General features: G+C 38.3%; 4 protein-coding genes, 1 long non-coding RNA gene and 2 other non-coding genes across 10 annotated transcripts; 4 read left to right on the top strand and 3 right to left on the bottom strand.

Moving 5' to 3' along the window:
- The first annotated feature begins 115,759 nt into the window (after positions 1-115,759).
- Positions 115,760-115,895, top strand: LOC123940993. The gene has a single exon (XR_006818130.1). It is a non-coding gene; the product is annotated as a U4 spliceosomal RNA (small nuclear RNA).
- Positions 115,896-128,448: 12,553 nt separating this feature from the next.
- On the top strand, positions 128,449-250,917 carry ARHGEF26 (Rho guanine nucleotide exchange factor 26). Of its 3 annotated transcripts, none has more exons than XM_046003503.1 (15): positions 128,449-128,775; positions 128,984-130,115; positions 131,474-131,513; positions 135,221-135,366; positions 155,222-155,278; positions 158,649-158,809; positions 196,109-196,261; positions 198,332-198,461; positions 202,462-202,536; positions 211,214-211,303; positions 218,017-218,171; positions 236,201-236,410; positions 248,028-248,095; positions 249,403-249,507; positions 250,104-250,917. In XM_046003503.1, the coding sequence occupies exons 2-15, from the start codon at positions 129,030-129,032 to the stop codon at positions 250,244-250,246; spliced, it is 2,619 nt and encodes an 872-aa protein (XP_045859459.1). In that variant the 5' UTR covers positions 128,449-128,775; positions 128,984-129,029; the 3' UTR covers positions 250,247-250,917. The 3 variants fall into 3 exon arrangements, with proteins under 3 accessions (XP_045859459.1, XP_045859458.1, XP_045859457.1); XM_046003502.1 differs by having other exon boundaries at positions 128,450-128,561; XM_046003501.1 differs by lacking the exon at positions 128,449-128,775 and having other exon boundaries at positions 128,961-130,109.
- Positions 250,918-256,760: 5,843 nt separating this feature from the next.
- Positions 256,761-310,568, bottom strand: DHX36 (DEAH-box helicase 36). Its single transcript, XM_046001954.1, has 25 exons — positions 310,267-310,568; positions 303,172-303,296; positions 301,847-302,078; positions 298,877-298,915; positions 296,884-297,054; positions 294,857-294,936; positions 294,010-294,084; positions 293,699-293,865; positions 292,005-292,086; positions 287,436-287,576; positions 287,071-287,173; positions 286,610-286,697; positions 283,282-283,337; positions 281,746-281,810; positions 280,892-281,035; positions 278,429-278,546; positions 277,707-277,805; positions 268,589-268,762; positions 268,341-268,427; positions 267,256-267,339; positions 264,406-264,505; positions 264,215-264,305; positions 261,910-262,030; positions 260,663-260,815; positions 256,761-260,262 (listed from the first exon to the last, which is right to left on the bottom strand). Exons 1-25 carry the CDS (start codon positions 310,522-310,524, stop codon positions 260,077-260,079), a joined length of 3,039 nt encoding a protein of 1,012 aa, XP_045857910.1. The 5' UTR covers positions 310,525-310,568; the 3' UTR covers positions 256,761-260,076.
- Positions 310,569-323,666: 13,098 nt separating this feature from the next.
- GPR149 (G protein-coupled receptor 149) lies at positions 323,667-391,524 on the bottom strand. Of its 2 annotated transcripts, none has more exons than XM_046002803.1 (4): positions 389,971-391,524; positions 388,826-389,018; positions 382,832-383,289; positions 323,667-325,338 (listed from the first exon to the last, which is right to left on the bottom strand). In XM_046002803.1, exons 1-4 carry the CDS (start codon positions 390,982-390,984, stop codon positions 324,766-324,768), a joined length of 2,238 nt encoding a protein of 745 aa, XP_045858759.1. In that variant the 5' UTR covers positions 390,985-391,524; the 3' UTR covers positions 323,667-324,765. The 2 variants fall into 2 exon arrangements, with proteins under 2 accessions (XP_045858759.1, XP_045858760.1); XM_046002804.1 differs by having other exon boundaries at positions 390,043-391,524.
- Positions 391,525-469,304: 77,780 nt separating this feature from the next.
- Positions 469,305-575,588, top strand: LOC123940197. The gene is made up of 3 exons (XR_006818045.1): positions 469,305-469,441; positions 487,940-488,025; positions 575,510-575,588. It is a non-coding gene; the product is annotated as an uncharacterized LOC123940197 (long non-coding RNA).
- Positions 474,818-474,924, bottom strand: LOC123941067. The gene has a single exon (XR_006818164.1). It is a non-coding gene; the product is annotated as a U6 spliceosomal RNA (small nuclear RNA).
- Positions 541,416-542,083, top strand: LOC123940196 (prefoldin subunit 1). Its single transcript, XM_046002734.1, has one exon. The coding sequence runs from the start codon at positions 541,441-541,443 to the stop codon at positions 541,807-541,809; it is 369 nt and encodes a 122-aa protein (XP_045858690.1). The 5' UTR covers positions 541,416-541,440; the 3' UTR covers positions 541,810-542,083.
- Positions 575,589-576,716: the final 1,128 nt, after the last annotated feature.

The following is a 576,716-nucleotide window of genomic DNA, read 5'->3' as shown; positions in this document are numbered from 1 at the left end:
ATTTCTGCATTTTAGATTAGCTGGGTACCGTTATTTTCGACTAAATTTTTTCACTTTAATTTTGAAGGCTATGCTTTATTGCTTTCTAACTTCCATTGTTGCTAATGAGAATTCAGATGCTATTATAATGTTCTTCTTCCTTTTTATGTGACTTTGATTTTTCTCTCTTGAACTCTTAGAATCTTCTCTTTCATCAGGTATTCTGAACTTTCACACTAATGTGTCTTTTCTCATGAGTCTCTTCTCATGGGCTGGGCCCTGAGTGGACTGTTTCTGTTGAGGGACTCACACCTTTCAACTCTGAGACATTTTCTCAGAGTTTACTTGACAATTTCCTCTAAGTGTCCAAGGAACTCCTATCAAGTAGATCTTAGAGGTCTTATATGTCCTTTCAATTTCTTGCAAATTCTTTCCAATTTCCCAACTCTTCATTTTGTTTTTTTGTTTTGTTTTTTAAGTCGCCTTTTTCAGGGCTCCTGCGTGTCTCAGTCAGTTAAACATCTGCCTTTGGCTCACGTGGTGATCCTGGAGTCCTGAGATAGACCTACCCTGCACCAGGCTCCCTGCTCAGCGGGAAGTCTGCTTCTCCCTCTCCCTCTGCTTGCTTCCCCTGCTTGTGCACGCATGCTCATGCTCCCTCTCTCTCTCTTCCTGTCAAATGAATAAATAAAATCTTTTAAAATTAAAAAAATAATAAAGTTGCTTTTTTCAACTTTATCTTTAAACCTTTCTATCAAATTTGTTTTTATTTTTGTTTTTTTAACATAATTCTATCAAGTTTTTTAATTGGATTTTCTTATATTTTACATGCAATTTTATTTTAATTAATTTAATTATTCTAATCAAATATTTGTTATATATTGAATTTCTAGGAGTTCCTTCTTAATTTCTTTCAGAATATTCTTTAATATTTGTCATCATAAGTATAGTTTCTTGGATTTTCTCTGCTGCTTTCCTGTATTATTTTTTTATCCAGCTTTTTTTTCATAATTTGATTTCTTTCTTTCATTTGGAAGCTATTTCTCTATGTCAGCAGATCTAAATATTAACCAACACCAGAATCATCTGAAAGCTTATTAAAACACAGATTGCAAGGTCCCATCTCCAGAGTTTCTGATTCAGTAGGTCTGGGGTGGGTTCAAAGAATTTGCACTTCAAATGAGTCCCCAGGGGCTACTGATGCTACTTATCCAGAAACCAAACTTTTGTTCAGGGTGACTGGGGTTGTATACCTTGAAGAGTAAAGATGACTCATGTCTATAAAGATGAAAGACCTGATCTAGGCATTCTGTCTAGACTCTTCCTCAGAACCCCTGAGGCTGTGATTTTAACCAAACCCCAAAATTCAGTGCTTTGTAGGCTGGGCTCAGAATTGACTCTGGATGGTTGACCTAAAATTTTTAACATATTTCACATCCTGGTACAAAATTGCTGTGCAGATAAAACATAGAAATACATAACAATATCACACTACTGTAATTCCAAAATTTGTACCTGTAAAATAGAGTTTTCAGAGAAAAGAACAGAGAATAAATTAACAAGAAGTTTCCAGGAAAAGTTTAGGATTTAGGATGTCGCTCTGACTTTAGCTACTGTAAAATAAAAGAACGAGTAAATTGAATAATACATCCTGGTTATTCTTTACTAGCTATTGAAGTCTTCCCTGTAAGTGGAAGTGTGAAAATTGAGTTGCAGCTTCTAAACAATCTGGAAATGATGTACTACTATCAGAAAAAGGGCACGAAATATATACTTTAGGAGTGTCTCTCTCATAAAAGATATCATTTATTGTTTTCTCTTTTCATTGACTCCAATTCTCTAGCAAATCCTGAACGCTCCAAGGTCAAAAATAAGACAAACAGCTCCGTCTAGTGGCAGATCTGATCATTGCAGCCAAAGTCAAGAACAGCACTCAAGTCAGACTCTTTAAAAATCTGTCTAAAACTTGGCAAGCAGTCTTGACAGGAGGTGGTTCTTTTATCCCTGCTCAAAAGACACAATGGATAAATACTTAAAGCCATCAGTCCTGTCATCTCCATTTGGGATTCCCTCAGCAGTTAAGAAGGACAGGTGCAAAACCCAGCTCAGTAATTTAATTTAAAAGGAAAATAGTCCTATTTGTGAAATTGTGGTTGTTTGTTTTTTTTTTTTAAGATTTTACTTATTTATTCATCAGAGAGAAAGAGGGAGAGAGAGCGCGAGTGAGCACAGGCAGACAGAGTGGCAGGCACAAGCAGAGGGAGAAGCAGGCTCCCCGCCAAGCAAGGAGCCCAATGTGCGACTCCATTCCAGGATGCTGGGATCATGACCTTAGCCGAAGGCAGCCGCTTAACCAACTGAGCCACCTAGGTGTCCCGTGAAATTGTGCTTTTTAGGTAACTTTGTCCAAAACATAAATTCACACCTTAGCCTGCTCTTATCATCACTCTCCTCCCCCCTCCTTTCTCTTTTAATGGAAATCTGAAATTGAACCGTAATTCAAACCTTGTCATCCTTCATATGGCAAATCTGAGCTACCCCATGGCAGCTGAAGTGTCCTGACTTTGACAACTGTTTCCACAAAGCCCTCCAGAATGTGAATAGAACGTCGCATGGAAAAACGGAAGAACAGCAGCTATTTACTCCTGGTTCTATCATAAAGCATTCAGAAAATGTTTTTTTTTTTAAGCACTGGCATATCAGGGCAAAACTTAACCACTTTCCATATCTTTCTATTTTGAAAAATAATGTGAAGAATCTTATAATTTTTTTTAAAAGGAACAAAAAAAGTCATAAATTAAAAAAAAAAAAAAAGTAAAGGGTGCCTGGGTGGCTCAGTCGGTTAAGCCTCTGCCTTCGGCTCAGGTCATGGTCTCAAGGTCCTGGGATCGTGCTCCGCATCCGCTCTCTGCTCAGGAGGGAGCCTGCTTCCTCCTCTCTCTCTGCCTGCTGCTCTGCCTATTTGTGATCTCTCTCTCTCTCTCTGTCAAATAAATAAATAAAACCTTTGAAAAAGAGAGAGAGAAAGAAAATCAAGTTAAAAAAAAAAAACAGGAGATGAGAAATCCAACTTTGGACTAACACTGGGGTCCATCGTATTTCTGGGTATGAGATGGAGAGGATATTTGGTGAAACGAATTAAAATGTATTAAACACAGAGAATGAAAACTTGGTAGCTTTTTAATACATAATAGTTACAAGATATTAAGCTCATGCTTGTACCCCCAAAGGAAAATGATCAACAGCTAAAATACCACATGTTTTCTAAAGACAATATTCAAGAGCATAATTAATATTAAAGAAGTTGATTAGAAAATTGTAGTTTAACATATATTCAAGAAAGAGTCCAGGATTAAGAGAATACTTTCTAAAGATAAATGTAAAAAAATGCATATTATTAAGATAAACAAAGAAGCTTACAATACCAAAAAACCACGAAGAAGGTAAAAATTACCCATAATACAAGATTTACAGATGAGCACTATCAACATTTAGTGTAAATCTTTTATAATTTTATTCTTCTAGGAAAAGAAGCTACTTGCATTCTGAGGAGAGCGATTATTCTTTTGAATGCATTAATATGTCTGGGGGGGAACACTCATGGTAAACACAAAAAAGAAAAAGCTACCTGATCCAACAGGAAAAGTAGATAGGTCTTTTTTTTTTTAAGTATAATTTAAAAGTTTTTTTGAAGTTTTTATTTAAATTCCAGTTAGATAACATACAATGCAATATTATTTTCAGGTGCACAATACGGTGATTCAACACTTAAACACAACACCCAGTACTCATCACAAGTGCTCTCCTTAACCCCCTTCACCTATTTAACCATCCAGCACCCATCTCCCTTCTAAAGCAAATTATTTTTTAAATGTATCAGAAGGATGAACTTGTGTAAACAGTCCACACTGTGAAGTCAAAAAGGTAAATTTAAAGGCCCCCAAAATGGCAGTGATACACATGTTTTAGATTTTGACATACTCAAGCTGGAAAAGAAGATATATATATTCTATCAAACTTCCCCTCAGTGGCAATACTCTCAAGCTTTTAAGTTACAAAATGATGACCATATCATATAAGCAAAAAGGCATGAAATCTAAGAATCCTGCCCATGATTTAGTGTTATAATTGAATAAAACCCATCACAAGGCTACTATGACACATATGCAAAGACTGCATAATCACTGTAGCATTACACAGCAATCTGGCATAAATGGCAAAGTATTACGTAAATGACTGAAATTAGCATGACTTTCACATAGACAAATGAAACATTTCTGGAGTTGGCTGGAGAGAGGGATGACAAGACAGACTAGAAAAGTGCTTTAAGACCCTGCCAAAGAAGACCCAGGCAGCTGAGTCTCCCTCATTCTCTGGTGGAAGCACAGGATTGCGGGAGGGAAAGCAATAAGGTGGGGAGGGTCTTACCAAGGAATTAGGGAAGTACAGTTTGGAGCTGCTAGCTACTTTCTCTTGGTTTTCCTCATCTGAGGATTCCTAGAAAACTCAAGACAATGTGAACTTCCTTGTCACATCAATGGTAGCACCCTCCAACCTCCAGACTTCTGGACTTAAAAACAAAAGAGTCAGGGCGGCTGGGTGGCTCAGTCGGTTAGGCAGCCGCCTTCCACTCAGGTCATGATCCTAGGGTCCTGGGATTGAGCCCCGCATTGGGCTCCCTGCTCAGTGGGGAGCCTGCCTCTCTCTCAGCCTGCCACTCCCCCTGCTTATGATCTCTCGCTCTTTCTCTCTCTCTCTCTGACAAATAAACAAATTAAATCTTTAAAAAAAAAAAAAAAAAGCCCTCGAAGCTAATTTCTGCACTTACTGCTACTGTCACTCTTATCATCACCACCAAGCAGAGACCCTATTTAGTCTGAAATGCCAGCCACTTCTCCCAGTTATTAATAAACAGCCTTGGGATGGTTAACAAGTGTACTGCTGGGCATTCATGCTTACAGCAGGAGCACTGGGTGTTTGGGTTGTTGGAAAGGGAAATATAAGAGGGAAAAATAAAGATGACACAGAAATGAGAGGGAGAAAGAAAAGACCAATTTTCACCTTCCTCAAAATTTTTACCAGAATTATTTCTGCCTATTAAGGCATCAGGAAAAAATAAAAGGAACATTATCATTTTTTTTAAATTTTATGTATTTATTTGAGAGAGCAAGAGAGCATGGGAGCACAAGCAGGGGTAGGGTCAGAGGCAGAGGGAGAAGCAGACGCCCCACTGAGCAAGGAGCCCAACGTGGGACTCCATCCCTGGACCTTGGGATCATGACCTGAACCCAGGGCAGACATTTAACCAACTGAGCCACCTAGGCACCCAAAAAGAACATAGAATTTGAAGTTAGACTCGAAAAAGTCGAGATCATGGTTGTATAACAGCAGAGTGAGCTTGGAAAAATTACTTAACTTCTCTGAGCCTTGATCTCTTTATCTGAAAAAAATAAATAAGAAAAGTATACCTACCTGATTCACAGAAAAGTTCAAAAGATTATTTAGCATACATCATGCTTCTCACATGCTTTCGCCAAAGAGCTTACCTTAGTCTGGCCTGCTATATCATAATACCACAACCTGGGTGGCTTAAAAAATAAACGTTTATTTCTCCTGGTTCTGGAGAATAGAAAGTCCAAGATCAGGATGCTGGCATATTCGGTGTCTGGTGAGAACCCCCTTCCAGGTTTGCAGATGTCCTCACATGGGAGAAGCAAAAAGGGAAAAAGCAAACTCTCTCATGTCTCTTCTTATGAGGACACTAATCTCATTCATGGGATTCAGGACTCCAAGTTCATGACCTAATTATCTCCCAACAGCCTTACCTCCTAACAACCATCACACTGAGGATTAGTCTTCAACATAGGAAATCTGAGGGGATACAAATTCAGACTGAATAATCCACAGAACTCAACAGCAGTTGAAAGTGCATTCATGCCTGTGGAGATCCTGGGGGCAGAGCGGTCCTGAGGGACAAACCTGGCTGCAAAATGATTTGAGATTTCATACTTTAATTTCACTTTTTATACAAACTTTATATTATACTCTTTATGCATGTTGTTTAATATAAAAATAAATGTTTTAAATATTTACATCAAAGAAAATGCATACTATAAAGTTTAACTTCTGATGCAGCATAGCGCTGGCCCACACTCCAGTTTGGGAAGTCCAAGTTCATGTAAAAGCATAAACAGAGTGCATCTAGGACACAACAAATATTCCTCCCCTGTCTTCCCCTCTCCTCTTGTCTCAGAAGCCAAGAGCAACTATCTTCAACCTTCAACAGGTTTCTCTCTCCCTCTTCCTGCCTAAAGCACAGAGATGAGAGGAGAAAATGAACCAGCTACTGGGTAGTTTTCAATCAGGAGTGATTTTGACCACTGGGGGCCATTTGGCAATGTCTGGGGACATTTCTCACTGTCACACCTAGGGAAAGGGGGTACAAGAAGATGAGATCTAATGGTAGAGGCCAGGGTTGCTGCTAAACTTCCTGCAATGAAAACTGATGAATGAGACAAGTCTTAATGGAAAATTATATAAAATTATATAACTACACATTTACCTGATAAGAATGACAAAATGTGTATCCAGCTACACAAATTATATCTGTACATACTAAGGAATGCTGCAACTCAGGCTTCATATGTGTCTGAGTACAGATTTCCTTTAAAGCCTGATCAATTTGTTTGTATTGCCTCCTTCTCATCTCTGGGCACAGCAAACATTCAACCTAATGGTAAGCAGGTGGAAACCAAGGGGAAAAAGCCTGTGGAATCCCATGTAAGTCAAACATAGCCAGAAAAGTTGAGAGTCAACAAATGAAATACCTGTGCTTTCCATAGAAGAACTTTGCTGTGATAGAAATTAATTTTTTCTTCCTCTTACTATAAGAATTCCTAGTTTCACTTTACAGAATTTAGAAACAAGATTTGGGCAAGAGGGCACCTTTAGATTTGGGCAAGAGGACACCCTGTCCTTATCCCCATGATGTAAAGACATCCCTTTTCCTCTCCTCTGGTCTTCCCTGTTCTGAGGCGGAATCATCTGCCCATAGACCATGCTCTGGGTACACAGGACCTGAGTTCCTTTTCCAAAGACCTCAAACACACTTCCATAAGCTACAAAAGTCTTTTCTCAGATCTGTTCTTTCTTCCCAAGGAGGACCTAGGCCTAAGAAGGGAGCAAAGGGTGCTATCTCAGAAGGGGTAGAGAATGGAGCTTAGGCATATGAGCCAGAGAGTCCATAGTCTTAGCAGGTCAGGCCCTTATGGTCCAGGACAGAGTGAGGGATGGAAGGGCTGGGTGGTTGGGTGAGCAGAGCACAGGCCAAAGCCCCTGGGTAAATGGGTCAGCTTTCCAAATACTGACACAGGCTGGCTGACTCTAAGTCTAAGAATTTGAAATGTGAAGTGGCCTTTAAACTCTTTGGGAACGTATATTTGTCAAGGTAGTGAATTGAACATTTTATTTGACAGTTTAGTAGCTTAATTTTTAAGTTTTAAAATATTTATGCATGTGGGATATGGGCTTCCGTTTGATCTCTTGCCCTAGGCCCCAGGTGTTTTCACCCTGCTCCTCACCCCATCCTACCTCCCGTGATAGCCTCTGTCTTACTTGGTTCAGTGAACATGGCTTCGGTCTTAACATTACTATATCTCACCTGACTATTTCCCCTGCCTCTTAGAGTTTAAATGATGGCATGTAGTTTAATTTGCTGGCATTTTTTCATCTACAATCTGCTCCTTGGAAATCTGCTGAGTAGTTCCTTGTCTCAAGGAAGCTTCTCCAACAAGATTTGAACTTGTATTTTTGAAGCTGCTGTGTTTTGACCCTTTCTTTCCTCTCCTCACCCTCCTCTGTCCCAGGGCCCACACGCGTGCTTGCCTGTTCCTCCCTGATAACTCTTTTTACAATGTCTAACTCGCTCCAGGCCCTTCGTGTTCCTTTCTGGCTTCATCGATTGTGACTCCCTGCCAATTTATTGCAATCTTTGACTGCTCCTCTGCTCAGCATACTTTCTGGCTGCTTCTCCCTTCTCATTCTTTAGCAATTTCAATAGCTTTTCCAGGGAGCACTTCCCTCCTCCCTCTGCTTCATGTGTCTTTATAGGAAATAGAGAATTAATCATTCTATTCCCATTGTGAGCACTCTCCCTCCTTCTACCCCCCAGATACTGAGTCCCCGCCCCACTGAAGGGGAAAAATTATAATAATAAAACTTGGTTTTAGTCCAAGACCGACTGGCTCACACTGGCTTTGAAAGTAGGGTACTGGGGCATGTGGGTACCTCAGGCAGTTAAGTATCTGCCTTCGGCTCAGGTCATGATCCCAGGGTCCTGGGATCACACCCCATGTCAGGCTCCTTGCTCAGTGGGGAGCTTGCTTCTCCCTCTGCCCCTCCCCCTGCTTGTGTTGTCTCTCTCTGACAAATTAAAAAGAAAAAATCTTTTAAGAATAAATAAATAAAGTAGGGTATTGCCATATTCACCTATGATTTTCTAGTCATTGCTCCATTTTCATTTCCTCTCCACTTCCTATTTTTTCTCCCTTTAATGAAAGTTGCCAAACAGCTTTCCAACTGGAAACATACCAAAATTAAGATCAGTTTTTGCTTCAGACTACTTTACATACCTAAACATGAATTACTGCGATGGCTGAAGGGTTCCCTGTATTCATGCTTATGCATTCTATTTCACATTGAAAACTGTTCTTTTTCAAGGCTGCCAAAATGACATGAGACTTTTTGTGAATGTATCTTGGAATTTCAAGACGAGCTATGGTAGAAAGAACCTCAGAGTTTATCCAGCCCCAACCCCTTATATACACATAGAGAGATTTGGAACAGAGAATTTGATAGAGAAGTGGTTTGACAAATAATAAATCATAGCTATTATTTATAGTTTATGTGCTAAAGACTTCAGTCAATACTCAAAGCAAATCTGTTCTAGAGTAAATATACCATTTTTTGGTGAAACTTTAGAAAGAGTCCAATTAAAGTCGGGAACAGAACAATGACAGCTGTTATCATTGTCACCCTGACATTGCTCCACAGGGCTAACTAACCCAATAAAACCAGGAAAAAAAAGTTTTCAATGTATAAAAAAAGAACACTTAGAAAGTAGTCTTGGGGGGGCGCCTGGGTGGCTCAGTGGGTTAAAGCCTCTGCCTTCAGCTCAGGTCATGATCCCAGGGTCCTGGGATCGAGCCCCACATCGGGCTCTCTGCTCCGTGGGGAGCCTGCTTCCTCCTCTCTCTCTGCCTGCCTCTCTACCTAGTTGTGATTTCTCTCTGTCAAATAAAATATTAGAAAAAAAAAAAAAAAAAAAAAAAAAAAAAAAAAAAAAGAAAGTAGTCTTGGGGCGCCTGGGTGGCTCAGTGGGTTAAAGCCTCTGCCTTCGGCTCAGGTCATGATCTCAGGGTCCTGGGATCGAGCCCTACATTGGGCTCTCCGCTCCACGGGGAGCCTGCTTCCTCCTCTCTCTCTGCCTGCCTCTCTGCCTAGTTGTGATTTCTCTCTGTCAAGTAAATAAAATATTAAAAAAAAAAAAAGAAAGAAAGAAAATAGTCTTAAGATCCATAAAGTGAAAGACTGGCAGATTTAAACCACATGAAAAAAGTAAAACCTTTGGGGCACCTGAGTGGCTCAGTGGGTTAAAGCCTCTGCCTTCAGTTCAGGTCATGATCCCAGGGTCCTGGGATTGAGTCCTACATCGGGCTCTCCGCTCCACGGGGAGCCTGCTTCCTCCTCTCTCTCTGCCTGCCTCTCTGCCTAGTTGGGATTTCTCTCTGTCAAATAAATGAAAAAAAAAAAAAGAAAAAAGAAAAAAGTAAAACTTTTGTATTTTAGAAAAAGGACAACATAAGCAAAGTTAGATAACAAGTGAGAGACAGAGGGATATACTTTGAATCTATGTTGAAACAAAAAAAATTAATATACAATATACAAGTCAGTTAAAAAGAATGAAACTCCCAAGAGAAAAAGCAGAAAAAATATAAATAGCTAATATACAGAAGAGGATATTGAAATGGCCTATTAAAATTAGATATATAAAATATATATATAAATATATATATATAAAATATATATAAATAATATATAAAATTATATAAAATATAAAAGATAGGCTCAACTTTAGTTCTTTTTGAGATTTCGTCAATATTTATCTATTTCCACTCTCATTCCTATGAGGTGATTTTTGTTTGTTTGTTTGTTTGTTTTTTACACCAGGATTGGTGACTTTATTTTATTTTATTTATTTATTGGACAGACAGAGATCACAAGTAGGCAGAGAGGGAGGGGGAAGCAGGCTCCCTGCGAGCAGAGAGCCCGATGTGGGGCTCGATCCCAGGACCCTGAGATCATGACCTGAGCTGAAGGCAGAGGCTTAACCCACTGAGCCACCCAGGCGCCCCATGTTTGTTTGTTTTGTAGTACTGCTACCTTGAAGGTGCTGGGTTAATACGGTAACATTCTGAGTCTGATTCCACTTTTGATCACGAATTAACGATACTGGAATCTATCCCAATGATGGATACAGGAGGTCTCCACACTACCAAGCAACTCAGTTCTGATTCTATCTACCTGGAGCTAGCATCAGATCCCACAGGTTAAGGGCTCAGTCCTACAAGACTGCCTTCCCCTACACACATTTCAGATACCAGTCACAAGTCCAGGTTGTCCCCTGTGCTTCTGACCAACTGGCTACGGATGGAAGGTTCCAAAGACCCCCTCTATGGGTTTGATTAATTTTCCAGAGAGGGTCACAGAACTCACAGAAATATTTTGCTTAGTAGATCAGCAGTTTGTTATAAAAGGACATAACTCAGGAGCTGTTAGGAAGAAAAGATACAAAGCACAAGGTATGCAGAAAAGTTGCAAAGCTTCCATGCCCTCTCCCGGTACACCATTCTCCCCACATCTCCACATGGGCACCGACCTGGAAGCTCCCTGAATACTTATCTCCAATTATAGTCACATTCGGGGTTGTACTCAGGGTTTGGGGCTTCGACATATAAATTTTAGGGGTTTGACACAATCTCAGTCCATAACAATACCAAAAATAAGCAGTGTCATATCTTAACTATAATACAAAAGGAAAATACAAGGAAAGAAATTTACGATGAAATCATGTGTATTTCAAAGTGTAAATTCTTGAGCATCACTGTAACAGCAGATACAATGAAACAGTAAGATGCTTGCATCCACTTATAATGAAAACATTTACGGGACGCCTGGGTGGCTCAGTTGGTTAGGCGGCTGCCTTCAGCTCAGGTCATGATCCCAGTGTCCTGGGATCGAGTCCCATATCGGGCTCCTTGCTCGGCAGGGAGCCTGCTTCTCCCTCTGCCTCTGCCTACCTCTCTGCCTACTTGTGATCTTTCTCTCTCTGTCTCTCTCTCTCTCTCTCTGACGAATAAATAAATAAAATCTTTAAAAAAAAAAAAAGAAAAGAAAACATTTAGATTTAAGAAAAGTAAAATGATCAGAAGCCAATTCTACCAAGTAGATGGAGGAAAAAACGAACAGTGGCATGAGTAGCACTGGAGTAAAACCTATTAAGATAAGTTATAATGGAAATTTTTTTGTACATGGTAAGGCAGAGAGGAAGATAGCACCTTGGATGAAGTAGGGATAAATGCCAAGATTAATTACACACTGTAAAAGTGGAAAAAATGAGTAACATAATCTCACAAATGAGCTAGACCATATTTATAAGTATAGTGTTAAAATAATCATTTTGTTTTGACATGGCATGAAATGGCACAAAAACCTCTTCTGAAATATCTCCATATGTTAAAGTGTACATTTAATCTCAGAAATTAGAAATGGACAGAATTTACAATTTTCTAGGCAACCTAGAAGTCACTTTGAAAGTGACAGAGAATAGACTGTGGGTTTAAAAAAGGAACTTCATGCAAAAGACTTAAGAGAATCAGTAACCTGGACCTCTGGCAAGAGTAGCAGAGTAACGTTGAAAAGTAATGGGCAGCAGGGTCCTGAGATCGAGCCCCACATCGGGCTCTCTGCTCCACGGGGAGACTGCTCCCCCCCGCCCCGCCTGCCTCTCTGCCTACTTGTGATCTCTGTCAAATAAATGAGTAAAATCTTTAAAAAAAAAAAAAACAAAAAAAAAAAAAAGAAAAGCAATGGGCAGTCCAAAATAATATCTAATTCCATTATGTAATTTTCAAAATATATATTTATCATTTTTAAGCACACATAAAAATAAAAGTATATGGAATGCTATGGAATTCTTTAAATGAAACAGCTTACTAGTAGAATGTAATGAGATCCTCATGTTTCATGTGATTCCATCAGTTAAATGATATTTAGTTCTGAGTCTGCTCAAAACAATTTCTGATTTTCTCTATTATGCATGACAGTCAGACATGACAAAACAGTCCAGATTTCTGTTTTGGAGATTTATGTAGCATAAGCGCTGTTACCGTCAATAGGTTGATTTTCTGAAACGGTAAATAATCCTTGATTAAGTAACAAACAAAATAAACTTTGTTTCTGTGAATTAACATGACAGTTATATCTCGGAAAATTCAGTGTATAGTAAAGTTTTGTGGAAAAAAAACTTAGTAACTAACATAAAGTATGTTCTTCACTTATATAATTTTAAATAAGTGTTTCACTCACATGACTGGGATATTAGAAAATAGTTCAGGACATAGGATAGTCCTTCAGTGTACAAGACTGTTCTACATATTCCAGGATATTAACCAGAGCTGGCTCCCACCTACTAACTATCAGAAGCTCTCCCTCATCTGTGACCACCAAAAACACTACCATCAATTTCCAAAATATCCCCTAGGCGGCGGTATAGCTCTGTTGAGAACCCTGTTCCATCTCTACTTGGATACCGTTTTCTAAATATCTGTAATTTATCCTTCTTTCCCCTATTATTCCTGTCACAAACCATTCTTTATCTTTTTTTTCCTGGACTCCCTCAGAATGAAACTCCTGTCTCAAGCCTCAATGCCCTCTAATTCACTACACACTCATTCCAGACTTAATTTTCTAAAATATAAATCTGGATTTCTGGTCAGGATGGTCTGTGATTTCACGGGGAAAACCAATCTTCCACCACCCACCTCCATCCCAAAATAGCAAAGACATAATACAAGAAAATATACAAACATATAGTCATCCTCACAAACAAATAGCTCCATAGGGAGGGAAAAAATAGAACAAATATGTAAGGATGTAAGCAGCGGCTGTGAGACCCAAAACAGGCAGCAAAATTTTACCTCTACTGTGGTAAATGGGCTTTAAGTCCTCAGTAACTGTGGGGAAACAGAGCACACAGACCTACTGCATCAATCCTGATTGTCCTGCCAAAGTCAGTATTATCTCTTCTGCAGAGGCTGTTGGGGAGTCATTGCCTAAGTACCCAAGAAAGAGCAATAAGACCTGGACCAAATTTCTGAGGTTGATTTGTGACATCTGTTCACACAAAAGTCCTGACCCACCAACATAAGACTACTGGAGGATCTTACTGAGACCAGTGGAAGCACCTGTAAATCTACCAGATACCAAGAAGCAGGAAAATAGCAGGAAAGGTGTAAGGTGAGAGGGAGACACAACAAATATCTACACAAGAGGAACTTGCAAACTAAAATTCTAGAGCACATAAAATTCTAGAGCACAAGCTAAAATTCTAGATAATAGTAAACAAAAATCATCCAATAAATGGGAAGATTTTAAGTAAATGCAAAACTTAATTAAATCAATTTTAAATAAATGCAAAAATAGAAAATTCTTCTAGGAAAATTAAGTCCTCAAAAAATTTTAAAGGAAAAACATCCCCCTGAAAAAAAGCTAAAATAAAAACTATGCAACAAAACAAGATGCTATATATTGAGGACAACAGAGATTTTTGAAAAAGCAGGAGGGAGTAAGAAAAGGAGGAGAGAATATGAATGAGAGAAACAACTCTTAGAAATCCTAGGACTTAAAATTTTAGTTGTTATTATTAATTACATAAATCTTTAAAATTAATGGATTACATAAGTCCTAGCCAAAGACACTGTTAAGAAATTGGAAGACAGAATAGGAAAAATGAACCAGCAGCTGTACAAAGATATGAAGAGCTTTTTTTTTTTTAATTAAATTCAATTTAGTTAACATACAGTGTATCATTAGTTTCTGGGGTAGAATTTAGTGATTTCTCAGTTGCATATAACACTTCATGTTCATTATATCAAGTGCCCTCCTTACCACCCATTACCCATTTAGCCCATCCCCCCACCCACTCCCCTCCAGCAAGCCTCAGTTTGTTTCCAATAATTAAGAGTCTCTTATGGTTTGCATCCCTCTGTTTTTATCTTATTTTATTTTTCCTTCCTTTCTCCTATGTTCATCTGTTTTGTTTCTTAAATTTCACATGTGTGAAATCATACGGCACTTGTCTTTCTCTGACTGACTTATTTCACTTAGCATAATACCCTCTAGTTCCATCCATATTATCGTAAATAGCAAGATTTCATTCTTTTTGATGGCTGAGTAATATTCCTGGGGGAGGAGTTTCTTCTTTATGCATGCAGTGTTGATGAACATCTGGGCTCTTCATAATTTGGTTATTGTTGACAACGCTGCTATAAACATCTAGGTGCATGTGGCCCTTTTTTTTTTTTTTTGCCCTTTTTTTGGCTATTTTTGTATCCTCTGGATAAATTCCTCCAAGTGCAATTGCTGGGTCATTGGGTAGTTCTATTTTTAACTTTCTGAGGGACCTCCACACTGTTTTCCAGAGTGGCTATACCAGCTCGTCTTTCCACCAACAGTATGAGAGAATTGTCCTTTCTCAGCCACCTTGCCAACATCCATTGTTTCCTCAGTTGTTCATTTTAGTTATTCTGACTGGTGTGAGGTAGTATCTCATTGTGGTTTTGATTTGTATTTCCCCAAAGCTGAGTGATGTTGAACATTTTTTTCATGTGTCTGTGGGCCATCTGTATGTCTTCTTTGAAGAAATGTCTGTTCATGTTGTCTGCCCATTTCTTGACTGGATTTTGCTTTTTGGGTGTTGAGTTTAATAAGTCCTTTATAGATTTATAAATAAGTGAGAATGAGTAAGAAGCAACAACTGAAAATACAATACTGATAATTTTCTGAATTGCAAAAAAATGTAATTCTTACATATAATGTACGCAATAATTCTTGAGTAGCACAGCATAAATAAAAGTAAATCCACACCTGAGCACAGCTGGTATAAAGACAGACAAATAGAGCAGTAAAACAGATAAAGAGTGTCCTCAAACAGTTCCATTCCTACATGGGCAAATAGTATGTGCCCATTGGGAGTGGTACAAATCAGCCAATTATTTTCAGTCTCAATAGTTTAGCAACAGTTCTGTGAAAAGGGGCACTCCCCTTCCATATTTTAATACATGCGTATTCCGAGATTTTTGGAGATGAAAAGAAGTGAAAATAAATAGCACTCTTACTTTCCTACAGCTTCCCTGTAATACTCATTATGAGGTACTTTTAAATACTTTATGAAATTGCCATTCTAAAAGTCAAAAAAATTTTCACATCACTAAAACCCTTTGATCTATCTGAGGAAATGTCTCCTATTTATCTAAATAATGATCAAATAAAGGGTATGATGCCTGGACACAACTAAGGGACTAGCAGAAGAATATCTTAACTCTATGTAAAAAAGATAAAACCCAATGTACGTTTCATTAAAGGTTATTATACTTTCTAAAAAAGAAAGATAATCTACATGGAGAAAATTTAAGTCCCAATTAAAATAATTAGAGCATCAAACAATTCTAACTAATGAATAATTATTTTTATTATACATCTACTCTAACTAATGAAGCAGTAATCCTAAAAGCTAAAACAAATAATAAATTTCCTTAAATGGGACAAGAATTAAACTAACAGTGAGTATAGAAACATTACTACACTAAAGTGCAATATAAAAAAAGAGAAAGTTATAGACCAACTATACTCATGAATAAAGATGCAAAAATCATTTTAAAATGTAGCAAACAATTGAATTCAGCAGTGCTTTTTTTTTTTTTTTTTTTTTTTGCTTTTTTTTTTTTAAATCATGAACAGGGTCACCTGGGTGACTCAGTGGATTAAAGCCTCTGCCTTCAGCTTGGGTCATGATCCTGGGGTCCTGGGATTGAGCCCCTGCATTGAGCTCTCTGCTCCGCAGGGATCCTGCTTCCCCCTGCCCCACCTGCCTCTCTGCCTACTTGTGATCTCTGTCTGTCAAATAAATAAATAAAATCCTTAAAAAATAAAAAATTTTAAAATTTTAAAAAATTTTAAAAATCATGAACAAATAGAATTTACCCAAGGAATGCAAAGACAGTTTATCTTCAAGAAGCCTATTAAATTTAATACACCATATTAACAAAACAAGGTACAAAGAACAAAAAACAAGTAACATATACACCTCGCAATAGTTGCTCATATACAGCAACTCAATACCAAAATGCATTTGGTAAACATAATGTTCACTCTGTTATTAAGACAAAACAAAACAAGGAAACAAAACCATTGGAAAAACAAGAATGGACTGGAACTTTACTAACTTGATGTATTAGTCAGAGTACAGTCAGAAATATAGTCCTATTTAAGGAATTTAAAGAACTAGTTACAACGATGTGGGAAGAGCTGAAAACCAAAAAGGTGACAGAAATTCATGAAGTCGTAAATTATTACATAGCTAGAGGAGGAACAAAAGGAAGACGTGTGCATCCAAGACCTAAGGCCAGCAAGCAGCTGGATCTACATGGAAACTAGTATAAACTATATAAACTAGCCCCCACAAAACAAGGGACTGTCTAGTAGGCGGTGATAACATGGAGTAGATGGAGCTACAGTACACCAAGAGATGAGGAGAAACTCCCGGACTTCTCTCTTCCTTCCACTCTAGTCTCCTGCAAGGCAATATTCTATTGCCCCAAAATATCCAAAATAGTCAGGAGTATCTGGAAGATGCAGTTTACAGGAAAGCAGCAGAGATCTGAAAACAAAGACACAAACGACCAACATATACCAGATGTGTATCAACAACCTAAACAAACTTTAAAGACCTTCCCTTAATGTCAGAAACAAGACAAGAAAACACTCATCAACACCTCTATTCAACATCGTATTGACACCTAGAAAAAGAATTGAGAAGGTAATAATAGGAAAGTAGTATGCAAAACAGTTATCTGCTGACAATATGATTGTCTATATAGACAATCCAAGAGAGGGGCACTTGGGTGGCTCAGTAGGTTAAGCATCTGCCTTCGCTCAGGTCATGATCCCAGTTCCCTGCTATCGGGCCCCACATTGTGCTCCCTGCTCAGTGGAGAGTCTGCTTCTTCCTCTGCCTCCCCCAGCTTGTGCTTGTGCTCTCTCTTTCTCTCAAATAAATAAAATATTTTTAAAAACAAAAGAAAAGAAAATCTAAGACGAGTGGCTGGTTGGCTCTGTCAGTTGAACTTACTTTGTTATTAAGACAAAACAAGCAAACAAAACCATTAGAAAAATAAGAATGGGTTGGAACTTTACTAACCTGGTCTATTAGGGTATAGTCAGAAACATAGCAAGAAAATCTAAAAGGTATCAAAAGGGTGCCTGGGTGGCTCAGTTGGTTAAGCCTCTGCCTTCGGCTTGGGTCGTGATCTCAGGGTCCTGTGATCAAGCCCTGCGTGGGACTCTCTGCTGGGCGGAGAGCCTGCTTCCCCCTCTGTCTCTGTCTGCCTCTCTGCCTACTTGTGATTTCTGTCAAATAAACAAATAAAATCTTAAAAAAATAAATAAATAAATAAAAATAAAACTGTCAAAATTTGTGCAAGATCTTTATAAAGAAAGTTGGAAGATATTATTAAAGATCTGAATAAAAGAATAGCAATACTAGGGGCATCTGGGTGGCTCAGTGGGTTGAAGCCTCTGCCTTCGGCTTGGGTCGTGATCTCAGGGTGCTGCGATCAAGCCCCATATTGGGCTCTCTGCTCACTAGGGAGCCTGCTTCCTCCTCTCTCTCTCTGCCTATCTTTCTGCCTACTTGTGATCTCTGTCTGTCAAATGAATAAATAAAATCTTTAAAAAAAAAAAAAAGAATAGCAATACTATATTTATGGGTGCCAAGGCTTAAGACCTAAAAAGTATTAAATATCCCCAAAGTAATATTTAAATGTAATGCAATTCCAATCTAAATCCCAACAGGGTTTTATTTAATAAGCTGATCCCGAAACCATATGAAAAATCAAAGGAGGAGGAATAAAAAAGAAAATTTTAAAGAATAAGGAGTAAAGGACTAATATTAAGATACACATTTTTTAGGGACACCTAGGTGGCTCAGCAGGTTAAACATCTGCCTTCAGCTCAGGTCATGATCCCAGGGTTCTGGGACCACTCCCGCGTCGGGCTCCTTGCTCAGTGGAGAGCCTGCTTCTCCCTCTGCCTGCTGTTCTCCCTGCTTGTGCTTTCTGATAAATAAATATATAAAATCTTAAAAAAAAAAGATATATATTTTTTATCCTGTCCTTCAAGTTAGAAGAGCATTAACACAGGGAAAAGCTAAGAGACCAGGAACAGAATATAGTTTAGAAACAGATACAGAAATATATGGACTTGATATATGATAGAGGTGGCATTGCAAATAATTCAAAAAATGGGACTAAAACAATTGCTTATCCAAAGGGAAAAAATGAAACCATATGCCCACCTTACACCATATACAAAAATGAACCCCAAAGGATTAGAAACCAAAATATTAAAAATAAAATTTCTAAACATTTGAAAGAAACTACAGAATATTTATATGACCATATTATAAGAAAATATTCCTTAAATAACACATATATTGCACAAATCTAAAGGCACCTGGTTGACTCAGTTGATTTAGCATCTGCTTTCAGCTCAGGTTATGATCCCAGGGTCCTAGGATTGGAACGCCCACATCGGGCCAGCTGCTCAGTGGGGAGTCTGCTTCTCCTTCTCCCTCTGCCTCTCCATCCCCCACCCGCACACATGTTTCCTCTCTCTCTTAAATAAATAAAATCTTCAATAAATAAATAAATTGCACAAATCATAAAGTAAGTTATGAATAAACTTGACATTAAGAAAACTTTAACATAGAAAAAATTAAAAACTAAAAGATATCTGCAATACATATAGCTAAAAAAAAAGACTGGTATCCAGAAAAAATACAAGAATTCCTAAAAATTAAAAAATAACATTAATAATCAAGCCTAAAAATTGGTAAAAAAATTAGAACAGATACTAGTCACAGAATAGGAAATCTAAATGGCCAACAAACATGTGAAAGACAATGCAAATTAAACAACTATAGAAATAACCTCTTAAAGTATAGTCTTAGAGAATGCAAATTAAAACAGTAAGCTTAAACAAAGCTTGTTAATCATCCACCAAATTAACAAAAAATGTAATAATGTACCAATAACAAGGTTTGGCAAGTATGTTGAGAACCAATCAGAGGACCGTAAAAGTGGTACAAACACCCTGAGAAGAAATTTGGCAATAAAGTTAGTGTACATTTGTCTTGTATTAGTTAGCTATCATATTATAAGGCTGTATAACAAACCACCCCAATAGCCAGTGGTATAAAGCAGTAATTATCCTCATGCTCGCAGCTCAATGAGAGAATAGATGAATGTTACAGTACATTCACAGAACAGTCTAGTACGTGACAGTTTAAATGAACTAAAGCTACATGTATCAATATAAATAAACGTCTATCCCACAATGTGGACCGAAAGAAGCAAGTTACAAAAGAAGAGCATTTAATATAATACCACTTATATTTAATGAAATTTTAAATTCAAACCAAATATGGCAAGAGGGTTTTCATGGTCCCGTGTGTTTATTACAACAGTCTGTCAGAAAAGTAGATTAGCTGACACAGAAATATCACTTCGAGGGAAGTTATTTTGAGAAAGCTCGTGGATATTCCAATGGTCTCAAATTCCACATGTAGTCCCTCTAGACCGTTAATCTGCAACATATTTTATGTCATTCCTTTAGGCATCTGTGCTAGAACCTGCAGGAAGCCAACAGTCTGTTTGCTTTTATAAAGACCTAAGTACTAGTTTGAGGTCATGCTGGGAAAACTGAGAGTCAATAAATTGCTGCCGCACTGTACTTATGTCATAGCCTCCAGATGATTGCACTGGTCTCTAGCGCCATTTACAGTCCAACCGTACAGCAGACATATGAGAAAACACCGCAGACCTAAAAATACCCACACTGTTATGTGTTTTCTTATGACACAGTCACCACACTTGAAGAGCTGACCATATTGCAAAGAAGGAGACTGCTTGGTTTGAGACAAGAGCTGGGTGTTCCCCGTGGTACCAGGCTGTTACCAGATGGGAAGCCATGCTTGACTTCAGCAAAAAAAAAATCTGTCTGGAGTTAGCAGAACCCTCGCCACAGACTGACATTCAAGGGCATAGCTCAAAGCACTAGTAAGGGAAACAAGAAAAAGCCAGGACACAGGAGAAGAAAAAAAAAATTGAACACCAGACAGTCTTTACGGCGGAACAGGGGGCCCAGGTTTCAAGGCACTCGGGCACCAATCGGCCATCTCACAGCCCTTGACAGAGGGCCCACTGTGTCAGGCTCTGTGCTGGAAGCTAGGCACAAGGGCTAGCTCTCTCCACCTGGGCCTAAGAATTCCCATACTTGTATATGCACGTAATATTATCCAAAGTCTACAGGTTACTGGTAAGAGAGACTATAACTGGTGAATGAAAGGTAAGAACTGTGGACTAAAGAATCAAGTATTTTACCTTTGCAAGTTTCGTACAACGTGAGTTTATTATGATGAGCTTATTTTAATAATCTATAGTCATATCATTTCTTAAAAATAAAGTAATAGAATGACTATTCATAATCAGCTTTACAGATGTGTAAATTGAGGCTCAGAGACATTAAGTGACTTATACAAATTCATGTGTCGAAATAGCACTAGTGCCAGTGACCAAATTTAGGTCTCCCGTGTTTCAGTAAGTGTTTTTGTTCTGTTTTATGCTACACTTTCTGATCAGGATATATATTTACACATACTTACTTAACTGGACGTAGCCAGAATTCTAAGAAACTTTAACTGTCTTAAGTTTTGAGAGTTAGTGGAAGAAACAACTTGGTTGATAAGTCTGATAAACAGCTTTTAATGCATATTTTCATAATGTTCTCTTTGACAGCCAAAAATCTGCCTTGATTTTATTAATCATACTGCTATCTAAATTCTATAAATACTCCAAAATAATGGGAAAAGCACGGAGCTAATATTACAAGAACATGGTATTTAAGATTTGATAGGCAGCTTTGATTTTATAAGAAAACCATAAAGCAGCAACATCAAAGTCTAGTTCACTAAAAATTTTTTCCAAGTTGTTTCAAAAATTGTCTCTTAAAATGACACAAACAAGCTTAGCTTACCAAGGCTTGATTCCAGCTTGGATTTTTGTACCATTTTTTTCCTGACTTATTCTTCCTGAGCCACATCAGCCTTCAGTTTCCCACTGTAATTTCCACTCTACTACCTCTGCTGATTTCAGTCAATAACTATTGCATTCAAGAAACTCTGCCCACATTAGGCTCTTGGTAATAGCTATTGATTTGAGATTCTTATTTCTGCCTTAGCTTTACATTTTCAGTCTTAATTCATCTACTCTTTTATCATCTATCTCATCTTATTTCTTGATTAGCACATTTAGCCAGATGAAATTATAATTTTGATAATCTATATTTAACACCCACAAAAATACCATCACATTTTTCTTTTACTCTATATTGGCCAAAATTAAATAGAGATATTAGAAATGACTAGAATGTATAAACTGCTTGTTCCAGGGCCAGGCAATCAGAAAACTCTCAGCAGAGAGCAGGAGATGAACCAGGAGAGCATGGCAGGAGGCAAAAAGTGGGAAATCTGGAAAGGAGATAAATTTCAGTATTAGAGTTTGGTAGCAGGAAATAGAATGGGCAGAAATCAAGAAAGATGGGACGTCAGAGAGATCCACCAGCTATTACACCAAAGATACGAGAATACAATATAACGAATGATGATTGTCAATGCTGGCTGCCTACTCAATACCCATTTGTACCACTTTCTTTACAATAAAAGAAGTGGGGTAGGGGCGGGAGAGAAGAGAAGAGAAAAGCAAAGGGAGAGGAGGGAAAAGAAGAAGAGAGTGAGAAGGGGAAAAAAGAGAAGAAAAAAGAAAGGAAGTAAAGAAATAACTGTCATTCCAATGTCAATGTATCCAGCTAAATGCTTTTATTGTCCAACCCACCTTCTAGCTAGGAACACACTGGCATCCTTCTATCAGTGGAAAATTTCATTAAAGGCTCCAAACCCATGATTCACTTTGGCCAATAAAATGAGCTTTGCCAATTCTCAAGGCAAGAGTCCTTGAATATATTTGCTTGCTTACCCTTACACTTCTGTCCTACCTGTGATAGTTCACTAGTTCCAAAAAGAGGAAAATAAACCAGTGATGTCAAGCCTAGAGAACAGCACCTCCCACCCCCTCCACCCCACCCACCTACAGATGCATAAATGAGCTCAGCAAAACTCAACAGAATCACCCAAACGAGCCCAGCAGTCCTGGTTTGCTAAATCCCACAGCATGATATATAAGTGTATGTATTCATTGTTGTATGCCATCAAGGTTCTGTAGCTATTTGTTATGCACCAAAACCAATATACTAATCAGGGAGACAGACGTTAATATCTAAAGGCAGGGGAAGGAGAGGCACTGAGAAAGCTTTTGCTTTCCTAAAACAGCAATACCTCATTTACTTTCCTCCCTGCCTTAAGCTTAAAATGAATATAGCAAAGTGTGACAGCCATCTTGCAACCAAGTGAATAAACATAAACATGCACAAGATACCCAAACAAAAGGACAGAAAAGACCTAAATGTCTAACGGCATCGTTAAGTAACATGCCAGTCCCAGATTGTCTCATTGTGGACTTCTTGTTAGGTGAGACATGCAAGATGTACGAAAAACTCTTAATTTTTAAGCCATTGTATTCAGAATTTCTGTTATACATAGTCAAAATTATTCTTCATCCTAGAACTGAAGACTGACCCAGTTTCTAGAATGGGACATCTGGGAGAAGCAAACGGTAAGAGTCCAGCTAGTGGAAATAAAGACCAAGTCAGGATGGAGTAAGAAGCAGGAGTGACCTGACACCAGACCATTGCTACTGTCCAGAAGAATTCATCACTCCCAGTTTACAATAATGGGATTAAAGCCAAGAAAGAAAGGAGTTGAGTGAAAATGCTTAGAATCCTGCAGAGATAAGGATCCAAACAAATAGAAGCAAAGACATTTTGACGTTTAATTTGACCCACGGGCCACATGTTTAAATCCCTAGACTATTTGGGGGTGTAAAACTTTTCCATTTTCTTCTTCAAAAACATTTCATTGCTCTTTCTTTTCTAATAATCTTCCTTTTCCTATTTTTTTATATCTATACACCTTTGAACTGGCAAAAACATCGACTTCTGCCTTGAAATATATTTTTTATCCAGCGGGATTTAATTTTTTGGGGGGCATTTAATTTTTTAAGTGAAACCGTAATAGCACAACTTGTTTCTATGTTAAATTGTAAAAAGGACATACTAACTTATGATAACCAAAGAAAAGACACATTCTTTTGAAAACCACCTAAAATTTCACATAATCTTTGTACAATTTATAGCACAAATGAGTAATGAGTATCTTGAAAGCAATCTTTTTTTTTTTTAAGATTTTATTTATTTATTCATCAGAGAGAGAGAGGGAGAGAGAGCGAGCAAGCACAGGCAGACAGAGTGGCAGGCAGAGGCAGAGGGAAAAGCAAGGAGCCCAATGTGGGACTCAATCCCAGGCTGCTGGGATCATGACCTGAGCTGAAGGCAGCCGCTTAACCAACTGAGCCACCCAGGCGTCCCTCTTGAAAGCAATCTTAAGAAATCATCAATGTGATGTGAATGTGTGAAAATACAAGTCAAATATGGAGAAATATCTGAGAAATGCCACAATATAAGGAAAGCCTTGCCTGTTCCCTTTGCAAATATAGTTTCCTGGAACTGGCTTGCCCTGGGCTACTGGACAAATAGTTCCAACTTTCAAATGCAATACTGGCTTTTCAAATGCCAGATGATTTAATAATTCCCTTCCAAACATGGTTAATATACAAAAAACATGGAGTTGTCCTCCATGTCTTTTTGTTGGTGATAGTCAAACCTAAAATTTGGGATTTCATTAACACAAAAAATTAAATTTATTAAATATTCTCTACGTGTTAGCATTTAAGCACTGATCAGTTATATCAAAACAAGCACTCGAGGGGAAAAAAAAAAAAACCAACAACTTGACAAAGTCCAGCTGAATTCTTACTGCCTTGGGACACTGGGGCCTTTGAGGATAGTAACATGATCAATATAGGACACCTTCAGTGGATATAGAATTGAATTGAATTTTTATACAGTTAAATGAATTTATCAATTAGGATTCTTTGACTGCAGGCAAAGGAAAAGTAACTCTTGCTAACCTGAAGGGTGAAAAAAGAAATATACTGAAAGCCTATAGGGATAGTTCAGATTGAAGGAAAAGCTGAAGAACAAGGCTTCAGGAAAGGCAGGAACCATGGAGGCTCCAGGGATCTCAGCAGCAACCATTACTAGGCTGTTTCTTTTTTTTTTTTTTTTTAATATTTTATTTATTTGACAGAGAGAAATCACAACTAGGCAGAGAGGCAGGCAGAGAGAGAGGAGGAAGCAGGATCCCTGCGGAGCAGAGAGCCCGACCTGGGGCTCAATCCCAGGACCCTGGGATCGTGACCTGAGCCGAAGGCAGAGGCTCTACCCCACTGAGCCACCCAGGTGCCCCTAGGCTGTTTCTTAACAGCAATCAGATCTGGGAATAAATCAATCTCAAGTGGTTTTTGTCTAGGAAGAGAGTATCTGATGCCTAGAGGAAGACTAAAACACTAGCTAAAGGGTATGAGGGAGAACCCCAAGGGAAATTTAATAAATGTTGTGAAAGGAACAGGTCATACATGTTGGGGAAAATCAAGAAATAGTCACCATAATGATGAAATTACAAAGTCCTAGGTTCCATTTCCCTGTGAAGAATAAGGCACCAATAAGGGGAATTAAATATTACAAAGAGATTCAGGGTCAAAACAGAGCTTGCATTCTGCTCAACAGATTCATCTACCTTACTCTCCTAATATAATATGGATAGGAAGCAAAAGAAATAAGAGAATTTCCACTTTCTAAATTAGCATAAACCATCTCTAGAGAGCAAAGGGTAATAAGTTAGGTTTCTGCAATTGTTCTTCCTTAAAAAGTAAACTATTACTTTTTTAAAAATTTTGTCCTTTGCATACAAATGGTCATATAACTCACATTGGAAATGGTTAATATTAATATTACATCTATATCATGAGACTTTTTCTGAACCTTTATTTTTCATGAGTGTAAGTTAAAATGCAAAGTGGTTACATTTTATAAAAGCACGTATTGCATGGAGCACTGGGTGTGGTGCAAAAACACTATTGCATGGAACACTGGGTGTGGTGCAAAAACAATGAGTACTGTTACGCTGAAAATAAATAAATAAATTTTTTAAAAAAGCAAAGTTATTTCATTTCATTAAACAAATGGGAGGGGATTAAATGCAAAGATTAACACAATCATAATCAATTAATATTTGCTCAATGTCCTTCTGGATACAGGGGCGCCTGGGTGGCTCAGTGGGTTAAAGCCTCTGCCTTCAGCTCGGGTCCTGGGATCGAGCCCCACATTGGGCTCTCTGCTCAGCAGGGACCATGCTTCCCTTCCTCTCTCTCTCTCTGCCTGCCTCTCTGCCTACTTGTGATCTCTGTCTGTAAAATAAATAAATAAAATATTTTTTAAAAAATATCCTTCTGGATACAAATCAGTATTTCCATATAATAATATAACACAAGTACAATCATGTATTAAATGGCAAGTCAATTAATCATGTTAAAAGTGCTGATTTAAATGCCAAAAGAATTAACATGACCTTTTATTATCAAGAACTATTGGCATTTTGAAAAGAAAAGATTTAAAAATTCATTTTTGTGCATACTTCAAGACCCTCAATAATCATCTGAGCTTATTTCTTTCAATGACAGTCTTCTCCTCAAATGTAATATTATAAAAAAGAGCTAAAAGTTTCTATGGAGCAATATTTAAGCATTCCTCTACGTGAAAGAATCATATTAACACTCAAAAGCTCTTTTGAAATATGTACCTATCTTCATATATGTGAAGTATACATCTCAGCTACAGCAGAATATAAAATCCTGATACGTATGGACAAATTTTCAAGCCGGAGGGAGAGAGTCCACCAGAAACGTATGTTTCAGGAGATTCTGAAAGCTAACTCATCCTAAAGGCAGCAAAATTAAGTAAAAATGAGTGGGACTATGACATGCGTGATTCTTTTTTTTTTTTTTTTAATAATTTATTTGACAGAAGACACAGTGAGAGAGGGAACACAAGCAGGAGGAGAGGGAGAGGGAGAAGCAGGCTTCCTGCTGAGCAGGGATCCCAATGCGGAACTCCATTCCAGTACCCTGGGATCATTACCTGAGCCAAGGGCAGATGCTAAATGACTGAAGCCACCCAGGAGCCCCGATAGTCATAATTCTAAGATGGCTCCTGAGGACGGCTGGCCCTAATCTTCGCACCTATAAATGTGATGAGCTAGCACATCTGCTGTTATCTTATGTGGCAAAGGAATTTTGCAGATACTAGCCAGCTGACTTTGAGTTAATCAAAACTGAGGTGATCTTCAGGGGCCCTATTCACTCCTATAAACCTTTAAAGGTAGAAAAGTTTGTCTGCTGGTGGTAAAAGAGAAAGTCAGAGAGATTCAAAGCACGAGAAGGGTTTTAAGCAATACTGATAGCTGTGAAGATGGAAAGGACCATTTTCGAGGTCCAGAGAGAAGCCCCAGGAGGGAGAATGGCCCTGAGCTGACAGCCACCAAGCCAATATGGACCTCAGAGCTACAGTTACAAGCAACTAAGTTCTGCCAACAACTTGGATGATCTGGAAGCAGATTCCTCCTTACAGCTTCTGGGTAAGAGCCCAGATTGGCTGATACCCTATAAACAGAGCACTTACACTCACAAGGTAAAAGGGAATCTCAAGTACAAAGATAAGAATTTTTCTCTTTTTTTAAATCAACTATTGAAGTGAGGCATCCAAAAAAAAGTAGAAGAAATAGTATCTGATGCAGTGAAGTTAATTAAAAGAAAAAAAATTACATGAAGTATAACATTCTGAAATGAATATGACAGGATACCATTTCCATGAGAAAATAATATTCATTATAAAACATAATTATTCCAAAATAACAAAAATATACATATTTTAATGGTATTTCTATTTTGGGGATACATAATTATGCACAATAGGAAAAGCAAATAAGAAGTTAAGCTAACTGAGGGTTGCTGGGGGACTGGGAGTAGGGAGAGGGTGGCTGGGTTATGGACACTGGGGAGAGTGCTATGGTGAGTGCTGTGAAGTGTGTAAACCTGACGATTCACAGACCTGTACCCCTGGGGCAAATAATACATTACATTTTAATAAAAAAGAAGAAGTTATGCTAATAGAATTAATAATTGATATTTTGGTAGACTAAAAAATAAAATCAAATAATTAAGTAAAAACTCTGCAATATTCTGCTAAAAAATGCAGTAAAAATCCTTTTTAAGGGGTGCCTGGGGTGGCTCAGTGGGTTAAGTTTCTGCCTTCGGCTCAGGTCATGATCTCAGGGTCCTGGGATCAAGCCCCGCATCGGGCTCCCTGCTTAGCAGGGAGCCTGCTTCCCTTCCTCTCTCTTTGCCTGCCTCTCTGCCTGCTTGTGATTTCTGTCTGTCAAATAAATAAATAAAATCTTTAAAAAAAAAAAATCCCTTTTAAACTGGAAATATCAGTAGGTACATATTTTATAGCTCTAATTATGGACATGGAAGCAATGATAAACCAATAGCAATTAGTACTCCTAATAGCAGATTGTCTCTAAACTGGACCTTTTCCCACCAAAAGAAATCAAGGTTACTTGAATAATGCCCAGTATAAACCTGGGCAGAAAACACACTACTTAAGCCTGGGACATCCTGCTGTGCTAGAAAAAAGGCAGCTATCAGGGATGACTCATGCCATTTTAAAAAGACACAAAGCCTGAGGTGCCTGGGTGGCTCAATGGGTTAAGCTTCTACCACCTTCAGCTCAGGTCATGGTCTCAAGGTCCTGGGATCCAGCCCCGCATTGGGCTCTCCGCTCAGCGGAGGAGCCTGCTTTTCCCCCTCTCTCTCTTCATGCCTCTCTGCTTACTTGTGATTTCTCTGTCAAATAAATAAATAAAATCTAAAAAAAAAATAAAATAAAAGTAAAAGACATAAAGCCAGTTCTGAATATCGTTAGCTAAAGAATAGAAATCTGAATATCAAAGATGAATCATGAGGGGTGCTTGAGTGGCTAGGCCTTCAGCTCAGGTCTTGGGATCCAGCCCAGCTGGAGTTCTCTGCTCAGCAGGGAGCCTGATTCTAGTCTTCCCCTCCATGCTGTTCTGCCTACTTGTGCTCTCTCTCTATGTTAAATAAATAAATAAAATATTCAAAAAAAAAAAAAAAGAATCATGACTATAATAGAAACACATCGAATACATAAAAATCCACGAGTTCATAATAAAACGCCAAAATTCTATGTTTAACAACCTGTGAATTTTGTTAGGATACCATTTTTTTTAATTCTAAAAGATGAAAAACAAGGTGAATTAATTAGTATTTATCTTATTTTTTCAGAACAAACTATTTCAGGGTAACTTAAACTTAATGAGGGAAAGTTCTCCCTTGTAGAATAATCATTTCTATTAGAAAAATCAACAGGGGCGCCTGGGTGGCTCAGTGGGTTAAAGCCTCTGCCTTCGGCTCAGGTCATGATCTCAGGGTCCTGGGATTGAGCCCCGCATCGGGATCTCTGCTCCGCATGGAGCCTGCTTCCTCCTCACTCTCTGCCTGCCTCTCTGCCTAGTTGTGATTTCTCTCTGTCAAATAAAAAAATATATAAAAAAAAAGAAAAATCAACATTTTTCTGCCCCTAATAATGGTTAATTCAACATTCATTAATGTCTGCTAAAAATACTAGGTAATACATTGATAAGGATCTTTACAATGGATGGATCAGGCAGACAATTCCTAAACCCGCTGATTGACCTTAACATCATTAAGAGAGAACACCTTTTTTGTTTTTTTAAGGATTTTATTTATTTATTTGAGAGAGAGAGAGAGAAAATAAGAGAGAGAGAGCATGAGAAGGGGGAGGGTCAGAGGGAGAAGCAGGGAGTCTGATGCGGGACTCAATCCCCTGACTCCAGAATCATGACCTGAGCTGAAGACAGCTGCTTAACCACCTGAGCCACCCAGGCGCCCCAACCACACTATCTTTGCGTATATATCTAATAAGATTTATGCATTAATCTTGTCAAAAATTGAATCTAAATCTCACCAAGTAGCTATATCAAAATGTTAGTTTATAGGAAATTGAGGTGAAGGAAAAACATATTAATACCACAAAGATACAATCCACAAAACCCAAAATATACGAAGTTCTTCAGGACAAAAAAACTTCATTTCTTCTATTAAAAACATAGCATTTTAGGGGCGCCTGGGTGGCTCAGTGGGTTAAAGCCTCTGCCTTTGGCTTGGGTCATGGTCTCAGGGTCCTAGGATCAAACCACGCATCAGGCTCCCTGCTCAGAAGGGAGCCTGCTTCCTCCCTCTCTCTCTGCCTGTTTCTCTGCCTACTTATGATCTCTGTCAAATAAATAAATAAAATCTTTAAAAAAAAATAGCATTTTAAAAATAAGTTGGGGGGCACCCAGGTGGCTCAGTCTTTACATGTCTGCTTTCAGATCAGGTCATGATCCTGGGGTCCTGGGATCAAGCCTTCCATTGGGCTCCCTGCTATTTGGGAAGCCTGATTCTCCCCCTCCCAATACCCCTAGTTCTGTTCCCTCTCTTGCTGTGTGTCTCTCTGCCAAATAAATAAATACAATCTTTGAAAATAAATAAATAAATAAATAAATAAATAAAATGAGTCGGGGCTGTTATAGAATTAAAAGCCTAAGATACTTCCATAAGTGGTGGGGTAGGAGAACACCAGGTTCCCCTCTTCCCATGGATAGAACTATATGCCACTCACTGGTGCAAATAATCCAGCACAACAAACCGCCTAGGGAGATACAGCACAGACAAAAGAGTTGAAAGGTGCCTGGGGAATACTGGTAGAGACAGAGTTATTTACTAATCTCAGAGCATGTCCTGGAGTGACAGAAAATGCTGGGGAACTCCTCCAAAAACAAAGGAATTGACAACCACCATTTCTCTCCCCCACTCCCCAGCTTTAGTGTGGCAACCTGCAGAACTCCTTCCTAACTACCTAGCACTGTCACTTCCACAACACTGCACCCATCCCCCACCACCCAGCTGCCCTCCCACCCCTGTCCATGCTATTTCCTCCAATCCACCCCTTGGAGAGCCTACCTCAGTCCAGGAACGCGGGGTCCCTCCCACAGAAGACCAGTGTCAGGAAGAACTTCCTAACCCATTGCATTGCCCCCTGCACTGTGCTTCCAGGGACCCACCCCTCCAGATGGCCTGCCTCAGTCCTGGCACTGTAGAGCATCTCCAGATAGGACCAATGGCATCCAAAGTCTACTAGCAACCCAGCCTCACCAAACAGCCTCACCACTATGCATTGGTAGATCCATCCTCTCCACCAGGCTCTGGCAGTGTGCAAGTAGCCCCTACAGTGGCTAGCCCCACTCTAAACAGACTCCTACCCCAGAGATAGGGAAAGATAACCACACACACCAGTGAGGCAGCGGCCCTAGCAGTGGACTGGGGACAGACACCTGGTCTGACTGCAGACTCCACCCACCCCAGTGGAAGCTTCTCAGGGGACAACACAGAGAAAGTGCCCTTCAGTTTGACACTACCACATCTCTGGCAAATGACTGGTCTGACTCAACTCAAACCCAAGATATCCCCAGACTGGCCCACTAAAACCATAGGGACCTAACCTTGTCCGCACCAGGCAAAGAGACCTACTGCAGATGATTGGACTAAAGCAAAATGCAACCTAGCCACAACAGCAGAGCACACACATCACACATAGGAGCCATTCCTGAAGTGCCAGGTTCTAGTGAACAGGGCATATGGCACAACAGGAGAGTACTGGATCTCTTTTTTATATCTTTCAAATGCAGGAGATACAGCTGTCTTTCCCAACACATAGATATAGACACAGAGAGACAAAATGAAAAGACAGAGGACTGTGTCCCAAAAGAATGAAGAGGAAAAAAAAAAAAAATCACAGGAAGATCCTTAAGTGAAATAGAGATAAGTAGTATAACTGATAGAGAATTTAAAGTAATGATCAGAATTATATTCACTGAACTTTAGAAAAGAGTGAAGGCCATCTGTGAGACCCTAAACAATGAAATGAAAGAGAACATATCAGAGATAAAGAATTCAATAACTGAAATTAAAATGCAATAATAGACCAGATGAAGCAGAAGAATGAATCAGCCACCTGGAGAACAGAGTATTGGAAAAGTAATCAAGCTGAGCTGGTGAGAGAAAAAAAATAGATATATACAGAATGAGAATAGATTTAGGGAACTCAGCAACACCATCAAGATAATAACATTTGCATTATAGGTATCCCAGAGGGAGAAGAGAAAGAAAAATGGAAGAAAATTTATCTGAAGCAATAATAGCTAAAAACTCCCCAAATCTGGGGAAGGAAACAGGAATCCATAATTCAGGAAGCACAGAAGCCCCCCAAAAAAATCAATACCAGGAAGTCCACACCAAGACATGTAGTAATTAAGATGTAAAAACTAGTGATAAAGAGAGAATTTTAAAAGCAGCAAGAGAAAAGAAAGCAGTTACATACAAGGGAAACCCCATAAGGCCATTAGCTGACTTTTCAGCAGAAACGTTGCAGACCAGAAGAGAGTAGCATAATATATTCAAAGAGCTAAAAGGAAAAAAATCTGCAACCAAGAAAACTCTATCCAGCAAGGCTACCATTAAGAATAGAAAAAGAGATAAAAAGTTTTCCATGTGGGGGAAAGAAAAAAAGTTAAAGGAATTCATGACCACTAAACCAGTCCTATAAGAAATGTTAAAGGGGAATTTCTGAATGGAAAGAAAAGACCATAAACAGAAGTAAGGAAAGTAGGAAGCCAAAAGCATTAAAAATAAGTATTTCTGTAAAAATCAATCAAAGGATTCACAAAATAAAAAGATGTAAAGTATGACACTATATCCCTAAAATATTAAAGGAAGAAAAGTAAAAAATGGGCTCAAAATTAAGTGACCATCAACTTAACATAGACTGCTATATACTGAAGATATTATACATAAACCAAATGGTAGCCAAATTCAAAAACCAGTAATAGGCAAAAAATAAAGAGAAAAAGCCCAAGTATGTCACTAAAGAAAGCCAATTTGTGTTGAGAGAAAAGAGCAAGAAAAGAAAGAAATGGAAGAAGACTACAAAAACAACCATAAAATAAGTAACAAAATGGCAATAAATACAGACCTATCAATAATTACTTTGAATGTAAATGGACTAAATGCTCCAATCAAAAGACATAGGATGATGGAATGTATTAAAAAAAAAAAGGCCCATCGATACGCTACCTACAAGAGACTCATTTTAGACCTAACAACATGCAGATTGTAAGTGAAAGGATGAAGAAGAATTTATCATATAAATGGTTGTGAAAAGGAAGTTGGGATAGCAATAATTCTATCAGAGAAAATAGACTTTGAAACAAAGACTGTAATAAGAGACAAAGAATGACACTATAGAATAATAAAGGACAATCCAATAAGAGGATATAACAATTATAAATATTTATGCACCCAATGTGGGAGACCCAAATATATAAAACAGTTAATAACAAACATAAGGGAAGTCATCAATAGCAATATAGTAGTAGGGGACTTTTAACATGCCACTTGCATCAAAGGGCAGATCATCCAGATAGAAAATCAACAAAATAGTGACTTTGAATAACAAACTGAACCAGATGAATTAGCAGACATATTTGGAACATTCCATCCCTATCTTTTCAAATTCACATGGAATATTCTCCAAACTAGATCACATATTGGGCCACAAAACAAGTCTCAACAAATTAAAAAAATCAAAGTCATATCATGCATCTTTTCTAACCACAATACTATGAAACTAGAAATCAACCACAAGAAAAAAATCTTGAAAGAACCCAAATAGATGGAGGTTAAGTAATATGCTACTGAACCATGAATGGGTCAACCAAGAAATGAAAGGAAATTAAAAATTACATGGAAACAAATGAAAACACAACAGTCCAAAATCATTTTAGACTGTTGGGATGCAGAAAAAAATGATTCTAAAAAGGAAATCTATAGTAATAAAAGCTTACCTCAAAAAGCAAGGAAAATCTCAAATAAATAACTTAAATACCTAAAGGGATAGAAAATGAAAAAGCAGCAAAAGGAAGAAAATTATAAAGATTAGAGCAGAAATAAATGATATTGATACTAAAAAAATAAATACATAAATACAGATCAATGCAACCAGGAGCTTGTTCTTTGAAAAGATCAACAAAATTGATAAACCTCTAGCAGGACTCATCCAAAAAAAAAAAGAAAAAAGTAAAAGAAAAAAAGACTGAGTCGGGGCGCCTGGGTGGCTCAGTGGATTAAGCCGTTGCCTTCGGCTCAGGTCATGATCTCAGGGTTTTGGGATCGAGTCCCGCATCGGGCTCTCTGCTCTGCAGGGAGCCTGCTTCCTCCTCTCTCTCTGCCTGCCTCTCTGCCTACTTGTGATCTCTCTCTCTGTCAAATAAATAAATAAAATCTTTAAAAAAAAAAAAAAAAAAAAAAAAGAAAAAAAGACTGAGAGAGAGAGGACCCAAATACACAAAATCACTAATGCAAAAGGAGAAACACAACCAACACCACAGAAATACAAGCAATTGCAACAGTATTATGAAAACCTACATGCCAATAAATTGGACAACCTGGAAGAAATGGATACAATTCCTAGAAACATATAACCTATCAAAACTAAATCAGAAAGAAACAGAAAATTTGAACAGAACAATTACCAGCAATGAAACTAAATCAGTAATAAAAAAAAAAAAATTCAAACAGACCAAAGTCCTGGATCAGGGTGCCTAGGTGGCTTCAGTGGGTTAAGCAACTTCCTTTGGCTCAGGTCATAATCTCAGGTCCTGGGATCAAGTCCTGCATCAGGCTCTCTGCTCATAAGGGAGTCTGCTTCTCCCCCATCCCTCCCCCTGCTTGTGCTCTCTCTCCCTCTTTCTATCAAATAAATAAATAAAATCTTTTTAAAAAAATAAGATAAATAAAATGGTAGTATAGACTACCCAAAGCAATCTACACATTTAATGTGATCCCTATTAAATTACCAACATTTTTCACAGAACTAGAATAAACAATCCTAAAAATTGTATGGGGAAAAAAAAGACCTTGAATATCAAAAATAATCTTGGAAAATAAAAGTAAAATTGGAGTTATCACAATTCCAGTTATATTAATTCGAGTTATATTAATTAAAATAGTATATAGTACTGGCATAAAGATACATTGATCAATAGAATAGAACAGAAAACACAGAAATAAACTCACATTTATATGGTTGATTAATTTTTTACAAAACAGAAAAGAATATATAATGGGAAAAAGAGAGTCTCCTCAAAAGTGTTGGGAAAACTGGGCAGCAACATGCAAAAGAATGAAACTGAACCATTTTCTTTTACCACACACAAAAATAAATTCAAAATGGATTAAAGACCTGAATGTGAGACTTGAAACCTTAAACATTCCTGAAGAAAGGACAGGCAATAATCTCTCTGACATCAGTGACAGTAAGATTTTTCTAGATATGTCTTCAGAAGAAAGGAAATAAAAGCAAAAATAAACCACTGGGACTGAATCAAAGATTAAAAAGTTTCTGCACAGCAAAGGAAACAATTGACAAAACTAAAAGGCAACCTATTGATTGGGATAAAATATTTGCAAATGGCATATCCAATAAAGGGTTATTACCCCAAATATATAAAAAACTGATACAACTCAACACCCAAAAAACAAATAATCCAATTAAAAATGGAAAAGACATGAATAGACTTTTCTCCAGGGAAGACTTACAGATGGCCAACAGACAGATGAAGAGATGCTCAACAACACTCATCATTAGGGAGATTCAGGTCAAAACCACAATGAGCTATCACCTCACACTGTCAGAATAGTTAAAATCAAAAACATAGGAAACAAGTGTTGGTGAGGATGTGAAGAAAAAAGGAACACTTTTACACTGTTGGTGGGAATGCAAACTACATATACCACTATAGAAGGAAATTCCTCAAAAAATTAAAAATGGAACTATCCTACAATCTAGTAATCGCACTACTGGGTATTTACCCAAAGAATGCAAAAATGCTAATTGGAAAGGATATTTGTACCCCTATGTTTATTGCAGCATCATTTACAATAGCCAGATTATGGAAGCAATGTCCGTTGTGTCCATTAATGGATAGATAAAGAAGATGTGGTGTGTGTATGCATATATATATGTATGTATATATACATACATATATATACCATGTATATAATGATATAAATATAGTATGTATAATATTATAATAGAACATTATGCAGCCACAAGAAAGAATGAAATCTTTCCATTTGTAACAACATGGATGGAGCTAGAGAATACAATGCAAAGTAAAATAAGTCAGACAGAGAAAGACAAATACAATATGATTTCATTCATGTGGAACTTAAGAAACAAAACAAATAAGGACAAAAGAGAAAGAGAGAAAAAACAAAAAAATAGGCTCTTACCTACGGAGAACAAACTGATGGTTACCAGAGGGAAGAGAGGTGGAGCAATGAATGAAATATGTGAAAGGAAGTAAGAATACTCTTACCATGATAAGCACTGGGTAATATACAGTATTGCTGAGTCACTGGTTTATACACCTGACACTAATATAACACTGTAAGTTAACTACACTGGAATTAACATTGAACACTTAATAAAATTTTTTTTTAAATAGAGATTTAAAAGACAAATCAACCAAATGCTATATGTAGACTCATTTGGACATATTCATATAGATACTCAGAGAAAACTGGCCATGAACTAGGTGTTTGGTATTATGAATCATGGCTAATTCTCTTAAGAGTGATAATGGTACTGTAGTTAAATGGAAAGAAAAGTTCTAATCTGTTAGAAATACTTAAGTACTTACTGGGACAGCAGGGTGACTCAGTTGTTTAAGCATCTAACTCTTGATTTAGGCTCAGGTCATGATCTTAGAGTCATGAGATCAAGCCCCAAGCAGGTTCCATGCTGGGCATAGAACCTGCTTAAGATTCCCTGTCTCCCAGGGCACCTGGGTGGCTCCATTGGTTAAGCGTCTGCCTTTGGCTCTGGTTGTGATCCCTGGGTCCTGCAATTGCTCCACACTAGCTAGGCTCCTTGCTCCTCCAGGAGCATGTTTCTCCTTCTCCCTTTGCCTGTCCCTCCCCCTGCTCGTGCTTGCTCTCCCTGTCTGTCAAATAAACAAATAACAATCTTTAAAAAAAAAAAAAAAAAGGTTCCCTCTATCCCTTTCCTGCTGCCCCCACCCCATGCTTGTGCTCACTCGCTCTCTCTGTCTCTCTAAAAATAAAGAGAAGAAAAGAAATATTTAAGTACTTACTGATAAAATAATATGATGTCTTGAATTTACTTAAAATACTTCAGAAAAAATACATATTATATACATATATGTGTACATATGGAATATTCAAAGAAATAGATCAAAGTGGAAAATGTGGATAGTTATTGAGATTAATAATGGATATGGAAGGCTTAACTATATGCATGCAAAAACATTCACATGCAAAAACATACATACACACACACAATTTTAGTATTTTATTTAGAAGGCAGCACAAAAGGGCCATAAAGAAAAACGACTAAAGCTCAAAAATCTCACTGGAAATGCAAATGGGAGGACCAAGAGGAAAAAGGTTTGCAATTTTTGTGTTAATACAGAATTCTTAAAAGGCAGGAATGTTCAAGTCCATGGTAGAATAAATGAAAAAGATCCATTCTCTAGACACATAAACATGAAATTTCAGGACATCAAAAAATTCTAAAAAACCTTCAGAGACGAAAAAGGATATCTTATTAAGGAATAAGAACTAGAATGACCCATAACTTCTCATTGGTAAAAATGAATACACAGCAATGTAAAAATATCTTCAATAATTTACAAGAGAAATACTTTATTTCAGCTTTTTGAGATATAACTGTCAAAATTTTAAGATATTTAAGTTGTACAAAATGATGATTTGATAATAATACATATTGTGAAATGATTCCTCCATCTACTTATTAACACATCTATAATCTCACATATTTACCCTACCCCCCTTGTTTGTGTTAGAGAACATTTAGGTTCTACTTTCTTAGCAGATTTCAATTATAGAATACAGTATTATCAACTACAGTTGCCATGTTATATATTTAGGTCTTCATCCTTATTCACCTTGTAACTGAAAGTGTGTACTTTTTTACCAAGCTCTCCTTAAGAAGGGGGATTTTTAAAAAAGAGAAATAATTTTGATTCTAGAATTTCATATCATTTACATGAAAAGGCAAAATAAAGATAGTTTCTGTTATTTAAAATGTAATTCTCAAAAACCTTGAAAGATTAACTAGGGAATTTAAGAAAAAAATCAACAATGAAACAAAAGCAGAAATAGTAATTGTTAAGAACTGTTTACAAGGAGTATTATTAATAAAAAACATGTAACTAAAATCCCTGACGATCTCCATTTAGACAAAAAGGGGAAGAAATTTGGATGCTATGGATAGGATTAACCCAACTTTTTTTTAATATTTTTTTTAATTTATTTATTTGACAGAGAGAGAGAGAGAGATCACAAGTAGGCAGAGAAGCAGCAGAGAGAGAGGGAAGCAGGCTCCCCGCTGAGCAGGGAACCGGATGTGGGGCTTGATCCCAGGACCCTGAGATCATGACCTGAGCCACAGGCAGAGGCTTAACCCACTGAGCCAACCCAGGCACCCCAACCCAACATAATTTTTAAAACTCTGTTTAAATAAGTGTTAAAATTTGAAGATTAAAACTGTAAGTACTAAATAAAAAAGATATGCAATATCAAGTGTTGACAAGGGGGTCGAACAATTAGAATGCACACTTTGGTGGGAGTTCAAACTAGTACAGTCACTTTGGGAAACTGGCCGTGTCTACCAAAGTTGAATATACATATAGTGTATGACCCAATAATTTAATTTATAGAAATTCAACCAACAGAAATGAGCAATAATGTAAATCAAAAGATTTGTCCTAAAATATTCATGGTTACACTGCATCTAATTACCGAACACTGGAAACAACTCAAATGCCTATTAACAGTTATAATGATACAATAAAGTACAAACTAAAACTACATGCAATAATACAGACGTGCCTCACAAACATTAACGTTAGCAAAAAAAAGAAAAGATACTGCACGAAACCATTTTAATGGAGTTCAGAAAGAGATAAAACTATATGTTAGAAATCAATACAGTAGTTATTCTTGGGAAGGGGACTGGAAATGCAAGAGAAGCTCAGGGAACCTCTGGGATGCTGGTTGTGTTCAGTCTTTCCCTGACTCTGAAAAATGAAATTAAAGAACTCTTAAAACTCAACAATAAGAAAACAAGCAATCCAAGTAAAAAATTGGTCAAATACCTTAAGACACCTCACACAACAGATAATCATTTGAAACAATGCTCTACATAATATGACATTGGTGAATTGCAAATCAGAACAAACATGTCACAACACACCTATCAGAATGGCCAAAACCAGAACAATGTACCACAGCCACTTTGGAAGCCAGCTGGGAAGTTGGTTTCTTACAAAACTAAACACATTCTTAAATATGATTAAGCAATCATATCTCTTGGTATTTACCCAAAGAAGCTGAAAACTGGGGCGCCCAAGTGGCTCAGTCTGTTAAGCATCTGACTTCGGTTCAGGTCATGATTTCAGGGTCTTGGGATCGAGTTCCTCATCAGGCTCTGTGCTCAGCCTGGAGTCTGCTTATCCCTCTGCTCCTCCCCTAACTTGTGCACACAAGCGCTCTCTCTCTCAAATAAATAAATAAAATCATTTTTAAAAAGTTGAAAACTTATGCCCACACAAAAACCTGCACATGCATGTTTATAGCAGCTTCATTCAAAATTGGCAAAACTTAGAAGCAATCAAGATATCCTTCAGTAAGTGAATGGATACATAAACTGTGCTATATTCAGATAATGGAATATTTAATGCTAAAAACAAGTGAACTATCAAGCCATGAAAAGACATGGAGAAAACTTAAGTGCATATTCTATATAAAATGAATCAATTTGAAGAGTCCACACACTATATGATTCCAATTATATGACATTCTGGGAAATGCAAAACTATGGAAACCATAAAAAGATCAGTGGTTGTGAAGAGATGGGAGGTATGAATAGGCAGAGCACAAGAGTTTTAGAGAGTAAAAATACTCTATGATATTATAATGATGGATATATGTCATTATACTTTTGTCCAAACCCACAGAATTCAAGACACTAAGAGTGAAGCCTAAAGTAAAATAGGGACTTTAATTGCTTATGATGTGTTAGTGTAGGTTCATCATTGGCAATAAATGTCCCATTCTGGTAAGCGATGTGAATAATGGAGAATGCCACATGTGAGATAGGAACCATATGGAAAATCTCTATACCTTCTAATCAATTTTGTTGCAAACCTAAAACTTCTCTAAAAAATATATTATCTCAAAAAAAAGTTACCAATCTGTATGTTTATGACCTCTTGCCTCAAAAATCAATAAAATTTTCGGAGCACCTGGATAACTCAGTAAGTTAAGCGTCTGCCCTCAGGCTCAGGTCATTATCCCAGGGTCCTGGGATCCAGCCCCATGTCAGGTTCCCTTGGCTCAGCCAGGAGCCTGCTTCTCCCCACTCATGCTCTCTCTCTCGCTCTCTATCAAATAAATATATAAAATATTTTTAAAAATCAATAAAATTTTCAAAATTTAGGAAACTTTAGGGAGCCCCTAAAAAATATAACTTATTTTTTTAAAAATGTAGAATTTCCAAACTATGGATGGCAATGAAAATAGAATAACTGATCAACCTAAAAATAGGTAGAAAAGGAAACTTCAAGGAATAAAAAGCATGGTAAGTAGAGTATAAAACATGATGTGGCAAAAATAAATACAAACTACATAGTAATCAAAACAAAGTGAGTAGTTTAAATTTTCATCTAAAAAAAGAAATTCTCAGATATAATTGTTTTATTTATTTTTTTTAAGATTTTATTTGTCAGAGAGAGAGAGAGAGCACAAGCAGGGCGAGTGGCAGGCAGAGCAGGCAGAGGGAGAAGCAGACTCCTCACCAAGCAAGGAGCCTGATTTGGGACTCAATCCCAGGACCGTGCGATCATGATCTGACGTGAACACAACTGCTTAACCAACTGAGCTATCCAGAAGTCCCTATAAGTCAGTTTTAAATCTAGTTTATGTGATTTATAAAAGACCCTTTTAAGCAAGATGACACAAAAGATTTGAGATAGTAAATGAAAAAAGTCTGTAACAGGTAAACATTACAAAGGAGACCTGCTATATTAGTACATAGTAGCAAAAGAGATTTTAAGGCATTAAATAGGACATTGATATTTCAGACTTCTTAAAGGAAATAATTCACCAAGAAGTAAAAACAGTCAAGTATGTCTTCAAAATAAAAAAATCGATAGATAAGATGACAAGACCATAATCATATGAGGAAACCTTAATATGGGCTCTGTCAAATAGAAAATATGCATTCTGTTCAAAAATGAATGGAACATTTACAAAATGTAATTATACACTACATAATTTTATTTCAAATCCTGTGAAATGAAATTTAAAAACCCTTTACTAAAGATAAGAAGACAAATTATCATATAATTATAGGTGGCTATATCAATCATGAGTGAAAAATTTATTATCATAATAATTATATTTTTTCTCCTATAACTACAGTCTGGTTTATTAAAAATAAAATTCTACAAGACCATGATGAAGCTCTAGATACTGTTGCTCAAGGCAGTCTGTGTGAAAAAACAAATAATGTTGAATGAACAGAAAAATTACCTAAGTCTTAACAAGTTTTCTTAATAAGAAGTCTTGTGATAGAATCTTGGACTGCACTGGTCTGCATACAATCTATAAGTCTCTAAAATCAAAAACTTTTATCATGGGAACTCTGGGTCAGAAGAGAGGATCTCCGTATTACATTTCGAAGGTTGTTTAGGGAGAATAGATGCCAATGCCAGCTAATTCACACAGTCTTGTTGCACCTGTCAGGGCAGCAAATGTGTTCAGCTCTTAGTACCAGGACCAATACTGACTCTTTACTTTCCTTGTGTGTGCAGTACATTGCTACAATAAAGGCCCTTATAACCGGAACAATATAAGCAACAGTATTTGGAACAGAGAGTGCCTTGAGGCTAATTCTATACTGGCAAAACAGCACTACAATTATCTTGCTTTGCCAAGAAACATCGCCTCACATTAAATGGGAACTGAGTCTAAGTTTGGGTTCCTTTTTGAGCAAGAAGAATCTTATAAATTTCCCCGAAAAAGAGACAGTTGCTCAGTTGTAAATGGAACCCTTGTTTAAGATAATAAACCAGTTATTCATTTTCCCTGAACATGTTTTCAGTCGGAGAGAAAATCTAGAACTGTATGTTCTAATACCAATTTATAAATTTACTATGAGACATTCATCTTTTGTCCAGTCTTCATCTTTTTTTCCAAAGAATATATTTGATTCACAATTTGTCAGAGAATCTTAATGGCCAGTTGAATATTAATCATTAAATTTTTTACCCCTACCATACAAATTCTGTGTGTGTGTACGTGTGTGTGTGTTTGTGTAGTACACATACAGGTAATGGTATATTGGTTAATGCTTAAGAACTGGCCCATCTCGGGGGGAGAAAAGGAAAAAGAAGTCTTGGTTTGTAATCTTTGCTGGTTTCCATGGTATAAATACTCTCTCCATGATCAATGTCAAGCTACACCGATTCCTGAAAATGTAACAATCGACTCTCACAAGCCAAAGCAAGCCAGTTCCAACACACTAGGGGGGCGGAAATGCTTTTGAATCATCAAAACAATTGGTGACAGTATCTGTATCTTGCTATTCACAGTGTGTAGTTTAGGGTATATGACTTTTGGTAAATGTTATCTTTGATACTGTACTCAATTATATTTTTACTTACACAAAAATTCTGCAGCACAAATATCATCCCTTTAAACTACCAGAGAGATGATTAAATATACTAGCACAAGAAAAAAAAATAATGTTTGGTAGTAGGTAACACTGCAGAATAAAAGCAGATTTTAAAGAAATATTTGAAGGGCTCTTTAAAGCACAGCCTAAAGACAATAAATAGGGCTTTGTACTGATTCGCTTCATTTTTTAAAATGTGAGGTAGATAATAACATTTCTGCTCTCTTCAGCCCTGAGAAGAGATTTTCAAGCTATATTTCAGAAATGCAACATTAAAGTCATGCTGAGAGCTTTTCCTTTTAAAGCAGACAACAGCTTTTATAGATGTGAGGAGTCATTCAGCTTCACTCCTGACTCTTGGCCTATGTGACTCTGAAAAGCTTTGTATGATTTTCACATAGGAGAAATGATCTTACTGACATTTTCTCCCAACCTCAAAATGGGCTCCTTTTAATTGGAAAATTAGAGAGCATGAAGTCTCATTTTTTCCCCTAAGTTATTGTATCGCCTAATTGTTATTCAAATTTTTGAAATAAGACATCACTTTCCAAACATCAGTAAATTTGCTCTATTTAATTTTATCCATTGTACCAAAACACACACACACACACACACACACATTTTAGAATTCTTTCTATTCACATGAACTCTCCAAAGAAACTGCAGTACTTAAACAATTTTAAGAATGAAAGGAATTCACATGATGCTTCAAACATAATCAGCACTGCCAGTTCAACTGACACAGCCATGGAAATTCTGTCATTAGGACAATATTACCCCCATGAAAAGAACAAAACAAGCTAGGGGGTAATAACCACAGTAAATGATAACTAACACTAAACACTTCTACATATTAATTCACTTAATGGTTTTTAGACTATATTTTATGAAGTTAATTAATTAAGGTTATGTTTCACCAGTTAGAATACACCACAGTATTGGCAATAGTAACTATCCAAATGAAATAAAACTGCTTATAGGTAATAGGTATTAAGCTTTTGCTACCAGTAGGCCCTTTTATTCCATTTGTTTGTCATCATGTTCTAACATCTTTCATGTCCATCTATAAAAAGAGTTGTTTCCATGAAAGTGATTTTTTTCAAATACCCATAATCATAATTTCAAGTAATTAATGCCTGAGGATCTATTTTGCACTTTTAATCAATTCATCAAATGTTTAAAAGCTTCTACCATGTGTCAAATGCTAAGTCTGGGAGAAATCTTAGGCTACAGCATCAAAAATACTTGGGTTAGGTGTCATGAAACATTGTTAATATCCCTTTTTTGTGATGTATAACCTGAAAGAGAGTTTTTGGTACAATATCGCACCAAATAGTAATTCCAAAGTATAATTCTGCATTCTCTCAGTAGTAAAATACATGAGTCGATTACTCAATTAATTATCAATTACTTGATATATTAACTATAAATATTAAAGACGTACAATGAAGTTGCAAATGAACCATAAGGAATTTGATCAAGGGGCTCTAATTTGCTTAAATATGTTTAACTTAATATCAATGACATCATTAATATCATTAAAATATCAGTTTCCAAACAAATGATCAGCACTGATTCTTTTTCCTTATTTCTGAGCTTAATCATTTTTAGTGTATTTTATTTCTACCACAGTCAAAATGTTATCCAGAAATAAATAACAATGGAAATAATATTTAAGAATGTACATAGCAAGATGATTTACACCAGCTGTTTTCAGACTAGGATATAGTAACTCTGAGGCAATACCTTCCAATGAAGTATAAGAACAAAAAAATAGTTTTACAGAAATCCATTTAAAATGGGTCTCCAAAAAATAAATATATAAATAAATAATATAATAAAATGGGTCTCCAACACCAAAAAAAAATGAATAATTGGATTAAAAATGGGCAGAGGACCTGAATACACATTTTTCCAAAGATATACAGGTGGCCAACAGACACAAGAAAAAATGTTCAACATCACTAATCATCAGGGAAATTCAAATCAAAACCATAATGAGTTACCATCTTATACCTGTCAGAATGGCTAAAATCAAAGACAAGAAATAACAAGTGCTAGCAAGGATGTGGAGAAAAAGGAACTCCCATGCACTGTTGGAGGGAATGTAAATTGGTAAAGCCATTGTGGAAAACACTATGAAGATTCCTCAAAAAATTAAAAATAGAAATACCATATGATCCAATAATTCCACTACTGGGTATTTACCACAACCACCCCCCTAAAAAAATACTAATTTGAAAAGATAAATGCACCCCTATGTTTACTGCAGCATTATTTACAATTACAAGATTTGGAAACATCCCAAGGGTCCACTGATAGATGATTGGATAAAGAAGATATTACACACACACACACAAACACACACACGCAATGGAATAATAATCAGCCATAAAAAAGGATAAGATCTTTCCATCTGCAATAACATGGATGGACCTACAGGGTATTATGCTAAATGAAATAAGTCAGACAGAGAAAGACCAATACCATATGATTTCAGTCATATGTGGAATCTAAAAAACAAAACAAATGAATAAAGAAACAAAAAGTAGAATCAGATCTATAAATACAGAGAACAAACTGATGGCTGCCAGAGGGGAGAGGGGTAGGGGGATGGACAAATGGGTAAAGGGGAGTGAGAGATATTCAAGTTAGGGAATCAATATGTGACAGAAATAAAAAGTACAATGTAGGGAATATAGTCAATGGTATTATAAGAGCATTGTTGGTGACAGATGATGGCTACACTTGTGAGCCCAGCACAACATATGGAGCTGTTGAACCACTATGTTGTACACCTGAAACTAATATAACATTGTGTCAACTACACTCAAAAAAATTAAAAGGTTTTCTTTTATAATTGTCCCCTTCTGCTTCACAATAACATTGCCTAGGGATGTAATAACCTCTGAAGCACCAAAGACACTATTTGAAATATTGGTGTAGGTGTTGAGAAAGCTAAGAAGTGGATACAAAATCATTTTCTTTCTTTCTTTTGTTTTTTTTTTTGCAATCAATGAGTATTCAATTCTTTGCCTTGAAAAAATTTAAGAAACTAAATCAACTGCCTAATGATAAGGGATTAAAAATATTTTTGATAAGAGATTATATGAGTCAGGGTCCTCCAGAGAAACAGAATCAATGGAATCAAACTGAGTGACACTGCCATAACAAAATTTCCATTCCTATTTAAATAGACATAATCTTTCCATCTGTAAATATAAAAATTGGAACAGAATTAATATTCAATCCTGTCTCATTCTACCAGTAAGTAATACCCATGCATGTCTACTTAAGGTCATTTGTAAAAACTTCCATTCATCTCCCTAAAAAATGTATTTCCTTAATTATTATTTGTCAAAATTTATAATATATTTGCATTTAGTTTGATTATATAATGATAACTGTAATTAAAACTCACTTCAAAAAATTTTCATAGATCCTTAAGGACACAAATCTTTTAAAAAAATATTTCCAAATAGCATACATACTTTTATTAAAAGGTTATCTACTATGGTGAGTGCTGTGAAGTGTGTAAGCCTGATGATTCACAGACCTATACCCCTGGGGCAAATAATACATTATATGTTAATAAAAAAATTTTTAAAGGTAATCTAATGATTAATAAAAGATATTGAAGTATAAATATAATTTAGGATAAAATTCTATTGAGAAATAGAATAGAAATAAGTACAAAGCAAAATAAAAATGAAGTTGCTGGTTTGAAAAATTCATTCACAAATTTTGTGGGGGAGGGGCAGAGGGAGAAGGAGAGAGAATCTTCAGCAGGCTCCACACCTAGCACAAAACCTGATGTGGGGCTCAATCACACAACCCTGGGATCACGACCTAAGCTGAAATTAAGAGTCAGGCACTTTACTGAGCCACTCGGGTGCCCCTATTCACCAATTTTTAAATGGATTATAGTTAGCAACACATTGTTGTAGCTTTTAGGTAATACTGAGTGCTTTTTAAAGAGGTCAATATTTACATTACCCTGGAAATTATACCCTTTGTGACTATTTATAATTATGATGAGAAATTTTAAATGTACACTTGGATGGCAAAAGAATGTGTAGTTTTTCCAACGTTCTTTCAGCAGATATTTGAGAGAAAAACTATTAGAAGACTAGTGTCATGTCTTGAGAACACAAAAGGCTTTTCTGTCTAAAAATAACTGTATTATTGTTACATCCGACAGACAACTTGCTTTTTGTGCCTCAATTTCTTTAAAATGAGAGATTTGTACTAGATTACTTTTCTAGTACCTTCAAGTTCTAAAAAAATCCTTTGAGGGGCGCCTGGGTGGCTCAGCGGGTTAAAGCCTCTGCCTTCAGCTCAGGTCATGATCCCAGGGTCCTGGGATCGAGCCCCGCATCGGGCTCTCTGCTTAGCGCAGAACCTGCTTCCTCCTCTCTCTCTCTCTGCCTGCCTCTCTGCCTACTTGTAATCTCTATCTGTCAAATAAATAAATCTTTAAAAAAAAAAAAAAATCCTTTGATAAGTGGCAAAACAAAAAAAAGGCAAAGTGAAATTTTAATTTCAATGTTTTCAGTCACAACCACATCCTGTATGTTTGAATTAGTGGTAACAACTGTATTTCAAGGAAGCATTCTGTGGTATTAATATTTATTTATAAATTCAGCTTACAAAAGCACCACACCTTACATCAGTTCCTTGATTTAAAGAAGCACATATTAAGGCAGTGAAATGGGTATATATCTATATATGTGTATTTTCTTTTTTTTTTTTTAAGATTTTATTTATTTATTTGACAGACAGAGATCACAAGTAGGCAGAGAAGCAGGCAGGGAGAGAGGAAGGGAAACAGGCCCCCTGCTGAGCAGAGAGCCCGATGCGGGGCTCGATCCCAGGACCCCGGGATCATGACCTGAGCCGAAGGCAGAGGTTTTAACCCACTGAGCCACCCAGGCACCCCTATATTATGTGTATTTTCTCAATCGTTTTAGGTATTTATATGGAAGGATATGTGTCATTTATAACTGAATAACACTAATGTAGGTATGTAGGATTTCTGGAAAAACACGGAAGTACTTGAAGGAAAGTGTACTATATTAATCGCCTGTACTATATTAATCTATTAATGGTAGCAAAGTACATAGGCAGGGATTTATTTGAGATAAGAGAAGTGCTAAAGAAAAAAAAGTAAAGTTAAACTCGGGAGGTAGCATTGTGAAATCCTTTGGACAAAACAACCTTAATATGAGAATAAAATTAAAGGAAAAGTTCTTTTTTAAGATTTTATTTATTTTGACAGAGAGAGACAGCAAGAGAGGGAACACAAGCAGGGGGAGTGGGAGAAGAAATTCCCGCTAAGCAGGGAGCCCGATGGAGGGCTCAATCCCAGGATCCTGGGATCATGACCTGAGCCAAAGGCACACCCAACAACAGAGTCACCCAGGTGCCCCTAACAGGAAAGTTCTTAATGAAATGAACAGAAAAAAAGGTGAAATATTGTTAAGAGGAGGCCATGTGGATGAGAACAATCTCGGAAATCCTGCCTAAGCTCTAGGTGTAGCCATTCGTCCCTGCTGTTCCTCTGGAGAGCCATCTTCCACTCCGGAACTCGGGCTCCTCGCCGACAGAGGGAGAAATGACTAACTCTCCTACCTCTCTCACAGGTATATTGTTGAGGGCCAAATGAACCCACGAAAGTTAAATGCTTTCAGGCTCCGAAGTGACTGTGTTTTGACAGTAACTGGGAAGAAGACCCTGGAGCACATCAATGCTGCCGTTTGTCAGGTCCCACGGCCTGCTGATGGCTCAAGAGACACTTAAGGAAGGACGAGAAAGAGAAAGTGGCATTGCTTCTGGAGGTGGTGATACAGTGGTGGGATTAACACTCTGCCTCCTGAAGACCATGATGTAAATGAAGTGCTGTGTATGCCATCCTTTGTGTTTCTGTTAACTGATTTAATCCTGGTATGGACAAATAAAGGTTTGACTTATATGTAAATAAATTAATTAATTAAAAGGAACTGTACTAAATCAAGGAAACTTCAGGTTCTCAACTCTACATAATACATTGCTAAAATAGGACTGAACCCTAGAGATCATCCAAGGTTCCGGTAATTCAGTTCCATTATTACAAATGAAAAAACTGAGTCCAAAAAAGGTAGTAAGAGTGTCTCTCGACCTACTCTAGTATCTTTGACTACGTTATGTAGAGATGTCTTGACAAAGCCATTTGGCACGTCATCTTGCTCTTTGGACAGGAAAGTAGAAGCAAATATACAATATAATATTAAATATATGAAAAATATGAACATTATGATGGTACCTCATTAAGAAATTACATTTACTCAGTATTTTCAAGATTATCCTTTTTCCTAAGAATAAATTTAGACTTTTATTCTGGGTTTTCAGAATTTAACAGCTATTAACATGAATTTATTTGACAATCTGACATATAAACTCTTGAACCATATAAAATACCTACTAAATAATCATTCACCTTAGATTCCAAATGCCCTGAGAGCCAGTGTGTTACTGTGAAAGGAGAATCTGAGTGTTTTATCTGAGTTAAGGCGTCAATATAATAATTACTAGGTTTTTATTAAGCAAAAACTTGGACACAAAATAACCGAAACAGTATCATATTTGTCTATGGCAATTTACATCAGGATAATACTATTTTCAATAGGATTTCCTTTTCCTTTTTTTTTCAGAATTTTCTACAACGTGGTATTATTGCTTTTACAATGGAATTCTCTTTTCAGAAGTGCTCAGAGAATATACACTGCTCTAGGTTCACTTGATCTTAGCCGAAAGGCCGAGAAGCAATACACTGCTCTAGGTTCACATCTTTGGAGTTTAGATAAAAGACCAATATTGGGCAGAAGAAGACAGATTTTAGAGTTTAAAACAGAGCTGCACTAAGGGATATAAGGCATGGTAAGAAATAAATGAATACTAAATGCATTTATGTTTTCAGTCTTCATCATTTTTACTTAATGCAATTATTTCATGCCATCAATTGAAGAAGAGATGAAGTCTAACTCTGCTGGGTTATAATGCATAAGAGTTAGCCCCAGAGTAGCATCTGTCAAGATTCTCAGTCCAAACTTGCAAAAAGAGACGTAAGTGGAATTCTATGGCTTAGTAAAACCTATGTAAAGACAGTAAAGGGGATCCATTTCTAAGCACTCAGCAAAACATCACATCTCCCTCTCCTCTCCAGTTCTCTCAAATTCTGTACCCGCAAGTGCCTTTCATTTGCCAGAACCTAGGGAAGGGGAAATCAAAACAACAACAAACAAAAGGAAAAAAGAAATATTTACTCTTCAATTTCTGGTCTGCAGCTATGTCTCTGTCTGCCCCCAGTCTTTGGAAAGCAGAGACTCAAACTCTTTTGCTGGGTTCCCCGCCTTCTCATGGTAGTGATGGATGTTAAGTGGGATAGAAGAGTGAAAGTGGGTTGGGAGTTAACAAGATTCTTGAATAGTTTTTGGCTCAGCTGAGCCCATTCAAGTTTACCTCTAGAAAAGACAAACACTAAATGTCTGCTCACCAAATCATAACAAAGGCATTTTACTCATCATTTTTGCAAAAAATCAAAAGTTGCAGCAAACTCACTTCCTAAAAAGTGGCACTAATAAAAACAAAATCCCATAGTCTCTGAAGCTCTATAAAGTGTGCACCTTGGGAGAAGTGTGTGTTGATGCGCACATGCAATGTGTCAGAATCACCTACTACAGGAACATAGATACAGCACGTGCAGAAGCCTGTGGAGACAATGATGTGCTTGGAAAGATCCAGTAGCACCAGCCATTGGCTCTTCCTCACCTTTGCTTGGCCAATCTGTCTTTCAGCTTCTGCAACTCAGATGCCTCCTGCTCATGATCAATCACTTTTATTTCATAAAATGGCCTCTTAGAGTATCTTTCATCTAGGCACGACAGTCCCCTTGATCACACCCATATCTTGAAGGCAACAGCATCTGCTGAATTGTTCTCAGCCTCCTGGATGACACCACTGCCTGACCCCTGCTCCTGCTGCTCGGGAGCAAAAAGCAAACCAACTTACACTGATTTTTTACAATATTTCACAATAATTTCACAATAACAAATAAATATTCAAGTATTTTTAAAGCAGTTTTTATCTTCCAGATAAATGATCTATGCATATAAAACCCATGGTTTATTTTTAAAGGAATGAAGAGAATATATGAAAGAGGAGGTAGTTCTGGAGAGAATGATACTGGCGAGGCATTCTGCAAATTGGTCCCTTGACCAAAATAGAGTCCTTTGGTCCACCTAAAGCCATTGGGGATACTTTCAGGTTAGTATACATACCTTCCCTCAAAGTACACACCATCTTGGAGTATTATATTTAAATCAGATGACTGTTCTACTAAAATGTGCTTAAGAAGAGTTTCAGGAAAAAATGGATTTTATTTGAGAGGGCTGAAGAATCTGAGTAGGGAAGAAATAGTCAATAGTGGACCAAGGAGGCTTTGCATGAGAAAGATAAGATAAAAAAAACTACGGCTAGGAACCTAGGAGGTACTGTAGAGAGGTCCTGAAGATGTTGAAAAGTAGCATAAATAGGGAGGTATGATACAAAAGATATTTTGCGAGCATTATAGTATTGCCTAGGGTCAGTGTTTTACCTGGGGTAAAAGGAGAAAATGCCTTCCAGCACTGAATATCATCCTCAGATCCTCTCTGTGGACTAGCCCTCCTTTCTGCCTGGTATCTATTCAGTTATTCATTTATGCAATATTTATTCATAGCCCTGTTTATACAGCACAAGAAAAGTTAACTGGGGTTTTTTTTGGACTGGTCGATCAGCTAACCATCATTTTATAGCCACACTTCGTGGAGAAATGCACACCAAGTACCTAAAAATATGAACTGAACTTGTTTTTAAAAATATAGGGAAAAAACTTAAGACTCTTTATAGAGAACATGAAGAGAAAAAGCATTATAAGGAGCTAAGTCGAATGCATAATGTGATTGTCCTATTCAAACAACATCATCAATTAGTCATTTATACAGTAATGCAAATTAGTTAAATCTGATTGTTTTCCTCTTGATTACTAGCTGACACCACTGCCAGGAAAGGGAATTTGTCTTTGGGGATAAAATGTAGGTAAAGGGAGGCGACTGGGTGGCTCAGTGGGTTAAAGCCTCTGCCTTCGGATCAGGTCATGATCCCAGGGTCCTAGGATTGAACCCCGCATTGGGCTCTCTGCTCTGCGGACAGCCTGCTTCCTCCACTCTCTCTCTCTCTGCCTGCCTCTCTGCCTACTTGTGATCTCTGTCTGTCCAATAAATAAATTTTAAAAAAAATCTTTTAAAAAAAAATGTAGGTAAAGGACAACACTATTTTGCAACATGTATCACTTTGGGGGGTCTTACAGGCCAAGATACAGAGATGCAGGGAAAAAAAAAAAAACTTGGAGCCATATAAATCATAAGGGTCTGCTGAAGACCCAGTAGGAATTCGATCACATTTTATTTTTTTTTTAATTTACTTATTTGAGAGAGAGAAAGAGAAAGAATGAGCCTGATGAGGGGCAGGGGGTAAGGGAGAAGCAGGCTCCCTACTGAGCAGGAAGTCTGATGTGGGGCTCTATCCCAGTACCCTGAGATCATGACCTGAGCAGAAGGCAAACACTTAACCGACTGAGCCATCCAGGTGCCCCATCGATCATGTTTTAGACAAATAACCTATACGTGAGTAACTCAGGAGTGAAATGTTAAGTGCTGAGATGATCCCTCTCATTTATATTTATTAAGAACTATTCTATACAAGAAGGGAAAGAATATTTAAGAGAAAGGAGGATTGCCAGTTGGCAAGTTTGAGGAAAAGGTGCAACAGAATGTTGTGGAAAAGGACAGGTATGGGATGTCCTGCCCGATGCATTAACCCAGACAGGGCAAAAGGAGCAGACAGAGGTGAGAGGGTTTTTACAGGACTGTATTTCTTAAGTAATTCAGTGGAGGTATTAAGGCCTTAAAGGATCTTGTTCTTTTTTTTTTTTTAAAGATTTTATTTACTTATTTGACAGATGAGTAGGCAGAGAGGCAGGCAGAGACAGAGGAGGAAGCAGACTCCCCGCTGAGCAGAAAGCCTGATGCGGGGCTCGATTCCAGGACCCTGGGATCATGACCTGAGCTGAAGGAAGAGGCTTTAACCCACTGAGCCACCCAGGTGCCCCAAAGGGTCTTGTTCTTAAAAGGAATGAGAAACTGAGTTGTAAAATGACTTAACAAAATATATCTCACACCTTTGAACTAGGCCTTCTATTTTAGACAAGTTGTATACTGCTCGGTTTGTTTCCATTTATAGACAGAAGAACACACTGAATTAGGTCATTAACAAGACACACCCAATGTAGTGCCTCCTCGTTACATAAAACCATGAAAATTCTTTCTGGTAAAAGTAACCCTGTCCTTCGACATTTTGGTTGCTGGACGTTGTACTGGATTAGATTGCAAAGATTACATAATCTCTCTGAGGGCTGCAGGCCTTTCATCCTCTCAGCTGGCATAAAAACAGCTCAGCACTGTCAAACAGCACTGGAAGAAATATGTGGGTATGTTCTATCACTTCATTTATACCACAAATCCTTGGCTTTTAAAACATGAAGTTGATTTATCCTTCCTCTGAGTAATGCTCTATCATGATCCAAGACTGAGGAAAGTAGGTTCTGATTTCAAGAGTTTTAAATCCCTTGAAAGAAGAATTCTTCAACAGGATCAGGATTGTAGACTATCAGACTTCAATAGATCTTACAGCTTGTCTAGTCAAAGTCCCACTTTCTATAGATAAAGCCACTGAAGACCAGAAAATTAGTTGTCCAAGATCACACACTTAGCTAATGAAAAAGGAGAGATCACGTTCTGGCCTTCTGAGTCTCCAGTTTGCATACATGTAAACTAAAACTAAAATTAACTTAAGCTAAGGTGTCATGTGTCTCAAATCTGGCTAATGCAATGGACTCACCAGAAGAATTTTATTTTTATTTTTTTTCTTAGGGAAATTCTCAGACCCCACCATAGACAATCTAATCAAAATCCCTGGGTAGAAAGACATGGCTTCTATTTTTTGATAGTTTGTTTGAATTTTCCCAGACAAATCCAATGTGGAACTAGTTTGAAAACTACTAGTCTCGAGAAAGAGTCAATCATCTTTGGCTAGAATGACCACATACCCTCCTTTCCCTAAAATGTTCTTGGTGTGCAACTGTTGTTCCAGATCTAGTTATTAATAGAAGCTACTTTCATTTGTAAAAGTGTCCCAGAGAGGCGCCCGTGTGGCTCAGTCAGTTAAGTGTCTGCCTTTTGCTCAGGTCATGATATCAGAGTCCTGGGATAGAACCCCGAGTCAGGGTCCTGACACAGCAGGGAGCTTCCTTCTCCCTCTACCTCTCCCTCTGCTCTTCCCCCTGCTCATCCTCTCTCTCACATAAAAAATAAAATCTTAAAAAAAAGTGTCCCAGAATGCATGACAAGCTAACCTTATCTTTAATTCACCTGACTTATAAGCACTGAAGTAATATTTCCAATGGCAAATGCAATATTCCCCCTAACGTATTAAAAGCTAGAGCTAGAAATCATGGGGCTACCCCAGAAGAATAAACCTGTTCAGCCACTCTGGAATTTACCCCTTAAAGAAAGAGACATATCCATCTCCATAATGATTTTTGGCTTCCTAAGCTCATGGTGACAGTGTAGCCAAGTTATGAAAGACTTTGGGAAGGCTGTTTTTCCGGGATCTTCCTAAACTTAATACTATAAGAGTTCCCTATATCTCTAATCAAGATATGACAATTTATTAATGCCAGATACAGGAGGAGCTAATAGCATCCTGACAGAAAACCAATTTATTAAAAAAATACTTAGGCCTGCAACATATCCAAAAAAACTCTTATGTAATTCAAGGGATTACTAAATTGTTGCATTTTTTTTTAAAAAGTCCCCATTTCTGTTTGTTGTTGCTTATTTTAGCCTGGACATTTTCAGTTACAAGTAAGAGAAATCCAATTCAACTAGCTTAAGTAAAAAAAAGAAAAAAAAAATTATTGACTCATATACCTGGGGAAGGAAGGAGTGGCTTCAGCAAGCATAAATAAATCTGGGACAAGGTCATCAAGATCCTTTCTCAGATGCCTCAGCTCTGCTTCCACCTAAAGAGAGAGGAGCCTCATTTTCTCCTATTGTTTGCAGATTCCATCAATATTATAAGCAGGATGGTTGCCAGTGCCCTAAACTTCATATCCTTCAAGCAAGGGGACCATAGAGACAAGATACAATTTTCTAGCCTTGTCCCAATAGAAATATACCAAGGAGTCTGAGTGGTTGTCTGAAGTCTTAAGTTACTTTCTGAACAAATCTATTACCCAAGGAAATGGGTGCTCCAATTAAACAAGATTGGCCTCATTCCTATCCACTAATATCACAGTCAATAAAGAATGGGTTCATTATATAAAATTGGGAAGGGCACAAGAAAAAACTACCATTTGACTAAAAACTATAATAATTCTCGTAAACCCTCAAAAAGTAGATGCTTCAATTCAAAAGATCAGTAGAGAAAATCTTACAACAGCTTTGGGAAAAGACCCACACATTTTAAAATTAAAATAAGAGGGTATGCTGAGTGAAAAATATAAACCTTATTCTTCTAAATGTCTAATTCCAAATTCAACATGCAGTAAGAATGACCTTTCTTCACAAAAGCACCTGCATCTCTATTGGGAAGTTGCTATTAGAAACGCAGTTACATACCAATGAAAGAGAGTGACTGAAATATCTCCTTTATTCTAATAGGACACTGAGTGCAGTTGGAGAAGCACAAAATTACACAGGAAGTCTAGAAAAGAATGAAATCCAGACCCAGGATGTCCTAACCCTTCCCTGACCCCTAAAAACAAAATCTTTGCAAACAACACTTTAATGCTTTATATTCAAGTATCAGGTGGTAGCAAGAATTTGTAGATTCTGAAGAATCTACAAAGAAGACTGAAGAAAACAGGTAAACAGAAAATAGTCATGAGATTAGGTAGTTAATTTTCTCTCTGATCAATTTTAGAATGTATTTCTTAGCTCTCTGTCTCCAAGTTGGGACCACATTCAGATGTGAAAAGAAATAAATATTGATTGAACACAGATGGTGAGCATGTTAATACTGCAAGTCCAAGATAATAAAAGTATGATCCCATGAGCTCCTCTCCAGTGTAATCTCTATTTATTATCAGATGTTCTAATGTATTCAATTCTGCTGCAGGAATACAACTTCTGCACTTTGTAAACATGAAACAGTAAGTGTGAGTCCATACTTAATTCACAGAGAAGAAAATTAAAGCACGAAGAAGTTGGGCTTTTTCTGGAAATCCTAGTAAATTATTACAGAGGTTAGAAACTGGATGCTGAAAAAGATGCACTAGTCAGTGTAATCACAATGGTCAGAGAGGAAAATGTTTTCCATATTCAGCTACTAACTTCTCAATGCTATGCTTCAGGGAGCTAAACTGTTATTCTTCAGACCAAGGTTTCTCCGAGTTTGAGATATTAGTGTAAAATGCACACGACTGGGTATTACTTCACCCTTGGTGACTCACAATCTATGAAGAAAGGGAGTGACCAGGAACTTTTATTTAATTAAGCATCCTCAGGTAATTCTTCAGACGCTAAACTTTTAAAACTTCTGCTTTACTCTTTAGTAATTACTACTGTAATATTCACCAGCTGCTATAGATCACTGCTTTTTTCCCTTTATACTAGAATCTTAATAAAAACAATACATAATCAGTCTTGACTTGTATTTTTTAAGTAACTTAGAAAAGCATTCCTTAAACAGAGGTGAACTTATGATCAGCCTTTATAAGGAACGTGGTCGAAGTTCCCCTATCACCCCTTCAACAAATATTTATTGAGTATTTATTAAGTGACAGGCTCTACTTTCTGTGTTGAGGGTAGAAAAATGAGCACAATAGAAAAATTCTTGCTTCCATGGACCTTACATTTTAGGTGAAAGAGAGCTATCTATTAAGAATTTTTTTTAAATGAAATATATGGTTTAGATAATGATACTTGCTAAGAAAAGAGATGAAACAGACTACAGCAAAAGGCAGTATACCAAATGAGAGGGAAATCATGTTCAAAAATTTAACAACTAACTCCCCAAGTGAAACGATGAAAGCTTGAAAAGTAAAGTATCTTTAACTCGTTGAGAGAAAAAAACAACCGTCAATGTAGAATTGTATACACAGTGACACTGCTCTTTAAAAACAAATTCAAATAAATGCATTTTCAGATAATAAAAAACTGAGAGTATTCAAAGTTAATTCAAGATCAACTTCCAATAATGGTGGAAGAAAGAGTAGTCCCATAAACCTGCAGCAGGTAAGAATGATAAAATATGGGGAAACATTTTTAATAAAAATATTTAAATTCACTAAGAATTATCTAAACATACAAATAAACTCAAAAACTTATATTGGATGGGCGCCTGGGTAGCTCAGTGGTTTAAGCCTCTGCCTTCGGCTCAGGTCATGATCTCAAGGTCCTGGGATTGAGCCCCACATCGGGCTCTCTGCTCAGCGGGGAGCCTGTTCCCCTCCCTACCCCTCCCCCCCACCGGCCGCCTGCCTCTCTGCCTGCTTCTGATCTCTGTCTGTCAAATAAATAAATAAAATCTTAAATAAAAAAAAAAAAAACCCTATATTGGAAAGGCTAAGAATTTTCAATTCACAGCATGAAAACAACAGAGCCAAATTCAGAACTTAAATGCCCCAAATTCAGACAGATAGCTAAACTCTGTATTATGGGACACTACAGAGAAGCAGATAGGAAGCAGACAGAAATCTATTCTTTAAAAAAAGGAGTAATGCAGAGCTGAGTAAGTGAATTTGATACTGTCCTTAATGGAGTACATTCCAGGGCACCTGGGTGGCTCAGCTGGTTAAGCAACTGCCTTGGGCTCAGGTCATGATCCCAGGTCCTGCTGTGGGGAGCCTGCTTCTCCCTCTCCCTCTGCCTGCTACTCCCTGGCTTGTGTGCTCTCTCTCTCTGTCAAATTAATAAATAAAATCTTAAAAAAAAAAAAAAAAAAAGTATGTTCTAAACTGGGGGAAATCCAGTAGCAGAAAATCTGAAGGTCAGAATACAAAGCCCAAAGTAAACAAACCAGGAGGTAATTACCTGTATCCTTAGAAGCCTCCCTTGCTTTTTTGGCTTTTTTTTTATGTCTGCTCTGCTTTTTAAACCTGGTCCTCTGTGAGTTTCCCCTATACCTAAAAAAATTTAGCAGTGAGCCAAGTACTTAAGCATGTATGAGGCTCACCAGAGTGAGGCTTATCTTGTCTACAAATATGTTCAAAGAATTGAAAAAAAAAAAATGGTATCAATTGTGGAGGCCGAGAAAAATCAAGGCCATCCCACCTCAGGTTTAGCCTTAGCATAAGTACAGCCATCTCTGACCCCTGTGCCCAAGGGCTGAACTTTCCTTACTTTACTTTAGTTCCAGGAAGCCCCACCCTGCTTTGGTTCCGGAGACCCCCACCCTGCTTTAGTAACGGGAACCCATAAATACCCCTGCCTTAACTAAGCTCAGGGTCCAAGTCCCTACTCCGCTGAGTAGGGTATACTTGGACCCAAGCTTAAGCTTGTCAAATAAACCCTCGTGTGATTGTATTGGCGCTTGGCTCCTTGGTGGTCTCTCGGATGCAAAAACTCGGGCATAACATCAATGAATAAACAGATACTCAATCTCACCCAAAAATAAATATTATTTTAAATGATAATTCTAAATCTGAAAAATATAAATATTAAAGTTATAAAATCCTTAACGGAGCACTACAATAGACTGGAGATGGCAGAAAAACAAGGAAAATCTAAGACAGTATTGAAATTACTCTATCTGAAAAAAAAAAAAAAAAAAAAAACCACGACAGAAGAAACAAAGACAGAAGAAAAGTAAACAGAACCAAAAGAACCTGTGGAACAATAAAAAGCAGACTAACACATGAGTAGCTGGAATCATAGGAAAAGAGAAATAGGCAGAAAAAAAAATATTTGAAGAAGTAATGGTTGAAAACTTTGAAAATTTGATGAAAAGCTTTAATTTACATATCTAAGAAACTCAACAAGAAAACACAAAGAAATCCACTCCCTGATAAATCACAGTCAAATTGCTGAAAGTCAAAGATAAAGAGGAAATCCTGAAAGCAATCATAGAAAATCAACCCCTTAAACAGGATAATAATAGTAGTAAGATTAAAAACTGACTTCTCAGAAACCATGAAAACCAAAAGACAATGGGATGACCTATTCAAAGGGCTGAAGAAAAATGTTATTAACCAAGAATTTTAAGTTTAGTGAAGTTTTTCTTTAAACTGCAGGTTAAAAATAATACAAATATCTCAATCGTTCAAAAAAAAAATAGAAACCCTTTGATAAACATCACTACCCAATAACAATTTTTTTTAAAAATCTTGGCAAAGTAAAAATAGAAGATGATGTCTTTCGTCACATACAGAAAACACTATACGTAACAGGAAGGAGGCCATGTTAAGAGCTCAGTGCTCTGTCATACTCCAAAATGGCTCTTTCTCCCTGCTGGAAACATGAGATTTTTCTCTGACATTTACTGTGAAAACCTGTGTGAGTTCCCAGAGATAAAACCACAAAAGTATGTCTCCTTAACTATGACGGAGTCCCCTGGAGTTTTTGACTCTCAGATTTGTCCACACCTAGCCACCAGCAATTCACCAATTATAGTTCAGGTTTTCCTTCCACATCCCTGGTTCCCACAGAGATTTCTGCTCTGGTATGCTGTAATTCTCTGTATCCCTTTGTCTCTCCAATCTGGGGGAGAGTTATTTGCCTTGTGGCTTTTCTCTTCTTACAGATCTAAGAAGAGCCGTCAATTTTTCAGTTTGTTCAGCTTTTTACCTGTTGGTAGGACAGAACGGTGACCTCTAAGATCTTTACATATGGAATTGAAAGTACAGTTTCTTTTTGAAATTGAGAACAAGACAAAGATACCTGCCATCACTGCTTCTATTTAACATATTTGAGTTGATCCAAAGTTAAATAAGGAAAGAGAAAGGAATAAAAAGAATAAAATTGATAAATTAAATGAAGAACTCCTGTTGACTTAAAAAAAAAAACCATTAAAGACTGAAAATGCAAGTCACAGAATGATAGAAAATGCATAATTGTAACTAAGGACTCAGATCCAGACTACATTGATTCTGCAAATCAATATGAAAGAGATGACCACAGTAGAAAAAGTAAACAGGAGACGAACAAAAATTTAAAAATAAATAAATAAACAAAAAGTAAATTAGATTAAAAGTTTTAAAAAGAACATCCAAGTGTCCAGTAAATAGAAGAAAGTTTCTCAATCTCATTAGTAATCAGAGAAAGGGAAATTTAAAAACACAGTAAGTGCTCACTACATATTTATCAGAATGGCTAGAATAAAAGCAACGGAAATCCTTACACTCCATCAATGTGAATATAAATCAATCAAAAATATAAATGATTTGAAAAATCATTTGACATTTGACATTATCTAAGTTGAGTATACATATATCTTGTCACTTAGAAATTCCACTTTTAGATAGGCTCCCTACATGTACTTCAAGAGACATGTGCCAAATGTTCATAGAAACGTTACTCATAATGGAAACATTATTCATAAACATTCACTCAAGAACATAATAACTCAATAACTTGAGTTATTGAAGTAACTCAAGTGTTGTGCTCGCTTCGGCAGCACATATACTGAAGTAACTCAAGTGTCCATAAACAGTAAATGGGTGAATACATTGTATTATATTCATTCAGTTTAATACCAACAAACAACAAAAATGAAGAACTGATTGACAATTAAGACTGGATGAACTAAAATTCCAAAGACAGAAGAGTCCTTCCTAGGTGACATGTCGATCATGGTCATTAGCTAATTTCTGCTCTGGGGGTTTTGCCAAATCCTGGTAGAAGCTGAGAGCAAAGTCTGATTCAAGCAGAGAGACTCTACTAGCAAAGATGCTGAGAGATAAGCCAGGAAAGGTCCAATGGTCTTAAGGAGCTCCTGCAACAGATGAAAAACTATAGGAGCCCAATTTTTAGCACCTGTTATTTTTTAAGATATATCCAGCTTGAATGTGTTCTTGTATTTCTATGCTGTTTTTCACTTTGCTGGATTCTGTTTGCTGGAGTTTGTTCAGGAGTTTTTGAACATGTATTCTTGAATGAGACTGTCCTATAATTTTCTTTCGTTATAACATCCTAGTCTGGTTTTAGTTTCAGAGTTTACTAGGCTCATAAAATGAGTTAAGGAGTGTTCACTCTTTTCATATTCTCTAGAAAAGTTTTAAATTGCATTCAAATTACATTATAAAAGGGTTTTAAATTACATTGTAATTGACTCCTCCATGAAAACTTGATAGAATTCACTAGTAAAAGTGTTAGTGTCTAGTATTTTCTTTGTGAGGGTATTTTTAACTATTCCTTCAATATTTGAATAGTTATGTGCTAAGGTCTTATTATAATTACTGAGTTTTGCTGAGTTATGTTTTGTTTTCTTAAAAATTGTTTATTTTGCCTATAACTTTTTTATTCACTGGTATAGATTTGTTCACAGAAATCTCTTTACATTTTAAATATGTCATTCTTGGGGCACCTGGGTGGCTCAGTTGGTTGGGCGTCTGCCTTCGGCTTGGGTCATGATCCTGGAGCCTCAGGATCGAGTCCCGCATTGGGCTCCCTGCTCAGTAAGCTTCTCCCTCTCCCTCTACCCTCTACCCCCTTCCCCACTTGTGTTCTCTCTCTCGCTCTATCACAAATAAATAAATAAATATTTAAAATATATATATATAGGGGCGCCTGGGTGGCTCAGTGGGTTAAGCCGCTGCCTTCGGCTCAGGTCATGATCTCAGGGTCCTGGGATCGAGTCCCACATCAGGCTCTCTGCTTGGCGGGGAGCCTGCTTCCCTCTCTCTCTCTCTCTGCCTGCCTCTCTGCCTACTTGTGATCTCTCTCTCTCTCGCTGTCAAATAAATAAATAAATAAAATCTTTAAAATATATATATATAAATATACGTCATTCTTCCAATGGTATCCTTTTTTCTTTGATTCGCCTTTTTATTATGAACATTTTCAAACATACACAAAAGCAAAAATATTGGTACAAACTAAAATAAGTCACCTTATAGCCGTTTCTATACCTTCATTTTGAACTTTTTGTGTCTTTTGGCTTTTGAGAGTACCCTTGGAGACAGCATGTATTAGACTTTTTCTTTTTTTTTTTATAATTTTTTTTAAAGATTTTATTTATTTATTTGACAGAGAGAGAGATCACAAGTAGGCAGAGAGGCAGGCAGAGAGAGAGGAGGAAGCAGGCTCCCTGCAGAGCACAGAGCCCGATGCGGGGCTCGATCCCAGGACCCCGAGATCATGACCTGAGCTGAAGGCAGCGGCTCAATCCACTGAGCCACCCAGGCACCCCATAGACTTTTTCTTTTTTAAACTTGACCTGACAATCTCTGCCTTGTAATGGAAAATTTAACCTCTACTTTTGTAAGTTTAATTTTAATTCTATTTTTTACAGTTTTGAAAAGTATATACGCTATTTCTATTTGTCAACCTTAAGATTTTAACATGAAAATTTACATTAACATCTAAATTTTTTTCAGTATTTAAAGCCTCCTCCAAACACAAATATTTTACATTTAACTCCTATCACATCCCTCCCATCTTACATGTTAATTTTGCTGAATGTATATGTTCTATCTTAACTACCCAAATCAACTATTAATATTTATACCATAGAGTTGTGTTTTCTAGATTTATCCATGTATTTCCCAAGTTCCTTGCCCATCTGTCCTTCTTGCATTTCAGAATTCCTTCAAGGACAATTACTTTCTTCTTCAAGAACATCTATATATCAGCTTTAATGAACTCTAATTCACAGAGAGGATTAGTTTCCTAGGGCTGCTATAACAAATTACCATAAATTTAGTGACTTAAAACAATAGAAATTTATTCTTTCACAGCTGCAGAGGCCAGAAGTCTGAAGACAGAATTGGTAGGGCCACACTCTCTTCGAAGGCAGAAGAGGAGAATCCTTGCTCATTTCTTCCAGCTTCTGATGGCTTCCAGGATTCCTTGGCTTGTGGTAACGTAACTCACTGTCTGCCTCATGGTCTTCTCTCTGTGCCTCTGCTGTCTTCTCCTCTTTTTATTAAGACATCAGTCACTGAATGTGGCGCTCCTCTTAAATCCAGAATGATTTCAGCTTGAATTCTTTAATTACATCTACAAAGGCCCTATCCCCAAATAGCCATCTTCTGAAGAGCCAGGTAGACATGAATTTGGGGGAGGCACTATACAATTCTCTACACATACCATACGATTTACCCATTTGTACACAGTATAAGACAATGGTTTTTAGAAAATAGTTGTGCAATCACCACAATCGACTTTAGAACATTTCCATCAACCCAGCCAAAAAGAATACTATACTCCCAAGCACATAATATAAATCTTCCTTTAATACCTAATGGTTGCACTTGTTTTCAGTTTGTTTTTGAATTTTTTCTTATGTCTGAAATTTACCAGAGGTTAAAATTCTAGATGAACATTTACTTTCTCTCAAGTTTAAATAAATTATTCCATCATTTTTTGAATCTTTTACTATTGTTGAGAAGACTGCTATTAGAATAATTGTCATTTCTTTGTGCAATCTGTGGTTCTGTTTTGAAAATATTCTCCTTATTTTTAGACTTCTGTAGTTCCACTGTATCCAAGTATGATTGGAATTGGTTGTAACTATTAAATCCGTAAATTTGTATATTTCATCACCTCTAAGAGATTATCAACCATCATCTTTTTATATAGTGATTCTTTTTCATTCTTTATACTCTGCCCTTCAGGAGACTTACATCAGACGGAAAAATTAACTTCCAGTTAGTTCAAAGATTGCTGTGTTCTGGTCCCTTTTTTAGTAGAAAGCCTTTCAGGGACAGCACTATAACCAATGGCCAACTCATAGATATGTACAGTAGTCACAGGAAAAGCTGCAGGGAAACATGAATTTCTCAATATGAAGCCATTTCCATACCCATCTGAGGAAAAACTCAAAGCCCATGCCTTACTGAGAATAGTGAGTATATTAAGAATCATTTCATATTAAGGACTATGTTGCTAATTCACAAGCGAAGAAAAGTACATTAATTATAAAAGAAGAGCAGAAATAATTGCCTGGTTCATAGATAAATATTTGAGCTTGGAAACTGATCTCTGTTATTTCCTTAAATGTTCCAGAGTAAAGGTACTACGGAAATCTAATCAGTCATACTTGCAGTTTTCAAAGAAAACACATAATACCAACTGAGCAATGATTGTAGCCAATATCCTAGTATATAATTCCAGTTAATTACAGTTTTTGACAATACTTTTCTTTCAGTGAGCAAAACTCGGGCTCCGAGTAAGACATTATCTTATTCATTATGCCAGAAATGAATTCCTAAAATAGATGATGAAAATAAACTCCTACAAATCCAACTGTCTAAATGGAAGTTATGTCTTTGTCATAAAACTTACTCAGGATATTTGGAAACTATAATTTGAAAAACAGAAATCAAATATGTCCAAGGGCAACTGCGCATTTATCAGAATATTTCCATATACATACTTTAATTGGCTGTCCTACATGGTAAAATATACTTATATATGTTTGGCAGAAGTTATTGCTGCATGAACGTGAGTTTTTTCTTCTGTATTTTCCCTTCCCCCTGTCCAAGAAGGTAGACAGGATTTTTTTTAATATTCTTTTCAGGCTTTTTAAAAATATTCTTCCCTCAGTGTGGTGGCCACTGCCAGGCCTGTCCACAAAAAGTCCTTAAACAGACTTAAATGAGAAATTCAGATAAGGAGAGAAAGTCCCCATGCTGGCAAAGCAGCAATTTCAAGACCTGGAACCCAGGTTTTTTTTTTTTCCCCTCTGGTTCACGTGGCTTCCTGGAGAAGCTGAAGGATGGCCTTTTATGGTAATAGATTACTTCAGGGTGCTGACGTGGCTGGAAATATAAAGGGCAGTGAGCCCACCTCCCACCTAGTGGACATTTCCCTTTTCCCATTTCTCTTTTCAGGGACTGCCAAGACCCCAGAAACTGGGTACATGACTGTTAGATACAAGGGAGTTAAGGAAGAGTACACCTCTACACTTCTATCTCTGTATTTATACGTTTATACTCTGCTTTTATTCTCCTTCAGGAGTAAACAGAGTCCATATACTCCTTACGTAACTATCCTTAAACCTGACCAGACTCCATGCGATATTTGCAGAAGCAAAAACTACTGGAAGGCAATCTTTTGTGAAAGTCTACACTTGTCAGATATATTATGCTAGTTCTGGAGTCCCTTTGAAGTATGAGTCTGTGTCTGTGTTGGGAGGTGGGGCATGGATTTTGGAGGGGTAGCCTGGAAGGAGAGAGAGTCTAGAAGATCTACGCCCTGCTCCCTAGGGCAAGTGACAGGCCTATAGATGAGTTCTGTCCAACATATGGCATGGAAGAAAAGAACTGCTGAATTTCAAGGGTCCATGGGTGCTTGGGTCATGAAGGTATCAGTAGCAGCAACAACGGATTAGAGAATCAAAACCCTGCCTTTGTTTCTAAGCCCTGTATGAGCCTCTAGATTTCTGGGTAATCCTGGGGAGGGCAGAGAATTGCCATCAGCATAGATACCACATTCCTCAGCAACTTCTCAGAATGGAGAAACCAGGTTAGGGTCTAAGTTGATCTAAAGGAAATAAAGTAATGCATTATTTCTGACTATGTGACTTAATATTAATACCTACTATATATAATATATATTTATAACTTATCTTTCAAACTGACAAAATTTCAAAAATACCATCTATCATTTTGTTATAAAACATATAAGCACACCCACCCAAAGGCATATACAAACATCCACACACACGCGTGCACAGTCCCCTTATTATTCTTCTCTTTTGTACGTGTGTGTGCGTGTGTGTGTATTACTTTTATATATTTCTCACTTTCCACAGTATCAGATTTAGTGTAATTGTGATTCTCCTGTCTACCTTTTTCTCTTTGTTTGGAATCTAATCCTTACAAACTCTTTGCAGATGCATTTTAACCACACTTCATCCCCCCTTTATCTCCACCTCCTTCAGCTACCAGGAACCACTGATACCTGGCTCCAGTGGCTTCCTCTTTGGCTAAGGCACAGTGAGAACTGCTCTGTCTTTAAAATGTTAATTAATTTTTTTAAGATTTTGTTTCCTTGAGAGAGAAAGTGAGTGAGTGGGAGGGGCGGGGGGGGTCCGAGAATCTGAAGCAGACTTGGAACAGGGCATGGACCCCCATGCAGGGCTCGATCCCATGACCTCTGAGATCATGATCTGAGCTGAAACCAAGAGTTGGACGTGTAACTGACTGAACCACTTAATTAACTAAAAAAAAAATTGCTCCTGCATCATTCCCTTTTCTTTTGAAGTGTTACATTTTTTTTTCTTCCCTGCTCTAAAACTTTACTTAACCTGTGGATGGAATAGACTCTGACTTCTTTTGTAAGAACCTTAGTAGAGAAATGAAAAGAATAAAAAAAATATAGTTCATTATAAAAGTAAATAGAGGGATGAGATATTTTCAACATAAGACAGACACAGAAGTGCTTCTCCTCAGAAGGAAAAAAGTCAGAAGAGTAGAAGGCCCTGAATATGTGAGAAAGAAATGGAAAAATAACCAATTGCTACATGAGGCAAGAGAGAATGGTATCAGGGCACCTGGGTGGCTCAGTTCGTTAAGCATCTGCCTTCAGCTGAGGTCATGATCCCAGGGTCCTGTGATTGAGCCTGGCATGGGGCTCCCTGCTCAGCAGAGAGTCTGCTTCTCCCTCTCCCTTTGCCCCTCCCCCCACTGGCATTCTCTCCTTGCTTTGCTCTCTTTCCTTCTCTCTAAAATAAATAAATCTTAAAAAAGAGAGAGAGTGGCATCAAGGGTACCCCAAAAAAGAAGGAGTTTTCAGGGACATCTTATAATTAGAATAAAGAAGGGAGACAATTAATAAATCCACATTTAGCATTTTCATAACAGTCCTCTTTTCTCAGAGGTTACCACTGTTCCTACTTTTTTTTTTTAAAGATTTTATTCATTTATTTGACAGGGAGAGAGATCACAAGTAGGGAGAGAGGCAGGCAGAGAGAGAGAAGGAAGCAGGCTCCCTGCTGAGCAGAGAGCCTGATGCAGGGCTCGATCCCCAGGACCCTGGGATCATGACCTGAGCCGAAGGCAGAGGCTTTAACCAACTGAGCCACCCAGGCGCCCCCCACTGTCCCTACTTTTAAAAAAAGACACTGGAATATGCCTTTCTCCACCCCAAGAGTCAATACTTGACAGGTAAGTAATTTTTTGAGCCACAGTAAAAGAGTACTTAACCCTCAATTTTTTCTGCCCTAAATGATATCGATCTTGCTCCTCTGGCCTTGCCATAGTTATTTTATTCAAACTGGCATCCCACCTTCCTTGGCAGTGGAGATTTCTTTAAGTAGGCCCTAGCATCTTCTATATTCAGAACTTCCTTCTCAAAGATAAAGGACAATGTTCACACTTGGTTGATGAAGTGAATTGCCTTATAAATCCTGTAGCATACTGTAATTCCCAAACTCCTGAAACCAGAGGGGAAAACTATGAATCTGGACTGTGACCCATTTGTGCTTGCTTCCTGTGCTCTGACAGACTACTTCTCAGCTGAGTCTATGGAAGATTCAAGATGACCTCAAAGATGACCTCTGATACATTTTTTTCTCAAAACATTGGATCTATGTACCCACCCCTTGAATGTGGGAAGATTCTGTGACTGCTCTAAATAAGATATGGTAGGAATACTGCTGTGACCACTTGTGGGACCAGGTCCTAAGAGACTAACAGCTTCTATTTCTTCTCTCTTAGAAGACTCACATATGGCACCTGAGCACATTATGTGAAAAAGCTGATCACCTTGATGAAGAGACCAAACAGAAAGACCTGAGGGCACACTGAAAAGAAAGACCCAACTGGGCATCACCTTCCAGCCATTACTAAGGCCCCAGGCATGTTACTAGAGCCTCTGGGCCATACCACAAACCCCCTGTATAACACTGAATAACCCCAGTGAACACCATGTGGAGCAGAAGAATCACCCAGCCAGAGCTTGCCTAAATCCCCAAACCGCAAAGACATGAATATATAAAAATTATTATTGTCTGAAGCCACAGAATTTGGGGGTAATTTGTTATGTGGTAATAAATAAATAAGGTCTATGTGGGCACACCCAAAGAAATACCACTCATGCATAAATAGATGACCCTCATTTGTTCCTCAGTATATCCACATTTTTCAGATAGAAGAAAAAATAGCGGTACTACTGTTGTAGTCCGTACAGTATGTGGTTAAGATTGTGGACTTTGGAATCAGACTATCTGGTGTCAAAGCCACCTTCGTCACTTACCAGTTGTGTACACTTCTGAAGCAAACTGAGCCTCAGTGAGTGTCCAAATAAGCTTGTTACAATGAATTACAGAATATTAAAAGTAGAAGTGATCTTGGGATCATCTAGTCCAGTGGCTTCCAAACCATGTTGTTGGGAACCCCTCAAGAGGAAGATGGAAGGACGGAAGGTAAGTGGGTAGAGCTCAACCTCATTCCCACCCTATTTACCAAAGTAACTACCCAATCCATGTTAGGTTTCCAGACAGAATTTCCTTAAAAACAAAAACAAAAACAAACAAACAAACAAAACCACAAAAAACAAAAACCATGCTGCTAAAATAAAATACTAAAACACACACATATATTCTATACAAACTCTCAAACCCCCAGATTCAAAGAAGAGAAATTTTCAATTTGTCAGCATCTCCAAATGGCAGCAAAAATGTTATTTGCTTAGTTATAATAACATCTTCCAAGGTGTATCTACTCTTTTTTTTCTGAATTTTAACAAACATACGTTTGTAGCCCATGATGTTTAAAATGAGGTCATTTTCATTAAGCTGAAAGTATATCTTAAGTCTCGTACTTGATATTTTTTCAAGCATGGTGAACATCTTTCCACAATGGCTTATGTTTGTTAAATTTGCCTGTAAGCTTTATGCATAGGAATTATGTACATAGGTGAGGATAGTAGAATATGTCAACTATTATGAGTAATAATAATATTTTTATTTGTTTTAATGTGCTAATGTGCCCTGTCATTTCATCCCAACTCTGTGAATTTCCATGATGTCATATGGTCTTGCGAGTGCCACACAGGATGTGGCAAAGGTCGGGATTTGCAATGAAAGGCCCAGACTGGGAAGTCTGATAGATCAGAGGAGGCCTGATAGAATTTGGAGTAGGCAAGTCGTAGAATCCAGTGAGTCTCAGCTACTACAGTGCAGTCAGGAAGCAAACACCTGGGCAGAGTCCAGAGTTCAGGTCATGGGGTAAACAACAATAGAACTGTTAACCAGGATCGTAATTTCTGATCTAAATCATAGACTATGTTGTTTCCATTCTGTATAGGTGGCCTTGGGCCTATAGGATTTCACCATCAGAAAAAGCTCTGACAGCATAAAAAGATGATTTTATCCCCAAGTATAAAATTTCTAAAAAAACTGAAGAATTTGGAATTAAAATCTTTTAGGTTTGAATTTTAATCCAGCTCTAAATTCTACTTCCACAGTCTTACTTGTTAAAACTCCTTTGTATATACCTAAATTTTGGCATCTGCATCCCACATGAAACTGGTTTTAAAACAGTTAAACTCCTGAGCTTCTGCATCCAGGAAGAATGTTTAACAGACTAAGATTGGAATTACAATGGCATTATGCTTCTTGCCCAATAGGGATCTTTTCCAGCTCAGACTCATACAGCAAAATACTTTCCCTCACAAAATAAGTGAAATAAATCTCATATTGCAACATGCAGGTAGAACATAAAGGCAATAGAGAATATTCAAAAAGAAGCCAAAAGTTGCAATTCAGCAAATAAGCCATTTTCAGGAAAATAAGTAGAATTACCAGAAGGCATTTAGCAGAAATCCCTGGATAGAAGCCACCCTCTTTAAAAATAGTTAATAGGACTTCTATACTTAAAGTAATAATACTTGAAAAAAAATAATAACTTTTCTGTACTCAGTAATTAATGCACAGACTCAAGAATATAACTTCCCTCGCACAGTCAGGCACATACAAGAGATGTGTGTCAGAACAACAAAGACAACTCAAAAAACAAAACAAGATCAAGGATAAATGCATGACTTCATTTGTTAAAATTTTCAGGAGCAACTTTTTAAAAAATAGGAATATTATTTTCAGCATCAGTTCATTATTCATGTTTTATCATTAATTCAACAGAACACTTAGAGAGTTCTCTTCCAAAATACAGGCTTGGTCATTTTCAAATGCTGCTTTCTGCTGCTAGAAGTTCCAAGTCAAGAACCATCTAATCATTGGTATAGATACTGATTAGGTCTAAATGTACCCACTTCTTTATTTTGGTCGAGACACTGCTGCCCAGAGAGCCGTATAAGGTAAGCAAGCAGTCAGTCACCAAATCATACATGTTGGGCCACCATGGTGGGCAATGGAGAACACAACACATTTCAGGTATTTCTGGTATGTATGTATATCTCTCCCATTACACACCATACACTGGAACTACAGCAACTGAACTAACTCCAACCTCCACTAAATGCTGATCCTGAGGTTGTGAATATACTTCTTGACCTGATTAAGGATTTCTGTATTGTATTTTTTTAACTCTCCTTTGAGCCCATATTCACCTCCAGCTACTTTCCTATGACTATTCTCCTTTATGCAAAATGTTGGTAAACTGCTAGATTGGAGTAGACTGAAGAATATATGGGAGATGCAAAGAGTGTACACACAAGACATTTTCCATGTAGGGGAGCATTAAAGCCAATCCGCCGTGCTATAATTTGACAGTGGCTATACTCTTCTCTGGAGGCCACACAACATGTGGCCTTAAGACTCACCAGTGCTGGGGCACCTAGGTGGCTCAGTGGGTTGGGCCTCTGCCTTCAGCTTGGGTCATGATCTCGGGGTCCTGGGATTGGGGTCCTGGGATCAAGCCCCGCATCAGGCTCTCTGCTCGCCCGGGAGCCTGTTTCCCCCTCTCTCTCTGCCTGCCTCTCTGCCTACTTGTGATCGATCTCTCTCTCTCTCTCTCTCTATCTAATAAATAAATAAATAAATCTTTAAAAAAAAAAACTCACCAATGCTTCAATATTTACTCTCTTTGCCTTTCATATACTCTTTAACACACTCTACTATAAAAACTGCAGACATTAGAAGAATGAAGCCACCATAAAACTACAGCATAAAGGAAGGGAGCCAGGGAAATGTATCTGATCTCTCTCTCTTCTCATTGGCTGAGCCCACCATCAAGCCAGGGGCAAGGGAGTCTGGGTTATACAGCTCCTAGAAATGAACTTCCCATGGCACAGAGTGGCATGCAGAAAGGCAGAAAGACAAATGGAGAAATCCAGTAAGCTATTCTCTCTTGGTTTTGTCTTCATATCTCTGACCACCCTACTCAATTTCATGATTTCATTTTCTTCTGTCTGACCATTAGATGTTTGAATAGCACAGTCTTCACTCCTAGGTCCCCTTGTCTAATTAACTTCACACTGTCTCCTCAGGAAAGCTCAGCCACAGTTATGGATGCATTTAACACCAAGGATCCATATAGGTAGTATTCCTTTCCAAATCACTCCCTGGAAACAAAGACTTCAATTTTCAAATGCCTTCTGGAAATCTCCAGTTAAATGTCTCAAACTCAAAATGTCCACAACTGCCTTCATAATCTTCTCCTTTACATGACCCTCTTCCAGTTCTCCCTTTCTGTGAATGACTGCACTAATGAGAAAGTTCTACAACCCCAGAATCCTCCTCTTCACGTTCCACATGCAATATATTACTAAGCCCAATGTATTTGCCTTGCAAAATCTCTCAAGTCTATCCATTACTATTTATATCCACGTTCACTAAGGCCCAGATATCTTCATCCACACCAAGACCACTATCACCCATCTCACTTCTGCCTATACTCTAATCCACTTTCAATACAGTATAACCTAGGGATCTTTTAAAATACTCGTAACTGTGGTCCTTCCACTGTCATGCTTTAATTTTTTAAAATAATCTCTACCCCAATCATGGGGCTCAAACTCAAGACCCCAAGATCAAGAGTCACATGCTCCACCAACCGATCTAGCCATGTGCCCTTCCACTGTCAGGCTGTAAAGGCTTTTCTTAGCCTACTGAGGCATTTCTCTTAGCCTACTGAGGAGAACCTTAATCATGATCTACAAGGTTTCATTTAGATCCTCTCCCACCCTGTTCCTTTTCATTCTCCATGCTTTTGTCTATGTTCCTGGGCAATGCTGACCCTCCTCCTGCCAGAGGGGCTTTGTGCATGCCCCCCTCCCTATGAAATCCTCTCCTTACCCCCACTTCACTCCTTTGGCAACACAACTCCAATTCATCTCAGATAAGCTTGAATTTTTCTGGGAGAAAGCCTTGCTGCTGATCCTCCCCACTCCCCAACCTGGTATCCTCTACCACAGCACCCTCTACCTTTTCTCCATAGAACTTAGCTCATTCTTAATTGATTGGGAGTGATTATCCCTTACACTCAGTAGACTGTAAGATCTGTGTGAACAGGACTGTGTCTCCGTTTGCTTACCACTGTATTCACAGCACCATGCCCAGTATATAGGACAAGACTGTCTTAGTTTGAACTGCTGTTCATAGGATACTATGGACTGAGTAGTTTATAAACAACAAATATTTATTTCTTATCGTTCTGGAGGAGAGATTCGATATCTAAGGAGAGCCCTCTTCCCATTTCATAGACTTTTTACTGTGTCCACAAACAGTAGAAGGTGCTAAGGAGCTCTCTAGGGTTTCTTTATAAGGACACTAATCCCACTTATGAGGGTTTTGCCCTCATGACCTAATCCTAAAAGGCCCACCCCCAAATACCACCACACTGGAAATTAGGTTTCAACACATGAATTTTAGGGTGATATAAACATTGAGTCTGGAGCAATGACTAACAGATAAAATTGGTTAAATGAAGATATGGATAGACAACTGGATGGATAAATAAATAAATGAATGAATGCTAATCCTGCAGCTGGGAAGCACTATGATTCCAGCTGGGAGGTCTTGGGTGGAGGCTAATAGTACAAGTCTGAGACATGAAATAGAATGTGGAAACTGGATTTTTAATGATTTCAAGATCTGTGTAAATTAGAAAGTCTGTTTAGCAATCCCTTGGGTGGGCCCTGCCTCAAGGCATTCTGGGATCTCGGCACTGGAGGCCAGGAGACAAGGGGAGGTACCCAGGACCTGAGAGAATCTCCTCCCTCCAGCACACATTAACTGCTGGGAGGTGAGGAGCTCAGGAACACAGTTCAGCCTTCTTGAATTAACGCTCAGGTGCTCAGAGTTGACAGAGAGGTGAACACGGCGCTCAGTTTCTGTTACAAAGAGCTGTCCTGCAGGGGTTTGTCATACCTGTCAGTCAGTGGCAAAGACTTTCCAATCAGATAACACACATGAGAACCTGGCAAGTTGAGGGAAAACTGGTCAGACTGGCTGTCTGGTCAAACCGGCTGTCTTTACATGGCCGAGTGCTCTCGTTTCAAGGAAACCATTTTGTGTATCTTGATGCTCCCTGTATCGATGCCAGCACTCCTTTTTTCCACGTCCAAAATGTTTTTTAGCTGTCATGTAAACCCAGCCTGTAATTCAAAATAATCACCAAAATTATTTTTGGAAAGAAATACACTGTTCATTGTTTAACCCAAAGTGAATGAAAATACTTAAGAAACCTGTTTTGGAACTAGCACATCTTTGTGTCTGAATATAACATACTATCACGGTGAGAAACAAAAATCCACAACTAACAACTGTAATACATAAGGCTGAATTGTTAGCCTGAGGAGTTACCAAGGATGTATGGAATTTGAAATTTTTAAGTACCAGGACAACTGGTCTTCTTCAACATCAGATAAATGGTGCCTTATCCAGCTTCAAGAAATATCAAGTCTCAGACTCCCTGGTAGGCTGGGTTTTGTTTGTTTGGTGTTTGTTTAACTTGTAAAGCATTTCTCCATTTTTTTAATATATGCAGTATTCCCACTTTGATACAGTCTTTTCAGTTATTTGTAGAGCCTGACTGGACACACACAGCATGCAAACAAAGAATGAAGGAAAGAAAGACCAGACCCAGGAAATGCCTTCCCGTAGAGGCATGCTAATGCCAAGGCTCAGACTTGACTTTACAGTTTTTCCAAACTTGTCTCTGTTTCCAATGGCAACTGTGAAATACAACCAGCAGAGTGTTTCACATTTAGATTGCTTTTGTCAGTAGGTTGCATAATTAGATTGAATGTGCTTAATCTCTCTTAGAGCTAAAACATGGAAAGATTTCATTTGGTGAAAGAAAGAAAATAAAAAAAGCAGTGGAAAGTATTTGAAACCAAAGCATTTGTGGATTTCTAACATTAACATATAGTGTCCTTTCCTGGTTTGGTGGCAGATGTTGCACACTGGAACTCTACATCTAAATGGAGAGTTTTACAGAAAAATTTGTTGTGGTTGCTTCTTGCAATCAGAGCCAGAATGAAGAAGGATTGCATCATATCTCTTATTATTGGGTTAGGGAGAGAAAACAAAATTATCCCTCTCAACAAACCTTTTTTGAGGACCTATGATGCCAAGGCATTGGGTTTGGCCTGCTGGGGAAGATACAAATGAAGTCCTGCCTCTGTGAGTTCGCAGCCAATTAAGGAGAACTGCACTGTTAAAAATGATAAATAATGTAACAGTGACTATTTTGCATGTCTTAAAATTGTCAAAGTCCTCTGTGCTGACGTGATCAAAGACTTCTTAGGAGAAAATGTCAGTTGAGCTGAGCCTTAAATGAGCAAATGCATGGAACCAAGACTCACATAACGCCATACAATCCCTTTCATAACACCATACAATCCCTTCCCCAGTCTAAAATTCCACTGAAACAATGATCAAAGTACACATTTTGAAAATAGCAAGCAGCTTTAAACTTTCATGTTTATCTCCAAGGACTGCCAGACAACCTCTCTCTCCCTCTCTCTCTCTTTCATTCATTCTTTTTTTTCCCCCAAAATAAATTTACATACCAGAATTAATGGCCCTCCCAGAACTCTGGAAATCACCTAAACTAATACAGATATTCCCATCCTTCAAGATGAGTAGAGAGCCTGGGTTTGGTTTGGTTTGGTTTTTAATTTCACAATTACACAGACATATTTGCAACCCCAGGTAAGGCTTAGATTAGGCTCAAAAATGTGTTTTAAAAGCTTTACTGGTCAAGCTTTCCTCCATCTCCACTATCTCAACACCTCAAACATTTCCTCTTCCACTACCTCAAGTGTAGTGACTTCCTACCAAATCCATTTCTGCCAAGAAACTGAGGCCCTTACTCTCTTCAGATTTGTGTTTCCTACATACGTAGCCGTTCCTACACACACACACACACACACACACACACACACACACAGCATGCACAGAGGCATCATGGGAGGAAGAAATAAATTCTGTCCTTTTATATCGTCTCATTGTCATGAAACTATCTCCTGAGAGCCCAAAGAAAAATGCATTTTGAAGAGGGTGTATGTGTTAACTTCACATACTTATGATAAGCTCACTTGTAAAACCAACTCCTGATGACTGGCTCCAAAATACATACATAACACATACATAATAAATACATAACACATAACACACATGCAGTTGATATATATACAGTCATACAGACGGGAGGGGGGAGGAAGGGAGGCTAGATAGTTGCCCAGTCTCTCTTTGACTACCTCAGAATGGAGAAGTCAGTGCATCGCAAAAATAAGTCTTTTTGCAAAGGCTACTTTATTCAACTAGCTGTCATTCAATAAATTAACAAAATCCATTGTGAGATCATACTTTTCATTTTAAAGCAATAGTGTATACACTCTTGTTTTTTATATCATTTTTATTTATTTATAGTTTTTTTTTTTTTTTTTTACTTTTACCACTTTACTTCTTTAGTACAAATATATCGGACATTTTAGAAGCTACAACTAAGCAAAAAGAATAAGAAATCTCGGGGTGCCTGGGTGGCTCAGTGGATTAAACCTCTGTCTTTGGCTCAGGTCATGATCCCAGGGTCATGGAATCGAGCCCCACGTAGGGCTCTCTGCTTGGTGGGGAGCCTGCTTCCCCCCCACCCCGAGGGGGATCACCTTGTGATCTCTCTCTGTCAAATAAATAAATGAAATCTTTAAAAGAAAAAAAAAAGAGAATAAGAAATCTACAATCCAGCCATCTCTTTCCGTTGTAAAATAGTCTGTGAATGCCTTTTTATCTTCTAGATTACAATTCCCCTGAGTCTTAAAAACATATCCTATTTATCTTTTTAGCCTTCACATTCATTGCACATAGCTGGGAGTTTGTAAATAAAGCACAAGTTTCAAGCTGGCTGGAGGGAAGGTATAGAGAATCACACAGGAAGCTCTTCCCAAATCACACAGACTGCTACAGATCCCTCATCCACCATACCACTCTTTCCTGGGAGATTCTAGCACGGTGATTTGCAACCTTAACTGCACACTAGAATCGCCAGGCCAAACCCTAGAGCAGGGTTTCTCAACTTTGGCTATGCTGCCATTTTTCCCTGGGTAATTATTTGTTGGAGAGCTGTGCTATGTGTTGTTTAACAGCATCACCAGAAGCACCCCCTCCCCAGCTGTGAGAATCAGAATGTCTCCAGACATTTTGTCCCTGAGGAACAAAATCACTCCAACTCCATTTTGAGCCAGAGCTCTAAACCACTTAAATCAGATTCTCTGGGGGTGAGACCTGGAAGCGTCAAGATTTTCAAAGCCGTCTGGGATATTCTAATGTACATCCATGGAGGCTCTAATACAATGGGACCACATCTGCCATTCCATCTTGTTCACTGCTCTACCAGCAGGGCCAATGCCTGGTAATGGCAGGTTTTTAAAAAAGTAACGTTAATTAATCAAGTGGTGATTAATTAAAAGAGTACATGACTAATTAATAGTACTTAATTAATGTAACAGAAAAAAATCTCAGTAGAGAAGGAAAAATAATTTGAAATATCTCCGAATATAATCCTGATGACATTATCAACATGGACAACTGGACTGGTACAGCTGAGAATCACTAGGTTGGACTATAACAATGTTAGAACTAGAAGGGCCTTATAGATCATTTAGTCATTGCTGTCAGGCTGTGCTCTGCCTAAACCTCTTTAAGTTCCTTGATAGGTCTTCAAGGGCAGCTCAGAAGGATAAGGGAAACGCTAAGCAAGAATGGGGTACAGACTCCATGGCATCCCTGCAACACAGAAGTTCTTTTATTCATTTATCCGGCAACTATTTGCTGGACACATAAATTTTGCTAAATATATGGCAGTGCTACAGACACAAGAATGAAAATAACAATTAACCTTCCTGAAACTTATAATTACATATCTTATTTGTTGGGGTTCCACAAAGAATTTCTTTGAAAAAGGGTTCTGCTTCAATACACAGATAGGTAAAGAACATGGTAAAAGCCTAATTGCTCATTTTGTAGATAAAGACACTAAGGTCAAGTGAATTACACAATTAACTTAATCAAAAGTTATCAGAACAGACTAAAACTTACCTTCCCTACCAGAAAACCCAATAATCTATCCATATAGATAGATATACTACTTCTACATTCTAGATGTAGTGATTCCATGCAGGTGCTGAGATTACACGCAAGAACAGATCTCCCACCACTTCTAGTCACCTCATGGAGCTGTTTTGTAAAAATGGAATTACCTGGGGGACCTGACTGTCTCAGCTGGTTAAGCATCTAACTTCAGCTCAGGTCATGATCTCAGGGTCCTGGGATGAAGTCCCCTGTTGAGCTCTGTGCTCAGCGGGGAGTCTGCTTCTCCCTCTGCCCACCCACCACCCACCCCCTCTCATGCTCTCTCTCAATTAAATACAAAATAATTATAAAATAAAATCTTTTTTAAAAATGGAATTACCTGAAGCTCCATGTATTTGTCAGGGTGACTTTAGTTGCAAGCAACTAAAATTCCAACTCGAACTGGATTAAACAATACAGGGAATGTATCGGCTCACGTAATTGAAAAGTCCAGAGCAGGTCTTGTCTCAGAAGAAGCTTAATCCACTGATTAAAACAACGTGACTGGAATGTAGTTGCTGCCTCTCATTCTTCAGCAATATTTCCTTTGTGGTTGTTCCATTCCCAGCAGACACTCCCCTTCAAGTTTCAAGAAGGTCCCAGGCTACATGTTTTTAGCAGAAAAGAGAAAGTCTGCTTTCCACAACTGGTATCCCAGAACATAGGATTTTGGGGTCTGATTGGCCTCACTCACCAGTACCCTACTGAGCTCATAGGCTGACTGGTTTATGGTGACTTAGAGCCACTAAAACCAACACAGGTATAGGATATTTGAAATATTTTTAGAAGAAAGGGAGGAATGAGTGGAAGGAAGCAACCAACAAATAAACACACTACACTGGCTATTCCAAGGTATTGTATGTGAATCAAACTCTGTAGCCCAGTAAGCAAATGAGAATACTAATGTGAGATAAACTTTTAGTTTAACATTCAAATGAGAATGTACAAATATTAATGGTGGTAAGGATTCAGGTTATGTCTATCTTTATTACCAGTTTCTATATTGTTTGAATTATTTATAAAGTAATATTTAAATAATTAGAATGAAATATATGACAATGCATGACTGACTCCACTCCACCCAAATGCACTTTGGTTATGCAGTCAGTGGCAAATAAAAATTGTTGGTTTATTTACAGCATTGCCTCAGAAGTAAAGTAAACTTGATCTATTTGTTCCTGAGCACTGAATAACCACAACCAAAATATGCTATTTTTTTGCTTTAAAGTATAATTGATAGGGTCACCTGGCTGGCTCCACTGGAAAAGCATATGACTTGATCTTGGGCTCCTAAGTTCAAGTCCAACTTTGGGTATAGAGATTACTAAAAATAAATAAATAAACTCTACAAAAAGGTACTACTGAGTTACTCCTATACATGGTATATTTAGTTTTTGCTTTTAATTAAAATATTCATATTTCAGATTATTTTTTTATAATATGTTGACCCGATATAAAAGTAATTTGCTTTCATAAGGCTAAAATTTAGTCTACACTGATTCCACTGACAGCATCTGTCATGTCTTCTTTTTTTTTTTTTTTAAGATTTTATTTATTTACTTGACAGACAGAGATCACAAGTAGGCAGATAGGCAGTCAGAGAGAGAGAGGAGGAAGCAGGCTCCCTCCTGAGCAGAGAGCCTGATGCGGGGCTCGATCCCAGGACCCTGGGATCATGACCTGAGCCGAAGGCAGAGGCTTTAACCCACTGAGCCACCCAGGCGCCCCATCTGTCATGTCTTCTTACTTCTGAAATTATATCTGAAATTATATAAATTGGTAGAAATTATTTTATGTTTGTGTACAATAATAATCAATTTTTTTTTAAAGATTTTTTTTCTCCTTTTGAGAGAGACGGAGAGGGAAAAGCAGACTTCCCACTGAGCAGGGAGCCCAGCACTGGGCTTGAAGGCAGACATTTAACTGGTCCACCCAGGCACCCTAATTGCTTTTTAAATTTTATTTACTCCATCTTATTTCTTAGACAATTAAGAGAAATGTTTCCTAAGCCAGTGTTTTGAGTTTGCAGGAAAATCAGTATCTTTGGCTCTTCATAAATCTTGAGAAGATACTTACAATAACGGAAATTATGAACAAGATAACCCATCCTTGTTTCCTATCCAACCACTTTTTTTATGGATTTATTATTTGTCTGGCATTGTCAGATAATAACAAAAGAAGTGCATTTTATGATCCTCCTGCCTGATGAATGGGTGAATGATATAGGTGTATCTAGGGAGGACTAGCGCAGTTTAGTGGAAGAATGTAACCAGGAATGTTCACTATTTAGTACACTCTCTGACGAAGATATAATAATAACAGTTAACATTGCAAACATAATGTACTTTGCAAGTTTTAACACATTGAAATCCTCACGACAACCTTATGAAGTATTATATAATTTCATGAATAATTACATAACATGAAGAGATTAAGTAATTTTTTCCACAAGATTATTCCAAACATCAGCCCTTATTCTTACCTATCCAGTATGATTCTCTCAGATTATAGGAAATTGGTTCTCAATTCCTCCTGACCCGATACATGAATTTGTTTTACTATTGATAATCCTGTAACCAGCTATTTGATGAGGACGTGGAGCAACCGGAATTCCCATACATTCTGCAGGTAGGAATGTAAACTGATACAACTACTTTAGGAAAAACAATTTAATCTAGTAAATTACTTGCCATGTTGTAAGTAACTGCTAGATGGCCTTCACTGTCTTGGTTTTTACATGTTTGATTTGGGGATAATATCTGGCTCTGAAATTTGAAGCTATCAGATTCACTCCTGCCGACATCCCAGAAAACTGGGTTTTGAATCCTCCTCTATTTTCATAGTTAACATTCACTCTCTTGATCCAACTTCTTCCCAGTCCTCCCTGATTTCATCTCAAAACTAATTTCCTGTTTACTTCCCTCAGCGCCTCCAGACCTGATGCTCAACCCCAGTGCGACTCCCCTTTCCTCCTTAACTATTACTTGTGCTTCTATGGTTCCTAGTAAACATTCCTCCTATCCCCCTACCTTGACACAACCCATATGTGGGCAAGGTTTACCTGAGATAAATGTGCCCCTGGCAGTGGGATTGAAATATCAGGTTGTCAATCCCATGGTTTCAGATTTGCCTTCTCAAAATTCAATTCCAGGAAAGACAGCAGAGTCTCACAGTAATTTCTCGGTATTCTCCAGTAACAAGAATCATCTACCATGCTCTACATGAGAGCTGGATATGCAGCATATTATTTTGGATCTAGTACAATCCCTGGACACACAAATTACTCAAAAGTTTGTAAAACTACATTAAACATCATACTTTCTCATCAGAATCTAACATAAAGTCAATTTCTTATGCTTTCTCAAAAACGATTTGCTGTTTTTACTGGATTATGTGTGTGTGTGTGTGTGTGTGTGTGTGTGTATACACAAACATTGTATTTGTGTATATACAAATCCTGTGTATATATATACACACACAAATTAGTTTGAAGCTATTTTTCAATTTGAACAAGTATCATGAAAGTATCAATAGAAAATTAAGCAGTAAATAAACAGGGTTTTATAGGCGTATACTGAGCGAAGTATAGGAATTTTCTATTTAATAAAGAAAAAGTAAAATTAAAAAGCCTCATAATGTAGGTAACAATATCCTCAAGCTATTTACTTTTAAACTTGTTCCCAATAGTCAGTTAAAGCAAAAAGAAAGGAAAAAGCAGGAGTGTTTATCTAAAGATGTCACTGTGAAGTATTACATCATAATTTTAAGATGATAAATACATAGTAAAACTCTTTAAAACATCTTTAGACACACAAAAACCAAGGACACATTGCTGATACAAATCATTCTTGATGGACTCAGGCAACCAACCCTGAGTGCTTTGACGTCCTAATTAAAACTTGTATATAAACCCACCTTTCTATGTGCTAGACCCAGAATCTCCTAAAGGGATTTGCTCTTCTGTAGACCACAATACTCATGTCATTTTTCTCTATCCTTTTTCTCTATCCCTAGACCAGAGGTAAGATTATTTTCTCCCCAGTTGTTACTTTTCCATTAGTGTAGATGATGTACAAATGGCTCATTTCAGGATTCTCAGCCTCCTAGCAGCTAATGGTTGCCAACTATTCCGGACGTTGTAGAATAAAATATATAAAGAGAAACATGTATAATATTTGTAAGGTATATTGGTTAATTACTATTTTGGTTGTGAGAGAAATTAATTCAATGTAGCAGATGCAAAGAAAAAAAAATGAGTAGGGCAGGGAGTAGAGTGGAAAACTGATTTCCTCAGTGGACTGGGTAGGTCAGGAGTATTTTCCTGACAGAGGAAGGTCAAACTTATACAATGACTTCATCTAAAAAAAAAATCAGTCTTGTCTGTAATGTTTCTCTCCACTCCTTAGTTTTACTTCTCTCTGCTGTCCTGGCTTCATTCTCTCCTATTATAGACGGCCTCCTCCTGGCAGTAAGGGAAGAAGCATGGCTACAGACAACTCTAGGTTTATATAATTCAGCCAATGAACCCAGAGGAAAGAGAGGTCTTCTGTTCCTCTCAGTGTCCACATATAAAATTCTAGGGCAGTAAGATGGAATCCAGCAGCCAGAGACTGGCACACCAGATATGTGTGGAGTGGAGGAGCATTAGTTTACCAAATGAAGGGCAGATGCCATGACCCAAAGTGGGTAAGAAATATTGGCCAGATAAAAACAGATATCCTGATTATCAGTGTGGCAAATGCTCTTGGTGTCCACCTCATATCCTCTTCGCATGCGTCTGCATTCCCCTGTAGCTATGACAGATGGTTTCCGGCATATTGCCAGCCCCCCAAATCAAATTCCTGGCTCTCCCTCATTCTTCTGCCCAAGGGCTTTTTCCACACTGTGGGAGCTTGCACGACTGCAGATAGGCACAATAGAAAGAGGTACTGGCAAGTTAACCTCTAGGCATGCAGTCAGCCTTTACCTAGTGGAGAATGGGTTATGGAAAATAAAGTCCTTGCTCTCCCATTGTCCCAGGAAACAATTCTGAGTCATGTTCCACAGGGTTTCTCAGAATGCCCCCACTGAGACAGAACTCCTGCTGCCTACAATGATACCTGGCTTATTAGCACACCTTTTCTTGGTTCTTCTCCCCTCCCTGGCTCACTTTCCTGCTCTCTTGCTTGGCTGCCTAAGTTCACTTCCCAAATATACCATGTCTTTCCAAGTCCTTATGTCAAGGTCAGCTTTCCGGGAATCCATAGGTAGACAACCAGGTTATCCACTCAGTTTGCCAAACAATAACTGTACTAGATCCTGGGAATATAAGAATGAATTAGGTAAGGACTGTCTTTCTGGGAGAGGAGAGCAAAGAAATTCATCCTCTAACTACAACTGTCAATATATTATTCTCATGTGTGCTCTTGGTGCCAATTAAAATAAAGAAAATAATTACATAGCTTTGTCTCACTTATTGGTATAGACATTGGCTATAAAGGAAATTTATTTTTAAGTATTCAATTAATTAATATATTTATATGCATTTATGTTTTCTTTTGCCCTACCCATTATAAAATTAAAGTTTAGGTCCTACACAAAAATTTTGTCCCCAATTCCAAGAAAAAAATCAAATTTAAAAGTGCTATAAATGGACTCAGCCCCCGGCTATTTCTTAGCCCATCTTCGTCCTATCATCAAACTTGTTGTCATTTGCAGGTTCAACTTTCACTTTAAATTTTGGAATCAATCCTAATCTTCAATAAAATACATTTAAATAGTTTTTGCCCCATACTTTGGGATTCAACAGCAGGTCACCTCTAATCGTCACCTCTAATCAAGTCACCCAAATCGTAAGAAGACTTTGGTCTTCCTGAGAATTGGTGCCCACTGTGAAGTATCTCCTAACAACTGTTTTTTTTTGTTTTTTTTTTTGCCCCCGGTCAGCATCTAATGTATCAGATATCAACCACAAGTGAAAGAACCCAGATAACTGCAACAATAAAGGAGTGCCTTGGTCCAAGCAACTAAAAGGTACTAGGGTAATGCTGTCTTCAGACATCAAACGATTCAAGGTTTACTGTATCCTGAGGGTTCTGTCTTCATTTCCCTGCCAATTTCCACCTCTGCCCATCTGCTTCTGTCAGCTTTTCCTTCAATATGGCTCCCCTCATGATACTAGAACTGGCAGCAACAGTGCCACAGAGAGTAGAGCAGACCTGCGTTCTAGCATTCTTAGTAGAATTTCACTATGATTGATCCAGTTCATGTCATGGATAATATGCCTCTTGGCTTAAACTATTCAGGGCTCACCCCAGGACCAGAGTGGGGTCAATTCCATGCTTACCATCTGGCTGGTTTCCCAAAGGAAGACTGTGGTAGGAAAAAAGAAAATGGAAGCTGGGCCCTGCGTTGATGACACTAGAATGCCACTGAATAACCTTTCATGTTCCTTCCAAATGAGACGGGATTTAGCATAGGTTTAAATAACTTGCACATGGCTCATCTGTTTAAGTTCACACTCCTAAAGTGTTTGAGAGCAGCTTGCTCTTTTTTCTTTTTTTTTTTAAGATTTTATTTATTTATCTGACAGAGATCACAAGTAGGCAGAGAGGGAGACAGAGAGAGAGGAGGAAGCAGGCTCCCCGCCGAGCAGAGAGCCCCATGCGGGACTCGATCCCAGGACCCGGAGATCATGACCTGAGCCGAAGGCAGAGGCTTTAACCCACTGAGCCACCCAGGTGCCCCTTGTTCTTTTTTCATCTTAAGCGTCTCATCTGTAGACTCATTTCTAATAGTAAGCTGCTTTAAAAAATCCTTTCACCCTCTTTTAAATGGTTCAAAAACAAATTTTACCCTATGTCACAGTTGGTTTATTACAAACTGCTAATTAGCCAGAGCCAAAATTACTAACATTTTATTGTACCAGAAACTAATTCTGTAAGTGGCTAAAGCAAATAAGGTGGTTTACCAGTCCCAAAGATGGTTTCTCCCTTTCAAGGAAAGTATTCCTTTCTAAAATGTCACTCTCTTAGATCTTTTACCAAAAGAAAGAAAAATAAACAGAATTTAAAATAATATACTGTAGTAACTGACTTAAAACAATGTGATCCTTCCATTTCAGATCCTCTGCCCTATGCATATTAGTAACTGATAAAATAGTAACTAAACCAATTTAGCATGTTTTTGATCACCCATTTATTCAGGTTTCATTTTAATGGGGTATATCAGTATCTAGAAAAAGTGTTGTCTTTTTCATAAAGAACAAAAAAGAAAACAGAATTTCAGATTTCAAAAAGAACTTGAAAATTTTCAAATGCAACCATCCATCTAAACTACTTTCAAGGTTATTTCCAGAGTCATTATTTCACTGCTGAAGTATGCATATAAAAGTTCTTTATTATCTCCAGAGGACAAAAATCTGTGTCTCTTACTAAAGAAAAGGCAATTTTACCACCATATTTTCCAAATCTGAGAAGCACATAAGAAAATATCTCAATCCCCTTTAACATTGGCTGAATAGTATTCTTATTATTTTGAAATAATTTTTCCTGTCAGATGATGTGGTTATTTTCTAAGGAAATAAAATATTTCACTGCTTGACAATCTTTTTCTGGTTGCCCATTTTTACTACTAAGTGGAAATATTGTTGCATTTATTGTTTTTCATAGCATGAAGTTGAATAAGGTATAGAACTACTATATGTTTCTGTAAATTTCAGTATTTACTTTAACCACTTTAAACGACAGAGAAAAAAATGATAGAGCAAATATTGAAAAGAAACAAAACATATGTCTGACCTCCTTAGGTTTTGTTTGGTTTTGTTTTAATTACTGCTTAGCTTAGAGCTGGGTCACCTTCTCCAAGGCTTTTTGGATATAGGTTCCCTTAATTAGTTACCTTACTTCTGCTCTCATGGTATCTTGGACACATCTCCATCATTGAATTTATCACACTGTATTATAATTATATGCTCATGTGTCTGTCTCCCATCTAGATTGTAAGGGAAGGATCATTTTACTGATATCTGAGCCTTAAGGCACTATTAATATAACTGAGTATATAGATATAAATAAGATATGGTTTCTGTATTCTGGGAAATCACAGCTTTATAATCCGGCCTCTGCGCCCTCCCAGTCCTCAAAAGATGGCAAATAAACAACCATGGCTTTCAAGAGGGCTTTAGATATGTTTTCTTTGACTCACATAATAGAAAATTTTGACTCCCATAACCAACTTTAAAATGTGGGTGATTTCATACAAATCTCAGGATTTCAGTTACTCTTCAAATATCAGAAAATCTGGCAGGATTTGGTCTGACGTCTCATATGGCATCTTCAATTGCTGCTGATCGATAGTTATTCTTTTACAGGGCGTACAGTCTCCTGTTTCCCTCAATCCTACTGCTCCCTATTATTCCCTGATGTCCAGACTGAGAATCGGTTGCCATTAATACTTGCAATGATACTCTTCTGGGTGCGGAAATATTTTTCTATACCAACGTGGCTTGTTTTTGCTATTGTTGTTGTTATTGTTGTCATTTTAACCAAAAAAAAAAGAAAAAAAAGAAAAGAAAACCAAAGACAGAGCTAGAGGACTACCTGATTTTTAAAAATATACCAATCTTCTTTATTTGCCCGCTCACCTGAAATATTTCAATAGCCTTTTGATTAATCCATTCAATACATTCAAATGTGTGCTCCTGGATCGAATTGGTCTTCCCAGCTCCACTTTCTCCCTCATTCTAACCCATCATATGTTCTCCTAGCATGCTATTACTCCCTTCTACAATCTTTAGTAGTAGTGGTAGAAGTAGTAACAACAATAATTAATATCTACTAATGCTAATAATAACTAGCTGTCCTGCCTTGTTCTATGTACTTTACTTACATTTACATTTAATTCTATGTCAACCATGGTAAGTCGGTAACATTATTACCACCTGTGCATGGACTCTGGCCAGTTCCACACAGACACCACTCAATAGTGGCTGACTTTGTGCCTGTACCACGCACCTCTCCTCTGCCCAAGGCTTCCTTGTGGTTACTGATACTGTGGACTCCCTAAGCAAACATGTGGTGCAATTCAGAGGAGTAGTGCATCAATGCCCCATCAGGCATATCTTTTTTTTTTTTTTAAGATTTTATTTATTTATTTATTTGACAGCGAGAGAGAGAGATCACAAGTAGACAGAGAGGCAGCCAGAGAGAGAGAGAGAGGGAAGCAGGCTCCCTGCGAGAAGAGAGCCCGATGCGGGACTCGATCCCAGGACCCTGAGATCATGACCTGAGCCGAAGGCAGCGGCTCAACCCACTGAGCCACCCAGGCGCCCCCAGGCATATCTTTGACATTTAGGAAATAGGAGTCAGTGGATAAATTCCTCCCCTTGGAAGTTAGAAAAATCATTGCTACTGAATATTAATTATAAAATAATAATTTTATTAATTAATAAAATATTAATAATAATTAAATATAATATTAAGTGGCATCCAGCTCAATACCACATCCTCATTGTATCCTTCTCCTCTCCTATCTCTCTCTCTTTCCTTTCTCATGCCTGCCCCCTAGGGCTGCACTAATCAACAGTAATACTGTTGCATCTTCCCCAGGCTCTGCTTTCTCAGAAACCTAGACTGTGAGATACTTCCATACGTCCTCTTTCCTTTTTTAAAAAAACTTAAGTTTATGATAGTCTTTCTCTGATTGACTTATTTCGCTTAGCAAAATATCCTCTAGTTATCACATGATCTCATATCAGTATCAATTATCACATGATCTCACTGATATGTGGAATTTTAAGACACAAGACAGAGGATCACAGGGGAAGAGAGGAAAAAATGAAACAAGACGAAACCAGAGAGGGAGACAAACTATAAGAGACTCTTTATCATAGGAAACAAACTAAGGGTTGCTGGAGTGAAGGGGGGTTGGAGGGATGGGGTAACTGCCTGATAGACATTGGGGAGAGCATGTGTTGTAATGAGCGCTGGATATTATACAAGACTGATGAATCACACACCTGTACCCCTGAAACGAATAATACATTATATGTTAATTGACTCTAAATTATAAATAAATAAATAAATAAACTTAAATTCATATTGTCTTCAAAATCCACCTCATCATTTTGTTCCCCTCCCCCCCCCTTCTCATCTTGACTCTAATCAGCACGTCAGTATCAGCTTAATTTTCTCTCTGGTCCAGCTTCCTCCACATGGAGAGGACCATGGTGTGTGAGAATTCCCAACACAAATTTCCCAGGGATCCTACACACCCAGTGCGATTGCTTCTGTTCCTTAAAATTCCTTTTGAGAATTCTCAAAAGAGAATGCCAGTTGACTTGACTTAGGATGGGACATTAGAAAGAGACGGAAGGAAGGTCACAGAGCACTGGTATCAAGAGGAAACTTCATGGGGCAGGACTGCACTATTAACAATGTCTGTAAGGCTCATACAACCTGCATGAGCCTCCTCTGATCCTGAAAGGCACCACGTGGTGATTAAAAAAGCCCCACAGAAGTATGCCCAAGGTCCCCCTCGGATCTGTCTCAAGCTTCAACACTATTCTGGTGGAACAGACCCAGGGACGCCCCTTTTTGCAGCCTCCCACCACCCTCCAACCTGTTCCAGTCGCAGTCTTTGGAACCATCTTCTCAGCCATCCTCCTCCTCGAGGACCAGCCAACGCCGCACTCTGAGCTTATCTCCTCACTGCCATCAAGCCCGGCTTCCCAGATTCACCACAGCCGCTACGCCCAGGTGAGTCCTGACAACCGCCTGGTCAACACGCGACTGCGGCCTCCACACCTACCTCTCCCTGGGCCGCCGTTTCGCTGTTTCTCTGCGAAGACGTAGCTCGCAGTGGCCGGGCAGCGGGGGCGGCGGAGGCCCACTTCTTCCCGCAGTGAGCTGAGGCGCAGCGGGACGGCTGAGGGTCCCCGGAAGACAAGACGCGGCACCAGCGCGGGGCTGCGCCCTCTGCCAGGACGCGCAGAAATCCTCCCAGGGTCGTGGAGCCCCCGTTGCTCAGGACAAGAGCCTGCTGCAGGCCCTCCGGAGCTGCATGCCCTGGGGGCCGCCCGCGCACACCCCAGCTCTGTGACTTCCTGGAGAGCCGCTTCCTGGAGGAGGAGGCGCAACTCCAAGGAGATGGCGACCACCTGACTACGTGCGCAGGCTGCTGCCCGGGCAGGCTGGACTAGTGTCTCCTCAGTGTCTCTTCAAAAGGCTCACCTTCGGGCGCCTGGGTGGCTCAGGGGGTTAAGCCGCTGCCTTCGGCTCAGGTCATGATCTCAGGGTCCTGGGATCGAGTCCCGCGTCGGGCTCTCTGCTCAGCAGGGAGCCTGCTTCCCTCTCTCTCTCTGCCTGCCTCTCTGCCAACTTGTGATCTCTCTCTGCCAAATAAATAAATAAAATCTTAAAAAAAAAAAAAAAAAAAAGGCTCACCTTCATGCAGGAGCCTCCGCAGCCCAGAATCCTTTGAGGAGCCCTCAGGCATCCCCATGGTGCCCACGCTTCTGCCCGAACCTCTCCTGCAGCCACTCTAACCACCCTGGAGGCCTACTGAAGCCCTCCCACCCAAACCCTGAGCCAAATGGAAACAATAAAGCTTCTTGCAACAAAAAGAGAGAGGGCGAGTCCCACAAGCCCCACGTGTCCAGCTCAGAGTGACAGCTCTGAGTTCTCCACATGCAAACCCTTCTGAGCCTCAGTTCCATGACAGGTGAGGTAGGTATAATAATGCCCTTCTTTGTGAGAGAAATGATTTTTTTAAACACCTAGCATGCGGTAAGTATTCAGTAAATGCCCTGAGCCAAAAATCTCCCTTTAATAAATTTACACAACATAATAAATCTCTGTCACTCTGTGTCTTTGTCGCCATTTTCTATTGTATCTCCCTTATTTGATCAAATATTCCCTAAGAGCAAGGAATGTCTTACTCCTTTCTTAACTGTGTTAGCCCTGGTACACTCCAGCACATTCCTGTCAAAGAATAAACATTTGTTAAAAGAGTAACTTCAACTGTGCTCAATAAAATGATCTGGTTTTTATTTGTGGATTTTTACCACTTTTTTGAAAATGATTAGTTTTTCCACAGATTCAGGCAGCTAAGCCTTTTCCCAACTGTTTTATGAGGAAAAACTTTTCCTCCCTCTCTCAAAAACGTACCAAATGCCTTTTGTGTCGCAAGGACTGTTGGAAGTACTAAGAATTGAAAAATGAATAAAATCATCTCTGCCCTCAAGGAGTTGAATATTAACTTGTTGATGTAGTTATTTAACTTTCAGATGTATATTTCTATATAGTTAATTCCACATGTTCCTCATATGCTGAAAAAAATAAACATCTTTAAATTTGGCTTCTTCCCTATTCCATGTTGCCTTTGAATCCATGCCTATGATGCAAGTGGAAACTATTCATGTGTATTCGATTACATGAAAATAGCTTATGTATTTCCTTCTATTAATTAGAGTGACTCTAAAATTTATAAACTATTTCCTTCTCCATCCCATTTGCCATACTCTTACAATATTAGTTACACATCCTTGATTTAATGTAGCACAAAAATATTTGAGATATATAAATATGGAGATTTAGTCACATTAATTCAAGTTTTATGTATGAAACTTATTTCTCAAAATTTTTTAAAGTTTTGTTTATATGAACAATTTAAAGAACTCCTAAGCAAAGAATGAAAAAGTTTAGCTTTTCTCTCAAACTAAATGAAACAGATTATTCTGTTATAGCCTATTTAACTATTTAAGGCTTAAACCATGTTTTCTTTGACTACTTCAGTGAAGCTACTGCAATTTAGCCAGTTTTGTGTAGTTGAAGGCACTGGATAAAATAAAGAATCACACCCACTCAGAACACCCAAACTCTGCAGTTGACTGAGGCCCAAGGGAGGTCAGTGATGTCCAGAACCATTCCAGACATCTGGTCTGGACATCACTGACCTCCCTTGGGCCTCAGTCAACTGCAGAGTTTCCCATGTAGAAACACATACCTGTAGAGCTGGAAGAAGTAATAGAGATCAAGAAATCCAGGCCCTTTGCTTTGCAAATGAGGATAAAACTCCTGTGAGATAAATGTTGACACAAATTGAGTGACTTGCCCAAGTGTACATATAAATTACTGAGGAAACCTGGTAGAGGGACCACATATCTGTTTTAGGAGGACTAACTAACCTCTAAGAGCCAGCTCTCTTTGATTCCCTATTACTCCTTCCCCAGTGCAAAATTCTGAAGTGAAAAAAAAAATGTCTTGGGGACTTAGTTCCACTCTTCCCTGAGTGTTTTCATGCAGCCCCACATTCAAGCAGGCCTGCTTTTCCAGGTGCACAAAAAAGTCACATTCTTTCTTTTCAACTATGAGAACACCTTTCTTTTCCAGCCTTCCTAACCATATTGGTCAAACCAATCCATCCTTCACTGTACATAACTGATTTAATCCTTTCTGGAGGGCTTGCTTATTGAAAGGGTTTTGTTAGCCCCGAAGAACAACTCTAATGATAGCACCAGAACAAGTTCAGGGTCAGGGCTTGGCAACAGCTTTAAAACTTCTGTAAAATGAATTTAGGTGGTGGCTGCTCCAGAATTTTTATGTAAGAGGCACTCGGAGGAGTCGTTCTTGTTGGAAGGGGGTATTGTGGGGCTTTTGGTGAACCTGCATTTGCCTAGCAAACCCACTGTTTTTAACAGATTTTCCAGGAAATTTATTTATAGTGGCTTTGGGGACAATGATGGAAATCAGGCCAAGCTACCCGTTGAATACATCAACTGATTATAGCACTTTTCCAAACTGGTAGTATTTGGTCATAGGAGATGACCTAAAATCTTGTCTCACTTTCTTGCAAATTCCTGCCTTCCCCATGCTGGTCACAGTTGTCTTAACCTTTTCTGAGGTAAAAAAAAATCTGCAGAAGCCATGAGTACTGCCCTAAAAATGCTCTATGTGCTTTTAAAAGCAGTTTTAGCGGAAGTAGTGAATAGGGCCAGTTTATGAAGAACTGGCTCAACCGTTTTCCATTTTACAAATTGATTAGAAAAACAGCAATTAATATTATAACTTACACATATTTTTCACACTTTGAAAGAAGGGAGTGAAAGATATTGCTTAATGTATCAGACTGGAGATCTTATTGCAAGCTCAGGGTTCTGCCCAATTTCATCCTGACACATATGGCCTATTGTATCAGGTAAATAAGAGAAGATATTATGGGGCAGTGGATCAATCCATACTTCGGAGTAGGAGATTATCTACCTCAAAACAGGCAAACAGACAAAAAACATTTGTCAGTTGCTGTCACCAGGCCTCAGATTCTTGGAGCAAATTATAAATTCCTTGAAGCCTGCACTGAATCTTAGTCATATCATCTTTTTCTCTCTGCATCCCACCCAAATCCAAGCAAGCGTTTAATAAATGTTTCCTAAGTGGAAAAATAAAATAGAATTCTAAACTTAGTTTATTATCAACTTTTCCAAGAACATATAGCAGATAAACTGCTTCTCTAAGCCGTATTTCACTCGAGGTATTATAAAAGAATATAGGGGGGCCTGGGTGGCTCAGTGGGTTAAAGCCTCTGCCTTTGGATCAAGTCATGATCTCAGGATCCTGGGATCAAGCCCTGCATGGGGCTCTCTGCTCTGCAGGGAGCCTGCTTCCTCCTCTCTCTCTGCCTGCCTCTCTGCCTACTTGTGATCTCTGTCTGTCAAATAAATAAACAAAATCTTTAAAAAAAAAAAAAAAAGACTATACTTCCCATTTAAATATATGCTCCATTTGCCTCTTATGATTACATAATTTTTAGATAATTTTCTATACTATTTTTTTCACAAAAAGAATAAAAAATGATGGGGAAAGAAAGGAAAAATTTGGTAAACAAGGAAAATGCTTATATGTATGTTTTAGGAAAAATAGGCCACTTGCGGTTTTACTTTTTAAGCTTTTTCATAGGTCATAAGTTCCTTAAGACATATGTACACTTTTCCATATTTTATTAAAATGCATTATACATTTTAGATATCCAGCAATTTAAAATAGTACAATTTGGGGCACCTGGGTGGCTCAGTGGGTTAAAGCCTCTGCTTTTGGCTCAGGTCATGATCCCAGGGTCCTGGGATGGAGTCCCACATCCAGCTCTCTGCTCAGCAGGGAGCCTGCTTCCCTCTTCTCTCTCTCTGCCTGCCTCTCTGTCTGCTTGTGAGCTCTCTGTGTCAAATAAATAAATAAAATCTTTAAATAATAATAAAATAAATAAAATAAAATAATAAGCCCTCCATGAGCTTCGTTGCCCAGTAGCACTCTGAATAGTTTTGTACAAACAACTTGTCACCATAGTTGTAAACTTGATTTGATGGGTATACAGCAATATTTCACCTCCCCAACCTCTAGTACAGAACGTAATTTTGTACTCATAGCTTTTTTTCTGGAAAAAAAGGGCTAGTGCTTGTCTACTTTTACTATGCTACCCTAACCCCACCTCAAGATGTCACTCTGGCTTCTATTTCCCCCTTAATTCTTAAATCTTTTTCAAAGCATTTCTCATCCCATCTCTTAATCCCATCTCATTACCACTAGGACTACATTGCCTCCTTCCTGCTGGTTTAACATTTGGCACAGAGAGTTACAATGGCTGAGGATTTTCTACCTACCAGAGTAGGAAGTAAATTGATCATCTTCACCACCCCCCTTAAGGCCATAATCACTGATAATCATTCTCCTGTGCACCTAGAAACAAGTAGGCTTTTCCCAAAATTCACTGAACTTCTCATTGCAGAACTTAATGACTAGAAGCCTTAGCTGTAGGGTCAGACCATTGGGTTCAAATTCTGGCTTACCACTTAGTCACCTATGACCTTGGACAAATTAGCGTCTTTAGGCCTTTGTTTCTCACTTGTCACATGGGGATAATGCTAAAAATAATTTTGAGGCCAAGGGTTGTTTTGAAGATTAAATGAGATCATGTACATAAAGCATTTAGAATATTGTACACAAAGAAGCTGCTAAACCTATGTATTATTGTGACAAACACTGTATGAGAATTACAGATTAACAAGATTTAAAAATGGAAGAAACTGGAAAATCATACAGTCCAGAGCTAAAAATATCCAAATGCCAACAGAGTCCAGACAGGCAATCTGGTTGATATGATTGAAGCAAATGTACATAATGGGAGGGTTGGGGAGACAAGATCTGGGTGACCTTGCTGGAGGGACGGCTGCTACTCAGGGTGAAGTACATTGCTGTCATATGAGATCAGAAGACTAGTCTTACCAGTGCTTCAAGTTTTTCAAGAAAAGCCAGAAATACAGATTTTTATTTGTATTGTAATCCCATGGTTCAGACGTTGACGGTTAATTCAAACTTTTAGAAAATTCTTTATTGGTTTCTTTTTTTAAAAAATACAATAAAAGATGGTAGCTTCTAATTTAGAACCTCTAATCCAATCTAATTACATGTCATTTCAAAAATGAAAAAAAAACAGGATTTAGAAGAAAAATGTCACACACTTAGTTGTGTGTCAAAGGTACACACAACTAATTGAATACCAAAACTCTAACAAAGCTCCAGAAGACTCTGACATCCTTCCCCATGATGCTTTACCTTCCTTATATCTACTTCTAATCTGTCACTAAACACTGTTATTCTGTACTTCCTAGTCCATTTTCATGGCCATCAATGCTTTCTGGGCCCCTCAAAATCTCCTCACTGAAGTGTCTCCTAATCTGATACACCCTGCCTGTTTGCTAAAATCACACTGACCTCCTTACTATTTGATCACACCCCTGCCCTAAGTCCTTCAAAAGTCTTGGTCACCCACTGCATTAGAGCCAAGTGCACTGGCCTGTAATTCACTCATCCAGCCTCAGACTGACTGCCTTTTGCTAGCCTGCTTCCTGGTTCCTCCGGGAACAAGCTGTGTTGCCTTGGGTGGATTAGTCACTTTACATCAGGATTTCTCTAACTAAGCTTAAAAATGATAGCAAAGTATAATGAAAGCACTAGCCTCACAACGTTGTTGTAGATATTAAATGAGTTAGCCCCCCAAAGTACTTCGCATAGAGCAAGCACTCTAAAATGCTGATTGTTGATGCATGTACCTTTGTTATCTCTGCTACCAGATTCTAAGTGTCTCCAGAGCAGAATCTATGTCTAATTGGCTCTTCCCACCCAAATATGAAGCAGAATCTATGTCTAATGTGTTCTTCCCACCCAAATAGTAAGCACATACTATGTACTCATTAAATATTTATTCACAGATGGAATTAATACAGAAGTAAATGAAGAATCTGTGGAATCAGATATACATGTCTTTGTACCAGAAACGAAGCAGAAATGAAAAGCAGTGGGTGTATTTAAGGTCCGCCAGACTCCAGGGACAGAAGCAGGTAATGACTATGGGAAGTTTGTCTTCTACCAGGTAATGGTGACTTAAAAAGTTTCACATAAGTGATGAGCCAGGCTCTCTCTTTGAATGAGGGCTATGGATGGGGCCCCTTTGCTTGTAAAAGGAGGCTTAAGAAAGTTGTCCTGCTGCCTAAGATTACAGCTTACTGGACCAGGGAGATGAGAGAATAGGGGCATGGCCCTATGGCTGGGAACTGAACCAAGCCACTGGCTCTGTGGCTGGACATTTGGTGTTTGTCAGAGCACTAAGGAGAAGGAGTCCTGCATCACCATCACAAAACGAGCTCTGGATCTTGGGCACTGGGAAGCCAATGGAGGTTTAAAACAGAAGCATGCCATCATCTGATCCATATCTAAAGACTTTTTCATTGTCTTTTATTTTCAGAAGTTTAATTATGATGTGTCTTGGAGTACGTTTCTTTGCATTTATCGTATTTATGTTTGATTCACCTTTTTTTTTTTAAAGATTTTATTTATTTATTTGACAGAGAGAGATCACAAGTAGGCAGAGAGGCAGGCAGAGAGAGTGAGAGGGAAGCAGGCTCCCTGCCGAGCAGAGAGCCTGATGCGGGACTCGATCCCAGGACCCTGAGATCATGACCTGAGCCGAAGGTAGCGGCTTAAACCACTGAGCCACCCAGGCGCCCTGATTCACCTTCTTGAGTCATTTTGACATCGTTCGCCAACTGTGGAAAGTTTTCAGCCATTATTTCTTTAGATACTTTTCAGTCTCTCTCTCTCTCTCTCTCTCTCTCTCTCTCTCATCTCATTTTGGGACTCCAATAATATAAATATTAGCTCTTTTGTTATTATCCCACAGGTCTCTGAGACTCTGTCCATTGTGGGCTTTTTTTTTTTCCAGTCTATCTTCTTTCTGATGTTCAAATTGGGTAAGTTCTATTAACTATCCTCAATTTCAATGATTTTATCCTCTGCCGTCTCCAATTTACTATTGAGCCCATCCACAGAGTTTTTCTGACTTATTATATTTTCCCATCAATAATTTCCATCTGGTTCTTTTTTTAGGACTTTTTTTTGCTGATATTTTCCATTTTTCATTTGTTTCAAGAGAATTTTGGATTGTTTATTAAGACATTTTTATGATGGCTGCTTTAAAATCTGTGTCAGATCATTCCAACACCTAATTCGTCTTGGTATATGCATCTGTTAATTTTCTTTGCTCATTCAAGTTGTGATTTGTTGGTATGACAAGTGATTTTCATTTTTAATTATATCCTGGATATTTTGGGTGTTATATTATGAGACTCATGATCCTATTTAATCCTCTTTTTCAACCAGCAGTCACCCTGTTGTGATGTAGTGTAACGATAGAGTGGTTATGCATGCTTAGCTTTCTCTTGGGCCCTGCCAACAGCACCCCAGCAAAGGTGGAGCACCCACTTACACTGCCGTGTTGCAGGTGGGAAGGTGGGAATTTAGCTCCCCCATCAGCCTCATTGACAACTTCCTACTCAAAGCAAGGTACCAATGCATTCTGTCTCATTGCATCTCAGTGGGAATGTAAGTTTAACTCCTTGTATTTATTTTTTTAAATGAGTGTATATATTTATTTGACAGACAGAGATCACAAGTAGGCAGAGAGGCAGGCAGAGAGAGAGAGGGGGAAGGAGGCTCCCCGCTGAGCAGAGAGCCCAATGCGGGACTCGATTCCAGGACCCTGGGACCATGACCTGAGCTGAAAGCAGAGACTTTAACCCACTGAGCCACCCAGGCACCCCAGTTTAACTCCTTTTAGGCCCTGCTGATACCAGGGAGATGAAAAGCAGAGGACTGAATCACACTGCTTTGAGCTGCAGCATCTGGGCAGAAGCTTGGTCCCCCACTAAGCCTTGCTGATACTCATGTGTGGGGGATAATGAAGTACTGACTCATTCAGTCTCTTGCCCAAGGGGCGTGGAAGTGCAGCTTACCACTGGACCTCCCCGATACTACCTTGGCAGGAGAATTGGAGCCATGCCTGCCTCTGGTGAAAAGATCAGCTCCTCGTTGAGTCTTGCCAATGTAACCCAGACAGGGGAATCAGAGCAAAACTGCTTCTGCTGAGTGGGAGATAGAAGATCATATCTCTACTCATTTTCACCAACTTTACCCCTGCAGTAGAATCAGAGCACCCCCACCTGTTTTGGGGGGGGCAGGGGTGATGGCAGGGACAAAGGAGGGATGGAAGATCAGCTTCCTGTTGAGCCCCACTGAAACTAAAGGAAGACAGGCAGTTTTTTTTTTTTTTTTTGTTTTGTTTTGTTTTTTTTAAGATTTTATTTATTTATTTGATAGACAGAGATGACAAGCAGGCAGAGAGGCAGGCAGAGAGAGAGGGGGTAAGCAGGCTCCCTGCTGAGCAGAGAGCCCGATATGGGGCTCGATCCCAGGACCTTGGGATCATGACCTGAGCCGAAGGCAGAGGCTTTAACCCACTGAGCCACCCAGGCGCGCCCCAGACAGGCAGTTTTTCTGTTGGTGTTTGACTAGAATAGGGCAGGTATTACCAGAAAGATTTTCTGTTGTGAGGTTTTCCTTTTCCTGATCCTTTGGTTATAGGAACAGGTTTTTCTTGGAGCTTTTTTGTCTATGCCCATTGACAGTTCCAGGTTGGAGGCAACAACCTGTCTGGAACATATGAAAGGCAAGAAAGAAACTCAGGGAACTCGTCACTATGTCCTTCCTCAAGTCCTGACGTCCCTAGACCATCGGCCTTCCTCTTTCCACCTTTTGGAGTCTTCCTATGCTTGTTTGGTTTGTTATCTCCAGGGCTTTTTTAACTTGTAAAAGGGAGGACTTGGAAAGAATGGGCCTCTCTTATTTTGAACACGGTCCATGTTTTTAAACAGTTAGCATAACAAGCAAACAATGTAAGGGGACATTTTTGAGACAAATTTGAACATGGACTGAGGATTAGATGATATTGAGAAATGACTTTTAATTTGGTTTTATTTGGCTTGCTGTGATAATGGCATTATGGCTATAGAAGGAAATATTCTTTATTTCTTCAGATGTTTTCTGAAATATTTAGGGTTGAAATTATACAATATCAGGAATTTCCCATTAAAAATGCATTCACAAAAATAGAGAAGGGAGTGAAGGAGGAAGGAATGAAAGAAAGGAGGAAGGAGAAAAGGAGGAAAGTAATGAGGGAGGATGGAAACAAGGAAAGAAAGATTAAGCAAGTAACCAAGTGTGGCAAGATGCTGGTAATTGTTGAACCTGTCTGATGAGTATATGGGGGTCATTATTCTATTTTTTTTTTACCCTTTGATGTATGACTAAAATCATCTATAATAAAAAGCTGTTTATGTAAAGAATCACCCTGGCTGTATTGTGGAGAATAGGTTAGAGAGGGCAATATAAGAATTGAAGATAGAACTTAGGGGCCAACACAATCAACCAGGAGAGAGATAATGGAGGTTTTGACTAGGGTAATGGTAAGTAAATGAGATAGAAAGACTACAGAAACAGTAAGCAGAAGAAGATAGGAGAATTTGTGGTGATGATTTGGGGAAAAAATATTTAAAAGAAGATTAAGTATGACTGCCTGGTTTGGGTTAGGCTATCTACCTATGACAGAAGAGATGGAAGAGGGTGAGTTTGCAGTGGAAGTAGATAAGTGGGAGGATTAAAAATTGGTTTTGAATCAGTAAAACAGCAAGTGGAGGTTTATAGGTAGCATACAATATAAAATCTGAATCGGAGAAGGGAGGTCTAGTTGAAAAACTCAATAGAAAAAACTCGGTAGAAACCTAGTGTTGGAAATTGGGAAAGAGATGGTCTACGAAACCAGGGTTGAGAGACTTGAAGGTGAAGAGGCTCAGGGACTTTGGACAGAGCTCTAGGGAACTGAAGTGTCCGTCTATAGGTGGGGGAGAGGAGAGTTTTCTTAAAAGTGGCCAAACATGGGGCTCCTGGGTGGCTCAGTGTTAAAGCCTCTGCCTTCAGCTCAGGTTGTAATCCCAGAGTCCTGGGATCAAGCCCTGCATCAGGCTCTCTGCTCAGCAGGGAGCCTGCTTCCTCCTCTCTCTCTGCCTGCCTCTCTGCCTACTTGTGTCTGTTAAATAAATAAATAAAATCTTTAAAAAAAAAAAAAAAGTGGCCAAACAACAGGAATGGCTAGCACCCAAGAGCTTGGCTTCTAAATACTATTCATTCATTCATTTTTTTTTTAAAGATTCTATCTATTCATCTGACAGACAGAGATCACAAGTAGGCAGAGAGGCAGACAGAGAGAGAGGAGGAAGCAGGCTCCCTGCTGAGCAGAAAGCCTGATGCGGGGCTAGATCCCAGGACTCTGGGATCATGACCTGAGACGAAGGCAGAGGCTTTAACCCACTGAGCCACCCAGGCACCCCCATTCATTCATTTTTTTATTAAAGATTTTATTTATTTGACAGACGAGCAGAGAGCCCTACACGGGGCTCGATCCAGGACCCCGGGATCATGACCCAAGTTCAAGGCAGAGGCTTTATCCCACTGAGCTACCCAGGGCGCCCCTCATTTCTTAAGTTAATAAGTAGGGTGGCCCCTTAATTCAATAGGACCAGTGTCCTTAGAAGAGAAGAGATACAGACATGCAGGAAGAACACCATGTGGGGACAGAGGCAGAGGTTAGAGTTAGGCACCTGAGAGCCAAGCAACACCAAGGATTGCTAGCAATTACCTGAAGCTGGGAAGAGGCACGCTCTAGAGCCTTCAGATAAAGCACAGCCCTGCCAATACCTTAGCATCCAGAACTGCAAGACAATACATTTCTGCAGTTTTAAGCCAGCCTGCTTGTGGTAATTTGTTACTGCAGTCCTAGGGAAAAAAAAAAAAAATACACCATTCATTTACTCAAACACATTTAAAGAAAACAGAGAAAAGCGCTTTCCCTTCTTCCTTCCTTTCCTGAAACTTCAGTCCTAAAGCTCTAGGAACCATTAGTGATCCCCTTAACAACTACAGGGTATAGGAACCCAGCTGGTGTGAGGAGGGCATCCCTGCATGGGGGAGAGGGGGAGTTTGGAACAGGTTCCAAGCATGATCAAGGTGAGCAGTGCTTGCCTTCGAGGGGACAGCTCTGAATGGGAAATCAGAGCATCACTGGGGGAAGAAGGTATCCATACATGGTGTCAGTCCCCCATGGGGTATCAAATCTGGGGTAAGGAAAGCAAACATGGAGGACCAGGCAGATACAGTGCGTCAGAGCCTGAATGGGATGGCAAGGGAAATGTAAATTGGCAACTTTCAGATTAAGTAAATATATTGAGGAAGACAAGGACTAAGTTTCTCACTCTCAGAGAGGGGAATTACAACAAAGAAAAAAGAGAAATCAAACTGTGACAGACTGGAATTGGAGGTATTAGTATGAAATCACAGTTTTGAATAAATAGGGAAATAAATATGGATGTGTGTGTGTGTGTGTGTGTGTGTTACATGTACATACATCTAGTCCTTAGCTCAGTTTTCTGGGAGGGCAACAAGAATGCCTAGTGCTCAGATGGGTTTCTGAATACCATTCTCTACTAAAAAGATCCAAGAATTTCTTGAAAATGATTGATTCCAGGGCTGGTTTTTACGGTAAGTATGAGATGACCAATATTAACACACACACAAAGCAAAAACTCAACAGAAACATGTCAAAAGACACAGAAGTCAATTATGAGGTGCTTCCATTGGCCAAATTAGGGAAACTTTGAACAAAAAAATAATGGTATTAAAGGACCACCGAATAAAATGAATTCAGTTGAATTAAATCTAAAACATGAATCTAAAGACATACATACGTGAATAAGTTGGAAGTTTGATGAAAAATGGAATATTTGCATAACCTGAAAGAACTCCCAACACAGTACTTATAAATTACAAGAGTGACAAGAGTGACTTTTCAGCAGAGAAACATGGCAGGCATTACTTTAATTAAGTAATGAAAAGCGACCATCATTGATAATAGGGCAAACTGAAACCATAGGTCACTTGACAGGATGCAGTGAGAATACAGCATCTCCTCTGTGATATTCCCACCAGTGATTTGTAACCTACATCTAATTCTAAGGAACCATCAGGAACGGAGGGACATTCTACCAAATAACTGGCTGGCTAATCATCAAAAGTCATCAAAGTCATCAAAGTGAAAGGGTGGAAAAACTGTTTCAGAATGAAAGAGACCAAAGAGGGGCGCCTGGGTGGCTCAATTGTTAAGCAGCGGCCCTGGGCTCGGGTCATGATCCCAGAGTCCTGGGACTGAGCCCTGCTGCATTGGGGCTCCCAGTTCAGCGGGAAGCCTGCTTCTCCCTCTCCCACTCCCCTGCTTGTGTTCCCTCTCTCACTGTGTCTCTCGCTGTCAAATAAATAAATAAAATCTTAAAAAAAAAAAAAAAGAGAGAGAGAGAGAGAGAGAGAAAGAAAGAGATCAAAGAGAAACAAGTAAATGCAACACATGATCCTGAAATGGATCCTTTTGCTATACAGGACTTTATTGGGACAATCGGCAAAAACTGAATGAGCTCTAAGGTTTGGTTTAGTAATATATCAATGTTAATTTTTTTTATTTTGATGGCATTGGGGTTATGTAGGAGAATGTTTTTATTTTTAGGGAATACACATTAAAATATTCAGTGAAGAGCGGGCATTATATCAGCAACTTTTCCTTAAGTGGTCCAGGAAAAACAAAAACAAAAACAAAAACCCTAATTATTACTTTTCTCTAAGCTTATGATTGTTCCCAAAACACTGTTTTAAACCTTCTGTATTTAAGACATAGTTTGAGATACGGTGCAAAATACCAAGTTCTAGAAGATACAAGGAATTTACAACCGAGCAAAGAAGTTGAGACACCTGCATATATATATTCCCGGTAAAATTATATTGAGCCAAGAGTATTATGACTGAAAATTCCTCCACCCTGACAGAGTGCTTGCCAAATCATGTATCACAACATGTACTGAGGAAAGTTAATACCCCTTTTAAAAAATGGTTGCCCTAACTTGATCCAACTTATTTGCAATATTATATCTGTGAGGAATTCTTTATGCTTAAATCCAATCCTCTGGTAACTGACTAGTGTGGGACTGAAGAGAGCACTTTCACTAAGGACCCAAATTTATAAAGGAAGTTTTAAGTGAAGAAAAATGGAGCTCCAGAGACAAAACTAAAGAACTTTTTGTTTTATATTCACTATACCTGTTTCCTAGCAACATTAATCTCCAGAGTTGCAATCATCCCCCACAGAAAGCTAATTTCTAAGATAGAAGAGGCTACCAGAGTAAATTTGTCACAGTGTTTTTCAAGTCTCCTAATAAAACAACAGGACCCCGTGATCACTAGAGGGCACAGCTGGGTTGTTCTCAGGCGTGTGTAAGGGAAGGAATTTCTTCAATTTCATATCTAAAAGGAATTTATGCTATCACTTCACCTTTGAAACACAGTAGATAAGTGAGTTCATTTCCAAGTAGGTGGCTTGTCTAATACAGATGATTTAGTGGCAGGGGAAAAAAATGCTTTGAGCAAATTAAAACACTCTCTCATTTCTGGATTTTAATGTCATTTAAGTTTTTTTCTGGTTCTCATATCTGTTACTTTGTAGCATTTAAAACAGAACAATATGTCTACTCTCCTGTGATTTCTGTTTCATTGTGAAAGCAGCTTTGCTTTCCATAACTTCCGTCGGCACTGCAGACACCATCTTCTTGCTGACATCTTTCCAATCGTTTTACCTTTCAACTTTGTACTGGGAATTCATCTTGAAGAAGGTTTTTAAAGACTTCCTCAGGGGAGCCTGGGTGGCTCAGTGGGTTAAGCCTTTGCCTTGGGCTCAGGTCATGATCTCAGGGGCCTGGGATGGAGTCCTGGCTATCAGGCTCTCTGCTCAGCAGGGAGCCTGCTTCCCACCACCACCACCCCCCTACCTCTCTGCCTAGTTGTGATCTCCTTCTCTGTGTCAAATAAATTTAAAAAAAAAAAAAAAAAAAGGAACAAAAAAACCTTAAAAAAAAAAAGACTTACTCAGTAACTCAGAGTGATCACTTCTTTACCATTCTCACTACTGAGTAACAGAGTTTTTAAATCCTACTCTCTAATACTCTATGGAAGCTTCTATTTTCAATTAGATACTCCTGTTATGTTAATCAAGCAATTGGGAACAAGAGTTTCTCCATGGCTACTTAGTACCAGGCTTAGCAGCCTATGCTGTGTGGTGTGTGGAGAGCCAACTGAGGACAGGCTCCCCCCGTTAGTGCTACGTACACCGCTCCTACATCCCACATCCCCACCACCCCACACAGCTTTTCCTGCTCCATCCCAAACATAATCCAGCCAAAAACACTTGCTAAGCATCTGAGCGAAGGAAGGAAAGATAGAAAAAAGTAATCATGGACCCAGACCTTACAATCTAGCTAGAAAGACAAAGCACAAAGCTAGGGAAAACGTCAATAATACAAGGCGATCTAATATTAATTGCTTAGTTCTAAATGTTCCAGAACTGCATTGACTTATAATATTCTGATGCACTGTCACTTCATGTGCTAAGATAGATCTCAGCACTTAGTATTCAGCTCTACCAACACTGAGGGATCTGAAGACCTGGATTAGACCAGGAACTTTGCCATTTGTTGTGGGACTTGAGGCACTCTTAATTTCTTGGCACTTCAGATTCTTCATCTGTAAAATGGGAAAAGTAGGAGGAAACCTAGAGTTAATACGAGCATTTCATTTTCTGGAACAACATGCAGCAAGTGTCTCCCTACAAAGGACAATTTTATCATCATCATGTGTGAAAATGTAGGTTCAGAATTTCTCATTTGAGAACCAATAGCATGGATCAGGTACAGCATTGAGCACTAGAAAAAGATAACACACAGCCACTGCCCTCAAGGGGCTTACTGCCTGATGTTAATAGTAACTTCAGCATTAGAACATGCAACAAATATGTTTATATTATAAGTACACATATATGCATATATATATTTATGCATGAAAGTATAAATAAATTAAAATACACATGGAGGAGGCTGCCCCCAGAGTGTTGGGCAATAGGGGTGCATGACTGACAAAGTTGAGGCACCATTAACAACTAATTACTGTCATGAGTTAAAAAATTCTACGGAGGTGGTGTAAATTAAGTATAATAAGAGCTCAGAGATGCATGATAAGTCTCAATAGTCTTAAGTGTGACTGGGAATTCACCATCCAGAACAATACAGGGAGGAAATTTCAGGCAGAGGCTATACTTGTGGACTGTGAGTAAGCAAAGCTGTGTTGGAACACGGACTCCATCACTTTCCGGCTATGTGAACTTTGTTTCCTCAGTGTGGATGTGGAGATAGTACCGCCTACCACAGGGCTGCCTGAGGATCCATTGTTTTTTCATTAAGTGAAATAATACTCATGAGTTTAATGCAGTTCCCTCGCTAGATGTCTCCTCCTTCTCTCAGGAGAGTACTCCTGACTAGACTTGTCCGCACATGCCAGGCAGGTGAAGGACATAAGTGTTACTGGGGTTCTGGATTTTTTGTTATTACAGGTCAACCATTTGTCTGTGGTTCGTGCCTGCATTTTAGCCCTTATGACTCTCACTCTGTGTGGTTTCTGGGACCTGCTGTCTTTCCTCCTGAACTTCTGACCCTCTGTCTGACTTTGAACTGGAACTCACTGTAGTGGACATTTCTTATTTTGTGTCCACCCACGTTTTCTCCCTACTACTGGCAGCAGCACTCCGCATTCTTCAGCAACACACCTATTTCTCTTTTAGTTCGTATGGTTCTGGAGGTTCTAGTCGTCACAACAACTTATCCACCTGGCTAGAGCAGTTGGGTTCAACGTGGAACACAATATGAGTAAAAGAGAGCCAGGCTTTCATTGGAACTTGGCAGGAGAGATTTTCCCTTTCTTCCATATGTGGAGCTCAGTTGCCAGGGGCCACTATTGAAGACGTACCTGCTTGAGAATGAAGTCAGTGTAATAAAGTATAACCAAAAGATAGAAAGAAAAAAGTCAGTTTTTTGAGGACCTGGATCCAGAAGTACCTGAAGCCGATAACTCTACTATTGAATCTTTTCCTGTGTGAGCCAATATAGTCTCCCTTCCTTTAGCCTGGTTTTGATTTTGTGTCACCTGTCGCTGAAAGAGTTCTACTATCTCTGAAATTTGTCAGCCAATCCAGTCTTCTGACTCACTTCTTCTAATATTGGCTGCCTCCCTAGACCAAGTTTCCAGCTTCACTGCCATCATTGATAGTTGAGCTTATTATGAACTACAGAATAAAACCCACTGCTTTCTTAGATCTGTTATATTTATGGTAATTGTAGCAACTTTTCTTGTGTTTGTGGACTACTTCCACACTCTGAAGCATATGGTAAGCTCCAAATAAGTTGCATCTCCCACTTCCCTCCTGCTTTTAAAGGGCACTGCCTTTAACCAGCTCCTCTCAAGTCTCAGTGCTACTACCAATAATAATAATGACAATAATAATAACAGCAAGAAGAATAGCTGCCACTTATTGAGCATCTATTGAGTACCAGGCATGATACGATTAGTGGGTTATGTTTGGTGGGCTATAGCCATCATTAAAAAAAATAAAATGGAATAGAATAAAGTAGATCAGAAATGAATGGGATGGAATTGTCCAGAAAATAAGTATTCGGGATGCATACAATTTGTAAGAATAAATGTTCATTTGCAAATTTTTCTCTCCATTATATTGTGTCTGTGTGTGCATGTGAGTACTGATTTTAAAACATATATTTTTAATGTGGGTTGTGATGAAAAAAATAACTTATCGAAAGTCGCGTGGTTAATAACAGAGCAAGCTCTGAATCCAGACATGTGGCTCGCCACTGACTGTCTCAAGCATGTGGCACGTGTAGATAAGGAAATGAAGTTCAGAGAAGTTAAGTAATATGAGAAAAATGATAACACCTCCCATATAGAATGGCAAGGATTAAATCAGATAATACAACTGGCTGGTATATAGTAGAGCAAAATAAAAGTTAGCTAACATTAAGCTATTTTGGAAGTCTTTTTTTTCATGTAACATTATATTATGAACAGATTTCCATTTCTTTAAATACTCTTTTACAACAGCATTTTAGATGTCTGCACTGCATTCCATTGTTTGTATCTGTAATGATGTCTTTGTTTTCCCAGTCTTATATCTTGAGACATTTAGGTTGTTTCCGTGTTCTTTCTATTTATAACAGCTGTTAATAGCTTAAAGCACAGTTTCCACATATAAATATTTCCTTAGGACAAATCTTGAGAGGAGGAATGGCTAAGTCAAAGGGCATACACATTGCAAACTTCAGAAAGTTTAAACCAATTTGCACTTTCTCCTAGCAAATTGCTCTAATGTGGCATCAGTAAAAATGGGGTATTATTTATCAGGAGCTTTCCAATAACTTAAAAACCCATTTGTGGGACACGTTACTGCTGCCATGGTAACACCAGCCAAGCTGGTTTTGTGCAGAGCTCATCAAAGCATCCCCACGCCTGTCTCCAGCTCCCATCCCCCTTGTGTCATACAGCCTTCTGTCTCTCCTCAGAGTACTCTGTTTCTTCACATTAATAACGATTCCCAGGGTGCCTGGGTGGCTCAGTGGGTTAAACCCTCTGCCTTCGGCTCGGGTCGTGATCCCAGGGTCCTGGAATTGAGCCCCGAAGCGGGCTTTCTGCTGAGCAGGGAGCCTGCTTCCTCCTCTCTCTCTCTGCCTGCCTCTCTGCCTACTTATGATCTCTGTCTAATAAAGAAATAAAACCTTTTTTAAAAAAATTTTAAAAATAACGATTCCCTTCCTGACCATCACTGGGTACACTCATCCGGACCTCAACGAATGCACAGGAGCTGAGCAGGATTCTATTTTATTTCCCAAACATAATCATACTTGGGTACAACAATATTGGTTGCATAATTACTTCGGTGAACTCTTATAACTGTTACTTGTAAATAACAAATAATAACACTTTTGCCCATCCCTGTTCCTTTTTTTAAAGATTTTATTTATTTATTTGAGAGAAAGAGAGAGAGAGAGAGCATGAGAAGGGGGAGGGTCACAGGGAGAAGCAGACTCCCTGCAGGACTTGATCCTGGGACTCCAGAATCATGATCTGAGCCGAAGGCAGTCACTTAACCAACTGAGCCACCCAGGCACGCCCTATTCTTCTTTTAAAAACATCCTACTTCTTTCCCACTTGTTTCTTTTAAGGTACACCTCCCCAACCCTGTGTCCTAGTGAGGGCTTTTGCCGGCAGGGGTGGAAACAAGATCCAATCTAGACCTGGATAATAGTAGTACTTTTGTTTTCTGGACAGTAGGTCCCGGGGCAGACACAGGACACAAAGAGACAGCCTCTCTCAAAGACTGCTATACAAAGTTGAAAAGAAGGTACTTCTCTCAGTGTGGTTACAAAATTATGATTGGGTAAGCCTGGTGCTGCTGGCAGCCATCTTCCCAAGTGGCACAGAGGAATCTGTTGCGTCCAGAAGAGAAAGAGATCAGCTAAGAGACCAAGAGACCTGAGCCCCTGCATCCAGCAGGGCCGAAGTTCAGGGGCCTTCTGGGTTTAAAAGAAAAATGTTTTGGCTAGGCATGTTTGATTAATTTTTGTTTGTTTGCTTGTTTGTTTTTGCTTCTAATAATTAAAAGAGTCTTGATTGACACAGCTGTAAAATGAGTGGGGTTAACCTGTATCTTGAGTTCAGAGAAGAGAGGCATACAGTAATGAAATATGGTAATTGTAGACATTAGGTGGAGTAATAAAAGTATATAAATAAGAAGAGTTACAAGAGAATGGTCAATACAAAATACCTCAAAGAAAGTTATTTATAAAAGTAACAACATAGTGAATTTAAATAGAAGAGAGTAGAGTGAGGAGACTGGTTATGGTCTCGATTTTACCTCTACACAGCTACACATCCTGACCAAATCACATCTGTCCGGGTTTCATTTTCTTGTCTGGAAATATGTGAACTGAACTGGTTGAGCTCTAAGCCCTTCCACTGTAAAATCTGTAAACCTCGTCCTGGAAAGTCACTGCAGTCTGGTCCCTGTGTCTAGGAGATGCTGTGTGCTGATTTGTCCCGGCCTGGGTTACTGTCTGTGGATGTGGGCAAGGAGGATACTATGCTGGAGGGGGGCAGTGGGGACTGGCCCTCCCAAACCACCTGGTTTTTACACATTAGGGGAGGGGCAAGATAGATACTGAGGACATAATCACTATGACCGTGGAGTGCCTTTAAGAGGCATCTCTGTTGCATCCCCGAATAACCACTGTGATGGACAATGAAGCTGTTGAGGATTTCATGAAATTATTCTGGGCTGTAAGTGAATAAACTTCAATTTACCACCACCCTCTCTGAATGTCTGGCCTCCTCTGGAACAACTCTTAGGGCAAAGGTTACAAACTGGTAGGCCACAGATGGGTTTTGTTAGGACCACACAGTATCTGTCCACATAGTATTTTTAAAATTTAGAATTAATTGCCAACATTTTAAAAAATTGGGAGATTTGCATAAGAAATCTGGATTTCTGGCTTCTCTTGAATCAGAAGCTCTCTTTGGTAGTGCTGAGCCCACATTCCCATGTGGCAACAATAGATTGGGGCTGAGTAGCAGCTGTTTCTTTTAGACAAGGCAAGCATTTTCCAGGTTTCCACAGATTGCTGTGGACTATTTTGTACAGGTAGGTTACTTTTGGCCTCTGTAGACTTGTTAATCTGTTATTGTTGTGTCAAAGCCTGGTTATGAAATTGCCCACCCACTATGCTGGTGCTCTCAATATGGTAATAATCAAGCTTACCCTGGTATTGACCCTGGACTCCATATGGCAAAACTGCTCAAATTGTGGCTAAGAAATAACTAGTTTGTCAAGAACAAATTCCCAGAATCTCCATCTGCAGAGTCAACCGAATACCCAATCTAGCACAGAAAAATGGAAAATTCCACCTTCCCCACTATTATGATATTTAATAAGACAAACTTTTTTTTAATTGGCAAATTCTAATCTGAGACTCTCTAAGTATGAGTAGAAAAAAATCAATAATCAAATAAAGGGACCAAAAGTTCAAAGGAAATGGATTATTCTGAGGAATCATGATAAATACTCATTAGAAAGCAAATTTATTCTAAGAATCCAAATTTAAAAGAAAATCTAATTCATAATCTCTGTAAGGGTCAAAAAGACATTGTCTAAGTACACTATGAAATAAAGAAAAGTTTTAACAGATGGAAAATCATTTTCTGTATTGTTTTTAAAGTGAGGTTTATTAAAGTATAATTTACACGTAAAATTCACCTTTTTAAAATGTACAGTCTTCATGAATTTTGACAGCTACATAAGGACCACAATCAAGTTATTGGAAATTTCCATCACCCTAAAGAGTTCCTTCCAGCAACTTGGTAGTCTACTTCCTCCCCCGACACTGATGCCTCTAGCAACAACTGATCTTTCTTCTGTCTCTATAGGTTTGCCTGTTCCACAGTATAAAGCCTTTTTGTTTTTGGCTTCTTTCACTGAATGTAATGATTTTGAGATTCATCCATGTTGTTACATGTATAAGTAGTTGGTTCTACCACATTGTGCAAATGCACTACAATTTGTTTATTCATTTATTGGTTGATGGAAATTTGGATTGTTTCCAGTTTGTAGCTATTATGAATAAAGCTATTATAAATGTTCATATAAAGGTCTTTGCAGGAACATATGTTTTCATTCCTCTTCGTTAAATACTTAGGAGTGATATTGCTAGGTCATACAACAAGTGTGTACTTAACTTTATGAGAAACTGCCAAACTGACTTCCATCAGCAGTTTATGAGGGTTTCAGTTGCTTGCAACCTTGCCAGCACTTGGTATTGTCATTCTTTTTAATTTTAGCCATTTCAGTAAGTGTGTAGTAGTAGCTTGCCATGGTTTAAACTTGCATTTCCCTAATAGTTAATGGTGTAGAACATCTTTTTATGTGTGTATTTGCCAACTATACATTTTTTTCTGGTTAAGCGTCTGTTCATATCTTTTGTTCATGTTTTTACTGAGTGTCTTTACACATTAATAATTTATATATGCTAGATACAAGTCCTTTATCAGACATGTGTTTTGCAAATATGTATGGATGCAATCTGATGGCAGGAAAAGCTTCTATATATTCAAAAACAGGCATCCAGTTTTAAAATACTATGTCAGTAATGAAAAAATCTATTAGATATTGCAAAAAACATAGTGATTTAGAATGTTAAGAAACTCTCATTTTACTATGAAAAATTTCAAGCAAGAAAAAAAGGAAAATAATAATATTTATTCCCATGTATCATCATCCAACTTTAGTAATTGTTGACATTCGCTAATCTTGTCATCTCTTGCATATACTTTTTTTTGGCTAACATATTTTAAAGCTTATTCTAAGTAATATTAATGATAAGATATTGATGCTAATAAACAACTAGCAAGCAAAAATTTTTTTAAAAAATTTAAGGCCATCATTAGATAAGTATTTATTGATTATCTGCTATGTGCCAGGTTTCTAGGCAAATATACTATGACAAAAATTGGATATGCTCTTCTAATCTACATTAATGAGTGTCTATGTGTCAAGCAACATAGCATAAAAATATACAAGGGGCGCCTGGGTGGTTCTGGGTTAAACGTGTGACTCTTGATTTTGGCTCAGGTCTCCATCTTGGATTCCTAGGATTGATACCGGTGTTTGGCTCCCTTCTTAGCAAGGAGTGTGCTTCTCTCCCTTTCCCTATGCCCCTGTCTCCCTCCTCACTTGTGTGCACAGGCAGTCTCTCTGTCAAATAAATAAGTAAATCTTTAAAAAAATATATACAAAATAAAATTTATGAGAAATCAGAGTAACAAACTGAAAAATCAGAGACATTAATCTCTCAGTTTTGTACAGACCAAGTTAATAAATATATATTATATAATCTTAAAGCTGAATTAGTATGTGTATTGAGCTTTTTAACATATAGACATATATTCTTTTCAAAAACCCATGGAGAGGGGAGCCTGGGTGGCTCAGTGCATTAAAGCCTCTGCTTTCGGCTCAGATGTGATCCTGGGGTCCTGGGATCGAGGCCCACATTGGGCTCTCTGCTCAGCAGGGAGCCTACTTTCCCCCCGCCTCTGCCTGCCTCGCTGCCTACTTGTGATCTCTGTCAAATAAATAAAATCTTAAAAAAAAAAAACAAGGGGCGCCTGGGTGGCTCAGTGGGTTAAAGCCTCTGCCTTCGGCTCAGGTCATGATCCCAGGGTCCTGGGATTGAGCCCCACATCAGGCTCTCTGCTCCGCGGGGAGCCTGCTTCCTCCTCTCTCTCTGCCTGCCTCTCTGCCTAGTTGTGATTTCTCTCTGTCAAAATAAATTAAAAAAAAAACAAAAACAAAAAAAAACCCAGCATTTACAAAATGCTGGAGCATTTACAAATGCTCCATTTTGTAATGGAGCATTACAAAATCCGGAGCATTTACAAAATTTTGTAAAGCAAACCTTAATAAATCTCAAATGGTATAACTAATAAACGCACATTTTTATTGCAATGTGATAAGTCAATATTTGTACAGCAGGAAAACATAAATAATAAATAAAATCCACCTATTAACTAAAAATAGAATGTATGTGACAACTGAGTCACAAAAAATGAAAGCATCAATAACATTCTAATTAGAAAACAGCAGTAACGTGTAAACATGACAACCCCAAATTTAAGGAGAATCCCATACATCTGCACTCAGAACAAAACAGGTATCTTTAAATGCTTTTATTGTTCAGTAAGAATTAATGATACCGTGTGAGCTGGTTAGGGATTGATTGCCTCATCTCAAGATTTATCCTTTTTGACTGCTCTGTGAAAATGGACCTGAGCCCTTTAAATATCCTTTGCTAGCTGGCATTGCAGCTCTATTGCTGGAGAACTGAACAGACATTGCAGAAAGAAAGGATTTGCTTCCTGCTTCTGATGTCCTTGTTATTAGGCAGGCTCCTATGGTGTAGTGGGTGGTTTTCTTCAGCGCCAGACTCCTGCAGCACCTACAGCTTCTTGAGGGCTCAGCTTCTGTGGTGCTTGGAGGCCAACAGCACCTAGATCCAATTTAGTATTGTGACAACAACAGCAGCCAGAAGTCAGCAGCTCCCCGCCCCATCCCTCATCCCTCATGAACTCTTCCTTCTAAGTTTTGTGCCTACAGGATTTTCTGCCTCCTGCAGGGCTGTTAGCTTCTCCAGCACTGGCTCCTGCATTATTCTCAGCCTCTCCAATGCTCAGCTTCTGCAAAGTACAATTGACATCGGCACCCCATTGCCAGAAGCTTGCCCTAGCACCTCTCTTGGGTAGTTTTGTAGCAAGGTGCCTCCAGTAAGGCACCTCCTTATGAAAAGATTTTTCTGACACACTAGAGGGCAGATTTCCAGCAAGATTCACCAGCACAGTAAGGCAATGACTTCTCTGCCCTCCAGGGAGCCAGGGTAGCACCCTTTCCAAGCAGATCTGGATCTCAGCACCACCACCACTCTGGCTGTCAGTGTCCCAGAAGAAAACATGAGTAATCATGTTTTATGTTTTTTATAATCATAGAATGGGACAGGCCTTTCCAAGTTTGACATAAAAGAAAATACGGAAACATTTTATTTAGATTTTTTATAGCAAGGGACACAGAGTCAAAAGACAACAAACTGGCAAAACATATAATCAGCAAAGGGCTATTTTTCTAGATATGCCAGGAGCTTAGATTCAATAAGAAAAGGATCAACCACCCAACATAAAAATCATGAAATATGTATATATGTGTATATATACACATACACATTAGAGTTTAAGCCAAGAAACCTTTTTTTGCTTATTCAAATTCTATTTATCATGCCCTCAAGAAAGCTCTCCAGTCTTCCAAAAGAACATCCCTCCCTATTCTCAATATTAACCCATCCCATTCATCTGGAAATACTAAGAACTTCTTTGAACAAATAATATATGCATACAAAACAGTTAATATTACCCAAAGTGAAACCAACATTTTCTTAAAGTGAGGTCCAAGGGTTATGTGCATCAGAATCACCTGGACATTTTATAAAATGCAATTTCATGGGTCCTGCTGCAGATGGCAGAATGAGAATCTCCAGAGGGCCCAGGTGGCCCAGGCAGATGCTGACCTTGAATGTGCTGAAAATTCTTCTCAGGTGATTCCTATGTTCACTTGGCTTTGAGAACCTTGCCCCTGTGAATCAATAATAAAATATCCACCTTTGTTTTGTAGAGTTCAGAGTATTTTTCATTAAGTACTTTTTAATTCCACACCCAATCCAGGTGACTGTCAGAGCCATTAACCCCACTTAAAAACAAGGAAAAAAAAAAGAAATAAAATTCAGGGAGATGGAGGGACTTGCTTCAAGACTAACCTAGAAAATGGTGGAGCTCTGATTTGATTATCTTTTCACAAAGGCAAACTCCAGCTCCACCCCACTTACATAAACCCCCTAAAATTCACGTTTCTTCATGTTTATACAGCCAACTCGCGGTGGTTCAAAACGAGCTGATAATCACAGGCAGAAATAGCAGAAGCAGAGATGAAAGCACCTTGGGAACTCATGGCTCTATGATGTGGGAACTGAGGGCCAGAAAGGTGCGTAATCAGAAGGCAGTTCCAGGAACACACCACTAAACAGGAGACAGCAATGGGAGTTAGAGGCACTTTGAGAAGATGATAGCCAACTTATAAAGAAAGGGAGATCTGGGGTGCCTGGGTGGCTCAGTGGGTTAAGCCTCTGTCTTCGGCCCAGGTCATGATCTCAAGGTCCTGGTATCAAGCCCTGCATCTGGCTCTCTGCTCAGCGGGGAGCCTGCTTTCCCCTCTTTCTGCCTGCCTCTCTGCCTACTTGTGATCTCTGTCTGTCAAATAAGTAAACAAAATCTTTTAAAAAAATAGAGAAGAAAGAAAGGGAGCTCAACCTGAGTTGAGCTCAAGTTCAGATGGGGTTCAAGAACAGCTGGGCAGAAGATACTCAGCAGCAGAAGCCATAACAGTCCTAGGAACAGCAACAAGGACCCCAGGCTAGAAGCTAGGAGCCAGTCATGTCACCCAGAACCTCTGCCTTGAAGGATTCCTTAGTCTGAGGGACCACAGGTTTCTGTGCCCCCTTCCTAGATGCTTGAGATGCTTGAGAATCCCCCCTCCCCAATTGTAGAACCAGCTCTCTTGATCCACAGCTCGGCCCAGGAGCCCCAGTTCACAGACTCCAGTAGAGGTTCTGTAGCCTCAGCCCAAGACTTGCTTTCTGATCTCTGATACCTACTTTATGCCATTGTCTGAATGTTTCCCTGGCTTCGCAGTCTACCTTTCACCCACAAACCCCTTTAGTGACTCTGTATGTCCCTATTCCCCCAACCCCTGTGACCCTGCAGACCTCTGGTGAAGCAGGCTGTCTAGGTGGGAATATCCCAGTGCTGGGACAGTTCTGAATTGCTAGAAGAGTCCATCCACTGAAATGAGCTGAGGATCCCCTAAGGAAATCCTAACAAAACTCTATGGCAGCTATCTTTTGGTGAGTTTTATTCTGAAGATGCTGTTTTTTTTCATTTTCATCACTGTGTAGAATTCTGTAGTGGGGCTATACACATTTTTAAATCCATTCCTCTGTTGGTAGATAACTGGGTATTTTCCAGGTTGGGCGTGTTACAAATACTGCTGCTACGTTAATGCATTTCTCTTCGATACTGAGGAGTGGAATTGCTATGTATCGTAGCTTTAAAAGATAATGCAAAGGAGGGATCTTTACTGGATTAACCAGCTTTCTCACTCACAGACAATATATGAGAGTTCTTGTTGCTCCTTACCAACATTTGGTATTGTGACACCTCAACATTTTTCCCAACTTGGTGACTGTGTAGTTTTCATTTTCATTTCTCTCATGAATAAATGAGAGAGTGCTTTTCATAGGATTTTGATCATTAGGAGTTACCCTTATAAAACATGTGCTTTCAGTGGCACCTGGGTGGCTCAGTCATTAAGCATCTGCCTTCTGCTCAGATCATGGTCCCAGGGTCCTAGGAACAAGCCCTGCATCGGGCTCCCTGCTCAGTGGGGAATCTGCTTTTCCCTCTCCCACTCCTCCTGCTTGTATTGCCTCTCTTCACGTCTCTTTCTGTCAAATAAATAAATAAAATCTTTAAAAAAAATAAATAAAATGTGTGTTAAGTATTTTGCCAGATTCTCTAATTGATGGGAATGAGTTCTTTACATAGCATAGATACTAGTCCTTTGCCAGTTGTGCAAGTCACAGATACCTTCTTGCATTCTATTGTGTTCTTTTCATTCTTTATGGTACCATTTAACTAATTATTTTTTAAAAACATATTTATAACGAAACTTTTACTCATTAAGAAATAAACTTTTTTTCTTTTAAGAGACTGAAGTAAGCGATTATTGGGAGGAAAGAGATTAAAGAAGATTATACATCCTGTACTGTGTTTTTCTGTAATGTCTGAATTTTTCTAGTGGTCATGTATACCTTCATTCAACTGAGCACATAAAATGTGCCAAGAAATAATTTAGGTCCTAGAAATCCATTATTGAACAAAAGAGACAAAGATCCTTGACATAATGGAACTTACAAGATAAATTTACAGGGTAAATTTTTTTATTTTAAAAAATATAAACCCTTTATTTAGTTTCTCTCAGACTTTCATTTTGAGCTTTTAAATGCCTATACATAAAAACAACATGACACAGAACTCAGAGTAAACATTTAAAAATATAAGCAAAACCTTTTTGTCAAGGGTTGTCATTCATTTGTCATTGATTTCAGCAGCTAATTGTCCAGAAATCATGCTGAAATGTCAGAAACCAGTCCTCTCTATTAAATACAAATTATGCAACATAATTTAACGAAATTTATTTTCAAACACCTTATTGTAATGAGCCATTTTATTTTATTATTTTTTTTAGAGGGAGAGGGAAAGAGAGAATCTCAGACAGTTTCCATGCTGGGCCCCGGCATGGAGCCTGATGCAGGGCTTAATCTCAGGACCCTGAGATCGGTTGTCAGCTGAAATCAAGAGTCGGATCCTTAACTGACTGACACCCAGGGGCCCATAATGAAACATTTTAAATCAGAGATACAAGTAATTTAAATGTAAGTCAGATTCTGGACTGAATTTGTCACAGTCATTTAAATTTTTATTTAATTATTTTTAATTTTTTTAGCTTTGCGCAGTGGCAGTATCGTAGCCAATGAGGTTTATCCAAGGCGCGATTATTGCTAATTGAAAACTTTTCCTAATTATTTTTTTATTTTTATTTTATTATTTATTTAAATATAATGACTAGTAATACATAGCAAAATAAACCAATGAGTACATAAGATATGTGAGCAAACACACCTTACTCCATTCCCAACCCACCCACTCCAAACCTCTTCAACACTTCCTCTCCCCTGTACCCCTGCACTCCCTCCTCCTCCATAGTTCAAAGCCTCTTGTTTCTCCTTCTGGAGATGTTCAATTGTGTGCAAACACATAGGGATTACGTATGCATTCTGTGTTTTGTACTTTCAGAGTAGGTTGGTCAGGAGCTGCAGATTTCAGGGGTGGTATGAAGAGCAATGATCCAGATTGAAGACAATGTAACAGAACTGAGCCAAGTGAAGTTGGAAGGCAGGGTTAGGACTAAACCTCTGCAGTCCCAGGCAGGCTCTCCATGCTATTGCAAGTGGCCTGAAACTGAATGCTGCCTGGAGGTGGAAGTGCCCGCCGTGGGATCCCCAGGTTGCACCCCTCCCACCTCAGCCCAAGCTTCAGAGTGCATATTTACCTAGAAGGCTTTACTTCCTCTCCTTCCTCCTCTTAGAAACAAAATGAATGCGAACTGGTGTGGCCAGAGGGGACAGGGTGGGTGAAATAGATAAAGGGGATTAAGAGGTACAAACTTCCCGTTATAAAATAAATAAATCACAGAGATGAAAAGTACAGCATAGGGAATACAGTCAATAATATTGTAATAATGTTCCATCGTGACAGAGGATAACTACACTTAACATGGTAAGGATTTCATTGTGTCTGCGCTGGTTGAATCACTATGTTGTGCACTTGAAACTAATGTAATATTGTGTGCCAACTATACTTCAATTAAAATAGAAAATAACATCAGGCGCCTAGGTGGCTCAGTCTGCCTTTGGCTCAGGTCATGATCCCAGGGTCTTCCCAAGGTCTTGGGATCCAGCAGAGCCCAGCATCGGGCTCCCTGCTTGGTGGGAAGCCTGCTACTCCCTCTCCCACTCCTCCTGCTTGTGTTTCCTCTCGCTGTCTCACTCTCTGTCGAATAAATAAATAAATCTTTAAAAAGTAAAAAAAAATAAAATATCATGCTGATATGCCACTTGTTTCCTCCCAGATTTCTAGAGAGTTCCCTCTCCTCATCACACACCAGTACACTCTGTTGAACATACATGTCTGCTCCTGCACTACCAACCCCATCTTTTGTCCGTCCTCCCCTCCTTTTCAGTTTTCCTGGTGCAACCTTAGGGTGATTCTCTTGTTTCTTTCTGTCAGGTTCTGCCCTGCCCACACCTGTGCTTCAGGCTTCTTTGTAGGCCCACTAGCCAGTGGCCTGGATAAGATGTTTTAGATCCAGAAAGTTGGCAGCCTTGAGGGATCAAGTCACTATATCTGATGTATATTTTATAGATATTTCTCTGCTTTGCATACAAAAGTCTCCCCCAAATTGGGTTACCAGATTTAACAAATAAATATACAGGACGCCCAGTTAAATTTGAACTTCAGATAATTAACAAATAATTTTTGAGTATCAGTCTGCCTGTCATGATCTTTAATCTGTATTTAATCCGCCAACCCTATTCCAAACCCCAGTTGAGCAGTTAAGTTAAACAGTCTTTCTAATCTGCATGTCTTTGCCCTGAAAACAAAGTTCTAATCCTTCCTTCAATGACTGTGGCCTATGCACAGCAAAACACCCCACCACTTTAAAAATTGGGCATTTTGAGTAGTCTCCACCTAGTGCAGGAAGCATTTCAAAGTGGTTGCTAGGTGGCAGATCTCAATTCTCGAAAGCATTTTTCAAATTCTATTAGTCCTGCTTGGTGAGAGGAGCTTGGTAATGAGCCCAAATGTGTTTGGTTTACCATTTTTCTTCCAATTTAAAATCTATGGCAAAACTGAGTTTAAATAACACTTCTAAAAAGCTTTGCCTTTTGAACCAAATGCCAGAATGTCTAGGTAAACACAGAATTCAGTAATCATGGGCTTAATTTATTTCAGCTATTTCTTCCTGCTGAATTTTTGAGATAGGTAAGACTGGATTTCTTCCAAACAAATCTGGGCAGAGGAAAACTTGAAAGTATCAGCTAGTTTTAAGTGTCCCCACATGATTCCTGATACAGTTTGACCTGAAAAATGGAGTGTACCCAACAGATTTTTTTTTTTTTTAATCTCAAGTTCTTTCGCAAACACCAAGTTTTCACACAAAAGGAACACTGTGGCCCATGCAGTTATCTCTTTGTTCAAATTACTTTAAAAACTTTAAGAAATAAGAGTTGTGATTCTACATTCTGTCCTGATGATCTAGAGAAAGAGCAGGATCCAGGAAAGGACAGAAAAGGGAACAGACACTGAGAACTTATCACCGAAGGAAATTAGTGATAGCGATGATGGCACCTGTAATACAATTTCCCCAGAAAGGAACAGAACTCTGCTTAGAGCACGTTCTCCATATTTCACCATTAAGATTGTACAAAAGAACAGACTCCAAATTACACATAATCGAATTTGACCGTACCTACATCGTTGTTCAATAAAGCATTCTCTTTTACGACCCTGCCTATTCCAGACATTGAAGAATGGGAACAAAGCAAGGAATTACGGAAATTTAGAGCTAGAAAGAAACTTTTTTTGTTATTGGTGCTCAGGGTTTGCAAAGAAATGATTTAAAGATTTATCAACAGAAAATTTGCTTATCAATTACATAATATTAGGTGGAACTATATGAAGTCACTGGTATATGACTGCTTTTGACTTACAAAAATGACAATTCTGTTTGATTCTACCTAAGGCTATGCAGACATTAAGAAATACATTATAGTTCTAGAAGTACTGGAATGATATGGTGTGGAATGATATCTAAGGTAAATTATAAGGCACAGAATGCTGTTATAGGATATTTGTGTGTATATGTCTACTGTATGTGGGGATATATATATGCTTACATCCCACCATAAATCTGAAAATTTATAAAATACAACAAACTGTTCACAGTGGATATCTCTGGAAGGCCAAGTAGGAAACTTTTTATTTTGTACAATTTTTACCCCATAAACATATTCGAATTTTAAAGATGAAGGGGGGAAAAAGCCAAACCACCAAGGAAAGTACTGTATAAAGAAGGGAAGAGTCTGTTCAGGCCAGGCAGTGACCCCAGACTAGAACCCATTGAAAGTGGCTGCCCAATCGCTTATCTCATTCCTACACTTCAAAGAACAAAACAAAAGCTGCTGGGGCCTCTCCAGTTCTGAGAATCACTCTGCACACTGACCTTGCGGTTTACCTGGGATTTTAATCTCTCTAGTTCAATGAAGACCCTCACTGGGTCAATATATTACGTCTGAATCATTCTCATTGTAATCATGGATTAGCTGATTGGATACTGCCTGCGAGAACTAGGAGCAGGAAAGAAGCTCTTTCTTTCTGGAGCTCGTCTTCCTACCATTTCCTTGGGCCCTGTCAAGAAGAGTCCTCAGAGCCATTTTCACCAAGTTCTAAACTAGCTGAAACATTTTTCTCATTATGATCTTTGTTTGTTTGTTTAACTCCAGAGTTAGAATAACAGAATTTTATTCTTATTAGTTGCTGTTCAAGATAAGGGGCAATTTAATTAGGAGTTAGTTTTCATATAATTATCTGTCCAGGTTTCCCTACAATCCCCACTCCACCTCCATGTCATCCTTCCCCCCAACCGTCAGACTGACCACATCCAAATCATTCTGTCTGTACCAGCGTTTTCCAAACTGTACTGAGGAGGAAGAACAACTTCAATTTATACTTGAAGGAACTGTGAGCTTAGAGATTAAGTGACTTGTACTCATCCCCCACAGTAAGAAAGTGGCAGGCACAAGCTGAAACCCAGCTTTCTGACTTCCAGTCAGGTGTCCCCAGTCTCGAAATAAAACTGCTTGTTTCTCCTTTTCCCTCACCTGATTGTCCTTTCTTCCCTTTCCTTTTACCGTCAAAATTCCCCGCACTTGCAGTTAAGTGCCTGTGGTCTTTCCTGATAGGCTGTTAGCAGACTCTGGCGGGGGCTTTCTTCACTACTCTTAACTATAGCCAGTCCAGGGCTTGGCATTAACCGGGAGCCAAATAAATATTAGTTCATGACCAGGACTACTGATTTGACTTCCGTTGCTGAAACCCTCCCTTTCTAAGGCTTTTGTGTTTTCCTAACCAGATGGTGTCTTGACGGCGTGCTGACCACTCCGACTCCATCTTGGGCCCTCCTTCCTGTGGGTGAGTGCGCAATGACCTCCCTCCGGGCTCCGCGCTCTCGGCTCCGCAGAGATTAATGTGTGCCCTGACCAGAATGCAGGAAGGCTTGTTCTGATCTTCCCTAAAGGGGCCCACTAAAGGTACGGTTTTAGGTGAGTAGCAGACGTGATTGGTGACCAGAAGCCCCCTTTTTAGCTAATTGGTAGAGACCCGCTGGTGCACAGATGGTGCCCCTTGATGAAACTACTTTGACCTCACCACCATGCCCCTCGCTCTGTAAAACCTGTGCATGAAAGTCTGAATGGGAGTGGAGAATGCGGGCGTAGCGCCATGGATTCCCGGTCTGTTTGGTCTTTCTATTAGTAAGTTACCCTGAGTACCCCGCACATGGTATGGAGTTGCTTGCTTCGTTTTCCATTTCAAACCTGGTTTCTCTGGAGGATACTTTGCTGATCCTGCCCCACCTTCTCACAACCCTCTTCCTCTACCTCCTCTTTTTCTGGACGTTGTCCTCAATTGATCAATCTGTCCATTACTGAAGAACTATAGGAGATAGAGAACCAGTCTGACATTGGGGTGCTTACATTTTGTGTGTGAAAATGTGGATATAAATGAATAATGGAGTCACAAACAGTATAAAAAATGGATTAATAGTTGTGAGCCAGATTGGAGCTAGTCCACCAGGACTTAGCCTCTCTGTGCTATAGTTGCCTCATTTATAAAACGGAGATAGTGGCAGTTTCTAATTCATAAGGTTAGTGTGAATATTAAGTTATTTAATACATTTGAAGCCCTTCTACGAGGACCTGGTATATCCTAAGTGCTCAAAAAATGTTTTTAAAAACACATAAGGTAATATATAAGTCATCATAAGTGAGATATATATATATGTTGTAGAAAGTCTCCTTTTAAGAACTTTTTATCCAGGGGTGCCTGGGTGGCTCAGTGGTTTAAGCCTCTGCCTTTGGCTCGTGTCCTGGTCTCAGGGTCCTGGGATCCAGCCCTGCATCGGGCTCTCTGCTTGGCGGGGAGCATGGTTCCCTCTCTCTCTGCCTGCCTCTTTTCCTGCTTATGATCTCTTTCTGTCAGATAAATAAATAAAATCTTAAAAAAAAAAAAAACTCTTTTTCCAGTGAGAACTCATCAGTTCTCAAAACTTCCTTTTCACATATCCTTTCCAAACTTTCCTTTGTCATTTTGACTTTATCTTTTCATTGTACCAGCCACTAAGCCAGGCCAGGTTGTTTTAAGGTCGGAAAAAGAGACGATTGAAGAGTCCCAGATAACAGCCAGCCCCAACCCGCAGACATGTGAGTGAGGCTGTCGGTGTCCTTCTGATCCAGCCCATCCCATGGCTTGTGGGAGACCTAGGGTTTTCAGTAGAAAACCCAAGCACCAGCCCACAGGATGGTGAAAAGCCATAAATAATAACAATTGCATTTTTTTTAATGGATCTGGTTTTTTGTTTGTTTTAAATATTTTATTTATTTGAAAGAGAGAGACACAGCAAGATAGGGAACACAAGCAGGGCGAGTGGGAGAGGGAGAAGCAGGGTTCCTGCCAAGCAGGGAGCCAGATGTGGGGCTCCATCCCAGGACCCTGGGATCATGACCGGAGCCAAAGGCAGACGCTTAATGATTGAGCCACCCAGGTGCCCTTAACAGTTGCTTTTTAAGGAACTATGTGGTAAGGTGATGTGTTTCACAACAATGCATAATAGAAATTTTGCTACCCAGGGGTGACTGGGTGTCTCAGGTGGTCCAGAGGTGTCCAGAGGTGAACATGCTAACATTTTAAGTATGCCAAATCCAGATATGAAGTCTATACAATAGGTATTTGCATTTTTTAAAAAGACTTTATTTATATTTTGACAGAGATCACAAGTAGGCAGAGAGGCAGCCGGGGGTGGGGGGGAGGGGGCGGGGGAAGCAGGCTCCCTGCTGAGCAGAGAGCCTGATGCGGGACTGGATCCCAGGACCCTGAGATCATGACCTGAGCTGAAGGGAGAGGCTTAACCCACTGAGCCACACAGGCACCCCAGTATTTGCATTTTTAAAAACACAAAGTAGGACATTCTGTATGATGTGTTTAAAGGCTATTTTCCCCTACATATTTTGAATTTTTTAATGAATAATTCTTTATCCATACTATTAATTTTTGGGGGGTTGCATTGTACATCATGATTTATTAATGAGTTTCCTATCGATGAACACTTGGTGTGGTTCTAATTTTTTGGCATAGTAAGAAATGTTTTGATGAACATCCTTGAGCATACTTCTTTGCACACCTCGAGGGTTATCTCCTCAGGATTATATCCTACATAATGGAATTAATACATCAACATTTGTCTGTTTACAGGATTTTGAGTATGTATCGTCTGATTGTTTTCAAGAAAGGTTGTACCAATTTACATTCTTACTGTAAATGAGTCAGAACTCTCTCTTGCCTGCACTTTTACCAACAGTGGGTTTAAAAAAGAAGATCTTTGTTGACTTAATGGATGAAGACCTCTGATCTCATTACTATTTTAATTGTATTTTTACTGTTGAGGTTGAATATATATATATATATTTTTTAAGATTTTATTTATTTATTTGAAAGAGAGACACAGCGAGAAAGGGAACTCAAGCAGGGGGAGTAAGAGAGGGAGAAGCATGAAAGAGGGAGAAGTGTGATAGAGAAGGAGAAGCAAGCTTCAAGCTGAGCAGGGAGCCCAATGCAGGGCTCTATCCCAGCACCCTGGGATCATGACCTGAGCCGAAGGCAGATGCCAAACGACTGAGCCACCCAGGCGCCCCAAGGCTGAATATATTTTCGTGTGTGGTGGGCATTTGTGTCTTCTCTAAAAGCTGCGTTCTCCTTAGCAAACTCAACATCCAAAGAACAAACAATCCAATCAAGAAATGGGCAGAAGACATGAACAGACATTTCTGCAAAGAAGACATCCAGATGGCCAACAGACACATGAAAAAGTGCTCCACATCACTCGGCATCAGGGAAATACAAATCAAAACCACAATGAGATATCACCTCACACCAGTCAGGATGGCTAAAATTAACAAGTCAGGAAATGACAGATGCTGGCGAGGATGCGGAGAAAGGGGAACCCTCCTACACTGTTGGTGGGAATGCAAGCTGGTGCAATCACTCTGGAAAACAGCATGGAGGTTCCTCAAAATGTTGAAAATAGAACTACCCTATGACCCAGCAATTGCACTACTAGGTATTTACCCTAAAAAAAATTAAAAAATTTAAAAAATCTGCATTCTCACTCTGGTCATTTTTCTGTTGTTACCTTTTTCTTATTGATTTGTGAACATTACGGATATTAATACTTTGCCTATTCTGTGTGTGTGTGTATAGATAGAGATATATATCTCAATATTTTTCTCTAATTTATCTCTACGATTTCCCTCAGAGTTTATGGGCTTAGGTGGATTTCTTTTAAATCCACAAACAAATCTGTTTATTTTTATTTCTGAGACTTGTGTTGACAGATTTACTGTTGTTGTTGTTTTTAAAGATTTTATTTATTTATTTGACAGAGAGAGATCACAAGTAGGCAGAGAGGCAGGCAGAGAGAGAGGAGGAAGCAGGCTCCCTGTTGAACAGAGAGCCTGATGCGGGGCTGGATCCCAGGACCCCGAGATCATGACCTGAGTTGAAGGCGAGGCTTAACCCACTGAACCACCCAGGTGCCCCATCAGATTTATTGTTTTAAACAATAGTGAAGTTTACATCCTTTCAGAGAGAGTTAGATACCATCCAGGTAATATCCAGAACCCTCAGTTTATGCCACATACTACATTTTGTTCTCACCATAGATAGCCACATGAATCTCCTGCTACTTCCAACCACAAACTCTCAGTTCTTGTGAATTTAGTTTCTGGTATGTGGTGCTTGTGGGCTCTGAAGTCTGAGTCTGACAGACCTGAGTTAGGATTCTGACTCGCCACTCACCAACAGTATAAGAGCTTTTTGAACCTCGGCACTTCATATTTAAGTGGAGACAGGATTAATGAGAGTTTGAATTATATGTAACGAATGCAATGTTTGACATACAGTTGGCACTAAATAAATGTCTTCCAGTCATCCCCCCCATGTTTTTGCTCATGCTGAGACATGTTTCTGGGGTATGCTTCTCTTGTCCTCCACCTCCCAATATTTTACCTATTCTTCTGGCCTAGTTCTACCCAGACTTCTTTACAAAGGTGTACAGAGAACAGAGAGTCTAGCATACATCTTATTCAGGTTGGGTTCTTATATTATTTTAATATTTTAGATCTAGTTACCAAACAAATGACACTTAAAAATAGCTTAATTATTTTGTGAGTCATATCATTAGGGATTAATGCAAATTGGTTTAGTAAATAGAGCAATAATTGGTCTCTCAGCCTCTAGTATCTTATACCATTGAATATTTTAATATCATTAGGGCAAAGGAGTGAAAGTGGTGAAAAGGGGCAAACTTGGGAGTTATAAGTAAATTCTTGGGATCTAAAGCATAGCATGGTGATTATAGTAAATACTTTATTGTATATTTGAAAGTTGTAAAGAGCAAATTGAGAAAGTTCTCATCACATACATAAATTATAACTGAGGTAATGCATGTTAACTAACTTGTAATCATTTTTAAATATATACATATATCAAATTATGCTGCACACCTTAAACTAGTACAATGTAGGTCAACAGAACTGGAAAAATTAATTTTTAAAAATTTAAAAAATACATATGTACCATTGAAATATATAATTCCTCATTAATTCAATATATACATCTCCCCAATTCTAAGAAGTATTTTAGCCCCACATTTTAATGTATCTGAAACTGGGATATGTCTTACTTAAGAAAGAGACCTTGGGGGGGCACCTGGGTGGCTCAGTGGGTTAAGCCGCTGCCTTCAGCTCAGGTCATGATCTCAGGGTCCTGGGATTGAGTCCCACATCGGGCTCTCTGCTCAGCGGAGAGCCTGCTTCCCTTCCTCTCTCTCCGCCTGCCTCTCTTGTGATTTCTCTCTGTCAAATAAATAAATAAAATCTTAAAAAAAAAAAAAAAAAAGAAAGAGACCTTGGCCAAATGGCAGTCATGATGTTGTTGGCCTTGGTTCTGTATTTGTGAAAATGGTCATAACTGTTCTAATTGTCACCATTTCACTGAGTTTTATGCAATTTAATACTACACACATCAAAGTCATGATAAAAGATGCTACTGAAGGCAAAAGAAATTGCCAAGTGTGTTAGATTAGGTGAAGAAAATTCTAAAGCAACAAGAGGCTGATATAAGCATCTGATGTATTATATAGGACTATAGTTAAGGCATGGAATTTAATCTGTCAGAAACTTCTTTGTGGCCATTAACAGAGAAGCTGCAGAGCTAATGGTGGCATAAGATTCAGCTGAAAAAGAAAACTATGCTTTTGATCAAATAGGATAGTACCAGCATCAAACTTGCAGAATGATTGTCAGTGGCTAGGAAGCAAATTCCAGAGATCAGACTAGGGTATTTTAAGAAATGCTATCCTATCAATGATATTGTGTGAAAAACACACATATTGATGCTCTAGTGTGAAAAGGAATTCAGAAGAGTTAGATTTAGTGTACACAATTTTTAGAAATTCTTTACTCAATTTATTTTGCTTATATTTCCCTTTGCCCTATATGCACATTAATGTAAAAAATCTATGTCTAAGTCTAAAAGCACTCTTTAAAAAAGTAGAAAACAAAAATCCTGTATGACAACATGTGTCATAGTTTAATTGGCAACTCTTTCCTTTCTTGGTGGCATATACGAATGAAGATGGCTTCAATTTGGATATGATAAAGTGAATGGAGTCTAAACTATGCAGTATGTCTGTGAATTTCCAGACTTCCCTTAGTGAAGGAACAGAGTTTGGTGTCTTGCTGTTCTTGTTTTGGTGGATATGATGTAGTTGCCTAGGAATGAGGTAGGAAGATCCTGTGATTTCCTTGACAGTCTTCTGCTACACTTGTTTGCAGACCCAACATAGGTTGAAGAGATTATCACCATTTATAACGTCTTAACATAAGTCACAGATTGCATTCTGAATCAGGTAACACTTCATTTATCATTAGTTAAGCATTTTTAAATTACACTTTTCCAGTATAAAAGTAATATGTTAGTATGGAAAACATTCTGCATTAAAAAGTGGGTATGTATGAATATGTAATTAGCCTGTATTCTTTAAATTTTTAAAAATTATTTAAATTTAATTTTTTTAAACGATTTTGACAGGAGACAGCGAGAGAGGAAATAGAAGCAGGGAGAGTGGAAGAGGGAGAATCAGGCTTCCTGCTGAGTAGGGAGCCTAATGCTGGGCTTGACCCTGGGATCATGACCTCAGCCAAAGGCAGATGCTTAATTATGGAGCCACACAGGTACCCCTAAATTTCTTAAAATCTTTTAAAAAAAATTCTTGGGGCACCTGGGTGGCTCATTGGGTTAAGCCTCTGCCTTCTGCTGGAGTCTTGATCTCAGGGTCCTGGGATAGAGCCCCACATAGGGCTCTCAGCTTAGCAGGGATCATGCTTCCTCCCTCCCCCCCCCCCCCCGCCCCCCACCTCTCTGCCTACTTGTGATCTCTGTCAAATAAATAAATAAAATCTTTTAAAAAAATTTTAAAAATTCTTGATGCCACTTCTCCTTTACAGAAGTATCTCCAATCAAAGTAATATATACTTAATGTACAGCATTTGGTAATATAGAAAAGTATAAAACATAAAAATCCTCATGCTTCATCTCACAGCCCAGAGCTTGCCTCTCACTATTTTGACCATTACATTCAATGTATGTAGGGCAAAAACGAGTAGCTTAAGTTGCACACAGTGGATGTGCACTGTATCTCTGCTGAATGAATGCATGAATCTTGAATGAGAACTTGGAGAACAGCCCACAAGTCTTGCTGATAGAATTAATTACATAGATCTTATGGTCATTTGTCCTCTCAAGTTTGCCTTATTCTTCTCACGTAACAGGAACTTGGCCAGGATACAACCAACTTTGTACTACTTGGCAATGGAGCACTCTGGAAAGATGGTCACTGTCCTTACTTCATTCCTCTCACAAATTCATTCAACAAATACTAAGTGCCCACTGCGGGGCTGGAATACAGAGGGGCAATAAATTAACATGGCTTCTGCCCTCTTGATGCTTACAGTCCAAAGAAGACAAAACAGATAGTAAACATAAACACAAAAATAAATGTGCAAATATGTAAATTGTCACTAAATGTAGAAAAGGAAGAGAACAGGTGGCTGGGGGAATATAAACAGGGCTGTGGTCTGATTCAGGAGGGGTCAGGGAAATCTCTGACGGAGTAACACCTCAGAAGGTCAAGGAGAACAAAAGGGCTGGTTCTGAGGAGGTCTAACTTGAAGTGGTTGTGGCCGAAGAATAATGAAGGAAAAAATGTTGGGAGAAAAGACTTGCAGAGGTAGGCAGATCCTGCAAGGCCTTGTAAGTTATAGAGTTTGAATTTTATTTAATGTATATATATATATTTGTAATTTAATTTACATTTATATTTTAGATGGTAAAATCCAGGATTCGAAACAAAGTGTTCTGGGCACCTGCTTGATTCAGTTGGTTGGACCTCGATTTCCTCAGAGATCACGATTTCAAAGTCTGTGAGATTCAGCCCCAGAGCGGCTGGCGCTGGGGGTGGAGTTCCCTTAAGATTTTCTTTCTCTCCCTCTGCCCCTCCCCCTTTCTAAAAACAACAACAACGACAAAACAAACAAAAAACCCCCACAAAGCATAAAAGATCCAAGATCTTTTGAAAGAAAATTCCCGCTCCCACCAGTTTCCTAGGTACCCAGTCCCACCGCGCCCCCACCCCCCTCCTCCCCAGCTGCCTGCACACAACCCTCCGGAAATACTAGAAGCACAAGCAAGGGTATCTACCAGTCTCTATTATAAAATATTTTAAGCTGGGGAAGGAGGGGATCAGATTTGTGTTTTAAGACCACCCCAGCGCTGAGAGGGAACTGACTCTCAGCATTTGAGCTACAAGTCCCATCTCACGAATTTCACAAACCCTCCTCGCCGCGGACCACCCCCCCACTCCCTCAGCACCTCCCCCCAACCCTGCCCCCAGGGCTTTCTAAATTGCAGCTCCGCATGGCTCCCACGCTCGTTCTCACGCTGTGCTCCTGGCAACCACTTAGAGCGCCCACAGCTCCCGGCATGGAACCCTGAAGTTCCGCACCCAGCCCACGTGTGCGCCAGTGTTTCAAAGGGAGACGGCAGGAGATGGAAGGTACGCCAAGGCGGGAAGGCAGGCTCAGAGCTCGCCGCGACTGAGGAGGGTGGGAAGGGCTAAGGCCGGGGCGGGGCTAAGGCTGAGGGCTGGACCAAGCTTGAGGGCGGAGCCCACGGCTCGGGTCGGCCTCTGTGCTCTCCCGAGCTCCCCGGCTGCTGCGATTCCGTCTGAGACCCGGGCCACCCAAGGGCCGGTGGGCGCTCGCTGGCCCTGGGCTCTGTAAAGCCCCGAAGGTAAATCCGCCTAGGAGCCGGACGGCTCGAGCGAGAGGGGGCCAACGACCAGGCTGGGCAGCTGGATGGCGGCGGAGGGGAGCGTCGCGCGGCGGCAAGTTTCTCCAAAAAGCTGAACTCGTCGCAAAGTTTCCTGTGCATCAGCTTGCACCCTGCGTACTGGTGGCGGGCTTTTTCCGTGCGGGTGGTCTTTGGGCGCTGGAGGGTCGCGGAGGTAATTGGATTATTCCGCCTGGTCACAGCCCAGATTTCTGTCACGGACAGCGCATTGCGGTGGGCGCGGATTTTGCCCTAGCAGGGGTGGGTAGTCGACACGCAGTTGTGTCGCGCACAGCAGTCGGGTGACCGCCAGGCTTGGAGTGCGTCTGCAAGGCGTGCCTGCTTGTCCGGAGGCAAAGTTCCATGATTTCTTTCCTCTTTAGGCAACTGGGTGCTGTTCCTTCTCGGGCTGACCTCAGAGTCTCCGCTATGGACAGCGAGAGTGAAGTGGATTTTTCTAGCAACAGCTTAACCCCTTTGTGGCGGAGGCGGTCAACTCCTCAGCCTCAGTTGTTGGGCCGGAGCAAGCCGAGGCCCCAGTCCTACCAGAGCCCCAGCGGGTTGCTGATCACGGATTTCCCCGTGGAGGACCGAGGGACGCTCCCTACCGTGCAGGCTTCCACCGAGGTACCCACCGCTTCGGAGGGCAGGACGGTCCAGGGGAACCCGCTGCTTCTGTGTGCCCATAGGAGAGTGGTGACCAATGGGAGGACGATCTCCCCGGAATATAGATCTGTCTCTCCTCGGCTCCGACGGCCCAAGTCTCCCCAAGCTCCCAAAGCAGTGTCCGGGGTCTCCTCGAAATCCCCAGCAAATGGCACTGTGACCTCGCCCCTACCGCAGCCTCTGCGCCCCCAGCGGACTACCAAGTCGCCCCCCAGCTGCAGCTGGGAGGTAGACCTGACCGCATCGACGACGAGCCCCCAGCCTTCGCCCGCTGCAAATGGGCTTTTGCCTAAAATCGACTCCCCAGACTCTGGTTCGCGTTCTGGCCAGGCGACTAAGGACCCTGAGCCAGAACCCACGAAACTCTCTCCTGCGCCCCAGAAAAGGTCTTTGGAACACAAACTCCCCCTCCAAAGGCTGCCTTCACAGGAGAACGAGCTTCCAGAGAATCCTTCAGTGATTTTGAGCACAAACAGCCCCGCCGCCCTCAAAGTGGGGAAGCAGCAAATCATTCCGAAAAGCCTGGCCTCGGAAATTAAAGTAAGTAAGTCCAACAGTCAGAATGTGGAGCCCCACAGGAGACTCCTCAAGGTGCGCAGCATGGTGGAGGGCCTCGGAGCGCCTCTGGGCCCCTCAGAGGATGAGGGCGACGTGGAGAACGACGTGGACAGCCCAGGGTCTCTGCGGCGAGGCTTGCGATCCACATCCTATCGCAGGGCGGTGGTCAGTGGCTTTGATTTTGACAGTCCTACCACTTCAAAGAAGAAGAACAGAATGTCCCAGCCTGTTCTGAAAGCGGTGATGGAAGACAAGGAGAAGTTCTCCAGTCTGGGAAGGATAAAGGTAAGAGTGGGCAGGAGTGTCGCTCACCAAGCCAGGCATTCACCAAGCCAAAAGCGAAGGTGTTGGGGGTGGGGAGGAGGGGCACCGAGGAAACCAGTTATTGTTCTCTTTTAATTCTCTTGTTGATCAGACCTGTACACGTCTGTCTCTTGGCCATGCAGTTTCTGCAAGTCACAGCCAGGTTAATGCAAACTTGTGGGAGGAAGTAAAACTCTTATCACGGTTTTAACTTTTTAATCTCAGGCAAAATGTGGAGGCCTACCTAATGTGAAAAAGAAATGCAGCAAATTAGGTATGGGCTGAATCCTGAACACTTTTAATACAGGAAACTGAACAGAGGGTGGAGAGCAGGCATGGTACTTTTGACTGTACGGTCAACTGTCTGGAGCTGGTCTAGAGGTGTCAGTTAGGGGTTGCTGATTCATCACGGGTGATACAGGAAACTCCTCATTTCTTTTGAGCATGTTGATTATTTTAGTTACTGGAAGTAATTGATTTACATTAATTAATTAGAATCACTTTTTGAGTGGTGATAACATACTAAATACCATTCAGGTAAAATGTGAATTTTAAAAGTGATTGTCAGAATTACAAAAGATACAAATAGTTTGTCATCTTTGTGTTGCTTCTTTCTGTCACCATGGTCTGTGGTTGTATTTTATTCCCCTGTTGTGCCCGTTTATCTTGAACTTGAATGGATCTAACTAGTTAGTAGCTCAGAACTTAAGGTTCGAGTGAACTGTGTGTATTGCTCCCTGATAAAGGCCTGGGAGTTGCACGTGTTAAAATATTGCCAAACATGACTTAAAGAGATAGGGGAAAGCTAAAGAAGGATATTTTGGAGTGTGCATGTGCTGCTTTCTCTGGGAACAAGGCAAATCTCAGCAGAAATTCGTTTTGGCAGCCACAACTTTTCTTGATTAATCAGAGAACTGGAACCAGTTATATGAATGTCAATATGTAATAAACAAGGAAGGCTATTTTATTTTTGATGTCATGGCCTTAAAGAAATTACATAACATTTTAGGTGCCCCCCCACAACTCTACAGGTATAGCAAAGTTCAATTTAACAGTGATGGTGAATCATGAGTAGTGAAATGAACTGAACTACTGGTCATCTCAGGGTTCTCAAGCTCATTTGCTGGGGGTGGGGGACATTGTCCATTTTATTTCACCATTTTATTGGATTATGGAAATCAGATGAGTGAACTACTCAAGGGATCATCTGCTAATCTGCTTTTGGAAATCTAATGAATGTAACCACAAGAAGTAATACTTTTTCTTAAAATAGTTGTATTTTCTACTTGGCTCATTCATACATAGTTTGCTTTGCTTTTTCCTTTTTTGCTTTTCTTGTTTCTTAGAAAAAAATGCTGAAAGGACAAGGAACATTTGATGGGGAAGGTAAGCATTTGACTTTCCAGACTTTTATTGCTGTTTCAATGTGGAATATCAATTATAAGTTGAAATCCAGCTGCAGTAACAAAAACACTTAAGATGAGAAAAATGTCCAACTTCTTCCCAAATTATACAGTACAAAGCTCTGCACTGAGCTAAATTTTCATCCAGTAATACCAGCAGTGAATGGAATTAATAGCATTTTTTGTAAGTTGATGACTTTGTCAGCCAATGTCCTAGATTTTTAATTCTTATCTACTCTGGCTCTAGCCTCACCTCCCTTGAAAAAATGGAGACAGAGTAAGAGCTAGTCCAGCTTTTTAGTTAAAAATCCTGAGTTTGGGGCACCTGCGTGACTCAGTTGGTTAAGTGACTGCCTTCAGCTCAGGGCACGATCCTGGAGTCTTGGGATTGAGTCCCACATCGGGGTCCTGGCTCCATGGGGAGTCTGCTTCTCTCCCTGACCTTCTCCCTTCTTATGTTCTCTCTCACTCTCTCTCTCAAATAAATAAATAATATCTTTAAAAAAATCCTGAGTTTGGCATTTAGATCTTAAGTCTTACTTCCTTTGACTTAATATTCTTTTCCCCATATTTCCACATTTTAGTGTTACTTCTGACTTCCTGTTTACTTATCAAGTTTCAATTTTGGGGAAATCTAACTCTTCCTGGCTGCTAGAAATATATTCCTAACAATCTGTAATCCATATAGAAAAGCTGCTTTGGCCAGGTGTTCAAACCCTAATCAGATTAGTGGACTTTGGTAAACAGATGGGTCAAGTGTCCACCAACTGGAAGGGCACAAAGTGAGTGAGGAGCCCCACCTGCAGCCTTGCAGGTCTGGGGAACATGGTGAAGGTGAAGGTAGTTCCTTGCTGTCATATTTTGAAATGTTAAGATTTTTCTAACCTTTAAAGAGTCATGAAGAAGAGTATACCTCTCTGTAAGTAAACCTAATGTAAAATCACCCAGAGTTAGAAAATACATAATCTTAGGTGATTATAAACTATTTCCCTATACAGTTCTTATAAAAATCAGCTCCCCTGGAGGATTGCAACATGACCAGTTTAAAAAAAAAAAAAGTTTTCATTGCACAAATCTTAGGAAACTGTTCTGTATGGAGAAGAAACCCAGATACAGTATTTTAGCTGGTTTGGACAAATTCATCTACCTGGTTTTATAGTTGAGGAAACTGGGAGCTCAGAGAGGTTTAGTGCCTTGCCCACTGTCACACTGCGGTAGTAGGACAGATAACTGGTTCTTAGTCCAGTTGGCTTCCTCTTGTACCACTTTGTGACCATCAAGTGAACAGAACGTCTCCCTAACACGTATTTAGAGATGTTTTGCATCTTCTTGAATATGACATTAATTTTGGGACCTCTGTCTCAAAGGGTTAGAAATTGTTGAGCTTTTTTTTTTTTTTTAAGTCAGAGGACACAACTTTTTTATAGTGTGTCTTCTCAAATATGATGACCTGGAAATTGCTCTTACATACATGTACATGAGGAATACAGAATTCTTACAGATAATGACTAACAAGACTGTAAGTCAGGGTGAGGTGCAGGAGAGTGGTAAGAACCTGTCATGGTGGAGTCAGGGACCTGGGTTCCTCTCCTACTGCTTCTGTTCATCAGCTGAGTGACTCTGACCAAGCATCGTAACCTCACCAAGCCTTAGTCCCATCATGCGTGAGAACTCTTACTGCCTATGTTATGATGTTCTGCTGAGAACGAATGAGGAATCTTATCAACTGTATGCATATGTTTTGTGTCAGCCTCTAAGTACTTTAAAGAGCACTACAGACGTGTAACCCAGTCTTTACCCTCACCATCAGTTTCACGTAAGACAATCCGAGAATAGGAAAATCCCACATTGAGTTCAGTATTATTTTAGTCACGGTGCCTACAGAACCTGCAGCAGTTGCTGAGAGAGGGGGCAGACGTTTGCCAGCTTTGGTAGGTGGGAAGGGCAGGGCAAGCTCATTGCGTCCCAAACCAAATTCAGTCTTTCCCTCTGCCCACTGAATCTTTTCGGGTGTTGCCATCTCCTCCTGTGCCGTTGTTGGGACCTAAGGACCTAGGAAACATCCTGATCACCTCTCTTTCTCTGCCCCCCCATCTCCAGCCCATCCCCAGGAACCCAGGTGATCATTCTCCCATAGCATCCTAATTAGTTCCCTACACAGTCAGTATTTTCTCCAACAATAGAATCCAGTTTTTCCTTTCAGTGGATTCCCGCTGCAATCAGGATAAAATGCAGTCTTTGCAGTGTGAAAGAAAGTCAGTTGTTTTGGATGTGGGATAAAAATCTAGTTCTTTGACATTGCCCGTAAACCTCTGCATGATTTAGACTGTCTGGTTCATCTCCCTAAACTCACCTTATACCTTTGCCCTCTAGACACCCATGCTCTACACGTGGACTTTTCCTTTTTTCTTTTAAGGTATTACATTTCTTCTTGCCTCAGGGCTTTTTTTTAATATGCTTTCTCCTTACCTCTGTGACTTCTCATCTGTCATCTTAGATTTTTTTCTTAGTAACATTGTCTGACCCCCAGACTGGGTCATGCCCTGCTGAGAGACTCTTGTTCTCAGAGCACCTGTATATATTCAGCTTATAGGTATGTTTATGTACAAGATTATTGTGTCCTCAACCCAACAAGGACTTGCCTTTTCACTTGGAGTGAAAACCAGAGTCCTTTAATGGCATGGAAGCAAGGACCTACATGATCTGCTTCCTGTTCATCCTCAGTTCCCCTTCTTAAGCTTTCTCCCTTTCCTTACCCCATTTCAGCCGTACAGCCTTCCTTGCTGGTCTTTGTACATGTAGATATACAAAACAGACTCCTGTCCCAGGACCTTTGTACTTGCTCTTCCCTCTGATGGTATGTTCTTTCCCTGGCTATAAGGTGGCTTGCTTTCTCACCTTTTTTAGGTCTTCGCTTAAATGTCATCTTGGTGAGGCCTCCCTAAACCACCCTATTTAAAAAATACATACCCCCTTTGTAACGCTTCCTTCCTTTCCCTGTTTTATTTTTCTCCATGACACTTACCAACATCTGACGTACCCGAAGAGTTACTTATTTATTGTCATTCTCTGCTCACTTTGATGTCCACTCTATGAAGATTGAGATTTTCATCTTTTTTGTTCATTGTTGTATCCTTATTGCTCAGCAGTTGTTGGCATCTAGTAGGCATTTTCGAGATATCAGTTGAATGAACAAATGAGTGAGTGCCTTGGACTATTTTCTCTTCCTATTTTTAGCTCGTGAAGGCACAGGAAGTGTCTTTTATTTTCCATTTACTCCCAGCTCTTGGCACATTGTAGGTATGTAATACGTGTTTGTAAAATAGGTAAATGAATGGTGATGGACTTTGAAGGAAAAGAAGGGTATGAATTCAGTTTAGCACCCCCCCCCCAAAAAAAAACCCAGTGATTTACTATCCTCCAAGAGGGGTGAACAGAGATGTGGAAACTTTGCTTCAGTGGGTATTTTAATGCATGGATCCTTCCCCTTCCTGTGCATGAATTTGGGACAAAGCTGTGCGAGTGAGAAAATCACTTTTTGGTAATTTTTCTTCCATGACAAAATCCATTTGCTTCTTTGTTGTTTATTAAACTAGAGACCAAACACTTTATAAATCTGGATGTTTGTTTAGAACAAGTAGCATAATGATGGGGGCCATTAGTGACATGTAGGGTTTGTGTTTCTTGCAGAAAATGCTGTCCTGTATCAGAACTACAAAGAAAAGGCTCTTGACATTGACTCTGATGAAGAGTCAGAGCCCAAAGAACAGAAGTCAGATGAAAAAATTGTGATTCACCACAAGCCACTGAGGTCCACGTGGAGCCAGCTCTCTGCGGTAAGTGTTTACCTTTTTCTTCCCGATCTGTGGCCCTGAAAAAACCAAGTTGTGGAAATTAGGTTTGGATATGGTTTTAATTATTTCTGCCAATGATCCTGTAACCTGAAAGAGAAAGACTCTTCCTTTTAGATTGTGAGATGTTTCTTGAAACCCTCACTCTAGTGAGAATGTTGATTTTGATACTTCTGATCAAGAAAATTAGGTTTTGATAAAATAAGGTATCTTGACAATGATATACTCTACCTGGAAGCTTTTCCTGCTTGGTGTCTCTCTGTCTCTCTCTTTTTTTTTTTTTTTAACATAGTGTGTGTGTATGCAGAGGTAACTTAATCTATCCTGAACTTTATCATAATTATGACTATATATATAAATATATGTGTGTGTATGCACAAGAGGGAGTTTATGACAGTTCTTCCTTGGAAACTTCATTTGATTTAGACACTTTTATATGTTCTTGCAGCTGATTAATGAGTGGCAGTCTGTTTCCTTTCCCTCTGTGCATCTTTTGTGTGAGCGTGTCTGACACTTATGTTGTATTGATGAGTAATTTCTCCTCTCTGCATCAAACATCTTTTGTTTATAGCTATAATTTCTCTTCCTCCTGGCTTAACAAATGTCACAGTGTGCTGCTTAGTTTACTTGATATGAGTTTGAGCACAGTGTCTGTGGGCCTCCGATGCATTACCAAGTAGAAAGGAATTCCCATGGCTGGCTTGGGTGGTGGGAGCATTGCATCGAAAACAAGCCAGTACACCTCTGTGAGTCCCTTAGGCAACACGGGAGCAGAAGCTATTCCCTATTAAGCTGAAATGGGCATTGTTCAGAGTCCGGAATCTCATGTGTTCAGGGGACACGCTGACCTAAGAAAAGGAGTTACGTACATTGGAGCTCATAAACAGGCCATGGGAATGGATGTATGGTGATGATGGGAATGACTTCGGTCACATTCTTCCTTCTTTCTTCTAGTCTGTGTTGGAATTCAGAATTCTAGAAACTGAGCCCTTTCTCTCTGTCTCCCTCCCAACCTCTATTTCTGTTCTAAGGAGAATTTATTTATTTCCAGTGCTTCCAAGGTGTGGCACCCTTAATATGTGCCATAGGCTGAAATGCATACAAGGGCAGGGCAAGCAGCATTAAGGGGATGCTGGTGAGTATGGAGGTTGAGGCCTGGTAGGGATTATGGTGAACAGGTCCGATATAACCTTAGTCGCTGCCACTTAGCTCACACCAGCCCAGTGTTGTTGGTGCGCCTTCTGACATTTAGGAAATGTTCCTTCTGACATTTAGGAAGGAGAACGCAGCAATCCAGAGTTTTATGAGTATTATCCCAATTCAAGTTTTAGAGAAATGATGTGTGAGGCCAACAAAGTATCTAGGGGCCAGTCTTGTCTCCTCTGCTGACAGTTTGGAACTTCTAGGATATTTCTATGATTTTTGCCTGTGCTCAGGTGATAATACCTACTCACAGAACTGACATTTGGTAACCTTATACCCTAATTCAATGATTTCATGATATTCTATCCCAAAGTGCACATGTGGAAAACCTGGGGACAAGGCCCATGGAGGCCATGTTAGCTCTAAATGGCTGTCATTCCATTGTGGTGTGGACCATTTGGTAGAGGACCCTTGAAAAGAAAGCTGTGGATTTTTTGAGTTCTTTCTCCGTGGTAACAGCTGCATTTGTTAGCCCAGGCCTGAATCTTGCCACTGTTCTCTGAATGCTGAACAGCGAGGTGTACTGATGTGTCACATTCTGATCCTACCTATTCTGAGTGCTGAAAAGCAAGCTGCCATACTTAGGCCTCCTGAAGTTTGGCTTTCAGTAGATTAACAAAAGCACGTTAAAATAATACTACACATCCTTCCGCACAACTGCAAATACGGGCATGGATTTCATTTGGCCAAGGATACGTGTACCCATGTGCCTTTTGTTAACAAGATTTCTATCAAAAGACTGGTGACAAAATGTAAAACTATAAGGTGGGTTCTAACTTCAGTGTGTGTTATCTTGGGTTTTAGTGCTTCCAGGAGGCATGTGTGTATTTACTGTGTTGCTTGGCAATTACATTTAATCAAAGCAACATTGGACTTTGCCACCTCCCATTCTTAGACTCCAACCCGTGTTTTCTTTGTGCATTTTGTGTCTCCTTTTCACATTTAAAATATTTTACTTTTTTTTAAATTATAAAGTACTCCAAACATGCAGAAAAACTTAAAAATGAATATGTGTAATAGATTTCTGGGTACCTGCCACCACATTGAACAAATGCTAACATTTTAACATATTTACTGGGGCTCTCTCTTTTTTTGGGCAGATCCAGTTCACCACCCTCCTCTCCAGTACTTTTCTCCTTTCTGCCATTCCAAAATAATCACTGTCCTGAAGTTCTCTTCTGTACTTCCCATGTGGGTTTTCTATCCACTAAAAAGATGCAGATAGCTCTGGCTTTTAGGAAAGTGGATATTTCAATGAAAAAGTGGTCTTTTCTTTTTCAGAAGCCTAGCAGTTGTTAGGTCCAAGTTGCCATTAGGATCCTAAAGAAAGGAAGCTTTTGTGAATTATGAGCATTGTCAGGATGTCTCCGTAGGGATCAGCACCTCCATTTCTCTGTCTGACCTCATGCCCCAATCCTTCCTTGTAGACAGGCCACAGGGGTTAGTGCAGGTCTCAGAAACATCTGCTCTTCCCATGCTTACCTTTAATGTGCCAGATTGACACGGTAGCCCCCATCTCATCATGCATATATCACTTTAATACAAAATTCTTTTTTGAGTATGGCCTTGATCCCAGAAAGAGAGTAGGGCGGGTGGTTTTCTGTGTGTGAGGGTTTGCATGAGCACATATGTGCATTAACTGTTGTTGGTTGTTTTATTGTCTTAAAATCTTTGTTGCAAACACCTGCCTGCCTCTTGGGATGATGAAACTTTGCTTATCAGTTGACAGTAAGAAGCATTCAGTATGCAAAAGGCTCTTGAGGAGTACGGCAGTTTGCAGTGATATACAGTTGTTGCATAGGTCTTCAAGCCTTCAGTCTGTAGTATAATGTTTTAGTGTGCTTGTCTCTGTGTCTCCTTTGGTTCCGTTGGACAATCACACAGGTGACAGGTGCCCCCCCACTCCCCCTTAACATTAAACCTTAGTAGGACAGGTTTGTTTTTTTATTTTATTTTTTATTTTTTTAGATTTATTTGAGACAGAGTAAGAGAGAGCATGAGAGGGGAGAAGATTGGAGGCAGAAGCAGGCTCCCCATGGAGCTGGGAGCCCAATGCGGGACTCAATCCTCTGGGATCATGACCTGAGCTGAAGGTAGTCGCTTAACCAACTGAGCCATCCAGGTGCCCTAGAAGGACAGGTTTAACTGTAGTGTTGTGATTATCTAACAATAAGGGAGAATTAGCACTGTGTAAGAAACGTGTAATTTTTCCTCAATAGAAGGGAAAATCTAGCTGCCCAGACTTCTCGAGTCAGATTAAAGTAAGCAAATGCGGATGTACTTAGCAATGGTGCCTCTGCCAGTGGGTTCTCGGTGCATCAGTGGCTATTCTCCTGTAGTCAGAAATACAACCTGGGCTCCTTAGTCTCATAAGAGGGTGACAGGTTTACTTTTCATTCCCTTGGTCATGGAAGGAGGTAGAACTCTCTGAGTATATACAAAGTAGGTAGGTAGGTGTAGGATGTCTTCATTCCAGGAATTATAACTTTGTGCTACTTTTCACGCCTGGGAGAACACTGATATATGAGAAATAATTTAAAATCATTATGGTTCATAGATTTGAGGCTTTGAAATTGGAAAGTCATTTCTGATTTCTAGAGATCTGTGCCCAGAGACCCAGAACGTGCCACACACAGGTCAGGTGCCCAGTGACTCACCTAAAATGGCAGCATGAGGATGAAGCCAGTAATTCTCAGACCTCTGGGAAGAGCTTGTGGGTTTGAAGAAAAACATCGATACTATTAGTTGGGGATAGAACACCAAGTCCTTGGTACAGTGACTGCCAAGTAACCCGTTGAGTCCTGGATACAAAGAGAGCTTTAGGATTTCCTTACAGTTCATCCTTTAATGGGATTCTGGAAGCATTTGCAGTATTACAGAAAATAAAGGATAAATCTTGACTGGAGTCTTTTTGTTTTTCCTCCTAACCACGCCTCCCTGCCCCGAGCTCACATACTGTGCATGTCCTGAAAAATGATGGTTGTGAAACCAGTGTTTGTTTTTTCAAGATCAGTGACAGCACCGAAGCCACACTCACCAGCCGTGCCCTGACCCCATTTATTTGCCATGGGGTGTGTTTGTGTAATTTCCATCACCTTGACATGCCAGGTACCTTTGCAAAGGGTGTTTAGGCTCTAGAGGCAAAAACAAGCACGCAGGCGAACTTCCCGCTGGAATTCAGCACCTAATATAGTCATCCTCTGCTCTCCTCTTCCTTTGCACTTGCTGACGGGGGGTTTATCAGTCATCTTCAGTCATTTTGATCTCTTCAGTTTGTTCAGAAATGTTAAACTCTCTAGTTAGGAAGCAGTTTTTCCATTTTCCTCAGAGTATTCCTTCAGCTGTGCAGAGTGGGGCTAAAGGTTTAACGGGAGGTCTGATGTCAGGACCTCAGTTTCTGAGTCCTGGCTCTGCTCTTCAAGCTCACGTCGTTTGCCTCTGGATGACTTTCTGAACTGCCAGGTGAGGAAGGATGATTTGAAAAATGGTGATTTTGTAGAAGTATAATTTCATCCAGTTGACTATATAACAGACACCTGGTGACTTAGCAGTTTGATCTGATGGGACTTACCCTTCCAGAATTTATACCATGTTTATTGTGAAAGGTCTGTTTTCTACTAAAAACTAGAGCTGGACAGATGTAATAAACCTGAATATCATCCTGTTTGCAGAAAATGTTTTATGCATTTAGAGGTCATAGAGAAATGCGTTCTTTTTCCTTAAATTTTTATACTTGTCTGAATTAATTTTCAGTTGTTCAGTGACTTGCTCCTTAAAATAATCTCTTCAGTCATATAATTTTCCATTCATATTTTGCAACATTGCAGTCTCATAAAACTATTTTTTACCTTAGATGATTAATGCCTTTTACCATATCTATCTTTTCTGTTTAAAAAACAGAAAAAAAATGCTCATTTTTCATGCCTGGCTTGATTTTAGCGCTCAGTGGAAATTGTCAGAGCTTTAGATATGTACTTGTGCGCACTTTTAAATTGGGCAGTAGTTCTCCTGGAATGTTTCTATATTTGTAAACAGAAATAGAGATCCATGTGCTTATATCCGAAACGTACTCAGAGATTCTGTTCTAGTCAAGAGGGCTGGAGCTGGAAGCCCGCTTAGCTGTCAGTGCAATTAGATGATGCTGTTCTTTTAATGTTTCTGAAAATTAATTTTGATTTATATAAGCAAAATATAATATGTTCTCCATGTAAAAAATAAATGAACTTTTCAAGTAAGAATAAAATCTCTTTCATCATGTCTGCAATCCCAGTCTCTTTCCCCTTCTCTATAGGAATGCTATTCTCAATTTGGTAACATTCTCAAAATCTCAAAATTGAAGGGAATAATAAAGATTACATGTGTTTACTTAAATATATACTCTGCAGCTTTTACAGTTTGCTTTTTTTCTGAACCATGTGTCTTATAAATCCTTTCATGTCTATACATGATGATCTTCAGTACTTTTTCTAGCTTCGGCATTATTTTGTAGGATGGATATCGGTTTTGCTTCTTTCCCTTTGAAAGGTTATACATGCTTTGAGAATAAAACCTTTGAGGCATGGCTCTTCAGAAAATGCACACACAAGCATATTATGTAAATATTGTTTATAATTTTTTTCTGTTTCTTTATTTCAGTTTGAGGACTTTAAAGATTTTATTCACTTATTGGACAGAGAGAGAGGGAGAGAAAGAGGGGAGGAGCAGAGGGAGAGGGACAAGCAGAGTTCTTGCTGAGCGCAGAGCCTGATGCTGGGCTATCTCCCATGACCCTGAGATCCTGACCTGAGCTGAAATCAAGAGCTGGACGCTCAACTGACTGAGCCACCCGGGTGCCCTTGGAGCTCTCTATGTATTAAGTATAGTTCCCATGTTTTTCATACACATTTAGAAGTTTTCCTTTTTCTGATTTGTAGCAGATTTGGAACTTGAGCTGTGTAACCCTTTCTGAATATTCTATTCTTCAGAATATGAAAAAAAACTTTTCCAGCTGGAGCTGAGTAATGAAAGGGCAATTGAATAGTAGATATGGCAATGTTTATGTTCTTAATTCTCCCAAGAGAACAATAGGGTGTGAAATGTGGGTATGTGTGTGCCATGCCCCTAGGGAGGCAGAGTGCAAGAGACAGGTGCTCCTACCAAGTGGGAGGAGATGAGCACAGGGATATTAAATTTTGATTGGCATAACCACAAAAAGATATTTCAGTGAGAAACCTAGACTTGGGACCCAATACAAAAAGGGTTTTATTATTTCATTGAGCACAAAACCAATAAGAGAGGTTGACGAAGGAGTCCTTCATTCATCTAGATTTAATGGAGAGCTAGCTCTGTGCTAGAGATAGAGCAAGACAGACTCCACCTTGGTTCACTTCCTTACAGACACCCTTCATGGTGACACAGATATCAAATAATCACACAAATCAATGACAGAATTAAAACTGTATGAATGCAAAAAAAAAAAAAAAACCTGTATGAATGCCACAAAGGACGTGTTTGTGCTGCTCTGAGATCCCATGGGGGAGGGCACCTGTCTGCGCAAGGTGCTGTCAACCGATAGATGGTGGCAAAGGAAGAGACATGAGTCGCCATCAGTGGTGTGTCAAGACAGGTGTCTGGGTGAAGTTGGTGTGAGTCACAGGGACCGAATTGAGGAGTCCCAGGCACGGAAACTGTCCTGTATATAGACCCTCGGGGGTAATGGTGGGTGAGAGGAGTGAAACAAAATTGCTGCAGCTGGAGCTTCTTGCTTTTGTTGGTGGGCACTTAATTCCTCACTCCTCCCATCTCTAAATGTTCCAGGCTCCCTAGGCTCCATCTCTGGGGCTCTTACCTGTGCTCGGTTGGTGATCTCCTCCAATCTTTTTTTTTTTTTTTTTAAGATTTTATTTATTTATTTGACACAAAGAGAGAGAGAGATCACAAGCAGGCAGAGAGACAGGCAGAGAGAGAGGGGGAAGCAGGCTCCCCGCCAAGCAGAGAGCCCAATGCGGGTCTCCATCCCAGGCCCCTGAGATCATGACCTGAGCTGAAGGCAGAGACCTTAACCCACTGAGCCACCCAGGCATCCCGGTGATCTCCTCCAATCTTATTAATTTAAATACATCATATACTCTGATGACTTCTGAGTTTCTATCTCTAGACCATACATTTCCCTGAGTTTTCAGACAAGGGTATCCAGATTCTTTTCTGATATAATGGGCCTCTCAAAGTTAATCTGTCCAAAAATTTACTTATGCTAATTCTCTTCTCTCCTGCCCAGACCTGCTTTTCCCACAATATACACATTTTTTTTCCTAAGCAAATAACAACTCCATCTTCCTAGTTGCCAAGGTGAAAAAACCTTGGAGTCATTCCTCAGTCTTCTTTTTCTCCCATAACCTCTTCCAATTTGGGACAAAGCCAGTTTGCTGCCTTCACCTTCAAAAGTAGATCTCCTGGGGTCCCTTTACATCTCCTCTCTATGTAGGAGCATGGAATTATATTGTTTATTGTAATGCTGTTAAAATATGCTGAGAAACTGTCTCTTCGTTTGGCTCCCTCAGGTGTTCTCGAGTCCACGTAGAGTAAAGGCCAAGCCTTACAGTGGTGATCAACAACTGAGCCAATACACTGGGCATACCACAAATGCAAAGGCCCTGGGGCAGAGTACACCTTATATTCTAGGAACATCAGTGTGACTGAGCATTGGGCAATATGGAGGAGGAATCAGGAGATGAGTCCAGGAAGGGGAGGTTTTTGTCCATTTTGTTTCCTCCTATTTCCCTAGGACATGAAACAGTGCTTGACTTATTGTAAGCTTGCAGTAACTATTGGGTGAGTTTATGAATGAATGTATAAATAAATGAATACATGTAGACATCTAATCCCGGAAGTGAAAGTAGTAGAAAGTTACTCAAGCAGTGAAAGCAGTAAGGAAGTTTCCTATTCAGGGACCATTTGGAGGATGTTTTTAATTTTTATTAAAAAAAAGATTCTTGATCATTGGTTGGCTACATCCTGGATTTAATACATGTCTTTGATACATTGGGGAATTTGGCATCTTCATAGTTTAAAACTATGTTAGCCTATAGTAGGTATTGGCTATGGTGAAATCAAATTCAGTAGTAACCTAGTTTTTCACTTGGTATTTCTTCTGGGGAGGTCAATGGGATGCATTCAAGAATGATCGCATTCTGTAGGAATACAGTGAGATTAGGTAAAGGAGGGAAGGCTGAGTTACTTTGAGCAGTTCTGAATGACTGTGCAAAAAATGTCTAGAATACTGAGCTTTGGATTGTGGAAATCATCTATCAGATTCTTGTTTTTACCCTTTACATCTTAAGGTGTGCCTGTGTGGCATTTCCAGTCCTTTAGTCCAGTGATGGGACTGTTCCTCAAGGCCACATCCATAGAGTGATTTGTCTCCATGATGATTTGAGAAGTCATCACTATAAAAGCTATTATTACATCTTTAAATGCTGGACTTAACATTTAAAACTTCATTTCTCAATTTTTAAAAAATTTATCTAGAATGCTGATAGTCTGTTGATTTTCTACTTTAGTCTGTGCTCTAATGTCTTAAGATTATTACTGCATTCATTATCTGAATATTTATTATTTGAAGAGGTAAAGACTACAGAACCAATGGATAGCTTCTATAGAAGAAGTAGTATTGCCAGTGAAAGAAAATAGCAGATTATTTTCCCTTTTGGTGTAAGAAATAAACACAGCCACCCATTCAATTGAAATAACACAAAAATGGAGTGGTTCCCATTTTGAAGCAGCAGGAAACTCTGCCTCAGGTAGTGATATGCAAAGGAGTAGGATTGTTGTTCTCTCAGCTGAGCAACAGGGATCCCCTATATCCTCATGGGTTCAAGGTCTCCCTAGGAGCAGGCAGTGCAGGGGCTGACTTGCAGGATAGCTGTAGCTCAGGGACCTGCCTTTGGATCATTACGCTTTTAATTTGTTGACATGCAGTTAAATTGTTAGCCATGTATTTGCAGAGGACCTACTGTGCACCAGGGGTTGTACTAGGTGATTTCACTACAATTCACGTGGCCCTTAGGACAATAGCAGGATACCTTGTCTACCTTGTATCAACGCAGCTGAGACTACACTGTGTTAAATATGGTTTCCCTCCAATTATTTTTGTTAGGGTTTTGAGATTACCTAGAATGGAGCCATGGGCTCTGGAAAAGCAGGAATGATATTTCTCTCTGGTACCTGGTCGATAATGTGTCTTAGCAAGTGTCTGCCTGGGGGTTCTCTTCTTGCCATGAATTCATTTTCCTTTTTGCTATGTCTGTCTTTTCTCCTGAGAGCTCCTGCACACTCTGATTCTGAGTTCTTGTAACTTAGATTTACGGTTACCTTGTGTGGTCCTACTCACCTCATGTTTTCTTGTCAGCTTCCATATATAAGTACCCAGTTCAGTTTCTTGAGAGAATCCTGTCAGAGCAGAGCAGCTCAGCACTTCCCCCCCCATTTAATAGGCCACTTAACCAATCTTTGTTGTTTGGCCAGGTGCCTAACTAGCTCTATTCCAGTCAGCTTTGGCCTCTATTGTTCAATATAGTGAGAAATGTGGCCCCCTTGGTTAGTTTGTTTTGTGGAGGCCTGAGTAGAACAGTGTTCCTTGTAGGGGTCTGTGAGACTGTTTAGCAATACTGCTGACCTATCTAGTGTGAATTTGCACCTGGTGGCTGAGGCGCCTGGGTGGCTCATTCGGGTAAGCATCTGCCTTCAGCTCAGGTCATGATGTCAGGGTCCTGGGATTGCCTGGCATCGGGCTCTCTGCTCATTGGGGAGCCTGGTTTTCCCTCTCCCTCTGCTGCTCCCCTTGCTCATGCTCTCTCTATATCTCAAATAAATAAGTAAAATCTTTAAGAAAAATTTACACGTGGCGAAGTTGATGTTGCAAACACTGTATATATCAGAGGCTTAACAAATGAGAAACACATTTTACCTTGTAGTTTTTTGTGTGTATATGCATGTGTGTGTGTGTGTATCTCAAACAGAAGTTAGAAGTTACCTTTAATACTTGCATCACGCTATGATATTTCTGTCTTTTCTGTTTTGTTACATTTCAATAGGTGTTGACCAGAAATTCATGGACTTTATTGTGTCATTCACTTGTAGTTTGGAAAATGCTGGTGTCTGATTCGAAAATTCATTGGTATTACACTGCATCGCAGCGGATGTGGCAAACAAAGCAAGCCTAAATCCCAGTACCTGCCCTGTAGGAACTTAGAAGCTGGTTCAGACGACAATAGAAATGAAACAGCTAAATGGTGTTTCTGAAAGAATGTAGGGCACAGTGCCAAAATGAATGACATAGATAGAAATCACAAAGAGCCGTAAAGATCAGGGAAGCTTCTCTAGGGAGGGTGACTAAAACTCTGTGGGCAGAAGAGTAGGAAATAAAAGCAATGAAGGTATGAAATATGGCTTACTACAACAGTAGTAAGTCTTGCCAGTGTCTCAGATCTCCTCCATACAAGAAGATAATCCCTGTCTGATGAAAACATTGCATGCTTTGTACATCTAATGTTAAATATCAATTTGTTTTTGGGGCTCAGTCCTTAAAGCGTCTGCCTTTGCCTCAGGTCATGATCCCAGGGTCCTAGGATCCTGGGATCCATTGGGCTCCCTGCTCAATTGGGAGCCTGCGTCTCCCTATCTGACTTCCTCTGCTTGTGTTCCCTCTCTCACTGTCTCTCTCTCCGTAAAATAAGTAAATATTAAAAAAAAAGTGTGTGTATATATATATATATATATATATATATATATATATATGTATATATATATATCAGTTTGCTTTCTTACCCAATTTTCCAGGACAGGTTTTCGTCAGGTTAGGTCTTTATTGCAAATCTAGGAAATTAACTTTGTTGTCATTGTTGTTTTAAGTAACTGACTGGTTTGGAGTTGATCATTCCTCTCCATATGCCACTTGACAAAAACCACAAATAAAAATGGAATAGCATCGAGATGTCCGCATCACCTTCACAAACAGGAGCTCCTCTCCTGCAAGAGGGGCACCTCAGCCCTGTTCTGCCCTCGTCAGACCTTGTTGACTTAGACCTTCACTAAGTCGGGGTGCCGTGCTCAGTTACCTCCAGCTCTAGCCCAGTCCCTGTTGCCATCACAACATTTTCATCTCTGCCTCAGAAGCCACTGTGTGGTTTGGGCTTGACTGAAATCTTGCTTTCTTATTGCCTCCCTTTCCTTGCTTTACTTCTTTTTCTGCTGGTGGTCACCTGCCATGTCTCTAGCTTTCCTTGTGGACAACAACAAAGAAATGCAGGTATTATTGCCATGTTTAAGCAATTCCATGTGTTTGCCCTGCTTGCTTTATTCCTTTCTTGAGAAAGGACTTTGAAACCTATTTTAGTTTTTATTAAAAATGAGGCTTTGATTACAAAGCCAAGACATGTTTACTAAGCAAAAATAGTTCCCAATAAACATAAAGAAGAAAATAAAAATTAGTTGAAATTTCTTCCTCTCCCCATCACTGTTGACATTTTGGTATAGAGCTTTTCAGACAAGGGTGTGTGTGTGTGTGTGTGTGTGTGTGTGTGTGTGTGTTCATGTATAGAGGTTTTTTTTTTTTTTTTTTTATTTGACAGAGAGAGATCACAAGTAGACAGAGAGGCAGGCAGAGAGAGAGAGACAGAAAAGCAGGCTCCCCGCTGAGCAGAGAGCCCGATGTAGGACTCGATCCCAGGACCCTGGGATCACGACCCGAGCCGAAGGCAGCAGCCCAACCCACTGAGCCACCCAGGCGCCCTAGCGTTTTTTTTAATGTGTGTACATATGGAGGTTTTTTAAGCAAAAATTCAATAATATAATATTGTCTTATTACACATATTTTCCCCTTAGCAATGTTGTAAATATCCTTTCATGCCATTAAACCTGCTGTTTTATAACACATTTTTTTTTCTCTTACCCATGTTGTGAAGTGACTGTTCATGTCATTAAACATTCTTCATAAGAACTTTTTAAAACCCATATTGTATTTCATCAAATAAGTGGGTGTTTGGTTCTTTTACCCAACTCCCTATTCAGTTTTTGATTTAAAATCCAAAATTTAAAGGTGATTAAATTCTTTAAAACAATATTTTTGAATTACAGAAGTAAAACAGATAGGTTGTCCTTACTACAACTTTAAACACACCAGTTAAGACTGAAACCTGCTTTGATTTTACCACCATTCCCAATCTCTTCCCCTGTGAACCACCATCAGCACTGCTCCTCAGTATTTTATTAAGTGTTCCACTTTTTAAAACTGCTCAACTTTTATTAAATACTTGTAGAGAACTGTCCATCTCTTCTAAAGCCGGTTTCCTTTTCATCCTTTCTACTCCATGTCATTAGCTTTTCATGCCTTTCCTAACTTCATTTCCTTCTCTTTAATTGTTGATAGATAAAGGAAAGCTGTTTCTCTTGCTTATCTGGTGGGGGAGAGGATGAGTACATTGGAGTCTGGGCTCTGTAGCCCCACTGGGGAATGAGGCCAGTAAGAGCCACAAGTGAAAGAGAAAAATGTGCTTAGCAGGAGTAATGCCAGGACTAATGAACGGGTTAAATCCCAGGGCACCCCACGGAGAGCTTAGCTTTCACTGTAGCAGAAGCTGGGAACCCAGTGGGAGATGAAGTGTCTGGGGCATTCAGGAGGAGGGCCACAGTTTAGGGGAAGAATAGCAACTCCTTGGAATTCACAAGTGTTAAGAGGCAGTCTTGGTGGGATGGTTAAGAGCTCACAGCCTCTGGCTGGGGAGCAGGCAGGCCTGGGTTGGAACCCCAGTTTTACTACTTAGTAGGGCTAATGATTTAACTCTTCGTGACTCTTGTGTTTTATCTGTAGAACAGGGATACTGCCAGCTTCCTTGCGGGGTTGCTAAAAGGTTCTGCTGCATGGTAAGCATTTGAAGCAGGGGTAGTTTGAGAAAAAAATAAATGAAAGACTGACAAGAACTCTGTGTCAGGAATTGGCTAATATGGAGAGCTAGCTCTAGCCGTAGAGAGGGCTGATTGTAATGAAGTAATGCATGCTTATCTCCTAAATTGTACAAAGGACAACAATTTATTCTTGTACTTTTAATTACCTATCTGCTTGTGGTTTGTACTCTCAGCCTCCTACCTGTATTGAAATAATTTGTGTTCATTCAGGAATCCTGACTCTGTCTGTAGAAGGTGATGCAGGGCAGAGGGCATAAGGGAGCGAAAGCCTCAAGCGCCAGCCTGCCCTGAGTTTGCCATTGGTTTAGCAGACCTGAGGTTACCTCCAGGAGGCTGAGAGGGCTGGCTGCTTCTTAAGATCCAAGAACTTTGGTGAGGATTGCAGAATTATTACTATAGATCAAAGAGGGGATCAGTTTTCAGAACAAACAAATTAGGGGATCCCTGGCACGGTAGTTGAGATATTTTTAAAAATGATTTTATTAAATGGGCCATTGTCTTCTACCTCTCCATTTTTTTTTTTTTTAAAGAGTATTTTATCTGTTTACCCACCCCTTCCTGAAAGTATGATACTGTCCTCCTGATCTCATTTATCTGATCTTTGGTTACACAGATCTCTGATCCATTAGACTCCTGTCCAAAGGCAGCTCATAGCTTAGGTGGAGTGATGTCTCAGGATCTCTTGCCATGCATGGTTGAGTGGGCCCAGAAAGAGCCTACAGGCCTGGTTACAAGGACACTGTTTCTAGATTCTGGCAGATTTTTCATTTTAGGGACTTCAGACATACTCTCGGAGAGTGGCTGTTCCCATGTTGTTTGCAGTGAAAGGACTCTAGCTCATTTGTAATTCAGGGGCTATGTGGGTTGTGTTAAGTCTATAGAAAGGACCTTGGAGTGATTGTGTCCCATGGTATAATTTTGCTTGGCAATTCATTCCCTTACCACTTTTGAACTCTTGAGAACAAAAGCCTGGGAATAGGGAATCACCAGAAAGCATGAATAACCAGCTGATTTCAGCAAGTGGGTAAACTTCAGCAAGTTTAAAGGTCTTAGCTCAGATTGGGTATTCTGTGTACATTAGTGATTTATGGAGCCAGAGTGATCTTGGATTATAAATATCTGATCTAATTTTTAACTAGCTATGTTTTGGAGCCTTATGGGATGGTCAGTCTTTTGGGACCCTCCCATTCTGGTTTCCCTGGCTTGTAGGGAAACATGGAAAGAGTGTGCCACCCACCTGATCTAGAAACGGTATCAGCTCACAGAGGGCCTGAGAATATAACCCACGGAAGTGGTCATCTGGTCGACCCAGAGACTGGTATCATTAATGTTGGCTCCCTCCACAGATACTGGACTGCCTCTATTACATAGATAGAGCCCCAGGTTCTGTAGACATGTCAGTACTGGGGCTCTGTTTGGGCCTAGAGAACAGGCTCATAACCTATTCCAGTGAGTGAAGTCAAAGGCCAAGGAATAACTGCGAAGTTTATGGATGTCCTGACACAATTCTCTGCAAGGTGAAAAATCCTATAGCTGTGCTGAATGCAGGAAATCACTGTCGAAAGCCTGCCTGTTCCCTCATAGGGTAGTCCTCTAAGAAGCTCAGACTTGTAACTTATCAAGAAGGAGCCAGGCGTGAATTGTGGATGGAGTAGTAGCTAATAATTAACTTCTGGCTTTATATGTTTAGGAAGTTTACCCTTTTATCAATTTCAAAAATTTTAGCTCTAACTAGACAATATCATATCCATAGATGAAGTATCTTATACTGTTCTTTATTAATTTTAGCCAATTCTCAATCTCCCTCCTGTTTGATTATGCAAAATATATCCATTACAAAGATCATGAGTGAAGAGTTTCAGTACTGATTACAGCAGTACATATATAAGTGTGTATGTATATATATAATCTATAATTATGTATCATACTTTCTCTTTAGAGTCCAGAATCTGCCATGGTAGGATTTGAGCACTTTTGTGAATTGGTTAGATGATACAGAATCAAGAACCCCAAATTGAATCCAGTTCTTAGTGCTTCATTAAACTACTTCTGCAGTTCTACTCACTGCTGACATTGTTAAATAAAAAATTTAAATCCGTGAGGAATAAGAAAGCTTGAGCGAAGTCCAAAGAGACCTCTAGAGGCATGTTGCTCTGGCCGGCTGTGTGTTCCCAGTTGACCAGAGCTGCCAATACGAAATAGAGGTTATTAAAATATAGAAGGAGCCTATACAAGTTTAACTTTTTTCATTTAAGGTAGGAAATAGGAATCAGGTGTTAGAAGCTGCTGTACTATTTTTTTCTTTTCCACACGTGGAAACAAGAGGAACACTTGATGAAGCATGATAAACTTGATAATTTTTCAGATTCTCGTAGCTAACATGTGCAAACTGCAAAAAGCAGGTCAACTTTAAAATTATAGGTGTAAACATATGATTTCACGCATTTTTTTTTCCCCTTGAGGAGAGAGAAAAAAAGCTTGAGCCTTCCAGTGAGTTAAGTTTACTGATAAGGTTTGCTGTTTTTGAATTAGAAAATTTCTAGAGGTATTTACCTCTTTTTTTTTTTTTTTTTGAGAGTGAGCGAGCCTGGGAGCAGGGATGGGGGTGGGGAGGAGTGGGGGAGGGGCAGAGAGACTCTTCAGCAGGCTTCAGGTTTAGCACACAGCGCAACATGGGGCAGATCTCACGATCCTGAGATCATACCGAAATCAAGAACTGGACGCGTAACCAATGAAGCCACCCAGTTACCCTTAGAGTTATTTACTATTAAAAACTTGGCACACAGTTTCCTTTTTTTTTCTTCCTTTTCCCCCATCCCTCCTTTCCTTCCTCATTTTTCCCTGCTTGATATTTTGCTCCACTGTGTTCATTCTACCCTAATATTCTATTCTCTGCCTTTTCACCAGCCTCCCTAGGGGCCCTGCTTTGTATCCTTCTACCCCTCTTTCTCTGGTTTCATTTCTCTAAACCGCTCAGTCTCTAAAAGCATCCGGCCTGTTTATGACCTTCTCCATCCAGGCACCTGCTCTCAGGTACTACTTAATTTCGAGTTGAATGTGGACAGAAGTCTCAGGTGGACGTAATGACTCCTCTTGTCTCAGAAGCTGTCCAGCCTGCCCTGTACAGGGGACAGAAGGGCTGGGAGAGAAGGACGGGCGCTGGAGCCGTGGCCTGGCAGCCGGCCAGCAGGGGCTGGTCTGTTCTAACTCTCCACAGCCAACGTGCCGTCTCTTCCATTGTGTTGCACATCAGTGTTCTTAGTTATGATCCAAGAACGCTCCTTTCTTTTTCTTTTCTGTCTCTGTAGTTTTGTATGGGTTGCTGGTTTCTTATGGATGACTTTTCGGTGAAAGGAGTATTTTATCATTGTTTGGATTAGTATTAATGAAATATGGTAATTCTGGGAGTTAGCACTTTGCCTTTTTCAGAACTACCTTTTTCTCCCCTCAAAAAAGAAATTATTTTGTCTGGGGATTTTTTTTTTCTTCTTCTTAATGGGATAATAATACTCTTAATCCCTCAGTAAACTAGCTGTCACCTGTGTAGGTCTCTAAGTCCACATGGCCCATTGTCTTTCCCTTAACATTTCTGGGTCTGAACTCATTAGTAATTCTGGATGACAAGGCCAGTGCAAGGAAATTCTTGCTGGTGATCTCACCTGCAGAGATCGTGGACATGGCGCCTGGGTATCAATCTGCCAGGACTGTGTGTCAGGAAGGAAATCTGTGAAATTCCTGTTCAGGGTTAACCAAATGGGAGTAGTGCCGAACAGTTTCATTCTTCTGGCTGGTCTCCTCCCTTATTAAAATGGATGAAGAGGCCTTTTCAGCCATGAACTCTTGCTGACAGGCTCACCCTGGGTCAGGATGGTGGGTAAGACAAGAACATTCCACAATATGGGTGGATGAAAAAGAACATATGGAGACTTGATACAGGCCTGGCATTAGAAGGAGTTTTAGTAATGATTGCCCAACCCTAGAAATGGAGTGCCTCTCGCAGAGAACAGGGCTCGCTCAGCCACCTGGGGCATGTGAGTGGTGCAGTTGGCTGGGGTTCCGACTCCTGCTTTCAGCTCAGGTCATAGTCTCAGGGTCATAAGATCAGGCCCTGCATGGGGCTCTGCACTCAGTGGGGAGTCTGCTTAGGACTCTGTCTCCTTCTCCCTCTGTCTCTGCCCCCATTCTCTTTTTCTCTAAAGTAAATAAACCTTAGAGGGTGTGTACGGGCTCTGGAGTTAGATAGGCATAGATGCAAATCCTGCCCTCACTACCTGTTAGCTGTGTGATCTTAGATCTTAAGCCTCACTTATTATCCCCACCTGAATTGGGGTAAGGATAGTATTGACTTTTGTAAGTTTTTAGTAGGATTCAATGGGAAGGGGGATGTACAAATGCTTACCACACATTTAGGCACACAGTAAATGTTCCATAAATGATCGCTGATTTTACCACCAATTTAGGATTCTTTCTGCACTACTGTACTACTTTCTGTTCTTTTCCAAAAGTTAGGTTAGAGACCATACCATATATCCTCATTTCCATGACAGCACAATGTAGGGCCCTATGCTCCCACGGTTCATACTAAGGTTTACACCACAGGGAATTCATGAAGACCATGCAAAGTGGACAGGGATCATTTTAAGGATACATTTTTTCAATCTTTATGTTCTGGGTATCGTATCTTCCTTTCCAAAACTGAGACTGCGTGTGCTCAATGTTACCCCAGCGTTTTTTCCAGTCTCCTCTCACATTTGTCCTTTTTACAATTTTACTGAAGAAAGATGTTCCTCTGACCCATCTCAAATATTAGTGGTGCCTTGTTCCAAGGTGCCAGTCCACTGGGGTACAAGATATGGGGGGTCAATTTAAAATATTGGTTTCTGTGAAGCCTCTTAACAAAGCCACCACAACCCCTCCCCTGACTAAGAGTTTCATTCTCAGTAAAATGTACTTTTAGGGACTGATGCATTAAAATCGGAAGTTATTGTGTTATTTTGGTCACAGTTTATTAATGATATTCGTGGCGATCATATAATCCAGAAGAGTCTTTTTTATATTTAACTCAGTGGTCACAGGAAATTTTAGAAAATTGAGTTGAAAAATGTATTTTTGCATCAAGGTATGCTAGGGTGATTAATAAGATACCCTAACAGTTAAAACTACATTAGGAGATTTTGGAGGAAAATTTTGGCATAGAAATGTGATTTTTAAGGAGAAAGAAGAAGAATCTCCAGCTGTTATGGGAAGCATATTTATTTTTAAATGGAGGATGGTGGATATCAGATCACTGGGCTTTTTATAAGTGTTTGAAGACCTGGGTTATATTTTATTAGTTTCTCACAAAAGAGGAGGACACTCTCCTTTCATGCTGTTCTGTTAAGCACAGAATTTAATCGGTCAGTATTTTATGTATGCCTTACCTTCTGCTAATTTAATCTATAGCTGAAAAGCAAGAGTATCTTTCATGTGCCAGACTCAGTGACAGGTATACTAGAAGACACACCAGACCCTGCCTTCCTGGAGTTCATGGAACCTCCACTCTGTTTTAGAAGCTGAATCATGTGCAGCACCTGGGTGTCTTAGTTGGTTAAGCATCTGCCTCTGACTTGGGTCATGATCCCAGGATCCTGGGATCAAGTACCCCATCAGGCTCCCTGCTCACTGGGGAGTCTGCTCCTCATCTCTCTCTGCCGCTCCCCCAGCTTGTGTGTGTGTGTGTGTGTGTGTGTATGTGTGTGTGTGTGTGTGTGTGTGTGCATGTGCTCTCTCTCTCTCACAAATGAATAAAATCTTAAAAAAAAAAAGTTGAATAATGGTAGGCACTGCAGTAATCAAATAAAAATGTGTGATAATTTAGGTAGAGCTTGCAGTGATTCAGCCAGTGGTGCAACTATGTTACTCCAAGTATGGTACTGGTATTCTTGGTTCTTGTGGGTATTGGTGTTTCTCCAAAGACTATCAGGTTAACATCCTTCTTTGCCAAGTTAATCAATTAATTTTGAGAGAGAGAGAGAGAGAGAGAGCATGTGAGCCAGTGTGGGAGGCAGAGGGAAAGGGAGAGAGAGAATCTCAAGCAGACTCCCAGCTGAGTGCAGAGTCTGATACAGAGCTCAGGACCCTGAGAGCATGACCTGAGTGGAAATCAAGAGTCCTTCTGGTGTTCAATGGACTGAACCACCTAGGCGTTCCCTTCTTTGTCAAGTTTCACTGTGCTGAAAAGAATGCTGAAACTGGGGCAAAGGCGTCTTTTTTTCCTGTTTGCTTGGGTTGCTATGGCGAGCACAGGTATTCCGTGGGGTCTGGGTGAAAAATCGTGTTATAGTTGCTTTTTCAATGTGTGATCCAGGGCAGTAAACTCTCAAGAGGGGTGGCTTCACTTTCTTTGTTGTTAGATTTCTTCATTTATTATTTGGGAAATTAATTTGATAAGCATTTTAGGAATATCTAGACCTAAGACTAGGACAGATTAGCACAACCTGATGGGATAGTGTTCTAGACATTTTGCAGTTCTTTTGTGTTGATGCTAATTTTTTAATGTGATTAAATATTATTTGAGGGGCCCCAAAATTAATATGTGCTGAATTCACACATTTTGCATAATTTCCTATAATTCATTTCTCAAAGGGCATGGAGTTATGCATTATATAATAAGTTGTTGAAGTACATGAGCTCAACTTTATTTTGCTTTTTCCTCTAGGTGAAAAGAAATGGATTATCACAGACAGTTAGCCAAGAGGAAAGAAAGAGGCAGGAGGTATGTTTTCTACTGAGCAGATACTTTTAAAGCCCCAAAGAGTGGTTCAGTGTTTTCTTTTGAAAACGTATTCATTTTGTTCTTTTTGCATAAGAGGTATGTGTTCATTGTCAAATAAAACTACACCTAAGAACCAGGAAAGAAAACTTAAAACACCTTAATGTCATTTTAGCTTAAACAACAAAGCATCTAGTCGAGGTATTGAAACTGGAAGAAGTATGTGGAAAAATGAAAGAGATATTAGATCCCAGATTGAAACGGGATATTAGTGGAAAAACTGGTGGAATCTGAGTAAAGTATGTACGTTTGACTACAGATAAAATGTGATGTACCATGATTATGTCATGTGCCCTGGTTAGGGGAAGCTGGATGAAGAAATAGGAGCTCTGTTCCCTCTTTGCAAGATTTCAATAAATCTAAAATTATACCAAAATAAAGGTTTGCTTAATAAAAAATAAAACAGATAGTAATAGGATTATACAACTTGAAGTTTAAATAAATGCTGTTTAGGGAAATTACTCATTGTAATAAGGTAGTGAAATTCTAAAAACACTTTTCTCCTATTATTTGCATATTACTACGTTTATGTGTATACATGCCTGTAAATTGCACAAAGGACATGCACTGTATTTTTATTTTATTGGCATGAAATAACAAAAAAAAAAAGAGGACTTTATACTGTCATTTTTTTGTTTAAGTTTAAAAAACAGAATAGTATGTAACATTGGTGTACCCATCACTGAGAATTAACAAATGTATTACATTTATAATTTTTTCCTCATATTTTTTAAAGAAAACAAGACTTTCAATAAAGTAGAAGTCCTATGTTCTCCTTGGTGCTATTTCCTTCCTTACCTCCCCAGAGGCAACTATAATTATGAATTGATGTGTACCTATCCAATCTGGTTTTTTATTTTTTTTTTAAGATTTTATTTATTTATTTGAGGGAGAGAGAGAGAATGCACAAGCGGCTGAGAGGGGCAGGGGGAGAAGCTGAGCAGGGAGCCTGGTGCAGGGCTCAATCCCAGGTCCCTGAGATCATGACCTGAGCCAAAGACAGACAATCGATTGAGCCACCCAGACACCCCTCAATCTATGTTTTTAAATTATGTATTACATATATTTATGTACATATTTTTGTGGATATGTGAGTGTTAAAATGTAGATGAGTGAGGATTCTGAATATATATTTTGTTTACTTTTGTCACTCAGCCCAGTTTTGGGATTTATCTATGTTAGTGTATATTAATCCAGATCATTCAACTTACCATATAGTATTCCATTGTATAAATACCACCTTAAAAAAAATCTTTTGTCCAAATTTTAGACAGTAGGTGGTATGTTTTTTTTCTTCATTGTTAACACTGCAGCATAAATAATGTTTGTGGACAAATTCAAGAGCTACTCCAGGGTCCTAATCCCTGTATTCTTTTAGACCTTTTCTATTTGAACATACTTATTTCCTTTATATTTTGAAAATATTCAGATTTGTGATATTAAAAAAAACTAATGACAGCAGCAAATCTAACTTTACGTTTCCTTTCTATTCCTGTATAGCTGTTTTTAGAAAGTTTGACTTAATTTGCTTTTAAGTAGTTGATGGCTCTATTGTAGGATGCTTTAACAGTTATTACAGTAAATCTATTACATTAAACTACTACTTGATCATCTTTTCATGTGATCTGTTCTCTGTAATTCATGCAGTCTTTTTGTTTAAATCTTAGTGTTTTGCATTTGATTACAAAAGCCTTTGCTTTTGAAAATATTTTGTCATTCAGGGTGTCATATCTATCAACTACGTGACATCCACTGTTTTTCTTCAGAAAGTGACTGTTTTCTTCAGTTTGTACTACATTTCCCAGGGATAATTGTATTTTCTGAATAGAACTATACAAGATACAGGGCAAGTGAGACTCTTCATGTTCTTACCCTTTACTCATTAGATGATTATGCCAGTTAAGTCCCTGGAACATGACTGAGGCTAGACTAGCACATTTAAGTAAGACTTCCTTTAAAGCTTATAGATGCTGAAATGGAGATGAACATTGAGACTGGCACCATTAACCTGACTTGCAAAATATGGACCACTTACCAGCAGCTGGGGGGGGTCCACTTGGCTGTGCCTGCCTGCCCCCCACCCAGCTTCAGCCATAGCACTGGGACTTACGGGAAGAATTTCCTGTGCTTTCTGGGGCAAGGGCCTGAGGGGGGAGGAGCCCTGGAGGCCAAGGCGAAGACGACAGTGTTACCAGGGAGAGATCTAGGAACGATGTGAATCTCGAGCCTGCGAGGGTATTTACCATGCCTACCTGAGGAGGAATTCCTGTGTTGCCATTCTTGGAGGATCTGAAGTTGAATCTGTTAGGAAACTAGGTGAATTCCTTACACAGGGCGTTGGTGCCTACATATGTGGGTTGGCTTTTTATCTTTTTTTTTTTTTTTTTTAAAGATTTTATTCATTTATTTGACAGATCGCAAGTAGGCAGAGAGGCAGGCAGAGAGAGAGGAAGGGAAGCAGGCTCCCTGCTGAGCAGAGAGCCTGATGCAAGGCTCGATCGATCCCAGGACACTGGGATCATGACCTGAGTTGAAGGCAGAGGCTTTAACCCACTGAACTACCTGGGCACCCCAGGCTTTTTATCATTAATGAATACTTATCAGGCAAACACCTGTGTGCCTGACACCAGGCATTTCTGCAGAGGGTCCTTCACTCCTTGAGATAGTGATGGGAGCAGAGCAGGTGTCTTGTTGAATGAACAGAATCACTTTCAGTTGTATGAGTTTAATGTAAAAGAATTCCTGTGCTTGATAACCTTTTGAGGATAGATACAGTCAGGCTCTTCTGCTACACCCACACTCTTTGCTGTAATTGACTGCACATTTGTTGGGTTAAAATATGGGTTAGAGAGGGGGGGCCCGCTCAGGAGGAGAGCAAAGAAATGTATTTGTGAAAATGTTCTTGGGATCCCAACTGATGTCTATAAATCCTTCGTGTCCCAGAGCAGCATACTTTGAAAACAGACCTGGAAGAGATGACCCCAAAGGTTAATTAATGTCACACTGAAGTTTTATGACATGCCCCAGCTTTCCTTCCATAGATTCTACCCCTTGACAAAGCATGACCTCAGGATGCAAGCTCAAGTCACCTAAATGCTTTCACTTTTTCATTTTTACACTGTGGGCAGTGACTCTATTTCTTGAGGTTTATGTGCCTTAGATAAAAAAGACAGTAGTTTGGTGAGGCATTTTTCTTCATGCTTATCTTTTTGTGCTTTTCAAGATATGTTGTTTTTATAGGAGAATTATGAAAGCTATATTTAGTTCTTCAATCACAATAATTAATAATACATTTCTTTTTCCCTCATACCAGGCCATCTTTGAAGTCATATCCTCTGAACATTCCTATTTACTCAGCTTGGAGATTTTGATACGAATGTTTAAAAATTCTAAAGAACTGAGTGATACAATGACCAAAACAGAGAGTCACCATCTTTTCTCCAACATTACAGATGTCTGTGAGGCAAGCAAAAAGTAAGTTCATCTTAGTTGGCCTTTGGTCATGCTGAGACCTTCCTTACTAACAAACATCTGTGTTATCTCAAAGGGAAGACCCTTAGAAATATGAGGTCTCTCATTGATTTGGTTGGCTTTTATCTTGATCCCTTGAAATAAAGTTCAAGATAGGTTTCGGGTTGTTGATGTATAGACGGATGGCAAGTGTGTAATGAATTGCCACCACAGACAGTTACATCTGAGGTCTCTCACTCCTTCTGTGTCCCTGCCTCTTCTCCTCACACTTGTCCTCTTCTTCCTTTTAAATTATTTGGGTTTTAGAGGGGAAGAGGTCAGGGGGATGAGTGAGCCTGGTGGTGGGTTTTAAGGAGGGCACGTATTGCATGGAGCACTGGAAACAATGAATCTTGGAACACTACATCAAAAACTAATTATGTACTGTATGGTGACTAACATAACACAATAAAAGAAAAGTAAAAAAAATAAAAAAATGTATGGATAATAGAACAACCTTTGGTTGTGAGGGAAAATAACTCATGGTAGTACTATTCAAATACAAAAATTATTTTTGTTACATTTTCATATTTTTTTGTTCATCTATGTAAATATTATTTTGAAAATGTAGTCACAGTGACCACCATGGTTACCTTAGGTTTTCCCTATCTAGCATTCCATAAGCACCATTTGAGGCGAATTTTCCTTATCAGTTTTAATAAGCATAGGAATCTCAGTTTATATACGAGTAGTGAGCTCTTATATTCTTCTGAGTGAACCACAGAGCTGATACGGGAGCCCTGGGCCATCACTGTGATCCATTGAGCCATCCCAAGTTGCTATTTTGGTAGATCAAAGTGGTCGAATATTGGGAATTTTATTTAATTGGGTCAAAGTTGCCTTTACTGTATAATCAGTGAAGCTTAAGCTTCAAGGTTTCTCATTTGCAAAGTTACCTCTTAAATATTTGCTTTTTTGCCTCATTTCTTTCTTGGTGGGCCCGCGTACTGTACAAGCCCTAGGGCCACGAGAATTGGATCCGTCCCAGGGGTGAGTATCTGGAAGTATTTTGCAAATTTGGACCTTGCTTATTTGTCACATGAGGGCAGAGCCAAGCAGCCAGGAATGATAACATGTTCATGCCTGCTGGCTCCATCACCGTGTGCAGGTAGACCTTCCTTTTGAACTTACAAGATGGAACATTCATGGTGAACAGGTTAACATGTGAGTTGGGGCTACTTCAGAGAGCTGGGGTTTGTGGTCAGATCAATGAGATCTTCAAATTTCCCTGATGGTGGCACAATGTCAGAAGCCAGCTTCCACCACAAGAGGAGATCCTGGCAATCTTGATATTGACATGGATACTTAAAAATACACGGTCAGAGGACCCACTGGGCCTTCGGGAACACTGGTGGCACATACCACCACTTGGGATTCCTTGTTTAGAAGCTGGGTTGTTGCTTGTATTCAGCCTACTGGCCCTTTTGGTACCAGTCTTTCTAGTTTGAGTAAGAGAAATGAAAATCTCTTTTCTCCTTCTGTGAAGAGGTCAGAGCAAGAGGCTTCAATGATATGTCCCTATTTGAAATGTATTCCGATTTCAGAAGGAGTCTCTTTCGTTTTAACTTGTACTTTGGTTGATCTACAGAAATGAAGCTCTGTATTAGATACACAGCTATCAAGAATTATTACTGTTTTGATAACTATAAAATGTAAGTCATGATTTTAATGAGAAAATGTTTTCAAAAAACCACAGTGGCATGTTTTTTACACTGCTATGGAATTGTGCATTGAATTGTGTGGGCATCAGTCAGCTTCTTGCGGTGTACAAATGACTCTAGAGAAGGCCTTTCATAAATTCTGTTTTAACATAACCACAGTTCTTTTTTTTTTTGTTTGTTTATTTTCAGCGTAACAGTGTTCATTGTTTTGGCATCACACCCAGTGCTCCATGCAGTACATGCCCTCCCTATTACCCACCACCTGGTTCCTCAACCTCCCACCCCCCCCGCCGCCCCTTCAAAACCCTCTGGTTGTTTTTCAGAGTCCATAGTCTCTCATGGTTCATCTCCCCTTCCAGTTTCCCTCAACTCCCTCTCCTCTCCATCTCCCCATGTCCTCCATGTTATTTGAACATAACCACAGTTCTTGAACAGAGGCTGCCTTGGGTCCTTAAGGCTTTGGGCCCTGACAGCACGGCTTATCCATCAGTGTGGTTCACGAGTGCCTGGCCTTGAACAGTCACTTCTTCTTTTGGTAGTTGGATGATCTTGAGCAGGTTGCTAACCCTTACTCACTGAAGTATTTACCAAACAGGGATTGAAAAAAATCTATGCCTGGTTAACCCTGAAATAACTAATTTAAATTATAGATTAAAATTTTATGATCTCAATTTCAATCTTTTACAAAATTTAAATTGTTTATGATTTTATTAAAACGGTTTTATTTCTGTACTGGCTTATAGTAAGAGTATTCTGGACATTTTTGTTTATTTTTTCATTTTTAAAACAAAACTCAAAATTCTTAAAATCCATTTAAAGATAAAAAAGAAACATCTTTTGTATTTTTACCTTGTTTTTACTTAAAAAGCAGTTTTCTTTTTCAGAATTTTTTTAATTTATTTTAGAGAGAGAGAGAAAGAGAGGATGGGGGGGTGGAGCAGAAGGAGAGGGAGACTCTCCAGCAGACTCCATGCTGAACAGGGAGCCCGACATGGGGTTCGATCTTAGAACCCTGAGATCATGACCTGAGCTGAAATCAAGAGTCAGATGCTTAACTGACTGAGCCACCCAGTATTTTAATTTGGATAGCTGCCTTATGTGATACTTGATGTCTGTTATAATATATTTCAACTAAGAATGTTCAGCTTCTACATGAGAATCTGATGTCTGTATCATAGAAACAGATTCTAAAAGTTTATTTGATTTAGTTTCAAACACTCATTTTAGACACAGTATTTTAAAAATTCAGAATTCTCAGATTTGCAAAGCTCATCGCATGATGTAATGCCTCCTTGCTGAACTTGGAGCATTTGGTCTCCAGGAGACTCTCGAGTGATAACTACTTAATGTGCTACCCCAAAAAAGAATTTCCAGTCAGAAGAAAATGCTACATAAAATGTTGAATAAAGCAAACGATGGGTGTTTAAATTAGTGATTACGGAGGCATTGGCATGGCATTGTTCAAGGTGGCAACTACATTCATGGTTGTACTTTCCCCTAAGGAAAAATTGTAGCTAGAGGGGATGGGATATTTAGAATAAAGTGAGGTCAGAACACGCTCGATATTCAGCTTTGTGGATATAACAGTGCGACATCTGGTCCCCTGTACAGTGGCTCGGGGTCTTCACTGCTTGCTGATAAATAACACTGAGAGGACTTCTGTGTAAGAAGACATTATATGAAAGCAGGCAGATCATACTGAAACCGTATGAAAACGTACGAGATCATTCTAATGCTGGGTGTGAGTGCTTATCAGCAGTGTGTCCCTACTAAGTTCTTTTCTTTATAAAGAATTGCTCACTTTAACTTCATAAAATCTATCTATGAAAGACCCACAGCAAATATCATCCTCAATGGGAAAAAGCTTGCAGCCTTCCCGTTGAGATCAGGAACACGACAAGGATGCCCACTCTCACCACTTTTGTTCAACATAGTATTAGAAGTCCTAGCAACGGCAATCGGACAACAAAAAGAAATAAAAGGTATCCAAATTGGCAAGGAAGAAGTCAAACTCTCTCTCTTCGCAGATGACATGATTCTTTATATGGAAAACCCCAAAGACTCCACCCCCAAACTACTAGAACTCATACAGCAATTCAGTAACGTGGCAGGATAAAAGTCAACGTACAGAAATCAGTGACTTTCTTATACATTAACAATGAACATACAGAAAGGGAAATTAGAGAATTGATTCCATTTACTATAGCACCAAGAACCATAAGATACCTGGGAATAAACCTAACCAAAGAGGTAAAGGACCTGTACTCGAGGAACTACAGAACACTCATGAAAGAAATTGAAGAAGACACAAAAAGATGGAAGACCGTTCCATGCTCTTGGATTGGAAGAATAAACATTGTTAAAATGTCTATACTGCCTAGAGCAATCTATATTTTTAATGCCATTCTGATCAAAATTCCACTGGTATTTTTCAAAGAGCTGGAGCAAATAATCCTAAACTTTGTATGGAATCAGAAGAGACCCCGAATTGCTAAGGAAATGTTGAAAAACAAAAACAAAACTGGCGGCATCACGTTACCCGATTTCAAGCTTTACTACAAAGCTGTGATCACCAAGACAGTGTGATACTGGCATAAAAACAGACACATAGACCAGTGGAACAGAGTGGAGAGCCCAGATATGTACCCTCAACTCTATGGTGAAATAATCTTCGACAAAACAGGAAAAAATATACAATGGAAAAAAGACAGTCTCTTCAATAAATGGTGCTGGGAAAACTGGACAGCGATATGTAGAAGAATGAAACTCGACCATTCTCTTACACCGTACACAAAGATAAACTCGAAATGGATAAAAGACCTCAATGTGAGACAGGAATCCATCAGAATCCTAGAGGAGAACATAGGCAGAACCTCTTTGATATCAGCCACAGCAACTTCTTTCAAGATATGTCTCCAAGGGGCGCCTGGGTGGCTCAGTGGGTTAAGGCACTGCCTTCGGCTCAGGTCATGATCTCAGGGTCCTGGGATCGAGTCCCGCATCGGGCTCTCTGCTCAGCCGGGAGACTACTCCTGCCCCCCCCACCCCCCGGCTTACCTCTCTGCCTACTTGTGATCTCTCTCTCTGTCAAATAAATAAATAAAATCTTAAAAAAAAAAAAAAAAAGGTATGTCTCCAAAGGCAAAGGAAACAAAAGCCAAAATGAACTTTTGGGACTTCCTCAAGATCAAAAGCTTCTGCACAGCAAAGGAAACAGTCAACAAAACAAAAAGGCAACCCACGGAATGGGAGAAGATATTTGCAAATGACAGTACAGACAAAAGGTTGATATCCAGGATCTATAAAGAACTCCTCAAACTCAACACACACAAAACAGATAATCACATCAAAAAATAGGCAGAAGATATGAACAGACACTTCTCCAATGAAGACATACAAATGGCTATCAGACACATGAAAAAATGTTCATCATCACTAGCCATCAGGGAGATTCAAATTAAAACTACATTGAGATGCCACCTGACACCAGTTAGAATGGCCAAAATTAGCAAGACAGGAAACAACATGTGTTGGAGAGGATGTAGAGAAAGGGGAACCCTCTTACACTGTTGGTGGGAATGCAAGTTAGTGCAGCCACCTTGGAGAACAGTGTGGAGATTCCTCAAGAAATTAAGAATAGAGCTATGACCCTGCAATTGCACTGCTGGGTATTTACCCCAAAAATACAGATGTAGTGAAAAGAAGAGCCATCTGTACCCCAATGTTTATTGCAGCAATGGCCACGGTTGCCAAACTGTGGAAAGAACCAAGATGCCCTTCAATGGATGAATGGATAAGGAAGATGTGGTCCATATACACAATGGAGTATTATGCCTCCATCTGAAAGGATGAATACCCAACTTTTGTAGCAACATGGTCGGGACTGGAAGAGATTATGCTGAGTGAAATAAGTCAAGCAGAGAGAGTCAAGTATCATATGGTCTCACTTATTTGTGGAGCATAACAAATAACATGGAGGACATGGGGAGATGGAGAGGAGAGGGAGTTGAGGGAAACTGGAAGGGGAGATGAACCATGAGAGACTATGGACTCTGAAAAACAACCAGAGGGTTTTGAAGGGGCGGGGGGGTGGGAGATTGAGGAACCAGGTGGTGGGTAATAGGGAGGGCATGTACTGCATGGAGCACTCGGTGTGGTGCAAAAACAATGAACACTGTTACGCTGAAAATAAACAAATAAAAAAAAAAAAAGAATTGCTCACTTTAGTCAACACTTGTGGAATCTCTGATTCTGCAAGACACCTGGGTTCTAGAGCATTTCTGATGGTGTCCACCCAGTGACTGTTGGTTCTCAGAGATGGGTGCTGGTTGGTGGAACATCAACTGTGTGGGTGCAGAGGAATCCTCTAGCCCATATGGGTCACTGAAATGCACAGGTATGGGTCGCTCTGGAGATGGTGGGCTTAAGGAGCCCAGTGAGAATTGAAGGAGAGAGTTAGAACAGATGATGCAGGCCTTTGTGTGCTCTGCTGATGTGTTTTTATGGTTTCCCGAAGGCTGTGTGGAAACCTTGAGTGATCCAGTAGGAGATGGCCGTGGTGGTCCAGGAGATGACAGCATGGTGTTTGCATCTGAGAGGAGGTGAAGGGGCGCCTTCGTGGCTTAGCTGGTTAAGTGACTGCCTTCGGCTCAGGTCATGATCCTGGAGTCCCGGGATCGAGTCCCGCATCTGGCTCCCTTCTCTGTGGGGAGTCTGCTTCTCTCTCCGACCCTTACCCCTCTTGTGCTCTCTCTCTGTCTCTCTCTCATTCTCTCTCTGTCTCTCAAATAAATAAATAAAACCTTAAAAGAAAAAGAGAGAGAGAGAGAGAGAGAGAGTGAGAGAGAGAGGAGGTGAAGATGCTGACAGATTTGACGTGACAGCAACGTAGCCAGACACGAAGGGAAACTGGGGAGGGTCTAAGAGCGAGGACTTGAGGAGTATTTGGAACATGGAATCTTGAGGACTTGGTGAGAAAGAGTTTTGTTTCCCTCCCAGGTGTCTGCTAAAGAACTTTGCAACATGCTTTTCTTTTTCCCATTGCAAAGTTAAAACAGCATATTTCTTTAGGGAGGAATTTTAAAGCTAAAACTCTGCCGTCTTCAATTTCTGCAGAGTAAAATAAAAATATCCATCAATGTGTTTTTATGTCCTAAGGAACTGAATTTGTTCCCAACCTGTAATGAGCAGCTGATGCCAAACTTTTCAGTTTCTGCCTTGCGTGGAAGAGTAAATTATAAAAATAATAAACGTATAAAATAATACCCAGTGCTTGTTTCCCCTGAAGATTCTTTTTCCTGATTTTAATCAGATTATATTGAAATTAAAGCATCATGTGACACTAAATACCGTTCTAATGCATATGCTTTCATATTATTCTGTGAGATTACTTTGTATTTCAAAAGCTGACATTTGACTCAAATAATGCTATAGTATATCTGCATTGTAAAGCGTGTTTCCTACTTGGTAATTAAAACTTCTAAGCTTTAATGAGTTAACAGGAAACTTTGAATAGAATTTTGTCTTTCCCGACTAATTTTTAAGGCTAAATTTTAAAAGAAAAACATTAAATTTAACTAGGCCAGAGAATATGGAACTCTTTATGTTTTAGAACCTTAAGTATTGGCTGTTGACACTGTTTTTTGTTAACAGATGCTCTTGTCTTAGTAGGCAACAGAAGTGTTTTTTTTTTTTTTTAAAGATTTTATTTATTTATTTGACAGAGATCACAAGTAAGCAGGAAGGCAGGCGGGGAGGGGACAGGGGAGGCAAGCTACCCACTGAGCAGAGAGCCTGATTTGGGGCTTGATCCTAGGACCCTGGGATCATGACCTGAGTCAAAAGGCAGAGGCTTTAACCCACTGAGCCACCCAGGTGCGCCAGTAGGCAACAGAAGTTTACCACAGACTTTTTGGTAAATAAATCAACTGCCCTATTTCTCTTCATGTAACAGAAAAACTTCCTTTTTAAAACCAAATTTCTCCAGCTGGTAGTTGAAAGACAGTGACCCTCCGAAGCCACTTTTTTTTTTTTTTTAAAGATTTTATTTATTTATTTGACAGACAGACTTCACAAGAAGGCAGAGAAGCAGGCAGAGAGAGAGGAGGAAGCAGGCTCCCTGCTGAGCAGACAGCCCAATGTGGGGCTGGATCCCAGGACCCTGGGATTATGACCTGAGCCGAAGGCAAAAGCTTTAACCCACTGAGCCACCCAGGTGTCCCTGGAAGCCACTTTTTATGACATGCTTTGACTTTTTCTTTGTCCTGAGATAAATAAATGAAGAAGTTGATTTGAAATTCATGAATATTTTAGTCCACTTGTTCAGTGTTTATCAATAACTGGTGTATGAGGTAATAGTAAAAGAAATAAGCAGTTTTTATTTAAGTATCCTTTCAAGTGGGGGAAGAAGGACTATAGCAGTCTGAATAATAGTCCCGTCCTTTCAGGTAAGACCGTGGAAAAGCAATGGGTCTGAAGTCTTTATAAAAAGTCTTTGTAACTGATGCCACCCGTTTAAGATGATTGCTGAGACACATGCCCTTCAGTTCATTCCCTTTTGAAATCCCATGAAAACGATAGGATAGTCAATGCATAAACCCCCAAGGATTAAACAACAACAACAACAATGACAACCACAAGAAAAGAGACAAGAGCAGCCCTGTTTTGGACCCTGAAAACAGATGGACTCTTAGCAACTATTTCAGGCAATCTGGGAAGGCTAACTCTAAGAAGGTACTGAGGAAAGCCAAGAAAGAACCAGATTTAAACCCTAGAACCTCTGGAAGGTGCAGGAACTGATGATGTTGGAGTAAAGGTATGACTAAAAACAAAATTTTGTGAAATCCAGTGAAAGCAATAGAGCCCAGACACCCTCTGCCCTTCAGCACTACACAGCTGGATGGTACCCTGCTTAACCCAGCAGCAGGGCGAAATAAAAGGACTCTGGACCAAGAGAGCCAGGCCCAAGTGACGGGGGGACTCTAGCATAGGAAACCAGGTGAGAGCTGATACCTTGAAGCCCCACTCTCCTTTTGGGATACTGGTCACCAGGTGCATGGAAAACTTTCACTGTTTTTGTCAGATGGCAATTGGCATTAGTTTGCATTAAGTAATATTTTAGAATTTTTATGAACACTATTTGTGTTTATTTTTTATTTTTAAAATTTTTTATTGTGTTTAAATACATTATTACTACAGTTACCATTATTAAGTTTTGTAGGAAGCCTCAAGTTGAAGATTACAGCACAAATATGTAAAGCCTCAAGCTTTGAAGAATATATCTTTTTAGCACTGTGGTAGGCAAATACTTATTCTCTCTCAATCTTAGTTCTTCCTCTCTCTAATGGGGACCATAGCTCATCTAGCCTCTTGGGGTTGGTATGAGAATTAAAGGAGATAATACTTCGCACCACAGTAGGTAAGCTCTCAAGGGGCAGTGATTTTGTTGATAATATCACTGCGCTTTTGATCCTCTCTGCCTGGCATTCTGAAATGTGTCTGGATTTTTTATGTAATGACTTTTGAATGATGTTGCCTCTATATTTGCCTTTGCTGGCATTGTTCCAAGACTAGGTTAAAGGACAGGTCTTGTCTTACAGTATCTAGCACAGTGGTTTGCATGGGTTCATTTTTAAAGGTGGTTGTGGCGTGTCTTAACGACATTCTAACAACCACCTTCGTTTTGACATTGAATGAAGTCCAGATAAATGGATTCTTCCCTCACCATAAAGCATGAACTGTTTGCTTCCTCTCAGCCTGGGGTTTGCCTTGCAAGCAGTCGATTCCTTGAACCAGTACTTCCAAACAGGCCCTGACATGCTCCAGCTGCCAATGAGGCCGTTCTCCTGGTTCGTTTTTGCAGACGTTTGGGGCTACTACATGCTTTTTTCCTTCTTGCATTGCTTTTCCAAGTTCCAAGAGTCTGGATTCTGAGTTGTCACATGGAGATTTAAACTTGGACAAGGCTCCTGCTTGGGACAGATGAAAGTGTTACCAAGCTTATCATTAGCTGTTATCAATCTTAAAGGAGGGTAGAACTTTGGAAAAAGAAACAATGGCTGGGGTTTAGTTGCAGTATTTCATCTGCATCGCATTTACAACTGGAGATTTTGAACCATTACATGGATTTTTGACTCTGCCAGTTGTGAGTTAAACAAGCAGGACCACACAGTTTTTCTGGCCGATGGAAAAGATTTTAATGTAAACTTTGTGATCTAGCCAAGTTAAATCTAGCACTTGATTTAAGCATGAGGAGGATGGTTGATGAATTAAATTTCAAAAGCAAGCTCCGTTAAGTTTGCTGATTGCTCGTTTATTGTGGGATGTTGCCATTAAACGCTGTGCGTTAATTATTAGCACCTGGGCTTCAATTCTGTGTTTTTCCAGGGCTTTTCTTATTTCAGCTGATTTAATCCCTTACAGTATCCTGGGGAGTACTGTCATTTCTCTGCTGCAGGTAAGGGCATTGAGACCCAAATCACGTGAATTGGCTTAAGGTCATTCATGTTTTTAAATGGAATTGAAACCAGTGACTTTATTTACTTATTTATTTATTTTTTAGATTCTACAGAATACATTCCCCAAGACCACTGTTTCAAAACTACACATACATTTTAAGTGCAGTTGAGGTTTCAGTCTAAAGAACTAAATTTCAGTTTAGGCCTCTGCTAGGGATTCCCTATCTGGAAGATAATTAGGATTTACTCTTTTTGTGTCTATCACTAGACATAGAATGTTTAGACTCTTATCTCATATTTGAATGTCTTTGACCTCTTAGAATGTAGAGACCTTAAAAGCAAAGAGCATTTGGTTTTCTGACACTGCTCAGTGCATGGCCCATCATAGCTGTCATCTTGTCCTTTCCCTGTGGTCATCGTTCCAGTAAAGATATTGTCCAGTATCTTGGCCAGAGTCTCTGAATGTGGCTCTGTGGTTGACAGTATGAGCTAATTGATTATGAAAGTGTCCTATAACTTATATCTTATCAGAAGCCCCTAACATGCAACTATACAATAAAATTAAAAAAGACATCCAAATTGTTTATGTTAAAGTCCTCAAACTGCTTTCACTATGATTTGGGGAAGAAAATGAAATGCGTGTTTGGAAAGTGCTGTCTAAATTCAGATTAAAAAAAAAAAAAGAACTAAATAAATTCAGATTATTTGCTGCTGCTTTGCGAAGAGTCTAATGTTTTCAAAGTAAACTTTCATGGAAAATGAGTTTGCAAGTCCTTCTTAGGACTTAAATGAAAGAATTCTTTGTTCCTTAGGTGGTAATGTAAATACTGAGCAACCTTGCAGGAAAATATTTTAATTTTTAAAATGTCAACTTTGTGCAAAAGCTGTAAAAATATGATTTTATTAAAAAATCTGAAGTCACTTTCTATATACTAAGTAGACAGGTGAATACTGTCTTAAATATTAATTCAGTATATTATTACCATATTCTTAGCCTGTTTTTAAAGGATGTGGATTTAAAGGATACAACCCTTGTGATTTTAGATTTTACAAGTGTGTTTATAGAAAAATTTCTTGAGGAAAATGTGTATTATGAATGGTATTTGTTAAAGGACCTAACTGATACTTTATCTATACAGTGTTTTCTTTGGATTTTAAAAACGTTTCGGGAAATGATTTGAGTTTAGAAAAAAATTTGGTGGAAAGTTTCCATAGAAATGTCAAGATTGGCTAAGATTGACCTTGTCACTTGTGGGGGTTGCAAACAAAGGTCCCTTTGTAGCAAGAAAACTGTCTCTGTATCGGGAGTTCATTGGAATTTCTTTTCTAGCACAGAAAAGTGATACGAACGAGCAGAACAGGGCACAATAGCAGTGTTTGTGTTTATCTGCTGGAGTTGTCCCGTCCTGGAGCTCCTACTTCTGATTCTCTAGCATCTTGTGTATAGTTGATGGACAACGCTTCGTTATGCGTATTTCTGTACATGTTTGTGCAATATATAGTTGTGCCATTTCTGTATATATTTGTGTACGTATATAGACAGCTTTGAAAAATCTGCTAAGAAGAAGATATTCTCCAGGACATCTTTGATAACCACTCTCATAAGCTGAAATTTTACTTGAGGTCTATTCTATTGAAAAGAGCAGAATGATTAAGCCACAAAATTATTCGCTAGGATTTTAGTAAGTAATGTGAAGTGAAAGATCCTTAAGAAAACTGTTTTTTAAAAGTCTCTAGTACAGTTTTAGCGGCCCTTTCTCTAATTTTTGGAGCATCTGGTAGGGTCATTTGAGAATTCATGTTTTGCAGGTTTTAAACCATACTAAATATCAATGAAGAGTTTGGTTTGCTTTGTGTATGTACCATCTGTAGGGATCACTGTATTAAAATGCCTTCAGTTGGACCCTTGCCCATCCCTTAATTTTTCTTTTTCAGTCTTTCTAGCCAATATCCAGTTTACTAACACAAAACTATTTTTGTTATCAGAATATAGTTTGATTAATTTAGAACATCAGAATATCAGTTATTAATAAACAGAGATCAGGATGTCATTTTATTAACATTTCTGGGTGGTATATACTAGGTGGTTATGCTTTTTTGCTTATTAAGTATCCTTTCCAACTGAGAAAAACTGTTTAAACTGTGTTTAAACTGAAAATCCTCTTCCCTTGCTTATTTTTGAATAAAACATATTCCTTTGGACTCTTTGAAGACCCCTATGTTTGGAAGCTCAGAGGTTCAAACTGGAGAAATTTTGGCTTGCCTTTGTCTGTTTTATTGCAGACCTTCTTGGCGTGAACTGATTCCGAATTTTGAAGACCAGTTCTTACTGATCACACTTCTCTCTCCTGAGACTTGAGCAAGGAATGCTCTCATCTGTAGGCAGATCACTTCATCCTTCCACATGTCAGCTGTTAAGTGAGTTTTCCATCAGCATGGAGCTCATGTTTATCAGACGACCTAAGGAATCTAAAACTGGGGCCCTGAGGTCCTTGTCTGCTTGGGAGTCTGTTATCACCAACTCACACTTGGAGAATTACTTATTCCTACCAGTGCTTTTGCTAGACAATGTATTCTCCTCGTGGTATGAATTTAGGAAAGTTGGTCTCATGAGGGTGGGCTTTGCAAACATTCCCTTAGGCTCAGGAGTCTGACTTCCATTAGGGCCTGGATGTGGTAAAAGCCTTTTGGGGATGGTATGAAAAAATGTAGCTGTACACATTGCCAGTATTTTGTTTTTTAATGTGGGAAAGATTGGCTTGAAGAAGTAAAGATGTGAATAACCTGCTAATAAGATAATATGTGAAAACGGTTTTCTGAGTGTCAACATCCAAGCTATGAAAAACAGATGGGGCAGAGGGCCTTCTAAGCATAACTGCTTTCCTTTCCTCTGCAAACTGTTGAACACCATATTTGACGAAAAGTGGCATAACATTTTGATTATCTTAGTGGATGTATTTCTTCTAACAGGCCTGGAATTCAGTTGTAGGCAAAGTGTGCCGAGGTAAAAGTTTAATTTGTCTAGAACTGCTTAGATCCATTTGAAATGACTGCTTTTTCCCTGTAAACTGTGTATGCCCTTGAGAATGGCTGGCTAGATGTGGATCCATCTGGAGGAGGCTTCTTTGTTATAATCCAAGAAAGAGTAGCTGAGAGGTCCCTCCCCACCCCCAGTAATATGTATATATGGTGAAAAATTCAAATTCTGCCAAAAGGTTTGTTGTAGCTTCCAGAAATGTTCTTTGCACATACAAGTATGATTTTTTTTAATAGAATGATAGCTTACTACACATGCCATTATGCACCAGTACCTATTTTCTTTTAGTTTGTCAAACAGCCAGAGTCTTCAATGAAGAATAGGACTAGGTATTTTCTTTTTTTCTTCCTATACTCCCCAAATAAGCCAGGGCTTCCTCTCTTTTTTTCTTTTTTTTTCTACTTTAAATGAATGGTTCCATATGAGTTAATGGAATTTATTTTCTTGGGGAAATAGTCATTTCTGTGAATTTGAGATTTTTAAGCATTACATCTTCCTCTTTAATAAAACTTTTTATCAAAATATTGCTAGGATGAGATTTTTTTTTTCCCCCAGCATGATTTATAGAGCACCTACTGGGGCACCTGGGTGGCTCAGTGGTTTGGGCCTCTGCCTTCGGCTCGGGTCATGGTCTCGGGGTCCTGGGATCGAGCCCCGCATCGGGCTCTCGGCTCAGTGAGGAGCCTGTTTCTCCCTCTCTCTCTGCCTGCCTCTCTGACTACTTGTGACTTCTCTCTCTCTGTCAAATAAATAAATAAATAAATAAATAAATAAATAAAATAAAATATAGAGCACCTACTATGTCCCAGACTTTGGGCTAGGCATTGGAAATGTAACAGTAGATAGGACAGGCATAATTCCTGTCCTGGTGATCTGATGGGGTAAACACACATGGAACAGGCACCTGAGAAACAGAGACCTGAGAACCCCTCAAAGCAGGACTCAGGACGGCTCATGAGCCAAGGAAGTGACTTTTCTAACCATTACTCTTCCTTCCTCCTGCTCCCTTATTAATCTCCTAAGATTAATAGTCTTTAATAGATGTTTTAATTCACATATAATTCAATTTTGTCTTTAACTATATGTAGAAATACCATACTAGTCATATGTTGTTAATTATTTAACATTTGCAAGTAACTTCATTAAATGGGCAACTGGGGGCGCCTGGGTGGCTCAGTGGGTTAAGCCTCTGCCTTCGGCTCAGGTCGTGGTTTCAAGGTCCTGGGATGGAGCCCCACATCGGGCTCTCTGCTCGGCAGGGAGCCTGCTTCCCCCTCTCTCTGCCTGCCTCTCTGCCTCCTTGTGATCTGTCTCTCTCTCTCTCTGTCAAATAAATAAAATCTTAAAAAAAAAAGGGCAACTGATATATATAAAATGGGGCTTAGGAAACCAACATTTCTGTAATATTATAAATTGCTCATTTAACTACAGTATGAAGATTTTAAGAAAAAAGAGAGCCTGAGTTGTCTCTGTCACAGTTCAAAATACTAAATATGCTTCTAGTTTGAATACATCATTCTTGAATTTTCTTACTTCTGAGTGATTTATAAATCTGGGGGATTTGGATATTGACAGTTTATCTAGCTTAAGGAAAAGTCATCTGATTTATGCTTTAGTAGAAACCCCTTTTATATCATGTTCTTAGACAATGTTCAGTTTTGTTAAGATTTCTGTAATTCTTTTTTTTTTTTTTAAAGATTTTATTTATTTATTTGACACAGAGAGATCACAAGCAGGCAGAGCAGCAGGCAGAGATAGAGGGGGAAGCAGGCTCCCTGCCGAGCAGAGAGCCCGATGTGGGGCTCGATCCCAGGACCCCGAGACCACAACCTGAGCCGAAAGCAGAGGCCCAACCCACTGAGCCACCTGTTTTTTTTAAACATCCAGATGATTTATTTGAAGTAGGAAATAGACATTGTAAAACCTACCAATCATGTTCGATAATGTGAGTACGTATAAAGTACCTGAGTACTTTACAGATAAGAAGAGAAGGCTTAGCAGGAGGTATGTTACTGTAGTCACCCAACCCGTGGGTGTCTGGGTGGGGATTTGCACTCAGATTTGCCCGTCAGTATCGGAGGCTCTGTACTCTTGGCTGCTGTGGGAGCTTGGTATCTTTGTGAGTGACATGTTCAGTTGATACTCATTATTTGTGGATTCCATATTGGCAGATTGGCCTGCTACTCACTAAAATGTATTTGTAACCCAGAATTAATACTTGCTGTGCTTTTGCAGTCATTCAGACATGCAGTCTATTTAATGTCACATTTCTTTGCATTTTTGTGGGCCTTTTGCTTGGTGATCTTGCTGTTTAAAATGTCATCCCCCCGCCCTCCCCCGAGATATAGTGTGCAATTGCTATCCGGAGTTTCTAGGTTCAAGAAGGCTGTCCTGTGCTTTATGGAGAAAATGCATGTGGTAGATAAGCTTTGTCAGGCATGAGTTGTGGTGCTATTGGCCACAAGTTCAATGCTAGGGAATTAATAATATTAAATGAAACATCTTTAAACAAAGACATACACAAAACAAGGTTATGTGTTGATCAAATGATGAAAATGCGGTGACCAGAGGCTTAGAGGAAGCTAAGCCTGTATTTCCACGAGGAACAATGTTTCAGTATTCACAAACTCAGTGTTCACAGTAACTTTACAGAACATAACTACCATGAATAATTAGAATCGACAATACACATAAAACCTAAGTGGCCAGCTCCTTGCCAGCTCTAGTTGGGCTTTTCTCATCCTACCCTAATGTACATCAGGAGTAATTTCAATTGGATGTAAAAGAAGGAAATTACACAATAAAGAAATAATTCAGGACTATGAAGAACTGTGATTAAGATTTAATTGCTTGTTCTAAAACACTGTGAAGAGTGAACCTTCTAGAATGTCCCTAAAGTCATCCTACAGTATGGCATCGTGACTAACCATGAGTGTCAACGGTTGGCCCGGGTTCCAGTTCCTGTTCTCCCTCTGTGTGTGTGTCCTGTGTGACCTTGTGCAAGCTTTTTTTTTTTTTTTTAGAAGATTTTATTTATTTATTTGACAGAGAGATCACACGTAGGCAGAGAGGCAGGCAGAGAGAGGAGGAAGCAGGCTCCCCACCGAGCAGAGAATTCAATGCGGGGCTCGATCCCAGGATCCCAGGATCATGACCCGAGCCGAAGGCAGAGGCTTTAACCCACTGAGCCACCCAGGCGCCCTGACCTTGTGCAAGCTTTTTAGCATCATCGTGCCTCAGGATCCACATACATAAAATGGAGATAACAGTACCTGGTTCCTTGGGTTGTTGTGGAAATGAAATTAGTCAGTACATGAAAAGCAGTTAGAATAGTCGCTGGTATTCAGTGAGTGGTCTTTAAATTATTAGGATAATTGAGCCTTCTCATCTGCCCAGGATAATTTCAGTTGTTCAGGAGTAATTATTAATTGCCCCATTTCACTCTCAAAAGGTTTCTCAATTTTGAGGATAAATTATGCATTGATGCCAGCCAGCTGTGAGGGTGATTCTTCATTATCAGATAATCCCTAATCAGCGGCTACTTCCATAAATACAAGCGGGGATGATTATTTTTTTTTCCTCCTTAAGAGCTAGGGTGAAAACTTCCGTCTCCTCGTTTTGGAGGGCTGCTAGGGGGAGAAGAATTGGAAGAGGGACATGGTGAGTATTCAGGTGTGGGCAGGAAGGTGTGTGACTTTTACTCATTTTGCTTCCTGCTCTCTGAAAAAGAGTAAGTAGCCTGGAGTCTAGTTCTGGTTAGAGAGTGAGGTCTTTCCCACGGGGCAGCTCTTTCTCCAGTAGCCAGGAAGGACTTGGGGGAAACACAATTGGTCAGGGGATCTAAGAGATCAGGGTGGGTTAAGAAGCTTGCATAAAATTCATCTTAACTTTTAACATGTGAGAAGAGTCAGGGTGCCTGTGGACTCCACTGATAGAAGTATGAACCAGGGGCTGATGTCAGTACTCCTGAAGGTTGATGCCAAGGACCCTCCTTCCTCTGGAGATCTTTAGAAAAAGCATTGTAAACCCTTCTAGCTAGGATGCTATAAATATACCCTGAAACGCAGGAATAAAGATTGAGTGATAAGCTTTCGGGCGTCTCTCTTCACTTGGCTCATTCACGGCTGTTGTTTTACTGTACTTTATTTTTTAGAATAATTTTAGGTTACAGCAAAATTGAGTGGAAAGTACAGAGATTTCCCAGATACTCCCTGACCTCCCAGAAGCCCAGCCTTCCTCACCATCAATACCTTCCTCTAGAGTGGTACCCTTGTGACCGTCCAACCTTTCCTTGACCCATCATTTCACTGAAAATCTTAGTTTATTTTTATTATTTTTTAAAGATTTTATTTATTTATTTGACAGATGGAGACAAAAATCACAGGTAGGCAGAGAGACAGGCAGAGAGAGGAGGGAGCAGGCTCCCCACTGAGCAGAGAGCCTGACGCAGGGCTTGATCCCAGGACCCCGGGATCATGACCTGAGCCGAAGGCAGAAGCTTTAACCCACTGAGCCACCCAGGCGCCCCTGAAAATCTTAGTTGACATTAGGGCTCATTCTTGGTGTTGCACAATCTATGGGTTTTGACAAATGTGAAAGGACACGCATCCTCCATTATAGTATCATACGGGTTTCACTGCCCCAGAAATCCCTTGTGTTCTATCTGTTCATCCCTTCTTCTCTCTTTCCAAGCCCCTGGCAACCACTGATCTTTTTGCTGTCTCCATAATTTTGCCTTTCACTGTAGTGTTGAGTTTTTAAGTGGTTATTTGTCCCACATGCCCTGTACCTTTTGAAGTGGCTATAAGACCTGGAGAGGCACTGGTGAATAGACAGTTAGGTACGTATGTCTGGATTTGGCACGTTGATGCTTGGAAACATATTTGGGAGTGGTTGGCATTTAGATGGAATTTCAGACAAAGGTGGCTGGGTGAGGTTACTGGGGAAAGGATGGAGATAGAGAGGTGAATGCTGAGCACCAAGCCCTGGGACCTTCCAACACTAAGAGACTGGGAAGATGGGAGAGGGGCCAGCAAAGGACTGAGAAGGAGCAGCTGGTGGGGATAGAAGGAGACCCAGGGGAATGGTATACGCTAGAAGCCAAGTGGCACCTAGCTTGTTTGTTTGTGGTTTTTTTCCCCCTTTCTATATTTATAAAGGAAACAAATCAACATACCTTAAGAATGACTTCAGTCTTGTGGTATCCTTTTGAGGGTCCATATTTTGTACTGTGTGTGTGAGTTGCCAAGTTCTATACCAGAAGCACTGACTGTAGGGTTACCTCACCGTGTGAGCTGTGTGTAAAGGATGCACCTACAGAACCCATTAGTCTCAGGGTGGCTTTTCGGAGGATTATCAGAGTAATTGGCATTGCTGCCAAATGGAAAAAGGACGGATTGAGCCCTTCATTCCAAATGGCAAGATGCCCTTTAGGTTTCTCTGGGACAGTCGGACATTTTCTGGTTTCATTTGTTTCTGAATGCAAAGACAGGTCTTTAAAGACAGGCCAGCCTAAGATCCGGACACAGAGAACAGAGATCTTCCAAGTGGGAACGTTTTCATCCCCAAACTACATTTTTTACAGAATGAACCATCCAGTGTTTTTTGTTTGTTTGGTCATTTGTTAGTGATTTGATTTACAAGACAATATACCTTATTTCTGCAACAGAAGCATCTGTTGCAGAAATAAGGTACCTGTTTTTATAACTTCAGGTTTTGTTGTGTTAGGGATAGGCTCTGTTTTACTAATATTGACTTTGAAGTAAAGTGCTCATAAGGATCATAATTTAGCCCTTGTTTATACCAATTTTCACATACACAGTAGCCAAAATCAACATTTGAGAAAAATGGTTAAGGCTTTACGACACCGTTTACTTACCCTCAGAATGTCATGTGTTCAGCCAGGTGGTATTAATACCCAAATATGCCAGCGCAAGAGAATTTATTACTGAAGTTTCCATGGATTCCTTTTCCCTCCTTGCCTAGCCCCTCTAAAAATTCATTATGGTCCTGCCTTGGACTTTTGCCAGCATGCTATAAATAATTGGATTTAGCTTCTCATCTGCTTTCTTCTGGTTCAGATTATGCATATAAGTTGACAAGACTTTTCTACTGATTCTTGCTCACCAAGATTGCATTAAAGTTATGAAGAGATGGCTGAGTATAATTTTTCTTCTTTCTTCCTTCTGTACTTGAAGTGTAAAAGTCCCCAATTAATTAGAGTTCTTACAGAGATTTCTGTTATTGCAATTTGCAAACTCCAAAGCCTTGATAATGCGGGACAAACATTTTATAACCATATATTTGTTAAAATTTGATGCTAATTGCAGGAATTAATTCTTCCTCACAGTTTAAATAATATTTTAAGGATTAATAAAAGCTTGATTTTTTTCTTTTATGTTACTAGGAGAGACTTTTCAGCTATAGGGAGCAATCCATAGATGTATAAAATGTTTAAGATTTTTATTTATTTGAGAGAGAGAGAGAGAGGGTGGGAGACTATGAGTGGGGGAGGGGCAGAGGGAGAATCAGAGAGATCAAAAGGGAGCCTCACATGGGCTCTGTCATAGGATGCCTCTTGATCTGAGAATGCTGGAATCACGACCTGAGCTGAAGGCAGATGCTTAACTGACTGAGTCTCCCAGGTACCCCCTGTTTCATGTGAACAGTATATTGCTTTTCTTAGGAACTTAGGAACTGAAAGAAAACCAGAGGTTGCAGAGGTTTTTATATTTTTCTACATGTCTTGCCTTTGCAGTTTCCTGACAATTAGTCCCTAAAAACTCAGCTTCTAATCACCCATAAATTTGAGGAGCTAGAAATGGTGATTTCAGAAACCTTTTTGACCTGGATGGAAATTAGCATCTTCTCAAGTATCCTTTGGATGCTTTGTCATTTGGTGATGATAACACTAACCACCGTTTATTCCGTCCCATGTGCCAGGTGCTGTGCTGAGTCCTTTCTCTATTTTGTGTTAAGTGATCCTTGGGACACTCTGTGTGGCAGGTAGTATTATATCCTTAGCACGTGATAGGTTAAGTAAATTGCCAGCATGGTAAATACTCAGATACTAAGTGATAAGCCAGAAATCAGACTAAAATCTGATTCTGGAGCCCTCTCGACAGGGGGAAAATTCAGTTCCCTGCCTTGGCAGCCAGATCGCATGACTGACTACAGCAGGATGGGTATGAGATGGTTCTCGGTGGTGATGGAGTCACTGTCGACAGCCACTGGGACTGCTGTGGGAATTTGAGCTCAGTGTTGTGATCTGGTATTTCGAGGAGAGTGCGAAACCTGGATGTGTAGGTGCAGTCTCTTGATTTTTAAATATTGGGAGCTAATTCAGGTTTTTAAAATACACATGTGTAGGACAGTTTCAACCCATCGGCCACCCGTCTGAGAGCTCTGATGCACATTTTGTTGATCTAAATTGGCCTGATAAAATCATTTGGCCTTGTGCCCATGCACAAAGTCACACTCTTGGAGTTCCCCAGAGACCTTGTTCATAAATTTAGCAGCATTGGAGGACAGAGGAAAGGGAAATATGTTTCAGTGTATTAGGGTACATGCTGTCACCAGGACTTAGGGAGATTAAGCATAAAGAATTTCAAATACGTTTCTGTCTAGTAGTATGTAATTTGAGGCATTAAGAAAATACACTTGTATAATTTTCAATAGCCCATGCTTATTGTTATTTTTCAGACTGTTCCAATTCGATGGTTACTTGAAATAATCCAACTTTGTCAAATTTTTAATAATAGAACGATTGGGTAGACTTGCCTTTTTTATGGTATTAACTTAGAAGTAAACACAGTGCCCATTGCCTTTCTTTTTAAAAGAATAGGGAAATGTGTATATAGACACAGAGACAGACACACACATAGTTGAGTCTTGTGGACCTTGTATAAGCCCAGGGAGGACGGGTAATGGGACCTGTTGTGTTGAATCACTGGAGGTCCAAGATGTACTGTAGATACCACGGCATGCAAGTCACGACCTACTGGTGAAGGGTCTCCTACCTAGAGTGCTCTCAGCCTCTACTTTTTCAATAATTGAATTTTACTACCATTATCACAGAGAGGGTAAATTTCCGGTTCTGAAAATCTAAGAACTATGATGACATCCCTTTCACTTTGTTTTAAAGGTCACTAGAAAAGGTGATGGTTAGATTTTTTGACCCCTGTCCTTGCACCTGCTGCTACACTTAAACCACTTGAGTCTGACTTGGCTCAGCACATAGAGCTTGGGGTAGGGAAACTGTGGATCCTAAGGCTATGTCGCCTGTTGGAGAGGGAGGACAAGCATTTATTCATATGTCTGTTAACTTTCCCAGGCGATAAAATACTTCTCTCTTTTTCTTTTATCTTCAAGCTGACCATAAACAAGAACAGAAATACGTAAAGAATTAATATACAGAGACCTGAACATTTGTAAAAGAAAAGCCTTTATGAAATTATATTTTTCAAAAGTCTTGAGTTCATTTAAAGTTCCTAGAGATAGGGGTGCCTGGGTGGCTGAATGGTTAAACTTCTGCCTTCTGCTCAGGGTTCAGGTCATGATCTCAGGGTCCTGGGATGGAGCCTGGCATTGGACTCTCTGCTCAGCAGGGAGCCTGCTTCCCCCTTCCCCTCTGCCTACCTCTCTTGCCTACTTGTGATCTCTCTCTCTCTCTCCCTGTCAAATAAATAAATAAATAATCTTTAAAAAAATAAAATTCCTAGAGATAACAGTAAATTCGACATTGGTTATTTAACATATTGCCGATTGATAATAATAATAAAACCTCCAAATGATTTTTTTTGTTTCAGAGACCACTTCTCATGGAACAATGTTCTATAGCCAAATGATGGTTTTTTAGTTTGCCAAAAATAATTTTTTTTCTACCGTATGTTTTGTTTTAGAAAGAAGCCAGTGGGTAATTATTGTGCATAGCTATGATGAGTTCTAAGGAAAGTCCCTAGAAAGGGTACAACAGTTTAACGGAAAGAATAAGACCACTTGGAAACTGTGAAGCACTTAACTAGAAGGTCTAGTTAAGCTCTCAGGTGTGATAGCAGATGATAATTCTGTAGCTGAAATTGACGTTGGCTTTGTTAGCACAGGTGCCAAGGCATCTTCATTTTCTGATGCATTACAGAAACTAGAGAAGCTGCTGACAACTTGTGTGGTGGGTCGCTTGCTGCAGCAGGACCTGGGTCCTGATGTCCTGCTCTCCAGTTCTCCAGTAGCACACCCCATCCCTCCCACGGGGTAGCCACTTGTATACCTTTGGAGTGGAGACCATCACCCTACAAAAGGATCACAGTGCAGCTTTCCCTTGAGTAAACTACAAAGAGGCAGTTTCTTTAGATTTTTTCTCAAATTCCTACAACTAGCTGAGAGCCGGCTCTGCTTCTGTGGCAGGAAGGGAGGATGGAGAGTATGGTTGGGTGCTCCTCTTTGATGGACGAGGGACCAAATGCAAATACATGCATATATTGGCTGAAGTCCAGATTAAGGTTTATGTAGGAGTTTCCACTACAGCTATTAAGATGTCAATAGAAAAGAAAGAAGGCTAGAGGATGACGGACTCCCTATAAACTGTAAGGGGTTAGCTCGCTCCGGTCCAGCCATTGGGTATGCTGGCGAATGACCTAGTTGTGATCTTGTGTGCACATTTTTAGCAAGCAATGCAAGAAGATTTTGCAGTGACCTTGTCCTTCCACAGTATGTAGGTGGGTACAGGCATGTAGGCTGGCTTTGTAGAGTGGCTCAGAGAGCTGTTTGGGAAGGAACCAAGAAGAGGTATGCATCCTTGGGCCGTTCTTAGAGGGAGTTTGTGTGGTTAGAAGCCAACAGTTAGAAATCTGGTTTGGACAGCTGGGTCCCATCAGTGGTTTAGAAGGAGATGATGGAACCAGAGTTTTAGAAGGAATTTTGGTAGATTCTTAAAAGTGGATTGAAGCAGGGGTGCCTGGGTGGCTCAGTGGGTTAAAGCCTCTGCCTTCGGCTCGGGTCATGATCCCAGGGTCCTGGAATAGAGCCCCGCATTGGGCTCCCTGCTCCACAGGGAGCCTGCTTCCTCCTCTCTCCCTGCCTGCCTCTCTGCCTAGTTGTGATTTCTTGCTGTCAAAAAAAAAAAAAAAAAAAAAAAAAGTGGATTGGAGCAGGGGAAAAAAGAGGGGAGGGGGGTAGGGAGGTATCATGAAGAGGACAATACCATTGCAGAAGTGTGTTTTGGGGCCAGCATTGTGGTAGGGAAATAAGAGGAAGGGGTGCATGCATAAAAGAGAACAGAAACACTGGCGAAATGTGACTGCTCACAGTTTATAAATTACTGCCTGGCAGCAGCATATGTAGATTTAAGAAGTGCACATACTATAGACATTTCTCTAAAGGAATAGATAATGCGCCTTGTAATCCTCAATTGAACATTATCAAAGAGAGTAAGCATCTTGGTTGTGGTCAAACACTACGTAAAATTTTTGGAACATTTGGACTCTTCTGGACGAAATGCCATCACTGGACCTCTCCAAAAGTCTTATGGTAGGGTGTAAAAGCAAACCTTTCTTTGTTTTTTATAAATGAAACCATTATCCCCTCTCACTGGGGAGTCTTGTCTGGTGAGGGAGCAGAAGGCTAACAGTTGTTGCTTGGGTCAAAGGCCTGTGCAAGTGGGGCAGGACTGCTTTGGTGTGGACATACTGTGGATATACTGTGTCCAACTGTCTGGTGTGGCTGGGGAGATTTTGGCTAGGTTCCCTCTCAGTGACCCTACAGAGATGCTTAACATTCCCACATCTCTCAGCCCTTTGGATCTGTGGAGTGGTTTCAGATTGTGTTCCATGAGTTCTGGAATTCCTTGAAGGCACGTTAGGCTTGGCCAGTTTGGGTGTCAGGGAAACCAAACAACTGGACTCTGGGCGTCCAGACCCGCCTCAACGAGGACAGCTCACTTATGTTGTTTAAATCCCGGAACTTTTCAGAAGAGTCACTTGAAAAGAGACCAAACACATACAGAATCACTCTCTGGGAAAGTAGGAAAAGACAGTGCTTTATACATAAATGAAATTAATGGACATCAGCTTTTACCCCTTCTGTCCATTTCCCAGCTGTTGCCCCTTTGATTAAAGAGCTTTATTGAGAGAACAATTCACATACCATACAAATGATCTGTTTAAGTTGTGTAATTTGGCGGTTTTTAGTACATTCACAGGCTGAACAAAGATCACCACGATCCATCTTGTGACATTTTCATCACCTCAGAAAGAAAGGCTGTATCCGCTAGCTCCCACCACCCATTTTACCCCAGACTTCTGCATCTCTAGACAAGCATTGATCACTTTCTGTTCTATGGATCTGACTCTTCTGGACACTCCACACTAAAAGAATCATATAATATGTGGTCTTTTGTGACTGGCTTCTCTCACCTAATGTAATGTGTAATCTTTCTGTGTCAGCTGTTTTCATTATACAAAGCCGGTGGTTCCTAAACTCCTTTGCATCATGGACTTCTTTAAAAGTCTACCATTCACAAACCCTGGGGTCCACCACCACGGTCCCTGGGCACGAACTGCGAGTTCCCATCTTTGCTCATACCATTCATTCCCTTACTGACCCATCTCCCTCCTCCTTTCTGGCAGTTACCTAATCCAAAGCTCTTACCTTTTGAAGTGTCTTTTGGGGGACTTAAAAGAGAAAGTGTTTTGTTCTGTTTTTCATCAGTGCTGCTACTACTTGCTTGTACAGTTCTCTAGTAGGCCCTGAAGGAGTAGAGCAAGGATAGCTCACCTCCCCAGGAGCTGGGGGACTTTTGTTGGAATTACCCTGGGCTGTGTGTTCTGTGGGTCTAACGTAGAACCTGGCACATAATAGGTGTTCAGTGAATAGTTAATGAATGAGTAGCAGAGGGAGCTGGGTCTCGCACCTTCTCCTTTCTGGAAGTGATGAAGCTCTGAAGTCAGGCCCATGAGTAATAGAGGGGCCTTTGAACAGATACTGGGTATTAGATATTGGAGAAGGAACAGAGATTGGACCCTCTCTTCCATCTCTGAAGCCAACTGCATCGTGTTTTCTTTTCTCTCTGACCTCTGCTTCCATCCTTACCTCTTTTCTCTGATCCTAATCTTCCTATCTTCTGCTTAGAGGGACCCTTATCATTGCACCGGGCCTGGATAAGCCAGGATGACTTCCCATTTCAAGAGTCTTAATCATATCTGCAAAGTCATTTTACATATAAAGGGACATGGACATCTTTGGGGACCATGATTCAGCCTGCCACAGGGCGCCCTACACAGAAACACAGTGCCTTTTATGTTCTTGCCAAGTGTGCCTGTGTCTTGCCTAGCTTAAAGCCTCTTAATTGTGACATGACTTCTTACAGTGTAAAATAAGGTTTCTCAGTAGAAAATGGTTAGTTTGCCCTGGTTTGTTGCTTTCCCCTTTATAACTCACTGAAGAGGTACCAAAGCGTAGGACCTCAAAAGGACCGATTAGATCCTCCTCTAATTGTGGCATTCCTAAGTACCTATTACTTTTTTTTTAAAAGTTGTTGAGAACGTGCATACCTGTAATTTTGAGCCTTTTTGGTGGATGGCAGGATTAGATTATTCCTGCCCACCCAGATTTAATTGATGGAAATACAGGAGCTGGGCTCACTGTCCTTGAACAGAGTGGACTGGAAAAGCAAGACGGCTTACTGGCATTGTTTAAGAGATTTGTGAGTTCTAGGCATTCCTATTGGAGGGAAAGGCATTTGTTGCACTTTGAATGATAATTAATGTTAATGAACGTGTACCATGTGCCAGACCATGTTGTAACCACTTAACATGTTTTAATTCATTCAGTCATCATGAGAACCCGCATGAAGTCATACCATTATTATTCCCATTTTACAAATGAGGAAATGGGACTTGCTGATGTTGGGCAAGTTGCCTAAGGTTACACCGCTAATAAAAGAGAGAGCCGGCATTTGAACCTCGGCCATTTGGCTCCGGAGCCTGCACACGTGTTCCAGAGGTGCATTGTGATGGTACAGTTAGCCTTGTTACAGTATGTGTGAAATTGACTTTATCTGGAAGTGTACTCACTTACAGCTATTACTGTCTAATAGAGTTTACTTGTGAGATAAGAGATCATAGTTCCCCAATACTGAGAAAAAGCAGGAACCCAGGTCTTTGGTATTGAGATGGTGATTTGGAGGCTAATGATCTCACCATTCCTCTTTTTGTTCCTTCTGGCTCCCCTCCGATTGGCCCCTCCCTTTTCCCTCCCCCCTCCCCTCCCACCCGGGAATGTTTCCCTCTTTGCTGTGGTGCTGGTGGTCTTTCTGGGGCTGATGACTGTGTGTGGCAGGACTGAAGACTGACCCGGTCTTCTCCATTCAGTTGTTGTTTTGTTTTAGTAAATGAAGAAACAGATTTATCATGATCTAAAATCCACTTACAGCCAGGATGACAATTTGTTTATCCCATAGATCCTGTTCTTTGGATACTTTGCTAACCAGTGCTAATACCATCTAAAAGGAAAGCATTTTAAAACTCCTTGATGAAAGTCGGAGAGGACCGTCAGAAGGGGGTGGTAGTGGGGACTGGAGCCAGCTGCTGCATAAACTGGAACAGGTTTGAAAAATGTCAGAGAGGATATGAAATTCTATTTCCCTTGCATAGACAAGCAGCATGTTTCTTTTTCTAAATTGTGCCTTAATTGTTTTTCTTTTTGATGAAATTGATGGGAGGCATAGGAAGTATCTCTTACTTGAGGAGGACAACTTTTGGGGGCATGGTTAATAAAGAAAAACAGAGATGCAGAGATGTGGGGTTTACTTTAAATGTTCTTCTTTGCGGATTGAATTCTGATTGAAATACTGTGGGCACCACCTAAAAGGATCTGAAAATAGTGCCTGAAGAGAAATGTGTTCTTTTGTGTGCTGGTTTTATTCCAGAATGACCAACCCACAATAGGAAAGGGGGCTTCAGCACGAAGACTGTTTTGTTTTACTTGACTTTGTTCCAGTATTCTATAAATTTATTCTCGGTGCTATTTCCCAGCAGCCACCAGGAATCCACGTTTTCCCGGTTTGTTTATAATTGATAATTTATATTCCCAACTGCATCCACATAAGGCCCAAGGCAGCTTACCGTAAATGACATGTTTGAGTGGGAAATGAGTGTGGCCGTTTAAGTGGGAAATAGAAGACCGGGTGGTGACGAGGAGAGCCCATGTGCTCAGGTATCTCTCCTGCTGGCGTTACTAGGAGCGAGGGTTAAACACAGTAATGTTCTTCCAGGTGGCCTAGGTAAAGGGGGTCACAGAATTGGTTATGTAACTGTCATCAAATACAAGGAAACAGTTCCTCAGAAGTCATAAATCTTGCCTAGGTTTTGAGTTTTCAAAGGATTTTTGCCAGGCCGTGGATAGAGGAATTACCCCTGAAGTTACAAGCCCAGGATCTCAGATGCTGTGTAAAGAGCGTAAACACGCATGCGCCATGCGATATTTGCGGACCTGCAGAGCTGTTCGGAGCCACCTCGCCCCAGCCCACCTAGGCCACCAGCACCCTGGTAGTTTAATGTAGTTATTAAAGCACACCTGGTGGGTACTTGCTTCATTTTGTCACAGGCTGTTGCTCTCCTTGGAAGGTGGCACTTTAACAAAGGAGGAAGGGGGAAGGGCAGGCATCTAGTATTGATTCATTTGGCACATTTATTGAGTGCTTATTCTTTGCCAGGTTCCTGCAGATCCACTGGTGAACCAGGCATACTTGATCTCCGTCCGCATGACCATATATAAAATTGGAGGATGATTTTCCGTTGTATGGAAATTAACAGTTGTGTTCAAATAAAACAAAAATTAAAAACTGTGAAGTGGTCCATAATAAGTCAGGGCATCACAGGCCCATTCATACAGCAGCATTCGTCTCTTCTAAGGACGTTTGGATAAGAGCACTGACTGACGCTTTCTGTCCTTCATTAGCATGTGACCCTCATTCTGGGAGAATTACAATAGGGATGAATGCACAGGAGTAGCACGGAAACAAGAGAATCTAGCATGCAGTCCGTTACCATGGGAACAAGCCCCTTTTCCTCCAATATATTTTTGTGAAGCAGATTCTGATGATAACTACTTTAAATTCTCATTTTAAGTGAAAATAATCTAATGGCATTAAAAATGCAAGAACTTTTAAGACACTGTTTTCCTATCTTGGTGTGGTCCTGTTTCTTTTCCTTCGAGTATGTACATTATCAGTGAGAGGAAGAACTAATTAAAGGGGAGCCTTAGGGGACATAGAGGGGCATTGGGTGCACTTAGCTCCCTAGTCTCTCTTTGCCTTTCTCTTCCCTGGTCCCCAGCTCCACCCTCCTATTTTTGGGATTTGCTAGGTGCCTTGAGCTGAAGGTACCCAGGGGAGCAGGATTTAAACCCAAGCAACCTCTGTGTTGTGTGGTATCTAGGGTAAGAAAACCCTTATTTTCTTTCACACCAGTCTCTTCTGTCCTATGTCTAGGCCGATCTTAGATGTTTTCATAGGATGATAAGCATCTCTTAACAAAAACCATCCTGGAGATTTTAAGGATCCAGCAGGAGGCATCAGAATGGAAGTTAGGGCTCCCAGAACATTTTTGTTTAGGATTTTTTTCATCTCACGTTCCCAACCACTCTTAATTTCAACCCTTATCCCTTACCCATTCAGAGAGAAAATTTCAGAAGGAAAAGCTAAGTAGAACAGGGCAAGCAAGATACATAGTCTGCTGAGGAAGAAACAGCCTGAGACCTTGACCAGATCAGGATGTAGGGCAGTCTGACTGAGTAATAACAGCCTCCGTTTTTGTCAGATTAACACATTTTCAATCATTGCCAATCTGGGCAAGCATTCATAGGTGAACTTCATCTTATTCATCAATTTTGACTGATCCCAAATGTCCGCCTGGAGTGCAGACTCTGCCTCTGGAGAGAGGGCCACAGTTGGTCTGTAATGCCTGCCGTGGGTTTGTGGTCGTACTCTTGTCTTGCACTGTTATCCCCAGTCCAGTGCAGTCGTAAAAGAAATCAATGCCAATCTTTTAGTGTCGACATGACCACCAACACAAAGCCCCAAACAAGCCCCAGGTCTCACTTACCTACAGCAGAATATAAATTCATTTTTGGTAGAGTACAGAATGTTCTGTTGGTGCTCTGTTTGGAAAGTGTTTCCAGCAGCAAATTGTTTGCTGCTACTTATCTGGAATATTTCTTTGTTTAGTGGAGATATTTTATTATATAACAGCAACTTAGACATGTGAAATCTGCCTGGTATGTTACATGTCTCTAGCCTAAGTGAATATGACCCTCTCTGGTGGGAGACTGCAGCTGTTTCGATAGACAGCTCATTCAAGTGAGGACGGAGTCCAAGAATGATTTGAGTTTGCTTTCGGCAGATGGGTATTAATGAAGGAAAAGTACCTTGAAAGGATGCCATTCCAGGAAGGGCACAGGACAGCGGTGATTATAACCAGATCCCTACTTTCTGGGCTTCTCCAGCCAGAGCGCGGTGTGCTTCTTAGGCCAACTAGAATCCTCCCTAAATTGGGTGGGGAGAGGGGCCGGTCCGGCAGGATTTTTAAAGTGTGGCTTGCACTGAAGAAACTAGGACTGGACCCGGTCTCATTTTGGTGACCCTACTTGACAGGACTGTAAAAGGGGTTTGTGTCTTCATTAGCTGGTGACCCTTACTGTACCTGGCATCATTCTAGGAATCCAATCGTTGGTTAAAAAAAAAAAAATACACGTTCACTTGATTTATCAGTGAGTAAAGCAAAGTAGGGCCTGACCAATTTGTGGGTGTTACATGTTTGGTAAAAGACCCAAAAAACAAAATTACTTGAACATGTTTCATCTTTAATTTTCTATTTCAAACACAAATTTGATTTATCACATCACATATTTGATTAATATGTTTCAGGTACTATGGCCAGGTTTTTTGGTCATACAATGGTTAGGGTCAGTACTTGAACAAAGGAGACATGGTCCCTGTCCTCTAGACCTTGCTAAGAGAGACAAACGTAAACACAATCATAATATAATTAGTTACGATGATAGTAGGGATACCAAAGAAGACCAAAGAAGAAGTAGGGGTTTATAAAGATGTGGAATGACCCAGCTCAGAGGGCCAGGGAAAGCTTCTTCTTTTTTTTTTTTTTTTTTTAAAGATTTTATTTATGTATTTGACAGATGGAGATCACAAGCAGGCAGAGAGGCAGGCAGAGAGAGAGGAGGAAGCAAGCTCCCTGCTGAGCAGAGAGCCCGATGTGGGGCTCCATCCCAGGACTCTGGCATCATGACCTGAGCCGAAGGCAGAGGCTTTAACCCACTGAGCCAGCCAGGTGCCCCCAGGGAAAGCTTCTTGAAGGAGATGGAATTTAATCCGAGACTTGAAAGACTGAGCCAGGGTTTGGTAGGAAAAGTAGAGGGCAGCTGGGCACAGGGGGCAAGAAATGAATGACTGAGTTTCGCAGGGCACCTGTAAAGCAGTGTTTGCTTCTGGCGCACCATGCAGGACCAGAACACATCACTAGCTGTGGCCTTCCTGATGGTCTCCTTTGGAGGTTGCCTTCCTGATGGTCTCCTTTGTGGGGTGGCCCACAGCTCTTCAGCTGTCCTGTGGATCTGGCCACAGCATAAATCCACAGGGATTGGGGGCGTCCTGACTACGCTGATGTGTGTGATTTATGTGCTGAGATGATTCGACAGCTGGTCTTCTTGGAAAATACTACGGTGCTTTCTCAGCTCCAGCTGAAAGTCTTTTTGCTGGCTGTTAGACTGAAGGATGGGCGGTGCTAACCATGAGGGCAAGCTCAGTGGGCATCTGTGCGCAGAAGCAGTAGGGGCGGTTTGAGCATGGGTGCTGGACTCAGGAAAGCCATGACTCTGGTTCAGATAGAGGCTCAGTTGTTTTGAGTTTTGACTTAAGTTCTCTTAGCTTTGGTTTTGTCATCTCTAAAATGGATCTAATAGTCATCTCAGGAAGTAGGCTTGAAGATTAAATTTAAAATGAGGCAGTATATGGGAAGCATGTAGCACTGGGCTTGGTGATCATACTTATCGATTGTTTGCTCCTTGATGTCTACCGAAGCCTGTCACCTTAAGCTAGGCATATACAAGGAGATTTCGCTGGTTGACTTATTGAATCACATTTGTTGTCTGTTTAATTCCTTTATAGATTGGTAGATTTACCGTACAGTCCTCAAGAGCTATCAGGAGTACTCTTGTCTGACATGCCAGTCACAGTGCCAATGAACTTAATTCTTAATTCTTAATGATGGCTGTTAGTAAGGTATTGGGTACATATATAGCTCAAATTTGTGTCTTTTCTACCCATTACAGAAGGAAGAAGGGGAAACTAACAAAAGGACATGTGCCAATTATATTAGAAACAGCTACCTCATTGGTGACTTTGTTTTTACCCCACAATGCAGTTCTGCATTGAAGACCATCACTTGCTAAAGCAGCCACAAAAAGCCTTGAGAATATGCAAAGAAGTCTTAGAGGAAAGTCTAGGAAGTCTTAGAGGAAAAAGAATACAGGCTATGATTAAGCTTTTCTACTATAGACTTGTCTTTAAGTCATCTTGAAGTTCCAACTCCTGAGAGGCCACCGTGGTGTCCTTGGGGGTCTGACCATTCTCTGCACAACTGGGGAGCTACATGGGCAGGTCGCAATCATCTGAAGCATGGGCGTGATAGTGCTGTGCCCTTGAGTCAACAGTCAAAAAGGGCTAACTTAGGTTTCTGGTTAGGAGGCACTGTTTCCAGGAAGCCTCTTCTGGTACCTTAGAGGTTTCTCAAAATCTAGACTTCAATGATGAGAATAGAATTTTGTGGAGAAAAAAAAAAGCGAAAGTTTGTGTACAATAGTTTATAAAACATGATTGGGGCGCCTGGGTGGCTCAGTGGATTAAGCCACTGCCTTCGGCTCAGGTCATGATCTCAGGGTCCTGGGATCGAGCCCCACGTTGGGCTCTCTGCTCCACAGGGAGCCTGCTTTCCTCCTCTCTCTCTGCCTGCCTCTCTGCCTACTTGCGATCTCTCTCTCTGTCAAATAAATAAAATAAAATCTTTAAAAAAAAAAAAAAACATGATCATCTTGGTAATGCTAGAGAAATGAAATAATGAAGGTATTGTCCCAGAAAAAAAAAACAAACATTCACAGCACTGAAATATATTTCCATTAAAATGTTGTCCTTCAAATAAGCCAAATTACTTCACGAACTCGTTTAAATTTCATTGAGGGAACCAGAATGCTGTTACTTTGGCTTCAAGTTTGATTTGGATCTCCAGCATCTTTGGTTATTGAAATAATATCTCATTTTTCAGTAATAACTTTTTTGGTCTTTTTGTAGCTCAGCTCACTTAGTAAAATATGCAAATTTGCCAAAATAACCAATAGATAATTTCACATAGGAAGCTTTAAATTATGTCTCAATTATGCTAATGTCAAAATAAAAGATGGGTGGCTTGGTTTATATTATACTGAAGTTAGTAGCATAAACACATATTTCATCAGTGCTTTGTTTTTAATCTTGTACTTTGGCAAGGCTTTTACTGTGATAAATGAATTTTCCTTTTCATTGGGAAAAGCCAACTTACTGTTGTTTTTGGTTATGTAGTTGCATTCCTTCAGACTATAATAGTTAGCTAAAGACAAGAAATGGTAAGGGATATTTGCCTCTGAGACATTCATTTCTTAGATTTACATGGTAATGACCATATGAATGGTTTCTTATTTTTTCGGTTTTCTTTGAACATTTTCCTGAAAGACACGTGGAGTTAAAATAATGAACAAATATTTTGCATTTATATGAAAACCAGCTAAAAGTGAACTAATTCTGACCACGTACTACCTAGATAGAACTCCTGTGGCTCTGAATTCTCTCAGACATGTATTTTTTAGCTGTTCTTTTGATGTGTCCAAGGCAAAATTAAACTGTTCCTTCTTGTGTCCCCTCACTCCTCCTAAATCCCTGTCTTTGTGATCACTGGCCCACCTTGCTGCTCAGTTGGAAATCTTGAATAGAAACCCCAGCATCTTCTTGACTTCCTATCTGACGATTTTTTTTGTTTCTTTGTTTTTGTGAACTTTTCCTCCAAATTGTTACCCTACTCTGTCTTTTTTTTTTTCCCCCACTGCCAGCCTTGATGTGCACATTAGCCGTTTTGTTAGCCTGCTTGTGGTGTGTCCTTTTCCTACTTGGACTCCATCCCTTCTCTGCCCCCAGTCTTCTCTGATCGGATGATTGATTGTCTTCATCACCTCTAGTGGTTCTCATTGTCCGCAGATGAAGACAAGCTCCCCAGCACACAGTCAAGCCTTTGCAATCTGGCCCTGACCTACTTTTCAGTCCTCATTCTCTGCCTTTGGTCCTCCTGTGTCAACACCTCAGCCCCACTGAATGCTAGTTTCCCGATTCGTGCTTGTAGCTACATTGTTTCCCCTGACCCTTTGCTCCCCCTAATGCCATCCTCACACCTTTCCTCGCTATCAGTTACCAGCCCTCTGGACTTTTCACTGTATGCCTCTGTTACAGGTCTTGTATTGTAATTAACGGGTGCCATGCTTTGCATGGGCTACTCATCTATGAGTGCTGGGAAGGAAAGGATCATTTTCTATTCAGCTTTCACTTAATGAAATAATCTCTCCTTTGCTTATAGCTCAGCTTCTTCTGTACTGATTCTTGGTATTATACTATCACTTCCGGATATATACTATTTTTGGCAGAGTCAGTGAGGTTAAAGTTCCACCTCTAGGTATATGGCCCCAAAGACTTGGAAACAAGGGCTCAGACGGATGCTTGTGTGCGAATGTTCATAGTAGAATCATTTATTCACAATGGCCAAAGGGTAGAAACAGCCTGTGTCCATCAGCTGATGAATGGATAAGTTTAATATGATATACATAATAGAATATTATTCAGCCATAAAGGGAATAAAGTTCCATTATATATGTCAGCATAGATTAACCTAGAAAACGTTACACTAAGTGTAATAAGCCAGACAAAAGGCACAAATATCTAATGATTCCACATATATGAGATAACTTGAGTAGGCAAATTCATAGACAGTAGATTGGAAGTAGTCAGAAGGCACCTGGGTGGCTCAGTCGGTTAAGTGTCTGACACTTGATTTCGGCTCAGGCCAAGATCTCAGGGTTGTGAGATTGAGCTCCATGTTGGGCTCCATACTGGGTGTGGAACCTGCTTGGGATTCTCAATTTCCTTCCCCCTCAGCCCCACCTCCCCCCACCAAAAAGAAGTGATTAGTGGCTGAGGAGAACGGAAATGGAGCATTATTAGGTAAAGGGTATAGCATTTCTGTTGGAGGTGATGAAAATATTTTGGGAATAGTGGTGAAAGTTGTACAACATTACGAATATAATTAATGCCGTTGAATTAAAAATGGTGAAAATGGCAAATTTTATGTTACATATATTTTATCCCAATTAAAAATAGTTCATGTAATTAAAAAAAAGATACTGACGCCACTACTCTCAGGCACATATGTTCCAACATGTGGTTGTATGCAAACAAGTTGTCTTTTTTTTTTAATTATTTTTATTAACATATAATGTATTATTTGCCCCAGGGGTACAGGTCTGTGAATCATCAGTCTTACACATTTCACAGCACTCACCATAGCACATACCCTCCCCAATGTCCCTAACCCCACCCCACCCCCCCCCCCCCCAGCAACCCTCAGTTTGTTTTTTTAGATTAAGAGTCTCTTATGGTTTGTCTCTCTCCCAATCCCATCTTGTTTCATTTTTTTCCTTCCCTACCCTGCAAACCCCCCACTATATCCTGTATGTTTATTGGCCTTACCTTCACAATATAACACGGATTTCTTGAAGTCAGGAACCCGTCTTTATAGAAAATATCTTTTAAGAAATGGCTTTTAAATATCCTTTAACAAACATAGAAGTTTGGAGTAGGTTGTTTTTGCAATTGCTGAAACTTTTAGGAGAGTATTTTATATTTTACGTGAATGTTAATATATTGTCTTGATAAAGTGATATGAAGCTGTTTTGGAACATAATTTGGTATTTCTGACCTACTATTTAGGAATTGTGCATATTAACCCTGATACCTTTGGAAGGAAAGCCAAATGACCCAGCCAAGTGTGCTTTAAGTTTTTTCTTTGGCTGTTTTCAACAAAGGACTTGGATAATTAGGCTGATTACAATCTATGGATGGGAGTCCTACTTACTATTTACCCTAAATCCTCCTTAAAGGAAATAAAAAATTTTCTATACTTTGTCCAAGCATAAATAATTTTACTCTTCTAGGATTTAAGGTGTATTTCTTCATCTTTTAAGATCCTATGGAAATGCTAAAAAATAAAATTGGTAATGATGACAAACTAATAGTTTATGCTACAGTGTATTTAATGTACATGTAAATATGTCAAACCAAAACCTTAAAATCTAGATTGTTTTATTGCTGAGTGCCAGGATATTTTTTGAAAATCACTGAGATGTAAATGTGAGAAGATGTTAGCTCATATTTACTGTTACTCATCTTGTGTAAATTTCTGTTGTCTCATTCACTGTCAGCCTTGAGTTTTGTATTTGGAATCCATCCAGCAAACTAGTTAGGAGTGATGATGTGATGAATGCTAAAGAGGTTATTGAAAACTAAATTTTTCATGGAGTGCCTTGGTGGCTTCATCAGTTAAGCTTCTGTCTTCAGCTCAGGTCCTGATGGTGGGAGGTAGGGCTGGGATTGAACCCTGCATGGGGCTCCCTGCTCGGTGGGGAGTGTGCTTCTTCCCCTGGCCCTCTTCCTCCTCATGTGCTCTCTTTCTCTTGCTCTCAGATAAATAAATAAATAAAATAAAATAAAGTAAGAAAAGAAAACTAAATTTCTCTTGTATGACTATTCCAGAGGTCAAAATTAGAAATTACTGTTAATTTCACCTTTGTTACACTTTTTTTGGAAGGTGCTTTGGCCACACGGTGAAAGTGCTTTCTAACAGATTTTCCTATCCCTCTATACATGGACAGTAAATTGATCTAGGAAGGTTTATCTCAATTTTTACTGTGTATTTGAATTATCTGAAGATCTTGATAAAATGCAGGTTCGGATTGGGGGAATGGACATGGGTGGTGAGATTCTGCATTTCTAGTAAGCTCTTAGATGCCTGGTCTACGGACTGCAGTTTTGAGCAGTAGTGCTCTGGGTGGAAGCTTATTTCAAATACCTGATTTTGATGTGCTGTTAAAATTGGCTGCCCTCAAGGGCTGCTAGATAAAATACAGGGTGCTTGTTCAAGACGTCCCATTTACTATTTTTGCACATACGTGTACTACAAAATAATTCATTTATCTGAAATTTAATTTTCACTGGACTGGACACCAGATAGATAGATACAAATATACCCCAAATCTGGCAATCCTAAAATGTGATCTTAATAATTTCTGAATACAGTTAAATGTCAGCATATTATTAGGTTTAAAATAATATGATTATTTTCAGAGAAAGGATGCAGAATTAGGTTTATTTCAGACTTTTTTTTTCTTTTTTTGAGAGATAAAAAGAAAGAGAGATCATGATTAAGCAGGAGAGGGGAAGTGGGAGAGGGAGAGAGAGAATCTTAAGCAGGGTCCATGCTCAGTAGCATGGAGCCAGACACAGGACTCTATCTCAAGACTGTGAGATCATGATCTGAGCTGAAATCAACAGTTGGACACTTAACTGCCTGAGCCACTCAGTTGCCCCTCTGACTTGTTTTTTCAGTACTTATTTAGATATTTTGCTCATAGGCTTTTCAATACAATCAAATATGGAAACATGACTGCACCCCCTCCAGTATCTAGGAAATTCTTGGAAAAAGAGTGAAATCTGTACATTCTAAAATATGTCTGAAAGCACAGAAGTACCTGTTATCAGTATTTTCAGTTGAACACTTGAAATAATAAGATGTTAACATGATAGATTTGAATTTAGACAATCTTTATAGTTTTTTCTTGTTATCTCTTCGAGTTGGTATTGTGTACTGCTGGTACTTTCAAATCCTGTATATAACAACATTAAATGAGAGTGGTCTTCCATTTTCTTCAAGTGTATGTAAGAAAATGTAAATGCTTTTCTTTGTTTTTCCAGATTCTTAACAGAGTTGGAAGCAAGACATCAGAATAATATCTTCATAGATGACATCAGTGACATTGTGGAAAAGCACACAGCCTCCACATTTGACCCATATGTGAAATACTGCACAAACGAAGTCTACCAACAACGCACACTACAGAAATTGTTGTAAGAGATGTTATTGAATGTTACGGTGAATAGCCTAACCTCGTTTTAATTAGGTCACATTGATTGAAATTAATTGATCTCTTACATCATATTTAGAAATGCTTCCTGATGACCTGTTTCCCAGTACGGCTTTCAGGGTGAGGGTGTTTGAATAGAAAAATCTAATCTGTGGACAACTTTCTCTCTAAAGCAATTATGAAATTACAGGCTTCTGTTACTTTTTTCCTTGTTGTTGTTTTAAATTGCTGCAAGACACAAGAGTGACCATTATTCTAAAACTTCCGTTTTCCAAGCCATTAACTGGCCATTGAGTAGTTTGCCTGAGGCGGAGAGAGTATTTGAGTTGAACTAGTGCCTACGATCCAGATTCTCTGCTCTTCTAATCTTCCTCCATTCAGGTGACAACCCCATTAAGTTTTTTTAATAGGAATTGTTGATTTTCTCCTTCTGGGTACTTAGAAGTGAAGAGAAAAGGGAAGGTCTGAAGGAAAGCAAAAGAAACAAATGTTCTCAAAGACATTGATTTGTGCAACAAAAAAGAATGATACTTTAAATTTCCTTCCTCACCTTTTTCCCTTTGTCCTATTTAGGTTACTGAGAGTTTTGATGTGATGTATATGGCTTTAGCCTTAAAAGTCAGCGATTGTTCGTAATGTCTTGTTTTATTTCAGAAGACCCTGCTTATCTCACATACCTCTCTGTTTTCTAGCACAGTGTGAATTGCCATAAATTCATTTTGGGGGCTGAAGGATATTATCACTCATCTCCCGCCCGCCCCGGTGGGTTGTGACATTTACAATCACAGCATGGAGCTCTGGTCCGCTGCTATGCAATGTGTGAGCCTCTGTGGAGGGATTGGGGTTGGTGCAGAGAGAAACAGTACACTGAAGTTTCCAAGTCCCGGGGAAGGGCTGATTGTGCCCCTTCTTCTCTCTCCACAACCTCATGAAACTCTTGCGTGGGCAGGGGGGAAAACCAACAGCTGGCAACCCCAAATGAGGTTTTTAAGTGCAAAGCCAGTGTGGTTGGCACTGTTGACATTTGGTCTGGATAAGCCTTTGCTTTGGGTGCTGTCCTGTGCTTTGTAGCAGGTTTGATAGCATCTCTGGCCTCTGTGCATGAGATGCCCCTCACTCCAGTTGTGACAACCAAAGATGTTTCTAGACGTTGCCAGATGTTCTTAGCAGCATAATCTCACCCCTTGCGTTTCTTAATCCCATGCCCGTTCCGGAATCGCTGATAACTGTAGAAGATGCAAATTACATGTTTGAAAACAAAGCCTTGAGTTAGAGCTAAATTTCAGTTTGTTTTCACTTTATTTTTCCAGATTTAGGAAAGGCGACTAGGTTCTCCTGTAACTCAATATCATTGCCTCTTCATTCATTTACTTCCCACTTCTGTAAATTTCTAGCTCGTACGTTTCTCATTGTCCATATTGATATCTTCAACGCCTATCTTATATTCGGTCGTTACTATAAAAGGTAGACAGGCCATCTGTGTCTATGTCATTGTTTGTTGATTTATATATTAAAAAATCCAATATGTGAATTTATCAGAACATTTTATACAGGCATACCTAGTTTCATTGTGCTTCACTTCCCTCACTTTTAACAGAAGGTTGGTGGCAACCCTGCGTCGATCTAGTCTGTCGGTGCCATTTTTCCAACAATGTTTACTCACTTGGTGTCCCTGTCACATTTTAGTCATTCTCACAATATTTCAGACATTTTCATTATTATCATAGTTGATACAGTGATCTGTGGTCAATGATTATGACTCACTGAGAGCTTAGGTGATGGTTAGCATTTTTTAGTCACAAAGTGTGTTTTAATTAAGGTTATGTGCATTGTTTTTAAGACATAATGCTCTTGCACATTTAATAGACTGCATGACATTTATACACACTGGGAAATCAAAAATTCCTTTGACTCGCTTTATTGCAATATTTGCTTTATTATAGTGGTCTGGAACCAAATCCACCATATCTTTGAGGTAGGCCTGGGATATGTTTTTACTTCTTAACTTGAGGAGGAAGTATTTTGAGTTTCTTCTTTCTTTGTTTCTTTTCAGAGCCACTAACCCATCTTTTAAGGAAGTACTGTCACGAATTGAGTCCCATGAAGACTGCAGGAACTTACCCATGATCTCCTTCCTCATTCTCCCCATGCAGAGGGTGACTCGCCTGCCCCTGCTCATGGATGTAAGACATGACTAATGGCTCTTCCTCTGTGGGTAGCTGTGCTGCTATCAGTCTGGTTAAGAAAATTATTCTTATTTCACTTAAATCAATGTACTATAGCTCTTCTTCAAATTCCTCCAACTAAATTTAAGTGCTGGAAAGTCTCACTGTGTCTAATATCTTTGGAAATTACCTTCAACTTAGGCTTGTGTGGGCGCTCTGAAGATTTCAGAGTACATCACTCACTTAACATTTTTTGAAATGGGAAAAATATTGGCTTATTGAAGACAAGGGGCTTGGATTCCGTTTCCAGCGGAGCCACTAGGCATGTGAGCTTGGGCAAGTCACTTAACATCTTCACTTTTCTCAGATTGATCACCAAGATCCCTTCCCTGGAGGGTTCCCAGAGGCTGTGGTGCTTCTGCTGCACGTGGGGATGAGACACTCTTCAGCACTAGAAAGGGTGGCTCAGTTGTTGAGCCTCTGCCTTCGGCTCAGGTCATGATCTTGGGGTTCTGGGATCGAGCCGAGCCCCGCATCTGGCTCCCTACTGGGCAGGAAGCCTGCTTCTCCCTCTCCTACTCCTCCCCCCCCCCTCCCCAGCTTGTGTTCCCTCTCTTGCTGTGTCTCTGTCAAATGAAGAAATAAAAATCTTAAAAAAAAAAGAAGACATGCACTTGCCCTCATTTTCTATTGTACAAAGGAGGGTGAGGAAAGGCCAGTGTCCTTATTTTCGGAAACATTCATGAAGCAAACAAGGATTTGATTTTGAATGGTGGCAAGACATGCCTGGGGGCATCGAGTAGAGACTGTCTGGTCTGAAATGCAGTTGGGAGGACAGCCCACAGCCTCAAAGACTAAGAGAAGAACCAGGTGGCCCGGCACAGCTCCCATCCGGCTGGTGGGCCAAATTGTGTCTTTTTGATCAAGTTAAAATATTTTGCTGTAGTTTTACTTTAAAATTGGATCGTGATGTAAATGTCAGTTTTAATGTATTTGATTTTTGCATGTCAAAACACAGGATAAAAATACAGCAAAGAATTATGATTGAGTAAGGCTACAAGATAAATTCCATTTTCCATATTCCGTTATAAATTCACAAAGATTTCCTTAAAGCACTGACATTTTGCAGTGAGTAAAAGCATGTGATCCCAGTCACTTCGTTGGCTCTGCTGGCTGGTTGGGGGTGGGGGGCTGGTTGTTTCAGGATTCCCAACACCCTGCTGCTCTGCAGCTTCATCTCAGTTTACTACCTACCTACGTTTCCTTTGTGATTTTGGAACTTCTGTCCTTGTTAATATTGGGAAACTTGCAGAATTTTGAAAACTTTGTTCTCTGATTTTTTTTAAAAATTTTATTTATTTGACAGAGATCACAGGTAGGCAGAGAGGCAGGCAGAGAGAAAGGGGGAAGCAGGCTCCCCGCTGAGCAGAGAGCCCCGATGTGGGGCTCTGTCACAGGACCCTGAGATCATGACCTGAGCCGAAGGCAGAGGCTTTAACCCACTGAGCCACCCCGGTGCCCCTGATTTTTTTTTTTTTTAAATAACATTTCTCATGTCTAAGGATAGAATGCAGCCAGGTTGTCAAAACCAAATTTTGGTTTAAAAAAGGTTTATTTGTAGGTTCCCTCCACACTTGTTCCCTGAGTTTCCCACTCTGCATCTTTGTTCACGTTGCCGTTGACTGTCACTTCTCAGCTTTGTGACTAAAACAAGCATGTCTTTCAGGCACTAGCTCTAATGCTCCTTCTTTCATGAAGCCTTCCTCAGTGCCCTTCTGAGCAGATTGTCTTTTTCCCCATCTGAACATTCACAGCATCTTGAGAGAAGGTAAACTTGGTGTGCGAGAAGCCATGTGGCTTTTGGAGAAAGGCAGATCTGGGCACAAATTCTGGCTCTCCCACTTACAGTATGATCCCTGGCAAACTGCCCAATTTCATCTGAAGCATAAATGTAATAAGTTCTTGAGGGGTTGGCATGAAAATGAATGAAGTAGTAAATGTTAAGCCTGACAATAATAGACAATCAGTGTTTCTTAACTAAATTCATGTATATAGTGTATAGGCTTGTCCTGAGTCATGTAAATATGGTGAATTTTTCAAAGATACATTTGAGGAGCAGCTACTGTACTTTCTTCCATAAGATTTTATCAGCAGTAAAAAGTCACTAAAAAAGAGTTTATTTTATGAGACTTAAAACACTTTCATAAAAATATGAAACTTTGATCTAGAGAAATATTATTTCAAATTTTGCTGTTTTTTAAAATGAGAAATGGGTACATTTCTTGCAATGTTATGAATTTTTAGGGTACTTTTTCTTCCGATCATGTATTTTAGCCATATTTCTTCAGATTCTGTTTATGTTGTGATCTCTCAGCCTTCTGTATTTTCTCTGTTTAATTTTGAGAAAATTGCTTGAATGGATTGGGACTCATAGAGTCTAACATACTGTGTTGTACCATGTTGGAGGTTAATGCTGTGAATGGCCAGCGGGCTCAAAAGTTTTTTGGGTCAGAGACTCTTCTGAGATTGTGAGTAAAGCTAGAGTCATTCTCCCTAGAAAATTCAGTATACACAAAATTTTACATAAAATTGAAGTGTGCAAAGACAGCTTAGGACTCAGAATGCCAGCTTTTAGGGACATAAACCAGTATTTTTCATACTGCTTCTGTATACATTTGTGAGTCATGAAATTGATTTTTGAACCATAAACAGTATTTATTAAAAAAGTGGTACAGAGGGACACCTGGGTGGCTCAGTCCATTGAGCATCTGCCTTCAGCTCTTTGGGGAGCCTGCTTCTCCCCTTCCTCCCTGATCCTGCTCTCTTACTATCTCTGCTGCTATCTGTGTCTCTTTCTTTCAAATAAATAAAAATAATATTTTTAAAAATGAAATAGAATACAATGTATGGAATGTGATATATACACAGTTCATGATGTGATTAAATATTATTTTTTAAAAGACCTTTTTTCATTTTTATGTTCACATGTCCTGGTTGCTAATGTAAATGGATTTCTTACAGTGGGTCATAGTCAAAAATGTGAGAACCATTGACAAAAGTCCACAGATGGGACACTCTGCTTCTCACATAGCATTATGTAACAATCCTGACACCTGACTTCCAGATTTGTATGTCTGGTACTCATGTACATTCAAGGTACCAGTTCCAAACTTACCTTCCATCTCTGTTTGATTCCTGTTGCTGTAATCAGTTTCCCAAAATGTGAGAATCTGGCCACCTGGGCAGAATCTAAATGTACTTAAAGCATCATCTCTTCAATTTTGCTTCATTTGGAGAGTTAGTTAAACGTGTTAATTTGAGATGAACATTTTTAACAGTTGAGATGATTTCATTGCCTTTGAATGGTTATGGTTTCAAAAATTATTTGTATTCCCATTTACCTTGAATTAACCCTCTTTGAAGTCAATTTTAGCATCACAAAAATTGCAGTATAGCTATATCAAGAGAAACAGAAGATTCAGCGGCCTGTTTTTCTTGATCTTTTTATTCAGTGATATTATCTACAAACATAGTTACTTTGAGTAATGATGATGATGGTAATAATTAGTTTTACCATTCATCGAGGGCCTACTGTATGATAGGCACTCATAAAGAACTGTACATGTATTATCATTTAATCCTGGCAATAGCATTGTGACATAGTTGGCTTTATTCCCATTTTACAGATGAGGAAACTGAGTCTTCTGGAGGTAGGTTTGGTGACTTGCCCACAGTCAAATAGCTAGTAAGGTACAGAACTTGAATTTGAAACCAGGTTCCTCCACCTCTGAAGTCCATTCTCTTATTTAATCATTCCCTGGATTTACTGGGATCCTGTGCATTTAAAGACTGTTTCCTAGTTTTGTCATCGGATTTTAATGTAATCTTCATACTCTTCCATAATGTCATGTTCAGCATTGTTAAGTTTGCTATGAATAAGAGGATGTGACTGGACCTTGATTTTATTTTACTTAATAAAATAAATTTATTTTTTTTTCTTTTTTTTACTTCACTGCAGACTATCTGTCAGAAAACACCGAAGGACTCTCCAAAGTATGAGATCTGCAAAAGAGCGCTAAAGGAAGTGAGCAAGGTAACTGTTGAAAGCTACCTCGTCCCTCAGTAAACCCTTCAGTATCTCAGAAGAGCACACATCTGGGTTTGAGGCTGAGCATTGGGACTTCTCAAAGCCATTCACATAGCATTCTTTAGGGAGCTTGAGAAACAAAATAATGTTTGGTGTTCTCAAATGAAGTGAGTATTTTTATTGTTTTACACGGTCTTGCTGTAAGGGCCAATAGAGATCTCATTTTCTTTTGGTGTCTGGGTAGTCATTGATTCATTCTTTCATTCATTAAACAGCTGTTTACTGAGTATCAACTACTGTGCCAGGCATGATGCCAACCCCTGAAAATACAGTGATGTAAACGTAAGACAGTTGTGGTTAATGTCCTCGTGCGACGTGCTGTGTAAAGGGGAAAGCAGGTGTTAAGTAAGAATTACAATAAAGAATGGGGAGTGACACGGTAGGGAATGATGTTTTAGCTAAAACCTAAAGCAAGCTGAGCTCTGAACCAGGGCTTGGTGGGGAAGAGAGTGTCTTGGGTATGTGTAGAAACCCAAAGGCAAGAAAAATATTTGGGGCATTTGAAGAACTAACATGTTCTTCATGTGGCTATAGAGCCCAGTCTAGGAGAGAATACTGGGGAGCCAATGTTAGGGAAGTGTGGACCTTGTCTTACAATGATATAGAAGGTATCTATTCATGTGTTGTAATGGTGACAGTGGGGGTGGGACCAGTTGTGAGGCTTTTGTATTGATTAGGCTAGAGGTGACAGTGGCCTTGATGGATGTATAGTAGGATGTAGAGAAGCGATGTATAATATTGGGGAGGTGGGCACAGAGATTGATTGGGTAAGTGTATTTAAGATCATGGTCACTGGCTTGGGCAGCTAGATGGATGCTCTTATTTACCTTTATAATAGAAACATAGGGAGAAGTTGACGGGTTCCATTTTGGATATGTGACAATAAAAGTTCTTATAGAATATTCAGGTTGGCTGAATAAACAGGCGAGGAGCTCATTGGAGAGATTGGAATTGGAGACGTGGATTTGGGAATCATGGGCATGTGATGATTTCTGAAGCTGGGAGAGTAGATGAGATTACCCAGAAAGAGTGTGTAAAGTAAGAAGAGTAGTGAGTCTGGAACACAACCATGAAGACCACCACCACCATTCATCTTGTTTAGGGAAAAGGTACCCCGAGAGAAGACTTAAAAAACAAAACGTACCAAAGAAGGACGAAAACCATAATGGCCTGGTGAATGGCAGATGATTTGGTGGAAGGATGGTCAGCCCGGTTGAGTGCTCCTGAAAGATAAGGTGAATAACGAGTGAAGTGTTCATGGATTTATCATCAGGCGAGTTGTGTCCTGGAGCTGGTGGGCGTGGAAGCTGGATTGCCGTGTGTTGAGGAATGAGTGGGAGGTGCGGAGATGCCGCTGGCCAGCAAGTGTAGCTGCTGTTTCAACACTGGGGCTGTGCATGGAGAGAGAGAGCTGCAGCTAAAAGGGAAGTGTGGGAATGTCTTTTTGTGTGTCCAAAGATTAGAGAAAACGTGAGTACATTTCAATGCCGACAGAAATGTTGAGCTGAGAGCAAGCAGTAGGTGTAGGAATCAATGAAGATACTGTGTGAGCTGGGCAGAGGGGGACAGAGACAATGGTAGCGCCAGAAGTTTCCCAAACCACTTGTAGCTACCACACCACCTGCGAGTCTGGTACTTTTTTTTTTTTTTTTTTACGATTTTATTTATTTATTTGACAGAGATCACAAGTAGGCATAGAGGCAGGCGGAGAGGGGGGGGCGGGAAGCAGGCTTCCAGCTGAGCAGAGAGCCCAATGTAGGGCTCGATCTCAGGACCCTGAGATCATGACGTGAGCTGAAGGTAGAGGCTTAACCCACTGAGCCACCCAGGTCTGGTACATTTTTGCACCAGTTTCTGTGAGGTAGTTTTTCTTTCTTTCTCTCTTTCTTCCTTTCAAGACTTATTTATTTATTTTAGACTGAAAGTGAGTGGGAGGGGCGGAGGGAGAGGTAGAGAGAATGCTCCTGCAGACCCCCTGCTGAGCATGGAGCCCAATCCCACCACCCTGAGATCAGGACACAAGCCGAAATCAAGAGTCGGCTGCTTGACCTAGTGAGCCACCTGGTGCCCCTGTACTGTTACTTTTGATCAACTGAGTTGACTCTGTTTTACATATCCTCATTTTTGCCAATAATACCTACAAAATCATGGGTTTGGTGAGGTAGTTATTATTCTAATATACATTTTTTTAAAAGACTTTATTTATTTATTTGTCAGAGAGAGAGAGAGCGAGCGAGTGAGCGCACAAGCAGGCAGAGAGGCAGGCAGAGGCAGAGGGAGAAGCAGGCTCCCTGCCCAGCAAGGAGCCTGATGTGGGACTGGATCCCAGGACCGTGGGATCATGACCTGAGCCAAAGGCAGCGACTTAACCCACTGAGCCACCCAGGCATCCCCTAATATACATCTTTATTTTAATCTTTTTTTTTCTTTTTTTTAAAGATTTTAAAAGTAAGTTTATCTCTGTCTTAGTTCATTCAGGCTGCTGTAACAAAATACCACAGACTGGGTGGCTTATAAGTGACAGAAATTTATTTCTCCTAGTCCTGGTGGTTGAAGAGTCCAAGATCAAGGTCGGGTGAGGGGTCCTCTGGTGGGCTGCAGATTTCTTCTTGTAGCCTTACACGGTAAAAGGGGCTGAGGGTTTGGTAGAGCCTCTTTTATCATTAGGGCTCTATCCTCATGCCTTTCTTTTCTTTTTAAAGATTTTATTTATTTATATGACAGAGAGAGACACAGCGAGAGAGGAAACACAAGCAGGGGGAGTGGAAGAGAGAGAACAGGCTTCCTGCTAAGCAGGGAGCCCGATGTGGGGCTTGATCCCAGGACCCTGGGATCTTGACCTGAGCTGAAGGCAGACGCTTAACAACTCAACCACCCAGGTGCCCCTACCCTCATGACTTTTAAAGCACCTCCCAAAGACCCCACTTCCGAATACCATTGTCTTTGGGGTTTAGGATTTCACTATATGAATTGGAGGGATACAAAAATGAAACCATAGCAATCTGTCAACCGCTAAAATTCACCTCTTGCCCCATCAGTGATGTGCACATCCCACTTCGGTAAACACTAAGTGAAAAAACAGCCTGACAAATGTGAGGTGACCTAAGGTCCCACCACCAGTGGGTCTCTCCTGCAGGACCCCGCATCCTGTGCTGCCTTCCTGGAGGCAGTAGGCGGAGGGTCTTTAGGAAAAGCTACTAATGAACTTCTAGCATTGGACTTGCAAGAAATTTTGTCAGATTTTACTTGGTTGTTACTGAGAAGTTGAAAAAGAATTCACACAGAAGAGGAAAGAGGAAGGCTGTACTACTAATTGTTGAATTGAGCTAGGAATGATATTTAGTGTTTTTCAAGAATTTCGCACCCCAGTTAAAATAAACCACTACATTCCTTCAGGTATCTCTTGTTCACCGGATTTGACACTGGTACTTGTAGGAAAGGCGGGCAAAAATGTAATGGATCAGTGAATTGCCTTAATCTGATACTATAAATATATAAAAGGCTTTCTGTGAAGAAATGCCCTTCTAGTGACTTGTTTTCTCTGCATTTCTTTCCCTCTTTTGAGCACAAGTTATGAACATCAGAATTATTTCCCGAGTCTCCTATTGGTGTATGGTAACTAAAACCACTAATACAGCCAACTCAGGAATTAACTTCTTTTTCATTTCTCAAGGTTACTGATGGGGTTTAAAGATTCTGGGAGAACAGTATCAGTACTTTCAACAAAAATAGTGTATAAATAGAGCATTTGTTGTTCAAAATTAAAATGCAGAATTTCACTTGTTTGCTTTAGCTGAAAAGAAAGAAAGTAGGAGTTTCCAGTATTTATTTTAGAGAGTGACACTTGGTATATCAGGGTCCAAGTTTTTAGAAGGAGACTACTTAAGGCCCTTGGGCAAGTGTCTCTAGATAGTTACTCATTCTTGGAAAAAATGAGTAATATCTTTTCTGGTAATTAAAATGCTAATGAAATTTATTTGCATAATATGAATAATATGTCACTGAAATTCCTCATACACATTGCTGAAGTGATCGTAAGTGCTTACTGAATTTGGGACCTTGGAAAGACTTACTGGCCTCCTCGAACAACTCAAAAACAAGAAAGATGTTTCTGTTAAATAAAAATGTGTTTACTTCCCGATTTTCTGTTCCCATACTGGGGTGGAGCTACGGGGTGGGCGATTGCCAGGGAATCTCAAGTTCAGCTGGTGCAGAGTGGTGTCTGAGGTTCAAGGAGTGGGAGGTTGGAGGTGGGTTTCTTGTGCCAGGGAAGTCTTTCCTGCCCTCTTCTTGCATTTACTCTCCTGAAGGGACTAACTGCTTTCATTATCTCCTCATAAAAATGCTACTTCTGTTTGGAGATCTGTTAAGTTATAAGCTTTTCTCCTGGTAGTGAAATAGCCAATTCTCTTTAATCTTCTTCTGTAGCTTACTGGTTCCACCATTTGCAGAAAGGTAGGCATACATATCTGTTCCTCTGGAAGGATCCCTAAGCTATATCGTTACGCAAGGAACATTCAGTTGCAGAGCAATACAGATGGTGTAATGACATCTAGATAATCAATTGTGTTGATGCTCGTATGTATGTTACCCGTGTATAGTTACCAGTGTATAGAAATAGTCCCAGAATCATATACATCAAGCTTTGGACTGTGTGGAAGGGAAAGATTCACCAGGTTTCTATTTTCACTCGAAGTACTGCTTTAAGGTTTACAAAGTTATACTCTGAAAATAAACTAGTAAGTGTACATTATAGAAAACTTGGAAAATTTAGGTAAGAGAAAATAAAATATATTGGTACTTTTGTCAAAAGTAATGACTGTTGGGTCACTTGGGTGACTTACTTGGTTAAGCATCTGCCTTTAGTTCAGGCCCTGATCCCACAGTCCTGGGATGGAGCCTGACATTGGCCTCCCTGCTCAGCAGGGAGTGTGCTTCTCCCTCTCTCTCTCCACACCTCCCTCCCTCCCCCCACCGCAGCCCCATGCTCTCTCTTGCTGTCTCTCAAATAAATAAATAAAATCTTAAAAAAAAAAGAGTAATGACTGTTGTCATTCTACTACGTATACTTTCAATGGGATGTCTAATCCAATACCAATATATGGTATAAACGTACCCAGAAAAACTGATTCTTATGGTACCCATTTCACTTACTATTCTACTAGTACTGCCTGGAACATTGTCTTACATAAATGATTGTGCTCATCTCATTATTTCTGAAGACTAGTTTCTACAAGTGGGTTTATTGGGAAAAAATTTAGGTATTTTTAAAGGCCCCCAAGTGCCTTCAAGAAAGGTTGCTCCCAAGTCCATGGCCACCAAAAGATATGTAAATGTCTGTCTTTCTGCACACTTCCAGCATCATATATTCATTTAATCTTTATGAATGTGGGGTGCCTAGGTGGCTCAATGGGTTAAAGCCTCTGCCTTCAGCTTGGGTCATGATCTCAGGGTCCTGGGATTGAGCCCAGCATTGGGCTCTCTGCTTAGCAGGGAGCCTGCTTCCCCCACCACCCCCCTTGTGATCTCTGTCTTGCAAATAAATAAGCTCTTAGAAAAAAAATCTTTGTGAATTCAATAGATTGAAAATATTTTAAATTTACATTTCTTTGTTAGAAGGTTTGAGCTTTTTTTTTTTTTTTAAATAAATTTGGCTTAAAAAAAAAGTTAGTGAGTTGAATTTAATAAATCTTTGACAGCTGCTGAAGGAAGGTATTATTTTAATATGCTGAGCCTGATTTTAATAAAAACACCAGAGCACACATTTGCAAACGAGTTCTTGTCCCTTTGAAATAGTCATTAAAATGGGCTCCACTGATGAGACCATTGCTTAAGACATTTGGGGAATTTTCTTGTTTTTAATATGTTCTCTGAAACCTTGTCTTCTGTTGTGGTGGCTGACTCCACGGACTTTTGCTGATGGAATCGATATTTGGAAGTTTAGGAAGTGAGATGATAACCCAAACTTAATAATGACATTTTCCCTTCTCATCTTAAAATAGGATAATTATAAAGGAATTGCTCCTCCACCCTGCCCCCCCCCTTTTTAAGTGACTTACAAACTGTCTGAAGGCTGTTTACACAGAAACACTTGCTGAGTGTTCCTTGTGTTTTTAGGTGCTGGGCTGTGGGCACTAGGCTGACAAATGTGGAAATCTCACAATCTCTGCTCTCCATTCTCTTTGGAGAGAAACTGTCCCAGATAAGTCCTGAGAGACAGGTAGGGGGTTATAAATCTAGATAAGAAGGAGTCAGTTGGACAGAGTGGACTAAAGGGTGTTCGGGCAGAGGGAATCACACATGCAAAAGGGCAAAGGCAAGATGGAATGTGGTGTTTGACCAGAAATTTTGTAGGGCTGAGGTCCAGGATAAGAGCAGTTGCCAGATCATGGTGTTGCTAAGACATGATTCTGAAAGCTCAGGGGAGCCTACTAGGGATTTTATAGCCCAGGCGTTTCATGATCAGATTTGAACTTAAAGGATTGATAGTGTTATCATCAGAATGTGTAAGGGTAGGGTAGGAGCAATGGATGGCAGAGAATTAGTAGGCCAGTAAACCAGGGAAGTGGGGGGGGGGGGTTGGCCTGAGTTCTGGGCACAAGGCAAAGGGAGGGAAATGTTACAGAGGGCAAAGGAGAAGGAGGCGACTGAGAGCAGGGAGGGCCAGGGGTTCGGACTGGGAAGGTGGATGATGCTGGAACTAGTCACTGACCTAGAGGACACGGGGCCACAGGGAGGGGGTGATGAAGGGAGTGCGTAGGTTTGGTCATTCTCATTTTAGAGTTCGAGCTGCCTGTGGGCCATATAGATAGTTGGTAGTTGGTGGTAGAACCCAGGGGACAGACCAAGTCCAGGAACATAGATATGAGAGCTGTGAACATACTCCTCAAGAGAATTTGTGCAAATGTCCGGAGCCATGGCTGCCTAGGTAGATTTCACTCAGAGATATCCTAATCCTTTCAGCATACTGCAGTTTCCCATCGCCCCTAACCCTACGCCAGGTGTTTTAGGCCCCTGGTTGTGACCAGGTATAGCCATCTGTCCCTGCATTGGTAGACTTTAGGTTCAGACTGAAAGATAAGCTGTAACTGAAGATAGGGGTACCCCAAAATCTAGAAATCTATTAAGCAATTGGAAATCATTTAAGCGTCTATCAGTAGGGAATTGAACAAACACATTGGGGAAAGCCTATGATTGTTGCATAAATTGCATCCTATCGCTCCCCTGCTGAAAGCCTGCGGGTAATGCTTCTCTTTGCACTTGGAATGCAATCCAGATGCGTTAAGAACTTGTGTGCTTTGACCCCGGCCTTTGTCCCTTCGTCTTGTGCCATCTTCCTTGTGTCAGGCTCTTTTCCTTTCTCAGGCACAGAATCACTTTACCATCATCAGCGCTTTGCTTGTGGTGTTCACTGTGCCCAGACCAACGCCAGGACCAGGTCTGAAAGGGTCTCAAGCCCAGAGCTTCTGTCTCCATGGAGTGTGGGGTTCACCAGTCCCCCAGCACACAGATGTGTTCTTGTTCACGAACTTGGAAGCTCTCTGAACTTCACAGTCTGCGAATTTTTATGGAGGTTTCATTCTGTAGGCATGATTGATTCCATCATTGACGATTAGTGGTCAAGCAAATCGCCAGCTCTCTCCCCTCCCCAAAGTCTGGTTGGGGAGGATCTGGTGGGGCTGAAAGTTACAACCCTCTCTGTAATCACTTGGTTGGCTCCCCTGACAACCAGCCTTATCCTTAGGGGGTTTCTACAAGCTACCTCACTAAGGTAAATTCAGATGTGGTTGAAAGGGGCTTGTTAGGAATGGGAAGACACTCATTTCAGCGTTATAGCCTTGGAGCTTTCAGGAGCTGGGAACAGAACTACGTATTATAACTAAAGATGCCCCACTGGCTCTTATATTGGAAGTTACAAGGGCTGAAGGGACTGTGCTGAGAGCTAAGAACCAAGACCAAATAAATTTTTTATTATAAATCACAGGTCCCCACCAAAGGTCTTGGAATACTTTCAGTTCCTAGGTAGTTCAGTAGTTCTAGTTAAACTGAATTTCCCCTTAGCTTGGCCATCCTTGAAAAATCATTGATCCTTGGGTTCCACCCAAGGTGCTGGGCTTGGGTTCCACCCAAGGTGTTGGGCTTGGGTTCCACCCAAGGTGTTTCCCTCTTTTGGCACCCTGTATATTGGTCACATGCTTTGCAGGTAGGACTCTGCTTAAAATTTGCCTTTGCAATTGGTAGTCTGCCCCAGCCTCGGGGATTTGGAAGTAGGGAGAGAGGAAAAGCTTTCCCTGAGGCTGGCTGAGGTTTCCCTGGGGAAGGAGAGAAGGAAGGACAAAGGAAAGGAACAGAAGGTCAGAGACCAGACTGTGGGAGAGCCCTCAGAGCACATGTGTCCCGGAGACTTTTCAGGACTTTTTTCCCCCTCTGTCTTCACATCTTAATGACACCATCTATAACTGGGTACAATGTCTTCACTGTGTAAGACTGTGAGTTCTTTAACTGTCAGAAGTGAGTCTCTGGAGCTTCCCAAGTGCAACTTACTTCCTGCGAGAGATCTGCATTTGAGATTGAGCTTTCTCTCCTTGACCTCTTAACCTTCCTTCTTCTTCTTTGTTCTCAGTTGGTTCGACTGTGCAATGAAGGAGCGCGGAAGATGGAAAGGACTGAAATGATGTACATGATTAACTCCCAGTTGGAGTTTAAAATTAAGGTATTCTTGTGTTTCTTCATAAACAGATTTATTACCGCTCTTGCTTAAATCTTATGTAAATAGAGACAGATACTTGAGGGCAACAAAGTGCATAGGAATTTGCTTTTCAAAGAAGGGCCATAAATTGACTGGAGAGGGACTGCACTGGCTGAGGGCATCGCAGAAGCTCCAGGCAGCTCCGCTCCTGCTTATGGTCACCAGATAAAGTTGCCTTTTTCCAGGCCACAAGGTTAGGTTTATCTAACTAGCACATTCCCTCACCCTGCCTCCCTAAATTTAGGGAAAAGGGTAGTTAAAAAAAAAAAAAAAAAAAAAAGGAATTTTAGAATGGAAAGGTGATTTCATTACTATTCTCAAAGTGTCCTGCAAAACAAACAAAATCCATGAATTAATTGTAGCACGTGTTCTCTTCAATTAGGTAAAGACACTCCTCTTCCAGTCTGAAAAAAAAAGAAAAGAAAAAGATTGTTCGTGGAGTGTTCTTTTCAAATTTTTCTTCCATAATTCTTTTTTGGGTATGTGCTGCCTCTCACTGCTTGTCGATACTGTTGAGGAGTGGATGACAGGATGTGTAAAGGAGAAAATGACCGTTAATGGCAAATCTGGGTCATAGTCCTTTGTTGGCTCACAGCTGAGTTCTACATGGATGTGGGCTCATACGATTGTGATTCTGTTGTATTTTGTAACTTGTAACTTTAATTAAGCAACTTAAAGTGACTAGTCGTATTTTTTCAGTAAAAGTGCTCCTAAATTGCATGGTAGATATCTGTGAAAGGGATCAGCATTTCATGGTCTTGTGCGGAGAGGAGATTCTCTGCCTTGCTGCTACGATTGGAGGACCACTGGTTCGGTAGAGCTGTATGCTTTTATTTTATAAATGAGGAAAATAAAGCCCAGAGAATACTTAATTGTTAAAGGGGTCACTGGACTAGTGGTGGTGGAATCAGGCAGAGGGGCCCGTGTCTTGACTTGAAGATCAGTGTAAACTCTCACCAGAACATCCTGACTACAACGGTTGAGAGGCAGGAACGTGACACATAATTCTTAGAACGGAAGATGATGTGTACTTGTGAAAAACAAATGCACTATGCAGTTTGTCATAATGGCCTTCTACAGAAATTTATAGCCATTTCCAAACCCATCTTTCCTCCGTCCCTCAAAGAGAAACTTGTGCTTCTCGGTAATTTGTTTCTAAGTATTTTAGAAAATATATCTAGATATCAAAAGTTTTATCTCCTCCTTTTTGAAGATTATAAATTCCTAACCATTTTGATTTTTTTTTAAAGATTTTATTTATTTATTTGACAGACAGAGATCACAAGTAGGCAGAGAGGCAGGCAGAGAGAGAGGAGGAAGCAGGCTCCCTGCTGAGCAGAGAGCCCGATGCGGGGCTCGATCCCAAGACCCTGGGATCATGACCTGAGCCGAAAGCAGAGGCTTTAACCCACTGAGCCATCCAGGTGCCCCTAACCATTTTGATTTTTAAAGATGATAAATCCTTTCCCTGATCATTTTTCTTTTTTTTTCTTCACTGAAAATCTGTTGGCTTGAGATATCTTTAAGCTCTGTTTCTTTAGAGCCCCAAATTAATTTGTAATTGAAAAATGCTTACCCCAAGAGTCCTTAAAAATAAATGATTGACATTAATTGAGTTCATGAATTTTGTGTTTTTTGTTTTCTTTTGGTTCAATGATTAAAATATTTACAAGCCTAAAGGAAGATATTCTATGTTTAGATTTACAATAAGGCCCTTAATTCAGACTACTTAGGAATACGTAAAATCTGAGGATCTTATTTCCATAGCACTTTATGGACAACAGTGGACATTTTTATTCAGTTCATTTTAAAGATGAGAAGCTATAGCTGTTTGAAGAAGTCAAATGATTTATCCAAGCACATGTGTTGCTTCAACAAATTTCGTGAGCACTTTGTCTGTGGAAGGCAGCCGGAAAACCAAAACCTGATCCCTGCCCTCAGGAAACTTAACAGTCTACTAGGAGACCCCTGAAGTACACAGGAGTCTGCAACGTCTGCTGCTGTCACTGTGGATGGAAGACAATTGAGAACCTCTCTCCTTTCTTTAAAAAAATTTGTTTTAGAATTTAGTGATTTATCACTTACATACAACACCCAGTGCTCATTATAACAAGTGCCCTCCTTAATGCCCATCCCCCATCTAGCCCATCCCCCCACCCAACTCCCCTCCAGCAACCCTCAGTTTGTTCTCTGTAGTTAAGAGTGAATTTTATGGTTTCGTTCCTCCCCGACAATTTTTTTTTTGAGAACACTCTCAATGGGAAGGGGTGGTCAGCCCTACCCGTGAAGCATACAGGGCCATGTGGGGAGCTAGTTGCAGTCAGGCAAGGCTTCATACCAGAGGTACCTTTGAGCTGAATCTTGAAAGGTGAGTTAGGAAGGGTCTTCTAGAAGTAAAAAGGAAGAACAAATGCACAGGGCATGGCTTCAGCTGCTGTAGCCCAGCAAGTGTATGCATCCAGTGTGGATAGGCATGGGGTGCAGGGGGAGAAGGCAGAGCCAAGCAGTAAACAGCAGCTCACATTGGGGGGCCTTATGTGCCAAGAGGAACAGCTGAGCAAGGTCATTTGGGAGCCACTGAAAAGTTCTAAGCAGGGAAGCGACACTTCAGCAACATGGGAAAGGCCTTTTGAACTTATTCCAAATCCAGAAGTCATTAAAAAAGATTGGTAAGTTCATATATATAAAAAAAATTTAAAAATTTCTCTATAGAAGAGAATATAAGACCTAAAAAAGTAGAGAGAGAAATAGCAAACTGGAAAAATATTTGCAACTCACATATAGATAAGAAGTATCTTCAGCGTATAAGCTCAGAGAGATAAGAAAAAGTTAAGGAAAAAAAAAACCATTAGGAAATTGCAAATTAGAAAATAACTCCAGTGGCTACTAGCTCTGTGAGTTTGGGCATTACTTTATGTCTCAGTTTTCTGAACCTTAAAATGGGACTGATGATAGTTACTTTCCCTTAGGGAATTATTATGAGGATTAAATTAATTACATAAAGGACTTGGAACAGATCTGATTGACAGTAAGCAAGTAGTAAATATTCAGATTCTTTGTCAGAATAGTTTCATAGTATGGACTCTGGGAAACAAATGGAGGGTTTTAGAAGGGAGGGGAGTCGGGGGCGATGGGTGAGCCCAGTGATGGGTATTAAGGAGGGCACATATTGCATGGAGCACTGGGTGTTATATGCAAACAATGAATCATGGAACACTGCATCAAAAACTAATGATGTACTATATGGTGACTAACTTAACATTAAAAAAAGAAATAGTTTCATAGGCCTGGTAGGCATGTTGCAGAGGGATGAAGAGTGAATAAGAAGTGAAACTGTTTAAAGAGATTAGACTTTCCATCCAAGAACCTTGGCAGGAGGAAGGAAATGAGGGCTCTGGAGAAAAAGCTGGTCACCAATTAAGATCAGACACCAGTTTGTGCCTCAGATCCAAGTGTTTTTTCCTTTAGACCCCAGCTTTCTCTAAAAGTTGCCTCCACAGAGTTGGGGAGGATTATTTTTTTGTCTTGTAATGCAAAGTTTTTCCTTATGAATAATCACTTGGGGAAGTTGAGGATGCTGGGCTAGACGACGAACCATAAATTAAGTGTAATGGAGTGGGGTGGTGTATTGGTGGGTGGATAGGTTTCCTGGTCATTATTCGGGGACCTTGCTAATAACTAGAAGTCCAAGATATAGTGGACAAATGCAGAAGCCTGAGGTATTAAAAAGCCCGTGCAGTACAGAAGACAGTTTGGTGGCTTCTCAAAAGTTAAAGTAGGATTACCATATGACCCAGCAATTCCACTGCTAGGTAGATACTCAGGAGAATTGAAGACAGTCATTCAAATGAAAGGTTTTATGTGAATGTTCATGGCAGCATTATTCATAATAGCCAAAAAGGTGGAAATGACACCAGTGTCCGTCAAGAAAATAGGTGAACTGATGAATAAAATGTGCTACATTCATAAAGTGAAGTAGTGTTTAGCCACAAAAAGGGATTAAAGTTCTGATACGTGCCAACATTGAAGGTCTTGTATTCAATAATTTTGTTGATAATGGACTATCTGGAATAGGCAAATTTATGGGGTTAGAAGGTAGATTACTGGCTGCCAGAGCCTGGGTGGGAGAGAGAGGGCAGAATGGAGAGTGACTGCTTACTGCATATAGGGGTTTATTTATTTATTTATTTATTTATTTATTTATTTATTCATTTAAATTCAATTAGCCTACATATATAGTACATCACTAGTTTCAGATGTAGAGTTCAGTAATTCCTCAACTGGTGCTCATCACATCACGTGCCCTTCTTAATTCCCATCACCCTGTTACCCCATCCCTTCACCAGTAACCCTCAGTTTGTTTCCTATAGTTAAAATTCTCTCTTGGTTTTTCTCCCTCTCTGATTACTTACCATTCAAGTAATGAAAATGTTCTGGAATTAGGTGGTGATGATTATTGCATTGCACTGTGAATGTGCTAAAAGTTACCGAATTACATGTACACTTTAAAATGCTTAAATGGGGTGCCTGGGTGGCTCAGTGGGTTAAACCTCTGCCTTTCGGCTCAGGTCATGATCTCAGGGTCCTGGGATCGAGCCCCACATCGGGCTCTCTGCTCAGTGGGGAGCCTGCTTCCCCCTCTATCTCTGCCTGCTGCTCTGCCTACTTGTAATCTCTCTCTCTCTCTCTCTGTCAAATAAATAAATAAATCTTTAAAATGCTTAAATGATTAATTTTATCTTGACTAAAAAAATTATTCTTCAGCAACTCTTCTTTGTCTTGCTGGCCTATAAAATTAGTTAAATTTTATGCAGAAGCTAGTTTTCTAAGATGCTGCTTAAAACCAAAAAGAATGAAAAGTCTTTTCTCCATAGAAATTATTTCAGGACTTTTAAGGAAATATTTTTGTTCATGTATTTCTTTTCTAGTGTTGGTTCTAGTCAGAGTTTCTTAACTAGGGGAATTCATTTATTCCACTGTGGATTGTCTGGATTCTTTTCTTTGGTCATTTTAGTAGTTTCTTCTTTAAAAAAACAAAAACAAAAACAAAAAACCCCCAAAACTATTGAAATGAGTTTAATCTCCTAATAGTAAATTTGGAAACAAACAACACTTACAATGCCAGATTTTTGCTTTCAAAAAAGCATTGACATCTTGAAAACTGCTGCTGATTTTAGATCTTAATTTTTGCCTCATGGAATGTGAGGAATCCATAAAAATCAATCTATTTTAAAAACTATATAGAATAAAAGATCTACTTCCCCCGTTTCCTGAACCAAGAACTGCTCTAGGGTGGCGTATACGCTGGACCTTAGCTGAAGAATGCCCTCAGTGTATCCTGTAGGCTTATACGCACTAGCAAGATAGCTCTGTGTTCTCCACAACTGCACGCTTTCACGGGACCAAACCCGACACGTGATCCCTTGTGGTGACCGCTGGGGTGGGAATTGTCTAAGCATCTCTCTGCTATCGCCTTTTAAGTCTCAGTCATCCCAGTTGGATAATTGTTTGATTTGAGATTTGGGGGCTGGAAACTCCCTGAACTCCCTTAATAGCCAGCTTTGAAAGTTTGAGGTCAACCATAATCTTTCATCATCCTTTTTAAACCTTCAGGAAAATAGTCTATAACTGATGAGCAACCTCCTTATCAAAGTCCCTTTATAAAATTAAAAAATGCATATATGAACGTGTGTGTGTGTGTATGAAATCCTTTCTTAGCTTTCTTATTTCTTCTCTATACCCTCAGTTTCCTCTAGCTATTTTTAAATCACTGTTCCCTGAAAAGGATGGCCTTTGGTACTATTACAGCTATGTTTTATGTGTCCAAGACCTTTTGCTTATTCTCTGGGTATAGTTTTTAAAATCAGATTTTTGGCAATAAGCATTTCTGATAACTTAAAAAAATAAAGAACTCAAGGATAAGGATTATTCTGTAGTTTTGAGAGTTTTTCAGTTGGAAACTGGGCACTAAATAAAGAAAAAGCAGTATGTAATTCCTTGGATACAGCCTTTTCTATGAGATGAAGATGGATTATTTTGGAAGAACATCGTTTGCATAATGAGAAAGTGGCCTGATGCTGTCAGGGATGAATTTCCATGAGGAAAACCACTATAAACTTAAGAACAGGTGTTCTCCAGACTATGACTAAGTAAATATCAGTAGACAAAACATAGTTTGTAGGGTTTTTCCTGTTGAATAAAATCCTTTTAGTTGATAAAGTGAATGCAGACTTTTTTTGGTTCTCGTAACTATAGTTTTCAGGTTCTGTTCTGTGATATTTAAAATAGCAGCAGTTTGGTATTGACATTTCCTTTTGAGGCTTTTCCGTTTTAAGTGACTCCCTGTCCATCTTTTGAGAGTTACAGAAGGGTAATAATTTTGGGCTGTCCCAATATTTTCTCATTGAGTTTTAATTGTCATATAAGCAACTCAATGGTTTTTTCTATTGGGAAATAATTGTTCTTCTTTCATTTTCTCTTGGAGAATATACTGTACTTCCTTAATTATATTTCACTGTTATATACTTATAAAGTCATGATGTATACCATGATATGTATTGTTTGTTTAGATGGGAGTTTAACTTCCCCTCCAATAATCTTTTTTTTAAATTTTTTTTTTTTTAATCTTAAAAGGACTTTCATTTGGCTTCATACACTGAGTTTTTCTCCTTCTGTAGCCTTTTCCTTTAGTCTCCTCTTCCCGGTGGTTGGTCAAGAGAGGTGAGTTGACAGCCTACGTAGAAGACACCGTGCTTTTCTCAAGAAGGACATCTAAACAGCAAGTCTACTTCTTCCTCTTTAACGACGTGCTCATTATCACCAAGAAGAAAAGGTAAGCCACTTTGTGATGTTGCTGGCCGTACATCTGGTTGTAAAGCTCTGTAATTCAAATGTCCTTTAGGGTTGATGATCCTTTAAAAGCTTGTGATGTTAGACTTACAGTTTCCACGTGTGGAAGCAGCATCCATGTTTCACTTTAAATTTCATACCCAGTCGAGACTCATATCATTCCAGCCAACCTCTGTCTAGCTTTTCCAGTGTGCACGCTGCTGTTCTGAGCAGTTTACACATTTTATCATTGGATTCTCATGACATCCCTGGGGAGGTAGCACTCGTATTATTCACCATCAGCATTTTTCACACTTCTTCTGCCATAGAATTTTTGTAGAAAACACATCAAAGTTGCTCCAGTTGAGAACAAGCTGGGACACAATTTGAGTGTTTGTAACTTAATTTGAAACCCACTGCTCTTAATGGCTACTGGTCTAAGAATTCTCCCTGTGACTGGCAGAATGAGAGCGGTACACAAGTACTTCCTTCTGAAGGCGATAACGTCAGTCAGCTGGGAGAGTGTTTCACACACAGACACACACACATGCACACTCCCCTCAGCTCTGTCTTTTTAAAGATTTTATTTATTCATTTGAGACAGAGAGACAGAGAGAGCACAAGTGGGAGGGAGCTGCAGGCAGAGGCAGAGGGAGAAGCAGACCCCCCACTGATTAGGGAGCCTGATGTAGGACTCGATGCCAAGACCCCGAGATCATGACCTGAGCCAAAGGCAGAGGCTTAACCATCTGAGCCACCCAGGTGCCCCAACTCTGTCTTTCTTTAGGGAACATTCTTCATCAAGTGTACTCAGTGTCTTGTAGGATTGCTAAGTATTTTTTTACTGGTCCTTTGTAAATATTCCATCTTTTCTAGAATATGAACTTAGAGAAACAACATAAATCTGTGGTATTTTTCCACATAGGAAGGCGATGATGGTGGGCTGAACTGCTGGCATAAAATGGGTGTAAGAGTAGTTCATGGGGTACAGTTTAGATAGATAAGGGGGAGAGAAACCTGGTAACAGTCCTCTATGAATGTATAAAATAAATGTGCAGGTTTATGATGAGATAGTTTAAATTCTACTTCTGAGTTGCTGACCTTTCAGCTTGAAAATTCAAGCTAAATTGAAACAGAGTATGAACTTTTCTTTTTGCTTCTTTTAATTCGCCTGTATTATGCATTATTTCAGCTGCTTGGCATCCAGCTGAAATGAAAATTATGTACAGTCTATCCTGAAAAGCCGTACTACGACTATGACAAATACTTAACGTATTTGAAAAACTTACTGTTTTTCATACTTAGGAAAATAGTGTAGCCATAACTTCAAGAAGAAATTATTTCTCTTACCTGGGATAGTTTCAATAGTCCTGATTGCTAAGTGAATTTGATAAATAAAAATTGGAGAGGGATTATAATTTTGTATTTTTATGTTTATTTGGTTTCCTATGAGATAGGCTGTATTTTTGGCTTTCTTTGAGATATTTTGTTTTTAGGAGAAAGTAATTATATATGACTCTTCAAATGCCATTACTCTGGACTTTTAACATCTTCCAGCTGTTGAAATATTTGTTCTGTCTCAGTGGCCCAAAAGCTGGAACTAAATTTTCATTTTCTTGATAAAATATATGCTGACAGGACGAAGCTGATCTTAAATGTAAATGTAGCTTTGATTATGATGTCTTCAGTGAGTTCATGAAAACATTAAGGGTATTCAAGCCAATATAGCACAACTTCTATTCTCAAACTTGCATAGAACTCCCCAGTAAATAGACTTTTTGAACTTGAGAATTAAGGTATATGCTATTCGACTCAGCCATGTGTTTTTGCCCTCCACGGCAGATATTTGTCATTATAGGTAGTGTTGCCTTCACAGCTCTCCCACATTTATTTGCTCAGGTATGTTTGAACTTTTATTATTAGTAAGTGAAAGAAAAAAATATATGTATAGCTCCAATGAAGAGGGCAACCTTGATACCTATCTTTGCCTTTACCAAACTGGGATTTCGTTTTTGCCCTTCCCCATGAGCTCCTCATATTTCTAGGAGAATAGCACTGAAGGCTCAAGTTGTTTATGACCTGAATTCACGGTGACGGTGACAAGCAGACCACAGAGACTTGATAAACAGGCTCGGTTAAAAATGTACAGTATGCGCAGCCGTATTTACCCTGTAGCTTCAAGGAGGCAACTGCGAATGCTTTGCATGCCAGAGGCAGCAGCGAAAGAGATACGACAGCTTTGAAGACAGCAGTAATTTAGGCTTGGCTGCAAGGTACAGATAAAGGATGATTACCTGTGCCAACTCTGGAGGGCCGAGCCAGCCACCCACTGCCTAATTGTAATTCCAGGGTTCAGCCAAGGGGCTTAGCTGCTGGGTCTTCCGGGGGTTTCAACTTCAGGGAGGCTCCTGGCTACTCGGGGAGACCGCCTGGGAGAGCGGTTCCTCTTCCTCCTCCGACCCAGTCTGGCAGCTGGTTTACGCTGAGCACGCTCCATAGATGGCTATTGGTGCGGCCGCCTCGGCTCTGTGACCTGTGTGTGAGTGCCAGGCTTGCAGAGCTGGTAGTGACTGTAGGGCTGTCCTCTAGGGCAGGGGTTTTCACCTTTTTTTAAGACTACTAGAGGAAGTTTCAAGTCTCCATTAGCCCTGGACTGGTTTTGGGTCACTGTATTAATAGTCTCTTCGGCCACATTTCTGAAGGATATGTGACCTGTTAGGCTCTTCTGGATGAGAAAGTGAATTCTTTGGTAGTTGAAGCTGTGACTGCAGATTATGTGGGTACTTCTAAAGCAGAGTTCTCACCTCCGTGCTTTTTTTTTTTTTTTTTTAATATTTATTTATTTGAGGCTGCTGAGTGGCTCAATGGGTTAAGCCACTGCCTTTGGTCCAGGTCATGATCTCAGGATCCTGGGGTCCTGTATTGGGCTCTCTGCTCAGCAGGGAGCCTGCTTCCCCCTTTCTCTCTCCCTGCCTCTCTGCCTACTTGTGATCTCTCTCTGTCAAAGAAATAAATAAAATCTTTTAAAAAAAGATTTTATTTATTTGAGAGAGAAAGCACAAGCCAGGGTGTGGGGTGGGGGAGAAACAGGCTCCCCGTGAAGCAGGGAGCCGGATTTGGGGCTTGATCCCAGAACCCTGGAATCATGACTTGAGCCAAAGGCAGAGGCTTAGCAGACTGAGCCACCCAGGTGCCCCCCCACCTCAGCACTCTTCACCCCTGACAGTTCTTTGCTATGGGGGCTGCTCTGTGCTTTGTAGGATGTTTTAGCAGCATCCCTGGTCTCTACCCACTACTTTCCAGTAGCCTCTCCTTCTCAGTTGGGACAACCAAAAATGTCCCAGACAGGAGCGCCTGGGTGACTCAGTGAGTTAAAGCCTCTGCCTTCGGCTCAGGTCATGATCCCAGGGTCCTGGGATCAAGCCCCATGTTGGGCTCTCTGCTCAGCGGGGAACCTGTTTCCCTTCCTCTCTCTCTGCCTGCCTCTCTGCCTACTTGTGATCTCTGTCTGTCAAATAAATAAAATCTTAAAAAAAAAAATGTCCCAGACATTGTTGTATATCCCTGGGTGAGGGGGTGCAAATTGCCGCCATTTGAGAACCGCTGAACCGCGGTGATGCCAGACTGTCAACGAGTACTGCCTTCACGATAGAGGGGTGTGCAAATTTGTCCGACCTGACACAGGACCAACAGTAATACTGTAATAGGGGAGCAGACTACCACGTTATACTCCTAGAGTATTGAATAATAACCTATTTATTATTATCCATTACAGTGCACAGACCATCCCCATGTCCAGCCTTAGGGGCCAAGTACTTTTATGTGTACATTTGAAATGCGAAAACTGAATCTAAGACCTAAATAGGTTCAGACTCTCAAAAGTCTGATTTTGTGAGGTAATTCACTGCCTTATTCTCCTTGGGTGCCTTCTCTCTGGCTTTAATCCCCTCCCCCCAATTTCTTCTGATGTAAAAGCAGTTCCCTCTCTGTTAGTTCTTTTCAGCTGCTATAGCAGAGTCTCACAGACTGGGTGGCTCAAGACAATAGGAATGGACTGTGTCCCAGTTCTGGAGGCAGGGGTCCAAAATAAAAATATTTGCAGGGCCATGCTCCCTCCGAAGTCTCTGTGGAGAATCCTGCCTCACTTCTTCCAGCTCCTTGTGGCCCCTGGGACTCCTTGGCATGGAGTAGCGTAACTCCACTCTCTGCCTGTCTTCATATGGCCTTCTCTCTGTGTCTCAGTGTGTCTTGAAATCTCTCTCTCCTTATAAGGACACCAGTTACTGGATTTAGGGCCTGCTCTACTCCAGGATGATCTCACCATAACTTATTACATCTGCACAGGCCATATTTCTAAATAAGGTCACTTGTACAGGTACCAGGGTTTAGGACTTCAGCAGACTTTTGGAGGACACAGTTCAACTCCCTACACTCCCCCAGCCCATCACCACTGTTAGATTATGATCACATAATAAATAAATGTGCTTAAGAATGATGTCTGAAGGCAGTTGTAGAGCACACCTTTTTTTTTTTTTAATTTTAACATTGACTGATGCCATTTTACATAATTTTGGAATGTCGTCTTGGTCATGTGACTCGAACACCTCCATTTGGAGGACTCATAGGTTACCTTCATCTACATCTTCTCCTTCAGACCTGTTCCTTCTCCAGGGTCTCTCCTACTTTGTTAAAGCCACTCCCTGCCTCCAGTTGCTCCATAATAAACCCAGAAGACGACTTTGGCTCTGTGTCCTCATAACGCTCCCCTGTCTAGCCAATCACTTGTCTCTTTAGCAGCCCATGAAATGGCTTCTCTCCTCTCCCATTGCCAGTGCCCTGTGGAGACACCTTGAATTCACCTACGAGACATCTAACTGGAACGCCACCATCCCCCCCATCCACTTGACATTCTACGGAGGAATGTAAAAGTATGCTTTTTAAAGGACACAGCTACTCAGTCCATCTCTTGCAAATGGCCCTTCTGTGGTCCTCCCTTGTTCTTAGACATACTGAACTACCTTTCTAGCCACCAGGACCCGGCACAACTTTCTTTGCCCGACTTCTCTACTTCCTCACTGACCCACCCCACCCAAGCCTTTTCTAGGCAAAGTCCTCTTTATTCTTGAGGTCTTAGATGAATTGTCACACCCACTGGGAGTTCTTACCCAGTCCTTGGTAGTGGATTCATTTCTGTTGCTTTATGGTCCCATAAAACCCTGTGCTTTCTCTGCCATAACATTCGTGTTATTATGTGTTCCCGTCTGTCTTGCTGACCTTTGTATACTTAGTGGGTAGCCCAGTCACCAGGCCCATAATGATCATTTATAAACGTCTGTTAGATTTGAACTAATTGTGGGAATATAAACAGTTGGAATGAATGCATTACTCTAAGGGCAGGCCCCCCTCATTCTACTCCCAAACTAAAATTACTTTGAATTCTCCTTTATTTTTATCTTTATTTTATTTTCTGAAAATATTTTATTTATTTATTTGACAGAGATCACAAGTAGACAGAGAGGCAGGGGAAAGCAGGCTCCCTGCTGAGCAGAGAGCCCGATGCAGAGCTTGATTCCAGGACTCTGAGCTGAAGGCAGAGGCTTAACCCACTGAGCCACCCAGGCACCCCTGAATTCTCCTTTGTTTTTAAAGGATGTGATTTTTGTATTCTGCTCCCTTAGATACTACTTTTTTTTTTTTTAATATTTATTTGACAGAGACAGATCACAAGTAGATAGAGAGGCAGGCAGAGAGAGAGAGGGAAGCAGGCTCCCTGCTGAGCAGAGAGCCCCATGTGGGACTTGATCCCAGGACCCCGAGATCATGACCTGAGCCAAAGGCAGTGGCTTAACCCACTGAGCCACCCAGGCACCCTAGATACTACTTTTTGATTAATTTTGGCAAAAACAAACTGGACCTCTGTTTATCATGTGGCTTATCATATCTCTGGAATTTTACCTATAAACTTATCCACAAATGCCATATAACCTCAATTTCAAAAACATTTAGGACTATGTTTGCAAAAGTGTGCTCTACAGAGGAAGTGTTTTTAGTACTGCTTTTCTTTTGTCCTATCATATCAACTAATGTTTTGAGCTGAAGGGAAAAGTGTAATCATGCTAAAGGGTTTAAAGCAATAAAACTGGTGAATCATCACACACACACACACACACACACACACACACACACACACAGAACAAGTCAGGTGAGCTTGGGAAACTCTCCATCTCCATTTCTCTTTGGGAGATTCACTGTTGGATCACTTAGGAAAAGCTTTTAGCTGTATGCAACAATTCTCAAATAACAGTGGTTCAGATCCTCTAGAGAGTTCCTTCTCTCAGCAACATGTGACAAAGGGGGGCAGTCTGGGCCCCGTGGTCACAAGTAACTCAGCCCTTGTCCGTTCTTCAGCTGTACTGTGTGCTCTCCACTTTTTGCTCCTAGGCAGATAGCTTCACAGTCGCAGATGGCTTCTACAGGTCCAAGCCGCATGATTTCGTTCAAAGACATAAGAGGGAGGCAAGGCTTAGAAATAGAGGCTGACCAGGGGGGCTCTTTACTCAAGAGGCTATTTTTTTTTTTTTTAAATCAGCAGAGGAAAACCTTTCCCAGACAATCCCTTGAAGACCTTTTATGTCTCATAGTTCAGTCATGGGTCCCAAGACTTGTCATTAGAGGGGAGGCTGGGAATGCTGGCATAGGACAAAGGGGAACGGGAGAGCCCTGATTGTTTCAGTTCAGCTGGGATGCGTCCCCTAGGGCTGGACACAATGGGACGTGGTACATGAGAAGCAGGGGAGGCTGACAGCTGATTAGATCAGACAGTTCCAGCCACAACCTGGAAATCGTCTTTTCCATGGGACACTAATTAACATACAAGGAGTTTGGGAAGCCTGAAGAATGCTGTAAAAGAACTCAGGCTTGCCTTTAGGATAATTGCAGGGAAGGGAGTGCGGCCTTCATGTCAAAGAAGCCGGAAGTGATTGGAGATCTAGAACCCACTTCTGTTTGGCTGGTGCTGCTTATCTGACTGTGGTTCACGTGAGTGTCTTGTCGGTAGTGCCTTTTTGTTCCCCTCGGCAGAGATGTGTCCTTTGGCACGTTCGGAGCACCCGGATCCATGAGCCTGATGCGGGGGGGTGGGGGTTGGGCAGCGTACAGAAAGAATGCAGAAGTCCAGTCTAGTCTTGTCTGTAACAGTAAATGTATCGCATTCTGATTATTTTTTCATTCTCCTGAATTCTCCACCCACAAACAATGTGACCATGGTGTTTTCAGGTATTCCCTGCAGTTAGAGGAATAGCGATAGTAAGAGTGATAGTGATGATACGAACCTGTGTTATGGAGGGAGCATGAGGAGTGTACCGGTAGCAGTGCGCCAAGTGCATAGGGAACATACCACTGAGTTGTCAGAACAACCTAGGATTCGTACTGTTCCATTTTATGGCCGAGGACCCTGAGGCAGAGAGAGAGAGCGGCTCTTAGCAAAGCCAGGATTCTAATCCGAGTTTCTGACTCCACAGCCCCCTCTCATAACAATTTCTTTATGCTCATTCTTTTTAAAAATTTTAGTTGTTTGTCAGAGAGAGAGAGAGAGGGAACACAAGCAGGGGGAGCAGCAGGCAGAGGGAGAGGGAGAAGCAGGCTTCCCGCTGAGCAGGGAGCCCGAAGCGGGACTCGGTTCCAGGACCCTGGGATCATTCATGACCTGAGCCAAAGGCAGATGCTTAACTGACTGAGCCACCCAGGTGTCCCTATGCTTGTTCTTTTTTAACTTCATTTTTCTAGACTATTTTCACCTTTCTGTCATCCTGTAACACCATTGGGAAAGATAACCTAGACACTTGGTACATTTCTTTGTTTGTTTTGATAAACACCCTTACTGATCTAGGAGAAAATTAGAACCAGTACCAAATTGTACTTGCGAGCTTTTCTCTGCCTTTAGATAATCCAGCGTCAGAGTGTAGGGAAGAGTTTCCTTTTCATGACATTTCCTTCCTGAAGACATTTAAGGCCGTGGATTTGTACTTCCTGATTCCTTGTTACATAAGTCTTCTATATATTGACATAACTTGGACTCTAAGACACATGACAAATCCTCACAGTTTTAAAAAAGGATTGTCTATAAAAATTACTATCAGATCATTATCATAAGTTCAGGGACTTAAGTTAGAACTTGAGTTTCCCCAAGGAGTTTGAATGCCCAGTGGCTTACAGCTGCACAAGCTCCCTGGAAAGGGTCAGAGCCTGCCTTGACCCCATTTTGAGTTTTTCCATTTTGAAGGCTTTCCTACCATAGAAAGCTGAAGTCACCTGACATTGTCTCTCTTCCTCCGCAGGGTAAACTTCTTCCTCGGAAATTAACTTTAAGAGAATCTTGAAAAGGCCATAAGATTCTCTTATTCAAAGCCCTTGGATTCCTGGAACATAAACCTTGGTTATTTCTGACCACTGGTGGTATTGGGTTCTAAATTCAGGATGGTGAGATAGGGTAGGAGAGGCATGGGAGCCCTGTTTCTTTTCTTTTTATCCTCTTTTTCTCTGGCTACCCCACATACCCTTGGTTCCTCTAATGTCATGAGTAGTTTGGGTATTGATTCCTCTAGCCCATAGGAAGAGTTGACATTGCTATTGAATGCTGAAAGCTGTGGTGACCAAGAAGCACAAAATCCACATCTGGGGTCAGGTAGACCTGGGCTGAAATCCTGGCCATGTGATCTTGGGCAAGTTACTGTTAATCTTTTAGAGCCTCAGTATTCTCATCTGTAAGATGGGTTTAACGGTTCATCTTCTTCATGGAATTTCTGTGAGAATTAAATAAGATAATGCATGTAAAGCTCTTTAAGACAGGAGCACCTGGGTGGCACAGTCATTAAGTGTCTGCCTTCAACTCAGGTCATAAACCCAGGGTCCATGCTCAGCGGGAAGCCTGCTTCTCCCTCTCCCATTCCCCCTGCTGTGTTCCCTCTCACTGTCTTTCTCTGTCAAATAAATAAATAAAAGCTTTAAAAGAAAAAAAAAGCTCTTAAGATAATGGACAGTCCCTGCTCAGTGGCTGAAACATGCTGAGTATCATTATTATTCCTAGTATCCTCTTTCTCTCTCTCTCTCTCTCTAAAGATCTTGGCACAAATCAAGTTACTGCCTTTCTGCTTCTAGATTATTTTATAGTTTTAAAAAAAGGGTTGAAACCTTTAGCCAATGTTACACGTCTGAACGTTGTGGTGCACTTTGTGGTCAGACCTGATTTGTGGCTCCTGATATGTGATCTTAGGAATAAATGAGTTTAACCCAATGCCTCTCCCTCTTCGTCCATATCAGACAGCAAGTGAGTGAGCAATAACCATTGGTCTATTTTTATTCTTTTATAAGTTGATGTGAATCGCTTGTACACTTTTGTAGTAGCGATTCACTTGCAACATCCGTTTTGACTGATTAGGAGATGGGATAACTTTGTGGCTGAAGAAAGTGAATTCAGTGTGTATTTTTTCCTTTCATTCACGGAAGTCAGTGGAAGGAAACCTGAATGTGAGGATTACTTAGTCATTTGTAGTCAACCTGTTACCAACTTAAGAAGCTGCCTACCTGTTCTTCAGAGCTTGTTTGGTTCTGGTTGTGCCAGCGAGAAAGCTTCAGTAAGGTGCTAGCAACCTCTTGGCCCTGCCCATCTGTCCTTTCTGAGGACCGTAGGTTTAGGGCATCCTGTGGGCGCGCGGGGTCCTGGAGTGTGGAATCTGGAGATCCGTGGTGAGGGGAAGGAGGCCTCTTGTCCTGGATGGGTAACTAGCCATATTTTGGGGGGACAGTGATTTGGGGGACAGTCCTTATAACTATTTGTTATATGTTGACAATGAAATAGGAAGCCTGCAGCATGTTTGTTAGTCTTCAGAATTATTTTTGAGGAACCGAGCAAGTAAGTCTGTTTGAAATCAGCTTCTGGATAACTATCGTGGCTTGTTTTGCTGGGAGTGTTGCACACCATGAGTTTCTTGACCCAGGTGTTTAGTTCAAATCATGCTTAGTCTACTTGCCCGTTCGCAGAGTGCCTGTAATTATCAAGCCTCTAACAAAATGTGATGCAATTAAAATGCATGATCTGTCAGGAAAATTAAAAATAATAGCTAACGTTTACTGGTTGTGAGCCAGACATGATTGTAAGAGCTTTATGTGCAATAAGATAATAAATATATTATCTCTCTTAATCCTTACAACAATCTAAGGAGATTGGTATATTGTTCCCATTTTACAGATGAGAAAATACAGAGAGGGTCAGTAACTTGAAGATCACAGTGAGTAAGTGATAGAATTGGGATTCTTACCAGACATTCTAAACCAAGTCTCTACTCCTGCCTATTATACTGTACTTCATTACTTGAAACTTGTACAGCACTTCAATCAAAACTTGTTTGTATTATTCTAAAACCGAGCTTTAAAACTGGAATCAACATCCGTCTTCACTCAAAATAAATTTCAGTATAGACCAATAGTCTTCGTCCCAGAAATATTAACTCGGGTAATCTTTAGTCTCATTAATAAGCAAAAGATCAAATATGGGGATTTAGAAATTGTGTTTTCAGAAGGGGAAGAGAAACAAATTAAGATCTGCCCAGGAAGAATTCTTACACGTGTCTTGAAGGAAAGTAGGAAGAGTCTCCTTTGATCTTATAAAAACCTCCTCAGGTCGTGTGAATCAGCACACTGGAGCCATTATAAATCCCTGAAGGAAAAGCAGGGGGCTAGGAGAGGATCTTGGAGAGTGACCCAAAAGGAGGATGACTTAGAAATATCACAGAGACATTAGAAGAGGAAGATAGAGTTTCAGGCTATCACAGGTGCTCGACATAATCAAATTTTGTAGACATTAAGGAGAATAGTGCTGAAATTCAGGTCATTGGATTTGGTGGGGTGCTGGGCCATGATGGCCTTGGGGAGCAGTTCCTTCAGCATGTAGGGATAGAGTCTGAGAAAACAAAAAATGCAGGCAGCTGCTAGCTCAGAAGACATTTATCTTGGCACCGGCCAAGTAAGTGTTTTTCAGAGCAGGGAACCTGAGAGTATGTTAAATGAATACACATCACTATTTTGATATATGCAGAAAAACATGTTGGTTTGGATAATTCTCGATAGCATCTTTTCTTCTAAATTTAACTCTTATGAGAAGAAGAATTGCAGGTGCTGGTTGGGTTTCCACCTGTCAGATTTTAGCTATAAAAGAAAATTCCAGAACAATGCCATGGTCAAATGTGAGACGACTCACAGTTAGGGCTGGGGAACAGTGGGTTGTGGGAAAGCGAGCCTTCACAATCCAACCCTTCCCGCAACATCCCCCACCACGTCTTTCCTTTCCAGTGTCTGGCTCCATCTTGGTCAACTAGCCTAATTCCCGTTCCTGGTCATCCTTATTATGTACTTAAAGTAAAATGTTTGCTAATAAGGTTTAAGATGGAAACTTTCCTGAAGGCATTTGCATGTTTAAAAGCACCTCCCCCAGGCACAAGGAAGGCCCTGATGGGTCAGTGCCCAGGACCCAGTCTGTGCTCTGTCTCTTCCTTGTGACTCTTAATATGCCCTGAGCTTGGGTCCAAGGAAATATCCTGGTTACTGAATGAGATGGGGATCCAAATTTTTTTATTTTTCAGATGTTCCAGTATTATTTGGTGACTAACCTGTTAATTCCCCATAGATCTGAAATGTCACCTATACTATGTCCTAAATTCCCAAATGTGTTTGGGTCAATTTGTGAACCCACTGTTCTGTTTCTAATCCATCTGTCAACTACTGGCCCAGGCCCAGTCTTTGAATTACTGTAGTTTTACAATGTGCTTTCAGTGTGTCCTAAGGCTGGATCACTCTCATTCTTTTTCATAATCCTTCTGACTGGGCTTACATGTTTATTTTTTGTATGGTTTAGAATCAGCTTCACTATTCCCCTCTTCACCTAAAAACGCTGTGTGTACTTCATTGGGATTGTGATAAAATTATATTTTGATTTAGGAAGAATTGATACCTCTATAATATCAAACTTTCCTATCCATTCGGCCCTTCTTCTGAAGTGTCTGGAGGCTGTTTTCATATAGCAGAAACCTGTTAGTTTTAATCCCAAACATTTTATGGGTCTTGTGGCTATTATAAATAAGATGACTTCTTCTATACATTTTCTAACTGTCATTCATACACTGGAAACCTTTTTTTTCCCTCCTTAACCCAACCACTTTGTTGAATTCACTCTCATTTTGCAGTATATTTTTAGGCAATGATGTCATCTGCTAATAATCAGTTGTCTGTAGGGCAAAAAAAATTCCATCACACAATAGTCACTTCAACTGTACCCTCACACATTCATTTATTTTATTATTTATTATTAATATATTATATAATATATAATTATTCATTAGTGTTTATTACTTATTTTATTATTAATCTATTAATATATCATGCATTTATTATTAAGTTTTTGTTTACAAGCCAGGCTTATAAAGTATTTCAGATGTACAGAAAATTATCAAACACTGATGTATCTATCATCTAGATTGAAGCGATACTTTTTGCCATATTGTTGTCAGAGCACTCCTCTCTAAACAAAAAAACCTGAGGTAATATTACAGACGCATCTACAGTGTCTCCATCCCATCTCTGTCCTCCTCCTCCTCCCTGGAGCAAGTCCCACACTGAGGTTGGTGTCTGGCATCCTATGCTCGCTAACGCATATGGATATATGTGCTTGTGGTGTTTTAAAAATGAGGGCATGTCGTCCGCTGTTGTCACGTAATGAATATCGGCCCATTATGAAAAATTCCACCCTTTAGAGAAATTGATGGGAGAGAAAGTTCAAAGTGATCCATAATTTTTTTTTTAAATATTTTATTTATTTGACAGAGAGAAATCACAACTAGGCAGAGAGGCAGGCAGAGAGAGAGGAGGAAGCAGGCTCCCCACGGAGCAGAAAGCCTAATGTGGGGCTCGATCCCAGGACCCTCGGATCATGACCTGAGCCGAAGGCAGAGGCTTTAACCCACTGAGCCACCCAGGTGCCCCCATAATAATCTTTTTAAGAAAGCCAGTATTGGGGCGCCTGGGTGGCTCAGTGGATTAAGCCGCTGCCTTCGGCTCAGGTCATGATCTCAGGGTCCTGGGATCGAGCCCCGCATCGGGCTCTCTGCTCCGCAGGGAGCCTGCTTCCTCCTCTCTCTGTCTGCCTCTCTGCCTACTTGTGATCTCTCTCTGTCAAATAAATAAATAAAATCTTAAAAAAAAAAAAAAAAAAAGAAAGCCAGTATTCACAGTAAGGTATACGGTGTTCTAACCCATGGGGCGAGGTAGCGTAGAGTAGGACCACACACTGTCTGGGGTGCCTAACCAAAGAATGCCTTCCTGAGGGAGAAGAGTTGAGGTGTTTACCACCACATCCTGTTGTCTACAGATCATTTTCTATCTCGGTTCAAAAAAAAAAAGAAAAGACAAGAATCTCAGCAGAGGTTACTAGAACTTTAGGTAGGTTTCAACAGGGAATTGGATCATTGTTTACACCACAGAGCTAGAGACTTCTATAGATTTGATTGCTGCACCTGATAGGCGCCGCTGCCTGCACAGAGCAGACAGCCTCCATGCACAGCTGGCGAACTTGCAGCTCCTATCAGACAATCGGAGGAAGTCCTCGTATAAACTTCTCCATGCAAGGAAAGGTGGTTTTTCCATTTGCCTTTTTCTGAGCAATTTAACTTCCTAATTACATGGTCCAAATTGTTTTGGAGACTATGTAAACCATATGTTTGTTAAATGATAGAGACAAACATGGGGAAGTCTGATTAGCATCAACTTCCCTCCGGAAAGGGGTGTCTTTCCCAGCCCCGCTGAGGCTGTGTTATCCTGGACGTGGGGGAGGAAGCCGAGTGGGGCAACAGTTTGTAAGTCGCTACCTCTGCCTGTGGATTCGCCCCTCTTCCTCCCGCTGAGGCACATATTTTAACCCAGAGTTATCCTTTTGGTAGCAGCATGAGCAAATAAGGTGCTGACTGACATGAGCAGAATGAATTTCATCCAGTTTTTAGCAGATTTTGAGAGGAGAAAATATGGTTATTTTGAACTTTTAGGAGGTTGAGTGTGTGAGCCTGGATGTGTGGGAGAGGACGGACGTGCTAGCAAGATGGACTTGCTTTTTAGTTTTTGTCCTGTTGGGTTTGAACAGTAGAAGGTGAGCACATAAATAATCAATTTGTTTCACTACTGTTAAATGAAATGAAGGGGTTTTTTTTTCTAATATAAGTCTATTAAAAAAGAAGTAAAGAAGTTGTAAGTGTTATTTATTGTGTAATAAACAAGTTTACATGTCTAGAAGAAATAATGATATTGGATAATTGCCGTTGAATCCGTTAAAAAAAAAACAAAACCAAAACACCACAAAGACGTGTTTCCTGTGTCCTGTTGGCTGCAGAAGTCCGAACAGTGGTGCAGGTTCCCTGTTCGGTCATAATCAATGACACAGATGTGCAGATGCACAGAAGCGGGTGCCTCACAGAGCTGTGAAGTGGCCACAGTTCATCTTCCCAGGACAACAGGCAGAAATGGGGTCACACAGGCACCTCAGCTCTTAATGCTGTTGTGATGGTCATTGCTTAAGAGAACAATTAAAAAAAAAAAACCCCACTCTTAATTTTTCTTCTTTTTCTGGCCTTACTTGCCCCCAGAAGAAAGATTCAGAGCATTAATGAAACACACTAGTGGATATTGTTTGTATTTATATAAACACTGGGGAAAAGAGGAACTCAGAAAATCAAAAGGAGAAGAAAGACTGAACTAGTTTATTCATGCCTGTTTACATGGCCTTCCTGTGGCCTCTTGGTCTTGGATTCTAGTGGGGACTGCCGCATAGGTGGAACTTGAGTCATCTTGAATGATGGTTCCTTTGCCCTTTATTTCTTTGGAAATAGGAAAAATACCTGTGCAGTGTCATTGTTTAGGGCACTACCTGAATAACCATGCACATGCGTTAGGATGCTTGGATTTCTCTGAGCAAACAGAATTATTTTTAACTGGAAAGAGGTGTCTTTGCCTAACCGACCATCTTGTTTACCTTGTGAGTTGGACCAGAAGATTAAGAGGAACAGAAAGAGCACGGTAACAAAGAAGCCCTCATTCATCTCATTCTTTCTCTTGTTTTTAATGTTGTTGAGATTTTATTTTAGTTTTTTTGCTTTTATGTTTTGTGGTTTGGTTTTTATCCTGAGTCCTGAGCTGTTAAGTCAATGTTTGAGATATCTAGACAACATTATAAACTTTCCCTGCACTGCCAAAAATTGACTCCTTTGTTTCTGGTAAAATGGCCTGTTAAAAATAGAACCTGGAGAACCTGTGTGGCTCAGTTGGTTAAGCGGCCAACTCCTGATTTCAGCTCAGGTCGTGATCTCAGGGTCGTGGGATCAAGTCCACGTCAGACTCTGAACTCAGTGGGGAGCCTGCCTGAGTGTTTCCCTCTTCCCCTTGCAGCTCATGCTCTCTCTCTCACTCTAGAATATGTGTGTGTGTGTGTGTGTGTGTATTTATATTTATATAACCTTATTTGTAAAGTGTAGTATCCTGCTTTCTCTTTTTGTAAAAATCATACGAACTTTGTTAAACCTTATTCTGATGTGAGAACTATTTTTATATATCCTGACTATGGCTGTCTTGGTCTGTAGGCAGTTTCAGGAGAGCTTTGGAAATGATCTTGCCATGGGAACTCTCAGTTAATATAGATGATTGCCCTAGCAACAAGTTAGACTTGATCAGAAGGCAGTATTTTGCTTTTATAGATAACTGCTTGCTATCTTTTTGAGGGGGGTATCCATCAAACTAAATTTTGGTAAAGATTTTATAAAGTTGTCTAAGGAGGGTTACAAGGAAAGGGTTGACAGGCAGATGTCCACCACTGAATGAGAGAAATTCTAAGAAATCTTGAGCAAAGTGGCCTATCCTGAAATTCCTAGTGTAGTTGATTAGGTGCAAGGGGTTTCCTTTTCTCTTAGTTCTTCTGAGTTCATACATTTGCATTTATTTTTAAATAAGGTAAATAGTTTTGTTCCTGGAATATATTAGGATACATTACATAATCATCCTTTTATTCAGCAGTTATTTCTAGAGCTCTCCCACATTCAGCTGCAAGTACACATGCAGGCAGAGTAGAGGGAGAGTTGGATCTATCCAGGGTTGGGATTTGCCAAGGAGGTGAGCGTGTTTACACGGAGTGATTATAACCACATACTATAACTACAAGAGGTCCAAGCTGGGTAATTTAATAAGCATGAATGAGAGGGCATGAAGGGTTTAAGGACAAGGGAAAGGTGGTAGAGTCAGAGGGCTAAAGAATGACTGGGGTTGAGGATAGAAGAAAGAAGGGGGTTGGAGAGACGATGGTTGAAGACGGTGATTGACACTGGGATTATGGAGACGTTGCAGTTGATGCAATGACAAGGTCTAAGGTATGACAATGGTGGGGTAGCTGAAGGAGAGAGGATAAGACGGTTGGCGAAGGGGAAGTCAAGGAACTGAGAAGCCAGAGTAATGGAAGGCTCCCCTCCATGGGAACTCAAGAAAGTCATGTTGGGGAGACATCATAGCCAGCAACTAAACTCATAAGGGGCCATGACTCATAAGGAGTCTGTCCCTGACTTTGATTATGAGGCAGAGCCAGACAGCATGAGTTTCCAAGCTAAAGACTTTTTGGGAAGGGGAAGTGATCATTTTCTGGCAGCAGCAACAAGAAGCAAGCTGGCAGAGAACCTTCAGGGGAGGCCACATTTTCCAGGGACAGCCAAATTTCTGTTAAGGCCAGAAAGGAAGGGTTCAAGAACAAGGCTGAGGATTTGTAAGATCTTGCTGTATTCCTTTTGTGAGGTCCATTTCCCGAGGACCCAGTAGAAGGGGTTCAGAAACCAGCTGAGGAGCTCAGGGAGGGTGGGGCCAGACCAGGCGTGTTCACAGTGCTATGGGAATGAAAGTCCGGGGGAGTGAGGACTACTGGGGATCTTGGGCAAAAGCGGGGATAGAGGAATCAATGCTGATGGTTTCTGAAGCAGGTGGTGAGACTGTATGTGTTGGGAGAGAAGGACAGCTCAGGCAGACCTCTGACACTCTCCTTCTGTCCTTTGCCTAGTACAGGGCTGGGAGTGAGCCCTTGTTACCCAGAGCATGGGTAGGTTTGGGAGTCCCTCTTTATTCTGTGGACAGAGGGAAGACTGGGGAAGCATACCTGTCTGAGCATTACCACTATGCATGTGTGTCTCACTTGTGACAACAGTTCCAGGATAATGTAAGATGAAAGCTAGAGTGTTTACAATTATTGTTTTTTATTGTGTTATGTTAGTTACCATGCAGGACCTCATTAGTTTTGGATATAGTGTTCCAAGATTCATTGTTTACATATAACACCCAGTGTTCCTTCCTTAATACCCACCACCAGGCTCTCCTAAACCCCCCGCCCTCCCCTCTAAAACCCTCAGTTTGTTTCTCAGAGTCCACAGTCTCTCATGCTTCATTTCCGCCTCCGATTTCCCCCAACTCTCTTCTCCTCTCCATCTTCCCATGTCCTCCATGTTATTCCTTATGCTCCACAAGTAAGCGACACCATATAATTGACTCTCTCTGCTTGACTTACTTCACTCAGCATAATCTCCTCCAGTCCTGTCCATGTTGATACAAAAGTTGGATATTCATCCTTTCTGATGGAGGCAAAATACGCCATTGTATATGTGGACCACATCTTCTTTATCCATTCGTCCATTGAAGGGCATGTTTACTATTGCTTTTTAAACCTGAGATAGAATTTAACATAATACAGAGAAATAGTAATTAACGGGTTTAATTTGGGAAGTGTATATTGATTCATAATCATTGTGTATATATATAAAAATTCAGATTCCAAGTCACATTTTAAAATAAATCATTCTCTCTTTATCCTTCCTTCCCCCCCAACACCTTCTCCCCAAAGGCCACATGAAAACTGACCATGTCACAGTCCTATCCGCTGAATTGTTGACATGTTCTTTTCCCTTTTCCTCACAGTGAAGAAAGTTACAACGTCAATGATTATTCCTTAAGAGATCAGCTACTGGTGGAATCTTGTGACAACGAAGAGCTGAATTCGTCTCCAGGGAAGAACAGTTCCACCATGCTTTATTCACGACAGAGCTCTGCCAACCACCTCTTCACTCTGACCATCCTTAGTAACCACGCGAGTGAGAAAGTGGAGATGCTCCTCGGGGCTGAGACGCAGTAAGTGTGTGCGGGGACAGGGTTGCCGCGTGTCTGCTCCCTGTCTTCCCTGCTTCCACGCCCTGGTCTAAGACTCCCTAAAAACAGTCAACAGTAGCTACTGTTTATGTTTTGCTGGGTACATGTTAGACACCATGCACTGGGTCTGGGGGCTTCATCAAGCTCATCTTTTCACTGTGATGCCGTCAACGTCTCGAGAGATGGACATGAGTATTTTCGCCTTCATGAATCCTAACGGATGCATTGTGCTTTAGGTGTGCTTTTATATTTAGAGAGTGGTTTAAAAATCCCTTTATTTTAATCATTGGTAAAGATAGGACCCATGAGCCTTGGGTTAGGTAACATCTGGTAGTTTGAGTCTCGGCCATAAGTTTTTCCTAAAAAAGGGACCTGAGGCCATTTTGCAGTCAGTTACCGTCAACCAGACAACAAATTTCTATCCAAAGAGATACTATCCCGTGATAGAGATTCTATCCCATGATTTCTATCCAAAGAGATACTCCGTTTGGGAAAACATTAATGAATTCACTTTCCCATCAGAGTTGGTGCAGAGGCTAAATTAAATAAACAGTCCTGCTGTTTGTGGCTGCTGGTGCACTGGTGGCTGAGGGGTTAGCCAGTCTCACACTGGACGAAGGCAAGAGGGCTTCATCTCTGAGTCCACTCCCTGTGATGTGGTCCATCTAGAGGTCGTCGACCTGTTTGTTTGTTTGGAAACTGGAAACGTCCTCTTGAAGCAGTCATCATAGGCAGGTGTTCTATTGGGCAGAGCGGTAGAGGAAGAGGTGGGAAAGTCCCTCACTCTCTGTCCTCAGGGATCCTCCACGTCCCTCCCACTCGAGTGGGCCAGGGTTCCCACGTGGTGCGATTAAAGTGCACCGACAGCTGGTGAATAACAACCCTAAGACTGTAACAAAAGCTCAGTGAAAATAAACCCAGGATGGTATCTCTCCTTCTTAAGAGTATTTTAACAGTGGTTCTCAGATCATTAAAGAGAGACATCCAAGAAAGATTTAAAATTATCAAGCATCCAACTAAAACGTTTTAAATGATCATTTAAAGTAACTTCTCAAAGGCTAAAGAAGACCAAGAGGGACAGGTTGTTGTAAAATCTATTTGAGGTTTGAAAATGGTCCAAGTGGAGTATTCCAAATGAACATGAGAGTTAGCACAGGGAACAAGAAAAGAAGCTTCTTCCTTTGTTGTTTATAAAACAAAGAAATGCCTTTTTCTAAGGTCCTAGAGGTCTTCCCTGAAATTGCTAGAGAGCACAGCCACATTCCAGGTGTGTTTGCTCCTCTGGGGGAGTGTGGTGCTAGCTGGTCTGTACAGGTGACCAGCAGGAGACATATTCAAGACCCGGGCTCAGGAAGGCATTTCCTAACTCAGAAAGTGATTAAACCCCTCACGAGGGAAGACAGATCTAGCCTTCCTCTGTTTGGGGAAGCCTCTCTTAAAAAGAGAATTTTTTACGTCTGAGCTTTGGGTCTTATAGGACTTTTTTTTTTTTTAAAGTAGGCTGCATGCCCAGCTTGGGGTCCAATGTAGGGCTTGAACTCAGGACCCTGAGACCAAAACCTGAGCAGAGATCAAGAGTTGGACGCTGAATCGACTGAGCCACCCAGGCACCCCCTTATATGACTTTGAGGATGAAAAAGTCTTAAAGGCTTTGGAGATGAGTGATAGTCTAGACATCTCAGAAATAGATTTTCACTTGTCAGTTTTCGTTTGTAATGGTGAAAGTGTTACTGGTTTTGCTTTGTGCTTTCCTTTTCTCTCTGTTTATAAGGGTTCTTCTTTATTCAGGTCCTGCAACATTTCAGCAGAGCTTTTCCTGTCTCTTTCTGAATTCGTGTGACCTCCACCACTTGTTTTGAGATTATTCCAGAAGAGGAGGAAGTAAACTGACATGTCCAGTTCTTTGTATACCAAGGCTAGATCCTCTCCTCTCTTCTGTAGCATTTGTTCAACCCCCTTGCCATTTGATCTTGCCATGGGCTGAATGGTTATTCATTTCCTTAATCAGAAATGTTCTCAGAATATTGATTCGTGTCACCCATAAATGGTATGAGCCATGGGTCTGACTCAGATCTGTAATTCTTTAATGAATGGTGAAAGAACATTCTGGAAGGGCTAGAGAGGCAGAAGTCTCCTTGTACACAGGAGCAACTCCCCCACTGCCTTCCCATCCAACACCAACTCAGTTTTGGTTAAGAAGTAAATAAATGGACCCTTTGAAGCACCCAAAGCATAAAATAACATTGGTCCTGAAGGAAAATCTATTACAGCCAAGATGTACTTCCCTTAGAAAAAACAACTGACTGCTAGCAAATTGTTAAATGCAGTGTTTGGAGAAGTGTAGGTCAGCCCTGTGCTTACCTGGCTTCGGGCAATCAGAGTTTTTGTCCATATTGACTGTGCTGTTTGCTTCTGAGATTTGCAAAATGTATACGTGAATATGTGTGTTTTAAGTTTCCTCTCTTTTATGTTATATGTGGTTAATATGGTCTCTTAGCAAACTGATTTGGAAAACAAGGTTTTCACCCCATTCTAGCCTTTTAATAATTGTACAACATGAGACTAGTCACGTAGGTCCTTTGACTACTTATTCTTTGGTTTGAAAAAGGAGGGGGTTCATACCTAAGTATTTACCTTCTTGGAAAAACTGTTGTCAGTAGGAGGGGCATTGCTGTTTGATACAAGGACAGTTCAGTCTTTATAAGATAGTGAAATTGTAGAATAGACCAGTAGCTTGGACTACATAAAGCATGTAGGAGAGCTCCCAAAAAGGAAATGGGGTGAGCACTTACAGAGCATCTGGGATGTGCCAGATGGAGCCAGCCCTGGAACATGAGGAAGGCGAACGCCCGTAGATGTTTCTAGAGAAGGGGGCAACTTGGGAGCTGAGGTAAGGTGACATCCGTCTTGGTTTCCCCAGGATCAATATTATGTGTGTTGTGTTGGCAGAATTAAGGACAGTGCCCTCTTTGACTCTCAGAAGTGTCTTACTTAGGTAGTAACATCAGTGGTGACCCTAATGGTTAGTCTGTGCTCCATTTCCCTCCTTTCCTCTCCCAGATGTAAAAGGAGAGGAAGGTGACGTGATTTGCTTAAAGTCACACAGGAAGTGAGTTGTTGCCAAAGCTGGGACCAGGCCCTGACCCTCCTGAATCTAGTGTTCTTTCTGGTTAGAAGTTTTAATTATCTTACTAAGCCTCCATTCAGTAGACTGCTCAGCCCTCCCTTGCCATTTGGCCCTGTTGGACGTCTGGAAAGGGAAACTCTAGGAAGCCAGTTGCTATGAAATGGGAAAAACTACTAAAACGTGGATTGTTTCCTTCGGTTCATAGACTCTGAAAAGGAAAAATATTTGTGGAAACCCAGCTGGGCAATTTAGGGCCTCCCATTGTTTGAAATATTTAGTAATAAAATCCGGAATAGATGGTGCAGGAAGAGGTCTCTGAGGTGACATTTGGACCGAACCCTGAATGCCGAGGAGTCAACACATGGGAAAATGCAGGGCTGGAGTGATCCAGGCGAAGGCAACAACAGGTGCACAACTTCTAGGGAAACGGGTCTGATGTTGTCAGAAGTGGCTTGAACAGGGTGAAGGAGGCGAGGTCAGAATAAAGGAGGGAGAGAGTGGTGGTCAAGAGACCATCAGAGGCCAGAGCATTAGAATTCCCATGTGGTGGGTGGGCTGTCAGTCCTCACACCGTCTCCACCTGGGCACGAGGGAAGCGGTTAAGAACTTACAGCGTTTTGACATGTTGGCAGCCTCAAGGCATGTGATTAACAGTAACTCTCTTTTGTGTGTTTCGAAGAACACTTGGTCCACAGTGGATGGGGTGGGGTGGTAAGGACTGGTTCTTCACCACACACATTTTGAGAAGCATCATCCAGAGTTTCGGAAGCTATAACAGAGTTCCCCGGGGAAGACTGGAACGAAGGCCGAAGTTTCAGCAGGGAGAGCAAATAGGGTCCTGTTGCGGCACCTGGGTGGCCCAGTCGGTTAAGTATTTGCCTTTGGCTCAGGTCATGATCCCAGGGTCCTGGGATCGAGCCCTGCATCAGGCTCCTTGCTCAGTGGGGAGCCTGCTTCTCCCATGCCTGCCCTTCTCCCTGCTTGTGCACCTCTCTGTCTCTCTCTCTCCCTCCCTGTGTGTCAAATACATAAATAAAATCTTAAAAAACAAAACAAAACAGGGTCCTGTTGCAGTAGTCAAGGGGAGTCCTGGATGTGGCCAGGGCTGGGGTCTGAGAGAGGAGATAGAAACATGGTACTGGGGGGATGGAAGAGTTGGGGTGGCCATGCAGGAAAGAGAGGAATCGATCGTGTCTTGGATTTTAGGCTTGAGAAGCTAGCACTGTATGCTCAGTCGCTCCTCTATGGTCTTAGGTGTGGCTTCTCTCCTGCCCTGTCAAGGCTGTTCCATGGAAAGTAGAGCAGCGGCTTGCTGGTTACCCCAGCCGGCAGTCTTCTTTTCTCTCCCTTTCATCTCATTTCATTATGTTGACTGATCCGCTCTCTCATCCTGACCCCCTTTGTGACATTTTCTTAATCTGTTATCCGTGCTCTCTTAGCTTTCCTTCCATTTCTTTCTTTCTTTCTTTTTAGTACTTTATTTATTTGGGAGAGAGAGTGCACAAGCAGGTGGAGCTTTCCTTCTATTTCTAGCCATTCCTCTTTGCTTTCCCATCAGAAATGCAGACTGCCTGGACCAGTCAGCTACCCAGTGCTTTCCCCAAATGTACATTTCTGTAACTGGAACCATTGGCACCATTTTACATTTATCCAGTCTGGAGACTTGGTGTCATTTGTGATGCTCCAGGTCTGCACAAATCCGTCATCTGCCAATTCTTCCTGTACAAAAAAGTCCATTGCATCTCTCCTCGTTTCCATGCCACTGCCTCCTTCTGGGGACAACCCATGTATCACTTATCTTGTTTTCTTTTTTCTTTTTTTTAAGATTTTATTTATTTATTTGACAGAGAGAGAGGTCACAAGTAGGCAGAGAGGCAGGCAGACAGAGGAGGAAAGCAGGCTCCCCGTGGAGCAGAGAGCCCGATGCGGGGCTCGATCCCAGGACCCTGAGATCATGACCCGAGCTGAAGGCAGCAGCTTAATCCACTGAGCCACCCCGGCGCCCCACTTATCTTGTTTTCTTAAAGATTTATTTATAGGAGAGAGCAAGTGAGCAAGAGTGAGCAGGTGAGCGGTGGGGGTGGGGGAGGTTAGAGGGAGAGGGAAAGAGAGAATCTCTAGCAGACTCCATGATGAGTGGGGAGCCTGACACGAGGCTCCATTCCACAGCCCTGAGATCATGGTCTGAACTGAAATCAAGAGTCGGATACTGAATCAACTGAGCCACCCAGATGCCCCTGTATCACTTACCTTTTGAGCCACCCTGTAATGGCCCCCTAACCATCCCTCTGCTCTCCAGTTAGTTGTGCGTGGTTTTATGACTAATCCCTACGCTCAGTTGTGTCTTTTTCTCACTTTCTATATAGCAGGTTCCCAGTACATATTTTTGGAATTGCTAGACAAGGTGGAATTGTGGCCTCTTGGAGGGAAATCATGCTTCCCTGTCACTGTCTGTCTGGATGGTCACTGTCCCTTTTGTGCTGCCGGAGCAAGTTTTCTCTAAATTCTACTTGTTTTTCCACATTTGCTACGAAGGCTGCGGTTAGCATTTCTGTAGGACGTACATTTAAGCCACGTATACTGGGTTCTCTCTGTCTGCCCGTGAAGGATTTTAAGTCACGTTGTTCACGAGACAGCAGTCTGTGAAAAGTATAAAAAGCGCATCCTTTATAAAAGGACAAAGGACGAATGTTTTACCACTGTCATTCTTATCCCTCTGGGCCTTTCTAGAGGAATGTGGGAGCCGGACAGCCCCCTTTGTCTGCCTTCATGAAGACGAAGCAGGGACAGCTGCAGCTGGCACGGCCGAGGGGCAGCAGCTAAGTGGCGTCCCCGGCTTCCTGGGTATATGGTGGAATTTGTGTGGCATTTGGGCCCAGCGTGTGTGGTGGTGAGACATCCGGGCGTGTTCAGGGATGAACGCACATTTTCTTTACCCTTTATGTTTAACTATAGGATATAATCACCTCAAACCATAATCAAAATTGAGATCACTTGCAAAATTTCTCTCTCACTGAAAGAACTAGAAGCCTCGCGGATGTGGTGGGTCCTGTCAGCCATCCAGACAACCAGTTCCCGGGCCTCTTGATAAAGGGGCATTGTTTGCTCAGAGTCTGTTGTGGCCTTCCTGCCTCTGTTAATGATTTAATTAACAACAGGAAGTAAATGGGATGGAAAAAAATTGTAAAGTATGTCTGACATACTCTTACCCTTCATCCTCTAACAAAAATCCACAAGAGAGGATAATTTATATGGGAAAAAATGTGTTTATTAACAGGCTGTAGTATTCTCCCCCTCAATGCATCTGGAATCCACATCCAAGCCTGATCTCTTCCATCGTGCAGTGCCCCTCAAATCACTTGGTCTTTTGTGACACTCATCGCCAACCCCGAGGAAACAGGAGGGCAGGTGACGGTGTGGGTTTTTTATCATGGAGCAAAAAGGGAATTGACCCACTTTCGGTTATTCCAGGGTTCCAGGCCTGACTCTTGTCTCATCAGCTGTTCGATATGACACACAAGAAATAATGGCTTTAATTATGTAACACGTCGTAAAATCTAAATTTTAGAACTCTTGTCGTGGGCGTCGGGAATCATTTTGCTTCGGTTCAATTTTTTAAATTCGGCGAGTTGAGTGTGTGTTCGGCTTTGTTAAATTCTGTTGTACAGCATCACGAAGACCCTTTGACCCTTTGGGCTTCTTTCATGGAGCCGTTCATTGAACCCATCTGGTTGAACCGAATGTGGGAGCGAATGAACAAAACCACCACCATCCTCACAATCCCACCCTTCACAGAGGCTTGAAGGACTTTTGCCCAAAGGCCATGGGTACAGGAGTTTCAAAAGGAAGTGTAGGTAAATTTGTAGACTGTGGGAAGGAACACAGCAAGTACTTGGCCGGCTACCACTGGAAGACGCTGCAAGGGAGGGTAGAGAGCCGCCACCTGGGGCGCCCGGGTGGCTCAGTTAAGCGTCTGCCTTCAGTCTGGGTCATGATCCCAGGGTCCTGGGAACACATCCTGTCTTGGGCTCCTGCTCAGTGACAAGTCTGTTTTTCCCTTTGCCCTCTCCCTCTGCCATCCCTCTCTACTGTGATTGCTTTTGCTCTCTCTCAAATAAATAAATAAAATCTTTTAAAAAAAATTTAAAAAGCCGCCATTGGCTGGCTGCTGGTTAAAGCTCACTTCGGTGAGGTACTCCGTGGACATGCCCCACGCTCTTCAGTCCCCGGTCTGTCTGTGGCCCCGGGTCTTCGTTTCAGAGCCCAGTCTCTGTGCTCTTGATGCACATCTGTTTTCTAGCAGATGCCTGGTAGTCCATGAGAAGTCCAGCTTTGTGTCTTTGACTTTTTTTTTTTAAGATTTTATTTATTTGACAGAGAAAGAGAGAGAACAGGTAGTCAGAGAGGCAGGCAGAGAGAGAGGGGAAGCAGGCTCCCTGCTGAGCAGAGAGCCTGACATGGGGCTCCATCCTAGGACCCTGAGATCATGACCTGGGTCGAAGGCAGAGGCTTAACCCACTGAGCCACCCAGGTGCCCCGTGCCTTTGACTTTTGTGCAGTGAAATTTAAGCCTACTGTGTGACCATTTGGCTCCTGCGGAGGGAGCCGGGGGTGCCTGATGGTATGCCGCGCATGGAGAACTTGGGTCTTAGGAGAGGCCTCACGTGCAGATACTTATGTCCCATGTCTCTTCGCACTCGGTCTTCTCTCTCTCTGCGGGTGTCAAGTGCCTTAAGCAGAATGTTCTACCATACACAGCCCGTCGCATGCTGTGTTGGATTCTGTGTGTTTGTTTTCTTCCTTCTCTGCTCCTTCACACTGGGGGCTGCAGAGAGCAAGAGACACTGTTTTATTCACTTTGCAAGCCCGTCCTAACACAGGCCTCATGCGAAGGCCAGAGGTGCTTGGCGGTTGGTGGTCCACGGAAGCGGTGGCCGGGTGTCTCGGAAGTGATGTGCTCAGGTCCATAAGAATGCAGTGCTCCTCATTCTCTCACTTTATTTGGGCAAAGGGAAAAGTCTATGAACAGAAGGTAGGGCAGGCTATGAATTCACAGGGATTGTTTCCTCCTGTCCCCAGAGAAAAGAGCATCTTTGACCGAGCCCCACACTTCGTAACTCAGTTTAATAATGGGTATGTCTGTGCCCCGAGTTCTCTTGTTCTTAGAATTCCCTCTTCTGCTGAGGGAGTCTCCTCCCTGCTTCAGGGATGCAGTGCTTTCTGCTTCCTAGTGGGAAGGAGCTCCTTGGCAGGGCTCTTGGAGGCCCCAGGGGGAAGTTGTGTGGTTTTGACGGCATGTGGGGGGTTGGGGGACCGGCTCCATTGAAGCCATTTCAAGAAGCGGCTCCTTTCAGCGAGGGCAACAAGGAGTGTCTTGTTCTGTCCTCTCGAGGCTCTGTGAGGGGCCGCGGTGTCAAAGGGAGGCCATTAGCATCCAGGCAGCATGCCACGGGAGTGAGAGGTTTCATCTGGACTTCTGGAAACTGACTGCAGGGTCAGGCTGTCCCTGAAACGGGCCACCGGATGCCAGAGTGCCCAGGGCGGGACTCGAAGGGCCGCAGATGGGAGTCAGGGCCACGAAGAGGTGGGATGCCAAGAGGAGGCTGACGTGGTTGGCTGTGGCGCACAGGGATGCACACGGTCACCTTTTGTTTCTCTTGGTGACTGGGTCTTCCATCTGGCAAGTAGGACTTCATTTTCAGTTGCGTTTGTGCTTTGGAAGTTCCACCTGAGCCTGAGTGTAAAAATAGATCTTTTTCGACGAAGAGATGGTATCAAAGATGGAAGTGTTTGCGTGGGTTCATTTTATTTATTATTTTTTTAAGATTTATTTATTTATTTGACAGAGAGATCACAGGTAGGCAGAGAGGCAGGCAGAGAGAGAGGAGGAAGCAGGCTCCCCACTGAGCAGGGAGCCTAATGCGGCATTCGATCCCAGGACCCAGGACCTTAACCTTCCAGACTAGCTTCGTCCTCGGAACAACACGATGGAAATAATGATGTTGTTATTTAATTTCCACGATTGTTGTAAAGATGAAATTCGATGGGACTTGCAAAATACAAAACAGTACCGTCGCTGGCACATAAGTGCTCCATAACGATTTAGAACGAGACCCAGTTCCTGCCCTTCTGAGGCTGATGGCCTAGAGGAGAAACAGATGAGTGAGGCCGTGGGGGGCGGTGCGTGATGAGTGACTGATTCCTTAGGTTAACAGCTGTTTACAGGCCTCGTTATGTGCTGGGCATGTTCTGGAGATGAGGCAGTGGACTGAACAGACAAGATGCCTGCCTTCACGAGGCTTACAGCTGGCTGGCAGTGGGATAGGGCTGTGCAGGGCAGAGATTGGAAGCAGAACCAACAGACTGGTTGAGGATGGAGGTGGGGGCTTCTGCATCTGAGGAGGCCACCTGGAGGAGGTGAGGCTTGCGTTTTCAGAACCGAGTGGACGTGCTGAACAAAAGTGGACGTGCTGTAGGATTCCATTTTCATAAAGCATAAGACAGGTGCAGCTGGTCTGTGGCAGTGGTTCACTCTGTGGGTGGTTATTGGTGGGGAAGGGACAGGTGTCCGGTGCACCTATGAAACCACTCACGGATCTGTATACACTGAAGATTAGTGCAGTGTTTTATGTATGTTCTTTGTTGATGAGGAGTGAGCTTAATGGGTAGAAACAGGGGGAAGGTCCTGCTTGAGAGCAAGAAGGGTCGGGAGGAAAGGGTGTGGGACAGCGTGTGCCTCAGGCCAGCAAGCAGTCTGTCCCGCCCAGATGGAAAGATACCTGAGGGGCGGGGAAGGTGGTGTAACAGCAAGAAGCACCTTTAGGTACAGGCTGTTGCAGAAGAAAAAAAAAATGTTTCAAGCCCTGGGCATAAAGGCATCCCTTGCTAAGAAGGCGGAGTGCAGTCAAAACTCACTTTGGTTTGGATCACTTGCCTCAGGACCTCCATGCAGCCTTCTCATCCTTTCAGTGGACTTTTGGGGGATTGTGTGAAATAATGGATATCAAGTGCTTCATCTGCCATGTAGTACAGGTTTATTTTATTTTATTTTTTTAAGATTTTGAGAGAGAGCACAGAATGAGGGGAGGGCAGAGGGAGAGGAAGAAGAAGCAGAGTCCCCACTGAGCAGGGAGCCCGATGTAGACTTGATTCCAGGACCCTGGGGTCATGACCTGAGCCGCATATGCCCCTATAGTATAGGTTTGTTCAGTGCTGCTGCTGCCTTTTTTTTTTTTAAGATTTTATTTATTTATTTTTTTGACAGAGAGAGAGACACAGCAAGAGAGAGAACACAAGCAGGGGGAGGGGGAGAGGGACAAGCAGGCCTCCCGCTGAACAGCCCTGATGCGGGGCTCGATCCCAGAACCCTGGTGTCATGACCTGAGCTGAAGGCAGGCCCTTAATGGCTGAGCCACCCAGGCGTCCCTAATCAGTGCTTCTTAAGAGACTTTAAAGTGTGTGTGTGTGTGTGTGTGTGTGTGTGTGTGCGTGCGTGCGCGCGCCTAATTTAATTAATTGCAATCTTGATACTTGACTTCCCAAATAAAAAACTGGGGATAACTGTATTATGGAATAATGCTTATCTGAGACTTCTGATCCCTTAGTTAAATAATTATTTTGTTTCATGTAATTATAGCTTATTAATATTTAAAAAGTCTCAGTTGTATTTTTCCTTAAAAATTTTTTTGGCTCTGTTCATTAAGTCCTTTTAAGCATTTGGGAACAGTCTAAGAAAGTTCAAAGAATTTCTGTTTATTTCAGTAAGGCTCACGTTTGGCAATCTCAGCCATAAGAGGAACTAAACAACTTTAAATATGTCTAGATTTACCTTTCCTGAAATACTTTGAGTGTAGTGGGAGGAAGAGAGAATGGAGGGAGACTGACTTACTGGAATTTCTTTATTTTTTTTTTATTTTATTATTTTATTTTTTTTTAATATTTTATTTATTTGACAGAGAGAAATCACAAGCAGGCAGAGAGGCAGGTAGAGAGAGAGGAGGAAGCAGGCTCCCCGCAGAGCAGAGAGCCCGATGCGGGGCTCGATCCCAGGACCCTGAGATCATGACCTGAGCCGAAGGCAGAGGCTTTAACCCACTGAGCCACCCAGGCGCCCCCTTACTGGAATTTCTTAAAATGAAATTTACTGTTTAGAAATGTTGAGTCAGATGGAATAGTCTAAATATCTTTATGTGATTATGTGTTGATGTAATCATCTCTTTATTAAATCTTAAGCTGTCCTGTGAGGAAATTCCACTTAATAAGTAGCCAAATTCATTCAGAATCTTTTTAACAGCAATGACTAGTGTTCAGCCTAGATTCCCTGGATTATCTTTCTGAAGTAACTCATACCCCCTGTTCTAAAGGCCAGCTCTATAACTAACTCTCCAGGGAATCTCCTGTTTTCTGGAACGGCTTTGCTTTCTTTGTCCCAGCACCTTGAGTCTCTCAGTTGTATATACCCTCTCTGTTTAGGAGTGAGCGAGCCCGCTGGATAACCGCCCTGGGACACAGCAGCGGGAAGCAGCCTCTGGACCGAACCTGTAAGTACCTGGAGGGCAGCCAGCTATGGAACATGGAGGGGCTGTGCCCCCTGCTGGATGCTGGGTTGTTAATGGTTCACCACCACAATCCCTGCTCTGTGGTTTTTGTCCGAGCATTAGTTCCTGTCACCCTGCATCACAGAACCCTGTGATCCCTGCTTTGGAAGCCAGCGGATCTGAATTCAAATCCAAGGTGCAATTCTTTGTCATGTCAACGTGGCAAATCATTGCAAAACCTTCCTGAGCTTGTTTAATCTCCTGCGAGTCAGCTGCATTATTATATACAATACGGGGTTATCATCAGGATTAAGTTAAAGAGCCTATGTTGAAAGCCCTGCTTGTCCTGTAAAGCTCTTAGATTTTCAGCTCTTGTTAATGGACAAGAGTCCAATGTTTAAGCCTTCTCCATACGACAGTCTGAAGCTAAGCTGAAATGTATTTTTTAACCTTAAAGAAAATTACTTTACCATCCCTTTTGGCCTTATTTATTAAAGTGATACTATTAAGAAAATGCATTTCGTTCTTCTAGGGCAGTAGGAACGGATGCAGGAAAGGGCGGTGTCCTGTGCTTAATAATTAAGCGCCTTAACTTTGATGTTAGGCGTCTCTGGGTATTTCTAGCTGGAAGGTCAAATCAAAAGAACTAGGGCAGCAAAACTGGTTATTCTGGAGTGCTCAAAAACCATAGTTTTAAGCTTAGAGCCAAAACTAAAGTGATTGGTTTGAAAGTTGTCTAGAATAAACTTTTCTAGTATTAATAAAAAACAAATTAAGAACTCAAGTCGGTCAGTCCCAAGTCACTGAAGTTCTAATGTTTGGTTATGATTTAGCATTTTGGGGGAACTCTAAAATGTCTAACTTTTGCTTGGAGCTCCTTTTATTTCTGAACGTCTTTGGCAGCGTTCCTGTGCCGACCGGCCGGGGAGCCCCGTGGATGGGAGCCGGGGGAACGGGTGTACTACAGATGTTGGTGTCAGTTGCATGGCCTTGGCATGTTCATCTGTCTGGCCTCAGTTTTCCCAATGCACAATGGGTGTTATCTGCTCTTTTGTGTATAGCTTGTCCTGGCTATATTTGAGGGAATTTGTGCATCACAAAAGGTCTCTCATGATCCAGAGCTTCTAAAGTTCTAAGGCTCTTAGCCAAGTAAGACAGTTCCTGGAACAGAGTTTCTGCTTGGTAGACGCTTAACTTGTTTCTGCCAGTGCCGGCCTTGAATTGCACAGAAAGACTGAGTAAACGTGCAGTATCGATTCGTACCTGTTCTGGTTCTCCTCTGCTCAGCGTGTCCCCCCTTTCCCTCGCAGCACTGACCCAGGTGGAAATCATTAGATCGTTCACTGCCAAGCAGCCAGATGAACTCTCCCTGCAGGTGGCAGATGTGGCTCTCATCTATCAGCGGGTCAGCGATGGTGAGTGGGCGTTCTTACGGGCACACCCCATGCAGCTCTTGGGGTGCCAAAGAACAGAGGAGTCTGGTTTTGTTTCTAACGCTCATGTTCCATATCCCTTTGGTTTTCTCATATGCACCTGCCTTTCCTCTATCAACACTATGGCTTTTCATGTTTTCAAATAGGAATGCAGTCACATGGTATATGATTGAAAAGCAACCTTGAATGATCGCCCTTGTTTCCGAGCCCCCAGTGACTTAAGTGCTCATCTCCAGAGGTTCTTCCTTCCTCACTTAAAAAAAAAAAACAAAAAAACCTAGTTTCCTGCTGCCCCTATCTATGCGTAGCGTCCCCTTCCTCAGCTCAGCCCAACTCCTGGGCTCTTTTGAGCCTTCTCCCTTGGGGGTCCCTGGTGGTGTCTCACCTCCGGTATGTCATTCATTCCTTCTTGAGGCACTTCCCTTTGTTGCCTTCTCTGCTCGCCTTCTGTCCTCAGTCACGCACCAGCTGGGGTAGGCTGCTGCCTCCGAAGTTCGCTCACGTCCTCCCCAAGTCAGGCAGGGTTCCGGTTCCCCCACAGCCCCGTCACTTCATGAGGACTCTGCTCTCATTTGCAGGCTGGTATGAGGGGGAACGGCTGCGAGATGGAGAGAGGGGCTGGTTTCCTATGGAATGTGCCAAGGAGATAACCTGTCAGGCTACAATTGACAAGAACGTGGAGAGAATGGGACGCTTGCTAGGATTGGAAACCAACGTGTAGCCTCCCCGATGGCCTTCCACGAGCTCGAGATTTGCACTATACCCCGGCCAGCTGGTTGGTTCTGGGGAGGCTTTGTTGTTCATTTTAACGCAGCCTGTTTCATTAGAAGAATGGAAACACTTGCCTTTACGCTTGCCAGGTGGTTCTGCTCTCTCGGGAGAACAGCTACCAGACACAGTGAGTTCGCAAGTCTCGATGTGAGCACACTGTCCACGTGCAGCCTTCTTGAGGCCCGCAGACAGAGGGGAGTCCGCTGCGGGGGCCAGGAGGCTGAAGATCCGGCTGGGCTCACCCTTTTCTGGCCGGAAAATGGATATTGGAGGCTCTACCCTGGTTTTCTTTTTCCTCTTTGGCCAAGAATGTTACTGTCCCTCCTTTTAACCTCTCCTTTGTATGGTTCTCCGGGTCTTAGCAAGAGTCTGTGTGTTTAAGGAATGCCCAGTTTTGTAAATATTTTTTCTGCCTCTTTTATTTTAGGTCTGATTCTAATGCTAAGAGCATTTCACAAGGAACTGGTAGAGCTCAAAAGGTGAGCTGTTGAGTTTTTCTAAACCTCTTCCCAGGAAAAGGGAAACTGACACTTGAATTTTTGCCACCTCTTTCCTCATTAGGAGAGAAGCTTACTTTAGAGATTTTCTTTTTAAATCCATCTTACCCAGTATTGGTCTCTGGTAAGTAGAGCCTAATGAAACCCTACTCAGGCTACTCAAATAAAATAGAATTTAGATGGTTCACATGAGTGAAAAAATCCTGAATATAGGAGAGGGTCCTACTTTTTTTTTTTTTTTTATGTTTCCAAATGAGCTGATAAACTGACATGAGGCTGCTTTGCCTTTAATAATTTTGCCTTTTATAATTTCTTTAATAAAGGTTTCGACTGTTCCTACTCCTGTTTCTAAACAGGAAATTGGCCAAAACACAATCGGAAGGTAAAATTAGACCCTACCAAGGAATCAAGATGCCAACACGGCAAGCATCTAACTGAAACATTACATTTTGTTCTTAACGGGAATCCATTTTATATGCACTAAAGGTCTTGCTTGCTGGATTTGGAGGATCTCTCCACCATGGGTGTCTGCAGAACTTCATTTCTTCCCTCTCCTGCTAGTGCAAGGAGAGAGGATTTTAATAGTTCATTTCATAGAGAGCGAATGAGGGTTTGGAAGATGGAGGGGCAAGGCGGTTTTTACTGGCAGCTAGGTTCCTCTTCATTTCATTTTCTTCAACGGAGCGATAAACCCTGGCAAAGGGTGCATTATTCAAGAACTCAGATCTGTGACACATTCCACCCACTGCCCGCCAACCAGGTACCCGAATCATGAGCGAAGTGGGCAAAGCAGAAGCTCAGGGTGGGAGCTATGTGTGCTTGCCTCACACACCCTGTCCTGCCAGCTCAGCTGTGAGCCAGTCCAGTGCACCCGGGGCCTTCTTGTCCCTGATCGGTCTCCTTGACTTATGCAGACATTTCTGGGTGTCAGAGACAGGCAATCCCCTGAGGGCCTTGAGGTCTGGACCAGTCAATGAAGTAAGAGCAGTGGACACAGCAGATTTCTCCAGGTTGGTATAACAAGGAGTCGATCTCCTCTTTCGGGTCACAGACCTTTTAGAGGAGAGGTTAAGAAATTGTACGCTAATCTCATGTGATGTTTGCATTTAGGAAGGCAAATGTTTTGCTTGCAAAGGGATCATTTTGTTATTTTTGCTAATATCCATTTGAAGCTAAAAAGCAACCATATGAATCCTATGAATTAATTTATAAGTAGAGATGTTAAACAGTCTTGGAAATAAACAGGCGTTTTATAAATCAAAGCCTCATCCAGCAAGTGGGTTAGTACTGTTACTGGGTCGTGTTGTTATACAGCGGGTGTGTAACATACCCAGTTTCATTTCCACCATGAATTGTCATTTTCATAGGACAGTACTGTTTTCCAACCTAGTTCAGTTTCTACGAATAACTTTTCAGAACTGTACAATGACTTCATTCAGTGACCTGGGGAGAACAAACACTCATTTTTGTCCCAACGAATCGATACTGCTTGTATACTTTTGGTGAAGTAAGTGAATTTATAAAGATTTTGTATATACTTGTTCTTGGGTATTTGTGTGCTTTAATTCACTATAGCGTGTATTCATTTATATAATTTGCTAAATTTTTGGTCCACTCAGGAGTTCTACTCAGAAGGTTATCTGCAGCTGACATAAAAGGGCACTGATCTTGTCAGGTACATGTTGTCATCAGTTGCCTTACAAGGCTGGAGCATTTTTAAGAGCTGAGCCCTGATGTTTCTTCTAGTTTCCACAAAACTGCACAACAGAATAGCTTATCTTAAGTAGTTGGTGGTTCCGTAACTGCTAGCTCTTATTTTGGCAACCTAGTATCTGAACTTTTGTGCTTGTGAAATTTCACCACCTTGTGAAGCTTGGTGGAAGGCAAAGAAAAGACTGACTCCTGTGTTAGTTTTCTTTTACTGCAACAATGAGCACAAACTTAATGGCTGAAACCAACATCTATTTATTATCTCACAGTTCCATGGTAAGAAGGCCAACATGGCACGGTGGGTTCTCTGCTTAAGAGTTTCGGTCTCGGGGCACCTGGGTGACTCAATGGGTTAAGCCTCTGCCTTCAGCTCAGGTCATAATCCCAGGGTCCTGGGATCGAGCCCCGCATCGGGCTCTCTGCTCAGCAGGGAGCCTGCTTCCCTCTCTCTCTCTGCCTGCCTCTCTGCGTACTTGTGATCTCTGTCAAATAAATAAACAAAATCTTAAGAGTTTCGGTCTCATAAGGCTGACACCAAAGTGCTAGCAGGCTGCTTGCTCAGCCAGAACTTGCTCTTACCTTCTTTCGGGCTCACACCTGTTGTTGGCAGAATTCAGTTCCGTGTGGTTGTGGGACCAGGTCCCTGCTTTGTTGTTGGCTGCCAGGAGTGTGGGATGTTCCCAGCTTCTTGAACCTGTTCATATTTCTCGCCATGGGTTCCTTCATCTTCAAGGCACCCATGGCATGTTGAATCTTTCTCATTCTCACACTTGGAATTTGACATCATCTTATACTACCAGCTAGAGAAAACTCTGCTTTTAAGGAATTCATGTAATTACATTAGGCCTACAGGATAATCACCCTTACGATTAATTCAAAATCAACTGATTTGTGATCTTAGTTACACAAAATTCCTTTACTGTGCAATGTAACATAATCACAGGTGTGACACAGGGCCCGGCGGGTGGCACGGCGATAATGGGGATCATCTTTTAAGTTCTGCCCTTAATGCTACTATAAACCTTAAAATGCTAGATACTTAGTTTCCTTTTATCTTGTATTTATGAAAATACAGCCATGAGGTTGGAAACACCAATCAAAGCCTTCTTTGTTGGAGTTTTACTCAAGTTGATGATGGAAAAGGAAGGAGATGTACCTTCTCTGGAACTAGCAAGATACATTCCCCTTTGCCGCTACACTCTCCCTGGGCTTTAGAAAGCAGCAGAGACAGAGCTGCCTGAGGGGACATGAGCGTAAAATACTGCAGGGCAGAGCTCAGTGCCTCAGGTGCTCACTTAATTCCCAAAGGGCTTACTTTGGAGTGAGGATATGAACTTGGAGGACCTCAAGCTTTGCTCCCTGAGCTTCTTGCACACTAAGGACCAGACAAAAGTTAGTTAAACCTTATTGTGAAGGAAGCTAGCATTATCTTAGTTCTCTTATTTCCAAAAACAAATTCTCAAGAGGTTCAGCAAATTAGCAAACACTTTGAGACATAGCCATCCACGATACAGCCATCCATGATACAGAAGAAACAGATACTTACAGGGACGAGATACTGAAATCATTAGATACATCAAACAATTACTACTACCACTTTTAGAGAAAAAAAGCCAAACTTTAAAATGCAATATAATACAGGGTGCCTGGATGGCTCGGTGGGTTAGAACCTCTGCCTTTGGCTCAGGTCATGATCTCTGGGTCCTGGGATTGAGCCCCGCTTCAGGCTCCCTGCTGAGCAGGGAGCCTGCTCCCCACCCCCACTGTCTGCCTCTCCGCCTACTTGTGATCTCTGTCTGTCAAATAAATAAAGTCTTAAAAAAAATAAAATGCAATCTAGTATTAACAACTCTAAGCAACAGAGGAAAACCAAAAACCAAAACAACACCAGGAATTCTAGAACCAGGCTGAACAGATAAGATAGCTGGTGAACTGGAAAAGAGGCTGGAAGAAGTGCCCACAAGGAAGTGTGTAGAACAGAGACAGAATGCAAAGATTCAGTTGCAGTTCCACAGGAGAGAGGAGAGAGGAGCATTGGCAAGGGGACCTTTGTAACCTGCTCTGACTGGCCACCGGATGCAGGCTGTCCCCAGCGAGAGGAAATGGCCTTGGGTAAAGTGGCTCTTTCCAGCTGAGGACAATTCCTGCAGAGGGCTGATAGGTGAAGGCCATCATGTGACAGCACTTGTAGCAGCTAAGGGAATCGTCCTTCAGTCCTGAGGGAGGATCTGGGCAGAACATCATTATATTCAATACATAGAGCTATTGTCAATATTTGACAAAATAGTCTTGAAGATAAAAAAGTATGACCAGGGATAGAGAGAGCTTTAGATAATGATGGAAGGTTTATTTTTATTGAACCAACAAGACATAACGATTCCATATATTCCTCCCAAGAATATGGTCTCAATAGATATAAAACAAAATTTGGGAAAAATAGAATAAATCAATCCAACATCAGAGCAAACTCTCATTTGCTACATAAAAGTATAATAGATAAAAATCAAGGAAAGTGTGGAAGACCTGAACAACAATTTAACTTAATAGGCATATACAGGAAATTGCAACAATTTAAACATGTATGTTCAAGAACACACAATATTAAAACATTTGACCATTTCCTGGGTCATACAGCAAGTTTCAACAGATTTTAAAGGACTGAAATTACACAGATTTCTAGGACTACATTTAGGTTAAAAATCAGTAACAAAAATAACCACTTACTTGAAAACTTAGACCTAAATATAAAAATATAAAGCTATAAAACTCCTGGAAGGTAACACAAAATCTAGGTGACCTTGGGTTTGGTAATGACTTTTCTGACAACACCAAAAGCAATGTATATGAAAGAAAAAGAAAATGATAAATTGAACTTTGTTAAAATTAAAAATATCTGTGCTGTGAAAGACAGAAGAATGAAAAGACAATCCATAGAACAGGAGGAAATCTTGCAAAACAAAGGTTGGCATCCAAAATATATAAAGAACTCAACTCTCAACGATTAGAAAACAATTCAACTAGGGGCGTCTGGCTGGCTCAGTGGCTGGAGCGTGAGATTCTTGGTCTTGGGGTTCTGGGTTTGAGCCCCAGGTTGGGTGTGCAGATTACTTAAATCTTTAAAAAAAACTCAAAAATGGGTTCTTTGAAAAGATGAATACAACTGATACACCTTTTAGCAAGACTAAATAAAAAGACTAATTACTAGTGTCAACAATGAAAGAGAGGCAGGGCGCCTCAGTCGCTCAGTTGGTTAAGCGGCTGCCTTCAGGCTCAGGTCATGATCCCAGGGGTCCTGGGATTGAGTCCAGCATCGGGCTCCCTGCTCAGTGGGGAGAGCCTGCTTTTTTCTCTCCCTCTGCCTGCTGTTCCCCCTATTTATACGCTGTCTCTGTCAAATAAATTAAAAAAAAAAAAAAAAAGAATGAAAGAGGCTATCATTAGATTCCTTAGACATTAAAAGGATAAGGAGATATTTAAATAACTTGAGACTCCTAAATTCAACAACTTCGACAAAATGGGCCAATTCAAGGAAAACCACAAACTATGAAAGCTCTAAATAATCCCATAACTAATAAAGAGATTGAATTTGTCTAAAAACTTTTGAAAATTAAATGTCCAGGTGTAAATGGTTTCACAGAATTCTTCCAAACATTTAAGGAATTAACACCAATTCTATACACCTCATCTAGAATTTGAAGAGGACTGATACTTCCCAACTCATTTTATGAGGCCAGAATTACTTACACCACAAAAAGGAAACTACAGATGTTTATATCATTATAGAAGTAAATACAAATTAAAACCACAATGATCTATGACTCCACACTCACTGAAGGCCAATATTAAAAAACACCAAATTAATAACTAAAAGTTTGAAGTCCTGGAAAGGACCTGAAACCTCCTTTATTGGTGGCAGGAGTGTAAAACAGCACACCCACTGTGCTTGAAATCAGTTTGGCAGTCTCTTAGAAAGTTAAACACGCTCACCACCTGATATAATGATCTTAATCGTGGGTATTTCCCCAAAAGAAATGAAAAACTTTACACAGTCTCTCATACACACATTCATAGCAGCTGCATTTAATAAAAAAAGTGAAACTAACTCAAAGGTCCATCAGTTAGTCAATGAATAAACAAACTGTGGTATAACTATACAAGGCAATACAACTAAATGATATAAAAGCAACTACCTACTGATACATGCAACAACACGAATACCTCAGAAGTGTTAAGTAAAAGAAAATAGAGACAAAAGACTAAATGTGATTTTCCATTTATTGGAAATTCTAGAAAAGGCAAAACAAATGACAAAAAGCAGATCTATGGTTGCCAATGGGTAGAAGTAGAAGCAGGGGATTGGTTGCAAAGGGGAACAAGGGGAATTCAGGTGATGGGAATGTTCTAGATCAAGACTGATGGTAGCAATTACAGGACTTTATACATGTGACAAAATTCACTGAATTATACACTTAAATTGGCAAATTTTATTATATATAAAATAATACCTTGAAGCTTAAAAAAAAGCATGGAAATACATCAAAATATAACAGTGGTTAGCATGCTTTTCTTTGTTCAATTCCCAAATATTCTACAATGAGGGTATATTGTTTAAAAACCAGAATAAAAATGTCATTTAAAAATAATTAGCATATTATACCACATGATCCTGACAATTACTTAAAAAATACAAACTCAGCGAAGAGTGGAAAGAAATTTACTATTTACTTTGGGTAAGGGGGATACTAAAATTCCTTCTAAAGCTTTTCAATAATCTCTACCTTTCAGGGTGGACTTTGTTTCACAACTACATTAAGAACGGAAAATTACTTGTTGTAATAGGTATAAATGTATTGCTTTTGCTCAGGTAAATGAATGAGGAAGCAATATATGTACTCCCTTTTCAAAGACACTTGCTAAAAGATTATTCAGTGGCCCCCCCCCCCCCCCTTAGTTTCTGCTTCAGGGTTTTTTTTTAAGAGTTAGTCTAGGTATCACTAAGACTGGCGAGGCAAATAGATTTTTCTTTTTAATGTCTTACTCCTTAAAACTGCTAAAAAACATAGTTCTTAGACTGGAATAAATTTTCCACTCAGTAATACACTATTCTGTAAACAAAAGAAACAACACAAATAGCACCTTCAATCAAGATTTCCATCCTGATCAGCTGTACAGGAGACAGAAATTGGGGGTGACGGGGTGACAGTGACTGCTTTAACCTCTTTCAATAGCTCATCTAGATACTTAAACAATTCTTCAGCACAAGTTCCTCATTCTTATGGAAATTAAATACTGGTTTGGGAACATGGAACAAATGAACTAATAATCCTCCCTCCCTTTTTTTAACAGATTCTTTAAATGCTATCTTCCAAGACCAGTTTGGCCTACTGTGAATTTAAACCGGAGAGTAAAGGCAAGAAAACACAGACACAAACATAAACATACTTACAAACAGACCCTAATGGTCATCTTAAGTTTAGGAACAAGACCACAATACCATGATATGACTCAATACAAGAATTCAGTTAAGGGGCGCCTGGGTGGCTCAGTGGTTTAAGCCTCTGCCTTCAGCTCAGGTCATGATATCAGGGTCCTGGCATCGAGCCCCGCATCGGGCTCTCTGCTCAGTGGGGAGCCTGTTTCTCCCTCTCTCTCTGCCTGCCTCTCTGCCTACTTGTGACCTCTCTGTCAAATAAAATAAATATTTAAAAAAAAAAAAAAGAATTCAGTTAAGAGATCACTTTTGGGAGACTAGCCGAAAGAATGGACTTAGGACACACAGTACATTCAAAACCTTTTAGAAGGCAACAAGAGGCTGACATACATTCACAGAAATAGGAGCAGTACCTGAACCAGTGGTGCTACACAGATCACAGCACTATCAATAAATCCCAATCACTGTTTGATACTCTTCCTTTGGTTTCTCTGCATTTATTGGAAGGCACAAGAAAATGTGTGTTTTTAAGGATGCAGCAGATGTTCCTCCTACATTTCTTTTGCAGTATGTTCACGACTACTACTCTTACACCTTTTGTCATATATGTGGGTCAAACTTAGATCACAAAAGAAATGGTAGAAACAGGCCTCAGCAAACACTGATGCAGACTATGTATTTCAGTTAATATGCTTTCTGCCAAGTTAAATGAAATACACTACCCAAAAGTGGCTAACTCAATAAAGGAGGGTTTATTTTATCAAAATAAGTCCACGTGCAGGGCAGGTCTCAAACTGGGTAATACAGCAGCTCACCAGCATTATCATGGACTCTGGTGAATTACATCTTCCCACTGAACCAACGTTATCCTCTGCAATGCTAAAATGGCTACAGTAGTGCCAGATTCAGACAAGACAATGTCCAAAGGAGAAAACTCCTCCAAGTCTACTAGTGAAGAAAATCTTTCTCAGGTGTCCCCTTGCAGATCTCGTCAGTTACAATTGACAACACAGATTCATACGCTGATGGCTCATGTTACTTGTAAGAAGAGTAAGACCATATACGATTGGCTTAGAACAATCCGATCTACCCTTGGGGAAGAGTCCAATATCCCTGGACACCAGGCTACACAGAGGGGAAACCCTTGAACAATCAAGCAAATGGGGAGGGCCAAATGGCTGCTGGGATAGCAACTAACGATATTTATCAGTCCGCTGAAAACACTAGCCTATCACTCACTAGCCCTAAAATCACACGAGCTTCCATTGTCTGAGAGGGTAAAACAGGACTGAGAACATGGAAATGAGTGTAACATCATAGATTGTTATTAAAAAAATAAAATTCAGGGACAAACAAAAACTAAAATTTAATGAGTACATTCTATGTGTCAGACACTAGGCTATGCACTTTACATGTATCAACATATTTAATCATCACAATTGTTACCTGTATTTTACAGATAAATAAAAAACAGAAAAACCAGTAAGTACCTTGCCCAAGGGACTGGTAAGTCACAGCTGAAGTCTGAACTTAAGTGACCAAGTCTAGATTCACTTTCTCAATTGCTACATTATGCTAATGTAAAAGGGGTACAAATATATTCTAAAAAGATTTAAAAAAACCAAATAAGCCAAAGAGAGAGATGTAGAAACCAAGCCAAAATTTAGCTGAGATTTATACACTGTACATTTTATTAAATACTGGGCTTTATTACAACAAATTAATTTAATTCTGCGAGAAGTTTCCTTTAAAAATATGGTTGTGTTCAAATTCTTGACACTGCTTCTTGCCATTCTTTTTCCTGGTTTCCATACTCAATCACTACAGGCAGAAAGATTAACTTCTCATAACAGAACAAAGGAATTTGTCAAGTGGTACAACTCAATATAGAGCAGAATAGTCCTCCCAAAGTGTGGCCATGCCACAACAGAATATATGATCAGAGAACAGATTGCTTTTTATGGTACATTTATAATAGCTACAGATAACATTGTTAAATCATGCACATTACGTCTTTACTATCCACTAAAGGTTTCTACTTTACATATGGAAATTATTCATGTCCATGGTTTGGCATCTAGCCAAAAATTAAACTGTGATGGAAAATGGCTGTCAAATTTTCAGACCACCACAGAAAAGTTGTCAGCTGTAATATCCATCCTGGAATCGTGGCGGTAAGTTCCTGGGACTTGCTTTTTCCTGTGTTTTGATCAAGTCTATGATAGCTGACAGTACAGCACAGTCTCTGGATTTAGTGTCTTTCCAATCTACAGGATGAGGACTTTCGATCTTCTCTTGCAGAAGGATATCTAGCTCCTTTCTTAATTCCTATGGTTGGAAAAAATCACATATGTTCAACAAAGGCAGATATACTATTAAACTATTTAATACATAAGAGTAACTTTAGCTGTTACAAGCACATTTCATAAGCTATTATATAAAAAACTGAAATATTTAGTGAACAACTAACTAAAGTATGGTTATGAGTACCCAACTAAAGTAAAGTTAAAAAATTCAAACTTCAATCATTGAGCCATTTAGAATGGCTGATTCTTAAGTACCTGAAACAACAGTCTGGAAAAACTATGCATAAATTTGTCAACACTGTTTGCTCTGCTGAAATAGAGCAAGAAATGTTTAATATAACATACATAACAGTTGGTACAAAAACATTAAGACCACGTGCTAACTCCCATGTAGATTCAGATAATCATGTAAAGTCAGTCACCTTAACAAGATGGGCAATTCTTGCTGGAGACTGAAAGACAATCCATTCATCTACAGCAATAGTTTCCTGATCATTATCCTTCTGGATGGAAATATCACCTCCAAAGAATAAGAGACAATATGGGGAAACTTCTGTGCAGTCATATAAGTAAATCTGTAATGAGAATTAAAACAAATTAATACATTCACTAGTCTGAAAGGATCATTTCCACATTAATTCACTACCACCAGTATTGATCTATTAATGTTTTCCTTCTAAATTAGGTATTATCCTGCTAGTGTCAACTACAGAAACTGATTTTAAAGATACACTATTTTAATTTATTTATTTTAAAAAAGATTTTATTTATTTATCTGGGAGAGATGGAGTGAGCAAAAGCAGGGGGAGTGGCAGAGGAAGAGGGAAAAGCAGACTCCTTGCTGAGCAGGTATTCTGGGATCATGACCTTAAGCTGAAGGCAGACACTTAACCGACTGAGCCACCCAGGCGCCCTGAAGATACACCCATTTTCAACTGAAGATACACCCATTTTCAACTGGCCAGTCTTCATTAATTCAGAGAACACAGGAGTTTTTATATTTTTGTTTCGATTCAAACAATAGCACTATACTTTAAACAAAATATTTTCTGAGTGACAAAATGAAAGCACTAATGTATCTGAAATTATTATTTTTTTAAGATTATTTATTTATTTATTAGAGAGAGAGACAGTGAGAGAGGGAACACAAGCAGGTGTGGGAGTGGGAGAGGGAGAAGCAGGTTTCCCGCTGAGCAGAGAGTTCCATGTGGGGCTCAATCCTAGGACCCTGGGATGATGACCTGAGCTGAAGGCAGAGGCTTAACGACTGAGCCACTCAGGCACCCTGAAATTATTTTTATCTACACATAAGCAGAATTTCCCTCAATGTTCTGACCAGACCAGTACCTATAGCTATACTGACATGTCCACAAACTTCTCTGTATGGTATAAACTCCTATATACCCTAAAATGCCAGTACTTCTTGAAAGCAGGCTCTGAAGGAAAACTACGTGAATCAATTAGCTGTCCAAACTAATTAAAATACAAAGATCCATCATGACAGACAGGCTGCACATTAAAAGTATAGATTTGCTTAAAGAACTTACAATTCATGTCAGAAAAAAAATATTTCAGAACTAATTTTATGTTTAATTGTGGAAAGTACATAAGAGTAAAAATAGATCAAGACTGATGTTCAGATCCATAATTATTTTAAATATTCACTTACACTACTTGTTCTCATCTTCAGATGATAGATAAGCCAGTTGTAGTGAAATTCTGTTTGCTCCACATTAACAGATTTAGGATGAATAGCAACTAGTCCATCAGTTTTTGTGTAAACTTTGACCCTTTAAAAAAGTTAAAATGCAGTTTGTCAACAACAACAACAACAATAATTCTGGGAGATTCCAAACCAATCCCAAAATTCCACAGATGAGGCCAGATTATTTTTATAATATAAATTTACAAATCTATATTTGAGAACAAAACAATTTATCTCAATTGGAAGGAGCTTTTAGTTAACATAATTCAGCAGGGACATGTTTGATAGTTTATCTTTAAACAGTCAACGGTAATTATTTATGTTAAATGACAGCATAAAAGCTGGTAATCCTTCCTATTTGTTTTTAAGAGCATCTTTTCTCTGGTTCTAGGAATTCATAAATGCTTTTAACCAAAATCAAGAATCACGGCCATGAGTCATTATTCAGAATAAAATCAGAAATTATTTTTCCTCACCACAGTCTATTTAACAAATCCCACTCTAGAGTCCTACATCACTACAGCAGTGGGGCTGGTGAACTCTTTGCACAGGAACACAGAGGAAATATTTTTTTTTTTTTTAAAGATTTTATTTGTCAGAGAGAGAGGGAGAGAGGGAGCACAGGCAGAGTGGCAGACAGAGTCAGAGGGAGAAGCAGGCTCCCCGCTGAGCAAGGAGCCCGATGTGGGACTCGATCCCAGGATGCTGGGATCATGACCTGAGCCGAAGGCAGCTGCCCAACCAACTGAGCCACCCAGGCGTCCCCACAGAGGAAATATTTTAAGCTCCGGAGTTCTGTCACAGCCTCACAACTCTGCTGAGGTAGCAGGAAAGGACATGGACAACATGTAAACAAATAGGTGTGGCTGCGTTCCAGTAAGAGTTTACAGAAACGACATTTTGGCCAAGCATGCTGAAATTTGCTGAACCCTGGGCTAGACCAAAATAGAGCACCGATACAAACAGGGCTACATTTTTTTCTGTAAATTCTTCCTAGGATGGCAGAGAGATACATAATATGTATTTCAGAGTCTCTCTGTGAAGCTACCTGTAAAGTCAGTAAGAGATAGGAAAAGAAATCTGACGAAATACTGCTATCAAAAAAAGTACCTGGATCGCTTAAAATGAGGATAATCCAGCCATAATGATTAAACCTCATGTAACCCCATAATTCTGTATGTTCAATAGGGTTTCCCAAACTGCGTTTTTGACATAGTAGACTGAGTAATCTTTGTTGTGGGTGCTGTCCTGGATATTAAAGGTTTAATAGCATCCCTGGCCTCTATCTACTAGATGCTAATAGTACTGCCCCAGGTGTAACTACCACAAATGTCTCCAGACACAGCCAAATAAAATGTCCCTTGGCAAGCAATCATCCCCACTGAGAAACGCTGCCCTAAAGCAATGTCTGCACATAGTCTACCTGAAATCTAGTACTCTGTCATCTTTATAGTCATAGGGTATCTATAAATTTTTTCATTTAATGTCAGAATTATTTTGTTACTACACAGTTTTATAAGCCTATGATCTTAAATGTCATTATAATATATTATCAAATAATCTCTGGTATGGATATCTATGTTCTTTACAATATAGCTTTAAAAACACACGTGGAATTACTTCCCTGGGACATGGTGCTCAAGTTAATACATTTACTTGTGAATCCACTGAGCCACTATTTTCATGTATGACAACTGACTCTAATCTAGTGTGCCTTTTAAAAGGGTGGTTACTAATTCACATACTACTAGTCATTTCAGACTTTTAGTTTCTCCATTTCCTCACTAGAATGAACTCATTTGGTATGCAAAAAATGTGCCTTACAGTCTGTAATTACTACTGAAGCTGATTATTTGTAAACATATTTAAAAGTTATACCTTATTTTTCAAAAAAGAGAGATCACCACAATTTTCATCAAAGAGGTAAATCACAAAATTACGTGTCTTAGAGGAAAAGAAATCCTAAAAAAATCTTCTCTAAGTAATATCCATCCACCATTGATTTTTAATAACTGGCTTAGTTTCCTAATATTTACTCTAGTATTGTATTTTATTAACATTCTTTGTGAATAATAGCTGATGCCAGATATGTGTTGTGAGGGAAAGTGATGCCCATGTCAAACAGTTGCCTTCATTAAGTGATTAAAAGTAAAGAAGAATACGGTCCAAATATAAATAAGAACAAGTTTACAATATAAACTCTGCATTAAGAGGATTTCAAAAGCTTAAGGAGAGAATTAAGTAATTCATAATCATCTTCAATGCTTACATTTTCCTTTTTTTACCCAAATTTAGTCGGATTTTAGCAACTTTGGGATATAAACCAGCACAGATGACAGCTTTAATTATCTTCTCATTATCTATTGGGAGTAGGAAGACAGAGGGGGGAAAAAAAGGTAAAATACAGATATAACAAACAATGGCAGCAAGCTGATTTTTACACTGTATTTTCTGCTTTACCTGAATTTATATTAGATTTTGGATCTTTAGGATTTCTACTGCTTACAAATCCAGCTCCAAGAAGATGCTCAGCAAACTGTCCTTTCATGTTATGCAGCATCTAGGGAGCAATGGTAACAAACAGAACTAGAATACCTTTCACAAGGGCTTACAGGAGCTGTAAAGTATATACTCATCGATAGCTGTTAAGTTTTCCATGCTTTATTTATAAAACACTGGCAAAAATGTGATGTTTTTAGAACAGAGGTTGCCAAAACCTGTTTTTGTTAATGAAGTTCTTTTTTTTGGAACAGTCACGCTTCCTCATCTATTATCTATGGCCACTTTTACACTTATAAAGGCAGAAGTGAGAGACCATTTGGCCTATAAGCCTAAAATGTTTAGTGTCTAGTTTCTTTTTTAACAGATAAGGTTTGCCTGCTATAGGGAATAACCACTGACGTTTAAGTACTCCTCCATTTTGCAAAAAAGATTCACTAATATAATTCTGAAAGTTATCCTCCATCCTTTATTTTGAAAACAAAATTCAGAAAATTAAATAAAATAACCAACACCCATATTTCTACTACTGAGAATTAATTGCTGTTACATACTGGCAAGAAGGCTTTAAGGTCTGTTTTGTTTTGTTTTGAAGAATCATAATTTAATACAAATGATGCATGGCTCATTATAAAGCACACAAGTAATACAGAAAAATACAAATGAAGAAATTTCCCTAAAGTTGGTACTGTCAAAGTAACCATTAACTTAGGTAAATAATACTGTAGACACTTATCCCTGTATACTGACAGAAGAATTGGACAGAAAGGCTATCCTAACAATGGGATAACAGTATAAAAGCTGTTTTAATAAAAGTATTAAAATTAATTTTAGTTCAATTTTTTGGGGGTGTTGAGTAATTTTACTTCAATTTAGAAAGAAAGTTAAATAGAAATATAAGTTGATGAATCCTAAATTTTCACAGCCATGAGGTAATAAAGGATCCCTACAAACTTAAAATAAGACATTATGATGGGGCGCCTGGGTGGCTCAGGCGGTTAAGCCTCTGCCTTCGGCTAGGTCATGATCCCAGGGTCCTGGGATCTAGCCCCACATGAGGCTCTCTGCTTGGCAGGGAGTGTGCTTCTCCATCTGCCTGCTGCTCTGCCTGCTTGTGTTCTCTCTCTCACTCTTGTCCTATCTCAAATAAATAAATAAAAGCCTTTAAAAAAAAATTAGACATTATGAAACATAAAGTTGGTCTTACTTAATTGTATGCCCCTTTTATGAATTGTGAGGCTTAAGCTTCCCTAATTTTTCTTACACTGACTTTCTAGACCACCTCTTGGTTTTTTATTATCATTACTTTATACTGTTCAAGATAATAACCTTTATATTCTATTTTGTACCTATAATTCCAATACTGTTTTGCAATCGTTCTTCTGTATGTAAACAATATCACTGCACATGACTCACTGACTTAGCATGTACTCTCCATTCCTGAGACTCTTTCTGATTTATCTCTTAATAGACAGCATTTCACTGTCAGTGTGAGTTTTTCAAGAACAGTTCATGGATGTAGTATTTCAAGTGCTTTCTTGAATACCTGTTCTGTCTTTATAGTTGAATTAATATGTTCACTGGATATAATGTTCTTAACACTTAGATTCAGCATTGCTCATACCTGTAGTTCATGCTTTTTTTTTTATTTCAGGGGAATGTTCTTGCACATATCTCTGAATAGATATTCATAATTTCACTTGAATTTCCTATGGAGAGACATCTATTGTCTTCATGATGGATCAGTCCTGTCTTGTCTACAAGCTTTTTACTTACTGCTTTAAATTTTTCCTTTTGCAGCTGAACCTAAAAATTGGTCATCCAGAGCCTTTCTTTAAAGGGACTTCCACTTTGTTCCTTGTGATTCTTTTGGTCATGATGTCTTCTTAGGTCTTATCTTTGTTTTACTGAATCCATATTCTTAAATTGTTCCTTACTATGAAGGAGTTGTAAGGTATATCCCATCTTTTCCCCCTTTGTCATAACTTTCAGAATTTTCTGATTTCTTCATTTTGTTAATGTTTGAACAGTTTTGATTAGGTTTGCTAGACAAGCTAGATTCTTGATTCTTTTTCTTTTTTCTTGTTTTTAAGATTTTATTTATTTACTTGGGGGTGGGGGTAGGGGAGACAAGCCAGAGCAGGGAACCTGATGTGGGGCTCGATCCCAGGAAACAGGAATCATGACCTGAGCCAACTGAGCAACCCAGGCATCCTTAGATTCTCAATTCTTTTATCCCCTTGTAGATTTGTTAAATGTCCAGTACCAGGGCTCATGCTCCAGAGCTGGAATGTATGTGAATAAGGCAAAGTGAGGAATTCCTATTCTTACACTTCTTCAATTCACTGTAGAGTCTTAAGTCTGATGTGTATTTGTCCTATTTATTATCTGCTGTTTCACAAATGCTTCCTGTCAAGTATTTTCTCCTAACACGAAACAGTTAAAGATAAACTACCCAAAAGTTAAGGTACAGATATTTAATATGTTAAAAGACAGTATTTGATCTTTTTAAAATAGATTCTTTTCAGGCTGAATCATCAAAACAGCAATTAGAGGTAGGGGCAGACCAGGAGCCAAGCTTTACCACATTTTCCTGCTATATTTTGGATCTGGTTCCTTTTCTTAGCTATTAGCTTTATACCTTGTTTTGTTGCAGCTGATTTATTTAATAAAGATTCCTTTATATTGTATAATAATTTAACTTCCTATGGCACACTCACACAATTAACATTTTGCTATAGATGTAAACACAAAACGGGTAGATATATACTCTAACATATCTGGGAATCATTTCAAAATATTCACCATTACCTGCAATGTATTTGAAGACAAAAAATATTCCCAGCAGTAGTCTTTTTCGTATCTGAAACCACGTCGCCTAGCTTCTTCCCAGCCCTATGGGGCAAAGAAATAAAGAAAACTGTATTGTTCCTCAAAGCAAAGATGCTTACTGATTTGTTTTTACCTTGGTAATAATTTAATCTTCTGATATTTCATTTTCTTTGTTAAAAAATTCAAAGAATTTTGAAATTTATAAAAAAAAAAACACAAAAACAAAAACCATGAGCTCCCCATGATTCTAGTTGAGTGATAGCCACCAATGAATTTCCAGACCTTTCTTCATATAAACAAGTCCTATAGTAATATACTGTGTATTTTATACAAAATGTCAACATATATAGTATATAATAAACAAAAAGAACACTCTGTTGGACAATTTTCTAAAGCTATTGTATATTTTTCACTTTGCAAATATAGATATGTTTTTCAGAGAAGGGAAGATGAGGAAAAATAAAAGTTATTACTAGATGAACTCAAAGGAAAAAAATATATGAACTTTCCCATAACATATAGTACAAAACTGTATCTAGTACTACAGTAAAAAGATGTCATCTCTAAAAAACCAAATTACATTTAAATTTTGCAAAGATGGGTGATAAATCTTTTCCTCAAATAAGCATGACTTTTGGGAAGAAAAACAGTCTCTCTAAATAATATACATGATTATGATACTCTATCAAAATGTTAAATCCAAATATAGTTTATTAATGAACAGAATGAGACCATCTTTCATGAAAGTAACAGAAAGATACAAATGAACAGTATCAAATAACATCAAATAGATTTCTGAGATAAACTGTTCACTTGTTCTCTTGTTATCAAAACACAAATAATAGACTTTTTTCCCAACAGGGTAAATTTAATGAACTATCAGAAAGCTGAAAAATCACGTTCAATTTTTTTGAATGTTCACCTAATTTTCAATACTTAGCAGTTTAATACTGATACTTATTAATAATACAGATTTTAAAAAGTGAGTATGTTCCTCTTCTATTAGCAACTTTTCACTTGAATGAACTGACACAATCTAGGACAAGTCATTTTTTTTTTTTTACCTCAAATGCATTTACAACTGTCAGGTGGTCACTTTTAGTATCTTTTGCCAATTCTTTTCTTCTTGCATCTGCAATCTTTTCTTTGCCCTTCAGAAAGGAGGGAGAAAACAAAATGAAGGCAACTATACAGAAAGGCATTCTGTATAATAATAAATAAATAAATAAATAAAAAGTTAAGAAAAATGATGTAAGCAACGACTATTCTGAGTCTATAAAAATGTCTAGTCTTTTATTTGTATCTTTCTTACCAATGGAATGACAAAGGGATCTTTGAAGCTGAGACTAGCAGCAATGGTAAGTACTGGATCTAAACAACAGAACAGAGCTCCAAAAAGAATCATCTTCCCAATGTGTGGCTCAACTGGTAATCGTGCTAAGTGGACTCCAAGGGGTGTCAATTCTTCTTGTTTATCCAAAGCGTTCTGTAAAGCAAGGATTTATGTTTAAAAGACACACTGTAAAGCATCACATTCACATCACATTAGTTTCTTTTACAATAAATAAATAGCAGGACAGTCCTCACTCTCTTAAGCCCAAATGCCCTAATATTGTTCAATATTTTTTTCTTCATTGAAACATAAGTTCTGAGGTCAAAAAAGGTTAGAAACTCAGATTAAAAAAAAAAAAAAATCCACAACCCATTTTACTCTAAATGTTAGGAGACAAATAAAAGAAATGCCACATTAGCAAAACTTCAATAAAATAAAGAGAATCACCCACTAGACTTGTGGGAAAAAAACAAAAAAAGAGACAACTATTATATATTTGGAATATATAATAGAGAGCCTTGATTCTACTAGTTTAAGAGAAATCAGACAGGAAGGCAAGAAATAATGAGCATATCCAGAACAATGAAAAATGGGGGTAGACTACTACTCTGATTACCTAGGTAATTTGGTCCAATCATCCCATTGAACATAGCTAGAAAAGCTGGTTGAAGATACTGAGGAGTTGAAAAAATAAGTACAAGAATTATAAATCTAGAATTTGGGGAAAAAAAGAAGTTCAGGGAGGTGAGCCCATCAATGGGGCTTCTTTTTCCTGGCAGAAGCAACATAAATCCTCTCTGGAGAAAGTTATCACTATCCCAAGCTTCAAATTTTTACCGACAAAGAATTCTGTAAATACAATATCAAGTATTCAATTAAAGTAACTAGGTATACAAGAAAATATCAACAAAAAATAAAAAGATAAAATTATAACATATGTGTATCCCATTAGAAAAAGACTTCTACTAAACATATATGGCAAAAATAACCTTAATCTTAAAAAATTTCTTTCAGAGAATACAAACACAAAAAATATATAATGCTCCCAAACTTGTTTTTTGTACCTGGCATAATCTTGGTACCAAACTTGACAGGGACATTTGGAGAAAGGAACACTACTGAATAATCTTATGCATGAGAAACCAAAGCAAAACAATGGCAAACTGAACCCCAGCAAGTCAGATTTGTTTCAGGAACGAAAGCTGGTTTAACCTTTGAAAAATCAATGTAATCCAATACATCACAAATTAAGCAACAAAATCATCTCATAATCTTATCAGAGGCAGAAACAGGATTTGACAAAATCAATTATCCATGTAAGATAAAAATCTTTTAGTAAACTAAGAATAGAAACTTCCTCAATTTGAGTTTTCACCCCCCCCCCCAAAAAAATCAATAAACATGCTCTAACAAATTGTTGACAGCTTTCCCTCTAAGAATAGGAACGTAAGAATGCACACTATCATACCACTTCTGCTCAACACTGTGCTAGGGATCCTAGATAACTGGAAAGGGATATATAAAACTGTATTTACAGGGGTGCCTGGGTGGCTTAGTTAAGCATCAACTGTTAATCTCAGCTCAGATCTTAATCTCAGGGTCAAGAGTTTGGGCCCTGCTTGGGCTCCATGCTGGGAATGGAGCCTACTTAAAAACAAACTGCACTGGAGCACCTGGGTGGCTCAGTGGGTTAAAGCCTCTGCCTTCGGCTCAGGTCATGATCTCAGGGTCCTGGGATCAAGCCCCACATTGGGCTCTCTGCTCAGCAGGGAGCCTGCTTCCTCCTCTCTCTCTCTCTCTGCCTACTTGTGATCTCTGTCAAATAAATAAATAAAATCTTTAAAAAACAAAACAAACTGTACTTACAGATGTATCTGTATGTGCAGGAAGAAATCTACATATAATTACCAGAATAAGTGGGTTTTTGTGATTGAATACAAGATCAACATTCAAAAACCAATTTCAGGGGCGCCTAGATGGTTCAGCTGGTTAAGCCTTAATCAAGGCTCTGATTTCGGCCTAAGTCATAAGATCAAGCTCCATATTGGGCTCTGCTTGAGATTCTCTCTTTTTTTAAAAAAGATTATTTATTTATTTATTTGACAGACAGAGATCACAAGCAGGCAGAGAGGCAGGCAGAGAGAGAGAGAGAAGGAAACAGGCTCCCCGCTGAGCAGAGAGCCCAATGCAGGGCTCAATCCCAGGACCCTGGGATCATGACCCAAGCCAAAGGCAGAGGCTTTAACCCACTGAGTCACCCAGGCGCCCCTGCTTGAGATTCTCTTTCTCCCTCTCTCCTTCTGCCCTTTCCTCCGTTTGTGCACGCACGCTCTTTTTCAAATAAATAAGTAAATAAATCTTTAAAAACAAAACAAAAACCAGTTTCACTTCTGTATATCAGAGTCATAAGAAAATGAAAATTTGTTAGAGTGGAATCTAAAAATACTGAGAAATTAATCTTAAAAACTCATAAAACCCCTACACAGAAAACACTAAAATACCGAGAGATTAAATACCTAAACAAATGGGATAAATCATGTTCCTATTTGGTTAAGACTCAGTATTGTTAATTAAGGCAGCATAGCCTGGTTCAACAAACACATACAAGAACACTAAAGCAGAACAGTCTAAAAATCCACAGACACTTGATCTAAGATAAAAGCTATAGAACAAAGACAAAAGGATGAACTTTTCCATAAACAGCATTTAGTCAAGTGATCCAGAGTCTGTAAAAATTTTGAATCCTACCTTACCAAACACACACAAAAATCAACTGCAGATGGATTAAATATCTTAATGTGGAAGACCAAACAATAAGTTAACTCTATCTCTGGGATACAGGCTTATTACAGGACAAAAATTACTAACATAAAAAAAGACTGATATATGTGATATGTTACTACATTAAAATTAAAAATTTATTTATTGAAGCACTATTAAAAAAGTAAAAAAAGCAAAAATATAAGCACATGCAATACACAGCTGACAAAAGCTCAGATCAAGAGACACAAGCATAAAATGAATTCCTTACACCGTAACAGAAAAGCAGGCATCAATAGTTTCAGAAGAGGCTATCCAAATGGGCAACAAACCTACAAAAAGCTGTCAGCAAATTCATTGTGATAATGCAAATTAGGTAATGATAATGCAAACTAGAACTACCACATATCAGAACTACTGAAAACCTATACTTACCCTCAGAATACAAAATTCCCAAGGGCTGGTGCAACTTCAGAGCAATGAGAACTCTCACTACCACTGGCACTGGCAGAATGTAAAGTGGTTTGACAACTTTGGATAACTGTTAGTTATCTACCCAAGTTGATATATATATATATATATATATATATATATTTATAAATATTTATATATATACACCTTGAGAGCCAGTGAATTCACTAAGTATATGCCCATGAAAATACATAAATATGTGTACCAAGAAAGTGAATACTCAAGATTACACATACTAGCATTATATGCAGTAGCCTCAAACTGGAAATAAGCAAAATGTCTTTCAGTAGTCATACAATAAAATACAGTAAAGAAATGAAATTGAATTAATTTCAGCTAAAAGCAATTATGCAGATGGATTTCACAGTATTAAGTTAAAGATTCCAGAATCTCTTCACCTTCAAAAAATCCCTTATATCCTGGTATGAGTTCATGTAAAGTTCACAAAATACACCAAATTAAACTAAGCTCTTTAAAGAAATGCCCACTTATATGGTAAAGTGATTACCATTAAGGTCATGATAGAGGTTATCTTCGGGACTAAGGGTCAGTGGAGTAATTGGGAAAGGGTAGCAGGGGACCTTTTAGGATACTGGGAATTTCTTACTTCTTTAAAGTGTAAGCTTCCGGGGCGCCTGGGTGGCTCAATGGGTTAAGCCGCTGCCTTCGGCTCAGGTCATGATCTCAGGGTCCTGGGATCGAGTCCCGCATCGGGCTCTCTGCTCAGCGGAGAGCCTGCTTCCCTCTCTCTCTCTATGCCTGCCTCTCTGCCTGCTTGTGATCTCTCTCTGTCAAATAAATAAATAAAATCTTAAAAAAAAAAAATGTAAGCTTCCCACCAGCAGAAGGAAGGAAATAAAGATCAGAACAGAAATAAATGATATAGAAACAAAAAAACACAACGGAACAGATCAATGAAACCAGGAGCTGGTTCTTTGAAAAAATTAGTAAAACTGATAAACCTCTAGCCAGGCTTATCAAAAAGAAAAAAGACCCAAATAAAATCACAAATGGGAGAAGAGAAGTAACAACCACTATTACAGAAATACAAATTATTGTAACAGGGTGTTATGAAAAACTGTATGTTAACAGATTGGACAACCAGGAAAAAATGGTTAAATTCCTAGAAATACATCAACTATTACCAAAACTGAAATAGAAAGAAACAGAAAACTCAAACAGACCAATAATCAGCAAAGAAACTGAATCAATAATTAAAAAAAAAAAAAATCTCCCAATAAACCACGGTCCAGGAGCAGATGGTTTCACAGGCAAATTCTACCAAACATTTAAAGAGTTGATACCTACCCTCAAATTATTCCAAGAAACAGAAAAGGAAGGAAAAATACCAAATTCATTCTATGAGACCAGCATTAATCTGATATCAGAGCCAGATAAAGACTCCACTAAAAAAGAGCTACAGGACAATATTCCTGAGAAAAACGGATGCAAAAATTCTCAATTAAAATACTAGCAAACCAAATTCAACAATACTTTAAAAATCAAGGAAGATTTACTAGTGGGTTGCCAGGGTGGTTCAATATTTGCAAATCAATCAACATGATACACCATATTAAAAAAAGAAAGAATATTAAAACCATATGATCATTTCAACAGATACTTGAAAAAATACTTGACAAAATACAACAACTGTTTGATAAAAATCTTCAACAAAGTAGGGTTAGAGAGAACATACTTCAACATAATAAAGCCCATATACAAAAATCTCACAGCTAATATCCTAAAAGGGGAAAAACAGAGCTTTTCCTCTACCTTCAGGAACCAATCAACACAGTACTGTTAATTCCTAGCCTCAGCCATCGGACAATAACAAGAAATAAAAGGCGTTCAACTTGGCAAGGAAGAAGCCAAATTTTCACTCTTTGCAGATGACATGATACTCTATACAGAAAACCCAAGACTCTACAAAAAAACCTGCTAGAACTGATAAATAAATTCAGTAAGGGTGCAGGATACATGACTGATTCTTTAATTTCTCTTTCTGCTGCTTCATTATATGTGTATAGAAGTCTGTTGCATTTCTACACACAAATAATGAAGCAGCAGAAAGAGAAATTAAGGAATCACGTTTACAACTCTATCAAACCTAGGAATAAATCTAACGAAAGAGGCAAAAGATCTGTACTCTGAAAACTATGAAACACTGATGGAAGAAATTGAAGAGGATGCAAAGAAATGGAAAAACATTCTATTCTCATGGATTAGAAGAATATTGTTTCTAACTACCCAAGGCAATCTACACCTTTAATGCAATCCCTATCAAAATAACACCAGCATTTTTCAAGAGCTAGAACAACCAACCCTAAAATCTGTAGGGAACCACAAAAGACCCAAAGCAATCTTAAAAAAGAAAAGCAGAGCTGGAGACATCACAATTGTGGACTTCAAGCTATGAAACAAAGCTGTGGTGGTCAAGACAGCATGGTACTGGCACAAAAATAGGCACACTGATCGGTGGAACAGAATAGAAAATCCAAAAATGAACTCACAACTGTATGGTCAACTAATCTTCAACAAAGCAGGAAAGACTATCCAATGGGAAAAAGATGGTCTCTTCAACAAACTGTGCTGGGAAAACTGTGCAGCAACATGCAAAAGAATGAAACTGGACCACTTTCTTACATCATACACAAAGAAAAATTCCAAAGAGATTAAAGACCTAAATGTGAGACAGGAAATCATAAAAATCCCAGAAGAGAACACAGGCAGTAACCCCTTGGACATTGGCCACAGCAGTTTTTTTACAAAATATGTCTCTTGAGGGAAACAAAAGCAAAAATAAATGATGCAGCCATCAAAAAACCCGGTATCTTGCCATTTGCAATGACATGGATGGAATTAGAGGGTATTATGCTAAGCAAAATAAGTTAATCGGAGAAAGAAAATTATCATATGCTCTCACTGACATGAGGAATTTGAGAAACAAGAGAGAGGATCATAGGGGAAGGGAGAGAAAAAGGAAACAAGATGAAACAAGAGAGGGAGACAAACCGTAAAAGACTCAATCTCAAGAAACAAACTGAGGGTTGATGGTGGGAAGAGGGGTGGGAAGGATGGGGTGGCTGGGTGATGGACACTGGGGAGGGAATGTGCTATGGTGAGTGCTGTGAATTGTGTAAGTCTGAGGATTCACAGACCTGTACCCCTGAAAAAATTAATACATTATATGTCAATAAAATAAACAAATAGAACTATTGGAACTTAATAAAAATAAAATTAGCTTCTACAAAGCGAAGAAAACAATCAACAAAACTAAAAGGCAAACTTTGGAGTGGGAGAAGATATTTGCAAATTACATATCTGATAAAGGGTTAGTATCCAAAATACATAAAGAACTTAGGAAACTCAACATCCAAAAAACAAATAATTCAATTAAAAAATGGACAGAACACACGAATAGACATTTTTTCCCAAGAAGACATCCAAATGGCCAAGAAACACATGCAAAGATGCTCAACATCACTCATCATCAGGCAAATAAATACAAATCAAAACTACAATGACCTATCACTTCACACCTGTCAGAATGGGTAAAATCAACAACGCAAGAAACAAAAGGTGCTAATGAGGATGTGGAGAAGGGGGAACCATCATGCACTGCTGGTGTGAATGCAAAATGGTGCAGCCAGGGGCGCCTGGGTGGCTCAGTGGGTTAAGCTGCTGCCTTCTGCTCGGGTCACGATCTCAGGATCCTGGGATCGAGTCCCGCATCGGGCTCTCTGCTCGGCGGCGAGCCTGCTTCCCTCTCTCTCTCTCTGCCTGCCTCTCTGTCTACTTGTGGTCTCTCTCTGTCAAGTTAAAAAAAATAAAAATAAAAAAAAAATGGTGCAGCCACTCTGGAAAACAGTATGGAGTTTCCTCAAGAAGTTAAAAACAGGACTACCCTATGATCCAGCCACTACACTACTACTTACTTACCCAAAGAATACAAAAATACTAATTCAAAGGGATACATGCACTACTCCCAATATTTGTAGCACTATCTAAAATAGCCAAATTACAAAAGCAGCCCAAGTGTCCACTGATTAATAAATGGATGAAGAAGATATGGTATACATATATTGAATGGAATATTATTCAGCCATAAAAAGGAACGAAATCTTGTCATTTGCACATGGATGGAGCCAGAGTATTGTGCTAAGTGAAATAAGTCAGACAAAGACAAGTATCATATGATTTCACTCATATGTGGAATTTAAGAAACAGACCAAAGGGCATACAGAAAGTAAGAGAGGCAAACCAAGAAAGAGACTCTTAACTATAGAGAACAGATGGTTACTGAATTGGGGCGGGGGGTGGGGGTGGGGTGGGTGGAAGGGATGATGTTAAACAGGTGATGTTTATTAAGGAGTGCACTAGTGATAAGCACCAGTTGTTGTATGGAAGTGCTGAATCACGATACTGTACATGTGAAGCTAATATTACACTGTATATTAACTGGAATTTAAATAAACTTAAAAACAAAATGCAGGCTTCAGACTCAATGTTGGCAAGGATTTGCTGGCCTCTTCATGATTCTGTTGTCTGCAAATGGCTAAGACTGGCTCTTCAATTTAGCTCAGAGAGAGGAAGTCATCTACTCAGGCTTCAGAGTCCAGCTATCTTCTGGTTGTCTATAAATAGTTAAACTGATTTTCTAATTGCCACCTAGTTCTATTCCATTAGATAAAAAAGCAGCAAAGCCCTATTCTATCAGATAAAGCCTGGAGTGGAAGACAGACAAGTCAGTGGTAAAACTGCCCTTGCTACTCCCCTAAAATACAAGTAACCTCACTGTATCTAATACAAGATAAATTACAATGCTTTTTTATTTAAACCACTTATGTCAGAAGAAACTGCAATGTTCTGATATGGCCCAAATTCTCAAAATTAACTGTCTAGATAACTTAAATAAAACTCAAATATGTCAAGTACATCTTTAGCTACCTCTAACACAGTCAACAAAACTTGTAGCAGTGACTGACATGTTCTATCTCTGTGCGGTCCAATGTGATACCCACCAGCCACATGGGCCTACTGGGCACCTGAAATGTACAAGTAAGACTAGAGATACTGAATTTGTAATTTACTTCAAAATTTAAATTGCCATATGTGGCCAGTGGCTACCTTACTGGACAACACAGTTTGAACCACTTTCTCTCTACTCTGAGCATTACCATATAGCACCCTTTTCCTCACTGTGGGCAGTAACTCACAGCCAGTCCTGTGACTCTTCTCAATATTACCTTGTGCAGAGATGGCTAGTAGTCACTTGCCTAAGAAACTGAAACTAGTTTCTCAAACCCTGACTTCATAAAAAAAAAACCAAACCAAAAAACAAACAAAAAACAACTAAAAGCAAAACAAAACAAAACTCTTAAGAATAATGGCAGGCAGGGGAATATGAGGCACCTGTTGATATTCTTTCAAAAATACAAGAGCTGCCTTTAAGATGTTGAACCATACTGTCATTAAATTACTTGATTTTGACAAAAGCTCTAAAAACATTAGAGTAATCAGAAGAGTCAATAAACCAACCAAATTCATTTGAAGAATACAAATGAAAACAAATATCAGTAAATTGAAAGATTTCAAGATTTTATGCAATTTTAAAACAAGCCTATAATGAAAAAAAATGTGGAAAGGGCCCAGAATGATAAAACTATCACAAAACTATGATTTTAAATCTTTCTAATTTGCATTTCATATACTAAGCTGAATAGCCAAAGAGTAAATCAAATCTGGCACTATGTATTCACTGGTCTACCTTGCGGTAATGAGACTAAATTTTTTAAAATCAGGTGGCTTATGTGCACTAACATTATAAATCTAAGTTAGAATTTTTAAAAAATAAAATAAAATTTACCAGTTCCATCAGGTGTTTTATGGAGAGTGACACTGCTTCATCTGATGGTGGATCCATTAACCTACTCAGAAAATAAGCAATTCCACCTAGCCTTAAAATCTGGGGGAAGACAAACATAATTAAACATATATGTACTGACATTAACAGTTTAGTCCTGCCTGTCAATCACTTGAATAAAGCATCAAATTCATACATAATTTTCAAGTTACTACTTTCTATTACTCACCAACTCTATATTGATGGGAAAAGTAGCTGGTTACAATCTCAACAACTAAGCTGGTTACCAATTATTTTCAAAATAAGAATGTTAATTGCATCAAAATATATAGAAGATGGTGAAAAACAGGAATAAGTTTATCATGAGGAATAACACTGTAAGATGCAGTAATAGTACACATAGCTAACATTTACTGAACACCTTACTTAGAACAGGCACTGTTCTAAGAATTTTATAAAACCTTAATTTAAACAACTTGCCAACTAACAGAACTAGATTGTCAGGGGAGGAGCTGGGATTCAACCACATGGCTCTAGAGTGTACATGACAAAAACGTGGTTAATAAACTTTTGAAGGAAGTTTAAAAACAGTTTACTAACACAAAAGAGACAAATGCATAGTAATAATTCTTCTTCACAGATAATATGCTACTTTCTTCTACAATAATGTTGAAAATTACAACCTTACCCCCCATTTACTTTTTAAAATTTCCCACCTAATTTACCTTTATTTGTAAACAAAGTTCTTCCAAAGGAGTTCTCAAAATTTCTGGTAGCTGATAGTCATCCAGAAGGCTTGCTCTAAGACCATTATAGAGATGATAGCAATGACCAGGTTGAACTCTAAAAAATAAACAAAAAAGAGTATTACTAACGACTTTTTAGAACTCCAGAGAAAACAGGAAGCAGAGAAAGTAACCAGTATCAATTTCATGTAAGGTACAGCATAACAAAGTTACTTAACATCTCATTTTTATTATCACATATTCTTTCTCATCTGTTTTTATAAAACCCTAGATCCACTATCCCTATGTACTAGTTTTAAGAAACAGATTTCCTCCCCAAACACTAATGTGGTTCCCTATTTCTAACTTACAAATTCCAGATTGCTATACTTAGTAACAGTAACAGCAGTCTAATGGGGTTTTTACTTCTATAGGCCCTGTGACCATACTATGTAACAAATCTTAGCATTACATTAATCCGTCTACAGCATTTAAAAAACTTTTAACTATGTGCTATTTAGTGAACTTTCAGAGGGATGCTGGAAATTTTTTAATTGTTAAATTTTTCATTAGTGATGTGAATATTGGACAATGTTAAGGACAGATGTGTAGAGATGCAAGGTATTCATTCACACATCTTCAAGCACAACAAATATTTCTATGGGATCTTGCTGCTCAAGAAGGGGGATGTCCTTTTCCTACAGGAATAAAAATAAATTCCAAAAACCTTAGCTATTTCTGTCACAAGTCTACAAAGACTCATCACCTATTAATAAAATTGTGCACAGAAACTAAGAGTGCCCCCACTGATGACCCCATAATATAGTTTGCCCTGGTCTTCAAAATAATTATTGATCAGGCTTTGCTAAAGGAATCTACATCTATAGATTCTACAAGGAACTACTGTCCATTTGAATTAAAACAATGTAAATCTATAGTTAACTTCTACTAAGCTAGTGGAGATAAAAAATTACATGAAATGTAATACTTCATTTACTTTAGTTCTATAATTGTTCTAATTTCTGCTAATATGTTTACTATTCACATATAAAAGTGTACCAAACAGGGAATACTTCTTGAATCAGTATCCAGTGGTGGTTAAGTGTGCATGAGAAAACCTTAGTCTTGGTGGATCCTGAAATCAAGTTATCCTCCAACAGCTGATCAGAAAAGTACAATTCTTAGAATAAGTCAGGACATTGCCTCAAGAGCACCAACCTTATAATCTAATAAACTGTCCCCAAGTTATAACTGGATAATCTGCAAAGATTACAGCAAATGAGTTAGAGCTTCACCATGTACAAATGAAAAAGCACTAATAATCTATAGTTTTCTTCCAAATAAAATGATCTATAAAGTTTTTTTTCAATTCTCCTTTTCTTACTTAAGTCCAGATCTGAAAATTAATGGAAATCTTTTTGTTCTACCTGTAAGAGGCAAAAGAGAAAACTCTCTTCTATTAATTCCAGACAGGATTCTACCACTCAGATGAATAAGGGTGTAAAAATACTGTGAAGTATGCAAAAACAGTTTTAAGTGCAATTATTTTTGTTAAAGGCAAATTATTTTTCCTACCGTTAAAACAGAGACATTTTTATTTCTTATGCTACCACCACATCAACAGGGAAAAGGTATGTTATCTGGGTTTTCACTGGTAACTAATAATGAAAAACTAGTATAGTTGTAAAGGACAGGATCAGGAGCCCAGACTGGAACCAGACTGTCTGGGTTCAAATCATGAATCTGCTGCCTACAAAGCTGTGTGACTTTTCATTTTTTTTTTTTTTTTCAAAAGATTTTATTTATTTGACAGACAGAGATCACAAGTAGGCAGAGAGAGAAGAGGAAGCAGGCTCCCTGCAGAGCAGAGAGCCCAATGCCGGGCTCGATCCCAGGACTCTGGCTGGGATCATGACCTGGGCTGAAAGCAGAGGCTTTAACCCACTGAGCCACCCAGGCACCCCAGTTTTCATTTTTTTATACCTTCATTTCCATTCCCTTTAAATGTGGATAATATCCTACCTCATTACACTGTAGCAAGGATTAAGCAAGTTAATACATACAAAGTACTTAGGAGATACCATGACATTCAAATATTATTACTAGTTATCATGATTATTAGTAATATGTGCTTTTAAGATTTTATTTATTTGATAGACAGCATGAGAGGGGAGAAGGTCAGAGGGAGAAGCAGACCCCCCATGGAGCCGGGAGCCCGATGCAGGACTCGATCCTGGGACTCCAGGATCATGACCAGAGCCAAAGGCAGTCGCTTAACCAACTGAGCCACCCAGGCGCCCCTAATATGTGCTTTTAAAAAAATAAAAAAATTATACGTAACAGAGTAAGAATAAAAATTTTAATTAACTCTGTTAAAGAATTAAGAGTAGAAAAATCATGAAATAGAAAACTTGACAGGTATTTTTCCAAAGAAACTGTGTTCAGACAAAGATTCCATCTTACCTTCCAGCTCGACCTTTCCTTTGTTTGGCATTAGCTTTACTAACCCACTCAGCAGACATTGTACTGATGTTGTTTTGTGTGTCAAAGTGTGTTTCTTTTATTTTTCCTCCATCTATCACATAAACGACATCATCTATGGTAATGCTGTTTGGAAAATAGATGTAAAAATATTAAAAATACATCAAAAGCACATAACCTCGAACAGTGCCTACAGATCAGGATTTTAAAGAATTTTTTATTGGTCAAACTACCATTAGCAGTTTGGGATTCTCACCACTATTCCCACAATTACCAACAGGACAGAGATCGAGCACCTAACTGTATAAGCAGCATCAGGAGCTGCAGTGGCAGCCAATTCTACAGATCACATGAGGAATTTATTTGCCCATGGTCAAACTTCACAGCTTACTTGATAACTTTTGTACCTAGCTTGGTGGGTCTAAGTGCCATGGTTTAATATCAGCTTCTACAGAAAAATGTTTCAATGACTGCATGGAGGACATACTAACACCTCCAAGGGAATACAACAAATTTTAAAGGCTATTCACAACTGATTATCAAACAACATGACTCCCAACCAGAAAAAGGCAAAACCAAAATTGACCTCAACTCCCAGGCTTCTTTAAGAAAGCTTAAAAACAACAACAAACCAAAACATTGAAGAGACTGTTTGTAAAGAAGGCTAAACCATTACAGGATTAAAAAACAAAACCAAAAACCTATGCTCAATGCCATGACTAAATTAAAACAACTTTATGTACAAAAATTATGAAGTATCTTTTGGAGAGAGTCTAAGGTATATCAATAATTTATTGGACTCAAAAATAATACAATCATCAGTAGCTGATATTTACCTAGTCTCCGCAATATTGGTAGCAATTACTATTTTCCGAACACCAGGAGGGGTTCTTTTAAAAACCTGTAAGAATAAATAAATCAAAACTCCAAAAGTAATTAATTTCTAATACAGCATTCTTTCAGTCAGAAAAAGTACTTCAGATATTGTACATTTTTAGCACTCTGTGTTCATTTACATATGCATCTAATACATTTTGTGGTCAAACTTCTGAGACTGAGTTTAGTTTAGCAATAGGAATTACGAATTATCCAAAACTGTATGGGTAAAGGCACCAACCAACTAGGCAAATGCCAAGCTCAACAGAATGGATGTCTGGCTGTAAACTATATATAAGCTTTTGAAATCAGACTGAACTAAAAAAAATAAATCTTCAAATGCTGAATCCTATAAACAGCACCCTTCACAGAACCAGCTAAGCAGAAGATATACAGTCAAGTACCACTTGGCTATAATGCAAGGAAATGCATAAATCTGTCTCATTTATAAAAACGATAATCAAGAGAAAATGTTTTCCAATCTAGTCATGTAATCTCTAGCAAGAGTACATAATTTGCTATTACGGAGTCTGAGAGGAAGCACTTCCACATTGGACACTGTTCTGTCTCTCTGGAATTAAGAATCTTCTCTCTTTACTCCTATCTTCCTTTAAGTATGCACGTTCTATCTATTTAAACTGGCTAAGCCTTAGATTATGGTATCAGCAGGAAAGATGTTAAAAGTGCCTCAATAAAAAAGGTTATTTTTTTTTTTTTGAGAGAGACAGGGAGAAAGAGCATGAGAGCACATGCGCGAGCGCGCGTGTGCACAACAAAAAGGAGCGAGAATATCAAGCAGGCTCTACACTTAGTGCAGAGCCCAATGCTCAAGGCAGAACCCGCTTTGGGGCCTGCTCTCCCAACACCAAGATCATGACCTGAATCCAGATCAAGAGTCAGGCACCTAACTGACTTGAGCAACTCAGCTGCCCCTGTCTTGATATATTCTTAGAAAAGAAGTGGAAATACTAGAAGGGAAGACAGATTTTCTTCTGATCAATCTCATTCTACCTGGGCCTATAGACACTGCGGTCCTGAAAATTATCTTGCCTTTGAGAACACAGTTGTATTCTAAATAGGGATATCCCTGAATGTGAAAGAACGAACACATTCAAAACCATAATGATATATTATTGATAAAACGGGAAATCTCATGCCTACAAATATACTAATTCTATTAAATCAAAAATCTCAAACATCAAGCTTTAGTATGTCACAGGTAAATGAAACCCAAACAAGTTATTGGTGAAATCAATCTTTAAACTTTTCCCCAATATTGACAAAACTAGTATTTGTTAATTTCCCTCAGTTATTCAAGTTTTTGTGCAATTATCCCCTGAAGACTCATCTACAAGTGTTCTTAAAGAAGTACTTTTTATATATGGATTACCGAAAATTTGCCTTCAAAAAGTAAGAGAAAATAAAACATACAATAAACAGCCCTTAAAGCTTGCCTCAATTTCAAAGACAGAGAGTGAATAAATTTAAGAATATACCTGTGTCTGGTTAACTGTAGGCATCAGTGAATGTAGGGGTATAATAAGAAACCTGTCTGAAAATTTAAGAAGAAAATTAAACTTTAAGATAAATAGCTGCAGAAAAGCTCCAGCAGACAGACATAGAACAATGAATTGAGATGCTAAGCTATGTAACTCTTATTTATATTCTTATGTATAGTCAGAACAAATTTTTCTTTTTATTTTCTTCTTTCCTTGGTGCTCCAACAAGTTCTTGCTCACATTTTACTGTCAATTTATTTCACAGATAAGCATATTCCCCAAATTCCTAAAAAATGTTTAAACTTAGAAGCAATCTTTTCAATTATGCTAGAAAAACATCACTAACTCCATTTCCCATCACCTAGTTGAAGACCAAAAAATTTTGCTTTAACATGAATGTAAGTTTGTAGACTCTGGGTGATCCTCACTATTTTAATTAATAGAGAATATGGCTTTTTTACAGCACATTACTTAGGAAATATCCTAATTTCCATGTCCATTTTTATGCTAAAAAATAACAGAAACAGCACTGACTAAATATAATGCATTCCAAAAGCGACCCACATTTTTAAACACAGTTTCATTAGAAATGTAAGAAATCATATTCCTAAAGTTTCAAAATGAAACAACTCACAGGCTATTCGTGGATATTAGCCAATAGGGAGAAAGTCTGGTGTAGTAGTTATCAGTGATGGAAATGAGGGCGTGTTAAGGAACCAAGGGTAGATTTCATGTTTAGCTATGGTTACAAAAAAATGCAACCTCACTTAAATCTCTAGCAAGTGTCCAAAAATGACTCAAGATAGCTCTATTTCCCACCCAAAAAAACCACAACGATTGTTATTCAAAGGAAATTTGATGTCCCCAGACTCTGGAGGCCCCTCTGAATAAGGGTTACAAATCTTCAAAAGTAGTAAAAAGTGGTTAAGCAACTGACACTGTTAAAAAGGATGCTCTGAATTACTTACTCTCAAACAATATGAAATACACATCAACTCAATCAATACCCAAGCCAAAAATATTTCTTGAATTGGATAAAGCCTTAAGATATAACTTCCAGTTTATAAAAAGTACAGGTAAGAAAGGATCAAATGAAATGACATTAGAAGGATTCAGATTCAGACAAATCTAGGAAGTCTATGTGGACCTAGTATTTTCCACAAGACATTACCATGGGGAAAGTGAAGATGGTACGGAAGTGATAATCTAGATTAAGACTTATCTGGTTTAAGTTTTTCTGCAGTGTGAATGAGCTAGCTATAAAAAACACTTTGCAGGGAAAAAATCTGACTACAGATAGGATTATTCGGTATGTTTAAGAGTTAGGTATGATAATGGCATTGTGGTTATAAAGAAAATTGTCTTTATTTTTGGAGATGCACACATTTTTGGGATAAGGTGATAGCTGCAATTTACTTTAAAAAGGAAAAAAATTTGATCACAAAAATAACTGCTGCCCCTAGAGAAATCAATGGAGTATGATGTACATTATGATTCTCTAAGCTTTCTGTAAGTTTAAATGTTTCATTACAAGTTAAAAAATCAGCAGCCAAGTGAAACACTGAAAGTAAAAATAATTCTGTTGAAGACTGTAACTGGGATAAACACAATTTAGACCACTAATATTGCACAACTATAGCAGTCGCTGGGAACAGAGTCCACACTTAGGAAGTAAGAAAGCTGGTAAACATTCGGTAAATTGGGTTTCAAGATTTACCTTTCAATCAGTATGGAGTTAGAACAATTTTTTGACCCTTCTACAATGGCTAACAGTATAGCTGATTATTAAGCCTAAATTTTAAAACTATAACTTGAGAAAAAAACATTCTTGTTAAACTTTGGAAAGAAAAGAATTGAGCTAGTAGTCAAAGTATAAATTAATACCTCCTTCTTTGAGAATAATTAAATTAGAAAACTAATAAAAATTACAGTAATCTATAATATTGTACCCTTTCCACACTTCCTCAGAAATTATAGTATTACATTTTGGTATATCTTCCCTGTATTTTTCTTGGTAGATCATACAGTAGCAATTATTTTGGGGGTAAGAGAGGGCCAACATTAGAACGTTCAGCCAAAAAAAATTCCAGTTGTTTAAAAAAAAAAATTCAATTGCACTGTTTAATTAATCATGACTACGGTTTTTCTATAGAGAGAGGTTATCACTGATCAGGAAAAGAGAAATCGGTATTTCATTACAAAGAAGTCATGGTAATCAAATAAAAACATTTTCCAGCTAGAGAATAGCAAATAACTTTTAATTATAGATAATGTCTGGAAGGCAATACTACAGTGGGATTTAGCAAAGAATAAAAAATACAGCTTTACTATTTCAGCCAATACAATTGGACCAAAATATTTTGAGTGTCTTAGAAAAATGTGTCAAAACACTTCAAAAGATTAGAGTCAGAACTATCAAATACCAAAAAGAATTTGCTTCGTATTCTACCAATCTGAAATTAGTAATTATTCCTGAAAATGTTCTGGCCGAATTTTATGGGAGAAAAATGGCCTCAAGTATTTCTCTAAAACGTAAGAGATTCTGTCTCTCAAACATGCTATTAAAGCATCAGAATCACCTGAGGAATTTTTAAGAACTAGAGATGTTCAAGTCACATTCTTAGATTTGAGGATCTGAATTTTATTTTTTTATTTTTTATTTATTTTTTTTACAGATTTATTTTTTTAAAAGATTTTATTTATTTATTTGACAGAGAGAGATATCACAGGTAGGCAGAGAGGCAGACAGAGGGAGGGGGGGAAGCAGGCTCCCTGCTGAGCAGAGAGCCCGATGTGGGGCTCAATCCCAGGATCCTGAGATCATGACCTGAGCCGAAGGCAGAGGCTTAACCCACTGAGCCACCCAGGTGCCCCGAGGATCTGAATTTTAAAGAAGCACCACTAGTGACTGACTTTGTTGTACAGTCTGAGCTGAGAAACTACAGGATAAGGGATAAAATTCAACCTACTTTTCTGCCTAAGTGCAGCAAGGAGTGAAAAAACACCTCGAGTTCCAACATCTTAACTTTAAGAGCTCAATATTATCAGGCAAATTTAGGAAAAGGGGCAAAACTATTCTTATAATACCAAATTAAGAACTTTACCATATACCTAACACCTTCATCTTGTGACCTAGAACTTTATTTGTAAAAAAGAGAGAGAGAGATCCAAGTTTTTAAAAAACCGAGGCTGGGCTTAAGACCACCAAGTTCCTATAGTCAGGTAGCCTTCGAAGCAATACTTCTAGAAATAAAAGAAAACAACCATGTTACATATGACTTAAGTACTATTCTTGGAGTTGCAATAAAATACATTTCTATAATACCTGATTTAAACATCACTTGTGACATCAAGAGATCATGTAAAGTGCTGATATTGTCCCAGCCTGGTAGAAAGACCAATATTGCACCATCCTGTATGGTGGGGAAATAATGATTACCAAAAAATCATGTAACAAAACACAATAAAAGTAAACTTCTGTACATATTTAAGTCTTCATTAAAATTTTGTTAGCTTAAGACATTTAGTTACTGATTATAAATGAAGAATACAAGGTCACTTTTTAAAAACAGCATTTACAATCCAGATATTTCATTTGTTTATTCTTTCTTTTAAATAGATCAAATGCCTAAATCTTGGTTATTTTGAGATTCCTATTTCTGGTGTCACAGCAGTTTCTTCTGTATGCTATTTTTAAAAAGCATTTAAGAAAATTATTCTTCTTTCCTCAGGGTCTTGTTATATTAATACAATTAAAATTATATCACCAAAAAACAATAAACTAACCTCTTCTTCTAAAACAATGTGTCGAATGAGGGCAGCAATCAAATTCAGATCAACTTTATCATCATCCATCATTTCCAGAACATCTACGGTACTTGCAGAATACCTATCAAAGTTAAACAGAAAATCATCAAACACCTGATAAAGTTTCCTAAGGTTCAACTTGCTATAAAATCCTAAAATTAACTCAATTGGCAAATGTGGAAATACAATTACTATATAGAAAAGAATTACTGGAATAACAACAGTTATGAACAAGTTCAAGAAGACAATCTCTGCTTTTTTGTTTTAGTCATTCAGACCCTGTGCTGTAAAAAATAAAAACAAAACATAACACACACCAAAAAAAACCCAAAAAACCCACTTACCTTTTTCGCAGTTCCCTTACATAATCTGGCCAGCGTTCTTTATAGATTGCTTCTTTTTCTTCTTTTTCCTGTCTATTTACATGCCCTTGCATGAAACCCCTCTTAAACTGAGACCGGTGTTCTTTTTGTTCTGGAACATATCTAAAATAAAAACATTCTTAAATAGCTTCACTTTTTGGAAACTCTTCGGTTTTAGCAAATATCTATGACTTTTTACATTTGGATTTTAAAGAACATTTTCATTATGCTTTCTAGTGAAAGCTAATTAAATGTTTATTTACAACTGTTCATTAATTTATAAAGTTTGACATTTTAGATGTCTACCAAAGTATATAAAACCAAAGTATAGGGGCGCCTGGGTGGCTCAGTGGTTTAAGCCTCTGCCTTCGGCTCAGGTCATGATCTCAGGGTCCTGGGATCGAGCCCCGCATCGGGCTCTCTGCTTGGCGGGGAGCCTGCTTCCCCCTCTCTCTCTCTGCCTGCTTCTCTGCCTACTTGTGATCTGTCAAATAAATAAATTCTTTAAAAAAAAAAAAACAAAACCAAAGTATATAAAACCGTCTGCCGAAGTATATAAAAACCTCTAGAGCGTCATTATTAGCAGTCAAAATTAAAAAAAAGTTAACACTAGAGTCACTTTTACCTTTTACGTTTACTCTACAAAGTTAGTAACATTAACGTAAGTCCAAAATAATAGTAAATGCCTAATGGAACACTCAGATTTTGAATACAGGGTTTCCAAACCTGAGTGCACATAAGAATCCCACAGAGAGCTTATAAAATATAGAATGCTGGGGCGCCTGGGTGGCTCAGGGGGTTAAGCCTCTGCCTTTGGCTCAGGTCATGATTTCAGGGTCCTGGGATCGAGCCCCACATTGGCTCTCTGCTCAGTGGGGAGCCTGCTTCCCTGCCCCTTCTCTGACTGCCTCTCGCCTACTTGTGATCTCTCTCCGTCAAATAAATAAAATCTTTTAAATAAATAAATAAATAAATAAAATATAGAGTCCTGAATTCTGTCCCTTGTAATTTGCATTCAGTGGGTCTGGCTGGGGTTTGCTTATCTAGGAATTTTAATTAGTGCCCCAGGAAATTCAGATAATTTATCTAAATTCTGTTCCATCCTATAGTCAAAGATAAATGGTAGAGCCAGAATCAGTACTCCTATGTGTCAGTCCAGTATTATGCCATCGCTCCATCATGCCATAGTGACTGCTAAAAACAGAGGTGCATCTCCCTAAGAATACCACCCAATTTAAGTGGGTTTGGAGAGGCATGGGGGTGGGAAAAGACAAACAAAAAAAAAAGAAAGTAACTGCACTTGAACTTCAAAGCCCCTCCGAGACTGCCTAGGAAGAGAGCACCTAGATCCAAAAGGGGGATTTGGAGCATGGGCTTTAGAGTTAGAGAGAACTGGACTAATGTCCTTGCTCTACCACTGACTACCTGTGTGACCTTGGACAAGGTATATGCCTCTACCCTTTCGCTTGCTTATTTGAGAAATTAAAACTCTTATAATTACACTGGCACAAGAACAAAAGAAAAATCCAATAAAATAAAGCACAGTGCCTGACACATAATAGGCACCCAGAAAGTGTTAATCCCCTTCCCTATATTCAGTACCTGTGACCCAGGATTCCCCTAAGTCTTCGATACATACAGAGGCATCAACTTGAGGTAGGGCAACCTGAGATAGAGATTAGTCCTAGTCAGCAGGATGGACCCACAGTTGCCTCCTTTCTCATAGTTCCAAAAAACAGAGGTAACCTTCAACCCCCCCGAGCCCAAGTGGCCAGTGACAATCCTCTGTATCATCTCACCCTGCTTCCTTCCCACTTACATAGTGCAGCTCTTCTTCTGGGAGGGAGAGCTGAGGGCTTCTCCTGAAAACCTCTGTCCAAGGACTACACTCCTTCAATTCCCCACTTAGGACTGACTAGGGAATGACAAGTGCACAGACATCATCTCTTTTCTTCAAGAGACCCTTCCTTCAGCTACAGTTCTATGAACATTCCCTGCATTCTAGGGAGCTTAAGAACGCAATTCATCATTTAATAACTTCAGAGAACTGTCTCCTGAAACTTCACTCTCACTGCTGGCAAGCTGTCACCTGTTATTCTATTAGAAAACAATTGGTAAATGTGCCACAGCAGGAAGTGAGACAAATGGTGGAATCAAAGGAATGCATCAATAAAGCTTACTGATGACAAAACCAGAGCATGAAAGACCAAGATCCTCTCTCATACTTTAAGTATGTTCTACTCTCTCTGACATATACACTTCCCTCTTTCCTACTCCAAGTTTCACTGCTTTCCTGACTTGCCTAGTCTATCCCTGCTATATAATCTCATTTCCAGTATATTCTTTCCTTCTGCTGGAAGTAAAGGTCAATCATACTTTGTATGACAGCTTCTGTGTCTGTCCACATATAAGCTCTAAAGATATGTACCAAGTCTTTCCTTGTTTATGCTCAGACCCTAGTGCACATTCTGATAAATAAATGTGCACACAAAATTCAGCTTTTCTCCTTTGGAATATGCTATAGGATCTTTGTTTTCACCTTCCCACTACCACTACTACTTCCTGTTTTTTTCACATAACAAGCAAGCTGTGACCTTGAAAAATCTCAAGTGTTTCTACATCTATGTATTTATTCCCACGTTTACTACAGGTCAGGCACTACACTGTGCAGCAGTTACAGAGATGAATAGGACAAAATTCTTGACCTCCCAAAATCTGCAGTCTAGTGGAAGCAGCAAATATAAATATACACTACATGGCAATATGTTAAATATTATAGGAGAGATGATGAAAGTGATATAAGAGTCCAGATGAGGAAGAATAAGACAAGGCTTAACATGCAGTGAAGCTGGGATTTATAATTACATAACTGAGTTTATATATATAAAGGAAGGAGAAAGTGGCACATGTAAGTCTAAAAGGAGAACACAGCATGTAACAAAGCACAAAGTGCTTGAATGAAAGGGCACTGGCTGGCATATCAGGGAATGTGCATTTAGCATGCATAGGCCATGAGATGCATAAGGCTAGAAAAAGACGGGGCCAGATTGTAAAGAACCTCACGATGACTAGCTAAGGAACTGGAACCCGATCTTATGGGCTGAGTTTTCCCAACTCTTCACTCATCAAGAAAGTCAAATATAATTTGGTATAGTCCCCTAGAGAAGGCTGCTGGTAGCTAAAGGCCTGGGTATTGAAGGGATCAATAATTTGGGCATACCAGCTGAGGTATTCTACTACAGACCATGACAAAACACAGAAGTCCTTACACAAGTTTTTCTCTAAATTTATCAATCTACCTATATGTGCCGTAACTGATTAACTATATTAATTTAGGGAAATGATTTAGGAAAACAAAGCACAGTCCTAGTCTTTTTTCTAAATTAATGTAGTATCAACTTTGTGGAAGATAAAAAGCAGTTCTAGGTTTTATTACTATTCTCAAGTCATGATAAAGTCATTGTGAATGAGTGTTAGTTGTTTTATGATTACAGCACATAGTTTTCTAAATATAAAATGGTTTCTCACAATAAAGAGAATATTAAGAACTGTTTTTAAAGCTGAAAGTCCTTAAGTTTTGAAAGAGAAATCTTAAGAGGCATGACTAGGGGAAGAATGGGCACATTTAACCAGATTTTATAGAAAACTATGTATGTGATAGTGAAGACAAAAGTGCCAAAAGAAGAACTGTAAGTGCAGAAGAGATAATGAAGACCTTAAGTAGAAGAAATAAAAACAAGAAGGCATGTTCAAGGAGAATGCTCTCAGGTTTGTGTTGTGGGGAAGGCGGGAGTACAGAATGATTTGGACTAAGTTAGTTACTTAGCATGTAAAGCAGGTAACATATTCTGGTACTTAACTGCTTGATATTAGCTCTTCTGATTTACAACTTAAACAAGGGGTGGAGAATCATGCCAATAACCACTGAAAGACCCATTTTGTTTTAACTTTGGATATAAGATAACATTTTTAGTTGGAAAAATGTGAGGTTCAGGGTATCTAAGGTACTAGAATGCTGCTGAGTACAGAGTCAGATTCCAAATTTAATATTCATGAAGGGCTTCAGTTCTGAGAGCTGTGAAAATATATAACTATGGTCATGGAAACAGGATTGCAGAGTGAAACCATAAAAGACTGAGAAAAGGATAATTAAGAACCCTCAGAGGAAATCCTATTTAAAAGTAGGCAATGGAAGCCAGCAAAGAAGAATGAAAACCAGGTAGGAGAACCAGAAGAGACGTTTAAGCACTAAGGACAAAGATTCCCAAACTCTGCCGCCCAGGGATCTTTAAAAAATTCTGATGGCTGGCTACCAGCCCAGACTTTGTAATGTAATTTTGGTAGGGCGTGAAAATGGGGCATCTGGACTTTAAAAGACTCCAAGTGCGTTTAATGTGCAACCCAGTTTTGGGATCACCAATATAAAAAACAAAACAAAACAGTATCTTAGAAGGAAGTGGCTAAAAAAGAGTTTCTGAGACTGAAGTTCGACAGAACAAAAGGTGATACATTAATATTTTTAAATCTTTTTATTTCCTAATATTTACTTACCTTATTTTTTCAATTATATCTTCCAAAAGATACTCCACAACCGGGAAAGTAAAACCAGGTATGTGTATCATTGGACAGTTACCTATTATGGCAGACAAAAGATAAATCTGTACTCAGATGTTCAAAAAAAAAAAAAAAATCAAAAGACAATAAAGAGGCCAATAACTTTCTTAAGTTCAGAAATGGTCCTGGCACTTTCACAGTTCTACCCTATTTTTTCATACTGAGTTTAATGAACTAGCAGTCTACTCTTCACTACCATTTTACTGCTACCAAACTGCATACATACCTCACCGTTCTACAAAGTAACCCAAAATACAAAGAATAGAGCACTTTAAGTTGGACTCAAAACTCATTACTTGAGGTCTATTTCCTCTCCATCATTAGCCAAGATGGTACCATCAGAACCCAAGTTTTATTGAAATCAACTTAAGAAGCACTACTCCTATGGCCCCCAGAATTAGGAAAAGAGAAAAAGTAGTCAAAACAAGACCTAAGAAAATATTAGAGTGTTACCTATTATTCCAGAATCATCAGTTAAAATAACTGTCTCCTAGTACTGTTACTTAATGTTACTTAGTATTTCATACCAAGCAAAACATGCAGGATGCACTATAGACAAAGACGAACAGATCGAAATATCTGAAGTGGTATCACAGCTCTGCCTCTCCCAAGTCTGAGCAAGTTACTCAATGTTAGTTCTGAAGAGCTCATCGCACACACAAAAAATAAGACATAATAGAAGCAACTAATTTCACTGGTCTCTGAAGGTCAACCAAGCTGAATATAAGAATATTTAAATAGAGCTCTATTCCATTTTAATCCCATCCACTATTTTCCTCTTCTTCCCTCATGACTGTAAGGCAAAAGAGGCATAATATTAAAAAAATGTATTCTAGGGGCACCTGGGTGGCTCAGTGGGTTGAAGTCTCTGCCTTCGGCTCAGGTCATGATCCCAGGGTCCTGGGATCAAGGCCCGCATTGGGCTCTCTGCTCAGCAGGGAGGCTGCTTCCTCCCTCTTTGCCTGCCTCTCTGCCTACTTGTGATCTCTGTCTGCCAAATAAATAGATAAAATCTTTAAAAAAAAATGTATTCTACAGCCAGTTAAATTTAGTTTCAAATCCTCTCAACCATCTCTTAATTATGCAACCATTATAAAGCACACTGGGGAAGACACCTATAAAAATGGGAATAATAGCACTTACCTCACAAGGTGTTATGAAGATTAATGAAGACAAAGTGCCAAATAGAGCACATCTGGTATACTAAAGGTGTTCCATAAGTGGTCACTACTATAATTATCAGCAAACTGCCACCCTAGCCTGTGATAGTACATAAATGCCACAGAACAATCACAAAAAAAAATGTTCAAAAAATTATTTGAACCTTTAATTTGACTTCACTGATGCCACCTTAATTTATTATCTGATGGTAGCACCAAAAATCTACATGTCTTCACTCTAACACAGACGATGCTGCTTTTTAAAAATAGGCTCACTTCTCTAATCTGTTGTAACTAGAAAGATAGTCTCAGCTATTTAAGACAACTTACAGTATTCTCCTGAATACGTAAAATAATTGCTAAACCCCCATTTTAACTACTTTGTACCTAGCAACGTATTCTTTTTTTTAAACTCTCAATTCAGTGACTTTGTGATAACTTTCTAAAGCAATAATCGTAAAATTTACTTACCGAAATATTCTGAAAATTTCTCAGCATTTAAAGTCGCACTCATCAATATCACTTTCAGGTCAGGTCGAAAACTGAGAAGATCTTTAATAACCGTCATTAAAACATCTGACTGTAGATTTCTCTCATGGATTTCATCAAGCACAATATGACTAACGCTGGACAAATGCCTAAGCAAAAGTGTGAAGTACGTAACTTAGTACAAAATTTAAAAACTGAACCATTCTACCTCCCCAATTAGTAAAATCCAATTTAATAATTACATCTTTGATAATGTTTAACAAAATGTCTGTCCTGAAGTGAAACATACTCACGAGTCTGACTGGAGCCACTGCAGGATGATTCCTGTTGTGCAGTATAAGATAGAACCCTGTTTCCTTGGCAACCGACTGTGAATGAAAGGTAGGATTTAACAGTTTTTGGTTTTCTTTACTAACAAATTAGCACCACTAAAGTTTAAAAGAAAATCTTCAATTTAAAACTGCTTACAGTTTTAATGAAAATCTTCACAGTTAAGTTTTTGGTCCTAGGAATGCCTACTGCAACAGACTAATGTGTAATACTACATTCAAGTAAACTATACATTATTTTCACTGTCATGATAAAACATTAATGATGTCTTTTTAAAGGCATAACCATTAACATAGCTTACATACCAGTAACCAGGCATACCCAGTAACATAACTTAATACACAGGGGCCTAAACTTCTGTTCAGTGATTGGAAAGTCAGTTCACTTAAAAAGATAAATGGAATCCTGAGCTCCAGAAAAGGGCTACAGAAATATAAGAGGGGATTAAAGATATCAGAATCAACAGTCAGTCGGGATGGTGGTAAGAGAAGATATGAGACACCAACTCCTTTTGTGTGCAGTGATGGCCTACTGATATACATCCAAGAAAAAGTTATTTCTCTAGCCATTTCATAAGGTAAAAGCATTTGAAGTTCTTTCTTTAGCTGTTTCATAATGTAAAGCATATTTTAAAAGGCATATTTAAAACTCCTGTTTGGATTTAAAAAGTTGCAAGCTTCTATACTGTAGTTACTTTAAATGTTAATTTTAATTGTAATCAGCATAACAAGAGGCAACATTTTTCTCCTTTATCTCTAACTTCACAGTTTCACTAAAATCTATATGACGCAACAGGTGAATGTTCTTTACCTCTGGAGACGAATCTGGTATCCAGTACTGTTACCATTGCCACAAGATTCTGCCCTTTCTGCAGCCACTCTCTCTGCAACCTTTTAGCAAAATAAAAGACATTTACAAAGAAAACATAATTTCCTTTAGGAAGAACATCTGGAACATCCACAAAATCTGGGATTGTTGAAAAAATGTTCATCAGTTTTTCCGGAGTTAAAAAAATAGAGACATATACTAGAATCCCAGGGATCTAAAATTGTATGTTGCTCCTTAAAAGCTCCAGACTACTTGCTTCTTAAATTCACTTTTCACCTCCTCTTATAAAGCCCTCCAAGGCCAAATTCTCTCTCATCATTATTTTCAAAGTGCCTTTCTACAGCATCATTCTACCTTTCTTTCTGACTAAGAGTTAAAATCAGGAAGGCGCCTGGGCTGCTCAGTCATTAAACATCTGCCTTTGGCTCAGGTCAGGATCCCAGGGTCATGGGATCAAGTCCTACATCAGGCTCCCTGCTCAACACGGAAAGTGCTCCCTTTCCCACTTCCTTGCTTGTATTCCCTCTCTCTGTCAAATAAATAAATAAATCTTTAAAAAAAAAAAACAAAAAAACCCCACCCACATTAAAACCATACTAAAGCTTATAAAACTTGTGTATAATTTGAGGGTAAATACATGTTGATACTTTTCTTTCTCCAGTTTTTTGTTTGTTTCTTCTCTGTAGAGATTGCTGTTGCTTAATTCCTGGTTCTTGGTTGTGTCCTAAAAGTTATGGCGGCCAAAGATGAACTTGGAACTGATGAAGTGTTATTATAATCCAATACTGATTTATGTAACTAAAAGTAACAACAGTCATCTTGTGCCAGAACAGATTCATGAGATTAGAAAACAGAAAATGGCATAATTAAGAAACAATACTTCAGAAGTAGAACTTTCCAGCCAGTATATCCTGTATTCACAGACTTAAGACCATTATTTCACTTTTTATTACTTATTAAATTGCCCATTCAAGTATTAACAGATCTTGGAAAAATAAATAAAAAGTAACCTAGTTAGCATATCTTCCTACTGTCAATATATATGTTAATGCTATATTAATGAAAATGATAATATTAACTTACTTAAATCTAGCTTTATAATTGTATTATAACAAAAGCGGGTTTTTACAGTTCTGTGATTTTATGTATTTCCTAGGAATATGACTGTACCAAAAAGATTGTTACTGTATTTCTGTAAACAGTATTTCTTAGAAATCAGCTTAAAATGCATACTGCATTTCCTCCAAAATACTGCCGTAATTGGTAATGCAGCTCCTAACCAGATTCTGTATTAAATGACTTAGAGATAATAGACTATCATGTAACTAAACACAACCATAAATTCTTATAATTGACATTTACCTATAAAATTACATCAACACTAAAATAAACTTACTATACACATCAAATGCTGTCAGAAACCCAAACATCTTTAAAGAACATATAACCCATACATTTAACTAGGACATCTAACTGAACAAACAAAACTGCTGTTTGCCCTAAACATGTACTTAAAACTATTAATAGGATAAACCTAAAACAATGCCTTTTTTTTTTTTTAATGATGAAGTTCCTCTTATTTAACAACTACATTAAAAACTTAAAAATGCAGTTAAAATACTGCAAGGCTTCCTGCTTTCACCACCAGTGTACTTACTGAAAAAACAGGACCAAAAAATAATACTGAATGAATTAAGGAGTAAAATTTAAAGCATCTATATGGATGGACACTTTTCGCAGCTTATAATCCTATAAAAATTTATCAGCTTTTTATTCTTCTAGTTTCATACTAAAATTTGCCTGCATTTATACTTAAACTTGAACACCTATCATCAGGAAGAGGTCATTTGAGCTTTTGGTGTTTACTACCAAATATCTGCTTTCATAGCAATATATCCTAAACCTAATTAAGAGGTCACTACACACATTCAAAATCAGTTTATTTCGAGCAAGATTAGGAGAATGGAAAATAAAAAGTGGGGAATTTTAAAAAGTGAGACATTACTTACTGAAATGGCACTAATTCTTCTTGGCTGTGTACAAACTATCCTGCATGCAGATCCTTTCCCTCTTTCAATGTAGTTATCCAAAATGAACTGAGTAACTTGAGTAGTTTTTCCACATCCAGTTTCACCACTTATTACTGTTACTTGATGGTTATCAATCATATTTACCAATTCCTATTTCAAAATGGAAAATAAGTGAAGGACATCATATGGTGACTAAATCCAAAAAATTCATAATCACAATTCTATCAAACTGAAGGTAACTGCTTTTAACAAACATATTAGGGGCGCCTAGATGGCTCAGTGGGTTAAAGCCGCTGCCTTTGGCTCAGGTCATGATCCCAGGGTTCTGGGATCAAGCCACGCATTGGGCTCTCTGCTCAGCAGGGAGCCTGCTTCCACCTCTCTCTCTGTATGCCTCTCTGCCTACTTTTGCTCTCTGCCTGTCAGATAAATAAAATCTTTAAAAATATATATATTAATGCTTTTGTTAAAGTTTTGTTAAATGCAATGCTGGCAGTTTGGGTATTGGATTCACCTGTTTTTCAAAAGAAAAGCCGCACCAAATTATAAAAAGAAAGCAAGGCACTGTTTGCAAGGCACTGTTAAGAAAAATGCACCACCACCACCACCACCAAAAAAAAAAAAAGGAAAGAAAAAAGAAAACACACCAATAAGAACAAGAGACAACAGGTAAGTTTTATGCTTAAGAATGAACACTGATTAAAAAGAATGCTGATTTGTAAGGCTACTGAATACAAGACAAATCCCAATACCTAAATAACACTAAGGACATTAAAGTTATATCACAACTCATACAATATGGCTCTACCTTCAGAAAAAGTTTTGTACACTGTCTTAAAGAACAAGAAAGAGTATAATTTATCTTAAGATTATTTCCTTTCAGTTAATTACAATAATGTTTTTAAATACCTAAATCAAATTGGTAAACTTCAATTACCTGGAAAACCTCATATTTGGTAAAGATCTTTTTTCTTAAAAATTACAAACACTAATATTTTAATAGTAATATTCACTGTATTAATAAAACCATCCTACTACTTCAAAGAGGTATTAGAGGTGACTTTTATCTATAAAAGTTTAATCAAAAAACCCAATTAAAAAAATTTTCCATCTGCTCTAACACAATGTATATATCAGAACAAGTTCCAAGACTGAACACTGAAATTATGGCTTGTACATACAGAGAAGCAATATGGGACTTATTCATTCAACAAGTATTAACTGGGGGTTGAGAGAGTATCAGGCACTGTACCGAGTCAAGTAATACATAGTGAACACTGTCCTCAAGAACTTAAAATGGCCCAGGAAAGAAAGACACACTACGGCAGGTCGTAGTTAAGTGCTATGAAAACCAAAATCAAAACAAAGCAATGCTGAGAGAACAGAGCAGGATGGGGAACTATATTATTCTCAGGTGACTGCGTAATAAAGCATAATAAATTAAATCACTATTTTTAGTAGTGCCTCAATATTAATTAAAATGTTTGTTCTCAAAGTAAGAGCAAGGGTATTTATCCAAAGTAACATATATAAAAATTCTGTTTTTGGAGTTCTAAAGATTTCAACTATAGACAGAAATGAGAAAACTTAAGGAAAATTGTTTCATGATCATTTTTTTCTTTTGGGCCTTCAAAAATTCAAGACTAAAATGAACTTTCAATAATACCCTTTAAGGGGGGACCCGGGGGGCTCAGTCATTAGGCATTATCTACCTTCGGCTTGGGTTGTAACCCCAGAGTTCTGGGTTCGAGCCCCACATCGGGCTCCCTGTTGGGTGGGAAGCCTGCTTCTCCCTCTCCCACTCCCCATGCTTGTGTTCCCTCTCTCACTGTCAAATAAATAAAATCTTAAAAAAAAAAACAAAAAACCCTTTAGGGGAAGGTCCATTTACATTTTTTCTCGATATACAGATTTTAAAAAATTATATTTAAGTATTTTGCAAATCAAATTAAATAGTGTACATTCATTTTACCTTTTGCATTCCATATGAAGGCAGCTTTTCCCTGAAATGCTGAAAATTTAAAAAAACTATTTTTAATTTTCACAAAAGAAATGTAATCGAATTATAATCATGGTAATCAGAATATATCATAAATACACTAGAATCCCAAAAGATTTTTATTACCTTACAGCTTATGTCAAGTACCAAGACCTAAAAAAGAGAATTTTTATAAAAAGGACTAACGTACTTAGGAATCCTTTATTTTTGAAACACTGAAAAAGAGAATTCTATTACAGTCAACAGGATGGAGATACTTTTTTAAAGTGGCAGTAAAATAAATCTCATCTGTCACTGAACAGTATTCTTATAATCCCTAAGTTACTTTTACCATTTTTTATTTTACATATTCATCTTAGATTTGTTTTCCATATCAGTCATTTTCCCACCCATCAATCCACCATTTAATAATCCACGAGGCACTGGAGCAGATTATTTCTGGGTACTGGCTTTTGAGAATAAAAGAAAATTTAAAACAAGTAGTATCTAAAACAGGAAAATCTGGTACTGCCATTTAAGAACTGTGATCTTAAGTCAAACTTGGGTCTTGAATCCCTCAAAAGTTTTCTCTCATAGGGCTGCTACGAAATCCACATGAAAAACCTTTATAAAAAAAAGCAAGTAGCAGTTTCTGACACATAAAAGCTACTTAACAAAATTTTGGTGAATTACAACTGGAATACTAGAGAGGAAATGATTAATTTCTGTATCTTTATTTGATAACGTTTTTCTAATTTTGAAAACTTTTATGGAATCTTAAACCTACACTACACAAAAATGACATACACTTAGGAGTGCTCTGGTTTACAATAACCTACATACATGAAAAAACTTCAGTGGTATAAAAAAATAAATCACAGCTTTAAACAAACTCCCTTTATTGTAAAGGGGAAAAAAATACGTAAAACTAGAACTGTCCTATCGCTGTCATATTTTTTCCAAATTTTTATTTCTTGAAACATCCTTATTTTTTTGCCTACTTGTCAAAATAGGAGACTAAAAAAATCCCCCACTATTTTTTTTCTACTGATATAATTGACATATAACATTGTATTACTTTCAAGTGTGCCAACATAAAGATTCAACATTTTTGTATGCTGAGAAATGATTACCATAATAAGTCTAGTTAATATCCATCACCACATATTTACTATTTTTTCCCCCTTCAGATGAGAATTTTTAAGATCTAAGCAACTTTCAAATATACAGTGCAGCATTATTAACTATAGTTATCATGCTTGATACGGTCAATCAGTATATGTGCTGCCGAAGCGAGCACTGATACGGTCAATCAGGTAATTCTTATAAGTACCATAAAAAGGGTCAATACAATGACTTAATGAATTCTAGCAATCTGAAATAACAAGTTGCCAAAATTTTCTCAGTAATTTTTAAATTATATTTAAATTATTTAAAATTTATTGATTTCTAAAAGTACTTCATGTACTCAAATGTAACCATCTCAATATATAAGTATATATAAGCTAACACATTAAACTTGAAACTAGCAGTAATCACTTTTGCTTTTTAAATATGTAATGCTGATGAAGACAGTTAAAACCCAGTATTCTTTCTCAAGACAGACAAACCGAATTTCTAATTTCCTAATTTGGGGCTGTAACCCGGAGATAACAGAGAATGAGATTACACGCTGTCTGAGGGCAAGAAATGTCTCAATTTTCAAAAAACAGAGCACAATGACAGGCATTAGCAAGTGGAAAATTAGTGTTTATTATATGAATGATACAAAAAAAAAATGGCATATTACCAGAAAGGATTAAAAAGTTGAGCTCTTAAACACATCTGAATTTTAAACCTGATTCTTTTACTAGCTGTGCAACTGTAGACAGGCCATTTAACGTAAGATTCTTTTTCCTCCTCTATATAACAGATGTGTAACCTCTTACACAGAGCTTTTGGGAGGTTTAAATGATGTAGTACATGTGAAGTGTCTGGAAGTGTCAAGCCAGTAAGAAGATCAACTATTTTTATGTTGGGCGCATTTCTTTTCCTAACTTCCTTTGAATTAGATCACTCATCTTCAGAATTTGAGTTCTGTCCTCCATACAAAGCAGACAGTAGCTAACTCTCCTTCTTAAGCCTATAAAAGCAGCTCTTCTCTTAACCACAACATTCTGAAATAATTCAACTTGAAATCTCCTGCCTTCGAATCTTATTTTTACTAAATGGGCATCAAAGAGCTACAGCATTCTAGCCCTGGACAACCTCACCTCACCTGTTCTAATCAGGATATCCAACTTGATCATCAGCGACAGTCAACAGATCCTTTCTTTCCCATGGAAGATGTGATATTCTGGCTTTCTCACCAGGGGCAGTAGATATGTGCATATTAAAGGTATGGCCCTCAAAATTCCATCAGTATTTTCTCTTAAAATACATGTGAACATTTAATTACATCTATCTCCAGAATATCCACAAAGCATAAATCTTATGTTTTAACAGGAAGGGATCTTAAAATATCTTGCCTAGCATGAAAAGAACATATTGAAAAACTCAGGAGAACTCCTGCTCTTGTCATAGTCCTATCCTCAAATGTTAAGCATAAGCGCATCATAACTTCGGGGCTTCAATTTCATCATCTGTCAAAGGAAGGAGTTGGATAAAATGGCCTAGAAACCTTACAATTCTAACCACCTTGTTTCTTATGACATCTCACTAAAGTGGCCTAGAAAAGTTAAACTAATTCCTTCTCCTCACTATATAAGGTCCTGTAGATGAGACAGGCTACCTTAGTTTATACTGTACTGCAACTACATTTCCACTGCTCTTCTCTAGTATACAAGAAAGAATTCCCACAGGGGATGGTCTACTGAAGTACCACTGATCTATACCATGTAGTACCTCTAAACATAAATCTATTTTCATCCAATGTAAGAAAAAACGACAAATAAAAACTTTTTCCACATCTTGCTTTTCCATTACCTGCATTTCGATATACCGGAGGTCACTTTTTTTCTTTTGTAAATCTTCCAACAGTTGTTGGTCTAAAGTTACATCTGGTTCATTTTCTTGCAAGAGATATTCAGAATCTCGGTCAATATATTTGTCCCTGATTCTAAATGGTCTTTTTTCTTGACTTATCAATTTCTTTTCCTGGTTTTCAAGTTTCTTCTCTGAGTTGGGTTTGTTCTCAGTAGGAGATTCAGTACCATATCTATTTTGACAAAATAAAAAAAATGATAAAAGGCTAAATGAAGAGCCACTCAAACCCTGAAAACAAAACAATATGCTATTTATTTCAAAATCACCAGCTTCTATTTTTTTCTTAGACCAATAAAGAAAATAGATTCTTATGAATTCAAGATTTCCCTCCCTGGGGGCGCCTGGGTGGCTCAGTGGGTTAAAGCCTCTGCCTTCGGCTCGGGTCATGATCCCAGGGTCCTGGGATCAAGCCCCACGTCGGGCTCTCTGCTTAGCTGGGAGCCTGCTTCCTTCTCTCTAAAAAAGAAAAAGATTTCCCTCCCTGTAAATAGGTATTACCAGATTAAGTTATTCCTTGTGATAGTTTAAAAAATTAAATTTCACACAATAACCATCCCTCCACCATTGCAAAAACTTACAGTATTTTTTTCAGATTTTCTGAACTTTATTTCACAACTTCATCTTCCTCCTGCCACCCCTTCTGAGTGCTATAAATAGGATGCTATATTACATAGTTCCAGAAAAACCTCTACTAAATTTTTCTCCAAATGATAAAAACTCCTGTGATCATTCTAAAACAGTAACAATTTAACTTCTTCCAGATCTCTCTCACAGGATAATTTTGGAAATACAAGATGAGTAGGAAAACAGTAAATAGTAATTTAATAAATCTCATATCCAAATAGACTATTCTTACCATTTAGCTTTCTGTGTAATGAATATGTTGTTCAATCTCTCACCAAATAAGCTCAGTCTATATAAGAAAAAAAAAACTTACTTCAAAGTTAAATTACACTTACTGAAGAGCCTAAAGATGTCATTTTTATTATCATTCCTTCCCTAGCCAATGCTATTAAGAAATATTACTATGATGGGGCGCCTGGGTGGCTCAGTGGGTTAAAGCCTCTGCCTTGGGCTCAGGTCATGATCTCAGGGTCCTAGGATGGAGTACCGCATCCGGCTCTCTGCTCAGCAGGGAGCCTGCTCTTCTGCCTCTCTGCCTGCTTCTCTGCCTACTTGTGATCTCTATCAAATAAATAAAATCTTAAAAAAAAAAAAAGAAATGTTACTATGTCCACTCTGTCAAATAACATGTTTTGTTTTACCCGTGATCTTCAGGAGCAAACCAGGAGATCTGTGCTTCTGAGTCTTTACCATTCTTTGCCTGGACTGAATGCAGCAGCTGCACAATCTGTTCTTCTCGTCGTTCATCCATGTGTACTACAGCTCTCTATTTTGTGCAAAGCAAAAAGCATCCTGATCAACGTTAGAAAACATGTGCAAAATTACTTAGTAACAAAAAGGTAAATGTCCAACAAATGTATATAAAATTTAAATTACCCAACACTTGCCCTCTAGTCCAATTTCACTTCATAAACCTAATGTTAACATCTTTGCATATATCCTTCTAAACTTTTTCTGCCACATATCTATAAAATTACCTCTAATATGACTGGCAAAAAAAGTACATTTATGTCCCTTACTAAAACTTTGGTTCCTTTATCTTCTACCCTCTCACATACTGATTATTATCAGTTTCCCCTATTTTAAATTTTCAAAGATACTAACAATTAAAGTTTTTAAAACACAAATGTTTTTTGCTGGGGGGCGTAGCTGAGTTGAAAACTGGAATTATTTTGGTTACAATGAGCATTTTAAAGTTCTTACACTAAAAGGATAAATATTTGAGGGAGGCACTGTAGAGAACAGTGAGTCAGAGCCATTATTTATACAGAAGAAAAGGCTAATAAAGGCTAAAATCACACACAGAAAAGGATGAATATATGGAGAAGAAGGCTGAGCTGAGACGAATAAAACTGATCAACACTCATGCAGATAATGCCTGAAGCAGGTGGCTATGATGCAGCTGCTTCACAGAATGAGAATAAAACAAACAAAAACACCAGAGAAGACGGAAGTTACACTATAGACAGTAAGAACAAGAATTTCTAAAACTGTTCTTTTATCGTTGCACATTGTAATTAGTTGAATTTAAACCCAGTAGTTAAGAGAGGAGAGATTTTTAAGTATGCAGACAGGAAACATGATCAAGGTATTAAATTAAAAAAAAAAAAAAGCTGCAGAAAATATATGCAGCAGGATTTTATTTTCATTATTATTAAAATAGGTTACTGACTTTACATTCTACATTTTTGCAGTATTTCTTCCAGATATATTTCTGACACATGGCAGAGCTACAGTGAAGTTTGCCAAATGGATGAATGACTGAATTCATCTTTTACAATGAGCATGTGTGACTTCTGTGTTAAAACCATTTTTCTCTTTAAAGAAATACACAAAAAGAATACTCTTTGGGGAATTCCAGAAGACTTCTTCAACTTACTAAAGAGTTTACAGACGCAGCGAACAGGGCCATCTGTACTCCAATGTTCATAGCAGCAATGGCCATAGTCGCTAAACTGTGGAAAGAGCCAAAATGCCCTTCAACAGACGAATGCATACAGAAGATATGGTCCATATATACAATGGAGTATTATGCCTCCATCAGAAAGGATGAATACCCAACTTTTGTATCAACATGGACAGGACTGGAGGAGATTATGCTGAGTGAAATTTGTCAAGCAGAGAAAGTCAATTATCATATGGTTTCACTTACTTGTGGAGCGTAAGGAATAACACAGAAGACATTGGGTGAAGGAGAGAAGTGAGTTGGGGCAAGTTGGAAGGGGAGATGAACCATGAAAGACGGTGGACTCTGAGAAACAAACTGGGGGTTCTGGAGGGGAGGGCTGGGAGGGCATGGTGGCAGATTTTAAGAAGGGCATGTATTGCATGGAGCACTGGACGTGGTGCATAAACAGTGAATCTTGGAACACTGAAAAAATAAATTAAAAAAAAAAAAGTTTACAAAAAAGCATCATTATCATACAATTGAAAGTCCAATCTAGTAAAACTGGCTGATAAGAAAGGTTTGCAAAAAAATCTGCTTATAGACAGGTACTAAAGCCCCCTCATTTTTTTTTTTTTAACTTTACAGCATGAAAATTTTTTTAAATGGTTTCTGTATCAGACTAACATATCTCTTCTTCATAGCATAGGATATACTCCACGAGGGCTAGGAGCTTGTACCTGGTTTCTCCTAGATTCTGCCCATGCATCTTCTTTTTTTTTTTAAACCTCTGATGATTTTAATCCATAATCATCTGTTGTAAAAACAACAGCAACAAAAAAACAAAAACAACAACAAAAAAAAAACCATTACTGTGAGTACACCAGAACCTCAGAGTGGTTCTGGGGATTCCCAACATAGAGGATCATTATTAGAACATTTTCGTCCTATATTTTAAATTCTGTAATGCCTTCAGCACTTGTTAACATTTATTGCTCTGTGTACCTACACCAGAGGGCTATCAAGTTAAGCTTTTTCTTGGCAGTTAGAATCTACAGTAACACTTTAATGATTACAGACTATACTGGAAGGATGCCTCAGGACATAAAGTCATTATCAAGCAAAGTTACCTTAAGGCCCAAAGGCACTGTTTCTTCCATTCACTTTCAAAATGAGAAAGGTAAGATCAAGCATTTTTTAATCTGAGGAACAATTTCTTTCCAACTGAAATTCATGCTATATCACTACTTCAACCAACCAAAACCTTACATGTTGAAGTTCTTACCTCTACTAGCAGAATAAAAGTTTTCCCTACCTTGCTATACGAAATTTAGGTATTCACAAAAAGGAAGGATGATTAAAAAATGAAACAGCCCCTCAAAACACAATTTATACTTTCTGGAAGTTATTTTTAACAAGGTTCTTCCCACAATGAGGTTCCAGAGGCTCTGGGCAGCTGAGAATTTAGGAGTACCAAAATTCCAAACCTGGATCTAGCCTGTCCTCCCCCCCTCCCCCCGTAGGTACATGAACAAGAATACAGTCAAATCTCTCTCTTTTAAACAAAAAATCCTCTTTTGAATTCTTTCCACCCTATCTGCTACTGCCCTTTCTTCCTACTCTTCACAGGAAAACTGCTTGAAAGTACTCCACTTCATCTCTTCTTCACTAGCCACCCCACGGCCATCTGGCTTTTACCTCCACTGCTCCACAGAAAGGGCTCTCATCAAAGTTACCAATGACCTTGTTGCTAAATCCAATAGACATTCTGAGCTCTTATGGGACCTCTCTGTAACACTTGCCACTCTTGACTACTTTTTCTTTCTATATACTTCTCCTTCAACACTGCTCCTTCAACACTACTCCTGGATTCCAAAACAACACTCATCTTACTTTCCTCTTCTCTGGCTCCTTCAACACTGCTCCTGGATTCCAAAACAACACCCATCTTACTTTCCTCTTCTCTGGCTGCTTCTTCCTAGGTAAGAATCTAAGAAACTTCTCTTACTCCACCCCTTAAATTTTCTTGTTCTAGTGATGCACAAGCTAGAAACACTGACGCCATTTGGGCGTCTGTAAGGAAAACAGAATCTCTGGCTCCACCCCAGTACCACATTTTATCAAGGTACCAGTTGATTTCCTCGACACATTCAAGTTTGAAAACAATGGCCTACAGAATTTAGGTTTGCACCCACTTCTCATCTTCTCTGGTCACTTCCTACTATCCACAGGACTACAAACTGCCAGTCTAGATTTCTTTAGGCATTAGAATCAGATGGCCTTCTACCTCCCCGAAATCCTCGTGCTTTTTTTCCCCATGGAATTTATTTATTTTAGAGCAAGAGAGCATGCACATGTGTGCACACGGTTGGGGGGACTCAGACTGAGCTCAGGACCTGAGCCAAAATCAAGAGTCTGACGCTACTAGGCACTACCTAGGCACCACCAAATCCTCACTTTTTGAATTAGAACAGAATCAAATTCCATCCTTAAGCTGAGTTCATCAGCTTCCTCCACCAAGCCTGTTCCTTATACAATCATAGATACGTCATTTATAATACTTGATTTCCCCTTGCCTCCAGATAAAAGCAATTTTGAATCTATTTCTTAAATCACTTTTTAAAAATCAATTTTTTTAAAAAAAGATTTTATTTATTTGACAGAGAGAAAGAGATCACAAGTAGCCAGAGAGGGAGGCAGAGAGAGAAGGGGAAGCACGCTCCCTGCTGAGCAGAGAGCCCGATTTGGGGCTCCATCCCAGGACCCTGAGAGCATGACCTGGGCAGAAGGCAGAGGCTTAACCCCCTGAGCCACCCAGGTACCCCTCTTAAATCACTTTAATCTATCCCCTTTGCTCCATCTCCACTCCCAATGTCCTAATTCAAGCTATCATTTCTCACTTTAGTTACTGCAAATGCTACAAAACTGGTTCCCTGTCCCAGGATTGCCTCTTTTCAACTCAATTTCTATATTGCTGCCAGAATGAACTTAAATACAAATTCAATCATTTAATTTTTTGCTTCAAATGATTTAATGGCTTACAGGAGTTCTTAGGGAAAGTCAATAAATTTCAAGGCCCGGCTTATTATTCTAGCCCTAGGCTTTTCAAATTGCTGCTTACAAAATTGAAGGATCATGACCAGTATTAATAAAAAAGAGAAAGCAAAAAAGGTACCAACAACACACCCAGAGCATTATACAGATAAATTAAGTATTATCTTACGATACTTTTTGTTCAATTATACATATGTGTGTACTGGGTGCAAATTAACATATATTCCTTTATATGGGAAGTGGTCAACAAGTTTGAAAGCCACTGCTCTACCTTCATCTCATCACACTAAACACCCTATGCCCTATTCTTTGAGTTCCTTGAGTCCTCCTAATCTCTAAATTGTGGCACCTGCTGCTGCTTCTGCCTGAAAATCCCTTTCCAAATCCCCCAACTCCAAACACATACACACTTTGCTACCCTTCAGCTTTTAGCTTAAGGGTTACTTCCTCTGGAAAACCTTGAATCTTCTTAGTTTGAGATAGGTGAAAGCCCATAATCTCATTATAATACTGTAACATTGTACTCTATCCCTACCATACCACAATTTCTGTAAGATAGAGACTACCGTCTATTAACATAGTGCTTAAGATACTGTCTCAGATATTTCGGATACTCAACTAAAAAAAAAAAGCTGAAAGAAAAAGAACACATTGTTAGAATGCAATAACTTGGTAAACAGGAATTATGTGAAAAGTAATTAAAGCTAAGGAAGTTGACTGGGAAGCAATCACAACTGGCTGAAGGTGGTGCAAAAAAAAAAAAAAAAAAAAAGGTAGGATAAACCAATCATTGAAAATGGTCATATTTAGATTGAGAAGATGGAGATGAATTTCAGAGAGAATGGTATGGGACCTGTAAAAAAAAAAAAGTGTTATTTACAAAAGCTGTAATTACATCATATTGGGGACATGGGCTCAGCACACTGAAGGAAACCTGGTATACTGAAACTATGTTACCAAGATTTCCCGTAAAACATGTTAGGATGCAATGGAAATGTATTCAACTCAGACAGAACTGATCTGGCTTCCATTCCCAAGTTGTGAGCTAGAGAATGAGATGACTTAATTTTTGCTTTTGAAAGCACCATGAGTGGTTCTATAAAGGACAGACTTAGTGGAAAGCAGGAGTGGAAGCTAGAAGACTTGTTAGGAGGCCAAGAACACTGAACAAGATAGTGGCGTGATTTATGGGGTAACTGCTGTGGAGACAAGTGGTTGGATTTGGAATATATTAAGAAAGCAGAGCAGGCAGATGGGCTGAAATGAAAGAAATATCAAAGATAAATCCCGTTTTTGCGTTGAAACCTTTACCAAAATAAAGTTTGGGGAGAGGAGAAATCCAGAGTTCCCTTCACAATGATCCATCATGCAACTAGCTTCAGATGAAAATAATAATGAACAATTTTTCCTGATTAAACTTTTCACCTGTTTACATCTTATTTTCCCAACATCATTATTTCTTCAGATCCCCATGGCAACATGCATAACACCCTGCATAACACCCTGTGGGAAACAGGGGCTAAATACAATAAAGAATAACTTTCTAGTTACCGCACACATCCTTTTATAGCAATCAACCTTTATTATTCTTCCAATTTTAAGATGACTTAGATAGGCTTCTCTCCGTTTAAAAAAAAGTTTGTTCATTGAACAACTTTGGGCTGATATGTGTGTGTGTGTATTAAAAGAGAAGAATGTGATAAGGTGTGAAGATAAATGGATAATGCCAAAAAACGCTTTGATGAAAAGACAAGAATAAAAGACAAAGAAATAAAATGATTTAGAAACAAAAGCCTAAATAAAAGTTTAATTACACACATTCTTTATCTAATACGAAGGACGTTTTTAAAGAAGTTACTAGGGTGCCTGGGTGGCTCAGTTGGTTAAGCAACTGCCTTCAGCTCAGGTCATGATCCGGGAGTCCCAGGATTTCTGGTCTCCTCTCGCCCTCTCTCTCTCTCTCAAATAAATAGGATCTTAAAAAAAAAAAAAGAAGTTACTAAAAAGATGCCTCAGACTTACAGTAAGAAAACTTCTGTTTAATAAAAACAAAATGCAATTAAAAAAAAAATTGAAGTTCCCACCAAGTGAACTTTGATGCGTCCCTTATTACAGATCTTCAAGATATAAATCAAATGGGCAATCACAACCTGAAGAGACTAAATCAAATCATTTTTCTGAAATTTCTTCTGTTTCCAGGATCCCAAGTTTCATTCTCAAAGAGGAGCTGCCAATCAACAGAACTCTCCCCAGCCCAACATAAAAAAAAAAAAGAAAAACAAACCAAACCACAAACCTGTAATTTTAAGATTATTTTAATACTAAAAATGAAAGCTAGACTATTCTTCTGAACGACCTATATTCAGAATAGTGCTTGACAGCTTTTATTCTGCGCAAACCTGTATGTTACAAAGAAGGCCGCTGTTTTCGAGCTCTTCAGGCAAGAGTGGCCATAAGTTTTCTAACAGAAAGGGTGGCCAAGGATACTATGACACGGACATCCTAATGAAGTTAACTTCGGAAAGGACCTGAACTTACTGTTTTGTTCACCGCTCTCACATCCTTAAAGAAAAATACACACTCACGTTGCTAAATCTAACTGCTGAGCATGGGCTAACGAAAAACGACAAAATATCCGCTAACGCAAGTTTTAGCAGAATACCTTTGCACACTTTTCACTTCACAAAGCACATGCAACAGCTAAGAAATAAACAAAAAGCAAGGAAAAGGTTAGGGGCGGCGAAGGGGAAAAAAATGCCCTGTCTCATCCCTCTCCACTATCAAGTCTCAGATTTACCTCCTGCCTCTCCGCCTCCTTGTTCTTCTGTCCCTGTTTCTTTGCATACCACAAGCCGATTTCGCGGCCTTTCAGGTGCCCAGGATGTCGGCCTCGGCCGCCTCGACCACCACCTCCTCCTCCGCCGCCGCCGCCTCCGGAGCCTCGGTTCCCTCCATGGCCTCCTCCATGGCCCCCCCCATAGCTTCCTCCATAGCCCCCGCCGGAGTTACGGGGCCCACCATCCCGGCCCCAGTTCTGATGGTAATCATAGCTCATTGTCCCAACGGACTACAACTCGTGAGAACCCGCAACCGCTAGAAATGGCGCCCGGGCCCGGAAGCGGGTGCACGTCCACTTCCGTTTTGCTTCCGGCGCCCAGCGCGAGAGGGAGGGCCGTTTGAGCGTCACAGCAGCTGCTTCCGGTGACGTCGCAGGCGGCGCCGTCAGTGGTCCGGAAAGTGGCTCGGGTGAAGTCGTCTTTGACGTGCATTCTGTTGTCTACCATTGTACCTGTGGACGGAAAGCGAGCAAAGCCTCGCAGGTTTCCTTTACCAACGCCCAACATGTGAGGCAATGGGTTTTGGTTTTTACTTTCTTATTACCCGTAGTGAAATCCGAAGTTTGCTTCCAATTAGGCTCTGGAAAATAGACATCTATTGACACAATAAAAGAACCTGAGGATGGAGGCATTTTCTCCTAAAAGTCTCAAAAGAAATGAGTTCATCATTTTTTTTTTTTTTTTAGTAGCTGCGTCTTGAAAATAGCTTCTCACCTGTTTCAAATAAGTATAAACTGTCCCTGCCTCTCTTAAAGGGTTATCGTTATTTATTGCCTTTATCCAACAGCATAACAAGGAGCTTGGCTGGCAAAAATAAAAAAATGCTCTTAGGCGGGGTGCCTGGGTGGCTCAATGGGTTAAAGCCTCTGCCTTTGGCTCAGGTCATGATCCTGGGGTCCTGGGATCCAGCCCCCACATCCTCTCTCTGCTCAGCAGGGAGCCTGCTTCCTCCTCTCTCTGCCTACTCTCTCTGTCAAATAAATAAAATCTAAAAAAAAAAAATGATCTTAGGCAATTTAAATAAAGGCAGTTGAAGAATCATATATGTTCATGTGAAGCCATATATTGTTGATTGACCAGGCCACTTAGTGTTTAGCAAAGTTTTTGAGTAAATCAAATGACTGGGCCACACAGGCCTGAATGTCACCAGAGGACCTCCAGTTCATTTACATATTTTAACTGATTTAAAGGTGCTGGCATCAGCTTTCATTTGCTTACAGTCTTGGAAAGGCAAAAGAAATTACTGTGCAATAGGTCCAGACTACACCTCTGGGGCATAAAAATTATTTTGAGCAAAGGCATTTGAGTTTGAAATATTTCAACTTCCTAAAAGCAGAGCCTCCCAAAGGAATTCAGAAGAACTCAATTGTTATAAATCCCTTCCCCTGGGAGAGAAACCAACAAAATTGACTCATTACTGGAGACTAGAAATCAGCATCACTCCTAAGCAGAAATTGTCACAAGACTATAATATATTCCGTCTCTTCTCATAAGAGCCCATTTTTTCCTCCCTAGAAGTTGCTTTCCCATGAGTATTTTTCCTCCTCCCCTTCTATTAAGATAATATATAAGCCCCAAGTTCTAAACTTTTCCTTGAATTACAGAGAGAGAGGAGGAAACAGGCTCCCTGTGGAGCAGAGAGCCAGATGCGGGGCTCGATCCCAGGACCCTGAGATCATGACCTGAGCCGAAGGCAGCGGCTTAATCCACTGAGCCACCCAGGCACCCCGAATTACATTTTTTTATGTAGTCCCACCCATTTGGGATTAAATCTATCTCTTCTCTTGCTAATCTTTCATTGTTTTAATTTTCAGTCTCGGAGGATAAACTTAAGAGAGTAGAGGAAAAGATTTTCTTTCCTAGCAGGCATTAGATGTTACAGCAAAATAATTTAATTTTAGAATCAGGTAAGTCCTTTCTAAAGAATGAGAGGTTAAGCAGTGACTTTTGAGATAAATAGACTTTAGCCAGACTAATGGGGAGTAGAGAGATTGTTACAGGTGGAGGAAACAATGTATGTGAAGAGAGATGATAAAATATTGGAGAGTGAGGGGCATCTGCGTGGCTCAGTTGGTTAAGCATCTGTCCTCAGTTCAGGTCATGATCTCAGGATTGTAGGATCTAATCCCATGTTGGGCTCCCTACTCAGCAGAGAGTCTGCTTCTCCCTCTTCTTCTGTCTGTCCCCGTTTGTGTTCTCTCTCTCTCTCTCTTTTGCTCTCTCTCTCTCTCAGATAAATAAAATCTTTAAAATATATATATTGAGAGTGAGAAAAGTCTACCCTTAAACTTTAAGATTGTTGGAGAAGACCAAAGAGGTATAAAGGAGCCTAATCATGGAGGACCTTATATGCCACATAGAGAACAATATTAAACTTTAAGGAGAGTGGTTCTTTTTGGCTGCTTTGAAGAAAAAGGAATGGAGAAGGCAAGAATGGATAAGGAGAGGCTAGTTAAAAGGCTATGATTTAGGGGAGGCAAGATGGAATATGAAAAAGACTAGAATTAAGAGATATTGGGAGATTAAAAAAAAATCTCAGATTTGATGATTCACTGGATGTGGACAATTAGAGGAAAGGGTCAGATAACTCTTGAGATTAAGATTTGAATGACTACCAAATAAAGAGATCCTGAGATGAAAAATACAGGATGAGGAGGTTTTGTTTTTGGTTTTTTGTTTTTGAATGAGGGAACGATTGAGTTAATGCATTTAAATAATACATGTGGAGGTGAGGCTCAGCTAAGTGTCTGCCTTCAGCTCAGGTCATGATCCCAGAATCCTGTTCAGTGGGGAGTCTGCTTTTCCCTCTGCCCCTTACCCAGCTCCTCTTCTCTCTCTCTCTCTCACTCATTCTCTCTCTCTCTCTCTCTCTCTCTGTCTCTCGTACATGCACTCTCTCTAATAAATAAATAAAATCTTTAAAAATTTTTATATAATACATGTGGAATTTGAGGAACCCATGAAACATACAAATTGAAATATCTAGAAAGTGGTTGGTTACATGAGTTAAAAACACAGAGCAGGGGTACCTGGGTGGCTCAGTGGGTTAAAGCCTCTGCCTTTGGCTCAGGTCATGATCCCAGGGTCCTGGGATCGAGCCCCACATCGGGCTCTCTGCTTGGCAGGGAACCTGCTTCCTCCTCTCTCTCTGCCTGCCTCTCTGCCTACTTGTGATCTCTGTCTGTCAAATAAATAAATAAATAAAATCTTAAAACAACAACAACAACAAAAACAACACAGAGCAGACTGAGATATATTTTGGTAGTCCTTGGCAAATATGATTAAGACTAAGGAATGAATAGTTCCAATAAATGTATTGGAATTTATTGGACATACCTGCAATGATAAGTATGTGAATTTTCAGTGGGTGAGATTGGGTGGGCATACTAGGGATCGTTGGGGCAAAATGTGAAGGAAATACTGTGGATTGTTGTTAGCTAAGAGAGTTTATGAACTGAATGGGTCTCCTCAAAATTTATATGTTGAAGACCTAACCCCCAGGGTAGCTACATTTGGAGATGGGGCCTCTAAGGAAACAATTAAAGTAGGTCATGAAGTTGGGGCTCTAATCTTATAGGATTAGAGTCCTTATAAGAAAAGATACCAGAGAGCTCATTCTCTCTTTCCTAAGAAGAAAGGCCATGTGTGGTCAAAGACCTCGCCAAGCCAGGACCAGTGCTCTCACCACGAAACAAATCTGCCAGCACCTTGATCTTGGACTTCCCAGCCTCCAGAACTTTAAAAAATAAATTTCTATTGTTTAAGCTGGAATAATACCATAAATATATGGTACTTATTTATTAATAAATAGCATTTATTTATTAAAGCAATAAAGTGGTTTAATAGCACTGAAACCAGTGGCGTTTAGTGAGGTGGCCTGAACAGACTAATAGAGTAATAAGACTATTAGGGAGTAAGTGGGGAAGAAAACTAGCATTTATTTGTTGCCTAGCATTTGCTAAGTATTTGGCTAGGCAGTTCACATTTGTGGTCAGCAGACTAATGACCTCCATAGATGTCCACATCCTGTCCCTAGATCTGTCACTATGTTGCATGGAGCACTGGGTGAAGATGGAGGAAGAGGGCCACAAGCCATGGAATGTAGGTAACATCTAGAGCTGGAGAAGAAAATGTATTCTCCCTTAGAGCCTCCAGAAAGGAACACACTCTACCTACCCCTAGATTTTAGCATAGTGAGGACCCTTACTAAGCGTCTAAACTATAGAATCGTAGGGTACTACATTTATGTTAATTAAGACTGAGTTTCTGGTAATTTGTTATGGCAGCAATGGAAAAGTAATATGATATTCCATATTTCACATAATCCTTATGACAACCCCAGAGAGAGGTAGTTTTATCTGTTTCCTGCTAAATTCTGTTATTTCTCTTCACCTCATGTTTGTTAATCCTAAGCAGAATCTTAGTTATCAACTTAAAATTACTAATTTATCCTGACTTCTTTTTTTAAAAATTTTTAAAAAATATATTTTATAGGATATTATTTATTTATTTGACACACAGAGAGAGAGATATCACAAGTAGGCAGAGGGGGAGGCAGACTCCCTGTTGAGCAGAGTGCCTGATGTGGGGCTCGATCCCAGGACCCTGAGATCCCAGGACCCTGAGATCATGACCAGAGCCAAAGGCAGAGGCTTAACCCACTGAGCCACCCAGGTGACCCTTCTCCTGACTTCTTTAGCATGAAGTAATATGGTCTTTCTTGAGGCTGTTGCTTTAGGCAGACACTTTAGAGCAAATGTTACTGTAGTAAAAATCTGCCCAAAAGGAAGGTTTTTAAAGAAAGACCACAAAGGTATTAGTGGGAAGAAAAGTAGCAGTTGATACTTTGGGTTTTGTTTTGTTTTCCTGCTTTGCTTGAAATCTGCAAGAATTCTTAGGTTACCTAATGCCCGAAGACAAAAGGAGTGACTGGCTCGGTTATAACTGCCATTGTTACTCTTGCTGATACTCTGCTTTGTCCTGTGCTCTGGGCAGGCTAGAAAGATGTCTTTCTTAAATGTGCTCTCCACTGATCATGAGCTTTGATATTTTTACAAACTTTTAGTGTTGTATCACAGACACATCTGCCGCTATTCATAGGACAACTAGAAGTAGGAAAAAGGATGCTAATAGTGCAAGTGATATTTATTGAGTGTTTATTATACGTCAGGTACTATGAATAGGCATATTTTTTACCTATTTTATTATGGTTAGGGTAAGAAAGTCAAGGGATGGAAGGACTAAAAAGAATGAGACCTCCCAAGGCAAGGATCCCACTATCACTGGTATATTTCATGAGGAATAATGTAGTCTTATGAAAGTTAGAAAAAACTAAGTGTCTGCCGCAGTATTTATTCCTCCTTGCTTTAAAAACTTCCATTTTCAGTCCCTGAAACCTCATTTATCTATTTATCAGAGACACTTTTGTAATACTAAATCAACATATTTTCAGTCCTCTCCCCTATAAGTCATGTTCCCCAGTAGACATTTCACAATTATAACTCTAGAGAGGGGAGAGTGTGAAGTCTGCCTTAAGAAAGATGATATAAAGGAATGAAAACCCCTGATACCTAGGAAGTAAAAAAAAGAAGGAAGTCTTACGTTATAAGAGAATATGGGTGAAGGTAGAAGGGAGGGGAAGATGTGTTTAAATTTTGACCTCCCTCCTTCATCTCAGCTTTCAACATATTTCCTGCTTACCACTTTGAAAGCACACCATATTTTGAATATTTTTTAAATCTCTGGTTATAGTTTTTAGTATATCCAGTGTGCTAAAGAGAAAAGTTAATTATTGAATCCCTGCATTCCCCTGGAATTCCGGGAGATTTTACTTTTTCTTTTCTTTTCTTTTTTTTTTAAGATTTTATTTATTTGTCTCAGAGAGAGAGAGAGAGTGAGCGAGCTAGTGAACAAGCAGGCAGAGGCAGAGAGAGAAGCAGGCTCCCTGCCAAGCAAGGAGCCTGATGCGGGACTCGATCCCAGTACCCTGGGATCATGACCTGATCTGAAGGCAAAGGCTTAAGCCACTGAGCCACCCAGGTGTCCCAAGATTTTACTTTTTCATTATCTCAAATTAATCTGTCCTCCTTTATGCCAATTTTGTCAGCTCCTATCACCAGTTTCCTTGCTTCTCTGACTTTTACGGAATCTTTTAGATGAGTCAGGATTTTGTTCTGGATTTCATTCTAAAATTGGTAAACACTCCCTGGGGCTAATAATACATTATATGTTTATAAGAAAACAAAAAAAAATTATTTAAAAAATTGGTAAACACTGAGGTGTCTTGATCTAAGAACACCAAACCTGTGTTCTACTTAGATCCATCAAGGGTATTCTTCTTGAACAAAGAAGAAAATCCTATCTTCATCATAGTGGGGTTTTCATAGAAGAAGTAGGGTTTCAGAGAAGTTGCAGATTCTTAACCTTCATTTACTATTTAAAAATTTTATAAATAGGGGCACCTGGGTGGCTCAGTGGGTTAAAGCCTCTGCCTTCGGCTCAGGTCATGATCTCAGGGTCCTGGGATCGAGCCCCACATCAAATAGGGGCGCCTGGGTGGCTCAGTGGGTTAAAGCCTCTGCCTTTGGCTCAGGTCATATCTCAGGGTCCCGGGATCGAGCCCCACATCGGGCTCTCTGCTCCGCGGGGAGCCTGCTTCCTCCTCTCTCTCTGCCTAGTTTTGATTTTTCTCTGTCAAATAAATAAAATATTGAAAAAAAAATTATAAATAATGGTATGACTAAAAGTTTTTACAGATAATCTTATCTGCTTGGGCTCTCCTCATCCCTAATCTTCCTAACATCCACTCAAGAATAACAGAGCTCTGGAGAGTTCAAGTGTAGGTCAAACAGTGGTAGAGTCAGAATCAGAATCAAGCCTTCTGATTCCTAGCCCAAGGCTTTTTCCACTGTACAGCCAAGATAGTTACACACTTGAAAGTTTATAGATTGTGGATATGTCAGTTACAGTCTCTATAGAAAATAGATGGGTGTCTGCCTTCGGCTCAGGTCATGATCCCAGTGTCCTGGGATTGAGTTCGGCATCACACTGGGCTCCCTGCTCAGCAGGGAGCCTGCTTCTCCCTCTCCAGCCTGCTTCTCTTTCTCCAACTCCCCCATGCTTGTGTTCTCTCTCTTGCTATCTCTGTCAAATAAATAAATAAAATCTTTGAAAAATGTATATTAAAAGAAAACAGGTAACAATCTTAAAAACAAGGTAATTCAGAGAACATTTGTATATATACATGTTAAAAGTATGTATACAAGTACAAAAGATCTTTTAAAGGGACTATAAAAGATTTCATTAAGCTGGAATTAGTAGCAACAGAGATATTATTATTTCTAGGCCCAAGGTGAATGAAGAAAGGGAATGAGTACCGGCATCCTGAAAGAAAATGGCATAGAGTCAGCTTTCTATAAGATGCAGTGACTGCTGATAAAAGGTAAGATCCAGTCCAAGGTGAAAAGGAATAAATTTCCTGACCTCACTCTCTTCCTTGTCTCTGATCTCTTGCTGGAAGTCCCCATTGTCCAAACCCAGTGGTAAGCAGAGAGCATTTGTTTCTGTCTGTTTACATGGTTGGTGCAAGTCAGTCTCTTGGTGCAAGAGAGTAGGATGGAGAAGAGTAGAGAAATTTGCAGGAGAAAAGTTAACATAACCAGTGCTCTGGTGCAGAGCATACTCTGATGCTTTTAGTTACAGTGAACTGTAAATATTTCAATAAAAGGCAAAGATCAATCAGAGAATTTTTCTGTCCGTTTATTTTTCAAATGCAGATATTATCTGTTTTCAGCGTCCTCTTTGAATTTAATTGTCCAAGCATTCCGTGGCTCCAGAGGTACTTCTTTCTTTGTGATTTGGTACTTTACAGTTAGCAGTAGGAGTGGGGTGTCCTCACGTTTAAGCTAAGCTTCTGAAGGCATGACATTCTTGTCCCCCTTTTATTACCTTCTTTCAGGGTAAGTCTTGATGACATCGAAGCATAATTTTCTTATTTCACGCAAAATACTGAAAGAGAATATTTTTAAAATTCTCTAATAGAAATATGAAAAGCAAATGAAGGACTTTTAGCAGGAAATGTATAGGCATTCCTAGTTTCCTTTTTACTTACTATAGGCATATTGTGTTTTGGGGGGAAAAACACACAGATTAGGTATAACTTGCTTTACGACTATAGAGTGATTGTGTGGTTTATTGTCCAATTCTGTAAAAGTTAAAGAGAATGCTATTAATTTTTATGCCAGGAAAACAATTGTAAATTGGGACCAGCCCAGGCAAACCAGACATTTTGTCATCATTAACTATGAATTATTGTCACTGTCTGCTAATTCCATCTGTTTCTCATGAAAGGAAAAAGAAGAAAAAAAATGGATCCCAGGATCCATGTTAAAGATCTTCTTGAGCATCTTGCATAACATACTTTCCCTTGAAAACTACATAATCTCATTAAATAAAGTAGTGGATTTTTCTTGGTCTACTGTAAACAGATAATCTGGGAGCTTAGGGAAAAAATATTACGAATGAGTCCCAAGAAAAAAAAATTTTAACAATGAATTTTCATCTAAATAATGAAAATACAAAGTCTTAAGTCTTCTATGAAGCAAGTAGATATGTATCTTTACTCCTGTAACCAGGTGACCATGGATTTGTCCAAACCCTAGTATTTTTTGATCCTCACATTTTAAAGCTTCTGGGAATTGTATTTCTGCTGAGTGGCAGAAATAAAATTTGCTTTAGAGATTTTTTTTTCTTTTTTTCTGGACAAGTTACTCAGTGAGACTATGAATATGTGAAGGTAAAGATTTTCCTCTAAGAAAGTGTTTCAAGATGATATGAATCCAGGAATCTAAATTGTTCTACATAATATTGCAAAATATTGCCATTGTAGTCATTTTGTATTGGGATTTTGACTGCCCAATGCCAAGTTCCTGCTTATTCTCCAAAAAAAAAAAAAAAGTGTTTTTGCATATGTGAATGTTTGCACGTGTGTTCTTTATGTATTTTGAAGTTGAGATCCCAAGACTGTAGGAAAGACATACAAATATGATTTTCTTTGTGTCGGAGCTGAAGAAGAGATCATATAAACAAATTGACCTAGGTTTGGAGCAGTATAGTCTGGTCTAGACTCAAGGCCAAATAACTCAAACTTGGGGAGATGTACTATTCTTGGATTATGGTATGCAGTATCTCTGCATCTCATTATACCAGGGAGGGGGCAGTATTTATGTTCTATTATAGTATGGTATGTTTTTGTCTAGTTAGGGTCATAGCATGTGGCGGGGACTGGCTGCTAGCTGTTCACCAAATTTAGGTGTCTTCTTCCTGTGCACAGATAAATATATATATCTGTCTCTTTTGAAGTTGAGGATGGTTGTACATTGAGATGTCTCCAATGCAGCAGAAGCTGCAGTGGCTGAGCCTCTGTTTTCCAGGCCATCCCTGAAACAGTCCTTGTAGGATCCTCCTTGCCCTTTCTCCTCCTGCCAGCTTAATACAGATGAACATAATGATCATAAAAATTGAAAAGGTGGAACTGCAGGATAGCAAGAGCCTAGACTTCTAAACCATGTCTTAGAGGAGAAAGCTCAACTGGTTAGGAACATTCATTTAACTGCTGCTGCTTTTCTTCGACTTTGTCTTCCAAATCTTGCACAAATACCTCTCTCTGGCAGATGCTAAACCTGAAACTCGCTGGCAAGAAAGAATGGAAAATATACTTTTCAGGCTTCTAGTTTCCGTGATATATGGAAGACTCTAGAAACACTGGGATTTTCCAAGGTGTTAACAGAAAATAGATTGCCATAGGTAATTTTTTTCCTCAAGTTACAGGCTCAAGTTACTTTCCTCAAATTACAGAAGTGAGTAATTTATTCAGTAACCAAGGAAATTCTTCCTATTTATTGAATTAGAATACAATACCATCACCATCTCCACTGCTATCACCCTAATCCTAGCAAATATCACTTCTAACTCAGACTACTAAAATAGCCTCCTGTTTCTTCTGTAATATTTGTACTTTCATAGTCATTTCCCTTGACAATAGACAGTAATTTTATATTCAAACGTGTCATTCCTTTGCTTAGAACCTTCAATGACTTCCTTTAAATCAAATTTAAAATTAGATTCACAGTCCGTACCTGGTCTTCAAGGCACTAATGATATGTCTCTCCCTGCCCTTATCTGTCTTTATTTCCAATTGCTTTTTCTCTTTCTCACTTATCTGCATTTGCATTGACCTCCTCAATGGTTTCACAAAATACAAAAGGCATACTCCCAGTTCTGGGAATATGATATTCCCTTTGCTAGAACTATGATTTCCCTAGATACATAGTGTATTTTATCACTTTATTTGATTAATAAAATATTACCTTATCACTGAAGTATTTCCTAACCAAAATATTTGAAAAATTATTCCTTCCATCATTGTCCTCTTATTTTCATTTTTTCCTTATCATTTTTATTATCTCTGGTACCTACTTTCTGTCAATACATTTAACATTACTTGAGATACATACATTTATACATGTATGGTATATAAATGTATAGTGTGGACCTTAACCCATCCAAAAAGAGGTCTCTCCCCTCTTGGGGAGGTTTCCTCTAAGCCCCTGAAACATCTCGCTTTATAAGAGTGACTTTGTCTGGGGCCATGGATCAGCCAAATAGTAACAGTGTGATTTAAGGTAGAAGCTTTGTGTCATTCCTTATCAATTTGACTTCTTTAGGATTTGGAAATCAGTCATGTGAGCAGTGAACCATGCTTACCCCTACTCCTACCATGATGAAGTCCCAACAAAGAATTTGAACACCAAGATTCAAATGAGTTTTCCTTCTTGGCAATAATCTTTGTATGTTGTCTTACATTGATGTCTGGGAAAGTAATGCTGTCCTTGACTCCATGGAGAGCAGACAACAGAAGGTCCACATTCAGACTTTTTCTGGATTCTGTTGTATATTCTTCTTCTCTTAGCTGATTTTAGTCTATATCGTGTAATGTACTATAACTGTGAGAGTACAGATTTCTTGTGAATTCTGTGGATCCTTCTAGGAAATTATGGAAACTGATATTGGTTTTGGGGATATCTGAAACTTGCACCTAGTATCAGGAGGGAGGGAAGTCTTGTGTGGACTGTGTTCTCTAAATTTACAGTTGACTCAAACTCATTTCATGTGTGTGTGTGGGGGGGGTGCATTTTGTTTTTGTTCATAGTCATAATCTTAAGTACCTAGTACAATTTCTAGCATATAGTAGGTATTCATTAAATGTTATAGTGAATAAATTAATGAAAGTAGCTGAATAAAATAAGAAACTAAGACAAAATCTAAGTACCTAGTACAATTTCTAGCATATAGTAGGTATTCATTAAATGTTATAGTGAATAAATTAATGAAAGTAGCTGAATAAAATAAGAAACTAAGACAAAATCTAATGAAATTCAATACTAAAGAACCATGTTGAGAAAAGCTTCCAAATAATGTACATCCAGATGGTTTTTATTATATTCAAAATAATGCTTTGGTCTTCAAAATGGTTGCCTCTGTCAGTCACAACTCTTTGAGATTATACATGTGTTTATGTTAACTGGGAGTCTTAGATATGTCTTTTCAGTTTGTAGAAGTCACCACCAGATGGTGATATTTTTATTAGATAATAAGTAATTTTAGTCTTCAGATTCATCAGTTTATGGAGAAAGAAACCAGCTATCTGCAATATAGTACTTACTACTAATAAAATATAACAGGGTAAGCTATTTAAAAAGTACAAGATATCTACAAGGGTATTTCTTACAGAAACACATTTTTACATTTTTACTTTAAAGAGTAAGTAGACTTTATACTGATGTAGCTTACCTACCCTTACTCTTTCTAAACAAGGATTGGGAGGAGCCGTTCATGCATATTCATAGCCCCTATAGATTTTTCTTTAGCTTCAACTACAATTTTCTTGGACAACAACAACAACGGCAATGTGGGTCCACATCAGAGGACCCTGACCTGAGCTGAAGGCAGATGTTCAAGTGACTGAGCCACCCTTAATACTCCAGAACTTTAACGTATATCCAGTGTATAGTTAATTCAATAGCCAAGGGCAATTAAATGGAAATATCCTAGTTTGGAGTTTTTTGTTTTGTTTTGTTTTTTGTTTTTCCAGTTCTTCCAGCATAGGCCCAAGTCCAATGAAAAGAAAATAGTACACAGGAGGGAAGGAGTATTACTGTCTTCCAGTCCAGTTCTTTTGCTCTTTAAATCTTGACTTCCATCATCTTCTCCTCTGTATTAAAGAGCTGTGCCAGTTATAAAGGATTTATTTCTATTTAAATCTTTATTATTTTCTTCAGTTTTATTATGATAATGTTTCTGATTTCCTTGCTGCCAAAAATCATACTGTAAAGGAACAAAATCACTTTTCTCTTTCGTAAAATTATACATCTAAATTTAATATATCAAAGCTTATCTTTTACAAAACATTATTAGAATATTCAACTTCTTTTTATAACAGGCATTCAGTGCCATTAATTTATAATATTTGTTTGATCTGGTCATTTGTCATTATGTTAAAATAGCACTCCATTAAGGGGCACCTGGGTGGCTCAGTTGGTTAAGCAGCTGGCTCTTGATTTCGGCTCAGGTCATGATCTTAGGGTCCTAGGATTGAGCCCAGTTCACTGCAGAGTTGGGCTCTGGGCTCAGTGGGGAGTCTGCTTCAGGATTCTCTCTCTCTCCCTCTCCCCCTCTCCCATGCTCTCTCTGTAAAATTAATAAATCTTTTAAAGAAATAAAATAGCTCTCAATTTTAGGGATATAAAAAGGCATTTTAAATAAAATATATTTGTAATAACATATTTGAATTTGAATTTATACATTAGACATTATTTGAGGCTTGCTTTACAAACTCTACTAATGGCATTACCTTTGCTTCCCAAGTTTAGAAGAGGAGATATTGAGAGAGTAAAAGAGACATAAAGTCCATTGAAATAATTACTTTGAAAATGAGTTCTTGATGGCAAAAAAAAAAAAAAAATCTTCTGAAGTTGAAACAATCTGAAAGCCCATATAAAGTAATTTAGAATTCTGATTCAGTATAATAAAATATAAACCCAAATTAATCACTTAAAAATATAATTCACTCAGTCTGTAAATAGTAAATAAGATATGTAAGTGAGGTGTGGCGGTGTACAAAGTCAAATACCATGTAAAATGTCAACTCAATAACTTTGGAAAATAAACATTTAAGTAATACATTTAATGTATGTTTAAAGAAAGATCAGAATAAAGAATTTTGAAGTAAAATCACTTCATAATTTTTGAAATATACACTATTAATAATCTGATAAGGTGATTCTTGCATTTTTCCAATGTAACACATTTTAAAATTAGTGCCAAAATGTATACCTTACACTCATTTAATAAAATATATTGAATTTGCTTGAGATATACATGCCTTTGAGGAAAAAAACTGAAAAGCACCTAAAATTAGAATAATATTTGTATGAAAATTTTCTATACTTCAAGAATGGCTAAAAAAGTTTGTCAAATCTGCAGCTTTAGAAACACACTTTTATTTTTTTACTTAGTGGATTTCCTCAGCTTTACCCAGAACTTTGTTAATCTAATTGAGCATACCTAACAAAACTTAGTCCGGTAGAGCTTTTCCCCAATATCCATTCAAATAAAAACAATTCTAGAAATGATAATGTGCACATTTATAACCTTTTCCAATAATATTTGAGTTATGGACTACTAATTCCACTTGTAACATACAACATTTTGTTTCAAGGGAATCTTGACATAATGGAAAGATGAAAGGAAAATACTTACATTTAAGAAGGAAAGGAAGAAAAACATTTAGTAAGCAATTTGTACTTTATGAAGGAAACTACTATTTACAGACTATGGGCATGCATGTTTCAGAGTTGGAAGCTAGCTAGTTCGCCATTTTACATGAAAATATATTTCTTAAACATGGGTATAAAGCTAAAGCAGTAACTGTAATAAGCTTGATTTGCTAGGCACATGTAGACAATTCTCTTTAAATACAACACAGAGTTTTGCTACATTTTTTCGATTCCCAAAATATCTTCTTACCCCTGTGTTGAAACATGAGCATGTGAACAATATATTCATTGAATTTATGCAATTTTCTATTTACTCTGAGGATGACAAACAGGCGAAAACATTAATAAATGAGGCTGATATTTAATCTAGAAAACAGCTTTAGGAATCAGATAAGAAACAAATTTTTAATTACCACAGTGTGTGATCTACAGGTAACGCATCAAAAGCACTTAAGTGTTTATACTAGTTCCAGCTGCTTGCCCTAAAAACAGTTAACTACTAAATCTGTAATGCTTACATAAACCAAAAAGTAATAAAGGAAATCAAATAGCCTCGGAACAAAAGTGTTAGGTTAGTAGTTTAACTTGCAGACCCATTCTTGCCTTTATTATACCAAATGATTACTAGTTACCCTTGTTTTCTTCCTCTCTTTTTCTGTAAGCTTTATTTAACAACTGGATTTCCTCCTGGTAGCCATCCTTCTCGTGATGCTGCCTTTTACTGTTCTGCCTATGTGCTTCAACAGTGTCCGGAATGGAGATGTTGATATCAGCATCGGGATTACTCGTGGGTAAAAAGAGAGAGTATGAGGCTGTTTCCCCTAAATCACAAGAAACAAATCTGTTTTCTTTCCGTGAGTAGCGTAGGGATGGAGATCTGACCTGTGTAGAGGACTGGCTGATGTTGCTAATGATAGACACAGTGTCCAAGGCTTCCTCATTATCACAAATTTCAAGAACTTCCAAGTGTATTTTCACACTGGTGTCCGCAAATGTGGAGGGAGAATCTTCTGAGTTTGGTTCATGGCCAACACTTTTGGATCGATAGACTTCTATTTTCTTAGAGGCTGGGGTTATTTTTTGTCCTTCTGCACTTACCTCATAGGTAGAAAGAGAGAGGGTTTTCCCCGTAGGTGCTTGAAGAGACACAGTCCCCTGGAATGCACACAAGGGAATGGCAAGGGCACCACCAGAACGCTGGGGACAAAAACAAAATTGTTACTACTGAAAACTAGTTTCTGAAATTAGGACATTTAGAAATTTATTTTATTCATCAATATGATAGAGTTTTTTCTATTTCAGATCCATTTCCCTAGAAACCTTTATCAGTGGTATTTAGTTTTGTTTTTTTTTTTTTTTTTTTTTTGACACAGAGAGAGATCACAAGCAAGCATTGAGGCAGGCAGAGAGAGAGGGGGAAGCAGGCTCCCTGCTGAGCAGAGAGCCCGATGCGGGGCTCGATCCCAGGACCCTGAGATCATGATCTGAGCTGAAGGCAGAGGCTTAACCCACCAAGCCACCCAGGCGCCCCTATCAGTGGTATTTAAATTCTACCATCAAAACACTATAGCTCAGTTTCTCCTAGGTCAAATATAATATCTAAATGAGGACAGTCAGGAACCTTTCTTTGAAGATGAAGGACGTATTCCTGTAGCTTAAGGCAAAATTTGTGTATTGTTGGGGGCAGCAGTCAGTGCTTCCAAAGGCAGAATATGGACATAAAATTGAATGCATATATATAATCTGAAATTGCTTTTATAGTTTTGTTACATTAAAATGTTTGCATAGGTTGAAAGAAATGCAGACTGTGTTATCAAAATGTGCTTTTTTTCCTGTTTAGTATGTCACAGAGAATGATAATTGTGAAACTGTGATTCAAATTAAGTATAAAGTATTTTTCAGCTGTTAGGTTTGAGCATTCAGAAGAGGAACCAAATGTCCCCAGAACAGTGCTACGCTGTGCTCACTTTTCCATGGAGAAAACACAGTCATTAAAGTAAATCTAATAATAGAGAACTCTCCCACATCTCTGCAAAAACTTTCTTGAACGTTAGAAACTCTTATATTTTATTTAAAACTTTGTATGTTAAGATTTTTTAAAAATCTGTACTTGGCACTGATAAGCATTTAAGAAATGAAAGAAAACAGATTCTTACAATTGCCTGCATTTTATATTATTGATTCACATCTTCATATTTCCAGTTGACTTGTTTTCTTTTTTGATTACATGTGAGTCTCAGAAGGTACCAAACTTCTTGAACAGTGCTCTCAAAGCTAGGTCCCTAGACTAACATCATCAGCATTACCTGGTAACTTGTAAGAAATGCAGATTTTTTTTTAAAGATTTTATTTATTTAATTGACAGACACAGATCACAAGTAAGCAGAGAGGCAGGCTGAGGGAGGGGGAGAAGCAGGCTTCCTGCTGAGCAGAGAGCCCGATGTAGGGCTTGATCTGAGGACCCTGGGATCATGACCTGAGCCGAAGGCAGAGGCTTTAACCCACTGAGCCACCCAGGCGCCCCAGAAATGCAGATTTTTTTGAGCCCTATCCAGACCTACTGAATTAGAAACTTTGGGGGTGGGTTCTAGCAGTCTATTTTAAACAAGTGATTCTGTTGCATTGTAAGGTTTGCAATCCCTAATTAAAGAAATGTTGTAGTCCAGAAAAAGGAGAAGGAAGATGGTTAACACTTTTCATACATGTGCCGATAATCTAAAAAGCTGACTTACCAACTGGATTGCCTTAAATGTGTCTTTATAGAGGAATTGGCATGAGGGAGGGTTCATGGTATTTTGCCAGTTTCGGATGATCAGCCTTTCTGTTTGCCTGTAACTATGCCAGCTTTAGCACTGAAATTCTTGCATCTCAGGAAACTTCCTAGTTCCAGAAAAAGCAGGATAGCTGGTCACCCTATTTGCCTTGAGCATTTTGTATCTGGACCTACATGTGGCTTTAGGAAGCCCAGGACTACAATTTGGATTCTCTTCTACTATGAGAAAATTTTAACCTTTTTAAAAATATTTTATTTATTTGAACAGACAGAAATCACAACTAGGCAGAGAGGCAGGCAGAGAGAGAGGAGGAAGCAGGTTCCCTGCGGAGCAGAGAGCCCGATGCAGGGCTCGATCCTAGGACTCTGGGATCATGACCTGAGCCGAAGGCAGAGGCTTTAACCCACTGAGCCACCCAGGCGCCCCTACCATGAGAAAATTTTAAAGGAGGATTTATCATGAGATTCATTTGGGTGCCTTCATGCCTAATTCTTTGAGTTTAGGGACAGTGAAAAATATAGTCTAGGGTGTACAAGACACGTTACTAGGCTTTTCTAGTTATTCTCTATGGAGAAGTCTTGAATCCTCTTTATCCATAAATGGTCCTAAGAACCTAACTTTAGGGCCTTGTACCTTAAAGTGCTGAAAACTTTGAAAACTTACACTGTAAATTTCAGTTTACCCTTCTGCCGAGGCAAAGAACTTTACCAACTTCATAGGTGCGACTGAAGCAGAAAAAACAGGAGCAATACTTAGGTTCATTACTGTACCAAAGCATTGTTTGAGTGATAACAGCTTTTCAGCAAAGGGGAAATGGCCTTCGTTTATTTTTTATTTATGCATCATTAAAATTTGCTGAGTATTAGAGTAGTCCTTCCTATCAAAAGTTTCACTTTTCACAATTTCAGTTACCCATAGTCAACTGCGATCTGAAAGCTGATGATCCTCCTTCTGCCCTATAATCAGAAGGTCAGTAGTAGCCTAACTGTGCCATAGTGCTTATGTCATTCACCTCACTTCATCTCATCATGTAAGTATTTTATCATCTCACATCATCACAAGAAGAAGGGAATGAATATAGTATAATAAGATGTTTTGAGAGAGACAGAACACATTCACAAACCTTATATACTGTTATAATTGTTCCATTTCATTATTAGTCATTTCTGTTCAACTCTTACTGTGCCTAATTTATGAATTAAATTATCATAAGTATGTCCGTATAGAAAAAAACACAGTATGTATTGGGTTTGGTACTAACAGTGGTTTCAGACATCCAATGGGAGTCTTGGAATGTATTCCCCATGGATAAGGAGTAAGTACTGTTTGTGCAAGATTCTGAACTTGCATTGGGTATACAGATAAATATACTATTTCTTCATTCAAAGACCCCACAGATATAGTTGGCTGACAAAGCATGTAAAAAAGAAAAAAAATTTAGTTCCAACTATTTCAGTAGAGATGGGAACCAAGCTCTATGGAGTCCAGGAGTGACCACTTTTGGTAAAGAGATTTCATACAGGTTGGCATTTGAAATTGATCTTAAGAAAAGATTTGCAGTTTTAAAAGCTTTGCTTTGTGAATGATAAGTCATGAGTGGAAGAGCCAAATTAAAAACTTTCCATTTTGAGAGGAAATTTTATCAAAGGCAGAAATTTCAGTTTTTTAAAATAAAAATGGACAGAGATATTATTTAGTCAGAAAACTTGTCATTTAATAATGTGAATTATAAAAATAACCTCCTTCATTCTGAGAGCTAGTAAAATGAAAGCTGGACTTCCTTAAATCATACTTTACTACAGGAAGAAAAAACAACCCCAACTCAGTGCTTAAAAAATTATTTTCTCTTTGACACGGTATACTGTGTAAAACAAAGTCCTATGGAATATACTAGTTTAAAAAGGAAAATTGGATGAGAAAACTGAGTTATCAGACAGTGTGCTCAGCAGTACTGGCATGTCTATTTTAAAAGAACCTTCACTAGAGCATCAACAGTATGACCATATCTTTATCTGTACCAACTTGCTTCTTCACTGGTGAAGAGTTAATATAAAAGCAAATGTGATAAAGAATTTTTTTTGCATCTGATTTTATACATCCACATAATGCCGATTTCAATAGCTCTCATGCTAACTTAAATGAACAAAAAAGCTTTACTGAGTTATCAAATGACATCTCATTAAAACTGGCATTTAAGAATTGCAAAGCACCAGAGTTTAGCTAAGTATGAAGTCTGTTATTCTGAAATAGTACACAAAGTCTTGAGTTATCAAAATTAAACTGTGCGGGACACCTGGGCAGCTTAGTCGGTCAAATGTCAGACTCAGTTTTGGCTCAGGTCATGATCTCATGGGATGTGAGAGCAAGCCCCAGAGCCTCATGTTGGGCTCCATGCTCAACAGGGTGTGTGCTGCTCTCTCTCCCTCTGCTTCTCCCCCACTTGCATGCACCTGGGTCTGGGCTCTCTCTCTCTCAAATAAATAAACCTTTCTTAAAAAATTACATTGCATAACATTCTTATTCAAAGGGATAGTCTCCATTTGACAGTCACAGAAGTAAAAACACAGAGACAGATTATAGAGAAGCAGATCTGATGCTGGCGAGGATGCGGAGAAAGAAAGAAAGAAAGAAAACCTACACTGTTGGTGGGAATGCAAGCTGGCGCAACCACTCTGGAAAACAGCATGGAGGTTCCTCAAAATGTTGAAAATAGAACTACCCTATGACCCAGCAATTGCACTACTGGGTATTTACCCTAAAGATACAAACGTAGTGATCCGAAGGGCCACGTGCACCTGAATGTTTATAGCAGCAATATCCACAATAGCCAAACTATGGAAAGAACCTAGATGTCCATCAACAGATGAATGGATAAAGAAGATGTGGTATATATACAATGGAATACTATGCAGCCATCAGAAGAAATGAAATCCTGCCATTTGCGACGACATGGATGGAACTAGAGGGTATTATGCTGAGTGAAATAAGTCAATCGGAGAAAGACAACTATCATATGATCTCCCTGCTATGCGGAGATGCAATGTGGGGCGTTTGGGATAGGAAAAGAATAAATGACACAAGATGGGATCGGGAAGGAGACAAACCATAAGAGACTCTTAATCTCACAAAACAAACTGAGGGTTGCCAGGGGGAGGGGTGTAGGAAGAGGGGGGTGGGTTTATGGACATTGAGGAGGGTATGTGCTATGGTGAGTGCTGTGAGTTGTGTAAACCTGGTGATTCACAGACCTGTACCCCTGGGGCTAATAATACATTATATGTTTATAAAAAAAATAAAAAAAATAATTAAAAAAAAGAAGCAGGTCTGAGCATACATCTTTGCACTATTAATCCAAAATTGACATGTTAATTTCAGCAAAATGGTACTGTCACTTTAAGCCAATTTAGCAGTTTTAATGTTACTGGTTATGAAAATATTTAATGTATAAATTTGTTTTGGTTTTAGATTTGTGTAAGAACTATAAATGTAAGGAGTTTTACAAATTATTGTTTGTATATTTTAAAGCAAAAACATAAGAATTTGATTTGACAGTAAGATTCATAGATTTTTTTTTCTTTCAGAGAGATTTATTAAGTTAAAGTAACATTCCTCCAGATGAGGGAAAATGAGAACTTGAATGAAGGGAGAAGTAAAGAGATAAAGATTCAGGGAGATATCTAAGAATTTGTGTAAAATCAACAGAATTTCCACCTCTTTTAGGAAGGATATGGAGGGCAGACTAAAATGGAGAGAGATGGGAAGCAAGAGAACAGGCTAACTGAACTTCTAGTATTAGGAGTGGGTTAGCTGGTAGGTCTATAGCAATGGAATGAAGAGGTTGTCATATCTTGGGTTCACAGAATACACAAATACTAAGCTCATAAACAAGTGCATTTCCGTGTGACTCATACTACAATATATCCAGGCTGGAGAATTATAAGAATATGGAATAAGTGTACTTACCCTAGGTAGAGTGAGGGAAAAGGAGACCTGGGCAGGGCTTAATTTTTATAGATGAAAAGAAATACTTGATATTAATTCAGTTATTTAGCATTATTCTAGAGTTCCTAGCTAGATAACAGTCAAGAAATACTGAGCAGGAAAAATAAAATTATCATAACTTTCATGGTACCTGGGTGGCTCAGTGAGTTAGGCCTCTGCCTTCAGCTCGGGTCATGATCTTACGGTCCTGGGATGGAGCCTCACATTGGGATCTCTGCTCAGCAGGGAGCCTGCTTCCCTGTCCCTCTCTCTGCCTGCCTTTCTGCCTATTTGTGATCTCTGTCTGTCAAATAAAAAAAATTCTAATTTTCATGTGAAAGTATTGTATACTTTGAAATTCTAGAGAAGGGACTCTAAAAAAGAGCTAATTTGGAAGTTTTGTAAGGTTGCTAAATTTTAGGTAAATGTTAAAACATCAATAGCTGTTACCAATTAAAAAATATATTTTAAAAAGATCCCATTCAAAATAGTAACAAAATTATAGAAATGTGTGAGAAAATATGAGAAAAAACACTAGAATTAGAGAAATCCTGAAGAAATAGGAGACAAAAGAAACAACATTTCCACATGGAAAAATTCTATTGTAAATATGGGAATGTATTTTATTGTATTGATTTAATACAATTTTAATAAAAAACTTAATAGAATACCAATGAAATTTTACTTTAGAACATGAAAAGTTCCTCCTAAGATTTATCTGCAGATTTATAACCAAGAGTAAATGTATAACCAAGAAATTTTGGAAGTAGACTAATAAGGTAGATTTACAAACATAATATGAAGCTACAGTAATTAATTAATACAGGTTGTTAATTGCAAGACATAATAGGTTAAGCAGTCAAGAAACAAAATATAGTCTATCACAAAGATGGCATTTCAAAATAAGAAAGGAATCAAATGGCTTTCCATTACAAAACTAAATTAGATTCCTTTTCATGCTATCAGCAAAAATAATTTCTTGATCTTAATAATGCTTTTAAAATGCTATGTGAAGGAGACCTTTACAAATCTGGAATGAAAAGCAGAAGTGACAAAAGAGGGACAGATTTGATTGCAGAAAAACTGAAAATATCTATGTAAAAATGTATGCTGAAAGCAAAGATAAAAAACAAATGGCATCCCAGGAGAAAATATTTGCAGCATACATAGGACAAAGTTTAATAGTTACATAGAGAGTTTCTCCAAATCAGTGAGATAAACATCCCAGGAGAAAAAAGGAAGTGGGCAAAGCAATTAAAGGAAGAACTACAAGTGGAGAATAAACATACAAAAACATACTCGATTTCACCAATAATCAAAAAAATATAAGTAGAAACGGGTCATTTTTAGCATCTCAGATTACCCTCCACACACACACAAAAAAAAGTGAGAGAGAGAAATGAATAAAATGATAGATGCCATCTTTAGAGTACATTTTGATTGTATTTGAATATAAAATAAAACTACATATACTGGGATGCCTGGGTGGCTCAGTGGGTTGGAACCTCTGCCTTCTGCTTGGGTCATGATCTTGGGGTCCTGGGATTGAGCCCTACATCGGGCTCTCTGCTCGGTGGCGAGCCTGCTTCCCCCTCTCTCTCCGCCTGCCTCTCTGCCTACTTGTGATCTCTATCTGATGAATGAATAAAATCTTAAAAAAAAAAAAACCCTACATATACTTACCAGCAATCCTATTTCTATGAGTCAGTTTTACCACCAAATATCAACACACACATTATTTGTTTATTTCAGCACTGTTTTAAGTCCCCAAATAGAAATAATCTAAATGTACTCAAAAACTTTCTTGAAAGAATGAAGTAAAGCTATAAATTCTGCCTGGGTAAAATAATTTCAATACATTTTGAGTGATAATAGCAAGTTGCAAAACAATATGTAAAGTATGATCCAATTTTCTTGTAGAAGAACATCTACCAGAAAATGACTCAGCAAATTATACATGTGTAGGAATAAAAGATATATAGACACACAGCACACGTATGTATTCTAGGCACAGAAAAGATTTGAAAGGCTACATTCCAAACAGTTATTTCCTCTGAAAGTAGTTGGGGGGAGGACTTCATCTTTAATGGTTTATATATCTAAATTGTTCAATGATGTTGATGATTTTACTTAATGGAAGTTTATTAGGTAATAGAGAAGGCAGAGAGTGCAAAATATTATTAGAAGGGCATCCAGGGTATGGGGTAGGGTACTGAGTGTGTGTTGCCTATGATGATTGCTCAAAGTTCAGTTTGGTAGTCAGTTTGGAGTTTGTGCTGCATTTGGAGTTTGTACTATTTTTAGGTTAGAAGTGAAGAGACAAGGTGTGTGCAGGGTACTGTCTCAAAATTTTTCCCTGATAGTTCGATTGTTTAGAATAAGAGTCCCAGTTGGGATACAGTTTATTTTCTGTTTGAATTTTTTAAAGAGTAGCAAATAGCACTTTGACAAGAAAAATATTTCAAATGTTCAGAAAGGAAAGGATCATCTTGTCCTAAGCAGACAAAATAAAGTGACCAGGGTCAGTAATGAGTCACTAATTTTGCTCCTTACTAATTTTGCTGCAAATACTATTATAAACATTTGGGTCCAGCAATCTGTCAATGTAAACATTAAGTTCCAATTAAGAATCCCACTTCAGAAAAAAATACTATGTAATTTGAGTTACAAACCACAATATAGTCCACAGATTTGAAAGCCATTCAGAAAGTTGAAGAATCATTTCAAAATGAGACTAAAAGTAAAAGGCACTAAATCTTAAATGAAAATTAATATTAATTGTGAGGAGATAAAACAAAAAAAAATGCCTGTTATTATTGATTTAATTTGTCTTCATCTTTGTACTGGGTTGACTAGCGTGTTCTCTCCAAAACTTATGTCCACTTGTATCTTGTGAATATGATGTTATTTGGAAATAGGGTCTTTTCACACATAAACTAAAACGAGGTCATAGTGGATATGGGTGGGCCCTAATCCAGCGACCAGTGTCCTTTTTTTTTTTAAATTTTATTTGTTTATTGGACAGAAAGAGAAATATCACAAGTAGGCAGAGGGGGTGGAGGGGAAGCAGGCTTTCTGCTGAGCAGAGAGCCTGATGTGGGGCCGGATCCCAGGACCCTGAGATCATGACCTGAGCTGAAGGCAGAGGCTTAACCCACTGAGCCACTCAGGTGCCCCGACCAGTGTCCTTTTAAGAAAAGAGAAATTTGGACACAAACTCACATAGAGGGAAGATAGCCATGTGAGGAAGGAGACAGCACTTAGAGTTATTCTACTGTAAACCAAGAAAGGATGGCCCCACTGACACCTTGACTTTGAACTTCTGGCCTCCAGAAATATGAGACAATAGATTTCTGTTGTTTAAACTATCTTAAGTTTGCAGTAATTTGTTACAGCAGCCCTGGGAAATTAATATAGAGTATTGTGCAAACACATAATGAAACATTTGCAAAGTTCTGCAACTGCCAGTTTTCTTCTGGAGACCAGAACTGCATGGCATTTTTGTCTAGTCCACATAGAATGTAATCTCCTCCAGGGAAAGGAACATTTCCTTGTGGGTCTTTATTTTCTCTACCATCTATACCAGTGCCTGACACATGGTGGGCCCTCAAAAAATACTTGTTGAATGAATAAATATGTGCACGAATGAATGAATCTGCAACATTGACCTTGTAGATTTTTTTAGATTCCGTATTTTAACTTCCTAAAGCAGAAAAAATAAGATCATCTTCCAAAAGTATTACTGTTTAAAATTTATTTTTTTATATTTTAACAGCCCTATATAATAAATGATAATTACAAATACATCAGAAGGTGATATTAGAACATATCCTTTTTATAAAAATAAAATAGAATATCATGGGACTCAATTGTGTGTGAACATTTACTTCATGATAAAAAAATGATAAGATTCAGAGAGCATAAAACTAGTCATTTCATAGTCTCTGCTTTCTTTCCATTTAAAAGTCTATGAATTAGCATATGCTGTCAGGAATAATGATAATCCATTATTGCTGTACTCCTGAGCGTAGGTGGCTGGAGCTTTTTTATTTGGAAATGAAAAGCAGTCTCTAAACCTCACAAATGCTTCAGAAGGAAAGAGCATGCCCTGTAAACACATTAGCACAAATAATCCGCTCTGATAATTGATTCAGACTTAACTGACCTTGGGCATATTGAACTTTTTATTTCCTCACTATAAACCTCTAGGTGAATTCAGGGTGAAATTATAATATAAAAGAGTTGCTCCAAATTTCTCTCCTAACAAGGTGAGGTATTGTGTTATTTGAATCACTCAACTTAAGAAAGACATATTATAACACATAAAATCATAGCACTTATCAGAAACTAGAGTTCTGATTTCTCATTTTATAAAGGGAGAATTGACACCCAGAGAGGTGAAGCCACTTTTCTGGGGTTATGCAAGTAATAGTAGTAGGACAGGTATCGTCATGCCCAATTAAGTGCTCTTTTCCAATGTATCATGTTGTCACTTTAAGATAAATCTGCTTTAGTCAGGAGTAGATCAAAGGTTTTTTGCCCTGGAAGCCAGAATTCTATCACTAACTCATGAATAATATAAGTGACTACAATTTTAATCTAAATTAAAATCATATAGATGATCTTTCAGCTATTTAGGTGACTTTTAGGCTTCTTAAAGTACAGACATTGAGAAATTAAGTCAAACAGACCATCTAAGATGGTTAGGGGAAAAGAGATAAGGACACTAAAAATAAACAAACAAAAATAGCAGGGAGAATGAGAACTTTATGAGAAAAACAATAAACTGGTTTTAATAATAATTTTGGAAATTTATTTAAAACTATGACTGCAATATTTTCATATATTCAACATCTAAAATAGTCCTTGCATCATCTTGCCACCTTTATTTAAATGTTTAGTACACTAGAATAAGGAGGACACATGAATTACTCAATTAAAAGAGAATAAGGGACCAGGTGGTGGGAAATAGGGAGGGTACATATTGCATGCAGCACTGGGTGTTGTGCAAAAACAATGAATACTGTTACGCTGAAAAAATAAATAAATAAATTAAAAAAAAATAAAAAAAAATTAAATCCAGAAAAAAAAAAAGGGGAATAAGGGCAAGAAAATAAGGCCTTTATAAAGGGCACCATGTATTATAGAAAGTGCTAGGTGTTTTAACACATATCCATTTAATTCCTCACAGATCTTCAAACTGTAAATTAAGCTTTTTTTAAATGATGAAAAGTTTCACAACTGAGTAACAAATTTAAGATTAATATTCATCATAAATAATTACTGATTCTACTAAACACAAGCCATATGTCAGACTTCTTACTAAACACTTTATATATATTTTCTTTCTTGATTTTCATATCAACCTTATAAAATAGAGACAGTTGGGGCACCTGGGTGGCTCAGTGGGTGAAGCCTCTGCCTTCAGCTCAGGTCATGATCTCAGGGTACTGGGATAGAGCCCCGAATCAGGCTCTCTGCTCAGCAGGGAGCTTGCTTCCTCTTCTCTCTCTGCCTGCCTCTCTGCCTACTTGTGATCTCTCGCTCTCTGTCAAATAAAGAAATAAAATCTTTAAAAATAAAATAAATAAAGGGGCGCCTGGGTGGCTTAGTCATTAAGCGTCTGTCTTAGGCTCAGGTCATGGTCCCAGGATCCTGGGATCGAGCCCCGCATCGGGCTCTCTGCTCAGCGGGTAGCCTTCTTCCCCTTCTCTGACTCCCCTTACTTGTGTTCCCTCTCTCACTGTCTCTCTCTCTGTCAAATAAATAAATAATCTTAAAAAAAACTCTAAAAAAATAAAATAAAATAGAGACAGTCATTATCCCAATTTTATAGATAACATAATTGAGTCATGAGGATTTAAGTAGGTAATGCAATAGTCCAATCCAAATCCAGGATTATCTGTCTCAAACCCCCTGCTCTTAGCCATTCTCCTAGTTCAATAATGTTTGTGATAAAATATGAATAATACCTCATTCTCCTAATCCAGCTAGAACCCACTATGTCCTGTGGAAACAAAGGAAAATTGGGATTAATTATTCACACTAGGAAGTGAAAGGAGTATGTATGTATGTGAGTATGTACGTACGTATGTATGTATTTATTTTTAAAGATATTTATTTATTTGACAGAGACACAGTGAAAGAGGGAACATAAGCAGGGTGAGTAGGAGAAGGAGAAGCAGGCTTCCTGCTGAGCAGGGAGCCTGATTCGGGGCTTGATCCCAGGACCCTGGGATCATGACCTGAGCCAAAGGCAGACACTCAACCAACTGAGCCACCCAGGTGTCCCTGAAAGGAATATTTAAAGAAGATACTTGAGAAAATAGTTTCTAAATAGGGTTTTAGAAGATGATTTCAGTAGGCAGAAAGGAAGGAAAATGTATTCCAGGATGAGGGAATAGTAAGAGCAAAGGCAAATGGAATTTGAAGGGAATGACAGAGTACAAGGAAATGAGACTAGAAATAGAGGTTGGGCCGAGGGCCAAGAACCCTGTACACCAGTATAATGAGTTTTGATTATATTCCATGGGCAAGAGGTAAATGTGATTTTTGTTTTCACATTTATGGAAAGGAAAGAAATTAAGATATATGGAAGTCCTCTATGTGTAGGCAGTACACTTGGCACTTTCCATGTGAAATCTAATTTAATACAATAATCTATAAGGGAGGTAAAATTATTTCCCTTTTATAGTAAGCAAATTGAGGTCTGGAAAGCTTAACCAACTTGCTTAGGTTACAAACAAAGTTAAGTTTTGAACTGTGATTTAAACTCAGCTCAGATTCCACATGTTTTCTACTAACCCATTTAAAGTCTAAGAAGATAATGGGGAGCCCTGTGAAAGATGGATTGGAGGAAGCGGACAGTGGTGTCAGGGAGACCCGTTAGCAGGGTTTTATAGTCATTGTGCGCAAAAGGAAAAGGAATCTGAGTTTCAATACTGATAGTAGAAATGGCAAATGTGGGATGGACTATGAGGTAGTTACAGAGGCAAAACTTGAGAGTGGGGAGGGTCATGGTAAAATATTACTGTTGAATCACATACACCTGCCATAGAACTCAGTTGAGTCACTATTGCTATAATCCTTACCTCTCTAAGTCTCGGTTTCTCATTTCTAAAATATAAAGAATAAATGAGTTAATAGATGGAAGATGATTAGCTGAGTGTTTTACACAAGTGCTCTGTAAGTATTAGCTGTTAGGTATGATTAGGTGGTAAGTAAGAGAGAGAAATCCATGATGTCTTTGAGATTTCCACTGTTAGTATCTAGTATCAGTACTTGACATAAAGAGCTTAGGAGAATGTACATAATGTAATTCTACTTTTGCAGTCTTTATCTTCTAATCAGGCAGCATATTCCTCTGCAGTATTTTACCCTAATGGCGTAAATATGCTAAATAAAAGCCAGAGATTACCAGAAGGGGTTAAAAACATGACAACTAGTGGCTCTTGGGTGGCTCAGTGGGTTAAGCCTCTGCCTTCGGCTTGGGACATGATCTCAGGGTCCTGGGATCAAGCCCCGCGTCTGCCTCTCTGCTCAGCGGGGAGCCTGCTTCCCCCCCCCGCTCCACCTGCCTTTCTGCCTACTTTTTTTATTTGACTCTCCCTGTCAAATAAATAAATAAAGTCTTAAAAAAAAAAACAAACCCATGACAACTACATACTGTCTACAAGAAGTTCACTCCAAATATAATGCTATAGGCAGGCTGAAAGTTGAAAGATGAAAAAAGATATAGCATGCAAATATCAATCAAAGAGAAGCAGAACTGGCATATTATTATCAGATAAAATAGACTTCCTAGCAAAGAATATTACAAGAGACAGGGAGGATTATTTTAGTAATAGATCAGTCTACCAAGAAGAAGGTGTGTATACACCAAACAACAAAGATGCAAAATCCGTAAAGTGAACTGATAAAACTGAAAGGAGAGATAGTCAAGTTCACAATTACAGCTAGAGACGTCTCTACCCTTCTTTTAACAATTAATTGAATAGCTAAACAGAAATTCAGCAAGGATATAGAAAAATACCATCAACTAACATGATGTAATCAACATTTATAGAAAATTTTATAGAAAGAAATGCTTTTATTTGTAGAAAACTATACAACAAGAGCAGAATACAGATTATTTCCATGGAACATATACCACGATGGATCATATCTGGGACATAAAATAAATCTCAATAGGGGCGCCTGGGTGGCTCAGTGGGTTAAGCCGCTGCCTTCGGCTCAGGTCATGATCTCAGGGTCCTGGGATCGAGTCCTGCATCGGGTTCTCTGCTCAGCAGGGAGCCTGCTTCCCTCTTTCTCTCTCTCTCTGCCTGCCTCTCTGCCTACTTGTGATCTCTCTCTGCCAAATAAATAAATAAAATCTTAAAAAAAATAAATAAATCTCAATAAATTTAAAACAATGAAAATTCTACAGGATGTATCCTCTAGCCACAATGGATTCAAGGTAGAAATAAATAATAGAGAGATAACAGGAAAATCTCCAAACCTCTGGAAAGTAAAGACACTTTTAAATAATCCATGAGTCAGAAATAAAGTTTTAAAGGAAATTTAAAAAACACATTGAATGAAATTTAAAATACAACCTATCAGAATTTATGAGATACATCTAAAGCAATGCTGAAAGGGAAATTTAAGGCACTAAAAGCCTACATTAGAAAAGAGGAACGGTCTAAAGTCAATAGTGTAAGTTCCTGCTTCAATAATCTAGAAAAAAGAGCAAAATAAAATTCAAGCAAGAATAAGGGAAGAAATCCTCAGGATGAGAGCAGAAATCAGTGAAATTGAAAACAAAGCAATAGAGAAAAATCAGTGAAACAAAGAACTGTGTGTGTTTTTTTTTAACAGATTAATAAAATTGGCAAACCTTTAGCAACAGTGACAAAAAAAGAAGACACAAATTACCAATATTGGGAATGAAATTGGACATCACCACAGTCTGTGCTGAAGATAAAGGATTACTACAAACAACTGTGCACATTTAAATTTGACAACTTAGAAGAAGAAATGGACCGATTCCTTATAAAACACAAACTCTAACAATATATCAGATATGAAATAAATCATTTGAATAGCCCTATAACTATTAGGTAATTGAACTCATAATTTTAAAACTCTCAAAAAGAAATCACCGGGCCCAGATGGTTTCACTGGATAAATCTGCCCAACATTTAAAGGATAATTGATATAAATTCTACACAATCTCTTCCTGAAAATAAAAGAAGGAACACTTCTCAATTCACTTTACAAAGGTAGTTTTGCCTTGTTAGTAAAACTAGACAGACAGTACAAACAAAAACAAAAACAAAGACAAAAACAAAAAACTGCCGATCTATATTACTTGTTAATTAAGATGCAAATATACTTAACAAATATTAGCAACTGGAATTCAGCAGTCAATTGGAAGAGCTGTATTCCATGCTTAAGTTGGATTTATTCCAGAACTGCAAGGCTGATTTCAATATTCAGAAATAAGCTGATGTTATCCACCATATTAATAGGCTAAAGGAGAAAAATCACATGATTATATCAATTGATATAGAAAAAGGACTTGACAAAATTCAACATCCACTCAATAAGTAGCAATAGAGAGTAAATTTCTCACTTTGACAAAGAACATCTATAAAAACCTTCCAACTAACAAATTTAATGGTGAGAGTCTGCTTTCCCTAAAGATCAAGAACAAAGGTAGATGTCAGTTCTTACCACTCCTATTCAACATATTGCTGGAACTGCTAACCAGTGCAGTAGTCAAGAAATGGAAGTCAAAGGTAAATCAGAAAGGAAGAACTAAAACTGCAGATGACATGATTGGTCTATTTAGATATTTTCAAAGAATACAAAAATTCCTAGAACTAACAAATGAACTAATCATAATTACCTGCAAGTTAAGCACTGTATTTCTCTATAGTAGCAATGAACATATGGACCTCAAAATAAAAGATACAGTACCATTTACAATTGCTCATAAAAGTGAAATACTTGGGTTTAAGTCTAACAAGACCTGTATAGGACGTATAAGGTAAAATCTACCTGAAGGAAATGGAGAGACATATTATGTACATGGACTAGAAGACTCAACATAGTAAAGATGTCCGTTCTTTCTACATTGAAATATAATACCTTTAAAATCCCATCAAGATTTTTTTTGCAGACATAGACATGATTATTCAAAAATTTATATGAAAGGGCTAATGAACTAGAATGGTAAACTTATTTTGGAAAAATGAATATAGTGGGAGTTATCAGTCTACCTAACTTCAGTAAAGCTATGATAATCAAGACTATGCTGTTGGTGGAGAGATAAATAACAGAACCCAGAATAGAAGACCCACACAAATATGCCCAACTGCTTTTAGACAAATGTGCAAAAACAATTCAATAGAGGAAAGATAGCCTTTTCATCAAATAGTGTTGGGGCAATTGGATATCCATAGGCAAACAAAAACCCTAGAACTAAGTTTCATATTTTGTTCAAAAATTACCTCAAAATGGATCACAGTCTTCAATGTAAAACTGTAAAAGTTTTATTAAGAACATAGGAAAAAAATCCTTGAGATCTAAGGCTAAGCAAAGAGTTCTTAGACTTGATACCAAAAGTATGATCTGTAAGAGGAAGTAAATTTCATCAAAGTTAAAAATTTGTGTGCAAATGCAGATTCAGATGCAGTAGGTATGTGGTGTTCTGAGATTCTGCATTTAATAAAAGCTCTCAGATGATGCTGAGGCTGCTGATCCATGGATTACGCTTTTTGAGGAGCAAAGGACATACAATCTGTAAGGCTCCTTACAATAAAACGAGACAAAATCAGAGACCGAGACAAGCCATAAGAGACTGTTAGTCATAGGAAACAAACTGAGGGTTGCTGGAGGGGAGAAGGATGGAGGGGATGAGGTAACTGGATGATGGACATTAAGGAGGGCATATGATGTAAGGAGTACTGAGTATTATATAAGACTGAGTCTTATATAATACTCAGTACTCCTTACGGAATGACAGAAACCCCCCAAAAGCCAACTTTATAGATGAACAGAATGAAAAACAAAGTTTTATCGTTTTCAATACCTTTAATATATTCTAATGCCTTATTCAAATGACACTTATTTCAATTGGTAAAACATTCTGATGAAAAATGATTAAGTTTCAGTATCAGTCTTCATTTTACATTAATCTTATGGACATAATGTAAGGTTCTGAAATGAATGTATCATTGTTTTTTGTTTATGGAAATTGGTATTCTCATATTTTCAGTTCATACTTCTTGGCTTTATCTGAGCCCATGAGCACAACCATCACAACCTACAAGAAATCCCGCGGGAATTTTGAATTTAAATATGTTGTTGCTCTTGGGATTAGTGGATAACTTTTTCTATTCTCTGGTCTAATAGAAACTAAAATCTCTTATCTCTAATGATGACATTTAAACTCAGATGTGATATGTCCAAATTTATTTCCATGTGTTTCCAATTCTTTTGGCTTTTCTAACAAAAAGAATGAACTGTAGCTTGAAAGGAATCACACATTGATTCTATTTAGAAAAAAATGAAATTTTATCAGGAATAAAGAATGCCAAGATATAGAAGTTTTTCTTATCTTAATGTGCATTTGTTCAAATGAACGTGGTGTCAATTAGAAATATCCTACTAAAAATGGTTGCATGAAAATTTTTTTTTACATTTCATTGACCAGAATCAAGTCAGGAAAGAGAAACCTGTTTTCATTTTTTTTAAATATTTTATTTATTTGACAGAGAGAAATCACAACTAGGCAGAGAGGCAGGCAGAGAAAGAGGAGGAAGCAGGCTCCCCGTGGAGCAGAGAGCCCGATGTGGGGCTCGATCCCAGGACCCTGGGATCATGACCTGAGCCGAAGACAGAGGCTTTAACCCACTGAGTCACCCAGGCGCCCCCTGTTTTCATTTTTAAGACAGTTTCAAAGGATAAATACAGCATTTTTGGTAAGATTACTATACTCTAGAAAGGGTGTTAGGATCCTTGTTGATGGTATTCATAAAACTATAGAAGACAAAAATATTTTTATCAGACAGCATAATATAGTAAAAATCAAACAAACAAACAAAACCAAATATGTGTAGGTAGAGATTAGAGGTATCCTGGGACAGGGAGTGGTGATAGACTGTGGGTAAATAGGCATGTGAGATCTAACTGATGTGATGAAAATATTCTAAAACAATTTATGGTGATTGCACAACTTTGTAAATTTACTAGAGATCTTTCAATTTTATACTGAAATGGAAGAATGACTTGATATGTACAATATCCCTCAATAAATGTGTTTTTTAAAAGAGCATCTGACTGATCAGGACACCCTGAAATACAGCATTTGTTTTGCCACTTAATAAATAGCTGTGTGACCCTAGACAAATAGTGTACTCACTATAGGCTTTGTAGTTCATTATCTATATAAAGGGGTAGTTAGGCAGATGAATGCCAAAGTATCTCTTGTCTCTTTACATTTCAATATTCTGTGACTCTGTTTTGGCAGTTAGCCTCAAAGAAAGCACTTCTATTCCTTGAAAATTATGGAAGTAGAGATGCTCTTCTGAAAGAAATTAAGATCACAAAATTTACTTTAAAAACTTGCCAAAAGAAATTATAGATCCAGGCCCTTTAAAAGACCCTCTTTTAAAAAAATCAATCAAGCACCACTGCTGACGGAACATGTTCTTTGCTTTCAGAATATATGAAATTTAAGCCACAATGCACTCTTACAATAACAATGTCTGTTATAGTAAGATAAAATAACAAGAAAAAAAATGAAGAAGTTTATATACCAATGTTTAGAAAGAAACCTGTAAGGAGGTTTTAACAATGCTTACATAATTCTGATTTAAATTTCCAATCATGGGAAACATTTGTTGAACACTAGACAGAGGTAAAAGACCACATAGAATTTTGCATGTGTGAGTGTGTGTGTTTATATATACATAAATATATGGGTTTGTGTATGTGTGTATTACATGTGTATGTATAATAACTTAGTTTTCTCTGATGATAAAATAATACATTAGAGCTTATTTTTGTAATTGAAATGATATCTGAAGAATATGCACCAAACAGTCCCTAAGTTACAGCAAATTAACTAAAAGATGACTTCCATATGACTATAATTTTAAGAATTCTAATCCTTTTGAAAAAAGAATCATTCAACTCTATATAGCCTATATGAATATTATGAGTTATCTAAATTAAAAGGATTTTCTTCTAATTTTTGCAACTTTTTTTGCAAAATAGGGGCAAAATTCTGTAGAGAGTTTTTATATATGTTAGGTGGAAGATCATTTGGTAAGGCTAATATTTATACCTTTGAAAAAAGACAATACATGCCATTAGACCCTGGTGGTTTGTGCTCTGTGAGTGTAGTAAGCTGAGAATTACTTTTTCAAAAATTCCCTTTCTTATATGCTTCTAGGTTAGAATTGGCCAAGATAGGAACTTGCTCAGTATTTGGAAGGTAGAAACAAGGCATTGGACACAACCATCTGGAGCTCTTTTCACAGGCAGATACACACCCTACTCCACATCTAGCTTTTCTTCCTGACTACTGGCACTGTTGACCAATAGTGGCCACACATTCACCCCCAGGTGCTTGGCTGTGGACTCACTGAAGTCGTGGTTTTTTATAGGCAGCAGTTTTTCATAGATCTCTACACAGATTCCCCCTTCCTATTCCTACATTAGTGGCTAGACATACTTGGCTTCTCAAACTATGACTGACTGGTAACTCCCATCTCTGACTCTCCAACTTCTCTTCCAGATCTTTGCTTCCCCAGCTTTTCCTACAACTCTAAATAAGTCTCTTACTCCATAACACTCACAGTGGTTCTGCTCCCCTGACTAAATACCAAGTGATGCAAAGTCTATTCACTGGAAGAGAAGTGTCAAGCTTAATAGTGAAACAACAACAACAAAAAACAGTGGTTTTTAATTAATTATAAAACCCAAATGTACTTATGGATGAAGGTAGTAGAATACATGTAGTCCAATCACGGAATCTAATCTAATAATAAAATCTTCATATTATATTTTTCTTCAAAAAAGAAAGCCACAGATTCAAGCAGCAACCAAATAAAAGACTCAGCCTCATGTGTAAGCTTCTGAAGATAGTGATCACAAACGGAAACAAATGATGACACACTTCTATAAGCAGCTGTACAGGAAGAAAAGGACTTGAAAATATCCTGAGAATTCTAGCTATAGACTCCATTTTGCCAAGAGGTGGTTTGAAGCAGAAGTTCTCAAAATGAGGGATTCTATATAGTCAAAATATTTTGCATTGTAATACTAATACTAAAGCTTTGACATTTTCACTGTTTTGACATGTTCACTGATGTTGCAAAAGCAATATGGGTAAAACTGGTGGCACTTTAACATGAATCAAGGCAGTGACATCAAATTCTACTAGACATTGTATGTTTTCTCATTGTATATGTGTGTATACAAACACACAGTCCAGTTTTATTTAATGTTCTTGGTGGAAGTTAGTATTATTATCATCCTGACTTTATAGATGAGTTGACTGAAGTGTTCAGTACCTTTATCCTTATAAAAATATTGATTTATGTTAGAGGGTGAGAGCTCATGCCTATGCAAGTGGGGAAGGGGCAGAGGGAGCGGGAGAGAGGGGATCTCAAGCAGTTTCCACACATAGTGGAGCTCAACTTGGGGTTTGATCTCATGACTCTGAGATCATGACCTGAGCCAAAATCAGGAGTCGGATGCTCAACCAACTGAGACACCCAGATGCCCCTCAGTACTTTTTTTAAGGTCAAAAAGTTACTAAATAGTAGATATGAGATTCTAGTCTGTCCAGTGTGGCTCTAAAAAAATTATATAATCCATTCATTCACTGTATTTTTTATTGAGTACCTGATATGAGCCAGACACTATTCCAGGGACCGGGGATATAAAATGACCGACCTTCCTTCCATCCTTCCTCCCATCCATCCATTATACTTCTCTCCGTGTATGTGCCTAGAGAGCTATGGTTCTTTCTGGGTAATATGATTATAAGTTAATTGCCTCTCTCTTCTTTTCTGTACTTGCTTGAATTTGAAAAATAGTGAGCATGTTATTTTTATAAAAACAATAAAGTTATTATTCTTAAGACAAACCTAATGCAACTCATTGCTCTTTTGAAGAAATACAAAGTAAAATTTCAAACCTTAAACTCAAAGGAGTATAAAAAGACTGCTCTATTCTTTCTTCTCACACTTAAATTTTCTTTCTTCTCACTACTTACAAAGCAATAGAACATGACATGTGGAAATTGTTTTCCAAGACTGATTTAGAAGGCAAGGTCTCCAAAATCTTCCCATCCCACACAGCAAATACTAAAGCAATTCTTTTTAAAAACACTATTACAAAGGTTCTTTAGAAAAGATCAACTAAAAACCTTAGTGATATCATTGGATCTCCAAGAAGGAGAACGTTAATGATGCATTTATGCATGGAACATCACCCATATGCACACTCTGGAAATTAACCCCCTGCCTTCAGAGGAGGTAAGTCCAGTGCAAGTAAAAATAGCATATCTGGCTAGTCTTTCTTGTTTCTGGGGAGAGAGTAATATACATATGTAAAACAATATCGGGAATAGGTAAAAGTCCTTGTCCTAATAAGATTGACATGTTTGTAACATGCAAGATAGTGTTTTTTAATTGATGGAATTACTAAAATGTTTACATTTAATTTTTTCTGGATTTTCATTTTAATTTTTTTAAAAGGCTTTATTTATGTGAGAAAGGGAGAGAGAGCGAGCACGAGAGAACACAAGCAGGGGGAGCAGCAGAGACAGAGGGAGAAGCAGGCTCCCTGCTGAGCAGAGAGCCCGATGAGGGACTCGATCCCTGGAACCTGGGATCATGACCTGAGCCGAGGGCAGACACCCAACTAACTGAGCCACCCAGGAGCCCCTGCTTTTAATTCACGTTAGTTATTTGTATAGTGGATAGGACAACCATATGCACAAATAGATGTTTTAACCTCATAGGATGAAAACTGGTGATGCTCCAGTCTTTTTTTTTTTTTTAATGTGGGGCAATGAATAGTGTTTTACTTCCTCTTCCCTCTCAGTCTGTCAGTAATTACGAATGTTTCAGAACAAGTTGGCTGTCCTAATGTGGCAGTTCTAGGAATCTGCAATAGGCCATCCAGGTTCTTAGATCCAATGATTCTTTATATTATAAAAATATTTGAAGAAAATTAAATCCATGGATTGAGACTATTTGCACTTCAATGAATCAGTCCTACAACCTAGCTTGCTCAGTTCTTTGGACCAGCTGTTCTCAAAGGCCACTCAGAGATTGGTGCTGAACTGATCATATAAGAATCACTAGAAGAACTTGTTAAAAATACAGATTTTTGGCCTCCTCATGGGAGATTCTAACTCAGTAAGTTTAGAACTGGAACCAAGAATTTATATTTGTACAGGATTCTCCAGATGATGGTTTTATATAACCAGATTTGGGAACCATTGACTTAGGAAGATACTAGAAGCTGTGGTGTCACAGAATAAATAATTTCCTGGTTAATTTACAGACATTAAGAAAAGGACATTAAGGGGGTTCCTAGATGGCTCAGTTGGTTAAGTGGCTGCCTTTGGCTCAGGTCGTGATTCCAGGGTTCTGGAGTTGAGTCCCACATTGGACTCCTTGCTCAGGAGAGAGCTTACATATCTCTCTCAACTGCCGCTCCCCTTGCTTGTGCTCTCTCTCTCTCTCTGACAAAAAAATAAATAAAATTAAAAAAAAGAAAAGGACATTAAGAAATATCTTGCTATATGCATATATTCTCTGATTTCCCAATTATAACTAAAAAATCAAATGGGAATTTGTACTAAGTGGAATACCTAAAGACCACTTAAAAATATTAAAACAGGAGACAGGAAGACACAAATTTATCATGAAGCTAAAAATTCCAGAGCCACTCACAAGCATGCACTAACTTAAGTGCTGATTATTGTTGGAAGCTGTAGTCTTTTGGAGGGGTGAGTAAGTCAAGCTGCCATCAGAAGGCATTTCTAGGTAAGTGTATCTGGGAAGTGGCCTAAAGGGATCTTAGAAGAAAGACAGATACCTCAATCTCCAAGGCACTAGTACATTTGTTGTAATTTCTTTTCTTGTTCTAAATATAAATTCATTTTCATACCTAATTTATATTCATAATTTGTATACTTAAAAAAATGTGTCCTCCAAAAGATACAATATTCAAGTCTCACATAATCTGTATGAATGCTTGTCTTAGGGGTCAGTCAGTATTAAGAAATCACAGCAGGAATACAGCCTTATTTAGAGACATTCCACTGGAGAAGCATTGACATGAGACCACTTAATAATACACAGTACTAGAGAATCTTTGAAAAATCCTCTAAGAGGGACTTGAATAGAGAGTGCAAAGGTCTGATGGGGGCAAAAAAGCATGGCATCATTAAGGAAGTAAAATTATTAATACCTAGAAGACTGGAGCAAAGATTTCAAGAGGAGGTTGAGAGGAAATGAAGCCACAGGAACCAACCACTTAGGCCACATTAAGGATTTTCAATCCTGATTTGAATGAAAAAGGAGCCACCAAAGTGTTCTAAACAGGTTCCGATATGATGAAAATAACATTTTTGCAAATTTATTCTAAACTGTAGTGAGTAAAGCAGATTGGAAGGGTTCAAACCCAGAGGCAGGAGGACTAGTAAAGAGGCCATTAAGAGAGAATGGTGATTTAAATTGGGAAAGACAGTGGCTATGGTGAGACATGGGAATAGCAAGACATATTTTTTTTTAAGATTTTATTTATTTATTTGACAGATAGAGATCACAAGTAGGGAGAGAGGCAGGCAGAGAGAGAGAGAGAGAGAGAGAGAGGAGGAAGCAGGCTCCCTGCCAAGCAAAGAGCCCGATGCGGGGCTCGATCCCAGGACCCTGGGATCATGACCTGAGCTGAAGGCAGAGGCTTTAACCCACTGAGCCACCCAGGCGCCCCAGCAAGACATATTTAGAACATAGGATTTGGTGACTCATTTGATATGAGTTGTGACAGACAGAAAAAAGGAGTCAGGAATGTTGACCAAGTATCTGAGTGATGGTGTTATTTCCAGAGAGAGGGAACACAAAAGAGAAGCAAGTTTAGAGGAATGGGATAGGGGGATAGGGAGATCAGGAGTTTAATGTTAAGAAAGATAAAATTGAGGTGCCTGTGGTATGTCCAACTAGAGAAATTCAGCAGGAGTTTGGATATTGGGGCATAGGCTCAGGAGAGATTTGACCTGGAATATATATTTGAGTATATGTTTGGGTATATATTGGAGATGAAATTGAATCAGGAGAGTGTGTGAAATGAGAAGAGGATCCTGAGGAACATGAACATTTAAGTAATGGACAGAGATAGAGGAGATCATAAAAGAGTCCAGGGAGTAAGCCAAAGTGGTAGGAGAATGATCAGAAATGTAAAATGTAATGGAAATCAAGGAAAGAGTAGAAGAGAGGTACAACAGTGTCACATGTTACTGAGATGTCAGGCAGGCTAAGGACTGAAATTTTTGTTGATGCCTAGAGAGGTAGGGAATACAAGATGGAGAATCAAGCCATCACAAATGGATCAATGCAAAGGTGAACATATATGCTCTCTCCTCTCAGGGCCCAATACATCCACAGTGGTGGATGAAAGCCACAGTGAAAAGCCCCTGGAAAATTTTAAAAGAAACCCATGAGCTTTCAACACTGATTGCCAAATGCTTTGATCAAATAGCCGGGTTTTATCTGACAGTTTTAGTTCGAAAAAGCCTTTCTTGCCATGAATGTCTTTTTGTCAGAAGTGGTAATCAGATTTTTTGTTGTTGTTGTTGCTGTTCAAGGAAATATGATTACTGTATGTTTTAGGAATATATATGATGAGAACAAGAGATAAAGTTCATCCTGCCTTCTACCTTCTTGTATTCCAAAGACCTAAAAAGAATATACATAGCTTGGTTCCACAATTCCATATTCTTTCCTGCTTCCCTTGTGACTCCTTTTTTCAGGCATCTACTTTAATTCTTCTGTGCCAGTATGAGGTGTGGACTTTAAGTAACAATAATATGCCATGAAAAGAGGTAGTTGTCAATTCATTGCTACATTCTCAGTGCCTAAGACAATGCCTGGCACTTGGCCCTAAACAAATATTTATCAAATGAATGAATGAAAAGGGAAGAAGCAGTTTTAGTATTTATGTTTAACAGAAGAGTGGTGGGGGGAACCTGCTACAGAAAATCTCCTAATTAGAGTTTTTACCTGATCAGTTTTTTAAAATTATGCTTCCCCCCACAAAGAACAGTATGAGCTCTTTGAGAGCTTGCCCACATATCTAAAGTGGCTCACGCAAGTCTTAACGTTCTCCAAGAGTCCCCAGATGGCAAGTGTTTGGGGCAAGGACTACAGGCCTTCATAATACTCAGAAATAGAAGAGTTGTTTTGACTCAAACCAGATCTGGTCAAATACCAAAGAGAGGAACACAGACATGTCAAATTTGTTTGAATTAGTATATATACCTCAGGGGCATGATTTAATAAGTGAAACTATTCTTGGCAAATCTTAGGAAGTAGGAAAAGATTGAAAAGCAGCTGACTGTTGGTCTGGTCTCTTGCTTTTGTGATACCATCATTGGGGATGCAGGTTTTAGTCATCACACTTGAAATGAGCTGAGCAAACTTACTGGCACTTCCAACAACCCACCCATCCTTTCCAACAGAATGTTCTTGCAGAGCCACTTAATAGCCTTGTTCTCTCTGGCTAGCCTTCCAAGTCTACGTGTTGTGATACAGTCTGAAGATAAATAGTTAGAACTAGCTGCAGAGCAGCTTCTGATAGAGGTTTGTTTCTAGAAATTCCAATATCCTGTGCTCCTTAGGAAATACTCAATATGAAATTTTAATCCAAATGTTCACCCAAGAGCCTCTTTTTAATATTGCTCGCTTCCTTTCCTTTTCCTAGTAAGGGCACACTATCTGTGTTAATATGCAATTTTACTTGTGTTAAGTAGGAAACATTACCTCAAAAAACCTTAAATGTTTTGAGAACATTTGTCTTCAATAGTTCCATGCCAAAATATGACATTGTGTAAATATTGTATTTTTTCAAATGACTTTCATCTTTTTAAAAGTTTTTTTCTCCCCATTGAACTCTATTTAATGCCATCATCAAAGCGCATCCCAGGACATCTTTGTCAGTATTAAATCTGTATAAATTCCTGTACAAAATACCTTTAGGCTATTTTGTCAACTTGAAACTAGGACATTATTTTCACCAGAGGACTAGATGTGCCAGAATTTTAATTTTTAAAATGCTGAACAGATCTTAATCTGAAAGTTAATATGAGTCAAATTACATTTGCTCATGTAGTGGCAGGCAGTCCAAACAAAAATTGTAAAAGATGAGTTATGAATTTTGTATATATTCATATCTCTGATTATGGAAAGTGTAAAAATCTTTCTTTTTTATTGTTTACTCCTTAATTCAACGTTTAGTTGCTAGAAGAGGTTTTGCTTACAAAACCCATAATGGTATTTTCACTTTTTATAAAGAAGTTGTGTAGTTAAAGCTTCAATTTTCTTAGAGACTCATTTCCTCTGTTACAAAGTTTCTAAAAGTGCTTTGATAGTAGCTTTGTGCTTTTATAAATCAATTCTTTCTCCTCAAATTGCTCCTCTTTATATATATTTATACAGGTCAGGATGAAGCCATGTGTATAGAGATTAGTTATTGGGATAAAAATGCAAAGTTCTATCAGGAAGTAAAACTAACAGTGTTTAAGTATGTGTCTGTCTATGTGTGTATGTATGTGTTCATTGAGATTGTTTGTATGTTTTTTAAATAACTTTTCCCAATTACTAACACCACACAAATGTTATCTAGGAAAAATGGAGAGCAAATTCATATAATATGTCCACATATTTCATGGTTTGTCTTAGGAAAGCTGGAGGGAAAGAGCAGTATATTGAACAGGGCATTCCTGTTTTAAGGAGCTGTATCTAAAAATGCATAAGGCAACAAGGCTATTGTAATAAAAATGGAAGATAATATGCAAAACTCTCTTGCAGTGCTTCAGTGAAGCTATTCTGCTCAATGATTAAAAGTTTGGGCTTAGAAATCATAACTTGGCTCTACCACCTTAGACATAGGGGACCTTGGGCAATTTCTCCTTGCCTCAGTTTCTTTTAACATAAGGATAACAAAAATGCCTGTTTTATAGGGCTTTTTGAGAATTACATGAAGGAAAGCAGGAAATAAACAGACAAGTATTTAGAAGAATGTATGTTTCAAGAAACATTATTGTAAGCTCTAAACATTGATAGTCCAAATTAAAAAAAAAGACGTCGAAGATAATAGTCAGTAAAATACATAGGGTAGATAGGAGTAGTAAATTGTGACAGGTATCTTGAAAGTAAAAAGATCTGGGGTGCCTGGGTGGCTCAGTCAGTTAAGTGTGTGCCTTCTGCTCAGGTCATGATCCCAGGGTCCTGGGATTGAGCCCCAGAACTCTCTGCTCAGTGGGGAGCCTGCTTCTGCCTGCCACTCCCTCTGCTTGTGCTCCCTCTCTCTAGTGCTCTCTCCTTTGAAAAAAAAAGTAAAAAAGATGTGAATTGGCAATGGAACATATTTTAAAGTATACGGGAAGAAAATAGGTTGGATCATTAATTAATGTTTGATAATAGGGTCCTTGGACAAGATTAAAGTATTAAAAGAGAAGAGATTTTAGGTAAGGGGATGCTTTGGTTTTAAATTTATAAAGCATTTCTGTAGGCCAGTATCAGCAGTATGTTTTGGGTTAGAATATGCTCATGCTGTGCTCTGCAATTGGTTTTTTTTTTTTAATTTTTACAGCTTTATTAAGGTATAATGTACATACTACTTAACTCACTCACTGTAAACATACAGCCCAGTGATTTCTAGTCAATTTATATTGTTGCACAACCATCGCCACAATCCAGTTTTAGAACATTTCCACTATCCCCCTAGAAAAAATATCCTCCATGTCCATTTATAGTTAGTTAATCCCTGTTCTGGCTTCCAGTCCCTGGAAACCATTACTCTGCTTTGTGTTGCTATAGATTTAAATCTTATGGACATTCCATGTGGAATTTTACAATATATAGTCTTCTGAGTCTGGCTTCTCTCCCTTTGTGTAGTGTTTCTGAAGTTTTTCCATGTGGTAGTATGTATTGATAGTTCACTCCTTTTTACTGCTGAATAGAATCCCACTGTATGGGTATACCATGTCTTTTATCTGTTCTCTGCTCAGTGGACATTTGGATTGCTTGTAGCTTTTGGCTATTATGAATAGTGCTGCTATAAACATTCATGTACATGGCTTTGTATGAACATGTATTTTCATCTCTTGGATGTAATCCTAGCAGCAGAATTGCTGTGCTGTGTAAGTTCATGTTTAACTTTTTTGGAGACCACCAAATTTTTTTCCAAAGTGTGCATACAATTTTACATTCCCATTAGTAGTGTATGAATGTGGAGGTTTCTTTATATCCTTGTCAACACTTATTACTGTGTATCTTTTTGATTGTAGTTATTCTAGTGGGTGTGTTGTGATATCTAGTTATGATTTTGACTTGTATTTCTCTAATGATGTTGAGGATCTTTTCATGGGCTTATTAACCATTCTGTATCTTCTTTATAAAAATTGGGTTGTTTTTTCTTCTCATAATTGTAAGTATTCTTTACATATTATGGACTCAAATCCTTTATCAGATGTATGATTTGCAAATATATTTTCCCAGTCAGTGGCCTATATATTAATTTTCTTAATGGTATCTTTTTTTTTTCCATTTTATTTATTTTTCCAGCGTAACAGTATTCATTCTTTTTGCACAACACCCAGTGCTCCATGCAAAACGTGCCCTCTCTATTACCCACCACCTGTTCCCCCAACCTCCCACCCCTGACCCTTCAAAACCCTCAGGTTGTTTTTCAGAGTCCATAGTCTCTTATGGTTCGCCTCCCCTTCCAAATTTTTTTTTTAATAAATATATAATGTATTTTTATCCCCAGGGGTACCTTTTGAAGCATGAAAGTTATTTACTTACCTACTTTTATAAATAAAGTTATTTATTTATTTACTTTGATGTTCAATTTTATCAATCTATCCTTTTATGAATTCTGTTTTGGTGTCATATCTAAGAACTCTTTGATTAACTCAAGGTCATAAATATTTATATCTTGTGTTTTCTACAAGTTTTGTGGCTTTAGTTCTTATATTTATACCTTTGATCTATTTTGAGTTAACTTTTATGTATGATCTCAAGTAAGGTGTAGTTTATTTTTTGCATATGGATATCTAATTGAGCACCATTTTTTTTTCACTTTGTTTTTATTTCTTTTCAGCGTAATAGTATTCATTGTTTTTGCATCACACCCAGTGCTCCATGCAATACGTGCCCTCCCTATTACCCACCACCTGGTTCCCCAACCTCCCACCCCCTGCCCCTTCAAAACCCTCAGGTTGTTTTTCAGAGTCCATAGTCTATGAGCACCATTTTTTGAAAAGTCTGTATCATTTACCTATTGAATTGTTTGACCTTCTTGTCAAAAATCAATTGCCCATTAATGTAATTTTTCCCCTAGACTCTTAATTCTGTTTCATATTTCTGTATGTCTATCATTATGTCAGCACCAAGCTATCTTGAATACTGTCTTTATAGTAAGTTTTGAAATCAGAAGGTGCAAGACCTCCAACTTGTTCTCCCTTTTGTGCTGCTATTTATAGCACTGTTTACATTTAAAAAGTACAAGATTTAAACACAAAATCAATCCTGGGGTGTGTGTGTGTGTGTGTGTGTGTGTGTTTTCTGTTTACTACCACAATTTACTACCCCCATCTACCAACAACAAAATCAACAATAACAAAAAAATGGCAAAAAAACAAAACAATCTTCAACCCTCTTCCGTTTTTTAGAAAATAAAGATTAGGGTGCCTGGGTGGCTCAGTCATTAAGCGTCTGCCTTCGGCTCAGGTCATGATCCCAGGGTCCTGGGATCTAGCCCCACATTGGGCTCCCTCCTCTGCTGGGAAGCCTGCATTTCCCTCTCTCACTCCCTCTGCTTATGTTCCCTTTCTCACTGTCTCTCTCTATCAAATAAATAAATAAAATCTTTAAAAAAAAAAGCAAAGAAATAAAGATTAGGCACAAGTCGTAAGTGAATATAAATGTTTTTGTTTGGGTATATAGTTTACATTAGTTAGTTCTTTTAAAAAAAAAAGAAAATATTTTATTTATTTATTTGAGAATGAGAGAACAAGTGGTGGGGAGGGGCAGAGGGGAAAAGAGAGAGAGAGAGACAGAGAGAGAGAGTCAGACTCTCTGCTGAGCAGGAAGCCCAATGCAAGGCTGGATTCCAGGACCCGAAGATCATGACATGAGACCAATGCAGACCCTTAACCTTAACCGCTTAACCGAGTGAGCCACCCAGGTGTCCCTATTTAGTTTAGGGTTTTTTGTTTGTTTGTTTGTTTGTTTTACTAAGACCTCTGATAAAGTGAATATGTTTTATTATTGGTGAAACCTGTAACCATCAGTGGTGTGTAGTTCCTAGGAAATTGAACTTTTATTCAAGCAGTCTACTTCCAGAGAGTTAACTGCATGCATTTAATTGTACTGCAGAAACCCAAGTAATTAATTGCTAAATTATTGTTTGGTGGGAAGATTTTTCTACTATTTGAACTGATGCCCATTTCCCCCCAAACCCCTCTGTTGTCACAGTCATTTAATGTAAATAAGGAACAAAACAAAATTAAATTAAGTTAATAGGAAAGTTGTCCTTTTTTCATGGGAACTGCTTCTGTACTCTTCATTCTTGTATTTATATGATTACATTAAATTATGCAATTTATAGAAATAAAACAATATTAATTAATATTGATATTAATAAAACCATATATTGAAAAGGTATTTGTACCTCTGTGTTTTTGGAGCATTATATAGATTAGCCAAAATATGGAAGCAACCCAATTGACAATCCATAGATGAAAAGATAAAGTAGATACACACACACACACACACACACACACACACACACACACAATAGAATATTATTCAGCCATAAAAATGAGTGAAATCTTCCCATTTGCAACAACATGGATGGACCTAGGGAGTGTAATGCTAAGTGAAATAAGTCAGAGAAAGACAGATACCATTTGATTTCACTCATGTGTGGAATTTAAGAAACAAATGAACAAACCAAGAAAAAGACAAATGAGAAAATATACTCTTAAACACAGAGAACAAACTGGTGGTTGCCAGAGGGGACGGTGGGTGGGAGGATGGGTGAGACATAAAGTAGATTGATGAGCATTGAGAAATATGTAGAATTGTTTAATAGTGTCGTACTCCTAAAACTAATATAACACTGTATATTAATAAAAACAAAAACAGTATTATTTCCTCTAAGGCTCCATTAAAATTCCCTTTTACGGGACGCCTGGGTGGCTCAGTAGGTTAAGCCGCTGCCTTCAGCTCAGGTCATGATCCCAGGATCCTGGGATCGAGTCCCATGTGGGGCTCCTTGCTCAGCAGGGAGCCTGCTTCTCTCTCTGCCTCTGCCTGCTTGTGCTTTCTCTCTCTCTCTCTCTATGACAAATAAATAAATACATAAAAAATCTTTTAAAAAATTCCCTTTTACATGAAAAAAATTAAGAGATTATTATGATACATTCTTTGTCATAATTATTGTGCTCTCCTCTATTCTCACCCCAGTATGTATATACAATATGCCATGTTCAGTTTACTGGTAAGAGATTAAACATGAAAACACAGTGCTTCTCTCACAATATGGAAATATTAAGGTACAAATAACCAGTTAACTCATAAATGAAGTGATTTTATTATTTAGATGACTGTCTTCATTACTATCAGGTTTGTTCAAAGAACCGAGACAAATTTGCTGAATCTTCTTGAGGCAGTTTGTGATTCTCTCTGAACTTTAATTTAACTAAAATGTTGAAATAATAGCTCAATAAAGATTAAAAATAGAAATAAACATTTATACTGATGAGAATCCTACTATGGCTGAGAAAAATAGAGGTCACTCTTTCCTCATGTTCTTCAGCAAATAGGCTCTTTTATTCTGCAAATATCCTTTTAATGCCTCCCCAGATCAATTTCTCTTTTTCCATCCTTCTTTTAGAAATTAACATGTTTTGGGGGCACCTGGGTGGCTCAGTCGTTAAGTGTCTGCCTTTAGCTCAGGTCATGATCCCAGAGTTCTGGGATCGAGTCTTGCATTGCACTCCTGCTCAGTGGGAAGCCTGCTTCTTCCTCTCCTACTCTCCCTGCTTGTGTTCCCTGTGTCTCTGTCAAATAAATAAATAAAATCATAAAAAATATGTTTCAAATTTAATATTCAATATTCAAATTTAATATTCCTAATAGTTAACATAAATTCATTATTTCAAGCTCAAATTTGTTGTGCCTAAGTAAATTAAGCCCAAGCTGCCAATATTCAAGTCTATAAAAGCATTTAAGGGTTAAATTATTCATATAGAGTTTTATTTTTTAAGTCCGTTAGCTTAACCACCTGCTATTAGACTGTATGTCCAAATAAGTCTCAAGCAAACCCAAATCCAACATCTGAGCTAGGTCAATATCAGATACAGGATTTTAAAGTAGGAACATTAAAGCCAATGACTAAGCTCTGGAGCAGGAAAATTTGGAAGAAAATTCCTACAGTTGTTTTATTTTTGGGGTCCAGCTGATACTATGCCCTAAACCAGTAGTTTCCAAGTCTAGGTATTCACCAGAATCTCTTCAGGAAAACTTTTAAAGTATAAATAGCAGGATTCCACACTCAGAAATTTTGATTTAATTAGCCTAGTTGGAGACTGAGCATCATTAGGTGATTCTAATGTATAGTCAAGTTTAAGGATCATTGCTCTAAATAAAACCTCAAAAAGGCAGCTGAGTGTGATATCATGACTGATATAAGTGAGATTTTTTAATTGGGTTAATATATATTCAATACAACATGGAAGCCATTGGGAGAAGGTTATTGCAGAATCAAGGTGCAGTTACTGGACTTTGATACCTATGGCTATTTATGTGAGTTTATCTGTTTCATTCACACTGCCATGACCTAATAGAAAATAATCTGAAAAATTGATGTGTTCATGTTGCTCATCATGTACTTGCTTTTCATACGACTTTTCAGATCAGGAGTCACTATATCATTTAGACTTCAGAAACTGAGCTTTTCCAGCTAGCATTATTCTTGAGTGCCAACAAAATAAGGTTTTACTGTTTAAATTGCTATATTTTCAAGTTCATTCAGTTCTGTTGGTCTCCAAATACTTAGGGTTTAGTTTTTCTTATAACCCATTATTATTTTGAAATGCCCCCCTACCATGCCAGAAATGTCTACTACTTTAAGATATTGAATATGAAGTCATTATATTTGGTGGTGGTGGGTGTAGGGAGCTGCAAAATAAAACAGACTTTAAGATATATGGTGTAGAACTAACCTAACAACTGGAGAAATAAAGGTGATGATTTGAAGTCCATTTATGTAAAAGCAATAAAGTCATATGTTAAATCATAGCATTGAAAATTGAATTTGATGATACACACTGTTTCTTTTTGTAAGAGAGTGACCATTTTTATTTATTTTTAAAGTGTTTATTTGAATTCCAGTTAGTTATACTTTTTTTTTTAAAAGATGTGATGACTTCTTAGCATAAACTTTTTAAGAGTATGCATTTGTCTTTACTAGAGAGTAAGGAGAAATATTATTCTCAACCTAAATGAATCAAATTGATTTTAAAATTGCCCATTTTGGGGGCACCTGGGTGGCTCGGTGGGTTAAAGCCTCTGCTTTCGGCTCAGGTCATGATCCCAGGGTCCTGGGATCGAGCCCCACATCGGGCTCCCTGCTTAGCAGGGAGCCTGCTTCCTTCCTCTCTTTCTGCCTGCTTCTCTGCCTACTTGTGATCTCTGTCTGTCAAATAAATAAATAAAATCTTTAAAAAAAATTGCCCATTTTGCTGCCCAACTACTTCTATTATACTCTAAATAATAAGAAATCTTCCAATGGAAGTTATTCTGCTAAAAGCTAGTAAGATTTTTTCACAATAAGGAGATAATATATTTCCCTGCAGGTTTTAAGGTTTCTTATAACTATAGTATTATGAGAGATAAGGAAACATTTAAAAAACTAGGTATTAGAAAAGGAAGACAGGCCTCTGACCCCTTTATACTTTGAGATTTGTCAAGGCTGAACAAGAGTAGGAATAATTGAGTCTCTACTATATAGCTTCATTTGGGTGAGATATGATAACAATGGCATTTCAGTCATGAGTAAGACCCAGCTACTTCAGTAAGTGACATTCTCCAGGCAATACTAGGGGCCATATGTAGCAGAGCTTAGCCAGGAGTGGGTGGTGTAGAAAATACTCTGAAATCCAGGAAGGTGATCACTGGAATAGGAGATCTGCCTATGGAAACACCAACATAGCACCAGGATGCTCCATATCCCTTTGCCAAAATCATTTTGCAGAAAAGCAAATTAAAAGATCAATTAAAAGGTCAAAAGTAGCAATTACCAAGTGCTGATCCTGAAAAATAGGCCTCTTGAATATATTCAATTAAGAAATTTTATTCTAGCTGTATTTTAAATAACATTCAACTCATTAAATGCTGAGGGTCATATGGGTCTTTAAGTTTTCTTATGGGTATATTCTTGAAGAATATTTTCATAAGTAGAATTTAATGTATTCAGAAGAATATATTCTTGATCATATTTAAGTAAGACATATTCTTGAACATACTCTTAATAAAATACCTCCAAATTAATTTACTGCATTCAAAAAGAATGTAACTTAAATTATTGATATATTGATAAATTTATTGATTTTAGTGAATTAGTCATTCAGAAAGTGATCCTTCAGGGAATTGGCTTTTGGCAATTTGCTCTGTCTTCTGTGTGAGCTGGAACTGGAAGATAGGATGAGGGCTGAAATGGGGGTGTCAAGATCTGGAAAAAGTAGAAAATGGCTCTAGTTTAGAATGTCGTGAGGGCATCTCAGGTCTCAGTGCCCAGGCCCTGTGTCTGGGGCCAGCCTGCAGGAAAAGGGATACTATAATAAGCCTGGATGAATGGAGGCATTTATAGCATACTAAAACCCAAATTGCTCTGAAAATAAATAGCGAGGCTGGATTTGCTGAAGATGAAATGAGTTGACCCAGCTGTGAGAGAACTGGGGAAGGTGGAATCTCAGAAAACAGGCATTGGGCTGAGAAATTCCACTGAGCTGGCCACATTTAGACCATTTCAGACTGCAAACTATCATTTCTGTTTCCTCTAACTCATGGGTTATCCCAAGATAGGCGACAATGCAAGTAGGATTTGGCTGAAGCTGCAAGCACCTGCTTCTATACGGATTTCTTTCCTTGAAAGGAAGCAGTATTTGCAGTTACTTTGTTTCAGTCCCTGGCAGTGAATATGGGGCACAGTACTGGGCACAGTGAAGTAGGTTCAAAAAAATGCTTGTTGATATAATATGTGGACTCTTGAAAACTCTTGTTCAATCGTTTGAGACTTTACCATGGTAAAGTTCTGATTTATGCTTTGTATGGCAAATTCCCCAGTACTCAAAATCCCATATTCCATAGGCAGATGCTTGAGAAACAGAGATAGTACAGTCAAACTTTGGCCTTTGAGGAGGAAATAAAGTTAAATTGCAGATACTTGATTGAAAACATGTCCTCTGCACTCAGAGTGCTGAAATTTCAAAGGAAGCTTGAAATTCTTTTTTTTTTTTTAATTTGACAGACAGCGATTACAAGTAGGCAGAGAGGCAGGCAGAGAGAGAGGGAAGCAGGCTCCCTGCTGAGCAGAGAGCCCCATATGGGGCTTAATCCCAGGACCCAGAGATCATGACCTGAGCAGAAGGCAGAGGCTTAACCCACTGATCCACCCAGGCACCCCAGAAATTCTTGAAGATTAAAAAGCTCCAGGCACTTTCCTAAAGCCTCAGGTTTGTTGTTACTTCTAGTAAACTAAACTTGAAAGAAGTAAAGTTATAAATAACTCTTACTAGTAGAGCAAAGGCATAGCCATTTTCTTCTGTAGAAACACTTTCAAGGGTAAATACCCAGTAGTGCAATTGCTGGGTCATAGGGTGGTTCTATTTTCAACATTTTGAGGAACCTCCATGCTGTTTTCCAGAGTGGTTGCACCAGCTTGCATTCCCACCAACAGTGGAGGAGGGTTCCCCTTTCTCCGCATCCTCGCCAGCATCTGTCATTTCCTGACTTGTTAATTTTAGCCATTCTGACTGGTGTGAGGTGATATCTCATTGTGGTTTTGATTTGTATTTCCCTGATGCCGAGTGACGTGGAGCACTTTTTCATGTGTCTGTTGGCCATCTGGATGTCTTCTTTGCAGAAATGTCTGTTCATGTCCTCTGCCCATTTCTTGATTGGATTGTTTGTTCTTTGGGTGTTGAGTTTGCTAAGTTCCTTATAGATTTTGGATACTAGCCCTTTATCTGATATGTCGTTTGCAAATATCTTCTCCCATTCTGTCAGTTGTCTTTTGGTTTTGTTAACTGTTTCCTTTGCTGTGCAAAAGCTTTTGATTTTTATGAAATCCCAATAGTTCATTTTTGCCCTCGCTTCCCTTGCCTTTGCCGTTGTTCCTAGGAAGATGTTGCTACGGCTGAGGTCAAAGAGTCCGAAGGGGCACATGTACCCGAATGTTTATAGCAGCAATGTCTACAATAGCCAGACTATGGAAAGAACCTAGATGTCCATCAACAGATGAATGGATAAAGAAGATGTGGTATATATACACAATGGAATACTATGCAGCCATCAAAAGAAATGAAATCTTGCCATTTGCGACGACGTGGATGGAACTAGAGTGTATCATGCTTAGTGAAATAAGTCAATCAGAGAAAGACAACTGTCATATGATCTCCCTGATATGAGGACATGGAGAAGCAACATGGGGGGTTAGGGGGATAGGAGAAGAATAAATGAAACAAGATGGGATTGGGAGGGAGACAAACCATAAATGACTCTTAATCTCACAAAACAAACTGGGGGCTGCTGGGGGGAGGTCGGATTGGGAGAGGGGGAGGGGGCTATGGACATTGGGGAGGGGAGGCGAACCATAAGAGACTATGGACTCTGAAAAACAACCTGAGGGTTTTGAAGGGTCAGGGGTGGGAGGTTGGGGGAACAGGTGGTGGGTAATAGGGAGGGCACGTTTTGCATGGAGCACTGGGTGTTGTGCAAAAAACAATGAATACTGTTATGCTGAAAAAAATAAATAAAATGGGGAAACAAAAAAAAAAAAAAAAAAAAAAAAAAAAAAAAAAAAAAAAAAAAAAAAAGAAACACTTTCAAGCTCTAATTATAGGAACACCTCAAACATTAAAAAAAAAAAAAAAAGAACTGTTCAAACCAAAATCTGTTTGCCTTATCAATACTGCCTCAAGGTGCATAGCTTTATAGTAGATATAAACAACTTCAATAAGAAATACCAACCCAGAGGGCGCCTCTATGGCGCTCAGTGGGTTAAGCATCTGCCTTGGGTCCTGGAATGGAGTCCCACCTTTTCTGCTTCTCCCTGTCCCTCAGCCCCTCCATCTCCCTCTGCCCTTCCTCCTCTCCCTCTTACTCTCCCCATCCACTCCTGCTGTCTCTCACTTTCTTTCTCTCTCTCAAATAAATAAATAAAATATTTTTAAAAAGGGGGAAAAAAAAGAAAGAAAGAACAACTGAGGCAATTACATAGTTGCCGTGGAAGTCCAAAAGTTGGGCTTACAAACTGGGAATAAGGAAAACCCGAGTACTCTGGAGAGAGAACATTTTTAAAGTGAAATCTGGGGACTGTGCAATATATGAAAGAATTATAGACCATAGCATTTTAGGGCTGGAAAAGACCTGAGGTTACCTAATTCCAAGCTTGAGTTCTTCCACAAATTTCTCATTCTTCAAGTGAGAAAACGAAGGCAAAGAACCTGCCCAATGTCATAGAACCAGAGCTAGAGTCCAAATTCTGTCCAGCAACAAGAAACATATCCAAGGTTCTGGGCTTATGTGCCTTTATGTATAATTACTCTGTGCCATGTAGGGTTCATGATTGGAACTCCATCATCAGAATGATGACTTTTTGCAATAGAATAACTATGGAAAAGTTTTTGGTGCTTTTCATAAGCAGGAAAGGGTGATATATGAGCCATTATTAACTCTTTTTCACCTTCTCTCCTACCAACTTCTTCTATGAACCTCCCCAAATGGACATATAAATAGACTACAGTTTTGAATGCATGTTACTTGTTTTGTGAGTGTGGTTGTGTGCATGCTTGTGTTTTGAGAAATACTATTTCTTTTTTTTTAATATAAAGATTTTTATTTATTTATTTGACAGAGAGATCGAGAGCACAAGTAGGCAGAGAGAGAGGGAGAAGTAGGCTCTCTGCTCAGCAGAAAGCCTAACGTGGGACCCAATCCCAGGACCCTGGGACCACGACCTGAGCTGAAGGCAGCCGCCTAACTGACTGAGCCACCCGGGTGCCAGAGAAATGCTATTTCTTAAGGGATATGAGAATGTAGTACATATATGAGCTATGGGTTATATGTGGGTCATTCCATGTCTGAGGACTTGGTGTTTAGATGTTGTTAGGTTGAGAAGTTATTTGCTGGAAAGAAACTTGTAGTATGTCTGCTATATAACAGGGAAAGACTGATGAATTTGAAGGTTATTTCACTTGGTTTTTGTACCCTACCCTTGGGGACCCTTCGGAGATGGAAAATCCAGAGTAGGCATCCACATTTTTATAATGGTGCTGAGTACCAGGAAGCTTAAAACTCAGAAGAGGAACTCTTACATAGGCAGGAAGTTATTTGTAAATATTTCAATGAATGAAACAGTGTCCTCTTTGTGAATTACTGCCTGGTCTTCTCACAGAGAGTGGGGGGCGGGTAGTGAGTGTCAGACTCTGGGTAGAGTCTTGACTAGGCTGTTTACTAGCTGTGTGATTTGGGGGGAACTTCTGTTTTGTCTGTCTACCATAAAATCTACACATAGATTCTCCCTGTAGGAACTGGTTGAGAGACAGGCATAAATCTGAAGACCTCCACTGCATATCCAAGGCAATAACTGTCACAAACTTCTGTAACTTTCTGACCCTGGTGCAGATAAGCAGAACGGCTAATGACTCATAACAAATATTAGTTGAATGAATTCATGAATACATGCATATTTAATTAACAACAAACACCTAATGTTTCATACTTTTAGCTTGTTTCATAATACCTTGTGAAATGAGTATTTTTATCTCCCCTTTCAGTTGAGGGTATTGAGGGTCACAAAAAGGTTGAACAATAGTTATGGATCAGAACTAGAAAGTGCCAGCTTTGAAGCACATGACTCTGACTCCAGAGATCCACAGTTCAACCCACATAATTACAAAGAGCTAGATGTCATTTCTGAAGACCCAAGAATAACGATTCATCTTTGTTTATAAAAGTATACGCTCAGCATGACAAATTCCCACCCAAATGATTCACATCTGACCTCATCTACTCTACTGTGGGGGAAGGATGGTGCTGTCTCATGGTGCAACTCCATGATCATAGGAAAGTGCTATTTGTATGGATGTTTTAAGATGTTAGAGTTCTGGTGGAACCTCTCTGACTACATAAGAAGCCTTTTGTAATGTAAACCAACTCCTTAAGACAATGTGCATCATTCCTCAGGAGAGAACACTTCTCACTCTTCGATGCCAACTGGGGCTTGCCTCAGAGAGACTGTGCATTCTATCTGGGCAAGATATCCCTGTGAAAGATGTTGCTGAAGAAAATACAGGACTAGGGACAAAAAAGAAACATGGCCACTGTCAACTTAATCCTCATGGAGCTGACACTAAGATTTGATTATTTAAAAAATCATTAATTTATAGTTTTTCTTGCAAGGGCATTTCCAATTGATAAAGTTGGGGATGTCTGAATAAGAGACTCAGTATTTTTAAAATGTTATAATAATCTCTGTATTTCCTTCCTAATTATCTGGGATCAATTCAACTTTTCTCTTTCAGAAGAAGGAGTTGAAGTGTATTTTTCTCTTTGTTCCTTTTTCTTCTGGAAATATCCAGAAGAATCTCAGGATTATGCTAACCATATGTTAAATTTTAAAATGTGTAACTAAATAAATATATAAACAAGACTTACCACTGCAATTTTTGAACCAAAATTTTATACCAAAATGTAATGTGGAAAGTTCTTGGACTTTTCATGCCTTTGTGTATTATAATGTGTTCTCTTCATCCCACCCCTTTCTGGAGGGTGGACTGTTACTCTTTTCATGGCTCATAATGAAAGTTGTGATGATTTCTGCTCTCCCTTTGGCAGAATTACCTGTGTCTATAGCACTTTTTCACAAACTGCAGTCATCAATTTTCTTGAAATATTGTCATTATCTGTATCCTTCCACCCTTCCTGGTCTCTGAATAACTTGAGAGCAAGTTATCTTATTGCCTTTGAATCTTATGTTAATACCTAAGCCCTGGGCTCAATGAATAGTTATTGAGTGAATGCTATAGGCACAGTCAGGTACCCTTACACTCTCCCCACACTACCTAAGGTCAAGATGCAGTGACTCAAACCTAACTGGATGCAAGTATAGGTCAGATCTCATGTCTCCTTTAATTTTGGTAGAGTAGGAGTCAGTGAGCCTAAATTATTTTCCTAGTTCAGTCATCTGCCATCTCTGGACATCTTGTTAAATTTCAAAAAGCTGTACCTTCTCCTGCCTCATGGGAATGGTGGAAAATAAATAAGACCACATCTAAAGAACCAGGGTTTCTTATTAGAGAGTACGTTATTATTATCACATCAAGCAAGCTCTCCTGAGTGCTGAAAAATCTATCCTGAGAAGAAAAAACCAACCTGGAAACATTTTCATTCTAACAGTGCTGTCTTCTATTATTAAACAGTACACATCCTGTGAACCCCTATGGTATGATTCTAGAAGAATGAAGCAAAGGAAAAGATAAATGTGGAAAAAACAAGCCTAAGCATTATTTTTGTGGAGGACCACTGGTTTGTTGTAACTTGCTTCAAGGTGTACAGAAGTATTTAAAATAAAGAAATAATAATTTTTGCCCACTTTGAGTTGGAGGAAAGGATACTGATATGTGAACTGTACACAGTTTCTAATAAAGTGCATTAAAAAATACCAGTGGTTTTTCAGATGGTTTTGAAAAATCATGCTTCAGTTAATAAATTATTTGGAAAATATCAATGATTCTCTGTTACCTTACATTGAAAGCACATTTACATTTAGTTTTTCTCATCTATGAAAATGAACTGTGGCACAACATAATTGTAAATTGCTTTGTAAAGAGCAGCATTCCAAAATATATGTATTCTTCTGAATTGTAATTTGTGGGGCAAGTACCAATTTGGAACCCAATTTTCCTTTTGTTTTTCCTGAGTGTATCAGGAGAATTCAAACAACTTCTTTCTGTCTCTGTCTCTCCCTAGTTTCCCACCACACTACAAGCTTTTATTTCTCAATTTTCTGGGTTTCTAAATACTTGGGTCTGCAACTATGCTTCTACCTGAGGACTCACTTAGGGATGACTTTCTGTTACCTTGGAAGTGATATTCAGAAAACATAGCCATGGCCCCTTTCCCCAGAAAGGCCTATAGGAATATCTGGGAGAGAGTGGTTCAGCCCCAGATCATGTATTCTCTTATTCATCATTATGGAGCACTAAGTTCACAGCAGGCACCATACAGGACTTTGGGAGACACAAAGATTCAATTGTAAAGATGGCAAATACATATTACAAAAACGTATGCTTAAAGACAGGGTAGAAAGAGGAAAATGCATTTAAAAAGGCACAGAGAAGGGCGCCTGGGTGGCTCAGTGGGTTAAGCCTCTGCCTTCAGCTCAGGTCATGATCTCAGGGTCCTGGGATCGAGACCAGCTTTGGGCTCTTTGCTCAGCGGGGAGCCTGCTTCCCCCTCTTTCTCTGCCTGCCTCTCTGCCTACTTGTGATAGATAAGATCTTAAAAAAAAAAGGCACAGAAGAAAAAAAACAACCACTTATAGTAGGGGTAGAGTGCATCCAAACTTATTAAAGTCACCTGGGAAATGGTCCAGATCATTTTTGGAAATGCCCTTATCTCCTATGAGTCTTCCCTTCTATCAGGGGAAACAGTGGGTCTGCTGGGATCATTGTATAGGAAAGCAAATGTTTTGTAGATGTTTTAGGCAGACTAAAGCCTCCTGGGTTTGGTTGGCACTAATCTTGAATTGGGAGTGGGTAGGATGGAATTTGAGTCCTGAGTGTCTCTGATTTCTTCTTTATAATAACCTGATTTTGGCAGTAATGGAGGCAAAGGAAAAAAATGCACTTCAGCTATTTAAAGAAGCTTTAGAACATACATGCTGAGAGCAGTTCCATCCAACAACTTCCTGCAATGATGGAAACGTTCTATGACTTCACACTCCAATAAAGTAGCCACTAAACACATGCCACTAGTCATATTTCAAGCCACTTGAAATGTGGTCGGTGATACTGAGGAAAGAAACGGAGGAAGTAATTTTAAAATTTTATTTAATTTTAATTCAAATTTAAGTCTAGGGGCGCCCAGGTGGCTCGGTCGTTAAGCGTCTGCCTTCGGCTCAGGTCATGATCCCAGGGTTCTGGGATCGAACCCTGCATTGGGCTCTCTGCTCAGTGGGAAGCCTGCTTCTCCCTCTCCCACTCCCCCTGCTTGTGTTCCCTCTCTTGCTGTGTCTCTCTTTGTCAAATAAATAAATGAAATCTTTAAAAATAAAATAAAATATAAAATAAAATAAAATAAATTGAAGTCTAGACATATGTGGGTAGTGGCTACATTACTGGACAGTGCCTCTTTACAGCATGATCCCAGAAAACTGAGATGGAGCAGCCAATTGAGAATAACTAAATTAACAAGTATGAGTTATTTTAAAATACAATGGGGAGAAAGTTTTGGATACTATAAAACTTAAGCCCAAATCTAAGTGTTTTAAACATTCCAGTCATATAGGTATGCAGAAGTTCATTGACTAGCATTAGCCAGTCAGTTGTCAGAGGCCTCATAATAATTGTTTTCTAACTAGCATTACAACTCCCCAATGATTAGTTTCTGTCTACCAGCTATCACTCAAGCTGAGTCCTCCCTTCTTGATTTGTAAGAAGAGTAATTGCTTTCTTATAGACCACAAGTCTGAAATATACTGTCTTAGATCCAGCAAGTCTGTAATTCTTATATACGCAAAACTATAGTGAGGAAATTTTTTAAATTGGAACGTTTTAGAAGGAAAACTGAGTGCAGGGATACTCACCTGATAAGAAGCTAAAATAGGCCTGGAGATATGACCTAAAAAAGCAAGTAAGTAATACCCTTAAGAGGTATTTTTATTCTTTGGATGTCAACAGAAAGGTAAGGAGGTAGATTTGGGAAATTATCTTTTTTTTTTTTTTTAGATTTTTCATTTATTTATTTGACGGAGAGAGAGATTACAAGTGGGCAGAGAGGCAGGCAGAGAGAGAGAGAGGGAAGCAGGCTCCCTGCCAAGCAGAGAGCCCCATGCGGGACTCGATCCCAGGACCCTGAGATCATGACCTGAGCCAAAGGCAGCGGCTTAACCCACTTAGCCACCCAGGTGCCCCTGGGAAATTATCTTTTAAATCAGATTGTTCAATAATTTCTAGACCAAGACTAAAACCATCAAAGCCTAAAAAAGTCATATATACTCTGTCAAAAGGTGATGTTTTCTTGTTTTTTTTTTTTAAGATTTTATTTATTTGACAGAGAGAGAGATCACAAGTAGGCAGAGAGGCAAGCAGAGAGAGAGATAGAGAGAGAGATAGGAGGAAGCAGGCTTCCTGCTAAGCAGAGAGCCCAATGTGGGACTTGATCCTAGGACCCTGAGATCATACCTAAGCCGAAGGCAGAGGCTTAACCCACTGAGCCACCCAGGCGCCCCAAAAGGTGATGTTTTCTAAACCTTAATGTGTACAGCCAAAAAACCCAGATGTGGGAAATTAGAAAATCCTGTAAAAGTTATTTCTTGATAGGAAAACACAGCTAGAAGATTCAGAATATTTATTTAATATTTGAAAGTGGTACGTTTCTTGACTTATTATACTTTCCCTGATGCCTTAGACTCAGATAGGGAATTATAAATGGGCTGATGTGTGTCTAGTTTTGAACCTAAATCTAAGTAGTACTGAAGTGGTTAGGATTTTATAAAGGTCTCACTGGAACACTTCATTCCAAGCAAGGTTTTTGTTTTGTTTTTTAATGTCTAATGTTTCCCAGATGAGCTTCAACTTATAAGTTAAATTAAATTAAATTAATTAAATTTTTCCTTCATATTAATCTCCATTTCTCATTTGGGAATCTTTGTTTAGTATGGGATCAATATAACTATTACCATTTTATAAGTGAGACACAGGGATAAAGTTAGGCAATTAGTTGTCAAGAAATAATAGAAATCACGTTACTGGTTTCTATATTTAGGAATTTATATTTTCAAGATATAGTTAAAGAAACAGTATTTTTAATTATATATACTCTACTCTATGCACACTACTATATGTCTAATGCACACACAAAATATATATATGTTATATATATAATATATAACATATAAATATATATATGTATACAATATATATATATGCATATTGTGTGTGTGTATGTGTGACTTTTAACTTAATTGTAATGGGAGGCTTAAAAGTTTCTATCTACAGTGAGTTGATGTTATTATTTTTCTTTTGCTTGAAAGGCTCCCTAAACCTGAAACTTGTTGCAACTCTGTATAAGAACTATCCATCTAAATTGAACATTATGTAATTTGACAAGATGTCATATTCAGATGGTTTAAAAATCTAAATTATGTTTGAAGGTGGATAAAATATCATGATTCTATAAACATAATTTCAAAGAAAGCTTAACACTAATAAAGTATTTTTAGGAATATAAATATTAAGATCAGATTTTTATTATATATGTAAGGACTTTGTAGGGGATAGAGATTCTTTCTTCTTTGTCTTTTTAACCCTTTAAGTCTTCATCAGTCATTTGCAACAGTCTGTGGTAGGGAAGGAGACAGGTTTAAAAAAAGAGAGGGAGAGAGAGAATGCTTTCTTTTGTTAGTTCCTTCTTATTTCAAAGAATATAATTTTTAAAAAATATTTTCATTTATTTGTTTGACAAAGAGATCAAGTGCACACACAAGCAGGGGGAGCAGCAGGCAGAGGGAGAGGGAGAAGCAGGCTCCCTGCTCTGCTCGAGGTCCCAGGACTCTGGGATCATGACCTGAGCCAAAGGCAGATGCTTAACTGACTAAGCCACCCAGGTGCCCCTCAAAGAATATAATTTTTGAAAAGATCATTAAACATTGAACCAGAAGATACGGCCTTGAGTTTTAAGCTTATAATACTAGCCACATAACGTGGGTGTTTGCATATTTCCCAGTGTTTTGTTGTCTATTGAGAATGGTGGCGGGGAGGGAAGTGTTTATACTCTATACATTGCATTTGAAATGGATGCAAATTCAATCCCTATTGTTTGGGAAAAGGTGGGAGTCAAGCCAAGCTAAGAAGACCAAATGCCTAAATCAATTCTGGGTTGAGGTGCCTGGTAAAGGACAGACTCATAAATGGTAAAACAGAGAAAGAATGAGATTCCAAGAAGAGGATAGAGTGAAACATAGCAAAAAAAAAAAAAAAAAAAAAAAAAAAAAAAAAAAAAAAAAAAAATGGGCAGGGAAGGAAGAGTGCAGAACAGTTTGGACACAATGGCTCATGTGATCAGACACTGGGTGTTGCTGCACATGTTTTATGTTGAATGAAGTGTGCCAGTAGTATACTGAAACTGACTTATACTGACCCATAAAAATTTCAGCAATCTTGAGAGCTAATATAAAAAGTATATTATATAAACTTAAATTATACTAGAAAGATAATGAATACTCAAAATTCACCTTTTCCCGCTTTGTTACATTTTGCTATTATATATGCTCTTGAAATTATTTGCACCTATTATATGTATATATTGGAAATACTAAATAATGTGCTGCTGCACGTTTCTTCCTAACTGCATTCAGTGATGTTACACTGGTAGCTTGAAAACACAAATATTGTTTTTGTTAATTTTACAAAAACCTATGTCCATATGAACACATTGCTGAAGCCCCTCCCAGCCTTGGAAGAGATCAGGTTCTAGGTAGCACTGTCCAATAGAACTTCATTGATGGAAATGTTTTATATTTTTATTGTCCAGTACAGTAGTAGCCACTAGTCATATTTGGATATTAAGCTCTGGAACTGTGAGTAGTGCAACTGAGGAACTGAATTTTAAATAAAAAATAAATTAAGTTTTTAAAAGATTTATTTGTTTATTTTAGGGATAGAAAAGGGGCAGTGGAAGAGGGAGAGAGACAATCCCAAGCAGATTCCCTGCTGAGTGTGGAGCCCTGTGCAGGGCTCTGTCTCACGACCCATGAGATCATGACCTGAGCTGAAATATAAGTAGGACACCTGACTGATTGAGCCATCCAGTTGCCCTTAATTAATTTACATTTAAATAGATCTATGTGAAAAGTGGCAACTATATTGAACAGTGCAATTCTAAGGTGTGCGCCCAAGAGTGGAATTGCTAGGGTGTGAGGCATGTATATATTTAACTTTTGTAGATGTTCCCAGACTGTTTCTCATCAACTCTTGGCATTGTTAGATGGTTTAGTTTTGGCTATTCTTGTGGGTGTGCAGTGGTGTCTCATTGCTATTTTAATTGAGATTTCCAGATTGTTAATGATGTGGTATACCTTTATATATGTGTATGGTTATTTTTATTTCCTCTTATTTGAAGTATGACTTTAAATCTCTGGTCATATACTATTGGGTTGTCTGTCATTTTCATATTCATTTACTAGTGTTCTTTTTAAAATATATATTCTAAATGCAAGTCCTTTGTTGATGATATATTTTGCAAATATCTACACATAGAGAGTTTTTAAAAACACTACCCAAATCTTGCTGCAGACCAATTAAATCAATTTTTGTTGGTGGGACATTTTTTTTTAAAGATTTTATTTATTTGACAAACAGAGATCACAGGTAGGCAGAGAGGCAGCCAGAGAGAGAGGAAGGGAAGCAGGCTCCCTGCTGAGCAGAGCTCAATCCCAGGACCCTGGGACTATGATCTGAGCTGAAGGTAGAGGCTTTAACCCACTAAGCCACCCAGGCACCCCACTGGTGGGACATTTTTAAAGGTTCCCTAGGTGATACTAATCCGCCTGTGTGAGGAGAATGGATAGAAGTAAGTATAAGAAATGACTGCTAACTATGAACATTATCTCTCTGAAGCAGTTATGATAGTACAGATGTGGACTATCTCTGGAGTCAGATAGCCTGAGTTTTCTCCTAGGCTCTGATAGATGTTTCTGAGCTTCAGTTTTTCTATCTGTAAAATTGGATAATAATATCTACCAGATAGTCTTTGTGAATATTAAATGAGCAATTATATGTAAAGTGCTTACAACTGTGTGTGGTACACAGTTCTGAGCAATTGCCCAGTAAGTATTAGTTATCATCATATTACCATCATTATCATTATCATTATTATCATCAAAATATTAAATTACCTGCTTTGCAAAGTAGTGAGAGCCAATATCTCCTTTAATGAGAAAGCATCAGAAACCTTTCACCAAGATCAAAAATAAAGCAAGGATGCCCTGTCTCTTCTACTATTCAAAATTGTTCTGGAGTTATAAGCCAAGGCAACCAGACAAGAGAAATTAAAAATAGGTATAAGAATTGATAAAAAAAAAACTATCTCTATTTGATAATGATATGATAGTACACCTAGAAAACCCTAGATTATCAATGATTTTATTTAAACAATAAAATAATTTGGTAGTGTAGCAGAAATAAAAGTAATAGGCAGAAATCAGTATCCTTAATATTTACAAGCAATAACCACTTAGAGAACATAATGGTAGAAGAACCCAATTTCAATGAAAACAAAGAAGATTGAGTATTTTGGAATAAGCTTAATGAAAAGTTATAAAACTTATAGGAAAAAAACTTTAAAATCTTCCAAGAGAAAGATAATAAGAGTAGACTAGAAGAAATGGAAAGACATCCTCTATTCTTGGAGAGGACAACAAAATATTATTAGAATGTCAGTTCTCTCTTAACTAATTTATAAATTTAACACACCTTGATAAAGCTTTTTTGTGGAGTTGGACAAGTTGAAAGTGAATTAGATAGGAAGCAGAAGTTCAAGAATAGCATGAAAAATACTGAAAAAGAAAAAAAATACTGGGGATGGGGGAGAGGAACCAACCCTACCAGACATTAAAACTCACTATAACAGCCTCTCCAATTAAAACAGTGAGATGAATAGGTAGTGGAACAGAATAGAAGGCACAGAAATAGACCCACCTAGGTTTGAAAATGTAGTATATAAGATAAAAATGATATCTCAAAACACTGTGAGTAATGATGGCCTTTTAAAGAAATTAAACTTTTTGGGGCACCTGGGTGGTTCATTTGGTTACAGCCTCTGCCTTTGGCTCAGGTCATGATCCCAGGGTCCTGGGATCAAGCCCTGCATCGGGCTCTCTGCTCAGCAGGGGGTCTGCTTCCCCCCTCTCTCTGCCTGCCTCTCTGCCTACTTGTGATCTCTGTCAATTAAATAAATGAAATCTTAAAAAAAAGAATAAAGAAATTAAACTTTTTAATAAATAATGGGTAGCTATTTAGAAAAAAGGCAAATAATTCATACCTTATGGCAAATACAAAATAAATTCCAAATGGATTTGGGATCAAAATGTAAAAATTGAAACCATACATGTACTAGAAGAAAACATGGGTGAATTCCATTTTGAACTGGTTTTCTAGCTATGACTCAAAATCCAGAGGTAATTAAATAAAAGACTGATAATTTTTACTGTAAACAAATTTTAAAAGTATGCATTCTAAAAAAAAACAAAACAAAACAACACCATAAACAGAAGATAACTGAGAAACGAGGAAAATATCTTTGCAATATACATCACAGACAAAGGACTAATATACCTCATATATGATGGGGCACCTGGGTGGCTCAGTTGGTTAAGCAACTGCCTTCGGCTCAGGTCATGATCCCAGGGTCCTGGGATCGAGCCCCACATTGGGCTCCCTGCTCAGTGGAGAGCCTGCTTTTCCCTCTCCCTCTGCCTGCCCCTCTGCCTACTTGTGCGCGCGCTCTTTCTCTCTCTCTCTCTGTCAAATAAATAAATAGAAACTTAGAAAAAAAAATCAAAGGATAAATGGACAAAAACCTGATAGAAAAATAAGGAAAAGATAAGAACAATTTACAAAAAATAAAAAGACAAAAAGGGCTCCATTTATAATTACATAAATATAACTTAAAACAATTCTGAGATTGTCTCTCAGGCTGACAAAAGTTTAAAACACCATAATATAGTTACTGAGGTTGTGAGGAAAGGAGTCCTCTGTTACATATTGCTAATGGGAGTGCCAATTGGTATGACCCTTCTAGGAGCGAAGTAGGCAATTCCTAACAAAACTACACTTATTTTTGATACAAAAATCCTAATTTTGAGAATTTATTTTGGAGATACATCTCCAGCAACATGCAAATACATATGCATGGTATTTGCTGCAGTATTTTTTAATTGTAAAATATTAGAAACATCATAAGGCCCATATAAGAGGGTTATTGAACTATGGCATATCCACACTATGGATAATTATGCGGCTATAAAAATGAAATATCTCTATGAACTGATAGGGAGTGACTTCTGTGATATGATGGGTTGTTTTTTTTTTTTTTGGTTTGTTTGCTTTTTTAAAGATTTTTATTTATTTGTCAGAGAGAGAGGGCACGCGTATAAGCAGGAGGAACAGCAGGCAGAGGGAGAAGAAGTCTCCCCCTTGAGCAAGGAGCCCGATGCGGGTCTCAATCCCAGGATCCTGGGATCATGACCTGAGCCTGCTTAACTGACTGAGCCACCCAGGCATCCCTATGATGTACTGTTTAGTGGAAAAACTGAAGTGCAAAAGAGTGTATGCAAGGAAGAAGGAGATATAAGAAGGTATGCCTATATCTGCTCATCTTGCAAAACAAACAAACAAACAAACAAACAAAAACAACACAGGTTCATTAAACCAGAAACTGAGATTTATTATGCACAGAGGATAGGTAGGTACAGGATGGAAAGAATGGGAAAATGGGAAGGGAAGAAGGAATGAGGGAGGAAAGCATATATTTTATGTGGTTTTGACTCTCAGAATTATGGTAATGTTTCATATACCCAAACATAAATAATCAGAATCAAAAAGAAAGTGGGAGGAGCTCAAAATGTAATATAAAATATAAGAGAATGAAGGGAATGAAAGAAGGAATGAAAGAAGGGAATGAAAATGAAGGAATGAAAGAAGGGAATGAAAATGAAAATAACTAACCTAATTATGTGGGGAAGATTGTATTTTGACTGTAAACTATAAGGTTAAAGATGAAGAGAACTATACACAATTATTATAATTCAGTTAGTACTTTTTTTTTTCTCACAGGAGTATAGGTTCACTATTCTAAATCTACTTTGTATGTATACCAGGATTGAGCAAATACGTAAATATATTTGTGGAGAGTGAGAGCCAGTTGTCTCACTGCCAGAAAAAGGTAACAAATAAGAAAAGGGAAAGGTATGAATGAACTTAGAGGTATTAGTGCAAACTCATGGTATTAAATTATTTATACAGAGGAACTGTTATAGAGATATAGATGTTTACATGATTATACATACATCCATCTCCTAGATCTGTCCAATGATAAGGTCTAAAAGCAAGACACCCCATAGCAATGAGTATACCTAACACCCAATGTTGGTTTCTAAATACCATTTTCCAATAAAAGAAACCAGAACTTCTTGGGAAAATGGTTGATTCTAAGGATGGGTCAGGAATAATACAAGATGAGGCTGGAATATCTTGTGCTGCTAGAAAGTAAGGACGTGCTAAAAAAGATGGGGCTAGCCACTGGAGGGATATAGGAATCACCCTGAAAGAGCTTCCAGTGGCCAAATCTGCGACAACTGGAGTAACAAAATAAGAATAATAATGTGACTTATAAATTACATATTAAAACAAGATCTTTGAGCACATACTGATATAAATAAATAAGCAAGTGAAAGAGAAGAGATGGCTTTTTCTTACAGGTGAATTCCAATAATAAATAGAAAAGAAATGATAGAAATAGAAAATTACCTTCATATAATCATTGTAAGCAAGATTCATCAATTAAAGCTGAAATTAGTGAGCAAAAGTATGACATGAAACAGAATATTTTCATAGTTTCATAGTGTCTTACCATAAGATACTTATAAATTACAAGGGGAAAAATAGTAACTTTACATGGAGAAATCTGGAACACATCACCTTTACAAAATCACCATCATAGGACATTATCAACATCATGTACCTCTTGATTTTATGAGCTGGGAAGGGCAAACATCACTTCTGTGTTATTCTTGCCAAAAATGTGTTACTTCAATTGAATCAATAGAAAGGTAACACAATTGAAGGATATTCCAGAAACAAAACAAACTAGCCAGTTCAAAAGTTGCCTAAACCTTACAAAACATGACTGAAGAACTGCTATAGATTGGAAGAGACTGAGGAGTAATACCAACAGATGCAACATGGGATCTGGGTTTAGATTCTGGACCAAAAAGAGGACATAAGTAGGACAACTGGCAAAATTGAAATAAGGTCTATAAATCAATTGTTAATTTCCTGATAATTACATTATTGTCATATAACATGTTAACATTAGTGGAAGCAGAATGAAAGCTATATTAGAACTCTCTATACCATTTTTTGAAACTGTTTTGTAAGTCTAAAATTAGTTCACAATAATAAGTTTGAGAAGTGTAGTGAATTTCCAGGCATTTGAGTTCAAGTAAGGGATAATCACCCAATAGGAGGTCATGGAAGAGATTCAAGCCATATACGGGAAGTGCCAGTACATAGCCTTCTAAGGTCTCCTTAAATCACGAGGTGTTTTTGAGAATGTTAACCAAATTCTTAGCTTAAAGGGTGAATTATAAAATTCCACACAAGCTTTGATCTAGTGGTAATCCCCTTGAATTTGTAGAAAGTCAACAATTAAATAGCTCAGTTTTACTTCATTTCAGCAAATGATATATGCTGCGAGGTTATGAAATATTTGAAGTAGTTTACAATGAAAGCCCCTACCTTCAACTATCAAGACTTTAAGTACTTGAGAATGAATTTACATTCACGGATGAGTTTTTAGCTATACTCCAAACAGCCATTCTAAACTGTACCGGATAATCTCAAAAAGTGCTTGAACAATTTAAAGCACATGGGAATTATACTGTTATACAAAGAAAAGCAGATTCTAAGAGAGTATATGCAATGTGATCCTGTCTTTGTCAAAAATAAGAATATATGCATGGGACTGGAAGAGATTATGCTGAGCGAAATAAGTCAAGCAGAGAGAGTCAAGTATCATATGGTCTCACTTATTTGTGGAGCATAACAAATAACATGGAGGACATGGGGAGATGGAGAGGAGAGGGAGTTGAGGGAAACTGGAAGGGGAGATGAACCATGAGAGACTATGGACTCTGAAAAACAACCAGAGGGTTTTGAAGGGGCGGGGGAGGGGGAGGTTGAGGAACCAGGTGGTGGGTAATAGGGAGGGCAGGTACTGCATGGAGCACTGGGTGTGATGCCAAAACAATGAACACTGTTATGCTATAAATAAACAAATAAATGAATAAAAAAAAAGAATATATGCATGGGAAAGAGCCTGAAGTTTTATATGATAAACGTAAATAGTGATTAACTTTTGGTAGTTTGAATTGGGTGTTCTCTCTTTGCTTAATAGCAATTCCTAAATTTTCTGCAATAATTATATTATTTTATAATCACAAGACAATAAAAGTTATAAGTGTTTATTTAAAAAAGTGGGACGCCTGGGTGGCTCAGTGGGTAAAAGCCTCTGCCTTCAGCTCAGGTCATGATTCCAGGGTTCTGGGATCGAGTCCCGCATTGGGATCCCTGCTTGGTGGGGAGTCTGCTTTCCCCTCTCTATCTCTGCCTGCCTCTCTGCCCACTTGTAATCTCAGTCTGTCAAATAAATAAATAAAATCTTAAAAAAAAAAGAAAGCAGTGTAACAGTGAGTAATGAACTGACTGCTCTAACACATGGATGTAGCTAAATATAAGATATGTATACTCCGACAGTCATTTGAGTTAGAATGACTGCCCTCAGGCTACAAATAGAAGGTAGTAAGTGAATTTTTCCCCTATGGTCACTTCAGTTAAAAATGTCAAAAAGAGAACAGGTCTAAGCATTTGCAGTTATTAAGTTAACAATGTCACAGAAAATGACTAATATTTTATGCCTGATTTAACTTTTAATAGTCTATTTTTTTTAATGAAAAGAAAAGATGCACTGTATTTAGGTCAGATAAGAGATATGTGTACAGGTAGCCCCTCACTCATCCAGGTATCACTTTCTGTGGTTTCAGTTACCCACAGTCAGTCATGGTCCAGAAGCAGGTAATCCTCCTGAGATATTATCAGAAGGTCAGTGGTAGCCTAATGCTGCATCACACTGCCAATCACTCACCTCACTTCATCTCATCGTGTAACATTTTATCATCTCACATCATCACAAGCAGGGGGAGTACAGTACAGTAAGATATTTTAAAATTGAGAGTGACCACTTTCACATAACTTTTGTTATAGTATATTATTGTAGTTGTAGTTATTATTAATCTTTTACTGTGCCTAAGATATAAATGAGACGGTATCTAAATATGTTTGTATGGGGAAAAAACACGGTATCTGTAGGGTTTCTATACTATCTGCAGTTTCAGGCATCCACTAGTGGTCTTGGAATATATCCCCCACAGATAAGGGAAGACTATTATATTGGAGTATTTTCTTCTAGTTTTATTTTACTTTATGAGGCATATATTAAATGGAAGGAATTAACTTGCCCTGCCCTTTAAACTAGCATTTATCTCCCAGGGATGAGATGCTAATGCAGTACTTCTTAAATGTTAAAGTGCATTTGAACCAGCTAGGGATTTTGACTCTATAGGTCTGGGATGGGACTTATTATTTTCATCAGAGACAGCTAGGGGTTTGTCAGAAATGCAGAATCCTTGAGCCCACCTCAGAATTACTCAGTCACAGTCTACCATTTAACAAGATCTCCATTTGACTTATTTGTACAGTAAAATTTGGGAAGTTCTAATTTAAAGAACCCAAATAATCTAGTTTGACTTGGTTTCTGTAGTTTTTTTAATGAAAATTATTTAAAGAAATAATATTTAAAAGTTATAGAACCCAATGCTGCTGCTTCACTCTGTTAGCAAACCCAACTTTGCTTTGTAAAACTATTTTTAGATAGTTAAAATATTTTCCTTAAAATGAGAATAAAATTTCTTTGATGCTCAGGTGACTTTAAAGTTAGTTCTTGTTTGTTTATTCATCCTTATGCTAAGTGGTTTGTGTAGCTGATTCAAATGTATTATGGAGGGCACGTATTGCATGGAGCACTGGGTGTGGTGCATAAACAATGAATTCTGCTACACTGAAAAGTAATTAAAAAAAAATGTAATCACTTCCCCCTGGTTTGGTCTCTCCTTTGAGGAATTTTTCAGACTCTGTTTTTCTATATTCTACTGGCATAATGGAGGACCTTTCACTTTTTAGATGCTTTGATGGGATTAGAAAAGGGATTAAGAGGCATAGTTACAGCATATCTTTGTTTCTGATTTATCATATTAAATGAGTTTCTAGAGCTTTAAGACAACACAGTAAAAGAAAAGAAAATGGAATTCATTGATGGGCTTTACATCAGAAGAGAAATTAGAGTGGTCACCCGCAAGCCACCAAATTATTTTATAAGTCCAATTTTCTTTATTCATAGATGACAAAATTTTTGGGTTCTGGAAAATCATTATTTCATTTGAGGAAAGTCACACAACAGCTACCAAATTAAAACTTTGTAACTGAAGAGCTCTGATAATTCTATTTTTAATGAATATTTTAACTTAGGATCCTACCTATTAGGGATCCAAAAAGAAGTAATTGTGTGGTTAACTTTAACACTAAGTTTCAGTTTTACTGAAACTTAGGATCCTACCTACTAGGGATCCAAAAAGAAGTAATTGTGTGGTTAAGTTTAACACTAAGTTTCAGTCTTACAAGCATTTGCAACTCTGATAAATTTTACTGGATCACATTTAAACCTACTGAAGCCATTCTTTTATCATCTTCTTTACACCTTAATCTTGATCCGATGCTTTCACTTCTTCTAGGATTTCCAACAAAATACACTGAGAATTTGTCTACTAACATAAACTCTAAAAACATGTATTGTCAAAATAAGGCTCATTAAATATATTTTAAATCAAGCCTACTTTTTTAATCCTGAGAACAAAGAATACACACTATATATTGTAGAGCAATTAAATATGAACTGATAGATGGAGCCTAAATATTTGAAAGCACAACCATAACAATCAGAAGAGATAGTATCTTTATAAACTTACTACCGTGTCCACTGCAGTTTAATGTATTACTTTAAGATACATAAGTTAACATTGGTTTCAGAGCAAAGAAGGTATTTGGGAGAAAAGGATGAAATGAAAGTGCTTTCTAAGTCACCATCTACTCCCATGAAATATCTGGTATGAAGAATAGGTTGCGGGTTAAAACCAATTGGTCATGGAGAAGTTTTCATAATCTTTTCCACCCTAAATGTATTTGGGTTACGTGTTAACTTTCGAGTCGGAGGCAGTCTTGCTAAAGGCAGGTCATATCAATAACATCAGCCTATAATTTAAGGATTTCGTACTACTGTTTGAAAATTTATAATAGTATTTCTTTTAATTTCAGTTAGTCTCTGAAAACATAAATTTTATCTTTCCTGCATGTTCTCTGTTTTATCACTAATCATTTTTTTCACAACCACCATTTTAGGTCAATTTCCTAAACTACTTGTTCTTCACAGATATTAAAATATTAATACTTAAGCAAATCCTTGTAGTTGAAAGGTATTGATTGGTATTTGGTCTGGATTGATCAAAATTTTGTGCTTTCTATATATCATTTTCTTTCTTAATTTTTAGAGGCTTATGGGTAGCTTGTGTTTCATTGTGCTCATAGTACAGTATATTATGTATAAAATGTCTGATCTTTTCATAAGTTTCTAGGATAGTTAATCAAACTCCAAAGTATAATCAAGATTTTCAAACCAGGACTATAAGTTGAGATATTTTAGATAATTTCCAATGTTTTGACAAAATACATTAAAAATTGAAGTCATTTAAAGTAATTTTGAGTGGGGAAAAAAGCAAGTCCCAGAAGATTAGGTACAGTATGACACCATCTTTAGAAAGTTCAAAATAAGCAAAACTAAAAAATATACTGTGTTAGAAATCTACTCACTTGTGATAAAACAATAAAGCAAAAAGTATGAGCAAGATTAAAGATAGCCGTAATTCCTAAGGGGTAAGCATGGGGATAGGACAGACAAGATAGCTGCAAATTATTGGGATGCACATACACACTCAGAAAACATTTTGTCATGAATATTACTTAACAATTTTTAAGTGCAAGAAAACCAGGAAGTTTAGATTATTCAGGAACAAATTGATGATGAAACTCTAGGGATTGTCCTCTAAGCTGGGGCACCATTTTGCACGGAACTCGCAAAATGGACCCTAGGATCATGACCTGTACCAAAGGCAGATAGTTAACTGACTGAGCCACCCAGGCACCCCAATCCAACTTACTTTTTAAATGGTGATATTAGAGTAAGACTAGTAGCTTTAATTATCACGGAGAATAAAGGAAGTCTCAGAGGATTCTGCTCATATTCATATTTGGTGTTATGTGGTCATATTTTGATCAATGAATGCATTATTCCTTGCACATATTTCTGGAATTATGTTTTTGTTTTGACAGTGGGCTTTTATTTCCATTGAATCTTACATATTAAAAAAAAAAGCCTCCTCTCCCTAGTAAATCAGTAGTGTGGGAAGCAAGGGCAATTTTAATTACCAGATATGAGAGTTTGGAGTAAAGAACAATCTCATACCAATATTACACTACAGTTTTAATAAAATAAGAAGTATCCCTCATTATTCTAGGCAGGCTGGAACCTAGGAGAAAAATGGGATGAAATTAAGGTGCAAATTCTTTCAGTTTTATAAAACATAAAGCCATTTTTCTGTCCTCAAAAAGATAGAACATTTAGCAGAGCTTGCAAAGGCTCCCTTGGGTCTATCCTGGAATAGATACTCCTCCCCCCCACCCCCGCTGAGTACTAGAGGGACTAGTTCTAGGAAGACTAATAGGCAAGCTGTCTAGTATAGTTGCAGCAGGACTACCTTCCTCACCACAAGCTGTATAAATATTTGCCTTTAGGTAAAAAAGAAAACTTCCCTTGGGTACTTGTGGAATAATACTTTTTGGGTAGGAGAGGGAAGAATAAATTAATTAAATTTGAAACAAGTTCTGAGAGTCTAGTCTGAATTTAGACAGATTACGTAAGGTTAAATTAGAAAGCTCCAGCCTTCTTGAAGAACCTGTTTAGCGCCACCAGTCCCAAAACATACAGATTTTGAATGAAATGTATAATTAAAAAAATTTAAAAGTCCCTCAAAAGAACACCTTGAAATAAAATTTAATATTATGGAAATAAAGCAAGTGAAATTAACCTTGGACTTGATTGAATGAAATAAACAGCTAGTCATTTTTTTCATTTCTATCTTACTTGGTCTCACTTTTAATTTCATGGAAAGAACAACCTTTACTGTACCTGACGAGGGGTTCTTTCTGATTTACTCCTACACCATTCCCAGTCTGAAAGGTCTGGTTTCTGATTCTCCTCATGAGAAAGTCTTCTTTCTGGCCCTTCCAAAAAGGTGGTTTCTTCATAATTAATAAAATCTCCTGTTTTTTCAGAAAGCTGTGGATTAACGCCCTTTCCACTGTTGCAATCCTGCTTAACCTCTGTAATATCAGTATTCGTGCATTTGTTGATCCCTTTCAGTATGGAACTGTCCTGAGAGGGTGCGGTGCTGATTTCCACTTTTATGGCATTAAAGATATTATGAGTATCTCTCTGAGAGTCTTTTGTCGTTTTGCATTCAGAATTCATGAGATTGTGACAGGATGTAGAATTTTCATCATCTTCATAGTAATCTTCACGTGCTATTTTATAAATCCCATAAGTCCGTTGGAATGATAGATTGAATTCAAAGCCTCTTCTCTTGGCTAAGTAAAAGCAAAAACAAATTTCCATGGTTAGGAAAATAGATATAAACAACAATTGGATATACATTGTGAATAAAAATAGGATAATGCAAACTTATTACTAAGAATTTTAAAGCTATCTTCATTTCCTGTCAATTATGCAAAAACAATTATACCTTATCAATTCAAGTTGTCTTGTCACTCTGGACCTAACTTTTCTCACTTGTACAATGAGCTTAAAATGCGTACAATTCCAAGAACCCTGCAATCTTTAAAGCAGTCTGATGAACAAAAATTTAACCATAAATTTGAAAATTCTCACACATATTCATTTTAGTTTTAGCTTTTTCAGTCTACCAATTATCTGTGCATTTCTTTATTTGGGTATAAAAGATATTGTTTATAAATTTTATTTTGCTAGAAATTATTAAGAAGGTTGTATTATATAAATTATTCAGCTGATAATATCACCAATAGATATGACTGTATTAAATATTTTGATGTATGCCACTCCTGACATTTCTATGTTTATAAATGCATACATTAAAAATTATAAAGTATTGCAATACAGTTTTTAAACTTTTTTTTTTTAGATTTTTTATTTATTTATTTGACAGAGAGAGATTACAAGTAGATAGAGAGGCAGGAAGAGAGAGAGAGAGGGAAGCAGACTCCCCGCTGAGCAGAGAGCCAGATGTGGGACTCCATCCCAGGACCCTGAGATCATGACCTGAGCCGAAGGCAGCGGCTTAACCCACTGAGCCACCCAGGCGCCCCAGTTTTTAAACTTTTTAAAATAACATATTTATTTTGATACAAATAAATTTGGAACAAATTGTAAAAATTTGTGAATATATTTATACTTCTATGATCTAAAGCACTTTACAGTATGTCTCTAAACCTGATGAATTACAAGATGAATTTAGGAGGAATGCATAAAGCTTTTTATGAGTTAAGCCGTGAAATGTAATGCTACTGTAATGCTAATGTAGTACTACTAGTTGGTAGATATGGTACAAAGTCTTAGTAGAATTACAAGTGAGAATGAAAGAAAATGATACAATTTTTATATGTGAATGTCATTAAATACTGGATCATTTTATGTATTAAGAATGAAGTTACAGCAAGGTGATAGACAAAATGCAATTTAATATTTTGGTTTTCTTCTTTCAAAACATGGCTCATTTCAAAGTATTTTTCTCCTTGGATGGCTGTGTGTCATATAGCAGACATTTAGCTATCCTTGGTGGAAATATTTGTAAATTTTGTAAATAGAAATTTATAAAATTTCTATGGGAACAATAGATAGAATTTGATTCATTTTACAGTATACCCTAGTGCCATTCACTTACTGATTCAATACTGAAATTTTCCCAGAACTGAAGATTTACAAAGCAATTCTGCTGACTGAAAATAGAATTTATAGATATCATTCATTATTTGAGCCAAAAGTTTCATTGTTTGAGCCAGAACACAAACAAGAATTTCTGTCCAAAGAGAATGGAAAAGTAGAAACATATGTTAATATTTATACACTCTTATGTAAAGTTCTATTTGCCTTTTCTAGTAATATGTTCCAGTAAAATTAAATTGGGGTTTTTAACTTCAACAGTGTGAAAGCTGAAGGAACTAAAAGGATGTTTTAATTATTGATGGGTTTCCCTTTTCTCTAAAAAAAGATACAAAGTGTCTCCATGTCCTCATATCAGGGAGATCATATGATAGTTGTCTTTCTCCGATTGACTTATTTCACTAAGCATGATACGCTCTAGTTCCATCCACGTCGTTGCAAATGGCAAGATTTCATTTCTTTTGATGGCTGCATAGTATTCCATTGTGTATATATACCACATCTTCTTTATCCATTCAAAATGACTCTTAATCTCTCAAAACAAACTGGGGGTTGCTGGGGGGAGGTGGGATTGGGAGAGGGGGAGCGGGCTATGGACATTGGGGAGGGGAGGCGAACCATAAGAGACTATGGACTCTGAAAAACAACCTGAGGGTTTTGAAGGGTCAGGGGTGGGAGGTTGGGGCAACCTGAGGGTTTTGAAGGGTCAGGGGTGGGAGGTTGGGGGAACAGGTGGTGGGTAATGGGGAGGGCACGTTTTGCATGGAGCACTGGGTGTTGTGCAAAAAGAATGAATACTGTTACGCTGAAAAAATAAATAAAAAAATTAAAAAAAAAGATACAAAGTGGCAAATTGTCAATTCAAGGACAGTAAGCAAACAAAAACTCATAGAATTTTATCATATAACACAATAAAATTGATGTCTGTGACTATCTTATTAGCTGTGTGTTATAATTATGAAATATGTAAAGCAAAAGTCAGTAATGTTTTTGAAGGAGTGTGTCAGCTGTCAATGCAGAATCTGCCTCCATGTCATGAAGTGCAAGAGGTAGGCTGAGGTAGCCTCTGAGAAGGAAGTGCAATTATGTTGGACACCAAGGAGAACCAGAGAACTCCAGGGTTCCTTATGCACATAGGTCATGTCCTTTAACGCAGCTGCAACCCTAATAATGAAGGGCTTATTGATTCTATTTTACAGTTGAGAAAACTGAGGCTGGTAGAAGAAACCAATATTTAAGATTACTTAACTGGTAAAGAGATTTGAATTTAAAAGTTAACTGATTCCAGAATTCAAGTTACTAACCTGTATGTGAAGTTGCTTTACTGATAATTAGACCCATGAGAGAACTAAAAGTAAATTCTGACTGAGGTAACTAATGGAGATAATAGGTTATAACAATATAACAATTGACAATGTTTGACTAATAACTTACCAGAAACCTAAAGACCATCAGAATACAGTCAGGTTCTTTTGACGTCTATTACTATACTTACAAAAAAATAAATGTAACGTATTTGTTCTGAAAAGTTAAACCCTGGACAAAACATGAATTAGCTTTAGTCTTTTGCTTTTAACCACATCTCGTAATTGCAATTTTAAACATAAGTAATTATACCAGTTGATAAAAATAAATAGTTCTTCAGAGTAATATGTCACTTAGCAGATACTTTGATTTTATTTAAAATAAAAACAGTATCTGATTTTATAGAAAATATTTAATTGCTTAAAAAGAAAATGTCATCTCATGCAAACAAAGTGAGTGTGAAGGCCATATTCATCTCATATTCATCTTCCACCTGAGACCTCTGTTTTAAAATCTTTTTTGAACACTTTTGTTTTGAGACCCTAGTAATACAAGTTAATGTTGGAAACAGGAGAGAATTATTAATCTGCAAATTATTTCCCATTACTAACATGCATTTTTAGATTGCAGGTCTCCCCATTTCCATTCACTAAGGCTGAGATGTAGAATTATACTTACATCTGCAAAATGAACCTGTGGCAAATATGAGTTAGGAAGCTTCCTTGTTTTTGGAGTTCCCTGACAAGGAATATAAAAGAGGGAATCTTGGTTTGTTAAGGAGAAAAAGGCTTAATGAGAACTGAAGCCATATTTCCAAAGAATCAAGGCACTTGGTCAGGCACTTGCCTACTTGAGGATGACCATTTTTGGGATTTTGAAATCCTGTTCTCGTGTCATCCTAGTAATAGGAAAATATATGATGGGTTCTCAGACAGTGAAAATACATCATTCTTTCTCAGAATTTCCCTACAGCAGAACCTGGGATCATAAAAGAGAATGGAGCCATTTAGCCATGACTCTTTTTATAAACCTACATATTTCAGGGAATTTCTTCCCTGAAATTTTAAATACAAGTAAGAGTGATGATAATTTTAGAGGAAAAATATTATTTTGATCTTGAAAACCATGATTTTCATTTCAAACATGAGATATTAATGTAATTATTGATTCTGCCAGCCTGCTGTAGGCCCTTCTGTCTTGTGCAGTATAGGTAGAATACTTCCTAGACCATTTGCAGTGATAGGTCTGTTGCATTGCTTTGTTTTCAGCTCCGATACAGGTGTCCTTTACTTCTTAAAAATGACTGTCCTATATTGCTTCAGTAAAACTTTTCATTTTCTCTGACATTGGACTTTCATTGTCTCTCTCACAATCTTAAATACTATAAAACAATTCTGGCTCATGAATTCAGTGGCAAAATGTTAACATTTGAAAGAATGCTAGAACTTTCAGGCTTGTAAATGATTTTTATATATGTTCTATATGGCTCAAAAGGATCTATTATTAATTTTTTTGTGTCACTGTTGCTTTAGATATTAATCTCTAGAAGCACATAATTGTTATATAATTTCCATGGTTATTTTATTTTAAAGACATAGATGAATTTGGCCTCTATCAACAATAAAAATTTATGGCATCCTTTAAACTAAGGAAATCTCCTGGTCATTTGAAAAATATCTAGCCATATTAAATTTTAAGTGTCTGACCAGTTCATGATTAATTAATGTTTGTAAAATAACCCCATTGTAGAATTGATTGCAGAATATGTACTTTCATATTTTCCAGTTTCTGTACCTCTGAAATAGTCTGAGAGAAACTGTTTTTGTTTACCCTTTTTCCTCTGTTAAAGAGTAATATACTTGCTTATTCTGAGCAAAGGACAATTGATGAAACAGTTAATTCGGCATACACTAATGCATTTTTAGATATTAAATGGTAGAACATCCTGTCTTTTGTCTGCAATGACAAACTAATATCCTTTTTCTTCCTGGCAGAATCAAAATGCAAAGGTCATTCTTCAACTTTTCCTGTCTTGGTATGGGAACAGTCACACTGTAGAGAGTGATAATTGACCCACTCCCATTCTAGGTATACACTTTAGAATATAGTTTTTTGTTTTTATTGGTGGCTGTTTAATGTGACTAGGATGGCTATATTCAAACATGAACATAGATGGACAAATTCTGCCACCTTTTCCCTTCCTGAAACTGAGAGTTTTTTGTGTTTTCTGAAAGTGGAGGCATACACTTAAAATTTGTTTTCCTTTTTTTGTTTTAAAGATTTTATTTTTAGGTAATCTCTACACAGCATGTGGGGTTCTAATTCAAGACCCTGAGATCAACAGTCACATGCTTTACCAACTGAGCCAGCCAGCTGCCCCTTAAAATTTGTTTTTGAACTGTTTTCAGGCACTCTACTTTGAAAATGTTCCAAAACCCTGGAAGAATACAAAAAGGACAATAATAAAAATTCTGTTCCATTAAATAGTAATGGGCTATAATGTAATGTGTTTTTGACTCTTCTAAGTGTTCATCTCTTTTCAGATGCAGGCTTCTTATATGTAGACTTGGGAAGGGAATTTATGTTCTACTCTGGGCTAAGAACTAAGGCAGATATCTAAGCATCTAAGGGCCCTTTTGACTACATGCTGTGTTGAATAAACTCTGTCTATTCCTTTCTTCCCTAAAATAATTATTCAATGTACAAGCACTTCACAGAGTTGTTTTAAACCTGCCAACACTGTGCTAAGAATTGTTGCACATTATAATTTCTTCCCTTTATTTACCATTTATATTTGTCCTTGGATTCAACATTCTCTACTCAGACAACTTCTCTATAGACCACTTTTCTGTGTTTGACTATATGCTTATTGCTCCCACCTCCACACCATCAACAACTTACGTTTTCCCCCATCAGATGCCACTGTATATGCGTTCTGCTTACAGTTGATAATGCAGCCACAGGGCAAGTGGGTCCAGCGTTTGGACAAGACAAACACTGGGGTTACAGTGGTGGCCAGGAGGGTTAGTAGAAAGCTGAGTGTCTCGAAGGAAGGACTCTGAAACCCCACCACGTGCTGAACCATCATGTGGATCTGCAAAGGCAAAGAGCTTCAGACCTATACCAGGATAAAATTTTCCACTTTGCTAAGCCTTTCCCCCAAACATGCTGCCCCACCCTCCTTCTCCAGACTGCCTTCCTGCCTGAGAGCCGAAAACTCTCTTGGTGCTGGACCACTGGGATCCCTTGGGATGAAGTCTGGTGATATAGACCACAGGGTGATTTCCACTCCTGGGTGCCTGGTCTGTGCCCCCTGCCACGTCAGGTCTCTTTCAGGAAGAACAATTACAATGCTGGGGACTCTACCAGGAATATAGGCAGGCAAACTGGAAACCTGTACCTGGTACTCCAGATGGCCTTTGTCACATCTCTGGACCGCCCCCCCCCCCCCCCCCCCCCCCGCTTGTCACAGCAGGGCGCCACCCTCCCAAGTCAAAATTGGTCTCCCTCCTCCCTCCTGAAAGCTTGAACAAAAAGCCTGTTTGCCCTCCACTCTTATCTTTCTACTTCTGATCCTGCCTCTCCAATCACTCTCCCTGCTGAGGATGGGCGGTGTCCTTACTCTGCAGAAATGGAGTGGAGAGAAAGGGATGACAGACGATTGGGGGGCGGGAGGAAGCCTCCTTACTACCTCCTTTCTTTTCTGAATATTCCCAGATACTGCTACAAGAGACGAGAACACCCCTTGGCCATGATAGATCTAGGAAAACTGTCTCCTGCGCCAAAAAGCGCTCCCTGCCTCCCCCCCCCCCCCCCCCAATTTTGAAACGAGAAGCACTTAGGAGCAAAGGCTTCGCAGCCAACCAGCTCTACCAGTGAGCTGCCTTGCTCCAAGTGCGTCTCTAAAACCGAGCGAGACACGGTTGGAAGAGGACTTAACTGCGCGCGTCTCTTGGGGACTCTTCCAACCAGGGACGCTAGTCCCAACACACGCATTCACACTGTCTGGTACACACACCCGCACGCTTGAGCAACTGCACTTTTACCATCATGGGCAGCCAAAGGATGACTTTTGTCTGCGCTAGGATCAAAGAAAAGCGCTTCTGCGCTACGCTCACAGTGAAGCTTCTAGTGCCATAGAGAGTCCCTCGGTTCTCACGCCTGCAGGTTCCAACCACGGCGGCAGCTTCGTGTCCCGGCCCCTGCCCCGGCCGTGCCCTTGCTGGGGGACCCGGTCCAAACACGGTGTCGGAGCTCGGAGAGCATCCCCCAGAACACCGAAGCGCAGGCCCGGGAGCATCATCTGGGGACAAGGAAAGCACTTTCCCCCCGCTTGGAGGGGTCCCAGGAGTGGAAGCTCCGCGGGAAATTTCCTGGTAGTTGGCATGGAGTCTCGGCGGCTCCTCTGAACACAGTAACTGGTAAGTGAGAGGAACCGAGAGGCCGGCGAGGAGTCCCAAGGCCGAAGTGTACACAACGAAGAGGAGCAGCACGTAGGAGCTGGAGCAGTCCGCCAGACAGCCCCACGGCGTGCGCACGAAGGCGCCCCAGCCGCAGAGCGGGAGCGCGGAGAGCAGGAGACTGGCTGCCCACACGGTCAGCACCACGCCGAGCACCTGGCCGGATTTTCTGGAGGCTGCCTGGCTCCCCACAGCCCTGTGCATCGAGTAAAAGTTGTAGGAGACTAGGAGAGTCGCCTTCAAGTTGCTTGAGAGCCCCTGACATAGATACAGTAAGGCAGAGGTGGTACATAGAGACTGAAAGTAATCAGGGTCCTCGTTTGGCCACTGCAAAAACATGAAGATGGTCACGGACAGGACGCTCATGAGATCATCCCCAGACCAGGAAGCCACAAGCATGGACACAACGGTTTTGTTCTGCATTTTCAGCAGGGAAACAAGTGAATAAATGCTGCCTGCCAGGGCTGCAAGAGTCATTAAGCATGTCAAGCAAAAAAGATAGATATTCGAAGTTCTTGGCGGATTTAAAAGGTTCGTCGAATTATTTTCTGTCCACAGGCTAGAGTCATTTGTTGATAAGTTACTGGAAAATCCAGACATTGTCTTTGGTTAATATTTAATTTCCCTTTCAATGGGTCTGTAAATATTCTCAAAATATAGCATGATTGTTAGTTGCAAATCAGATCTCATTCTCTCCCACCAAGTTTCCCTCTAGATGTTCCCACGTCAGTCCAGCAGAAAATGATCAGGCATGTCTCCTTTAGATCTGACTCAACCCATATTTAAAAACTGGGTTCCATTTACAGCATCAATAAGAAACTTTTCAACATTCCAGGTAAAAACAAACCAAAACTTCCTCCTGAAACCATTAAGTTTCTGGCATAAAAGCAAAAAGCTCCTCAGGTAGATTGAAAAACGATGTCTGGCTCCTTTTATGTCCTTCTTATGGAGCAAAGCAGCTTGTAGCTTGAGGTAATCAAACTCTATTCACTTTTTAAGAGCAGTAAAGCGATGCATTTTGTTCCAGAGCTGGATTCGAAGGCAGAGAGATCATCGGGTAGGTTTCAGCTTTGCGGGTTCAGAGAGAGACACACAGGCAAAAAGGAGAGGAGAGACACAGAGAGAGACAGAGAAAGAGAGAGAGACTGAGCACAGCTCCCCGTCGAACCGCTGTGTTCTTCAATCAGCCTGTGATCCTCGGAGCTGCAGGAAGGAGGAGTCAACTCCAAGCAGGAGAGAAGCAGGAACAAAAGGGAGGGGAGTTCAGTGTGTGAGCAAAATGATGTACATCTTCTCAGCCTGCCTCATGCAAAGCAAGAAACAATGTCCTTGCTAAGCCTTCCTTTGTGGTTTTGACATATAAAACTAGCCCAGATACTTGCTCAGACTTGATGTGAATGACAAATACCATCTTTGAGAGGTCTAAGCTACTCGACTAAGAGATTGCTTTTATTCTTATCTAGACCTCTCTGATTCATAATGCTTTAGAGGAAGAATAGTCTCAGTGCCAGTTTTAAAAGAATAGGATGTACCAGATTTGTTTTTTAAATATATATTGTACTTACTAAGTATGTCATAATGGTCTTCATTACACTAAACAAAATTTTGCAGACTCTTTAAGCAGAGCCATACCAGCTTTAGGCACATAACTATTTCCTACCAATGTCGTCCAGTAATCAAGCTGCCTTTGGAATAAATAATGTTTTCTAGTTGTTAAAGTCAGATGACATTATGTAGGGTCTAAAAGGGAGATCACCGCACAAAAACATTTTTAACCAGAATATTTGGGGTGCTGCGCATGTAATAACTGAATCTCTGAACTTATTAAAAATTGTCAGTTTTGCAAGATGAGATACTTAGTAAAGAAACAACAGACAACAGTAGTTCTGTTACCAGAGTCAGGTATTTGAGCCTGACAACTGAAACGAGGCCATGCCCCAAAATCAAAGGCACAGGCAAGGCTTAATTGGGGCCATGGCTTCAGCTGAAGGATGACACACTGCCAACGGAGAATAATTAAGTCTAGTCTCCCCAGTGTAGGAGAGGCCCTGCTCAGAGAAAATTCCCTCTCAAGTTCCCACCCGACTAATATACTAATGAGGGAAAGGAAACAAAAACAAAACAAAACAAAACAAAAACAAAAACAAAAGCTAAGGGCCTCTTCCTGATTGGTTGGAGGGGACTCATCCTGATTGGTTGATATTGGCAGGCAATAGCTCCTCGGTGCTTTTGGGAGCCCGGGGTTTTCGGTTTTAAATCCAGCTTGCGTATGGAGCCACATCCCAGTTTTGCTCCGTAAAAGAAATAGCCTAACAACAACAGCCAACAGAAAGCCCCCGAAGTGCATAATGTTTTTCACTTGGGGCTTGTTCCCATGGTCCCTAACTGCCTGAATTCTGGTCAGACATTTCCCAGGATTCTTCAGGGTAGCATTCCTCCTCAGCTCAGCCTCAGGAGCAGAGGGTGCCTTTTCCCATACAGTGCTGGGGTCCGAAGGAAAGCAGGGAAGGGAAAGAAGAAAGTTAATATGGTAATCTAAGTGAATGGAATGGGTAATAAAACTCTGATCATTACTTTCATTTTACAGGTAACGGAAGCTACGTTTTAAACCTGACTCTGCTCGTGTGGAAAGTGATTCTATTAGTCATTGCCAGCCAGACCCATCAGTAAACACAGTAGGCACTTTGCTTATCTTGACATATTTTATTTCCCCTTTGCTCAACAAATGGAAACCCAACCCACCTGTTCCAGCTAGCTCAGCACTCCAGTTCTCCCTACTGATAGTAATAGACCTTGCAGTGGAATGTGGGTTAGAAGAGTCTGGAGATAACTTCATGTTAAAATAAAGTTGCTTCAGAAAGCACAAAATTGGGGCGCCTGGGTGGCTCAGTGGGTTAAAGCCTCTGCCTTCGGCTCAGGTCATGATCCCAGCCCTGGGATCGAGCCCCACGTCCGGCTCTCTGCTCCGCAGGGAGCCTGCTTCCTCCTCTCTGCCTGCCTCTCTGCCTAGTTGTGATTTCTCTCTGTCAAATAAATAAAATATTTTTTTAAAAAAAGCAGAAAGCACAAAATGATAAACAGGACTTTATTTTTAAATAATTTTCAAAGTTCTGTGGTATGCTCTTCTGTGTCTTTTCTGAGAACTTTTCTTTCCTCCTATAAGCAAAAAACATTCTTTTCAATATGGTATTTAATCCTGGATTTTCAGTTGAATTGGACAATAAATATGATACTCTTAAAATACAATGAATGGAAACTGATAATAGCTGTTACAATACCATTTGAGGCCTGGAGATAGTTCCTCTATTATTACCATCAGTTTGGGGTTTTCCATTCAATATAAATTTGGAAAAGAGACACCTAACCATTTTGTTGCCCTGGTCTCTAGGGTATGATAGGAGAGGCAAGAATATTAGCATTAAATTTCCAAAGGTTGGTGGTGGAATTGCAGCCAGTAGGGAGTTAGGAAGGATTTCTGAATGTGAACTTCAGACACTGCTATTGCTGGCTATGTAATCTCAGGCAAAAATTATTATACTTTCTCTTCTGTTTCTGTGTCTGTTTCCACATCTATAAAATAAGGGGGCTTGATGGGAGTATTTTTAGGCCCCTTCAAGTGATAAAATTAGATACAGTTTCAAAATCAGGTTAACTCTATCCTAATTTTCTTTTCTGCCTACTTCACAATAGTCAATATTGTCATAAAATGAAAAGGGGAAGCCTGTAAAACCTGATGCTTAGATTTGCCATGCTTTGTCTGCCCCACTATGATGGGAGGGAGACCCTTACCAGTGTGAAGATGGTATAATCTTCAAGAAGCCTGGGATGTTGGGCCAACTGAAGGATCATGGCTGCCCTGGAGATCTGAGTGAGCGAATATAACCTTTCTATGAGTGAGAAGTAAGTTATTGTATAAGTCAATTGATTTGGGGGGCTGATTTTTACTGAGTGGTAACCTAGCTCATCCTAATATGGTTAGGTATACTTGTTACCCCCCTGCCCCCCCAGTAAGTGGTGGAACCAGATTTAAAAATCATAATCTGGCTCTGCATTCTGAATCACAACAGACATGCATTTTCTAATTATCCCCTCTTAGCACCTCATGCTTGGGGACACGTCCAATGGACGCTGATTATCATGGAGTTGTTCCTCAGAAGGAACGTTTGAAATGTTTCATTTTTCAAAATGTTAATTTATAAACAACCTTTTACTAAGCTTTATATTTTATAATACATATATATTATACATGCATATGTTATGCATCTATACATATAATACACATATATTATACATATGAGTTTCTTGGAAGTTGTAAGCCCTCCCCTTAGCCATAATCTCATTTTCTTTACAATATTCTCTTGAGCTTAAAAAAAATTTCAAAGTCACTCAATACTTTCAAATAACCCGTATGAGTTTTGGTAGACCAGGAAGAAAGAGTTCTAAGAGGTTCCTTTATACCTTAAAAAAATTTACTCAGTTCCTATGAGTGAGCCTCCTTCCTCTATCTCACTTAAAATAAAGTCTTATATACTTAAATTACTTAATAATGTAATTAAATTCTATTTATAAATTACTAATAATATAAATTTATATTGATTTACATAGAAATTATGATTATACAAGAATAGCTGAAGTGAAAACTTACTTATTGTAGTCCCATTGCTGTTTTGGTTACTTTAACACATATACTGAATACTTTAACACATATACTGAATATAGCATTACAATCTATAAAACAACCTACAGAGAGATACATGGCAATAATTTCATTGGCTTTTTGTTTATGAAGTCCTTGACATAATTATACCTCTGCAAAGTACTGAAGACAATTCATTTATCTAAATGTCCACATTAATTATATCTGAAAATCCTGAAAGAGTAGAAAACAACATAACAAATTCTCGTTGAATATGGCAGAGTAACATCCTTCATTCTATGGGGCTTTAGGAATAAACAAGTAACCACAGGACCAAATAGAACATTTAGTTTTGTTTCATGATAATTTTAAAAAGATATCATAAAGAAAGTTAATCATGAAGTTATATTTTTGTTTCTAGAAATATAATGTTATGCAGACAAAACATTTTAGAGGACTGGCCCAGCTTTAAGCTCTCACTAACTTATCAAAATATAAATGAAAGATCTCATAATGTATCCAATATATATGCATATACATATATAATATTAAATAAAATCTAAATTTTATAAATATAGTAAATATATAAATTTATAATATATATTACTGTGTGTGTATGTATATAATTCTATTAAAAAATGCATATTCTGCTTTAGCTGATGGTTTTCCAGAAAAGTTAAGTAACAATTTGGCATCATAGGAAAGCCGAGATGCTGTGATTTATTTTTTTCTTTTTCAATGTCTCATCAGAAACCTACAATATTTAATATTATCTAAGAATTATAAGTAAGGGCATAATTTGATGTGGCTATAAGTTAGAGACTAACTTCATGAATCTAATCTTCAGAAACCTGCTCAATACACTGTCAACCCAAAAATCCCCCTTGATATTTGTGAGGGTTATTTCAAGGGTCTCTCAAATGGAAAACTACATGATTTTTTAAAACCTCTTCCCTGGATTAAAAAAAATTTTGATAGTATGTATGTATGTATATTTTTAAATGTGTGTTAGTATATTAATGATGAATGTTACTATATGTAATATGTTAATGTAGATTAGCTACAGAAAGAAACAAGTTTTGTTAGTAAGGGTTGATGCTTACTCAGTGTTTACTCCTTTTGGATGAGGACCTTGACTATGATAGTTATGTAAGGTCCAATAGCCATATAATAAAGATAATACCTGGAGGAGAGTTTTTATGTAAAACAGTGTGAAGCTGTTGAATGAATTGAGAATAACAACCCATTCTGTAGAATAAAAGTGTAAATGCTGGGACATCTGGGTGCCTTGGTTGGTTAAGCACTGGACTCGATTTTGGCTCAGGTCATGATCTCATGGGTCATGAGAAGGAGTGGGGATGTTTGGGACCCTGTCCCAGCCCTGCTTGGGCTCTGCAGTCAGTGAGGAGTCTTCTTGAAATTCCTTTCTTCTGCCCTGCCCCCGCTCATTCACACTCATCTCTCTCTAATAAATAGATGAATCTTTAAAAATATATACAAATAATATTTGTCTACCCTAAACATGATGGCAACTATAAAATTCCACTCGTTCAAAATCTATTTGATATTTAAAGGTCAGACATGGGGCACCTGGGTGACTCAGTCATTAAGCATCTGTCTTTGGCTCAGGTGGTGATCCCAGGATCCTGGGATCAAGCCCCACATTGGGCTCCCTGCTCAGTGGGGAGTCTGCTTCTCCTTCTGTGCTCATGCTCTCTCTCTCTCAAATAAATAAATAAAATCTTTAAAAAAATAAATTTCAGACAGTGTGCATTATGCTATCTGCCCTTACAAAGCTTATGATCCAGCCATTTTTCATACTATTTTCTTCCTTAAATTCCCCTCTGATTAACCTTTCAGTCCAAGAGATTCAATACAATTAATATTTAATGCTTAGGATTATAATGTCCTCTGGTACAACAAATTGAATAAGCATTAAATTGGTAATGCAGGAGGTAATACAGGGGGACTCTTGTACCTTATTTTCCCAAGGGCCATTTGAACTATAAGGTTTCAAGGAAATTATTTCAACATTTAATATCTCCAGGATAGAATAATATCCTGAACTAAGTACTATCACTTAAGTGATATACAAAGGAATCTGATATTAATTTTTGATTTCTTTCACTAGGGACTTGATGAAAACTCATAAAAGTAACTATGAGGTTAGTTCTTGGTTCTTGTCTAGTTCAGATTTCTTTTCATCTTGAATTAGTCAATGGTATGCTGATCCTCAATTATTATGTGACCACCCCTAACTCTCCCCACCACCATTATTCCTGTTCTACACCAGTGTGTACTGGGACTTTGCTTCCCTAAGTAAAGTCTTTTTTACTATTTTAAGATGAACTTTTCAGTCTCTACATCTATAAATGCTCAAGGTTTACTTTAAATACCTAAACTTCACTGACCATGTTCTCAAAGACGGTTGCTCTTTCTAGCCCTTTGTGAAAGGAATACCACTCTTTTCCCTAGGGAATGGCTCTTCTGTGCCTCAGTGTTGTGGCTTTATTTTCTCACCTGAACACTCTGCCCTATAGGAGTGTCATTGTCTTGCCTTGAGATGTTAACTGTGGCATGGAAATGGGTAATATGTTTTATCTCATATCTTTGGGCAGGAAGAGTATTTTCCTTTTTGAGCTTGTAGGTTACTTCATAAGTAAAGAAAATGACTTTAAAAGATTTCTTGGTTTATTTTAGTGGTTGGCAAACTATGGTCTGTCTTTATAAGTAAAGTTTTAAGGGAACATAGCAACACCCATTCATTTAAGTCTTTTAATGGTTACTTTTTTAAGTTACAACAACAAAGTTGAACCCTAAGTAGTTGTGACAGACATTATGCAATACACAAATCCAAAAGTATGTATTATCTGACCCTTTACAGAAAATAATTTGTTGATTCATGGTTTATCTAGAAGAGGAGCATTTTGATGCAAAGTGATCTCAAATTGGTAAAATGTTTGGGTCATTTGTGAGAGCACATCCATATCTTATGTATTCTAAGATATATGATAATATATATTATATTACATAATGAATTATACATTGTATTTACATGTAAATTATATATAATTAGTAATAATATCAATAACAATAATAACAAGGGCTAACATTTATTTAGTTCTTATAATCTTATAAGACATTCTTCAAATTTATGTACACGTACTAATTAATTTCACAATTCTTTGATGTATTAGTTTTAGTCCTATTTTCCAGACAATGGAACTGAGGCATTGAGAATAAATAACCCACCTAAAATCACACTGCTGTTAAGCAAAGGGGTTAGGTTTTGAACCCAGGAAATCCAGAGACAGAACCCTGACTTATAGAGGCAGGACTGTATGTGCTTTATTTTCCTGCCCTATTCTCTAGATTTCCTGCCTGTGCAAACATCCTGGGAGCTTCAATAAATCAGAGGGATTGCTGGGGAAGAGAATGTCCTGAGGCAACACACTTTTCTGAGGTCCTAACTCAGTAATAGAATGATGCAGATGGCTGCCTGTCGCTTCTTTTCATTTAGTATCCTCGAGCTCCAAGGGTTTTAAAGACATTATCTCAGTAGTTCTTCCTTCCCTAAGGAGTAGTGGAGTTTTATCCAAACTCTACAGCTGAGAAGTTAGAGCACACAAGCAAAATCATATATTCAAGATGATACTATAATTTGGTGACCAAGATAAAAATTGACCTTCCTTCTTTTTCTTTTGTTATTTATTCACAAGGATGGAGCTATGTTTTGGATGCATTTGAAATGGAAAGTTTATTTATTTATGAAGAATGTATAAAATCTTGAATGAAAGAGAGACATGGTATGGGCTTAGAAATAATAGGTAAAGAGGTGAAAAGTGATATTGATTCTCTGGTCACTGTGGTAGAGAAGCTGGAATCCAAAAACCTGGAAGTGATTTCTAACTCTCATCAGGCTTGCTTTGAATCCTTCACCAAGCCACTTAATCTTGTCTGTGGCTCAGCTCCTCTATCTTCATAGACATGATAATAATACCTATCCTGAAGAACTTTAAAAGTTCAGATGAAAAGCATCGTAAGAACTTAGAATAAATAATGATGAGTTTCTGGTATGCTTATCTTCATAACTGAAAGCTATCTTCAAAACATCACCAGCTCTGTGTTCTCTGGTAGATGACAATGAAGGAAAAACAGTTGTGATGACACATTTATCTCCTTCCTTTCCTTCTAAGTCCTGATATATCATCAGAACCACAAAGTCAGTGTGCACATTCTATCATTTCCCATTTGATGCTCAAATTAAAATGTGTGATGAAAAGAGGGAAGAGAAAAGGCGTGTGTGTTGGGGGTGGGGTGGGTATTATATCTAGGCCAATCCTTTGTGGTACTGGTGGTGGTAGGTGTTGGGGTTGGAGGAATCTGACCAGCCTAGCAAGATCAGGCTTGAAAACGGGTTAGATATAATTGTAAAATTATGACAGAAAAACCCCAAATAATACAAGAGAAAACTATGCTCTCACTGTTCAGAAGTTAATTCCTATTAACAGTTTCATGTGCACACATATATGGAATCTATACACATATGTAATCATACTTACATCTTTTGTTTTTTTCATGGGTCAAACCACCTTGGAGATCACATCATATCAGCATTTCATTCTTATTACATAACTGTTTTGTATTTGATTATATGAGCTATAATTAATTGGTTCCTTATTGAAGAACATGTGGATTCTTTTTCTGATTGTTTTGCTCTAAAAGTAATATTGAATGAACATCCTTGTACATATATCACAGCGTCTTTTTATAGGTACATATATAAGGTAAATTCCTAACATTGGAATTTCTAGGCCAAAGTCACTTTAAATTTCGACAGATTTGACTATGTGCCTCCCAAGAAGTTACACCAATAATGGTAGCATAAACCCAAATATTATTAAGGCTGCCTGTTTTTCTCACATTCTCACCAGTACTGAGCATTATGAAAATTTTTATTTTTTTCGTCCATCTGCTATGTTAAAAAGTATGGATTTACAAGTGTCAGTTGTGTGTGAAGGAAATAAAAAGGTTATGTGTTCAGATATTTGTTCTGAATTTGTCAATTACATTTTGATCTTGTTGATGATTAGTTCTTATATTTTAAATAGATTATTTTATTTAGGCTAATGAGTTTGGGAGAGCATTCATTAATGAGAAACAACTCAAAGAAAAAGAAGAGGGCCTGGGTTGTATAGCAGCAAGTAAACAAAGGAACTACTGAGAAAGGTGGATGTGGTCTTATCTGGAAGAATGCCAGAACATGGTGGCCCTTTGTATTTAGCCATTTCCAGAACATAAAGGGTGGGAATCTCTCAACCATTACTACTTTCTTAGAGCAAAGGGCTCAAATGAAGTTCAACATTGTTGTACTCCCCCTTTTTTTTTCAAAATAAATTGAACAAAAACTTGTAGATTTTACTCTACTTGCAAGCTAGTAAGTTAGCTTGCTACAGTTTTGTGACAAAATACAGGGGATTCCTGGATCAGAAATAACTTTATTACAGCAATAGCAGTAGAATATCAGTATTTTCTTGTGTCAGCTTCCCAAGCCCAACTTTCCACAGAGTAACACATAGAAGGCCAAATGACTACCTGTACATACAATAGAGATTGTGTTACAGGGGAGAAACTCTGAACTAGCTTAGGAAATACAAATAGTTTATCATGGTCAGTAAATATGCCTGCCCTTTACTCTGGAGGGAGACACTATTTTTTCTTCCAAGGCTATAAGCAAACCTGCCTCTTACTTTGGATACAAACGTCAATGAAAAGAGAATATCGAAAGGCAGTCAGTTCTCTGCTTATAAGACATGCAGAAACATGAGATATGCATGGTTAATTGTTTCTCAATAAGAACAGAACAAGTATAGCCACTATTACCATTACTGTTGAACATTCTTCTGGGGGTCCTAACCAATGTTATGAAGAAAGTAATACAAACAAGAGTTTGGGAGAGATGGAAGTTAAGAAAGAAAATTAGTATTATGTGCAAATGATACAATCATAAAGCTAGGAAGCAAAAGAACTTACTGATGAATTATCACAACTAAAAAGGAAATTCATCTGTTGGGCAAAAGATCAATTTTTAAAAATCAATAGCAGCACTTACCAACTAGAAAATGTAATAAAATACTTATTTTCATAATTTCAGCCTTGAAGCACTAAAAATCATGAAATGTCTGAGGAATTAATTTAACAATAAAACTCAAATCCTACTTAGGAAAAACTTCAAAACTTTAACAGAAGTCTGAAAAAGATGATTTAAATAAATGGAGATATATTCCATGATTCTGAAGTGACAGAGTATTAGAACAATAAAAATTCTTTCTAAATTTATCTGTACAATGCATTTCTAGTCACAATTCTAGGGAATTAAGAAAAAAAAAACCCAAACTCAATAAACAACTTAAAATTTATTGGGAAGAATAGAGGTCTATAAATAGCCAAGTCAGTGTTATAAAAGAGAGATAACATATACATTGAAGTCATTACTCTAAAGGTGGTGTGATGTTAGTATAAGAACACATGAACTACCAATGCAGGAAAACAGGGAGTTCAGAGATGGATCTGTGCATATCTGACAACATATATTACAAACAGGTCCCTATGAAGGATGACCTACAGAGTAGACGATGGCTTATTTTATGGAGAAAAATAAAAAATGGATCCTGACAATGTACCACATTTAAAGGTGATTTGGAATAAATGAAAGGGTTAAATGTAAAAGACAAACTATTAAGATCGTTTGTAATCCAAAGCAATGAAGGTCTTACTAATTAAAATTGAACACATATAAATCAAAAGGGGAAAAGTTCGATGAAGCTTTTTACATTAAAATTAAGAATTAAATGTTTTTGCTAAAGGAAAACAGAAACAAATATCATGGACAAGATTTGTAGAGAGATTATAAAAGGAAAGAATATTTTTATAATTGCTAAAACCAAAGAAAAACAAAAGATTATTACTATCTATTAGAAGTAGTAGCTTTATATGTAACTGGCTAATTTCAGGTAGCATAATGTCCTTAAGATTCATTAATAATGTCACATATTGGTGAATTTTTCTTCTTTTTTAAGGCTGAATAATATCCCCTTACATGTATAGATCACATTTTTAAGTCTTAAAAAAAGATTTTATTTACCTATGTGAGAGAGAGAGAAAGAGAGAGCAGGAGTGGTGGGGTATGGGGTGGGAGAGAAGCAGAGGGAGAAGCAGACTCCTCCCTGAGCCAGGAGCCAGCTGCAGGGCTCATCCCAGGACCCTGACATCTTGACCTAACTCAAAGTCAGATGCTTAACTGACTGAACCATCCAGGTGCCCTAGATCATGTTTTGTTTATTCATCTACAAAGGCACATTTAGGTTGTTTCTACATCTTGGCTGTCGTGAATGTCGCTTCAATGAATATAGAAGTGCAGATATCTCTTCGAAATGGCTAACAGTACTGTATTGTAAATAATAAACACATTGCAGCCCTAAGGAGTACGGGAAATGGGATTGCGGTATAGAAATAAAAGACAAAAAGGAAAAGAATTTATTTCATTTGGGTTTTCAAATATATTTTCATGAGTCGAGCAAATCATTCTCCAATGATTTTTATGATTTTCCCGTATCTTGGCTATTTGTCTCCTAAATTTCATTTTTAATATTTTTTTGACTTTACTTTCTTGATTAGATTGTAGTGGGTAATCTATTTTATTGATTTATTTAAACCACCATCTTCTGAATTTATTTACTAACTTACTGTCTTCTTTTAATCAGTAAATTTTTAAAAATCACTTTATTTTTATTTTTTAACTTCTTGGATTGAATAATTAGTTAATGCTATTTGTTTTTGCTTAGCAATGTGAATGGTAACATTATACATTTGTGGGGCGCCTGGGTGGCTCAGTGGGTTAAGCCTCTGCTTTCAGCTCAGGTCATGATCTCAGGGTCCTGGGATGGAGCCCTACATTGGGCTCTCTGCTCAGCAGGGAGCGTACTTCCCCCCTCTCCCTCTGCCTGCCTTTCTGCCTACTTGTGATCTCTCTCTGTCAAACAAATAAAATCTTAAAAAAAAATTTTTTTTTATCTGGAAGAAATGGATGCATTCCTAGAGACATATAAACTACCACAATTGAACCAGGAAGAAATAGAAAACCTGAACAGGGCCACAACCAGTAAGGAGATTGAAACAGTCATCAAAAATCTCCAAACAAACAAAAGCCCAGGGCCAGACGGCTTCCCAGGGGAATTCTACCAAACATTTAAAGAAGAACTAATTCCTATTCTCCTGAAACTGTTCCAAAAAATAGAAATGGAAGGAAAACTTCCAAACTCATTTTATGAGGCCAGCATCACCTTGATCCCAAAACCAGACAAGGATCCCACCAAAAAAGAGAACTACAGACCAATATCCTTGAAGAACACAGACGCAAAAATTCTCGCCAAAATACTAGCCAATAGGATTCAACAGTACATTAAAAGGATTATTCACCACGATCAAGTGGGATTTATTCCAGGGCTGCAGGGTTGGTTCAACATCCGCAAATCAATCAATGTGATAGAACACATTAATAAAAGAAAGAACACGAACCATATGATACTCTCAATAGATGCTGAAAAAGCATTTGACAAAGTACAGCATCCCTTCCTGATCAAAACTCTTCAAAGTGTAGGGATAGAGGGCACATACCTCAATATTATCAAAGCCATCTATGAAAAACCCACCGCAAATATCATTCTCAATGGAGAAAAACTGAAAGCTTTTCCGTTAAGGTCAGGAACATGGCAGGGATGTCCATTATCACCACTGCTATTCAACATAGTACTAGAAGTCCTAGCCTCAGCAATCAGACAACAAAAAGAAATTAAAGGCATCCAAATTGGTAAAGAAGAAGTCAAACTATCACTCTTCGCAGATGATATGATACTATATGTGGAAAACCCAAAAGACTCCACTCCAAAACTGCTAGAACTTGTACAGGAATTCAGTAAAGTGTCAGGATATAAAACCGATGCACAGAAATCAGTTGCATTTCTGTACACCAACAAGATAGAAGAAAGAGAAATTAAGGAGTCAATCCCATTTACAATTGTACCCAAAACTATAAGATACCTAGGAATAAACCTAACCAAAGAGGCTAAGAATCTATACACAGAAAATTATAAAGTACTCATGAAAGAAATTGAGGAAGACACAAAGAAATGGAAAAATGTTCCATGCTCCTGGATTGGAAGAATAAATATTGTGAAAATGTCCATGCTACCTAAAGCAATCTACATATTTAATGCAATCCCTATCAAAATACCATCCATTTTTTTCAAAGAAATGGAACAAATAATCCTCAAATTTATATGGAACCAGAAAAGACCTCGAATAGCCAAAGGAATATTGAAGAACAAAGCCAAAGTTGGTGGCATCACAATTCTGGACTTCAAGCTCTATTACAAAGCTGTCATCATCAAGACAACATGGTACTGGCACAAAAACAGACACATAGATCAGTGGAACAGAATAGAGAGCCCAGAAATCGACCCTCAACTCTATGGTCAACTAATCTTTGACAAAGCAGGAAAGAATGTCCAATAGAAAAAAGACAGCCTCTTCAATAAATGGTGCTGGGAAAATTGGAGCCACATGCAGAAAAATGAAATTGGACCACTTCCTTACACCACACATGAAAATAGACTCAAAATGGATGAAGGACCTCAATGTGAGAATGGAATCCATCAAAATCCTTGAGGAGAATGCAGGCAGCAACCTCTTCGACCTCAGCTGTAGCAACATCTTCCTAGGAACAACGGCAAAGGCAAGGGAAGCAAGGGCAAAAATGAACTATTGGGATTTCATCAAGATCAAAAGCTTTTGCACAGCAAAGGAAACAGTTAACAAAACCAAAAGACAGCTGACAGAATGGGAGAAGATATTTGCAAACGACATATCAGATAAAGGGCTAGTATCCAAAATCTATAAGGAACTTAGTAAACTCAACACCCAAAGAACAAACAATCCAATCAAGAAATGGGCAGAGGACATGAACAGACATTTCTGCAAAGAAGACATCCAGATGGCCAACAGACACATGAAAAAGTGCTCCACGTCACTCGGCATCAGGGAAATACAAATCAAAACCACAATGAGATATCACCTCACACCAGTCAGAATGGCTAAAATTAACAAGTCAGGAAATGACAGATGCTGGAGAGGATGTGGAGAAAGGGGAACCCTCCTCCACTGTTGGTGGGAATGCAAGCTGGTGCAACCACTCTGGAAAACAGCATGGAGGTTCCTCAAAATGTTGAAAATAGAACTACCCTATGACCCAGCAATTGCACTACTGGGTATTTACCCTAAAGATACAAACATAGTGATCCGAAGGGGCACGTGTGCCCGAATGTTTATAGCAGCAATGTCTACAATAGCCAAACTATGGAAAGAACCTAGATGTCCATCAACAGATGAATGGATCAAGAAGATGTGGTATATATACACAATGGAATACTATGCAGCCATCAAAAGAAATGAAATCTTGCCATTTGCGACGACATGGATGGAACTAGAGAGTATCATGCTTAGTGAAATAAGTCAATCAGAGAAAGACAACTATCATATGATCTCCCTGATATGAGGACATGGAGAAGCAACATGGGGGGGTAGGGGGAAAGGAGAAGAATAAATGAAACAAGATGGGATTGGGAGGGAGACAAACCATAAATGACTCTTAATCTCACAAAACAAACTGGGGGTTGCTGGGGGGAGGTGGGATTGGGAGAGGGGGAGGGGGCTATGGACATTGGGGAGGGTATGTGCTATCGTGAGTGCTGTGAAGTGTGTAAACCTGGCGATTCACAGACCTGTACCCCTGGGGATAAAAATACATTATATGTTTATTAAAAAAAAAAATTTGGAAGGGGAGGCGAACCATAAGGGACTATGGACTCTGAAAAACAACCTGAGGGTTTTGAAGGGTCAGGGGTGGGAGGTTGGGGGAACAGGTGGTGGGTAATAGGGAGGGCACGTTTTGCATGGAGCACTGGGTGTTGTGCAAAAACAATGAATACTGTTACGCTGAAAAAATAAATAAAATGGAAAAAAAATTTTTTTTTTAAATGAAAGTTATACATTTGTAAAGTTATTTTTTTAAATCTATACTTTGTTATAGCTAAATCTCATGGGTTCTGATTTGGAGTGAGAACAGAAGTATTAGTTTCTATGTACTGGAACCAGATGGTATTTTCCAATTGTGAATATTTTGCTGTCTAAGGAAGAGTAATTCTGGAGTAAAGTAGCATCTTCTTCTTTGAGCTCAAATAAATCTTGTTTCTTCATTTCCAACCTCCTGGATATGTTTATTTCATTGGATGACCACCAAATTAAACTCTTATTCTAATTTCAGTGAAAAGCCCTACTAATCACAATAGGATTTATCTGCTGCTTGAAAATGAATAGCTTTCTGTTTTGGGTTTTGATTGTTTCCTTAGGCTTTGCCTGGCTGTGGTGAATACTAGAGTCTTCTTCAATGCCTCCTCATAGAATGGGTAGCAGATTTAGATAGAATGAGCAACACAGGAGAGGAGATGAAGGAAAATGTAAGGATTCATTTTACTTTCATTGTCACCATTTAAAAAATTATATGATATTTGGGCTGTTTTTCATTTAGATCCAAAATTATATGAAGGAGTTTTCATTTTTAATTTCCAGAAGGGAGGATATTTAAAAATATTTTCTACATACTTCTAGTATGAGAGAAAATGACCCGCATTATTTATTAATTTTAGAATGAATTTAAGTTTTCTTCATTATATAATATTTAGTTCATTTCTATAAAAGATCCATGGGCACTTAAAAAGAAGATGTATTCTCTTTTTTAAGATATAGCGCTTCATAGACTTTTGTATAACTCTGTTCTGGACTATAGTGTTAAAAGATAAACTGAGGCATAATAAAATATATTAAAGCTTTAAAAGTTTTATTTTAGCACAACTTGGTTTGAATTGGGCAGCCCCAAACCAAAGTGGTTAGGAGTGCTTCACTGAGAGAAGCTAGAGTAGTTACTTACACGGAAAAGGTGTGGAGATTGGCTCTTCATAATTGGTTGTCCTTAGGTTTCCATTTCCAAGCCTGGAGGCATTTACAGGTTTAGATTTTGGTTTGCTTATGTAGACCATGAGGGCTTTAGAGCCACCTCCATTTAATGGCCTCCTTATTTAATTAATTTAACAATGGAAACGTGTGTTTGCCTTGTCCTCTTCCCATCACCTTTAGTAAAAAATTTACTGATTTGGACACCTTCATTAAAGATGGAGTTTTATTCTCTATTTTTCACTCTCCTTTTTCAGGGGAAGGGTGGTTAGTTTTCATAGAGGTATGTTGAGTAGAAAAACCTTTTCATTATTATCTTTGATTAGAAGGCCTCCCAATAAATACTTTAAAGTAAAATTTGAAAATAATAATAATAATGAAGACCAAGTTAAATATATAGAACTCAAGAATTCATTTGCTTTGAGTGAAAGCAGAGAGCCCTTGTTGCACTCATGTTTGATAGTAAAAATTCCTTAGAATACTTCATAGGACTCCTCCAATTCTCTCTTCGTACTAAAATTTTATTGTTTTAAAGATTCCGATTCCTAGAATCTCCTTAGGGGACTGTTAGATTGAAGCCGATGTCTTATTTATTTATTTTTATAGAGTTTGGTTATAATGGGATTTGACCAATTAAAAAACCAACATTTGCATTTTAAAAATATTTATAATGTAAATATTATAGTCAAGTTTCTTAAATAAAGCCAATGAATACTCTCAATTGGTAAGAGAACTGATGCATCTTAAGTATAAAAATGGATTTTAGTGACACTTGAATGGCTCATGCCTTCCAATCAGGTCATGATCCCAGGGACCTGGGATTAAGTCCCAGATCAGGCTCCTTGCTCAGCAAGACTCCTTGCTGAGCAGGGAGCTTGCCAGCTGCTCCCCCTGCTTGTGCACCTTCTCTCTCTCTCCCCACCCCTTGACAAATAAATAAAATCTTAAAAATAAATAAAAATGGATTTTAATATATATTGGTAATGGATAAACAGTTATACAAATAATAATTATGAGAGAGGAAAAAAACCCTGCATGAAGATTTTCTCTTCTTTCAAAATCACCTGCTAGGAAGACTTTAGATTGTGTTGTGTCACACACAGAACAAGCACTGAGTATTTGTTTTATTGAGTTGAACTGAACTGCCTTTGTAAACAAATAAACAATGGTGAAGAATCAAGATGAAGGTCGAGTCATAGCACCCTATTATTTTAGGTCAGGTTCTCAACCTCTGAAAAAAATTTGGGTGTCCTGAATATGGCTTTAAGTTGAAGTTAAGAGGAGCCTTTGAAATATTCCAAATAAGAGGGTCTTAAAGAAATTGGGTATGGAAAAGTCTGAGAAAGAAGCGTTTTTAGGGTTTTGATGGTAAAAGTGATAATATCTTGCATTTATTGAGTGGATATTACATGCTGGGATCTCTTCCAAATGATTTACGTTAGCCATAACTGCACATTTTATAGGGTTCTCATATGGAAGTGAGATTAGATTTATTCTTTTATTCTCCATCTGAAGAAATTAGGACCACACTATGGAAATTTGAGAGAGGCAGATTTAAAGTGAATATATGCATTTTAAAAGGAACCCATCAGAACTCTTTGCAATTGAAATGAAGATCTCCCAAAGTAGTGAGATTCCCTGTCATGGGACATTTTAGAGATAATTCATAATTCCAGTTGAAGGTTAGACTGAGTGACATAGAAAGCCTATTCTAATTTGGAAAATCTGTGATTCCAGGATCCATGTCTTGGATCTCTTTAAGGAAAAGTAATGCATTTTTAGAAATAAAAATACAAGCTTTTTATATTAAAATGTTGAAATTACAGCAAATTTAAACTTCTCTTAGATTTTGGGACACAGTAAAATAGTAAATTGCAGGCTAGTTAGTATTTGATGGATAAAACCAGTAAAACACACTTGTCTCTAAAACAGAGCCCTAGAAGAGAGTTTTACTCTACTTTTAACATAGCCAGTAACCAATATACAACTCTTGTTTATTGAAAAGACAGAAAGCATGCTATGAGACTATAAAATATTCTTTTTATAGTTCCACTTATCAACAATTAAATACATGCAATATATAAATCTAGTTCTTTAGATTTTCCCTCTCTCTTTCCCTCCCTCCTCTGTCTCTTTCTGTCTCTTTCTTCTTGTTTCTCATGTAATTCTTCCAAACACAGAATTTCCTTTTAGGAACTTGTAGAAACAGAAATGGCTTAAAGGCAAAATATGATTAGAATATTTGGTTTTCTCAGAAGGATTACAGAAATGGACTCATCTTTTATTACACTCTAGCATCCTTAAATGATGGTGTGTCTTAGTACTTTTCTCTGTATTACTTTTACTATTTTTTTACTAGTAAAGTGATCTACAGTTTACTAAGCAATTTCACCTACATTGTGATCATCTTTACTCCCACTACAGTATAGCTGATTTAACAAGTATTTACCAGCATTCATTATCTTTTGCCTTTTGCATGTGTATACTTTTCATTATACACTTCAAACTTTTCAGTGTGTACAGGAAATTACTATGGCATATAATTTCTCTCATGAATTTTTTTCTTTTTCTGGTCAAGAATAATCTCTTTTTTGGGAAGCTTTTGATTCTCTGCATGTTAGTCACTATCCTGAACATTTCACTTTCAGAGAACATTTTAAATAAAGAACAATGTTTCTGTGATTACAAATCGATTTCAACAAAATTTGTAGAGTTTGAGATGCTGTGTGTTCAGCTAGATTTACACACTAGCTCAATGTCTCACTCTTACACAAAAGACTTGTCATGCACAAATTGGACAAAACTATTGATAAATTAATACATGGCATGAACCTTTTGGATGCTTAGAAGTACTCAACATGATGAATGTTGCATTGGGAATGACATGGCCCAGCTCTGTGTCAAAGAAAGAACTGACTTTCAGTTGCTGGGAACTGCTATCATGTTTGGAGTGGTTATCTGAAGTTGATGTTGACGGGAACATGATATTTATGGGGCTTTAGAGATCTTGATAACATGGAAAATATTCCTTGTGAAGTTAGCAGAATAAAGAATGGGTTTCTTCCTTAACTCTGTGGTTCTGAGGCCCTGCGTTTTATGGCCCCAGTAGTAGCTGAGTTGTGAGTAATTTTGAAGGAGACTCTGGAGGTTTGTCTGTGCTTTGGAGGTATGGCTTGAGTGCTTTAGAATTTAATGAAGTGTTTCTCTGAAGCTATCAAGATCCCTAGTATGGTGAACTTTTTTGGCAACCAAGATTTCATTTAAGAATAATCAGAGGGGCGCCTGGGTGGCTCAGTGGGTTAAAGCCTCTGCCTTCGGCTCAGGTCATGATCTCAGGGTCCTGGGATCGAGCCCCACATCGGGCTCTCTGCTCCGCGGGGAGCCTGCTTCCTCCTCTCTCTCTGCCTGCCTCTCTGCCTAGTTGTGATTTCTCTCTGTCAAATAAATAAAATATTAAAAAAAAAAGAATAATCAGAGATAGCACATATCAGAGATAGTAGGTTTTGTGGTAAAAATCTCAAATAACTGATGTCTTTCTGCAAAGAGTTTGATTGATTGCCTAGAGGCACTGAGACTTTGTAATCCAAGTAAACAGATAAATCAATTTTTACCATTTAAACCTGAGTTTGACACAAATCCCTAGATGTGCTATGTGCAATTTGCATCTAAGCATAAAAGTCATAGAATTATGACTCATTCTTCTTACTTATCTAGAGTTAGTGGTTGAATTGTTTTTCTGTAAGTCTAGAGAGCAACTATAACCCAGATGATGGGTGCAGCCTTTTAAGTTTTACCAATAAATCGTTCAAGAACTGAATTGGTATCATGATATTTTCAAGCTAGTTTTTATAAAGACTCTTTAGAGACTGTTAGGATTTTCATAGCATTTTGCTATTACAGAGTTGTGGTGGGTGACTCAAAGTTAAAAATAAATTTGGTCTAGTGCATTAGCTCTATTTCTTGGTAATTATCTTAAACTAGGTGTCAGTCCTTATCATTATAAATAAAAGCCTAAAACACAGAATGAATGGATTTTAAGAGTAGACAGTATTATTATACCCAGAAAAGAGGTGTAGGATTTCTGCAGTAGCCTCGTGAATTAAAAAGAAAGATTTTATTTTTCCTTGGAAGAGCTTAAATTCTCAATCTGCTGTTATAATGAAAGAACTATAGAGCTGCAAAGGACCTTTTGGATCATTAGTCAATGACTTATTTTGGAGAGTTGGAAACTGAGGCTCAGAGAGGCAAGTGACTCATCCAAGGTCAGGAGCTAGCTAATGGTAGAGCTGGCCCTGATTCTAAGTCCATCAAGAATTAAATAATGCTTTAATTTCTTTGAGAGAATTTTTAAGATTATGAAATTTCCTAGTTCTTCTGCTAGGCTGGTGGAAACTACTTCAGAAATAACTTTCTGGTGCTCTAAGTCTTTTTTTTTCTTCTTTTTCTTCCACTCCTAATGTCTGTCCAACTTCATTTCCCTTCGTCTCCTTCTCCAAACATCTCTAATAGATTTTTCTGCAGGCCCAGACCCACCTGATTTTCTGGCTAGATCTGAATGAGTTAAGATGTGTAATGTAGTCAGTCCTATTGATCTTCTGCCTCCAGCTACGGACACTTTGGCTTAAACCGCCATCTCAGAACTGTTTATTGTTCTTAGAAGATATCATTTGACATCTTATTTTCTATTTGGAGTAAAAATCAATGAATGGAATGGATAATCTATCATTGGTTTACTTATTCAACAAATATTTATTGAGCAATTACTGTGGGCCAGACATTGTACTAGGAAGTGGGGATACAGAAATGAATAATCCATGATGCATGCCTTCAAGGACTTGGCAGTCTAGTTACAGGGGTTATAATGTTGTATGTGTCTCCTGGAGGCCCAGATGAGGCTCAACTGATGCAAATTACCTCTCTCCTACCAGGGAGCCCTTGAATGCATCATGGTTCACACCAAATATTCTGTACCAATTTTTAAAATTTTTATTTAACAAATACACAGCACCATGTGCCTGGCACTATTTCAATAACTTTACAATTGGTAATTCATTCAATCTTCACTTAACCCTAAGAGATAGGTTCTATGGTTATTCCCACTTAAAGATGAGGAAACAGGCACAGAAAAGTTAAGTAAATTGCCTAAAGCCACAAAGCTAGTAAATCGTGAAATTAGGATTTGAACCCAGGTAGTCTGTGTGCTTAACCACCACATTAAGGGTGTAGATTAAATGAAGAGGGAGCACTGATGAATTCCATTTTTTGTAATAAAAAAGGGAGGAGAACAGAAGGACATGAGAGTTTTTGGAAATTAGTTTAAGAAAAGATTCAGAAAATGAAAAGGGTGCTATGAGAACTTTTGAAGATTTGATGTACTGGTCTGTTTGCCTACAGTAAACTATAGAAAAGCTAGTTAGGTAAAGGTCTGGTGTACTTATTTTGAGATCCAACAGAAAACAGTTAGCCTGGGAAAATGGCATCAGATTTTCATTTAAACTTTCCCCCTTTTCTTGGTGAGTATCAGCACTATCCACTCAGCCTCCCCAACCACAACCAACAGTCTAACATTATTGGGCACTCATTGAAGTCACCTGTGGGAAACTTTTTTAAAATCCTGGTATGTGAGTCAGAGTCTGTCCCAATTAAACCAAAATCTCTGGGGTGGGAATTTTCTTTTTCTAAGTTTCCCAGGCAATTCCAATGTGCAGCTATGTTTGGGAACCAATAGCTTCAAGTGCTTTTCAAACTTGCATTGGCATCCCCTAGAGGGCTTATTAAACATGGATTGCTGGGCCCCATATCCAGAGCTTCTCCTTTAGAAGGTCTGGAGTGAGGTCAGATAAATTATGTTTCTACAAAGATCCTAGGAGATGCCTATGCTTCTATTCCAGGTACCCTGCTTTAAGAACAGCTGGCCTAACCACTTCTCTTACTCCATAACCCCCTTTCTGATCACTCACAAAGTCTTTTAAATTCTACCTTCTAAATAACCCAGCTTTCCTCTCCATTCGTTTGTCTCTGGCCTAATTCTCCCCTCAACTGACAGAATGGGAGAAGATATTTGCAAACGACATATCAGATAAAGGGCTAGTATCCAAAATCTATAAGGAACTTAGTAAACTCAACACCCAAAGAACAAACAATCCAATCAAGAAATGGGCAGAAGATATGAACAGACATTTCTGCAAAGAAGACATCCAGATGGCCAACAGACACATGAAAAAGTGCTCCACATCACTCGGCATCAGGGAAATACAAATCAAAACCATAATGAGATATCACCTCACACCAGTCAGAATGGCTAAAATTAACAAGTCAGGAAATGACAGATGCTGGTGAGGATGCGGAGAAAGGGCAACCCTCCTCCACTGTTGGTGGGAATGCAAGCTGGTGCAATCACTCTGGAAAACAGCATGGAGGTTCCTCAAAATGTTGAAAATAGAACTACCCTATGACCCAGCAATTGCACTACTGGGTATTTACCCTAAAGATACAAACATAGTGATCCGAAGGGGCATGTGCACCCGAATGTTTATAGCAGCAATGTCTACAATAGCCAAACTATGGAAAGAACCTAGATGTCCATCAACAGATGAATGGATAAAGAAGATGTGGTGTATATATACACAATGGAATACTATGCAGCCATCAAAAAATGAAATCTTGCCATTTGCGACGACGTGGATGGAACTAGAGGGTATCATGCTCAGTGAAATAAGTCAATTGGAGAAAGACAACTATCATATGATCTCCCTGATATGAGGATGTGGAGATGCAACATGGGGGGTTAGGGGTATAGGAGAAGAATAAATGAAACAAGATGGGATTGGGAGGGAGACAAACCATAAGTGACTCTTAATCACACAAAACAAACTGGGGTTGCTGGGGGGAGGTGGGGTTGGGAGAGGGGGAGGGGGGTTATGGACATTGGGGAGGGTATGTGCTATGGTGAGAGCTGTGAAGTGTGTAAACCTGGCGATTCACAGACCTGTACCCCTGGGGATAAAAATACATTATATGTTTATAAAAAATATTAAAAAAATAGCTTCCTTCCTGGGTTCCTGTTTTCAGTCTTACCCATTCAAATTAATTTCCTCATTGCTGCCAGAATAATCTTTCTAAAAGTATGTGTATTGTGTGACCATGACTCCACAGGTTTGAATTATTTGAAATGTGAAATCCAATGACTCTTTTATAGTCCACTGTATTTCTATTAGTTATTCCATATTCTAGCCAACTTTCTTGGTTCTTTCCTGACCCCCAGGAAAAACTTAGCACCTCTTTTCCATCTTGTACAGCATTGAATCTGTACCTCTGTCATAGTATTCATATGTCATACAGTGATTATTTAGACAGAAGTCTTCCCTTCTTCACTGTGTAGTAAGTGGGGACAGTATTGTGTGTTATTCATCATTGTATATCAAGGATTTTAAAAATTATGTTATGTTAGTCTCACCATGCAGTACATCGTTAGGTATTTTTTTTTTTAGTTTGAAGCACTTTTATTGTTAAAAATTATTTTTATTAACATATAATGTATTACTGCCCCATGGGTAAGGTCTCCCTCTCAAATTCCTCATATCAGAGAGATCATATGATAATTGTCTTTCTCTGATTGACTTATTTCGCTAAGCATAATACCCTCTAGTTCCATCCACTTTGTTGCAAATGGCAAGATTTCATCTCTTTTGATGGCTGCATAGTATTCCATTGTACATATATACCATCTCTTCTTTATCCATTCATCTGTTGATGGACATCTGGGTTCTTTCCTTAGTTTGGCTATTGTGGACATTGCTGCTATAAACATTCAGGTACACATGCTCCTTCAGATCACTACATTTTTATCTTTAGGGTAAATACCCAGTAGTGTGATTGCTGGACCATAGGGTAGCTCTATTTTCAACTTTCTGAGGAAACTCCATGCTGTTTTCCAGAGTGGCTGCATCAGCTTCCATTCCCACCAACCCTTTCCCACATCCTCTCCAACATCTGTCATTTCCTGAAGTATTAATTTGAATTTTAGCCATTCTGACTGGTGTGAGGTGGTATCTCATTGTGGTTTTTGACTTGTATTTCCCTGATGCCGAGTGATGTTGAGCATTTTTTCATTTGTCTGTTGGCCATCTGGAGGTGTTCTTTGAAGAAATGTCTGTTCACGTCCTCTGCCCATTTCTTGATTGGATTATTTGTTCTTTGAGTGTTGAGTTGGCTAAGTTCTTTATAGATTTTGGACTAGCCCTTTATCTGATATGTCATTTGCGAATATCTTCTCCCATTCTGTCAGTTATCTTTTGGTTTTGTTGACTGCAAAAGCTTTTGATCTTGATGAAGTCCCAATAGTTCATGTTTGCCCTTGCTTCTCTTGCCTTTGTTGATATTTCTAGGAAGAATTTGCTGCAGCTGAGGTCGAAGAGGTTGCTGCCTGTGTTCTCCCCAAGGATTTTGATGGATTCCTGTCTCACATTGAGTCTTTCACCCATTCTTAGTCTATTTTGTGTGTGGTGTAAGGAAATGGTCCAGTTTCATTTTTCTGAATGTGGCTGTTCAATTTTCCCAACTCCATTTGTTGAAGAGACTGTCTTTTCCATCAGACATTCTTTCCTGCTTTGTCGAAGATTAGTTGACCATGGAGTTGTGGGTCTATTTCTGGACTCTTTATTCTGTTCCATTGATCTATGTGTCTGTTTTTGTGCCAGTACTATACTATCTTGATGATTACAGCTTTGTAATAGAGCTTGAAGTCTGGAATTGTGATGCCACCAACTTTGGTTTTCTTTTTCAACATTCCTCTGAGTATTTGGGGTCTTTTCTGGTTCCGTATAAATTTTAGGATTATTTGTTCCATTTTTTTGAAATAAATGGATGGTATTTTGATAGGGATTGCATTAAATGTGTAGATTGCTTTAGGTAGCATAGACATTTTCACAGTATTTGTTCTTCCAGTCCATGTTGGTCAGCCTCTTCATTCTCCATCATTTGGTCTTCTATATCACTAATTCTCTCTTCTGCTTCATTTACCCTAGCAGTAAGAGCCTCCATTTTTTATTGCACCTTATTAATAGCTTTTTTGATTTCAACTTGGTTAGACTTTAGTTCATTTATTTTTTCCAGAAATGGATTCTCTAATATCTTCCATGCCTTTTTTGAGCCCAGCTAGCACCTTGAGAATCGTCATTCTGAACTGTAGTTCTTACATATTACCAATATCCATGTTGGTTAGTTCCCTAGCCATTGGTACTGTCTCTTGTTCCTTTTTTTTTTTGTGGTGAGTTTTTCCACTCTGTCATTTTCTCCAGATAAGAATAGATGAACGGAGAGTAAAATACTAAAATTGTGGCCGAGATCCCAGAAAAACATATGTTAACCAAATCAGAAGAGAGCAGAAACCAGGGGAGAAGTAAGGGGGAAAAATAACAAATAAAATTATACATATGTATTAGACTGGTGAATAGAACAAAGCCATCCACTTGATTTTGGGTGTATTCAGGTCTCTTAGAAGAAACTACCTCCCAAAATTTTAAAGAAAGAAAGAAAAAAATATATATATACACACACAAATAAAGGTAAACACAATGAAGGTATAGAATATGACTATAAAGATGAAAATTAAAAATATTTTTAAAAAGGAATTGATAAGAAGTCAGTTGGAAAAAAAAGAGAGAATGTGAAAAGGCTAGAGACTAGTACAAAGCCATGTGCTGGATTTAGGGTATATTTTGATCTACAAGAAGAAATTGTATCCCAAAATTTTAAAGAAAAAAAAAACCACTATATGTGTACAAAAAATAAGGTTAAATACAATGAAGGGATAAAATATGACTATAACAATGAAAATTTTAAAAGATTTTTTAAAAAAGGCATTGATAAGATAAAATCATTAAAAAACTTTAAAATAGGAAAGAGGAAAAATTAAAAAATAGAATAAGAAAAAAATAAAATTTCAAAAAATTTAACTTTGAAAGACTAAAGGATCATGGAAAAAAAAAAGCGGTGAATTCTATGTGTTGCTTTCCCCTAGCTCTGGAGTTCCACAGTTCTCATTGATAGGTAAATTTGATCTTGGCTGGATGTTCTTGCTGATCTTCTGGGAGAGGGGCCTGTTGCAGTGATTCTCAAATGTCTTTGCCCGAGGTAAAATTGTATCGCCTTTGCCAGGGGCCAGGTTAAACAATCTGCTTCAGTTTGTTCTTGGTGCCTTTTGTTTCCTGAATGCTTTCTGTACAGCTTTGGAGGACGGGAATGAAAATGGCAGCCTCCCAGTCTCCAGCCAGTAAGAGCCAAGAGCTCGGGACCCCACTCCTCAGTGCACCCTCATAGAAAAGCAGTCAATCCCTTCTGTCTCCCTGGTGTCTGGCCACACTCCCTGCTTACCTAGCCTGTGACTGAGTGTTTCTATCTCTGGTGCACGGCCCATTTGGAGTCTTCAAACCTGGTAGGTTCCTGCCACACATTCCTGTACCACTCCTCCTGTTGGAGGAAGGAGGAGGTCTCTCCAGATCTGCCACTTGTGGGGTCCCTGCTCGAAGAGCAGTGGTTAGACTGTGCTTCCGATCACGCTTTAAGGTAATTCTGAGCTGAGAGTGCACTTCTCAGCTCCGTCTCTGCAGCTTGCTTCCTCTCTCTTACACCAGGCAGTTCTGCCACACTAAGATACCCCCAGGCTTTCTGTGACCCCAGTGGGTCCTGAGACTACACTGTCCCTGCTGGGGCTCCAGCCCCTGCTAAGCCTCCAGAGTGATGTCCCTCAGTGGAGCAGACTTCTAAAAGTTCTGATTTTGTGCTCTGCTGCTCTCTCACTTGCTGGGAGCTGGCCCCTCCTCCCACAGTCTATCTTTCTGCACGTTCTACCTTTGGCAAAGTGATCGATTTTTTGTTCCTAGAATTGCTGCTCTTCTTCTCTTCTATCGCCTGTTTGAGTTTGTAGGTGTTCAGAATGGTTTCATAACTAGCTGAACTCCTGGGACCTGATGATATTTCAGTCTCGTATTCCTCTACTATCTTGCTTCCCTTCTCTTCTTCTTTCTTTTTAACATATTGTTTGATCAGGATCAAAATAAGATTTATGCATTTAGGTTACTTTTTATGTCTCTTAAATATCTCTTAATCCTTAAATTCTCCTTCAATCTTTTTTTTTTTGTCCTTGAAGTCGTTTTGTTGAAGAAACACATCTTTTGTCTTGTAGATCTTCATAGTCTAGAATTTGTATATCAGATTGTTTTATATGCTGTCAAATAACAAGTTTTTCTGTCCTCTGTGAATTGGTAGTTAGATTTAGAGGTTTGGTTAAGTTCAGTTTCACCTTTTTTTTTTTTAATACTACATAACTAATGTGTATTTACACCAGGAGATGCATAGTATCTGGATGTCTCTTTTTTTGTGATGCCATTAGCCATTGATGCTCACTTCTCAGATCCATTAATTCACTAGAGGTTACAAAAATCTGTCAGTTCATCTTTATTTATTAGTTGTGATAATTATAAACAGAAACTCCCTCACCAACTATTGTATTATCCTGGGGTATAGTATGTTTTAAAACAGCAGAAAAAATCCTGGATTCTTTCCCTTTGTTTACCAATTTTCAAAATAATGAATTAATATCCTAAGATCCTCAAAAGATGACCAGTTGTTATTATCTTTGAAATATTATTATGAACTCATGGATATAAATTTTTTAATTTTTCTATCAGTTATAATTTTCTTTATTGTTTCTTAAATTTTCCCATCTTTGTCTAGTGAGAGCCTTTTAAAGTTGGCCCTTGAATCCTTTTCACACAACTCTAGTAGTCTCATGGTTTCCTAGTATATTGGTATATGGATAAGAAGTAATATTCTAGGCTTATCTTGTGTTTTTTGCTCCAGATATAGTAATGAATAATATTACTATTATTTTTAATAAAGAAAAGTTTTAGTGTCAACTTGAATTGACTAAGGGGGATAGGAGAAGAATAAATGAAACAAGATGGGATTGGGAGGGAGACAAACCATAAATGACTCTGAAGGTCCCTTTTAAACCAACATTTGGGAAGTGAGCTTTTTTTTTTTTAAGATTTTATTTATTTATTTGACAGACAGAGATCACAAGTAGGCAGAGAGGCAGGCAGAGAGGAGAGGGGGTAGCAGGCTCCCTGCCTTGCAGAAAGCCTGATGTGGGGCTCGATCCCATGACCCTGGGATCATGACCTGAGGCGAAGGCAGAGGACTCAACCCACTGAGCCACCCAGGGCCCCCAGGAAGTGAGCTTTTGAGGGAGTGATGGTCGTTCCTATTTGTATTCTTTAGATGGATTTGACATGTTTAATGGCTTCATTCATGTGGACAGATAAGACCACAGATAATTGGGGGAAAAAAGTCAATTTTTACCTATTGGGTCTATTTATCTTATCTGTCCTTTTTATATATTTAGCCCTATCTACAGACCTAGTACCCTGAGACCTCTTTTTTTTTTCCCTCCCATTTCTCTGCTTAGGTCCTTTGGGATTGATTATCTCTGGGGGTATTTTATTTGGCTCTTGAGCTTCCCTCCTCCCTGGAAGCTTGCCTCAACCTCTGCCTAGGTTCCTTGCTATATAGGATGTGCATGGCCCCACCTCATTCCTCATTTAAGCTGGCTTCTCAGAACCCCAGCCTAGGTAGACGTCGGTTCTCTCTTATTCTTATGGAGGAATTTGAATATTTGTCAACATTATAATATGACAATAGATAGTACACCTGGAAAGATGATATTATATGGCTTTGCCAGTTTTTTTGTTTTGTTTTGTTTTGTTTGGAAAGAAAGATACTACCTTGGACCAAAAGTCTGTAATTTTTTTTTAAGAAAAAAAAAATATATTTAAGATTTTATTTATTTATTTGTGAAAGAGAGAAAGTGAGTGGGAGGGAGAGGGTGTGAGGATTTGAAGCAGACTCTGCATTGAGTGCAGAGTCCAGCACCAGGCTCCATTCCACAACCTTGAGATCATGACCTGAGCCAAAACCAAGTCAGATGCTTGACCAACTGAGCCACCCAGGCATTCCAAGAATAATTTTTACTACAGAGTAAAGAAGGAAATCTCCCAAACTGAAAACTTCTGACTTACTTATCTGTTTTAAAGGAGAGGCTCTACATCTGATTCTGCTACTGAGACTTTGAATTATATTCCAGTGTTTGCGTACTTTACAAAAGGAAGTACAGAAAACTTATTATTGCCTCATATCAAGTGAAAGGAAAACATCTGTGGAAGCCTTTCCTAAGTATGTTACTCTTCATTCATTATGCACTTCATGTTTCCTCAGTGAGCTTGGTTGCCTAAAAACATTAAGAATCCACATGATAATGATACAGTCATATATATAGTCATATAAGACATCTCAAAGTTGTGATTAATTCTCTGATAGAACATATAAGCAATGAGGTGAATTTATAAAGAAATGGTAGCAGAATCTGAGAAGAGATGTTAAGAAAAGAAGTGATACTGTATCTAGGAAGATTCACAAATCATGCATTTGCCCATTTTAACACTTCAAATACTAAAGGTAGATTCAAAAACAATAACAATATCAATCATGTAGTGATTATTTATTATCTGTCAGTCACAATTAATACCTATTCATTTACTGCATTTAACTTTCACAGTGGTCCAGAAGGTAGGGAATCTCCCATTATGCAGATAAGAATGAAGTCTTACTCAGCTAGTTAGTGATGGAGCAGAAATTGAAAATCATAGTTGCCTGAAGAGAACCTTCTGTTCTGTTCACAGTCTTTCCATTAACACTACACTATCTTGAAATTGCCTTAAGAGGGTAGAAATGTACTTATATTCATGCACTAAACCCATCTCCTATTCTTTTTTACTTTATGTTGCAATAAAATAAAATCTAATTTCTGACATTTATGTCATACTTGTTGGATATTAATATAATATGACTAAATAAAATTAGTGTATATGCTAATAATATAGTACATTAATATAATATATACTAATATGCTATAGTATATTAATATAATGACTAATAGAATTAATATAATAACTTCTGAATAAGTAATTTCATTTATGTTGCCCATTATGTGTGTTCTAGCAGTCTGAGGAAACATCAATTTTAATATTATCTTTACTTTGCTTAAAGCATTGTTAACCAAATTTATACATTCACATTTATCCCATGAAAGTTTTCAGACTATAATGAATTCTTTAAATATAGTGTAGTAAACGATAAAATAGGGCATAATTATGTTGAGTGCATTATGGTATTTAATATCAAGATGTGTCATAATGTCAAATAGCAAAAGGGAATGAAGCCACATATATGATACAAAATCATTTATCTTTTATGAATCTGGTGAAACAAGTACTAATGAGATACTCTTAAAATACCTTTGGAGAAGATAATATAGTATCTTTGGTGCCCCACCAATGAAACTATATTGACACAGAAAAAAGAAGTTGTGATAAACTTGAAAAATTAAATGCTAGAAATCTTAAATTTGAGTCATTGAGAAAAGTTTGGTTGAGGATCACCACTTACTACTTTTTTTTTTTTTAAGATTTTATTTGTTTATTTGACAGAGATCACAAGTTGGCAGAGAGGCAGGGAGAGAGAGAGAGAGGAGGAAGAAGACTTCCTGCAGAGCAGAGAGCCCGATGTGGGGCTTCATCCCAGCACCCTGGGATCATGACCTGAGCTGAAGTCAGAGGCTTTAACCCACTTAGCCACCCAGGCGCCCCCACTTACTACTTCTTTCCTTTAGATCACAAACATATTTTCTAATAGTCAAACTAAGTCAGTTTTGCATGATGCTAGACTATCCCAATATTGTTGAATAAAATAATTTTTCTGGAAAATTTTTGATTAAATCTGATTTAAGAAGACACAGTTGATTAATTCCTGTGTACTAAAACATTTTTTAAAATGTTCTGCTTTTCTGGAAGCATTTGTTATTTATTATAATCAAAAGATTTAATTGAAAGCCATTGTTTTGATGATTTATTATGAAGTTTTGCTACACCAGTGATAGATTAAGTTCAGATGTTAAAAGCACCTTTGATTCTCTAAAGAATGTGCATAGTAATGGTCTTTTAAATAGCAATAATCAAAAAGTTTTTTATTTTAAAGTGGTTCCTTTGATCAGTGGAATTCTTTTTTCTTGGGTATGATTCTTCTAAAATGTGGCTGAAACAAAACAACATAAGCAAAAACTAAACGAAAAACACCATTACCAGCTGTTTTGAACTGAATGTTTATGTCTCCACAAAATATGTATGTTGAAATACTACCCCAAGTGTGATAGTATTAGGAGGTAGGGCCTTTGGGAAGTGATAAGGTCATGAGGTTAGAGGCTCAATCGATGGAATTAGTGTCCTTGTAAAACAGTCCTCAAGGAGCTCTTCACTGTTTCTGCTCTGTGAGGATACAAAGTGATGTTGGCTGTTTTCTTCCTCAGAAAGGGATCTCACCAGAATCTGACTGATGGCATTATGATCTTAAACTTCCACCCTTCAGAACTGTGAGTTTCTCTTGTAACTATATGTTTCTCTTGTTGATAAGCCACCTAGTTCTTGGTATTTTTTATAGCAGACCAAGCTAAGATACCAACTACATTAGTTTCCTAAAGCTGTGATAACAAATTGCCACAAACTTGGTAGTTTAAAACAACAGAACTTTATTCTCACAGTTCTGGAGGCTAGAAATATGAAATCAAAATGTAAGCTGGGCTGTGCTCTGCTAAAGGTTCTAGGAGAGAATCCTTCCTTGTCTCTTTCAGATGCTTGTGTCCCTGGACATCCCTTGGCTTGTCACTGCATCACTCCAACTTCTGTCTCTGTCTTCCCATGGCTGCCTTTACTCCCTGTGTCTCTCTCCTCTGTGTTTCTTTTAAGAATGGTTGTCATTGAATTTGAGGCCTACTGGATAATCCAGAATGTTCTCATTTTGAAATTCTTAAGTATATCTGCAAAGATGTTTTTTCCAAATAAGGTGATATTCACAGTTCCCAATGATGAGGATGGAGACCTTTGGGAGCCATCATCCCCACTGTAATAACTTTACCCAAACTTTATGTTTGTATTTCAAAAACAGGCTTTGGGATCTGTAAACTGGCAGTAACTGTTGGCTCTACCACCCACTACCTGTATGATATTTGGCAAGTTACTAGTTTAGTGCATACATTTGGAAACCAAGGTTAAAAATAGTGATCATAGGGGCGCCTGGGTGGCTCAGTAGGTTAAGCATCTGACTTTTGATTTTGGCTCAGGTCATGATCTCAGGGTTGTGAGATAGAGCCTTGTGTTGGACCCCATTCTCAGCAGGAAGTCTGCTTCTTTCCTTCTTTCTTTCCCTCCCCCACTCCCTCCAGTCTCTCTAAAATAAATAAGTCTTTTAAAAAAGTTATCACAGAGGATTGATGGATGTAAGAATTGATGAAAAAGGGATTGACCTTTTTCTTCTTGCTTATTGAGTGGATTTCTTTTGACCGTCCACATTTTACTTGGTCACTCTATTTGACCCCTCTGTGTCATTTGACATTATTGGCCACTTTCCATTTTCTTTAAAAGATTGTATTTAGAGAGAATGAGAGAAAGAGCATGAGGAGGGGGAGGGTCAGAGGGAGAAGCAGATTCCCTGCTGAGTAGGGAGCCTAATGCTGGTCTCCATTCTGGGACTCCGGGATCCTGACCTGAGCTATAGGCAGCTGCTTAACCAATTGAACCACCCAGGCACCCCCCTCCCCTTAAAAAAAAGTTTTTATTTATTTATTTGACACAGAGAGACACAGTGAGAGAGGGAACACAAGCAGGGGGAGTGGGAGAAGAAGAAGCAGGCTTCTAGCGGAGCACGGAGCCCAATGCAGGGCTTGATCTCAGAACCATGGGATCATGACCTGAGCCAAAGGCAGATGTTCAATGACTGAGCCACCAGGTGCCCCGACCTCTTTCCATTTCTTGAATATATTTACTTTCTTAACCTCTAAAATATGCTTTCCTGATTGTTCTCTACCCCCCTGACTACTCTTTTTCTTTCTTGTGCTCTTATCATCCAACCTAAATATTGATTTCCTAAGGTTCCTAGTACCAGCTTACTCTTTAATTATGCTATAAACTTTCTCCGGTGACTTAATCTGTTCCTAGGTTTTCAATCAATGCCTGTTCTCTGATGATGCTGAAGTCTACCTTTCCAGGTCAGATATATCCCCTTCAGCTAGAAACCTGTATGTGAGTGCCTCCTTGGCTTCTATGCTTAGACATCCCACCTCTAAGTCTTCATATTTCACATTCAAAGCTAAACCATATTTCTTTCATCTGGAAGGAATTGTCATCTGGGAATCTATGTTTTTCTCGTAGGCATACTTGTTGTTACTCTCCAGTCATATTGGCAACCAGTATTTCCCCCAAATGTGTCATACTCTTTTGGCCCTTCTTGTCTTTATCCATATCTTTGTCTTGCTTAGAATTCTCTTTCCCAATTTTGTCAACACCTACCTATTGTTCAAGACTTATGTCAAGCATCATTTCATTCCTTAAGATGACTGTTTACTCTTTTCTTTGTAACCCCATGGAATTTTATACCTGCTTCCATCACATTAAATGGAAGTTTTTCTCCCCCATTAGAATATCAACTCCCTGAAAAATATGTATCTATACCCCTTTCATCTTTGTATCTTTTAAAAATAATGTCTATCATACAGTACTCAATAAACATTCATAAACATCTTACAATTATTATTTTTGTGTTTAGCTTATTCTTAAAAAGCTCTTAATGATACCAAAATTGTTAACATTTATGGAGAACTACTATGTCAGGCACCAGCTTTTTTTTTTTTTTTAAAGATTTTATTTACTTATTTGACAGAGAGAGATCACAAGTAGGCAGAGAGGCAGGCAGGGAGAGAGAGAGGAGGAAGCAGGCTCCCCGCCAAGCAGAGAGCCCGATGCGGGACTCAATCCCAGGACCCTGGGATCATGACCTGAGCCGAAGGCAGAGGCTTAAACCACTGAGCCACCCAGGTGCCCTCAGGCAGCAGCTTTTTAAAAGGACTTTTAATGTTTCTGGCCTGCTGGCATCCATGCCCTTGTATAATCCCCCCATTAACTATGGATTGGACTTCTTAACATGCTTTCCTGAATAGAATACAGCAAATGTGTTTGGCTCTCATTTCTGAGATTAGGTTACAAGGAGAATGTGACTTCCATTGTGTTCATACTCTGTTGCTTCTCTCTGAGGAAGCAAGCTGCCATGTTGTGAGCTGCTCTGTGGAAGGTCTCATGTGACAAGGAACTATGGGTAGCCTCCAGCCAACAAGCAGAATGAACTAAGTTCTTCAGTTCCACAATCTGAGAGGAAGTGAATCTTGCCAACCAACACATGAGTAAACTTGACAGGTGATTCTTCCCCAGTCAAGCCTTTACTACAGCGCTGGCCAACACTGTGACCTGCAGCCTTTGAACAGAACCTGAGCTAAAGGATCTTCATAACTTTATATATGAATTCATCACCTGGAAACTGTGAGATGATAAATAGTTGTTGTTTTAAGCTACTAAGTTTGGGTGTATTTTGCTGTATAAAAATATGTAATTCAAACGCATTGTTTCAAGCAATTCACATGAATGAATGAATGAATTAATTAATTAATCCTTACAACACTATGCATTGGACACCATTTTTTTTCCATTTTATTTATTTTTTCAGCGTAACAGTATTCATTCTTTTTGCACAACACCCAGTGCTCCATGCAAAACGTGCCCTCCCCATTACCCACCACCTGTTCCCCCAACCTCCCACCCCTGACCCTTCAAAACCCTCAGGTTGTTTTTCAGAGTCCATAGTCTCTTATGGTTCGCCTCCCCTTCCAAATTTTTTTTTAATAAATATATAATGTATTTTTATCCCCAGGGGTACAGGTCTGTGAATCGCCAGGTTTACACACTTCACAGCACTCACGATAGCACATACCCTCCCCAATGTCCATAGCCCCCTCCCCCTCTCCCAATCCCACCTCCCCCCAGCAACCCCCAGTTTGTTTTGTGAGATTAAGAGTCATTTATGGTTTGTCTCCCTCCCAATCCCATCTTGTTTCATTTATTCTTCTCCTATCCCCCTACCCCCCCATGTTGCTTCTCCATGTCCTCATATCAGGGAGATCATATGATAGTTGTCTTTCTCTGATTGACTTATTTCACTAAGCATGATACGCTCTAGTTCCATCCATGTCGTCGCAAATGGCATGATTTCATTTCTTTTGATGGCTGCATAGTATTCCATTGTGTATATATACCACATCTTCTTGATCCATTCATCTGTTGATGGACATCTAGGTTCTTTCCATAGTTTGGCTATTGTAGACATTGCTGCTATAAACATTCGGGTACACGTGCCCTTTCGGATCACTATGTTTGTATCTTTAGGGTAAATACCCAGTAGTGCAATTGCTGGGTCATAGGGTAGTTCTATTTTCAACATTTTGAGGAACCTCCATGCTGTTTTCCAGAGTGGTTGCACCAGCTTGCATTCCCACCAACAGTGGAGGAGGGTTCCCCTTTCTCCACATCCTCGCCAGCATCTGTCATTTCCTGACTTCTGCAAAGAAGACATCCAGATGGCCAACAGACACATGAAAAAGTGCTCCACGTCACTCGGCATCAGGGAAATACAAATCAAAACCACAATGAGATATCACCTCACACCAGTCAGAATGGCATTGGACACCATTTTAAACCCCATTTACAGATGAAGAAAACTGTACAGTTTTGGGTCTGGGGACAGTTTAGCTGCTCTCTGTTCATGTCTCAGAAGGGTATCATCAAGGTTTTGTCCAGGCTACAATTCTAATTCTGGGTAATGAGAAGGTGCATATAAAATGCTTAACCTGATGACTGGGACATAATAAGCTTTTAAATTAACATCAATATCTTTATAATCATTACCATTTCTTCTGACTTCATTCTCATTTTACTCTAGATTCTTGTAGATCTATTTGATATAAGATTTCTTCTTGATGTCAGTAAGAATGCAGATATATTTGGGATTTGAAGAAGAATAATCAAATGGTAATTTGAGTTTTATTTACGAGCTGTGTGACCTCGAGTAAATGACTTGGCTTTCTCATCTATAAAATGGAGATAGCAATATGTATTACATAGTTTCTTGGATAATGTATGTAAGAGAACAAATGCCAGTGATATAATTTATACTCAATAAATAAGTTTATTCATTTTGAAAGCTCAGAATATTCTAAGAACCTTATACACATTACTTATACTAAAATATTTATTAAATAATTCATTTTGCTATTATATCCAGAGTTTATGGAAATAAAACAGTTTGTAAAAGATGTATTATACAATTAAGGAGAGTGATTTGAAAGGAATAAGACAATGAGCTGATTTAAAGTAGGGCTTTTTTTTCCATTCCAAGCAAGATCTGTAAATCTGAATAGGTACACAGAATTTTGTAGTTTCTATGTTTCTTAAGGATAACTTAAGTAAACTTTTGTATACTGCTAAAAGAGATCACTTTCTGGGGTCCCTGGGTGGCTCAAGTTGGTTAAGCCTCAGACTCTTGATTTTTCGCTCTGATCATGATTTCAGGATTGTGAGATTGAACCTGTTGTCAGGCTCTGTGTTGGGCATGGAACTGCCTTGATTCTCTCTCTTTTTCTCTGCCCACCCAACACCCCATCTAAAAAAATTGAATTAATTAAAAACAATCACTTTCTCTAATAAATATTTTCTCAACCATTTCCCCTATAGATTTATATAGGAAATAAAACATTTTCATTTTGTTCAAAATTAGCTTCTTTAGTTAATATTTGCCATGTCTATATCAGTTAGTTGCTATATTTTCAGTACATTCATTTTTATTTTTCATTGAGGTTTGTCATAGTTCAGTCTTAAACATTCACATAGAAACTGTGGGCTAAAATGCTGAAATATTCTGTAAATCATTGCATGCTAATTACATTCAGTATTATTATACTTTTTTAGCTTCTTTTTTTCCAGGAAGATATCTAAAGATAATAATTGATGGAAATGTTAAATTCAGAGAAACATTTAGGCCTATTTGCATTATAAACACAAAAATAAACCAACTTGTAAGTTTCAGAACTAAGAGTGATTTTGTGAGGAAAATGCTCACTGATATTTGGAAAGTTTGTAAATTTAGCTAAAAGCATTTTATTTCAGTAAAAAATGGGAATGTCTCAAATAGTCTTGTACTGTTGATGATGTTCTTTTACACTGAACAAATGATCATTTAAGAAGACAGGATTCTATAGGCTGTTGAGTACACAGCATGGTAGGGGGCCATTCTATGTGTCGGCTAAAAGCAGAGGGTCAGATTGGTTCTGTGTGAACCTGCCACTTGATACCTCAGTTTCCTCATCTAAATGGGGAGTACATTGTCACTTAAAAGGGTTCTGTGAGAAAACAATGATATCATCTGTATGGAGTGCTGAGGTTTAGTATATTATAAGTGCTCAAAGTTAATTTTTATTCCATTACTATAATTTATGATATCATCTTCATAGACAGTTTCTGAAATGCTAAACCATTGCTTTTCTAATGCCTCCCTAATGGCATTTCTTTGAAGAAAACCTGATAATATTTAGTCATTAAATTGAACTGTGGCTGCCAGATCTCAATTCTGATGGGATTTCTCCATGTGCCAGTCCTCATTCTAGATGAGCATGAGGAAGGTCTTACTTGGCCAGAAAAGGGATTATAAAGCTGTTTTCCTTTAAAAGTTAATGAATCAAAATCTTCCCAAAATGATTCATGAAAAGTTTTAAAAAATACTGTGATATTCATTATGTAGAGGAAACTATGGGGTTAAATAGAGTTATATTTATCCTCTCCTCCATTTTCTACTTTATAGAACTAGATGAACTATATTCAACTTAGACCAAACTCCTATTATTCCAAAATGCTATGTGTTTGTAACAGTTTCTCTTCCACAAGAAAGGTTTCTGGCACCCCATAAAGTTTTGTAGTTATATTACATACCTCTGGGAATCACTCCTGGCTCTGCCTTCCACTTTCCCTTAGTCATATGTTTGCTCTGCTATATGGTTCCAGAACTCTTCTTCTGTAACTCTCTAGATTTCTTTGTACTGGACAGGAGAGTTGTTCTGATTCTGGTTTTACCTTTAGATAATCTCTCTTTGAGATTTTCGTCTTGGTTTCTATGTTCTACAGCCCATGCAGTAGCATTATTCTACTCCATCCCTAGTCCTGGCCTCTAGAACCTTGGTTCTGGTAAATTATCTTAGTGGGTAATCTTATATGTCCAGAGATAAGGAGTTAGCAAGTGCCCTAAGTCTTGAATATTCCAGTATAGAGGCTTTCCTGAAGAACTAGAAGTTCATGTTCATTTTTATGTAGAGAGTTTTTGTTTTTTTAAAGATTTTATTTATTGATTTGTCAGACAGAGATCACAAGTAGGCAGAGAGGCAGGCAGAGAGAGAGAGGGGGAAGCAGGCTCCCTGGTAAGGAGAGAGCCCGATGCAGGGCTTGATCCCAGGACCCTGAGATCACGACCCAAGCCGAAGGCAGAGGTCTAACCCATTCAGCCACGCAGTTGCCCCGAGAGACCCCAGGTTTTATGAATGAGGTCTTCTGGGTCAACTTAGCCCCCAACACCTCTTTACCAACCATGAGAAAATGAGATGATGCTAAAATTCTGGATACCTCTGATTGATGGTAACAAGATTTTTTTTTTATTTTTTTTTAAAGATTTTATTTATTTATTTGACAGATAGAGATCACAAGTAGGGAGAGAGGCAGGCAGAGAGAGAGAGAGAGAGAGAGAGAGAGAGGAGGAAGCAGGCTCCCCACCAAGCAGAGAGCCCGACGCGGGACTCGATCCCAGGACCCCGAGATCATGACCCGAGCCGAAGGCAGCAGCTTAAACCACTGAGCCACCCAGGCGCCCCGATGGTAACAAGATTTTAACAATTTCCATAAATGTCTCAAGTGAATACAACCACACTCTAAGGCCTTGATTTGGAATTACACAGGTCTCTTGATATGATGAAACAAATTTTTGATATCCATCAAAATGGATATTTCTGAAGATCAGAAATTTCTGATTTCTGAAGTTTAGACTTTTAAGAGTTAAAGAAATATCCAAAGATGATGCCCTTGTTCGGAGTTGATTTCCCCTGCCAAAACTTCTGATGAATTTGTTCTGAAGCATACAGTTCCCCTGACCCAGCCTTCTTGCATCTAAGAGTACTCATGGCTTACAAGTATACTTTTTAGAGAATTTTCCAGCCCAGTGATAGCTGGTTTCTGTGGAATATGAAAGAATACTCTCTAAAGTAATACCAGTGCCACAGTTAACAACTCTGTAGCCCTAGTCTGAATTATCAACACCAATTACTAAACTAGCACATTCTTTTGGAATATACTTTTTACTCCATAATTTTTATTGTTAGTTTTTGTGGGATATACAGATGTATGGATATAGTTCTTATTCTTGAGTAGATTATGACCTATGAAAATTCACAGAAACAATGAAGTGGTAAAACATGTTTTTTGTGCTCTAAGATATCAGAGAAGGAAGTGATCGTTTCAGGTTGGGTGCAAATGGTTTTATAGGTGGGATAGATTCACGCTGGGGCTTGAACAATATTGAGGGTTTGCAGATATGGAAAATACTGGATGGAGAATATTCACACTGACCAGACCAAAGATTCACATTGCAGCTGGAACCAAGCTGATTATATCATTTTTATGCTTAAAACCATTCAGTGTTTACCAGTTATGCTTCTCAAACTTGAATGTACATGTACAATTAAAGGATTCAGATTCAGTAGGTATGCAGTGGAGTCTGAGAGTCTGCATTTTTAACGACTTTCCTGCTGCTGCTGCTGCTGGACTTCAGATGAGACTTTGAGAAAAAAGTTTCAGTATAGAGGATTGGAGGTGAGGCAGACTACAGCCCATCGACCAAATCTAACCTACCATCTGCTTTTTAATACAGTTTTGTTGGAACACAGGCACATTCATTTGTTTATCTATTGTCTATGACTGCATTTACACTACAGTGGTGGCATTTAATAATTGAGAGACCATATGGGCCACAAAACCTAAAATTTTTACTCTTCTACTTTATAGAAGATGTTTTGCCAATCTCTTTGTTATACAATAGGATAAAATCTAAATTCTTTTTTTTAAAGATTTTATCTATTTATTTGAGAGAGAGACAGTGAGAGAGAGCATGAGAGGTGAGAAGGTCAGAGGGAGAAGCAGACTCCCCACGGAGCTGGGAGCTGGATGCGGGACTCGATTCTGGGGCTCCAGGATGGTGACCTGAGCTGAAGGCAGTTGCTTAACCAACTGAACCACCCAGGCACCCTAAAATCTAAATTCTTTAGGAAGGTATGGGACCAGCAAAATTTGCCTTCAGCCTATCTGTCCAACTTATTGCTCTACACTCTACCCCCTTAGAGTCCACTCCTGCCATAAGGTCAGTGTGATAGTCCCCAGTCCTACATGGTCTACCTCATTTCTCTGCATATGCCTTTTGCCTGCAGTGTTTCTTGTTATCCCCACCTTGCTCGTTCACTCATCTTTCTTCATTTCTGATGATACGTCTTCTGAGAAGCTTTCTCAAGGCTGGGCTTAGATGGTTTGCCTGTGCTGTTGAATCCAGTATTCCCTTCCATCAGAACACTCATTTTTTAAAAAATTTAATTTCAAGTTAGTTAACATATAGTGTAATATTGGTTTCAGGAGTAGAATTTAGTGGTTCATCGCTTACATATAACACCCATTGCTCATCCCAGCAAGTGCCATCTTTATCCACCCATTTAGCCCATCCCCCTCTTCCCTCCCCTCCAGCAACCCTCAGTTTGTTCTCTTAACTATAGAGTCTCTTATGTTTTGCTTCCTTCCTCTCTGTTTTTATCTTATTTGATTTTCCCTTTCCTCCATGTTCATCTCTTTTGTTTCTTAAATTCCACATGTGAGCAGAATTATATATTTATCTTTCTGACTGACTTATTTTGCTTAGCATAATATACTCCAGTTCCATCCACGTTGTTGCAGATGGCAAGATTTCATTCTTGGCTGCTGAGTAATATTCCACTGTATGTATGTATATACATATATACCACATCTTCTTTACCATTCATCAGTTGAGAGATATTTGGGTTCTTTCCATAATTTGGCTATTGTTGATAATGCTGCTATAAACATTGGGGTGCATGTGCCCCTCCAAATCAGCATTTTTGTGTCCTTTGGATAAATACCTAGTGGTACAGTTGCCAGGTCATAGGGTAATTTTATTTTCAACTTTTTGAGGAACCTCCATATTGTTTTCCAGAGTGGCTGCACCAGTTTGCAATTGCCACCAATGGTAGAGCACTCATTTTTTTTAAATTTAATTTCTCTTCAGTGTAACAGAATTCATTGTTTATGGATCACACTCAGTACTCCATGTAATACATGGCCTCCATAATACCCACCACCAGGTTCCCCCACCCTCCCACCCCCTGCCCCTTCATAACCCTCTGGTTGTTTTTCAGAGTGCATAGTCTCTCATGGTTCATCTCCCCCTCCAATTTCCCTCAACTCCCTTCTCCTCTCCATCTCCCCATGTCCTCCATGTTATTTGTTATGCTCATTTTTATCTGCAAATCCTGCCTGTTTGTCTGTCTCTCTCACTGGAAGGCAGGGATTGTGTTTCATACTGCATAATATATAATAGATACCAAATACATATTTAGTGAATAAATAAAGTAGAAATAAGTGTAGCACATTTGGGATAGAGTAAAGAGAGAGGTTTAATTAAGGACTTATTAAGGAGAGTGTCGGGAAATAAAGTTGAACAGAATAGGATGAAGCCAAATAATAATGACCTTAAAACTAGGCACAAGAACTTGCTTTTCTTATTTCGGATCAGCAATTCTTCAAATGACTTCTAAAAGATTCTGGGACTATGAGAAACTCTTTGATAACTGATCTTCATAGTCAGACAAATTTCAGAAACTCTGCACAATATATCCTTTTATAGATTCATAATTCACAGATCTTACAGTAAAGGAACCAGTTTAATTTTGTTTAATCCAGGATAATTCTAACTTTCTTGACTGGAAACTTTTTCATTGTTAAAATATTAAGTACATTTTGAGGACTTGAACTCTGTGCATTTCACTTTGAGAGATGTTGATTTGGTTACACAGGACCTGAAAGACTATAACTGAAGTGATATTCTATGAAGACACTCCTGGCAGATACAGAGTGGATGCATTGGAGAGAAAGGGAATGAGGTACAAAGATGTGCTCTGAATCATGCCTAACAAGGAGGATCAGCATTTTTTTGGACTACTTCTCGCAATGGATAGCTTTCTAATACAAACTGGAGGAAGTTTTACTTTGATAAAACTACTTGTTTTTCCATGTTTTCTTGATTAGCAGTAATTCTCAGTTTAGAGTAATCTGATACCTAATAGTTACATAGGGAATCCAAAGTCTGTGAATACTAGATGAACAATTAGACTCACATCTTTAATTTCAGAAGTATACCATCTGAAAATATATTGAGCATGATATTTGAAAATCAAACTAACATTGTTTGACAACGTTTGTCCTGCATTTTCCAATTTCACAGACATCCTGTGGAGTATTATATGTTCATATGTCTGACATGTTGGTAAATGGGAAGTGAGGGGGTGATGTAGGGACAATAGCTATAGGTGAAAAGCTATCAGAAATTTTCCATAGTTTTTTTTTTTAATGGCAAGTTTTGAATTGAATTTCAATACCTATCCTGAGGTCTATCTGACATACTAGAATATTGGTAAGAAAACAAAAACAAAGAAAACTAAGAGTGTTGTGTTTCCCAAACATGTTCCACTAGAAACTCATGAAATGCTACAATGTGTACACACACACACACACACTCACACATACATACTCACACACATTTGGAAAATGCTGGTTAAACAGAATTGTTTGCTGCAGGAATTCTTTGGGCCTCCATATGATAAGGTGCATAGTAAATCTTCAAGAAGAGATTTTAATATGCAGGATTTCTACAGATCATTTGACCATGGATCTTCTTAATAAGAAATACCATTGGGGTGCCTGGGTGGCTCAGTTGGTTAAGCATCTGCCTTCAACTCAGGTCATGATTCTGGAGTCCTGGGATTGAGTCCCTCAGTGGGGGGGTATATGCTTCTCCCTCTGACCTTCCCCCTCTCATGCTTGCTCTCTCTCAAATAAATAAATAAAATAGTAAAAAAAATACCATTGGGTGTCTGGGTGGCTCAGTCAGTTAAGTGTCTGCCTTTAGCTTAGGTTATGATCCCAAGGTCTTGGGATTGAGTCCAGCATTGGGCTCCCTGCTCACCAGGAGCCTGCTTCTCCCTCTCCCTCCGCCTGCCACTCCCTCTGCTTGTGCTCTCTCTGTCAAATAAGTAAAATTTTAAAAAAATACCATTTACCTTCACTAGTATTTTGTAGAATACCAATGCTGCACTAGTATGTAAACATGCCGTAGATGCTTAATAGAATTACTATACAATTACAATAGAGGACAGCTTCAGAACCAGGTTCTCCTGCATGGTATCTGGCTCTACGACTCAATAACTGTGTGATCTTGGGCAAGTTGCTTAATCTTTTGCAAGTCATTTTCTTCATATATAAAACTGATACAATAATTCTATAAATCCCTATGTTATAGAATTGTTGTTAGGATTAAATAAGATAGAGTAAGCAGAGTGCTTAGCTTGGTACCTTATATACTGCAACTCCTGGCACATACTGTCTCTTACTGTAATACTGTTATTATCACAACTTGCATCTACTATTTGACTTTAGCACTACCAGTGTTTGTCATTATTCCTCTAGAGTTTTCCTGCCATGTGCTGCGACTTTCAAACAGCTTGTTGTTATGTACTGATACAGAGCACTATGATAAAACCAGCTTTAATGTTAAATGAGATAACAGTTTATCCTATAATTTCAAAATACTATGTTTCAGTAAATTTGAAATATTTCTCATTTAATTGTGGTGCATAATAGCTGAACTTACAATTGTAGTCCTCTGAAATCCATGAAACAGAGAAAGAATTTCTCTTCTCATGAAAAGATGACAAGAATATTTCTTAAATTTATTTCCTGAAACTTATCATTGTAAAATAACAAAGAGAACTATACATTTCTGGAATAGCTAGGAAAAAAATCTTATTATTTATACTGTTGATGTCAGAATGCCAGGGAACAAAAGAATCCTCAGAAAAATAGTCTTCCCTGTGATATAGGCCTCTAGGAATTGAAGAAAATCTTACCATTGTACAGATCTTAATACTAATATCAATAGTAGAGTATAAAAGTTTATATTTTTCAAAACTTCTTAACTTTAATGATTCCTTTGGTCAAATATATTCTTGCCCTGGTAACCCTAGATTTGGAAACTGTACATGGATTTATTCTGAAAATCCATACATGTAAGAAAGGTCAAAATGTAGCAGAAATTTGTGTAGGTTATAGCTTTATTTTTTTTAAATCTTATTAAATCCTTCAGCACCCAGTGCATAATATTTAGGTATCTATTGTTTAAATTAGAAGGAAATGCAAATTAAAGCAGCTTTTTTTTTTTTTAAGGATTTATTCATTTGAGAGAGCATGAGAGAGCATGCATGGAGGGAGATGGAGAGGGAGTAGCAGTCTCCCTGCTGAGCAGGGACCCCGATTCAGGGCTCTATCCCAGGACCCTGGGATCATTATCTGAGCTGAAGGCAGATGCTTAACTGACTGAGCCACCGAGGAATCCCTAAATTAAGACAGTTTAAGAGAGCACTATCACCCCTCAAACCTAGATGACCAAAACTAAATCTCTTAAGTGAAAAATAAAGAGCAATTAAAAAATATAGCTAAAAAATTACAGGTGAATTACTTATCTTTTATCTTGTACAAATAACTGAAACCTAAGTGTAATTTTGTTCTTGTTTTCTGTCCTCTATGTGACATTGGTGTTATTCAACTTGAGAATATTCATTTTCTTTGGAATCACAGTAGCAACAAACTGGGTCAGGAGGGAATGCCTGCCAAAGCCCATCTACCGATCCCGTCCTTGGCAAACCCTTAGACCTCTCTGAAGCCCAGTTTCTCATCTGCAAAATAGGCCAAATAATATTAACTGTACATTGTGTACAGTATTATTGTGAGGATAAAAAAATCAAATTAGTGTAGGTGAAACAGAAGTGAAAGCCACAGATCAAAATATAAATGTTAAGGATTATTGTGGATCATAAACCATTCGAATTGTTCTTGGCTTCCAGATCTTTGCAAGACTGGCTCCTCATCTGTTAGCTTTTAACTTAGATGTCATCTCTTCAGAAAGGGCTACCCTGACCCATTAATCCAAAGTAGAAATCCACAACCTCTACAAGTCACTCTTTGCCTGGCTTCCCTTTTCATACCACTTGTGATTAGCTGAAATTTGCCTGCTTATGGTTAATGTGTTATTTTCTGCTTCCCTATCCTGTAGGGTGAGCTCCATGCGGCTGGGAATGCTGTCTGTTGTATTCATTGCTGACCCTCTAATGAACGGAACATGTACAACAGAGGAATGTACTATTTAGAATCACTCCTGTCTCTAGGTACATCTGGTCAAATGGATTTAGGTCTTAGAGATGCGTCAAGCTGAACATTTTCACAGAACTGTCTGTGTGCTTGGCAACAAAAGGTTTCAGAAAGTACCACAGGCATCCTCCCAGCCTGAAGATGAACCATCCCAAAAGGAATTGTTTTTTCTGTGGAGTCATTTTCACCTCAGAAAAGGTCACTTTATTCAAAATGCTGCTCAGAATACATTTATCTCCAGACCACCATAAGAGACTTATTTTTTGGTTCTCCCTTTTAGGCTCCTTTGTTGGTATTACTCTCTCCAGAGCCAGCCAGGAATTATGATCGTAAAGCTGCTAAGTCATTCTGGCCCTCCCAATGGTGCACATATTGGTTAACAAGTTAGGCGGTTTATTCCTATCAAATAAAGAACCCCAAAGTTTGTGTGACTGGAGAAATATAATACCCATGCCTTACAAAACTAGTGAATGAACCCCAAATCTTTACAACCCCTTATAAACTCTTAAACCATCTAGTCTCCTGTTAGTCTCTGTGGCTTTCTGTCTGCCGCACCTCTCATCACTCCTTTAACTCCAGCCAAGCTCGGCCTCCTTGCTGTTCCTACAAGCCTCTAAAATCTCCCCTCCCCCAAATATCCACAAGGCTTACTCCATATTGCCCTCAGGTGTTTGTTCAAATGTCACCTTAGAGATGCTCTCCTGTCCACCCTTTTTAAAATCACAAAACCTGCTCTCCACTCCTTATCACCTTCCCTGCTGCTTCATTTTTTCCATATTTATCTCATCTGTTTGGTTTATGTATCTGTTTATTTTGTTTCTTCTCTTCATAGTCTAAGTTCTATGAAGGCAGGAATTTTTGTATGTTCACTGCTGTGTACTGTCTAGTGCATGGCAAGCAATCGATAAATATTTACTGAATTAATTAATGAATGAAAGAAGAAATTAATATGCAGAGGAGAGCATAATTTGAATAACTAAAGCTCAAACAATTCATTAAAATTAATTATATACAGTTTTCCAACACTAGAAGCTGAGTGTTAATTAGATTGCTGCAAGGAACAAAAACTGCAGGGTCACTCCAGGACACAGGATTTTGGATTTAGGGAAATTAAGAAAGTAAGGAAATGGAACATCATTCAGACCACCATTTAGGGTATAGTCGCTGACCTAGTGCTATGGTTCTTGAACTTTATGGTTCATCAGAATCATCTGAAGTGCTTATTAAAAACACAGTTTGCTGGACCCCATTGAGTAAATCTATGTGGGCCCTAAGAATTTGCACTTCTAACCAGTTCTCAAGTGATTCTGATGCTGCTAGACTAGGTGTGCACTTTAAGCACCTTGGTCTCGTAACATAAGTCACTGTGTTGACCGCAGGGCAGTCTAGGACTAGTGACTTGGTTTCTTCATCTTTGCTTCCATATTCTTATTTCATTTTATTCCGATACCAGTTCTTATTTGGATCTTAAGTCCTTGGCTTATGCAAGAGAATCTAGTGCCTCCAGGCTTCTGCTTTTTCTGTTTCTCTTTGCATTTATACCTGTCAACTGTGTCTGTTTCTCTCAATTAAAGTCCCCCCAAGATATTCCAGTCACTCTTCAGTAGAGAGTAACCCACTGGGATCAGCTTTCATAATAAACACCTCACAGTCCGCTTTGGTCCTGCAAATATCCTGGACTAGCAAGGGCATGTGGAATAAGCCATAATCACCTATGTGTGACACATCTCGTCTACCTTTGTTCAGAAGAGGTCTGTGAGAATGAAGACATGAGGGTTTTTAGAAGAGTGCTCTGTACATGATAGGCAGCTAGCATGGAGTAACTACTTCAAAGTCATTAAGGATATTTTGAAAGAGTGCAGAAGCGAATGCCTTATTTTACTGCCAAGTAAACCATAAATTTGCCTAGTTACACTGGACAAATTTTTTGCTTGTCTCTGGACCTCAATTTCTCCAGTGATAAAGTAAAAGAATTTGATGTGATAGCTGCAAGATCCTTTCCAGACACAGTGTGCTGATTTGATTAATCTTAATTTGCTAATGTATGTACATAGATGCGTGACTAGATCATTCTCAGTCCCCGGGGTGTTAGGACCCAATATATTTTGGTTGAACTTTATATTCTCTTTTCTTCAGTTTTTGAGTTTTTGTAGTTGTTGTTGTTTCTGTATTGTTTTCTTTTGTTTTTAGAGACTAGATATAGAACCAACTTGTCTGCCAAGCAGTTCTGCCACTTACCAGTCATTTGGTAAATTTGCCTTGGTAAATTTCCTTGTCTGAGCCCCAATTTCCTCATCCATATAATTTGGATTATAACAGTTTCCTTATAGTGTTGTGGGATTAAATGAGTGTTTATGTGCACTCATTTAAAATACTTAATAAATAAAATAATTAACTAATAAATAAATAAAATACTTATAATAGTTGGGGATGGGGGCACCTAGGTGGTTCAGTCAGTTAAGCAACTGACCTTTGATTTTGGCTCATGATCTCAGCTCAGGTCATGATCTCAGGGTCCTGAGGTTAAGCCCTGCCTCGAGCTCTATGCTCAGGGGGGAGTCTGCTTGGGGTCTCTCTCCTTCCTCTGCTCCTCCCCCATCCCTTGCTCTCTCTTTCTAAAATAAATAAATAAATAAATATTTTAAGAAAGTAGTTGGGGATGAAATGGTTTAATATATGTTCAAGTATTTAGTAAAGTATCTGGCACACAGAAGAGACTATATAAATGTTCTTACACTTATTTTCATATACAGTGGTCCCCACTTATCTGGGGTTTTGTTTTCTGCAGTTTCAGTTACCAGCAGTCAACAATGATCTGGAAGCAGATATTCCTCCTGATGAATCAGATCATCAGAAGGTCAGTAGTAACCTAATGCTGTCACACTGCCTGCATCATTCACCTCTCTTTATCTCATCACATTGGCATTTTATAGCTCACATCATCACACGAAGGGTGAATACAGAAGAGTTAAGATATTTTGAGAGAGAGACCGTATTCACATAACTTTAATTATAGTATATTGTTGTTAATTGTTTATTTTTGTCAGTAGTTACTGCCGTTCATCTCTCATTATACCTAATTTATAAATTAAGCTTTATCACAGGTATGTGTGCATAGGAAAAAATATAAAATATATAGCTGCCACCATCTTTGCAGTACCGGCAACCCTTCCCCACACTTGGTTAGATAGTCTTTGGCACTTTCTTATCAAAGAATTCCAGCTTCCCTTGCACCGCTGTCTTAAATGCCATCCCTGCTCCACCTGTCTGCTCCTACTCATTTCTCCTCTAGAGCTTTAGGCTTCCCCTCACCCAGAAAATGGGAACAAAGGTGCCTATTTGATATTTGGTGATGCTATTTTGAGTGATACTATTTTGTACAGGTCATTTTCTAAATTGTAGCTGCTAGTATTCTGAAAAAAAAATTCTTTTATGAGTATCTTATATTCATTAACTCAGACAAATTTTATTTTATTTTTTTCCCTTTTTATTAATTTTTTCAGCGTAACAGTATTCATTCTTTTTGCACAACACCCAGTGCTCCATGCAAAACGTGCCCTCCCCATCACCCACCACCTGTTCCCCCAACCTCCCACCCCTGACCCTTCAAAACCCTCAGGTTGTTTTTCAGAGTCCATAGTCTCTTATGGTTCGCCTCCCCTCCCCAATGTCCATAGCCCGCTCCCCCTCTCCCAATCCCACCTCCCCCCAGCAACCCCCAGTTTGTTTTGTGAGATTAAGAGTCATTTATGGTTTGTCTCCCTCCCAATCCCATCTTGTTTCATTTATTCTTCTCCTATCCCCCTACCCCCCCATGTTGCTTCTCCATGTCCTCATATCAGGGAGATCATATGATAGTTGTCTTTCTCCGATTGACTTATTTCACTAAGCATGATACGCTCTAGTTCCATCCACGTCGTCGCAAATGGCAAGATTTCATTTCTTTTGATGGCTGCATAGTATTCCATTGTGTATATATACCACATCTTCTTGATCCATTCATCTGTTGATGGACATCTAGGTTCTTTCCATAGTTTGGCTATTGTAGACATTGCTGCTATAAACATTCGGGCACACGTGCCCCTTCGGATCACTATGTTTGTATCTTTAGGGTAAATACCCAGTAGTGCAATTGCTGGGTCATAGGGTAGTTCTATTTTCAACATTTTGAGGAACCTCCATGCTGTTTTCCAGAGTGGTTGCACCAGCTTGCATTCCCACCAACAGTGGAGGAGGGTTCCCCTTTCTCCACATCCTCTCCAGCATCTGTCATTTCCTGACTTGTTAATTTTAGCCATTCTGACTGGTGTGAGGTGATATCTCATTGTGGTTTTGATTTGTATTTCCCTGATGCCGAGTGACGTGGAGCACTTTTTCATGTGTCTGTTGGCCATCTGGATGTCTTCTTTGCAGAAATGTCTGTTCATGTCCTCTGCCCATTTCTTGATTGGATTGTTTGTTCTTTGGATGTTGAGTTTGCTAAGTTCCTTATAGATTTTGGATACTAGCCCTTTATCTGATATGTCGTTTGCAAATATCTTCTCCCATTCTGTCAGCTGTCTTTTGGTTTTGTTAACTGTTTCCTTTGCTGTGCAAAAGCTTTTGATCTTGATGAAATCCCAATAGTTCATTTTCGCCCTTGCTTCCCTTGCCTTTGCCGTTGTTCCTAGGAAGATGTTGCTGCGGCTGAGGTCGAAGAGGTTGCTGCCTGCGTTCTCCTCAAGGATTTTGATGGATTCCTTTCTCACATTGAGGTCCTTCATCCATTTGGAGTCTATTTTCGTGTGTGGTGTAAGGAAGTGGTCCAATTTCATTTTTCTGCATGTGGCTGTCCAATTTTCCCAGCACCATTTATTGAAGAGGCTGTCTTTTTTCCATTGGACATTCTTTCCTGCTTTGTCGAAGATTAGTTGACCATAGAGTTGAGGGTCGATTTCTGGGCTCTCTATTCTGTTCCACTGGTCTATGTGTCTGTTTTTGTGCCAGTACCATGCTGTCTTGATGATGACAGCTTTGTAATAGAGCTTGAAGTCCGGAATTGTGATGCCACCAACTTTGGCTTTGTTCTTCAATATTCCTTTGGCTATTCGAGGTCTTTTCTGGTTCCATATAAATTTTAGGATTATTTGTTCCATTTCTTTGAAAAAAATGGATGGTATTTTGATAGGGATTGCATTAAATGTGTAGATTGCTTTAGGTAGCATAGACATTTTCACAATATTTATTCTTCCAATCCAGGAGCATGGAACATTTTTCCATTTTTTTTGTGTCTTCCTCAATTTCTTTCATGAGTACTTTATAATTTTCTGTGTATAGATTCTTAGTCTCTTTGGTTAGGTTTATTCCTAGGTATCTTATAGTTTTGGGTACAATTGTGAATGGGATTGACTCCTTAATTTCTCTTTCTTCAGTCTTGTTGGTGTACAGAAATGCAACTGATTTCTGTGCATTGATTTTATATCCTGACACTTTACTGAATTCCTGTACAAGTTCTAGCAGTTTTGGAGTGGAGTCTTTTGGGTTTTCCACATATAGTATCATATCATCTGCGAAGAGTGATAGTTTGACTTCTTCTTTACCAATTTGGATGCCTTTAATTTCTTTTTGTTGTCTGATTGCTGAGGCTAGGACTTCTAATACTATGTTGAATAGCAGTGGTGATAATGGACATCCCTGCCGTGTTCCTGACCTTAATGGAAAAGCTTTCCGTTTTTCTCCATTGAGAATGATATTTGCGGTGGGTTTTTCATAGATGGCTTTGATAATATTGAGGTATGTGCCCTCTATCCCTACACTTTGAAGAGTTTTGATCAGGAAGGGATGCTGTACTTTGTCAAATGCTTTTTCAGCATCTATTGAGAGTATCATATGGTTCTTGTTCTTTCTTTTATTAATGTGTTGTATCACATTGATTGATTTGCGGATGTTGAACCAACCCTGCAGCCCTGGAATAAATCCCACTTGATCGTGGTGAATAATCCTTTTAATGTACTGTTGAATCCTATTGGCTAGTATTTTGGCGAGAATTTTTGCGTCTGTGTTCATCAAGGATATTGGTCTGTAGTTCTCTTTTTTGGTGGGATCCTTGTCTGGTTTTGGGATCAAGGTGATGCTGGCCTCATAGAATGAGTTTGGAAGTTTTCCTTCCATTTCTATTTTTTGGAACAGTTTCAGGAGAATAGGAATGAGTTCTTCTTTAAATGTTTGGTAGAATTCCCCTGGGAAGCCGTCTGGCCCTGGGCTTTTGTTTGTTTGGAGATTTTTGATGACTGTTTCAATCTCCTTACTGGTTATGGGCCTGTTCAGGTTTTCTATTTCTTCCTGGTTCAGTTGTGGTAGTTTATATGTCTCTAGGAATGCATCCATTTCTTCCAGATTGGCCAATTTGTTGGCGTAGAGTTGCTCATAGTATGTTCTTATAATTGTCTGTATTTCTTTGGTGTTAGTTGTGATCTCTCCTCTTTCATTCATGATTTTATTGATTTGGGTCCTTTCTCTTTTCTTTTTGATGAGTCTGGCCAGGGGTTTATCAATCCTATTGATTCTTTCAAAGAACCAGCTCCTAGTTTCATTGATTTTTTCTATTGTTTTTTTGGTTTCTATTTCATTGATTTCTGCTCTGATCTTTATGATTTCTCTTCTCCTGCTGGGTTTAGGGTTTCTTTCTTGTTCTTTCTCCAGCTCCTTTACGCGTAGGGTTAGGTTGTGTACTTGAGACCTTTCTTGTTTCTTGAGAAAGGCTTGTACCGCTCTATATTTTCCTCTCAGGACTGCCTTTGCTGTGTCCCACAGATTTTGAACTGTTGTGTTTTCATTATCATTTGTTTCCATGAATTTTTTCAATTCTTCTTTAATTTCCTGGTTGACCCATTCATTCTTTAGAAGGATGCTGTTTAGTCTCCATGTATTTGGGTTCTTTCCAGCTTTCGTCTTGTGATTGAGTTCTAGCTTCAGAGCATTGTGGTCTGAAAATATGCAGGGAATAATCCTAATCTTTTGATACCGGTTGAGACCTGATTTGTGACCCAGGATGTGATCTATTCTGGAGAAGGTTCCATGTGCACTAGAGAAGAATGTGTATTCTGTTGCTTTGGGATGAAATGTTCTCAATAGATCTGTGATGTCCATCTGGTCCAGTGTGTCATTTAAGGCCTTTATTTCCTTGTTGATCTTTTGCTTGGATGATCTGTCCATTTCAGTGAGGGGAGTGTTAAAGTCCCCTACTATTATTGTATTATTATTGATGTGTTTCTTTGATTTTGTTATTAATTGGTTGATATAGTTGGCTGCTCCCACGTTAGGGGCATAGATATTTAAAATTGTTAGATCTTCTTGTTGGACAGACCCTTTGAGTAGGATATAGTGTCCTTCCTCATCTCTTATTATAGTCTTTGGCTTAAAATCTAATTGATCTGATATAAGGATTGCCACCCCAGCTTTCTTCTGATGCCCATTAGCATGGTAAATTGTTTTCCACCCCCTCACTTTAAATCTGGAGGTGTCTTCGCGTCTAAAATGAGTTTCTTGTAGGCAACATACTGATGGGTTTTGTTTTTTTATCCATTCTGATACCCTGTGTCTTTTGATTGGGGCATTTAGCCCATTAACATTCAGGGTAACTATTGAGAGATATGAATTTAGTGCCCTTAGTAGCCTGTAAGGTGACTGTTACTGTATATTGTCTCTGTACCTTTCTGATCTACTACTTTTAGGCTCTCTCTTTGCTTAGAGGACCCCTTTCAATATTTCCTGGAGAGCTGGTTTGGTGTTTGCAAATTCTTTCAGTTTTTGTTTGTCCTGGAAGCTTTTGATCTCTCCTTCTATTTTCAATGATAGCCTAGCTGGATAGAGTATTCTTGGCTGCATGTTTTTCTCGTTGAGTGCTCTGAATATATCATGCCAGCTCTTTCTGGCCTGCCAGGTCTCTGTGGATAAGTCTGCCGCCAATCTAATATTTTTACCATTGTATGTTACTGATTTCTTTTCTCGGGCTGCTTTCAGGATTTTCTCTTTGTCACTAAGACTTGTAAATTTTACTATTAGGTGACGGGGTGTGGACCTATTCTTGTTGACTTTGAGGGGGGTTCTCTGCATCTCCTGGATTTTAATGCTTGTTCCCTTTGCCATATTAGGGAAATTCTCTCCAATGATTCTCTCCAGTAGACCCTCTGCTCCCCTCTCTGTTTCTTCTTCTTCTGGAATCCCAATTATTCTAATGTTGTTTCGTCTTATGGTGTCACTTATCTCTCGAATTCTCCCCTCATGGTCCAGTAGCTGTTTGTCCCTCTTTTGCTCGGCTTCCTTATTCTCTGTCATTTGGTCTTCTATATCACTAATTCTTTCTTCTGCCTCATTGATCCTAGCAGTGAGAGCCTCCATTTTTGATTGCACCTCATTAATAGCTTTTTTGATTTCAACTTGGTTAGACTTTAGTTCTTTAATTTCTCCAGAAAGGGCTTTAATATCTCCAGAGAGGGTTTCTCTAATATCTTCCATGCCTTTTTCGAGCCCGGCTAGAATGTTCAGAATCGTCATTCTGAACTCTTGATCTGACATAGTACCAATGTCTGTGTTGATTAGGTCCCTAGCATTCGGTACTGTCTCTTGTTCTTTTGTTTGTGGTGATTTTTTCCGCCTTGTCATTTTGTCCAGATAAGAGGATATGAAGGAGCAAATAAACTACTAATAGGGTGGCAAAGACCCCGGAAAAATGCGCTGTAACCAAATCAGAAGAGACTCCAAATTGTGGGGGGGGGGGAAGGGGATAAAAAACAGGTTCGGAAAAAAAAAAAGAAAAAAAAAATTTAAAAAATAAAACAAATAAAAAAATATAAAAAAGAAAGAAAAAATATATATATTTAGATGAACTAGTCAAAAAACGTTAAAAAAGAAAAGGGTAAAAGTTTTCAAAAAAATTTAGCAGAAGAAGAAAAAAGAAAAAAGAAAAAAAAATTGAAAAAAGAAAAAAAAATAAAAAATTGAAAAAAGAAAAAAAAATTGAAGTAGCCGCAAGACTAAAGAATCATGGGGAGAAAGCCATGAGTTCCGTGCTTTGCTTTCTCCTCCTCTGGAATTGCTCTGCTGTCTTAGGAATTGAATCTGCTTTCTCCTTGATAGATGAACTTCGTCCTGGCTGGATATTTTGTTGATCTTCTGGGGGAGGGGCCTGTTGTAATGACTCTCAAGTGTCTTTGCCCGAGGCGGGATTGCACCGCCCTTACCGGCGGCCGGACTAAGTAATCGGCTCGGGTTCGCTTTTGGGAGCTTCTGTTCCCTGAACGCTTTCCGTAGAGTTCCGGAGGACGGGAATGAAAATGGCGGCCTCCCAGTCTCCGGCCCGGAGGAGCCGAGAGCCTGGGGCCCCACTCCTCAGTGCGCCCCCAGAGGACAGCACCCAATCACTCCCGTATCCCCAGCCTCTAGCCGCGCTCCGAGCTCACCCAGCCCGCGACCAGTTCAAGGTAACCCCGAGCTGAGAGTTCAGTCCTCGGCTCTGTCTTTGCAGCCGGTTTCTCCGTTCTAATACCTGCGAGCTCTCCGACACTCTGACACCCCCGATCCTTCTGTGACCTTGCGAGGCCTGGGGCCACGCTGGCCCCGCGTGGGCTTCACCCCGGTTTAGCCCCTGGAGCAATGTCCCTCAGTGGAACAGACTTTTAAAAGTCCTGATTTTGTGCTCCGTTCCTCCGCCGCTTGCCGGGAGCCGGCCCCTCCCCCCGCGGTCTATCTTCCCGTCGTTTTAGATTCACTTCTCCGCCAGTCCTACCTTTCAGAAAGTGGTTGATTTTCTGTTTCTAGAGTTGCTGTTCTTCTTCTCTTCGCTCTCCCGTTGGATTTGTAGGTGTTTGCTATGTTTAGATAAGCTATCGAGCTGATCTCCTGTTACCTGATGTAGTCTCAGGCTGCTACTTCTCCGCCATCTTGACTCCTCCCCCTCAGACAAATTTTATATTTTTTAGATATTTTTTGTTGCCCATTTAAAAAATCGTATTAAAGAAGCTCCTACTTGCTATTTTTAAATTATTAAAATAGATGTCAGATTTTATGAAACTTTTTTCCTGCATCGAGATCACATTTTTTTCCTCTTCATTTTGTTAATGTGGTGAATTATGCTATTTTTAAGTGTTAAAACAGCCCCAATTATTATCATCTTAATTATTATATTTTATTTATTTTGTGTTTATTGACTATGATTAGCTAATATTTTATTTAGGATTTTTGTATGTATGTGCATGGGTGGGGTTGGACAATCTTCCTTAAATTCTTGGAAAAATTCACCAGAGAAGCCACCTTGGCCTGAAGTTTTCTTTAGGAGGTTTTTAATTATGGATAAATTTCCTTCACAATCACAAGACTATTCACATTTCATATCTTCTTTGTTCATATTGGTAAGCGTTCATTACATTTGTGTCCTTACCACTTAAATTTTCAATATTTTATCAGTGTAAAGTTGCTCATAACATGCTCATATATATTTTCAATGTTTGTAGGATCTATAGTGATGTTCCTTGTGTGATACGTGTTGTCTCTAGTTTTTCCTGATTATTCTTCCAAGAGTTTTACACAACAGGTTACTCTTTTCAAAGCTTTAAGTGTATATTTGTTTGTTTCATTAATTTCTGCTCTTCCATTCTTCCACTTTCTTTCAGTTTATTTTGTTTTTCTTTTTCTTACTTCTTAAGATGTATATTTGATTCATTAATTTTCAACCCTTCCTTTCTGAATTTGCATTTAAATTTAAAGGCTATAAATATCCTTTAACATTTCTTTATCTACATCACAAAAATTTGGATATTTCATTTTTTGTTATAATTTTATTATAATTTAGATTTAAAACTCTTCTAATTTTTACTATAATTCATTATTTGACACATGAGTTATTTAGTATTTTTAAATTTCCAAATATAGAGATATTTGCAAGTTGTCTTTTTATTATTGATTTCCATGTTTTAGCTTCACTAAGGTCAGATTTTAATCACTTGAAATTGTTTTTTACCCAATATATGCTCATTTTTTTGTATAAGTGAAATAGTTGGCTTTGTCTGGGATTTAAAATCTGGTATCCACTGATTTCCAAGAAGCCCACAGATAAGAATTTAGGAAATTTGTGAGCTTAAATAGGCAAAAAACCCTACGTCTTTATTTTTATTGATCTCTAACTGAAATTTAATGTTTCCTTCAATATTGAATTAGCAAATCAGAATTAACTACCAATATAGATATTTTCAAATCACAAAACAACCGTTGGAAATATCTTAAATATTTTTCTCCTCACTATATTAAGATATGGTAGTTATTAGACTACCTGCTAGGTCATCTTGTATAATGCATTAATAAGAAAACACGTGTATTGTACCGTAGGTTTTTTCTTTTAACATTTTAATAGTTGAATTTTAATATAATTGGTTTCCTTTGTATTCCTAAACATTGTGTTTTATGCATTTAATAACATTACTCTGAAAAGAGTCCATAGGTTTCACCAGACTGCTGAAGGGTCTCATGGCACATACATGTGCACACACACACAGGTACCCACACACACAAGGTTAAGAATACTATTGCAACAGGACGGAAGGCAGAGTATATGGATACAGAAGCAGGGAATTGAGCTTATTTGGCACTGGAGAGGATTTTGTGCTACTGCTTCTAATTTTCTGCATGATATAGATGTCAAGGTCATCAAGATAGAGTGGGAAAGGAGGGAGGAGATAATGGAAATTTGAGTATAGAAAAGAAGGTGTGAATTAGTTTTCCAAGAGAAGAAGGAAGTTAATTTACTAGGAAAATGCTGCTGGATTGCAGGGCAGTGCTGAATGCCCACTTGTATTTTCAGACTTCAAGGGAGACCACAATTGTGTGTCTTTAACCTGCTCTGTTCAACTGCACAGAACAGAACAGAACAGTATCCAACTCTTTACTCACTCCCAGCACTGCAGAGGGAAGCAAGAGTTGAATTAAACAGAATTAAGATTTTCCAAAAGAGAAGGATGAAGGGAGAGAGGAGCAAGGAAAATGAATGACCCATATAACAGAATGATACTGGAGATGGATTCCTGATACCCAGCTGGATAAAGAGAGAAGTGATAACATAAAGGAGTTTATGGTCAGTTGTAAAGTCAGTGGATAGGAGATTTCTGCAAGGTGGATGAATTTGTAGAGTGACGGATGCTTCAGTAAACTAGAGAGAGAGGAGGTAGATTCAGAGAGAGAATGAAAAAAAAAGTTCTTAAATACACTAACAGAAATTATAGTTTAAAGGAGTGAGAAGCAAGAGAATATTTTAAGGAGGTTTGTAAGCTTACAAATGAAATTTTGACATTGAAATCATTGCCCTCTTTTCCTGACTGTCTGCTTCCAAAGTTTCAGTGCCTAACCCTCATGCATCATCTTCTCTGTCTCTGATTTTCTTGAATAGAGGAAATTGGTTTCCCTCTCAGTATTCCTGAGACTGACGCTGTTATGGAGTAGCAATTTGTGAATTAGTAAAACAAGGGCCTAGTGTTAGTATTTACGTTGTGTTTTCTCTGTACTCTATTAGGCAGTTTTCGTGAGTCTTTCACACAAAATCCCATGACATGTAGTTGAATAAACTAAAGCTTGAAGAAGGAAATTAACAGGATTAATGTAAAACAGGTATACCTAATGGAGCTAGAATTTCAAAAAAGTGTTTGGCTATAAACTGTTGATTTTTCCATGCTATTACCTTGTTCAGGACTCTTGTTTTTCCACCATTTGTAGGAGATGTTTATACACAAGCCTAAGTATGGTCATTAGTGATGCTTCCCTGGAGAGATCCATTCATGCTCTTAAATGACACTGGAACATAAATCTTACTTAATTTTGCCATAGTTTATTAAATTAGTTGAACCTTAATTTTTTTTCTTTTTTCCTGTTCTTGTCTATCTTCCTCAAGCCAGCAATCTGTTTTGAGACTATATAAATAAAATGCACCCCAAATCCTTCTGCTTAAGAGTATTCAAAATTTATGGGTCTTCCTGTTTCTCTCTTACATTATATTATTCTCAGTGTTATAATTTCTGTAAATTGTGATTCAAGTTGTTCCTATACAAAGTCAAAATGACTAATTTGTTATGTAATTCATGGAGGGAAAATCAAATTATCTGTTAAATAATATGTATATCTAGCATGCTGTAGAGTGACTAAATTTTTATACTGTAATTGGGTTAGTTTTGTGCTGCTTAGATTTAACCCATGTATTATGAAGATAAAACACTTTAATGTAAGACTTCTGGTTCAGCTGAACATATTCATTCCTCTATGTACCCACCCTACACTAACTCCAAAGTATTGAAAGGATGTGCTATAAGAAGTAGCATTGTTTCTAAAATTTCTCTTAACAGTGAGAAGCCCTTAGGAATCATTAGATTTTTTTGAAGATTCTATTTATTTACTAATTTATTTATTTGAGAAGGAGAGAAAGAGAGAGAGGAGGGGCAGAGGGAGAAGGAGAAAAACTCAAAGCAGACCCCATGCTGAGTTTGCAGCCTGATGTGGGGCTTAATCTCATGACCCTGAGATCATGATCTGAACTGAAATCAAGAGTCAGTTGCTTAACTGACTGAGACAGACAGGTGCCATCTTCAGGAGATTTAAAAAAAAAAAGTGATGGGGGAGTCAGCTACAGTCTTCTGATCTACCAGCTGAGCTATTGAAGGGACTGAAGAAATCAGAGAGGGAGACAAACCATGAGAGGCTCTTGACTATAGGAACAAAACTGAGGGTTGCTGGAGGGGAGGTAGGGGTGGGGTGGGGTAACTGGGTGATGGGCATTAAGGAGGACATGTGATGTGTTGAGCACTGGGTGTAATATGCCACTGATGAATTACGGAACTCTACATCTGAAACTAAAGATGTACTATATATTGGCTAGTTGAATTTAAATTAAAAAAATAGTGATGGGGACCCACTCCTATATATTTTAACTTAGTGGTTCCTAGGTGGAGGTGTATTACCTTTGTGGCAGTAGGGAAAGACACCCTCCCCTTCCCCCCGAGGATACTGTTGCTTAGAGGCATGATTTATCTATCAGAAGACATACTAGGGTAAGCAGTCCCAAACCAGGGTGTGGGGCTTGGCAAGTAGAACACAGGATGGATTTTAGCGTTCTTTACCTCTCTGGTGAGACATTTGTACAGGGCCCCAATAAGCAGCCCTGGGTCTTAGCATCTTGAAAATGTTCTTTCTCTGTCATTGTTAGGGATGCCATTGTATTAAATGCTCTCCTTAAGTGAATATTGGCTGTATGCCTCTGCCTCTCTGACCACTATGTCCATTTGTATGGGGAAAACTAGACCTTCTGAATTATTTTTCCACTGAATATATTCTAATGCTCTATGGGAATTATTTCCCTTCCATCATCTGTGTTTATGATGCCATGTAATAAAACAAAGTAACTATATTATCTACATATACAATTTATGTGTTCCTAAGTTCCAGATTTACTTAAAGTTTTCAATAGTGAGTAAAATTAATAGCTTTAATTTTAAAACTAATAATTACAAATTTAGAAATTTATTGCCTGTTCTGAACTGACCACTATTTACTGAGTTCTGCTAGGATGATACCCTGTGGCACCTACAAATATAAGGGTATGAAAAAAATTCTTGCCTGTCAAAATTAGCACTTAGGACTAGAAAACCTGTGATTATAAAGTTAAACTTCAGTTTTTTTTTATTTTTGGAATTTGCCAAGCTGTTTCTAGAAGGGATGGTATAAATTTGTCAAATCTCAGAAACAAATAATGCCAGAAAGAGCAAAATAGAATTGATCAGGGAGACATTATCTAGGACATAGGATAAAAATGGCTTTGAATTATTAAGGAAAAAAACTCAAGGACACTTACTTTTTAGAGACTTTGACTATTCTGAAGTTACTCTATCCATGACAAAGGCAATGATTTTGAAAAGTAAATGCAACAGCTCAGAAGAACTCTCCTTTAAAAAGGATCTAAATGTAATTGTTCCTATTCAGGAAGAAGAGATGGATTTTGCACTTTAAAAAATGAAATCAGAGTTCTAAAGAGAAAGAACAAAGTAGAGACAAAAGTGTAGAAAATAGTTCAGTAACTATGATGACAGTTACTAGGACGATCTCAGGTCATAATTAAAAATAAATCTATACCTGAAACAGACTCCAAGGTTTTAACAACAAACTAACCATAAGTACACATTATTTTTCTTGCAAGTTTCATATTGGTTATCATTTTTCTACTTTATAAAATCTTGATGTGCATTTTTCTGGTGATAATTGGAAGATTTTTCCTATTGTACTCCCAATTCTCCAACTAAAAAAAATTGTTTTTAAATGTCTAGTATCATGGCCATCATATTTATATAATGCTACCTACCATTTCTTTACTTGCTAATTTATGCTTTTAAAAGATTAAAATATTTAATTTAATATTTAATTAAAATATTTAATGTTATTTTTCTATGAAAATTTTATGTAAGAAAACAATATTCATACTTATTTTTTTCAAATGTTAGAATTGTCCCCAGATTAATGGTGAGATTACAAAGAATGAGCTAGATTTCTAATGCCACAGTTGTGTTGTCTTATGGAGGCTGGCAAATGAACAAGTGTCAATTTCAAGATGATTTAAAATTCAAAACCAAATGTGCAATTTGAAAAGCAGCCATGATTATTTCAGTGAATATTACTGACTATTTACTATATACCAGGCTCTAGGAATGTCAACACAAAGCAGGGTATCACCGGTGGGGGGGAGTTTTTGCTCATTAATATGTTTCTCAAATGTCAGATAATGAATTATCTCAAAACTCGAATCACAGAGGTCTCTGTGGGGCATATGAATTACGGTTTCATTATGAAAGTTATTTAAATCCTTAAAATAACAAAATATGGGGCGCCTGGGTGGCTCAGTGGGTTAAGCCGCTGCCTTCAGCTCAGGTCATGATCTCAGGGTCCTGGGATTGAGTCCCACATCGGGCTCTCTGCTTAGCGGAGAGCCTGCTTCCCTTCCTCTCTCTCTGCCTGCCTCTCTTGTGATTTCTCTCTGTCAAATAAATAAATAAAATCTTTAAAAAAAACCAAAATATGTTATTTTCTCCTACATTAGTAACACGTTCTACTATTATTTACAAGACCATTTTATTTAAAAGTAAAACAGATATAGAAAGTCTTCATAAACAAATGGATAGTTTATTGATGTATTTAAGGCAAGCACTGTGTAATCAGTAGCAAGTCAAGGAATGGAACTTTGTCAGCTTCCCCAGAAGTTCCCTCATGTATGCAATCCCTCAGAAATGATTACAACTTTACTAGTCAAATGTCCTGAGCCTTTTACTACATGCTCTGTAAGTGGGAGTTGGGGGGAAATAAAATGAAAAAACTATAAATTAAAAAAGACTTTGAAAACATTTATCCCAGCTCCTAAAGTGACCACTTCCATCTTTTCTTTGTAGTTTTCTTACCCAAGTGTGAATTCCTAAAAGGTATAGTTTAGTCTTGCCTCTTTAAAATTTTACTTGAAATGTCTTTAAAGTCTCTTTTAACTTGCAGATTTTTTTTTTTTCATTTTGTGTCCTCCCAACTCCCACTTACATTGTAGGTAATAAAAAAAACTCAGGACATTTGACTAGTGAAGTTTTCTGCTATCAGGATTTGGCTGATATCCTTTTCATGGTCAACATCATCATATACCTCTGTCCTTGTAAAATGGTAACTGGTACCTGGAGTTCAATCCATTGACTGAGCTCAGATTGAATCCCTTTGGCAAGACTCTAGGTCCTGGTGTGTTTCTTCATCAAAAGGCATGTAATGTCAGCTTTTGTCTTTTTTTGGAGTTAGAAGGTTCTCAGTGCTCCATGATCAAGTGGGCTCCTGAGTCCTTTTGTCTTGACCTTACAAGTTTTTGATAACCTCTTCACTGTATGGTTGGACAAGCTTTCCAGGCTCATCATTCACATTTTAATGTGAAGTTTGTCTCCCTGTGATTTTTGAAGGGGTCGTTGCTCAAATAGCTTTTCTCCTTTCACAGTGTTCTTTCATCTCTTATTTTTGCATAGTTTTCCAAAGGATGGACTCTTACTTTTTGAGATGTCCTGGCTCTCTTCCCCTTCCCCACTTTTACCTAGACCTATTTCCTTCATCTCTGTTTCATATACCCTGCTTGATTCTGATACTACTTCCAGAAGTTTCTCCTCAATGTAGACTCTCTCCTAAAAAAGAGCCATGACAAGTTGGTATCAAGAGTACCCAGGCTCTGGGAGTGAAATCTCTCAATCCTTTTAGTTCCCCTCATGAAATCCTTTTATTCATCCAATATTGAATTGAGGAAAACCTCTCCTGATTTTAACTCTCATTTCCAAATCAGCTTGATATGCTTTTCAGTGATAAGCTATTAGCTCTTTTGGGGTTTTCTTATTCTTAGATCCATCAGATTCCCTGCCTCTTTCTTCTGCTTTCTCTTGCTCAAGTGCTAATGCCATCACGTCTTGTGGCTATAGTTTGTCTTCTTCTGCTTCATATTTTGAGCTTCCTGAGGGAAGTATGTCAGCTAATGTTTTTCATGCCTTATTTAGTATGGTTCTCCGGTCTGTTTTTATTCATGCTTGTTGCTGTCCCATCTTCCTAGAATCTTCTTACACTAGATTTTGGTATAGATAATTTGTAGTAGGTCCCAAATTTTAATAAACATGTATGGAAGAAAATTAAGATTGAGAAGGTTCTTTTCATTACTTATTAGTAGTAATTTTTTTAAAAGGGGATACTCTTCTCAGAAAACTTCTATGAAGCTAAGACAGTAATACAGGGAAAATAGTTATAGAAAATAAAATAATACATTAAAACAGCCATGGTAAATAATATACCTATAGTCAGAAAATAGACTCCATGATATTTTTGCCACATAAATATCATAAGATGACTTTATTATCTGATAAGGACCTACTTCTGAATGTTTATTCCTTTTGAAATAAATACCTCTTTCTAATGTCATTGTGGAACACTTTTAAGAGAAAGATAGGAAAACTATTTCAAGGTTGTCCTTTTTAAAAATAAGATCCCCATAAAGACATAAAGCTCTGGGAGACTGAAATTGCCTTGCTGGATGAGTGGGTTGAATAGCTTGGAAGGCAATATCATCTCTTTCAGGTCATCAGAACATCATTTAGTAATCACTGATAATACTGCTAAAGATAGTATTCCTGTGGTTCTTAAGAGTTAATGCAGCTTCCTGGGAAGGGAGAGGCAGAATGCAATAAGCTTTGGGGTTAGAAACATAAGATCTTGCTCCAGGCCTGATGTTTCCATTTATGATGTATGAGATCATGGGGAAGTCATTTAATTTATTTAAGCCTTGAATTTTTCACCTGTAAAATGTATATTATTGTAATTGTTGGCAAAGTAAAGGACCGTGAGGTAATTCGAAACAATTATAAGTGTTACTATGAAAATACCAGTTTCTAGGGAGTGGCTGGCTGATACACATAACAACTGCATCTTTTTCTCAGTTTTCAGTCTTCAGCAAGTGGCACAGCACCCATTCATTTGCCTAAGACAGAAGTTCTAATTACTCCTTGTCCTTTCTACTGGCATCTAAATAATCACCAGGGCCTACAAAGTTGACTTCCTAAATATCTTTCAATCTATTTGTCACTGTACTTATCACTACTGTAGTTCAGACCATCACTGCCTTTTGTCTGAATTATTGCTAGAGGATCCTTTGACTCCTTCAAAAATTCATGAGTCTAAGACTCAGCTTCCTCTCTGACTGAAATGTTATCCCATGTAGAAAGAAGTTAAATGAAATAAAAGAAATCAATGGATATGAAGAAGTTAAAAGTACTTAATTGGTGTAGTTGAGGCACTGCTAGAATATAGGAGGCTCCTGTTCAGTTACTGGGTAACACCTTTAATTGGACTCTAATCAACCACCTGAGGGCCTTCTCTCTTGCCTCAGAGTCCACCTTCCAATCTCTGTGTCTCCTGAGGAAGGCTTAGAGTGTCATGATAATAACACCATCACCCCTTCCCCAAGGAGCCTTCAGTAAATTTTGGACTAGAGTTGGTGTCTACATATCCCAGCTCCCTTGCCCTCAGGGAAAACGTTCAGGGATGTGTTTGACTCCAATAGTGATAGGAGTTATAACTATTTCTTAAGAATTTAAGAGGCAAGACATCCTCGTCCCTAAAAATATTTTTAAAACTTTTAAAAGATGATTGAACTCAAAATCTGCCATCCGATGGCTGTGTTTAAGTGACAGCTTCTTGGCTGGCTTTTTTGACTTTTAATAAACCTTATGATGTCAGTGGTTGTCATCTTCATCATCACTCATCTCTTCTGCCTGTAGGCCACTCGTGTTTTGGATGTCAAGGCAGGGCAGCCGCCTGGCAGTTTTGGATGGCTTTTGTTCTGTTGTCAATGAGGAGGAATTGCCATCTTTGAAATGACTTGTTACCTTCTACAGTCTTCCTACTGACACACAAACCTTGAATTTCATAAGCATTTTGAATGAGATATATTCAAAGTGTTGTTTAACAATAGGTCATATTTTTAGTTATTTTTGCTTTTGTTTTCCAGAAAGACACCAGGAGTCACATTTCCCAGCCAGCTGGCACTCTGGGTCTTAGTTCTTAAGGACACATTAGTAAATCTTACAGCTCTGTGGAACCCTGTTCTTGAAACAAATGCCCATCTTGCAAGACTCCAAAAAGAAATATCACCCCAGGGTTGAAAATCCTTCTGTGAGAAAGTTAATGTCCTCTTTCTGCCTGGCTTTCTAAATTAGGATTATATTTTAATTTCTACTTTATATAGTTCCATCCTTATGCTAAGTTGGAAATAAATATCCAATGGAGAGAAAAGTATTAAATTATACCATATCACTCAATTGTACAATGGAAATATTTGAAAAGTTTCTAATAGACAATTTATATTCTAGTTACTATGTTAGGTAAGACCTTTCTTCAGAATTGTACAACTGTCAATAAATTATTTATATAAATCAATAGGAAAATATTTAAAACAGAAAGATAAAAATCCACTTGATATTTAGAAGTAGAATCATCACAGAGAGTTGAAAATACTTGCTTATGTGAGATAAGAAATGGGGAGAGACAATCCCCCCTCCCCCTGCCCACAGGCCTTATGAAACTATTAGACTCCAAGTTATATGTGTCTTACTTTATAGAAATTAAAAAGAGGGCTATGAAGAGATTTGGAAGTCCAGAAGAAAACATTTTTGAAAGTATGTATTTGTTTTTAAATTAAAATTATATAAGGATATAGCTGTATTTAATTTGAAGAGAATTGGTTGAGAAGTGATAACTTAATAATTGCCATAAGTCTCTTATGGCAATTAGGCAAAGTAGAAAAATATATCATTTGTTCTTTTTATTGTTTCAATTTAATTACTTAAAAATTGTTTTTATTATTTAGGTATAGTTGATATACAGTATTGTATTAGTTTCAGATGCACAGCATAGTGATTGGACCATTCTATACATTATACAATGCTCACCACAAGCGTAGTTACCATCTGTCACCATACAGTGTTATTATAATTGACTATATCCCCTTTGATTTAATTTTTATCTTCATCACTTATTTATTTTATAATGGAAATTTGTAACTCTTAATTTGTTCACCTGTTTTGCCCATGGTCTCACCCTCTCTCTTTTGGCAACCATCAGTTTGCTGTCCGTATTTATGAGTCTCTTTTGTTTTTTGTTTGTTTGTTTTATTTTGCTTTTTATTTTGGTATTTATCTTCCTATGACTGACCTATTTCACGTAGTATAATACTCTCTAGGTCCATCAGTGTTGTTACAAATGGCAAGGGGTTATTCCTTTTTTTTTTTTTTAAAGATTATTTATTTATTTATTTGACAGACAGAGATCACAAGTAGGCAGAGAGGCAGACACAGAGAGAGAGAGGGAAGCTGGCTCCCTGCTGAGCAGAGATCCCGAAGCCAGGCTGAATCCCACAACCTTGGGCTCATGACCTGAGCGGAAGGCGGAGTCTTTAACCCACTGGGCCACCCAGGTGCCCCCCCGGGGTCATTCCTTTTTATGGCTGAGTAATATTCTATGGTATATATTCAAAGGAAGTGAAAGCACTTCAAAAAGATATCTGCATCCCCCACATTCATAGCAACATTACTTACAGTAACCAAGACATGGAAACAACCTACGTGTTCACTGATGGCTGAATGAATAAAGAAGTTGTGATATGCACGCATGCATGCACATACGTGTGCGCATGCACACGCATGTACACACACACACACACACACTAGAATGTTATTAAGCCATAAAAAATGAGGCTATCCTACCATTTTGTGACAACATGGATGGACCTTGAAGGCTTTATGCTAAATGAAATAAATCTGACAGAGAAAGACAAATAATGTATGATTAAAAAAAAATAAAACAGGCACCTGGGTGGCTCAGTGGGTTAAAGCCTCTGCCTTCGGCTCAGGTCATGATCCCAGGGTCCTGGGATTAAGCCCCACATCGAGTTCTCTGCTCAGCGGGGAGCCAGCTGCCCCTCTGCCTCTCTGCTTACTTGTGATCTCTGTCTGTCAAATAAAGAAAATTTTTTAAATAAATAAATAAAACAACAATAAACTAGGAAAAGATCACACTTGTGGTTAGGTGGAAGTGGCGTGAGGGGAAATTGTGGTCAAAAGGTGCAAATTTCCTGGTATAAGATAAATAAGTACTAGGGATGTAATATATAACATGATAACTGAAGCTAATGGTGCTGTATAATATAGGTAAGTTGTTAAGACAATAAATCCTCTGAGTTCTCATCACAAGGAGAACAATTCTTTTCTTTTCTTTTTATTGTATCTGTATGAGAAGATGGATGTTAGCTGAACCTATTGTGTAATCATTTCATAATATATGTAAATCAAACCATTATGCTGTAATATTTTAAACTTATAGAGTAATATATGTCAAATATTTCTAAACAAAACTAGGGAAAAAATAAAGTGGATTATCTGGCATGACTGCCAGTAAACCTAAGATTTCAGATTCAGTAAATCTAAAAAACAAAAAATGCTGTGGATAATAAGAAAAATAAAAGAATAATAAAAATTTTTTCTGCCTTCTGACTGGATTCTGTGGGCCCTTGTAGGACTAGCAGTCCTTGTAGGACACATCAATAGCAGATAAAATTGTGATTTGTGTCTTGTAGTTCTTATAGTAGAGGTATTTAACCTCCTTAGTTAAATTTATTTCTAAGTATTGTTTTTGATGCTATTGTAAATGGGATCAATTTATTTCTTTTTTGGAAAATACATTATTAGTATATAGAAATACTACAGATTTTTGGTATGCTTAATTTGTATCTTGCAAATTTACCGAATACATTAATTAGAACTAACAGTTTTTGGATGAGTCTTTAGGATTTTTTATATATAAAATCTTACCATCTATAAAAAGAGAAAATTTTACTTCTTCCTTTCCAATTCTGATGTCGTTTTTTTTGTTTGTTTGTTGCTTTTGTTTTTGTTTTCCTTGCCTGATTACTCTAGTTGAGACTTCTATTCCTTTGTTGAATATGAGTGGTGAAAATAGGCACTCTTGTCTAATTCCTAATCTTAGGGGAAAGGCTTTCAATCTTTCATCACTGAGTGTAATGTTAACTATAGGCTTATTATATATATAGCCTTTATTATGTTGAGATATGTTTCGTCTATGCCTAATTTGTTATGAGTTTTTGTCAGGGACAATGTTTTTCTACATCTGTTGAGATGATCATAATTCTTTTCTTTCATTCTATTAATATATATCACATTAATTGATTTGCATACGTTGAGCCATCTTTGCATCCCAGGGATAAATCCCACTTGCTTATGTTGAATGATCCTTTTAATCTGATACTAAACTTAGTTTGATAGTATTTTATTTTGTTTATTTATTTATTTATTTAATAGTATTTTATTGAGAATTTTTGCATCCATATTAATCAGGGATATTGGCCTGTAGCTTTCTTTTCTAGTAATATCCTTTTATGGTTTTGGTATCTGGAAAATGGTGGCTTTGTAAAATGTGTTTGGGGGTACTTTCTCCTTTTCAATTTTTTGGAAGAGCTTGAGAAGAATTGGTGTTAGTTTTTCTCTAAATATTTGGTAAAATTCACCAATGAAGCTCTCTTGCCCTGGGTTTTTCTTTACCAGGAGATTTTTGTTTACTGTCAGTCTTCTTAGTAGTAATTGGTCTATTCATATTTTCTATTTTTTTTATTTGGTCTTGCTAAGTTATATGTTTCTAAGAATATTTCCATTCCTTCTAGATTGAGCAGTTTGTTGTGTATAGTTGGTTATAGTAGCTTCTTAATAATCTCTTGAATTTCTGTGGTATCTGTTGTAATATCTTCTTTGTTCATTTATAATTTTCTTGATTTGGGTCTTTTTTCCCCTTGGTTGGTGTAGTTAAAAGTTTGTCAATTTTGTTTGTCTTTTCAAAGAACCAACTCTTAGTTTGGGTCATCCTCTCTATTGTTTCTCTGTTTTCTAATTTATTTTTGCTCTAACCTTTATTATTTCCTTTTCTCTGCTAACTTAAGGTTCAGTTTGTTCTTTTTCTAGTTCCTTAAGGCCTAGAGTTAGGTTGTCTATTTGGGATCTTTCCGTCTTCTTAATGTAGCTGTTTATGGTTATGAACTTTCCTATTAGAACTGGTTTTGCTGCATCCCACAAGTTCTGGTGTGATGTGTTTCTATTTCTACATGTCTTTTAAAAACTCTGTTTTTAAAAATTTTCCCTTTAAGTTTTTCTTTGATCCATTGGTTGTTCAGGAAAGTGTTGCCTAATTTTCACGTGTTCAGGAATTTTCCAGTTTTCCTCTTGTTACTGATTTCTAGTTTCATGCCATTGTCGTCAGGGGAGATACTTGGTATGATGTCAGTCTTCTTGAATTTGCTAAGACTTGTTTCGTGGCCTAACATATGATCTTTTCTAGAAAATGGTCCATGTGCACTTGAGAAGAATATGTATTCTGCTGTTGTTGGGTGGAATGTTCTGTATATGTCTGTCAAGTCCATTTGGTGTATAGTGTTGTCCATATCCTCTATGTCCTTATTGATGCTGTGTCTCAATGATCCATTCATTGTTGAGAACTGGGTATTAAAGACCTCAACTGTTGTATTACTATTTATTTTTTTAAAGCTTTATTAGTTTTTGCTTTAAATATTTAGGTGCTCCAGTGTTGGGTCCATAAATATTTACAATTTTTTGATCTTTTTAAGGTATTGACCCTTTATCATTATATAATTACCCTTTTTGTCTCCTTTTACCAAGTTTTATTAAGTCTATTTTATCTGATATAAATAGAGCTACTCTTGCTTGTTGTTATTTTGTTATCCTTTACTTGAAATGTCCTTTTTCATCCCTTCATTCTCAGTCCTATCTATGTGTGTCTTTGAAGCCAAAGTGAGTCTCCAGTAGGCAGCATCTTGTTGGGTTTTGTTTTTTATCCTTTCAGCCATTCTGTGTCTTTTAATTGGAGAATTAATCTATTTACATATAAAATGATTATTGATAGGTAAAGACTTATTATAGTCATTGTGCTTATTTTCTGGTCTATAGATCTGTTGTTCCTTGTTTCTTATCCTGCTATTTTTTTGTGTATGTTTTGATGTCTTTTGGTGTTAGTGTGCTTTGACTTCTTTATTGTATTCTTCTGTGTAATTACTAAAGGACTTTCTCTTGTGGTTACCATGAGGATAAGTCTGAAACTGATAACACCCTATTCTAAATGGATAACAGCTTAACTTCAGTAGAATTTGTAAATTGGACATTTTTACTTCTCCCCCTCACATTTTAGGTCATTGTTATTACAATTTAAATGTTTTTTACATTGTGTAACTAGTAAAGATTATTTTAGTTATGGTATTTTTTTACTACTTTTTTTAACTTTCAAACTAGAATTGTAGGTGAATTAAGAACCACTATTCCCATATTGCTGTCTACCTATAACTATATATTTACCATTACTGTAAAGATTTATACCACTCTTTTATGTTTTTATGATGTTAATTAGCATTCTTTTACTTCCACTCAAAGAAGTCCCTTTAGCATTTCATGTAAGACAGGCCTGGTGGTAGTGAACTACCTCATCTTTTGTTTGTTCAGGAAAGACTTTATCCCTCCTTCATTTCCAAAGGACAGCTTCACTGGGTATAGTGTTCTCAGTTGACTGTTATTTTCTTTTAATGTTTTGAATATATTGTCCCATTCTCTCCTGACTTCTAAAGTTTCTGTTGAGAAATGTACTGATAGTCTTATGGAGGTTCCCTTAAAGTGTATGTAACTCACTTTTTTCTCTGCTGCTCCTATAATTGTCTTTGACTTTTGGCAATTTAATTATAATGTCTCTCAGTATAGCGGTATTCAGATTCAACCTGTTTGGGTTCCTTTGGGCCTCGTGGATCTGGATCTGCAGGTTTGGGACATTTACAGCCATTATTGCTTTATTTATTTTTTTTAGGATTTTATTTATTTATTTGACAGAGAGAGACACAGTGAGAGAGGGAACACAAGCAGAGGGAGGGGGAGAGAGAGAAGCAGACTTCCTGTCGAGCAGAGAGCCTGATGCAGGACTTGATCCCAGGATCCTGGGATCATGACTTGGGCCAAAGTCAGACGCTTAATGACTGAACTACCCAGCCACCCCTGTCATTATTGCTTTAAATAACTTTCTATCTCTTTCTCTTTCTCTTTTTCTGGAATCCCCATAAAGTACATATTGTTTCTTTTCATTGTGTTCTGTAATTCCCATATGCTTTTTTCAATCTTTTTCATTTCTTGTTCTTTTTTACAACTCTGAGTAATTTCCAATGTTTTATCCTCCAGCATTCTTTCTTCAGTTGAGTCTACTTTTGAACTTTCTATTGAGTTCTTCAGTTCAGTTATTGCATCTTTTAATGCAAGAATTCCTGTTGTTGTTTTTTCATGTTTGCTATTTCCTTGTTGAACTTCTTATTTTGTTTTTTCATTATTTCCTGAATTTCATTTGTCTGGGTTTTTTTGTTTGTTTGTTTTGTAGTTTGGTAAACTTCCTTGAGAAGATTGTTCTGAAATCTTTGTTCATAGTTCATAGATTATTTCTGTTATTAGATCTTTATTAGTTTCCTTTGGTGGTACCATATTTACCTGATTGTTTCAGGATCTTCCTTTTCATATGTTGTTATCTGTGCTTTGAGTAATCAGGCTCTTCTTTCAGACTTTATAGTTTTTCTTTGCAAAGGCAGTTCTTTGCTAGTCAGCTCATTTTGGGTTTCTGGGTGTGGTCTGCTGACAATATCCTTGGGAAGGTAGGGCTTGCTCTTGTACTTTATTTTTGGGTGAAGCAAATGTCTGAGCTCTGAAGATGGGGATAGGAGTGTATGCCACTGACTTAGAACAGTTGGAAAGGACTGCTGGTTTCGTTCTCTGCCCAAGTTGAACTGTAGGATGGACTCCGTGATTACCTGGATTCTCTGGTAAGATTTACTAGATGGGGGGCACCTGGGTGGCTCAGTGGGTTAAGCCTCTGCCTTCGGCTCAGGTCATGATCTCAGGGTCCTGGGATGGAGCCCCACATCAGGCTCAGCAGGGAGCCTGCTTCCCCGACCCCCACCTCTCTCTGCCTGCCTCTCTGCCTACTTGTGATCTCTCTCTCTCTCTCTGTCAAATAAATAAATAAAATCTTTAAAAAAAAAGATTTACTAGATGGTCAGGACTAGGTACTATATTCAGTAGTAGATGAGGCTAGAAATTAGCTTTCTTCCTCTGACAGGGCAGCAAGACAAGGCCAGGGCTAGTATAGCCTCTAGTTTGGGGACCCGAATTAGGCCAGTGTACACTGAATTCTCTGGTCATTTAAGGTGACTAGTTTTGCTCTGCAAGTGGGGGAAGCCATGACCCATGCTTTCTGTTCAAATGTGACTGCTGAATGGGCTTTGTAGCTTCCTGTGTTCTCTTAGGTTCCCTAGTAGGACAGGCTGAAGGCCATCTTCAGGGATGACTAGGGCTATAAACTAGGTTCCCTGCTTGAGGAAAGAAGCTCTAAAGCCATTAAAGCTCCTTGTTTGTTATCTTAACTCAAGCTGACCCACACCCCAAATTCTCTGACCAAACAGGACCACTGGCTTTGTTCCACAAACTATTGGTTCGGCCTGCCTTTTGGCTTGAGTGCCACTGGATTACAGCTTCCAGGAGTTGTCTGCAGCCCTTGTGGTCAGGTGGGGTTGAAAGACAGTATCCATAGTGGGTGGGGCTATGTCTCAGCTCCCTTTCTTGCATGGGATGAAATGAGGCCACTTCAGGCTACTGTGTTTCTCTAATAGGCTGTCTGGTTGGGAGGGGCCAGGAGCTACCCTCAGCCTTGGCTAAGAGTTAACTCCCCTGTATGTGCACAACACAGGAATGTTCTGTGCCTGGTGATGGCTTTCTACTCTAGCAATGATCAGCTCTGCCCACCTGCCTCTTGGCTTAAGTGCTGTGGTGCTACACGGTTTCCATGAGTTGTTTCCAGTCCTTTTGGTCATATAGGACCAGAAAACACTCTTCAGAGTGGGTGGGACTGTGATTTCTGGCAGGGATGAGCAATACATGTGTGTCAGGAAAGGCACATATCATTTCTTCTAGATATTCTTGGTACTTGGCTCTTCCTTTGCTGGAGTCTGCTTCAGAGGTGCTCTTAACAGAGGGAAAAATTCCTTAATTCTGTTAGTTACTGGCCAGGTGTCCCATGTAGTTGGGAAAAAATGGCAAAGAAGCAAAGATGAAAAGGACTGTGTATAGGATGGTCAATATAGAATTTACATCTCATAGTGATTCAGGATGTGGATTAATTGCACTGTATACAAAAACAGTGGAAGAGTAGAAATATTTTTGTCCTGATTTTGTGTATCAGCTGGCTATCTCTCTTTGAGCGATGAGTAGTAGACAAGTGGTTGCAAAAGTGGAGGCCTTAAAATAGCTCCCCTGTAAAACCAGGATGCAAAATGTGGCTTAAGGCTAAAGGCCAGGTAATTGGACAGCCTATTGAGCCAGGGTCCTCTCAACAAACAAAAGGGTTGTGACTGGTGTTAATAGGACTAAATGATAGCTTTGTAAATGGTTCAGGTGAATTTGAATTATAGATAAAACTTTTAGGATTAACTGGAAAAAAAAAAAAAAGAACTGATAGAACTGGTGACTGGCACTGAAATTTGATGCCAGGGAAATTTATCAAATCTCCATCCACAAATATTATATATTAATAATAATGACAGAAGTTATTGATTCATTGCTATGTGCTAACCACTGTCAAAATATCTTAAGTGCACTATCTCATTATATATAAGCAGGTAAATATTAGTATTATCCCACTCTTACAAATGAGCAAAATGAGGCACAAGTATGTCATCATGTCCTTATTCAGTAAGTAGAGAAGTTGAATACAAAAAGTTCTGTGGTGGAGGACCATCTGACTAGGTGGGTTAGGGGAGTTTTAGCTCTGGTATTTCCATTTCACATACCAAGGGAGAAATAAATAAATCAACACTCATTTCCTTTTCCATTGGTAAGCACAGACTATTATATTTTTTTCATGTGTATTTCCATTCACTTTTCTGCCATTTCTCCCTTAAAATAATAAACAAATGAATAAAAATTTGGCTTCATTTTTAAGCAGCTCTTCTTCTGACTGTGTCAGTGTGCTCTCTCTCATTAATAAAGTTAGATGGACTAGTTAAAACATTAATGTTAAGTGGTGAGTACTAGGGACTATTCTCCCTGTAAGATACTGAGATACATAAAAGGTCTGCTTCAGGAGCAATGAGAATGGCATTTTTGGAGGAACCAAGACCACTGAAAATTGTGAGAATGATTAATGATTACTTCATCCTCAGTTTACATGGCAGAGTTTGAGCTCTATTATTCCTGGCCTTTTTAATATGGGCTATATTTAACCAGATCATTTCCATTTTTAAAATGATACTCTTTTGATGCTTACATTTATTCTGTCACAAATGCACGTTGCCCACTATGTGCTGTTATTATACTAGATTCTGGGAATAAAGATTGAGTAAGTTGATAAACTCCTTACATTCTTAGATGAATGTGAGTCTGAAGGAGACAAATATAAAACACAACTTTACAAGTGTTTGCTTAATTAAAATGATGATAAACTGTCAAGGGAAAAATGCAGGTTTATGAGATATCAAGGATGCTAATTCTAATATGAAGGTTGGGAAGGGAAGTGAATACAATCAAATCAAATCCTATGGGTTTTCAGTGGATTTTATTTTAAGTGCAATGAAAAGTCACCAAATAGAGAGACTGAAAGATAAACACCTCCAACATGAAACCACTGGAATAGTGAAATGATCTGATTGTAGTCTTAATGTGGTAGTCTCTGAAAGAAAATGAACAGAGGAGTTATAATGTTAAGTACGTGTCAGAATGAGTTAGAAAGAATAGGAAATTTGGATTAAAGGACAAATTTCGATTTTTTTGGTCCCACATGACCTAGGAGTATTCATATGAACCGTTTAGAGATAATCCAGACCTGGTATTTTGTAGAATGTAGCATTGTAGAATTGGGACCCATTCACAGGACTTCTGTGTATAGTGTACCTGGCTGAGTCCAAGGAAGGTGCAGATCTTTCACCTTTGTACAAAAGTGGCTTATAATCACAATATGTGCATCTGCAGAGCTGTGTGTGTCCAGAAAGTCTGCTTTCTTTGCATTCACACTGGCACTCTATGAGGTAGTAGCATATCTGATCCATAGAATCAATTTAAACTGGAAATTGGATGAACTCTTAAGAAACGTGTGTAGAGTAAAAGAACTAGGTCAATATAAGTGAGTGGGAGGAAGATAAGGAACAAAATAATATGATGGAAACATACTGTGAAAATAAAGAAGAGATTAAAGCAAACACAAGACAAAAAGATATGAAGGAGGAAGGAGTCAGTGATACCAAGTGCAGCAAAAATTTTCAGTAAGGTTAGGTTGAAAAACAATGATTGAATTCTTAATGAGTTAGGGAATTTAGGGGAAAGTTGGGCATATAACCCAGATTTATTTAATTTATAAGTCTATTCATTTACTCATTCATTTAAAATATTTATTTGAATCCCGTCAGTGTTCTGGGCATGTAGTACTGTGGGAAGTTTATATGGTGCGTATATGCCTGATGAAGACATTCAAAGGGCTTCGCCAAGAGAAAAAGATGGGTCAGAGGAAGTTTCTGTTATGAAGATTCATTCAACAAAAGAAAAATCGAGTTTCCTTTAAAATAGAAGTAAGATAATCATTGAATGGGAAGACATTAAGAATAATAAAATCATTAGGAAGAAAAAAATATAGGAACAAGAACTTTAGAGATTTGGGAAGGAAAAGAAGATAGCTACAGGGTTTTAAAAAATGTTGAAGTGGCAGTGTATAAATTTTATGTCATCGACACTGGATTTATTAATCAGTTTTTATGCCTTACAAATATCTTTTTGACTAGCTTAAAATGCTTTTTATAAACTTCTAATGTGAATTTCAGCATGGGTTAATTACTAGATTATGAGTAGATTAAGTTAAAATTTACTACATTAAAGTTTTGTTGGTAGACCAAAGGCAGAGGTCATAGAAACTGAGGCATTTAATTAAAGTCTTCAAGAGTCTATTTTGGAGCGCCTGGGTGGCTCAGTGGGTTGGGGCCTCTGCCTTCAGCTCCGGTTGTGATCTCAGGGTCCTGGGATCGAGCCCCGCATCAGGATCTGCTCAGCAGGGAGCCTGCTTCCCTTCCTCTCTCTCTGACTGCCTCTCTGCCTACTTGTGATCTCTCTCTGTCAAATAAATATCTTAAAAAAAAAAAGAGTCTATTTCGGGTGTCATCTGTCACGTTCTCCTTAATAAGTTTTATCATGGATGAAGAGTCAATAAATTTATGAAGATATTACTAGTAAATAAATTCTGAACAGTCAATCTTATGTGTAAGTAAACTGTACTTGGTTTATATTTTTCATAGTTAAATTAATTGATTTGCTTTTTAAATAGTTTCATGTGGTTAATCTGAGATAGTAGAGACATTACTGTTTCCATTAGCAACAAACATTTAGAAAATGAAACTTTAAAATTATATGCTTTATAATAGTATTAAAAACATTTTAGGGATGCCTGGGTGGTGCAGTCATTTAAGCATCAGACTCTTGGTTTTGGCTCAGGTCATAATCTCAGGGTTATGAGATTGAGCCCCATGTCAGGCTCTCCACTTAGCACAGTCTGCTTGAGATTTTCTCTCCCTCTCCTTCTGCCCCTCTAACTCATGCTCACTGTGTCTCTCTCTCTTTCTAAAATAAATAAACAAATCTTAAAAAAATTTATATTCATTAATAAATTAATAAAAGTGCACAAAACTTCTGCACAGTAAATGAAAAATATTTCTGAGGGAAATTTCAAAAAACCTAAACAATTGGAGGATTATGCCATCTTTATGGATGAAATCAACTCATATTTTTAAGATGTAAATTTCTCAAACTGACATAGAAATTCAATGCAATCCCACTTAAAACAGCAACAGATCTGTATTTATTTATTTATTTGTAAATATAAATAAAGTGATTCTATAATTTATTTTCAAGTAAAAGAACCCAGAATAAATAAGACAATCTTGAAACAAAACAATAAACAAAACAATCTTGAAAAAGAGCAAGGTTGGAGGTCTTATATTACTTGATTTCAAGACTTACTGTATAATTATAGTAATTAAGGCTATGATATTAGAATAAGAATAGAAAGATAAATCAATGAAACAGAACAGAGCTCAGAAATAGATCCACCATTTACGGTCAATAGGTTTTTAATGCAGGCACTAAGAATTTCAATGGAGAAAGGAAAGTTTTTCAACAAATAGTGCTGTAACAACCAGATAAATATATGAAAAATAATTAACCTTGATCTCTACTTCATATCATTCACAAAGTTTCTTTTGATATGGGTTATAGACTTAAACATAAAAGCTAAAACTCTAAATATTCTGGAGAAAATGGGCAAATTGAACTTAAAAATTCAAAAACTCTGCTATTTAAAAGATTCCATTAAGAAAATAAAAGGTAAGCCATTAGACTGAGTGATAATAACGTGCAACACATGTATCAGGCAAAGAACTTGTACAGTAAATATAAAGACTTCTACATTTTTAAAAAAAGTTATTTTATCTGAAAGGAGAAAGGGACTTCAATATATTTATTTCAGAGCCTGAAGTACTCAAACAGTAGAAATAAATACTTCTTCAAAGAAAGTAACAGGAAATTCTAATGTTCTACTGTATTTACATCATACTGTGTGTTTTTCAAGATACTTTCAAACTGATAAAAATGTGGGCTTGTGCCTCGGTGACAATATTCAAGTGAATTGTGCTACCCAACTGTATTTCTCATTTAAGATATATTTTTTAAAATTTGCTAGTCAGTAAGTTCTACCAGGGCAAAAGTCTAACTACTTCATAGTGTCAAGGTTAGAAGGGGTAATAAAAGTCACCTACTGTCTAGACTGCTGACTTGCTATAAAATTTGGTTACATTATAACCAACTGTCCTTTTGGCCAAAAAGATCAAGAGTCAAGACCAGGATTAGTGAAAGGTTAAATATTGGAGAGGGGGGTGGGGGATTGGGGAAGAGTGCAGGAAGCAGAAGCAGCTTATCTCAAGAAAACACAGGAATCCTGTAGTGGATGAATACAAAGAGAAAAAAGGGAAGGGATGTTTTTCAGGCAGACAGACTCAAGTAGTCTTGTTGAAGGTGAAAGTGTAGAAACGGAGTTTCAGCACCAGCAGGTAAATTTGCTTTTTCTTCTTCCTGTTCATTTCTGATTAGTCTCTGAGACTCTGCCTCAGCCTCTCAGAATAGCCAGAATACTTAAAACTCTGGGTGGAGGCAGTGGTCACCCAAGAGGGATCTTACAGTAATAAAGTGTGTGACAGCTCCCCTTCTGGCCAGGCTGTCGCACTGATGATTTTTTGTTTTGTTTTATAGTTGCTTTGTCATTAGTCATATAGGTGGTTAAGCATTATAGTGTTCTATATATATATATAGTTCTATAGCTAGAAGGAACTTTCTACATTCTGTGCGTTCTGTACATTAGAGGGCATTTTGTGAAGAAAAAAAAAAGAAAAAGAAAGGTTTGTTATCAAGTGAGTTAGCTACTATCACAATAAACAGGTATATGACTTTTCCCAGCTTTCAATATGCTTGATATGCACTGTAAATTTCCAAGGAGATGAGTATAGTATGCAAGGATTCTTAAAATTACTTAATCATAGATTTTATTTATTTATTTATTTATTTATTTATGTCTACAGATTATCTCATAGGACCAGTGTACCATAGAACACATATTAGGAATGCTGAACTCATAGAACTCACTTAATATAGTCAATATCAAGTCATTTGACTTTGTATGAAATAATGTGAAAATTTTAGCTTTAACAAACCAGAACATGTCCTTGGGGATGGAAAATAAGACTCCCAAGAACACTGGTGTCAGTAGGAACTTAAACAACTAATAAAGATGGTTACATTGTTCTGTATGACAAAACAAAAGGGATCTGTTTTTCTCTTGAGGGGTAAAGAGACTCTGGGGAGAAAGGAAGCAGCGAGGTGATGTGTAGAAGGAAACCAGATGAGGTGAAAATCTTCAGAAACTTCCCAGAAGTCAGTACTAAAGGAGAGGCTGCCTATTATGTAGTCTGAAATTATTCCTCCTGCATTTAAACTTCCTCTGTAAAGTCTTCCACAAATGGGGTAGTTAAGTATTTTTTTAAAGTAATTAATTAATTATTTTTTTTTCAGCATAACAGTATTCATTGTTTTTGCACAACACCCAGTGCTCCATGCAATACGTGCCCTCCCTATTACCCACCACCTGGTTCCCCCAACCTCCCACCCCCGCCCCTTCAAAATCCTCAGTTTGTTTTTCAGAGTCCATAGTCTCTTATGGTTCGCCTCCCCTTCCAATTTCCCTCAACTTCCTTCTCCTCTCCATCTCCCAATGTCCTCCTGGTGATTCACAGACCTGTACCCCTAGGGATAAAAATACATTATATGTTTATTTAAAAAAAAAAGAAAGAAAAGAAAGGATGAATACCCAAATTTTGTTGCAACATGGACGGGACTGGAAGTGATTATACTGAGTGAAATAAGTCAAGCAGAGAGAGTCAAGTATCATATGGTTTCACTTATTTGTGGAGCATAGTTAAGTATTTTTGAATGGAAATCGAGGAAAGATTTGGATTTCGTATCTGGATCAAAGCAGTGAGGAATGGCAACAGTGTATATGGAAGCAGAAGTTAGCATGGAGAAGACTATAAGAATGTAAGAACTTGGGAATTTGCAGACCTCTCTGGGAACATGAAGCTGGGGCAAATCTTGTCTGGAACTCAATGAGTAGAGGAGTCTTAGCTGGCATCTCAATATATATGTACACACATTACCATCATCATCAGATTTTAGTGGACTGGAAGGGCCCCAGCTGACATCTGGGGTTATTACATACATACATTAGTATCATCCAGGCGAGGGGTAATGGTGATGAGCAGTAAGATGCATTGCTTTCAGGAAAAATAAGATAAAAATAAAATATAAGAGAAATAACCAATGAGGGAGACTAACAAGTCACCAAAACCATTTCTTTGGGCATCTGGGTAGCTCAGTGGGTTAAGAGTCTGTCTTTGAACCTCTTCAACCTCAGCCACAGCAACTTCTTCCTAGGAACATTGCTAAAGGCAAGGGAAGCAAGGGCAAAAATGAACTATTGGGACTTCATCAAGATCAAAAGCTTTTGCACAGCAAAGGAAACAGTTAACAAAACTAAAAGACAACTGACAGAATGGGAGAGGATATTTGCAAACAACATATCAGATAAAAGGCTAGTATCCATAATCTATGAAGAGCTTAGCAAACTCAACACTCAAAGAACAAATAATCCAATCAAGAAATGGGCAGAGGACATGAACAGACATTTCTGCAAAGAAGACATCCAGATGGCCAACAGACACATGAAAAAGTGCTCTACATCACTCGGCATCAGGGAAATACAAATCAAAACCACAATGAGATACCACCTCACACCAGTCAGAATGGCTAAAATTAACAAGTCAGGAAATGACAGATGCTGGTGAGGATGTGGAGAAAGGGGAACCCTCCTACACTGTTGGTGGGAATGCAAGCTGGTGCAACCACTCTAGAAAACAGCATGGAGTTTCCTCAAAAAGTTGAAAATAGAGCTACCTTATGACCCAGCAATTGCACTACTGGGTATTTACCCTAAAGATACAAACGTAGTGATCCGAAGAGGCACGTGCACCCGAATGTTTATAGCAGCAATGTCCACAATAGCCAAACTATGGAAAGAACCTAGATGTCCATCAACAGATGAATGGATAAAGAAGATGTGGTGTGTATATATATATATATATATATATATATATATATATATATATACACAATGGAATACTATGCAGCCATCAAAAGAAATAAAATCTTGCCATTTGTGATGACATGGATGGAACTAGAGGGTATTATGCTGAGTGAAATAAGTCAATCGGAGAAAGACAACTATCATATGATCTCCCTGATATGAGGAAGTGGAGATGCAATGTGTGGGTTTGAGGGGTAGGAAAAGAATAAATGGAACAAGATGGGATCGGGAGGGAGACAAATATTAAGAGACTCTTAATCTCACAAAACAAACTGAGAGGGGCCAGTGGGGATGGGTATACGGAGAAGGTGGTGGGGTTATGGACATTGGGGAGGATATGTGCTATGGTGAGTGCTGTGAAGTGTGTAAACCTGATGATTCACAGACCTGTACCCCTGGGGCTAATAATACATTATATGTTTGTAAAAAATAAAAAATTTAAATAAAAGAGTACATGCTTTAGAAGCACAGGTACCTGAAAAAGAGAGAGAGAGAGAGAGAGAACGTGCTGCAGTTGCAGGACAATATACTCCAAAGACAAATGTAAATGACATTGGCTCTTTTTCTATTATTTGGGTTAACTGATGTTTTAGATTACTACTATTTTGGATGAACTCTGCCTCCACCACCTTCCTGTAATATTGATCTCATTGAGTATATAAATCCTTCTCTTAACTTAAAAAAAAAAAAGGAGTCTGCCTTTGGCTCAGGTCATGATCTCAGAGTGCTAGGATTCAGTCCCACATTGGGGCTCCCTGCTCTGTAGGGAGTCTGCTTCTGCCTCTGCTCATTCTCTCAACCTCTCTCTCTCTCTCAAATAAATTAAAACAAACAAACAAACAAAAACCCCCCCAAAACACTTCTTCTTCCTGGGCCTCAACTTAACTACCTTTCCTATCCTGTCTTGGCAGTTAGTGTGAGCCTATGACTGAGTTCTTGTCAGTGACACGTAAATAGAAATGATGCATGCCATTTCCAGACCTTGCCCTTAGAAAACATTCTCATGAAATTCTTCATGCTCTTTCTCCTTTGACTGATTTTATATAACCAAGCATTGTAGCATCGAATACTGCATGCAGAGGCTAGAAAAGTCACTCAGAAGAAAAAGCTAAATTCACTCTTTTTTATTACTGTGTGAAATGGATTTGGGCCCCTGAGTATTTTTCCATTGTCACCAAGCATTGAGGCTTTGCAAGTACATGATGGAGAGAGACTGAGGGAGAGAAGAGCTTTGCTTCCTGGTTCCAGTGTATGCTCACTCAGCAGGCTTCTGTGTCACTTGCAGCTTCTCCATCTTCTGCCTCCTATGGTGCCTGGCGGTCAGCAGCTTCCCCCAGTGATATTGTAGCAGAATGCCTCTGGGGAGATGTATTCCTGTGAATAGCTTTCTCTGACAATCTAGATATCAGATTTTTGGGAGATTTTGCTGCACAGTACCACAGTGACCTCTCTGTCATTCAGTGAGACATGGCCATGCCCTCTCCACCAAGGTCAAGATCTCAGTCTTTTAAAATGTTTATTCTTTTTATTTTATTTTATTTTATTTTTTTTATTTATGACAGAGAGAGATCACAAGTAGGCAGAGAGGCAGGCAGAGAGAGTGAGAGGGAAGCAGGCTCCCTGCCAAGCAGAGAGCCCGATGCGGGACTCGATCCCAGGACCTAGAACTATTTATTTTAAAATCTTTGTGGGAACAAGGAAAATTTTTAAAAATTATTTTTATTAACATATAATATATTATTTGCCCCAGGGGTACAGGTTTGTGAATCATCAGGCTTACACATTTCGCAACACTCATCATAGCACATACCCTCCCCAATGTCCATAACCAAATCACCCTCTCCAGACCATGCCCCCCAGCAACCCTCAGTCTGTTTTGCAAGATTAAGAGTCTCTTATGGTTTGTCTCCCTCCTGATACCATCTTGTTTCATTTTTTCTTTTCTTACCCCCCAAGTCCCCTGCCCTGCATCTCAAATAAGGCAAATTTTTATTTATAGCATATCTCAATCTTGATGATACACTGTTCTTTTTTTTTTTTTTCCTTTTGAGTATAGTTGACACACAGTGCTGCACTAGTTTCTGGTGTATAACATAGTGATTCAACATCTTCATGCTTTGTGGTATGCTTGCCACAAGTGCAAGTCACCATCTGTCACCATATGATACTATTACAATGCCATTGACTACATTCCTTATTCTATATGCTCCATTCTGGTGGCCCATTCATTCCGCAATTGGAAGCCTGCATCTCCCACTCACCCTCACCCATACCGCTCATATCCCTGCCGCTCTCCCCTCCAGTAACCAGCAATTGTTCTCTGAACTTATAGGTCTAATTCTGCTTTTTGTTTGTATATTTGTTTTTTAGATTCCACATTTAAGTGAAATAATATGGTATTTGTCTTTCAGCTATTTGACTTATTTCACTTAGCAGAATACCCTTTAGGTCCATCCATGTTGTCACAAAGGGCAAGATCTTATCCTTTTTGTGGCTGAGTAATATTCCAGTAAATATGTGTGTCTGTGTATACATACATATACATACATATATTCATATATATTCATATATGTATGCATATGTATGTATATATACATATAAATATATGTATATACACACATGCATACATGTGTATATATGTACACACATGTGTATATATAAATATACATGTATGTATATATCTTCTGTATATATTGTTCTATTGATGGACATTTTAGGTTGCTTTCATGTCTTAAGAAATATGGACTGCTTTAGGAATTTGCATGTCATCCTTGTACAACAGCCATGCTTATCTTCTCTATATTGTTCTCATTTTAGTATATGTGCTACTGACATGAGCACTAACCTACCATGCTTTTGAAGAATTCCATTTTTTCTTTCTTTTTTTAAGGGAAAAGGAATTATTACATTTATTCAGAGCCAGAGTGCCCATTGTCATTAACATTTCATTTAGTAGCCATTCATCTTTCTGAATAACTACAGAAATGCCTTTAACTTAATTCCATCAGAATTTTAGTCTAAGTTAAGAATTACATTCTTTGGGGTACATTTGATGTTCAGATAAATGTATTTCATAAGCATTCCATTTTAGATTTAGTCAGAAATTAAAGTTTGCAAATCTTTGGACATAAATGGAGAGTTCAGAGGTAGATGCTTTATTTTGTTTGCTTCCCCACTCTTACAGAAATGAAATTCTATATTTTTGCCTTCAGAGGAATATTTCACACTTTATTTCCACTATATATCAAATAACAATGCTTCTGTAGTAACCAATTATAGTAAAAAATATATCTATTTGAATTTTTTAACTGTAATGCGAGTGACTAGTATCTTTTCTCTGTATTACAAAAGTTTTCATAGAACTATTAAGTGTTTTGTGTTAACATATTTAAAATTAAAACTTCTTGATACTAAACCCAGAATAAAAAATATTTTGAAAAGTTGAGCCTATATGAATATATTTCTGAACCTAAAAGTCACATATATTAATACAAAGACCCTGAGTGTATGATATATTTTATTCCTAGTCTAAGCAATTTTTCTACTATGAAGCATGCATATTGGTATTTAAGAACTAATAACTCATGGGCGTATTATACATTTAAATGCAGTATTACCCAAGACAACGGTTTAAATTTAGGTAATTAGGGGCGCCTGGATGGCTCAGTGGTTGAAGCCTCTGCCTTCAGCTCGGGTCATGGTCTCAGGGTCCTGGGATAGAGTCCTGCATCAGGCTCTTTGCTTGGCGGGGACCCCCTCTCTCTGCCTGCCTCTCTGCCTACTTGTGATCTCTCTCTCTGTGAAATAAATAAATAAAATCTTAAAAAAAATACATTTAGGTAATTAAAGATTTGACTTGTACACAAACACACACACACACACTTAAGGACATATATTTGTGCATATATATTTAAATTGTCAATATGAGTCTAACATTTTCATGAGTCATTTATCTGACTTCAGCATAATAGAAAGTTTCTAATTCTTACAAGAAATGCTTAGATTTTATAAATGAGTCTAATAGGCCAATTAAGAAAAGAACTATAGTAAACCAAGCTTTTTAGTTATTTATTATTATAAATTGTGTACTAACTGATATGAAGTGGTACAGAAATCTAAATACACTTTCCAGACTTATTAGAAAGTGTATGTTGTTTGTACTCATTAAAGGGATCTTGGATTTTGTTACAAATTATTTAAAGCAAACTGAAGTAAAAGTCTGAATCCAGTGCTAATGGGGAAATCATTGAGCTTTCTGTTCCAGCCAGTGGCAATTTGCGTGTATGTGAACAGCCAAGAAGCTTCCTGCTCTGCAGCTTGTACAGTATAGAGAAATAGCCTTCTGTCTCTTTGAAGAAGAAGCCTTGAGAAGCAGCAGCCTTGAGAGTATCAAGTACCTGATTCCAAACTCGACCATCTCATCCACTTATATTTCTCTAAACACATATTCACTAATAAACTATTGTTTAGGTAAAACAGGTGTTTGGCCACCTGTCATCTAGGGAACTGAGGCCTGTGTTTATGCAATAATTTGCAGTATTGTGAATACTAGAATGTCCCTAGGCAAGTTTTTGCATTAATGTAATAATAAAACAATGCTCAGGTTAATTGCTTTCATTGAGCTGGACTTGAATTATAGCAGGCATATAAAAGGTTACCTAGCAGATGTGATTCCAGGAGCCCAGGGAAAACCCATTTCCCAGAAGAACATCACTACAATTACAAAGGTGCAAATACCTGTTCTGATATTTTAATGTTTGGAAAGTACGTACAGATACAGATTTAATAATTAGATATCTCTGGGAGTAATAAGCTGCTTCAAATTACACTAAATGCCAACAGCAGCTATTGGATTGCTTTTGGAGAATTGGGGGAAAGAGAGAGTACTGGGTGCCTCACAGGAAACTAGGAACATACAGGACAAAAGGAATGCAGAAAAGAGCTTTTGAGAGACAATATAAATTTAAAACTTTGACTAAGAGTTATACAAAACTGTGCATATTTCCAAAATTTTAAAGCATATTGATAGTTTGTTATATTTACTTTAGATCTCATTTTAAATAATGAAAATTAAAGTTGAGGTTCTCATCTTTCTCTTTCTAGGGTGTGTGCTGCTGCTTCTCTCTGCAGGCAATCCCTGTAGTGTTTCTGTGTATCCAGTCCACATTTCCAAGCTTTCATTACATAAGTATGTGTTTGAAACAAATGTATAGTCATTGTCCTGTTTATTTAAAAAATTTACATAACTGGTGTCATATACAAATAATTTCCTACAACTTGCTTTTTTCACTCAAGATATTTTAGAGCTGCAAACATTTTAACTGCTGCATAATGTCATTTGTTTGAATGCATCACAATGTGTTCACCCATCCCTCTCCCATGGATATCTGGATTATTTTCAGATCTTCACCATTACAAGTCAATATTCCTTTTAAAAAAGAGATTTTATTTATTTATTTATTTATTTATTTTAGGGAGAGAGAGAGCATGAGAGGGAAGAAGGTCAGAGGGAGAAGCAGACTCCCTGAGGAGCTGGGAGCCTGATGCGGTACTCTATCCCCGGACTCCGGGATCATGACCTGAGCTGAAGGCAGTCACTTAGCCCACTGAGCCCACCCAGGTGCCCACAAGTCAACATTCATGATCATGGGTGCTTAAGCTCTTGTGGGAAAGCCTCTCTAAGAAGTTGTTAGGTATTAGGGTATCCCACTAGTCACTTTTCTAGATACTGGGAAATTTTCTCTTCTAGGCAGGTATAACTCTTTCATGGAGCGATGCCTACTTAGATTACTTAGATTTTCAGATTAATGCTTAAAACCATACTCTTTTGAATCCCCTCATGCAAATTGCATTTCTAACTATACAAGTTTTTTTTTTAACCTTTATAGTTTCTTTAGTGTAATATATTTACTCAAATTTTCTCCTTGAGGTCAAATTTAATGGTTTTCTCTTTTGCTAGGAAATCATCCTTCTTGAGAGGTTTACAAGTTTATCATCGTTCTTGAGAGGTCTAGAAAACTATAGCATTTCATACAATATTTTCTTTTAATTATTTGCATTTTCCTTTGTTTAAGTTTCCATTCTCCTTTCTAAATTCATTTATATGCTTACCTCTTTTTTCTTTTTCTTTAAGATTTATTTATATATTTTAGAGAGAGAGAGAGAGAGAGAGAATGTGAGCAGGGGAAAGGGCATAGGGAGAGGAAGAGAGAATATCCTAAGCAGACTCTCCACCGAGTACAGAGCCCGCCATGGGAAAGATCTCCTGACTGAGAGATCATGACCTGAGCGCAAACCAAGAGTCGACCATCATCAGCCAACTGAGCCACCCAGGCACCCACTTCTGTTTTTCCTGATCAGATTAACCACTAATCTTCATATTTTCAAAGAACCAGCTTTGGATTTTTTTTTTTTTTCATTAAAAATAACTTGAGGGGACACCTAGGTGGCTCAATGGGTTAAGCCTCTGCCTTTGGCTCAGGTCATGATCTCATGGTCCTAGGATCGAGCCCCACATTGGGCTCTCTGCTTAGCAGGGAACCTGCTTGCCCCCTTTTGCTGCCTGCTGCTCTGCCTACTTCTGATCTCTTTCTTTCTCTCTCTGTCAAATAAATAAAGAAAGAAAAATCTTTTAAAAAAATTTACTTGATTATTCCTCATTAATTCCATCTTTATAATTTTTAAAATTTGTTATTGTTTTTATAATTTTGTTGGTGAGTGCCAAATATTTTAGTTTTTCATCTGAATTATGTTTTTGTTGTGCCTCATTAGTTTTGGTATGTATTCAGTAAATATTTATTGAACGCTTACTGTGTTCACTAATTTAGGAACACATAAACACAAAATTCTTGCCGTAAACGTGCTTACATTCTAGTGAAGTTTGAATACTGCTTTATGTGCTATACACTGTTCTCTTTTCATTATTTCCTATATAGTTTATTGTTCCACATTTTGTTTGATCTTTTTTATGCAAGTGCTCTCGATAAGAGCATTTGCTAATATCTGAGTACCTGAGGGTTTTTCTTTTGAAACTTTGTTTCTGGGGTGCCTGGGCGGTGCAGTCAGTTAAGCATCTAAACCTTGGTTTCAGCTCAGGTCCTGGTCTCAGGGTGAGATCCAGCCCCAAGTCAGGCTCTGTGCTCAGCGTGGAGTCTGCTTGGAGTTTCTCTCTTCCTCTCCATCTGCCTTTCCCATACCCCTAAAATGAATAAATCAATTAAAAAAAATCTCTGTTTCTAACTTAATTGGATTTTATTCTGACAACAAGGTTTTCTTTACAGCCAGACAAATCATCAATTTGGTAAATATATGCTGTATATTTTTTATTGTCAAGATTCTGAAATAAACCTATTGGAGGCTTTTATTTTAATAGTATACATATAAAATTCCTTTTCCATTTTGAATGTTTTTGCTTTATATAATTAATTACTTGTGTTTTTTAAATTTAAGTTTTATTTTTTCAGTGTTCCAAGATTCATTGTTTGTGCAGCACAGCCAGTGCTCTATGCAATCTGTGCCCTCCTCAATACCCACCACCAGGCTCACCCAACCCCCCACCCCCCCCTCAAAAACACTCAGTTTGTTTCTGAGTCCACAGTCTCTCTGGTACTTCTCCCCCTCCAATTTCCCCAATTCATTTTTCCTTTCCTTCTCCTAATATCCTCCATGTTATTCCTTATGCTCCACAAGTAAGTTAACTTAATAACTTCATTGTTTTGTACATATTAATTTATAATTATTGTATTTTCTTTGTTAAGTTGTAGAAGATTTCTATTTTGATATATCTGTTTGTATCCTGTTTATTGCTTTTAACTTTAAATTTCATCCTGTTGATATTCCCATTTTTGTTTGCCTTTGCCTGGTATTTTTTTGTTTTCATTTCTTAACTTGATTTTTCCACCATAACTTTATGGTAAGTGTATTTCTTTGAAACAACAAATAGCCTGTTTTGTTTTTTTTTTTCTATTGAGAAATAAGAAATGAGAAATTGCTCTATATGTTTAAGGTGTATCACATGATGGTTTGTGAAATGATTACCACATAGGTTATGTATCATATATTATAGAATGATTACCACAACAGGCTTAAAGCTTAGTTGACATCCATTATTTATCTCATATAAATACAATAAAAGAAAAAAAAATTCTCCCAGTGATGAGAACTCTTAGGGTCTCTCTTCATGTTGTTGTTGTTTTAACCCAGTCTGATTAATGATGTTCATTAATCAGTGTTCACATTTAGTGTAATGCCCGATTCGCTTGGTTTATTCCTTCTGCCTTTATGTCTGTGATTTATAGTTTTTGTTAAGTTCTTCTGTTCTTTTTCCTTTTTTTTTTCTGGGTTGAGAAAATTGCAGTCTACTTCCTTTATTTCCCTTTTCCAGTGTTATATGGATCATATCCTTCTTTATCCATATTTTCCATTTATATTATAGTAAAAATAATTTTTCTATGGTGTAGGGCTTTGGCTTGGAATGTATTTTTGATTTTTTAGTGTCAGGGGTTTATAAGACCCAGATGCTCTAGCCTCAATTATAGTATAATCCATAATAGTCTTTACTCACTGTGGATTGGAAGTTTCCTTGTGCATCTTAGATTGGTCCACTGTGCTTTCCAGAGGGTGCTTATTCATAATTTTAGGGCTCTCCCATGCTCAGAGCTAGCTAATGCCTAAGTGCCTTCTCTCTACTTCCTCCCATACACCATGATACCGCATGGATTTTCGTGGCTTTTACCACCTCCTTATTTGTGGGGATGTCTTATCACCTAGTTTTGTTGTTGATGTCATCCACGGCTCTTTGTTTTTGCTCTACTAGTTGCTCTCTTTTTATGAAAAGTCTTGGGAGATTCATAAAACAAGTCCTCACTGCCAAAATCTTTCACAGTGCCTCCTCTTTGACTTACTTTTTTGATAGAAAAATCTGGCTTCTCTGTGAAGAGACAATAAGGAGAGTAATATTGTAATAACACTGACAAGAAAGGGTGGTGGCATGGAATATAGTAGCTGTGGTGGAGGTATTGAGAAGTGGGTCACATTCTGAAATCTCTACTAGTGTGTTCTTACTGTTTTTTAATTCAAGGCTATGTTTTCTCCTACAGCCATCTGTTTCATTGGAAATTTGTTCTGTGATTCTTTTGGCTGATGGCCTTTTGTAGATGTGATTTTTCCTTGTTGGCTCATTACAGCTCAGGTCGGGCCATGCAGTATTTGCAACTGTGGGAGCTGCAGAGATGGTGGGTTGGGGAAGAGGGGTTTCTGTCTCTGTGGCCTGCTATCGTAGAGACAGTCAGCCTGTCAGTTGCCTGTTGAGGCCTCTGGCAAATCCACTTTATTTGCTGTTTCTGAGCTCTCCAAAGCTGAACTGCAAGAAAAATTTTGTTCTCCCATTCATTCTTTATGGGTTTTTCCAGGGTCAGGAACACTCTTCACATTCATAAAATGCTAATGGCAACTTTACCTTGGGAACTCTAAGTGACAAGTTCCCAGTTCCAATTGCTTTTCATTCTTTGTCCTTGGCCTGACACTTGGATAGAGCCACACTAGTTCCGTGTGCCAGAATGAGTTCAAAGTCTACAAACCTATAGATTCCATTAGGCATTTGGCCAGGAAAGAGAAATAGATTAGAGTTCAGAGTCACTATGCTATAAGAATTTACTTTTGGAAATGCTCATTCTATGCCAAATGTCTTTAAAATTGTCAGAACTTGATTAATCTTATCTTACTATACATGTGGATTCAGGTTATTTAGTTAATAGATTGCCCTTATTGTAAGTTGTCAAATAGATTTATAAAACTATGAAGACCATAAAAGAATTAGTCTGCTTTAGGAAGAAAATATAACATTATTTTTTAATCTGAATTTTTCTTGAACTTTTTGCTTTTCAAGATTATTTGGAATTAGAAAGAAATATATGACAGGGTTCTTGTTCTCTGGGTGTTTACAGTCTGTTTAAAAAATGGCATATAGGGGCGCCTGGGTGGCTCAGTGGGTTAAGCCTCTGCCTTCGGCTCAGTCATGATCCCAGGGTCCTGGGATCGGGCTCTCTGTTCAGCGGAGAACCTGCTTCCTTCCTCTCTCTCTGCCTGCCTCTCTGCTTGCTTGTGATCTCTGTGTGTCAAATAAATAAATAAAATCTTTTTAAAAATGGCATATATACTTTTTTTAATCTGAATTTTTCTTGAACTTTTTGCTTTTCAAGATTGTTTGGAAATAGAAGGAAACATATGACAGGGTTCTTGTTCTCTGGGTGTTTACAGTCTGTTTAAAGAATGGCATATATCAATTTTAAAAAGAAAGAAAAGGAAAGAAAGAAAAAAGTATCTAAGGCAGCACAGTCCCATTTGTGCTTTGTGGACAAGTGCCATAGAAATTCAGAGGAAGTACAGACTACTGGCAGCAGTTACCTTAAGTTTAGAACTTGGGAAGTTCTTCATATCTCATGTTGATATGGCTAACCAATGGTAAGTTAAGTTTTATTCTACAAACATCTATTCATTAAAACTATGCGCCAGGACCTGAGGATTCAACAAAGGCAACAACACTGATACTCCTTGCCAGGAATTTGTGATTTAGGAGGCTCTACTCAGGACGACATCCATCTTGAACTGATTCTGTTTTCAAGCTTTGTGATAGATTTAGTTCCCCAGCAACAACATACGGTTTGACCAATCAATCAAAAACAATGTCCCTAATGGCTTGTGCTTCCAAGGAGATCAGCAGATGCAGTGACACTGCAGGTAAGCTTTGGAAAGTTCCTGTGAACATGATAAAAACCTAAATTTCTCAGTGTTTGTCTGTACTGGATATAGAGAAGGAACTTGCACTTACTCATTTCTAATGTTGATCTCATTAGAGAGTATGTGAAAAATGTAAAACCATACATTTTTACTTAGAAATTATGATTCATGCTTCACTGGTGCTGAAACATTTTGTTTAGATGCAGCTCAATTATCTTTCAACTGAGTCATTTTCAACACTTGTTTTAAGCAATTGATTTTCAGTAATAATTCATTAATCTTTGTGATGTTAAAATCATTAGCAATAATAAAATCTTTGTACAGAGTGGTCTGAGCAATATATAATTTCATTATGGAGCTAAGTGACATGCACACATTTTGGCTATTCATGTTAAGAAAGCATAAAAACAAATACGTGTTTTTTTTTCTTTTTTTTTTTAAAGATAAATGAATCCTGTCTTTTTTATTCTGTTTAAGAATTCACTCTTATCCTCCCTCAGTTTTGAATAAATATAACAAGAAAGGTCATTGAACTAATATTAGACACTATGGTATTAAATTCTGGAGAAAAGTTGTATAAAAAGGAAATTTATTTCATTTTTTAGTTTCAATCATGAAAACATAATACTGATGCTTCTAAATAGGTTAGTGAAATGTTTTTCAGTAACCAGGGGCTGTTTTGAGGCCTTGGCCATGGTCTGTAAGAATTAAAGTCTGAAAAATCTAGATATTATTTTCAATGAAATAAAAATCTGTTCACTAATGTAGTGATTTGTCTTACTCATGGCTTATATTAAGGTATGGAATAAAATCTACAAAAGCCTGTGACATTACTCAATGTCTGAATGGCTAATGATTTTGGAAAGTATCATAAACACTTTCAAAATGACAAAGCATTAAAAAAAAGTCCTATTCAACTTGAAATTATTCAGTGAATCCTTGACAAAGGGGCCTTCGGCCACTGCAGATTCATAATGTCTTAAGTATAATATTAAGTATGTACATATCTAGAACACTAGAATTCTTTAAAAATGTCAAGAATTCAAAACTTTTATTTCTACAACTGTTTCCTGGTTGCCATGGCTTCAAAAGAAGTATTAAAGTATTCAAAATTTTTTCCAGTAGTCTGTGACTTTTCTGTATTGTTGCTATAATGGAACCAGGGGCTCTCAGTGGCTATAGGAGCTTTGTTACTCTCACCAGAGCACAAAGCTAGTGAAGGTCATGTCGGAATTTATTTACAGAATCCTATCTGCAACAGATTAACTGTTGAATATTTATCACAGAACATGTTAGGAATTCAGGAAAGATTTCTCTGCGGCTTACCTTAGAATTCATGTTTTCTTTAATTTGCTCAGTTTTAAAATCCCAAAGTATAATGTGTAGATATTTGTTTCCAGAAGACTATCCTGACTGCCCTCTTTCTTGGGCCTCACTGTATCATAACCCCTGTGCCACTGGATGAATGTCCATTACCCCTGACTCATCAGGCAAGCAGCCATGTCACATTTGTCTTTGTACTTTCACTGCCGGGTCAGTGCCTGCATCATAGTGAGGGAAAACATGCCTAGGGAATTAATCAATCCCAGGTTTAAATTCAGGAGAGACAACAAACTGATGAGGAAGGCAAGCAAGATAATCTTTTGTGAAATTACATAGTGTATCACCTTACTTAGATGTACAAGCTACTTATCATCCATTTGCTCTTTACAACTGTTTTCCTTCTCTTTATAGACTACAGTTTTCTACCAAAGTTCTTGTAAAAACACAGAATGAACGAAGATCCCTAGGGGCCAGAAGCTTAGTCTGAAGGGATTGTCGTAATTGCAATATTTTTATGTTTTGTATTTTAAAAATGTGAAATTTCCTGGGGCGCCTGGGTGACTCAGTGGGTTAAGCCTCTGCCTTCGGCTCAGGTCATGATCTCGGGATCCTGGGATCGAGTCCTGCATTGGGCTCCCTGCTTGTTGGGGAGCCTGCTTTCCCCTCTCTATCTCTGCCTGCCTCTCTGCCCACTCGACAGACTGAGAGTCTGTCAAATAGATAAATAAAATCTTTAAAAAAAAAAAAAAATAAAAATGTGAAATTTCCTATTATCCATTTGTATTTTATTATAAGCTATATATAAACACATTTATAAACATAATATCTCTATATTTATTTGATTATAAGCATGATTTTTTTCTCTAAATCTTTAAATTAGATAGGGAATATTCATTTTATTTATCCTATGGATTTTTATAGCTTCTGATGATAAATGTGGCATCAAGATATCTCTCTTCAACAATAGGCCATTTCTGGAAACAAAACCCACTTTACAGCTATGAGCATCTTGATTTCTTCCCCACATAACACTTCTGTGAGCTCAAATTTGTTCTGAAATAATATATTAAAATTTTAAATGATAATAAATTTAGATTTCTTGATTGATCAATCATGATCAGAAATATTGTCCTCTTAGAGAATACAGAAAATATTAAAAATATTACACAACAAAGGGGAAAACAGTGTATTCCTTCTATTGCCATTTATTAAAATGATTCCTTCATTCTTTACCTCATCCATTTATCACATTATCAGCCATCTAAGGAGTTTATGACTCTTAAGGAAAGACAGGCAAGAAAATGGCTTACCACAGTTTAAAATAGAATGTCCGTGCTGTAACAGAGATGAAATTCCTAGTGTGGGAGTGCAGGAAGAGGTGAACAAAGAGATGTAGAATGGGGAAGATCTTATGGAGGAAGGTGTGTATACATGCAGCTAATTGGAGTGCCAGGATTTAAAGTTTGGTATAAGAAAATCACCACCAGTCTGCTAGTAGAAGTCTGCCAAACTGGTTTATTACAGCCAATAAAGAATATGAGATCAGAATGAAGTGCCTACTGTATATGGGCCCTAATATTATGAAAAATAGAATATTGGGGAGCTTGCACAACCCTCAGCAGAGCAGTCCAAGGTTTAGCTGCCTGGGCTCCTTTTATTTATTTGTTATTTGTTACTTTTATTTTTATTTTTAACTGGGTTCCATACCTTGCATGGAGCCCAGCATGGGGTCTGAACGCACCACCCTGAGATCAAGATCTAAGCTGAGATCAAGAGTTGGATGCTCAACTTACCGAACCACCCAGGGGCCCCTGGGCTCCTTTTAAAGGAGAAGTTTTATTATTCCATACTAATTATTCCATTCCTCAGATTTGTGTACTTAATCTTAAAGGTATAGACCTTGACTGGAAGAACTCAGAAACTAAAAGATAAATATTGGTAAAATGGTGTAATGATCCCATCAAGATTTTGAAATAGACGAACAGCTTGTAATTATCTAATAGACATTGTTCCTTACTGATGTTATAGTTATGCCTGACCTTACTGACATGACTGTCCATTTATTCCTCATGACATTCTGGGGCAACAATACCAGTAGATTCTTCTGTGTTGTTCAAGGGGGAGCCTTAGGGAAACACCTTTGGCCCTTTTTAAAGGTTATCCTTAATAACCAGAGATAAATATAAATGGAATAGGTTGACCTGTGAAATAATAAAGAATTATAATAGCACATTTTGTAGTATTTTATTTTATTTATTTTTTTTTTTTTAAGATTTTATTTATTTATTTGACAGAGAGAGAGATCACAAGTAGGCAGAGAGGCAGGCAGAGAGAGTGAGAGGGAAGCAGGCTCCCTCCAGAGCAGAGAGCCAGACGCGGGACTCGATCCCAAGACCCTGAGATCATGACCTGAGCTGAAGGCAGCGGCTTAAACCACTGAGCCACCCAGGCGCCCCTCATTTTGTAGTATTTTAGAGGTTATAGTTTTTACACAGAAGTCTATGTAAATGGCCATTGGTTTGTATTTCACTGACAAATAATCAAGTGATTATTTCATCGTCATCCAGTTAGCAGGCCACACATCCTGATCTTGCTCTTTCACTCCTTTAGTTATAGTTGTTTCTGCTGAGACAAGGTGGCTGCTGGTCATGGATGCTCTAATCTATAGGGAATTTCTACTCTGGCTTGATTTAGATGCCATTTCATGTCCTTGACTCTCTAAGAATCCTCGATTCTGTGATTAAAAATTTCAACTCGGGCAGAAGCCTGTGGATTGTGCAGGAAAGGTTGGTCGATTTGGAGAATGCTCCCTCTGCAAAGCAGTAGAACTTGGACGTAGGCGGTTTATACAAAGTTAAGGAAGAAAATAACATAACTTAGGAATTTGTCCCTTGTAAGTTAGTATAGTAGTGGAATTAAAGATAATTCACAATTTAAATCTCAGTTAATGATTAAAATAAGGCCCAAAGCCTCATTTGAGTGAAGACATTAAAAAATAGAATTTATTTTAATCTCATGGTGTTGTCCCATTATAACTCTTCCTTTTGATTCCAAACTTCTGGAATAATTTTCTTTTTTCACACATAAACACACAAACATATTTTGATAACTCTGCTCAAAACTCATATTCTATCCTTGACTTATTATGATTCTTTCATTCAAATGTAGAAAAAAATTATTGTAACTATTGTACCATAATCACTGAGGAATTGTCTACTTCTATTAATTTTTCAGGGCTTACTTTTGCAGGCTTCTCTAACCAGTGACTACAAGGACAGTGACTCCAAGGACAATTGCCAGCTGCTATTTGAATGAGTTTAGCACTGTCCTTAATCAAATGACTAAAATGCACTGTTTTAGCCAATAAACGCTGTGAATCTCAAGGGCTTCAGTCTTCTAAAACTCACAGTTTACATGGCAACCATTTGAAGAAGAGGCTGTGGAAGGGAAAAATATATAAATATTTGTAGAGTAATTTAAATACTATTAATTGTGAACTGTTAATATTTTTTTTCTTCTTAGTCTCTCTTTCATTCGTTTCCCTATGTGTTCAACATACACTTTTAATCATAGAATCATATCATAGAATAATTAGTGTTATGGACTGAATGTTTGCGTTCCCACTCCCAACACACACAAATTTCATATGTTGAAATCCTAACCCCTAAAGGAGGTGGTATTAGTAGGTGGGGTCTTTGGGAGGTGATTGGGTCATGAAGGTCATGAAGGTGGAGCCCCACATATGGGATTAGTGTTTTTGTAATAGATTTCCCTACAAAACTCTCTGGTTTTTCAGATTTTCCAGAGAAAGTTTGGCACTCTACAATCCAGAAGAGGTTACCATGCTGGCACTCTGGTCTTGGACTTCCAGCATCCAGAACTGTGAGAAATAAATTTTTGTTCTTTAATAGCTACCCAGTGTGGGGTATTTTGCTACAACAGCCTGAATAGCTAAGACAACCAATAATCATTAATTCTGGGAGCAATTGGGTTGGGGGAGGTGATGAAAAATGTTACTCATTTGTAGTTTTCTTTTTATTAAAAACACAAATTTAAGGCATTTGTGACATACTTTGTAGGAAAATTAGATAAGCCCATATACTCATTTCTGGAGCTCCAGAAGAAAAACTCTTACTGGTAAAACCAACTTTTGTTTTATTCCTGATAAGTCTATTCGGCAATGCATACAACCCATGGCCAGAATGTTGGGAGCCTAATCATGACCAAAGCAAAATTCTTATGCCCCTCTTATTTTTAGCCCCCACATTGCTGTTGCTCTCCCAAATATCCCCCAAAGTCTAAATAAAAGTTGGATAATAGGGTACAAGCCTGAAAGCTTCCTCAGAAATTATTTGGAAAACCAATGTGCTGGCAAATGCATCTGTCTATATCTATTTCTAAAGTACTAAATCCAATTTTGGAGCCTCCAAATGAAAATGCTCTATTTCTGGTACTGGCTGAGAACATCTCTGATGAAAGCTTATTCCAAAGGAACATCGTATTGAATGCTGGATAACAATATCTGGCTAGATAATGGATGAAATTATTTCCCCAGCCCATTCATTCAAAGTTTATTTTAAAAATTAGTTTCCTACACTATGGACACAAAACTTTGTGAAGCTTTATGATAATTAGGATAGTACCGTTAAAGGGTTATTCATGTAAGGGTATTTTTTGGAGGAAAAATCTAATGTGGTTAAACTGAATTTCTTTTATATTGATATTAGAAAAGGAAACATAGGTTAAGGGGAAACTGGATGTGGCTGGCAAAGTGACATGTCCGCCATAGAAGGACTTTAATATATTTTAGCCTTTTTCAATCTAAATTTTTTCCCTAGAAACTTAGATTAAACATTATAGCTCAACACAAAAGATAAATAAAATGCAGAAGAAAATAGGTACTTTCTATTTCTGTGACAAAAATTAAATATTTTTGTCCACAAAACATTGTTTCTCACTGAAAGGAAATACCCCAAGGAGTCCATGTATCCTTTTAATTAATTCAACAACTTAAGAAAAAATTATTGCCTCCCCAACTCTTTGTGACTAACATCAGTTGTCATAACATGAGAATTTAAATCAGTCAGGGAAATTTTCTCAGAACCTGTCTTGATATAAAACCTCTTGTCAGGAAGCAAATACCTGGCATTATACATGTGGCTCAGGAGGCTGAGATACTGTATTATCAACCTAGAGATCCAAGGAAATTTTATTCTTTAATGTGTTATCTGAATATGACATACTGTTATATATCTAAGTCTATTTAAAATAAAGGGATCTGAAATCCCAGAGAGATGTGTTTAACATGTTGGAGATTGCATTCTGAAAGGCTGGCTTTTGTGACAAAGCAGGACTGACTTGGAGAAAATTGAGACAGCTCATTCAGTGGAAGAGAGTGAAAATTCCGATGGCTAGGATGGTAACTGGTCTTCCTCTCTTTCCCTCCCTTTCTTTCTTCTCTGCTTTTCCTACCATTCCTGGCTGCCCTTCCTTATTCCAGAAAAGACTGAAGTATTTGACAATGACCATAAAGCATGCATTTTGTAAGAAAAATATAGTCCACATACTTTCAACAAATCCTTTTGAGGGCTGTATCAGTCAGGGTCCCAGTAGGAAAGAAACAGCACACTCCAAAGGGCAATTGAAAAACCTTGAGTGAAGGAGCTGGTTATAAAGTGTAGGTAGGGCTGCAGGAGTCGATCAAGAATGGTGAAATACCCAAGGACAGGCTGTCAAAAAGCAGGAAGCTATTATCCTCTTTATGCTTGAAAGGACAAGGAAAAGGTAGCTATTACAGGAAGCCAAAGAGTGACAAGGCAAAAGAAAACTACTGCCAAACCTTGGACCACCAAGCAAAACACAGAGAAAAAATACCCTGACTTCTGTGCCCTCTTTTACCCTCTCTCCTTCTCCTGGTGTTTCCCATCCACTAAACCCAACTAGAAAGCTGAATGTAATAGACCCTGGCTGAAGACAGAGCACAGAGCAGGACAGTGAAGACTGCAGAACTGATCTGAACAGGCGAAGGATATCCAGTGCAAGTATGTGCCAGGCAATATATTAAACTTAGCATCTTTTTCTTTCCCTGAGATAATCTATATAATGTTGTAGATTAAGAGATTATAAGGGGAATGGATTTCTAGTTTCAGGAAAGAATTTACAAAATTTCCCCCACAGAAGTATCCACCCATCTCCATCACCTCATTTCCATTGTCTGGTCCACCTGTTTTAAATGGACATGAGTCTACCTCACTCCCTGACTCTACCCTAGTCAGTCATGATGACTAGTAACTCCCATCCTAACAGACCCAATAGCCATTTCTCTATTTCTTTGTGGTATTGGACACCACTGACTATTTCCACCTTCTCAAAATACTCTCCTTTCTTGTCTTTTGTGACACATCACACTTTCTTCATATTTAACATCCATTTCTTCTCATGCCCTTTGGCTAATGCCTCCTCTCTAATTGATTTCTAAAGACTGTAGGAAGTAGAGCTTTGTTTTTGGTCTTCTTCCCTTCCCTAGGTGGTATTTTCTGATTTGGTGCTTTCAACACTCTCTAATTCATATCTTTATCTAAGAACTTTTCCCTGAGAATTCTAATGCCTGGCACCCACACGTGGATGTCTGATAGACATCACACACACACACACAGAGGCATATTCAATACCAACATCTTGATTTTATTCTCTAAACTTGTACCACCATCAATTTTCTCATCTCCGTAAAAGATACTGCCATTGCTCAAGCCAAATTCTTACAAATCTTGGTTTTTCACTTTTTTTCCTTACACATTGTCAAGTCCTGTCAATTTTACCTCTAGAACAATTTTTGAGTTTACTTACTTCTCTTAGACTTCATTTGCCCGGAAACTAGACCAAGCTGCCATTCTTTCCAACTGTATGACTGCATTATCCTCTAACTGATCTCCTTACTTCCATTCATTCCCTTGGAGTCTATGTTCTAGAAAACTGCCAGAGTGCTCATTTAAAAATATTCATCAGAAAACCAGCTTTTCCTACTCAGACCTTTCATAGACTAAGATACAAATTCCTTGCTCCGGCCCGAAAGACCCAATGATCAGGCTTTTTTCTATCACTTTAACCTAGTCTTTTTTTTTAAAATATATTTATTTATTTATTTATTTATTTATTTATTTATTTATTTGACAGAGATCACAAGTAGGCAGAGAGGCAGGCAAAGAAAGAGGGGGGAAGCAGGCTCCCCGCTGAGCAGAGAGCCCGATGTGGGGCTCGATCCCAGGATCCTGGGATCATGACCCAAGCCCAAGGCAGAGGCTTTAACCCACTGAGCCACCCCGGCACCCCTTTAACCTAGTCTTTAACCATTCTTTTTGCTGGTGACTTCCCAGGCACAATAGTTTCTGTTAAAAAAAAAAAAAAATCAAACTCTTCTACTGTGCTTGGTATCATGTCTGCTAGAAAAGCTCAGTAATTAAGCATCAGCTGAAATTTCACCTTCGCTGTGAAACTTTTTTCCTTCCCTCTGAGTCAGGGTTAGTTAATCTATCTTTTGTACTCTCACTACACTCTGTTCTGACCTAGCAGCAAAGAGCATCTTTAGTCACTCTTCATACAAAGTTCTTTTACTCTAGAACAGAGTACACGCACCAAACAGGTGTTGTATTTATGAAAGAACCTTACAGATATTTTGTGAGAAGAAAAAGCTAAAATGAAATACCCAAGATAGTTATTTTCAATGATGTGTAACATTATATAGAAGAGATAGAACATTTGTTTCCTTTTAGGACACTCCTGGGTTTAATGTGTAGAAGTTGGAAAAGGAGGTTTTGTTCAATTTAAGAAACTTCTAAAGATTAGAACTCTACAGCTAGAACTGGAAGAGTATGTGAAATTAGACTGACTCACCAAAAATACCCAGGAGAACAGGCTGGCTGACTGCAGATATTTGTAGGGAAGAGATCCCTGCATGGGGTGTGAGGTTTTTTTGTTGTTGTTCTGTTTTTGCTTGTTGTTTTGTTTGTTTGTTTGTTTACCACTACATTCTATATGGCGTGTATCACCCTCAGTTTCTGTGTTTTTGTAAGTTACAAAAGTTGCTTTCGACTTCTTAAATCTACTCTTACTTCAATTTCCAAGCCTATTTCCTATATACTCATCTGTATACTCATGTAACAGCTTTTTTGCCTCTTGATAATTCTCAATTCTTTTTTTTTTTTTTTTTGAGAGGGAAGAGGGGCAGAGGGAGAGAGAGAGACTCTTAAGCAGGCTCCATGTCCAGTGAAGCCTTATATGGGGCTTGATTCTGACCCTGAGATCATGACCTGAGCTGAAGTCAAGAGTTGGACGCCTAAGTGACTGAGCTACCCGGCACCCAGTAATTCTCGATTCTTGCCTAGTTATATGATTTTAGGTGCATGGTTTTATTTCCTGCTAACCTGATTGAATATTTATTTGCAGAGAAGCAGCATGTACATCAAGCAGTTCAATATATAGTCTCCAAAACCAAGCTGCCTCAGTTTGAATCATGCCTTTATCATTCACCAGATTTGGAGGCTATTACTACTTTTACTGCTACAGCACAGGTTATGTTGTTTGTATTCATTAATTACATCTAAGGTGTTATTGAGCTCTAAATCTGTTATTTGCTTGTATTTCATGTGGTTCTACCTACTTAATTAATCCAGTTTAACCCTGGCCTATTTCTTTCATGGTATTTTCCCCCCTTTATTTAATTTAATTTAATTTTAATTTTATTTCTTTTCAGTGTTCCAGAATGCATTATTTATGCACCATACCCAGTGCTCCATGCAATATGTGCCCTCCATAATACCCACCACCAGGCTCACCCAACCTCCCCTCTCCTCCCCTCCAAAACTCTCAGTTTGGTTCTCAGACTCCATAGTCTATCATGGTTAGTCTCCCCCTCCAATTTCCCCCAACTCCCTTCTCCTCTCCATCTCCCCAGGTCCTCGTCTTATTCTTTATGCTTCACAAGTAAGTGAAACCATATGATAATTGACTCTCTCTGCTTAACTTATTTCACTCAGCATAATCTCTTCCAGTCCCATCCATGTTGATACAAAAGTTGGGTATTCATCCTTTCTGATGGAGGCATAATACTCCATAGTATATATGGGCCAAACCTTCTTTATCTATTCATCTGTTGAAGGGCATCTTGGTTCTTTCCATGGTTTGGCGACTGTGGCCATTGCTGCTATGAACATTGGGGTACAGATGGCCCTTCTTTTCACTACATCTGTATCTTTGGGGTAAATACCCAATAGTGCAATTGCAGGGTCATAGGGAAGCTCTATTTTTAATTTCTTAAGGAATCTCCACACTGTTTTCCAAAGTGGCTGCACCAACTTGCATTCCCACGAACAGTGTAAGAGGGTTCTCCTTTCTCCACATCCTCTCCAACACTTGTGGTTTACTATCTTGTTTGTTTTGGCCATTCTTGTTTGTTTTGGCATAAGGTGTTATCTCAGTGTGGTTTTGATTTGAATCTCCCTGATGGCTAATGATGATGAACATTTTTTCATATGTCTGTTAGTCATTTGTATGTCTTCTTTGGAGAAGTGTCTGTTCATGTCTTCTGCCCATTTTTTGACTTGTTTTTTGGGTGTTGAGTTTGAGAAGTTCTTTATACATCTTAGATATTAGCCCTTTATCTTGGATATTAGCCCTTTGTCTGTAGTGTCTTTTGTGAATATCTTCTCCCATTCCATGGGTTGTCTCTTTGTTTTGTTGACTCTTTCCTTTGCTGTGCAGAAGTTTTTGATCTTCATGAAGTGCCAAAAGTTCATTTTTGCTTTTGTTTCCTTTGCCTTCTTGAAAGAAGTTGCTGTGGCTGATGTCAAAGAGGTTACTGTCTATGTTCTCCTCTAGGATTCTGATGGATTCCTGCCTCATGTTGAGGTCTTTTATCCATTTTGAGTTTATCTTCATGTATGGTGTAAGAGAATGGTCAAGTTTCATTCTTCTACACATAGCTGTCCAATTTTCCCAGCACCATTTATTGAAGAGACTGTCTTTTTTCCACTGGATATTTTTTCCTGCTTTGTTAGAGATTATTTGACCATAGAGTTGAGGGTCCATATCTGGGCTCTCTACTCGGTTCAGCTGGTCTGTGTGTCTGTTTTTGTGTCAGTACCATGCTGTCTTGGTGATCACAGCTTTGTAGTAAAGCTTAAAATCAGGCAACACGATGCCCCCAGTTTTGTTTTTCTTTTTCAACATTTTTTTCATGGTACATTTAAAAAAATTCATTATTTCTTTATAAAGAGTAATTCATACTTATTGTAGAAAATGTATTTTAAATAATAAATATATACTTTGGAGTAACTTCTAATGATAGAATAACATTACATTATATGTATATACTACAATTTGTTGCATAAATCATTTACTGACAAAATTAAGAATGGTTTCAGTTTCTATCATTATAAATGGTAAATATCTTTCTTCAAACACATTTGCATTTTTTACCCCCAATTTAAGTAGGATCAAGTCATAGATGTGAATTTCTGTGTCCAAAGTCATGTACTTTGAAAGGCAATATATATTTCAGTTACTCTCCAGAAATTTTCATGGCTTCTAATAGCATATTTTCTCATTTGATTCCTAATGTTGTAACTAAAAGTAGTTTCCCTTTCTATTTATTTGTCACTATTTGTTTAATAATTAATTTTCAGTCTTCTATGTCAGTTCCAGGATACATTAATCTACTTCAAGATATGTCAGCCATTTCTCTAATTTTCCATCATACATTTTTTTAGGTGCGTGATTTTTCCATGATAATTACTTAGTGCATCTTTAATTTCTTCTAACATATTAAAAGGTTTAATACATTGGTTTTTATTTTCTAATCTACAAGGAATAATTTAATTAGGAATCTTATTACTTATCCACATATTTAAGAAGGAAGAAGGGTATAATTTACTCTTTAGTGCTATACTGATCTTTTTCTCTGTGGAAATAGCTTTGAGCTATTCTGTATATCAAAGCATTTGTATTAATAGCTATCTATCACTGAACTATATTCATAATTATAAATTTTGTGTCTGTTTTGGCTATTCAGATCTCATCTAGAACACTAAAATCAATATACAGTGTGATTTTTAAGAAATCAAGTAATGAAATTCTTCTCATTTACAAGTAAGTCTTGTTATTTCATATAGTATTTTCAATGTGAGTCTCTAGGTTTTCTGCCTGTTATAATCTCAAATCACTGTTGGATTTGGCAATCCTCAATACAAAATCTAAAAGGCGATACCCATTTTTTAAAAAAAAAGATTTTATTTATTTATTTCTCAGAGAGCAAGAGATAGAGAGCCCAAGCAGGCAGAGTGGCAGGCAGAGGCAGAGAGAGAAGCAGGCTCCCCACTGAGCAAGGAGCCCGATGTGGGACTCAATCCCAGGACTCTGGGATCATGACTCGAGCTGAAAGGCAGCTGCTTAACTGACTGAGCCACCCAGGCGACCCAGTGATACCAATTTTTAACATGAAAGTGAATTTCTAGTTTAGATTTTTTTAAAAAATGGTATTACATCCTCGAGTTTATTTTAAATACAACTGAGACTTAGCTGGGAGTCACAGTTTCATACCTTTCTATTTGTTGATGTTTGTGGAAAACAAAATGGAAATTACTAATCCTGTTGAAATTCAGATATATTGAATTTCTTGCTCTTTATCTGACTGGACCATCCAAAATTTGGAGGCAAATTTTGTTATATGTGTCTTTGAAAAATCCACATTGATTTTTGCAAATCTAGAAGGCTGTTAAATTGTTGTTGGGTGGAATAAGTGACATTTGTCCCTTTTCTTGCCTTGATTGTACCAGATCTTATTTTCTTAACATTTTAAATTCAATATAAAATCAAAATCACCTCTAGGCATAAGCCTATTAAAGCTTTTAAAAGCATCTTTAGAATTAAAAAATTATTCTCAAGGACTGGGTAATTCATAATTTTGGCTTATGGTATTATTTGATCTTTCTCTTGATTTTCACTTTGACCTTTTTATTATTCTTCCATTGTGATTATTCAAGTTTCTGAATTTATTTGAATGGGCACAGAAGGTGTTTCCTTAAACCATATTTTTCAATAAAGAATAGGCATTGAATATAATAAGAAGAGACAAAATTTTTGTATTTTCACAAACAATTATAATCAGACATATGCTCAACAAACACTTGTTGAATTCTTACTATGTACCAGGTGTTGTGGAGCCCAGAAATGAAATAAATTTCTTTCTTTTAAGAGACTGAGAAGGAAGAGGGAAAAATAATTATGATAAGATATAATGACTCCTCTAGGCAAATATCTTAAGGTGCTATTGCTGCCTTGGTGAGTATCTAATTCAGCATGAGGGCTCAGAGTGCATTTGAGCTTAGCCACAAAATGTGCATGTGGTACGAAGGTATGTAGAGTGATACAACTGCACAAAAGACAAGATTTCACTCCTGAAAGATCCTGTATGATATTATATTTCTTTCCTCCTGGAGTTGAGTGGTAGCCAGTAAGGATGTTAAGCAGTGAAGTGATGGGTGATACAGTTTGTGCATTTGGATGTCACTCTGAAAAAAGGTGAAGGATTGATGGAGAGAGCTAAGACATTGTATAGAGATTCATTCAAGAACTGTCAATGGCTGAACTCACACAGTGAGCTGCAGAAATGGAACTTTGAGAACAGGTCTGAGAAGTATTAAGGGAATAGTAAAGTTAGTACTCAGTGACTAATTGGTTGTAGGAGATCCTGGTAAGAAAGGAGATAAGAGTGATGTTCACATTTCTTGCTTGGGCAACTGGATAAATGATGATATATATTCTGAAATAGGAAACAAAGAAGTAGAAGAGATTAGTAGGGGTGATGACAAGTTCAGCTTAAACATGCTGAGTTTGAGATACCAGTGACACATTCAGTGGGGGTGTTTTGAGGGAAGTTAGGAACATTGATTTGACAGTCAAAAAAATTTTTTTTGAGGCAAAAGATTAGATTCCCTAGGTATAGGTGACATTACGATCAATATTTTGGTGGTATTTGAAACCACACGTGGGGAAGAAATGGCCAAGGAAGAGAGGGAGGGTATGAAGAAAAGAGTGCTGAGAAGGAAGCCCAGACAGTGCCAGCCTTTAGGATTGGGTAAAGGAAAAGGATTTGTGAAGCAGTCTTTAAAGGAGTCCCTAAAGAGATAGGAAGACTATTATCAGAAAGTGATGTCATAGAGTTAAAAGCTAAGAACTGCAAATTATCCATTGAATTGGATATATTGGAGGTAATGGCTAGTTTGGTAAGAACAACTGCAGTGGAATAGTGGGGACTGGATACTGAATAGACTGGACTTCAGAGGTGATATAGAAGAAACAAGTTGTAATGAACAATTTCTCCAAGATGTCTATGTACCATTGAAGGCTCCCTGCAGCCTGAAGATGACGAATTAGTAATGTTACCAAACTGCAGATTTAAAAGATTTTTTTAAGAATTTATTCTCATTCTCGAAGGCTAGGAGTAGAGAAATATGGTAGGCGATTTGTGACATACACCCATCAAAAAGATGACTGTAAAGAAGTTGAGAGCATTGATGTTTTAGATACTAAATTAAAAGAAGCAGGAAACAATAACCTAATATTGGTATAAATGTCCCTGTCCTCAAATTAGGCTAAGACAAGATGAAATCACATTATTTGAGTTCCAGATCTATGCCTTAGACAGGAAGGCTGTTCTTTAATTTTACACACAGCCTTCAGTAAGTGCACAAATTTTCAGAAGGAATGAGGAAGTGCTTGCTATCTGTGTTTCAAGGACACCAATACAGTTGACAGCATAAAAGATCCATGATGTGATTGCTGAATGATTAAAATGTATTCTTCTCTACTCTTGTGTTTTATCCAGAGAAGCAAACTATTCAGTGTAACCAGGGGGTTCTCCACCTTGCTGTTAAATGGGAAGCCCCATCTGTTAGCACATAAATGTCAAGGCAAACATGTCAGATATCTGTATGTACATAAGAGGAGTCACTATGTGTAAACTATGTGGCTCTGGGGCTTTTGTCAAAACATAAGACTCTGAGATTGAATAGCAGGCACAGCTTTCAACACATTAGCATTTCATTGAGAGAAGAATAAAACCTACATGAGATACACCAATAATCCAACTATGCGTTCAGACTGATGAAAACAAACTATAGGACAATAGGCAAGCAGCCAATAAACAGTTTAAGACTGGGAAAGCATCTGAATAACGGAAGGTAGCTGGCGAATTAATGCAGTGATGCCATTTCAGCAGGATTACACTGATAGGTTAGAAAGATCTCTCCGCTGCATAAGACAGATACGGCCAAACCTGGATTTGAGATAAAAATCTTCTTCTTCTTTTTCTTTATATTTTTCTTTAATTTGAATAAAAACCCTGGTAGCTTTCTTTACCTCAGAATTCTATAACAAGCTTTGTTATACTTGTTAAGCAACTCCAGGGGAAAGGGAAAAGGGAACATTCACTAGTGGTGAAAAAAAAATCTCTCATCTATCTATCTAAGAGAAAATAAAATGAAAGCCAAGTGATTAAAAATTACTATGATATATGATATCCTCATTTGGTTACTTGGACAATTATAGATGTAATCTCATACTTACAATTCTGAGGTTTTTTTTAAGCTCACAAATTATAGATAACTTGTCTGGTTAAAATTATTGAGTATCCCTACAGTATAGCAATAGTAGTTGTTACCAGTAAGCCTTTTATGGCTCAAGATATGAAAAATATTATAGCATAGACAAATAAGCAGGGAGTTATAAGATCATCTGAAATAAAAAATTAAAAACTGAAAAAATATATATAGCTGTAGGTTGTTGTAGTTATGTGTAGGATGTTCATCCTACACATCCACAGCCATCCACAGCCATCCACAGCCGTGTAGAAAATAGCTAGAGATGGAGAGGAAACTAAAAGAAAATTTCCTTAGGGACCTAATAGAAAACTCCAGAGTCAATACATTAAAGCTAACATAGTGATTCCAGTTAAGAGCACTTATCTTATTTGTACATAATTGTATATCTTCTATCAGTCAGCAGAGAAAATTAGAAGTACTAAAAACAAAGTAAAGATGTCTATTAAGAAGGCATTAATTTTAATAGAAAAATAGGGAGCAAGTCATGGTTGGGAGTGGGGAATGGAGACGAATAATTCACACAAATCTAGTTTATAAGAATTCTTGAGCTTATGCGGAGTAGAGCGTAGTGTTACATCTACTGAATACCAGATGGGGGATCTGAAACATAGTATTTTATGAGACCTCTGTTTAAGCCCTGGCTTGTTGACTTCCTGGCAGTGTGATTTTATGGGCAAGAAGAGATTTAAGCACCCTACTTTCCCATCCATAAAATGACGGTACCAAAGCTACATATCACTGACTACAAGTAGCACTTTTGTTTACATTTTACCACCCTTGAAATAGAGATGTGTGTTACAACTGATGGCATCGTGTCATTGAAGTGAGCCGGGCAGTTTTTGTGACACAGTTAACTGTCTGCTTATACACAAACTTGGTTCCTGCTGTCATGGTTAGACAACTATAAGCCATTACTGATTCGGTCAACAAACAACTTAAGGATCAAATAAGGAAGAGGCATTTGTCTTGGTTGTTGTTTGAAACCTTTTATTGGCATCTTCTTACAAGATCAAAATAGCACCAACATCAAAACTTGCAAAATGGGTGTCAGTGTCTAGGAAGAAAATTCTTAAGACAGAAGAAGGGCACTCCTCTGTGACATGCTGCCTCACCCTGTTCATGGTGGCACAGAGGATATACTGGATGGAAAAACAGAGGCATCTATCATGGAGAGTTGAAAAGTGATTCAAAGGAGTCAAGCCAATCATGAAGATAATTGAAAGAATACTGTATGTAGCCTACTTACTTGACTTTCTTATCCTTTTTAAGTATGCTCAGGACTATATATATGATAGAAATTTATGCCTTAATAAATCTAAAGAAACCCTTTTAATAAAAATCGTAAGAGATAAATAATTGTTAGTTTAATTGGCAATTTATTGTTTCTTTCTTAGTGCTACATAAAGTAGTGATGTCTTAATCATGCCATCATTCATTTAACTAATATTTTGTTAATGGATATAAACGTCTACCTACTTCCTCTCATAAACAATGTTACAGTGAATTCTTGCAGCTTCACTTTTTGTACACACTTGTTTAGTTTTTCCTTACGGTAAATTTATACATATGAAATTGATTCATCAAAAGACATGTAAGCTCATTTTGTATTTGGGAATACAGAGAAGTTTTTTTCTCCAGAAAGGTCATATTAAATTTTGCTGGCTAAGCAGTATATTGTAGAAATAGAAATAATTTCACAGACTGATCTTAGTTGAAATATTAAGCTGAAATAGATTTAGTATTGAAACCTCGTGGATCTAATGGAGAGTAGTTGGAATTGTCCACCATGGCTAGACAAGTAGGAAATGGTTAGAGCTTTCTCATGGGGGTGCTATTGGCATTTTGGACAGCACTCTTTTGTGTTGTGGGACTAATCTGTGCCCTTTCGGAATATTGTGACTATCAAGTGCTCTGCAGTGACAGTGTGACAAAGAAAACACTTCCATACATTTCCAAAGGCCTCCTAGGTCAAGGGAACTGGGTTAAATAAAAACATTGTTCCAAGACAAAACAGGTAGTGGGAGGAACTTATGGAATTTAAATTAATACAAGATCTGTCTCTCTTGGTATGCTTCTAGAGCAGATTCATTCTACTTTTGGTTATTTCACTGTGAGATATTCAATGCTTAACTACAAAGTTTTTTTTTTCCCCTAATCATCTAGAAATGCAGCTTTGCAATCACAAAGGATAGGAATGCTGAGAACTTATAAAGTATTGTAGTGCTCTTTTAAAATCTTTAGATATATGTTTGTTGTAGAGAATGAATTTTTAAAATTTTAATTGTAAAAGAAACTGTGATCATCACAATGTAAATTGTGTAGGTGGGTCATTTTTTGTTCATTTTGTTTTTGTTTTTGTTTTGATGTTGAAAAAACCTCAGATGGCTCCCAGGTCTCATTTTTACTGTGTGCCTGATCAAAATGAATAGGGTTCTGGCTTTAAATGCAGATGCATTTTATTAAATGTCCATTTGATCCAAAGCCTCCCACAATATGAATGTTCTTTGACCACACTCTCATCAAATCTGGTTAATAATAATAGGGTAGTTGTAAATAGTACAGCTCTAAAATCAAACTGCCTTGGTTCAGACATTGTTTAGTCATTCTGTGCTTCACTTTCTGTATCTGAAAGTTTCAAGGATAGCACTAGAATTCCTTCCAAGAACTGTCAAGAATTAAACCTGTGCTTGACACATAGAAAGCACTTTGCACGTTTATCGTTTTCATTATTATAGTTATCTCTGTGGTGGCTTTGCGGTGTGTCAGCTGAGTGAGAAATCATGATTTCCAGAATTCCTTCCCTGCATAGTGTGGGTTCTTTTGATCACAGGAAAATCTACTTACCCTTTGGAAAAGGAGAGTAAAGCAGCTGGTCTTTTGGAGACAGAAGCGGTTGCTGAACATGCCCATTGCTAATGCTCTGCTGCCTCACCTTGTTGAAGCAGGGTGGCGGCCCTGTCCATCACCACTGCCCCACCCCCAGCTCCTGATCTGAAACTCCTGGACCAAGTGCTGGTGCATGTTTAGCTTTTTGAGAAATGTGCTAATGCTTCTTCTGTCACCCCATCATTAAAATTAGAAATTTGGAAGCAGGGAGAGACAGACGTTCTGCAGTTCTAGAGAGAGCCATCCATGGGCTCCTACTAGTTTCTAGATTCCAGTTTTTCCTTGCTGTCATATCTGTCTTTCTTTCCGACTGCCAACCCTGCTGACCCAGCGGCAACTGACTTAACCTGTTTTTAAGCACCCTGCATAACACATCAAACCCAACCCCTTATAACGTATTTCTTGTAACTCTCATAGAGGTTAGGGTTGTTTTGCTATTGGGAGGGCAAAAAGTCTCCTTTTTCTTTTTAAAGACTTATTTATTTTAGGAATAGAGAGAACACGCGTGGGTGCCCTCTCTCCCTGCACATGTAGGGGAGGGGCAGAAGGAGAGGCAGAGAGAGAATTTTAAGCAGAATCTTCACTCAGCACAGAGCCCCATACGGGGCTTGAGCTCAGAACTTGAGTCAGATGGGCCACCCAGGCGCCCTTTTGTTTTAATATGTACTTCTTTATTATTAGAACTTGAATATCTTTTGGAGTGTTCATTCCCTTATCATCCATAATTTGCCCATTTGTATTTGCCCAATTTTCTTTTTTTTTTTTATTTTTATTTTTTTTCTCATTTTATTTATTTTTTCAGCGTAACAGTATTCATTCTTTTTGCACAACACCCAGTGCTCCATGCAAAACGTGCCCTCCCCATTACCCACCTGAGGGTTTTGCCCAATTTTCTATTAGATTGTCCCTCCATGTTTTTTTAGAGGTAGGGGAAGGGGTAAAGAGAGAATGGGAGAGACAGAATCTCAAGCAGGCTTCACACCCAGGAGCTCCATCCCACAACCCTGAGACCATGACCTGAGCCTTGAAAGCCAGAGTTCGTTGCTTAACCAACTGAGCCACCCAGGCACCCTTAGATTGTTTCTCCTATATTGCTTTGTAGGAATGCATTATAAATTAAGGTTATCAAAACTTTTTAATATGTATTATATGTGTTGTTTATCTTTTAATTTTATGTATTCTTTTGCCATGCAGAGTTTAAATTTTTTGTAATTAAATGTCACATTATTTGACTTTAGAAGTTCTAGCTTTGATGGTGTGCCTTCCCCATCAAATAGAGAACTATTTATGTATCTCATCCTCCTGGACTTCTTGAGATATAATTGATATGTAACATTGTATTAGTTTAAGGTGTACAACATAATGATTTGATATATGTATATATTGCAAAACAATTGCCACAGTAAGTTTAGTTAAAATCCACCATCTCACATAGTTATAATTTTTTGTGTGTGATGAGAAATTTTAAGATCTACTCTTTTAGGAACTCCATACTGTTTTCCATAGTGGCTGCATGAATTTACATTCCTACCAATAGTGCACAAGGGTCCCTTTTTCTCCACGTCCTTGACAACACTCATTGCTTCTTATCTTTTTGATAATAGCCATCATAACAAGTATGAGGTGATACGTCATTGTGGTTTTGATTTGCATTTCCCTGGTGGTTAATGATGTTCAGTACCTTTTTATAGTTGTTGGACATTTGTATGTCTTCTTTGGAAAAATGTCTATTCAGATTCTTAGCCCATTTTTTAATCAGATGGCTTGTTTTGTTTTTGTTTTTGTTTTATGTTGTTGAGTGGTATGAGTTCTTTATGCATTTTGGATATTATCCCCTTATCAGTTATATGATTTGCAGATATTTTCTCCCATTCGGTAGATTGACTTTTTTCATTTTGTTGATGGTTTTCTTTGCTGCACAGTAGCTTCTTAGTTCTTATAATCTTATCTGTTTATTTTTGCTTTTGTTGCCTTTGCTTTTGGTGTCAAATCCAAAAATAGTATTGTCAAGACTAATGCCTAGAAGTTTACCCCTATATTTCCTTCTGGATATTTTATGGTTACAGGTTTTATTTTCAAGACTTTAATCCATTTTATGTCGATTTTTGTGTGTGTTGGAAGATAGGGATCTAGTTTTGTTTCGTTGCATGTAGCTGTCCAGTTTCCCCCACACCATTTATTGAAGAGACTACCTTTCTCCCACTGTGATTTCTTAATCCTTTGTCATAAATTAATTGACCATTTATGTGTAGGTTTATATCTGGACTCTCAATTCTGTTTCATTGATCTGTGTCTGTTCTTATGCCAATGCTATACAGTTTCGATTACTATAGCTTACTAATATACTTTGAAGTCAGGAAGTGTGATGCCTCCAGCTTTATTCTTCTTGCCCAAGATTGCTTTGAGTATTTGGTCGTTTTTGTGGTTCCATACAAATTTAGGGTTGTTTGTTCTGTTTCTGTGAAAATTGTCATTGGAATTTTGATAAGAATTGCATTAAATCTGTAGTATATTTTTTTAATTTGGAGAAAATTTATCACCAACCCCTTGATATGTGATTTATATTATTATTGGAACACTTACTATTTGGGTAAAATGGTCAAATATTTTGAATACTATATATATTATTAGATGGGCTTCTTTCATAACAAATATATACAGTTTGTAATCTGTAAGTGACAGATTAAAAAAATTACACAAGTATTGCCATCGTTAAAAAATTGTAACAGCAGGTGTAGCAATCAGTTGAAAAAATGCTGGAAAATAAATTTATTTTTTTGTATTTATGGCATTAAATTTGGAAAGGACAGTAAAGGTCACCTAATCTAAACTCAGTCAGAAAAGGAAACTTCTGGGGCACCTGGGTGGCTCAGTAGGTTAAAGCCTCTGCCTTTGGCTCAGGTCATGGTCTCAGGGTTCTGGGATCGAGCCCCACATCAGGCTCTCTGCTCAGCGGGGAGCCTGCTTCCTCCTCTCTCTCTGCCTGTCTCTCTGCCTGCTTGTGATCTCTCTCTGTCAAATAAATAAATTAAAAATTAAAAAAAAAAGAAAAGGAAACTTCTGGTTTTCTTGGCATATCATTCTAACTTTATTTATTAGAAATTATTTGTAATTCTTATCCGTTGCTTCTAGTTTTGCTGTCTGAAGTTCTGCAGAATATGTCCAATATTTTCTTTTTCAATAGCTTTTAAATCTTTGAAGGTAACTTTTGTAGTTTTGTTAAGTATATCTTTTCCAGTTCTTTATTCATATTCATTTAATTTATTCAACATTCATTGAATATTGAGTACTTATTATGTGCAAGCAATCTTTCACATGTTGAGTACATTACAGTGAAAAATAAGACCATGACCTCATAGAGATTACATTCAAGTAGTTAAAAATTCCTTATATTACAAATTTTTATACTAATTCTTTCTTTCTTAGATTTTTTAAAATTTGTTTGAGAGAGAGAGAACAAAAACAGAGAGAGAGAGAGAGAGAGAGCACGCACACAAGCAGAGGGGGTGGGGAGGGGCAGAGGGAGAGGGAGCAGCAGACTCCCCACTGAGCAGGAAGCCAGGGATGTGTGGCTCCATCCCAGGACTTGAGCCAAAGGTAGACGCTTAACCACTGAGCCACCCAGGTGCCCCTCTTTATCACCTTAGTGAGACTTCTATATTAGTTTCTTCTTAAGTGCTTTGCCTAGAATAAACAAAACATGACAGACTGTGGTCTAACTAGTGTAGCTGTGGTGATGAGCCACGTGTTCTTTGTTCACATACAAATAATTTTCCATTGAAATTAATTACATTTCAGTGATTAGAAATTCAAATGTAGTAGCAAGATTATCTTGTTACATGCAGAAATGTTGCCTTATAATACTTCATATTGTGTTGGGAGTTTGCCTAGGAAAAGAGTTCAAGACCAGAAGTTTTAACACTAGGGAGGTGGTTAGACTATAGAAGTTTTTGGAATACTTTTTAGCAAACCAGTTTGTTACAGAAGTAGCCTCTCAATCTTCAAGTACATGCATAGAGGCTAGGACTGTTATTGGAGAGGACTTGTCAATTCGGTGGCTTCTTACTTTATGGTTGACCTGTTTCCTGTCTATGTTCTGTGTCTCATTTATATAACATCATGTTGTTTAAGGTTGTAGCCTTTGCATTTGAATAATTCACACAGGAAGAATAGGACCCCATGCATTTACCTGTTAAAACTTAAAGTAATAATGATTGAGAAATTATGAATGTGATTTATTATCAATAAATAAAGAATGGATATTTGTAGTAGGAACAAAATTTCCCATTCTGTATGTCTACTAGGGCTACAACTACCAATTTTCTTACCTTTTTTATTTCCTGTTATGATATCAAAAGTAAAGACATTAATTTAGAATGAGTTGAAATCAGAAGGTCATTGGATAAGGATTTGGATATCAGCTACCTGTCTTCAGAGACAGAAAATAGAGGACAGTTAACTTAGGCAGTAGCCTTTGTGTAATAAGAAACTCTCATGTATCCATTCAGATTCGTGAAATGCTGATGGGATCTCTTCATATTTCTGTAGAAATGCTGTAAAATAGAGTAGGCAGTACTTAGTATTCAAGAGGCTGTTTTTCATCTCTTGAGCCAGTAACTTCTTCAAATTTCTTAAGAAACAAGCAAAAAATTTTTGCCTTTATAAAACTAAATAGGCAGTGGCTTACTTCAACTATGCAGTTTTATAAATGTCAGTAACACGCATTTTATACTTTAAGCACCAAAATAAGTTAAGTTGTCCTGAAATCATTTAAACTTGTTTTACAGAGAATGAAATTGCATATTCTCTTAGTAATTGATTGATAATAAAAATGCATTGCTATTTTTTAATGTTTTTAAACCTATTTAAAAATATGACACCAGGATAATCATTTTATTTATTTATTTGTTTTAATTTTTTATTTTATTTTGTTTTAAAATTAAAATTTAAAATTGTTTTAAATCTTGTTTAATTTAATTTTATTTTAAATTTCATTTTGTAAGGAAGTTCTACACCCAATGTGGGGCTTGATCTCATGACCCAGTTGCATACTCTACCCATACCAGGCACCCCTAAGGATGATCATTTAAATATTTATTTCCCTTTCTTTATTATTGTTGTAAATTTATATTGCCCAATTATTTATTTTTATGTATTTGGATTAAAGTTGTTAATTTTTGCAGTAACTTGCCTTGTTTGTAAAGATGTACATTTTAATCACTCATTCATTCATTTAACAATAACTTATTGAACACTTGTGTGCCTAGAGCAGTCTTAGGCACCATAAATGCAATACAACTTTCCGGTTCAGGAGCAAGAAGAGAAAAGAAAAATGCACATGATTGCAGGTTGTCTTGGTAGGAGATGGAGTGATTAAGATCTGGAACTGGGGAGCTTAATAGATTAAGAGGAGTTAGATCAGGAAGGTGAAAACCAAGAGCTGGTGCTTAATCTTGAGGGTAGTGGGAAACTCTTAGGGCTTAATCAGGGGATTAACATGAACAGATTAATATTGAGGAAAGATCACTTTTGGCTACTACGCAGAGAAGGGATTGCAGAGAAACTGCAAGTATAGCAACTATTAGGAAGCTGTTATAACAATATACGCAAAGATGATGGTGTCCCTAGGAAGTACAGGCAGTTTATAGACAGGTCTTCTCATCAGACAATGTGTAAGATTTGAGAGGAGGAGCTGAAATTCTTTGGAAAATAACATTTAAGAGATGGGTTGAAGAGAAAGACTCCACAATGAACACTAGAATGAGTGGCGGAAGTATAACCAGGAGATCTTGTGGAAGGGGAGTCCAAAGCTAAATGTTACACTTCATTACTTAAGTGCTTGGGGAGAATAGCGCTTTTATGTTTGTGTTAGGTGAAAATAAAGTAATGGTTTTATTTTTAAAACAAAGCACAGATAGCATTCACTAAGTTATCACTATTACTTGATCCATTGTCAATAACAGGTCAACAGTAATTTTGGGAAAGGGAATTGGAGCAAACCTCCTTAATGGGAGACTCTCTAAAAGATGTCTTGGAGTCTGTATGGGAAATGAGGCTAATCTATCAGCATCATCCTTTTATTTCAGGAATGTCGTGATGATAAATGTGAATATGTCGTAGTTCCAGAGACTCTTTGTAATTAATTACCAACTTATAGTTATCTTCAGACACTTATTAACAACGTTTCAATTTAGTTTTAACAATCTATCATAGTCCTTTTAAGTAGGAGGTTTCTAAATCCCAGCAGTTGTTTTCATTAGCTGCCAAGTAGAAATATGACCATGTGCTCTGTGCAAGTCAGAAAAGCTAGAAGCACTTCTGTTTTCCCAAATGTTCATTTAACTGCAGGGAGAAACAGCAACAATAATAAAATTTAAAAAGGACTACATTTAATCCAGATCTATATTTCAAAGAGCATTTTATTTTTTTAAAAAACATTTTATTTATTTATTTGTCAGAGAGAGAGCAAGCACAAGTAGGGGGAACATCAAGGAGCCCAACTTGGGCTCTATCCCTTGATCTCAAGGTCCTGGGATCGGACCCTGAAGGCAGACGCTTAACCGACTGAGCCACCAGCTGTCCCAAAGAGCATTTTAAATATGACCTTTACATCATTTATTAATAACATCTAATTGGTATGAACAGAGTGTGATTTTACAGTAAATATAAACAAAATTCTTACAATAATCCTAGGAAGTCACTATTTGAACGTCGTGTCTCTATTTAACCAATAAGAGACTAGAGTCCCCAAGTGGGTCAGCTTTTACATCCAGAAGTGGAGAACTGATATTCAAACAGGCCTTCAAATGCTGAAGTCTTTGCTCACTTGACTTTTTCAATGGTTTTAAAATGTACTTGTTTGTCTTTTGAGTCCAGATCCCTGTCTATAAAAAGCCTAATCTGTAAAAGCTCCTGTCTCCATTCCAGGGGCTCTGGTGTGCCATCTCAGAATTCTTATGGCCTCACAAAGCTAATTTAAACTATGCGTCAGCCACAAGGCTGCCTTCTATTTAGACGAATTTACATGAATTCCAGTGAAAAGAAAGATGAACAGGAAAAAGAAAAAGCTAACTTGGTATATTGATAAATTGTTAAAAAAATAATCATTTATGTTTATTGGGTACAGTTCAATGTTGTCTGGAAATTTTTTGAAAAATATATTTCTATCCTCCTTTTAAAAAATATTTTAACTTTAAATAATTTTAAAGCTCCTTTATTTCCTCACCCATGTTAACATGTCACATGACCATAGCACACTGACTGAAACCAGTAAGTTAATACTGCTGTTTACTACTCAGTAATCTCCAGACTTTAGTTATGCATCAGTTTTCCCCCCAACTTTCCTTTTCTGTTTCATAATCCTACATTACATTTAGTTGCTGGGTTTCCTCCAATCCTGCGGCAGTTCTTCAGTGTTTCTTTGTCTTTCATCCTCTTGACATTATAGAGGAAGACTGGTCAGTTATTTTGTAGGCTATCCCTCAATGTGGTTTCGTGTAATGTTTATTCATAGTTAGAGTGATGTATCTTTGGCAAGAATACCACCAAAGTGATGATGTGCCCTTCTCAGTGAATCACATTAAGAAGTACATAATGTTGGCATGCCTGGGTGGCTCAGTCAGTTCAGCATCTGCCTTCAGCTCAGGTCATCATCTCAGGGTCTTGGGACGGAGCCTGGAGTTGGGCTCCCTGCTCAGCGGGGAGTCTGCTTCTCCCTCTCTCTCTGCTCGTCCCCCCCATAAGTAAATAAAATTTTTACCAAAAAAAAGGAGTACATTATCTCACTCTCTTGTTATTGGTAATGTTGACTTTGATTACTTACTTAAGGTGATATCTGCCAACTTTCTCCACTCTAGAGTTACTGTTTTTCCCTTTATAATTAATAAATATCTTAGAGGGGAGAACACGCTGAGACTATGCAAATATCCTATTTTTTCTGAAAAATTTATCCACTAATTTTAGTATTCTTTGGTAGGTGTTGCTTGAAAAAATGATTGCTATGGTGTCGACTTCATGGTAACTTTGTATTTCTCTCATTCCTTCTATATTTATTAATTGGAATTCTTCTGTATGGAAGAGGTGGCCCTTTCCCAAATTCATTTACTTATTCAATTATTTATATTTATCAGTATGGACTCATGGATATTTATTTTATTCTATGAGTTATAATCCAAAATCATGATTACTTATTTGTACTGTTATTGAAGCTTTGGCCATTGGAAGCTCCTTCAGGTTAGCTTATGTGTCCTTTTGATGTGCCCTCATTTCTTTTTGAGCATACTTCTTTGCTTCCTGGAACCACAAGATGCTCCAGGCTCATTTTGTGTTCTCCCTGCCTCAGTCTTGGTACCAATCACTTTTAATGAGCCCTGGTTTCTCTTTTAGAGAATGGTATTTGGGAAACCAAGATTTGGATGATAGGTGTGTGTCCTTGCTCCTAGGCCCTCTCAGTGGACAAGCTTGGGAATATATGTATACCAACCCATGCATACATACTTTTATATTCCGTTCCTTCAGTATTTATCTATTAAACTCAAGTTCATACTGATACCTCAGCCACCTGGTGGGCTTAATTATCATATAAATTATTCTAATTGAAATCCTTGAAAATTTCATTTTCAAGGTTTCCAGCTCTAGTTACACTAGGCTCTAAATAAAGAATGTGTGTTATGTTTCCAGATTTGCTAGAAACCAGTTGTATCACCTCTATCTCTCCTTTTCTTCCTCCTGACCTGTAAAAGTAGTGTAACAATGTCTGCCCTATCTAGATCACCAGGTGGTTTCAGGGATTTAACCAAAGTCTTGATTCTGTCTCTCCTTCTCTGTCAGTGTCTCTCTGTTGTCCTTCATAGCTAGTCTTCTTCCCTGTCTCCAGTTCTTACTCCCCTGAAAGCTTGCCTCCATCCTGAAGATAGAATGACCAGTCGGAAATGAAATTTCTTTTCCTGTTTAAACTTTCAGTGGCATTTTATCTGCTAAAAAAATCAGCTCTAAGGGCATGACATGATAAACAAAACCCTCTATGATCTGATTCTTGTCTCTTATTATTTTCTATTCTCCTATTTTATGTGCTAGTATTATGAGATTCTTGAAATTGTCTTCCTTTGTCAACGGGAGTCTTTTTCCCAGCACTTTGTTTTTGTGATACTATGTGGCCATATTTGGATTGAAATGCCTTTAACAGTTTCTTCTAGTTAACTCTTACCTAAATTTCAAAGATCAGTTTGGTGTCCTAACACCCATTTATTTTGTCATATGCTGGTAACTGGTACCTGGTCAATTCAGCTGATACTTGATAACTTGATGAGTTGTTTTTACTTTTTCTGTTACTACTTCCTTATTACTCCTGTTGCCTGATACCTAAAGCCACTGTATTTTGCTTTCTGCCTCCATTAATTATCTAAAATTGCTCTGGGTAATACAAATTGCCAAATTCATACACAATTTTTAGTTCTTATCTAACTTAACATTTAAAATATATGGGATGTTAGAGGTAATTCATTGTGGTTGCCATACAGAGAGTTCTAATGGCAATGTATGAATGGAGGTGACTTAGATGGGGAAAGAGCAGTGCTGAGAGACAAGGTTGGAGCAGTAAATTAGGGCCACCTTTTATAGAAATCAAATTTAGACTGAAAGAAGCAGAGAGCTGTATAAAAGTTTTAAGTAGGGAAAGTAATATTTTAAAAACATAATTTTGAATGAACTTGGCAAGACTGAATAGTATGTCAAATGAAATAGGGCAACACTGGAAGGAAGGGAAATTATGTTGTTTCATAATCCTAGAATTAGAACATGATTTAGGTAAACTAAGGTAGAAAAAGTATGGTGAAAAATGGAAGCATTGAAAAGATATAGTAGATAGAATTGACATGATTTGATGACGAAGTAGAAGTAGAACTTAAGTAGAAAGAAGAAATAATAGATTTTTAGTTACTTTTTAAATGATAAAGGGAGGGGCGCCTGGGTGGCTCAGTGGGTTAAGCCTCTGTCTTTGGCTCAGGTCATGATGATCTCAGGGTCCCAGGATTGAGCCCCGCATCGGGCTGTCTGCTCAGTGGGGAGCCTGCTCCCCCCTCTCTCTGCCTGCCTCTCTGCCTGCCTGTGATCTCTGTCAAATAAATAAACAAAATCTTAAAAAAATAAATGATAAAGGGATTCCCAAAGATCAGGATACAGGAGGTTAAGTGCCTTTGGGAGAAGATGTTGAGTTTATTTGGAAAGATTGAGTTTGAGACTCCTGTGGAGTAGCTAAATGGAGTGGTCCCATTAGCAGCCTCATATGTATCCAAAGCCTTAAATACAAATATAAATAAGAGATGCAGGTTTTGAAATCAATAACATATTGATAGTAAGTGAATCTATGATTGTAGATAAGATATCCCAGGATGTCTGTGGAACGAAAAAGGATAGAGCACCTTCTATTTGCATTCCTCTTCTCATTTTAGTGAACAGAACTACCACTTACCCAACCTGAAAACCTTGGAGTCATGCTCAATTACATCCTCTCTATCTCCTATATGACCCATGTATAAGTCACTTTCCTGCTTAAATCCTCCTTGTTCTGACTATCTCTACCTTAGCTCAGGATCTTGGAATTTCTTCCATGGACTACTTTTTATCGTTCTGACTCGTCTTCAGGCTGTCCACTTAAGATGGTTCTTCCAAACCAACTCTCTTACTTATTTTATACCCCTAGAATCTACACATTATTCATAAAAATATTTATTAAGTTAATGAGTGAATGAATTTTTTTTGAAATGCATTAAGTGCTAAAAAATTGGAGCTAATAAATTTTAACCAAGGTTGAAATCTCAATTCTCTTTAGAAACTGTTCCGTAAAAATTTATAGGTGATACTAGATAAAAATAATATCAATATTTATTCTCTTTGTGGGTACTTAATACCATCTGTCATGAGCAGAAGGAGAGCTCCTTCACTGTAATCTTGAAGAAATGCATAACTATTATGTGGGGGTGTAATATGTAAGGGGATCTAGATAAGGTGATACAAGCTGTTGTCTTAAGGCAAGAGGAAGAAAAGAAGAACATCAGAGAAGTCCTCAGAGTAATTGCATACTTCACCTCAAATTTCTGACATGATCTTTGAGGTTCTAGGACAAGGAGTTGTGATGGCAAGCAGCCAGATTGTGTCCTCTTTAGCTGGCAGTCATTGCAGAATGGTGGGGACCTTCTGGTACAAACTACTTTGCCACAAGCCAACTCCTGTGATAACATACACAATATGACTAATGCTAAGGCTTAATTGTTTTAAGAGAATAGATTAAACAATAAATGCAGACATTTTAGATACATAATATTATACATGGAGAAGGCCAAAGAAGATAAGATAATCTCTAAAATGGTATATCTGGATCCTTTTTTTTTTTATTTATTTATTTTTTCAGCGTAACAGTATTCATTCTTTTTGCACAACACCCAGTGCTCCATGCAAAACGTGCCCTCCCCATCACCCACCACCTGTTCCCCCAACCTCCCACCCCTGACCCTTCAAAACCCTCAGGTTGTTTTTCAGAGTCCATAGTCTCTTATGGTTCACCTCCCCTCCCCAATGTCCATAGCCCCCTCCCCCTCTCCCAATCCCACCTCCCCCCAGCAACCCCCAGTTTGTTTTGTGAGATTAAGAGTCATTTATGGTTTGTCTCCCTCCCAATCCCATCTTGTTTCATTGATTCTTCTCCTATCCCCCTACCCCCCCATGTTGCTTCTCCATGTCCTCATATCAGGGAGATCATATGATAGTTGTCTTTCTCCGATTGACTTATTTCACTAAGCATGATACACTCTAGTTCCATCCACGTCGTCGCAAATGGCAAGATTTCATTTCTTTTGATGGCTGCATAGTATTCCATTGTGTATATATACCACATCTTCTTGATCCATTCATCTGTTGATGGACATCTAGGTTCTTTCCATAGTCTGGCTATTGTAGACATTGCTGCTATAAACATTCGGGTACACGTGCCCCTTCGGATCACTATGTTTGTATCTTTAGGGTAAATACCCAGTAGTGCAATTGCTGGGTCATAGGGTAGTTCTATTTTCAACATTTTGAGGAACCTCCATGCTGTTTTCCAGAGTGGTTGCACCAGCTTGCATTCCCACCAACAGTGGAGGAGGGTTCCCCTTTCTCCACATCCTCTCCAGCATCTGTCATTTCCTGACTTGTTAATTTTAGCCATTCTGACTGGTGTGAGGTGATATCTCATTGTGGTTTTGATTTGTATTTCCCTGATGCCGAGTGACGTGGAGCACTTTTTCATGTGTCTGTTGGCCATCTGGATGTCTTCTTTGCAGAAATGTCTGTTCATGTCCTCTGCCCATTTCTTGATTGGATTGTTTGTTCTTTGGGTGTTGAGTTTGCTAAGTTCCTTATAGATTTTGGATACTAGCCCTTTATCTGATATGTCATTTGCAAATATCTTCTCCCATTCTGTCAGCTGTCTTTTGGTTTTGTTAACTGTTTCCTTTGCTGTGCAAAAGCTTTTGATCTTGATGAAATCCCAATAGTTCATTTTCGCCCTTGCTTCCCTTGCCTTTGCCGTTGTTCCTAGGAAGATGTTGCTGCGGTTGAGGTCGAAGAGGTTGCTGCCTGCATTCTCCTCAAGGATTTTGATGGATTCCTTTCTCACATTGAGGTCCTTCATCCATTTGGAGTCTATTTTCGTGTGTGGTGTAAGGAAGTGGTCCAATTTCATTTTTCTGCATGTGGCTGTCCAATTTTCCCAGCACCATTTATTGAAGAGGCTGTCTTTTTTCCATTGGACATTCTTTCCTGCTTTGTCGAAGATTAGTTGACCATAGAGTTGAGGGTCGATTTCTGGGCTCTCTATTCTGTTCCACTGGTCTATGTGTCTGTTTTTGTGCCAGTACCATGCTGTCTTGATGATGACAGCTTTGTAATAGAGCTTGAAGTCCGGAATTGTGATGCCACCAGCTTTGGCTTTGTTCTTCAATATTCCTTTGGCTATTCGAGGTCTTTTCTGGTTCCATATAAATTTTAGGATTATTTGTTCCATTTCTTTGAAAAAAATGGATGGTATTTTGATAGGGATTGCATTAAATGTGTAGATTGCTTTAGGTAGCATAGACATTTTCACAATATTTATTCTTCCAATCCAGGAGCATGGAACATTTTTCCATTTTTTTGTGTCTTCCTCAATTTCTTTCATGAGTACTTTATAATTTTCTGTGTATAGATTCTTAGTCTCTTTGGTTAGGTTTATTCCTAGGTATCTTATAGTTTTGGGTACAATTGTGAATGGGATTGACTCCTTAATTTCTCTTTCTTCAGTCTTGTTGTTGGTGTACAGAAATGCAACTGATTTCTGTGCATTGATTTTATATCCTGACACGTTACTGAATTCCTTTACAAGTTCTAGCAGTTTTGGAGAGGAGTCTTTTGGGTTTTCCACATATAGTATCATATCATCTGCGAAGAGTGATAGTTTGACTTCTTCTTTACCAATTTGGATGCCTTTAATTTCTTTTTGTTGTCTGATTGCTGAGGCTAGGACTTCTAATACTATGTTGAATAGCAGTGGTGATAATGGACATCCCTGCCGTGTTCCTGACCTTAATGGAAAAGCTTTCAGTTTTTCTCCATTGAGAATGATATTTGCGGTGGGTTTTTCATAGATGGCTTTGATAATATTGAGGTATGTGCCCTCTATCCCTACACTTTGAAGAGTTTTGATCAGGAAGGGATGCTGTACTTTGTCAAATGCTTTTTCAGCATCTATTGAGAGTATCATATGGTTCTTGTTCTTTCTTTTATTAATGTGTTGTATCACATTGATTGATTTGCGGATGTTGAACCAACCCTGCAGCCCTGGAATAAATCCCACTTGATTGTGGTGAATAATCCTTTTAATGTACTGTTGAATCCTATTGGCTAGTATTTTGGCGAGAATTTTTGCGTCTGTGTTCATCAAGGATATTGGTCTGTAATTCTCTTTTTTGGTGGGATCCTTGTCTGGTTTTGGGATCAAGGTGATGCTGGCCTCATAGAATGAGTTTGGAAGTTTTCCTTCCATTTCTATTTTTTGGAACAGTTTCAGGAGAATAGGAATGAGTTCTTCTTTAAATGTTTGGTAGAATTCCCCTGGGAAGCCGTCTGGCCCTGGGCTTTTGTTTGTTTGGAGATTTTTGATGACTGTTTCAATCTCCTTACTGGTTATGGGCCTGTTCAGGTTTTCTATTTCTTCCTGGTTCAGTTGTGGTAGTTTATATGTCTCTAGGAAGGCATCCATTTCTTCCAGATTGGCCAATTTGTTGGCGTAGAGTTGCTCATAGTATGTTCTTATAATTGTCTGTATTTCTTTGGTGTTAGTTGTGATCTCTCCTCTTTCATTCATGATTTTATTGATTTGGGTCCTTTCTCTTTTCTTTTTGATGAGTCTGGCCAGGGGTTTATCAATCCTATTGATTCTTTCAAAGAACCAGCTCCTAGTTTCATTGATTTTTTCTATTGTTTTTTTGGTTTCTATTTCATTGATTTCTGCTCTGATCTTTATGATTTCTCTTCTCCTGCTGGGTTTAGGGTTTCTTTCTTGTTCTTTCTCCAGCTCCTTTACGCGTAGGGTTAGGTTGTGTACTTGAGACCTTTCTTGTTTCTTGAGAAAGGCTTGTACCGCTCTATATTTTCCTCTCAGGACTGCCTTTGCTGTGTCCCACAGATTTTGAACTGTTGTGTTTTCATTATCATTTGTTTCCATGAATTTTTTCAATTCTTCTTTAATTTCCTGGTTGACCCATTCATTCTTTAGAAGGATGCTGTTTAGTCTCCATGTATTTGGGTTCTTTCCAGCTTTCGTCTTGTGATTGAGTTCTAGCTTCAGAGCATTGTGGTCTGAAAATATGCAGGGAATAATCCTAATCTTTTGATACCAGTTGAGACCTGATTTGTGACCCAGGATGTGATCTATTCTGGAGAAGGTTCCATGTGCACTAGAGAAGAATGTGTATTCTGTTGCTTTGGGATGAAATGTTCTGAATAGATCTGTGATGTCCATCTGGTCCAGTGTGTCATTTAAGGCCTTTATTTCCTTGTTGATCTTTTGCTTGGATGATCTGTCCATTTCAGTGAGGGGAGTGTTAAAGTCCCCTACTATTATTGTATTATTATTGATGTGTTTCTTTGATTTTGTTATTAATTGGTTGATATAGTTGGCTGCTCCCACGTTAGGGGCATAGATATTTAAAATTGTTAGATCTTCTTGTTGGACAGACCCTTTGAGTAGGATATAGTGTCCTTCCTCATCTCTTATTATAGTCTTTGGCTTAAAATCTAATTGATCTGATATAAGGATTGCCACCCCAGCTTTCTTCTGATGCCCATTAGCATGGTAAATTGTTTTCCACCCCCTCACTTTAAATCTGGAGGTGTCTTCGCGTCTAAAATGAGTTTCTTGTAGGCAACATACTGATGGGTTTTGTTTTTTTATCCATTCTGATACCCTGTGTCTTTTGATTGGGGCATTTAGCCCATTAACATTCAGGGTAACTATTGAGAGATATGAATTTAGTGCCATTAGTAGCCTGTAAGGTGACTGTTACTGTATATTGTCTCTGTACCTTTCTGATCTACTACTTTTAGGCTCTCTCTTTGCTTAGAGGACCCCTTTCAATATTTCCTGGAGAGCTGGTTTGGTGTTTGCAAATTCTTTCAGTTTTTGTTTGTCCTGGAAGCTTTTGATCTCTCCTTCTATTTTCAATGGTAGCCTAGCTGGATAGAGTATTCTTGGCTGCATGTTTTTGTCGTTGAGTGCTCTGAATATATCATGCCAGCTCTTTCTGGCTGCCAGGTCTCTGTGGATAAGTCTGCCGCCAATCTAATATTTTTACCATTGTATGTTACTGATTTCTTTTCTCGGGCTGCTTTCAGGATTTTCTCTTTGTCACTAAGACTTGTAAATTTTACTATTAGGTGACGGGGTGTGGACCTATTCTTGTTGACTTTGAGGGGGGTTCTCTGCATCTCCTGGATTTTAATGCTTGTTCCCTTTGCCATATTAGGGAAATTCTCTCCAATGATTCTCTCCAATAGACCCTCTGCTCCCCTCTCTGTTTCTTCTTCTTCTGGAATCCCAATTATTCTAATGTTGTTTCGTCTTATGGTGTCACTTATCTCTCGAATTCTCCCCTCATGGTCCAGTAGCTGTTTGTCCCTCTTTTGCTCGGCTTCCTTATTCTCTGTCATTTGGTCTTCTATATCACTAATTCTTTCTTCTGCCTCATTGATCCTAGCAGTGAGAGCCTCCATTTTTGATTGCACCTCATTAATAGCTTTTTTGATTTCAACTTGGTTAGACTTTAGTTCTTTAATTTCTCCAGAAAGGGCTTTAATATCTCCAGAGAGGGTTTCTCTAATATCTTCCATGCCTTTTTCGAGCCCGGCTAGAATGTTCAGAATCGTCATTCTGAACTCTTGATCTGACATAGTACCAATGTCTGTGTTGATTAGGTCCCTAGCATTCGGTACTGTCTCTTGTTCTTTTGTTTGTGGTGATTTTTTCCGCCTTGTCATTTTGTCCAGATAAGAGGATATGAAGGAGCAAATAAACTACTAATAGGGTGGCAAAGACCCCGGAAAAATGCGCTGTAACCAAATCAGAAGAGACCCCAAATTGTGGGGGGGGGGGGGGAGGGGATAAAAAACAGGTTCGGAAAAAAAAAAGAAAAAAAAAATTTAAAAAATAAAACAAATAAAAAAATATAAAAAAGAAAGAAAAAATATATATATTTAGATGAACTAGTCAAAAAACGTTAAAAAAGAAAAGGGTAAAAGTTTTTAAAAAAATTTAGCAGAAGAAGAAAAAAGAAAAAAGAAAAAAAATTGAAAAAAGAAAAAAAAATAAAAAATTGAAAAAAGAAAAAAAAATTGAAGTAGCCGCAAGACTAAAGAATCATGGGGAGAAAGCCATGAGTTCCGTGCTTTGCTTTCTCCTCCTCTGGAATTGCTCTGCTGTCTTAGGAATTGAATCTGCTTTCTCCTTGATAGATGAACTTCGTCCTGGCTGGATATTTTGTTGATCTTCTGGGGGAGGGGCCTGTTGTAATGACTCTCAAGTGTCTTTGCCCGAGGCGGGATTGCACCGCCCTTACCGGCGGCCGGACTAAGTAATCGGCTCGGGTTCGCTTTTGGGAGCTTCTGTTCCCTGAACGCTTTCCGTAGAGTTCCGGAGGACGGGAATGAAAATGGCGGCCTCCCAGTCTCCGGCCCGGAGGAGCCGAGAGCCTGGGGCCCCACTCCTCAGTGCGCCCCCAGAGGACAGCACCCAATCACTCCCGTATCCCCAGCCTCTAGCCGCGCTCCGAGCTCACCCAGCCCGCGACCAGTTCAAGGTAACCCCGAGCTGAGAGTTCAGTCCTCGGCTCTGTCTTTGCAGCCGGTTTCTCCGTTCTAATACCTGCGAGCTCTCCGACACTCTGACACCCCCGATCCTTCTGTGACCTTGCGGGGCCTGGGGCCACGCTGGCTCCGCGTGGGCTTCACCCCGGTTTAGCCCCTGGAGCAATGTCCCTCAGTGGAACAGACTTTTAAAAGTCCTGATTTTGTGCTCCGTTCTTCCGCCGCTTGCCGGGAGCCGGCCCCTCCCCCCGCGGTCTATCTTCCCGTCGTTTTAGATTCACTTCTCCGCCAGTCCTACCTTTCAGAAAGTGGTTGATTTTCTGTTTCTAGAGTTGCTGTTCTTCTTCTCTTCGCTCTCCCGTTGGATTTGTAGGTGTTTGCTATGTTTAGATAAGCTATCGAGCTGATCTCCTGTTACCTGATGTAGTCTCAGGCTGCTACTTCTCCACCATCTTGACTCCCTATCTGGATCCTTTTAAGAGTTTGTTGAAAAGCAACATGGAGACAAAGGGAAGAGCAAGGAAAATATCAAAACTGATCTTTACTTAAAAACAAAAACTTCATCAGTAAAGTTTCTTTTTCTTTTTTTTTTAAATCAGTAAAGTTTCTTAACCAATTGACTAGGTATTTATTTTTTCCTGCTATTTTGCATCCTCCTTTCTTTTGTGTGAAATGCCCAGAGGTAATTTTATTTTATTTTATTTTATTTTATTTTATTTTTTTTACCATACAACAGGACTATTTTTGAGGCAATTTTTATTTTTATTTTTTTAAAATTTTATTTATTTATTTATTTATTTTTTAATTAATTTTTTCAGCGTAACAGTATTCATTGTTTTTCCACAACACCCAGTGCTCCATGCAAAACGTGCCTTCCCTATTACCCACCACCTGTTCCCCCAACCTCCCTCCCCTAACCCTTCAAAACCCTCAGGTTATTTTTCAGAGTCCATAGTCTCTTATGGTTCACCTCCCCTTCCAATTTTTTTTTTTTTACAAACATATAATGTATTTTTATCCCCAGGGGTACAGGTCTGTGAATTGCCAGGTTTACACACTTCACAGCACTCACGATAGCACATACCCTCCCCAATGTCCATAGCCCCCTCCCCCTCTCCAACCCCACCTCCTCCCAGCAACCCCGAGTTTGTTTTGTGAGACTAAGAGTCTTTTATGGTTTGTCTCCCTCCCAATCCCATCTTGTTTCATTTATTCTTCTCCTATTCCCCTAACCCCCCATGTTGCTTCTCCTATACTGAGAATTCTGTTTTCACACCACTACAGAGAACCCTCCAAAAAATAAAAGAAGACAGACATTTAATTCAGACTCTAAATGTTTATAATTATGACGGTTTTAAAATGCTTAGACTGGTAAACACCACAGCAGGTTAGTGAATTTGGAGTAAAGAAACATATTGATTTCCATACAACTAATATTTGTTCATTTGTTGATTAGCATATATTTATTGAGAAATAAATATGCATCAGATACTATTTTTTTCTAAAGATTTTATTTATTTATTTGACAGACAAAGATCGCAAGTAGGCAGAGAGAGAGAGGAAGAGAAGCAGGCCTCCTGCTGAGCAGAGAGCCCTATGTGGGGCTTGATCCCAAGACTCTGGGACCATGACCCAAGTCGAAAGCAGAGGCTTTAACCCACTGAGCCACCCAGGTGCCCCTCAGATACTATTATTGATGGAGGCATACAACAGTGAATAAAGCAAAGTCCCTGCCCTCAATAAGTTTACATTTGAGAGAGAGAGAGATTGACAATAGAGAAATAAGTATATATTATATATATATATTATACTGTCAGATAGTTATGGGTGTCATGATGAAAAATAAACTGGGTTCTGAGATAAAAAGGGGAGTTATTTCAAATGGAGTTGACATAATTCCCAATGGGACATCTAAGACAATTTAAAAGGCTCAAATATTTTATTTATTATTTTTTCCCAAACAACAAAAATTTGATAACATACTTGGGTAACAATAAACCTGATTCTGAGTCAGCATAGTAAGACAATTCACTCCAGGAAGTGAAAACATGATAATACTTTAAAAATAATTAGGGTAACTGTCTACATTTCTTGATAAAATGAAAACAGTCAGGTGGTGGCAGGAGAAGGGGGTGTTACTGGCATCTAGTTGGCAGAATCTAAGGATACTGCTAGAAAATCCTATAATGCACAGGACAGACCTCCATAGAATTTTCTCGTTCTAAGCGTAAATAGTGCCAAGACAGGGAAACCCCGTCTTAGCTTAAGGGTCAAGTATTTTAATCCACATATGTACAGGAGATATCATTTGGAGAGTGGCATTGTATATTGGAATCTGTATAAAAGTGGGACACCTTATAATGTCATTTAAATTCCAGTATAATTAATGTACAGTGTTATATTAATTTCAGGTGTACAACTTAGAAATTCGACAACTCTATACATTACCCAGTGCTCATCACGATAAATATACTCTTAATCACCTTCACCTGCTTCAACCATTCTCCCATTCATATTTCCTCTGGTAACTACCAGTTTTATTTATTTATTTATTTATTCATTCATTCATTTATTTATGAAGATTTTATTTATTTAACAGAGAGAGAGATCACAAGTAGGCAGAGAGGCAGGCCGGGGTGGCGGGAGGGGGGGTGAACAGGCTCCCCGCTGAGCAGAGAGCCCAATGCGGGTCTCCATTCCAGGACCCTGAGAACATGACCTAAGCTGAAGGCGGAGGCTTTAACCCACTGATCCACCCAGGCACCCCAGTTCTCTATATTTAAGAGTCTTTAGTTTGTTTGTTTGTCTCTTTTTTTCTCTGTTCATTTGTTTTGTTTCTTAAATTCCACTAATGAGTGAGATCATCTGGTATTTGTCTCTCTGATTGTATTTATTTCATTTAGCATTATACCTGCTAGATCCATCCATGTTACAAATGACAAATGACAAGATTTCGTTTTTTATGGCTAAATAATATTCTCTTCATCTATCGATGGACCCTTGGGTTGTTTCTGTATCTTGGCTATTGTAAATAATGCTGAACATATCTTTTTGAACTGGCGTTTTTGTATTCTTTGAGTGAATTCCCAGTAATAAATTTGATGGACCATATGGTAATCCTATTTTTAATATCTTGAGGAACCTCCGTATTGTTTTCTACAGTGGCTGCCCCAGTTTGCATTCCCACCAACACTACATGAGGGTTCCTTTTTCTCCACATCCTCACTAACACTTGCTTTTTCTTATGTTTTTGATTTTAGCCATTCTTACAGATGTGAGGTGATATCTCATCGTGGTTTTAATTTGCATTTCCCTGATAAGGAGTGATGTTGAGCATCTTTTCATCTGTCTCTTGGCCATCTATATGTCTGTTATGAAGAAATGACTGTTCGTATCTTATGCCCATTTTCAAAGTGAATTATTTTGGCATTTGGGGGTTCAGTTATATAAATTCTGTATACATTTTGGATACTAACTCCTTATCAGCTATATGATTTGCAAAATTTTCTCCCATTGCAACAAAAATAGGTTGTCCTTTTCTTTTGTTGATTGTTTCCTTGGCTAGGCAGAAGATTTTTATTTTGATGTTGTCCCATAATTTAGTTTTGCTTTTCTTTTCCTTGCCTTAGGAGACATATCTAGAAAACTGTTGCTGAGACTGATGTCAGAGAAATTGCTTCCTGTGCTCTCTTCTAGGATTTTTATGGTTTTTCATATATGGCCTTTAATATGTTGAGGTATGTTCCCTCTGAACCTACTTTGTTGAGGGTTGTTATCATGAATGGATGTTGTACTTTGTCAAATGCTTTTTCTGCATCTATTGAAATGATCATATTGTTTTTATCCTTTCTCTTATTGATGGGATGTATCACATTGGTTGCTTTGCAAATAATTGGACCACCCTTGTATCTGAGGAATAAATTCCACTTGATCATGGTGAGTGATTTTTTAAAATGTATTATTGGATTCAATTTGCTAATATTTTGTTAAGAATTTTTGCATCCATGTTCATCAGAGATATTGGCCTGTAGTTCTCTTTTGTTGTAGTGTCTTTATCTGGTTTTGGTATCAGAGTAATAATGCTGACCTCATACAATGACTTTGTAGAAGAATAGGTATTAACTCTTCTTTAAATGTTTGGTAAACATTCTTCTGTGAAGCTATCTGGTCCTGGACTTTGGAGTTTTTGATTTACTGATTCAATTTCAATGCTGGTAATCAGTCTGTTCAAATTTATTATTTCTCCAGATTCGTTTTTGGGAGGTTATAGGTTTCTAGGAATTTGTCCATTTTTTCTAGGTTGTCCTTGTTGGCATGTAATTTTTCATAGTATTCTTTTAGAATCCTTTGTATTTCTGTGGTGTCCACTGTTATTTCTTCTCTTTTATTTCTGATCTTATTTATTAGAATCCTCTCCCCCTCTCTCCCCTCTTTTTTCTTTTTTTTAAATGAGTCTGTCTAGGGGCGCCTGGGTGGCTCAGTGGGTTAAAGCCTCTGCCTTTGGCTCAGGTCATGATCTCAGGGTCCTGGGATCGAGCCCCGCATCGGGCTCTCCGCTCAGCAGGGAGCCTGCTTCCTCCTCTCTCTCTGCCTGCCTCTCTGCCTCTGTGTGCTGTCTGTCAAATAAATAAATAAAATCTTAAAAAAAAATGAGTCTGTCTAAAGGTTTATCAATTTTGTCAATCTTTTCAAAGAACCAGCTCTTGGTTTTATTGATCTGTTCTATTAGGATTTTTTGGTTTTGTTTATTTCTGCTCCAGTCTTTATTATTTTATTCCTTTTACTTGTTTTGGGTTTTCTTTGTTCTTCTTTTTCCATTTCCTCCATGCGTAAAGTTAGGTTGTTTATCTGATATTTTTCTTGCTTCTTAGGGTGGGCCTATATTGCTATAAACTTCCCTTTTATAATAGCATTTGCTGTATCCCAAAGATTTTGGATCACTGTGTTTTCATTTTCATTTGTCTCCAGGTATTTTTTTATTTCCTCTTTGATTTCTTGGTTGACCCATTCATTGTTCAGTAGTATATTATTTAACCTCCATGTATTTCTGTTCTTTCCAGATTTTTTCTTGCGCTTGATTTCCTTGTTTCATAGCATTGTAGTAAGAAAAGATGCATGGTATCACTTCAGTCTTTTTAAGTTGGTTGAGATTTGTTTTGTGGCCTAACGTGATCTCTTCTGGAGAATGTTCCATGTGCACCTGAAAAGAATGTGTATTCCTCTGTTTTAGGATGGAATGTTCTGAATATATCTATCAGATTCATCTGGTCCAATGTGTCATTCAAAGCCACTGTTTCCTTGTTGATTTTCTGTTGGATGATCTTTCCAGTGATTTAAGTGGGGTGGTAAAGTCCCCTACTATTATTGTGTTACTGTTGATTTCTTCCTTTGTGTTTGTGATTAGCTGTTTTATGTATTTGGCTACTCCCATATTGGGTGCATAAATATTTGCAATTGTTGTATCTTCTTGTTAGATTGTTCCCTTTATGATTATATAGAGTCCTTCTTTGTCTCTTGTTACAGTCTTTGTTTTAAAGTAAGTGGTACTACCTCAGTCTTCTTTCACTTCCATTTGCAAGATAAATTCTTTTCCATCCCTTCACTTTCAGTCTGCATGTGTGTTTAGGTCTGAAATGAGTCTCTTGTAGGTAGCATATAGGTGGGTCTTGTTCTTTTATTCACTCCATCACCCTATGTCTTTTGATTGTAGTGTTTAGTATTCAAAGCAATTATTGATAGGTATGTACTGATTGCCGTTTTGTTCCTTGTTTTGTGGTTATTTTTGTAGTTCTTTCTTTCTTTCTTCTTTTGCTTTCTTCTGTCATGGTTTGCTGGCTTTCTTAGTGATATACATGGATTCCTGTTTATTTTTTTGCATATCCATTACCAGCTTTTAATTTATAGTTGCATTAGGTTTATATCTAATATCTTATGCTTATAACAGTCTATACTGAATTGATGGTAACTTAAGTTTGAACCCATTTTAAAAGCACAAAATTTTTAGTCCTCTCCCCTCCGTGTTTTAGATATAGAGTGTCTTACTTTATTTACATTTTTTTATTTTGTGACTCCCTTGACTGATTTTTATAGATATACTTAATTTTATTGCTTTTATGTTTCCACTTTTCTTACTCCTGCTTATGGTCTTTCCTTTCCATTCAGAGTCCACTTTAATAATTATTCTAGGACTAGTTTAGTGGTCCTGAATTTCTTCAACTTTTGTTTGTGTGGGGAACTCTCTATCTCTCCTTTTCTGAATGATAGCCTTTCTGGATAGAGTATTTTTGGTTTCAGGTTTGTTTTTTGTTTTCTTTCTTTTAGCACTTTGAATATATTATGCCACTTTCTTCTAGCTTGCAAAATTTCTGCTGAAATTAGCAGATAGCCTTATGAAGTTTCCCTTGTACATAACTGTTTTCTTTTGTCTTATTGCTTTTAAAATTCTCTTTGTACTTTTTGCCATTTTAATTACTATCTGTCTTTGTATAGAATTCCTTGGGTTGATTTTACTGGAGGCCTTCTGTGCCTCCTGGATCTGGATTTCTGTTTCCTTTCTCAGATTAGGAAAGTTTTCAGGTATTATTTCTTCAAGCAAAAAAAAAACGTTCTGCCTTATTTTCTCTCTCTTTTCTTCTAGGATCTCTATAATGTGAATGTTGCTATGCTTGATTGAGTTGCTGAATTTCCTTAATCTATTCTCATTTTTTTATTAATATTTTTCTTTTTTTCAGCTTAAATGTTCTCCATTATATAATGTGCATTCTAAGGTATTTGGTTCCAGATTTTTAAAAAAATTATTTATTTGAGAGAGAAAGAGAGCATGAGCATGGGGAGGGGCAGAGGTAGAGGGAGAAATAGACTCCACATTGAGCAGGGAGCCGCATGTGTGGTTTGATCTCAGGACCTTGAGATCCGGACCTGAGTTGAAGTTAAATGTTTAACCAAATAAGCCATCCGACCCCCCTACCCCCATTTTAAGGTCCCAGATTTTTCAGAGACCTCATTATTATACTCTCTGACCTAAACAGAACATAAAAAGAGTCCAATTTATTCTTTGTATCTTGGAAAAGCCCTCAAAGTGTTGATGACAACTATATAAATTACTCCCAGATTTATATCACTTTTATTTCTAGTAGCCTAAGGATTAAAATGCTAAATGTACCTAAAAAAAATGCTAAATGCACCCTCAGGGGCAGAAGGCCTTAGATAGGAAGGACAATTGTCCCCACATTGACTACTTCAGGATGAGGGGCAGCTAAATAGAGAGTTCTAAATTAAGCATGCATATTCGGCTTGGCTATATTTTGCAGCATTTCACATTTATAATAATTTAATAGCTATACTGAGGAAGATGTGGGACTGCCTGTGAACTCACTGGACTCAAAATTGTCTATTTTCCCTTTAATGAATAGGATTAAATACTCCACAGAGTCCAGAGGCAGTGCTATTTAATAGAAATATAATGTGAGCTTTATATTTAATTTAAAATTTTCTAGTAGCCACATTTTAAAAAGTGTGCAAAAACAGGTAAAATTAATTTTAATAGCATATTTTATGTAACCCAAAATATCCAAAATATTATCATTTCAGTATGAAATCAATATAAAATTATTGGGATTATTTTTCATAATAAGTCTTTGAAACCTGATATGTGTTTTATACTAACACTATATTTCAATTTGAATTAGCCACATTTCGAATGCTCAATAGCCACACATGGCTAATGGCAACCATATTGGACAGCATAGGGTTAGAAATTCTTTATGTTTTGAAGAACCTTTAATTTTTTTTTTTTTTCATTCTAGGCAATCCCCATCCCCACTACCCACAGAAGTTTTGTTTTGTTTTTTGTTTTTACATTTTTTCATGTATGAACTCATAATAGATACATTCTGATTATGGAGGACCTGGAGTATTACACTACCTATGTCATTTACTTCTCACCTCCCCCAGCTTTTGTCTAACAGAAGCTTATCAGGCTTGTGCGTAATGGAACAATAATAATATCCATCAAACGAATGTGCTTTGTATATCTAATTCATTCAGGGATCTCAAATACATGAGACCTAAATTTGCAATGGCACTCTAATTGTAAAAGTCAATCTGATGCAATTATTGCAAAGGATTCTCATTAGCTTAAATTAGAAAGTGAAGTTTTAAGAATAACATTAAGCTACCTCATGGAACCAAAAAAAGAGAGACAGATAATGAAGAAACAAAGAAGTACATTATCCCAAAGACTCTATCTACACAATTGTCATTTAAAAGGAGTTAGCTTTAACAATGTTTTGTTTCTAGGTCCCTTTATTATAAATATCATACATAGTCCTGAGAAAGAAAAAAAGAGAATCTGATGGGCCCAGCTCACATAAGGTGTGTGTTGCTGGACCGTTCAGGTAAAGTAAGGATGTGGGGTAATGTAATAAAAGTCAGAGATACTGAAATTCCATCCCCGTGTTCTAGGGACGATTCTCAGAGAAGGAAGAGTCATTGTAGGCTTACAGTATTCTGCCCCAAAGGACAAAGAATGATAGGAAATGCTAAGATAGAAATAATGTTTCTGTTGCTAAATTAGGGGTTTTTTTTTGTTTGTTTTGTTTTTGTTTTTACTTTGCCACTAGTCTTTGCCTCTTCATCTGTTTTGCCAAAAGCACTAACAAATGATAAAATTTTTTGGTTTTGAAATTTCTTAGTTTTGACTTATTATAGTTTCTCTGAGGGTGTTGAACTAGTTACATTTCAGAATAATTCAAGTGGCAACTCCATTTAAGAAGCCAAGGAACTGGTATAATGTAAAGAATAAATAAAAATCTCAGACTATAACAAATGAAAAATTTGGAAGACCATAGAAACAATACAGATTAAGAATAACTGATTCTGCAATAATTCTCTCCAAAAGACCTTCTGCTCCCTTCTCTGTTTCTTCTTCTTCTGGAATCAAAAAAAAAAAAAAAAAAAAGAATAACTGATTCTGAAAAAGAGATGCTTGATGTATATTGGAGTATATTATCACTTTCTCTTTATCCTGCTAAATATGTTCAGTAGCAGTTAGGCTACTTTCCATTAAAGTTATATTAGTTTGAGTATTTGTTTATTGTCTTTCTACTCCACTTAACATTTAAACCTTATGACAGAGTTTGCTGCTAATTGTCATATTCTGTGTGCCTAGAACATTGCCTGACACATAGTTACAGGCACTAAATTATAAGTGTTTGTTAAATGAATTCATTGATGAATGACAGTTTTGAACTCTCTCATTACTTATTGCTAGAACCAAATAAAAATGATAGGTGGAAATTTAGAGCTAGTAATAACCTTGGAGATTATTTCAGTTTTCTTATTTTATAACTGAAATAATTGAGGCCCTTGTAAATATATCCTTGACCTAGGAGACTACAGGAAAAAAAATATGAGGTCAAACACAGGAAGTCACCTACAACTGGATTTCTTTTATGAATATGAATATACTATGCTAATGTCAAGTGAATCATAAGGCATCTACTCATTGACAAGAAAAGTACATAACCACTACTTCTCTGGGTTCAAGTCCCCACCAAGCACAGCTCTGTTCCCAAGTCCTCTGAAGTACTGAATATAAATGTAAAGCATAAATATAAAATGTTCATTAAGTCATTAAAATTTGAAGCATCTGAAATACACTCTACAGGGATTCCAAGTATATATTAAAATTTAAATACACACATCAGCATTTTATATGCTTGGTCTGTTCAGTCCAACACTATATGAAACTTCCAGAAGATCAAGATATGGTATCACGGATCCTGAACAATAGGCTCATCTGAATAATCCAGGCTGATCTTCCCACTTCAAGATTCTTAATCACATCCTCAAAGTCTCTTTTCCTGTGCAATATGTAATATATCCACAGTTTCTAGGAATTAGGATGTGGCCATCTTTCATGGGGGACATTATACTGTATGTCTTCATCTCTCTTGGACAAAGATCTACAAGTTAACCTCTCCCTCTACAGATCTGGCTCAGTCAATAGAAAGTCAAGGTTAGTATTGTATTTAAAGAACACGTAGTAATCTCTTTTTCATCAATTTCTGAGTTTCAGTTAATTTTTCTAAGTATTTAGAATCCAGTTAAATTTTCAGAGAATGCTGTGGAGGCAAAGGTCACTGAAAACGATGGAAGAAAAATACATTTTATTTATTTATTTTTAAAGACTTATATATTTATTTATTTGAAAGAGTCCAAGCATGCACAAGCAGGGGAGGAGGTAGGGGCAGAGGCAGAGGGAGAAGCAGACTGCCACTGAGAAGGGAGCACGATGTGGGACCCAATCCCAGGACCCTGTGATCATGAACTGAGCCAAAGGCAGTCACTTAACTGACTGAGAAACCCAGGCGTCCCAAGAGAAATGCATTTAGAAGGTAAAACTATCAGTTTAAAGAGAATAAATGAAACAAGATGGGATTGGGAGGGAGACAAACCATAAATGACTCTTAATCTCACAAAACAAACTGGGGGTTGCTGGGGGGAGGTGGGATTGGGAGAGGGGGAGCGGGCTATGGACATTGGGGAGGGGAGGCGAACCATAAGAGACTATGGACTCTGAAAAACAACCTGAGGGTTTTGAAGGGTCAGGGGTGGGAGGTTGGGGGAACAGGTGGTGGGTAATGGGGAGGGCACATTTTGCATGGAGCACTGGGTGTTGTGCAAAAAGAATGAATACTGTTACGCTGAAAAAATAAATAAAATGGGGAAAAAAAATTAAAAAAAAAAAAAAGAGGAGCTCTTGTTTTAATTTACTAAGTAATTTTGTTAAAAAGGCCTCATGTGATTCTGCTTTGTAGCTAGCTTTGTCTGACTCCAATTTCAAAAGATACAGTAATTGAGTAAGAAGAGTAAGCAGTGCATGTGCAATTCCATGCCTCATGCCGTCTGAAAATTATCAGTATATTACAAAGAGAATGCTCATAATAATAGCGGGAAATCATAAAGAGGGTAAATAATAAAAGATATTTTAAGAATACTTTTTATTTTTTTTAATTTTTTATAAACATATAATGTATTATTAGCCCCAGGGGTACAGGTCTGTGAATCACCAGGTTTACACAACTCACAGCACTCACGATAGCACATACCCTCCCCAATGTCCATAACCCCACCACCCTCTCCTGACCCCCCTCCTCCCAGCAATACTTTTTATTTTTGTATGACTTCTTTTAAAAAAGATAAAAAACCATTAAGCAATTGTTGATATAAAGCTCCACCTTAATTAAAGAGTTCATTAATATTCAATTCTTGGGGATTGTGGCAATTATTTTGGAAAACTACTATTAAATTTCTAGGAAGTGTGACTTTATTTGTAACCTGACATGGAAAGTCAGCCTTGATTTATAATATTGTTTATTCATTATCTCTTAGAACATAAGCCATTTGTTAGATGGAAACTATTTTGGCCACTCTGGAGAACAGTATGGAGGTTGCTTGAAAAGTTAAAAATAGAACTACCCTATGACGCAGCAATTGCTCTACTAGGTATTGACCCAAAGGATACAAAAGTAGTGATTTGAAGGGGCATGTGTACAGTATGGATGGAGGTTTCTGTGATTTGTCCTGCATAACTGACCACCCCAACCTGCATATACGCAGGCAGATTAAGGAATGTTGTTTGTGAGACTTATGCTGTGCAAGTGACCTCGGGAACCTAGTTAGTTGACATTAGTTGGCCTCCAGGTCAGAATTGGCTCCTCTGGACTGGATACCAAGAGCTATAAATTTTGCCTACATCTCCCCCCATCTCCAGATGGGGCTGACCCCCTGGAATGGAATTTGGGAGTGGAGGCAAGCACACATAGCGCAGGTTCCTTGACTATATAAAGACATCATAACATAGAAATGCCGCTCACTCCAAACTGCATAGGTGAGCAAATGTTTAACTTCAGACCCTGTCAGTTGCCCTCTAAATATGGCCATTATGTGAATGGTCAGCTGGAAGTCTCACTTGAGGGGAAGATGCTCAGTCCAGGCATCTCAGCTGGGACTCCAGCCTGGCTGTCACCATGGGGCTTCCCCTTCTAATGAGGTTGGATGTTTTAGGTACCTGATTTGATATAACTTTGTCTTACTCTCCTTTACTGCTTACTATTGCCCTCATCCATATGTAGATTTCCCTTTTCTTCTTACTGTTTCTATTAGATTTTTGTCATATGAATAGTGTTTTTTCCTCTTAGAAACTGAGAGTATAACTGCCATGTATCTTTTCTTTAGAATAGCACTCCGATGTTTATAGCAGCATTATCAACAGCTAAATTATGGAAAGAGCCCAAACATCCATTGACTAATGAATGGATAAAGATGTGAACAGACTATTATTCAGCCATAAAAAAGAATGAAATCTTGCCATTTGCAACAATGTAGTTGGAGCTAGAGTATGATGCTAAGAGAAATAAGCCAGGCAAACAAAGACAAATATAGTATGATTTCACTCATGTCTGAACTTTAAGAAAAAGAACAGATGAACATGGGCAAAAGAAAAAAAAAAGCAAACCTTAAAATAGACTCTTAACTATTAAGAACCAACTGCATGTTGCTGCAGGTAGGGTGGGCGGGAGATGGGCTAAATGGGTGATGGGGATTAAGGAGGACACTTGTGATGAGAACTGAGTGTTGCATGTAAGTGATGAATTACTGAATTCTACTCCTGAAACTAATATTACATAATATGTTAACTAACTAGAATTTAAATAAAACTTTAAACAAAAATAAATCTGTATGGCAAAAAACCCCACCTATTTTGTATTTACACATATAAATATTTTAAAATTGAGATTAAGTGATTATAAAAAAGTGGGTATTCTCTAGTGAGAGTTTATGGATGATAACAATAAAACCCACAGGATAGCAGTGTATCCTATTACTTTTTATGTATGTTGTTGGTTTACTCCATTCATTGTTAAGGCCAGTCCTGTGGATCCTGCTGGATGTTGCATCTACTTATTTATTAATGATTTTTAGCCAATGGTTGTTCTATTGGTCTCAAGCCTGAGCTTTGTTGCTTTCTCTGATTCTGCTGGAAATCAGAGGTAGGCAGCAGCATAGGTTGTACAGGACAAGAATAGAACAGGAGTCAGTGGAACTAATCTCTTTCTCTTAATGGTCTTACTTAATCCAAAATACGGCATGGGATGCCCAGCCTTCAAGCATGCTTCTAGAGCTCTTATTAATGGCTATTGAGCTCTTATTAATGGCTTCAAATTGAGCTCTTATTAATGGCTTCAAATCCCACTGATGTTCACACAACAAGTAGCTTGTTATCAATGCAAATGTTCTGAGAGCCCTGAAGTAGTGCTCGCTTCGGCAGCACATATACTGAAAGCCCTGAAGTAGTAAGTACAAAGGACACTGGGTTTATAGGCATTTCTTGGTTGCAGCTGATGAATATTTAGTCTTATTGAGCACTTGGGAAAAAAATGTAAAAGCTTTGCTAAAAACCCAAGTTTAACAATTAAGTCTTCTTGTACATTCTTGTTCTGAAAATCTTTGAATTTATCATATTGAATGGCTAAGGAGGGAAAATCGATTTTAAGTCTGTTACTGGAAATTACTTGGGATTTTTTTCGGAGGGTTGTGAACAGTAGAGTAATTGCCCTTACCTCCCTGTAGAAACAAGAGCCTCTTGGGTCTGCTATTGGCATCTGGAAGAAAGCACTCTAATGTTCTTATCTTATTCCCAAACCTCTGGTAGTGATGGTAATGGATTTTGTTATAAACAGACTAAATGGCATCTCTTTTAATCATTACAAGAATCTTATAAATCTGTTGGTCAGAATTACCAAAATGGCAGATATATATTTGTAAAGATATTTTATAGAGTGGAGGTGGGGAAGAAGTGTCTTCATTTTCTCTCCTTCAAAATACCCCTGAGCATTTTCCTAATTCAACCATATCAGTCTGTGTGCTTTAGTTTTCCACTTCTCTGTTTTACATTACTTTCTTCTTCACTCTGGCTCTTTAGTCAAGTGATCATTTCCAAATTTCCTATCTTTTTCAGTGACACTTGGAGTAATCTTGCTCATTTAGTTCTTAATGTCACAATCTTTTCTCATTTAAAGAATAAATAACATTGAAGATGAAATAAAAGTTTTTTCAATAATTTCAAGAAATGAAAAAGAAGTTGAAAGAAAGTAAACTCAAGGGAATGACAACTTAGCTGATCTGATACTTACCTGTCACATTAACATTCAATCAGATTTTTTCCCTTGTTCTATAAAAACATTTGAAGATTAAGGAGTACCTGAGAAAGTACAGGGAACTGTTGGAGATCCTGGAAGGACTGACTGGATAGAACTGGTCCCATTCTTGATCTTGTTCTGAATTTGCACACTTGTATTCTACAGCTTCTAAGTTTTTTCTCAAAATGCCAAGGAGTGAAAGAAAGTCTTAGGGTCTCCAAAGAGAGAGAAAAAGGAAAGCTAACGCCTCTCTGCTTACAGTCTTCATAGATTACTATTTTATGCTGCATTAAACATTTCACCTTCCTATTCAATAGGTCTTTGCCCAGAAAAATTAATTATTATGGAACAAATGGCCTCAGACTTTGGATAAGATTTGCTAGAAACCAGTAGGGACTTTAAGGGAGAATTCACCCAAAGCAAGTATTGTTTCTTGAAATCATTTCTGGGGACAAAAGGAATATGTAATGCCAAGAAGATGTGATGCATTTTCTCACTTCTGTTCACATCAGTATTGTTCCTGCATACCAGGATAAAACTGCAAATATGAGGTTTTTTTATTGTTTTATTTCATTTTTATTTCTTATTGTTTAAGGCCACAATCTTTCATAGCTTGATATAAATCAAGATCCATATAATAGTGACATTAAAGCCAATAAAATCAGAGTGATCTAATAGAGATATTTCTCAGGACTTCCTTGCCAAACCAATGGTAAATTAATATTCATTAAAATAAAACTTGCTACTTGCTGAATCAATTTCTGTGTGAAAAGAACAAAAACAAAGGTAAAAGCAAAATTGTAGAAGATGTTTATGATTGTTAGTAAAAGAAAATCTCACTTAGACTAGCTTAAATTAAAAAGAGAATAATGTCAATAGACACAGAAAAAAATATTCTACAAATTTAACACTCTTTCATGATAAAAATTCAATGAAAAGTTGGGAACAAAAGGAATTCCCTCAAGATAAAAGCACTTATGAAAAACTCATAGTTTACATCATATTCAGTGATGAAAGACTGAAGGCTTTCTCTCATGGATCAGGAATAAGATACAGATGCTCATTTTTGCTGCTGCTATTCAACATCATACTAGAAGTCCTAGCCAGAGCAGTTGAGCAAGAAAAAGAAATGAAAGGTATCTAAATTGAAAAGGAAGAAGTAAAATTATCTCTGTTCTCAGGGAGCATGATTCTATATATCGGACATTCCAAAGAATCAAACAAAAAAAATTATTAGAGCTAATAAACAGATTCAGCAAGGTGGAAGAGGACAAGATAAACATCCAAAACACATTTGTGTTTTATACACCAGAAAAAAAAACTAAAGAAAATTAAGAAAATAATTACATATACAATAGGATCCCAAAGAACAAAATACCTAAGAATAAATTTAAACTGAGGAGTGAAAGTCTATGCATTGAAAACTATAAAATGCTGCTGAAAGAACTTAAAGAAAACCTAATTAAATTAAAAGACGTGTTACGTTCATGGACTGGAAGACAATACTGTTAATATGGCAATACCTTTCCAAATGATACACAGAATCAATGTAATCTTTACCAAAATTCCAGTGACCTTCTTAGTAAAAGTGGAAATTCTGACCCTCAAATCTATATTAAATTTCAGGGGGTCCAAAATAGCCAAAAAACAATATTGAAAAAATAAAAACAAAGTTAGAGGATTCATACTTCTTAATTTCAAACTTACTAAAAAGTTATAGTAATCAAAACAGTATAATACAGGCATAAGGTAGACATGTGGGTCAGGGAGTAGAATTGAGAGTCCAGAATTAAACCTGAAAGAGGGTCCATTGGTTTCCAATAAAGGTGACAACACTATTCAGTGGGGTAAGAATAGCTTCTTCAACAAATGGTACTGGACACACAACTGAATAACCACATGAAAAAGAATGAGGGCAGGTTCCTACTTCACTCCACGTATAAATGTTACTTTAAATGGATTAACAACCTAAATATAAGAGCTAAAATTATAAATCTATTATAATAAAGCATAGGAATAAATCCTCATGACCTCAGATTTGGTAATAGATGTTTTGATATCAAAACTGTGGATAACAAAAGAAAAATATATAAATTGAACCTAATAAACTTTAAAAACTTTTGTTCCTCAAAAATGTCATCAAGAAAATTTATTTTATCTTATTTTATTTTATTTTATTTACTTATTTGGGGGGGGGAGGAAGGGCAGAGTGAGAAGGAGAGAGAAAATCCCAAATAGGCTCCATACCTGCATAGCTGCACAGAGCCTACTTCAGTGCTTGATCTCATGCCCCTAAGTTCACAACCTGAGGTGAAATCAAGAGTCAGATGCTTAACTGACTGAGCCACCCTGATGCCCTATGAAGAAAATTCAAAGATTTAAAATTTAAATTTAAAATACAAAACATTTAAAATACAAAACTTAGAAAGTATTTGCAAATTATATCTCTTGTAAGGGTTTAGGATCCAGAATATATAAATAACTTACCTTCTTACTTACTTAATTCAACAACAAAAAGACAAATAACCCATTTAACAAATGAACACTGGACTTGACATTTCTCCAAAGATATACAAATGGCCAATAAGCACATAATATGTTTGATTTCATTGTTCATTAAAGAAATGCAAATCAAAACCATAATGAAATATAACTTCACACCAGTAGAATGACTAGATAAATTTTTAAAACTCAGACAGTAACAATTGTTGATGAGAATGTGGCAAAATAGGAACTCTTGGGTATTACTGATGAGGATATAAAATAGTGCAGCCACTGTGAAGAACAGTTTGGTAGACCCTGAAATGTTAGATACAGAATTACCATGGGACACAGCAATTCCACTCTTAGGGATATACCCAAGGGAAATGACAGTGTTTGTCCTCACAGAAACTGGTACATAAATGTTTATGTCAGCATTATTCATAAAAGCCAAAAGGTAGAAACAATTCAAATGTCTACCCACAAATGAATGAATAAATGTCACATATGAAACGTAATGGAATATTATTCCAATATGAAAAGGAATGAAGAACTGATACATGCTTCAATTTGGATGAACCTCAAAAACATTATGCTAAGTGACAGAAACCAGACACAAAAGGGCACGTAATATATGATTCATTTTATACCAAATATCCAGAAGAGGCAAATTCATAGAGACAGAATGATTAGTGGTTGCCCGGGGATGGGGGAGTGGGAGGAATAGGAAATGATCACTTAGAATATGAGATATTCTTCAGGGGTGTGTTAGTTAGAGCTCTCCAGAGAAGCAGAAGGAATGATGTGTGTGTGTGTGTGTGTGTGTGTGTGTGTGTGTGTGTGTGTGTGTTTGTATTTAAGAAACTAGTTCATAAGACTATATGATTATAGAGACTGGCGAGTACAAAATCTGTAAGGTGGGTCAGTAGGCTGAAAACCCGGGGATGTGTCAGTGTTGTAGTTTAAGTCTGAAGGCTGTCTGCTTTCAGAATTCCCTCTTGCTCAGGAGGTCAATCTTTTGTTTTATTCAGGACAACAACTGATTAGATGAAGTCCCACATAATGGAAGGCAATCTGCTTTACTCATAGTACTGATTTAAATGTTCACCTTACCCCGAATACTTTTATAGAAACACCCAGAGTCATATATGACCAAATATCTGTACATCATGGCCCAGCCAAGCTGACAAACAAAATTAACCATCACATGTGGGTGATGAACGAATTTTGAAACTAGAGAGAAGTAATATTTGTACAGCATTGTGAATGCATTAAATACCACTGAAATGTACACTTTGAAATGGTTACTCGCATGTTGTATCTGTTTCACCCCACTTTCAAAATAAAGCAAAACAATTAAAGAGCATATCACATTGCATTTCCCTAAATGGCTGATGTTATTTGTCAGCTATGTCTCCTCTTCATGTTTTTTTTTTTTTAAGTCCACTTCTAATTGTAGTTTTAGGAGTTCTTTATATAGTCTCAATACAAGGCCTTTGTCAGATATATGGCTTGCAAATATTTTCTTCAGCCTGAAGCTTCTCTTCTCATTCTCTTTACAAAGTCTTTCACAAGGTGAAAGTTTTTCATTTTGATGAAGTTCAGATGATCAGTTTTTCCTTTATTTATTATATTTTTGGTGTCATGAAGTAATTTTTAATGTTAAGTACGTAATTTGTAATTTCTGACAAATGGGAAAATCCATGTGAGACTCAGGGGGACACTGAAGAATAGCAATTTGACCAGAACAATACTCCCTCACTATCTTCAATGGGCTGGAGCATATTGAAGCAATATTTTAAATTACAGAAGTTTAGTATGGTGTTGCACTGTTGCACTCATTCTTAACTGCATCTTTCAGGAGCACAAAGCAAGAAGAATGTACACATTCTTGGGATGCCTGGGTGGCTCAGTTGGTTAAGCAGCTGCCTTCGTCTCAGGTCATGATCCCAGCGTACTGGGATCCAGTCCCACATCTGGCTCCCTGCAGAGCAAGGAGCCTACTTCTCCCTCTGCCTCTCCCTGCCACTCTGCCTGCCTGTGCTGTCGCTCTCTCTCTGACAAATAAATAAACAAAATCTTTTTTAAAAAGTACATGTTCAGTAACGTGGCAGGATACAAAGTCAATGTACAGAAATCAGTGGCTTTCTTATACACCAACAATGCAAATACAGAAAGGGAAATTAGAGAATTGATTCCATTTACTATAGCACCAAGAACCATAAGATATCTGGGAATAAACCTAACCAAAGAGGTAAAGGACCTGTACTCGAGGAACTACAGAACAGTCATGAAAGAAATTGAAGAAGACACAAAAAGATGGAAGACAGTTCCATGCTCTTGGATTGGAAGAATAAACATTGTTAAAATGTCTATACTGCTTAGAGCAATCTATACTTTTAATGCCATTCCGATCAAAATTCCACCGATATTTTTCAAAGAGCTGGAGCAAATAATCCTAAAATTTGTATGGAGTCAGAAGAGACCCTGAATTGCTAAGGAAATGTTGAAAAACAAAAACAAAACTGGCGGCATCACGTTACCCGATTTCAAGCTTTACTACAAAGCTGTGATCACCAAGACAGTGTGGTACTGGCATAAAAACAGACACACAGACCAGTGGAACAGAGTGGAGAGCCCAGATATGGACCCTCAACTCTATGGTGAAATAATCTTTGACAAAACAGGAAAAAATATTCAATGGAAAAAAGGCAGTCTCTTCAATAAATGGTGCTGGGAAAACTGGACAGCGATATGTAGAAGAATGAAACTCGATCATTCTCTTATACCGTACACAAAGATAAACTCGAAATGGATAAAAGACCTCAACGTGAGACAGGAATCTATCAGAATCCTAGAGGAGAACATAGGCAGTAACCTCTTCAGTATCAGCCACAGCAACTTCTTTCAAGATATGTCTCCAAAGGCCAAGGAAACAAAAGCCAAAATGAACTTTTGGGACTTCATCAAGATCAAAAGCTTCTGCACAGCAAAGGAAACAGTCAACAAAACAAAAAGGCAACCCACGGAATGGGAGAAGATATTTGCAAATGACAGTACAGACAAAAGGTTGATATCCAGGATCTATCAAGAACTTCTCAAACTCAACACACCCAAAAGAGATAATCATATCAAAAAATGGGCAGAAGATATGAACAGACACTTCTCCAACGAAGACATACAGATGGCTATCAGACACATGAAAAAATGTTCATCATCACTAGCCATCAGGGAGATTCAAATTAAAACCACATTGAGATACCACCTGACACCAGTTAGAATGGCCAAAATTAGCAAGACAGGAAACAACGTGTGTTGGAGAGGATGTGGAGAAAGGGGAACCCTCTTACACTGTTGGTGGGAATGCAAGTTAGTGCAGCCACTTTGGAGAACAGTGTGGAGATTCCTGAAGAAATTAAGAATAGAGCTTCCCTATGACCCTGCAATTGCACTGCTGGGTATTTACCCCAAAGATACAGATGTAGTGAAAAGAAGGGCCATCTGTACCCCAATGTTTATTGCAGCAATGGCTACCGTCGCCAAACTGTGGAAAGAACCAAGATGCCCTTCAATGGATGAATGGATAAGGAAGATGTGGTCCATATACACAATGGAGTATTATGCCTCCATCAGAAAGGATGAATACCCAACTTTTGTAGCAACATGGACGGGACTGGAAGAAATTATGCTGAGCGAAATAAGTCAAGCAGATAGAGTCAAGTATCATATGGTCTCACTTATTTGTGGAGCATAACAAATAACATGGAGGACATGGGGTGATGGAGAGGAGAAGGGAGTTGAGGGAAACTGGAAGGGGAGATGAACCATGAGAGACTATGGACTCTGAAAAACAACCAGAGGGTTTTGAAGGGGCGGGGGGGTGGGAGGTTGAGGAACCAGGTGGTGGGTAATAGGGAGGGCACGTACTGCATGGAGCACTGGGTGTGATGTCAAAACAATGAACACTGTTATGCTATAAATAAATTAATTAATTAAAAAAAAAGTACATGTTCTTACTTAATGTCTACAAAATAGCTATGCCAATTCACTGGCAAAAATGGCGAAAGACTATTTTATAGGAGTAAAAAATTGTCTATTTTTGAACAATTATAATAAACTTTAGGCTGAAAATGTAGTTAGCAGGGCGCCTGCGTGGCTCAGTGGGTTAAAACCTCTGCCTTTGGCTCAGGTCATGATCCCAGGGTCCTGGGATCGAGCCCCGCATCAGGCTCTCTGCTTGGCAGGGAGCCTGCTTTCTCCTCTCTCTCTGCCTGACTCTCTGCCTACTTGTGATCTCTGTCTGTCAAATAAATAAATAAAATCTTAAAAAAAAGAAAAAGAAAATGTAGTTAGAGTGCCTGATAAAATATAGGGCTCTTAGTTAAACCTGAGTTAAGACATTGTATGGGACATACTTATCCTAAAAAGTTATTTAGTTGTTTATCTGAAATTCAGACTCTAATGACTGTTCTGTATTTTTATTTGCTAATTTGGCAACCTTAAATGTAGTACAAGTGCTTTCATGAAAGGGGTGCTAATGGGCTATTTAATGAAGCTCTCACAAAACAGATACGTTGAGCAAATATCTGTTCTATGAGTTTAAGTCTTTTTATTATTACATTTTGTGTTTACTCAATTTAAGTGATATCTAAAAGACATTGCCTTTAGAATCAAAGACTAATAAAACTGGAGTGAACCTAGAGATCACCCAGTTCAGTTCTCTTGATCTACAGATTAGAAAACTGAGGACTGTAGTAAGTACCATTGTAATTTTAGAGACAGAAGTGGGGATCATTGCCTCTATCACCCCCCAGTGGAGTTTCACAATTCTCCACAGGCTCAGAATATGTGAAAAGTTCAAGCATTTTATAGCCCAAGCAGCTTAGGAACCTAGTTATTTGGAGCCAAAGGAAGTGTTCTAGGCTTTGACAGAACTCATTATGTCTTTACATCTATGTTAAAATATTAAGTAGAAAAAATGAAATATAAATGCTAGCCTATATGAAGTTAATATTTACTTCTGGAGGGACATAAACATTTAATTTAGAAAAGTTGAAGAAATTACTGGGGGCTTCCAAACGTAAGGGCAGAAAACTAAAGCCTCTCTGAGTAGTTTGCACTTATTACTATTACTAAGTGAGAGCCTTATTTCTGGTGAGAAATCTTTTTCAAAGATGAAAAAATACTAAAGACATTTCCTAGAGTCAGGGATATTCTGGGCAGCACATCTACACCATGCTGAGTTAATGGCTTTATCTCTTTCATGTTCTCTTTTGGTCTGTCTTTTGGTTTGTCTTTCTTTTTTCTTCTTAAAAATTTCTTTTAAGATTTATTTATTTATTTATTTGACAGACAGAGATCACAAGTAGGCAGAGAGGCAGGCAGGGGGTGGGGGCAGCAGGCTCCCCACTGAGCAGGGAGCCTGATGTGGGGCTTGATTCCAGGACCCTGAGATCATGACCTGAGCTAAAGGCAGAGACTTAACCCACCGAGCCACCCAGGCGCCCCCTTATATATATATAAATCTCTCCATCCCATGAGAAACATATTTCTGGAAGACTTCTGAGACATAAAAAAAAACTCTAAGGAGCATACATATTCTTTTAGTATGTGCTATAATTAATAAGTCAGCCAACACTCAGTTAATGAAATTGTTCTTTAAAAACATGCACAGATTGAGGCGCACCGAGTGAACCAAGATGGCGGCTCCCGTGGATCTGGAGTTAAAGAAGGCCTTCACAGAGCTTCAAGCCAAAGTAATTGACACTCAACAGAAGGTGAAGCTTGCAGACATACAGATCGAACAGCTAAACAGAACGAAAAAGCATGCACATCTTACAGATACAGAGATTATGACTTTGGTAGATGAGACTAACATGTATGAAGGTGTAGGAAGAATGTTTATTCTTCAGTCCAAGGAGGTAATTCACAGTCAACTGTTAGAGAAACAGAAAATAGCAGAGGAAAAAATTAAAGAATTAGAGCAGAAGAAATCCTACCTGGAGCGGAGTGTGAAGGAAGCTGAGGACAACATCCGGGAGATGCTGATGGCACGAAGGGCACAGTAGGAAATCTCTAGCAGAAGCTTCCTGCCCCCTCCCATTCCTGACAAGGGCAGAGGGGTCCTTGTGGGGAAACCGCCTCTCTTCTACTCTGACGGACTTTTTATTTGGATGATCTGGTAACCCTATATTTTCTACTTCACCCTGATCCCCTTTCAGATCCCAACTCTGTATTTTTTATCCTGGCTCTGTCTGCCACCCCTACCCAGAACACTCTTCTCCCCTAGGGGTGAATCACCAACTCCCAGGAGAGGGAAGATGGGAGCCAGGACAGACAGGGGAGATTACTTGTTACGCTGCTTAGACCAATAAAAGGCATCTGTTCCCCCAGGAAAAAAAAAAAAAAAAAAAAAAACAAAGAAAACAAAAACATGCACAGATTCACAGCTTTGTAGATAGTGGGAGAAAGGATTAATAATGTGCAAGAAGAGTTCGGTTGGGTGGGATGTAAAATCTAGGATAAAGGCAGCCAGACACTGGAGAATAAGAGATGATAAAAGAAGCAAAATTTACGAAGGTCAGATCCAATTGGGAGATGAAGTAATGATTGTTACCGAGCCTCTGTAAATTGGCAGGAGAAGAACTCTGGGTGTCTAGTGTGGGAGGCAATGTTTTCTGCATCCATCACTCAAAAGAAATGCAAACGTTCACATCAGGACAAATGTGGAACTCATTTGTATTTATTCACATGATCCTCCCCTGTGTATTTCCACTTTGTATCTACATATATTCGTTGGGCAGAATATAAAGAACCTAACTGTATTTTCTCTATATCATGAAGTGCGTCTTCTCTTCCTGCCATCTTTAAGCTAGGAATTTAGCTCTTCCAGCACCTTGTGGAATTTGCGCTTGCAGATGGAGACCTAGGGAACTGCAGAAAAGAACAGTCAGTTTTTTCCCTTTGGCTGATAAAAGGACAGGTAAGACACTCAGCAATTACACTTCTGTCTCAGGGCAGCTACCTTTCATTACAATCTGTCCACTTCCTCTGAGTTTTGATTTCTTAATTGAAGGTTCAGGGGACCAGGTAAACGAGGTTGTTAGGTTTTCTGACTCTGTAGTGATTTGGCTGTCTGGTCCTTCATCATCTGGATTCTTTTTTTTTTTTTTTAGATTATTTATTTATTTATTTGACAGACAAAGATCACAAATAGGCAGAGAGGCAGGCAGAGGAGAAGGGGGAAGCAGGCCCCCCGCTGAGCAGAGAGCCCAATGCGGGGCTCGATCCCAGGACCCTGAGATCATGACCTGAGCCAAAGGCAGAGGCTTAAACCACTGAGCCACCCAGGTGCCCCCATCATCTGGATTCTTAATTCCAAGACAGGGGCTGCAAAGTGTCCTAAAAGGTCAAATCTGCATATCACCTTTGTCTTATCTCTTCCTCAGTTGATGTGAAGAGTTGGGCAAAGCCATTTTTATTGATATCAGTGGTAAGAAAGAAATGATTGGAATTTTAGACTTGAACTCTCACTGATTTTTTTTTCTGTCCTATTGAAAGTCGCTGTGTGTTTTTAAATGTGTTGGCTGAAAACGAAAACAGGAGAAAAATATGCTCTGGTTGTTCTCCTTCCTTAACCTTCAACATCATGTTTACTGTATTCACTGTCGCTAAATTGGGAGTAAAAATATCAGGAGGGAAAGGAAGAGATTGTGCAAGTAAAAGTTACTTAGAATGATTTTGTATTTGAAAATTTACTTATTGATTCTAAAACTGATTAAACATAATATAAAAATGATTTAGCAATAGAAACCACTGGCATACCTACTTTTCCAAAGTCTAACATACATATTTTTAAAATAAAAAATTGTACAACAGTGATATATCTGGCTGTAGTACATGATTATATTGAAAAGAATGTAAAATGCTGAAGAATAAGGATCAAGAATTCTCTGAGATATTTTTATCTACATGTAGCCACTTTAATTGAAATTCTGATTATATCTTAGTTGAAGTCATCCATTTTGATTAAAAGCATGTAATCGTATTATATGACTCAGCTGATGTTCAAAGTGTTTGTAAAGAAACACTGTTATTCTATTGGCTATATCTAATTTTCTGTTATTTTCAAATAGGTAAGAAGTTAAAAGCACTACTAACATAAACATTGAAAAATTTCTATATGGATAGAAAAATAAAATTGTATTGGGATGCCTGGGTGGCTCAGTTGGTTAAGCATCTGCCTTTGACTCAAGTCTGGTCCCAGCGTCCTGGGATTGAGCCCCATGTCAGACTTCTTGCTTAGCCTTCTCCTTTTCCCTCTGCCCTCTGCTGATGCTCTCTCACTTTCTATCTCAAATAAATAAAATCTTTAAATGAGGAAAAAAATGTATTTTACTGATTTAGAGTGGGGAGCTGGAGAGACGATTTATTTAACATACCCTTTCTCCAATTTTTACTGTGTATACAAATTATTGGAAATCTTGTTGAAGTGAAGGTTCTAATTTGGTGGTCTGGAGTGGAAACTGAGGTTCTGAATTTGTGACAGACTTCCTGCTGATGCCAACTTCTGGTCCTTAGACCATGCTTTGAGTGTCAGGGATCAAAAACAAAGGTATTTATATAATACCACAGATATGAAGAAGAACCATAATACAAATACACTAATAGTATCATTTGTTTTGCTTTATAATTATGCTGATAGAGTAGTTTAGAAATTCTTCTGTTATAAAAACATTAAAAATTATTACTTAAGAAGTTATTAATTTGTATCAATTTTATAGTGATTCCTTTCTTTTAACACTTAGAACATTTTGTTTCTTTGCGAACATGGACAATAAAGGGCAAGCAGCCTTCCAGAGGTCTGAAGGTAGTTCATATATGCGTAATTGAATTGATTGACTGATTGAATATATTTGACTGAATTATCTAAAATTGACTAAAACTTCTACTCCAGACTACAGGATATTATATAGAGCAGTGATTCTTAACTAGGCATGATTTTTGTCCCCCAAGGGATATTGGGCCATGTTTAGAGATATTTTTGGTGGCCACAACTTGGGGAGATGGGCATAGGGCAGTGAGATTTGCTACTGGCACATTATAAGTAGAGGCCAGATATTCCGCTAAATACCCTGCAATGCACAGGACAGCCCCCCACAACAAAGAATTATCTAGCCAAAATGTCAGTAGTGCCAAGGTTAAGAAACCCTCATGGAGATTATGAGAGAGGTATGATGTCCCCTGTTGAGGGGTGTATAGATATTTGAGGATATAAGATTAACCTAATAATTAGTAAATAAGTCTTGAACAGCACTGTATATAAGGAAGTAGGAACAGAATAGTGGAAGACATCCATGTGGTGTACAGTTGTCAGAACAATTTGTGGAAGAGGCAGCGCTACAAGAAAAATGGGCAGGATTTAGTTTAATAAAGACTAAAGGAATGAAGATTATACCTGTCCTCTTTCTAAGAAAGACACTTGTCATCTTCAAAATGAAAATTGTTCTCTTGAAAGGAAGTTTTGAGAATGAGCTTTTACAGAATTTTTTTATTTGAAGGCAATTGAAATTCCATTTTAATGGGTGTACAGCTATCAACTGCAAGTGCATCATGAACACATCCAAAGTCCTACCTATCCTTTCTCTAATAATATTGCAACTTTCCAAAGAGTGTTACCTTAGCATAAACACTAAACAAAGAATATTTACAGAAGAGAAAGGCTGAATTTTTAAAACTTTAAAAAAATTTTTTAAACTACTTAAAATTGATGTTTTTCATTTTATCTTTACTATCTTCATGGAGATATAAAGATCCCAAGAGGAAAAAGAAAAGAAAAAACCTGATCATAGATAGTGGGTAGGATGGTAAAGTTGTACTTTATATTTATAAGCATTGTTAAGTATATAGTGAATATTACATATGAATATATAAATAAAAATCTATTTAAAACAATCGAATCATATTGTGATGTCATGCCTTAACTTTCTTTTCTTTTTTTTTTTTAAGATTTTATTTATTTATTTGACAGACAGAAATCACAAGTAGGCAGAGAGGCAGGCAGAGAGAGAGGGAGAAGCAGGCTCCCCGCTGAGCATAGAGCCGGATGCGGGGCTTGATCCCAGGACGCTGGGATCATGACCCGAGCTGAAGGCAGAGGCTTTAACCCACTGAGCCACCCAGGTGCCCCATTACTTTCTAAGATCTTTCTAAAACATGATGTGAACTAAGAAGTATATTTTAAAAATACAGTTGATTTTCTCTTTTGGAGATTTTGTATTTGCTAATTCACCTATGCATTAAAATTTATTAATACTCCAAAATCAGTACTCACAGATGTGGTTATTTGTGGGTACTCTTAGAGCAGCAGTAAAATTATGTTGCCCACTGCACACATTTTCAGCTGAGGTTGAACGAGGTAATGTTCTGCTTTCTTCTATCAGTACTCATAAACAAGTATGTCCTTTTCAGTCTTTTTTGTGACATGTTTCTTGAATTTTTTTGCTTTTTTGGCTTTGTTATTTAATGTGGCCCCCAGTCATAGTGCTTGAGGTGCTGTGTAGGTTCCTAAGTGTAAGAAGGCTGTGATTTGCCTTCTGGATAAAATATATGTTAGATAAGCTGTGTTCAGTCCTGAGTTATGTGCTCTGGTCAAGATTGTTAGTGAATCAACAATGTATATTTAAAAAGATGCAGAAACACACATAAAAAACAAGGTTATGTGTTTATCAGATGATGGAAATGTTGTGACCAGAAGCTGATAGGAACCTAACTCTGTATGTCCCCAGGATCACTGCTTGAGTAGTTGCTAATACAGTTCTCCTTAGTGATTGTGTAGACTTAATAGAACTAAAGGAACCACAAATAGCAATAATTAACACTTAATAATATTATCAAATTGACTATTTTTATGTTATATGTTTTATGTATTTTATTTTATGTATTTCTTTCTTTATTTATTTTCATAGAGTAAACGATAAACCTCATCACTTCCATCATGGACCAGATGGTATCATTTTGACTTGAATATTACAGTAGCCTTCTAAATGATCTTGTTTCCACACTTGTTCCCTATGCCTGCTCTCCACACAGCAGGTTGTAAGTCAGATGTATTACACTTGGTTCAAAGCCTTGTGACAATTTTTTTTCATTTCACTCAGAGTAAAACCCAAAGTTCTGAAAATGAACTCTGAGGCCACGCAGTATTCCCCAGCCCCTACCAGCAATTTACCTCCCTGACTTTATCTCCTATATAACCCCCCTTGCTGAACTCACTCCATTCCAGCCTCTCTGATTTTGCTTTTTCTTCTGTCTCGAAATCTGATATCTACATGGCTTACTCCCTCCCCTACATGGATTCTTTGATCAAAAGTCTTATCCATGAGGCCTTTCCTGGCTGCCCTATTCAAAATTCCTACCCCACCTGCACCCCATATTTCCACTCTCCTTCTTTCCTTTTTTTTCCCTGTAACACTTACCATTCTTTAATATGTTATAAACTTTATTTATTTCTGTTATTATCTGCGGTAAAATCTAGATAGAAGATACTTCTGGAAAGAAAATAATTTTCAGTGTTTTCTTAAATGCTTAGTATTCTAAATTTTCTTCCATTTCTGTGATCTGAGAAAAATTAGGCTTTTTAATGTTCACCAGTTTGTTACAACAACAGCAACCCCAAAGAATAATTAATCCAATCTTTTTTCAGTGTAAAAATTGTATTTTCTTATTTTACAAATTTAAAGTCACGCTGCATATAATCCCATAGCATGCAATTTTTGCACAAAAACAAATTACAATATTCAAATAATAAATGTTTATTGCTCCAATTATACCTTTGGGTTAACTGATTAAAACATATTATTATAATGCACAAACCATATGCATGGTAGATTTTTGCATGCCTAAAATAGTCATATAATTTTAGAGTGGTGAATAATCACCATGTGTAAACTGAAGACTCCCACATCTTCATCTCTAGTTCATTTAGCTCTGTTGAACACCCTACATATTAAGCTGTCTAATGGAAATTGTCACTTGGAAATATTATCAGTCCTCAAACCTGACACCCCTTTCTTAACCCCTCTATTCTTCCCTCTTTCCACACAGACTTCTTTCAATATTTTGAACAAGTTATGGTTTTTCTTGACGATAGACCTTTGTACACACAAGTTTTCCTTTGGTTAGAAAACAATCCAGAAACCCCTCAACACATACTATCTACTCTCCTGTTTATCCTGCATGTCTCAGTTTAACTGCAGCCCGATTTCCCTAGACTAGGATTAGGGATCGGCTGTGTTTCCATAGCATCCTATAGGAGCCTCACACTTTACTGGCACTATTTGTCGAATGTGAGCTCTGCAAGAGTAAGAACTCCATGCATCTGTCTCTACTGCTTAACATACTCTTTGGTACATAATAGGTACTCAGTATATATTAGATCAACTGAAAAAATAGTAAATTGGTAACATAAATGCCTAGTTACAAATAGTAAATTGATAGCACAAAATCTACCTTCAAAGATATTTAATGGTATGAGAAAATGTCAGATATAATGGGAAGTAAAAAATACATGCTATGGGATTATATACAGTGTGATTTCATTTTTTAAAAATTTTTTAATACAGTGTGATTTTGAATTTGTAAAATAAGAAAATACAAATATTTTCACTGAAAAAAAGATTAGAAATATACCAAAATGTTAATAGAGAAAAGGTTTTGCTGGCAAAAGTTTATATGATTTAGTTTTATGATCAGAAAAAAATGAATCATTCTAAAAGGGAAATCAATATTCTTTTATATATTACTATTAAGGATATAAATAAGGAATAAAAACCATTATTTTCCTGTTCAATCTTTTAATCATTTTTGATGGAAGGTTTTGGCATTTTTATACTCTTTGTGTCCCATGAAACATTTTTCAAAGCAGACCCAACGATCCTATGTTAGTATAGCTTCTCCTAGGCTTGGAGGCACTCTGAGCACTAGTGTAATTCTGTACTTTTATATATTATTTGTAATTCTATAATGTAATTCCATTTATTTAATCTGTAGGTTTTATTTAAGAACTGTTTCTTTCCTGAGTAATTACTTCTGAAAACATTGTCATATTTCTTTCCAATTAGGGTTTTGAAGGGTTTGGCATTCTTTTTTCAATGGTCAAACTTAAAGAATATAAATTTTTTTATACTTTTGTAGAAAATATGTGATACAACTAAAGAAACACAGATCACCGGTAAATGTGAATTACTTTACAGGGGGATAAGGCACAAAATAACATCAATTTTTGCTGTCTCACAGTTTAGTAATTCTGGCTGGCTTTTTAGTATTGAAATCTCTCATCTTTTTTTACTTCTCAATAACACTTTAAAAATTATTCTGAAATGAAAAATCCAATATTGTCTATTTTGATTAATTTTAGCTTATTTATTCAACAAATGTGTATAGCATACTTTCATATGCTTGGCAGGTTGCCAAGCTTTGAGAGTACAAATGAATATGATATGGTCCTTGTCTTTGAGGTGTTCACAGTCTATTGAGGGAGAAATATTATAAAAAGATATATGACAATATAGCACAATAAATCCTGTTATATAGGGAGTAAAAAGTACTTGAGGCAAAGAGATTAAAGGTATCATTGAAGCCTGTGCCTTTTGTAGCTTTTCTGCTTCCAACTACCATCACCTCTTGCCTTGATTGGTGGAATAGTCCCCAAATGGTCTCCCTGTTTCGATCTCTGTTTCCTGTAATCTATTCTGAACACAGCAGCCAGAAGATACTTTCAAAAATGTGTTGAGTAGGGGCGCCTGGGTGGCTCAGTGGTTTAAGCTGCTGCCTTCAGCTCAGGTCATGATCTCAGAGTCCTGGGATCGAGTCCCACATCGGGCTCTCTGCTCAGCAGGGAGCCTGCTTCCCTCTCACTCTCTCTGTCTGCCTCTCTGCCTACTTATGATCTCTCTCTGTCAAATAAATAAATAAAATCTTTAAAAAAAATGTGTTGAGTATGTCCCTTCTTTGCTCAAAACTGACCACTGGCTCCTTCACTGAGTGAAAACCAGAGTCCTTCTAATCCTTCATGATTGTATCCTTCTGTCACAAATTGCCTCTTTGTCTTTATCTCTTGCTATGTTCTCCTTTACTGAATCTGCAGTAGCCACATTAATTCTTTGATGATGTTCAAACCTACCAGCATATTTATACTTTGGGGACCTCACACTTGCCTTCCCTCTGCCAGAAAACTCTTGACCCAGTATGACTCCCTCCTTACTTGCTTTAAGTCTTGATCACATATTACCTACTGTTTGAGGCCTAACTTGGCCAGGTCATCTCAAATTACAACTTGTACTTTCAAATACTACCAATTCCCCTAGGCTTTACTTTTTTTTTTTAATTTGGTTTGCACTTAGCACTATCCAATATTCTTATTGTTTATCTCTCTTCCTCCGTCACTCAGTCACAGATTATTTTATTCACTAATGTATTGAATACATTTACTAAAGGGGCTTGCATATATGTTAAATGTTCAATAAATGATAAAAAGATGACTAAACCCAGCTTTTATTAAAGTAAAATCTAAGTTTTTACTTTAGATTTTATGATAATTATTCTTGGATTCATATGTAATTCAGAATTTATGGTAATTCTTCTTGGACTCATGATATTTATCTTTACATTTTCTGTTAACATACTGTATATATATATTTTTGGTAACTAACTTTTAAGTTGGAATGGAAGGAAAAAAGAATAGCTTCTTTCAAACAACTGTTTTCAATCAATTTTTTACTGTTTATAGAGAGTAAATGAAAAACTGATTTCTAGCTGAAAATCTCTGCCGAAGATTTTGATTATTATTTATTGGTATAAAATTGCATTTCCTTTAGGTTGGTGAATTCTTCAGACTTGAACTGATTTTGGACTAGCCTTCTCAGCTAATTGTGTGCATTAAAGAACAATTGCAATATTAAAAGAAGTCAGATAGGTACATATATAAAGTGGAATGTTGCAAGGATATAGTCTTTATAAATCTCTGACATTCTAAGAATCTTTTTTTTAAATTTTATTATTATTTTTTATTTGTTTATTTACATCATAACAGTGTTCATTGTTTTGGCATCACACCCAGTGCTCCATGCAGTATGTGCCCTCCCTATTACCCACCACCTGGTTCCTCAACCTCCCCCCCCCCCCCCGCCCCTTCAAAACCCTCTGGTTGTTTTTCAGAGTCCATAGTCTCTCATGGTTCATCTCCCCTTCCAGTTTCTCTCAACTCCCTCTCCTCTCCATCTCCCCATGTCCTCCATGTTATTTGTTATGCTCCACAAATAAGTGAGACCATATGATACTTGAATCTCTCTGCTTGACTTATTTCGCTCAGCATAATCTCTAAGAATCTTTGATTCCTGATGGAAGACACTAATAAGAGCCTTTAATCAAGCTAATAGCTAAATCATGTTCTGTTGGAAAGACACATTAGAAATACATTAATTATTTGAGGCAACTGGAGGACCATTATTTCACTGCAACATTTTGGTGATCTTAAAAAAAGGTAAATGGAGGGGCACCTGGGTGGCTCAGTGGGTTAAAGCTTCTGCCTTCGGCTCAGGTCATGATCCCGGGGTCCTGGGATCAAGCCCCACATCGGGCTCTCTGCTCCACGGGGAGCCTGCTTCCTCCTCTCTCTCTGCCTGCCTCTCTGCCTAGTTGTGATTTCTCTCTGTCAAATAAATAAAATATTTAAAAAAAATGATAAATGGAAACAATGGACTAGTAACTGAACCCTGTGACATGAGGTGATTTCTGCAAGGGCTGGAAGACTTAGTGACTGCTGTAAGCGTTCAGTACTCATAGAAATTTGGTCCTTTCTCCAATTAAGTCAGTGTGTTGCTTCCACTGAACAATCAAGGCGGTAGGGATCTTGAATTGACTTTTTGTGTTCTGCGGTGTGAGGTCTTACCCTGAGCTCTTCACACTTTGGGCAATTCTCCATTACATGTAATGCTATGTATTTGCATTTGTCAGACATGTAGTTCAGTTTCTGGCCATGGACCTATGATCCTGAGCTCGCTACCATGGAATCGGCATTCATTTTCAAAAGGATCCTAGTTCTCTCTCAGTGGCACTTAAAGAAGTTAACTTTGTTAAGGAAAAAAGACACTATGACAATAACGAACTCTTTGGCATTTTAAAAGACCCAGAGCTCCTCCCACTCTTCCATGGAGAAATTACCTAACTGCTAATTTGCTATGCAGAAAAGCCTTCCAAACTGTCTGCTGCCTAATTAGCTTTATTAAGAACACACATCAGACTTGCTTTGAGTGGTGGGCTTATCATGTAGAAACTGATGCAAATAGGGGATTACTGGATGAAGACAAGTAAACAGATGCTCACTTATCATCAAGATGTTAGAATTAACTAAAAGAGCATATTAGTAAGTTGGTCTATTTTTCTCAAATTGCCAAGCAGGTGGGAGGTTTGAATTGGTATCTTTTGTGAGCTCTTGGTTTGAAATGAAGAGTGTGAGTTTTCCTCCACCTCCGATTATCTTATGTTCATTTTAATTTGAAGTTCTCAAAGATATTTCAAAGTGAGATACTGTTCTTTCCTTTCCTCTTTTTAATCAATTAGCATCTGACATGTGTATGAAATGATAAGCATTAGCTAGCATAATAAGGAAGCAGGAAAGCAATTTGCCTTTTCCAGCTATATATTTGAAAAATAAATCAGTGCTTTAAATCCTCCCCAACCCCTTTTTTTCTCCCTAACAAATGAGTTTGTATTCTGAAATTATGAGATTAAAGAGTAATTGCAGTATAAACAGGAAATGGTGAATATGGGAGGGTTTGACTGAATTGATTCTATTTAGCATTTGGCCTCCTGTATTTACCATTGCCAATTAAATGAACTCCATTTAGGTTGGAGATAAGCTAATGTATGCAACATTGCTATCAAATCCTTAAGATGTTCTAAACTGGAGAAACCCCATGTAATAGAAAGATCTAAAGGGGAGAGATAGGGGATCAAATTCTGATTCTGTCACTTTTTGTGTGGCCTTGGATAAACAGCTTATCTTTTCTTAATCTCAGTTTTCTCATTGTAGATATCATGGATTCTATTCTATTAGAAATGACTGTGAAGGTGATGGAACATCCTTGTATGATGCTCCATCAAATTAGAACTTCATCTTGGTCTGCTTCATGTATTTTGACCTCCAAAGGATTAACATTGACCTTTTGATACAGAGATCAATGACAGATAATAGTTATTCTATAATATAATTTTCGGAGAAAGAGTATAAACTTTTGTGTTTAAGTGTGGCAAAATATAGTTTTTAATGCGGTTCTATCTTTGAAAACTCTTTTATTTGTCTCTATGGGATTTTTCTTGCATAAATCTGAGTTCACCTGAGGGAGGGTTCCAAGGAGCATCTGGGTTATTTCTGGGTTGAAGGTATTTAAAGCTCTGACTAAATCTTAAAAAGAGAATAATTTTCTTCCCTCAGATAGTAGTGTGATAAGAAAGGTGGTTGGACTATTTGGATGAATATATAAAAGCCTAAGTGAAAATATAGAGACAATTCTTCATATATTTGTTTTCTAGTTTACTTATAACACGTTAGCTTTCCCTAGCTTCATAAAGAATCCTCTAGACTAAGATTAAATTAGTACAAAGTCCAAACAACCAACACCACTGGTTCATTAATGCCATACTTCTCCTATTCTTCCTGTGTGTTCAAATGTCATACAACCCTAAAGCTAAAACAAAGAAAAATGAAATAAAAAACAAACTGACCTCTAAGGTAAATAACAAAAAAACTACCACCAATACATCACTGACTGCAACAAAAAGCCAAGCCCAAGTCATAACTAACAGATACTCAGAAGTAATTTAGATCATTAACATTGCCATGTTTCAATAGCATAAAGATTCCTTATGTAATAGAGTTTATATGTTATTAGGCAATGGTTAGGATAGGAAGAATTGAGATCCTAAATGTCAAAGATTTAAAACTTCTAATACATTTTTGTAGTATGACTCTAACATACCACTGAAAGTTTTCAGTGCTTCAGCATTTATTTCCTAACTGAAAATTTCATTTATCAAGAATCATTATTTAAAATTCCTGAGGTGCCTAAGTGGCTCAGTTGGTTAAGTGTCCAACTCTTGATTTCAGCTGGGGTCATGATTTCAGGGTTGTGAGATCGAGCACTGGGTCTGGCCATGCTCAGTGAGGAGTCTGCTTGGAATTCCTTCTCTCTCTCTCTCTCCCTCTGCCCCTTCCCCTCCATGTGGTGCACTCTCTCTGTCTCTGTATCACTAAAAAAATAAATGCCTTTGTAAAATAACAAAACTTAAAAATAAAATTATTCCTAAGTACCTCCTGTAAATCAAATATATTTTGAAGAATATCTTTACGTTATTATTACAACAACCTATAAAAAAAGTACACTTTATTTTATTTTTTTATTTCTTATTTTTTATAAACATATAATGTATTTTTATCCCCAGGGGTACAGGTCTGTGAATCGCCAGGTTTACACACTTCACAGCACTCACCATAGCACATACCCTCCCCAATGTCCATAACCCCCCTCCACCTCTGCCAACCCCACCTTCCCCCAGCAACCCCAGTTTGTTTAATGCGATTAAGAGTCACTTATGGTTTGTCTCCCTCCCAATCCCATCTTGTTTCATTTATTCTTCTCCTATCCCCCTAACCCCCCACGTTGCATCTCCATATCCTCTTATCAGGGAGATCATATGATAGTCATCTTTCTCCGACTGAATTACTTCACAAAGCATGATACCCTCTAGTTCCATCCACGTTGTCGCAAATGGCAATATTTCATTTCTTTTGATGGCTGCATAGTATTCCATTGTGTATATATACCACATCTTCTTTATCCATTCAGCTGTTGATGGACATCTAGGTTCTTTCCATAGGTTGGCTATTATAGACATTGCTGCTATAAACATTCAGGTGCACGTGCCCCTTTGGATCACTACGTTTGTTTTTGTTTTTTTTTTTTTGTTTTCTTTTGTTTTTGTTTTTTCTATTTTTTTTTTCAGTCAGACTTTAATTTATTTATTTTTTCAGCTTAACAGTATTCATTGTTTTTGCACAACACCCAGTGCTCCATGCAGGATCACTACGTTTGTATCTTTAGGGTAAATACCCAGTAGTGCAATTGCTGGGTCATAGGGTAGTTCTATTTTCAACATTTTGAGGAACCTCCATGCTGTTTTCCAGAGTGATTGCACCAGCTTGAATTCCCACCAACAGTGGAGGAGGGTTCCCCTTTCTCCGCATCCTTGCCAGCATCTGTCATTTCCTGACTTGTTAATTTTAGCCATTCTGACTGGTGTGAGGTGGTATCTCGTTGTGGTTTTCATTTGTATTGCCCTGATGCCGAGTGATGTGGAGCACGTTTTCATGTGTCTGTTGGCCATCTGGATGTCTTCTTTGCAGAAATGTCTGTTCATATCCTCTGCCCATTTCTTGATTGGATTGTGTGTTCTTTGGGTGTTGAGTTTACTAAGTTCCTTATAGATTTTGGATACTAGCCCTTTATCTGATTTGTCGTTTGCAAATATCTTCTCCCATTCTGTCAGTTGTCTTTTGGTTTTGTTAACTCTTTCCTTTGCTGTGCAAAAGCTTTTGATCTTGATGAAATCTCAATAGTTCATTTTTGCCCTTGCTTCCCTTGCCTTTGCCGTTATTCCTAGGAAGATGTTGCTGCGGCTGAGGTCGAAGAGGTTGCTGCCTGTGTTCTCCTCAAGGATTTTGATGGATTCCTTTCTCACATTGAGGTCCTTCATCCATTTTGAGTCTATATTCATGTGTGGTTTAAGGAAGTGGTCCAATTTCATTTTTCTGCATGTGGCTCCAATTTTCCCAGCACCATTTACTGAAGAGGCTGTCTTTTTTCCATTGGACATTCTTTCCTGCTTTGTCGAAGATTAGTTGACCATAGAGTTGAGGGTCGATTTCTGGGCTCTCTATTCTGTTCCACTGATCTATGTGTCTGTTTTTGTGCCAGTACCATGCTGTCTTGATGATGACAGCTTTGTAATAGAGCTTGAAGTCCGGAATTGTGATGCCACCAACTTTGGCTTTCTTTTTCAATATTCCTTTGGCTATTCGAGGTCTTTTCTGGTTCCATATAAATTTGAGGATTATTTGTTCCATTTCTTTGAAAAAAATGGGTGGTATTTTGATAGGGATTGTATTAAATGTGTAGATTGCTTTAGGTAGCATAGACATTTTCACAATATTTATTCTTCTAATCCAGGAGCATGGAACATTTTTCCATTTCTTTGTGTCTTCATCAATTTCTTTCATGAGTACTTTATAGTTTTCTGCATATAGATTCTTAGCCTCTTTGGTTAGGTTTATTCCTAGGTGTCTTATAGTTTTGGGTGCAATTGTAAATGGGATTGACTCCTTACTTTCTCTTTCTTCTGTCTTGTTGTTGGTGAACAGAAATACAACTGATTTCTGTGCATTGATGTTATATCCTGACACTTTACTGAATTCCTGTACAAGTTCTAGTAGTTTTAGAGTGGAGTCTTTTGGGTTTTCCACATATAGTATCATATCATCTGCAAAGAGTGATAGTTTGACTTCTTCTTTGCTGATTTGGATGCCTTTAATTTCCTTTTGTTGTCTGATTGCTGAGGCTAGGACTTCTAGTACTATGTTGAATAGCAGTGGTGATAATGGACATCCCTGCCATGTTCCTGACCTTAACGGAAAAGCTTTCAGTTTTTCTCCATTGAGAATGATATTTGTGGTGGGTTTTTCATAGATGGCTTTGATAATATTGAGGTATGTGCCCTCTATCCCTACACTTTGAAGAGTTTTGATCAGGAAGGGATGCTGTACTTTGTCAAATGCTTTTTCAGCATCTATTGAGAGTATCATATGGTTCGTGTTCTTTCTTTTATTAATGTGTTCTATCACATTGATTGATTTGCGGATGTTGAACCAACCCTGCAGCCCTGGAATAAATCCCACTTGATCGTGGTGAATAATCCTTTTAATGTACTGTTGAATCCTATTGGCTAGTGTTTTGGTGAGAATTTTTGCATCTGTGTTCATCAAGGATATTGGTCTGTAATTCTCTTTTTTGGTGGGATCTTTGTCTGGTTTTGGGATCAAGGTGATGCTGGCCTCATAAAATGAGTTTGGAAGTTTTCCTTCCATTTCTATTTTTTGGAACAGTTTCAGGAGAATAGGAATTAGTTCTTCTTTAAACGTTTGGTAGAATGCCCCTGGGAAGCCGTCAGGCCCTGGGCTTTTGTTTGTTTGGAGATTTTTGATGACTGTTTCAATCTCCTTACTGGTTATGGGCCTGTTCAGATTTTCTATTTCTTCCTGGTTCAGTTGTGGTAGTTTATATGTCTCTAGGAATGCATCCCTTTCTTCCAGATTGTCAAATTTGGTGTAGAGTTGCTCATAGTATGTTCTTATAATTGTCTGTATTTCTTTGGTGTTGATTGTGATCTCTCCTCTTTCATTCATGATTTTATTTATTTGGGTCCTTTCGCTTTTCTTTTTGATAAGTCTGGCCAGGGGTTTATCAATCTTATTGATTCTTTCAAAGAACCAGCTCCTAGTTTCATTGATTTTTTCTATTGTTTTTTTGGTTTCTATTTCATTGATTTGTGCTCTGATCTCTATGATTTCTCTTCTCCTGCTGGGTTTAGGGTTTCTTTCTTGTCCTTTCTCCAGCTCCTTTAGGTGTAGGGTTAGGTTTTGTACTTGAGACCTTTCTTGTTTCTTGAGAGAGGCTTGTACCGCTATATATTTTCCTCTCAGGACTGCCTTTGCTGTGTCCCACAGATTTTGAACCGTTGTGTTTTCATTATCATTTGTTTCCTTGAATTTTTTCAATTCTTCTTTAATTTCCTGGTTGACCCATTCCTTCTTTAGAAGGATGCTGTTTGGTCTTCATGTATTTGGGTTCTTTCCAGCTTTCCTCTTGTGATTGAGTTCTAGCTTCAGAGCATTGTGGTCTGAAAATATGCAGGGAATGATCCTAATCTTTTGATACCGGTTGAGACCTGATTTGTGACCCAGGATGTGATCTATTCTGGAGAAGGTTCCATGTGCACTAGAGAAGAATGTGTATTCTCTTGCTTTGGGATGAAATGTTCTGAATGGATCTGTAATGTCCATTTGGTCCAGTGTGTCATTTAAGGCCTTTATTTCCTTGTTGATCTTTTGCTTGGATGACCTGTCCATTTCAGTGAGGGGAGTGTTAAAGTCCCCAACTATTATTGTATTATTGTTGATGTGTTTCTTTGATTTTGTTATTAATTGGTTTATATAGTTGGCTGCTCCCACGTTAGGGGCATAGATATTGAAAATTGTTAAATCTTCTTGTTGGACAGACCCTTTGAGTATGATATAGTGTCCTTCCTCATCTCTTATTATAGACTTTGGCTTAAAATCTAATTGATGTGTATAAGGATTGCCACTCCAGCTTTCTTCTGATGCCCATTAACATGCTAAATTGTTTTCCACCCCCTCACTTTAAATCTGGAGGTGTCTTCGCGTCTAAAATGAGTTTCTTGTAGGCAACATATAGATGGGTTTTGTTTTTTTATCCATTCTGATATCCTGTGTCTTTTGATTGGGGTATTTAGCCCATTAACATTCAGGGTAACTATTGAGAGATATGAATTTAGTGCCATTGTATTGCCTGTAAGGTGACTGTTACTGTATATTGTCTCTGTACCTTTCTGATCTACTACTTTTAGGCTCTCTCTTTGCTTAGAGGACCCCTTTCAATATTTCCTGTAGAGCTGGTTTAGTGTTTGCAAATTCTTTCAGTTTTTGTTTGTCCTGGAAGCTTTTTATCTCTCCTTCTATTTTCAATGATAGCCTAGCTGGATACAGTATTCTTGTCTGCATGTTTTTCTTGTTTAGTGCTCTGAATATATCATGCCAGCTCCTTCTGGCCTGCCATGTCTCTGTGGATAAGTCTGCTGCCAATCTAATATTTTTACCATTGTATGTTACATACTTCTTTTCCTGGGCTGCTTTCAGGATTTTCTCTTTGTCACTAAGACTTGTAAATTTTACTATTAGGTGGCGGGGTGTGGGCTTATTCTTGTTGATTCTGAGGGGGGGTTCTCTGCACCTCCTGGATTTTGATGCTTGTTCCCTTTGCCATATTAGGGAAATTCTCTCCAATAAGTCTCTCCAATATACCTTCTGCTCCCATCTCTCTCTCTTCTTCTTCTGGAATCCCAATTATTCTAATGTTGTTTCATCTTATGGTGTCACTTATCTCTCGAATTCTCCCCTCGTGGTCCAGTAGCTGTTTGTCCCTCTTTTGCTCAGCTTCTTTATTCTCTGTCATTTGGTCTTCTATATCACTAATTCTTTCTTCTGCCTCATTGATCCTAGCAGTGAGAGCCTCCATTTTTTATTGCACCTCATTAATAGCTTTTTTGATTTCAACTTTGTTAGATTTTAGTTCTTTAATTTCTCCAGAAAGGGCTTTTATATCTCCAGAGAGGGTTTCTCTAATATCTTCCAGGCCTTTTCCAAGCCCGGCTAGAACCTTCAGAATCGTCATTCTGAACTCTAGATCTGACATATTACCAATGTCCATGTTGATTAGGTCCCCAGCCTTCGGTACTGCTTCTTGTTCTTTTGTTTGTGGTGATTTTTTCCGCCTTGTCATTTTGTCCAGATAAGAGGATATGAAGGATCAAATAAAATACAAAAGGGTAGCAAAGACCCCAGAAAAATGCACTGTAACCAAGTCAGAAGAGACCCCAAATTGTGGGGGGGAGAAAGGGGATAAAAAGAGGTTCAGAAAAAAAAGAAAAAAATTAAAAAAATAAAACAAATAAATAAAAAATATTAAAAAGAAAGAAAAAATATATATTTTAGATAAACCAGTCAAAAAACGTTAAAAAAGAAACGGGTAAAAGTTTTAAAAAATTTAGCAGAAGAAGAAAAAAGAAGAAAAAAATTGAATTAACCGCAAGACTAAAGAATCATGGGGAGAAAGCCATGAGTTCCGTGTTTTGCTTTCTCCTCCTCTGGAATTCCGCTGGTGTCCTAGGTATTGAACCTGCTTTCCTTGGTAGATGAACTTCGTCCTGGCTGGAATTTTTGGTTGATCTTCTGGGGGAGGGTCCTGTTGTAGTGACTCTCAAGTGTCTTTGTCCGAGGCGGAATTGCACTGCTCTTACCAGGGAGTAATCCGCTTGGGTTTGCTTTTGGGAGCTTCTGTTCCCTGAACACTTTCCGTAGAGTGCTGGAGGACTGGAATGAAAATGGCGGCCTCCCAGTCTCTGGCCCGGAGGAGCCGAGAGCCCAGGGCCCCACTCCTCAGTGCGCCCCCAGAGGACAGCACCCAATCACTCCCGTATCCCCAGCCTCCAGCCGCGCTCTGAGCTCACCCAGACTGTGACCAGTTCAAGGTAACCATGAGCTGAGAGCTCAGTCCTCGGCTCTGTCTCTGTAGCCGGCTTCTCCGTTCTAACACCTGTGACCTCTGCGATACTCCGACACCCCCGATCCTTCTGTGACCCTGCGGGACCTTGCGCCACGCTGACCCTGCGTGGGCTTCACCCCGGTTTAGCCTCTGGAGCAATGTCCCTCAGTGGAACAGACTTTTATAAGTCCTGATTTTGTGGCCCCTCCCCCCGTGGTCTATCTTCCTGTCACTTTGGATTCACTTCTCCTCCAGTCCTACCTTTCTGAAAGTGGTTGATTTTCTGTTTCTAGAATTGCTGTTCTTCTTCCCTTCGATCTCCCGTTGAATTTGTAGGTGTTTGCAATGTTTAGATAAGCTATTGAGCTGATCTCCTGCTACCAGATGTAGTCTCAGCCTGCTGCTTTTCCACCATCTTGACTCCTCCCCAGGTACACTTTATTTAATCAATGAAGAAAATGGTTTCAGAGAGTTTAAGAGTTATATTCCCAAGGACTAAAGTTGTTTTGGTGGTAAAACCAGGTTTTGAACCCTGTTTTCAAAACTGATGTTCATTTTATTCCACCATGGGTTTTTCCCAGTAATATCTACTTTGCCTACTGTGTAGGATTATTGTAGACACCAAATAAAATAATGTGTTTTTACAAAACTAAAATTCTCTTCATATGTGGTACATGTATATATGATCTCTCCCTTTTGGGAAGATTTCATGAGAAACTAAGTCGCATGGAAACAATGTGGTGTAATGGAAGGAACTTGACTGTTAGGGTCAAATGGAAGTTGAAAGAACATCCTTCTGGGATGTTATTTTATACTTTATATCATAGTTGAAAGAGACCTATGACGTTGCCATTGACATTTTCCTCATTCACAACATACTTTATTATAGCTGACTCCTCTTTATGATTCATATCCCAGACCTGAATTCTCAGAGATACCCTCTTTGAATATGCTATTTAATATCCCCATTTCTTCTAGGGTACTGTTTACCATTTTCTCCACTTTTTAGCATTTTAACAACTTTTATTATTACTTAAATTACTGATTTTTGTTGTATGTTTACTGTTTTCATCAGGGGAATCTGTCTTTCTTCACTGTATCTGTATTCTTTTATTATACAGTTGAAGTTTAATAAATATTTGTCAGAAGAGCATCATACTATTAGTTAAGAGACCTTAGTTCCATTTTGAGACTGGTCACTAACCAGCTAGGCGACATAGCAATTCACTTAACTCTTCTGGACCTAAGAATTCTCATATTTTATAATAATAGCAAAACTATAGAGCCCACAGAGAGTTTTCACATCCATTATTTTTAAAATAAGCAAGTGAGAGAATCAGACTAAATGAGCACATGAATCCTTTTTAATTCTAAAGTTTGATGTATCTAAGTCTTTGATGTATAACTTACTTTTAAGTGGTCTATAAGTAATCATATAGAAATATGTGCAAAAACCTATTGGGATTTGGAATCCTTATACATTATTTCTTTTCTCTACTGGCTATTCACACTATTTATGATCTAAGTATTCTGTGACTATCATGTCTGTATATTTGCTAGACAGTGCAAATTTTTAAAGTTGATAAAATATGACATATTTTAAAAAGTATTTTCTTTAGAATTTTAGTCAAAACATTTTTTGGAATTATGACCAATGCTCAACAGTGATAGTGTCTGAAGAAATCTGCACTTTGGCTGCCTTTGTCATTGCATTTCACATTTATCGTGATTTGGAGTCTATTCAGATAGTGATCATTCACTACTCACTGTTTTGTTCCATCAGAAGCATTATGTGCATATCACTTTCTTTTTCTAAAATAGGGTGTTAGGCTTGTGTAAGGATAACACTATGTTTAAAACTAATTAAATAAAATGAATAGCAAGAGATTTTTAGTGATGACCTTATTGGAATGATTGCTAAAGTGCATTTCATTATTAAATCAAAGAATCATGCCCTGGAAGAATAAAAAGACCAGAAAGGAAATCAATGAACCTAATTTAATTTACTATTTATTTTTCAAGTTTCCGCTACTAAATTATTTTTAGGATTCAGACTGGTATCAAATACCCTTTTGAGTTGGACTCCTTTAAGTTTTTCTTGCTTAACTGCTATAATTATTTGTCTAAAAGAAGTTTTTGGAAACATTGGTTGAACTGTGAATTGCATTTCTACTTTCAGTAGTTTTCTAATTTAAAATTTTCTTTAAAGTTCTTACCTCTTCAAAAAAATTTTTTTTTACCTAAAGTGCACAAAATTAGGATAATCATAATTGTTTTTTAAAAATATTTTATTTATTTGAGAGAGAGAGTGAATGAGACAGAGAGGGAGGGTGAATCTGAAGCAGAATCTATACTGAGCACAGGGCCTGAAGCATGGCTCAATCCCACAACTGCAAGATCATGACCTGAACCCAAACCAAGAGTCAGATGCTTAACTGACTGAGTCACTCAAGTGCCCCAGGATAATCATAATTCTTATTTCATGACACATTTACATCATTAGTTTATGTAAGGTTCTTATTTATTTGTTTATCATAAAAGAAGCACCCATCACCCAAACAAAAACTAAACTATCAATAAGCACTAACATCCACCTAGTCTTCTGCTAGCCTTTTCCAAATGATCTCAGCCCTCCTTGTATCATACCCCTGCCTGTTACCTCCCCCACTCACCTTTTCTTTCTTACCCACCATAATTCTGTTTCATCCATTGCCCTTAGTCTACAAGTTATATCTTGCTAAAAGAGGATATGGACAAAGGGGAGCCCTCTTGTACTGTTGGTAGGAATGTCAACTGGTGCAGTCACTCTGGAAAACAGTATGGAGGTGCCTCAAAAAGTTAGATTGAACTATCCTATGATCTAGCAATTGTACTACTAGGTATTTACCCAAAGGATACAGAAAATGTTAATTCAAAGGGATACTTGCACCCTGATGTATATAGCATCATTATCTACAATAGCCAAATTAGGGAAAGAGCCCAAATGTCCATCGACTAATGAATGGATAAAGAAGATGTGGCATATATATACAATGGACTATTACTTAGCCACAAGAAAGAACAAATTCTTGCCATTTGCAATGATGTAGATGGAGCTAGAGAGTATTAGGCTAAGTGAAATAAGTCAGAGAATGACAAATACCATACAATCTCACTCGTGGAATTTAAGAAACAAAGCAAGTGAGCAAAGGGGAAAAAAGAGAGGGGGATAAACTAAGAAGCAGACTCTTAACTTAGAGAACAAATTGAGAGTCACCAGAGGGGAGGTGAGTGGAGGGATGGGGGAAATAGGTGATGGGGATTAAGGAGTGCATTTGTGATTAACACCGGGTATTGTATGGAATTGTTGAGTCACTATATTGTACACCTGAAATTAATGTAACACTGTACATTAACTGGAATTTAAATAAAAACCTTTAAAATGGTGACATAAACAAACAAACAAATAAAATGATCTGCTAAGATCCTTTGGTTGTAAGCAACAGAAATTTATTCTAGGTCATCAGAATTAGCTAGAGTTAAACTTATTTAATAGAATTAAACAGAATTAACTGGAATTAAGCTGATTCAAATCAATCAGGAAAAAAAATTGTTCTGCTTATGAGAGAGCTTAAGCAGTAGGACAGGTTAAGAACCAAGCTTCAAAAGGATAGGAACTAGAGTAACTATAGCTGAAATACATAGCCAGTTGTTTTCCGTTTTTTTCTTTTTTCTTTTGGCTAGGAGAGGGAGGCACGAATCAACTCCAGTGCTTTCCAATGCATAATTGGTCTGGCTCAAAATCATATACCATAAAACTGTATCCAACAGAGAACAATTTTCCCAAAGCAAAAGTTAGTTTGCTATTTCATAAAGAAAGGGAATAAATGTTGAGGCCAAAGGCAACACAAGTGAAGAAATACTTTCCTCACTTCAGACACTTGGGCTAACTGAATTTAACACTACAGTCTTTGCAATCAGTTCTCTTTACTACAAGACCTTTTAATATTGAACTACCAGTTATTTATTTGTGACTTAAACAAATGGTAATTTCACATGGTTTAACTAAATATGGCACTATAAGGAGAAGTGACTGACCACAGAATATACTTTCCTCTTTATTAGTTACTATAAGAAGACCACACTATTGGTTTTTTTGATTCTTTAAATCTGTCATATTTATAGTTATTTTTTCCACTTTGCTGTACAGCAAATAACCTCAGATGGTTTTCTAATAGATAATGGAATAGCATGGGCTAAAACTCAGAGAGATTTGGGTCTGAGTGCCTATACAAGAGTGTAAACTCAGGGAAATAATTTAACCTCTCTAGGACTTGGATTCTTTATCTATTAAAGGGCACAGCAAAGGTTTCCTGTCTCACATTGTCCAGAATTGAGTGAGTTATGCATCTAAAGTGCTTAGCAGAGAGCCTGACAAAAAGGAAACATGGAATCAATGTTAGTTGTTGCTGTTGAGTAGAAACACTTATAATTGTTTTAATTTGAAAATTGTTATATTAATCTTCAATCACTTGGCTAACCTAGGAGAGAAAATTGCATTCGCTGAGGGGGACAGGTATTCCCTTTATTCAGGTGAATCCATTTTGGTTGAAAGTATAAGCTATATACACAGCTTCGGGGGATCCTCCTTTAGACTGACAATTGAAGTGTTTTGTTTAATGATGAGAATGGTTCTAGTCACAAAAAAAGTGCCCTTAAAAATTAGAGAAATGCATACACCATGTCAGACACTTGTTGGACAGGGTTTTCTAGTTTAGAGTTTATAAAGGACAGGCTCTGAAAAATCTTTTTTGTTTGGGAGCAATATATGTGCTCTGTCCAAGTGATGCCCTGGAAATTAGGACTGGAGACCCCATCACTTTACTAATTCTGTACATCCTTAATTTTTCCTTCACACGTGGAATATTTTTTCTTGCCTTGTTTCTTCAAAAAGTAGAGCCTTAAAAAAATCCTTACATGTAACACAGGAATAACATGATTACATGAAACTTATAGAGTAGTTGTAAGTCTATGATAAGGTAATGAATGCAGAATGACATTTTGTGTATCATACATCACTTTATACAACCAAAGTACTATTATTATTTTAATGATGTTTATATTGTTTAGGGTAAAAACAATGTAGAGTAGCAGTAGCAGTTAAGAGCATGAACTAAAGAGCCAGATGGCTAAATTCAAATTTCAGCTACACCACCTTGGGCAAGTGACTTGAACTTTAAGTGGCTCATTTTCCTTGCCTTTGTGTTGAGGATAACAATAGTGCCTTTCTCAAAGTGATCATTTTTAAAATTAAATGAGTTCATATATGAAAAGCACTTAGAACAATGCCCGACACAAAATAAATGATATAAAATTATTCCTATTATTATTATTGTCTTTCTTGTGAAAGCTACTACTTTGAGTTCTACTTTTAACATTTTTTTTCAAGATTTATAAATATAACTATACCACACTTCTATGTCTTACTTGTAAGTTGCTGGAATTATATTGTTGGGTGAATTATTCATCTCTTTGTGTCTTATTTTTGCATCTGGATTGTCTGGCCCTTTGAGGTTAGGTCATGTTGTCCACATTTTATTGTTTCTCAAAGGATCTAATAATTCCCTCTCACATGAGTTAAAACCTCTCTTCCATTCTTTTTCACTTGTCTATTGGTTTCTCATAATCATTTTTCAGTTTTTATTTTGACAGAAGGGCATCAAAAGCTACTGGATTGTACTGGAAGTATTTTTAGTATCAGTTTCCAGTTCAGTTTCTTTGCACAGTGAATAATAGCTAAGGGTATTGGGCCAACATGAAAAGTTACTTAAAATTTGGTTCTGTTAGGACGAAGTTGGTTACTGCTTCTATATATGAGATTATCAGAAATCTTCAAAAAAACCAACACTTCAAATTCTCACTTTGAGGAAGATTGTCAATTCTTGGCAGAAATAAACAAAACGAAGTGTCTCCTTCTTCCTCATTCCCCCACACACTCCAAAACAAAGGCAAAAAAAAAAAAAAGAGAGAGAACTGAATTTTCATTTATTTAAAAAAAATCTAATAAATTTGGCTTGAAGATTTTGCCATTATGAGACATATTTATCAAGGTAGAAAGGCATATTATATATTAACATTTTTAGCTTGTTCAATAACTCTTAAATATTTAGGCATATGACAAATCGGCCTCCATTTGTACTCTTTTATTGTGTTAGGATGATTTAATTCTTTAATGACAGAAAACTGGGTTATATTTAATGTAGATATAATTTGTAGGGAATTGATTTCAGAGAAAAATGTCACGCTACATTTGCATGCTGGAGTTTCATAAGTATTAATAAGTATTTCTATTCATAAGAATGAATCCATTAATCCAACAAATATTTATTGAGTTCCAACTATAACCAGGCACTCTTAAAGGTACTGAAGGCATAGCAGTGAGCAAAAAAGACTAAAAGCCCTTGCTTTGGAGGAGTTCATGTTTTAGTGAGGGAGGAAGATAAATGACAGGTAAATAAATATATTATGGAATCACTTATTAATAAGTGCTGTGGAGAAAAATAAAGCGGGGAAAGGGACTGGTAGTGTGTGTTGCTGGTTTATGTGGTAGCCAGGGAAGACCTTCCTGAAGAGATGACGTGTAAGTGGAAGCCTGAAGGACATGAGGAGAAACTTTGCAAATATCTGGGCAGAGAGCATTCCAGGCAGAGGCAGTAGTGAGTGCAAAGGCCCTGTGATAGAGTGGGATAGGCATATTTAAGGAACAAGGTGTTGGAGAGAAATAGGCAAGGGAGACAGAGGTAAGAGATGAGGTAAAAAAGGGGTTGGGGCAAAAAGACTCCGTGATCTTGGTCAGGAAATATATAGACTTTGGCCTTTATTTTGAAGGCAATAAGAAGTTACTGGTATTTTGAGCAAGAGTAGTGACATGATCTGAATCAAGTTTAAACAATACCTCTGCCTAATATTGGATGCATTAAAGAATGGGAAATCTATAGGCTGAAAAATCTGAATGGTGGAGTTGGCTGGGACTTCAATGTAGGAGGCATTAGTCCAGCAAGAATCATTGTTTTAGACATTGATTCTAAATAATCAATAATCTTATTGATTTCAATAAGCAAGATATTTCTTAAAGGGTCAACATAGGGGTTGAAGTGTTAGTGAGCTCTACCTCCTCAAAGTATTTCATATTATACGAACATCCTTATAAAGGCTAATATTTTTCCTGAAAGAGAAAAGATACTGGGTTTAATAGGTTTGAAATAAAGGTTTTCTGATGTTCTAAAACACACTAATAACATACCAAGTCAAGTCAATTATCACATTTTCTTTAATTTTTCTGATGGAAGAACAAGCTGTATATACTCTAACTTTTTTTTTTTTTATTTGACAGAGAGAGAGATCACAAGTAGGCAGAGAGGCAGGCAGAGAGAGAGGAGGAAGCAGGCTCCCCGTGGAGCAGAGAGCCTGATGCGGGGCTCAATCCCAGGACCCTGAGATCATGACCTGAGCCGAAGGCAGTGGCTTAATCCACTGAGCCACCCAGGCGCCCCTATACTCTAACTTTTAGAGACCAGATAAGTTCTGTCAGGGAAGCTAAACAATACTAATGAAAACAGTTTAAAAATGGATTTTATAAGAACATAACCATGAAATCAGAACATATTTAAATGCAAAATTAAATGCCTGTTTGAGACAGACGCAAAAATTCTTGCCAAAATACTAGCCAATAGGATTCAACAGTACATTAAAAGGATTATTCACCACGATCAAGTGGGATTTATTCCAGGGCTGCAGCGTTGGTTCAACATCCGCAAATCAATCAATGTGATACAACACATTAATAAAAGAAAGAACAAGAACCATATGATACTCTCAATAGATGCTGAAAAAGCATTTGACAAAGTACAGCATCCCTTCCTGATCAAAACTCTTCAAAGTGTAGGGATAGAGGGCACATACCTCAATATTATCAAAGCCATCTATGAAAAACCCACCGCAAATATCATTCTCAATGGAGAAAAACTGAAAGCTTTTCCATTAAGGTCAGGAACACGGCAGGGATGTCCATTATCACCACTGCTATTCAACATAGTACTAGAAGTCCTAGCCTCAGCAATCAGACAACAAAAAGAAATTAAAGGCATCCAAATTGGTAAAGAAGAAGTCAAACTATCACTCTTCGCAGATGATATGATACTATATGTGGAAAACTCAAAAGACTCCACTCCAAAACTGCTAGAACTTGTACAGGAATTCAGTAAAGTGTCAGGATATAAAATCAATGCACAGAAATCAGTTGCATTTCTGTACACCAACAACAAGACAGAAGAAAGAGAAATTAAGGAGTCAATCCCATTTACAATTGTACCCAAAACTATAAGATACCTAGGAATAAACCTAACCAAAGAGGCTAAGAATCTATACACAGAAAATTATAAAGTACTCATGAAAGAAATTGAGGAAGACACAAAGAAATGGAAAAATGTTCCATGCTCCTGGATTGGAAGAATAAATATTGTGAAAATGTCTATGCTACCTAAAGCAATCTACACATTTAATGCAATCCCTATCAAAATACCATCCATTTTTTTCAAAGAAATGGAACAAATCATCCTCAAATTTATATGGAACCAGAAAAGACCTCGAATAGCCAAAGGAATATTGAAAAAGAAAGCCAAAGTTGGTGGCATCACAATTCCGGACTTCAAGCTCTATTACAAAGCTGTCATCATCAAGACAACATGGTACTGGCACAAAAACAGACACATAGATCAGTGAAACAGAATAGAGAGCCCAGAAATCGACCCTCAACTCTATGGTCAACTAATCTTCGACAAAGCAGGAAAGAATGTCCAATGGAAAAAAGACAGCCTCTTCAATAAATGGTGCTGGGAAAATTGGAGCCACATGCAGAAAAATGAAATTGGACCACTTCCTTACACCACACACGAAAATAGACTCCAAATGGATGAAGGACCTCAATGTGAGAAAGGAATCCATCAAAATCCTTGAGGAGAATGCAGGCAGCAACCTCTTCGACCTCAGCTGTAGCAACATCTTCCTAGGAACAACGGCAAAGGCAAGGGAAGCAAGGGCAAAAATGAACTATTGGGATTTCATCAAGATCAAAAGCTTTTGCACAGCAAAGGAAACAGTTAACAAAACCAAAAGACAACTGACAGAATGGGAGAAGATATTTGCAAACGACATATCAGATAAAGGGCTAGTATCCAAAATCTGTAAGGAACTTAGCAAACTCAACACCCAAAGAACAAACAATCCAATCAAGAAATGGGCAGAGGACATGAACAGACATTTCTGCAAAGAAGACATCCAGATGGCCAACAGACATGAAAAAGTGCTCCACGTCACTCGGCATCAGGGAAATACAAATGAAAACCACAATGAGATATCACCTCACACCAGTCAGAATGGCTAAAATTAACAAGTCAGGAAATGACAGATGCTGGCGAGGATGCAGAGAAAGGGGAACCCTCCTCCACTGTTGGTGGGAATGCAAGCTGGTGCAACCACTCTGGAAAACAGCATGGAGGTTCCTCAAAATGTTGAAAATAGAACTACCCTATGACCCAGGAGTTGCACTACTGGGTATTTACCCTAAAGATACAGACGTAGTGATCCGAAGGGGCACATGTACCCGAATGTTTATAGCAGCCATGTCTACAATAGCCAAACTATGGAAAGAACCTAGATGTCCATCAACAGCTGAATGGATCAAGAAGATGTGGTATATATACACAATGGAATACTATGCAGCCATCAAAAGAAATGAAATCTTGCCATTTGCAACGACGTGGATGGAACTAGAGCGTATCATGCTTAGTGAAATAAGTCAATCGGAGAAAGACAACTATCATATGATCTCCCTGATATGAGGACATGGAGAAGCAACATGGGGGGTTAGGGGGATAGGAGAAGAATAAATGAAACAAGATGGGATTGGGAGGGAGACAAACCATAAATGACTCTTAATCTCACAAAACAAACTGGGGGTTGCTGGGGGGAGGTGGGATTGGGAGAGGGGGAGGGGGCTATGGACATTGGGGAGGGGAGGCGAACCATAAGAGACTATGGACTCTGAAAAACAACCTGAGGGTTTTGAAGGGTCAGGGGTGGGAGGTTGGGGGAACAGGTGGTGGGTAATAGGGAGGGCACGTTTTGCATGGAGCACTGGGTGTTGTACAAAAACAATGAATACTGTTACGCTGAAAATAATAAATAAAATGGGAAAAAAATGCCTGTTTGAGGCACTGGTTCATCTTCTGTGGCCTTTACAATGTCGGTGTCACAATATAAAAAAGGAGATTGACGTTAAGTTGGTAAAGAGTGAATCACTGGTAGCTACAAACCCTTGCTTACTTTATTTGTAAAACTGAAATTATATGAAAGACTTCGAACAAAATCAGAATTCTAGAGACTGTGGCTCATTGATTCTCTGTGTTACTGTCCATTATGTGTAAACGCTGTGATGACATTTACAATATTAATGCACTAATTAAATGGAAGGTCTAGTAACTTTCTCCTGTATAGTGGATGTTGACCTATAATTCTCCAGGTATATATTTACTTAGCTGAACACACTGAGATTACCATTTGCCTTGAAAATACAGGATGATTTAAGATATATACTCATTCACACATCTTCAGGATTATATTATTTTGTATTGGATACATATTGTGCATCCGTGAGCCAACAAATAAACTTTTATTAAGTTTCTGTTGTCCAGTATCATGCTGGGTGGTTAGGATCAAAAGTCTTTGTTTATAAGGCTATTGAATAACCTGGAGAAACTATTTTTCTGATATGGTTTAAGGTTTTTCTTCTTACTTAATATTTATAATTTAGAAACTCTGTTGAGGAATCAAATTGAATTGGTATTAATGAGAAACCTGTTTTGTCTCAGGGCCATGCTAGGTGCAGAGGAGTTATGAAGACATGATCCCTATTCTCACAGGGGTTACCATGGCTAGAGAAACACACAGGGAAACCATACTAAAGCCTGAGAGTGGGTGGTCAGATTCTGAATACTGCAGAAGCACTGAAAGGGTGGCACCAGTATGGACTTGGCGTGGTATGGAGTCATGAGAACTTGGTTCTGAAACTATGGCCTGAGGTATGAAAAGTCTGTGGAATCCAAGAAGTATATGTCAGAGATTCAGTCTGTTGAGAATAAAGAAATAGGGCAACACTTGGATGTAGTAAAAATAGATGAAGTTCTTTAGGTGACATAATGAGTAAGAAGTAGCTTGGTATTATTCCTACCACCTTCCAACCTCCCAGCCTGGGAGTGGACTTCTGAATGATATTTTTCTTTTTTGGTACCAAATCAAATAGTTGTTTTAGCATCAGGTAATCATTGCTAAAGTTTCCATTCTTGCTGTTTGTCACTTTCCTGTGACTTAAAAATATGGGGCACAAATTCTCCCGACCACTTTTCATTGGATAACAACACTACGTAGAAGCACTTTTTGCCCCCAAGCTACTGCTATGATATGGAACATAGAGTACAGGTATTCCAAGTAACTCACTTCTTGCAGAAATTGGAGAGAATCCAAAAGAAAAATCAATCATAGTTATTCCAAGTGAAGGTTCACAGTGTTCTCTTTCTGTTAATCTGTGAATTCTCTGAGAGCACCGACAATGTCTTATTCACCTTTGATTCCCTCAATGCCCAGGACTGTGTCTGGCAAATGATTAGATGTAAATGTTTGCTAAATAAATACATAAATACAGGGCCCCTGGGTGTCTCAGTCAGTTGAGTGTCTACCTTCGACTCAGGTCATGATCCCAGGATCCTGTGATCCAGCCCCGCATCCGGCTCCCTGCTCAGTGGGGAGTCTGCTTCTCCCTCTCCCTCTGCCCACCCCCAACTTGTATGCTCTTTCTCTCTCAAATAAATAATAAGTAATATCTTCTAAAAATTGGAAAAATACATAAATAAGCACATAAATACATAAAGTAAGTTTTGATATCCATGTCAGGAAATCCAAATATTTGTTCTTTTACTCATTAACTGTTTCTGATCTTTTCTCCACATGCTGTTTGAAGTGTGGAAGTCTCTGTTGTCTTATTAATGTATGAGGCCTTCACAATTGTTTTTAGCATCCTACAAAGTAAAAGCTAAATAAAAGAAGTGTTCACAGGATTGGTTTAAAATTTCAGACCTCTGTCCCACATACTTCTGAAATATACTTAGGTGGCTGGCTGTTCAGTAGAGAGATTCTTTCTCTCTAGGGAAGTTGCTAAAGGAGACAGAACTTTTGTGAATTTGCTTCTTGGAATTCTCTGGAATGTTTTTGTGGGGTGAATTTTAGAATCCTGAGGCGAAGAACACTTACCCATAGGGCAAAGAAGGGACTCTGCCACAAATGCCCTCGCTTCTGACAGATATGAAATTTTCTTACTTCAGAAAACATTCAGGGCTGCTGTTTTCAGGAATTTATCTTTGTTATTCATAAGAGTAGTTGAACACCCAGAAGTTTTGCATATTACCTTCCTCTTTTTTTTTTTTAAGATTTTATCTATTTTTTTGACAGAGTGAGAGATCACAAGCAGGCAGAGAGGCAGGCAGAGAGAGAGGAGGAAGCAGGGTCCCTGCTGAGCAGAGAGTCCAACGTGGAGCTTGATCCCAGGACCCTGGGATCATGACCTGAGCCGAAGGCAGAGGCTTAACCCACTGAGCCACCCAGGCACCCCTGCATATACCTTCCTTAAGAAAAATTTCAGTCAGTCAAATTAGCTGTGTATAAAAATACCATTTTGTCAGAGCGAGGAAATAATATACTTTGATAAACAGAATTCCTTATAAGGATTTCTGATGTTTGAGCAAACTGAATATATAAAATATGCTTTGAACTTAAACTGTATATGGCAGTAATTCACTTCTCTCATGACAGAGAAAAATTTTCAGATTTCTGCAGTCCTTCAAGATCCTGGGACATCTAATTCATTATAACTTTAATCATATATGCATGAAGAAAGTGCAAGAAGGTATACCAAATATGTAATAATTCTATGACATAACCACAAAAAAAAGTTGTTTCAAAAAAATAATTGCCCTTAGCTATTTACTGACTATTATTCCTCTGGAAATACGTAACTTCTTAACCTTTACCCTATTCATTGAGCTACATTCTTAATTGATAGATTATTGAGTAAGTCTGGATTTTAAAAGAAAGACCGTATTTCTATGTCTTTTCGTGCTTCTTGCCCTCTACTACACAAGCATGACAAGATTTGAGATTTAACAATATATAAAAAAATATGGAAAGATTATGTCTGAACAGTGAGAAAAAAGAACAGTGATTAGAATTTAGAACCTAAAGTAACATGAACAAAACCAACTTTATTCCTTGGTGACTATAGAGGAAGTAAGTGTAAGAACCAACTACTCAGTGGAGCACATTATTTCAAAGGTAATACCTCCATTACATTTTTGTGTGTGTGTGTGTATGAGAGGATGAGGATAAACTCATTTTCAGCGGAACTTTATAGGAAGTGATCCTTTTCACCTGAGTTAAGGGACTGTCTTTTCTGAGATAGGTTGCATTTTTTTTTTCTGCTTGTAGTCCTAGGAGTATCATTGGTCTTAAGATGTATTTTGTGTTAGACCCTCTACTAGTTAAACTTTACTGACCAGATCAGTGCTATAAATTTGAACCCAGGCCTATGATGGCTATTCTCCAGGGAGTTGTGTTCCTTTGACCCCCTGGGATTTTTCTGTTTTGTGAGTTCATCTATATATTTAAAAAGATATTTTTTAGGGGCGCCTGGGTGGCTCAGTGTGTTAAGCCTCTGCCTTTGGCTCAGGTCATGATTTCAGAGTCCTGGGATTGAGCCCCGCATCAGGTTCTCTGCTCAGCAGAAAGCCTGCTTCCCCCCTTCCGACTGCCTGCCTCTCTGCCTACTTATGATCCCTCTCTCTCTCTGTCAAATAAATAAATAAAATATTTTTAAAAAGATATTTGTTAGATTTTATCCAGGACATTTGCCTTTTCTGTAATTTTTCTGGAAATCAATACTGATACTTTTTATAAAGCACTAAATAAATTCTTTAGTATGCTTTACTCTTTTATATTTGGACCCTATCTTGACTGAAAAAAAAAAAAAAAACCTTTCTGAATGCTACTAAGATCTCAGTTTTGGAGGTGAATTTTTCCTTGTGATCTTCCTAGGTTTACAAATCCATTTATATTTAACTTGCTGGCGTATGTACATTTTTGGATGTTAGCAAATACCTTAATCAATATTTAATATCTTCTGTGGCCATATATTACTCTACTCACTTTGGACTTATTGTGTGTTTGCTTGAAGGTCCTGGGCATCACAGGCACACTGATGATATTACTGTATGAACACTAATAAATTTGATGGGTAAAAATTTCCAGGTTCCCCCCAAAAAGCTGCATCTCCAAATCTATGGAGAAGGAAAGTCAGTCAATGATATTTACCATGGACGACAGTAACTGACTGCAGGGAGGTCTCCTAGGAGTAATTCATCTTTCATTTTGATTTGGAATTAACTCACTGGAAAGACATAAATGATGGTGACTTGAGGTAGACTGGAAGAGGATGACCCTTCGTCCTGCAAAATCAACTAAGAGTAATGTAAACTCACAATAACAGATAATAAGTCTCTCGGGTTGAAGAGGGATGATGCTTTGATTCATGGATCTAAACGATTGAGACCAGAGTGGGTTTTTTTGCAGACCACAGAAGAAAGTGTGCCCTGACAGGTTGACATCACATCTGCTTTTATCAGAGGCAAGGATTTTTGATCTGCCATAACATGATTCTAATAAACTAGTCCCAAGATGGATATAGCCAAATATATTAATTCTCTAAATTAAAAAAAAATTAATTTTAAGCCCTCAAATAATGTAAGTATATGTGTATATGTGTGTACATACACATGTGTTTCCTACTGATTTAAAAATAAATAAATTTTTCCTTGTTTCATAGTCTCTATTAGGGTCTCAGAGAATCTTGAGGTGTGTCCGGACATTTGTATTTAATTGAAATGATTCCTATTTTGTGAGATCTTATGTCTGCTTCTTTTTGGAGTGGGAGGCAGTCTTTTGTGTCTCAGTTTCTTCTGACAGTGTGACTCTTTGTAGTGACTCCATTTGCTTTTAGTTTGCTATTTATAGTCACCTGTGGCTTGATTTAAATTGGGTGTTCCCAGTTAGAATTAGTGTTCTGAATCCAAACACCTATGTTTGAATCGCAATATTACCCAAACTTCAGTGTATGGGCCTTCTAAAATCTGTTCTGACTGCTCAGAGGGCCTTTTAAATTTTGGTTTCATTCCAGATACTTAAGATGGAGTCATGTGACCTCCATATAAATGAAATGTTCCTTTCCCTGATGAAAAGAGAATAATGGGTTGATTGACCAACAAGAATGTGGCCCAGATGGAAATCATATTCTTTATTGTAACTTAATAAACTATTATTTTGTGTTATAATTTTCTTTTTTTCCTGAAACTGTTAAGAATGACTCAACTTGCCAGCTTTAAAAAATCAAAGGTTAATCTGCAAAATTGAGTGACAGGACTGTAAAGCCCAGGCTGAAATTTCCTCTTGTCTCACTCACTATATTACTACATAAGGCATTTGTTTTGGATTAAAAATCAGTATAAGAAGCAAGAGAGAAAAAAAGCTCAAACAATCAAGATGATAGTTGGCTCAATATATATGCTGAATCAGTGACTCAAAGATGAACAGTAGAGACCTGGCATCATTCACCCTGTTTCAGTCTTTGTCAGGTGGTTGATACGTTTTAAATATTTCCTTGGATTTTACGGCAGTCTTGCCGATGTGGGCATGCCATAGCTGCAAGCCTGGGCGCCGAAAATATAAACTTATAAAACGTGTGTGTGTGTGCAGCATGAAGATGTTACAATTTCTGAAGTTCTTTCATGAACATTTATTTATTATTACCTTTGAGACTCAGGTTTCACTTTTTAGTTTAAATCCAACCGCATTCCATGTTTTTGCATTCAGTTCTGGGCATAACGAATGAAAGATGTGAGGTTTAGTGCTGTGTTTCCCAAGCTTGGCTGCACGTCAGATTCACCTAATGTGCTTTTAAAATTCTTTTTTTTTTTTTAAAGATTTATTTATTTGACAGATAGAGATCACAAGTAGGCAGAGAGGCAGGCAGAGAGAGAGAGGAGGAAGCAGGCTCCCAGCCAAGCAGAGAGCCCGATGCGGGGCTCGATCCCAGGACCCTGGGATCATGACCCGAGCTGAAGGCAGAGGCTTTAACCCGCTGAGCCACCCAGGCGCCCCGTGCTTTTAAAATTCTTAATACCCAGGTCACACCCCAGACCTATTAAATCAGAGTGTTTGGGAATATGACCCAAGCAAAAGTGCTTTCTATAGTTCCCCATGTGATTTCCTTGTGTAGCCATGACAGAACCACTGCTTACTAATAAGGCCTAATTGGGTTAGAGTCATTAAAGGGCCTGATGCCTGCCATTATAAACACACTTCTCCAACCCAGCTGGGCCATGCAA

This window comes from Meles meles, chromosome 4, assembly GCF_922984935.1.
Source record: "Meles meles chromosome 4, mMelMel3.1 paternal haplotype, whole genome shotgun sequence".
In the NCBI taxonomy this organism is placed as follows: domain Eukaryota; kingdom Metazoa; phylum Chordata; class Mammalia; order Carnivora; family Mustelidae; genus Meles; species Meles meles.
The sequence above is the reverse complement of the archived record's forward strand: the minus strand, read 5'-3'. Positions and strand labels throughout refer to the sequence as shown.

Excerpts from the sequence above, each read along its gene's own strand:
- ARHGEF26 (XM_046003501.1), top strand. The coding sequence starts at position 128,964 with ATGATTTCTTTCCTCTTTAGGCAACTGGGTGCTGTTCCTTCTCGGGCT. Across the intron at positions 131,514-135,220 it reads AGGAACATTTGATGGGGAAG|AAAATGCTGTCCTGTATCAG; the intron begins GTAAGCATTTGA and ends TGTTTCTTGCAG. Across the intron at positions 248,096-249,402 it reads GCAGCCTCTGGACCGAACCT|CACTGACCCAGGTGGAAATC; the intron begins GTAAGTACCTGG and ends TTTCCCTCGCAG.
- DHX36 (XM_046001954.1), bottom strand. The coding sequence starts at position 310,524 with ATGAGCTATGATTACCATCAGAACTGGGGCCGGGATGGTGGGCCCCGT. Across the intron at positions 277,806-278,428 it reads AACTTTGTTTACAAATAAAG|ATTTTAAGGCTAGGTGGAAT; the intron begins GTAAATTAGGTG and ends GTCTTCCCCCAG. Across the intron at positions 264,306-264,405 it reads AAAATCTAATATAAATTCAG|ATAATGAGAAGATAATTAAA; the intron begins GTAAAGCAGAAA and ends TACTCCCAATAG.
- GPR149 (XM_046002803.1), bottom strand. The coding sequence starts at position 390,984 with ATGTCTGGATTTTCCAGTAACTTATCAACAAATGACTCTAGCCTGTGG. Across the intron at positions 383,290-388,825 it reads GGCATCTGATGGGGGAAAAC|CCAAGAGAAGAGGCTTTGAA; the intron begins GTAAGTTGTTGA and ends GCTTTTACTTAG. Across the intron at positions 325,339-382,831 it reads CAGAAAGAACCCCTCGTCAG|CGTTCTGGTGGTGCCCTTGC; the intron begins GTACAGTAAAGG and ends TTTTGTCCCCAG.
- LOC123940196 (XM_046002734.1), top strand. The coding sequence starts at position 541,441 with ATGGCGGCTCCCGTGGATCTGGAGTTAAAGAAGGCCTTCACAGAGCTT.